This window comes from Dryobates pubescens, chromosome 13 (assembly GCF_014839835.1).
Source record: "Dryobates pubescens isolate bDryPub1 chromosome 13, bDryPub1.pri, whole genome shotgun sequence".
NCBI classification, from domain to species: Eukaryota; Metazoa; Chordata; class Aves; order Piciformes; family Picidae; genus Dryobates; species Dryobates pubescens.
Window position 1 is genome coordinate 11,011,113 of NC_071624.1, and position 522,828 is coordinate 11,533,940.

The 522,828-nt window shown below is 48.2% G+C and overlaps 17 protein-coding genes across 29 annotated transcripts; 8 read left to right on the forward strand and 9 right to left on the reverse strand.

The window, feature by feature from the left end:
* Nucleotides 1-42,058: 42,058 nt before the first annotated feature.
* Nucleotides 42,059-50,476, forward strand: PTMA (prothymosin alpha). Of its 4 annotated transcripts, none has more exons than XM_054166739.1 (5): nucleotides 42,059-42,204; nucleotides 46,474-46,545; nucleotides 47,231-47,327; nucleotides 49,879-49,952; nucleotides 50,398-50,476. In XM_054166739.1, the coding sequence occupies exons 1-5, from the start codon at nucleotides 42,160-42,162 to the stop codon at nucleotides 50,443-50,445; spliced, it is 336 nt and encodes a 111-aa protein (XP_054022714.1). In that variant the 5' UTR covers nucleotides 42,059-42,159; the 3' UTR covers nucleotides 50,446-50,476. The 4 variants fall into 4 exon arrangements, with proteins under 4 accessions (XP_054022714.1, XP_054022716.1, XP_054022715.1 ...); XM_054166741.1 differs by having other exon boundaries at nucleotides 42,060-42,204; nucleotides 47,231-47,321; XM_054166740.1 differs by having other exon boundaries at nucleotides 42,060-42,204; nucleotides 47,234-47,327.
* Nucleotides 50,477-63,214: 12,738 nt separating this feature from the next.
* On the reverse strand, nucleotides 63,215-108,136 carry PDE6D (phosphodiesterase 6D). The gene is made up of 5 exons (XM_054166611.1): nucleotides 107,954-108,136; nucleotides 71,244-71,332; nucleotides 67,126-67,251; nucleotides 66,177-66,282; nucleotides 63,215-63,844 (listed from the first exon to the last, which is right to left on the reverse strand). Exons 1-5 carry the CDS (start codon nucleotides 108,001-108,003, stop codon nucleotides 63,763-63,765), a joined length of 453 nt encoding a protein of 150 aa, XP_054022586.1. The 5' UTR covers nucleotides 108,004-108,136; the 3' UTR covers nucleotides 63,215-63,762.
* Nucleotides 108,137-112,997: 4,861 nt separating this feature from the next.
* On the forward strand, nucleotides 112,998-123,196 carry COPS7B (COP9 signalosome subunit 7B). Of its 2 annotated transcripts, XM_054166814.1 has the most exons (7): nucleotides 112,998-113,131; nucleotides 115,213-115,388; nucleotides 116,595-116,670; nucleotides 118,191-118,279; nucleotides 118,845-119,047; nucleotides 120,255-120,360; nucleotides 121,807-123,196. In XM_054166814.1, exons 2-7 carry the CDS (start codon nucleotides 115,227-115,229, stop codon nucleotides 121,963-121,965), a joined length of 795 nt encoding a protein of 264 aa, XP_054022789.1. In that variant the 5' UTR covers nucleotides 112,998-113,131; nucleotides 115,213-115,226; the 3' UTR covers nucleotides 121,966-123,196. The 2 variants fall into 2 exon arrangements, with proteins under 2 accessions (XP_054022789.1, XP_009901812.2); XM_009903510.2 differs by lacking the exon at nucleotides 112,998-113,131 and having other exon boundaries at nucleotides 114,869-115,388.
* An 8,706-nt stretch (nucleotides 123,197-131,902) lies between these two features.
* NPPC (natriuretic peptide C) lies at nucleotides 131,903-135,579 on the reverse strand. Its single transcript, XM_054166790.1, has 3 exons — nucleotides 135,375-135,579; nucleotides 133,637-133,946; nucleotides 131,903-132,288 (listed from the first exon to the last, which is right to left on the reverse strand). Exons 1-2 carry the CDS (start codon nucleotides 135,465-135,467, stop codon nucleotides 133,650-133,652), a joined length of 390 nt encoding a protein of 129 aa, XP_054022765.1. The 5' UTR covers nucleotides 135,468-135,579; the 3' UTR covers nucleotides 131,903-132,288; nucleotides 133,637-133,649.
* A 13,618-nt stretch (nucleotides 135,580-149,197) lies between these two features.
* Nucleotides 149,198-347,483, forward strand: DIS3L2 (DIS3 like 3'-5' exoribonuclease 2). Its single transcript, XM_054166737.1, has 21 exons — nucleotides 149,198-149,912; nucleotides 166,901-167,059; nucleotides 167,350-167,492; nucleotides 173,432-173,485; nucleotides 177,493-177,594; nucleotides 209,911-210,145; nucleotides 224,975-225,081; nucleotides 226,744-226,991; nucleotides 233,493-233,666; nucleotides 250,734-250,813; nucleotides 268,440-268,552; nucleotides 275,808-275,915; nucleotides 280,421-280,654; nucleotides 308,721-308,800; nucleotides 336,694-336,877; nucleotides 338,051-338,137; nucleotides 342,562-342,709; nucleotides 342,968-343,098; nucleotides 343,329-343,433; nucleotides 344,146-344,247; nucleotides 346,936-347,483. The coding sequence occupies exons 1-21, from the start codon at nucleotides 149,213-149,215 to the stop codon at nucleotides 347,032-347,034; spliced, it is 3,393 nt and encodes a 1,130-aa protein (XP_054022712.1). The 5' UTR covers nucleotides 149,198-149,212; the 3' UTR covers nucleotides 347,035-347,483.
* Nucleotides 347,484-349,486: 2,003 nt separating this feature from the next.
* LOC104303012 (intestinal-type alkaline phosphatase) lies at nucleotides 349,487-352,146 on the forward strand (the record flags this gene model as incomplete). Its single annotated transcript, XM_054166575.1, is given in 10 exon segments — nucleotides 349,487-349,637; nucleotides 349,828-349,966; nucleotides 349,968-350,191; nucleotides 350,297-350,469; nucleotides 350,543-350,677; nucleotides 350,756-350,822; nucleotides 350,942-351,080; nucleotides 351,169-351,377; nucleotides 351,520-351,636; nucleotides 351,860-352,146. Coding segments are annotated over 10 exon segments (1,641 nt in total), but the record flags the coding sequence as incomplete, so codon positions are not given.
* Nucleotides 352,147-352,678: 532 nt separating this feature from the next.
* On the forward strand, nucleotides 352,679-356,261 carry LOC104302954 (intestinal-type alkaline phosphatase). Its single transcript, XM_009903512.2, has 11 exons — nucleotides 352,679-352,956; nucleotides 353,512-353,628; nucleotides 353,743-353,858; nucleotides 354,106-354,280; nucleotides 354,425-354,597; nucleotides 354,684-354,818; nucleotides 354,909-354,981; nucleotides 355,067-355,199; nucleotides 355,303-355,496; nucleotides 355,626-355,736; nucleotides 355,822-356,261. The coding sequence occupies exons 1-11, from the start codon at nucleotides 352,695-352,697 to the stop codon at nucleotides 356,082-356,084; spliced, it is 1,752 nt and encodes a 583-aa protein (XP_009901814.2). The 5' UTR covers nucleotides 352,679-352,694; the 3' UTR covers nucleotides 356,085-356,261.
* Nucleotides 356,262-356,666: 405 nt separating this feature from the next.
* On the reverse strand, nucleotides 356,667-366,729 carry ECEL1 (endothelin converting enzyme like 1). 4 transcript variants are annotated; one of them, XM_054166922.1, is made up of 18 exons: nucleotides 366,660-366,729; nucleotides 364,210-365,099; nucleotides 362,294-362,362; nucleotides 362,022-362,132; nucleotides 361,424-361,516; nucleotides 361,083-361,207; nucleotides 360,541-360,763; nucleotides 360,310-360,408; nucleotides 360,138-360,212; nucleotides 359,545-359,648; nucleotides 359,271-359,329; nucleotides 359,071-359,122; nucleotides 358,765-358,832; nucleotides 358,553-358,677; nucleotides 358,196-358,261; nucleotides 357,881-357,976; nucleotides 357,313-357,389; nucleotides 356,667-357,077 (listed from the first exon to the last, which is right to left on the reverse strand). In XM_054166922.1, exons 2-18 carry the CDS (start codon nucleotides 364,951-364,953, stop codon nucleotides 356,978-356,980), a joined length of 2,286 nt encoding a protein of 761 aa, XP_054022897.1. In that variant the 5' UTR covers nucleotides 364,954-365,099; nucleotides 366,660-366,729; the 3' UTR covers nucleotides 356,667-356,977. The 4 variants fall into 4 exon arrangements, with proteins under 4 accessions (XP_054022897.1, XP_054022895.1, XP_054022898.1 ...); XM_054166920.1 differs by having other exon boundaries at nucleotides 366,571-366,729; XM_054166923.1 differs by lacking the exon at nucleotides 366,660-366,729 and adding an exon at nucleotides 366,504-366,530.
* A 4,140-nt stretch (nucleotides 366,730-370,869) lies between these two features.
* SLC12A9 (solute carrier family 12 member 9) lies at nucleotides 370,870-381,359 on the reverse strand. Its single transcript, XM_054166512.1, has 13 exons — nucleotides 381,144-381,359; nucleotides 378,856-378,990; nucleotides 378,547-378,684; nucleotides 378,020-378,319; nucleotides 377,687-377,794; nucleotides 377,463-377,574; nucleotides 377,216-377,373; nucleotides 376,872-376,954; nucleotides 376,442-376,566; nucleotides 374,930-375,122; nucleotides 374,585-374,759; nucleotides 373,650-373,796; nucleotides 370,870-373,241 (listed from the first exon to the last, which is right to left on the reverse strand). The coding sequence occupies exons 1-13, from the start codon at nucleotides 381,316-381,318 to the stop codon at nucleotides 372,406-372,408; spliced, it is 2,685 nt and encodes an 894-aa protein (XP_054022487.1). The 5' UTR covers nucleotides 381,319-381,359; the 3' UTR covers nucleotides 370,870-372,405.
* Nucleotides 381,360-383,673: 2,314 nt separating this feature from the next.
* PRSS56 (serine protease 56) lies at nucleotides 383,674-390,525 on the forward strand. 3 transcript variants are annotated; one of them, XM_054166795.1, is made up of 17 exons: nucleotides 383,674-383,848; nucleotides 384,632-384,793; nucleotides 385,395-385,592; nucleotides 386,092-386,145; nucleotides 386,471-386,660; nucleotides 386,764-386,872; nucleotides 386,943-387,102; nucleotides 387,259-387,401; nucleotides 387,526-387,685; nucleotides 387,796-387,984; nucleotides 388,093-388,254; nucleotides 388,403-388,466; nucleotides 388,742-388,904; nucleotides 389,283-389,427; nucleotides 389,545-389,631; nucleotides 389,901-390,007; nucleotides 390,139-390,374. In XM_054166795.1, exons 1-17 carry the CDS (start codon nucleotides 383,698-383,700, stop codon nucleotides 390,310-390,312), a joined length of 2,418 nt encoding a protein of 805 aa, XP_054022770.1. In that variant the 5' UTR covers nucleotides 383,674-383,697; the 3' UTR covers nucleotides 390,313-390,374. The 3 variants fall into 3 exon arrangements, with proteins under 3 accessions (XP_054022770.1, XP_054022768.1, XP_054022769.1); XM_054166793.1 differs by having other exon boundaries at nucleotides 389,901-390,525; XM_054166794.1 differs by lacking the exon at nucleotides 386,471-386,660 and having other exon boundaries at nucleotides 386,764-387,102; nucleotides 389,901-390,525.
* Nucleotides 390,526-391,317: 792 nt separating this feature from the next.
* Nucleotides 391,318-395,292, forward strand: CHRND (cholinergic receptor nicotinic delta subunit). The gene is made up of 12 exons (XM_054166797.1): nucleotides 391,318-391,406; nucleotides 392,046-392,191; nucleotides 392,342-392,386; nucleotides 392,479-392,588; nucleotides 392,699-392,854; nucleotides 393,090-393,205; nucleotides 393,447-393,647; nucleotides 393,968-394,079; nucleotides 394,202-394,316; nucleotides 394,546-394,785; nucleotides 394,869-394,952; nucleotides 395,036-395,292. The coding sequence occupies exons 1-12, from the start codon at nucleotides 391,355-391,357 to the stop codon at nucleotides 395,216-395,218; spliced, it is 1,560 nt and encodes a 519-aa protein (XP_054022772.1). The 5' UTR covers nucleotides 391,318-391,354; the 3' UTR covers nucleotides 395,219-395,292.
* A 1,017-nt stretch (nucleotides 395,293-396,309) lies between these two features.
* On the forward strand, nucleotides 396,310-400,949 carry CHRNG (cholinergic receptor nicotinic gamma subunit). Its single transcript, XM_054166528.1, has 12 exons — nucleotides 396,310-396,389; nucleotides 396,784-396,923; nucleotides 397,032-397,076; nucleotides 397,264-397,373; nucleotides 397,471-397,626; nucleotides 397,894-397,991; nucleotides 398,800-399,003; nucleotides 399,288-399,402; nucleotides 399,639-399,753; nucleotides 400,086-400,290; nucleotides 400,393-400,526; nucleotides 400,607-400,949. The coding sequence occupies exons 1-12, from the start codon at nucleotides 396,347-396,349 to the stop codon at nucleotides 400,772-400,774; spliced, it is 1,533 nt and encodes a 510-aa protein (XP_054022503.1). The 5' UTR covers nucleotides 396,310-396,346; the 3' UTR covers nucleotides 400,775-400,949.
* A 3,628-nt stretch (nucleotides 400,950-404,577) lies between these two features.
* On the reverse strand, nucleotides 404,578-424,839 carry EIF4E2 (eukaryotic translation initiation factor 4E family member 2). Of its 4 annotated transcripts, none has more exons than XM_054166444.1 (8): nucleotides 424,763-424,829; nucleotides 423,885-423,999; nucleotides 421,805-421,939; nucleotides 419,256-419,360; nucleotides 416,244-416,396; nucleotides 416,019-416,155; nucleotides 407,613-407,691; nucleotides 404,578-405,056 (listed from the first exon to the last, which is right to left on the reverse strand). In XM_054166444.1, the coding sequence occupies exons 1-7, from the start codon at nucleotides 424,780-424,782 to the stop codon at nucleotides 407,646-407,648; spliced, it is 711 nt and encodes a 236-aa protein (XP_054022419.1). In that variant the 5' UTR covers nucleotides 424,783-424,829; the 3' UTR covers nucleotides 404,578-405,056; nucleotides 407,613-407,645. The 4 variants fall into 4 exon arrangements, with proteins under 4 accessions (XP_054022419.1, XP_054022421.1, XP_054022420.1 ...); XM_054166443.1 differs by lacking the exon at nucleotides 407,613-407,691 and adding an exon at nucleotides 409,894-409,986 and having other exon boundaries at nucleotides 404,986-405,056; nucleotides 424,763-424,839; XM_054166446.1 differs by lacking the exon at nucleotides 416,019-416,155.
* Nucleotides 424,840-442,945: 18,106 nt separating this feature from the next.
* LOC104302958 (cytochrome P450 2J6) lies at nucleotides 442,946-456,862 on the reverse strand. The gene is made up of 9 exons (XM_009903518.2): nucleotides 456,689-456,862; nucleotides 454,727-454,889; nucleotides 453,346-453,495; nucleotides 451,580-451,740; nucleotides 449,218-449,394; nucleotides 447,616-447,757; nucleotides 445,535-445,722; nucleotides 444,217-444,358; nucleotides 442,946-443,124 (listed from the first exon to the last, which is right to left on the reverse strand). Exons 1-9 carry the CDS (start codon nucleotides 456,857-456,859, stop codon nucleotides 442,946-442,948), a joined length of 1,473 nt encoding a protein of 490 aa, XP_009901820.2. The 5' UTR covers nucleotides 456,860-456,862.
* Nucleotides 456,863-472,943: 16,081 nt separating this feature from the next.
* Nucleotides 472,944-484,845, reverse strand: LOC104302959 (cytochrome P450 2J4). The gene is made up of 9 exons (XM_009903519.2): nucleotides 484,675-484,845; nucleotides 483,260-483,422; nucleotides 482,061-482,210; nucleotides 479,880-480,040; nucleotides 479,200-479,376; nucleotides 477,490-477,631; nucleotides 475,048-475,235; nucleotides 474,212-474,353; nucleotides 472,944-473,122 (listed from the first exon to the last, which is right to left on the reverse strand). Exons 1-9 carry the CDS (start codon nucleotides 484,843-484,845, stop codon nucleotides 472,944-472,946), a joined length of 1,473 nt encoding a protein of 490 aa, XP_009901821.2.
* A 6,961-nt stretch (nucleotides 484,846-491,806) lies between these two features.
* Nucleotides 491,807-504,076, reverse strand: LOC104302960 (cytochrome P450 2J6). Its single transcript, XM_009903520.2, has 9 exons — nucleotides 503,906-504,076; nucleotides 501,872-502,034; nucleotides 501,381-501,530; nucleotides 499,556-499,716; nucleotides 497,212-497,388; nucleotides 496,522-496,663; nucleotides 494,296-494,483; nucleotides 492,824-492,965; nucleotides 491,807-492,026 (listed from the first exon to the last, which is right to left on the reverse strand). Exons 1-9 carry the CDS (start codon nucleotides 504,074-504,076, stop codon nucleotides 491,848-491,850), a joined length of 1,473 nt encoding a protein of 490 aa, XP_009901822.1. The 3' UTR covers nucleotides 491,807-491,847.
* Nucleotides 504,077-507,108: 3,032 nt separating this feature from the next.
* On the reverse strand, nucleotides 507,109-516,997 carry LOC104302962 (cytochrome P450 2J6-like). The gene is made up of 9 exons (XM_054166519.1): nucleotides 516,824-516,997; nucleotides 515,779-515,941; nucleotides 513,705-513,854; nucleotides 512,931-513,091; nucleotides 511,735-511,911; nucleotides 510,825-510,966; nucleotides 509,217-509,404; nucleotides 508,482-508,623; nucleotides 507,109-507,311 (listed from the first exon to the last, which is right to left on the reverse strand). Exons 1-9 carry the CDS (start codon nucleotides 516,989-516,991, stop codon nucleotides 507,133-507,135), a joined length of 1,470 nt encoding a protein of 489 aa, XP_054022494.1. The 5' UTR covers nucleotides 516,992-516,997; the 3' UTR covers nucleotides 507,109-507,132.
* Nucleotides 516,998-522,828: the final 5,831 nt, after the last annotated feature.

Here is a 522,828-nt window from a genome sequence, read left to right on the forward strand (position 1 = left end):
TCGCCCGCTGTGTCTCCACATCATGGAGGACCGGTAGCGGGAAGAACAAAGAGCCGGCAACCCTCGACGTGCCCCGCGACCCGGCAACGCGTGTCCCGCTGCCACGCCACGGCCACCCCCGCACCCCCTCCCACCCCCACCCCCCCCATACCCCGGGCTGTGTTCGAAGGGGTGCATTATTTCAGGGCTAGCTCATGCACACGTGTGATGAGTTTGTTCCGGCCTCAGCTCGTTGGGAGCAGCACTGGGCCTGTGCTGCCGGCCCTCCTCACCCCAGCCCTCCCATACTCGCGGGTCACATCCTGCCCAGGCACAGGGTGAAACCCTATGGTCACAGTGGTCCTCGAGGGACAGAGACGTACAGCATGTGCACCGGAGGGGTGCACAGGTGATATGCGCATGCATGACTCTATGCATGACTTGGGTACTCACGTGGCAGTTTGTGCACATGTGAATGGGTACCCGGGAGAGTGCGCACCCCTGAGTTGGGTGTGCAAGTGCATGACACGGAAGAGCACACAGTCATGTGCTCATGTGTGGCAGGACACGTGTGTTCACGCATGGCAGTCTGCAAGCATATGGGTGTGCACGTGTGCACATGAACAGTGCACATGGGAGTATATGGCAGTCTCTGGGGGTGTGCATGGTGGGGGGGGCACCCACGTTTGGCACCCAGCTGTGTGTCCAGGCTGTGCAGCTCCATTTCTTCCCCAGTGTGCGAGGGCTCAGTCTGCAGGCGCAGAGCTGAATGTGTGTGTGTGTGTGTGTGTGTGTGTGTGTGTGTGTGTGTGTGTGTGTGTGTGTGTGTACACCCCCAAGGGGAGGTGGCTGCTGGAAGGCCACCCCAGGCACATTTGAGGGGGGCTGCACAGGCTGCTCCCTGCACGCCCTCCTCCCCGCCGCCCTGAGGCAGCAGTCCTGAGCCTCCAGTACCGCCCCGCGGTGCTGTGCCAGGGCCACTGCGCTTGGAGAACCATCAGTGAGCTGGCGCTGGTTTAAGCGGACAACTAGATAGGGAGTGCCGTCCTGAGAGAGGGGTGCACGGCCGGGGAGCAGACTGGTATCGTATTCCCGTGGGTACAGGCAGCAGGGTCCTCGGGCAGAGCGGGGTGCCAAGGGCAACAGCCTGATTCCAGCCGTGCACCCTCGCTGATGGTCCCACAGAAGCCTGCATCAGGAACGGGGGCAAGGGGCCTGAGGTCTTCGCTGCGCCATGCCGCACCCCGGTGCCCGCGGGGCTGGGCTAGAGGCGCCTCCCAGCCGCTGCCGGGAAGAGGCTGGAGCGGGCGGCGCTGGAGGGCGTGCGAGGCCGGGGAATGAGGGGAGGCGGCTGGCCCGAGACCCGCCTGCAAGGGCCTCATCCAGACCTCCAAAAGCCTGCTGCAGGCGCCGTGCCTGGCTGCTTCTCTCGTCTTCCACCCGGTTTTGATTCCATACCCCTGTCCAGTTTTGTCTTGTCCCGGCAAGGACACCCCCATCACTTCTGCCTCCTACTGCACACAAGGCTTTCCCAGCTCTCTCTGGATTTCAACACCACCCAACCTTCAAGCTGGATGTGACCAAAACATCTTCCTGTACAAAGGGTTTGTACTGTCCCCCTACATACGTCCTGTAGCCTTCCAAGGAGAAATCGCACAAAGCAGTGGTGCAGGTCATAGCTCACTGGCAAATAGGCTGGGGCCAGAGCCCAGTGTCATCCTCTGACCAACAGCACCTGCTTTTGTGTGCACAAAGCCCTCAGCCCTTGTTGTGTCGGCCCTCCTCTGCCCCACAATAGTCTTGCTGGGTGCTAAACAGGGCCATCAACCCATGCCTTCATCAGCAGAGGGGGCAAAAAGCCAGAGTACAGCACTCAAAGAGTCAGTGCCACCCTGCCCTGTGCAAGCTACCTGCAGTGAACAGTACTCTGGTCACGGCTCACATCCATTTCCCAGTGCCTTTCAGCCACCAGTGTCAAGGCACTTTGCCAGCATTAAACATTCAGTTCCCCTCTCCATCCCCTCCCTGCAAAGGGTTCAGCATTGCAGTGAACTCTCTGTCCTGCCCATGCCCTGCACTGTAAGGATGCTGCATGCCAACCTCATGCAGAAGCAACTGGGAGCAGAGGAGAGAACTACACCCCCCAGCACAGGGCCAAGCAATGGCCCTGGGGACCAGGGTCACCTTCCCCCCCCCCGCCCAGCTGCCCTCTGCTGCAACACAGGGCTCAGCTCTCCCAGCATCTTGTCTCCCAGGTTTGGATCTGTCCAGGAGTTGCTCCCTCTTCCCTATCCTCATTTCTCTCCACCTCTAAAGTACTAGCTGGCCTGTTCACCAAGAGGAGTTGCTTGTTGATCTCACGTTAATAACCATAGGGCCCCAAACAAGGTCACATGGGGAGGAGGGGCTCCCTACATGCAGCAGCAGGAATTGATTGCATGGTGGGTGGCTGTGCCCCAGCTGAGATCCTGCAGGATGGCTGGCAGGCACATGGAGCAGAGCTAATGGGGCTCTGTAAGGAGAGAAATATTATTTAGGTGGCCAGCCCTGAGTGCTAGACAAGCGCTGAGGCCTTAGGTCCCTTCTGTGGGGCAGAGCAGCAGCAAACCCTGATGCAGAGGCAAGTCTGTAGAGAGAAACAGGGGGAGGGGTCCCGTGGGTGTAGGGATATGGAGTATGAGTGTCCCCAGCCTTGGGAGTCCGAGCTAGCACCTTGGGCTGCAGGGGATGGAAGCTGGCCAAGACCCACAGTCCCAGTATCCACCAGTGCAACTAGGTGTCCAGGGCATTGCTGCTGGCAGGTAGAGAGGGAGAGTAGTGAGAAGTGGAGAGGCAGAGCTCACATCCTGCTGCCTGGGTGCACGGCAGAGCCAAGGGTGACAATAGCAGCAGCAGGGGTGTTTTCCAGTGAGAGAAAGGTGGTGTAGCTGGGGAAAGAGAAGTGAATTCATGTTGAAGCAAGGCTGGAAAGTGCTACACCAGGTTCCACCACCACAGCTGTCTTCAAACATCTGGGAGAAAGCACCAGCCCAACTTGCTTATTTTATTTCAGTCTACAGGATGATTTTCAAGCTTTCCTCTGAGATCACAAAGACCAGGAATGCCCCACATGTGGTCAGAATGAGAGCCCAAATCTTGCTGAGGGCTCAAAGCATGCCAGGACACCAGGTTACGTGAATGCTGCATGGTGCTCCCCACATCCCACTTACTGCAAGGCAGAAGTTCCTCATTTGCAGCCCTGAGGGAAAACATCTAAGGCAGCATTAGGCTGGGGAGTCACAGTCAGGAAGATTTGAGACCCCCCACAAAGACTGGGAGGACTCAATATGTGGCACAGATGGATGAGCCCCATCGCAGCCTGGTAGCTGCCCAGAGCTCTGAGAGCAAAGGCAAACCACCCCTGCCATTCCTGCAGCGTGGCATCATCGCTGCGCATGATGCCGACGGAGTGATTGCCGCTGGGCTGGGTGCCAGAGCAGTGCATGCCTTCAACCCCCTCTGCAGAGGAGGCAACTCCCTCTGCCCCCTCCAGCCTCCATGCAACAGGGAGGCCCCTGAGCAGGCTGGGCTGAGTGGGGAGGAGGGCAATGGGGGGCACTGGGGCAGCCTCCTGGTGCAAAACAGCCACTTCCTTGCATCCTCCTACCCTCATTTCAGGCTGCTGCTTGGCAAAGCCTGAGCGCTTCCTTCTGCTAAGGCCATCAGAGCATTTTAAGAGCATGCTCTAGCCTGGCTTCCTTCCTGGGAATAAACCACGTCCTGGAGATACCGAGTGTGAAAAAAAAAGCAGTGTTAACGGTCAGCAGCCAAAGCTGGGAGCTGACAGAGCTGCAGCCTCCCCCCTCAGCCCAGCTTATTGGTCTGCCAGGGCTGGGGGGACATGATCTGCCAGAGCCCTGCCATGGGCCCATCCCTGCTGTCGTTGCAAAACCGGATGCAATAAAACCCCATGTGGATGGCGGGGCAGGGCGGAGGGACAGCTGGCTCGTGCCGGGTGGCTGCTGCAGGGCAGCGGGCGCCTGGTGCCGAGCTGCGGGCAGCACACGTGGCAGCCAGGCCGCAGGGCAAGCGTGGGGCAACCAGGCAGCAGCCTGCAGGATGGAGTGGTGGGTTTGGTGGGGCTGGGACTTGGCATATAGCTGCTCTGTTTCCCTGTGCCAGGCAGCCTTTGATCACCCAGGAGTGGTGGGCACACAGCCCACATCCAAGAGGAGCTTGACCTGTAATGTGGTGCCTGCAAGCACTGGCTGCAGCCTGGGGACAGAAAAGGACACTTGCCCCAAGCCATGCCCAGGAGTTGCTGAGCACTGAGGGTGCTTTGATTCTCCAGGCTCACCATTGCTGTGCAGCCTGGGGGCACTTCGTCCTTATTTGCTCAATCTAAACGTCTTCCCAAATTTTAATAATTAAATTGTTTTTATAAGACTTGAATGGGGTGAAGGAAGCACAGCCCATGGGACATCACAAGCTACCCAACAGATCTCCCAAGCCTGCAGGCAGCCCCAGCACTGCCCCAGGCTCTGCTGAGTGCAGTGCAGGCTGCAGCCACTGCTCCTGTGGGCACCCCACTGCTGAGACAGCACGGAAACACTGCAGGAATGCCAAGTCCAGAGGGGAAGTTTCTGGAAAAGTACAGCAGCTAACTCACTGTAACCCCTGTGCTCTCAACCTGAACACCAATGGGTGGATTTTGCAGTGGGTTTGGGGCAGTTTGGGCTTTTTCAGAAGGAAGATGGAATAAGGAACCGTGAGGTGAGCACATTCAGTGCTAGACTGCTGACTCTGGGTCGGCGGAGCTCAGCTTCCCCCCAGCAGCATCTCTGGGGCTTGTGGGGTGCAAGCAGGGGGTTCAGGAGCCAGGCTGCAGCACTGGCGCCAGGCCTGGAGCTGGAGCCCTGTTCCCAGAATTCAGTAGGGGGATTTTCTCTATCAGGATGGGCAGGGGAACAGCCCCTGGCACTCCTGCCCTGACAGCACTTAAAACACATCCACGGCGACATGGGGGAGGCTCCTGGTGCAGGCAGGGAGTGCACAGACGGTTGCCAGGGAGCAAGGAGGGATACATTGCTATTTTGCATGAAAGAAAAGCAGCATTTTTAATGCCCCTCAGAGGGCGGGGGGGGGGGGGGGGGGGGGAACACACACAAAAAACCCCCAACAAAACCAACCGCCTTTTTTATACCTATATCCAGCATTTCAGTTCCTCCACATCTATGGAATGAGCCTGTTGGGGTTCAACTCAGACGAGCAGGCTGGCAGTCATGCCATCAGTTCCCGAGGAGCTCCTGCAGCAGCATGGCTTAGGTGTGAATCCCGATCAAAGCCTTTCCTGCAGGTAATGTGTCCTGGGTGCCACGTGTGGCTTCTCTACTGTCTAATAAGGGATTGAGCTGCAGAGCAGCCTACCTCTGTGCTAAAGGAAAGGAAAGCCTTCCTCTTTCTCTCCCTCCCACAGTTTCTCATTTTTGTCAGCCTTGTTGACCTAAGCATGTTTGCAGATTGCCACCCCCCTGTCAGCTGCGATGGAAATGTGGTCAAAGTTTATGAGAAAGGCTCCAGCCTCATGTACACGTGTGTGTGTTTGTGTGTATACAGAGGCAAAGCATCACAGCATGACCTTTGTTTTCTTAGGAAGCTATGCTGAAAAGCAAGGCCAGGAGTGGAGGAAGTGAACAGGCAGGAAGCTAGGGGGACACCCAGTGGGTGTATTTTCAGCTGAGTTCTGCTTCTCTGCAGCACTGGAAGGTGGCTGGGAAGGAGAGCACAGGGATAACGGCTGCAGCAAGGGTCAGAACCCAGAGAGCAGTGTGGGGCTCATCCTGTGCACCCTGCCTCAGGGCAGTAAAACCAGTAATCACCATGTCCCACTGCAGCAAAGATGCCAGTCTGCAGGCAGTGTCACGGGGCTATGCAGTGCCTGGCCTCTGGCACCTGAAGGTGCTTTACAGATGGTTATGAGGCATTTCTCCTGCAGGGAACAGCCATAGGGCTGTGAACACCCCATCCTGCTGGGATGTCCATCTCCCCTGGCACAAGCCCATTTACCCACTAGTGTTCTGCTTGTGCCAGAGGGAATCTGATTGCCAGGGTGCTTTCAGCAGGCTCTGGGGCAGCCTGTGTGGCAATGGGGGCTGCTGCCAAGAACTAATTTTCTTCCAAAGGCTCCTGGCAAGCTCATCCCCTTCCAATGTACCAGGTCTGGGCTCTGCTCCTCTGCATTAGGCAGTGACATTCCACATGTTCATCTGTGGCTTGGTCTGCAGGGAGGAGGGATGCTGCTGAGCTGGCCACACTGGGATGGTGAGCTTGATGGTGGTCATCACTCAGAGCTGGGTCATGGTGTCCATCTTGTGGGTCTGGGAAGTGACAGAAGCCTGGGCGTGCTCTGCCGCAGGTGCTGGCCACTTGTTCACACGCACAAACATACACAAACACTCTTCCTCCTTTGTGGCCAGTCGCTGCCTCGTATCACTCCCAGCCCCTTCCCAAAACAGCTGCAGGGTCTGGCTGTGGTGACAGCAGCCACAGACTCAGTGTGGAAACCACAGGGCTGTGCTGTACATGGAGGCTGAGCCTGGGAGCAGGGGGAACGTCAGTGTCTAGGACAGGTACAAGGACCAGCCAGTGCTCAGGTGCAATAAGAAGCTGGAAGAAGGTCAGCCAAGGCTCTCAGCAGAAACCACCACCACAGAAACTCAAGAGCCATGGAAGTCAGCTCTGGTGACTCAAGAGGCAAGAAATAAAATTCAGACTCGCTTCCCTGCCCTCTGCAGCTCTTGGGTTTCCTGCCTCCTCTCGACTGGTGTAACAGCCCCTGAGCTGTTACCGCCACATCAGGCTCCTGCGGTCAGCCCCAGTGCTAGCTCTTGCTCATGCAAACAGCTGCCTGCACATGGGGGCTTAGGAATGCCTGCCCTTGATCCCCAGCCAGGACTTGTTCCCATCCCAAATGCCATGGGGGAAATCGAAAGCTCTGCCGAAGTGCGCTGCACTGTGTGGGTGTTCACCCACACTCCAGTCAACAATCAGGGTGACTGCAACCCTGTAACAAGGGTTTGGAGAGGTGGCTCCGTGGGGTGTCTGTGATTGACGTCTCCTCCACGCTCCACTCAGACAGGGCTGGTGGCTTTGGCACAGAAGCAGTGCTCTGGCGTCCAAGTTCACCAGTGGTTCAGTGGGTGACCTCCCACAGTGCAAAGGTTGAGGCTGCTCATGCTTTCCAGCTGAGCCTGAACGCTTGCCCACCACTCCTGGGGCCCCACTAGGAGCAAAGTGCAAACCTAGGTGGGATGGCTAACTGCCACATACCTGACCCCTCTCCTGTCTCCTAGCTCTTGTATGGGCCATTAACATGTCCCCTCCCACCACAGCAAGAGGGTCAGGGTCATGGAATGACACCCCAGATCCAGTGCCTGCAGTACTGCTGGCCAGTGCCTACCGTCACCACTCAGCTCAGGAGGGGACTTTTCTGCTTCCAAGGACATGGCACAGCTCTGGGACTGCATCAGCGCTTTGGCCAAAATGCAGAAGGTGGCCAGGGGGTAATGAAAGCAGGTTCCACTGCAGGAGGGCTGGCTGGGATTGCAGCTGCTCCCCAGAGCCACCACTATCTGGTGACAAGGCAGCTGCTGGGATGTCCCAGGCCAGGTTACAGCCCCACCCAAAGCTAGTACATGGGAAGAGCTAAGCTCGGCAGCAGGTCTGTCCAAAGCCAAATTCCAAAGGGTTTGGGGTGCGTTTGCCCATGGGCACTGGGAGAGAGCCTTGAGGTGCCCATACAGCAGCTGGCCTGGGGCAGCAGCGACAAGCAGTGCTGATCCCACCCCCTTGCGCAACGCTACAATAGACAAGCTTCTGGGAGTAGGTCTGCGTTCACCCCCTCTCCCCAAGCAGGCCACCTCCACCAGCGGGCAGCACCCCCAGCAGCCCGCCATCACCTCAGCCTGCTCTCCCCTACACACCACCAGCACAACGCACCCAGCCCCAGCCGGCAGATCCTACCATAACAAACCAGCAGGTGCAAAGGAACCCAGCCGGTTAAAAAACCACAAACCCAACCAACCAACAAACAACAACAAAAAAGAACCCAAAACAACCACCCTGGACCCGGCAAAAAGGCAAGCCGGGTTGCCACACGTTTATTTGGGTGCTGAGGAAGAAAGCAATACCTGCCGAGGGGGGATGCTGGGGTCCTGAGCCGCCGGTGCAGCGTGGTCCAGGGCTTCTCCCGGCGCCTCCTGCGGGCGGCCCCGCATCCCGGCCCCACCGCCTGCCGATGCGGGGGCCCCGCCGGGCTCCGTCGCACAAAGGGCTCCGCTTTTAAAGCCCACAGCCCGATTCCCCCAACCCCACAGGGCCCTGATTGGCCGGGCCGGGGCAGCGCTGCCGGCGGGGCCCCCCCACGCCGCGGGGAGGAAGAAGAATTAAAAAAAAAAAAAAAAGGAAAAAAAGGGAAAAAAAACCCAAACCGAAAGGCACACACCGGAGAGGAAAGTGCAAACCAACCACCAGCACTGCCGAAAACAACTCCGGGGGATGCCGCCGGCAGCGCATCGCCGCCTCCCCCCCGGCCCCCGCCTGCGGGGCTGGAGGGTGCTCGCAGAAGCTCCCAGCTGAGCGGAGGGACCGAGCCGGGGAAGCTGGCAATGGCAAAACCTGCTGTGGAAACAAACTCGCTGATGCCAGGCCTGGCGACACGGGGATGGGCGGCTGTTCGTGCCCGGCTCCCGCCCCGCTCCAGACGCTGGCCTTCGCCCGAGGGCCGTCCCGCAACCCCCGCGCAGTTTTATCCCCTGCTTGTAGGATGGGTTTGTTCCTTTAGTTTGTTGTTTGTTTTTATTTTTAGGGGGGGGTTGGGGGTGGGTTGTCCGGGGAGCTGTGCTTTTCCAGCTCGTCGGCAGGGGGTATGCTTGTACCGAATAATCCATCCCTTTTGGCCAGGATACTGGCCCCCATCCCGGTTCCCCACCTCCTATCCTGGGGGCTGCGGGCAGGCAGGTGTCCGGCGAGCTGCCAGACCCCGGGACCGGTGGAAAACTGCCCCTGGTGACACCGGCAGCGGCACGGCAGAGCAGAGCTGCTGCTGGATGCAACCCACAAGGCGCAAGGCAATCCTCTTCACCCCGCCCCATGCGTGGGAAGTGGCCTCCCACCCCGCCAGAGCCTCTATGAAGGGTCCTGAACAGGAGGGGAATGTTTTGGGGCTCGATGGAGCACATTTAGTGTTTAGCGTGGCAGGACAGCCTTGCCTGCTGCAGAAAGGCTGCAGCAGGTATAGTCAGGGGTACTCATACAGGTGTCTTCAGTATCCAATTGGTTAGCCAAAGGTTATTTTGGCTCTGCAGGCTCCATGCACATGTGTGTGTGTGTGTGCACAGCAGAACAGTACCCAGGCATTGCTGGGGCAGGATGAATGCTCTGAGAATGGCTATAGGGAGGAGAGGGTTCACTGAGGAAGTGAAGGGTCCTGGTCCAGGCAGGAGAGTGGGTGCCACCAGAAATGCCCATCCCAAGCCCCTCTTTTGCTTTGAATTTCTGCACTTGCATCAGGCAAACAAGTTCATGGGCAGGAGGCAAATGCCTCACCACGGCCCCCAACCCATCCAAGCTCTGCTCACCTCCCGGAGTACTGGGCAGAAATGCACCAAGACAAGAGCCATGAGCTGTTCAGTAACAGCTCCCCTTCTTGTTAACTGCACAGCCAAATTAACTGAGTGACTCCTCTCTCCATGCTGTGCTGTTGTGGCTGTCGTCTCACGTCCTTGTGAAGATTCCCTCTGGCAATGCCAGTGGAGATGGAGTCCAATGCTGCGGCCTCTTGCCCTCTCTGTGCATCTTCTGTTGGGCTCATAGGCAGCTCTGCCTCAGCAGCTGGTATTCTCTGGGGGCAAAACTGAGGCACAGAAGCCAGACTGGCACCATCCAACCTGTGTCAAGCCTGTTCATCTACCAACAAAAGGCAAATTTTAATTGAAAGTAGCAATCCAGGCGCCCCCTGTACTGCTCTTCCCCTCCAGGGAAGCAGGGCTTGTCCCCACAATGTGAGTGACACACATTAAGGGCAGAATGGCTTTTGCAGCTACTGGCAATGGGGCAGACCTATCCACAGTGATCAGCAGGTATACAGAAGAATAAATAAGGCCACATCACACACAGGCTGAATTCAGGCTCTGTTTCTTTGATTTATCTTTGTTTTCCTGACTCAGCTCTGGATTTCTGCTGCTGCTTTGCAGGTAGGTAAAACCATAGATGGATTTTGATCAAGCTGGCTTCTTGGGGACAGGAATTAATCCCAGAGCTGGGCTGTCTGGGTTAGCAGTGCTCGGGGCTCCCCAACAGACAGCACTAATGATGACACAGCATCTCCCTCAAGACTCTCCACACTTTAACAAGATCACTGTGTACATGAAACCACACAGCCCTTCACAGAGCGTGTGTGTGAAACCAGACCTGCTCAGAAGTGTATCTGAAAACCTCCTTGGTGGCTACAGCAGGTCTCCAGGCTGCCAGCACCAGCATGAGTGGGACAAGGCAAGGCAAGTACCAGGGGTTTGAAGGGTTCTGGACTCTGTTTGGTAGGGATGCAGGCAGGGAAGGTCAGTATGGTGCTTTGGGATACCTTGTCTATCCCTGGGACTCACCTCACTGCTTAAAAAACTTCCTGAGACTGACAGACGTCACTTCCCGGCCCAGGCTATGCACAGAAAGTCCACCCTCAGCCATGCATAAGCCCCAAAGGGGCTGAAGCCTGAAGGAGAGAGATACTACCAAATCCAGGTGTCTTTTTTTCCTCCTGCAGATAAATCTCTCACAACAGCCCAGACAACAGTGAGAAAACAAATACAGCACAGGGGAGGTTTGGATGGAGCTGACTAGACCATCCTGGCAAATCAAACGCTCCTGCTAGTGTCTGTTCCAGCTTTCATGTGAAGCTTCCTTTTTCACTAAATGGGGTCCTGGCAAGTTTGCTTCATTGCCCATCGGAGCGTCTCTCTGGGGCCAGGCTGGCTGTGGGAGGGAGATGTGGAGCCAGAAAGGCCGGACTCCACCCACGACCTCGGTGCTTCTTCCAGCAAGGAGTGTAAGAGGATCACGACACTTGGTGCCATTGAGGGACTATTTGTCATCAGGCAAAATGCATGTGATGTCACTGGCAGGAGGCAAGAGGAGAGCCAAGGGCTGCAGAAAAGCCCGAGATGGCCAGCCCCACACTCAGCAGTGAGCAGGCGGGCGTGAGTGTGGGCAGCACTCCAACATCTGAGCACTGCATGTTGCCTGTGCTCAGGCTCCTTCCTTTGCTGCTCTCATGTGGCTTGGGCATGCATAGGGTGAGGCTGTGCCTGCATACAGCCACACACTTGCATGTGCACCACCTCCATCGGGACACTGTGGCTGGATGGGGCAGTCGGGCTGCTTGTCCAGCCAAAAATGGAATCTAAACCAGAGATGGTTTGGCCATAGGAAAGTGGTGAGCCACTGAGAAGCTGGGGGCTGGCATCGTGTTTGGAACAGACTCCTCTGTAACAGCAGCTTGGTTGTTTGTCTTTCTGCAATAAGGTCTCCCCAAGGGCCACAGCTTTGCAATTATTCTACTGATGGAGAGGGATCCCTCCCTTTCAGTGCACTGCAGCCAGGTGACTGGGCTGGGCAGCCCTGGCTCCCAGCAAATTTAAGTCAAGTGTTCAAAGCTGAAATGGGTCTTTTGAAATCTTCTCAAAGCAATGGGGAAAAGAGTCAGGTCTGTTCGGGGCTTTTCAGATGGCCCCTGAACTCTGCCCATGATTTCGCAGGATTATAAGGCTGAAGCAGCCAGGAAATCAGTTGAAAGTCTTTCATGTCTCATGCACTCCTGCAACTGGGATCAAGCCAGCCATGATGAAAATTTAATAGAAAAGGGTTGACTTGAAGTTCAGGGTGGGAGACAAGCAAGGTGATGCTCCAGCTGGGAGCTGGGAACCCAAGAAGAAGCCTGACCACCAGTTCCTGGGCATGCTCATCCCTACTACATCGCTTCCAGGATGAGCTCTCTTCTTTACTCCTGTTAATCTGACAGCTGTCTTGCAGATCACTTAGGAGCAAGTGTGTCTGAAGCACACATCATGTCATGTGTGCAGCCAGGTCTGGACACTAGGTCTGCTCTCTGCTCCAGCTTCTTCCCTGGCATTGCTCTCCTTCCATTGCTTTTGAAGCAGCTCATCAGGATGAAACCCCTCACCAACCTCTCTGCAACATGCAGATGTGTTCCTGAGCCTTCAGCAACTTCTCCTGGGCCTTCCTCTTGCTCTATTTAATTAGGCTCTGAGGGAGAGGGACAGTAACCAACAATTAGGTGAGCTGGAGAAGTGCCCTGGTTTTCTGGGCTTGATGTTGTGAGCACCTTGGGAATCTCTTTCTCCTGAGGCAGGAGGAAGAAAAGGAGAGAGCCAAAGCTTTTGGAAGATGGAGTGAAGCAGCATCAGCTGGGAAAAGCAGGCAGTAGGTTAAATTGTGCAGGCACAGTGGGATGAAGCAGGTGAAGTCCCTGGGAAGGGGTGTGCCCTTGGGGTTTGTTCCTGGCTCTGAATCACTTGGCTATGGAATTGTCATCAGACAGCATCATCTGGATGGAGGAACATTGTCATGCAACATCAACACTCTGAAAAGCACTCAGAAGCAACAGATCAGTGTGGCTGCCTGAGGTTGGCTTTGCAGTCCCTGCCCTCCAGCATGGCCAGTTTATGTGAGTGTGATGCCTCAAGATCACTGGGCTCTTGTCCTTGGAGGTCATGAGGCTTGTCCATTCGTAACTGGTTTGTGATCATCAGCGATCACCTTCCTTGTGGCCACAAGGTCAGCGACATCCTTGGGGAGTGATTACCTCCATCACTGACTGCATGCCTGGCCCAGTTGGAAACAGCTCCAAGCAGCCTTTGCCTCTCTTTCTGCTGCCAGCTCAAGGCCTTGGAGCTAATCTCCAGTGCTGCCAAGAGATCAGGTCTTGGCTCTATTAGTAATAGTGTGATGCTAAAATATTTTGGGAACAGAGAACTTGAAATGCTGAGCTGCTGGAGAAGACAGTAGAGGATATGGGTCTGACTGCATTCAGGGGAAGCTGTAGGCTAGATGTCCCTGCCCATGGCAGGGGTGTTGGAACTAGATGATCCTTGAGGTGCCTTCCAACCCTCACAATTCTATGATTCCACAATTCAGCCAGTGAAAGCGGTGACTGGGTGGGTGATAGACAGGGGTGACCCTGACCCAGAATGATGTGGAAATACATTGGGAAGCAGCTGAATCACAGCAGTCCCAGCCTTGGAAGCACCCCTGTGCCTTCCTTGCTGGCTGGGAGCTACCCAGGAGGTGATGTGCAAGCCCCACAAACAAGCTGCTACAGAGGATGAGGATGTTTGGGCACAGCCCAGTTAGTGTAGATGACTGGAGCCCTGGTACCTGCATCCCACTGTAAATCTAAAGCAGTTGGAGATTTTCTTGGTCCTGGCCTCTCTGAAAGGTGCCAAGGCCAGAACTGATTCTGTCTGGCCAAGAAATTCCTGCCAAGATGTTATTTGGCCAAAGTCCGGGAGGCAGGATAAATCAGTCTGAGTTTGCAAGCCCCAGGCGAGTGGCTGTGCATGTGCTCAGACACACACCCCAAGGAGAGGCCTTTCCATATCCACATCCATCTCTGTTGATCCTGCTTTGCTCACGGTTGTCTTTCAGCCTGTGCTCCTGCTGCTCGTTCCGCTCCCTTAGCTTCAAACCCCATTAGGCTTCAGTGGTGCCCTCTCAGGGCTTTTCAGAAGGGTTGGGCCCTGTTCCCCTCATTGGGGGAGCTCTGCTTGGTGCCAATAGCACCCTAAAGCAGTGTATGATAAATATCACCCATTTGTCTCCACAGCAAATGGCCTGGTGGTGGCAAGGGGCTGCCCTCCTATCCACAAAGTACATACAGCTCCTTGGGCTGATCCTGCCTTCTGTGTCTCCTGATGGAGCTGGTCTTGCATTCCCAGGTCCATTTTCTTCTCCAGCTGAGGCCACTAGATATGAACATCCCCCCATCCATCCTTGCTGCTGTGGAAAGGAGAGTTACCTACTGCTGCTGCTGATCTCTGGCAGGAAACCCCCCAGCAGGGTGGAAGATCCTGGATCTGCCAAATTTCCCACTGAAAAGAGGGTATGAAGTGATCCATGGAGCTGGTCCACTGCTTGGCCATGGCTGCTGGTGCCTCTAATGCCACTCTTCTAACTAGGTGTGAGTTCCAACCATCCTTGCACAAGGCCACTGGCAAACAAGTGACAAGTGTTGGCAGGTCCAGTTGTGCAGAATGAGAAAGGCACTGGAGGAAGGCTAGTGGAGAGGAGGTGAGTCTGGGTGAGGCACATCGATCAGAGGCATCTGATACATTATTCATGACCATCCCAGGCTGCAGCTCAAGAGAGTGGTGAGCATACACTACTCCTTGGGATATATGCCTGCAAGAGCTGCAAGAGCTCCCATCTGAGGCTGGTGGTGTTTTGAGGGAGAAGCCAAAACACTGAGTGTTTCACTCTTCTGCAACATATCCTCAGGTCAGCTGCCTGTGGCAAGCTAGGGATGGAGTGTGGTGGCCAGGTCTGTCCACAGCAAGTAAGGAAAGACAGCCTCACTGCTGGAAAGCATTGCAGTCACATGGGCTCCAGTTCATCAAACACCCTCACAGGCAGTCATGATCTACCAACTTCCTTTTCATGCTCAAATCCACTGATGTTCTTAGCACCTAAGACTGGTCAGTGAGTTCCAGCACTCAAGAGTGTGATGCAGTAGGGACTGTTTCTATCCAGCGTTGCACTTTAAGCGCAGTGCAGCTTCTCCTTGCTAGGACAGCCTGGAACCTTGCCACAAGCACAGGTAGCTCATTTGAAAGAGATACTCCACCCTGATGAGCATGTTAAGGGTGCTCTTCTTCCTAGCCTGGATATGAACACAATGCTCAGCAGCAAGGGATGTGTGCCATATCAGGCCTTCCTGAGAGAAGAGAAGGTTGATGAAGAGGAAGGCAAGGGCACAGGATGAAGACATTTGCATGGCCTCACATCAGGTGTGATTCACCATAGGAGTCACAATCTGAGAGAGATCCAATCCCCAGGACTGACCACTTATGGAAGACATTGGGGAGGATATTAAGAAAGGGACCTTCCTCCCAAAATGTTGAAGCAGCTGTAGTGCCAGAGAGCTCCTACCTGAGCAGCCAGGGTTTCTCCAAGAGCCAGGTCCTCTCCCAGTGGGGTATGACATTTATACTGACTTCAGCCCAGCTGTCCAGGGTAGCCATGATCAGAGAAGCAAGGGGCAGTATTGTGATAGCAACATCACAAGTGGGAGCTGCTCCAAATGTCTTCCCTTGGGATAGGAGGCAGCTGGGTGACCCACAGGACATCTGTGGCACTTGGCATGATGCCACCACATTGTGGAGTGACCAGGGCTGGGAGAAGACACTGGGCTGGGGTGTTTTAGGCTGGAAATGCTCTGGCATTTGGGCTGATTAGGGTCCTAACTGGAGAGACACTGGGCTGAGAGAGGTATTGAGGACAGCCATGCTCTGCATATTGAGGGGAGGTCTTGGCTCTGGGTTTTATACCCCTCTGCCCATAGCAACAGCCCCACAGGGATGGAGGAGATTCACAGGCACCCCTCTGACCCTGCAAACACCCACAGGGCTGCTGCTTCTCTTCATGAACCCATTTCCTCCCCTTCCCCACAACCAGGGATGCACTGCTCCTCTGGAGGCTGCAAATAAACCCACCAGGCCTGGGACATTGGCTTGCTCCCTGGCAACATCACTGCTGTAATTCCCAGTAGAGTTGAGGTCAGTTCCACGTGGCCGCAGGTTGCTGTCTGCCCTGCTTGCAGCCTGCCCAGGCTGCCTGCCTTGCAGCTCCTCCCTGGTGCAATATGGCACCTCGCTGCCCAGCACCAGCACCGGGCATCAGCTCTTCTTGCTGTGATGGTTGTTGTTGCTTTATTAGCTTCACCTAACGAGGCAGCCTTTGTGCTGGCCCTGGCAGGCAGGTGGCTGGGATTTATGACTGCAGTGCTGCCAGGTGACCTGGAGCAGAGACAGGCATTTAGTGAAGGAGAAAAGAGACCAGCACCTACATCCCTGGGGACGCTGGGAAGAGCGGGCAGCTGCGATGCCCAGCGACCTTTGGCGATGCTGTGTTTGCAGCCTGCGAGGCCACGCTCCTGCGGTCCTGGGGTACTCACTGGCATCGCTCATGCCGAAGCTGGCAAGGACGCTGTGCCATGCTGAGAGAGCACCCGCATTGCGAGAGTCACAGCTGGCACAGGCACGGCACTGCTCTGAAGGGGCATTTCACTGCTCAGACGGCCGCTGCACATGAAAAGGGCATTGTAAGGGAGCATGTGTGGCTGGGGAGCAGCTGGCGTTGGCAAAGCATCGCAGAGTCTTAAAGGCACACAAAGATCATCGCCTCCATGGCAGTTTTGGAGTTGGAGTTGTTGGGGTGAAGAGGGCAAGACGTTACTAGGGGCGGCAGCAGACATGGCTCTGAGGATAGGAGCATAAAGAGTCTGGCTTTGATCTGGGGCCAGTCGTTGGGTCCCTGACCCACACACCCAGTGAATGGCATGAACAGGGTAGGCACTGCCCAGTGCTCAGCACCACTTCCCATCAGGTGCTACAGGTGGCTGCACCCCCAGGGTGGTGACACTCAGATCTACCTAGATGGAGGGGACTTGGGTAAAAGCCCCTTTGTTCCATTTCTTCTAAGCCAGCTGTGGGGAGCCCCTTGCTGTGGTCTCTTGCAGAAGCAGGGCATCAGCCCACATAGCTGCCTGCATCCCTGCTGTTAACAACCCTCCCGTGCCCAGCCCGAGGGTGCAGCATGCCTCCCTACCTGTCTGCATAAGCCTGGTTCACACCACGGGATCACAGAACTTTCCTCCTAAAACTGGTTTCTGAACAGGCTTGACTCACCCAGCGTGAAGAGCAGGACGGGCAACGCTGTGTTTCAGGCGGCAGCATAAATCAGCCCGCGGTTGGTGTCGGGCTCTGCCAGACGTCCCCCTGGGGAAGCGGAGGCATCCGCAGGGGATGTTTCTCCGAGCCCGAGTTTGCGGCTCGGGGCCTGAGTACAAATCCACAGGCTTGTTCAGGTTCATAAAAGGGGATGGAGATACGCAAGGGACACAGAGCCCTCCAGCAGCAGAAGAAAGGAGCCAGCTGGCCACTGTGAAGCCTCAGCTCACGGCTGCCAGCTTTGCTGGAATTGCTTTGTCAAACCATAAAGCGGCATGGGGATGCTCAGACGATGCACAGCTCCCTCTGAGGAGAGACCTGAGAGATGAGATGCGTGGGGAGGGTCGGGGGATGGCGGGGCCCGAGGGAAGGAGCCCCACGGGACAAAACGCGCTCGGAAAAGTCCTTGGCAGCCAAACTCACCATCCCAGGCCCGCCGCAGAGACCTCGCACTGGGAACCGTGATTTGAAAGAGCCTCGGAGGTAAAGCCGGGGAGCACGAACATGCTTCTCCTTCTGCCCCTGGGGAGAAAAGCTCCCGACCCGCGGCTGGGTCCTGCACCTCGCGTGGACGAGGACACTCGTGAGGGGTTTGTCACAGCATCCGTGGGAATGGGGGACCGGGAGGGATCATGAGGAGGGGGCGAACGAGGATCTAGTGGAGGGAAGGGGAGGGGAACGCTGCCTCCTCGCCCTCTCTGGGGGTAGCGGGGCTGCCGGGAGCGGGCCGACCGCAGAGCCGCTGTCGCACGGCAGAGGGCGCCCTGCTCCACCTTGTGAGTTGCGACGGGGCGGGGGGGCCGGGGCGGGCTGAGCCCCGAGCGAACCCCACTGCTCCCCGAAACGGGCATCCCGGCCGGGCCTCAGCCGCTGCCTCACGCAGAGGCTTTCAACCTGCATCCCTGCATGCCCGCATCCCTGCATCCTGGCATCTTTTCTCTGTGGAGGGCAGAGCAGCCTGCATCTTTATGTCCTCTCATCCCTGCGTCTCTGCCCCATGGAAGGCAAAGCTATGTGTAGACTTTGTCCCTGCCTCACGGAGGGTGAGACTCTTTGCAGGTCCTGCCCCTGCAGCTCTGGTCCTCCCATTTCCTAAGGATCCCCTGGAGCTGGGTAAGGGTGGCACTTAAGGAAGTTCTGTGCAGTGAACAGCTGTGACACCCACATGGATGAAGTGACACCAAGGGGAGATGACAGAAGGTTGAAATATCCCAAGTGGCAAAGAAAAGGTAAGGAGGGGTAACTGTTCTTGCTACCTCCAACGGAAGAGCAGCAAATGCAGACTTAAGGTGGAGATGTGAAATGGGTGGCACAGGTGATACAAGGCTTCCCCACAGGTCTCCCTGCTGCAGGAGGCCCTGGATGCTCAGAGGTTTGCACCTGGCCAGTAAAGAAGTGTACAAAGTCATGGGAGAAAAATCGATGGAAGTCTGTCAGATACAATCTATGGAAGTCTGTGAAATGCAAAAACTTGGATGTCCCTGTGCTGCTGGTGGCCACAGGTTAGAGGACCCATTTGGTCACCCCCACCCTGTGGCTCCTGATCCCACACTTCTGTGCATCTGGGAGACACCCAGGCTGGCTACCATGGGACAGTGGTGGAGACGCCTGTCTCTACCTCTTTTCCCTTCTTATGCAGTCTGTATTTCATATGTATGTCCTACCAAGCCTTCCTCTGCATTAAATGCTATTTGATTTCCTGGGTTGTTTGTTTTTGTTTTGGTTTGGTTTAGTTTGTTTTGGTTTGTTCCCCTTCCCCCCCTCCCCCTCTCCGCCCCGCTAAAACAGGTCAGTTGCTCCTACACAGGAATACCTGTCCCATCTGGCTTCTGAGCTGCTCATTTCCATTGCATGAGCAAAGGACCAAGAAATAGACCATAAAAATAACTGCCTGCAGCTGAACCTCTCTGGGAAACCAGGATACACAAAGGAGGTGGCTTTAGGGGAAGCCGGTGTCATAGGATCTAGGCTATAAACCACCTCCTTCTGCTGCAGGTTCAGAGGCCTGTGTTCATGCAGAGGGAGGATCAGTGCTGTAATTCAGAGGCTCTTGCAATTTCAGAGTGTGTCAGCGCTGGGAAATCCCCAAAGCTCATCGCCAGATTAAGAATTAGCTCCAGATTGTAGCGAGATGGATCGGCGTCCTGGCATGGCACCCTCCTGCAGCCTGTCCTAGCTGCTGCTGCTGCTACATGATGTGGTTGGTTCTTGCTGCCTAAGACAAGGGAAAGTTGGGGAACAAGTGGCCAAAGAACTGGCACTGTGCTCTTGGAGTCTGGTCTGCCTGCATGGATGCAGTTGCTGCCAGCTTGGCTTTGCTGGTGTGCATTGTGCTTCTCACCTTTCCTGGCAATGATGAGCACAGGGCAGGGAGAGGGAAAGCTTCATGCTAAGCCAACCTCTCTTGCTAGCCCATCCTGCCCAGACACCCCAGCAAGCCTTTGGCCAGGAGTTACCAGCATCACTCAGGAGTGAGAAAGGTCCCCTGGGGACAGGACTGGGGTGAGAGAGGACAGTACAGGAAAAGCTACCTTGCAGAAGGCAGCAGTTGGAAGGACAGTGGCAAGGGAGCAGGCAGGCTTGAGCATGGGCTGTGTGTCTGCTCCAATCCCCTTCATCCTGCTGTCACCCTCCTGGGGCTGGGACACAGAGATGACTTGTAGCAGGTTTATTTTGCAGGACTGATGGCAGAAAAAATTACTGGGCAGGAAACTTCACAAAAGCCCTTGGGGACGCACTGGAGGAGGCAGGGAGGTATAAGGGACATCCCTCCTGGGGGCTGTTTGGCCTCTACGAGGAAGGAGCCCACATAAGGCAAAGTAAACTGCCCAGAGTGTGGGCTCCGGTGCCCCAGACTGCTGTCTCCATTTGCAGAAGACAACTTGAAGCCTCAGTGCTGCCAGCCCCTCCCAGCAAGCCAAGGCACACTTGAACCTGGTCAGACTGTGATCTGAATCACAACAGCCTCCGAGCTGCCACCATGCAAAGGGAGAGTGAAGGACATTGCTCTGCTTTCCTTTGCACTCCTCCGGCCTCCCAAAGATCCCAGGAGAGGCTGCAGGCTTTTCCACTCCCTTGTGAGAGCCCATCACCTTGTCCTCTTGGCTGCAGGGGTGGGAGGTTCCCATACCCCTTTTGCCAGCCTGGGGCTCAGTGATTTGTTCTGGAAATTACCTCCTGCCCTTTTTCCTTCCCCTCAGTCCATCCAGGTGGCTACCAAATACTACACACACACTGTGCTTACTCTTCCACAATATACCTATGGTGTCTGGTCCAGTGCTGAGACACCTTAGGAAGTTCATCAGTCCACCAAACAGCCCAGAGAAAGGGGTAGAAGCTCCAGACCAGGAGGTTCTTGTGCCCCAGCACTGCTCCAGAGACCAGCAGATACATCTTCAGAGAGAGGCTGCAGCCACCCTGGAGATTCTCTAGGCACCCAGACAAGTGGTGACACAGGCATTTGGAGGAGAAGGATTACACACTGGAGAAGGAGAATTAAAGTCTGGGGCTGAGAGATGAAAAATAAATGGAGATATTTTTAAAGTTCAGGAGCTATAAGATATGCTGTGCTTTTCCCTGGAAGAAAGGATGGGGGATGTAGTGGAGAGGCCAGGCAGGATTTTGAGGTCAGCCAAGATGCCTTTGTTGCTGCTAACGCACACCAGTACAGTGAACATCCTGTGGAATAACATCCCATGGCAATCTGCAAAGACTCTTCCAGCCCCAAAAGAAAGTGAAGAAGGTGTCAGACATGACTGGCTGCGTTGGTTTTATCAGATGAAGCCCTAGGTCATGGAGGAGGCAGAGCTACATGTAGGCTGGGGCTCTGCTGGTGACTGCCGTGGCTTTGAGACGAGCTGGTGACAGTCTGGGGAAGGATTGGGCTGACAGTGCAAGGCAAAGACGCTGAGGAGATAAAAGCACTTGAAACATGATGTGTTGTCAACAGCATGAGCCCATGTGGCACAGGACACGTCTGGGAGAGATCTCGGTTGCACATACACCGGGGTTAGATGTGTGCTCACCAAGGCAAAGGAAAGGGAAGCCCTCCTTGAGGAGGGAAAACTTGATGCCATTGGTAGGAATAAAAGCCACTGAAATGGTTCATGTGAGGGGAACTGCATAAGGACAATCTGTGTGAGAGCTGTGTGGGAGGGAGTGCTTTATGAATGGGCTGTTTCCCTGGTTTAGAATTATTGATAAATGCCAAACACAAGATCTGGGCTGCACATGGAACGACATGCTAAGGCCAGCACTCAAGAGCAGTCCTGCCTGCTGGGCTCTGCCTGCCTGCCAGGCAGCCAAACCAGAGAGCAGAAGCACTTCACTATTCCTTGACCTGCCCTCAGGGGAACTGGGATAAAACACTGTGTTGTTTGGAGAAATTACTCCTGAACGAAGACCATCCTGAAGGTCTTACAGGTCAGCTAGTCAAAAACAAAGGAGGAAGGTTGATGAAACCGTAGGCCATGAAAGGAACCATGAAGAACATACAATAACATGACTTGGACCTTGTTATGACAGATACAGATTAATTAATTGCTGGGCTGGAAGGCTAGAAGGTTGCCTGGGGAGTAATCAGCATGACCTGATTCTACTTATTCTGGGCAAAAAGGGCAGTTCTGGCTCATTTACATGTGATGCTCTGTAGAGTTAATTTTTCCAGAGCTGAAAGAAAGTAAGAGCGAAACTGATTGGGAGGAATAATTTAGAGGGGGGGAAAAGTGGAAAAAAAAATACTGTGAACTCTTCAGAAAAAGTTTTTGATAGCTAGCAGGTCACAGAGCAAACAGAGAGGATACAGGTTTGTCTACAAGCCCCTTCTGATTCACAGGATCACAGGATGTCAGGGGTTGGGAGGGATCCAAAGAGATCATCAAGTCCAACTCCCCTGCCAGAACAGCACCATACAATCTAGCTCAGGTCACATAGGAACACATCCAGATAGGCCTTGAAAGTCTCCAGAGGAGACTACAACCTCTCTGGGGAGCCTGTTCCAGTGGTCTGTGACCCTTACAGTAAAGAATTTCCCCCTTGTGTTGAGGTGAAACCTCCTATGCTGCAGCTTACATCCATTGCTTCTTGTCCTATCACAGGGAGCAAGTGAGAAGAGCCTGTCCCCTCCCTCCTGACACCCAGCCCTCAGGTATTTATAAACATTTATTAAATTCCCCTAAGTCTTCTCCTCTCCAGACTAAATAGCCCCAGGTCCCTCAGTCTCTCCTCATAAGGCAGTACTCCAGACCCCTAATCATCCTCGTTGCCCTCCTCTGGACCCTCTCCAGCGGATCCCTGTCCCTCTTTAACTGGGGAGCTCAAAACTGAACACAGTACTCAAGATGAGGTCTCACCAGGGCAGAGTAGAGGGGGAGGAGAACCTCTCTCCATCTGCTGGACATGCTCTTCTTAGTACACCCCAGGATCCCATTGGCCTTCTTGACCACCAGGGCACATTGCTGTTCCATGGATAGCTTGTTATCCACCAGGACTCCCAGGTCCCTCTCCACTGGGCTACTCTCCAGCAGATCACCTCCCAACCTGTACTGGTGCAGTTTATTATTCCTCTCCAGTGATTCAGTGCTGAATAGGAAACCAAAGAGCTACACATCATAACCAGAAGGGAGGACACTGAAAATCAGTCAATAAGATGGAAACTTGAGATATTGATTAGGAAAGCTAAAAAAGAACAAGGAAAATATCCATGCTAGGCAGGGTTGAGGATGACAAGAGAGAGTTGCAGGTAGATGGAGAACAAAAGAAGCATTGATACAGTCTCCACCTAAACCCCTGGAGATGATAAAACCAACTGTGTTATGTAAAAGTTATTGTGCTCAGTAAGTAATTCCATTTGGGGAGCAGGAGGGGGATCTACTTCTATCATACAAGATATGATACAGACCACTGGAATCTTGGAAAGATATTAGAGCACATACATGAGTAAACTCACAAGCCCAGAAGAGTCCTTAGAGAGCTGGCAGGGGTGTCCTGCCTTACCAATCTTTATTTGCAAGAAGATCAGAGAAATGCTAATGTTTTGCCAGGATTTCTAAAGAAGGCAAATGAGATCACTAGATAAATCAGACCTGTTAACCTGGCAGCATGCAAAAGAGCAGAGAACCTGAGCTTTAACCAACACAGAGCTAACAGGCGGGAAGGTAAACAATAAGTTGCTCTGGTTTTGTGGCATCAAGGTCTGCCACACACACACACAAAAGACCCTGGGTTTGATAGGTGGAGGTCACTGCATGACCACAACACTGCTCTTATGAATGTTTTGACTGAGAACTCCGTGATACAACATGATAAAGTATTTCCTACAGCAGCCAGCTGCCGATTGGCCTCACAAATTGTTATGTCTGTTGATACACAGGAGTCTTCCCCTGGAAGTTGGTAAGACTGGCACAAGGCAGCAGAAGGGGTGATAAGAGCATCACAGACCTACTCAGTGTTGTCCTCCCTTGGTGAACTCAGCCTGTTCCAACCAAACATCTTAGCAACTTCACAGAATCACAGAATCACCAAGGTTGGAGGAGACCTCAAAGATCATCAAGTCCAACCTGTTACCACAGACCTCAAGACTACACCATGGTACCAAGTGCCACATCAAATCCCCTCTTGAACACCTCCAGGGATGGTGACTCCACCACTTCCCTGGGCAGCCCATTCCAATGGCTAACAACTCTCTCAGTGAAGAACTTTCTCCTCACCTTGAGCCTAAACTTCCCCTGGCACAGCTTGAGACTGTGTCCTCTTGTTCTGCTGCTGGTTGCTTGAGAGAAGAGACCAACCCCCTCCTGGCTTCAACCACCCTTCAGGTAGTTGTAGACAGCAATAAGGTCTCCCCTGAACCTTCTCTTTTCCAGGCTGAACAATCCCAGCTCCCTCAGCTTCTCCTCGTAGAGCTTAAAAGGAAGGAGCAAGGATCATGCTGTGGTTTTCATGTGCAGAGTGGGAAGACTGAAAGGTTCAGAGTATGTGACCCCACTCAACTAGAACTTCTACTGTGATATGGGACTAAAAGGAGTAGCACAATTTTTGGATGCTTAAACAGCTGAAGTACAAGCCCTACCTGTGCTTTTCAGTTTTGTTTTATTTCATCTTGTTTTGTTTTTAATGGTGATAAAACATGGGAGAAGCTGTGGAAGAGAATCACTACAAGGAAGCTTGAGCATGGGAGAAAACAAGAGCACACAAGTCTAGTCTGGTTATCTAAATGAAACAGAGATTAAGAAGTGTATGAGTGTTTTCCTAAGGCCACAGGAAAGCTAATTTCAGTTGTTGTAGGTAACACTGAACATTTAGAGAGGAGAAACCAACAAGACAAACTCTACAGCCTGCTGCCGACGTGAAGGACGCGTTCGAACAAAGTTAAACCTCCAGCCATTTCTTATTGGGTTCCCAATACCTCTGGCTTGGCAGAAGGAAGATGCACCACAGGTGTCGAGACCTCACCCTGGGAAACAAAACCCTCAGACACGCCCTTTGATCCCCTACAGCAATCCAAACATGCATATTCATCTCAACATACCCCAAGAAGGTATCCCACAGCACATACCTGGGATACCTGCCTCTGCTGACTAGCACCACATCCATATCAGTTCCGCATTAGTAGAAGCATTAGGGCCACTTAATGTATCACTACTGGTGCTTGATCTCACAAGTGTCTTAAAGAAGGTGGTGTTCATACAGCCTGACTGTGTTAATGTCTCAGGAGGACAACTGATGCTGAAATAATGTCCTTGTTGCTCCATCCACACACGTTTTAATGTAGCACCTTTACACACTGAGACATTGTTTTGTTGCCTTTGTTTCTGCCTCAGTCTTCATCCAAGGTCCTATGATTCTTTTCTGTAGACTAACTGACAAAACACTGAACTAGGAGTTAAAGGTTTTAGAGTCATAGAGTGGCTTGAGTTGGAAGTGACTTTAAAGATCACCTAGTTCCAATCACCCTGCCATGGGCAGGGACACCTTCCACTCTGTCAGGTTGCTCGAAGCCTCATCCAGCCTGGTCTTAAACACTTCTAGGGATGAGGCATGAACAAGTTCTCTGAGCAATCCGTTCCAGTGTTTCACCACCCTCATAGTAAAGAACTTCCTAATGTCTAATCTAAATCTACCCTGCTCTAGTTCAAGAATCATTGACCCTAGTTTGAAAATCATTGCCCCTAAAGTTAACATGCTCTCAGGAGCCTAATTGCCTCCATTTCAATGCTAAATGCTTTAATATAGGCAACAAACCAGTGGGTAAATTCCAAAGCCAGGGTAAACCCACATTAGAAATTATCTAGCCTCCTCAACAAAAAGCATGACTAATCATCAGAACTAACCAGCTACTGAGAGATTGAGACTCTACAAGTTTATCTCCAGATCAAGATTGGGTTCTCTTCTGGAAGAGGTGTTTGATTTCACATCCATTGTAGGAGTAAGTGGGCAAAATACAATGGCTTGTGGTGTAAAAGAAGCCACATGGGAGGGGTGGCCATTCTTTCTGGTCTGTTCCTCCCAAATGTACTGCACCTCCACCTGCTTCACCAAATCCCAGAGGTGAGCAAATGGGCTCCCTAGGTTGGGGAAGCAGCTCATCCAGCTTGTCCTCCTCTCTACTTTCAAGGGATCCCTTAATATGTAGTGTGAAACACTCATGGCTGAAGAGCCAAAGTGTGGCTAATCCAGGACCAGATTCAGCAAAGACCTGGGAGCCTCTCTGATGTGTAAGTGTTTGGCATGTGTGTGGAACTGACACCAGCTTCAAAGACCAAACACAGCTTTCCTTGGAGGTCTCAACCTAGTCTCAACTTCTCAAAATTCTAGCCCCTGCTCTGATGCAGAGTCCTGTTGGATCAGAGCTACTCATGTGTCTTATGGCAGCTGAGCCAGATTTGCCCTCTTACAAGTGACACAACCTATTGTCTTGTGATGGTTCATTAACTGAGAGGTACCTCTGGACATAGAGCACCTCCTTTTCCTTGCTACTTGGTGGAAGATCACTAACATAATAAGATTGGTGAAAAGCGGGAGGATGAATTATGCCCTGAAGGTGGTTCTTCATCCTGCTTGATGATAATCACAGAATTGTCAGGGTTGGAAGGGACCTCAAGGATCATCTGGTTCCAACCATGGGCAGGGACACCTCACACTCGATCAGGTTGCCCAGAGCCACATCCAGCCTGGCCTTAAAAACTTTCAGGGATGGAGCTTCCACCACCTCTTTGGGCAACCTGTTCCAGAGTCTCAACACCCTTATGGTGAACAACTTCTTCCTGATGTCTAATCCTAATCTCCCCTCCTCTAGCTTGGATCCATTTACTCTAGTCCTATCACTATCTGACACCCTAAAAAGTCCCTCCCCAGATTTCTTGTAGGACCCCTTCAGATGCTGGAAGGCCACAATAAGGTCTCCTCAGAGCCTTCTCTTCTCCAAACTGAACAACCTCAATTTTCTCAGCCTGTCCTCACAGGAGAGGTGCATCCTGGTATTAGGTGGTTATAATAGGGGTGGTAAAATCTCACCTTCAGTTATCACCTTGAAACATCTCCCAGTAAAACTTTGCTCCAGCTGGCAGACTTCATCTTGTCCCTCTGGATGTGGCTACATCTCTGACATCTCCCTTTCTCACTGTTGATTCTGGCTGTCTCACAGCAGCACAGCACCCTGGACATGAGGACTTCAGCCCTGAGGAGGCAGCAGTGAGCACAGTTATGTCCAGTGACTCGCACAGTGTGTGTCAAACCTGTCCTGTGCTTTCCACACCGGCATCTCAGGGTTGGAGGCCACAGGGGCTAAGGATGAACACTTTGCCCTTGAGGCTGTCACAGAAATGGTCATTGCATCTTTGAAATGGAAGCAAGCCCTTGGTTTCCAAAAGGAGAAACTTTTGACATTTGACTGAGGCAAACTCAAACTCTCCTTCTCTTTAGATGCTCAGTGGTGTGGAGCTGTGGTAGAGCCTGAAAGCCAAGGACAGAGCCATAATTTATGCCTTTGACATACAACATTTGAGGGCAACTGTAATGCTCCTAGGACCTCCTCAGGAGACAGCCTAAAACAGTGGAACCCACATCTCCAAGAAGGACAGGCTGCTCCCAATCTCTCTGCAAGCCCCTCTGTTTCCTGGGCCATTTGTTTCCCTCTGCAGGAGCAGAGAGGAAGGAGCATCGCTGTGAAACACATGCAGGCCTGGACTATCAAAACACAGCTCTCTTCCAGGGGCTTGCCACTCTTACGGAGCATGTGGGAGAGCAACCAAAAGCATGGCACTTTGGGGAGGGTCTCCCAGACCCCACTTGGCTTCTGGGAAGGGGAACCTGGAAACGAGTGGGTGTGCAGAGTAGGGGTGGGTGCATCTGCGGGTGCTCGAGAGCTGAGCTGCCCCACGCGCTCAGAGCTGCAGTCCCACACACTTAATCAGCACCAAATGTGCACATGCATAAAGTGAGCAGAGGGAAAGCCTTTGTCAGGCAGCGGCTTCCCCTTGAAGTAGGCTTCCCCTTGAAGTTTACTGCTTTTACTACAAGGCTGGCCTGGAAGCCTTTATTGCTCCCAACAAAGCTGGGGGTTTGCTCTAAAGCCAACCAAGGGGAGGCATCAGGAAACCTGCGCCTCTCTAGCTCAACGTGCATGCCCCTTTGTGTCCGCATTCCTGCCTGCGTGGGTGCCCCTGTGTGTGTGTGAGCATGCCGAGGGCTGTGAGCCTAAGGTTGGGTGTAGCAGGAGCACACCTCGCCCTCCCTGGCTGCTGGAGTGGGGAGCCAGGCAGGGGGCTGCTGGTGGTGGCTGCAGGCTCCCTCCCACATCTGCGAGGCTCAACGGGGGGAAGCTTGGCACTTCTGCAAACAGAGACCTCTCTCAGAAGCGCCAGCAGCCACTTCAGGGGCAGGTTTGCAAGGAGCTCAGTGTCTCTGTTGAAGAGCTGGAAGGAAGCAGGCAGCTTCTGCAAAGAGTCTATTACCTTCAGCCCCCTGCAAAGCTCTTTGGAGGGTCTGTTCCCCCACTGTGTCACACATCCACACAACTCAGAAACACAGATAGGAGCTCTTTGGAAAGCCCAGGTGAAGCTCTTTGGCACTGACAGACAGATGTGGATGTGGAGTGGCTCAGTGGAGCAGGGTTGGTCCTTGAGCTGCCCCTGGAAAATTTCTGGCAGAAACCCTGTTCTTGGTCTCCAGTGAGCCCCAGACAGGATCAGTGTCCCAACAACAGGGAGGTGTGAAAGGCTGTTGAGAAAGGGCATTATCTTTGCTGATGAAGGTGACAAAGTTCCCCCAGATCCAGAATAGCCACCACCATACTGTGGAAGGCAGAGCATCGTGACTGTCCTCTTCCCTGCTCCAACTACCAGACCTCCACTGGCAGCAGGGCAGGTGCACAGTAGATGTTGGACAAAGGGTCACACCCGCAGCTCAAGATCTCAGCCTGACATGCATTCCATGTGCTTGGTGGGAGACCCAGAGCTGGAGCATCCTGTGGGGCTGCACCGCTTGATGGGCACTTAGGTACTGTCTTCCTCCTGTTCTCAGGGTGTGCTTCCTGGGACTGACACCAACCCACTTGTGCCCATGGCAGGCAGGCACAGTTGTCTGCCTGCATTTCATCTGCTGGAATGAGAAGGCTGGCATGAGAAGGCTAAAAGCTGGCCTTCTCTGCTGCTTGCAGCCCTCCCAAGGCCCGCAGCGTCTAGGAGCCATGGCAGGCATGCCTGCCGCACCACGTGGCATTTCTGCAGGCAAGGAGGCCTTTGAGAGGCCAGGATAATGGCTAATAGTGCTGTTTTCCTCTGCTCTGCTTTCCTTCAACTGAATTACCAGGGTCTTGCTGGGAATTATCCTGCCATTACCCAGCGCTCTGGGGAGCTGCCAGTGATTTACTTAACAGCAAACAACACAAAGAGCCGGACACGGCGGGAGCTACGCAACCAAACAAGCAGGGGAACATGCAAGTGGAAGAAAAATGCTGTAACAGCAACTGAGGTGCAGGGATCTGTCCAGGGCTGCCAGCCAGAGATGGGCACGAGGATGTCCCCAGGAGCTGCCCTCCATTTACACATGGATAGTGGAGCTGTTATCCCCCTGGGGTTGATTTGGTCTATGGTGTAGCTGAGTGCAATGGAAACGTCAAAGGGTGGTAGCCCCACGGTGATGCACCCAGATGGCCGGGGGGAGCCTGGGGCTTCACCATGGGACAAAAGTCCAGTCCTCCCTGATCCTGGAGAACTGTGAGACCTGGGGACAGTTGGGAGGCTGTGAGGGTGTCAGCAGCAGAGCTGGGGTTGAGCCCCTGTTCCCACACTGAGACCCGCCCATTGCCTCTTTGCACCTTCCAGAATTTGTCCTTGTCATCTTTAATTGTCCCATGGATGATCACAGTCCTTTGATACCTGTGGCCTGTATTGCCCCAACCACACTTCAGCCTCCACTCTGGGAGACCAACACAGTGCTAGTCTGCCCAGGGCTGCTCCCTCCTCCATCTGGGAGCTGGTCTCTGCACGCAAAAGGGTGAAGACACCCCAGCAGACACGTGCCACCCATGTGTGTCCCCACCATCTGCGCTGCACCCTCCTTATGGGCTCTGTTGCTCACCACATCCCCTCTCTCATTGCACAGACTGTCCTATACAACCCCTCCCTGGCACTGTGCACCACTAAACCCCCCTGCCCCTGCCTGCTGCTGCACAGCTCTGCACACACACACTCTCCTCTTGACACTTTACAGGCGCCGGGCGAAGGAGGGGCTCAGTCGAGTGCTAGAAAGTTGTTCCTACTCTGCGCTGGGAGCAACCACATTACTCACGAGTCCCTTTTTAGTGCAAGTATGTGTTTCCCCCCTTCCATCTCCAGTCCATTAGCTACTATGGAAACAACATGTCATTGCCTGGAGGTGGAGTTCAGCCACAGCCAAAACAGTCGCGGATAAATTCCAGCACCCAAATTCACATCCCGGGGCAAAGCCCGCGTGGCTCAGGCAGCGACTGGGAGCGGAGTCTCAGCCACGCTAAGGGAGCGGATCTCAGTCCGGGCTTGACGGCTGTGGGATGTGTGGGGTGTGGGAAGCGCTGGCGGGGACCCCCATTGTCCCAGGCGGGGTGGAAGAGGCATGGCTGGGGAAGGCCGGGGGTGATTTACTCTTCCGGAGCCCGACCGAGGGCGTGCGAGTGGTGTGGAGATAAACAGCAGATCCGCAGGGCCTCAGCTGCCTCATTTCCGCTCCGTCCTGCGGCGCCCACTGCCCAGCCCAGGCTGCTCTGCTGGGGCGGCTGCGCATGGGAGGAGGCAGCTCACTGGAGGGGCCACAGGGATCCCACTACCCCCAGCACAGGCAGAGCCTGTTCAACCCAGGGGCAGCTGGCAGTGGAAGGGCTTAGCATCCCCTGAAGTCATCTGTCTGTACAGGCTGACCTCCAAGTGCTCAGTGCCATCCTGCTCCCCTGCTGTCCCCTATGCCCTCCTCTGGATGGGTTTTCAGAGCATCATGTGTGCCAAAGCATCCCCATCTTGTGGGGGGGTGGTGCTGAGTCCCTGCTGCTGTGGCCTTAGGAAGGTTTGACTCTGGGGTGAATGCCACACATCAGAGGTGAAAGGTAGCAGAACAAGGGCTGTGCTGACCTCAGCATATGCCCAGCAGTCTCAGCCCCCAGCGGCACCATTTGGTGCTGCTTGGTCCTGGCTCCCACCATGTTCTCTCGAAGCAGACACCCATCATAGCTCTCAGCTGTGGAATTTGGCTGTCTCAAGACATCTAGCCGGAGCAGTTCATGTATCTCACCCAGGGCCCCATTGCAGGGGGACACAAAGGGGCAGCCAAGGTGCCTTCTTGAGTTAAGCTGCTGGATCCCAACACAGATAAATAATGGAGAGGGGGGCACTGAGGGGTGCCCTCCTCAAACCATGCCTCCATATCCAGAGTCACTCAGATCTGGGAGGAACGGTCACTGTTCAAACACTTGCCTGGCTCCCTGTGTAGGAAAACATCCCCATAGCGGGGCAGGAGCTGTAGGGACCCAAGGGAATCACAGTTTCAGCATGGTGGCTCCTTGCCACATCTCTTAAGGACCCTGGGGAGAAGGAAGGCAAAGAGAGATGGCAGCACATCCTGCCTAGAGGCTTTCCTAGCAAGGGTGAGTCCTGGCCCTGGTGTCCCTGGCAGATGGAAAATGCTGGAGATAGGAAACAAAGCCCTTGGAAGAAGGAACTTTCCTTGGCGGCAGCCAGCAGTCCATGACTGGGCTGTCCCACCTAGCACCAGGACTGTCCAGCTGCCTGCCACTGCCTGTGGGCAGATTTCCAGCTTGGACTGGCCAGGAGATATTGTCCCTCCCTGATAGCTTTGCCACCAACCCTGCAGTGCCAACACCTGGGGACAACAAGTGTCCCATAGAGAGTAGGGAAGAACTACCCTAGTGCTTCTAATAGCTCATCCAGAGATGGGTGCTGGAGCCAGCTCTGGCCCTAGCTTGGACGCCCTCCTCCCTTCTCCAGCTTCTCTAGGAGATGGGGCAGGAAAACCTGTTAGTCCCCAGGGCAGCCTGGGAAGGATCCACTGGCTTCCGAGTTGGAGCAGTGATCTGAGTAAGTGCCTGACTGGATCAGGGCCAGTGGGAGCAAACTCTGGCCATGAGGCTTCCTTGGAGGAGGGAGAGGGAGACTAGAGGCCTTTCCAAAGCAGTCAGAGAATTTGCCCATCAGCAAGGCTTCTTTGCAAAGAGGTGAGCATTGTCTCTGAAAAACAAACCAACCAAAAAACCCACCCCAAAACCAACAAAACAACCCGAACAATCAAACAAAACCCCACACAAAACAAATCGTAGTACCATAGTAGTATCATAGTATCAGTCAGGGTTGGAAGGGACCACAAGGATCATCTAGTTCCAATCCCCCTGCCATGGGCAGGGACACCCCACACTACATCAGGCTGGCCAGAGCCTCATCCAGCCTGGTCTTAAACACCTCCAGGGATGGGGCCTCAACCACCAAATGTTGGGAGGAGGAAAAAAAATAATGCAGGTTTCTAGAGCAGGGAGTTTTAACCTCTGCTGCTTTGCTGATCTCCAGAAATAATTCCACCAGTGATGAGAGCTCCTTCGTATCAAACCCGTACCACCTGGCAAGACACTTGCTGGCCTCAGTTACCGTTTCTTAAAGGCAGTTCATAGAGCCAAGGGGATCCCCCAGCCATGAAAGCTGCATCTCTTGAGAGCACCGGAAACATGCTGTAAATCAGGCTGGTTTACCCATGCTGGAGCTCTGGGAGCAAATTGCAGCCCTAAAAACCCAGACTGGCCAGGACATGAACTTTGCAAGAGTGATGTTTGCCCCATGCCCATTAAGGAAAGGGCAGGATGATGCCCACTGAAGCTGGGAGAAGCTGAGGTGCATCCCCAGGGATGAGCAGCATTGGGAAAATTTCAGCTTCAAAAACCATGCTTCAGCTGTGGTTCTTGGAGTGGATTTCCTGGTGACTAATAAAAGGCCTGGCTCTACAATGGGCTCTCTCTTGCTGGGGTGCCAGTGAGCAACCCTCTTATGCTTAGGCACTTGCTTCCAGGGCACTTGCAAGAAGGTCTAGCATCGCTCCTTCCTCTCCCCATCAGATTTGTTTAAACTTTGACCCATGAGTTTGCAATGATGGGAAGGGAATGGGCAGCAGAAATGGAAGGAAGGCTCTCTTGCTTTGGAAACCAATGTGGAAAGTTGCTAGGAAAAATGCTGCAGAAATGTGGGAGGATGGAAAGGAGAGAAGAAACAGGAGGAGAGCAGTCTTGCCCCCAAAATAAGATGTTGAAATACTCCTCCTCTCCAAAACCTGCATATCAGAGGTGTCTCCACTGAAGCAGGATGTCTGAGCAGCACTCTCTAGCAGGGGCTAGGCCAGTCCTGAGATACAGATTGGTCTCAGTGTCCCCTATCACATCCTTACCATGAATCTGAGAAATGGCACCCAAGAAAAATCACATTTACATAGGAAACTTCCCTGTGTCCCCATCCTGGGGTTAGAGGCCCACAGCATCTCTGCAGCTGTGCTGTGTAACACAGGGGACACATATCCATCACTCCATGGGCAGGGCACGTCCCCCTCTTTGCCTCTGCTTTTAGTCGCTCTGATCTAAGGAGCATCCTTGTAACACACCTTGCAGATCAGACAAGCCTCCTCTCAAGTCTGCAGAGCCATGAGACAAGCTGGCCAAATGATTTGGTTGGTAATCAGCCCCTCTCTAAAAAAAACAAAAACAAACAAGCAGGATTTGTTTTCAGTGCAAGCCCTTCCTTAATCTAACTCTTCCTGCACAAGGAGGGAGCAAGGCCATTCACTGAGCAGGGCTGGATGGCTCCGTTTTGGCAGCCACACAGATTTCGATCGGCTTGAAGCAATCATGAAACTGCAGCCTGAACTTCCAGTGACTCATTCAGAGAGGGGGAAACTTCCTGGCTTGTGTGTTTGAGCATTTCTGGAAAAACTGCTATATTTGGCGTGGAAAATAGGAAGGATTCCTCCGGCCGCTTGAAAGGGGAGCAGCAGAAATGAGTCAATGGGCAGTTTAAGAGAGGCGAACAAGGATGCTCTCTGAGTAATTCATTGCAGTTCTCCACGTTGTGTGTTTTGCCTACAACAGGCTCAACAGTGCCTTGCACACAGGATGGTCCAGGCTGTGCCAAGAAGATGCACAATCCATTGCTCCGACAGAAACCCCCACCCCATGCACACTGGCTGTACATTACTGACTACGGACACTGTAGGCTGCTTCCCATCTGTTTACCAACAAATACTGCTCCTAAAGGTATGGCATTGTGCTTATCACTACACGTTGACCCAGCGTGAAAAATCTGCCAATTTCTGTTTTCATGACATCAGTAGCTAGAAATGCTTTTCTTGCCAGCTTCAAACACTTTAAACTGTTTCATGTAGTATACTGAGGGATGGGGGGGGGGTGGGGAAAGACGAAACAGCTCTTCTGCAAATTACTGATGCTGGTGGAAAGGGGGTGGGGGGCGCTATTTCTGAGGATTTGAAATGGATTTTTCCTCTCTCTCTCTCTCTCTCTCTCTCTCTCTCTCTTTTTTAATACTTGTCCAAATGGTTATTTAAGTAGCTTGTTCATTACACTCCTGAGCTGGTAAATGAAAAATCGTAATTTTCAGATCATAACAACACCTAAAAGACAAAGAAAAAAGAAAATAAAAAAGGTTAAAAAATGGAAAAAAAAAAGGGGGGGGGGAGGGAAAGAAGGAAAAAAAAAGGGGGAAAATGGAAAAAAGGAAAAAAAATTTTAAAAAAGAAAAAAGGGGGAAAAATGAAAAAAGAGGGAAAAGAAAAAAAGAAAAAAGGGGGAAAGGGGAAAAGGAAAAAAAAAAGAAAAAAAAAGAAAAAAGGGAAAAAGGAAAAAAGGGGGAAAAAAGGAAAAAAAGGGAAAAAAGGGGGAAAAGGAAAAAGAAAAAAAGGAAAAAAGGGAAAAAAAGGAAAAAAGGAAAAAAAAGAAAAAAGGGGGGGGGAAAGAAAGAAAAAAAGGAAAAAAAGGGGGGAAAAAAGAAAGAAAAAAGGAAAAAAAGGGGGGGAAAAGAGATGTGAATAAATCCCAAGGGAAAAAAAATTAAAAATCAAAACCTTTTCATTTAAAAAAAAAAAATCAGTTCAAAAGAGAGAGAAGGCTGCAAATATTTTCCATTGGGTGAAATGCCAACTGGCTCCTGGTTAGTGTATATTAAATGAAATATTCAGTTTGGTCATGCACTGCTTTTATTGGTGGGTTAAATATCGACAAATACGTCTAGCGCAGGCTGATGCTTCGCGCTGCAGCCTGACAGATCCTGTGGCAGTTCCGCATCGTTGCTTTGGGTGAGAAAGCCTCTTCCCTCCCACCACAGAGACCCTGGGAGGCAGATGTCCGGGATCCACATGGCTGCGGCCATAGCACCTGGGCTGCCTCTCTTGCCTTCCGACCCCCTGGTGCCTGGTTGCGGCTGTGCCAGCAGCAAACGGCAAATCCCTCTGGCCTGATGCTCAGGGCAGGGGCCAGGAACTGGGTTGCAGGGCAGTGATCCTCTCCCAGTTGCCAAGGTTTTGGAGCTAAGTGGCCTCTAGAGCAGGGAACAGGACCGCTGTGTTTAATTTCTTCCTATTCCTATGATGAATTTATCCAGTTGCTTTTCTCCTGTAAATTTTATAGCTGTTCTCCACGCTCCTTGGCTTGGCTGTGGCAGAAGAGCTGTCCCCTTTGCCAGTGTGGATCTTACTGCTTTCTGGTGGCCCCATGCTCTTGTATGGGGAAGAGGTGGGCACTTGCCTTGATTTTATAAGTTTGTTTCCTCCCCCCTGCTCAGCCTGATGTTTCTGAGGGTGCTGCTCAGTGGGAGCCATCCCATGCAGGAGGGTTTCAGCCTGGAAGCGGTGGCCTCCTTCTCTGCAGCTCAGCCCCGCCTGGCTGGAAGGGGGCCAGGCCTTCCAGCTGTCCAGCAGCACAGCGGGGTGAGCTGGGAGGCAAAGCAAACGGAGGAACGCTCCCATCACAGCTCTTCAGCCCACCAGAAGGCCAAGAAAGGAGTGAGACATGTTGGCATCGTATCAGAGAAAAGGGGCTTGTCCAGGGTTCTGTCTTGCCTCTCAAATGATGTCCCTGGAGATTTGGTAGCTGTTCGAGACTTCTGGTCCATCAATTATTTAATTCCCTCCAGCCATGTGGTCTCCAGCCCCTGGTGCTCGTCTCCTTCAAACACACAAGCCTGCACAATGGAGGAGCAGGGCTGGCCAGCTGGATGTGGAGCCAGGGTCGGGCACAGGATCTCCACAGGGAAGCAAAGCAGAGGCAGAAGGGATGGGTCCCACCAGCCAGAGTGTTGAGTTGAGCACTTTGCCTGGCATGTTCTTGCCCAGCCTAACTGCACATTGGCCAGAGGTCTGGGTTCTTTCAATCTCCTGGGATGAGCCCAGGCAAATTACCTCCCCGCGCCATGCCTCACTTTTCCCACCTGTAAAATGGAGCCAAAGATTTCACAACCAGCATGAGCTTAGGTGGCATCCACCACCCGCTGCAGCGCCACACAAACGTGTGCACAAGGTGGTGTTTTGCAAGAAGCCCGGAGTGTGGCCACACCGCTATGGAGTGTCTTCAGTGGATCCCTGGTGGTCCCTGTTTGCTGCTGCTGCTGCCTGTGCTGTCTCGAGCTAAAGCAGCACGTCGTGACGCAGCACGGCACAGCATGGCACAGCACGGCACAGCATGGCATGGCAGGCACTGCTGGGTAGTCAGGACAAGCTGTGACACGCGGGCAGGCAGGCAGGCAGGCGGCTGGAGCCAGGTAGGTGTGTCGCTGTTACCCAATAAATAACTCAAGCCCTAAAGCAGCCCATTGTAATTACAGGGGCCCCGCGCAGATTGAAAACGAAGAAGGAGGAGGAAAAAAGGGAAATCAAGGTTCAGACTTCCCCAGGAGGTAGCGCTCCACGGGGGAAGCAATAGAGGGGAGCGGTGATTTATATCTCTCCAGAGGAATTCTCCTTTCCAGGGCCGCCCCAGGCGCCGAACTGCCGCCAGGTTCAGTTGAGTTTCTCATCTGAATATGCATGAGCCAGTAATTAATTCTCTCTGATACTGATCCAGATTTGGGGTTGGTTTTGTGAGTGTGTGTGTATGTGTGTGTCTGTCTTCTCCCAGGTGTGCCGACACGGCAAGGAGGGATGAGATGAAGGACTGTTGGTTCTCCATGCATTGTCCCTGCAGGATGACGCCCATCAGTGCCCAATGTCCCTCTGGGGGTAAGAGGGTGGCCCCAGTCAGGTGGGGGCTCCAATGGGATGGCACTGAGGGGTGTCCTGCTGAGGACAGATGGAGGAAGAGGGTTTTGTGCCCAGGGCTGGCCACATCATGCATCAATCCCTGCCCCAACACACATCCAGCTTTGGGCATGTGCAGGGGGTGTTTTCTGTCCTCCTGAGGACATTGCAGAGATGCCATGCTTGCAAAGTGCTGGGAGAGGCAGGGAGCAAAGAGAATCTGGCCTCGCCTCTTCCCTCCCACCTTCCTCTCTCTCTCCATTTAAACCTCTTCCGCACATCACTTTTAGCAGTGGGACGGGAGCCCTGAGGAGCGAAACCACATCTCTGGCCCAAGGCCCAGGCCTGGGGCAGGGTGTGGGTGTGTAATCTCTGTGTGATAGGCCCTTGCCCGTGAGTCTGATCCACAGTGCTGTTCGTTCAGGCTCCTAGTCACAACCAGCCTTCAAACTAGGGGAAAAATAGAGAAAACTTTTTAAAAGAGAGAAGCAACTGTTTTCCAGCTTCACCAAGCCCACACCCTGGGGCACAGGTCTCTTCCTCCTGCCTCTGGGGCAGGCTGCCCTGATGCCCACCTCACCCTTCCCTTGAAAAAGGCAATAATCAGCTATGGGGCCCTGGCAGCTTGCCAGGTTCAAGCTGGGGTCATACTGGCACACAGGCAGGCAAGGGCAAGGATTTGAATATTGTCTCTTGGGTTATGGTATCACTGGCACTGGCCCTTAACAGACAGGGGGCTGATGCTGAGTCCTCTCCTCCTGTTGTGGGCTCCCTGGAAATGCCAGCATTCCAGACTGGATGGTCCCCTTGACCTCTCATTGTGTCCCCACGCTTCCCATAGGCAAGAGCAGAATCAGCAGCAGTGCCAGGCTGTATGGCTGCCCTCAACCTGGCCTTGGCTCCTGGCAGCACCCAGACAAGAAAGGCAGAAAAGGGTGATCCCTTGCCACCACCTCTTAGCTGGATGGGGTGGCAGCTTCCCAGAGCTACGGAGAAGCCAGTGAGCTTCTTGGCCATCAAGGGACCACAGTGTCATTGCCAGGTGGGGTCATGGGAATTGGAAACATCACACTCACTTTAAGATATCCTGCAGTCACAGGGAATAACCCCCTTAGAAAGTTGTCCTCACTGTGGTGTTCAATGCAGAGACCCAACAGGGATGCTGGCAGGACAGTGCCGTGTCCTGCCTACCATGTCCTGCCCTGGGTGCCAGCAGTGAGGTGCAGAGCAGATGCCCTACCTCCCTCTGAGGCATCCTTGCAAGTGTCTCCAGGCCCCGTGAGCAGCAGGCTGGGAAAGGGCAGTGAGTCAGAGCCCTGTTTTGTAACGCAGGGGGCAGAGCGCGTGTCAGAGCAGGGACGGCCATGAGCTGAAGTGTGGGGCCTGGCTGGGCCTTTTGCAATCCTCTGGGGAAAGGCAAGGTCGGTGTCTCCAACCCTTAATTAAAGTGCACCACAGGGACCTGCTCCCTCCTGTTTACATGGTTCACAAGGATGGATGGAGGAGCAGCAGCATGGGGTGTGGGGAGAAGGGTGACCTCTTCAGCCCTTCTCTGGGTTGGGGCAGATGGTGCTCTCCAAGAGCAATCTCTGCCTCCCGTGGCAAGGTCTCAGCCTTGGCCCAATAGTCTCATGAAAACGCTTTTTCGACCCATGAGCCAGCCCCAGCATTCTACACACCTTCATTCCCTCCTATGAGTGCACAGGAATCGCCTTCCCACCTCCTCATCACCCTCCAGCCCCTCCCCAGTAGTGCTCCTCCAGGCCCCGCAGAGCAAAAGTCCAAGAAGCCACGGCCCCCGCGTGGGCCATCGAGGAACAGAAGGTGACACAGTCAGGATGTCATCTCTGCCGGCTGCAGATCCCGCATCACCAGCCTGACCTAGAAACACTACCACATCTCATGTGCCAGAGCCCGGGGATGCTGCAGGCTCATCCCTCTGTTTTTTCCAGAGCAGCTGAGTGACAGTCGCCCCTCCCCTGCCTCTCCGAAGAGGGTAATGAGAATTTCCTCCGAGGAGCAGCTTGCCGCGATGAAATAATCGCCCGAGCAGCAGGATCTTCGCTGGGGATTAGAGAGGCTGCTACTTGCTGAGCTAGGGAAACGGCTGACGAGGAGGGAGAACTCCTACCGCCTTCCTCCAGCACCTCAACTCATTCGCCAAAGAGATTGCCTTCCTCAGACCGAGTGAGGACCCGGGCAGATCTCAGCCCTGGAAACTTCTGTCCCTGGTGCCTGTGCACTTTTGCAAAGTCCCCTTCCACCCTCCTACTCCTCCTCTTGCTGCTCCCTGTGGAGCCGCTCCCAAGCTCTGGCCGGCGGGACGGGTGGAGAAGAGGTAAAGCAGAAGCTGCCTTTTACAGGCAACAGTTTTTTGTTGTTGTTTCTTTTCAGACTGCTGAAGCATAAAACGCTGAGCTGAGCCTGTTTCTTCTCTGTTTTGTGCAGAAGGGCACTCACCAGCTGGGCTGTCCTGCTGCACGGAGAGATGGCAGCAAGGGGCTATATGTGGATTCCTGACACAGAATGGTTTAAGGCGGTTTTGCTTCCACTGCAGGCTTCGTTGGTTTTTTTTTGTTTTCTTTTTTCCCTTCTCTCTCTTTCTGTCTTCTGTGGGATCCTAGTGTGATCATCCCTTGGGGATTCCTGCTTTTCTTGCCCAGATATCCCACATGTCCATGTTCATGTCCACATGTACATGAAACGTGGGAACCCCAAGCCCGAAGGAACATACATGATTGGAGGAGAAGGCACACGTTAAAGCCAAGTTATAGCAGAAGTGTTTTATTTTAGGGCTGCGATAGGGTGTTTTTTTTCTTCTTTTCTTTCGTCTTCTGGATGCATTTAGCCTCATCGTCTGCCAGCCCCTTGCTTGACTGTGGCAGAGGGCGCTCCAGCCTCCAGCCCTATTAGTGACCTGCCTCAAACCCACAGTCGCTGTTGAGTGCCTCCTCCAGTAGACAGGAGCTGCCCTTGTCTTGAACACACCGAGCATGAGGCGTTAGCCAGCAGCAACCTGAAATCCCAGTTTCCACAGCCCTCTCCTTACGCCAAGCATGTGGAGAGGCTTTTGCTCAGCTCCCACCTGGCTCCACCGCCAGGTCAGAGTGGGATAACCAATGTGAGAAATTAATTGTCCCCAAAAGGCCTCTCCTGACTAAACACTGGCTTGCTGGTGGTGCCCAAAAGCTGTGACTGGGGCACCGTTGTGCTGAGACCAGATGTGATGCAAAGTGAGAGTTTCACCCCAGCAGCACTTGGCTCAGGTCACAGCTGGTGAGGCAGCCCCAGGTGCTGGGGGATGCCCAGACCTATTGCAAGGTCAGTTGGAGTGTCAGTGGCTGACATGAGGTCTCAGCTGCCAAGGTCTTTCCCACTCCTGTTTCAGCCCTATAACCCCACCCCCCTCTTCCATCATCATCACTTCAGGGTTGCTCCCATGAGAGACAAGATGCTGAAGCAAAATGCTCAATGGTACAACCAGACACCAGCAAGCCTGTTTGTGGTGTTATTATGCTTTGGGGGTGGTGTATTTGGTCCTGGAAAAGGTACCCTGTGGCCTTAGCGTCCAGCTACCAAACGCAGGTAGGGTGCGGGAAGCTGGCGCCATGACACCTTGTGTTGTGATGCCTGGTGCCAGGTGGTGCAGGGGCTGCCATGGCTTCTCCGCAGCTCTCCTGAACCTGGGAACGGAGAGTGAACTCACAGACAGGCTAGCTCCTAGAAGCCGGGAGAAGCTGACCCTCCACCCGCGGCAGCCTTCCGGGGGGGTCACGCACCTGCAGAGTGCTCTGTAGCCCCTGCCAGGTGGTCCCAGCTCCGGTCCAGCACTCCGCCCGCTCCCGCTCCGGGTTTTCAAAACTACTCCGCTTTGGACAGACAGGCGAATCAGTCAATAAGAAGCCGCAAAGCGTCAGCACAGCGTTCGCTCCTCACTGGGGACCAATCAACATCCTTCGATCCCTATATCCCGCCCTCCGAGGACAGGCTCGGCCAGCTACTGCCTCGGCCCGGCGGCCATGTTGAGTGTGGCAGAGGTGCTGCTCCGTCTGGGGGTACATTTCCTCATCCCCCTCGCCTTTTCCTTCGTGCCTTTCCCACCAGAATGCGATTACGCTTGGAGCTGGCTCGCCCGTAGGGCATTTACAGGGCGCGGAGCGGCTCCGTGGGGGTCGCAAACCCGTGTGGTTGCCCCGCGAAGGGCTCTCGGCGCCATCTTGAGTGTGGCAGGTGCCCCTCAGTCGCTGCGCCCGTGCCCCATTACCTGGCAGCAGGACCGCGCGGGGGGGGGTTGGCAGGCAGAGGTGCCCCGATGCCCGCGGGCGGGGGTTGTCTGCGTAACGGCAGGGTGCGAAGGGGGGGTGTGCGGGGAAGCCCTCGGTGCGTGCCAAGCCTTGAGCTCGCGAAAGGTAGTTGGGGGGGGGGGGGGGGGAGAGAGACAGTGAGGCAGCCCCGGTATGGCTTTTAAAATTCAACAATAACCAAATAGGCGGGAATCCCGCATTTCTGTACGGCGGCGGAGACCGCGACCGGCACCCCTGGCGGGCTCGGGCGGCCGCCCTATCCCCGCTCCCCACCGGGGGCGGTGGTTGTTGTTGTAGCAGAAGTTTCCCCGGCGCTCAAAACATAGCGCAGGTTACGCGGGGGAGGAAGGGAGAGAGGGCGGGTTACCCCGGCGGCGACCCGAGGGGACGGGGCTCCCCTCTACCACCCGCCTGCATCCCCTCGGTCACCGCCGGGGTAACGCCAACGGCCACCCCCGGGCGGGCATCGTTCCCCGAGCGCAAGGAGGGAGCCGGGTAGGGGGTGGGGAAGCGCCGGTTCTCCCGCATTACTATTATTATTATTTTTAACTCTTATTATTTTTCCTCCACTCCGCGGGCGGGCGCGCACGCCTCCCGCCCCTCCGCAGGCATGCGGGCTAGCTGCGGCGGGGAACAGAGCGGGGAGGGGGTGGGGAGGGAACAACGAGGGGGGGGAGCCCCCTTTCCCTCCCGCGGCCGCCTCACACGGCGGGGCGGGGCGGAGGCGGCGGGGGCGGAGACAGCGCGACGGGGAGGGGAAAGAAAGTGGGCGGGGCTCTGCCACCCACTGCCCCTCTGCCCCCCCCACCCCCCCAGCACCTCGCCCACGCTGAGACCGGACCCGAACTCATCGCCGCAGTGTCGGCGGCGCCCCGGCTCCTGCCGCTTTAAGCGGCCGTGCCCATTGTTTGCACCGCGGCCAATGATAACGGGAGACTGCGGCGCGCACGGCCAATGAGCGCGGCGCGGGGCAGCGCGCGCGCCGCCCCCGGGTCTATAAGAGGCGCGGTGGCGCCGCGTGAGTCCCCACTGGCTCGCGCAAAGCCATCTTGGCATTGTTCTGCCCGCGCCGCCGCCCGCCCTGCCACAGCCCCGCCACAGCCCCGCACGCCCCCGCCATGTCCGACACGGCCGTGGACACCAGCGCCGAAATCTCCGCCAAGGTGAGACGCCGCCCAGCGCATCGCGCACCGCTCACCGCCTTTTGCCACCTGCGATTTTTTTTTTCTCCAAGCGATTTTCTGGAATTTTTTGATTTTTTTTCCTTTTGATTTATTTTTTTGTTTTATTAACTCTTTCCCGCCTTCCCACCCGCCTCCGTTCTCCCGTGGAAGTTGGCGGTGAGGCTCGGTATGGGGCCGCCGCCACCGCGCTCGCCGTGCGGAGCTGTTTGCGCCGTTTCTTTGTCTACAGCGTGCGGGAAACGTGCTCGCCGGTGCGGCGAGTCCTCCGTGGTGCGCCGGGCTCCACGGCCCGCTCCCGCCCGCCTTCCCCGGGACGTCAGCTACGGCTGCGGCGCCGTCCCGCCGCGGAGGGGCTCGGAGAGCGTGGCGAGAAGCCGGGGGGGGAAGAAGCACGGTTGCGGCTCGGCACCCGTCTGCGGCTGGGGGATGGCGGCGGCGGGCAGCGCTCGCCCCATTCAATCTGCCGTGGGAGCTTGACAGCCCCGTCAAACTTGGGTGCTGCTCGGCCCCGTCTCTGACGGCGGGGGGATGCGGGGGGAGTACTCCGGAAAATAAACCGGTGGGGTTTAGGGGGGGGGGCGGGGAGCAGTGACTGTTCAGGAGTTTCTGTCGAAAAAGGGGGGATTGCGGTTGCTATTTCGGAGTGGCACCGCGTTAATGGCGGGGGGAGAGTTTCTGAGCCGATGTTGCCCCCGGAGGAAGGGGGAGCTGTTGCTATCTTAGAGTTGCGCCCCTCGGAAGTGGGAGGGTGGCAGTTGCTGTGTCGGTGCTGCCCCAGTTGGTGGGGTCTGCTATTTTGGAGTCGCCCCTCGGAGGCGGCGGGGGGAAACTGGGCACGGTTGCTATTTTCAGCGTTGCCCCGGTGGGGGCAGTCCCCACGGTAGAGCTGCCCCGTGTGCTTTGGTGCAGCGGGGTTGGCGGGGCTCCCGCCCGGACTCCTCGTAGCAGGATAACTTGTCGAGTGGGTACCGAGGGTGATGGGGGAGCGCTGGTACCGGCCGAGAAGCTCAGCCGGGAGTCTCAGCTACGAGTCCCGGCGCACGCCTTTGTTAGCCGCGGCGGAACGTCCCCCGGGGGCTCCGGGCACCCGGCCGGGCTCCGCTGCCCGCCGGGCCGTGGGCGCCATGAGCTCCATCGAGCCCAGGGCCGTGCTCGGAAAAGTTATGGGGGAGCCCGACCCGGGAGGGTGCGTGGGAAAGCAGCGGGAAATGGGACGGCTGTGCCCGGGGGCCTCCGCACCGAGCGTCCCGGCCGGCATCGGGTCGTGCCGCTACCCAGGGAAGCGGCGCTGGAGGAGGAAAAAAAAAACCACACCAAAAACAACCGACGGGGAGGAGGGCTTATGAAAAACAACCAACAAAAAAGGCGCTCCTGGCAGATTTCGATTTCACTTCTGTTTCCCGCTCCCGCAGCCGTACCCCCCGACACACACCTTTCCCCGCTCCCCTCGCCTGCCCTGCCTCCGCTCCGGGGCCGCGTCTTGGTCCACGCTGCCTCCGTTTCTCCCGGAGCCGGGAAACGGCGAGGCGGGTCGATCCCCATCCCTCTCCGGGGGAACGGGGCCAAGTTCGTCGTTAACCTTCCCCTGCCCTTTACAGCGTGGGGGAAGGGGGCCTCGTAACTGACTCTCCCTCATGGGGCCGGGGCTCCGTGCTGCGGTGCGGGCGGAGGCGCTCACGGCGGCAAGGTGACCCTCTCACACCCACCCAGTGGCCGGGAAAAAGCGCGGAGCCATCGAGGCCGTTCGCCCTCGTCCCGCCTCGCCGTCCGGAGCGTTCCCGGGAGGCGGGGAGGAGTAGGACTGTCCCGCCCTGCCCGGGCGGTGGCTCCGCGCCGAGCACCGCCCCCGCCCGCCGTCGCTGTGCCGCGGGGCGCCCACCACGTGCGGCCCTGCCCGCGCCGCCCATTGGGAGCCGGAACCCGCCGCGCAGCCCCCACCGGGACTACATTTCCCGGCATCCCGCGGGGCGCCGGGCCGGCGCGCTGGCGCGCGTCCAATGAGAGGGGCGCGCGGAGTGGCGCGCGGTTTAAACGGCGGGAAGGCGCGTGGCGGCGCTGGGTTGCCCCCTACCGGCGGGAGGTGGCGGCAGCACCTTCACCATTCCGGGCGGGCTGTGGACTCTGGACTTCATCCGGCCGCGACCCCGCCCTCTGGCGGGAGCCCTCACCACCGCGGCAACATGGGCAGTTGCTGGCCCTCACTGCCTGGGATCAGGGTGGGAGTGCAAGCAGAAGCTTCTTGGGCGGTTGGCATGTGTGTCGAACCATCATGGCTGTTCTGTGGACAACCAGTCCTGCTACACCAATCATTGGAGGCTCTATCAGGGTGCTGGAGCTGGAACAGCTAGTCCTGCCACTGGGTTTCCTGGTGTGGAGGCTGCTGTGCACATCTGTTTGTGTTGGACTGAGTTGGGGAAAGGGAGAAGCTGTGGTCCTCTCTGCAACCCTGTTGCTAGCACAGACTTCATGACCTGGCATCCTGATGGTGGTTAAACTGAGAGCAGCTGCAGTGGTGTGGGAAAGGTCATGGCTGGAGATCTGTCCGGCTAAAATCCCCAAGAATGAGTTGTTCCTTTACTGGGAAAACTGTTTAGCTTTTGTGAACGACTCTTTGGAAAGAGCCATTGGGCATAGTGAGGCGTGGAAACTGTGACCGCTTGGTTTGTTTAACCTGGGAAATGCTTTGTCGACATCATGCCCACGTGCCTGATGCGATGGCCACGGAACACAGCAGCACAACGGTGCGCAAGAGGTTCAGTGGTTGTGATTGGCCTTTGGGGAGCCTCTGACAGGGTAAAATTGCTGTGGAATTGGGCAGTGGGGAGGAGTTGGCCTGGGATTTATATGTGAACAGTGAAAGGGGGAGGGAGTTTGTGTGTTTGCTTTGCCCCTGACTCCTGGGAGGCTGGTTTGATTAGGTGAGGTTCCATCAACAGGTCCCAAAGCTTGCTTCCAAAGGAAATCTTTTCTCAGTGCGCTGGCAGCGTGGGTACCTCTGCTAACAGCACCTGTGCTGGGTGCGAGTGGAGTAAATAACCTGGTGGTCTGAAACTTCTGCACTGTCTTGTCAAGGCAGCGTGCAGGGTAGTAAAAACTCTCTCAAACCAGCAACCGTCACGGTAGTGGGGCCAAGGCTATACTTTTACCTGTTGGCATTCCCACGGGGGAGTGACAGTGGCTCAGTGGGAGCGAAGGTGCCTCCTTGCTGCGAGGTGGGCGGAGGGGCAGAGTTGTCCGCTGTTGCTGCAGCGCAGGAGGGACCTGCCAGCAACTTCTAAACACCTCGTGGTCACTGCAGAAGCAGGCTGTGTGTCTGTGTTCCTGGCTGCAGGGAAGGGCCTCTTTGCTTTCCTTGGCTGGGGTATTGCTGCTTGTGTTGAAGGCTCTTGCTCCAGCTGATGGAGGAACAGAAGGGGAGGAGGATGCAAGCAGAAACGCCAGTGTTAAATCCAAGTGTTCTTTATACAGGAACATAAAGTTGGATTCTCTCAGCCTGTTTGCCGAGTGACTTGGCATGACATTTTGACAGTGATCAATAGCAAAAACACACAAGCCTTTTGCTCTCCTCTCACTCTGCTCATGGTGTAGATTCGAACCAAACTAGCCGAGCACGGCACTTGGAGCAGTGTAAAAATAGACTCTTCCTCCACCCCATCCTGTTACACTTAAAGCTGTGAGCTGGATACTGGAGTCTCCTCGGCTGCTGCAAGAAGGACCAGGCCTTTAATGTTTGCCGTATGATTGCCCTCAGGCAGAGCAGAGACCTCAGTCTCTGCTAATGAGTCCCTGGGATTTGTTCCTGCTGCAAGGGTACCGAGCAGCTGTGGATGTCCTCAGCCCTGGGGCAGCAGAGTCCGTAGGTTGGACGGGGCTGCCGGCTCTGTGTGGCATTGCAGGAGCTTGCGTGGACTGTGCTAAGATGGGCAATCAGCCAGCTCTGCTGCTGCTGAGCATATGCAGGCGGCCAGCTCTGTGCGTTTGGGAACTCGGAGGTGAAACAGAGCAGCCTCTTCTCTAGATAGCTGTTCTCTGACGAGGCCAGCTTGGGTTGAGATTCACCCCCACGTTCTCCTGTTGCCCAAGGAGGAACCGGAATGTGGCGACCAAATCGCAGAGCAAGTTGATGTGAAGAGAAGCCAGCTCTCCCTTGTTCTCGGGCTGTGTTTTTGACATCTGGTCTGCAGCTTCTCTGATGCCCCCCCAGCACCTGGAATCAGGCTGACTTCTCTGCTTTTCTGCTCTTTCTAGGATCTAAAAGAGAAGAAGGAAGTTGTTGAAGAGACAGAAAATGGTAGAGATGCGCCGGCCAATGGCAACGCTGTGAGTATGGCTACAATCTGTAGGGAAAGAGACAGCTCTTACATCAACACTTGATTTTTTTCTCTCCCTTCTTGCTTTTGCTGCAACCTTGTGCCTCACCCTTGCTGGGAGAAGACCCCTCCAAATGGCAGCACTGTGCTGTGCAGAGCCCTCAAGCCTGCTGGGGCTTCAGGTTTAATAGACTCTTCTGAGCCTGTGGGCAGTTCGTGTGTGTGCTGAAAAGAAGGGCTGGGCTTTGATCCACTACCCGAAACCTCTGAGGTTGTGTCCAGTGCCAGCATCTCTCTGGGCACTAGAAAGAGGGTAAAAAACCTGAACTTAAATCCTAGATTTACACTATTATTACCATTGAGGGAGGAATTGTGTTCTATACAAATAAACCAGTTGGTTTCCTATTCTTAACATGCTGGGGGGAGTTCAATCTGCAGCACTTCAGCGTGCCACAGAGAGCCTTAGCAGTTTTTGCCCTGGCCTTAAAGGTGCAGCCTGAGGTTACTCTAGACTTGAACCTTCGTGCCTGTGTCGTGTGGAGGCAGGCAGGAAGCAGGACATGCACCTGGGGCTCTGGTGGGCTGGTGCTTTGCTTTAGACAGGAAAGGTGGGGACGCGGACTTGAGCTGAACATTTCTTCCCCCTTCTCCCTTCCCCAGTGCACTTTTTTTAAGTGATGTTTTGTCTTGCCAAGGAGAACGAGGAAAATGGAGAGCAGGAGGCGGACAACGAAGTAGACGAAGAAGAGGAGGAAGGTGGTGAGGAAGAAGACGAAGAGGAAGAGGGTGATGGTAACTTTCTTTGTTCCCCCCACCCCTGTTCCGTAGCTGCATCCTGCCCTGGACAGCGGCAGGACAGCAGATTCCCAAGAAGCAAAGGAGAGCCAAGAGCATCTCCTCCCTCTTTAGGCTGTGGCCAGGTGGCTCTCACCAGCCAGGCTCAGCCTTTCCTTGCATGCCTGGGCCACCAGTGCTGGGAATGAAGTCAGCCTTGAATCCCTTCCAGCAGGTAGAGGGCAGATTCCTTCCTTCCTTGGGCCAGACGACCATGGGCCATGCTGTGCTGCTGAATAAGCACGTTAGGCCCCTCTTGTGCAAGTAGTGAAACTGCCCTTGACTCTTGTGGTGGCAGTGGCTGCTTGCAGATGGGAGTGCTGGCCAGGGCAAGAGGGACAGCCCTGGATGGCTGTGTCTTGGCCTAGGCACAGAGGATAGGTCACTACCAGTTTTTCATGGAGCAGTGTGTGGAAAGGATGATGTGGTTCCCTCTCCCAGCCTGTTCTTGGACTGGTTGTAGTGTGGAAGTGGGCAGAGAAACCTGAGGCTCTTCTTGGCTCCTCCAATGGGAGGGGACAGCCTTGCTTTGAACCTTGTGTCTGCAGTGTCCTGCATCTCCCTGCCCTCCCCTGCTTCCGGGCCTGAGCCAGCCTGGAAGTGGGTTTTGGCAGCAGCAGCCAGAAATCCAGCAGTGACTTGCTGCCGAATCACTTCTCGCCCTCCCTGCTATTATTTTTGCTCCCGAGATCTGCTTGGATGAATAACATTGTTTATTTTTGTCGCTTGTTAAGGCTGGGAGAAAACCATTTTTGTTATGCTGAAATGAGCCTGGGCCCACGATTAGCTGTTACTAGGTTAATCCCCTGTGAATTTTCAGTTTGTGTGCTGACCTACTAACCTGCTGGTTAGTTTTGGGAGACTAGGACAGGGCTGGAAATTCAATGACGATTAGGTCAGTACCTGCCGTGCCCTTTGGCAGGAGCTGGTTCACCAAGAACAACTGGGAATCGTGGTCTTCTTCATACTTGGGATTTTAACCCTTGGGGACAGAGCATGGTGCTGCCATGTGCTGTCCTGCGCCCATCTCCCACCCTGAAGTAGGGCCGGAGGTAGAACGGGGAGTACTTGCCTCTCCCTGCTCCCCTCTGGCAGAATGGGGCTGTGTATGCCGCATATGCGTGTGTGGGGTGGAAGTGTTGCTTGGATACTGCTGTGACAAGCCCAGGGAGCTCTGGTCCTGCGGTGCCAGCCACACTCTTCCCAGCTCACTAGGCGCTGGCACGGTTCGGAGCGCAGTGCTTGGAGTCGTGAATGCTTCACTGGGATCCTGCACAGGCTTGGTCGCTCCAGGCCTGCTGCCCTCAAGTGATCCCTGCCTGGGAGCTGTACCTGAGCAGCTCAGTGCTGCAGGAGAGAGATTCAAAAGCATCAAGTGCAGCTTGCATCAGCTTTTCCTGACTCTTGTGGCCACACTCCATCCCAGAGCTTGACCGCAGAGGGGCAGCTTGAGGGTGTATTTTTCTTTCCTGTCTGCCCATCCCATCTCATTATTTGCTTTGTCTTAAAGCAGCTCAAAGAACTAAAAATGCTCCCAATCAGCTTGGCACTGTCACCTGACCCACCGGCCGGCCCAGTGCATGTGATGGCTGCCGGTGTTGATCCATTGCTGGGAGCTAATCTTGGCCCTTCCCACCACATGGACCAGGCTGCTGCTGGGCACGCGCCAGGGAGAGGAGAGGGGAAGGGAGGATGGGCTGACCTTAATCCCCCTGGCTGTCTCTGTGTGGCTCGTGGCGGGGGTTTAAAGCCAGCTTACTGGCCTTAACAGTCTAAGTTCTAGTAGGGTCTCCTGTTACACAAGAGACTCGTCTCGGCAGCTGGGAGGTTTCTCCTCTGGGGCCTCCAGCCTTGCCCCTGACAACTACCTCACTACCTCCTCCTGTTCCAAGCTGGTTGAAGGCAATGGACTCAGTCGTTCTGATCCACTGGCCTAGTTGAGCTCAAAGTGGGTCAAAGCCCAAAGCTCTCTGCTCATCCTTCTCCCTGGCTGTAAGATAAGTTGGTAGCATTTGTTTGCTGTTCTGATAATTAGAAAGTGTTCTGACTCAGAACTAATGCGTTCTGGCTCTCTTAACTCATTAAAGATGGACTAATAGCTGCGAAGGGAAGCAGAAATAATCTGGAGTGGTTAGGCGGAGCAGCCACTAGAAAGAGTTTTTTTGCCCTCCCCCTCCTTCCCCCCTCTTTTTTTTTTTTTCCCCTTCCCCCCCACTTCTGCTGTGATTTTTGGTACTTGTGGTAGGTGCTGGTTTTGTGTTGTTTGTGGTACAAACACAGCAGGAGCCAGGCTTAGCACCACTGATCCTTGTTTCCCCTGTGGGTCAAGCCAGTTGGGGGATGCTCCAAAAAAAGCCCCAGTGTCCTGGGGCATCTGCTGTCCTGAGCAGGGGCACTTAACATCCCAGTGTGGGACTGAGACAGAATTAAGCCTAGAGGGAGAGGTGCATAGTGCTGTAACCCTCCAAGAGTGTTTCATGTTCTTTGTTCTCCCTGCTCCTTCATGCAGGTGAGGAAGAAGACGGTGATGAAGACGATGAAGCTGAGGGAGCCACAGGCAAACGGGCAGCTGAGGATGACGAGGTAGGAAGAACAAGGAGCCACTTGCGGCTTCCCGTGTCCCCAGAGGGCTCAGGGGGAGCATTAGCAGAGGTGGAGAGGCCATGCTGGACTCTGGGGCTACAACACCCTCCCTGTGCCTCTCCAGGGATGTGGCCCAGTTGAGTCTATTTGCTGGCCTTGTTAGCAGGGTGTCTGCCCTGGCTCTGTGGAGCCACTAGCCCTGGGTCGGGGAGCCCCTGGATGCTCCTGGTGGGCTAGGATGGGGGTTGCTTGGGGCTTCTTGAGCTGACTGTGAGAAAGGACTTTGCGTAAGAGGGAAATGCTTGTTTTGCTCTGCCCTTGTCCCTCAGGTGGTAGAGGGGCCCAAAACCACCTTCTGCCTCACTTCCCAGCTCGGTGTGGCTGTTGCCAGCCAGCCCCCTCGGTAGCCCTGTGGCCTGTTCTGATGGCTTTGCTTTCCCCCCAGGACGACGACGTCGATCCCAAGAAGCAGAAAACCGATGAAGATGACTAGGCAGCAAAGTTGTTTTGTTTTGGGTTTTTTTGTGTTTTTTTTTTCCTTTTTTTTTCCTTTTTTTTTTTCTTTTTTTTTTTTCTTTTTTTTAAAATAAGGAGGAAAACAAACCAACAAAAAAAGGCCAGCGCATCCTCTTCACCCTTGGGACCCCCCCCTTGCCCCCTCCCGTTGCAGCCCCCCCTCCGCACACACAAACACACCCACACACACACACAGCCCCCCTTCTTCTTTCCCCCAGTGGTCATCCTCACCAAGTAGAGTGAAGCCCATTCCCAGTGTCCCCCCACTACCCTGCCACCCCCAGCACGGCGCTGCCGCTCAACAACCATACGAAACGATTGGCCCGTTAGCGGGGAGACAAAGCACCCCTCCCCCCCCCCCCCCCCTTCCCGCCCCACAGACCCCCTTCCCCCCAAGCACCAAGACTTCGAGGCCCCCTGCTTTTCTTTCTTAAAAAGTACTTTAAAGGAGAATTTGTTTGTATTTTTTATTTACATTTTATATTTTTGTACATATTGTTAGGAGGTCCACCGTTTTTAAGTGATCTCGGATCGACCAAAAGCCTGAGGGGGGGGTGGGAGGGGTGGGTGGGGATGGAGGGGGCGGGGGGGGAGGGGCTTTGAAGTGTATATCTCTTTAAATCTTGTTAAAACCCTATCTCTTTTGACTTTTACCTTGTGGTGTGATCAGGCCCCGCCCCCCCTCCCTTCCTCCCCTCCCCCCCCCCCCCCCCCCCCAAAAAAAAGAGGAGAAAAAAAAAAGAGAAAAACAAAAAAAAGGCAAAAAAAAAAAAAAAGAATAAAAAATAACCCCACCCACCACCCCACCCCCCCAAATAGCTCAAAAGGAGAAAGAATAAAACAAGGTTAAAAGGAGAGAAAAAAAAAAAAAAAAGGAGAAAAAAAAAAAACTTGTAAAAAAAAAAAGTTTACAAAAAAAAAAAGGACAAAAATGCAAAAAAAAAAAAAAACAAACAAAAAAAAATAAGAAAAAAAAAAAAATTTACAATCTTATTCTGAGCATTCCAGTAACTTTTTTTTTTGTGTATGTACTTTTAGCTGTACCATAGGTCGTGGTTTGTATGAGGTGGCAAGGCCAAAGATAAAAAAAAAAAAGGTTTTCTTTTATTTCTTTTTTTTTCTTTTCTTTTTTTTTTTCCTTTTTTTTTTTTTTTGTCTATGAAGTTGCTGTTTGGTTTTTTTTTCTTTTCTTTTTTTAATTCATCCCCCTTCCCCCACTCTCCCCCCCCCCCCCCCCCCCCCCCTTATCTTTTGGGTTTGTTGGGTTTTTTTTTTGGCCTGTTTGATGTATGTGTGAACCAATGTTGTCCAACAATAAACCGGAATTTTATTTTGCTGAGTTGTCCTAACAAGGCTGCCTCCCAGCTGCTGCTTTTTGCTTGGTTTTGTGGTTGGTTGTTTTTCCCCCCACCTTCCCCCTCCCCCCCCCCCCCCCCCTTTTCATTTGGTTTTGAGTTTTGGTTTTCTTTTTGACTTTTCTTTCTTGCTTTGCTTTGGATTTGGACTGGGAAGAGAGCTGGAGAGGGTCGGGAGGGGGTGTGGATGGGGAGGGCTCTAGGGGGGGAGGTGGTTCCAGCTGGTGCGTGCAGCATGGGGCTGTGCTGTCGGGCTGCTCTCCGGGCAGGTGAGGCAATGTGTTCTCATGGCTGTCACTCCATGCAGAGCTGCAGCTGTGCCCCCCGCCTAGCGTGGCCTCAGCGTGATCCAGCTGTGGGCTGTGTGCTCTTGGGGAGTGGTAGGCACACGTTAGACTGGGAAACCATCAGGCACACAGGCTAAATGGAAGTGAGGTGGGTGTGGGGTGTGCAGCAATCCCTGGTGTCCCTCTGTGGTCAGATGGTGTGTGCCTGCCGCAGTGGGGTGAGAAATTCACCCCCAAGCCCCTTCTGTGTAACACCTGCTGTGGGTGGGTGACCCTCTCTGGTTGTGGGACAGTAGGTGCTGAGACCAGGCAAACAACCTCCCTTCCTCTGGGCATGAGGCAGCACAGGGCTTGTTTACAGCATTGCTGGCAACGGCTAGGACTGCTGGAGGAGCCAGCACTTGACAGGGAGTGAGTTAAGCCAGAACTGGTCCCAGAGGGATGCTCCAGCAGTTCCTGAGGTGCTGAGCTAGCAGGGATTTGTCTACTTTAACCAAATCAAAAATGCTGTAATATAGCCTAGACCTCTGCTGCTTTGCTCCTAACCTTCCTCCACCTCATTTTTCCTCCCCCCTCTAGGGCATTGGAGCTCAGAATAGCTCAGCCTGCTCTGCCAGGTGTGTGGAGACCTGTTTGCAGGAACCAAACCATCACTCCAGCAAGTCCCCTTTCCCCCACTCGAAGCCCTGCCAGATGGCCTCGTTTCTTCCTCCTGCCCTGTGATCCCTGCAGTCGGCATCAGGATCCTGGGGGCAGATTTTTTCTTGAACAGAGGAGGAACTGATGTGCATTCCATGTGCTGCCTGTGAGGGTCACAGCTCCTAACTCCCTGGAGCAGTCTGGTCACTTACACTATTTACACCAGTGGCAAATAAGCCCAAAACCTGCCTCCTTGTCCTTAATTACCCAACTAATCATGGTGCTATCTGATAGCTTATCAGATCTACTGCCTCAATTCACAGGCTATGCAGGCCTGCCTCTTGCCTCCCTGGCTGCTGGGGTGCTCGTGGCAAGGCTAGAGGGCCAGTGCTAGGTTTGATCAGCAGGTGCTGTGATGTCCTTGATGGGATGTGGCAACAGGGGAGTAGTGAACAGCAGTGCCAGTTGCCACTGTGTGGTTGGATGGTGCTTGTGCAGTGCTGGGAGCTGTGTCTGTCCACACCATGGGTGCACCATGATGGGCTCCAACAAGCTGAAGCATGATACCTGCCTTGCAGATTTGCAAGGCAAATTATTCAGATGCGTTTCTCCAGCAGAAGAACCAGTGAGAACAGGCTCTGTGTGTCACTGAAACATGGGGACCCTGCACACAGCTGGTACAAGGACCACAGAGGGGATATTCTGGGGAAGCAGTATCTTTACTGGCTGCACATTGCAGAACAGGACTTGCCCTACAAACTGCAGCTTGCCAGATCCTGGGGGTCTTGGGTAGTTGAGTCCCCTTTGATCTGGGGTGTTTGGCAAAACTGGAGGCTGCACCTGGCCTCCCAGCCATTGATAGGGTATGGAGCAGCTGGGGACAGGGAGAGGGCAGGCCTGGGGAAGCCTCCAGCCCCCTAGTTCCTGGTCTTTACCTGGCTGACTTGAGCCCTGTGGTTGGTGATGGAGAGGGCATGTCTGGCCAGCCAGGCAGAGGAGGCCTGGGGTCTGCACTCTCTACCCGCTCATGTTCAGGGCTAGGGCATCTGGCAGCCCCCCGCTCCTCACCTCGTGGTCCCTGGATGTGCTCCTGTGTCCTCAGAGCAGGTGCTGCCCCAGGAGCAGAGAGGGGACAGGCTGGTCCCAGCACCCAGGGCTGAGACAGCACAGCTCAGTGCAGAGGCCACCACAATCATCTTCTGCCCAGCCACCCAGCTCCAGCCAATCCCCAGGCACTGGCACAGCCTGTCAGCCAATCCTACACTGCCACCTGTCTTTCCTTCACCCCCACATCTCTCTCCCTCGCTTGTACTGCCTCCACCAACCACACTCAAGCAACTCCCAGCGTGACCAATCCCAATCCACTACCTGGCACTTCCCCCCAGCCAACCACGTGCTGCCACCTGTCCCTGCTGCTGTCTCACCCTTCACAGCAGCGGCTCGCCAATCACAAGAGTGATGGAGACTGCCCTGAGCCAATCCAGAGCTGCCACCTGTCAGCCATCTCAGCCAATCAGGGGCAGCCACACCCCACCGAGGGGTATAAAGGCTCCTCAGTGCTGCTGCTCTTCCTATGTTTGAAGCTGTCATAGGGTAAAGGAGGGATGCGTCCTTGGAAGAGCCTCCTGCCTGTAAGGTCCCAGAGGGGATGCAAGGTAGAAGGTGGCTCTTCATCTGGTGCCTGATACCATAACAGGGCATTCTGGGTGAATCCAAAATGCTACCAGGATTGCTTACCTGGATGATGTCTTGGGACAGGGACCTGGAGCAGGAGGTCCTCCTCAGCAGGAGAGGGCTTGCAGGAGTCATGGTAGCTGAAGGCAGCTCTGAAGATCTTAGAAATGGTCTCCCTTGTGAGCTAGCCTTGTGCCAGGGGCTGCCTGCTGGGACCTGGGGAGTCCTACCTGCCTCTGGTGCACAGAAGATGATTTCTACTGCTGCCTGTTGATGGGAGCCAGGCTTCATGGTGGGCTGATGTCATAGGACTGGAGGTGAAGAGTGCGCAGCCATTGTGTGCCATCAGACACAGTGTCGTGATACTGGGTCCCTTACCTAGAGCTTCACAGGTCACATGTTCAACTGGAATCTGCAGAGCAGAAGCACTGCTTGTGCTGCCTCTTGCCTGCAGATGTGACCCATGTGTCATGGGTGATCTGAATCCTGTTGGACTGCTGATCACACTTGCCTTGGAGACCATGGAGGCAAATGGCTGAAGCTGTTCTAGAGTGCGCTAGCTGGCTGCTGACCACTGAATGTAGCCCAGGTAGCTCCCAAATGTAGATGTCAGGAGAGCTGCAGAGTGTCTCATACAGGCCTAGAAGGACCTAGGCTGTGCTGAAGTGTACACGTGGCCCCTTCAACCAAGAGCAGCCCTTCCTGAGGACTCTGCTGTGACTGGATCTTGGCTGGAGCAGCGGTGCCCTGCGTGTGGCTGGAAAACGACCTGAACTGAGAGTAACTTCCGTGTGGTTGGCCTGAAATGCAACACAGCAGTAAAGCCATGCTACTAGAGGTCACAGCCAGTGTAAGCAGTGGCACTGAGCCCACGCCCTGCAGGCAACTGGACTGGGTGAAGACTAGCAGACCTACCTCCAGTCCTGACCTGCCTGTAGTGGGTTGGAACTTGTTTCGTTAGCTAAAGCTTGTCCCTCACCAGCTGTAGCTTTCAGTTAGCCTCATCCAAAGCTCTTGTTGAGTCTTGACAACCTTCATGAAATTTGGAGCACCTTGAGGGCTCAGTGGAGAACCTGCCTGTGAGGAACGCAGGACTTGGATTCCGAACTAGACACTGGTGCACTCTGCGTCTGGGCAAATAATTGGCATCTACTTAAGAGTCTGAGTGAAACTGCCTTCCAGGCATAACTCCTCAAGATCACAAGAGCAGAAGAACTTTTGAGGCATTGCTGTTGAAAATAGACATGAAGAGCTGTTCCTCTGGCAGTCCAATAGCTACCTGGCTCGGGGTGTGAGGTGTCCCAGGGGAGCAGACCCCTCAGGGGCAGGCTTGGGAAACTGCAGGCCCTTGGCCAGCCTTGATTCATTCCACACAGCAAAGATCTACCTTCTAAGTGGCACAGAGATGTTTGTATGCTTGCACCAAGGGCTGTCTGGTGTGGCAGGAAAGCCCAGCCCATGCTGAAGAGCAGATATGGGACATCTAGTTCCTGTCTTATTCTTGTCCCTGTCCACAGCCCATCCTCCTCGGTAACCTGGGGCAGCCCTGGGCCTGGACTCTGATGTGCCAGTTGGAGGAACCTGGCAGTCCCCAGCCCAGTGTGGGTCCTCAAGACCTGAAACCCAGATGCTGTGGGCACCTCTCTGCCCCACACTCCTTTGCTGCAGGCAGAGCAGGCTCCTGGGCCTGATCTTTCAGGGAGCTGGAAACCAGCACCCCTCTTCCATGACTCAGGACAGGAGGTGTGAGGCATGACGCAGCTTGTACCCAGTCAGACACATGGATGCTCAGCTGGTGCGTGACCCATGGGCAACACTGAAGAGGACAATCCATAGCAAGTATGAGCCACCCACTCATTCCCTGACTAGCAGTCTGGGCACTGTCAGCCCCAGGATCCGCAGGCAGAGAAGGAATGTGACTCCAAATTGCCTGTCTGGAGTGGCAGGGAGTGTGGTCCTGTGTGGGGCTGGGTAACCTGCTGAGCCTGCCTAGGGTTGTTTCCACTGCGAAGCAATGCCCCAGAAGCACCATGAGGGCTCAGAGCAGGTCCCTGGCAGGGCTGGGTACAGAGCAGCCCAGACCCCTGGTGAGACAAATCTGACCCATTGCAGGGGCTGACTCCTTGTCCTGGGGCAAATCCCTCTTTGCCTTGCTCACTGCCCCGTGGCAAGGATGCGCTGCTTCCCTGGGCAGAGGCCTGTCCCTGGGACAGACTGTAAGAACCAAATGTCTCAGTGGGGTGAGCAGTGGGGCTGTGGGAAAGGTCAAATGTGGGGCACCTGCCCCTGAGTAGGCACTGGATCTGCAGTTGCCTGCCCCCCTGCACCACAGGGTGACTGTGTGGTATCTCACACACCAGGCTGGTGTCCATCCAAGGCTGGGGGGCTGTGTTTGATCATGGGGAGCCCCACCATGCTGTTAGATGTGGCACTGGGCTCTCGGGGCTTCTCTTGCATACCCCGGCTTGGGAGGGGGGGTGCTGAAAGAGGGAAGAAGGCTGGCGTGAGATAGAGGTGTCAGTGACTGGGGGAGATGGTGGGACACCTCACCCCATGGCAGGAGCAGTGCCAGTCTGTACCGTGCGCCCCTTGTATCCCTGGCGACTCTGGGCTGGCTCATCCAGCCCAGTGCAAAGGCTGCTTTTCTCTTGGGGCACGTCCCATCCCAGGTTGCCCATCAGTCTAGCTGGCATGAGGCTGACCAGCCCGTGGTGGTCTTCGGTAGCTGTCCCAGGGTCTCTGGCTGACGCGGGGACGCCAAGCCAAGGTCCCTCCCGCTGGCTCTGCCGGCGCTGTGCAGGCGCGGTGCGGGCGGCATCGCTGTGCTGCAGCACCATCTAGTGCTGTGGGATGGGCAAGCCCGGCACCCCCGAGAGCTGTGGCAACTCCGTGGGCACGGGCCGTGGCTGTCCAATGTCCGTGGGTCATACTGCCAAGGTCATCCTGCTAGGATACCCAGGCCAGCTGTTGGTGCTGGGGATGAACAGGCGACCACTGCGTGTTCATGGGCCTGGGGCAGCCACAAATGTCCCTGCTCTGTGCCCTGCTCAGTGCCAGAGGCTTTCCTGCAAGGATCCCTGGAAACATCAAGAGGTGCAGCTGTTCCCAGTTCCTGAGCCACCTGGCTCAGGATATATTTCTATTTGGCCTCTGCTGCTAGTTTACCACCTCCTTCCACAGAAATCAAGCTACTGCCTTCTCTCCCACCACTTCTGCATCTCTGTCAGCCAAGTGCCCCCAGCTCTGTAAGTTCCTCTGTCAGGGTCTTCACATCATTCTTGTGGCTTTCTCCTGCATCCCTGGCAGTTTCTTTGTTCCCATTCTTCCATAGCTGGTGTGAGTTTAATCCCAAAACTTGTCGCTGTTCCACTTTTGCCAGTCCTTTCCAGACTGACTTTTGAGACACCAGGAGAGCTTTCTGCAGCACCATCCCACTGTTCCTTTCTCCCTTGCTCTGCATCCACAGCTCTTCACCCCTCCCCAGTGCCCTGCCTGACCCTGGGGTGCTGGGAGAGCAGGCAGGATTTTGGCTCAGGGAGGGTGATGCAGGAAGGATTTTGGCACAGAGCTGGGTGCCATAAGAAAGAGATGCTCTGCAAGAGGGACCGTGGCCATGTGGTCCCACTCCCCTCCTGCAGCAGCAAGGTACAAGCAGGACCTGCTGCCGTGGACGTGGATGTCAGATGCACAGTTGGATGAGGTGGGTGCTGAGCCCCTGTTGGGGCCTGCATCCAGATCCCATGGCACTGAGGGGCTGGGAACTGGCGGCTCTCTAGAGCAGGCGGAGTTTGGAACCTCGGGCTGAAAAGGGACCTTTTGGCCCTACTTGTGTCCCAGCTGTCCTCCTCTCTTTGGAGACAGGCCCAAGTCACCTGCCAGACCCCAAGTTCCTCTGTCCAAGCGGTTCAGTGCCAGGCTGGGGCTCTGCCTGCATTGTCCTGGTAACCTAGGAGTGAGATCTGTGCCCCTCAAAAAGAGATAGAGGGACTTGAACCTTCCCAGCCCTCCTGTCCCCGCTCGCAGTGCTGCTGGAGGAGGATGGAACCTGGGGAGGTGGATGAGACACTGCCGACCCCACAGGCTGCCCACCGCTGCCGTGTGCGCCTGCTGCCACGCGCTGCCAGCTGCCATGCGCTGCCTGCACCCCCGGGAAGGTAAGAGTAGCAAAGCAGGCACCGAACATAACGTGGCCCTGGGCTGTTTGTGCACCTTTTGTTCCCCAGTAACCTTCGTGAATCAGCTAATTAACCGCATTAGGAAGGCTCTGCTTCCCCGCCTGAGCGTTATTGGGCAGGGCAGATCTGGGGCAGCACGCCAGCGGGAGCCCCAGTCAGCTGCGCCGGGTGGGCAGGCAGCCGAGAGCCCCACGGTGGCCAGGGAAGGTGCCCGAGTGGCAGCCGGGGTAGGTGCTGCCTCCCTGTTGGGGGCCGGTGATGGGCAGCGAGGGTGTGATAGCCTGGTGCTTGCTGTGTGGTGGGGAGGAGGAGCTGACCCTGTTCCCCCATCGCCCTGATCGCAGCCTGCAGGCAAGAGCTCCACACGCCCAGGGACAAGGCCAGCCTGCATCCAGTCGCTGGGTGGTTTTCACCGCATAAGCCATGACCCTGCTTCGGGGAGCCTCTGTGGTGTAATGGACCCCAAAACCATTCAGAGAGCTCTGCTAAAACAAAAATGTGTTGTGCATCACCCTCCTTTGTGCTGCCTCGTTGCTTGTACCCAGTGGCTGTGCAGAACCCCAGCTCAGAGGGCTCTCAGGGGAAGATATGGTTGATGGGCAGCGAGGATGAAACTTGCTCTTTACAAGCTTCACCCCAAATCTCCCTCTGCCATGCTGCCCTTGCCTGCTTCCCCTTTGCTCCTTCCACTGCTTCCTGATGTACCTCTGTGGCCTCTGACAGCCTGTCCAGGCTCTGCAGAGCTGCCCTGCCCTCACCACCAGGCTCCTGCAGGCTGTTGGGGCAGCTCCCAGCCCCCCTGATGTAGGGGGCAAACCCCACGTGGTCTTCCTCCTTGGTGGTCTCCTTCCGTGGTCTCCTTTTGGAGACCGGAGTAACATTGGCTTTCTTGCAGTCTTCAGACGCCTCTCCTGTTCTCTGTGATTTATCCAAAATGATGGAGAGCTGCTCAGCAGCAACATCAGCAGCTCCCTCAGCAGCTCCCCCAGCACATGTGCATGCACCCATTGGGGCCCATAGATTTGTGTGGTTGCTTTGTCCAGGTGATCTCTGACCCAGTCTTCACTGACCAGTGGGATATCTTCCTCCCTCCAGTTTTGCTCTCTTATTCCCAGTGACTGAGATTCCTGTGTGCTGCTCTTAGGAGTGAAGACTGAAGCAAAGAAGGCATTCAGCAATTCTGCCATCTCTGTACCTTCTGGTACCATATCTCCTGCCTCATTTAGCAGTGGGCCCACTTTCCCCCTATTCCCCCTTTTCTCACTGATATACTTGAAGGACCTCTTCTTTTCTTTTACCTCCCTAGCCAGACTAAGTTCCAAGAGAGCCTTGGCCTTTCTTGTTGTGTCTCTAGATGCTCTGGCAACATTTCTATAATCCTCTCAATTGACCAGAACCTTTTCCCACATGTTGTAAATTTCCTTCTTCCATATGAGTGTTTTTAGGAGCTCCTCACTTACCCATGCAGGTCTCCTGCCTCCTTGGGTTTCTGGTTTGTTTTGGTTTGTTTCTTTCTTTGTTTTTAAAGGGAATACACCTGTCCTGAGCTTGGAGGATGTAGTGTTTGAATACTCACCAGTTCTCTTGGGGTCCCCTACCCTCTAGAGCCCTAGCCCATGGGATACTCCTAAGTAGGCCTTTGAAGAGGACAAGGTTAGCCCTCTTAGTCCATGGCAGAAACTTTACTTGTTGCCCTGCTTCTTTCCCTAACAGTACTAAATTCTAACATGTTGTCCAGATGGGTCTTGAAAATCTCCAGAGAAGGAAACTCCACAACCTCTCGCAGAATCAATAAGGTTGGAAAAGACCTCAGAGATCATCAAGTCCAACCTATCACCCAACACCTCATGACTAACTAAACCATGGCTTCAAGTACCCTGTCCAATCCCCTCTTGAACACCTTCAGGGATGCTGACTTCACCACCTCCCTGGGCAGCCCATTCCAGTGGCTAACAACTCTCTCAGTGAAGAACTTTCTCCTCACCTCCAGCCTAGACTTCCCCTGGCACAGCTTGAGACTGTGTCCCATTGTTCTGGTGCTGGTTGCTAGAGAAGAGACCAATCCCCACCTGGCTACAACCTCCCTTCAGGGAGCTGGAGAGAGCAATGAGGTCTCCCCTGAGCCTCCTCTTCTCCAGGTTAAACAACTCCAGCTTCCTCAGCCTTTCCTCATAGGGCTTGTGCTCGAGGCCTCTCCCCAGCCTCATTGCCCTTCTCTGGATATGTTCAAGAGTCTCAATGTCCTTCTTAAATTGAGTGGCCCAGAACTGGACACAGTACTCAAGGTGTGGCCTAAGCAGTGCTGAGTACAGGGGCACAATGACTTCCCTGCTCCTGCTGGCCACACTATTTCTGATGCAGGCCAGGATGCCATTGGCCTTCGTGGCCACCAGGGCAGCCTGTTCCAGTGCTCTGTCACTCTTACAGTAAAAAGTTTCTCCTCATGTTGAGGTGGAACTGACTGTGTTGCAGTGTGTACCTGTTGTATCTGTTTGCCTTCCTGCTATCACAGGACACTATTGGAAAGAGACCAGCACCACCTTCTTGACAGCTGCCTTCTGCTGGCTGGGACTTGCCTGTGGCAGCTGCTGAATCCATCTGGTTCCTTCCCCCAGGCACTGCTTGGCCAGTCAGGTGCCTGTGGCTCCAGATAAGCTGGGATTTTGTGGCTGGGCTGCATGACAGACTCTGTGGCAACAGTCTTCTTGCCTCACTCACCTAGGTCCTACCCTCCCAAAACTGCTCCTCTTGCCAACATGGAGCCTTCCCCTCATGCAGTGCCTGATGTGAGGACCAGGATGGGGGAAGTTTCCCAGCCTGCCATGGCTGCAGGTTTCCAGGTGAGAACTTTTTTGGTTATGTGAAAGGCAGAACACGTCTATTATTCCTCACTCCCACTGCTCCCCCTGCCCACCCATACATAGAAAGACTGCCAGAAGCACCCTAGAGAACGTGGACAAAGGTGGTGGTGATGACACACCCAGGACCTCCTGCCCCACGCTTGTCCTTTCCTGCCCTATGCTTGTCACTGCTGGTGCCTTTGCTGCCCCCGTGCCAGTGGTCCCATGCCAGGGAGCTCCGGGGACAAGCCATGCTCAGGGCAGGACATTGGGAGTCTCTCCTGTCCCTTCTCTCAAATCCCTGTCAGCCCCGTGGGGACCCACAGCTGTCTGAGCCAAGCACAAGCTCCTGCTCCCAGCACCCAAAGACCCTTCACCTGGGTTTTGGGTGGTGTCCTGTCAGACCACGCTGTCTCTCCCGCCCTGCTGTGGCTTTTCTGCCTTCTGGGTCTGGCCCCTGCCCTCTCCCAGCTCCGGCCTTTGCTCCATTGGTTCTTCAAGGGAGGCTGCACGCCGCACTGGGGGGTGCTGGGGGCTTACTGGGAGAGGTTGATCCAGGGACAGGGGAGGGTGAGATGCCAGCTATTTCCCACGGAGCCACTTGAGGGCGGCAATGACCTGCTGCAGAGCCGCCGCCGGGCCAGCCGGCTCCCACTGGGGGAACTGGGACAGCTCCGGCCAGGAGGCGGCGGGAGGCAAGGGCAGGGGATTCTGGAAGCAAGAGGAGACGCTTTCACCTTCCCTGTTACACACCTCCTGCGGGTCTAGCAGAGCACCTGTCCCAGAACATGCTCTAGTGCCTGCCCCCAAAACCCTCCACCTTTTATGCTTTTCCATTTTGGACATCTTTTGTCTCTCATCTGAGGGACGCTGCCATCACTGGCTGCCGGGCAGGCTGAGTGCAGAAGGCAGGTTTGGTTGATCTCATTGTCTTGTGGGACAGGTCACACTGCTGAGAAGGCTCTGCCCCTCGAGTCCAGCAGGCTGAAATCCATCAGCGAGGTCTCATCAGAAAGCTGCTACAATGGCTAATGCTCTTCTGGTGGGGATTAATGGTCCAGCTTCAGTGCACCTGAAAAAAAGCAGATGGCTGCATCCCTCCCACAGACAGCCGGTGGCTGCACTCAGGGTCTGGAACGGTGCACTGCAGTTCCCTGGGACTCTCTTGAGACCTCAAGCTCAACCACAGGACAAGCTGACCAAGGTGCTGAGTGATCATAAAGCTGTCTGTGATGTTTAAGAGGGGAAGCTGGAGATGTCCCTTCCCAGGATTTACAGGTGCCAAGCCTAATTACAAATGACAAGGGGAAATGGTAGCAGAGGGCAGGGCTGGAGGAGCCTGTCAGAGCAGCACTGCCCCTGTGTGTCATTAAAGCCACACATGCCTGGAGATTGCCAGTACCAGCAGCCACAGCTGCGCTTGGGGGAGCTCAGCCCAGCACAGGGCTGGCGGGCTTAGGGGAATGCAGGTTTTCCAGAGGGCTTTGGGCATCCCCAGGAAGCTAGAGAAGCAGAACCACCTGCAGTGCTGCTCAAGAAGCCTGGGCAAACAGGACCAACTGCTCCACAGGACTAACAGACTGTAAGGTGGCCAAGGAGAAACCTTGGTCAGGAAACCTCTCCTGCAGGGTCAGCTGGTGGAAGAGTTTTAAACTAGGCTCTGGGGACTGTGGAAGGAGCAGGGCTGTGAAGAGCTCTGCTCTGCTGCTGCCTGGAGCCACAGGAGGTCAGGCCCTCAGCGAGGCATTTTTATAACAGAAACCACACAACACTGACTTTGCTTCCCTTCTTTGGACAGTAGGAATGTTTTAATTGAGAAATCAGTTTAATTACATTAGGTGATCTCACAGTCTATTGTACAGAGTCAGGGAAAGAGGAAGTGTGAACCATTTACACAGAAATCCAATGAAAGGATAAAAACCTACCACATGGGAAAAAATGAAAAGGGTAACTTAATCCTCCCCCAAATGAAACTCAGTGAGAGTTTGGTGCCAGTGGAAATGGGAGATGAGAGCAGGATCCAGAGAAGTACAAAGGATGCAACTAACAATTTACAATATTGGTTCTGCATGACCATCGTTTGCCCATGCTCAGAGACAGCCTCTATTCTCCAGTGCCTCACCAAGCACGTGGTCCTGTCTCTGAGGGTTTGGTCTGGTCTTGTCAGAGGAGAAAGCAAAATAAGTGATGGGCAGAGGTCACAACCCACGTTGAGCTGGTCCCCAGGGTCACCGCCTACAGGAGTGTCTTCCACTGGATAGTCAGGGGGTTCTGCACCAAGAGCTGTATGGAGGAAAACTAAAAGAGCTCCCAAAAGCCCCATCTCAAACGTAGAAAAGTCTCACTCTGGAAGTGCTTACGAGAAGGTCGTCATCATAGAATTTAGTTTCTATAATAACATTACCACTGTGGAAGGGAAAGAGGAGAGAGAAGAGGGATTAGACGAGCGCCGGCGCAGCAGCAAACGATGGCTCCCAACGCTCTCACAAACCCCAGCTGACACCTCACTCCCTGCAACACACACTCTGGCTTGGAGCCACATGCAGCAAGCACCGAGTCCTGGTCCAGGGCCATCAGGGCTGAGGGATCTCCCCATAGCATTCCTGCATGGAGCAGTCCCCCCCCATCCCTCCCTTGCCCTTCCCCTTCTGGGCACAGCATCACACAGGCTGCAGGGACTGCTCACAAACTGCAAACTTCTGCTCACTTCTGTGGCTAAAAATAAACAAGCAGCCCCAGCACCTTCAGGCCCCTCTCTCCTGCAGTGAATTGTGAAAACCAATGGGAGTTCTTTTTCAATCCCCATCTCTGTCCCCTACTGCTGAGCAAGCTACTTCAGCCAACTGAAGATGTCATTTCCCCCTAGAAGTGCTTAAATGCAAAAGCACAAGCATGTTTCACACAGACTGCAATGGAAATGTAGACCTGGGTGTGACAAAAGCTCTGAAGATTTAACTTGCTGACCTGGGTAGACAAAATTAAGAACTTTGGGGCCATTACAGCACTGGGCAGTGTGGTCTAACCATGTCTAAAGAACCTGGCTCTTGAAAACCAAAGCAATTCCATCTCCATGGCAGCTCTTGGTATCTGTAACACTGGCAAAGCTGAATCTGGCAAGAGCATAAGGATTTTGCTCTGGTGTGAGCAGTGCTTGAACTCAAGTGCCTGGGAATGTTCTCACTCTGATATTCAGCCATCCCAGGAATCCTTCACACAGAGGGCCTTGGTGAGCACCAAAGATCACATCTCTGCTCTCCCCTGCTATGGAAGCACTGAGACAAACACAAAGCCTCAGAGAATATCAGAAAGTGAGGAGCTCTCCAAGCCTTGGTACCTGAAAAAAGCTGATTTCTTTAGGCTGGTGCTTCTGCTGAAAAGCTTCAAGAATGACTTTAGGACATCTCCATGAGAGATCTGGGCTGCCCCTGACAAGTGCACAGATTCCAGGGAAAGAATGAGACATGGGAAAATCCTCAAGGTCATTTGAGAACTCCCAGTCCTGAAAATATCTTGATTTCCTGAGATGGTCAAAACCAGCTTGTCAGTTGTCTGTTTCTTTACTCTGATTCCCAAATCTAGCTCCTCCTGTACTGTGTGAAAACCATCAGCTCTGAGAGCTGAGGATGCATGTAGCACCTACAAGGTTCTGAGCAGGCTGTGCCAGAGAGCACCACTGGAACCCTGATGTTCTCTTCTGAGTCCACTCTCTTTGAAACATGCTGTGCATAGACATCAGTGATGGTAGTTCCCATCCCTATGCAATTAGCTCTCCTCCAGACAGGGAATGAGAGGGGAAATGCTGGAGAGGGAGATCTTCCAGAGGACACAGTGACCTTGCAGTGAGACTGGCTGCTCCCTGTCTGCCTCTTGCTGGCAGCAAGACTTCCATCCCTCTCTGCCTCTGCTGGCAACATGCTCCTCATATGCTTGCCAGCACCCATCTAGCATTGCAGGGAAGGTGGCTTTTTGTCAGAGAGTACAACTTCCCAGGGCCCTTTTCCATCATCCACCACAGCTTGTGCCTTGCTGTCTACACTCAGAGCAACACTCAGCATGCAACATTCTGACACAAGTCCTAGGGATCGCTGGTCTACTCGGAAGACAATGTGCAAACAGCCGCCAGGACTCGATGTTTCCAAGGAAGATGTGTGAATCCCATTGCAGGCGACTGTAAAGTGACTGTTTCCTACCTGTTAAGAGTACTTTCTTTCCAGATAAAACTCCATGTGACTAAATGCATAGTCTATAACCCAGTGTCAGAGACACAAAGCTTGGCAAACTGGCGCAGGTGTGAAACAAACACTAGGGTAGCTCCAATGCATGATATACTGCATGAAAATCAACCGCCTTGGACAAGAGCCAGTGGTCAACAGCTGGATCTGAAAGTGGCCCAAACACCTCTTTTCCCCCCCTGCCTTGGATGTAAAGAGTATTCAGCTTCAAAGCATTAAAAAAAATAATCTTTTCACAGTTCACCTTTCAAAAAAAGGAAGCAACTAATAAAGGATCAGCTCCACTTCCTCCAAACTTCTAGTGTTAGATTAATGCAAATGGGACCTATGGGAAAGAAGGTAATGAGGTTGACTTCGCCCCTTTTATCTCTCAACAGCTAACAGCGGTGAAGTTGATTCAGTTGGTAGCAGCTCCCTCTCTTCCTTCCCACCGTGGCCCCCAAGGAAATGCCACACATGGCTGTTTCTCTGCTGGCTCCCAGATTCTGTAAGCCCAAGGCACTCACGTTAAAACGTTAGCTGGCATCATCTGTGATTCAGGTGCTGCCTCTATCAAGGACTGCCAAGTGTTTGTGGAGTTAGGAATCACAAAACCGAACTCAAAGAACCATTCTGCAAAGTAAAAAGAAGATCCAGAGGCATTTGAAAGAAGAAAAAAGCCACAAATGGTCCTTTTGTTTTTAACCTGACAGACTGGGGAACTCCCTAAACTGTCCCACTGTGCTGCCAACATTTTACATTTAAACTTCTTTGTACAGTTTAAACTGCACTGGACCCTGCCCTCCTCTCAAAGCAGAGCCTCCCTTTCTAAACAGCTGATAGCAATGATAAAGTCACACCACTTCCTCAGCATTCAGTGGAGATGTCATCACACCTAATTGGGAACAGGAAAACCACACTCCCCCTCTTGCAGACATTCCCCAGCTCCAGCTGAGACAAGGGTACAGCTGGTTGCCCAGAAGACAAGGAACTCAACTCCCCCTTCTTCACCTCAGATTAAGAGCAATATTGTAGTGAGGGAGATCAAATGTGCAGCTCTGGAGTCACACAGACAATGCTTGGTGGCACTGCTGTAAGCAAAGCAAACCAAAGGCTCCTTAAGTCCGGCCTGCAGCCTGGTGTTGGCCAGCACTAGATGCTTCTGAGGAAGATGCAGGAATGCCCATAATGGGCCACTCTAATGCAGCCTCTTTCCTTGCCTCAGGCAGCCCGCGGTGGATTTATGCCCTGAAGCACGATTACCCAGACTTTTTGCTTACATAACAAAGTGTTAATACACTTATGAAATGCTATCCCTAATACTGTGGCCCATTAGTCCTGACAAGATGAGTGCTTCGGCGGTACTCTGAGAAATTAAAATCACCACGTTCAACCCCGATGAGTCTCTCTAATCCCTGCCCTGCTGGGGTCACTCCCCGTGCTGCCGGCGGGCTGCACAGGGAGCAGTTGAGTTACCTTCTAGGCACTGCCCTTTGAAATAAACTTTCTGTTCCAGTCGGAATTTTTCCATTTGTTCTGCCGAGGAGAAGTTTAACTCCCGGGACACCGCTTTGCACTTCAGGATTTTTTTAGGAACTCGAGCTGTGAAACAGATAAAAGAAGCATTATTTGGACACAAGGAAACAGACCCAGCTGCTTCAGGTGCTACGGTAACACGCTTTGAAACAACGATTAGTGGTAGTACAGCAACCGCAGCAGGGGAAACGAAAACACAAAGGGCTTTGTTTTCGTTTTTGCGGGAGTGAAATACAAGATGCAAATAGGTTAAGCACCTTGCCCAGAGCCAGGAACAAAACTTGTGACAGAACCAGGGATGCAACGCTGATCTCTCAGACTCCTGGCTCTCAACAGTTTATTACCAAACCCCCACAATTCTTCAGGTAGAAATATGAGATGCAACTTAAATTTCTACTTTAGGAAGCGTGCTGAAGACCACAAGCAGCCAAGGGGCTGCTCGGTACACCGAGCCTGTCAGCCTCTCTCACTTCTCCTTCCCTTGCCCTTTCAGGATGCCCAGCCCCAGCAAACCACAAACGGCTGTTTCTCAGCCCAGCAGCACTCTTTCAGCCATCTCACACAGCTCTGAGGAGGTCCTATAAAAGTGCACAAAACATCTGTCCCGTAAACACTGAGGCAGTAGAACCAGTACCAAACTGGTGAGTTAAACAGAGAGAGTAATTGGGCAGCCCAGGGTTTCTGGGCCCTCGCAGTGAGAGAGACCAAGGGCAAGTGGCAAACTGTACCTGGGAGATATTTCATGCAGATTTTTTTAGAGGTGGAGGACTAAAAGAAAGGACAGTTTGTGAGCACTGATTCATATGCTGAAAGGTCTTCACTGGGAGAATACAGGGGGGAGACAATGTACTACAACTCTCCCAAGCCTGTCATCCTCCAGTGGTGTGACTGTACGTAGCCCTGCTTGAGTATCAGAATGTGTTCCACATACAGTTTTTAGAGGTAAAGAGGGGAGGGAATACAGCTGGCATGTGCTTTAAGAGTTCCTAAGTAGATAGGGCATCAAAACATCCATGAGTAGACAGCATGGCTCCTGTTTGATCAAATGAAGGGTCTACCAAACATCAGGCAAATCCATCTAATGTAAACCAACTGCAAGGAGCAGGACCTTGGTATGAAACCAAGCTAGAGAGCTGGAGGGCTCAGGAGTGTTAGCTGCTGTCCTGTCCAATGAAGAAGTACCAACCCCATGGTTTGCTTAAAATAGTAACAATGAGAAGGGGGAAAAAAAAAAAAGTTAAAAGTGTAAGGGAAGAGTTTTAAATGTAAAAGCTCTCAGATTTGTTTCAGCTTCTGTATTTCAGTTTCCTCTTTTGGCTAGAAATCTGCATGGCACCATCCTTCACTGGCCTCACAAGCACAGGCTGCAGCTTGGTGTCAGCAAACACCCCCCTGCAGTTAAGGGCAAAATGACTTTGTTACAACTACTCTGCAATTTAATCATTAAGTTTCTTTTACCCTCAAGACAGATTGCTCAGAATGCTTGCTTTAGTATTGTAAAACCACTAAATAAAAGGTTACTTTTAGTAAAAGTAGGACTGCACAGCCTTTACAGCTCTAAGAGATTATAATTGGTATTTATAACATTAGGCAGAAAACTTTAATTCAAGGTACTTTAAAGTCCTTTAACAACTTTTTTTTTCCTATTAAAAAGAAGAGCATGAAGCCTGATTCTCATCAGTTAGCCTCCCACATTTCTGCATTGTTTTAGAGTGGGTCTTTCTCCTGAGTTTACTACTGCTTCATGTTAATTTGAGGATACACTATGGATGCACATTTAAGCACTTGTATAGGTAACATATAATTATCAAATAATTAATTCTGATTAGACAGTGATGAGTGGCACATTGGGGTCCGGCTGCATTTAATTAGAAACCTGGAATTCAACTACAGCTTCTGGTTATGGTACAGGTTAGGAGGTGATCTGCTAGAGAGTAGCCCCATGGAGAAGGACCTGGGAGTCTGGTGGATAACAAGTTATTCATGGGCCAGCAATGTGCCATTGTGGCCAAGAGGGCCAATGGCATCCTGGGGTGCATTAAGAGGAGTGTGTCCAGCAGATCAAGGGAGGTTCTCCTCCCCCTCTACTCTGCCCTGGTGAGATCTCACCTGCCAAGTTTTGGGCTTCCCAGTTCAAGAGGGACAGGGATCTACTTGAGAGAACCCAGCAGAGGGTTATGATGATGATTAAGGGACTGGAGCACTGCCCTATGAGGAGAGGCTGAGGGACCTGAAGCTTTTCAGTCTGGAAAAGAGAAGTCTGAGAGGGGATTTAATAAATGTTCATAAATAGCTGAGGGCTGGGTGTCAAGAGGGAGAGGATGGGCTCTGCTCAGTTGCACCCCATGATAGGGCAAGGGGCAATGGTTATAAACTATAGCACAGGAGGTTCCACCTCAACATGAGGAGCAACTTCTTCACTGTGAGGGTCACAGAGCACTAGAACAGGCTCCCCAGAGGGATTGTGGAGTCTCCTTCTCTGAAGGCTTTCAAGACACATCTGGATGCATTCCTGTGCGACCTGTGCTAGATTCTGTGGCTCTGCTCTGGCAGGGGGGAGTTTGACCTAATCTCCAGAGATCCCTACCAACCCCTAACATCCTGTGATCTGTATCATGTTTTCACGCAGTTGAATCAAAAATTTTGGGGACATCTATCTTAGCCAAACTTACTGGGTACTTTAAACTATTATCCCTTCTTAGACAATGAAAGGATTGTTTGCATTTCCTGAATGAAAGCTGGCTGTGGTAACTGGGAACAACACTGGGATTCTCCCACTGCTATACCTCAGCAGCTCATTCCAGCATTTGCTCATATATGGGAAGAAACTAAACGTTACGGATTTGCATCTCTCAGCTTGCCTCCCAGTTTTGAATGCACTGTCACTGAGCTGAGCTGACTGGGCACCTGAAAGAGTCACTGCTGTCAAAATCCAGTTTAGAAGGTTCATTCCAGTTTCAGGTGCTCAGGCAGTGATTTTCACTCCTTTCAGCAGTCTAATGTTAAGACTTTGGCAGCAATTCAACACCACAGTTAGAGTCTTTTATTTGATCTAAGTGGTAAGTTCAGGCAGTAATACGGTATCATGACTTGAAACTTAGTTTATTTTTAAAGGAAACCTGTACTTAAATCAAATCAAAGTCCTGTTTAAAAAGCAAACAGAAGTCCTGATTAAAGGAAATATATTTTGTCCATTCTCCTATGTATCTGGATCCTTTGTTTTGCCATGTCTAGACTGTGATTTGCCCTGAAGGGTTACAGAACACACACACAGGTACTCTACAATGACTTTGAGACAAACATGGCCTTCGTTTTCAAACAATTATTCTGACCATTTGCCCTCACTGCTTCTGTTGCAGCCTTGTATTAGAACCATATTTCCACACACCTTCTTTTAATTCATAGTCAGATTATCCCCCTTTGTTGGGCACCTCTCCCCTTTCTTGGCCTATTTATTGAGAATAATCTATCCAGCTCAGCCTTCTTTTCTTTCAAAGCCATACAAAGAATGGCTTTTCTCTCTTCTCCTAAGAAAGTCTATCCTCCCATCCCTAATCCTTTCAGTGCCTTCTCCTAATAGCTCTTCTCTGCACCTGTTCCAGTTTGCAGTGATCCATCTTCTAGATGGATGACTGAAGTGCACAGCAGATAGGGTCTTAACAATTCCTTGTACAATGGGCATTAATCTCATGCCAGAGTATGTTTTAATTAATTCCCAAGTTCCTTTGATGGAGGTGAGGGCTCTCGTTTCGTACGTGAGGAAAATTGGAGGCACAGTGAGGTAACATGATTTGCCAAAGTGAGAAAGATGGCAGGAGGGAAATGGGGCAACACATCAGGCTCTCCTGAGACCCATCTGCAGCTGTGCCCTCTGCCCCAAAGCACACCCTGTTGTAGTTTGCTCTGAACCGTGGCAGTGCGGCAGGCGGGAAGCTTCCGAAGGTGTGAAGTCAGAGTCAGGACATCCGTCCTTCAGAGCAGGGGTTCGTTCACAACTCTGTTGACCTAGACATGCAGCACCACTCAGCCCCAAAACACACAGCAAGGCTACACAGTACCTTCATGCTCCACTCCAGGTACAGACAGATCTTCTGTTCCTTGCCAGAGGATTTTCCCTGTTTCTGCATCCCGCAGGTTCATCCAATTTCTGGTTGGGAAGCCATTAAGGAAGACAAGCACTTCGCGTCCCTAAACGTTGTGCCCAGGACTCTTCGCTAAGCCCTGAAGCAGCCTGCTCCAGCTGAGTTTCAGTTGTGTTCTCTGATTCTCTGGAGGCCAAGGAAAAGGGATGCTTTTCCCCAGAAAATAAACTAACAAGCCAGCCCCTGACCAGAATGAATGCAGCAAGAGTTGCACAGTCAGAGAGTTAGTTTTCACTTTGGTCTACAGCTTGTTAACCTCATTTATCATTTTCCATCGCTTTTAAAGGATAAAGGCAATGTCACTGCTGCAGAGAAGCAAGAGCACTGCTATCAACAACAGGTAATTCCATACACTCAATTTCTGTCCTCCAGCATTTAAGGAATGCTAGAAAAAGAAGTGTTTTCTATATAGCATCAGAAAGAGTAACACTGAATAGAGCTTGCTTTCCTAGTTTACAAAATATTGATATCAAAGGTTGTTCTATTGCTGTTGACCTGGTAACTGCCACTCCTGGGAATTCTGCAGCTGCTGAGTGCTAAGCAAAAAGAGGTCCTCTCTTCTCACTCTCAGTGAATGAGGCTGTGACAGCTTTCACAAAGCCCAGATCAGTCACTAAAGTTACAGGCAAGCATGTAATGCTCATATTTTCAAAGGGACAACTGATAACAAGCTGTAGAAAAGTGTCCTCCAAAACATAACAACTCAGACATGACAGATCAGAACAAGGAGCCTGCACACCTGCACGATGCCATTTGGCATAGGGACACAGTCATCAGTAAGCCCAATGCCCTGCAACAGCCTCCTGTTCCACAGCTCACAGCTGAGGGGTTGCCAGCAAAAATGCACACAGTTTGAGAGGTAAGTCCAGGCAAACCAATGCTGTTCCAGGCTTTCCCTTTTGCTGGCTTATGGCAGTGCACCCCTCAGCAATTCCTAAACAAGAGCCTGGAAACTATCTGCAAGTAGCAGAGAGACCAACTGCTCTGGGAACTGGGTGGGGAGGTAGAGAAACAGAGGAGGGACAATATGAACCTTGATGTAGGTATAAATAGGAGCTGTCAGAAATATGCATATTGAACTCATCTCCTAACATACACAGTTTCCAGGCAGACTCACACAAACTTGTCACATTGATCACATTTTTCCAGAGCTCCAGGGAAGAAACAGATGCTTTAGCAAATTTTGCATTACAGTGTAACATTTGTTTTAAAATTATGTGTGTGGAGGAGGGAAGGGAAGGGAAGATGGCAGCTTCAGCGCAGATGTGAGAAGCCTTTCCCTTCCTGAAGGCTAGCCAGACTTTCCCTGCTCCACTGAAAGGGTAACAGGGAGGAGAAAAGTGGGAATATGTGCACAGGGTCCATTTACATGGGGGTGGCTTTACAGATTCCAACACTTAGCAGCAGCTTGGAGCACGGCAAGAGGGAGCGCAGGGCTGCCTGCTCATGTCCCTCTAGTCTTGTTCTAAGCCACGTAATACCTGCCCCTTGTTCTGGGACTAAGGCAAGAGTGAAAGGGGGAGAACACAGAAGGCATCATCCTCGTATGCATCCCATATGCCACCTCCATATTTTGGCAGGTAGGTCCCCAGCTAGTAAACCAAGGGAGGTGGGCAAATCAGAGAGAGAAGAATGAGCAGCAGCATGGCAAGAAGAACCTGCAGCAAGGCTGGGCACTTCACTTGGTGAGAAAACTCGAAGCCTTCAGCCAGCAAAACCCACAGGATGGAACCACCCCAACTGCAATTTCAAATGTCCCCAAAAAGCCACCTTTTTTGGCACACCTTCCCACAGACAAACACACAAACTAGCCAGGGTGAAGCTATTTGCACAGAAAGCAAGTGTGCAATTTATCAAACACCATGAACAAGGGACAAACAACAAATGAGACAGCCTGAGCATCTCCCTGATAAATTCATTTATCTTCACAACAGCCTGCAATGCAAACACTCTCAACTATTAGCTGTACAGTAATTCAGTAAATTAGGCACTTGATAAACAAAACCCTGTATTTCCTTTAAAAAAATTTATCCTTTTCAGAAGTATTTAGGAACAGAATAGAATAAACCAGGTTGGAAGAGACCTTCAAGTTCATCGCATCCAACTCATCATCCAACACCACCTAATCAACTAAACCATGCAACCAAGCACCCTATCAAGTCTCCTCCTAGACACCTCCAATGATGGTGACTCCACCACCTCCCCAGGCAGCCCATTCCAATGGGTAATCACTTACTTGCTATTTGTTCACTACCACTAAGAGTTATGAGCTTGCAGGTCTGGCCACACGCTGGACAAGTTCCTCTGAACTGGAGGTGAAACACCAACCAGAACAGCAAACCCAGCACTACACAGGAACTGATCCAGCTCCCTAGTGCTGTAACAGTACTCTAACTAATGGACTATCTTCTTTTTCCCTTGCCATGCCCTGCCTTGCTTTATTTTCCTATCCCTTTACCCTCACAAATTTTTGGAGAGCTCTGGAGCTACACTTACCATTTTCAAAAGTATTACAGATGGAGTGCTCATATGTAACCTCACAGGTTAATTATTACCCTTACTTGAAATACATAGTTACAGAGTGATAGTGATCTACCACCTCTGTCACTTCTCCTTCCAAGGATTCCTCTTCCAATCCAGTCCAAGAAAGGTGACACAAGTTATGTTACCATGCTGAACAATGCTAGATACATTAATCTTTGAAGTACTAAGACTTTTTTAAAGTGCCATCAGACTTTAATTTGCCCAAGCATGGGGCTGGCTCTCCTGCCTGGTTTTTACTCTTACAGTGGAACATTAATACAAAATAGAGAATAAATTAAAAGCTCAAGACATCCCTGCTGATGAGAGGAAGCACATCAATAATGCATGTCAGTTCTTAGAAAAATCTCATGTATTTAAACAATCTGGACATTGCCAACCCATGTACATTCCATATCAACTGAAACAAAGGCTTAGTGTTAGTGTAGCCAAAGGCTTTCTGGCCTAGACAGGCATATGTGCAGGTTCAGGACATGCTTTTCCAACTTCTGCAAATAAAAAAAGGAATTGTATCAACTTGCTATTCAGGGGGTATACATGGAGTCAAAATATGTGGATCCAGACATATATTAAGTGATCAGAATGCTCCATCCAGGTCACAAGTGTTTCCCATTAATTATTCATTATTGTAAGGGGGAGACAAATCATCACATCTTACATGGGCACACACACACAATCCTCTTCTATTGGGGGGAAAAAAACACACCAACCAACCACATTCAAGAGATTAACGTTTAAAAAGAAACAGGGATCCGGGGGAAAAAAAAACCCAAATCCAAACTTCCTAAGGAGAAAAAAATGAGATAATTTAGAAAACTTAGCTGTAATGGAATTAAAAAAGGCCAAACCCATCACAAGTGATTTCATGGCAAGGGAATACCTGACAAAGCAGCAGCTGCACTGCTTACCTAGTTAGCAGCTTATCACACAATTTCTGTCATCTTGGATAGAAAGGCTGGTACTAGGACATACCCCAGAGTGAAGAAAATGGAGATCTTGAACCAAACCCACACACACTGTTATCTTCTAATGTGTTTAATTGGTTTAAGATTCTTCCATCCCAGCGTGAGAGATATTGTTACTAAAAATAAAGAGTGCTCCATCTTCTGAGCAGCAGTGGAGACCTGCAGGCAGGATGAAGAGGGCATTTTAAGTATTATTGAAAAGGAGAAAGTAAATTAATATAGGTTTAACACAATTACTCTTTCTGAAAAGGCTCATGTCAAGCCACCTGGCAGGGGTAGCTATGGAGAGCAAGTAGAGAGCCAGGCAGTGGCAGCGTTGTGAAATTCATATATATGGAAAGAGAGGAGGAACAATAATGGATTCCTAATTCAGCTTCTCATTCTAAAAATCACACACACACACTCTTACACCATTACAATTTCATTCTCATTGTTTCTGTAGGCAACATTGTCTGACTTAAGACTCAATAGATCAAATGCTCTTCAATCCCGAAGGCGAGGAAGGATTAGGCAGCAGGGCAGAAGGAAGGGTGTACTGTTGATCTATTTATATTCCACCACCTATTGGGTCAGCAAAGTCTTACATAAAAGCTTTGTAGTAGCTGGAACTTGACTTGCTTTATATACATGGCATGAATTAGCTTCCTCACAGACCTACTTTGCTTAGCCTGATGAAGGGAAACAGTTTGTGCCCTTCTAAATTGAAGTTTTGCTGTTCTGAATATATCTCATCTCAGAACAGAAATGCTTTCTTTTTTGCATCTGTCACACAGATCACCTTGTTTAAACAAATCACAGTACACACACTTATCTTCAAATGCTTTAGCATTGCAAAGGATTCTCATGTATTACTAAACTGGTAATTAAGAATAACCCTGAAGGAAGAGAATGAGTGGAAAGAAAATTAATCATTAAAGTAGTATGGAGTTAAAGAACTTCTGCCCCCCTCTCCCTAGTTATTATTTGTAAGTCATAACGTTTAGCACTTCTTGAGTATCTCCAAGTCTGCAGCAAACACTAGGTGTCATCTCTTCCATTAAAATGCTCCATTTTTCATTTTCCTTGCTGGCTACACCACTCAAAAACCTCAGGTACTGCTGCACTCTTATCTTTCCTAATAAAAGCAAGCCTAACGTTCAGAGCCACTCCCGGACGGGAAGGTCCTTCACCATATTAGCCAGCCTTTTTTCCCCTGTCATTCTTTTCTGCACATGAAATGGAGCATTGAGAACACTTCACTACATGCCAAGTGCAAACAGGACCTCAACAAATACATGTTAATAAGCATTGTTCTATGGGATAAATGAGAGGGACAGTTGAGACAGTAGAGCTGAGAGCCCTGAATGATTCAGACTTACACCTCTGCTGCAGACCCAGAAAAGCTTCTGATCTGGATTACCCAGCTTTCACTCCTGATTTGACATCCTCTGCTGTGAAAAGCAGACACAACCAGGCACTCATGACATGGATGAGCCTGTTACTTTAAAGAATGTTATCAGTAAATAAAGCTCAACCTTTGGGGATTATATTTTTATCAGATGTATTCTCCCAGAGGAGTATTTGCATCTCGGTTGTTTCAATTCAGTCTGAGCGAGGACCAATACACAAAATTAACTACCAAACTACAGGATTACCACACAGACCACCCAAACAGCCTTATGCTTCTACTCCACTCATGCTGTTTGACTTCTAATCTCTCCAATCTCTAATCTCACTTTTTATTACAAGTCCCAAATCCCTCTCCCACAGAACTCTTAATCATGTGCTTAAACTTAAGCATATGCACAGGCATTCTGCTGAATCAGGTCCTTAAGTTCACCCTGCCTGCACTCAAGAGAAATGGTGCTTTCTTTGGTGTTTAATAAACCACAAGTATACATGTTGGCAGTGTGGTAAGAGGAAAGGAGTCTTTCCTCCCAGCCTAAGGCTGAAATTCAGTACAAAATCTGAAACAAGTGAACAAAGGTGCTCAAGGAAACAATTCAGAGGGTTCCTTGGGAGAAAGCCCTTAAAAATAAAGGGGTCCAGGAGGGCTGGACCTGCTTCAAGAAAGAGCTGATGAAGGCTCAGGAGCAGGCTGTGCCAATGTGCCGGAAGAGGAGCCGCCGGGGCAGACGGCCAGCCTGGCTGTGTAATGAACTTTTAATTGAACTAAGGGAAAAAAAGAGGGTGTATCATCTTTGGAAGAAAGGTGAGGCAACCCATGGAATGTTCAAAGAGGTTGCTAGGGCATGTAGGAGGAAAATTAGGGAGGCAAAAGCATATTTGGAACTTAAACTGGCCTCTGATGTGAAGGACAACAAAAAGTCCTTCTATAAATATATTAATAGCAAGAGGAAGGGCAGGGACAACCTCCACTCCTTGGTTGACATAGAAGGAAATGTTGTAACACAGGATGAGGAAAAGGCAGAGGTACTTAACACCTTCTTTACCTCAGTTTTTACTACCTGGAAAGAACGTCTACCAGACAGCTGGCCTGCAGAACTGGCAGAGGGAGCCAGGGAGCTGCATGGTTTCCCTTTGTTCCATGAGCAAGTGATAGGAGCTCTCCTCAGCAGCTTGGACCCCCACAAGTCCATGGGACCAGATGGGATCCATCCTAGGGTGCTGAGAGAGCTGGCAGATGAGCTGGCCAAACCACTCTCCATTATTTTTCATCAGTCCTGGCTCACTGGAGAGATCCCAGCTGACTGGAAGCTGGCCAACGTGGTACCCATTCACAAGAAGGGCCGGTTGGATGAGCCAGGGAATTACAGGCCTGTCAGCCTGACCTCAGTACCAGGAAAGATTATGGAGCAGGTCATCCTGAGTGCAATCACACAACACTTAGAGGATGGCCAAGGGATCAGGCCTAGCCAGCATGGGTTTAGGAAGGGCAGGTCCTGCCTGACCAACCTGATCTCCTTCTATGATCAGGTGACCCGCCTGGTGGATGTGGGGAGGCCTGTGGATGTAGTCTACCTGGACCTCAGCAAGGCCTTTGACACCGTTCCCCATAGCAAGCTCCTGGCCAAGCTGTCAGCCCATGGCTTGGATGGGACCACACTGCGATGGGTTAGGAACTGGCTGGAGGGCCGAGCCCAGAGAGTGGTAGTGAATGGTGCCACATCCAGCTGGCAGCCAGTCACCAGTGGTGTGCCCCAGGGATCAGTGCTGGGCCCCTTGCTCTTTAACATCTTTATTGATGATCTGGACGAGGGCATCGAGTCCATCATCAGTAAATTTGCTGACGACACCAAGCTGGGCGCAGGAGTTGATCTGCTGGAGGGTAGAGAGGCTCTGCAGAGGGACCTCGACAGGCTGGGCAGTTGGGCAGAGTCCAACGGCATGAGATTTAACACATCCAAGTGCCGGGTTCTGCACATTGGCCACAGCAACCCCATGCAGAGCTACAGGCTGGGGTCAGAGTGGCTGGAGAGCAGTCAGGCTGAGAGGGACCTGGGGGTGCTGGTCGACGGTAGACTGAACATGAGCCTGCAGTGTGCCCAGGCAGCTAAGAGGGCCAATGGCATCCTGGCCTGCATCAGGAACAGTGTGGCCAGCAGGAGCAGGGAGGTCATTCTGCCCCTGTACACTGCACTGGTTAGGCCGCACCTCGAGTACTGTGTCCAGTTCTGGGCCCCTCAGTTTAGGAAGGATGTTGACTTGCTGGAACGAGTCCAGAGAAGAGCAACAAAGTTGGTGAGGGGTTTGGAACATAAGCCCTACGAGGAGAGGCTGAGGGAGCTGGGGTTGCTTAGCCTGGAGAAGAGGAGACTCAGGGGTGACCTTATTACTCTCTACAACTACCTGAAGGGAGGTTGTAGACAGACAGATGTTGGTCTCTTCTCCCAGGCAAGCAGTACCAGAACAAGAGGACACAGTCTCAGGCTGCGCCAGGGGAGGTTCAGGCTGGATGTTAGAAAAAAGTTCTATACAGAAAGAGTGATTGCACATTGGAATGGGCTGCCTGGGGAGGTGGTGGAGTCGCCATCACTGGAGGTTTTTAGGAGAAGACTTGACAGGGTGCTTGGTGCTGTGGGTTAGTTGCTTGGGCGGTGTTGGATTGGTGATGGGTTGGACGCGATGATCTTGAAGGTCTCTTCCAACCTGGTTTATTCTATGTATTCTATGTAACATCCATCCATTCTGACCAGTGACAGAAGTACCAAACCAAACACACAAACTAGAAGCTACTCTTCAAACGCTACTGGAGCCTTTGGGTGTAACACTGTCAACTTCTCCTCCTTTAAGGCTGCAGCACGCTCTCTTGGCTGCCAGATTAGTCAGAAAGTGTGCTGTGACAGCTCTTACAGGAGCAGGCATTTTTAAAACCTCCACTGTTATAAGCCAGCTTTCCTGGAGTGATGCACAAAATATGGGTTACTGTGCTCCTCCAAAAGACAGCAGGTGCTGGGAACTGGAAAGGTGCTCCATTAAATCCTCAAATGGAAGGAAGCCAATTATCCCTTCAAAGCACTCCTGATACTGCTGTACTCGCTGTAAAAGAGCCTGCTTTTAAAGCCTCCTGCACAGAACAAATTGCTGTGCAACAGAGGCCAGGGAGATCCACAGATTAACGTGAACCACATGACAAAATGCAGCAGAAGTCCTCCACAACCAACAAAGTCATTTCACAGCCAATTATGTAACCAGAGTGATATATTTAACAGCTGTGGCATCACAGAAAAAAAATGAATCAACAGGCTATCATATACACTTTGAGCTTCCCTTTCTACTTTCCCCCCTTACCTCTTTACTTGCAGGTGGCTGCCTATATGGATCTTATGTGACCACCTATTTTCATCCAACATCAGACAGACCTGGATGAAGCTGTTTGTGGCAAGATGGTAACACACATTATTGAAAGCCATGTCAACCCTGCCTTGATTGCACTAGAAAATTATGCTAATAGGGCAGAAGCTAATATTGCTGTATTAGATCAATTTAAAGTAGCCCTTAGATAATTTTTCCTATGGAGTAAGGTTGGTCCTGTTCTTAACCTACAGTTCTTATTGCTACATGTCATACTCTCCCTGCAGGAATTTAAGACTCTCTGCACCTTGGGTAACTGTTCTGAAGATGAGTGATGTTCTCATGATGAAAGGACTTCCTGCTTGAACCTCTGACTAGAGATTGTCTCAGCAGGGCTCACGTTGAGCCACCCTACAAAAGTCTACAAACATACATGCACCATAGGTCAATTAATAGTCAGAGCAGCTGCAAAGCACAAGCCCTATGAGGAGAGGCTGAGGGAGCTGGGATTGTTTAGCCTGGAGAAGAGGAGGCTCAGGGCAGACCTTATTGCTGTCTACAACTACATGAAAGGAGGTTGTAGCCAGGAAGGGGTTGGTCTCTTCTCCCAGGCAACCAGCACCAGAACAAGAGGACACAGTCTCAAGCTGCACCAGGGAAAGTTTAGGCTCGAGGTGAGGAGAAAGTTCTTCACTGAGAGAGTTGTTAGCCATTGGAATGTGCTGCCCAGGGAGGTGGTGGAGTCACCATCCCTGGAGGTGTTCAAGAGGGGACTGGACATGTCACTTGGAGCCATGGTTTAGTAGTCATGAGGTGTTGGGTGACAGGTTGGACTTGATGATCTTTGAGGTCTCTTCCAGCCTTGGTGATTCTGTGATCAAACACAAAAAGTACAGCAGCTGTTTTAACTTTGTATACCTTGGAAATGAAGTAAAACCACACCAGGATTTGCTAATAAAAATTTGGTGCAGACTATCCAGTTTAACATCTGCTTTCAAACAGTTTAGGTTGAACAATACAATCAATGTTCACTGTTCTCATCAAAATAGACAATTAACACTCATCTCTACTCCACAGCACCCTGGTGGCATCATGTAGAGCAAGGTAAAACACAGAGTTTGCTTTCAGATAGTTTGTGTTTAGCTTTCATTCCTGTCAATTTACAGGCTGAAAGTATTTCACTCTGAATCTTTCCACATATCCAGTATTTAAATCAGAATTGGTGACACCTGTCATAGGCTTAATAAAAGCAGGTACTTGTAATGAAAACAATGCAGATGGAGAGCTCCTAGACTCTGGGAAGAAAATTATCCAGCACAGGCAGGGTGGGAGAATGTGTTCTGCTTCCTCAGTAATACACAGGAGTACTGCAAACTAAGCTAAGGCTTCCATTTCACTGAATTCTCTTCATCAAACCAAAGGAGCAAGAAGTGAATGGATGTATGTTTGGAAGGAAAGTATTACAGACCTGGTGAGATGAAACTCAGGGTCATTAGCAGGGAAAAAGGTAAAGAATCCAGTACAGTAGTTTGCAAACAGCTGAACTAGGGACAGATGTAGGCACTATGGTTTCAAGATTTACCTCTCTGTGCCCACAAATCTAGTCTTGTAGAAGCTTAACTCTTACAAATTCCAGCAATTTTTTTGTCACTATTGAGCAACAGGAACAAATTTAGGCATTTGCAAGTAGCCTTTAACTTTTTCAGACAAAAGCAACAACATGATGTTGTCCAGCAGCTCCTGTCTCTAGCTGAGGAGGAAAAATGCCCAGTAAAGGCCACATTAGACAATGCTTTCAGAGCACACGCTAGGCACTTCTCTAAGAACCAAGCTCAAACTAAAAAGACTAAGCACTTCTAAACTCCAACAGAAAACCTAAGATTTGAGATCCCTGACAATGAAAGTTGAAGCAGCCCCCAAAATGGACTTGTGGCACATAGAACACATTGTTGTTTAAGTGGGAATCAACTCCAATTAAAGACTACATGTAGAAATCACCAGCTGTGGAGCTGGTTCCCCTGTCAGAGGGAGCCAGCTGCTTTGTGTACCAGATCTGTGTAAGTACTCTGTTTGCTGCTATTAGAAATGTGTTTTGTTTTCTCTAGAAACAGATGTTAAAATGGTTCCTAGAACCAGGTAACAGTGCCAAAATAAAAGCAGGCTGAAGCAATGTAGTGGTTTTGTGCTACCTTCTGCTGCCTCTGTTTTTCAGGCTTTTCTTTGGCTTTGAAGAGGCTTGACAGAATTCCTTTATACCAATGCCTCAGCAGGAGAAACATTGTGAAATTGCATCTGGAGATTGTTTTAGATCCTAGGTAGCAAAACAATCAATAACTCAGAAAAACTCATCATTGCTTGCAAGGCCATCTCAGAAGCATGAATTGCACAAAGAAAATTATTTCCTGTTTTCCAGTGTGGCAATACTCAGCTCCTCCCTATCTTCCCTGCATTTTAAATGGATTGCAAAAATTATCATGTTAGAAAAGCTTGAGCTCATGCTAAGAACCCTTTGAATATTAACATAATTAATGTCATCAGTAATACTCTGAGTTTGCAGAAACAGCAGGTGAATCAAGGGGAATGATGTATTCATCTGAGAAAAGAATGTGACCTTTAAAATCCAGAATGCAGTTTTAAAGTGGGTTGCCTGTAGCTCAGTGGAAAGAGCAAAACTGAATGTAACTAAGGAGAAAGCTAATACAGACACCACACACACAGGGGAAACCAAAAATACACTTGAACTATAAAATGCTGGGACCTCCTTGCAGAAGATGCCTCACCTGTATCAAAAAGTGAGACAGACCACAGGACAGCTTGAGTAGCTACTCCAAGAAACTCTATGATGAGGGAAAGGCAATTAAAAGAACATTCCTGCAATTCAAATCTGTCTGGAGAGAGACCTTTTTAATCCAGAATGCTTAAAATTAACTTCAATGCTTTAAACTCCCAAACAATTTGGAGTAAGTTTGCCCACTTTTAATCTTAGCACATCAAACAATTTTCATCTGTAAGGGAATGCTGAAAGTGAATCAGCAATTGAAACAACTTCATTTTGTCTTTGGAACATTCAATCATTTCAGCACAGCTGAACTATTATGGTAATATTTCAAGGTTCTCAGCAATAAGTGAACTAGAGGGAGTTTCATGGAAATAATCTATCAAGGGGTTCTGGAGAATAACTTCATTTTCATAGATGAGGTTGTAACCAGAAGCCCTCAGAGGAATTCATCTCCCTGTAAATTGTGATGGCTTATTGTTCTTTACTGAGTTGAAACACAGGATGTCATGACAGCCAGGCAACAAAATTAGCTTTAATGGAATGCTGCATTTTGAACCCTGACACGCCTCTTGATTTTATACCATTGTTCAATTGTTTTTAAATATGCATTACATTGGCTTGCTTATCAAAGAAAGCTTGGCTTGATTTCATTTTTGCCACACTCTAGGAGTGGATTTTTTTTTTTCTTTCACATGTCTAAAAGGATCTTCACACTTCCCCACACTGACAGGGCACAAACCTGAGCAGAGGAGCAAAGACTTCTTTGACCAATGTTTTTAATGGGATAAACATGGCTGCTTAGCTGGTGTTTTCAGAGTTTCACTTGAATGACCTGTAGCCTCGTGTGAAGAGTGGGGAAAAAAAAAAAACCCAAACCTAACAGGCTTTTAAAAGGCAGTTTTAGACAGCAGTGTTTGTGCCCAGTTGATGCCTTTGTTCCTTGAAGGCCACTGCCATAATTTCCCTATTGAGCAAGGTGATGTTTATTGAGGACGGCACAGCTGAGCATCAGCAGGTCCCCCTGCTGCTCCGTTTATCTATCCTCTGAACTCCAAGCAACATCTCGGTCTGAAACTGTCCCCCTGGTAAAATAAGCAACTGACAACACAAAAAGCCTAGATGACTTCCAACTGCCCCTGCTTAGGTTGTGACTACACACTCCCCCTCCCCATTAATGAATTTCTTTTTGTCCTTTTTTGCCTCCTGTCTCTTTTCACGGAGCTCTCTAACACTGAGGTCCAAAGTCTACTTCCAGTAATTCACAGATTTATCAGATTCATGTATTTCAGAAGAATATACAGTTGACTGGAGGTATTAATATACCACATCCTTCTAAGAGCAGATCTGCAGGTTGGAAATTGACAGGTGACAGGGCTTTGGCACGAATTCATTCACTGTGCTATCAGTTGGCACAGCTTCATACTGACATTATCATCTACCTTGGGCTACCCCAGTCAGGAGACAAATCTTAGAACTTAACTAGAAGGCAGGATGTCCCACTGAACAGACATTATAGTACAGATCAGTGCCTAATAACTTCATCCCTAGTACTACACTGTACTTCAAAAACTTCAAATATGTTCCCAAAGTAGCTTTTTAGTCACTGCTTATTGTAAAGTCTGGGAAATAAGCACAAAGACTTGCCCACAGCCACACTGCACCAGTAAGAGAAGAGGAAAGACATCTCTGGAAGTGTTTGGCTTCCAGTCTGGTGCTTCAAAAGACACTAGTATCATAGTATTAGTCAGGGTTGGAAGGGACCACAAGGATCATCTAGCTTCAACCCCCCTGCCATGGGTAGGGACACCCCACACTAGATCAGGCTGGCCAGAGCCTCGTCCAGCCTGGTCTTAAACACCTCCAGGGACAGCACCCCAACCACCTCCCTGGACAACCCATTCCAGGCTTCACCACTCTGCTGCTTCTCTCTTTCACCAGCCAGGAACCATGCTCTCCAGCTAATGGAAACTCTTACTCTAACTTGGAGTGACTGTGCAGGAGTACAGATTGCTGCAATCATGCTACAGAGCGGGTGCCAGTGGTTCCCTTTGCTCCATGTTTTCCTTGCTTCTGGTGGTTTCTCATTTACCCTGACAAGAACGCAGGGTGGTTCTGAATCACTGCCAAGCATTGCTAATGGAAGGGGGAGCAGGAAGGAAACAAAGATGACTGCTTGCAGAATTAATTTTTTTTTAGAAGTAATTTTTTTGTGTCTAAAATGGCATATTAAAGCAGGACACACACAAAAAATTTATTGGCTCTGACAACCTAAGCAAAATGCTTCTAGGTAGAAACAGAGTAAACGCTGAAACTTATCAGTAATATTCTTGTTCATTAAGGCAACTTAGAAACACCATAAATATAAAACAGGAGTCATGGGGGGGGGGAAATCCTGCATTTATTCCTTTCTTGGTTCATACTGATTCCATTAGAGTTCCTGTGAAAATATTTGCCTTTTTGTTTGTTTGTTAAATCTGGACACTCAACTATATTTTCAGCTCAAAATGTTTCAATGAAGTCCTCATATGGGTCATGCTTCCTATCTCAGGTTATTTCTTCAAGCAGTCAGCTGAGTTAAAGAATCTCTCCCCACCTTTAAAAGCGAGAGCTGCCCCTGATACACAGTTTCTGACGTCCTTTCATTTACAAGGTTTCCTTCCACAGGATTTCATTAGCTGCAAAAGGGAGCCCAATGAAGGAGTGGAAACACAGCACTTCCTCATGTATTCAAATTGTCCTCAAAATTGCCAGCTCTGGGAACTGCAGCAATAATTCTGCAAGCCGCAGTCAGCAGCTAATCGGAAAGGACAAAGTCTCAGGACGAATGCTGCGGCTGTGCGCTGCTGGCAGGGACAGGCAGGGCCCATTTTGCACAAAGTGCTCATCCATTTTGTACAGAATGACACCCAGAAATTACTGACCCAAGGACTCATAAGAGCTGAGCCAATAGAAACATATTTTGCTGAATTAAGTCCAAACAGCCCAATACCACCTTCAGTCTAGCACTCGCAGATTCAGACTCCTTCAACACGGGCAGCCAGCAGTCGAGCTGTTGGTCTAAGTTTCAGAGACAATGCCAAGTCTTGAAACACTTGGTTTGGTTAAAATCCTAAAAATAAGCTCTCTGTGCTGGGCAGAGCTGTGCTTCCAAAAGGAGTGCCACTCCACCAGCTCTGTTACAAGGATCCATAAATGGACCTGTAACATTGAGATATTCCCTCACACTGTATTATAATGGAACTGTATTTTGGGATTAGCTATTTCCATATCCACTGAAGCTTCCCAGAGTTGGGCTGCAAACAGGCAGCCACTACAGGGAAGCATCCACCCAGATGCATCATGCCTTGTTTTCTTTTTTTCATTGCATTCTTTCAGCATCTGTTGGGATCAGAGGAGAAAAAAAAAGTCTCAGTCCAGTCCTGGAATAAAACAAAACAAAAGCCCTTCTGTAAAAAACCAAAAAAGCAGTGAACTCCAGCAGCAGGCTTCTCCTAACTTCACTTGAAAAAGTTTCCAGTAGCTCCAGCCTCACCAGATCCAGCTGAGAACAGGCAAGGACTCATTTTTCACTCATTGTTTTGTTGATTTTATGCAGTCTATTAACATACAGAGTTTAGCAGGAAATATTTCAAATCTCAGATATCCATCTGTACTGAAATTGATGAAGTTTGAGCCTCTTGCACTTTGGAAGCCTTTGCCCACGTCTGCTCTCTCCACCAGAGGAAAAACTTGTGAAAAAAAAAATATTGGCTACTTAGTTTAGTTGCAGGAATAGATAAAAACCCCAAATGTTTTAGAACAGGATGCAAATGCACTTAGGAAAGCTTGAAATGAGCCAGCTAGGCACTCTCCAAGATGATAACTGAATCTTTAAGACTTAAAGTTAGAAGAGACAAACCTGTAGGGAAGGCAGTTTGTGTGGAGTGCATTTTAGTTCAACCAAGATGAGCTGCTTGGCTTCCTAACACTTGTTCTATTTATTCCTCTACTACAATCTTCTCAGTGTGACGTCTTTAACAAGGAGATCACAACATCCTCTGCACTGGCCAGGCAGATTAAGCAACACACACAAACACACTCTGAGAAAGCAAGAGTCTTTGAGATTTAACTCAAAATTTATGCTGGTGTGCCATAAAGATTTTACATTTAAGTGACTGGATAATGTTAATCTTCCACTAATATTAGAAGCAGGTATTATAGGATAAAACCAAGCCATTTCCTTTTGAAAATACATTTACCACTGTGCAAGAGATGTCTGCTGATTTTCCCTACTATTCTTTTGTTCTGAGGAGAATTTAATGGTGGACTTGCCCATGTCTGGCTGGCACTTAGACCACAAGCTAGGGAGCAAGGGGTTTGTATTTTTATTTTCATAAAGCTTGAGAAATTCACTTTTCCCTACTAGAACATCAACTGATACATGTTAGGAAGTCTTATGATGCTCTTGAGAAGTCACAGTTACTAACTGGGCTTAGCTGCAGAGACCTGCATCCTGGCCTGCATCAGGAATAGTGTGGCCAGCAGGAGCAGGGAAGTCATTGTGCCCCTGTATTCAGCACTGCTTAGGCCACACCTTGAGTACTGTGTCCGGTTCTGGGCCCCTCAATTTAAGGAGGACATCGAGACTCCTGAACGAGTCCAGAGAAGGGCAACGAGGCTGGGGAGAGGCTTTGAGTACAAGCCCTATGAGGAGAGGCTGAGGGAGCTGGGATTAGTTTAGCCTGGAGAAAGTGTGCCAGGGCAAGTTTAGGCTGGAGGTGAGGAGACAGTTCTTCACAGAGAGAGTTGTTAGCCTTTGCAATGTGCTGCCCAAGGAGGTGGTGGAGGCACCATCCCTGGAGGTGTTCAAGAGGGGATTGGACATGTCACTTGGTGCCATGGTTTAGTAGTCATGAGGTGTTGGGTGGCAGGTTGGACTTGATGATCTTTGAGGTCTTTTCCAACCTTATTGATTCTATATTCAGAGCAAACACCATCTTTTCCACATGACCACCACCAGATTTTTGTAGTAGTTCTTTACAAGATTCATTGGTATAACAAGGACCCCAAGAATATAATGGAAGCAATTAACCTCTCATTTCTGTGTTCACATTCATAAGAAATTGCTTTAGGGTGAGGAGTGGAAAGAGAGAAAAGATCACAGCTGAAACAAAGAGAGAAAATTAATCTCTTGTCAGTAGCCTGGCCACACTACACAGCAAGTACACACAGCAGCAGTTAGAGGGCGTTTAATTAAAAAAAACCCCAACAACACACTAAACAGCAATCTTAGCTAGAAGTGGGTATCTGAATGCTCAGATTCGTGGTATCTGAACAGCCTTTCATTTAAGTAAGTCTGCTTTAATTGCTTATTTTCTATCTTTTTCCATTAGGAGAAAACAAAGACACCATTGAAGATGCCTGGATAAGGCAATCCGAAAATGAGCCTGCAATTACAGGAATATTTTGCACAAAAGCTCCCCTATTAATCCAAAAGGCTTAAATCTCCACTTTTTTACTATGCTGTCATCCTCAACACTCCGAGAATTCTTCTGGACCCTTTGTGTCTGTACTCCAAGCAACTCAACTGTGCTTCCTCTCTTTAGATAGTGAAAGATGGCAGAAGCTCCCCTGACTGTGCTTTGTTGAGTGCACCCTGCTGCACCTGTCACAGGTAACAAAGGGCCAGGAGAAGGCAGAAGATAAATCCTGACAGAAGTAAGACAGAGGACAGCCACTAATCAAAACACTGTCCACTGCAGAAAAACATCTGCTTTGTTTGTGTCACCCAACACAGCTCATCTCAGCTGAAATTCAAATCTTCAAGACTGATCCTGACAACAGGTAAGGGAATACCCAGCATATTTACATTCATGCACCTGCCCTGCTATCAATAGGAGCAGCACCAAAAGCCCAATCTCCACCACCTGTACAGAGCTCCCATATGTGACACTTGGGAAACAGCAGCTGACAACCTGCACTAAGCACTGGTGCACCACTATCACTGAGGAGGATGGCAGCACGTTACTCTCAAGAGAAACTGAATGTCACTTCATACAATGCCATGGCTTTTGTCATCATCACACTTCAGACTTGTCTTGCTTTATAACTCATGTGGCAGTGTGTTGATTGCTATTATTCACCAGAGCTGGTGACTGACTTGTAAAGCAAAGGGAGAATTGGCCTTTGGATGGACAGATGGTGTTGAGAGCCAACCTCCTACACCAACTTTATGAGCCCTCACTCTTCCCCACTCCATGCAAAACATGACATCTCCTGCTCTGTCTCACTGCTCTCCTGGTCTGATTTTACTTCTTTACAAGATGTGCTTCTACCAGTGGCCCCTCTCTCTGTAAAAGACCAAGGAAGGTGGTGTTTGTGCAGAGTGTGGTGTGGAATAATGCCGTGCTTTCATCTCACAGTGACTCAATGCTGCTCTGTGTCAGGAAGAGTCAATTCCAACTGCCACCATTATACCCACCACAGGTCAACCCATCACTTTTTCTGGTGTCACCTTAGGAAAACCATGATTTAGAAAGGAAGAAGCCCTGACTGGCAGTGAGGAAAACTGTGAGAAAGAGTCCTGCAACAAATAGGGTCAGAGAAGGAAGGGGAGGAGGTGGTGCTGCAGATACCAGAGCAGAAATTCAGCTGCAGCCCATTGAGAACTGTGGTGGAGCAGGTACCCACCTGTAGACTCTGTGAAACATTGCATCAGAACAAGTAAACTAGACCTGAAGGACTGTATCCCATGCAGACCTCACACTGCATCAGGCTTACCATGAAGGACTGTCTCCCATCACAACAATACCATATTGGAGCAGGAGAAGTGCATATGGAGAAAGCAGTGGCATAGACAACATATCATGGACTGACTATGCCCTTAAAGATGCTGAATTGGTCTAGTGGAAGGCAGCTGGAACTAGATCATAGGGTCATAGAATCATAGAGTCACCAGAGTTGGAAGTGGCCTCTGAGGGTCATCTAGTTTAACCCCCCTGCCTCCTCCACCACTACCCTTGATCTTCCCAAAGCAGCTCCTGCTCCGTCTACACCATCCTCCACCCTACCTAAACAGCTCCTGCTCCACCACCACCATTATTGCACCCATCTCAGAACCGGGGACAAGACCCTCAACCAGCCATACCACACAGAGGAGCACAGCCCCAGTAAGAAGGTCCCAGCCAGCACCTGTGGATGATATTGGAGTGGCCATGAATCCTCTTCCTAACAACCGGGGGGCCACGAGGCCCCCCGGCCTTTGTTGTCACCACCACCATCACCCAGTGTGCACCATGGGGGCACTCACCAGTGATGAGAGGAGGATCCCTCAGCCCAGATGGGCTCAGCGTGGGGCTTCTGCCTTTCCTGAGGGGATTAAAAAGGGGAGTGGGTGGGGAGGGCAAAGTGGCCACACCTGGGGTGGGAGGAGACTCCAACAGAGGCCAGGTGCTCTGGGGTTTGAGGGGAAAAAGGGGCAGACTGTGAAACCAATGTTCCTGAGAAAGAATAGATATTAAATTAATATTCAAATATGAATTATTGACTTCTAGTGATTGCTAGATGCTTAATATAGCTAGTTTCAGGATGTTCCACTACTCTTGGGCACTGGATAATTTATTGACAAACCCAAATATGATTTTGATAGGCCAATATTAAGTTCAATAAACAAAAACCCCGCACAGCTGCTGCTAAGGTAACTGTATAGAGTTATCATCTCAGCAAACTCTTTATCTCCACCCAGAGGTGTTTTTTTGGAGTTGTTTTCCCACACATCTGTGTGTGAAAGAAGGGCAACAGCATCCAGGCCTGGATCAGCAAAAGTGTGACCAGCAGGAGTAGGGAAGTGATCATGCCCCTGTACTCAGCACTGGTGAGGCTGCACCTCAGTACTATGTTCAGTTTTGGGCCCCTCGCTACAAGAAGGCCATCGACTTGCTGGAGCATGTCCAGAGAAAGGCAGCAAAGCTGGTGAACAAGTCGTACAAGGAATGGCTGAGGAACTGGAATTGTCGGGTCTGGAGAAGAGGAGGCTGAGGGGAGACCTCACTGCTCTCTACAAGTACCTGAAAGGAGGTTGTAGTGAGGTAGCTGTTGGTCTCTTCTCTCTAGTATCAGGTGATAAGATGAGAGAAAATGGCCTTAAATTGTGCCAGATCAGATAACAGGAAAAAATTCTTTATTGAAAGAGTGGTTAGGCATTGGAACAGGATGCCCAGGGAGGCAGTGGGGTCAGCAACACTGGAAGTCTTCAAGAAACATGGGACATGGTTTCATGGCTGTGGTGGTGTAAGGCCAATGATTTGACTTGATGATCTTAGAGGTCTTCTCCAACCAAAACAACCCCATGATTCTATGAAAAGGATTCTTCTTCTTGGAGCTATAACTAAAACAATAAAACCACAACAAGAAGCAATGTTTCCACCTGTGAAGAACAATAACAGATTTCAAAAGCAATCTAGGAAGCATCCTGTAGAACTTCTTAGATTCCAGAGTTCCTGAAATTCAAATTCCAGAACATGACAGCTTCGATGCTAAGATTATTCTGTCACCTGGTTTAAGTAAAGCCTTCTTCAGTTATCCTCTCTGGACTAAAAGTAAAGCACTTCTTCAGATCTGCATACGCACATCTATATAGACCACTGGGGTACTTTTTCTTCAGCACTATGACCACAAACATTTGTGTAACCAAGAAAAACTAATATACACAAAATAAATAATATTAACTCACTGGCAAAGCAATCCTAATCAATGTTATTTATTTCTTCTTTCAGGAGCAAGCAGCATGAAGAAATCTGAAGCCAAGCCAGTGAATATAGAGGCTCAGAGATCAGCTGTATGGGATCAGGTCTGTTAAGGCCTTCCTAGGACTTACAAGAACATTTACTGTGACCAGTCAATTTTCATTATGGTTCAGACACTGATTACATCCCAACAGAAAGAGAAAAGAAAGTGATATCCACCTGCTTCCATGCAGTAATTCACTCAACATCTGTGATTTGGTTTGGATATAACAAGATCTGGTAACTCAATGGCTTATCTATAAAAAGTGCCACTGACAATGTTAGCTTGAGGAACTGTTTCTCCCTATCATAAGACCTCTGATAAGCAGGTTTGCCTTCACCTTCTGTTTCAGAGGGTACATACATGTGGGAAAAGTGCAGACTGTGGGTACTTCCTACATCAAACAAAAGGTCCACAATATTGCTCTGACTTCTGAGACTCACACTCCCTGGAACTGGATTTCTAAATATTCCAAATTACCCATCTTGGCAGGGAGAACCCCATGCCAAAATGATGCTGTCAGCAGACAGTAAGTTGTCAGAAGAAAAAAGTAGCGAATCAGAATTTGTGTATACAAGATGACAAGTCAACATGCAGGCCATATTAACAAGGACTGTGACACATGCCCCTGAACATCAAATCCAGCAGCTGGGAGGGACAGTCAGTTTTTAAAATGCTCTTCAGCAGAAAGCCTGGCCACAGCAGAGCCTAGGAGTACATCTGGAAGATTTCTTACTTCTGGTTCACTGCCCAAAGACTGGAAGAGGCTATGAGCATGCTGCATTGCTACTGGGAAGAGATCCTGTTCTCAGCTGGCCCTTAAAATACTCCTCCATGCACAGGAGGGCAGATATCATTAACTCTAGATAGAATAGAATAGAATAGAATAGAATAGAATAGAATAGAATAGAATAGAATAGAATAGAATAGAATAGAATAGAATAGAATAGAATAGAATAGAATAGAATAGAATAGAATAGAATAGAATAGAATAGAATAGGTTGGACGAGACCTTCGAGATCATTGTGTCCAACCTATCATCCATCACTATCTAATCAACTAAACCATGGCACCAAGCACCCCATGAAGTCTCCTAAACACCTCCAGTGATGGTGACTCCACCACCTCCCCGGGCAGCCCATTCCAATGGGCAATCACTCTCTCTCTGAAGAGTTTCTTCCTAACACCCAGCCTAAAATACCAAAGCAACAGCAGCTACGACACAAGTCTTCAAGAGCCATTAAAGAACTCTCAGGTGGTAGCTTGTTATTCCTCAGCAATTTTACATAACTGGTGAATGTTTGGTACACAAAAGCAAGCATCTTTTTTACCAAGAGCTGTTCACCCACCTCTTTGACGAGGGGCAGAGTTGTCCCTAGAGAGAAAGCCCTGTCCTCAACTTCTTGTATTTCTGACAGATTTGATGTTGATCTCTGGGGAATCAGGGATGAGCAGAAATATATAAACTGTCTTCAAGAGCATAGTTTAACATGTGCTGCTGAGACCAGAAACTAAGTCGGGGGCGAGTTCAGAGTTACTCTCAAGTGAGATATCCACCTACACAGAACAAAGCCAAAAAACACTACTGGAAAAAGACTGCTTGCAGAAAGTTTTAGTCTGCAGCTCAGTCTTCACAGAGACATGTCAGAGAAGTCTGTAAGAGAGGAAGAATTTATTTGTGCAAAGGACTTCAGGGACTCGGGGATTTTTATTTGGCTGTGGAAACTTTAGGCTGTCTGTTAGCACTCCAAATCCCCATCAGATCAATAAAGCCTGAAGTCATTACGTCTGAGAGCTCCTACCTTCCAGGAAATGAGCTTGTGAGTTTTATTCTAATTGTTAATAGGCAGGTGTTCACACCAGCAAAATCAACACTAGCAGGAGCACTTAGAGATTCTTGGCAGTCTCAGAGAAGGTATGAATAAAAGGTCAAGCACTGAATTTCTCTTGCATTTGCAGGCTGATTCTGTCTAACTACCAAAAGATAATTTGTTTCTCAACACTTTATCAGCACAGTGTTAATTTTTAAACGGTGCCTTTCACCAGCAATTGAATTAATTAGTTTGCCAATGCAGAGAAGCCAACTGAGATTTAAGGAAAGGAGTGAATTTAGGGTGCAGCTCACTATCTCTTATTTAACCTTTGTCTAGATGCTCTTATTCTGCATCATCAAGAGAGTCCAGTTCCAAAGCTTTCAAGTGACTTTTGTGATGTGGAACTGGACACACATCCTGGCATAAAGGTATGCACAGTGGGAAAATCAAGCAGAAACAGTTAAAACTGGGATAAATTTTAGGCATATAAATCCCATATGGTTTTATCTAGATTAGAGCTTCTTGCAACAGCATAGCCATCTCTTCTTTGACACCAGAGAAGAAAAGTACAGACACTGCTTTATCTCAGTGCAGTACATTTACAGAGTGTAGCTGCATCCGTTCAACAGCTCCTGGCACTGACAAGCTCCATATTGCCCAAGCCAGTTGGCATAAAGATGGTGTCTGTTCCCTCAGGGGAGGATTACAGCTCCGTGTGCTATTCAGCAATTTAGGCCAGACAATTGAACTTCCTTTTCCAGGTGTGCTCATGTGTCCTCTCTCACAAGTAATGCCAAACAACTACAAAATTGAATGAAATCCTGAAAAGAAACTCTTCACAAAGCAAATGCCAACTGCTGCCTTCAGGGAGAAGGTGAAACAAGTGCTGCCGCCACAACGGCTGCCACACAGCATATCCTTTCCTGTTTCCATCCAGTGTTGTCCCAAGCAGGGATACATCTAGAGACAACCACAGGTTCTCTGGGAAAGCAACTCAGTATCCTTCAAATGTAAACAGAGAATCACAAGGGGATTGAACTAACACTGGCACTAACACTCTCCACCTAATAAACAACATAGAAATTCAAATCAGCCATGGGAACAGCTATGCCAAGCACTTTCATGAGGTCCACAATGACAAATGCCAATCTCGCATTTGCTGACACAGCACAGCAGGGGAACAAGCCACCCTCTCCCTGGCATTAGCTTAAATGGTTCTTTGCATATGCATCAATCTGGACAATACTGGCTGGAATTACAGAATGGCTTAGGTTGGAAGGGACCTTAGAGATCATCTACTCCAACCTCCCCACCATGGCCAGGGACAGCTCACAATAGACTCAGCTGCTCAAGACCTCTTCCAACCTGGCCTTGAACACCTCCAGGAAGGAGGTATCCACAATCTCCCTGGGCAACCTATTCCAGGGTCTGACCACCTGTGTACTGAAGAATTTCTTCCTAAGATCCAGTCTAAACCTCCTCTCCTTCAGCCCCTTGTCCTATTGCTAGACACCCTTATGAAAAGCCCCTCCCCACTCTTCCTGTAGAATCCTTTCAGGTATTGGAAGGCAGCTATAAGGTCCTTCCAATCATAGAATCATTAAGGTTGGAAAAGACCTCTAAGATCAGCTTGAACCATCAACCCACCACCACCACACCCCCTAAACCATATCCCTAAGTACCACACCTGTATGTTTTTTGAGCAGAGATGATGACTCTACCACCTCCCTGGGCTGCCTTTTCCAATGCCGGATGGCTTTATCGGTACAGATATTTTTCCTGATATCTAATCTAAACCTCCCCTAATGCATCTTGAGGCCATTTCCTTTTGTCTTATCACTAGTTACCTGGGAGAAGAGACCAAATCTACCTCACTACAATCTTCTTTCAGGTTGTTGTAGAGGGTTATAAGGTCTCTCCTCACCCTCCTCTATCCAGACTAAATAACCCCAATTCCCTCAGCCACTCCTCTTGTTCTCTAGTCACTGGAGCTACAAATGGTTTGGGTTTGCTTTTTTTTTAGATTGGGCTCAGTTTGTGTGAGGAATGGGCATGCTTTAGCCTTGCAAACAGTACAAGCCCTACAGCCAGAGCCTCCATGACTAAACACAAAGATCATCTTCACTGCCAGCAACTCCATTTCTACAGATGAACTGGCAAAGAAGCAATTCTGAACACTCTCAACACCAAGCTGAGGAAGTAGGTAAGCATGATGCCAGTGACCCTCCAGACTCCCAGGACAAGACCACAGTGAGAAGCAGGTGCAGTTCTCAAGGGGACAAGATAAAAATAGGTCATGGATCTGAGATGCTAAAGCAGTTCTATGTCTGAAGCACTATGCAAGTCACTGAAAGAAGCCTTCTGTATCTTAAAAATCTGCCTTTCCTTTGCTGACATGGCACTGTTATTTGTCAGAGCCAGGAACAATTTCTGCTGATGTGACAGGAGGCTGCTAGACAAACAAGAAGTTGAGGACTCACTTTAGGACATGTGGTTTTTAAAAACATAGGATATAAAAATCAATAGCTGCTACATGGGACATGAGTAAGTTATTTGACAAAGTGAAAGCAGTACATTAGCTTAATGGCAGCACCACGGGCTGCAATACAGCTCAAACAGTGTTTTGGTTTCCACTTGAAACTGATAGGAGTAAGAGTATTCACAGAAAACAAGTTCATTATCTTGTCTCTTCTCAGGAAGGGAAGAAAACTCAGAACACATAGACCAAGTGAAGAATCAAAACAAAATTGAAAATACAGTCAGAAGTGAATGATTGGCAGGCACATGAGGAAACTAATCTTGTAAATGGACCAGAGGCTGCTGAAAAGCACAGGCAGGGAGGAGGAATAAAGGGGATTTATGCAGATTGAGGCAGAACTCTCACAAAACTAGGACTCCAGATCAGAATTACTGTGCTTTTTAGGAACCTTCTAGAATTTGAGAAGTGCTTAGATTTTGGAGTGCACCTTGGTGATCTGTCCATTTAGCCATCCCAGCACTTTACACAGTGCCAGACAACGTGGCATTCTAAAAAGTGAGGGAGTTGTCTGGAAAAGCATGACTGCGAAACGAGTCACAGATGCAGTTCCAAACTAGGTTAGAATAGGTAAAATACTAACATTTGGTTCTCAATGCTGTACTTCAATCAGCCTCCATGGATATACTAAGGTGAACACCACCAACATAAACCTCAGAGCATGTCACTAGGGTACCTCTGTGCCCAAACCAGCATTTCTGCTTCAGCACACACTGGAATTCAGCTGAAAAGCTGTGGGGATACACCAGCAGAATCTCCACCGAAATGACAAAAAAAGTAATGACCTCTATTGCTTCCAAGCAGCTCCTATAGATTTCCTTGTCAATAAAATCTCAAGTTATATTTATACTGGTTGTAATTTTGTTATTTTAACAAGCCTTGCAGCTGCATGTCAAATTTTAAGAGTATCTGAAATTTGATTCTTGTAATTTTAATCAAAACAGGTCACAGGTTGGACTCAATGATCTTTGAGGTCTCTTCCAACCTTAGTAATACTGTGAAAACCTATGAATATATTTTTCAGCTGAAGCAATGGAATGCCCTGTTTCTGCTGGGGGAAAGAACTGCGTGTATAAATACTACAATCAGCTGTGATTTACAAGTGAATTCTCTTAATTCAGTGATCAATAGTAACAGAGCAATTAAGAAAATAATTATTGAAAATCTAGACTTACAGATAGTACAAATGTTGTGTTTTCTAAATATTAGTTTGGTGCCTCAAAGGGTGAACTTCATCATCATGTTAAGATGAATGCTACTGTTGTGAAGTTAAACACACCAAAAAAATCAACAAAAGGCATAATTGGCACTGTCTGCACAAGCCCTATGAGGAGAGGCTGAGGGAGCTGGGGTTGTTTAGCCTGGAGAAGAGGAGGCTCAGGGGAGACCTTATTACTCTCTACAACTACCTGAAGGGTGGTTGTGGCCAGGAGGGGGTTGGTCTCTTCTCCCAGGCAACCAGCACCAGAACAAGAGGACACAGTCTCAAGCTGCACCAGGGGAAGTTTAGGCTCGAGGTGAGGAGAAAGTTCTTCAGTGAGTGGTGGAGTCACTGTCCCTGGTGTTCAAGAGGGGATTGGACGTGGCACTTGGTGCCATGGTTTAGTCATGAGGTCTGTGGTGACAGGTTGGACTTGATGATCTTTGAGGTCTCTTCCAACCTTGGTGATTCTGTGTGATTCCTTATTGGTGTGCCCACATTAAAATACAGTGATTTGAATTTACACCATTTCAAACATCCCTGTGCCCCACTCACTGCATTTACTGTTTCAGAAAAACTGGCAAAGCTGGGCCTTGTGTAAATAATGCTGTTAAGAAGGAAAACAAGGAATTTTATCAGTGACACAGGTACATCATCAACCATGAACCATTTTCACCTGGCCACTGGCAGGGTTGTTCTGAAATGAGAGAGGGCCTTAATGAAGGCAATGTGGCTGAAGGTCTTAGAGGAGCAGAGGCTTGTTCTGTGAATGTCTGAGTAGTACCTCACCTCATCTTTGCATAGCCAAGGAAAAGGAGGTCATGGTGGGACTTCCAATAGTGAAAAGGGAGCTCTCATCTCTGAGGAGCAGACCAGAGCCTTCAAGAGGTAAGCTTACAATTTTCCCTGAGGAATCTTTGTTTTCACTTTGCAGGCAGTAATTCAATGCAATTTACTTTAAAATACATATAGGTTTGTGGGGAACTTAATGTAATGGAAGATGGCTAGGAGAACTTTTTTTTTCCTTTCTATGCAGCTGAGTGTTTCCCTGCAGAAGCTGAGCTTATGGTCAGTGTTACACTAATATAATGCAGTTCCCTTTGAAAGAATCATGGGGGAAACACATTAAAAAAATTCCTTCCTGGAGCTCTTTAAATATTACACTTTTATGGCAACAGCATAACTGTAATGAGTCCTTGTGGATTAATGAGAGTGCCATAAATTAACAGCCTAAACTGGCTTGAGAAAACTTAATGGCTTCTCCTCCTCTTTCTGGAAAGAGTATTTAAAAACTAACACGTGTTTGTTCTCCAAGGCTGCATGGCACTTTCAGCCAGTGATTTCCTATGTCTGGCTGCAGGACAATAAAGTCTCTAATAACACTTGTTATGTGGTACCAGCCCCTGTCTGTGACTTTGCCAGCTGACAGGGCGGTAACTTGTCACACAGCACAGTAATCCTACACTTCTTGCACAGAACAAGGGGAAAGAAAAAATTACTTCCTTACCAAAGTGATCTCCAATTAACAGGAGTTATGTGATCACAGACTTAATATGAAACCAAAATGCTCACCTAGTAAAGCTCAGCTAAAATTGTAGAGTGGTTGCTGCAAGGGTAACTAAGGGTAGTAATGTGAGAAGCCTCTTCAGGTGAATTGGTGCTGGCTGTTGGAGAAGACAGCATGTGGCGGCACCACAAACAAGTTCATCTGATCCAAGACTGAGGCTGTAAGCATGACACCTGACGGCAGCAGTGCTTGGAGAGGACTGCTCTTTACAACTCTCCCCAGCTGCTTCTTGCTTTTTGCCTCAAACCTAACAGCTGAGCTGTCTGTAGAACTGCTAACCTGATCTACTTGACCAGCACAGGTCTCTGCTCCTTAACCTACTGCTTAAGCTGTTTAAGCTAGCGTGCCTCGGTCTGACTGAAACAGGAGGCTGCAGCGCTCATCTGAGCAGCTCAGCTAGTAAATCTGAAAATGAGGTAACAAGCAGCTGGGGATGGTAATCTGGGCTCTGCACAGCTGCTGTGATAGAAGCACACATCAAGAGGAGACTATAAGGGCAGATATCTTTTAGATGTCCTCTTTTCCTCAGAAGCAATGAAGCCATAGCACTTCCTGGATCAAGCTTTCTTTTACATGTCACTTAAAGGCTGGTAATGTTCAAGAGAAATAACTAACAGAAGGGTTTTTCTTCCTCTATTTCAGCTTTGGGAAAGAATGTTAACTGTGCCAGAGAAACAATGAAGTCTTAAGTTGGACTGCAACTGACAAGCAAGTATTCTAATGTGCTGAAGAGTCTACCCTAAGGACTTAAACTGGAAGTTAAATGACTAAAGTAACTCCAGAAGATCACTCTGTATTATAGGTCAGAAGGCATTTCTTGGTCTCCAGTGTTTCAAGATGTGTTGGTCTAGTCTACCACACGACAGTATGCTAATGAGGACAATGGGGTTTTATCTACCCTTCTCTGCAGACCTCTTACTTCAATAGGAGTTGGGAGTGCTGCAGAACTCTCCTTAAGCGCAGAGCTAGCAATAGTCCATGCCAACGCATGGACAGAAAACAGGTTCCTCCCTAGTGAAGATCTCTACAAGCATTTTCCCATGCACAGGAAGAATTATTTAAAGCAATGCAAATAGTCAGTTTTTCACTGTCTCCTAAAATAGAATTTCCTTTGACATTCCAAATCAAAGTGACTTGATGTTAACTCTCCTGCATGCCCAGCAGGATGCCCCTGATTAGGAATTTCTGATCCTCAATAAAACACTGGACGGTTTCTTGCTTCCAAGCAGGTTTAAAGCAAGTGAGGAGGAAAGATGCATGCAGGCCATCTGCTTAGTTGGGTATACACTCACTGGTAAGATCTCCTCTATTTCCTTGACACAATAAACAGAAAAGTTGCATAAAATCAACTGTCCCAAGGATCAAATGAGCTTCTGACTCACTGTGGTGTGGATGCAGCTTATGAACACAGCGTAAAATGCATTGAGACTGACCCACCTAAACACCCTTCTGAGGACTGAAAACACCTGCACTCTCATTCTCTAACAAAAGACAGCATTGTTCCTAGTTGAGCAAACTTTCAATATAGCAGTGGATAAATTTATTAAAATGATGTTTCTGTGCAGTTATCCCCAAGGCTGACTGAAAATAAAACATTGTTTTTCTTGCTCTTTTTACCTAAGCCTGCCATTCTTCAAGAAGAATGTTGCCTGATATTCTAGTCATGAACACAATCAACTCAATGGCTCACTCATGGCTGAGTTAATCTAATAGTTTCCCTTAAGTCTCCTCTATATCTAACAGCTCTGTCACAGTGAGAACTCTGTTCAGGAGAAATCTGACAAGGGAATCTCAAATTCATATTCACAACTGAAAATCCAGGCTGTCAGCTGGGATTGAACAACATGCAGCTGAGATGTGTTCATGAAAACTTCAGGTATTGCTGGATGTCTCTGGACAGAGCCTCACAACAGTCCTCCTGTCTCTACTTGGACATGGTATCAAAGGGCTTTGGAAACCTCCAAGCAATACCCAATGCATGTATGGGCATATTCCCTCAAAAAATGTCATCTGTTCTTTAGTAATGTGCTGGAAGTGATATTACACAGATGCCAAACCTTTGTTTCTGTGGATGCTCCTGACACAGTCTCAGGACAAAATGGCAGCCTCTGCAAATGTTTTTTAGCATTCAAACCTCACTGCTGTAGCTTCTTGCTCATTAAGTGTAAATATATGATCTGCTCCTTAAGATGCACGCAAGCCATCTCTCTTGCACTTGCAGAGCTAACTTTTGGTAAACTTTGCTATACCTAATATGCAAGACAAAATTCAATATTGCCAGGTGGAACTTAATAGATCATAAAACCATAGAATTGGTTTGGTTGGAAAAGACCTCTGAAATCATCACGTTCAACCATTGACCTAACACCACCACAGCCACTAAACCACATCTCAAAGTGCCACGTCTACACGGTTTTCAAACGCTTCCGGGAACACTCATTCCACCTCCTCCCTAGGCAGCCTCTTCCAATACCTGACCCCTGGTTCAGTAAAGCAATTTTTCATAACAGCAAATCTAAACCTCCCCTGGTGCAACCTGAGGCCATTTCCTTTTGTTCTGTTGTTGATACTAGGGAGAAGAGACCAACTCCCACCCCATGACACCTTCCTTTGAGGTAGTTGTAGAGAGCAATGAGGTCTCCCCTCAGCCTCCTCTCCTCCAGAGTAAACAATCCCAGTTCCCTCTGCTGCTGTTCTCTATACCCCTCACTGGCTTTGGTACCTCTCTCTGGACATGTTCCAGCAATTCAATGTCCTTCTTTTAATGAGGGGTCCAAAACTGAACACAGTACTCAGGGTGCAGCTTCATCAGCGCATTTCCTGCTTTTTATTTCTAACTGGGAACCTACCGTACCTCACCCAACCTTTGACTATCCAAGATGCAAACACAGAAGTGGTCTATCTGTAATGGAGGGTTTGACCTGAAATTCGGAGCTGCCTTCATTCACCATCTTTGAGAGAGGGAAAGAGAAGAAACTTGTACTGCATGAATTGTGGAAGGTCAAAGGCAGAAGTGCAGTGGCCTGCTTTCTTACAAACTGTAGGCAAGATTTTGACTCAACCTTCTTTCCAGATCAACTTCAATTCAGACATAAACACATGTAAGAGCCAGTTGATCTGGCCTCCATGCCAAACTGCTTTAGCTAACAGAAAACTAATATTTTTTTTCAGAGACACAGGAGATACATCAGATATTTTTATTAAAATAAATATATAAAATATCAACACCTACTTGAAATAGTCTCTGTTTAATCTGAGGATTTTTAGATGCCTTCCCTGCTTGCCTGCATCTGTGTAAGCTTGGCTTTTTTTTCCTTGCATGTTGGCTGTGAAGATGTATGAGAGAAGAAGCTCTATCAATTCTCACTTGATAGATTAAATTACCATCTTCTGCTGTGTGGCAACTCAAACACCCTAACAACAGCTAATGCATAAGGCACCAATGACTTCCAAGGATGCAAAGAGCAACTGATACTGCCTTAATATCATATAAAGCAAATAAGAGGAAATAACTTTGCTAATGACAACTGACTTATTTTAGGTACCTTATTAGGTCAGCACTAGAGCAAGCAATTAAATGCTGAAACCATCATCACAGTGAAATGCTGGATGGGTAGGCTTTGAAGAGATGAAAGGATAAATCATAGAAATACAATTCTAACCACAAGGTGCTGAAGCAATACTGCTGACTAAAAAGAAAAACACAAACTTCAATGTCAACTTACACTTTTAAATCAGTATTAAGTTAGATGTATTCGCTGTAACACCTGGCAACCCATTTGTTTCCTGTGATGCTGGAGCTCCTGATGTCCCTTCTACTGTCAAGGACACAAAGCACTACTTCCAGCACCACAAGGCAAATGTATTAAATCTGAAATGCAGAAAGCTGTCTGTAGCTCATTCAGATATCAAGTTAATGCAAATCAGTGTTTAAACCATAATTAAATATTTACACTTTTTTCAATGAAAATAAACAAGGAGAAGACATGAAGCTCTTGGTATTCACTGAACAGCCAGGCAGGTAAAACCAAACCTGGTAAAATTACTCCTGCTTTATTTGCAGTTGTGCCTCAAGGCTTAGGCATATGAGACATGATGAGCCTGTGGTTGGCATGCCAAAGCTGTAGATGGCCACACACTGTTGAATTTCTGTCAGTGCTGGAAACAACTCTAATATGGTAAAAGCATCTGGACTACAGTGACACTTTACCAAGTACAGTCTGGCTAAAGCTTCTGTCAGAAATGCTGGCCTCTGAAACAAATACCTCTTGACGCTGCCAGGGTGGGAACTTGCTCTGCAGTCAGACTAACTGGGATTGTGGGGAATTCTCTGTGAAGCACTACATAGACAAGAAAGTGGTAACTGGAGTTTATATGCATTAGATGGAACAACATTCCAGTTTCTAGAAGCCAGAAGCAAACTCTTATTTGGGCAGTCTGGTTACCTCTTTTAGCTGGCCAGTGTCTCCTCTTAACACATGAATTTGGTGATCCCTTACAAGATGTCTGATCAAACTGAAATCTGAGGAAGTGCACAGAGAAAAACTCAAAAGGGGATTTTAAAGACAGTTAAAGATGCCAGTTTTGTAAGCACTGCCACAGAAAAGCATTTTAAGTGAATAAGCAGCTAAAGATCCACTGGCCTAACGACTGGAAATTCAATTTGATGGAACTTCCATTTGGATTTCTCTCTTGAATGCTGCATCAAACCAGTTCAAAATTTCAGTGGCAATTCAAGGAATTGATAGACAAGGTTGTGACTGACTACAGTTTCTGTCTGTACAGCAGAAACCAGGAAAGTTGGAAGCAGAAGTTGGAAATAGTAGTCTGTCTGCAGAGTAGAACGAAGTTCTTAATGGGTTCCAGTATAACTCTGTTCTCCTGTGAAAATTATTTTCTATACAGAAAAACAATGCTAATAAGAGGACTGGAAGAAATTCTGGGAGCTAGGAAGATGTTACACAGGGGACTTTGAGGATTCCATAAAGCAGAACAGCCTTTGACATAAACTTTTGCCTAAAAAATGTCAGAGTGCCTGAGCTACAGGTGTGTGTTTATACTGACCACAAATACTGGTTTCACAACTCCATAATTATTCTGACCTACAGTTAATGTTGTCCCTTCATGCTTACATTCACCACATTTATTTATTTCAGAAATCTGAAGTACAGTAAGATACACTGCATAGCTTTAAATGGAAGTTCATGGAAAAAATTACCCTAAACTGATAAACATCTGTAGGGCAGCTAACACTGTGGAGAGCCAGTTCTAGTGAGACTTCTCTATACATAAGCAAATAACTAGGTGGTATCTTGTTTGACTTTTAAATAGGTAATGGATGTGCTTACTCATTTACTGAGAGGCTCAACTTAGCACCTTAGCTATGCTGTGAGACCCAACTGACTTCTTTGGTATTTTTTTTCCCTTGCTATTCTGGCTGAAACATTCTAGGAAGAAGTGCATAAAGAAGATGAATTATGATCCCTCAAGAGCTGGATGTAAACCTGTTGTTGCTAACCATGACTGGGTATTTCCAATCTACAGCATGGATGCTGTGTAAGAAAGCAAGGCATGTATGCTGTCCAAATGCTGGGAAACCAAATTAAACAGGATGTCTACAGTGTCCACATTCTAATGAGCACAGCCTAATAAAAACATTTTAAAATTGTGCTAGTTTGCACCAGAACAAAATAAACAAAGAGGAAGCCATCAAAAAAACACCCCAGAGTTATGACTGTTAGGGAAATACATTATCTTACTGTCTTATGAAAAAGAACACTAAATACATATATTTAGTAGTTCACACTAATTCTAAAGATTAAATGACAGAATGAAACCTGAAGAAATCTGTTGAAAGGATAAGTGAGGATCAAGTGAAAAGCCTGACAGAGTAACTGTCTCATCTTCTAGAAGAAAAAGGTATAATTGTATTTCATGTACCTGAGATTGTAGGACCAGCTGTGCATAAACACTTGTGGAAATATGACTTGGCTACTATTCCAGAAGACTATATCTTCAGTTACCAACTGATGTCACTTATAGTCAAACAACAAGTCTGCATTTTCATAGTAGGCCACCTGTAGATGCTATGCCTACCTGCAGACACAATAGGCTACCTGTTAATACCTGCTGCTCAGGCAAGTGCCTTCAAAACAAGGAGTTGATGAAAGTACTTACAAGCTCTGTAACAAATACTGCCTCTGTGTGACAAACTATAGAACAATTTTGCTGTCTGCCTTTAGTCTTGTACTGCACCACGCTTACTGGACTGCCAATGTTCAGTTTTTAACTGGTGTCATAAAAATGTTTAGGACAAGTGTAATGAAGTATAATGAATATGCTCATTTGCCTACAAGCATCAAATATTTCTCCTTTCAGGTTTAATCTTTCTAAAATCCATCAGAAGAGGGAGCAAATGTTTCTGGCTTGAATTTAAGGACACTAACCACAACATGTTTTTGCACTAGCGTCATAGAGGAAGGGAAGCCTGTCTCTGCATTTAAGTTAGAGGGTGGATTTGGGCTGTAATTTAACTTCCACAGCAGCATGTCTCAATCAGTTGGAAACCTTGTAATTAACATCTCTCAGGAACCACAAGTAAACAATTTGTTTGATTACTCAATGTGAACTGGATTTCCAGCTACAGTGCCTCCCCCTGTGTTACGGCAAGCAAGTATTTCAGAAGCCTGTTACCTCAAGGATGCTCTGCCCTATCAGTTGATCTTGCCACACAAGGAATCTAATACCTACAGACTGTGGATGTAATACTGCTCTAGTTTCTTGTGCTAAAAGCAAGTTCAGTTTGAAGTGCCAAGTCTGCTGGGTGTGTTTAAGCTGGCAGTTTTGAAGTCACTGGGAGCAGAGGAAAAAAAGTTTTCAACTACTCAAAGAATATACTGTACAGCTTTTCAGAACACATTTCTCTCTTCCTTTCTATTAAGTAAATTAAATTAGCACACACAACAGTAAAGTAGGTGGAAGATAAAGCATCTATAAAATATAATAGAATATACATTATATACATAATATAGTAGAATATACATTTGTTTTCAGAAAAGGAAGTTTGAGCTGATGGCTAGCATACAAAGACCATAGTCACATTTGAGCATGAGTTGTTTCCTGTGTGGATGGCACAGTGTCTCAAGGCTTCCTCTCATAAATGAGGAATGTCTGCTCAGCCCCTCTTCTGGTTTCCTTAAAGGCACACACAGATAGTTTTCAGGTATTTTAACTTGCTAAAAGTTCCAGCTACTAAGTGTTTCTCCAAACTTCCCTGTTTCTCAGACTTCATGCTACCTGGCTCCTATGGCAACTATCTTAGTACTCTAGAACATTTTTGGAGAAGCACAATGAAGGTTTTGCCTGAAGCTGTCCTGTCAGAAGTAAAATGGGTATCAGATTTTTGCAACAACAAGCAAATGAAGACTAAACTTGGGGTACTCCAACACTGAACTACAATTTCTGTTGAAGCTTCTTGTCTAGGCTATGGCTGTTTGAGATAACAGAAGTTTACCTCAGGTTTGTCTAACATCCTTCTTCTCAAAGGGCAAAACCCATTTTTTCCTCAAGCCAACAAACAACACAATGGGTTATTTCAACCAAAGTTGGACAAAGGCCTTCATGCAAATTTTAACATCCAGCAAAGACTACACAAACACATGCAAAAAGCACTCAAAAGTCTGTTCCCTATGCTTAACTTTCCAGGTACTCCTCACTTCTACCAACAGCTTAGCCTGGTCTTGTCAGAAGCTTATCCTTCTAATTGCCAGCACAAAATGTTTATAAATCATGCTTTGACATGCTAAAATACTACATGTACATAAATAAAAAGCACTGTCAATAATACTAGAACAGAAACAAAGGAACCAGATGCAGTGCTAACAGCTGGGGTAGAGGACAAAGGTTCAAAAGTTAAGAAAAGCATCTGTTTATAGTTCGATAGCAGCTATCTGTCTAAATCCAACCTAGAAAATCAGATCCTGCTACAGCTGGCATAGAGATTATGAACATTTCACTGGACAGAAAAAAACACATTTAGAAATACTAGTATGTCCTGGTTTGGGCTGGGATAGAGGTTATTTTTCTTTTCTTCTTAGTATCTGCTACTGTGCTACGTTTTGGATTCAGTATGAGAAGAATGCTGGTAACATACTGATGTTTTCAGTGGTTGCTAGGAAATCAAGGGCTTTTTAACTTCCAACGATTTTCTAGCATGCAAGATCACAAGAAGCTGGGAGGGAGTGTGGTCAGGAAAGCTAACCTGAGCTAGCAAAAGGGATGTTCCATACCATAGAATGTCATGCTCAGTATGTAAACTGGGGTGAGTTGGCTAGGGGAGAGGATTGCTGCTCAAGGAGTTACTGAGCATTGGTCAGAGGATAGTGAGCAACTACACTGTTCAACACTTAAGTCTTGGGGTTTATTTATCTTTTATTTATTCCTTTTCATTACTTTATTTTATTATTATTGTTGTATTTTATCATAGTTATCAAACCATTATCTCAACCCAAGTTTTACTTTTTTTCAGTTCTCCCTATCTTACTGGGGCAGGGGGGAGGAGTGAGCAAACATCTGTGTGGTGCTTAGCTGCTGGCTGAGGTTAAACTATGACATAATATTAGATCAAGGGAATATTCTGTTCACTTCTGTCCATTCATTGTAAAAAAAGGAAAAACAACCAACAACCAACACAAAAGAACTGTAGAGTCTACTCTTGTCTTCCAAGCATAGAAGAATCTACTATAGTAAAATATATTTTAGGTGTGGCATATTTCTTCCACCCTTAGATTGCACATGGGCCTTTAGGTCAGGCCTTTCTCTAGTCGACTGAAATCCTGAGTTGGAAAGGAGAACACAGAATCTCACTTCCCTTCAAAGCTCTGATCTATCTCATTTCATCAGCATTACTCATATTCAAGATAACCACAGACATAAAATGATTATGCTTTTTAAAAGCCACACCATGAAAAGTTGTAAAATGAACTGCACAGGAAGGCATTAACACCTACAGCATGTCAGCATTAGCAGTAAGTCATCGTATAACCAACCATGACCAACGCAACGTGTGCCAGCATCTCACGACACGGAAAGGAATGAGATATTTAGTTGATTCTGGACCTGAAGGACCAGGTATTCTCTTTCCAAGCTGAAATGCCTGAGCGCAGGCCGGAGGGGAAAGGATCAGATCCTCCTCAGACCGAGAGCACCGGGCGCCTAGATACTTCACCTGTCCTCGCCGCCGCGGCGGGGGCTGCCGCTGCCCCAGGGCCGCCCCTCAGCAGCTGCCGGCGGACAGCTCCAGAGCGGTGAGACGCTGAGGTGGGGGCCGCCACCCAGGTGGGGACTTTGGCCATCTGCTACCGCCCCGATAGGGACACCTCCCACACACAACAGCAGTCCCCTGCGGAGCAGTGACGGAGAAGCCAGGCCCCGGAGCCACGAGTGCTCCCTCTCAGCCCCGTTTCCCCCTCCCCTGCCACATCGGGGCCGGTGTCAGCCCCGCGGGAGTTCAGCCACGTCTGGGAGGAGAGACACCTCCCCGCGCCGCCACCGGAGGGGAGAACGCCACTGGGGACAGCCCAGGCGGGGAGGCGTTTCCATGACAACCCCCTTGCCGCCCTGGGGGCCTGCACGTGCCCTTGCCACCGTGGGGAGACGAACCCCAATACTCCCCCGCCCCTTCCCAGCTGGGTCCCGCCCGCCTTACGGCCCCCGTCGGGAGGATACAGCTTGAAGCCCCGGAGGATCTCCTTAGCCCGCTCGTCCGTGGCCGACATGGTCCTGCCGCGCCGCGGGCGGACGGGCCTGGGCCGGGCCGGGCTGGCTGCGCGGGCCTGGGCGGGAAGGCGGCGGTGACAGCGGCGCCTTAGGACCCCCACCCCTCCCCCCTCACTCCCTCGCACCCGCCACTGGCCGGCGCAACCAACCCGAGCGGCCTGCAGCCACCCCACCCCCTGGCCCGCTACGTTGGCCAATCATCCGCTGTCTAAGCCTTACAACTCCGCCCCCTAGCATATGAAGGACGGCGCAGCTGGCCAATCAGACTGCGGATCCGCGAGCCGGCCCTTCCTCCCTATTCAAGGGCGGCTGCGCAGCGGTCGTTAAGGCGTCCGCCTCGGCCGGGCCTGACGTCGCTAGAGGACGGGAGTCGTTGCAGGACAAACCTTTCCCGGACGCTCCGGGCTGAGCTATGGGTTGCGACAGGCGGAGGGAGCGGGCGCCCCTGCAGGCGGCGGCCTGGGTTAGGGGAGGCCTCAAGGGAGTGTTGTCGAAGGTGTGAGAAGCCGGCACAGGCCTGGTCAACGCCAGCCCTACCTGGTGAACACTGCCTAAGCTGTGTCCGAGCTGCTGCAACTCGGTTGGCGCATCTACTCGGGTGCTGGGCAGTGAATTCATCCTTAGGCTGCTTGATTTGAGTCCAAATGAGCTCTGGCCGTGAATTCGGGTGGTATGGGGGACTTGGGTTCTTGCTGTGTTCAGGTGCACAGCAACTGCTGCATACACTGGGGCTGGAGCTAGCAGGACCAGCATTATGGACAAAGTTTAAAATTAATAGGTTATTTTCCCTGGAATAAAAGCAGCATTTTTTGTACTGCAGAAATTTGGGCTTTGTGTTTGTGCAACAAGTTAGATTGTGGAGAAAAGTCTCTGGTTCGTTAGCACATCCCAGAAGCCAGGCTGCTCTTTTGTATGAGCACAACAAATTAACTCCTGTGCAGCTAATGGAAGGCAATAATATGCTGTGAGAAGAATAAAGGCATTGGTTGTAATACAGGCTCAGAAATAGACCAGTGAACAACCAGAGTGCCATCAATACATTCATGGTTTGACTTGCCTCCAGATCAGCCACTGTACAAATGAGAACACAAACATTAATAAAGGTCTTGTTTAATGCTTAAGGACAAGGCTACTGCCAGTATAATCAACATGGGATCTTAATAATAAAAATAAGTACCATTTATTTCCCTGATATATGTCACCCATGCTCAGTTCCACACCATCAGTTTCAAAATGTATGAAGGGTTCATTTTGAATCTGGGCAGCGTGCCAGGTACATGCTATGCTAATATATATGTTTTATTAAGAGTCCTTCCTGGGTTTTAGATAGGCTGTATAATTGCATGCTCTCTAGGGAAGAGGGATGGAAGACCACAGAGGAGAAAAGACTCATCAGGGGAAACGGTGAGCAAGAAGACCTGAAGAGCGCAGAAAGAAATGGTTGTGTGTGGGAGAAGAACCTGCAGGAGGAAGTACTGACATGCTGGTTTACACAAGACATGAGGAACTCAACTGTGCCTCTGTTCAGCCTCTTCAGAGATGAAAAAGTCAGAGTCCAAATGGAACCCTTGCAGCACTGAAGGACTTCTTCAACATACAGGTAAGAGGTGTTTCCAGAACTTGGAGTCAGAACCTTTGGTTTTTTGGCCACATTGCAGAGTTCCCCAATTCAGCTTGCTGTGTATGGAAGCATGGGTCTCTCATTTTTCAACATCTGAAAATGACAAAAGAGTCATGGCTGAAATGTGAATTTTTTGTGACTGCTCTGGGCAGAAACTGCAGCAGAAGATGGGATGCTATAACTCAAAATGTTGCAGAAACCCTGGGATCTCTCTTCTCTTAAAATGCTGTGGCTGTGTTAGCACAAACAACACCATTGAACACATTGTCTTTCTAATGTGCCTGCAAGAAAGTTGCTGCAGGTCTGTTTCTTGGTGCTGCTTTGTGCTGAAAACTTTTGCTTTCACATCTCTGGCAGGTGTGACAGTTCTGAGCTGCCATTGCAGGTGAGAAGACGCCTCCAGCTGTTCTCTCAAGGTGCAAATAAACAAGCTGGTGTTTCTGCAGATGAGAATAACTAGGAGATGGCTTCATAAGCTGGGGGTTCATCTCACCCCATGCTTGATGGAAGGGATTGTACAGCTGCATATCTGCAACCACCCAGATGCACATCACTCCTCACTTGCATAAGGTGTGAGATGAAAGTCTAGCAAGCAGCCTGGTCTTTGGATCCTGGAAAATGCAGGGAGCTTTACAGCTTCTTCATCAGAGCGTGGGAGCTCCCATCACCCTGTGCTCTGGAGATGTGTGCTGGCAGCTGTGGGAGTTGAAGCCTGGAAGGAGAGAGGTTAAATGGATGAAGCATGGTAAAAGCACACACAGATAAAGAACTAAACTGCACCCAGGACTGTATTAGCTACTACACAGCCCAGCTTACCCCTAGAGCTGCCAGCCATTCAGTCATATGCAGATGCACCTCCTCAAATGGCCATGGTGCCAAAGTTGACTTTATTTTGCTTTAAGTTGTCAGAAAGTAGTATTATTACAGACACTTTAGGAACCAGATCCTAATCCTGGTAGCTAAATCTAGCCTGGTGTGTGAATTCTGAATGTAATGTGTATTATATGGGTTATTGGTAAGGTCCTAAGTGTCCTAACATGCCTCTTTTCACAAGAGTTTTTGATTTAAAATACCTTCTTTATGAATGATAAGGAAAAATATAAGAAACACAAAAGTAGCTGCTTTCACTGCTGGTCCTCTCCTTGGTGAGGTCAGATGATAATGTTCTTGCCAAAAATATATCAGAATTGGAACTTCAGTAGAGGAAGAACCAGCTCCAGAGTCATGCCCTGGGGCACCAGGAGGTGCACACTTAGGAGTGAAGCTGGTGCCATTAGCCTGGCATGCAGGAGGCAGAGACAGGCAGGGTGTGCACAGCAGCAGGATGAGCAGCTAGAGGCCAAAAAGCCTGCAGAACCAGACATTGAACTTGGTGTGATGGAAACTGCAAGACCAAGGGGTGTCACTGTGCATTAATCACACCATTCCTTGCTTCTGTCCCTTACAGGTGACTTTACAGCCTTATGCCTTGGCTGCTGGCTCCACAACCCCACTGCTTGGGGAGATTACTCTGGATTTATGGTTTCCTTTCTCAGGCAATGCAGGGAAATAAGGTGAATTATCTGCTGCCTAAAAGGGACTTAGATTGCAGAATCACAAGGGGAAGAGACAGGGTAAGTCAAGAGATAATGCCAACATTAAAAGATAAAATGGATTAACATCTCCCTGCACACAGAAAGCTGCGTGGGTGGAGCAAGAGGTTGCAATAGCTGTTTAAAAGGGGATGAGCCAGCTGAGTATCCTTGTATTTTTCTCTTCAAAAAAAAAAAGAAATCCATCCCAAAAGCTGAGCTTAGCTGATGCTATCCTCCAAAGTCCATGTCAGCCTGCCAGGCTGCCTGTTGGCAGTCAGGCATGTCAGGACAGACAGACTAACAGACCCTCCTGGCTGACCTACACATGGCTATAATGCAGCTGAATTTCACCTGCAGAGTTCAGCAGGTAGTTGCAAAAATGTCCCATGAGAAATAGCTCACAATCATATATTTCCATTTCTATTTCAGCTTTTAACAACTCTTGAGACAAATGATGCCACGCTCTGCTTGCCAAAGCAACCATTCCAGGGTGTCTGCAGGGTGATACAAACTGTGGTGGCGGGCCTGTTTAGGATCTGATTAAAGAGGTAATTCTCCCTCCCCATGCAGATGAGATCTAAGTGTGGCTTAAGTAAATTACTGAATGGCTTGTTATAGCCCTGGCTGAGTTCCCTTGCTGTGAAGGGCCTGGGTTTTTATATCCAATTTGTTTTGAAGACCAGTGTCACAACAGCATCCTAACACCTGCATCTCTGCTTGTCTGACACTTCTTCTCTGGAAGATGGGGCCCTGGGGAACCACTGTGGATGGCTCTGAGGTGCAGGCTAAGCCCCATCAGTTTTCCTAATAGTTTTTGATGTTCATTTCCTGAAAGCTCCCCTCCCCTGACAGTGCTGGTCCATGGTTTGATCTTCAGGGACTAGCTGACTGAAAGCCAGAAGCACTTTACTCTCAGCTAAAGGATTTGTAAGAGAAACATGCTTTATTCACAGTGTGGTACAGATGAGTGTCCAGACCTTGGGGAGGGTAACAACTCCTCTTGTTTCCACTCATGCACTTCTACCCCCATGAGTGTTTTGGCTTCTGATCTATGTCCTGGAGAGGATCTCAACCCCAACAGCTACCTCCCTGCTCCCCCATATGACAGAATGAGCTCTGCCTTTCAGTTTGTCATGTGTATGGGACATTTTCCTATGGAGTTTAAAATCACTTCTAGCACTTGTGTGAGCTTTTGTCCCATCTCTTGGTATTTTTCCTTTCTCCCCGCAAGCAGGACTGGCCCGAGAGTCTTGATTAGTAGCCTCAGTCCTTCTGCCCTGCACAACCATTCAATCTACTAATGGCCCTGCTTCAGCTTCTTGGGCATTGCCCAGCTCTTGCCATAAACTCGAAGATTTACTCCTCTCTGAAGGCTGTGGGGTATGCGGGGGGAATGGGAACTGTTCGTGTGAGACACCCGCATTGCCTTGTTGTCAGAACAAAGGACACTCTGGAGTGTGGCCTTACAACGGTGGCCCTTCGCACAGGTCATTTTAGAGTGCAAAAACCCCGCGGTGCTGCAGAGCACCTCATGTGCCCCAAATTGACAGAAACTTCCCTCTCCTGTAACCAAGCGATGCTGGGGACGCGGTGGAGCCGGGCGGGCGGCGTTCGCAGTGCCACAGCTCCGCGGCGGCAGCCGCCAGCACAGCCGGCCGCCCGTCCCCGGCTCGGGGTCCCCGGCTAGCCTCCCCATCGCCGCCAGCGGGCGTGCCCCGGCCATAGCAGCGCGGCAGCGGAGGGATGGCGGGGCGCGGTGCCCGGGCTAGGCCGCCGCCCGGGGGCGGAACGCTCCGCACGCGGCCGCGCGTTCCGGGGGAAGGAGCCGCGCGCGGGACACCGGCGCCGCCATCATGGCGGCCTGAGGCGCGGCGGGCACGGTGCCGGGAGCCGCAGGGCGGGAGGCCGGGCAGAGAGGCCGTGAGCGGAAAGGTAACGCCGGGGCAGGGAGAGGCGTCCCGCCCGCCCCCCCCTCCGCGCACGGACCCTTTGCCCTCCCTGCTCCGCGGCTGCGTCCCGGCGCTACCAGGCATGCGGCTCCCCAGACCATGAGAGGCGAGCGGGGACCGGGGAGGTGGTGAGGGGCGACAGGGCCTCGCGGCGGGACCCAGAGTAAATCCCCACCTGCGGCAGAGCTCGGTCCGCCCAGTGGGGCATGGGCTGCCAGCCCGGCGGGCCCTAGGGTCCTGCCGGGGGTCTGTGGGGCGGGAGGGCCGAGGGGCCTGGCCGCCTCCGTGCTCTGCAGCCTGCCTCCCGCCTGTGGGGTCTGTGCGCCGCTCCCTGCCGTGAAACCCTTCCAGGCACCTTTGGAAGGCTGCAGCAAGGCATGGCGGGGGGAGAAGCCCTGTTTGTCCCCTTGCGGGCTTAGTAGAGCTTTTGGGTAAGCTCTTTTAAAGTGTTCTTTATTTGTGTTTCAGTCACTCCTCACCAGGGTGAGTCGGTTGTGGAAAGAACAGCGAAGTGGCCCTGGTGACACGGTTGTGCAGATGGGTTGCAATAGGAATTCAGTTGTCTGAACGCTAACTTGGAAAGAGGCAAAGACCTGGCGTTCCTTTCTTAGCAGGGCATGGATAATGCCAGCCTCATACACCAGAATATCTTTTGATTACCTGAGAGGGAGGGCAATAATTAAGAAACTCTGAAATCTGGTTCTCATTCCCAGCTAAGTTACTTCACGTGAAAATTGCCTGTCTTGTGTGTCTGCTTCTTATCTGTGACCATGGAAATTGGTACTGATGCTCAGGTGCATTAGTATGCCACACTGAGTGTTGCTGTATTTATTATTCAAACCCAAGGTGCTGTTCAGCCAGGCTGCATGCATGTCCCTGATGAAAAGAATCCCAAAGAGACTTTACACTAAGAACCAAGAAGTTTTTATGTGGAGAATGCAAAGGAATGACTGCTCAGGTTGGGACCATTTGTTGCCTGCAGGTGGAATGGAATGGAATAAAGTGTATTTTTAGAAGTTGACTAATAAAGGAAGCTGGCTGTGTTTCCTTCACAAGTATTAATTTGGTTAGGCCTGGTCAAATGGTGCAATAACCTGTGTGACTGTACCAATCCCACAAGGACAGATGTGGTCTCACAGAATGAGACAAGTTTTCTGGTGGCTGGTTTTCTTCACCAGTGTAAAGTTGCCTGCTAGGCTTGAGGATGAACCCATACAAACTTAACACAAAACCCCATTATCTGTTAAGTTTTCTTTGTTTGAATAATGTTTGGGAGTTTTTTCTTAGTTGCTTGTAAACAAACAACTTATTTTGTTGAACTTGTTAATAAACAGTGTTTTACATTTCAAAAGCAACATTTTGGTACTGGGAGACAATGTACACACCAGAAATGTCAGGCAACCACTGAAGACAAAGACCTCTCTTTACAAGGAATTAAATAGAGCCATTGTAGAGAGGGTATTTTTATCACATAAGCTTTCCAGTTAACCCAAAACTAACTCTACAATGTAGACTGGTAAGCTGCTTACAGGCCATAGTTTCTTTTGCCTTTTAGGCTCAGGAAGCAACAGTAATTATTTATGCATGCTTTATCTATAGCCAGTGTCAAAGGAAAAGGTACAATATACAGGCCTACAAGGTGGATCAATTCTTCACAGGTAATTAAGTTAGTTGTTACTTTAAAGCAGTGTAATGAGGAAGAAGGAGGTCTTAGCTGGCCTCTAATACACATAGTAGCAAATGTCTTTGCAGTTGGCATTGTTTGGCAGCATCAGTAGAGGCCTGCAACCAACTCCTTTCTTCTTAGCAGGAGCAGATCTTTTTAGGGAACTGCCTAAACAGTCTGCAGGAATTTTGCTGAGATACTGTGTAAATAATTTTTGTTCCCTAGATAAATCTGCATTCAAAGCTGCTGGGTTCCTGGCCTGCCCTCTGAAAACAGAAAAAAGCCCTCTCTCTGCTGACTGGAAATATTATTATGCTGGGCATACCTTCTGATCCACTGCCAGACAGAACCCAGCAGAGGAGAAAAGATGTATTAATATCATGTTCTTTTATTGACAGATTGAAAACCTAGAATGGCAGGAGAACAGAAACCGTCCTGCAATCTTTTAGAGCAGTTTATTTTACTAGCCAAAGGTACAAGTGGCTCTGCTCTGACTGCTCTTATAAATCAAGTGTTGGAGGCTCCTGGGGTTTATGTCTTTGGAGAGCTATTGGAGTTAACAAACGTGCAAGAGGTAAGAGATGAGTTTCTATCCTAATGCCCCTTCTGCACTCCCAGTGTAAAGGGTCCCCAGAAGTTTCCACAGCCAGCCTGTGCATTAAATTTCTGTGCCAGGAAGGGCCTGCTGCAATTTACCTTCTGAGATGTTTGTGTATGAGAGATTGAGGTTGCATTTGCTTGTATATATTAGATATTAAAAGGTACCTATATAAAACTTTGCTTCCCTAATGCAGTTGCTAGTACAGCAAAAACCTGGCAGCAGCAGTACAGTAACAATTTTAAGAAGGCACCTTCCCAGCCAAGAACAAAAAAAATCCCTTTCAACTCCTTCACTGTTCTGGAAAGCACAACTTCAACGCTCTCCAAAAGTGTTTGTGAACAGATGTCTAGTGTAGCAGGCCTGGGTGGCAACCAAATCCAAACCACTGCAAACCAGGGTGGAAAGTAAGTTCCAGAGCTTTTACTGAGTATGTGTCACCAGCAACGCGCTCTACTACAATGATGGAATCGAGGCTGGGTGTCTCTGCAGCTCTGGTAGTGTGGCATACAGCAAGTCTGGCTTTCCAGACAGCCTCTTAGATAAGCCAAAAAAATAAATCTCTGGTTATTCAGCATCAGCTTGCCAGTGTGTTTTTTTTTTTTTCCTGGGTCTGTGTGCAGCAAATGGTATCCAAAAACCGCACTTGATAAAAACCACTGCTTGATGCTGCAATTACCGTCATGAAATGTTTGCATGTGAGAAGGGTGCTGTTGCTTTCAAATGGATTCACAATCTTCTAGCTTGCTTTAGTTTGAAGTTCTTGTGGCTCTACAGATAAATTGTCTTAGGCTCCCAGTAAGAGCATGGATGCTTAACCAAGCACCATTGCCTGCTTGCTTGTTACATGGTGAGAGGAGCTGGCCCAGTAGGATGTCAGCTGAAATGGAGTCACTTTATTCTTTCACCTCCTAAGGTGTCACACAGAGCAGCTGACAGTCCAAAATGTGGCTAAGTTCTGGGGCATAGAAATGGCTGGATTACCTTGACTGAAGTGTCTGAAACTTGCTGCTGCTCCTGAGGCCCATGAAGGCCCATCAGCTCTTTAAAACTGGGACATAATTGCTTTTCTCGGTACTGTTTTGTGTACACTTAAAACATTCTCTGGAGAAGTTGCCTACCAGGGGACATGTTGGCTGTTACCATGTTACATGGGGCTTCTTTTGCTTTCTTTCCATTCAGCTTGCTGAAGGGTCTAATGCTGCTTATTTCCAGTTGCTGAACCTGTTTGCATACGGAACGTACCCAGACTACGTAGGTAAGAGAGTGCTGCCTGTTTGCAGAGTACAGTGGCTTGCCCTTTTGAATTGTCAGAGGCATCTCTTTGCTTTCTGTGGTTTCTGGTGTAGTGTGGCAGGGTCAAAGTGTCCAAAACCAGAACCTGTGTGGGAGGAGAATTGTTCACAGGTGATCACTGGGTCATATGTTCTTGGTTTTAATTACTGCAATGGGAAGGAAGGGCTGGAGGCTGTGGTTCCGACTGGACTGCAGCACTGGGTTGTATTGGTCTGTAGCAGTATTCATTGATATTTGCAGGCTGCTTACCTCTGCAGAGTGCAGTTTCAGACATCTGTTTGAAATTTAGATTGCATCAGCTATGGGAGCTGCAGAAAACTTAGGCAAAATTGTTCTGCATTATTTATTTAAAAAAAATTATAAGAGAATAACCTCTTATTCTGTGACGACACTGCTGAAAGAAAAGGAAGCATTCCTTAGCTAGAATCCAAATGGAAATGATTGCTTTTATACAGCTTCAGAAGGACTGTGTGTGAATCATTTTAGTATTTGTCGAGGTGTGCTTTTATCTCTGGTACTTATGCTTCCATTCTGCTACAATTTAATACTTCATTTGTGGGCGGCAATCTAATCTGGACCATTACAGAGTGTGACAAATAGTTCTGTCATAGTGCTGGCTATCACTGTGGTGGATGAGATGTCTAATTCCTGTAAGGAGAAGTTGCATCTGTAAGTGCAAGGGCTGGAAATTTCAGTGGTTGTGGAGTAACACAAGCCTCATGAATTCTGTGATGGGTTTGCTACACATGGGTCTTGTGTCCCAGCATGTGACAGCAGAGTCTGATCTTCCTTTTCTAGTGAAGAAAGAGGGAAAAGTAGTCCAAAGGTAGAGCATTGGGTGTGGTGGGATGGATAGGAGACCTCCAGTGGCCCTGAAACACTAATTTCCATTAAAGCAGGTATTCTAAAGAGTTTCTTTGCATTTGAAAGCTGCCTGTTTTCTTCCTATTTTTAAATATTCATGAGGCACATGAATACAATACAATCACAGTGAAGCCATCTAAGATTAATAATTTTCCCCCTCTTCCTCAGCCTGGTACTGTCAATTCTAAATTTACTTTACACTTTCAATTCTAAATTGTGCCGTTCTTCAGAGTTCTAAGACCAGCTGTCCTTACAGCCAGATTAGCAAAGGGAGAAGATTTTATTCTGTCAGCTCACTAATGAAATAAAAATGACTTGGGGGTAAAACAAAGCATTGACCAACTGTTTTGGCAGGACATCACTTGTGTAGATGTGAATTGTATTCTAATTCCAAACCCAGGATTACTAAGGAAGCAGAGGATAATGGAATGGCCAACTTGGTTTTTAACTTTTGCCCTCTCTCCCTGGGTGTGTGCTAATCTGTCAGCAGCAGCAGCAGCTCGCTCTACTCACCAGCACCCACTGTAGCTGGAGTTGTTCAGAATGTAGTGTTCTGCAGCCTGGATTGTATAATCCTTGAAGGAAAGTCCTGAATCTTGTCTTTTTTAACATGAACAGCAAACAAAGATAACCTGCCTGAATTAACGGTGACTCAGAAGAACAAGCTGAAACACTTGACGATTGTAAGCCTGGCTTCCAGAATGAAGGTAAGTGCACTGTGTGTGAGAGTAGTTGTCTTTTTGGTTTGGAAAATGGCATTAGTTCCATAGCACTGAAGTTGTATGACACTGCATGAGTGAGTACTCACAAAAAGCCCTGCAACTAGGCAGGTACCAGTAATGTACAGCCTTCTCTCGCGGTGCATTTGGGACGTTAACCTAGTGGACTTCCACGGATGAGATGTGAGGGTGTCTGAGCTGACATGAGAATGAGTCAGGAAGGGCTGGGAAACTCTGTATGGCTTCTTTCATTGCTGGAGCTGGAAAATGATTCTTAAAAACACTGACTTCTTGTTCGAGACGAAAATAGGCAACGTTCTTAATTTTGTATACGATCCCATTAACTTTTTTTCCCTCCAGAATATGCTGTGCCAAAGCTTCAGGAGCTACTGAAGCTGTGGCAGAGTGTTGGTTCTGCCACGACCAGTCACTGCTGTACTTGCAGGCTGAAAAGTGTAGGATACAATGAACTTTTGGGTCCTGACCTTCTGAGACTTAGCTGCTTATTTTGGCTCTAGGACTGTTAACTTATTCTTGGACTTACTGTTTTTAGTGCATTCCCTATTCTGTGTTGCTGAAGGACCTGGATATGAGGAATCTGAGAGAGCTGGAAGATCTGATTATTGAAGCAGTTTATACAGATATTATCCAGGGGAAGCTGGATCAGCGAAACCAGGTGCTGGAGGTGGATTTTTGTATCGGCAGAGACATTCAGAAGAAGGACATTAGTAACATTGTCAAAACACTCCAGGAATGGTGAGGCAGTCTCTCCACCTTCCTTGTTCCTTGTACATAGCTTGTTTTGATCCCCCTCTCCCCCCTTATTCTTTACCATTTCAGGTTCTGGCTCAATTTCACTATGTTCTTTTAGTCAGGAATTGCATACCGTAAGTAGGCACTTGGAGGAGGAGTCTATTGGGGAAGTTTCCAAAGATCCCATCTGAGATTCAATTTGTGTTACATATCAAGTCAAACTGTACTAGATCTCGAGATTCTGCCTTTTCTGTAGTTTTTACATGACAGAACCCTAGTGAGGAGTGAAGGCCTTTTCAAACTGATGTGCCAACCTGATCTTGTGGTGGGAGCTACTCCCCTTTCTGCTGTTGCACTTGATAATCAAAACAGAACTGTCCTTCGTGGGCAAAGTCTAGAGAGTCAGTTCTTTGGAAAGGATGTCTCTTCAGGTTTGAAGTTTTGGTTGCCTTTGTTTGCCTTCTTTTTGTGCCTGAAAATGCAGCCTGCAGTCAACCATATTGGGACTGTGGCACTATCTTTCTGTACCTTTGCCAGGAAGGTGGTTCTCATGTTTTCTGTAAGATTCTCCTAAAGAAATTTCCCTGTAGACTGTGGAGCCTGTGGCAGGTTACAAGCTGACTGGGAATTGCTTCCTAGTCACTGTGGTAATGAGTGTATGAAAAGTAATTAAACTGTTGGGCAAATACACTGTCCTGAGGTGGCTCCAGCTCCATCAATCCTGTCACAGCAGGAGGGCTCTGGCAGCTTCCAGAATCTTACAGCACTGTTTGGAAGGTAACAGTAAACCCTCTGCCAATTCCCTTTCTGTCTTCTCCAGTTAGGAGTTCTGTATTGGAGGAGTGCTCTTGTCTTCTGAACATTTAACATTCAAGGTGATTCTCTCAGTCTGACTTCTTGGTTTAATTTTAAAATCATACTTTTGAAAAACTCCCTGCAATTCAGATTGAAAAGGAGGTTGTAAGTACATTGAACCTGCACTTGCTTTCTGACAGTTAGAGTAGCATGGACTCCAAAGAATGCTGTGAAATATACAAGTAAGCTGCAAAGCTTTTTCTGGCCAGCTTTTTGGAACTCTTTATCTTTAAGCAGGAGGTATAAATTTAATAATCTCCTAAATGTTTAGGTGAGCATGACATTCCAGATTGCCTGATTGAGCTGCTCCAGCGAGGACTTGTAAACACTGCTTGACATGGTTTGTATCTTGCAGGTGTGACGGTTGTGAGTCAGTTCTTTTGGGAATTGAGCAGCAAGTACTTAGAGCCAACCAATACAAAGAGAACCATCACCGAACTCAACAGCAGGTAGAGATGGAGGTGGGTACAGAGTCACTTCAGGCTGCTCTATGCTCTTTGGTAAATGTTTGTTTGCTGAAGAAAATAATCCGGTAACACCTGGTTAATGGTCATGGCTTCTCTGAAGCAGGCTACCAATCATGCAAATCAGTTGTGGTGGTTTAGGGTAAGAAGAAAACACATCTGTTTTCACCTGCTAATAACACCACAAATACCAAATTTGCCCCCTCTGAGCAGGTTGGAACTTGTCTTTATACATTTTTATAGATTTAGGCTAGGTGGCTGCACCACCATTGGTTTCCTGAATTGATTTTTCAGGAGAAGTGTGCTTTTAACATGGAGCTTTGATGCAGTTCTGTTCCTTCTGTATGAGGCAGGCAGGAAGGAAAAACAGTTGTCTTTGTTTTTTAAACCTCAAAGTACCATTAACAAAACCGTCTCAGGTCTCATTGCTTCTGCAAAAAGTGCCCTCAGCAGCTTCCTTCGAGGGGTCAAGATAAGCCCCCAGACAGGGCTCCTGCAGGCTCTCTCCAGCAGCATGAGCTGGGAGTGCTGCTGCCGCTGTGCCATGTGCAGTAGATGGCAGCACGGGCACGCGATTTCAGCCCCTGCTGATGTGTATTTACTTGTGAGAACAAATCTTGGCTACTACAGCTGTAAAGGTGAAAATGGTCCTCCCGAGACACTTGCTTAGGGTTTATTTCTTGCAGAGTGCTGCATCCCTGCAGGTTTCCTTTTGCCTTCTGAAGCAGCATATACCCGGCAGCTTGATTGGCATCCGTAGTCCATTTGATTTGCCAGATGCCTTTGGCCTGGAGCTGGCACACTCAAAACTTGTTTTGCGCTGTGTTTGTTTTCCTTCTTTTTTCTAAGGTTTGTTCATTGTATTTCTGGTAAGCCCTGCAGGGTTCCAGGGAACAGAGTATGGTGCCTGGTGCTGTCTCTGCTTTTCAGCCAGAGCAGCAGAAGCGGTGCTGCTGCCTCCCACTAAACCAATTTCTGTCCCTGCTTCTAACATATAGCTGTGGCTCAGCCAGCAAGGCCAAAAGGCATTTTTCCCTTTTAAAATGCTGTCCCAAGTCCTGTTTCTTTCACTCTCCTTTGTCTTTCCTGCTTCTTGGCCAACAGAATGGTAGGATGGCTGCCTTCTGCACTAAGGCAGGAGCAAGTCCCTCTCTCCAGGCAGAAATGTGAGACAGTAGTGTGCCACTGTCTATTAGTAATAAAAAGAGTATTCTCTAGTTTTTCTGTGTTGGACCTAGAATGGAAATACTAACAATTCTGGCTGTAAGTGAGGGTGAAACATTACCTTTAATAAACTCGAGGGCAGAGCACATTTCTGGGGGGAGAGTTTATTTTATAATCTCCACTCTGTACTCCAGGGGCTTTTCAGTATGTCTATCACCAGGGCTTCTGCTGCAAGGGGAGGAAGAAGCAGGTGTTGATTCACTCTCTCTTCTTGGCCAGGTCACAAACATAAAGAAAACATTAAAAGCTACAGCCTCATCGTCGGCACAGGAGATGGAACAGCAGCTGGTAGAGCGAGAGTGCCCGCCGCACACAGAACAAAGGCAGCCCACAAAGAAGATGTCCAAAGTCAAAGGGCTGGTCTCCAGCCGTCACTAGAACATACCATCTAAATGTCATTCAGCTAGGAATGACAACAGGAGGAGCAAAAAAAGGGCCTGTGTCTCCTTTTTCAGTGGGTTCTGGGCCAGTCACTTCCAGGCTGGCAAATAAAAGCCCTATTTGAATACAGCTCCCAGTTAGCAGCACCTGGCTAAGTTACACTGTGCAGCCCCTATGAATTCCCAGGGTGTCCCTATTCTGGCCCTGTAAAGAGGGACTAACCAAAAGGGGCAGCAAAAACAAACAAACAAAAAACCAATAATCTGTGGACAGTTTTGCTCCCTCCCAGCCAGTCTCATTGCTGCTTAACCTTGAGGAAGCTGCTGTACTACATCGGATCTTGGCAGAACTTCTGTAGTAAGCGTCTGAATCCCAGGGTTGAAGTGTGGCTACCAAAGCCAGGCTGGGAGTGAGGAAGCCATCAACACAGATCTTTTCATTCCCAAAGGGAGCGCAGAAAGGTTTCTAGGCCAGGAACTGCTTTACATGGAAGTCTTCAGCCTTTCCACTGCCCCTGTCTATTTTAAACTGGGGTGAAATTCACACTACCTCGCTCTGTGAAGATGAGATTCAGTGCTGGGCTGTTTACTTAACTGTCTGTTTACTGCCCTTACTAAGCCCTTTAATCTCTCACAGATTTAAAGCACTGTTCTGCATCTCTGAGGCACCAATACAATAAGGAGGAAGCAGGCTGCTCTTTCAAGCCTTCCTTCTTGCAGGTGGCTAGTTAGGGGCATACTAGAAACTGTTCCTTTTGAATGTGAAGAGACCTCCCAGAGCTGCTTGTGAGTTGTTTCCCCCATTGATACCTTCAAAGGGCAAGGCATTCCCTCTTCCTCGGATGCTAAGGACAGTGGGCTGCGTGGGAGAAGAGCCCCTTTGGCACCATGGCAGGCTGGTGGCCCAGGACCCACTGGCAGGGGTCACAGCAGCATCCCCTAGCTGAAGCAATGGACTTGACTAGTCTTTCTGAATTTTGAACACTTTCAGGTTGTATTTTCCTCCTTCTTTTTGTTTTGTTGGGGTTTTTTTTGTACATTGTTGTGATTCTAAAGCATTTCAGGCTTTGTTTTGTGGGGTTGGTTTTTGTTTTGTTCTGTTTCTGGTTTTTTATTTGTTACAGACTAACTTCAGGTGATTTGCACCTAGTTTGGCAAGGTGTGGGGCTTTTTTGTTAAGGGGGAGGGTGGGGTTGGCATTGAAACCACAATTCCCAAAAAAAAGAAAAAAGCACATTTTAGAAAAAAAATTAAAAATGTTGATTTAATGTCAGAGTCTGGAGTCTTGGCTTTGAGGCTGCTTTAGGCTTGTGGCCCAACAGCACTTGTTCACTTGAGCGTTTCCTTGATTCCTGATCTTCCATCGCCAGGTCTGGCTAAACTCCCTGATGCATCCAGGAGGCAGGGAAGTGTCTTTCCCGTTCTGTCTGTGGTCTGTCCTTGTCCAGTTTGCTCAGAAGGATCTGTGGCAAAGCCACAGCTGAGCCAAATGCCCTGAGCCTAAACACCTTTGATGCCTGATTATGGAAGGTTTGCAGTTGTGCTCTGTCTTAGGCCAGTTGATTTCCTTCCTGCGAGTCCAGCAGAGCACTTCCTGCTGCGTGGTTTGGCCGCTGCATTTCACTCCGTGCTGTAAAGGGAAGGGCTCTCTGTGTGTGGGCAGGGGAGCTGTTTAAGCAGAGGACTGTGACAATGCTCCAGACCTGCAGCCAGCTGTCACCTGCACTTGCTTGTGCAATGCACGTGCCTTTCTCTTATTGCTACCAGAATTCTCTGCCATCTGCATGCTTCCAGTCTTCAGTCAGAAGACTGGTTGTACACTTGTGAAAGTAAATCCCTCTTCTTCTCCTGCGGTGCAGGCACACCAGCTATTAATCTTGAATGGTAGATCTAAATACCTCCCATCCAGTTGCCTCTGGATCACATCCCTTGATTTCCAATTCTTTGCCATCTCTCTCTCTCCCCCTAGAAATGCTAGGGGAAAAAAAATAATTCTAAGGAAGGATGTTAAGTGAATAAGCCCAGAGCTCAAAGCCTTCCCCTGTATCTCAAGGGAACTGTTTCCCAAGCAGTGACAGCATTGGTTTCTGTGCTAGCATCTCCCTGTGTTTAGCTGACAGCTTCTCAGGAGGTGTAGGTGGACTCTGTGTACCCAGGCCTAATAGATCTGTGTGGTGGAGATGGACCAAGTCTGTTCCTGGCCTGTGTGGGCAGCTGCGCTGTACTGGTCACCCAGTTCCTGACTTAGATTTGACTAGTGACAAGAGGGTGTGTGATCCTCACTGGCTGTTTCCTTTCCTTCCCATTTTCAATACCAGTCTTGCAAAGAGGCAAGATGAATACAAATGCCTTTGGAAATCATTTTAGCTCCTCAGCAAGCTACAATCTGCTGGGAAAATAGATGTGAATTTGGCGTCCTTGGTGTTTATTCCCTGCCAGTCACAGAAGTCACATCGGTTTGCTGAAGCTTCATTAGTGGAGTGGAAGTTCTTGAGCTGTTCTTACGTTTTTGCTGCTCTCAAAGCCTGGCTGGGGGTGAAGTTCTTGTTTATGCTTCAGTACACATTGCCTTTGATCAACAAAGAAACAAGGGAGGAAATAGCACTTTGAATAAAGAGCTGTCCCATGTCTGATGGTGGTAGAGGATGGAGAGGGAAATGGTATCGGAGGGAGCTGAGCTGTTCACATGTTTGGCTTTCCTGGTGTGCCAGCGAGGCGCTTGGTGCCGCAAGAGGAGGGGGGTGGCTTTGCAATGAGCCCAGCCTGAGATGAGTCATTAACAAATGACATGCACAGAGTACCTGGGGGAGGCAAACAGCTCTGCAGCAGCTGGTTAATGAATCTGGCTTGAAAGAAAGAGTTAGAAGCTATTCCAGGAATGAAGCAGAAGGCATAGTTGTTAACAGGGAAGGATGCAGGAGGTGCTGTGCTGTTTTGAGAAGGACGACATAAAGGCTGCATTGACTTTCTGTGACTGCAGGGAGGGCAGCAACTTGGAGCAGAGTTGTGTGAGTTAGGGGCTGGCAGGGGCTAAATTGCAGACAGTTTCAAGGGGAGAGTGCCTAGGGAGCCTAATTGAGCTATGGGGAGATCAAAGCAGAGGTGGATTTGATGCAAACTCCCATGTATTGCTTGTGCTTGCTGGAGGCATCTAACAGAGTGCTACTGGACACTGCTCCCTGATGTGGGGAGAGCATCCTGCCCTACTTTGGTTTATGGCAGCAGTGGGTCGCTCCAGCTGCAGCTCACTTCAACATTGCAGCAGGATGGAGTTTGAGCTATTGAACTTCTGTTTGCTGCCCTTACCCCGAGGGGAGACAAAGTAGATGGAGCTGCCTTCCCTCTGCTCTTCAGGGCTTTATTGCCTAGCTTCATGTTCTGCAGCTCCACTTGTACTAGTGCTTGTTTAATATGGAATTGAGCACTGAGCTGGAAAATGGAAGAGAGGATCTCAGCTGATTGCAGTGCTGGTAGACTGCCCTAGCCCTAAAGCTGTGCCTCCTGCTAACAAATGTCCCTGGCATTCCTGCTGTGACTCAGTTGATACCAGCTAACATCAGGCAATTCTGGAACATCATAAAGCAGTGCTGATGTCAATCTTTTTACAGAAAAAAAGTTTTTACTTGAAATCTATTGTTCTTCTGCTTCACACCTCCTTAGATAAGTTGAATGCTAGCTTAGTCTGTAGAGAGCAGGAGGGAAAATCAGTGATGCTGACAGGCCCTGCTGTGTTCAGATTTGAGACCCATCCTGTAATCAATCTTGTGCAGACCTCTGAAAGCCCATGGGTGCTTGCAGAGCTGCTTGCAGGTGTTTCTCTGTGGATTGGCTACAGCAGCAGGACCTGCAGAGCTGCTCCCCAGAGTGAAGCTGAGGAAAGTGAAGCTTTTGTTCCCATAGAAGAGAGCAGTAGTAAGAGATGGCCCTACCATCCCACCAGCCCTGCAAAGTGGAAGGCTTTGTTGTTAGCATTCTGCTTATCCTATGAGGGGGAAATGCATTGGTCCACATGTGCAAAAAGGAATTTGGGCTTAACTCTGTGCAGGGAAGGCAGAAGGGAGAGTCTCATTAGCTCTGATAACTGTATGAAAATGTTACAAATCACAGGTTAGCCAGACTCTTCCTAAGCTTTCATTTCTGCTTGGGTTCATACACATGTGTCTAAGCTGTTCAGAGAGGCCTCTGGTCCTGGAAACCACTTGAAGCCAACCTCCAGCTAGGGTAACAGAGTCAAAGCATTGCCCCTTGTGATTCTGAATAATGGGGAAATGGAGAAATTGAGGAGTCTGCCTCCCAAGTATATAGACCCAGCTACCCAGATATCTGGCCCTTACCCCATGCAAAGTTTTGTGTTGGTTCCTCTCCCCTCCCTTCCCCCCCACCCCAAAGTCCTTTATAGCATCTGGCCTAATGCAAGAGAACCAAAACCCGAACCCCTCTTACTTATTTTGATGTAACCTGAGAAAGAGTAACCATGGGGCATTAAGAAAGGTAAATTAAGTTTAGAGTGATCCCAGTTCCTATTTGTAACCTCAACCTTGTATTTTCCTTATGGAATGAAGGAACATTACCCTGACAGTCTGATTGGATTTCTCAGCAGAGTTTTTAGAAATGTCATTGTGTCACTCTGGTTGATGGTGAAGGTTGATGTCTCTCAGGGACTGATGACATTTTGCTGCTATTTCATCAGATTTGGCCCTACAGAGCTACCAGAGGTAAGTGATTGCAGCTTAAGAGGTACACTGTAAAGAGAGCATATTTACCCCTAGCTTAGGCTGCACCCTGCTTTCTTGGTGGCACCTCCATCTCCTGTAGTGAACCATGTGAAGGATTAGGCAGAGCAGCACTTTGCCCCCTGTCTCCAAATGCACAGGCACTCACACTTCTTTTTCCCTGGAGTGTACAGGCCTCACAGATGTATTATTTGCAGGCTGAAAACTGCACAAGTGATAACTGTGACCATGGCTTTTTGATGTCAAGATGACGACAAGATGTCCCTGCTCTAGCAAGCTGGGACTTCTAGGTAGTAATAGGATGTATAAGGTCATTTAACAGTCCTGAAATGTGTATTCCTCCACAGACTGCAAAAGCATTTGTGCCTGTGGTCCTTGCTTGGTGTCACTTCAGCAGAAGATAGGACACCTACAGCTCCAAGTCTGCTACAGGGGCTTGTGAATATCCATGTCATGGGGCCATTTTACAAATGCCTGTGCACACATGAGGCCTTTGTGTTTCCAGAAGAGCTGACTGTGGTGGGTAAGTGAAGCCTTGCTCCATCAGAGATCAGCATTTTCTGCAAGCTTTTTGAGCTTGTCTGACCATAGGGTATGAAGTTTGAAAGTAGTGCAGCCCAGCCCTCCAGACTCTTCCTAAAGATGCTGTTTATCTCACCAGCTCTGATGTCTCAGTCACTGTCTCATGATTAGCACAGTCCTAAGGCTGCTTTGTGCTGATGCAATAAGTAACATCTTGGTGTTTCATTGTCACCTTCACAGCTGTTAGAGAGCACCAGTTCCTCCAGGATCATCTGCCAGCTGTGATGCTATTCCTTTTACATCACGACTGTGAGGTGACACGTCTGCTTGCTGGCAGACAAGCCAGGTGGGTAGGCATTGCTCCTCAGAGCTGTGCTCTATCTAGGGAGGTGCAAGCTGTTGCTTGGTTTAGCATAATGGGCATCAAGGACAAGGACAGTGTTACGAATAAGGGGCAAAGCACAGAGCTGTGTCCTATTGCAGCTCTGCTGCAGCTACAGAAAGCAACCTTGGGCAAAGTGGCTCCTCTGCAGCTGTGTTGCCCAGGACAGCCTCTCTTGTGTGCCAACTCTATGACAGAGGTTTGTGAAGTGCTTTGGTCTCCTGGCTGGGCAGAGGTTTCACTGCCGATGGAATTGGAGATGTGTCTATGGGTGGGGGAGAATCTTCGAGCTTTTTAAGTTTTTCTAGAAGTCATCTGCCTCCTGGGTACCATACCCTTCTTTTCCCCTGATGCAAATAAGATGGTCCACTGTGGGAATATCATCCTGGAGTATTATGGGTAATGTACCAGGTTAATTATAGAGGGGGCAGGAAAAATAGCCTGTGCCGTTTTCAACAATATCAAAGGGATGCTACCTAATGATTTTCCTATTAGCTCTTTTCCCAGCCTGCCAGAGTCACTGCAGAAGTGTCATTTACAAAGGCAGTTTGCAACTCATTACCCTGGATTTTCACTGTAGTTCTGCTCCAGAGAGCGTGGGCTTTTGCTGTGTGCCCCAACCTAATGAATTGCCTGATTCGGTTAGCACTGCCATCCCTTCTGACAAGGTTAGTTGCTGACTGACAGAAAGGGGCCTGAATTCAATTCCCTTCTTGTTTTCGCCTTGCACTTGTGTCAAGCACAGGCTCCCTCTGGAAGCTGCCCTGTGATCCCTTCCCTTTGTTTTTCTGCATTCTGAGGGAAGCAGCCTATGCTTGGAGAAGTCCTAGAGCAAGTGCAGGGGCATGTGTGCTGCTGCCCCTAGCAGTCCCAGCTCAATGCCTCAAGCCCCTTTCCAGATGGAAAATTCCACTGCTCTCCTGCTCTGGGGCTCTGGGCTTATCTTTTTCTTCATTGGTTTGTGATTTGTTGTCACCTGAGCTGGGCTTTGTAACCCTTCAGTAATAAATACCTTGGAGTAGTTGCATTAATGGTACCAGAGAAAAACAAGCAGTGTGGGCTGGGGGAACAGAAGTGATTTCCCACTTGTTTGAGGGCAACTGTGACCCTGTTGTGGGAGCTCTAAGGTCTGCTCCAGCCTGTTTGGGCTTTGCAAGGCACTTGTACAACAGTGCTGGAGAAAGCTCTTGTCCTTTTTCATTGAAGAGTAGCATGCTTTTTAGGCTGGGGACCTACGGCTCTCTTGCTAGGAACAGCTCCTGGAGAGGGGAGATCAAGGCTGTTCTTGTCCAAGTGTTCCCACTTGTAATCTGAATGTGCCTACTACTAATCCAGCTGGCAGGGCAGGAAATATGTAGGTCCCATGCATGCTAGTTTGACCTGGGTGTGGACACAGGACCTTGGGACTGCTTCCACCCTCACTTCCAGGTGTGGGTACATCTCTGCTAAATGTACTTCCTTTGAGCCCCCTGTTGAGGTGTCAGATGCAACCCCCCTGAGACTGCAGCTCACCTCCAGGACAGCTCTTGCTGTTCACTCTTGCTGTCTGTGGGCTAGGATGTGGCAGGGGAGTTCTCCAGTGCTGGCCCTAGATCCTTTTACTGGATGTCCTGAGGATTTGACCTAGGTGTTCCATAAGAGAGGCAGAGGCATGAGATAAATTTGTTTCTGCTGCACTGATGCCTCCTCCCCTCTTAATTAGATTCTTGTGGCCCCTCTCTTTCCTGCTGGCCTCCTTTCCTACTGAGCCCATCAGGGACACCCAGTCGTGGCCTTTTCGGGTGCTTGCTGTGCTCTAATGAGCCATTTCTGTTTCCCGTTCTGGCCTCTTCACCCAACCAGGGAAGGTGCTTGTCAGCCTTGGAAAAGTCACCCCTGCTCCCAGTGCCAGCCACTGCCCATCAGGACTGTGCTGTGTGGGTGCTGAGGGTGAGAGGATCTGAAAGTTTTCCCAAGTGCTTTCACTCTCCGAGTGTTGCCTTCTCGTGCCCATCCGCTCACACCCCCACCATGTTCCTGTCCTGCAGGAGGGAAAGGGTGGCTGATGCCTGGTCAGAGCAGAGGCAGCAAAGCGAGCAGCCAAGCTGTTATCCCTTCCTTCTGCACAGGGAGCTCTCGCTCTGTTCTCTCTCCTTCTGCCAAACTGCTGTCCTTTTGCAGTGCAGCTTTGTCCTTTTCCTTGGGCTTTTCAAGGAAGCCCAGTGGATGGAAGGATCCTGTGCTGCCCTCAGACTACACTGCAGAGGAGAAATGGAAATTCAGGCCATATGTGAACCCAGGCTGTGACCCTTGGGATCTCCAACCTCAGCTCAGGTTGTATCCCTCATAGGTGGTCAAACTTTTTGGGGACTAAATTCCTGAGACCAAACTCCCTCTGCACTGTTGAGGAAAGGCTTTCTGTCATCAGGCAGATGGTTTCTTTCCAACTCTGGCTTTGCAGCAAAAAAGCTGGAACTGGAAGAGGAATTTGCCCCACCTTGGTCACAGCCTGGCACTGTTGTGGTCACTACTTCAGCTTGATGTTCAAGGACCAGAACCCCAAAGGGGACCAGCAGCACCATCTTACGTGGCTGTTTGGCCCTTGTGTGCAAGGTCTGCACAGTAACTGATTCCTTTACTGGATGACAGTGGACAGTCCCCCCTGATGGGCATCTCTGTAGGAGCTCTTTGTACAGCCCCTCCTTCCCTCCAAAAGTGTGCACAGCTGGTAGAGTGACTTTCACCAGTGTTGTATTCACCTCACACAGTCCTGACAGCAGGTCCTATAGACATTTCTGGAAGGCTTGAGCTACCAGCTGCCCTGCCTGCCTGCCTCCCTCCCAGCTCAGCCTCCTAGGGTCTTGATTTTGTTCCTCATAGGCAACATCTTGTATGGTCCATCAGCTGCTGCTTCCCATCCAGCTGGACTCTGGACATTGTGAGGTGGGCACTCATCTCTGGCAGAGGCTTTGCTCATACAAGTCTAGAAGCGTCACAGATGTGCTCCTAACCTGATTGAGCTGTCAAGTGTCTGGCCGAATCCTCTCGTTCCATAAACCTAATGTTCTCTAATAGTTGGGGAGAATCTGGCTGGAGGTTTCTATGGTTTCCTGATGGTTGCTAGGGAAAAGGATCTCTTTGCCTCTGGGTCTCGGTGACTTTCTTTTTGCCCTGTCCTAGGCACTGGAGCCCAGCAGAACATAATACTCGTTGTTTCCCAGCCCACTACAATGGCCAGGGCATAATTTGTGACTCCCGTCACGGCTGGGCTCGGCGCCTGCTGCTCTTTCTTTTCTAAGGCCTCTTTGAAGACTGAGACCAAAGAGCCTTCATGCAGGAGTTTGTGTGTTTGCTGCGCTCCCCGCTCCCTCGCTGCTTGTTTCCTTTAGAGCTCCGACTCATTTTGAGGATTTATTTTAATGCACTTTCCATAGCAAGAAGCTGTAGCAACAGCTGTGGCCAGGAATCCTTACCGGGCAGCCCTTGCTATGTTTTGGTCTGTGTATTGTCCCAGGCACTGTTAAACAAATCTCTGCTGGAGAAAGGGGCTCACAGCTTAGTGGTGAAAAGTTTGGCAAATGGGAATATCGATGGGACACTTAGGGAGCTGCTGGATCCTGGAGTAACAGTGCCTCTGGCACAGAGCTCTGTTCCCACTAATGCAGCCAGGGGCCAGATCCAGTGAGGTCTCTTTGTTGCTGTCAGCAGGGACTGCATCTCCGTAGGGCACCTGGTGACACAGCTGCAGTGCTGGAATGGGGTCTGGACCCAAACCTGCAGGCTGGAAGCAGTTAAGCCCCGTTCAGGCCAAATGCAGTTCTTGCCACTCCATTATCAATCCGTGTCTAGGCTGTTGAGCCGGATGGGCTTATTTCCACGGGCGTCACTTGGGCTGTGGGAGATAGGTGGACTGCCCCAGGCTATGCTCCCACAGGGAGCTCAGCTGGGTTCTGCAGAGGCCTGGGCAGGATTTGGTCCCTCAGAGCATCGCAGGATGGGGCATATGGGGTCAGCTGGCCTCTCTCTCTCTCTTGCTCCTGACTTGTGTGAGACATCGGCACGCTTCCTTCTGGGCCTCTTGTTAAAACCCACGGCTCTGACACTTCACTTGTGTGTGGATTTGAGAAATAAAGACAGGTTACAAAATGCCATGTGGAATGCTGATTTTTTTTTTTTTTTTTTTTGCAAGTTTTTCAACTACTTTAGGACAAAAAATGTTACAATGCTTGACTTTTGTTTTTTTTTTTTCCTTTTGTTTTTTCTTTCATTTAGTTACATAAATAATTATTATTTATTTTATTTTTTTTATAAATATCTCTTTATAAACAATATATAAATAGCTTTACAACATAAATACATTTAGGCATGACATGAATTTACAAACAGCAACAGTTATACAGCTGGCTTCCTCAGTCTGTTGGAAAAGGGCCGTCCCTTGCCTCGGTGAGTGTTTGTATATATAATATATATATAGAGAGAGAAGATAGAGAGCACTTTTTTTGTGTGTGTGTGTGTGTTTGTTTTTCCTTTTAAAAAAATAACAAAACCAAAACAGCTGGTGCCATCACTCCTCGTACCAAAAAGAAAAGCACAGCCACATCTTTTGTCCAGTCCAGAAGGGGGGTCTCTGCTCTTCTAGGCGTTGCCTGGGGGGGATGGCCCTGCCTGGCCACAGTAGGAAAAAGTGGACTACGGATTCAAAGCCCTGTGAGGAGCAAGAGCAAAGTGCCTGTTAGTACTTGCAGTGTAACACCTGTTTTACCCGTCCCAAGCTGAAGCCCCCTCTGAGGAAAATCCTTGTGTGGGATGCAGAAATCAATAGAAGCCCTCCCTGAGCTTTTTTGGCTCCTGCTAAAGCAAGGAAGAAGATCAGTCTCTGCTTTCTGGCTATTTGGTGGTTAGGGAAGAGCCAGAGGGAAGTGTACTGCTCCTCCTGGCCCTGGGACTAGGAGAAATATTTTTTGAAATGAGATTTTAACCGTAGGTTGGGTGCAAGCCAGCCATACAACTTGCTTGCCCTTCTTGGAGCTCTGAGCTGGGTGAGTCTTTGGGAATGATGAGGGGCCACTGCTCGAGGGAGTAGAGAAGCAGCACCCATCTCTCCAGGCAGAGCTCTGGACCAGTGCTGGTGTCTTAGCACCGCTGGGCCCTGCTCTTCCCATTGCTCTGCAGAGCAACAGGTTCCCTGGGTCCAGTCCCTTCCATGTTGGATTATGTTACTGTGGGGCTGAGGTGAATCCCTATGAGTGGGGCTGTGCTGTGGGAAGAAGAGCAAGCAGCCTGGGCTGTACTGGACAAGTGCTTCCCCTGGTGTGAGTTCACCTGCAGGCAGGGAACACGCCAAAGCAGAGACTTGCTCATGCTCAGCACCCTTAGGGAAAGCCATCACTGGAGGAGTCACTGTTTCTCTGGTCCTGTGGGGAAGTGAAGCTTCTCTTGCCCATTGGTCCCTAAGCACAGTGGCAAAGAACTTATCCCAGTTTCCCTTAACTTGCTCTGATAGAAAACCCAAGTGGGAAAGTGCTGCCCTTGACTGTTGGTCACCACAACCAGGAGACACCTGGGGAGCTTGTGTGTTGGTTTTCCGTAAAAGAAAAGAACTGGAGCATGGTTGAGACAGGTGCCTTGCTAATCCTCCCATGACAGGCAGGTAGGGAGTATCCTGCCCTCCTAACAACTGTCCTTGGGTCACCTGAGTCTGTCAAGCAGAGGAAGCAACTGTGAATGTTTGGCTGCACTGGAGCTCCTTCTGCACCCATCCCCACCCCGACCCTGTGGGTCTGGCTCATAGTAGGAGCAGTCCAGCCTGAGCTGCTGCAGAAGCAATGAAATGAAGGTCTGATCCTTCTGCAGAGGCAGGTGAGAAAGCCGGACAGTAGGAGGGTTGGAGCGTAATTAAGGTCAGCTTTGGAGTTCTCTTTACCCACCAGCACCGCGGGGGTCTGCAGGTGGCTCAGTGGGCTAACTACCTGCAGAGTCCTGCCCGCTGGCACCTCCCGCCCGGAGCGCGCGGCGTTCCCGGAGCCCCCCGTCCCGCCCAGCCGGGCACTCACCGCCAGGGGTCCCTCAGCATCCGAGGCCGCTCATGGAGCCGATGCGGTCCAGCTTGAGGCCGAAGCAGCCCTTCCCCATCCCCTTCTTGTGGAGGCCCTTGTGGCGGCGGCCCGGCGGGTCCTGCAGCAGCCGCGCCCAGCCCGGCCGCGATCTCGCCTCGACCCGCACTTCCCGAGCCTCCCGCGGGCCCGACCCGCCGCCGCCGCCGCTGCTGCTGCTGCTGCTGCTGCGCTCCTTGTCCCGCTCCTTGTCCCGCTGCGCTGCCGCCGCCTCGGGCGGACCCGCCGCCGCTGCCGAGCCGCGGGAAGCCTGTGGGGAGAGAGAGGGTCAGAGCGCTGCTGCCCCCCAGAGCCTCCCTGTCGTTCTCTTTCCCGCGTCAGGGCTGGGGAATCCCCCGGCAGGGACCTGCGGCGGGGTCCATGTATCCATCCCGCAATGCACACCCCTAGCAGTGCAGCCCAGCACTCCGCCACTATGCCCAAGGCATCCTCCCCCTCCCTAAATCCCTGTCCTGGGCTCAGAGCATCCCCCCCATCCCGCAAAATAGCGGTGCTTTCTACCCCTCCCCTCGGCACTTGCCCAGGTGTGCCATCCCCGGCCGTGCTGCCGTCATCGTGCACACCCACCACGCTCCCCAACACTCTGAAGGGCTCTGGCAGCGGACGCAGTGACCTGGGCAGGTAGGGCACTGACTCCTCTACCAGCTTTCAGGACTTATTTTGGTCACTGTATCCCCTGCCAGCTTAATTCCCTGACAGTTTTCAGGAAAGTGTTCCTGCTCCCCAGCCCAACTCCAAGGGGGTGACACTACTCTGAGAAGCCCTCCTTAGACCCCAACCTTACAGAGTGTCTCCAACAGTGGTGGGGCAATCAGGGTTTCCCTTTGCCACTGCACCCTCCTGTAGTTACTGCTCTGTGGGTTCTCCTACTCCAATTTTGACCCAAAATGATCGGGAGCACGCCTCCTTCCTTCCTGCCTGCCCATTTCCAAGGCCCTCCTTCTGTCTCCCTGCTCAGGGATGCTGCTCCCCAAGCCCCGGGGTTGCTCACCCCCATATATCTCCCTGACAGCCCACTCACCCTGTTTCATCCCTTTCTCTGCAGCCTGCACTACAGTTGCTTACAGGGACACCCCCAGTTCCATCCTACTTCCATCTCTGGGGCACCTCTCAGCCCCCTGTCCCTGTCTCTGTGCCCTCCAGGCAGTGCCACCCAGTGTTGGTGGCCTCTGGTGCATCCCTCCTCCTCAGCGTCGTGGGACACCCAGCTCCTCGGGACACTCCCATTTGGGGGTGCCACTTCCCCAGGGGACGCCCCGGCCTGTTTGGGCAGGGCTGCCTGCAGGGCTCTGGCCTCACGCCCTGCCCGTCCATGCACCTGCTGCTGCCCACCCCGCTCGGGGTCTGCTCCCCTTCCTCAGTGGCCCGCACAGAGAGGGTCCCGGGGTCACGCCGAGGAGCAGACTGCTGGCTCCGCTCCCGCAGGGTGCAGGGCACACGGCACACAGCGTCCGTTCCAGCCCCCGGGTTAGGGCTGACGTCCCCAGGACACACATGCTCGGGACAGGCTGGAGAAGCCGGGAGTCCTCTAGCGCTCAAAAAGCCCACGGAGAAGGAGAACTCCACTTTGTACTGCCTCTGCCGCCCCAAAGTCAGCCCGCGTCTCCCCCCTCCGTGCTATTAGGACCCCCAGCGAGACGGGGAGAGGAAAGAGAGGGGGAAACATCGTCAGCCGTACCTTCTGTGGGAGCTGAGACACCGGCTTCGCCTCCAGCCTGACAGAGAGCAGAGCGAGTAAAAGTCCACCAGCCAGCAAGGGTGAGATCCGCATCCTGCGGGACCGAGCGAGAGGGGGCCGGGAGGGCAGCGGGGAGCCAAGGGGAGCCCCGGGGAGAGGCCGGCACTGACGGGAGCCAAAGTTCAGAGCGGAGCCCCGAGGTCCTCTCCTGCCGCCTGCGAAGTGCCGAGCTAGTGAACTTGGGCTTTCTGCTTCATTCATTTTATAACCCAACCTGCTGTGATGTCATCTAAAACACCCAGGTCCAACCCGCTTCATTCTACAATAGCAGGAATTTAAAGGGGGTGGGGGGTGGGTAGGGGGTGTCCCCTCTCCCCTGGCAGGAACAAATGACACACTAGCCCGAGGCAACCGGCACGGGGAGTTGGAGAGCAGCAGAGTGCGCGGAGAATTTGGCTTCGCGCATCCCCCAACCACCCCCTGCCCCCCTGCAACCTGTCTGCCTTCCCTTGCCCGGCTACCCCACAGCACCTCCGTGCACCCCAATTTTCCCAGAAACCCCTGCAGAGGAACACGGGACAGCCTGCGGTGGCTGTCTCAGGCTAGGGTGCGTCCCGGTCTGGGACGGGAGTTGGGGGGAATTTAAACCCAAAAAGCAGCACAAAAAGCACTCCCCCCTGCCCCATCCAGGATTAAATCAGAACCCGTATTTATCCCCCGGCTTTTCTCCTAGGTCCCTGGCTGGCAGGAGGAGGACGCTGCCTTCACTAGCAGGGACGCTGGGGACAGAGGAGATGCAGGGGGCAGTGGTGCTGCCTGAGGACACCTAGATGTGTCCCTTGTCTTGGATCGGGGTAACCTGCTCCCTCTGCTCTCCTCGGGGGAGCTGGATGGTGTCCCTGGATTTAGAAACGGGACTTTTCACACACACTTGGTAAGTCCTTTGCAGGGCACAGTGTCACAGAGTCCCTGCTGGGGACAGGACCCTAGGGGTTGACTGTTTGCAGGGTTGTGCAGACTGGCCTTCTCTGACCTGCTCCTGGAGCTGCAGGGTGTGGGAAAAGCATGTGATCCCAGAGTTAACCCCAGAAGATGACAGAGCCTCTGGAGACAGAGTGGGAGACACCCACTACCCTCACCCTTCCTCTCCAGCAGCCAGGAGGGCAGGATTTGTACCACTGCTGTTGGTGTGTCTGGTACTGGGCAGCTCTGAGGTTCCAGTTACCTTTTGCCAGTGGAGCTCAGCACCATTCCTGGCATTTTGGCTGAGGGAGTTACTCTTACTGGGATCAGGCCAGAGGAAAGGCACCCCTCTTTGCAGAAGCATGCAGGGCTGAATTGCACCAGGCTGGATTTGCATCCCAAATCCCTTCCTGGGACCAGGGAAATGCTCTCTGCTCTTTCTCCTCTCTCTGGGATCAGATCCAACCTGGTCCCTTCCTCCTGCTTCTTTTCTTGTTCTTTCTGGGTTCTTCTGCCAGTGGGCTGTGGCTTTTTTGGGGTCTGTATTTCCCCTGCTGGGGAGCAGGGAGATGTTTCCTTCTCCATGGCCCAGGATACTGGGCACAGGACACTTCAAAGGAGATTGGCTTTGCAGCTCCACGTGAACGGGAGCTGGAAGGAGAAGGTCTCGGTGGTTTTTCCATTGTGCCTGCCAGGTGGAGACAACTTGGACTTTCTGGAGTGTAAATTTGTGCTTGGGCATTTGTCTGCATGCAGGCAGAGTGAAGTGATGGAGTTGGGATTAGAACTGACTCCGGGTGCCAGGGATCTGTGGGTGCAGGCGAGGAGCAGAGAGAGGCCCCTTCTCCTGGGGTTCAGCTCTCATCCCATCCAAAGTGTGGCTGAGAGGCGATATCCAGCCTCTCTGGGGTGCAAGGAGGGGGCTCTACAGCACTACCTCCTTCAGCAGGGCTTGTGCAGGGGAAAGAGGAGAAGCAGGCAGTTGAGTACTGGGTCTCTGCAACCTGGGGCTGTCGGGGTGCCCAAGGTCACCAGAAGCTTGGCAGCTGACACAGGGTCCTGCCATCAGCATCCTGGCTGTGCTGGTTCCTGCCCTGATGCTGCAGGCAGCCCTGCCCCACAGCTTCTCCCAGGGGGAACCATAGATAGGGACGGGACAGGAAATGTCACCGTGTGGGGAGGAAGGGCTGCCGTGCTTGCCACCAGCCCCCTGCACCCTGTAGGATGTGGGGCTGGGAGCTGTATCCCAGCTTCTCCACCAGCCCCTTTCCCCAAAGAGTTGCCATAAACACCACAAGGCAGCCAGGTCTCAGCCAGGTCCCAGCCAAAGGAAGCTCGTCCCGTGCCCTTGGCGTTCACCAGCGTGGTTTTCATTAGTGTGTTTTCTTTGTCACACTGTGCAGGGCCTCGGGTTTGGGGGAGGCTGTGCTTTATAAATCCAATTAATCTTGTTATCCAAATTATTCTGCCTTTTCTGCTGTAAGTCACTGGAGTCAGAGCCCGGTGCACATAAAGCCTCCCCTTTAACTCAAACCAGATCAGATCCACTGGGGGTGGCAAAAGCCCAGAGCAGGGAAAAGGTGTGGGCAAGAAGAGATTAAGGGTATTAAACCCTTTTGCTTCATGGGATGGGGGCCTGAAAGCGTTTAACTCTTACAAGGACGTGCCTTCATTAGCCAATCCCTGCAGGATGCTTGCCCAGGCTGAGAACTGGAAGGCTCAGGACATATGTGGCAGCTGAGAGCATGGGATGGTGAGGAATGTGCTGTCTGGGGGCTTCTCCTGGATGCTGGAGAGAAAAGGGGATCCTGCACAGTGGGACAAGGAGGGATGGTGACCCAGAGGATGGGCTGGAGGGTGTGACACCTCTCTCCATTGCACCCAGGCAACCAAAGAAAGCTGGGGGGCAGAAAGGGGAGCTACAGGGATGGTTTGCCCCTGAAGAACTGAACTGGTATTGAACCAGGGGTTATGGGGAGACAGGCTGTGGCGCATTTGGTGAGGGGGTGGTTCAGAAGGACCCGAGAAAGGCATGAAAATCCACATCTGACTGTTCTTCATGTCACATAATGTACCCAGCACCCTTTCTCTTGCTACAGCAGATTAAGGGCTGTTCAGAGGTGTCCATATGGTGGCAGTGGTGCTGGCTCCACCCAGCCTGGACTCAAGCTGCTTCACCCCTTTGGGTCCTGCTGGTCATCACCCAAAGACAGGACATATCCTGCCCTCCATGAAGTCCCACTCTCAGGGTGGGCTGGGAAGCTGCATGTGCTGGGAACTGCCCAAAAGCAGAGAACATTGCTGCTGTAGGGCTGAAAATACAGAGAGATTGCTGAGTCTTACCAAGGTGGGGATGACCCCCTGAGAGGGATACCTGGGGGGACTACCAGTGTGTGGGTATTGGTGAAGGGTGTGTGTGTGAGAGAGCACACGAGTCCCTGTGCCTGAGGATGGAGAGAGATTCATCAAAGTGTGACTGGTGCCAGCATGATTTGGAGGGTGGGAGGAGATGGGTCATGGGGGTATGTGTGACAGCAGCATGGGGTGTTTGGTCCCATCACAAGGAAGGGCTGAGTGATGCTGCGGGAGAGCCTCGATCCTACCACACAGTGCTGGGGCCCCAGCTCTCTCAGCTGGTCAGGAACCAGGTTCCAGGCACCTTCTACAGGATGACTCCAAGAAGGTTTACAGTACAGACACAAGCCTGAAGAAAGCAGTGTCACTGCAGCAGCTAAGAACCAGCTATCTATCCCCTTCTTCCTCCAGTTGGTCTCCATTAGGGAGCATTTCAATATGAATTTGGGGAAGTTGCTGCCCAGATTTATGGCTCTTCTGCTACCACGTGCCAGGGAGCATTTCTGGATGGATTGATGGGTAACTGTAGTGTGAGGATTTCCAGTTGATGCCATATGAAGGGTGATTGTCCCTTTGTAAAAGAGACATCAGAAGGCTCTGTGCCTGTGATGGAAATGCTGGAGCAGCCAAAGTTCTCCTGCAGCCAGCGGCCAACCCCATGGAGCTGTTGGTTAAGCACTGTCCCAAAGCCAATCAGTGGCTTTGGAACAAGCCTGGAAACACTGCTGCTTTTTGCTTGTCCTGCCTGCATTGCTCTGTGCCTGCTTAAGGCAGGGCCAGGGGAATGGAGCAGGTACAAGGATGAAGGATCTACTTCCTCTCCAGCAAAGCCACCACCTACCAGTCCCCAGGAAGATGTGTTTGCTGGTGTTTGCCAAGAGGACACCACTGATGGTTTCATGGGACACTCTAGGAGCTTTTTGCAGTTTATGGGGCCTTTTTAAAAAGATTTCAGAGTACCTCTGCAGGGGTCTGGTGACAGCAGGCTCAGCAAGAAGCAGGTTTCTGGCGGGGATTTCAGTCTTGGCTGCAGGGGCAAATAAGCCACCCCCAGTGCATATGGTGGCAGGGAACCATCTGGTCCTACCACTGTGGCAGGATGCAGCAGGTGATATGCTCCTGAGGATGCATGGAAGCAAGCTTTTCTGAGGAATAACCTGGTAGTGGCCAGGGCAGTAGCACCAGCTGGAGGCTCGGTTGTGGCCACTGACATCCCAGGGGCCCAGGCACATATCAGGCTGGTCATTGGAACAGGGTGGCTTTGCATGCCAGGGTGCAATGCTTCTGGGTGCTGTGGCCACATCAGTGCCTGCTTCATTTCCAGCTCTCTGAGTCTGAAATGTTGATGGAGGCTTCAGCCTGTTTGAACATCCCTGGTGTTTGTTTTGGATGTTGCTGCTGAATGAGGCATTACAGGAAACGCTACATGGTTTTACACTTTCCTCTGTCTCCTTTGGGTCTGGAGGAGGGCTCTGCCTCAGGACACACACACAGCCAATATTCCCTGTTCCTAAACCAGGACTACAATGGGAATTGATCCCACAGAGCTGCCTGGATGGGCTGGGAGCAGTGGGTTGCAGATACAGCAAGGGCACAGAGACCAATATGGCATGTCTGTCCCTTTCCAAACCAACCAGGGCGGTGAGAGCAAGGAGATAAGAGACAGCCCTGAGGGGAGAACTCCAGGTCCAAGCTGCCTCAGTGGGTCTGAGGGGAGCTGGAACACAGCGTCTCAGACTTCTGTGGAATATTGAGAAAATGAAGCAATTCTAATGCATGAGTTCAGGCTGTGCACTTCCCTCTGTATCAGTCCTCAGAGGAGAGAAACTGCTTTGCCTCCAACTTCTGGCAGCCTCAGCTCCGCAGTTAATGTAGGGGCAGGTTGTTGAGATTTTCCAAGATAAACACCACAGCTGTCTTTGTCCTCCCTTCCTCAGATGCCTTCTCCCTAGAAATGTGGGTCTGGCAGTGTTTAATTCGCAAACTGGAGGTCCCAACATCAACCCCAGCTTGTCGGTTTTGGCGCTGAGCATCCTTTTGGGAAGAGGTACTACCCAAAGAGGTGATGGCCTGGGAAGGCCAAAGGATGAGTTACAGTCACCACATTTGTTCCCACAGGGAGCCGAGCCTTGTGCAGATCCCAAGCAGAGAGAACTCCAGCAGGCTAGCAGGGACGGATGCCTGACCTGTGCCTAGGAGGGACCTCATCACAATGCTGGAGCCAGATGCCACTGCTGCATCACATCACCCCACTGCAGTCCCAGTGTGGGAGGGTGTCTGTGCCATAATGTGCTACGTGCACATCCGGGCCAGGGGAGCAGGTCCTCACTAGCCCTGCAGCTCCAGTGGCAGTGCATGCCCTGGCTTGGCAGGAGTCTCTTCCAGCTGGTTGGCTGGGCAAAATTCTATCATCCTGGAAGATGCTGTCAGTAGCTTGCTTGCAGGCCCCCCTGCCAACCCCAAATGCCCCCCAGCCCCTCTGAGCTGGCTTCCTGGGAAACCAGTGCCAAGAGATGGGAAGTCTATTTTGACATCTGTACTTTGAGACAAAACCTTCAGGATTCACAGGTCTTTCCCTGGAACATCTCAGATGTGGGAAACCTCATGGGAGCACAGGGATGCAAGGAGCCTAATTCATGCTAGTCTCAGAGGTGCCAACAGTTGAGCCCAGCCTTGTGCCAGGGCTGTAATCTCACTAAAGCCAAATTTGAGCTTTCTGCTCTTTTTTTGTTCTTTTTGGGAGGGAGTCTGGCTGCCTCCCACAAGAGACTTTGTGTTGGGGCCAGGATATGCAACACGGGATGACCCCAGCCAAGGCAAGGGACTTGTGAGGGAAGGGGCAGATGTCAGCACCACGGATGGTGAGGCAGTCTTGAGGAACAGATAATGGTCTAGCTGGACCTTGGCTGGGCCTGGGAACAGCTGGGGCTGCCACTCCTGTGACTGAGGAGCGGTGCTGGCTGTGGGGTGTCATGGTAGCCCTGCTGCTGCCTCATGGGCAGCCTGTGTGGACGTGCGGGGCTCCACAGCCCTAACCCTTTGCTACCAGACAGAATAACAATGCTGGCCTGCTGGGGGATAATGGCCGGTGTTTGCTTGAGATACAAAGGCACAGGGCTTTCACATGAGGTAATACTGATAAGTGAGGCTCTCACTCACTGCCCCGCCTGCCTGCCAACCAGCAGCAGGGCCAGCAGCAGCCCCCACTCGCCTTCACTGAGCTGCCAGGACATGCCCACTGTCCCCTCAGCCCTGTGGTCTCTACTGGAGCATCACTTCCTCCTTGCTCTTGGTGTGCCTGCAGTCTCAAAGTGGCTCCCGTGGGGGCTATTCCAATCCCATCTCACGTGTGTGAGGAGGGGGACTGGGTGGCAGCGATGGAGGACTGGGAGGTGCTGTATTCCCCTAACCCCCTTAGTCCCAGCCTGCCTTGAAGGTGCTTTTGCCATGTCCCTGACGGCTTCAGATGGGGCTTGAACTCATTGCACATTCCCTGTGCTGTGCATCCTGTCCTCTGACCCTCAGTCCTTCTGTCCACAAGCTTGGTAGATGCAGGGCAGCTGCCTGCCTGGGTCTCTTGATAGGACCTGTGGAGCTGTGTCCCATGAGGTGCCCCAGTACCCTGGGACCTCAGAACTTCATCATTCAAAACCACTTTGAGCACCTTGGGAGGCTCAGTCTTGCCACTGGCAGGGCAGGAGGCTGCAGGGAAACTAAAGGCTGGGTTTTAAAAGAGATTGGGTCATCTATAACTAGGGAGGAAGACACTTGGAGGTATTTGGGAGATAAGTCCATGAGACCACAGCTAAATCAAGAGCAAAGCACTAACCCTGCTGCTTCAATGTCCTACCCTGGCACCCCACCTTTTTTCTCCACTGTCTCCTTCATCTCTTTCTTGGTTGCCTGTCCCTCTTTGCTAAGGGATGGTTATCCCTTTTTCTGCTGGGTAAATACAACCAAAACAGACCTTCTCCCTTGCTGAGGTGAGCTGCAGGCATTCTTTCAGGCGCTGCTGTGTCTGAAGGAGATGGGAACCCATCAGTCCTGATCCTGGGTGGTGTGTTTCCCAACCAATGGTATGGAGGGCTCAGGAGAAGACTGGAGCTGAAGGATGGGTGGGGCAAGACCACATGTGTTGTGGCACAGTTACCAGATGGGTATCTACTGTTGAGAGAGATGTTTGTTCAGCTTATTTATAGTAATAAACCTGTCTCCTTCCCCTCTGTACCCACCAAGCATGGCTTGTATCCTCAAGTCAAGTGTCCTGACAGCTCCCAGTGCTCAAGCAATATCAAAGCCAGCAAGACTCTGGCCTAACTCTGGGTGCTGCTGCTGCAATCAAGAAATTTCCAAGGGTGCTCAGAGGCAAACCCAAGGCCTTGCTCTGCCTTTGAGCATATCCTCATGCCATGTGGGTCTATCCTCTGGCCAAAAGCGGGGAGGCAGAGGCACAGCACCCCACTGCCCTCCATCCCCCTGCCATGGCCTGCAGCCCGAAATATTCTGTACCACCAAGAGAAAGCATTCAGGCTGGCAGGGTGACATTTCCATGTGCAGTGTCAGTTCACACAGGGTGGGCTGCAGGAAGTGGATGGCAGCGTCAGAGGAACTGCTCTGCTCCCATCCAGGGTTCCCCTTGTTGAGTCACCTCGGGGCGGCTCCAGCCCTTTGGCCAGTCACTCACTGATTAACACTGATGTAAACGAGCAGCGGGCGGGCCCCTGCTCCTCACTGAAACCGCAAGCAGAGGAGCCAAAGCCTTCGTAAGCACGGCGCTCCTGGCCAAGGAGCCACGCGGTGATCTCGCCTCAGCTGAGGTGCCACAACACGTTCCAGCCTCCAACCTTGGGGAGCAGCTACCAGTTACTGCCTGGGGGAAGACAGAGAGATAATCCTTTGTGGGAAAGCAAGCTGGGACACTGGACTGGGCTTGCTGCTACAGGACCCCAGGAAACGAGAACACAGGGGAAAAATCTGCCCATGGACCCATTCCATCTCAGAAAGCCCATGAGTTGTCATAGAGGGTCGCGGAAGCAGCAGTGAGGCGACTGCTCCTGCCCGCTCAGCAGCCAGGAGGACAGTGCGGATGGAAGGTGGAGCCAAAGGTGAGAGTGAAGCACTCCAGCCCTTCCCTGAGAGGGATTATGTTTGGTGAGATCCTGTCTGAGGCACCAGCTTGTTGTCACGTTTGCACATAGCCTCTTTCACAGGGTGTGAAGGACGGGCGTGCAGCTGGTCCTGGCCACACAGGGACCTGCTGTGTGCCCACAGGGTGCTGGAAATGTGACATGTACTCGATAGACCTTGTTTGTCTGGGTCAGGGATGAGGCAGAGCAGAGGGGGCACAAACGAAGACTTTGCCCCACGGACCAGACCAGATTTCCTGATCCTTGGCAACTACCAGGAGAAGAGGTCTGAGAAACATTCTGCCAAGATGCTGATGCTCACAGCCTTTTGTGCAGCAGGGGCTCAGCTGGAGGCAGAAGGCAAGGTTGATGGAGGTATCCAGTTGTGGAGCTGTCTCTCTCTCACCATGCATGATACCACCATAAAACCACAGGCCCCAGTGCTGGCAGTGGTGCTACCAAACACAGAATCCTCCCCACTTTCTCTCCCCATCTATCATCTCCCGTGGAAAGAGCAGGGCATACTGAAGGTGTTGCAGCTGGTGGCACCACTTGGTGCAGAAGGGAGCCTGGCCATGTTCCCCCTGAGGCCAGCTGGAGGCTGGGAGGGACCAGCTGCTGTGCGATTGATGGCTCTGTTCAAACAGCACTTGGGGAGATGTCACTGTCGTTATGCAGGCAGGTCTGTCCTTGCTGCCCTTGGTCCCACAGCAAAAAAATGTTGCCTTCTCAGGGCAGCTCCTTGACCACACTGAAGGCCAAAGTTGGAGCAGTCTGGCAGAGGGCTTGCCACAGCTTCATGACTGCTCAGCAGTTCTGGCTAGGAGCATGGCCTCAGGGCTGGTTTGTGTCTAGGAGAGGCTGGCAGCCACAGGTAATGATACACACTGTGCAAACATGTCCTCGTGGTCTTTAGAGGTGATCAGTGCAAGGCACTGCGGACATTGACCTGCAGGATGAGGAACAAGCATCGTGGGGCAGGTGTCTTCCCTATCCTAAGTGAAAAGGCAGCACAGATGGCCTGCTCAGACCCATGTTCCTGCCAAAGTGAAGACTGAACAGAGCCTTTCCCCATCAGAGCCCCTCTTGGAAACACCAGTCCCTTTGGGCCCTTCCTCCACCCCCGAGGGGCTGCTTCAAGCAGATAGCTCAGACAAGGTTGACTGGGGGTACCATGAGGCCAGTTTATTGCTCTCCAGTTTTTCTTCTGGTTGAAGTTCTTTGGCAAACTCAGCCTGAGTTTGCAGGTAACATCAGGGCAACCACGCCACCTACTCCCAGTCAGCCAGACCCTGGATCTGGTTCTGCTATAAAGCCCCATGGGAGGTCTGCAGTCACAAAAAGAGCAAGGAGTAAAACACCCAGCTCCTAACTGTCTCATGCTTTAATGTCATCCTCTGATGTGAAGGCTCTGGTTTATCCTGGCAGAGATTAGGTCACCAAGGGTCAGCACTGTGAGTTGGTTACTACTTGGCTGCTGTGGCATGGGCAGGCTGGAGGATCAGCAGGTTGCCTCCTGCCCAACCTCCAGTGCTAGAGGAGTGTGAAGAGCTCAGAAAACAGGAGCCCAGAAATCTGCTCTCCTCTGCAATGAAGATGAGGCTGTGCAGGTCTTGGAGGAGCCTTCCTTGGCTAAACAATGCTATCTTCACCTCCCTGGCCAGAAACTTTAGCTGAAGCAGAAGTGCTGGCAGTGAACTGGACCAAACCATCAGAGAGACCTCAGCTGTCTGTGGCTGGAAAGGGGGCGTGTCTGCAAAACCCAGGGACCCAGGTGTCTGCAAACCTTGCAGGCTGAGGACAGCCTGTTTTGCTGTGGTGGCAACACCTCCTGCCTCCCACCTCCCTGCAGCACCTTGGCCTCATGAGGCCCCCACTAGAAGGCCCAGCCTGGCCAGCCTCCCTGCCTCACCTGCTGGGACTGAGCGAAACAGGGGCCCAGGACCAGCCTGAACGCTGTCGGGCGGCTTCCTTTCATATGGGGTCCCGCGGGACCTGCCAGCGGGGCACATTTTCTTCTGCATTAAGCGGGACTGGGGCAGCCTGCCTGTACCGAGCCACCCTGTTCCCTTCTGGGACACCCTGTATGCCCTCTGTCTGGGGTCTCCCTCACAGGACCCTTCCCCAGGTGCGGACTGTGTCCTGCGCTGTGCAAAGGAACCCACAGATGACGGCCCGCTGTGTGTCACTAAAGGCAGGCTGGCGGCGCCGGGAGAGTCACAGGCGGCGGCTGCGGCTTTACCAGCAAAGGGGTGTGGGTTGAGCGCTTCGCGTGAGGCCTTCTGGGTCCTACCGCGGCCCGTAGCAGCCTCTGACCCGGAAGTGGACGTTGGGGGCGCAGGGACTTTTAAACCGGCGCGGAGCAGCGCAGTGGGGGAGTGGTACGGCCGGTGAGTGGTGGGGTTGAGCTTGCGGTCCCCTTCGCGAGCCCAGTGCTGGGGTCCTGGGCTGGGGGTAGGGAGCGGCTCCCTGGCTGGTCCCAGCAGCACTCAGGCCCTGTCCGTGCTGCCGCCGTGACGGGGCGCTGAACCCGGTTGTTTACTGGTTCTCTTCGGTCGTTATTAGCTCCTGTTTGGGGCGCTGCAGGAGTGGGGGTGGTAGCCCAGGCTGAGAGGGTCGGGGGTGCTCCGAATGAGAGTGCTGGCGTTGGCTTCTGGCAGGGGAGGTAGCAGGCGAAAGGCTGCCTTTGGGTTGCCCTGGTCCCGAGGGTTGGGGGGGAGGTCCTCCAGCTCCGCTCCCGGTCTTGCTGCTGGCGCTGGAGCGGGTGCGTCCACCCTCACTACTGCCTGGGGGGGCTGGACTCCCCCAGAGCGCAGTGTCTACCGTGGTGCCAGGCTGAGAATGAAAGCCATTGCCTCTCCTCACGAACCGTCGAGTGCAAACAACAGGGACAGTTTTCATCCAGGATCTGGCTAAGCCATTATCAGCCCTTGGCGCTTTCTTTCTGGCGTTTCACTCACAAACATCGCTGTCCATCTGGGGTGGGGGGAGGCAGCGTCTGTGTACCTTGGTACTCTCCTCTGTCTTTCCTCTGCTCCCTGCCTATTAGGAAACTGTCGATTTCTGGTTGCCCACGGCAGAGTAATGAAATTGTGATGGGTGGGGGCTTGTAGGTGTCCTTGCTTCTTTCCTTCTTTTTTTCCTCTGTGCTCCAATTGCTGACTTGATTAAAGTTGCAGAAACTATCACGGAGGCGAGGTGTGAATGTTTATTCTTTACTTGTAAATAAAGGTGTCAAGCTCCTGTATCCTGGAAGCAGTGTTTGGAGAGTGGCCTTGCTGGCTCTTAGAAATGTTATCTACTTCTGTTGACTTGGCAATGGGAGAAGGTGACATTAAAAGAGCTTGCTGTAAATCTACCCGTATGAGGCTTTTGTAATAGCACTGTAGCAGGTCAGTCTGTTAGAAGAGTTGAGCTATTGGCCAATGCTAATGGAAAATCTTAGGAACAAGAATCACAAACCACACAAAGAATTTTCCCTATTTATTCAGGGATTTAGAATTTTTGCTTCGTATTGTGAAGCCTGCTCACATCAGTGCTCAGCTACTTAAGTAAATCCTACTGCAGCATGTGGTGTTGCTCTGAAATGGCCAGAGCAGCCACTCTGAAGAGCTGGCTCTGGAGTCCTTAGTCCCTGGATGATGCCCCATCCCCAGGCAGTGTGTGCACAGAGGAGACTGCCTAGGTGCATATCCTTTGTGCACCTGCAGCAGAAGGGAGAAGAGGGTAAGGTTGAAGAAAAACTCCAGCCATGGTGGGAATATTGAAGGGGATATAAGTTTCTCTTCTGCTGAGCTCTGTATTCTGCTCTGCCAACACCTCTGGTCTTAGAGACGTGAAGAGGGAGGTTTAACGGGCAGCATCCTTTATTTTAGCTTAAAGTTCAGTGACCCTCAGTTCTGGCATAAAAAAGATGACTGAACCCTGAAGTTCTGAATGTACCAGCTGAGATGAAATGAAGCTGTTTGGCTTCAGATATGTCTTGAAGGGGGTAAAAAAAGAGGCATTTATATGAAAAGCCACAGAAGACAGCACTTGTGCTGAGCTCCATTATTTGTGTGTGTGTGTGTATATTTATTCCTTTGTGATTGATACATACAGCAAAAATCATTGCTATGTCCTGTCTGTACTTCTAATTTACCTTAATGGTAGCTGAGAACAAGTTACTAGATAGTTTTGATCCAAAACCTCAAAGGCTACAGATGCTGGAAAAAAGGATGGAAAGCTGCTTGATCTACTTAAGTTCTGCACTCATGCAGTAAAGGTGGAGGCCTGACACCATCGACAGAAACTGGCACTGGAAGGAGTGGCAGCCAGTGTGTCTCAATCACTAAAAATTACGAGCTCTTGCAAGATACTTACTTGTGCTAGGGAGTAGGGCAACAAAGCTTGTGAGGGGTTTGGAGCACAAGCTCTTTGAGGAGGGGCTAAAGGAGCTGGGGTTGCTTAGCCTGGAGAAGAGGAGGCTCAGAGACCACCTTCTTGCTGTCTACAACTGCCTGAAGGGAGGTTGTAGCCAGGTGGGGGTTGGTCTCTTCTCCTGGGTGGCCAGCACCAGAACAAGAGGACACAGTCTGAAGCTGTGCCAGGGGAGGTTTAGGCTGGATGTTAGGAAGAAGTTCTTCACAGAAAGAGTGATTGGCCATTGGAATGGGCTGCCCAGGGAGGTGATGGAGTCACCATCACTTGGAGGTGTTTAGGAAGAGACTGGATGGGGGCTTGGTGCTATGGTTTAGTTGATTAGATAGTGTTGGATGATGGATTGGACTTGATGATCTCAAAGGTCTGGTCTGGTCTATTCTATTCTAATTCCCCATTGCACTGGGAGTGAGTTTATGACAAGAATGGCAAGCTGAATTGGTTATTCTTGCATTTTAAAGCAAATGCCCTATATAATCCATAAGTGGTAGTCATTGTGGGAGGGAAGTAACAGGCAGTGTATGCTTTTTGCTGCAGCATTGAGCCACTTACACTAAGGATGCAGCTGTTTCTGAAGACTAGGTTAGGCATTACATTTTACTTCTAACAGCTGCTGAGCTGAGGTGTCTCATGCAGTCTGTCAGTTACTGCTTTAATGGACCTGACTTTTTCAAAGGCAAGGAAGAGCAGATTGAAGAATTCCTTTGTATTTGTGGCACCAGCCTTGCAACAGTAATGCCACTTGCATGTGGGCCACGATCACTCTTAGGTCCCTGACAGGGGTTTGGTGCAGGGCAGCTGTTGAGTACATCACGAAACCCATTCCCCCAGTGGAGTGACTCAACCCAGCGGAGTACATTTTGGTGTCTTTTAGTGTAATCAATTATTTTGATGCTCTGTTTCAAGAAAATAACATTTTTCCTCCCCCCCCCTATGTCTATTTACAACCCTGAAGTTTGGCCCTTTTACTGCACCATGGATCAGCTGGGGCATACGAGAAACGCTGCTTCTGCCCAAGGTGCCAAAGAGGGAGCGAGCAAGGCTGTGGCTGCCCAGAAGAACGCTTACGCGAGGCTTGTGCAGAAGCACCACAGCGGCCGATTCCGGTCCTATTTGAATCACATTGCACAGAAGATGCAGCTGGAAGAGAGCAGCACCAGTGACCCCAGCTCAGATCTTGACCCACCTCTGAGGAGAGGCCTGGTGAAGGACAGTCCAGCCAGGAATGGGTTGAATATGCACAGCTACTCACCGGTCAGAACATCTCACCTGGAACAGCCCTTGCCCGGAGGATTCGAAAAGGAGAATTTCCAAACTGCTCTGAATAGATGTCCTCATAAAAAAAGAGGTGTCACTGGTCCAGGAGGGGACTTGGATGTGGAGGAAGACCATTCCATGCATTCACATGGAGCTGCATCTGATTCGTTAAATATGAGTGATGCCCTGGGTGGGAGAGTATCAAACAGCCTGAGACACCGTGCATCTCTGCAAAAGTCCTCTGGTTCTGATGAAAAGGAGGAGGAGGACATGTGGAAGAGGAAGCATAAGAAACGAGGCAGATGTCCTGCCAATACAGACACAGCAGCTGGACACTTGTTGACTGAGCAGTTTACTGAGGATGTGCTGGCTGTAAATGCCAGGAAAAACAGTCACTTGTTTCCTGGTCAAGTCCCAGGTGAGCTCACACTAATGACCTGTTTGGTCCATTTTCTCCAGTTACTGGGGAATTGAATGTGATGTTTTAGCCGTGAGTGAGTTAACATAACCCAGTTCTACTCTGTCCAAGTTTGTCAGCCCTTAGTTACCTGTGGGTGGCTTTGTCCTGATTTACAAGTAAGCCATCCAGCATGTTCAAATGGCTTCATGTGGAGCCAGCTTGGTGCTGGCAGGACCTAATCCCCTGGCCTGAGCTCTCTGAATGTGGCTGTATTGCTTCCAGGATCAGTTTAAGACTAGGAGAGCCTAATTTCTGTGGTGTAGAGTCCAAATTAATAAGACTGCTGGATCTGAGCTGGCTCAGGGTAGAGTCATGCTTTTGTCTGCATTGCCTCTTTGGATCTCTAGCGCTGGTTTGCCTTTGCGGAGCGTCCAAGTCCGCCTAACACTCAGGGACTGAGCTGCCTGTGTAATATCTAATTCCTGACACAGAGTGTTGGCTCCAGTAAATTTTGCTGTCAGTGACAAAGAGACCACATCTTGCAGTAGTAAAGTGAACGTGTCTCAAGACAAAAAGCCCGCTCACGGAGATAAATTAACACCCAGCCCTCACTCCCCACACACAGCATCAACAAGCAACAGAAGCCAGGCAGTTTAAATTTGGCCTCTCAGTATCATGGGTTAAAACTTCCTCTGAAGGTGATTTATGGTGAAATACTTGAACAGGCTGATCTTATGAGCTACTACTGGAGGAGCTCATAAATGTCACCGTATTAAATTCTCTGTAACAAGCAGAAAAGAGATCGATTTCGCAGCTGGGTAAGACGGGCCTGAGGCCTATCACAGCTCTTGAGTTGGAAATCAAGTAAATGTTTAACTAAATCAATCTTATAAAACTGTGCCCTATCACTTGAGTGGCAAGGAATGTGCTTGTTTCAGGATTTATGGTATTTTGGAGGCTGTGACAGTAGATCATGTGCTGAGGTTGGTACATTTTCCTCGGTTCCTGCATGGCAGATCAGGGTTAGAGATTTAGCGCCAGCAGATTTTGCTCGAAGTTGTGGATGGGCTTGATGTTTTGGGAGGGATTTTTTTGCATGCTTCTTTGTAATACTGTCTATTACGCTAGCCTGTTATGATGGACTTGGCTACTTTTTACCTTTCAGCTTTTAGAGAGTAGGGAAGAGCAGTTATGGAGAGTCTAGAAGGCTTACAGTTTGTAGCCATGAAGATTGCAGGAGCTACATGGATGTTAGTATACAATAGAAATACCCTGGCTGTCAAAAGTGAGCACTCACAGTTCCCTCCTGCTCTAATTGGGAGCAGAAAACTAGTTGCTTGTTTAGTGTAAAAACCATATTTGACCTCCCGGGTAGAAAACTCACACTGTGGGAAAGATGATTGGAAAATTAATTGCTTGTCAGTGACACCCTTTCTCTTCCTCTCTCTCTGTCTCTCCCGCCACCCTGCTGCGTGGCTGAAAGTGGTTACACTCCAGAGCACTTGCAAGGACATGAAAAGTTTCTTGGGGAGAAAGAAATGGGAAATAATATGTCATTTGATTCAGGGAAATGTGTTGTTCTCCTATTCAGTTTGAATACATTTTAGCACTCTTGTTTAAGTGAAATGAAGATTTTACAGTGTGCAAGCACTTAGTTATAAGTACTCATACATCACAGTACCACATTAATATTTTCTCACTCCAAAGCTTGTCTTTCTCTCTTGATGCTGATGTAAGTCATATTATTTTGCCTGGGCAGGTGTCTGGTTTCATCAGTTTAAATCAAGGCTTGTGAAAGTGATAGCAAGAATTGCTTCTGTCATAGCAGTGAGCATATCATCTTTTCACAGGTGACACTTCCTCACAAATTAACTCTGTTCAGGCAGTTGTAGGCTTTCCAAAAGGCTCTTTGAGCTAATCTTAAAGCCAGGCATCTCTCTTTTTTGTTACTTCTTTTCATTGTGCTCTTCTTAACAGCTCTTCAGCTCAGGCTTAGCCGGGGTCAGGTTTGCAGTGAGCCCAAGGCTGACAAAACTGAAACTGAAAGCGAATGTGGATGGTTGAGAAACCTTTTGAGTGCCCTGGGGCAGGCTGTGGGCATCAAGGAATAGGTCCTTGTTGATGTCTTTTCAGTGGTGCAGCAGTTTCTGTGACCCCGGGGGGAAGTAGTGTGGTTTGTGGAGCTCCTAGCACCTGTCCCTGAGGTCTGTGGTTCACCAGTGATTGTGTTGCTGTCCATGAGAAGCACCAAGTATTGCCTTTTTTGTTCTGTATGGTGAGGCCCCAAGACAAGGTTTGGGGGTTAGAAATAATTTCACAGCATTTGATTAGGAGTTTGGCCATGGAAGTATCCTCTGGTGTTCCACAAAGTAACTGCTTTTCTTAATTATTGGAAACTTTGCAGTTGAGAGAGCTGAATGTGAACAAACTCCATTGCCCTTGTCTGAAATGTTGACGTAGTTGTGGAAGTGAACTGCAGGTTGGATTCACTCTGTGGTACCACCAGTCTTGGATTTGGGAAGACAAAGGTGGTTGTAGGTGCATTCCACAGATTGTTGCTTCTTTCTTGGCAACTAAAACCTCTGCAGGGAGAATTGCCATGAAGTTTCCTGTTCTGAAGTTTCTTCTCGGACCCCAACGAGACAAAAAAAACCCCATCCTAAAAGGCCACCTTAAAATGTGATGCTTATAGGTTTTAATCTAATACAATTTTCCTGTTGTCATTTCCTCCTAAATCCCCATCCCCCTAGGTTCTTTGGGTGCTAAAATTTGGTTACACTTCCCCAGCAAAAGTCTTTCATAAAGTCCCCTGGGTTGTTTTTTGGGTTTGATCAAAGACTCTAAAGGTTTTCCCACTTCAATCCAGAGTTAGTCATCAAAATCTCTTTTCAGGCTGACTGATGTTTCTGTCATAAAAGGGGCTTAAAACCCCCTTTTCCTTGAGGACAGAAGTACTGCCTCTTTCTCTCTGTTACATGGTAGTAGTTGAGATTTGCATGGCTGCTAAGTGGAACTTATCTTAAATATCTGTGATAAAGCAGTGGCTTTGTCAGTAAGTGGTTTAGACCAGGCTGCATGGTTTATCTGGGACAGCTCGGTTTCAGCTGAGTTTTGAGTATGTGCATCTCTCAACCTGTTTTTGAGGGGATGTTGCTGTTTGATGGCACATTCCTGAGTCTGCTGGAAAGCCTAAAAAACAGATCTCTGCAGAAGGGAACTGTCCTCCAACTGTGGAGTGCAGCATGGTCTTTGGGACCACCATCTCCTGGCCATGCTTGATTTCAGAGGATCTTGGGAACTAGAGTACCTGTGAGTGAGTGGGCTTTATTGATGCTGAAAGCTTGGGTGAGGCAGGGTGCTTGCGAAGGCTGATTTGCTATGAAATAGGTGCAGATTTTGCAGGGCTGGAGATACCATCCCAGTCTGTATCAGCAGACATCCTCTTTGGGAAGAACATTGCTGTCAGCTTTGGAAGGGAGCCTCCTGAGGATCCTCTCACTGAAAGCTTCATGAGTTTATGATATGATGGAGGCATTTTGCCCCTCTGTCAGGGTCAGCATGCCCCCTGAGTAGAAACAGACAGTTTCTGGGTAACAGCAATCCTCATCTGAAATGGTGTAAAATTTCCATGGCCTTTTCTGATTTATTATCTGTCTGACACTTGGCATTGCTTTGCCCAGCCTGTGGTACTTAACCGACTTGGGCAGCTTCCATGGAGGAGTGTTGCTGGCAAGCAGGCTGGTGCTTAACATGGCAGCTTTAAAAACAATTGGTGTTGGATGGTTGTGTTGTGTTTGTGGCTGCAACCCTGACATTAAAAGGTTCAGGACAGGTGAAGGAAGTATCCTGGAATGGCTTTGCTGCATGTGTGAAGGGCACAGTTGCTCGAGAAATGGCAGCCTTAACAAAATGGTAAAATCTTAGGGGTCTTGTCTTTCTGTGGTACTGCAGTAAATGCCTTTGTTTCCTGGGGAGGTGTGGAACTTTAGGGGAAGAATCACAGCTTCTGCTTTTCTTTTTTGAAAGGATTTAAGATTATTCTGCTTTGTAGTGGCGTGCCTTCCAGTTCTTCTGTGGTGAAATCCAGTACTTAAGAATGCTGTTATCTCCTCATCTGGCACCAGTAAATATGAGCCAGCAATCTACCAAAGGCCACAGAATCAACCCAGTAAATGGAGAATGTTGGTTGCTGTAGAAATCTTTAAAAAGTAGCTAATCTTGCCAGGTCCAATGTAATGTTCCTTAGATGACGTTAATCATAGTAATAAGACACTGGAGAGGAGAGAAAACTGGATTTACTGTATGGCCCCATCAGAGAAACTCATGAAAAATAGGATGCTCCTTTTTCTAATGGTTTAGCAACATCACCACAAACATAAATTTCTCTCTTGCTTTTCACAGAAAAAAGTGTTGCATTCCTGAATCTTGTGCAACTAATGTTTTTGGCTAACATCAGCTATAGCATGTGAGTTAATATCTGATGTATCCTCTCTTGGGGAGATGAGGTCCTGCCTTGCAGGGACTGTGGGTTTTGTATGTGATCTAATAACTGTCCTCCATGCCCTTTGCCAGAGTTCTGAGCATGCTGTGCTGCAGCTGCATTGAGTTCTGCAGCAGGAGCCCTTGCATTTGGCAGCGAAGCTTTCATCTCCACGAAGGAGCTTCCTTCGCCTTCTACTGCTCATGTAGTAATGCTCATTAGTGGAAACACTTGTTCTTCACCTGCTGTCTTTTTTTCCCTCTCTTTAGCCCCCAGTCTGTAGCTCAGGTGCCTATGCCTGCCACTTTGGTCTTAGGAAAATAATAGGCTGGTACAAGAGCTGAATTGATTTTTAGTTTTAATGTGCCTTGCCATCAGTTTGGGCTACAAAGGTCTTGTCGAGCTCCCTTGTCGTCAGCTTCTTATGAGATCAGGAGTTTGAGTATGGGTGCTAGCACCTTGGCATAACAGTCACAGGACATGTTTGCTGGTTCAAAGCTGTTTAGCTGAACTAATTAAATGCAACAGTAAACTGAGCATTCTTACCAACAGGTGTGTCTGATTCCGGCAGTGTCATCCTCTGACCCTCTGCTGTTTAATACATCTGTCAGTCATCAGGAAGAAAACACACAAGTAGGATTGAAAGTTTTTTTGGATGACTTGGAGACCACAGGGAGTATTGAATAATGGGGGTGGTTACTGGCAGCTGTCTGGATCCACTTGGTGGACAAAACAAAGTCTATTTATTGGGCCAGTGTAGAACCATGCTAGCAGTGCGAGGAACCCAGTGTGGGAAGCAACAGCTTGGAATAAAGTTTTAAGCTTTTGATGGATTAATCAGCTGAACATCCCCCCTCCTGTGAAATGTGGCCAAAAGGGTAATGTATGAGCTTGGGAATTGGAAGATGGAGTATGGACTGCGTGTGTCTTTGGCACAGCAGCAGAAACCACTTCTGGAGCGTTGTATCCTGTGGTGATGCCCTCTGTTTGGGGCGGATGGTGATGGATTGAGGAATACTCAGAGGACGACCACAGGAAAGATTAAAATGCTGGGATCATGAGTGAATGATTTGAGGAACCCTGCTTTACTTATCAAGGAGATGCTTGGGGGAAAGGGAGCTTTCAGTAAATTGCCTACATGGAGAACAGATGTTCAGTAATAGGCTACTCAGCGGAGCAGATTATGATATAACACATTTGAGGCTAAACAAATCCAGGCCTGAAATGCAGCACGGTTTAGCAGTGAGCGTGAATGACCACTGGAACGGTTTTACCAGGGCTTGTGGTATGTGGGCTTTCCTGGGCACATTCGAAAGCCCTAAATAACAAATTCTACCCCTGAAATATTCTATAGTTCAAACAGGAATTAAGCTGAAAAAGCCTTCTGTTCTTTGCTATCCAAGAGACTCTGTTGTGCAGATAGTCTCTGAAGTGTCTTCTTCACCGTGAGTACCCAGGTAGGTAGGACAGATGCTTTGCCTCTAGTTTCGATGGCTAACTGCAGCTCCTTTCCAGGCTGTGGCTGCTGCCTTGCTCTCCAGCTTCTGCCTCTCCTGTCCTATGTGCTGGTGTTCATCTCTTGCCCTCCCGCCTCAAGCCCCCCCCTGCTAACTAGCTCCTTAAAATGCTGTGGGCTGCACATCCCTCACTCCCTCTTGTGGGGGAATTCAAGCTACAGAGAGTTGAAACTTGGATGGTGCAGGATGGAAAACAAAATGTTGGGATCTGTTGAATAAAATGATGTTTTCTGTGATAAACCCCAAAATTTTGAGGGTGCTGAAGGAAAACATTGACACTGGTAGCTGCAGCCCACACAGATGTATGGGGCAAGTCGTTCCTTGGAGAATACTTCAGGCTTTCTACAGATACAAACCTGCACCAACAGTGCATTTTTGTTCAGTTTCTGTGGTTTTAGGCATTTTTCCCCTCACAGTGCTCAGGATTGTGAATTGGGTACCTGTTCCACTGAATGAGCAGCATGGGGAACAATCCATCAGCAAATGATCTCATTTTGCAGCACGCTGGGTAACTTCAGGATATGTTTGAATCTAAAAGCAGTTTGTGAATTTCTTCAGCTGTTAATGTCTTCTAGCACATTAGCACCTCCCATCAGGCATTTTGTCTTTCAAAGCCTCTTGACTTCCCCTGATCTTTGAGCAACTTGCTCACTCCAAACTTCCACAATGCTATGTTTTGAAAGTGTGTTTTTTTCCTGAGTATCTCGAAGAAGCCTTTTTACAGTGTAGCTGCTGGATAAAAGAAAGAGCAAAAGGTTTTGTGGAAGTTTGTTTGGGAGGAGGGAAGGATGAAGGGGCAGCATGAGCAGCCCTGACCCATATCCTGAGGCAGGAATGGAAGCCTGGAGGAGTACAATCATCAGGCGGAGTAGGTAGTTAGGAGGTCACGAGCAGGGTGGAGCAGGTTCACAGAGAGTCCTGAAAACCAGAGGAGCTGTTTCCCCTCCCTGACAACGCCACTGTGCTGCTGCGCGCAGCTGGAGCACAGTAACTATTTTGATAAACTTTTAGTCTATTGCTACTAAATGGGTTTCGTCACCAGCCCTTAGTTCAGAGCCTGGAATGGTATCTTTGGCTCCTGCACTCCTGTAGTATTCATACAACACAAACCCTGCTGAGGAATTGAATAAAACTGCAATTACTGCCTGAGCTGCTGAAGTCAAAATCCTGCAAGCATCGGGATGCTTGGAGGTGTTTTGGAAGAGGAAGCGTGGTGTCGTGGGCACGTGATCTTGGCGGGCAGAAGCAGTTTCCACAGCAGAAAGAATTCATTGTGCTTTTTAAAAGTGTCAGTTGTTCAAAGCATAGGCACTTGCTGAAAGCCAAAGTCAGCAAGAATGTTTTCACTTTCCCCAGTGCCATGTTGAAATCTCTAGGAGCATGCAGCACAGGAGTTTTAAAGCAGAAGAGCAGTGGCAGCGTGCTTCCCATCAAGTAGGTGCTTCCAGCCTCATTTTCATGGGTCTGGAAATGAGTGTTTTGTCTCAGCTACTCATTCTCTGTGGACTTCACTTTTTTGTTACCTTCATTCCTACATAGGAATATTTCTTCCTCGGTAGCTCGTTGTAAGAATGCTGAATGTCTGAATTTTTTACAACCAGCTACAGTGGCAGGGTCACCTCTGAAAGCAGCTTATAGGCCTATGAACTCACTGACAAACCATGACAGCCTCTGTTTCCCCATCTGGCTCCCTTCCTGCAGCCAACTTGTCCCCAAGGTTTCCTTTTGTGTGATTTTGGTTTGTGTTTTTGGCTTTTTTTTCCTAGGGCATTCAACTCTTCTTTGCAGGTTTTGGCAGACTTTCTGCCAAAAACGTTTAAAGGATCGCCCTGCCAGAAATGTTGAAAGGATTGCCTTCTCCAAAGAGGCAGGGTGAGAGAGCTCTCCAGATTTGTTCACTGGTATGGGGGTGGCTCACAGCAGGACTGGTCTGTCCTGGTGCATGAACACAGTCACGCTGGTGGGCAAGGTACTGGGTGGCACAGGCGGAGCTGTGTTATGTTTTAGAGTAGCTGGTAACCAGCTGGGCTGTTGCTAGAGGGACTGGTTACTTTGAATCACTCCTGAAATCACATTTAAGAGCTGCGAGGGGGTGTCTTCACCTGTAAGCACTGTCTTTTCATTTCAATTTATCTTGATGGTGGAAAGTCACAGCCCAGACTTACGCTGTGGCTGGACACTGGTGGCCCATCGTAGTGGGTCAGTTAGTGGAGACTGGTGGATATGGGAGCTACTTCTGGAAGCTGGATGCTGGAAGCATCCTCTCAGTTTGGGATATTTGCATAGAATTCACATTTTGGCTGAGTCCTTGCATGTAAATGTAGGTCTGCATTGTTTCCCTTCTTTGAATGACTGTTTAATTAACTTTAAACTTAATTATGCAATCTGCCATCTGCCTAAATCCCTACAGTGCTGTCGTATTGCCACCCTTTTCCACTTCCAAGGTATTCCCTTCCCCAGAAGCTTCCTGTACATTCCAATAATTAAGATTATTTCAAATCATTCAAGCTCCTGGTTATTTATGAGGAGGACTCACAATGGTGTTGCAGGAACTCCCTTTAGCTCTGTGTTCAGGCTTGTACTGAGCACAGGAGTGTGCCTCAGAACCTCCAGCTGTGATTCTTTTGAGTTTGTTTCATCAGAGAAGAAGGATTTGTAAATTTGGGGCTTTTTTTACTTACCTATGTTAAGGAGAATGTGGTCTCAGACTTTCTCTTAGACCCCAGAGTGAGCATCTGAAGTACTGCTTACCAGAGTTTTATCTCCTGGAAGTCTCTTTGCTGCAATGAAATCTCACTGCACTGATAATGTATCTCAGAAGCCTTGCCTCCCCACTCCTACGTCTCTAATGAATTCTTTCCCATGACATCCTCATTTCTCTCTATTGCTTTGTCTTTAATCTCGATCCATCTACTTTATTTAACCTCTTTGCTTTGAGATACTGTAAAATGTATGGAGGTGGTTCTGTTCTAAGGCTATCTGAGAACTCTGAAGTCATTTAGTTCATGTTGAGAGCAGTGCTGAAACCCAGCTGTTCCTAGCACAGGCTGGAGCGGAGCTGAGCTCACGAGGAGTGTGGTGGATGAGTTTTGGTCCTGTCTGTGTTACTGGGGCTCTAGCCCAGAGCTTCACTTGAGATATCTCCCAAGGAGTGTCTTTTCCTGGTACAGAACTTTTTCCCTGAGCAGCCATACCGACAGCTGTCTTTGTTTTTTTTTTTCCTTTTAAAACAAAATTAGAACAAAAAAAAACCTCCTTGGCTGTTACCCTTCGTGGGACATTTAATCTCTTAAACCCACAAAATGTTTTGCAAAACATAAATAGCTGGTTACTCCTGGCCTGTCTGTGACCAATGCTTTTGTTGACATAACTCACATTTGAGATCACTTCAGTGGTGTTTGTTGGTTTTGCCTGTTGGTTTTGCCTGTGTGTGGTAATTTGATGCCGGATGTTGTAGTAGTCATTGAAGTGCTGGGAGTTTTTGAGTTAGTCACTTACATAACAATGGCCTGTGCTGGATGTCACTGGTGCATTAGAAATCCAAAACAATCTGACACTCTTCCCCCCCCCCCTTTTTTTTGGCTTTTACCATTTGAGAAGGAGTTATTTTAGAGGTTTCTTTGAGCAGCAGAAAATATCAAATAGCATTTCAGTTGCCTGTCTAAGCCTATGAAAGGGGAAGACATGGGGATCCTTGCAAAACCACCCTGATGTTAATGCAGTTTGCACTGGCAAAGCTTGCCTTTGCTAGTAGAGTTTATTTGACTTTGGAGAATGAAGCAAATAGTTGCCTGGTACAGCAGTGTCAACACTAGGTCTGTGCCTTTCCAGAGCTACTAGCCAGGAGCTATGGCCCCCAAGCTCATCAAAGCTGGCAGAGTTAGATTCACAAAAGTTCAGGGGCTAGGTAGGATTTGTTTTCTGGTTTTTTTTTGAGTCCCAGATGTCTTTCCTAAACAAGGCAGAGTTTCCATCAGCTGAACTCTTGTATTGAAGCTATTAACACACCCTGTTACACATCAGCATCCATAGTGGCTCATAAAGTTTCAGATAGGACTTCCTGGCAGGTTGTGGAGAGTATTTGCTAAAAGAACAAATTTGATGGTTTCTCAAGTTTGCTTTGCCAACTCTGCCAGGAGCCAAGAGCTAACTTGAACTTGTGGATCTGTGATGTGATGGCTTGGACTGCCACATAGTTGGACTAATTCATTAAGTCCTGAGTAAGGGTGAGCAGGAACATTCTTTATTTAGCTTTCTTACCATGCCTAACCTAGTCTGACTTGAATGGGAGTGTAGAACTAAGCAGAAGATGATTTCAGAGTAGTTCTCATTGCCTTCAGTAGGTTAATTCCTGCTTTTGGAGGTAGGGCAGTATTGCGTGACCCTTCATTTGGTAGCTGCCCTACTAAGTGCATACCTGGCTTGTCCTGAAGAGCTAAATGTCAGGGAACCTCTTGGAAGGTTTTGAAGGAAATTGGTTTAAGTCACTGAAGTGTGTCAGCAATGATGTGAAATACTGTAGAAATATGGACACGTAGAGCTATTTAGTGATGGTGTGCTGAGTGTCTTGTTATCTGATAGCAGATTGTTCTATTGCATGCTATCAGTTCTGGCCATATGCTTCTGTTTCTTCTCATGCTGACTGTAGAGTGAGGGCATTTGAAAGATACCTCTGCATATGTAGATGATGATCTAATGCTGGGAAGCAATGGAAAATCCTCTTGCCAATAGCAGGCTTAGTGGATGTGTTGATGCCCAGTCATGGGCTGATAAAGGTAAGCAGTAGATGGAAGTATTTCATGTTGGAAAAGGTTGGAACAATGTTGTTCCACCCAATGCTTTCAACATGATTCCTGTTTTTTTTTTCAAATGTAAAAGGAACCATTATGTGTTGAGGTAACTGTCAGTGAAGTGAGAGTCCTAAACCTGTAGAGATGTCACCAGCACAACTGTAAGGCTTTTGCAGTCCTGTCCAGCTCATGGAGCTGGGTTAAAGACATGTAATGTGGATGGTAACAAAGCTGGAAGTTCAGTTAGAGGTTAAAATGCCTAGGGACAAGGTAGATGCCCTGTGACTGGAAAGGAGAAAGCTATATCAAGATGGTGGAGTTGCCATCCCTGGAGGTGTTCAATAACTGTGTAGATGACCTTCAACAAGTCCAAGTGCTGGGTGCTGCACTTTGGCCACAACAATCCCATGCAGTGCTACAGGCTGGGGTCAGAGTGGCTGGAGAGCTGCCAAACAGAAAGGGACCTGGGGGTACTGATTACCAGCTGGCTGAACATGAGCCAGCAGTGTGCCCAGGTGGCCAAGAAGGCCAATGGCATCCTGGCCTGCATCAAGAATAGTGTGGCCAGCAGGAGCAGGGAAGTCATTGTGCCCCTGTATTCAGCACTGGTTAGGCCACACCTTGAGCACTGTGTCCAGTTCTGGGCTCTTCAGTTTAAGAAGGACATTGAGACACTTGAACGTGTCCAGAGAAGGGCAATGAGGCTGGGGAGAGGCCTTGAGCACAAGTCTTATGAGGAGAGGCTGAGGGAGCTGGGGTTGTTTAGCCTGGAGAGAGGAGGTTCGGGGGAGACCTTATTGCTGTCTACAACTACCTGAAGGGTGGTTGTAGCCAGGAGGGGCTTGGTCTCTTCTCCCAGGCAGCCAGCACCAGAACAAGAGGACACAGTCTCAAGCTGTGCCAGGGGAGGTTTAGGCTCGATGTGAGGAGAAAGTTCTTCACTGAGAGAGTTGTTAGCCATTGGAATGTGCTGCCCAGGGAGGTAGTGGAGTCGCCATCCCTGGAGGTATTCAAGAGGGGATTGGACGTGGCTCTTGGTGCCATGGTCTAGTAGTCATGAGGTCTGTGGTGACAGGTTGGACTTGATGATCTTTGAGGTCTTTTCCAACCTTGCTGATTCTATGATTCTATGTGGTGCTTCAGGATATAGTTTAGTGGTCATGGCAGTTGAGTTATGGTTGGACTCAATGATCATAAAGTTCTTTTCCAACCTTCATGATTCTATGTTTCTAAGATGTCCATATCTTGGATTCACTTAGATCACTCAAGTAAAACTACTTCTTGCTGGCTCCTGGATGGGAGATACCCAAGAAGTTATGGATGTGCTCATGAAAATTCAGTGAGGAGCACTCCTCTTCTGTGCTGGTAGTAATCAAATGGCTTGTCAGGTGTTAGAGGGCAGCTGGAAATGTTTTATTTGGGGGAAGTAAAATTGAGGATCTTTTCTTGTGTAAAGCAGTATGCAAATCTGAATATAAAATTAAAGGCATTCTGGCCTTCATGACTTTCTGGCCTTTCAAGACTTTGTGTTTAGCTGAACATTTGAGTTGATTTAGTTGACCATCTAGTTGATCAAGTGACTAATAGATGTAAATTTAATTAAATGCAGTACTTTTTAAAACCTAAACTGTAGAGCGATACTGTATAAATTATGTCAGAGTAAGCAGATTTAAAACATGCAGCCTCCTCTCTTACTGTAAGCCAGATCAATTTTTCTGGGAAGCTGCCTGCCTGCATTTTGTTTTTCTGAAAAACAAGGGAAGATTAATTGGTGCTTAAGCTTGAAGACCAAAACGTGCTGTTGTGCGACGTCGTCGTGGTCGTGACAGAGATGAAGCGCGATGCTTTGGGTTCTGAATGTAGCTCCAGTGCTGGTCTTCCATCAGGGCTCAACCAGCTGCTGCTGCCAGCACACCCAAACTGGCCTTCTGGGTTGGGGCCAGCATCCAGCTCCATGCTTTCTGCCCCGTTTCCTGGTGCCCATGTGGGGAATAACACTGAGTCGCTGCCTGAGGACCACGAATGCCGCTTACTTTTCCTGTCTCGCTAGCTGTGGAGGTGGGAGTCCTGTGTTCCTCTTTCCCACAGGTGCTTCCACACTGCCAGTTTGAATGGATTCCTTTCTCTGCTGGTCCAGTTTAGATGTCCTTCTGTCACCTTTGTATGAAGCCTCCTTGACTGATACAGGTCTTGGGGTTGTTTCAACCCAAGACTCCCTCCAGAGGACTTCAAGTATTGAACAACCATCAAGTAATGAACAAACAACCAAATTACTCCTGTGTTATTTCCCATGCAGAGCTACAGGCTGGGGTCAGAGTGGCTGGAGAGCAGCCAGGCAGAGAGGGACCTGGGGGTGCTGGTCAATGGTAGGCTGAACATGAGCCTGCAGTGTGCCCAGGCAGCCAAGAGGGCCAATGGCATCCTGGCCTGCATCAGGAACAGTGTGGAGGTTGACTTGCTGGAATGAGTCCAGAGAAGAGCAACAAAGTTGGTGAGGGGTTTGGAACACAAGCCCTATGAGGAGAGGCTGAGGGAGCTGGGGTTGCTTAGCCTGGAGAAGAGGAGACTCAGGGGTGACCTTATTGCTCTCTACAGCTACCTGAAGGGAGGTTGTAGACAGACGGATGATGGTCTCTTCTCCCAGGCAGCCAGCACCAGAACAAGAGGACACAGTCTCAAGCTGCACCAGGGGAGGTTTAGGCTGGATGTTAGGAAGAAGTTCTATACAGAGAGAGTGATTGCCCATTGGAATGGGCTGCCTGGGGAGGTGGTGGAGTCACCATCATTGGAGGTTTTCAGGAGAAGACTTGATGGGGTGCTTGGTGCCATGGGTTAGTTGATTAGGTGGTGTTGGATTGGTTAATGGGTTGGACGTGATGATCTTGAAGGTCTCTTCCAACCTGGTTTATTCTATGTATTCTATGTATTCCATTGGAAATGGCAGAACACTTGGACAACCCAGGCAAACAGTGGCTGCATCTGTGGAGGGCAGCTTTACACACTCTGTGTAGCCAGCTGAGCACCCCCACTCTTTGCATTTGCTGTGTCCACTGAACACTTTGGTCTTGCATTGGAGTTGCTCAGTGTCCAAGCTTGAGTGATTCTGCACATGCTAACCTAATTGGTGCATTCTGGCTGCTTCAAACTTCCTGTGAGGATACATAAACCAGCCTCACCTCTTAGGCACTTGAGTTTAGTGTCCTTTCTACTGAAGTTATTTTTTTGCTTGTTCACTTATTAATTTGTTTAGTTATGGATTATTTAATACCTAGAATATGTTACTACTTTGTGTGACATCTTACCCTACAAGATTTTGTTGTATTTTTACACCACCACTGAAAAATGAAAGACTTCTGACACACCTTGTGCTGGAATAGAGTTTAACAGAGTCTGTGATAGGAGTTATTTCAGATAGTCTCAATATATCCTGTGCTATCTGTAGAGTAGCCCAATGACAATTTACTTTGTGGAATGGTGTCTGTTATAGCAGGTAAGCCCATAGAGAGAAATATTTCTAGCTTCAAGTTGTAGGGGACAGATGCATTACAGAAACAAATACTGAACCTGGCTGAAACAGGTGGCAACCTGTAGCTACCTTACTTTCTGTTAAAAGACATACAAGAAATTAGTCACTGTAAGGTTTGATGTGTTCCAGTTAAGTGTGAATTGTGACAGTTGTCTGTGGCTTTATGGCAGGGGTGGTTTTATTTAGTCATAAATGTCACAGCCAAAAGGGTCAAATACTTATTAAAAGTGGCTATGTGGAAGCTGGCTTGCAGGACAGCTATATCAATACAGAGTGTGTTCATCTCAGTACATTTTTTTACTTTGAGTTTGAGTCTCAGGCTGAGCAGATGAAAACTCCCACTGGAGAGCAAGCCAAAGGCTTAAGTGTTGGAAATGTGCAAGTGCCTCTCTGCATGTCCTTCTAGCATCAGAAGGTGCTTCACCACCCTTTGCTGTTGCTGTGCATTATTTTTGGCAGTAGGAACCCCACGATTTCTGAACTGATGGCCATGGCAAGTGTTGGGGCAGCTCTTCTCTGCAGTGCTAATTCTGGCTCTCAACTCATTTCCAACTCACTGCACACTTTTTTCCCCCCCCTCTGCATTTTAGTTTTCTGCTTTCTTTTTTTTTTTCAGCTTCTTCTTAATTGAACATTAAGGTTTAGCCTTCTTTTTATCCCAAGTTCCTTGATTCACAGTAGTATTTTCTGTGACTTGCTGTCATAGAAATGGGGGCTTTAGAGGACCTTCTGAGCTTGTGTAATCCATTTCACTATCTCAAGGAAAAAGCTGCTCTTTATAGACCAACTCTGGCAGGCATCTGTCTCACCCATTTGTGAGAGCCTCCAACGAAGCAGACTGTGTCACCTCTCTGAGAGATCTGCCTAGTACCTTGCTTTTTAAATAGTGTTCCTAAGACCTTTGCCGTTGGACTGGGCTGCCCAGGGAGGTGGTGGAGTAATCATCCTTGGAGGTGTTCAAGAGGGGATTGGATGTGGCACTTGGTGCCATGGTTTAGTCACGAGATCTGTGGTGACAGGTTGGACTTGATGATCTTTGAGGTCTCTTCCAACCTTGGTGATTCTGTGATCTTGCCTGTTGCAGTGTAAGTCAGATTCCTTCTTCAAACTGTCTCTGAAAACCCTACCCAAAACAAACCACCTTGCCAATTCAGAAGCTGTTTTGCTCAGATCTCTCTAGTCCATGCTTTTATTTTTGGTGTCTTGTTTTTGAACTTCATTTCTTGACCCTTATGGCTTTTGCATCTCAGCTAGTTTTAGTTCCATCTCATCATGTGGTCCATACAGGTAGTATTGCCTCATTTGCACCAGTTGAAACCTCAAATTATGGCTGCACTCCTGCTGTATTAGAGCTGTAACCTGCTTTGGACAGCCTCCTCTCTGAAAGTGTGTGCAGAGTGTGAAAAGCTTGATTATGTAGAAAAAGGCCAAATGACGTTGCCCTTATCCTTATCACAACTGAACACAGAGGCCCCCTCTTCGTTTCAGAGTCCTGTCTGGAGACTCTGCTGTGGCATTTAGTCTCTTCCTGGATGGGCTGAGCTGACACCTTGAGTTGGCCCTTGACCTGTCTTAGTGTCTTTGCTCCTGGTTTAGGAAGATCCCTCTTTCCCTCCCTCCTTCCCTCCCTCCCTCCCTCCCTCTGCTGATTTGCCTGTTACTATATATGGAAGTAGCTTTTTTGTCTGTGTCTGGGCAAAGTAGCAGTTTTGTCTTATTGTACCATATTTTTAAAGTTCTCTGCTTAAGTACAGCTCTTTAAACAATTATTTCTTTCCTGCTACTTCAGTTTAATCCTATGAAGCAAACTGCAATTTTGTCTGTGAACGATACCATACATAAAAAATTTGCCTTGTAACTTGGATATAGCCCCATAGCAAGTAAGTTGGCATTGCACAGTTTTTCTGACTTGCAGGTACAAGCTTGTACCCAGGGAGCGTAGCCAGGAGGGGCTGGAAGGCAAAGCTGTGATGACATGTTCAGTCTCCAGGTGGAGGGCCAAGAGGGCAGCTGCGCGGCGCTGGGTTGCATTCCAATGTGCTGATCCGTGGAACAGCGTTGGCATACGCTTTGGAAGCTGCTGCTTACTCGCCTGGCTGTAGGGAAGGGGCTGAGGTGATGGCAGGGAAGGAAGGGGTGAGTCTTTGCAGAATATTTTCATATGATCATGGCCTATTCTGAGCAGGCTGGACATTTGGAGCCTTGGCATTCCTTTGTGGCAGAGTTGTGTACCGTACTCTGCCTCTGGTAGCTTGGAAGTTAATTGTTCCAGAGTGGGTTGTCAAGAACTCTTTTTTTTTTTTTCCCCCCTTCCTTGATTCCTGAACCACTTGATTAAGTTGTAGGGAAGTTCTATTTTCTCACTACTTGGGGGCTTAAGGGGGTGGAGGCTTTGGAAACAGTTTAACAACTTCACATTTTATATGCTCTAATGAATTTCCCAGGGTTTTGGAAGGGCTGGATCCAATTTTTAGTATCGTAATTTCCAGAGTTTTATTTGTGCTAAAATAAGTTAGTGGTGGATTAAGAGGCTCAAAGAGACAATAGATTACAAATGAGCTAATGAAGACATCTTTTCTTTTGGATAAAGAGCTTGACTCTCAGTTGTGACTTGTACTGAAGTACTGCAGACCATGATTTTCACCAGGACTTCCTCTTCCCTCCTGTTATTTCAAACCTGTGTTTGATTTCAGGTGCAGAAAAGAGAGGGTTTGCAAGGACCAGAAACAACTCTGAGTCTGCAAGAACTCCCCAGAACTTCGATAGGAAGAGGCAACTCTCTGAATCGCAGACAGAAACAATGAACGCTTCAGACAGCGGAGTAAATCCGAGACAACTGGGAACTCCCAGAGGTATTAAAGCAGAGTGCGTACAGGCTTCAAGAATAAGCTGCCTTGAAGCATGTGCTCAGCACTATTAAAAGATGGGCTGGGATGCATGCTCTTAACTCTAAAATGAGCTGTAAAAGACTGTTGATTCTTTGTAAAATGTGATTGTTCCAAGCTTTTTGGTGCTCCCAGGTCGGGTGCCAGTATTTCTAGGCAAACTGTTCTCTGAAGTTCAGCTGTGAAAACAAAGCTGCAGTTAAGATACATGGACAGGTTTGGTGGGAAGGATAACACTTGTGAATTTTTGCTTGCAGGAGGATCCTATGCTGCTGTCCCAACATCAGGTGATAGAAAGAATCTAAATAAACCAAATCGAGGGAGGAGGAAGAGTGTATTTGAAGCCTACATGTCAAAAGAAGATGTTTCAGCAGGACTGAAAAGGGGAGAGCTCATTCAGGTGCCTGGAATTGCGTCTGTACTCTGGTGATAAGTCTGTGGAAGTCACAGGCAGTTGTTGGAAATCAATGTCGGTTGGTTACATGGCAGGGATTTAATGTACCACTCGCAGAGGCTAGAGAAGATTTATTTCCTTTCTCAGAAGGTTCTGGAAGTGGAGTGAAGTCTTCTGTGTTCAGATTAAGTATAGTTTTTCTATTTGATTGCATGTTCTGTAGAATTCCTCATGGCACAGGCAGGATGATTTGCAGAGTTCTGGTTGGATGGTCTGCTAACCATGGCAGTCATTGTTGTGGAGGCACTTGCCTTTACAAATGATGCTCAAAAGCACAGCAGGTGCTGGCAACCTCTGTCTTTGTCAGTGTAAGTCAAAATGAACAAATGCCCTTAGCAAGATACTTCTGGCTGAAATTCCTCACAACCATGTTCATTAGTCTGCAGCAGTGAGGTGTAGACTCCTCTGCTTTCAGATCTACTCTTGTTGTTTTGCAATCTGAACTCTTCCCAGAAGTCTTCCTCCCACCAAAAAAAAAAGAAGAAAAGGGTGAGTGATGGTGCAGTTAATGCTGTGGTCCCTGGGACCTCATGGGGCTGTGCCTGCCAGGGTATTACAGTAACTTGTTATAAGCTATGATGCAGCTGATTCAGTTAGTATCAGATGGCCAGGCAGTGGTACTGAACCCTTGGTTTGCCTCCATAATTTTCTTTTGCACTACACAAAGGTCACAGGGCTGACCCAGCCACTGATGGCAGTGTATGGTGTACTGAAGTAAGGCACAGATAGTAAGTGGAGCTGAAGAGCCTACCAGGATACAGAAAATTGTTTGCATGTGTGTATGGTTATTTGCCTTGGAGAGTTGGCAATGACCATGTGCTCATTTTACAGAGGCTGAAGATCAGACTTTGTGTTTCTATTTGGAGCAGAAAATCTGCAGCCGTAGTGAGGCGGTAATTCTCTGAGTATCAATCAAAATGTGATGGTGGACCTGCCTTGTGTGTAGGTAGCTGGATCTCAGAAGGGGGTTTGCATGAAGGCAGGTGGAGCTGAGTTTCACTGGGGAGTAGAAGACGGGTAACATCCTGGAGCCACTCTTGCAGTACAGTCCTCAATATGGTGTAATGTTCTTCAGGCTATGCCTGGCATCCCGGTAAGACCAGACTGGCTGGGGAAAAAAAGGCAGGAAGAAGTCAGTGAGTGCATGATAGACACTCATGCTGAGGCATTGCTTACCCAACACATGTTGGTGCATTGTCATTTAATTAGTGTTGTAATGCTGGTGAGGTTGTGATACCTACTTTCATCAATACATTGCAGTTGCAAATGGCATCACTTCATTTTTGGTATGATTTCTTGTTATAATCCTATAGTAATTATTGTATAATAGTATAATGGCTTAATTTCTGGAGATATAAAACTGCCTGATTCCATCCTAAAGACCCATCATAGAATTGTACAATGTCTTGGTCTGAAAGGGACCTTACAGATCATTTAGTTCCAATCCCCTTGTCATGGACAGGGTCACCTTCTACTTGACCAGGTTGCTCTAAGCCCCATCCAGTGTGGCCTTGAACACTTCCAGGTACAGGGCATCCACAACCTCTCTGGGCAACCTATTTCAGTGCCTCACCACCCTCACAGTGAAGAAATCTGATGAGCTCTTAGCTTTCAGAAAAATGACTATGCAGCATACCCCTACTGATGATCAGAATGGTCTGCTGGGTTACCCACTGGCCCTTAGGCCAGTGTCTTTGTAAAGACTGTCATAGATGTCCACAGTGGAAAGCAAATGGTGAGGGAAGAAGTGGGAGCCTCAAACTGTAGCTTCCCCCCATGGCTGCTGTGACATATGGCAGCAACTAAAGTTTAACCACCTCACATTCAGGAGTGGTTTTGGCACCCAATTTTGACAACGCAGCCTGATAGCATCAAGTGCAGCATGCGTAGACTGCCTATGAAATCGAGTGCAGCTGCAGATGAGGCACATCAGGCTATGACTACTACCTGAGAATACTATTGAAATGCTTAGTCCCCAAGGACCTGTGATTGCATGCTTGCTGGCAAAAGAATCCTTAATTCTTGTAAGTGCATAGTGTCTGCTTCAGGTCATGTGCTGTGTAACTGGAAGAGTCCTATGTGCTCTCTCAGGCTGTGTCTGGGTGTTTTTCATCCAATTCTGTGTCCTGGGAAAGTGGTTGAGGCTGTAGAAGCTGTAATTAATCATTTAGGCCTGAGTGTCAGATCATGGGCATCCCAACTCAGTGTCACTCATCTTCAGCTTTCATCCTTATGGTCTAATCAAGAGCAGTTTCAACCAGGATTGGTGAGATTCTAGAAGTAACTTCAGTGAATGGACAAATATTTAATACTGTTTTGTACCATGGCAAGAGACACAGTGAACCTGTTGTGTTAGTCCCCCAAAGCAGGGCATTGATCTGGCATGGCAACCTGCAAAAATACTCTGCAGGAGCCTGTGGTAAAGAACAACCCTATTGCTGTGAGTCTGATGGCCCTGAGCAAACCTGAGCACTCAGGCAGAAGCATGATGCTCTGAGCAGGGCCTGTTCCCTGGAGCATCCTGGAAGCATGGAATCTGCATATTATTGTGTGAGAACTTGAGAGATCTGCTAGGGAAAAAAAGACTGTGCCATGAACTCTGAGGATGTGCCTGGACTCTGGCAGTGCAGCTACACAACTAAATGCTCCTGAAAGCCCAATTCATGGAAGCCACTGGCAGACCTGGAGATGGCTCAGATAAAAGATCAGTGCCATGAAGATGAGGCAGTCTAGACCAGGAAGCACAAAAGTGTTACCATTACAAGTGCTGATGTCTGTCAATAATACTAGTCCTAATGGCTTTTGTGGTGTATCTGATGCAACTCAGCTTTAGATAAGCAGCATGGAGAATTGTGCCCTGCGGGATTCCTGGCTTCATATAATCGTGTGATGTGCAGAAGTGTCCTTCTGCAGGAAAGGGCATCTGAGCTCAGGCACTTAAGAATGCATAGACTTCCCACTTGCCCTTTTGTAAAACTGCCTACAGTGAGCAAGCACCAAGCGTAGCAGGTTGGCTGGAATCACATTGGCTGGTCTGAAGGCAAACGAGTCACTTCTGCGCAGTTAGCAAGCGGCTGGTGTTGGCTGTACACAGCAGATGGTCAGGTTATGTGTTAAGGACTATTGACCCAAAGGACCGTAATCATCCTGTGAAGCCCCAGCCAGAAACTCATGTCTGCTCCACGCCTCCAGTGTCTCCCAGACCCTCCCTGCAGGGCTGCTGGGGTCAGGCGGAGCAAGAGCACGCAGAATGCAGAGATGCAGAGCCTGCTCTGCTGCTAAAAGGTTTTTTTTTTTCCCCTTGGAAAGCAGTTCTTGTGTGGGCATGAATGCTGGGGTTTCCCTTATTCTCATGGATTATTTCATCAAAGGTAGCCTTGGTGGCAAGCAGATTCCTGAACCCTGACCCTTTTTTGGTGTTTCATACCTACAAAAGAATCTAGATGTCTGTGTTATGATAGCTGTTATAAACTGCTAGATTTGAGATGCTGAGTACTGCCTGCCCTGGACCTGGCAGAGCAACTTGAGAAATCATGACCTCTCTGTGTCTCACTGGGGAGGCTCAACAAGGTTAGAAGCTTTTTTTTGGCAAGATTCAGTGAAGCTGACTTGAATCATCAGAAAGTGTTTTAGAAACCTTCCTGCAAACCTTTTTCTTCCCTTTCATAACAAAGGCCCTACTGCCATAAAAGCACTGGTAAATATAGCAGCTATTATTCACAAGCTATTGTAAAATAATACAACGTTGGTGTGACATCATGAGACTCTGCAGCCAGATCCTCACCCCCTAACACACATATGAGAACAGTTGTTCATTGCAGATGGGGAGAGTGAGTGGTTCCAGATATGATATCACAGCGTGAAATGTACAACGTTGTGAATAGGATTTTCATAGGCACAGATAATGGAGCCCATCTGCTTTCTAAGACACTTTTTGGGAGTTCCTTGCTTAAAGGAAAGCCCTGAAGTATTTTAATGCTATTTGATGTAAGAATTCTAACACTGACCATCATTAGGTAGTGTATCTAAAATGTGGAGAAACCTGCTGCGGGGTAAGCATGGTAACACTTTGCCCTCTGTGTTTGCTGGAGCTGGGCACCCGTGTGCAGTAGCCACTCTGACGCCTTGTGGGCCATGGACACAAACCCTGATTTTTCATGCGTGTATTGGGTGTTTGCACCTGGCTGATTGACAGCTGTCCCAAACTATTCAAAAAGATTCTGCAGAGGAACACAGGATATGCCCTCATCTGGTTTGTACTGGTGAGGAGAAGCTGGTATGGGCATTGTTTAACTGGTCAAGCAGAGCAACCATCCCTTTACTTTTTCCTTTCTGTCCCTGGCAGCTTCCTTTGTGAACAGCGTGTCGCTCTTGATGGCTTATTCTGGGAAATAAGGAGAGAAAAAAGACCACTGAAAGCTTTCCATCAGTGGGTGCCAGTGCTGGTAGAGGCTGATGACAGTGAGGTAGCTCTCAGATTGCCTAAGCATAAAGCATCCCCAGAGTTGCTCCCAGTGGGTCGTCTTTGGTTTTGCGCCTGCCGTGTGGCTAGTGTGCTCGTTAATACTGGTTACATAAGGCATGAAAAAAAAAGACATGGCAGCAAGGTATTCAAACAATGCCTAGTATAGAATATAAAATGTATGGCAGGAGTTATTTCCAAACTTAAGCAAATAAAAACAATGGAAAACCTTCATAAATCTGCAAGTTCTTCTTCAAGGCAGCAGAACTTTTCACATGCAATCAGCTTTATTTTCCTACCGTCTGAGTTTTTCCCAGAATACATAAAAAAATTATATGCTGCAGTAAATTTTTAAGGAAGCAATTCCTGTGAGACGTTCCTCTGATTGATTAATGCAGAAGTGCAAACAGATGGGATCTGTTCATGTAACAAATTGGCCAGTGTTACTTCAAATGCACAAGTGGAGAAAGTTTCAGAGATTCAGCCCAAAGCAGAGCCTGTCTGGAGGCAGATACCTGGTTGTGTTTCCATAGAATTCAAAAGCTGTCAGTTTTAACTGCAGCTGCCTGAATCACAATTCTCAGGACCCTCTTGGGATGGGAATGGCACTGTTGTGTAGCCTGTTAGTCCTTGGATGGCTCTCTCTTTCTCTTGGATGCACCTAAGCACAAACAGCAAAGCTGGTTGGTTTACTTTGGAGGAGCTATTTGGATTTGTGGCAGGTGACTTGAGCTTTGAGTTGGCAGATAGCACAGCAGAAACAGATAGACCATGGAGTTTCAAATGTAGTTAAGACAATTTGACTTTATATGTGTTTAAACAGAATTTAATCCTGTGGACTTTAGAGGTTTGTTTTTGGAAAACCCTTTTGATTCTTCTCTGGAAATGTTCTGTATCACTGAGTTGCTGCTACTGTCTATATGCAGGAACAGCCTAAGCAGCTCTAAGCTTCATACTTGCAGCCCTGTGAGCTCAGCCAGTCAACTGTTCCTCTTTCCTCCCATCCTCCAAAATAAACAAACCCAACATCTTACTTTTCAAAAACAGAGCAAAACAAATTGTCTCTATTGATGTTTTGTAAATGAAGTTGGTGGATGCTCAGCAGACAACGTGTGAAGGGAACAGGGGGGCTTGGATCTTCAGTTCACCCAGCAGCAGCAGCAGCTAATGATTCAACATCTCTTTGATGACAGACTGGAGTAGATCAGCATAAGCCTATCATGAAACTGCCTTTTGGCTTGAAATTGCTTGGATGCTAAGTTGTCAAGCCCTGAAATGTATAATGGAAATTTAGATGTATCTCTCATGTTTCACAGTAGATATATTACCCACAGCTCTCTAATTTAACTGATGTTATATAAAATTAATAAGATTCAGGCATAATCTTTCTCCTTCTCTCCCTCTGTCTCTCTTTTTTTTTAAGGGACCCTTGAGAATAAATCCTAAGAAGTACCACGAAGCCTTCATTCCATCTCCAGTAAGTGTAATTTTATAATGCCTTAAAGTTCATAAGTAAAAGTGCATTAAGGTAGGAGTTATGCTGTGCACAAAAGGTCGCTCAGAGGTGAATAAGTTGGAATAAATGAACATGATCTGAATTTTCTCTGAAGTCAAATACTCCCAAACAAACCTTTCTTTTTCATGCCTCAAAGAACTACTTATTTAGCTTGTGCTGAAGTTGGGGAGACTGCTGGGGTCCTGCTGAAGCCAGCTGAAGTCAGGTTTGAGGACCACCAGATAGCGTAATCAGAAACCCTTGGTTCATGGCTGCGGAGGTTTCATAGATTTTCCACCGATTTAAGTTAATCTTCCCTAAACAAATATGCTCTCCACTTTCAATCTGCTGCATGAGCTAATTCAAACAGTCATTCCAGAAATAATATGCGTGATTCCTTTTCATCTGCCCGCTTCTGCGAAAGCTGCATCTTGGTCGGCTTGGGATGGCGGTTGGTCACATGGAACTGGCTTGCACCCCCTTCTCACTTCTTTTTTCCCCTTAATTTGATAGAAAAGAAGGGGTCTCGCAATTTCAGGGACTTCCAGTAGAGAAAGTGACCTCACAGCACACATAGCCAAGGCTTTTTATCTGGAACTGACTTAGTCAAAATGTCACAGTGAGAGTGAGTTTCACGTTGAAATGTTTTGTTGGTGTGGGGGAGAGAAGGCAGAGAAACACTGTTGTTGTCCAGGCTGCTGACAGTGCTATTGTTTTGAGGCTTGGATTGAAGGCCTTGAAATTTGTTGTGTTGTCAGTTCATATTGATTTGGCAAGATGTTTTGGAGTCCACTTTGTTAGAAAAGTCTGGCATTGCAGGGGTGAAGGAGGATCAGGAGTGTACAAAATAGATTAAGTGGAGGAAGAAGTACAGGGCAGCTCTGTGATGCATCAGTAGAGCAGCAGTCTGTGTAAGTGAAAGGAACTGTGGTCCTTCCCTCACAGGTGTCCCTGTAGGTGTGGTAAGTGTAAGATGCTATTCTTTGACATTATGAAATGTAAAGTTAAGTGAGAAATGGAGCTACTCACATGAATTTAATTGAACGTGAAGCTTTACTGCTTTACCCCCACTGTCCAGCTGGTGCCTTGTGCAGTCAATGCTTGCTGTTCTGTGTGCAGTAGCACAAATATTAAGGAGGGTTAGCAGAGATTGTTACCTCAGCTATCTTTCTACTTTTCTGCTCTATCTGGAGTTGAATACCAGAATCAGCCTTGTCCCTGATGATAACAAGCTGAATCAACACTCACATGAAGGTGACTGGAGCTGCAGTGAGCACAGTTCTCACTGTAAGACAGATGCTTTAGAAAGCCTATGTTTTGTTTGCCATAATGGAAGGCTTGCAGCATTTATGTTCTGCAGGACTTCCCTTCATTGTGAGATGCTGCAAATGTTGCAGCTGGGAAAAATCACCCTTTCTCTCCTGCTGTTGGCTAGGGCACTGTATCCTTTTTTCTCCTTCAGCACTGACTTGGCTGTGGCTTCATGAAGTTCAAATGCAACAGCTGTACACCTTATAACATTAGAAATCCTAGGGTGTTTCTTGCTGCAAATGTGCTGTCTGCTTGTCTCATGGTTGGATGAAATGTTATGGGGAAGGCCTAGATTCCTTCTCTTTAAAGGTACTTGGAGAACAGACCTGAGCATTGAAATCTCTGCCTTGCATCTTATGTCCTTGCTGCACATGGTGTAGTTTGAAATGACAGCATTATCAGAGGGAAGAGTAATGCTGCTGAGCACGAGTGGTGGGTGACTGTGGCTCTGCTGTGCTGGAGATCTCTTGTCAGAGTGGGATAAAGAACACTGCTGGTGGCCATGGAGCAGTGAAAGCTCTGCTTTTCCTGGATGTGGTTGCTGAAGTCTTGAAGCCATTGAGGCCAATATGGGATATGCACTCCAGAGGCAGCTGAGATTTTGCAAGTGGTTGTCTTCTCTTGTCATCTGGTGCCATTTTAATTGCATTAGTAATCTAAAGTGCCAGCTGTTCAGAGTAGGACACGCTGAAGGAAAAAGTGGGATGCACAAGTGTTCTTGGAAGTGCATAAGTTCACCCAAAAATCATGAGCCTGGAGCTCAAGATACAGAAATGTTTCTTTTTGGAGGCAAAACCGAAACCGATGGCAATTTTCTAATTACAGCTTCATTGCAGGCATTGAGATTAACTGCCCTAAAATAGGTGCACATACACATACTGAAGTGTTCATGTGTATGCTGTTTGGGATGAGAGTGGCTGCAAATCAAGACAGGACTGTTGCAGAATATGGAGATGCAGCTTTAACTTGGTGGTGTGAGACATCAGGCACCTTTACTGGAGTGGAGAGGGTCTGCCTCATGTTTTCTTGGACACAGGAGAGAAGGGGAGAGGGAAAAAAAAGGTGTAGAGCAGACAATTTGTCATGAATGCCAGCCTGTGTCCTGCAGTGCAGAGCAGCTACAGGTACAGCCACAAAGAAAGCATTTTCCTTAGATGTGACTTTGAACTTTTCCATTTGTGTTTGTGGTGGATTTAAGTAAAGAGTTGGGGCAGAAGGGAGAGGGTAGGGAGGAATCGGGAATAAGCCCATGTGTAAAAAATCAGGCTTTTTGAAAAGAACAGTCTCTAATTTGAATTATGTTGGTCCAAGAGGCTTTGCAATTTTTCTGCATCTTGTCATGGGAGGCAGCTTTCACACAGCTGTTGAGCTGCTGCTGCTTTTCTTTCTAAGAGTAATTTGGTCTCTTGGAGGCCGGCCTTAGTTTCACACCATGGCAGGGTTCTGCCGTTTTATTGTTTCGGTATCTAAGCAGAGTAAGATATTTGTCTGCTATTAGGGCTTCATGTTTTCAGGTTATAAAAAGCTTTTCTTGGAGACTGAGCACACTGGTAGATCTGATTGGATTTATTCAAGCATATGAGACTCAGGAGCATGTATGTGAGAAGCAAATAAAATTGTAATGAAGATTTTAATTCTTGTGAGGCTTTTTTTTACTGAAAGACAATGAAGTACTAATCTAAACCAGCTCATCCTCTTTTGTGTCTCAAAACTATGCAAAGATAGCTCTCCCTAGGAAAAAATGTTTACTTCTGATGTCTATATTAAATGCTCACATTGTTTGATGTGTTCATGGCATTACAAACAGGCATGTGGAATTTTTCATGTACTGAATTTTGGGGAAACAGAAACGAAAGCAGCGAGAGCACTCTCAGTAGGTAGCCAGGAAAATGAGAAACCTTGGAGATCTTCAGGAAACTTATTTATTCAGCCCATAAAGAGAATCTTCTAAACTATATCTAGGTCTGGGGTGAATAATCATAATGTGTATTATTAGTAGAGGCTCTTGAGCAAGGATGTTAACCCAGTCTTTCGAGAGAAGGTGTCCCAACATGTCTGTTACAGTAAAAGGTTTTTTTTGGCTTGCATTTGGCATCAATAGTCATTGTTTTTCCCCAAATATCTTCTAACATTAGTTGGACCAAATGCAGAACATATGATGTTTATACACTTAAATAGAGACTGCTTCCCCATCCTCTCTCCAGGCCACCTTCACAAACTGACCTACTGCTCCCAGAGCTGCATGTCCCTCCTTTGCCATCTCAACAGGAAGAGCAGAAGGCAGCTGCCTGCGGGCAGACCCTGTCTTGTAAACATGCTCTAAACAATAGCTTTGAGTGCTTGAGTTGGGAACTTAATGTGTGAAGAGCTGTGACTGCAGAAAAGTCTACCCATTCCCAAGAGTAACTGAGCAGAGCTTGCAGACAATACATCTTGAGGGCTCGTCTCTGTCTTGAATAAATAGTGAAGCTACTGTGCGGGCACACACATACAAAGGAGCTTGTTTGCTGAAAGCTTTTGCATGTTGAAGGGCATATGGTGAATCCTTCTCATTACTGAGCACAGCTACAGGATGTTTGTCTCACCAGGGCATGTGTCGTTTTTGATGACAGTGTTTTAAACCTCGTAACAACTGTAATTTATTTCAATCTGGCATTTTTTTCCTCCCCTTTGACTAGGATGGGACTCGTGATATCTTTATTGATGGAGTGGTTGCTCGCAACAGAGCCCTGAATGGTGACATCGTGGTAGTGAGACTGCTTCCCAAGGAGCAATGGAAGGTCAGTTCACTATCTTTTTCTGTGATTTAACATAGAGTTATTTGGGGTTTTCTTCCCTAAAGTTAGACCCTGAGACAAAGAGTACAGAAATTGCTACAAATCTGATTACCTGAATTGACACGCTGCTGTGGATGAAAGCACTTTATCCATTACAATGTTTGGAGGAAACAGCACCTTAGCTGTTGAAACATCACTCTTTGCATGGAATGGCCTTCTTTGTCACTGCCTGGAGAAGTTTGACAGCAAGGCTGGTTCAGAGCAGGGTTGTCAGAGCTGTCTTCACGCTGCAGCTGTGGATAGTTCTGTGTAGGTGTTTGCAGTTGCTCAAGTATTTGACAAGTGCGGTTCAGAAAGCTTTAATAATGATTAACTCTCTCTAATTTGTGGGTCCTCAATCAATGAAAAGCTTATCTTGTCACAGCTCCAGATTTTGTGGTGATACCCTTCTTTCCATGAATGAAGAATCACACGTTGGGAGCAATACAAATGTGGCCCAATCTGAGTTTTGATATTCATGCCTGAGAATTACTTTCTCTTGGGGTTGGTTTTTCATGAGGTTTTTTTGTTTGGTTGTTTATGTTTTGTTTTTTTCATTGATCAAACTCAAGGTCTTTTCAAGCATCTGAATAATTGTATCTTGTTTGCAATTTTATCTCTTAGTGCTGCAGTGCAAGGGAAGTTCTTGCTCCTTTTCTCTGGTTGCTGGGAGATGTAAGCTAGAGTTAGGAATTTTAACTTTGATTTTCACATGTAACCATGCCAGAAAGGCCACAAATTGTTTTCCAAATGTGGTTTTTGAACTCTTTTGAGAACTGAATATCTATTCTGTATCTTTTTGAACAAAAGTAATAGTGAGGGTGATTCCAGCAGGGTTGGAACTAGTCTGAAATGCTTTGGTCTGGTGCTTTTTACTCATTCTAGCTATCTTCTCTGCCTGCCTTCAGACATCTGCTGAACCTTCTACCTTCTCTGTTATTATGTCATAGTAATGGAAACGATGGTTTGAAACATACTGGAGTGCATTTCTTTAAGTATGCATAAAATGAGTACATGACCTAAGTATTTATTGACACATGTAAATATGAAACTACCCTTATGCAAAAGACAATCATAAGAGGGTTCTAAGATATTACAGGTATATCCATATGCAAGTACAGGAAAGAAGACTGCTTTGAAAACAGATTTTGAAGGTCAATGCAAAATTTCTTCAATAACTATTCGAGAGTCCAAATTAGAGTTCACTGAAACTGATGAATGGGCTGCCCAGGGAGGTGGTGGAGTCACCATCCCTGGAGGTGTTCAAGAGGGGATTGGACGTGGCACTTGGTGCCATGGTTTAGTCATGAGGTCTGTGGACAGGTTGGACTTGATGATCTTTGAGGTCTCTTCCAACCTTGGTGATTCTGTGATGATTATTGTATGTTTGGATCACCAAATCCATATCTTTAAACTACCTTTTATATTAGACCATTTTATATAGTTGAAAAAGTGGAGTAGTTTGGGTACTTAGATCCCTTGCCAGGACCTGCCCAGCACAAGGCCTTCTTCGTAGGCTTGATAGAAGTTGCCTGAGCTGGAAGCTGTGTCTGCAGTTTTCCATTTCTGTCTGGATCTACACAAAGGTAACGCCTCTCTCCTCATACCTTCCTCTGTTCAATAGTAATGCTCTTTCATGAATACAAGAGGAAGTATTCTGGTTATTCTATCTGTCCTGGGAACGTGCTGGAATAAATAGAACTGGTGGAGAAGTGTCTGACCACAAGGAAGACAATTCAGAAGGCTGCAGTGTTTTGTAGTATGATTATGATTCTATAATTCTTCCGTGGTGAGTTGAAGCTTGCCAAATGAAGTAGCTGGAACACGCCAGTCATATTTTTGAGCCACACAGGTGCTGCCCTATGTAGTCTCATTTTTTGTTTCTTGCCATCAGCAACTTAATCAGTGATGACATCCCTTTTCCCCTGCTCCCTGAAGCTCTTGCTCTGGGCTCGTGTTTGTATTAGTTCTTTGGGAAAGCTGCCACTAAGTTGCACTGAATGATACTTCATCCTGCCAAGTAATTCCTACTGATTAATGATAAACTGTCGCAACCTATTTTAGGTTTTTCCATTTGTCTAGTCTCATGCTGCTGCAAAGCTGCCACATTAGGTGTCTTGAGGGTTTTCTCCTTCCCGTTGGGCCTCCGGAGCAAGCTGAACAGCTTCAATTATTTCCTTGAAAAATGTAATTCAGCTCTATGGTATAGCTGAGGCTCTCAGAGGAACCTCTGCAGGGTCTATACATACTGGTTTGTTAGGACTGAGATGCGCATGCTGATCATCTTTATGGTTCGCTGTTCCCAACCTGTAAGTCTGTAGATTTTTCACTTGTAAGCCTGTGTCTTGCACAAGGTATGGTTGCTGTTCCAGCAGCCTGGTATGTACCTTCTGAGTTTTCAGTCACCCTGGGTGGCCTCTGGCTGCTGTAGGGAAAGATCTTCCCATTGTTAATGCAGGCTACTCCTGCCCTGGACCTCTTTGTGCAGTGTAGTGCTGCATCCCACTAATGTCAGGACTTAGCTGAAACCTTGGTTCAATTTGTGTGTGTAAACGGGAGGAAGAGGGAAAGACCCATGGCAGGTAAAAGTGGATTTGGGGGAGGGAAATCTGTGTGCTTGCTTGAAGAGAAAGTTAAGCTGCCTTGTACCCAGGCTTTGTGGGTTAAGTGCCTGTGAGAGAAAAACACCACTGGAGAGCAGTTTCTCCCAGAAGACTTATTATGTAAGGGTGAGCCTGTAAGGTGAATACCTTACACACAGGTATAAACGCCACGGTGAAATGTAAGGGGATGGTGAAATACTCTAGATGCATCACAGAACTTTACGTAATACTTTCTGGAGAAGGACAGCAATATTTTCATTCTCCAGCCCTCCACTTCCTGGCTCAGTGGTGGGAAATTTATCAGGCTTGAATTTCTCAACATCATGTCCTTCCCAGCATGTGCATCAAATGCTTGGATGAGCTACCATGGTCCTCCCTGAGATTATTTTGTCTGGTCTTAAAGCTCTGTTTGTTCATACATCCTCTGGGAGAGCTGCTTGCTGTTCAGTGATGATCAGTTTGTTAGTTCATATTTCTGTGCTTACTATTAGTTCTGACCAGGAGCCAACAATTTTGGTGTGGCACCAGCGGCTGGAGGGAGAGACATTTTGTCCCCGAAATTTGTTATCTTGCGCTCCTGAAGAAGGTGGCCGTCAGCTGCCTGCCAGGGTTGAGCAGCGTGCATTGTGGTGACCACATTTGGAGGCTGTATTTCCCAAGTTCCTCTCCTGTCCTCTTGTGTTACATCTTGGGAATATTGAGGTGCTATGGTAACTTTCAAATATTTAGCTTTTGCAAAGTAAGGTATTTGACTTAGGCTGTTTTTCCAGGTACTTAACCTACTCTTAGCAAATGAAGTCAGAGCAATTGCACTTAGCTGGACCGTCCCCTTCTTATTTCAAGCTGTAGGGCTTCCCTGAATCTGTGCCTTTATCTTCTGTAAGAACATCATGATAAAAGATAGCCATTGACAGAGGATTTCTCTCAGTCCTTCTCAGTTCTTCTGATGAAGAAGAAAAGCGGTGCTGTATTTCTTGACTGATTTTCACTACTTTAACTTCCACCCATGGGTTCTTATTATATTTTATGGAGTTGTGCTTACATCAGTTTCAGGAGTTTCAATTACACGGTGGCATAATTAATGGAAGGCAAAGGAATGTTGATGTGATGATTACAGCAATATTTCTCAGGCTCATCAAGGAGGGAAGCAGAGTGCCAGTGTAAAAGATAAACCTAACCCATCTTTCCTCACAGCCTCTTTTTGCTCTTTTACCGTCTGCTTAATTGCCAGACAGAATTTGTTTAATTTCAGATATCTGTTTTGGTTTTTCTTGCAAGATGTAATTTCTTTGATGGAAGGAAATAGCATAATAAGTCATTTGATATCACTTGGGGCTTGGATTCCTGGCCCAATCTCTGGTGCTTTTAGAGCAGCAGTTTATAACATGGAATGTTTTTCATGACAACCGTCTCACGCATTGCATGCTATGGCTGAAATTGTAGAGTCCTGGTCCGAAAATAGTACCCAGACGAGGACTTTGTGCTGCTCAGAACTGCTGAAAGGATTATTGGGGTCCAACTCCTTATTGCATCCTACAGTATGCAGGAGGGATCTCCAGTTCTGCATCTGCTTGCAGCACTGGTGTGTTAAAAGAATAACAGTGTATACTGTAGGTGTACATGAAATAATGTACATGAAATGGTGCACATAAAATGACTGATTAACCTGCCAGGTTCTTGAAATCAATGCCTGTGAGTAGTATTTTTGTTGTTTCATGAATCATTTCCTCCTCAGCTTAAAATGCTCTTTTGCACTATTTTCAGTGCTTTTGATCTCGTCAGAAGGACTCCAAGGCTAGAGGTAGAACTGTTCCTTTGTGTATGGTGTGTACTGCTGGATAATAAGACAATGGGTCCAGCATTTTAGTCATGAAGTGTCTGAAAGAGATAGAAATAGTAGCTCATGAAGGCATGGTCTGCTCAACACTTTGGTGTCAGATACAATAGAATGCAGCAGGAGATCTTAGAACTGCCTCTTCTAGAGCCGTACGTCAGAGATAAATATTTAAACACTTTGAGTACAGAAGACATAAACTACAGTTCACTTTCCCCAGCTGTGACTGGTGTTGGCATAACTACGAGTAAAAGCAGAGAAGGAACAATTTTGATTCAAGCAGACATCCCAAATATCAGCATTTATAGTTTGCACAGAGCTACATATCCTGGCAAGTCACTGCTTCCAACTGTTGGTGAAAGTCTATGAACCACTAGTTGTCCAGAGGGGATGCTAGCTTTGGATTTGCCCTGGTGAATAATGATTTATTTCAACCACATTCTTCTGAGAGTTGGTTTCTCCTTAAAATCTCCCAGCTAATGTAAGGATAACAGTATCTCAGGAGGAGATGAGGTTCTTAGAGGGTTATCACAGCAATGCTGTTTGAGTCTAACGATCAAGAATGTTGTTTGGAAACATGACATTCACAATAATACTAATGAAAAAAAAAAAGGGTTCTGGAGAAGTCATTATTGAAATAGTAAAGTGTTCTGGCACGCTGAAAGCGTTCAAGTGTAATTCATGATATCCAGGAGTAAAGTGGGAAGCCGAAGAAGCCAGCCAGGAAGATGTCCAGAAAAGCAGAGCTCTAGCAACTCTGAATAGTTGATGGATGCTGTAGGAAGGAAGGTTTGTTTTCAAATTTGGTTTGCTGTAGAGTTTACAGCGAGGGCTGTAAGTTGGTGTTTGCATGCATGTGTGCGCACTCCCCACCTCATCTCGGAAGATGCCCAGACCACAAATTGGAGGAACGTGGAGAAACTTCACTACGTGCTTACTTTCTGATTGTGCCCTTCTTTAGATGGCCACATGTTGTTCCACACTGCTGGGCCTCTTGGACTTTCACTGTGAGCTGGCATGGCTCTTCCCAGGCCTTGCTTTGCTCCAAACTGGCTGGGTATGGAATAGCAATGCAGTAGATTGATAGTAAAAAAAAGCTGAGAAATGCTCACTGAAGCATTAAATTTGCTGCTCTTGCAGATGTTGCTTTCATATTTTGTTAATCAAGTAGCACTTGAAGTGAATCAACTAACATCTTAACACAGTGAGTTTTGATAGCAAGATCTGGCATGCTTTTTGTAGTATGTAATGATAAAATGGTTATAATGATCTGGGTCGTGTGAGATTGCTGTGACCCAGTGCTGTGTTCAGCCCTTGCCTCTCTGGGTTGTGTAAAGCAAGGAGGCAGAAATACCTGCTTTCTGCAACCTCACCTTCCTGAGAAGAACCTGTCCTGTCAATACCTGCCTCTGTCTCTCTGATCAGAAAGCCAAAACCAGGTTCCCAATAATAAACTCACAAGAAAGGTGCAGAATTTTTGAATAAGGTAATTTCCTTTTTCTTCCTCCTTCTGTGTTGGGCAAGAGTGATATTAGAAGGCAAATTGTTTAGTTATGTAAGAAGACAAGCTTCTTTTTATTGACTCTCTGCATCCTGTCCTACCAGCACAGAATTACATTGCAGATGTGGTTTGGCTGCACAGATGCAGAGTAAGATAAAATCATTACCCACAGGTGAACAGTCAGGCATTAAATAATCATTTGTCTCACACATGGTCTGTTGTTACATCCCCGATGGAATAATGGCACTTAGGCCCCTTGTGATGGGGTTGACTTCAGGCTGTGTGAGATACCACTAAATTTCAGTGCATGTTCCTGGAAAAGCTGTGTTTTGGATGGAAGGAAGTGCTCATGGGGGCATTTGATCTTACTTTAGAATAGCAGTCAAGCCCAGCCAACATTTAATACCTGATCTCTATTCCTGCTCTTTATTCTTTGTCACATGAATATAATCTAGTACAGCAAATTGTTTCCTTTAAGAACTAACTTTTCTTCAAGTGATTGTTTTAAACTCTATTCTTCCAAGTCTTCTGTAAATACTCACACATCACAGCAGATTATTCTTAATCCAATCTCTTATATAACCACTATCATTTTTGACTTTTCTTAGTCCTTGGTTCCTGTGGAATTAGCATTTCTTAGAACCGTTTGCTCTTTGCCAGGTTGGAGACTTATTTGATGATATTGCATGAGTATTTGGAGCCTGCACCTTCTAAGAGAGAGGCAGGATACCTGTTGTGATGGAGTTGGGTTTTGGAATGTCATGCACACAAAACTCACTTAACTTTTTTGTAAACTGCTCCCTTGAGAGACTGTCCAGATTTGCAATGGCCTGGGCTTGTTTCAGATCTACGTACTCAGGAATAAGCTTCAGTAATGTGTACTGATGATAAGGGTCTCATCTGGCCTAAAATTTGTGCAGTGACTCTTGCACCCTATTTTTTAATTATTTTTTTTTTTTTGGTTGGAGATTGTGCCCCTGGAGAGAGGAAGAGCAACTATGACACCAAAAAGCTGTTAATCTTTAAAGTCCCTAGGTGAGGTGGTTTTGGACCCTATCCTACGTTCTGAAGAAAAGGAAAAGTGCTCTGTGTCTGTTTGCATGTTTGTTCTTGCTATCGGTTGGCAGAGCAACAGCAATTGGCTGCAGGATTTACATGTGGTCAAAGCTACGAAGGCTGGCTCACTAACTCTTTTCCCTTATTTCCTTGTGTTTATTTTGCTTAGAGCTGTAAATCAGAAGGACAAGGAATCTAGAGTAGAGGTGATTTATGTAAATGAAGAGTTGCAGCAGCTGGAGGAGTGACAAGGATTGTTCTGCAACAGTTTCTTTGGGACAAGATGAGGGATCTCATTTATAACCGCATGACAGAGATAAGGAGGATGCTTGTCATCAGGGATGGGATGCCTTAAATTTGTTGTTGGCAAAAGTAATTTGTTACTATCTAAGATAAAGGTGTCGGAAGTCTAATAGTCAGGGTTTGAATCAGCATGCTGCTCGCTTCAAAGGGCTGGAATGGTCGTGCCTTCTCCCAAACACTGTTCCCATGTCTTTGTTCAAAGTGTATCCAGGCTGAGGAGATCTCCTGACCTCCCGTGCCCTCCTGTCCTAGCTTTGTGGCATTATTTGCTGTGAGCAGGTTTGCTTCTCCTCACATTTCTGAAGCTAATATCCTAACTGCTAAGCACGTCACAAGAACTGGGAATGAGGCTAATCTTGGTGCACTCCTGTGCAGCGTAAGGTGGCCAATGATTTGTATGCATCAACAGCAGTTTGCTTACAAGGGCTAACATAGGAAGTTTTATTTGCTTGCCTCTTGGTATTATCTTTCACCCACTTAACACACAAATCAATGCCTTCCAACCTGTAGCTGTGGCAGCATCTTTCTGCAACATCCTGAAGAACTGCAAGTGATGCTTTCAGCCAGTTTTCTTAAGAGGTGCCACTCAAAACACTGAAAGATAAATTACAATTCCTCCTGATTATCTCTTCCCACAAATTCCTCACTGCTTCAGTAGCTGTGTACTTGACATAATTTCTCAGCATGTGCTCACTGATAAGACAGCTGCTGAGGGTTTTGGAAGGTCCCAGATTCTGTCTGCACTTTCCAGTTTTTGTCTCAGCCTTAAATACCTGGAGGCTTTTTAAAAAGTGTTGATAATGACTCTTAAGAAGGTCCTGCTGGACAGAGTGCTGATCCACTAACTTGGCCAAAAAAGGCAGTCACACTTGTGTATTTCCTTGCTTTCTCGCTGTTGCTATTCATTTATTTTTCTTTCCTATGTTCTGTCATGTCGGGCAATAACTGTTTCATGACAGTAGGTCTGTCTGTGTTTCCAGTGTGCTAATGATTCATTCATCTTCAGCTGTATCACCTCCTGGGGTTGAAGCATTTCTTTGTTTTTAGCTTTGTCTAAATTATTTTAAAACAGAGAGCAGTGCCAAAGGACATACTTCTAATTGAGCAGCTTTGGAAGTGTGAAAATGAGGAATTTGGCATGATCTAATTAGCACTTGTGTATTTTGTTTGCAAAAAGTGACTGGTGAAGAATTCCCCAGACCTCGTTCTCTGTTCTGTCTGAAAAAAATAATAATCCCACATAAAGGTGCCTATCTTGCTTAGTTCTTGTTGGTGCTTGGAAGTCCTGACTGTAATGCATTTGCTAATTAGCTGGCTGCCAGGACATCCTTCTGTTCTTGTTCTCCTTGCTTTTTTGGCTTGTTTGTTGGAATGAGTGTTGGCTGCTTTCATCTGTTAAGCTCTAAAGGAATTGGCATCTATTTTCCTGTGGTCACTTTAAATCCCTACCTGGTGTCTTGTTTGCCAGGTTGGTGCTGTGTGGGGAGAGTCTGAAGGAGCTGTGTCAAGCAGCAGGAGGGTTTCAGCAGCTTTTCTTCTTGACTGTTCAGGGGGGTAAGGGGAGGCAGAAACTTCTAGTAAAAGCCTTAAGTACAGTGGTCAGGTAACCAACCTTTGGGCCCTACTTGATTCATTTTTTTTTCTAATGAAGTGAATTTCCTCCAGGAGTGTGTCACCCCTTTTGAGCTCACACTGCCTGATTGTTTTTATTTTTTATTTATTGTTTTGTGGATCAGGTCTGCAGCTGTGGCCCCTTGGGATACCTACAACTGCTGTGATGGTCTGGATTAGTTTTGGACGAGTAGCTTTTCTCCCTTAAGTACAAGGATAGGGCCTGTGCAGTGACGAGCATTGTCGCTAAAGGGTCCCATCCACAATAGATCTGGGCAGAGCCCAGCTATGGCTGATGCTGCTGCCGGACCCCTGCACAGCCCAACTGCCTTGAGAACAACTCTCTGCCTGTTTCAACAGTCTCTTTGTCACCAAGTGCTGTGCCCTGGCCTTTAGGCTCACTCTCTTGGCAAAGCAGCTCTGCAGCTGGGGAGCTTTGCGAATGCCTTTCCGTTCAGCCATTGTCTCACAGTTGTTCCTTGAATGTATAATTGGTTTGCTGGTGTTACAGAGGCAGTGTATGGCCTCCCTGCTAATTTATTTCAGTATCTCTATTACAGCAGTATCCAAAGGGAGCATCCCAGCCATCCTTTCTGGTGACTGCACCCGACTGTATCACCCATCTGGGAGCAGAGTTGCTGCCTCTTGTACCAAAGAGCTGCTGCCCCTGGGTGAGAATAAATGGTTCAGTTTCCTCTAGTTTATTTATCTAGTTAGGCAGGGGGTCTAATGCCATGGTGGGTGCTGTGTTGGCAAGGCATCTGGTGGTTGAGCTCACCTCTTTGGGTCTGTGTTGTACCATGTAGATATACCCAAGGTTAATGGATGGCCATTAGTTTAATTAGTTCAGTAGCTATGCTTCATGCATAGTCTAAGCAGTGTTTTGACAGCACAGCATTACTTTATCTACCCTTCCTGGGCTTTACCTCATATTCCTGAATCTTCCTCTAAAACTGTTTATTCTTTTTTCTTCTCTGCACAATTGTGGAACTGTGGATGTGATGTGTTTATCAGAAACTTAATTTACCTCTTTATGTAAGGCTTTATCACTGATGCATGGTGACGTTTCCTGGCAGGATGTGCATTGTTAAAACTCGTTTGGAGGGGAAAGAAAAAGCGCACAGAAGCGGATGACTCCCCTCTTGTAAGGTTCAAAAGTTTGTGAAGCAAAAAGAGGAAAATGTCCTTCATGGTACCTGACATCATTTTAGTCTCACTATCCTACTTTCCCATGAGGTGACTCCTATCAGTGGCAAAGATATAACGGAGCCCACAGACTAGGTGTGGTGGCAGCCGTCACTGTCAAGTAAAGGAAAGGCTGGGAGGGGAAGGCTGGCCTTGTCAGGGCAGTGTCTCCATCTATCCAGTAATTTCCTATGAGCTGACTGAGACCTCGGGCAGACCTTTTGCTAACTAAACCACTACCACATGTCAAAATTGATTTCCCACCCCCTCCTCCCCCCTTTTTTTTTTGGCTATTGTCTTTGTCACTGAAGTAGTCAGTGGTCACTTACTCAGCTGTCTGCCCTCCTGTGCCAGCAAAGTCACTCCAGCGAGTTAACAACGCTGAGGGCTTTTTTTTTTGGTGATGAGTGGCACATCACTGCAGCAGCCAAATTCAGTGACATGGGAATGGTCCTGGGGCCTGAGGCTTTTCTTTGAGCAATTAGTTGCTATGATTGTAAATAAACTGTTAGACTGTGCTTCAGAGTTCCAGTTCCCAAGAACTGATTTCTGTCAAGTGCTTTGTTGAAAGAAAGGCAAAAATAATGACAAAAAAAAAACCCCAAACCAAAACGAAAAACAAAACTGCAGTTAAGCTAATCTCTTCTAACAATGTGTAATGTGTTCTGAGGACTGGTGCTTGAGGGAAGGGTGTTGTACAAGATGACAGACAACAAAATATAAATAACTCTTTATGCAGGGCTTTTGTGGTATTAGGAAACAGAGCTCCCCACACTGGCATGTCACCCTGTCTGATTAAACGCTGTGGTTTTGCCAGCTAAGGATCGATTACTGGTAGAAAGTGCTAAGTATTTGCAAATACTCTTCCTTTGGATGTTTCACATCCGGATCCCTTTGTCTTTGTTGACTTGCCTCAACACCTCGGCTGCTTGGCACACTGGGTGTGCTCCCTTCCTCATGGCCCGAATGCCATGCCCTGCACTGTGCTACAGCCTTGAGTGAGGTGCTAGGCCAGGATGAGAGCAAACACTTGCCTGCAATGAGCAGCTCTGTGCCCTTGTGTCTGTTAAAGAAAATCTCTTCCCCTTTGCAGATGTGAGGAGGTGGATAGCATGGTTCGTGTGTCCTAGCTAGGAAGAAACCCAAGGAAATGCTCTTCATTTAAACTGTGTTGACCGTGTTTAGTGTCAAGTGTTTTTCTAGCTGAGTCCATGGCTGGATGTGCTACATGTCATAGGATTATGATATTAAAAAAGTGGTGGAAACCATCAGTGTTGAATTGTACATTTGCCACAGGGGCTGCTTCATTAGTTGCTGCACTTTTAAAAGCTTTTCAAGTCTCCTTATTTTCCAGGGCTAGTCGGATCAGCATTGAATAAATATCTTCCTGCCTGTGTGGCATCCCCTCAGCTCAGAAATGAAAAAAATGACATGGGCTTCCCACATCTTACCCAAGATGTACCAAAGGAAGCTTGCTTTATTTCTTTACGAGGTATGCATAAAGTTTTCTTCACAATAAAGTACTCCCCCTCCCAGCATTAATTACCTTCGATACATGGTTGTGAAAAAAATGCTACCCGAACCCCATCAGATTTCTCCAGCTCCATCTTCCTGATGCTCTCACTGTAGGGGAGTAAATGCAGAATAAATGAGTGAGTTGAGACTAGAGAATCCTGAGTTGAGACTAGAGAATCCCACTTGATGTGTCTTTGATAAATGAAAGTGAATACAGACTGACAGAGATGACTTTAAAACCCGAGGAAGTTTTTTTTTAACCTGAAGGTTTTAAATCTTTCCTTAGTACACTACAGGATATTTATGCTCATGTAAACACTATGCTGTTGCAAGCTTAGAGAATTGAGTGCAGGCCTACAGTAAAACTTGTTCTGGGCAGAAAACTGACTTCAGAGATTTGGTTTGAAGTCAATGTTTTATGGACAGAATTTGGTAAGTCTCTTCAGTGATTCTTCTCAAATTACAGTAAACTGCTGTGTGTTGCAATGATTTCATTTCAGGTTATTGTACCTGTGGAAGGACTTGTTGGAAGCATTTTCTCTTGGGTTGAGGCTTTGCAGCTGATGACTCCTCAATGAGAACTTGACACGAGTTTACACTTAGCTGTGAGGGAGAAGGAAAGGAAAGGACCAGAGTCTTTGGGATGATCTTAGCCATTTAGGGGTTGCTTTGGAAAAGCCTCGTGCTCCTTGAAGTGTATACCTTCAGATTCCCATAAATCAGGCAAGTGCACGTGACAGTTGTGGTATGAGAGGTGAGCTTGTTAGGCCAGCGATGAGGAGCAATTTACATTCCCAAGGGATGTATAGTTACATGAAGTGTACCTTGTAAGGTACACTGAGCTAAAATATGCTGAAGTGAATTCTAAAAGGTCTGTGTTTTATTGTAAAAAAACCCCAAACAACAAGAAAAGAGAGAGACACAGACTACTTTTTGTATGGGGGACCACAGCATGCTTGTTTCACTGTACATCTGTTGTAATATCCATATGTTTTATGTGGCTTGCTGTGGAATATTTATAGAGGTGAGAACAGTGTCTGTAGTGAGCCTGGTTTGTGTATTGATTTACCTGGACCCTTGATTTGAAAGCACCTTAACAAGTTTCTGGTTTTGGTAAGTTCTCAATGCTTTTAGAGCTTGCCGAATCTGACTCATTGTTCTGTATTGTTGGCAGTTTTGAAGCTATTAAATGTTGTAAGTTGCATCTTCCAGTTACATTCATGGTTTTCTTCCATGTCATTTGAAGTGCAATTTGGTGGGAGCAGCTCATAAAGTCATGATGAGAGGATAAACTAAGAGGCATACAATTCAATGATGTGATAAGTCAAACTGGTTTTCCTCCAGTTTTTGAAGTTGAGGTGTTTAGTTTCTTTCTTTCTTTTTTTTTTTTTTTTTTTTAAAGTAGCCTAAGAGTTTGATGAATTGGAGGTGCATGAACTGTGCTGGGCAAAGAATGCAATATGCTGTTAAGAAATTGTGGAAACCATTCAAATTGCAGAGCTTGGGTAAAACGTTTTAATTGTACTCACAGGACCGTACATAATGTAGTAAAATAACTTCTGGGAGGTTTTTAGCAGCTTTACAACGTGGTCAAATTAGAAAGAAAATTATTAGTTAAGAATTGAATAACTTGCTTAGTTTTATTATGGTGGAGTCCCATTAAGATTTTACAAGGAAGCAGGTTTGGTCATGTACTTGGTTTGAAGTCAAGTTTGCACTGCGGATAGACTTTGTTCTTCAGAAGCCTTTCTCACTGGGTTTGAATGTGCTTCCTAGAGGAAGGATGCTTTTGGTGGAGGTGACTGGCCGTGACTGCTCATGGCTGGCAGCACAGGTGTGTTGTTACGGAGTGGAACGGGTCCCGCCCTGAAGCTGGAAGACATGGTGTGAACTGGTAGGTTATCGATAACCTTTTGTGTGTTTAACAAGACAAATCCTTCCGCTTCATTGTTTCACTCTGGAAAAAATGCTTATCACCGGATACTTTGGGACTTGTATCCCTGTTAATTTGTTTTGGATCAGGGACTGTAAAAGCCATTTAATCATCTGCCTCAGACAGCAAAAACTTAACTTCAGAAAAGGACAGTGAAGGGGTGTTGGGTGTTCTGGGGATGCTGATGCTGCCGAGGAGCACGCGTGTGCAGGGTATAGACCTAATAATTTTAGTTACTCCCATGTCTAACAGGCAACCTCCTGGTGTTGTGTGACTTCTCCCAGTGCTGTTTAACTGGGGAGCTGGGGTTTATAAAGTACTTGATTCAGTAGTCTGTGGGTGAGAGCAGGTAGACTGAAGGGGGGAGTGTGTGTGTCCGTGCTGCCAACACTTCACATGGCCAATCTCTACCCTGATGTTACCTCCTTCAATAACTTTATCTCTGCACAGTCTCCATCCCCCAGTGCCAGGGCCCGGCGTAGCCAAGCTGTGAAGGTAGAAGTGGTGAATTTGGGTCCCAGATGAAGAAGTGGGGTTTGAATTTGGATCCCCAGCAGCTCAAAACCCAAACTGTTGTGTAGTGTTCTTTTCTCCGATGATGGTGTTATGGCATAGGCATAGCACGGTACATGGTAAACCAGCAAATTAGCCTGAGGCGTGAACAGACGTTTCAAAACAAGGGAGATAATTTAAGAAGGTATTAAGTAAAAAGGAAGTGAAGGACTTACTGTTGTACTTGAGAGAGCATTAACTTGCTTTTCACATATCCTCAGCCCTTGAGACAAGTAGATGCTTTTGGTATTAATAGTCTTTGATGTGGTAGCTGTCATCTACGGGTAGAATGGGAGCAGGGAAGTGGGAAGTTTGCCATGTGAAAGCCAACAAATACCTGGTTTTGCTGGTGGGAAATCAAATGGAAAGGGTTTCCTAAAGCTGTGGGCTGCCTGGGTAGTATCTGAAAACTTGCCTGTCTTCCTTTTCTGTTTTATCAGCTTCAAATGAATAGTGAGTCATTGTTAGCTGCATGGTGTGTTTCATTATTGGAGACCTGTCAGAAGAGTTGATTAATAATCCAGAGTATTTGGTTTCAGTGTGATAAAACTAATCATAACAAAGTACTTCAGTGCCTAACTTGAAGCTGTGAAGAAAATCCTGTTATCTTAAAAGTGTGTGTGTATATGAAAGGGCTAACATTTTCTTTTTTAAACAAGATAAACATAAACTTTTTTGTTGAGTTGCAGAGCAGCAGTGCTGTTTCCAGAGGCTGCTTTCCAAACTTCCCTGTGATGAAGTGGAGCTGACATGCAGTCCTGTCACTTGTCAAGTTTCAAGAATATACTCTCAAGGCTTTACTTCTCTTAAGTTACATGAGAGAAGTTGCTATGAAAACAGCTTATTTACATGATGCAGTTAAATTATTGTCATGAACACAAATTTACTTTCTTCTTTGTTTCCTGGGATAGCCTGCCTTTTTTGGGGGTGTAAATTTACCCTTTTTCTTTTGTCAGGTTGATTAAACAATTTATCACTGACACATTTACTGTATTACAGTAATATATATACAATATACACACATATACATGCAGTATATATAATATATATATAAATACATGCAGTATATATATATGTGTATATATATATATAAAAAAATATATACATGCACATACATACAGTATACTATATGTCTGTATCTATCTACAAAGTTTACCGTTGTAGATACTCTGCAAGTAACTTCTTCCAGGTAAGGAAAATTGTTACATGTTGTCCCATACTTTCTTACTTCCTTTTACCCAGAGGGAAAGGTTGAACAAGTTAAGATTGCTTTGAGTAGAGCAGATCTGCTTTGAAATTACTGGGTTTGTTTAATAAGCATATTGCAAGCTCAGTGTAGGTGCTTGTCTCAGAGTCTCAATAACCATGCATGATGTACTTCAAGGGAGAGACAGTCCCTTTCTGGTAAACAGGGACTAGCAATCTGTAATTGTTAGTGGTGAGTGTTTACAGGTAGCACAGTCCAGACTTAGCATTTCAGCTGGCAACTTTGTAAAGGTTTGATTTGATTTCCTTGTTCTCTAATTCCCAGTGCTGAAGTGAGAGTTCTTCTTGGATGACTAACACATTTCAACGCCGCTTAAGGCGCTTTTGGAGACCCAGTGTTCTTCATATATCAAATGTTTTATTAATGACATAAGCAGGTGTCAAGGCTAGTTCACAGTCACATGCTTTTGAGCCATGCTTCTGAATTTTGCCATTCTTGGATTCGTTTTGCAAGCGTGTTGAATGGGGTTAACACTTGGTGCCGTGATGCTTCCCCGTGTGGCCTGTTAGCACCTCAGCTTTGTACCTCTCTAACACAACTGAGCACATGATTTTTCTTGTATTTCTACTTTGCATTATGGCATTTACTACATGTCTATTAAGAAAATTGGAAGTGTGTTCAGAATATCAAGAGGAATTTATTGCTACAGCTGGACACTGATTCTTTCTGTTTGAGGTGTAGCTCTTCCAGGCAATGCCACAGGTTTTGCATTGCTGCTTTTGCGTAGCCTGCAAGGTTCAGTTTGTTACAGTGTGCAGCCATCCACTTCTTACTGGAACACAAGGCAGAGGGAAGAACTCATGGCAGGAGGGCAACAAAGGTGGTGTGAGGGGTTTGGAGCACAAGACCTATGAGGAGAGGCTGAGTGAGCTCGGGTTGCTTAGCCTGGAGAAGAGGAGGCTCAGGGGAGACCTTATTGCTGTCTACAACTACCTTAAGGGAGGTTGTAGCCAGGTGGGGGCTGGTCTCTTCTCCCAGGCAACCAGCACCAGAACAAGAGGACAGAGTCTCAAGCTGCACCTGAGGAGGTTTAGGCTGGATGTTAGGAAGAAGTTCTTCATAGAAAGAGTGATTGGCCATTGGAATGTGCTGCCCAGGGAGGTGGTGGAGTCACCATCAGTGGAGGTGTTTAGGAGAAGACTGGATGGGGTGCTTGGTGCCATGGTTTAGTTGATTAGATAGTGTTGGATGATAGGTTGGACCTGGTGATCTCGAAGGTCTCTTCCAACCTGGTTTCCTTTTTCCTTTTTCCTTTTTCCTTTTTCCTTTTTCCTTTTTCCTTTTTCCTTTTTCCTTTTTCCTTTTTCCTTTTTCCTTTTTCCTTTTTCCTTTTTCCTTTTTCCTTTTTCCTTTTTCCTTTTTCCTTTTTCCTTTTTCCTTTTTCCTTTTTCCTTTTTCCTTTTTCCTTTTCCTTATTCTATTCTACTCTACTCTATGGCAGAGCTTTAGCCTGTCAGCAGGGAATAGCTGGCTTACATGTGACTGAGTGGGCTATAGTGCTGGGCTTCATCACACTGGACCAGCAGGTAGAACTGACAAAACCTGAAGATAAATAAGTAGTTGAATAATTTCTGGCAATGGCCAAGCTATTAGGATTTGGAAGCACAATTCAAAGATGTGCCAAGTTAGCCTGTGATGACCACTACAAGAAGCTTGCCCAGGAGAAAGGAGTTCTTAAGTAATTCAAGACTTTCCAAAAAGTCTTGCACAATCAGAATGTAATGACCAAGGTGATGGCTTTTTGCTGCCATCATCAGTGTTTAAATCCCCAGTTTTGGGTTTTTTTTTGTTTGCACCTGTTTTTGCTGATCTCATAAATGGCCATTTTTACAGAACAAGCATGGAATTTGGTTGAGAGACCAACTTTTCCTTCAGGGTGGGATGTGAGCTGTACTTGTGATGATGGCCACTGTCACTATTTCCATTATAAATTTCTGGACTTTTTTGTTGTTGTTTGCTTTAAAGGAGCTTAAAACTCAGTTGTAAAAATTTGCTCCTGGCAGAAAACTTGTATACAAAATCTCAGCTTGAATAAGACTTCTTTTTTTAATGAATTTGAGAGAGGGAAGGAATACTTGGACTGCATTGTAAGCCGAGGTTACAAAGGAGAAGCGCTCACCGAAATCTCTTGTTAGTGGTACTCGGCTAGTAGAGAAGTAGTACAACAAAACCTCCCAACTGTTAGGCTCTTGCTGTACATTACATTTTAAACTGAGTTATAACAGTTGAGCTCAACTTTTGATTCATTCTGTGGAAAAGCCTTTTGATAGAACAGCATTGGTTGCCAGGCAGGAAAAACAGACCAGAGAGCACCTAGCATCAAGAAGCAGGGAACTCTGGTAGCCAGTCCTTCCCTACGCTCATTGCAGGGAGGCTTTGTACTTTGCTGATGGCAAAGGTGAGCTGCACCCTCTTTACGGTAATGATAAACCTTATTCTGAAGCAAAGAAGTGAAAATATACCATTCCTGTGTACTGCATTTTTCAGTGCTGCAGGAGATGCTTTGAGACCACGTTTAATCAATGTATGTTTTCAGTGGGTTAAATAAACCTGAATATTGACGTCATAAACATAAGCCGGGGAGCCTGGTGGAAGATGCTGATGTTTTTTACTCCTCCTATAAACACTACTGCAAAATTTAATGAAACAGACCATGTTGCTAAAGGTAAATGCAAGCAAACTGAGCTATAGACTTCTTGCTTGAGGTGCTGCTCTTTAATAGGACTCGTCACTGAGTAATGTGAGCAGTTCCAGATGACGCAAATGCCAGCAGTCGTTTCCCTGCCACCATTTCAAGAGGAAGCCTGGTGGTACTGATTGTTTTCACTAGAAGGAGAGAAAACACTGCAGCAGTAGAAGTCCTCAGCCAAATGCTGAGCATCACTCATCTGTCTCAAGAAGCATCTTGACTACACTTTGGGCCCCTAGTTTGCTTCCATTAAGACAGGCTGCTTTCAGGGACAATCTGTGCCTTGTTCTCATCTGTTCCCTCATGTTAATGCATTTTGTCTTTGATGTCCTAGAAGTTCTGCTGAGCATTAGCAACCTTGTGTATGTTTTGGTGCTGCCCTCAGCAAGTTGTGTTCCTAGTTCTGACTGGGGTGGCTGTGCACAACTAGAGAACTGCCCTGGAAAGGGTACATTTTGACAGAGATAGCAGTGTGCAGATCCTGTGTTTTCAACGGACATTTCCTTGCCTTCCAACAGGAAAGAACAGGAATACCAGTTCTGTGGAGACAGACCAGTTACCATGTTCTTGTGGCTTTCCTTCTAGTATGTCTTCTGTTGTGGATCACTTTTAGAAGGAGATTAGTTCCTCGGTACTGTTGCTGCTCTATTGATGAAGCTACAGAACAAGAAAAAGTCGCAGCAGAAAAGGTAGTTATGGAGAGCACCTTGGGGAGCTAGTTTTGCTGTTGGAGGTTAGTTCAGTGAGGAAGTTTTCATTAAAACTTTATGTTATTACAATAGACAATTGCCTAAACATTTCAAAATCAGGTAATTTGGTTCCAAACTAGTTGAAGTTTCATTTTTAAGTTATTGACCAATGTATGACCTAATTTTGGATAGGCATGGATAGCCAAATTGTAAAAGATTCTTATTGGTAAGTGTCTGAAACCTATGGAGAGGTAGCTGTTGTGTGCTTGTAACTGTGGAGGTCATTAATGATTTTGCTGTTCTAATGATATTCCCAGCTGTGATACAACTGGATGATGTCTCAGGTCATCTTTAAATAGGAATTCAGTAATTGTTCTGCTTAGTGATAGTGCTTTCTCTGTAGAAGTAAGAGCTGGCTTCCTCTCAAAGACAAAGAAAGAATCATAGAATACATCCAGTTGTAATATACCTCAAAGATCACCCAGTCCAACCCTTAGCCCAGCACTGAAGGGTCAGCACTAATCCATGTTTCTAAGCACCAGGTCCAGACATTGCTTAAACAGCTCCAGGGATGGTGACTCCACCACTGTTCTTGGTAGACCATTCCAATGTTTGAGAACCCTCTCAGTGAAGAAATATTTCCTAATATCCAGCCTAAACCTCTCCTGGCACAGCTTGAAACCATTTCCTCTAGTCCAGTTGCTTGACTCAAGGAGAGGAATCTGTCCCCTCCTTGCTCCAACCTCCCTTCAGGTAGCTGTAGCGTGTGATGAGGTCTCCTCTTAGCCAGACTGAACAACCCCAGCTCCCTCAATGCTCCTCATAGGTCATGTGTTCCATGCCCTTCATGAGCATCATTGCCTTTCTCTGGACGTGCTCCAGCACCTCAATGTCCTTCCTGTAGTGAGGGGCTCAGAACTGAACACAATACTTGAAGTGTGGCCTCACCAGTGCTTTGTTTTTGGAACTTTGGGACGTTTGTTTCTATCCTGTCCTGATTTCAACCAGCAGCTGTAAATAAACTAATGCTGCCCCTGGATTATGTGAAAGTCAGATTTACAGTTGTGAAACCCTGAGCGTGGTCTGTGTGGTTGAACCTTAGGCCCTGGGTGGGAAGAGCCATTCATGGAAGGCTAACTGATATGTTAGGGTTCCTGATAAGCCTCCATGAGTTAAGTAATGCTTTGAACCTAGGTGAAGTATTTGGAAACATTAATGTTCATGTCTGCATATGAACCAAATATCCCCATTTTCTGAGTGCAGATATACCCCCCTCACTTTCTCCTGGAGCACTGCCTGCCACAGCTGCCTTAATGTGTTCTTCTTTGAGGTGCTCTTGTTTTGATACCTGTAAAGCAGAGCAACCCAAGATTAATTTATGAACAATGTTCAGGTATTAATTTGTGGCTTTACCACATATCCATGTGGTTGCTTTGCTGCTTTCAGCCTTCTTTTTGCACTCTGACTTTGCTTTGCTAACTGTGTGAGAGTCAGCTGCAGCATCTCTAGGGTAGAATATGCAGATCTGCCTAGCCCAGGGTCCAAGCAGCTGAGATGGTTAGAATGACTTACTGAAAGTGATGGGTGACTAAGAGTGGGATTATTTTCTTTGAGTAGGATGACTTTCCTTATGCACTTAATAAGGAGCCTGCTGAGAGGCTAAGATAGACAGAGAAGTCTGAGATTTCTGGTTGCAATAGTGATTTAATATCAAGGCAGTCTCACCTGCACTTTCTAACTAGGCATTCAAGGACTTCTCTGTGCATTTGAGTGAAACTATCTGTAAGTCATGAAGCCTGAATAAATGGATTTGTAGCAGGCTTAGGTCACAAGTGAGGAACCTTCCCAGTGTGATAACCCAGTCAGTGTTTTTGCTGGAATCTTTGAGCAAAATATTCTGTTGTCATCTCCCTCTTCTCCTCCACAGACACTTGTTGCTCTATGCTGCAGTGAGATTCTGTCCAGTGTCAGAATTTGCTCATATCAAGTGTGAAGGAATAAGTTTGGCTCCCAGCTTGTCTTCTCTTCGGAAATTACTTCAAGGGATACAGAAATCTCTCAACAGTAGAGGAAGCTGTTACCATTTATCCTCAGCAAATCATCTGATTTTCTTTTCCCCCACTTACTGTGCTTGCAGGGATTATCTCCTCCAATTCCATTTCTCTGTGGGTTATCCTCTTCAGCCGTGCCTGCCCCTGTTCTGCCAGTGTCCCCTGAGCACAGAGCTTGTTCAGTGCCTGTCCAAGGGTGATGGGCAGGGTACTGAATTCACAGTGGTCTTGCTGTGCGTGACTGGAACTAGCAGCAGCACAGCATGCCAAAATAGTTAACCTGATGGTCAGTTGATGTCTCAACCCATTTCCTAAAGGATGGAGGTGCCCATAGTAAAAAAAAAAACATTCTGGCAGATGGTACCTTCTGGTTCCTGTATGGAAAATTTAGTGTTGAGAGGACTTGCAGTCTTCTGCTGCTAAAAGTGTCTGTGTTTCCTGGGAAGTGTCTCCAGCACCTGTTACAAAATCCCTTCACATTCACACGGAAACATAATTATCTGCAAAGCACTGGCTGGTTTTGTGCAGTTTAAAGGTATCATGCTGGCACTGAGGGGAGGCTGTTGTTCTTGGTTGGAGCCATGTTTTAACACAATTGGAATCTGATTTAGGAATTAATATAGGTGCCAGTTTCCCTGGTGTGACAGTGTATAGACCCTAAGAGTAAGATCTAACTTTGCCAAGCTCATTTGATGGGATTGAGGTCGGCATCACTGGATGCACTCTGCCCAGAGTGGTTGCATTTTGCCTTCTGTGTTCCTCAAAGGAGCAGATGACAGCAATATAAGTGCAAGAATGTTCTTGCAGAAAATAAAATTAAATAAAGATAGGGAAGTCCAGCTGCTGACTGAATGTAAGCATAGTGTGTCCTTGGAGATGTTCAAGAAACATGTGGACATGGCACTTTGGGCTGTGTTTTGATGGCTATGGAGGTGTTAGGCTGATGGTTAGACTCGGTGATCTGAGAAGTCTCTTCCAACCAAAAGATGGATGACTGGAAAGAGTAAGGAGCAAAGAACTATTTGAAGCACTTCTAGAGCAGGAGCCTCGTTGATGCTTTAGGTTTAGGTTCCTGATGCTTTTGTCTCACTGTGTAAATAAATAAGCAGACCTGGGCTGGTGGAACACACAGGTCAAAGGAAGTTCCCACTGGGGCATATATACTCTGAAAACTTCCATAAATTGTTCTGTAATATGACAGCTTCCAATTATGGGTTTTCATAGTAAGAGGCTTATTGGCAACCAGTAATGCAAGTTAACTGTGGAAATTTCTATTGCTTTTCTTGGCCTCCATGCACTTCCTGAGCAGTGTGTGCTTTGTCCCAGGTGTACCACTTTGGGCTTTGAAAGTGTGTCAAAACATGTGCAGGGCTGAGACCCCTGGGAGCTGGCACTTAGAGCCTGATCTAAAGGAACAAAAAAGGGAGTGTGAGGGGCTTAGAGTGTGAGCCCCAACATGTTGACTCTTGGTTCACTTGTTTGTTTCCTGCCTCAGTGAGTTGAAAGTGCTGATCACAGTGTTGTTTCTCAGACAGATGGGGGGATAATTTTTACCCAGTTCTGAATGAAGCTCCAAATAACCTTGGGAGGTGTAGGTATGCAAATATCTTGGATAGCCCTTCCAGTACACTTTGATTCGTTTGCATTGTCAGCCCACCTCTTATGGGCACGTGCGGGTGTGGGCTTGTTTGGTTCATGAAACGTTGAATAAGTCTTCAAAGAGTATCAGTGTTTCCAGGAAATATGTTTTTCATGCATGCTTGTATTGTTTCAACCAAAAAAACCCAAAAAACCAGAGGAGGCAGTAATGGGTAATGCTTTGGGTTTGTGTGAGCCAGTGGTGTGGATTTGCTTGGCGTCGCAGCTTTCAAACGATACGCACTCGGCACAGGCAGATTCTTTTCTGATTACATGCAAGCACTGTGTAACAACTGCATCTTTTAAAATACCTATTGATTCATGATAGTGTCTTGAAGTTGCAAATGATCCAAAAGCCTGTCAGCTTCTTTGCATCAGATACAAACTGGGTATCTTTCCGCAGTAGTTAGCTGAAAATGCAGTGATTTCAGAGGATCGTACCTTTGAAGATGTAACCTTACATTACTCTTCTCCTCTAATACGCTCCTCTTGAGTGATTTATTATAGTGACTGTGTATCATAGGTTTTGTCCTGGCACTCATTCTTGTAAGGTTGCAGTGCCTATCCACATTACCAGAAAAAAGATGGCTGGGAGACAGGTTTAAAAAACCCCTAAAACGTTAAACCAAAAAGCAAAGAACACACAGGCAAAGAAAAGCAAAGCAGTTCCAGTTAGGAGCGAGGGTTTTTCTGCCAGTGTGGATAGGGCATAATTTGATTTAAATGACTTTTGAAAAACAGTTCTCAAAATTGTTCCATGCATTTTCTTCCTGGCTACTGTTGAAAATATGGAGCTGAATATTTTCTGGGATGTTTCAAACCAATATGTTCTGGCAACCTCATAGCTGGGCCCTCTGCATTATACTCTCGTTTCCAGTTCGCTGTGGCCTGGAGTGCAACGCACAGCTCATGAGATGCACCAAGGTGGGAGGTCTTGTGAGGAGCAGGCAATACAAAGACCCAAGGTACAAGGAACATTTCATTGGGGTCCAGCAGGGAGGCTGCCAGCTTTAAGGGCCTCTTTTACAAAGAGAATTTTCTTGCAGGAGGTGGAGGAACTGCATGTGCCTCGTCGGCTTTTGTGTGTCTAGGAAAAAGTTGATTCCTGGGTGTTGTTAAGGGCTGGATGCTGACCTTTCCACCTTTACCGACTCAGCTTTTCTCACTAGAGAGATTTGCCTACAGATGATGGGCTGTGACTAAGTATTCAGCACTGCTTTTAAGTGTGACTACATATAACTGCATGGACAAATAGCATGCGGGTTGGGAAGCCGTGCTGGGTCACAAGGGGTTTGCTATATCGCTTCTGCTCCAGGGATTCCTGTATTTTGGGGAGTGTGCATGGGAAGGTCAGTGCATTAGCAGGAAGTATTCTGGAAACAGGCTGTTCTTCTAGCACCAAATCAAATCCTGGGGGTGGCAGCAGGAGCAGAAAGTGTTGAACAAATTTGTGCACCTGGCTATAACAACACTCCCAATGATGTTGGAAGTCCTTACCACATCGACTTGTCTACAAAGGAGATTGTACAGTGTTCTCTGCAAGCAGGCATGGAGACACTGTCCTTTCCCCATGTCTCCTTGATGCCATTAGGCTCAACATATCTAGATATCACAGAGGAATTCTAAAGTGTGAATCCCCTTGCCCAGAGAGGCAGAGATATTCCTCTCTCAGAGATATTCCCAAATAATCCTTGGGAAAAGTTGTACAGACCTAGCAGGGGCTTATTATAAGCCCCTGTATAGGTACCACCTTGTGGTAGGATGAGAGAGGGCCTAGCTCTCTCTCCTCCACAGAGTAAGAAACCACAGCTAACCCAGTGGGAGGAGCAAAGCTATATATTTGCAAGCATATATGGAAAGCAGGTTATATATAACACAATATATACAGGTATTTACAATATATACACAGAAGTATACAGCAGAGAGAAATAACACAACAAAAATCCCTCCCCAAGGAGGGATTCCCTCCCTGTAACCCCCTCTCTCCCCCCCTACCTCCTTTTTTCCCCAAAAAGGGGTTAGAGAGAAAGAAAGGCAAGTTATTAAGGATAAGAATCGTTATAAAGCTTTCAAAAAAGCCCATGCAGGATTAGTTTTTGCTTATCTCAAGGCCAACTCCGGGTAGCTCGCAGAGAAGCAGGCAGGGAGAAAAGGCTGAAACCCAAACTCCCCAACTCCCCAACCAAACTGAACTGAGGAAAAAAAAATTCCAACTGCTCTACAATTTAAAGTTGCATTTTATCCATCCACCAATGAAATTCGTTTAGAATATCAGAATGTTTTTGTTCTAGTACCGAAAACATTTAGCCAGTGTGTCCCAGCACTGCTTGTTCCTTAAAGGCGCAGCCTCAAACGGTCACACACCTGTGCTTTCGAAGCAGCTTGGGGCAAAGGATCCACTTTGAGCTCAGGTATTATTTTCTGCAGCCTGAAGAGTGGCTCCTTTTTTGGAATGTTGGAGTTTTGGATCCATACCACTGGTGCTATGGCATGTGGAGTACCTGCACTGAGCAGGGAACAGCTGCTTCTGACAACTTTGTCTTTTCTTGCTTCTCAGCAGTTTTTAGAGGGTACAAAAGACAGGAGCACACAGATGGAGCTGTTTAATTTATCCTATTAGGAGAACAAGATGGAATAAACCCAAGGGAACACAGTCCTTGTCTCAGGACTGTGTATCCTACAGGCACCAGTGCAAGACCCAGACATGGGAAAGATGGCTCTGAGGAGACCACAGAGACATGGCAGAAAGAGTGTGAAGGCTGGAGTTTACTTGAAGTGTGGCAGAGGCAACTGTCTCCTGCTTGGTGATAATGAAGTGTTGATCAGCATGTTTGGAAGCAGAGTATGGAAGTTGGGCCAAGGAACAGTGCAACGTGAGGTTGAGGCAAATGACAGGTTAGAGACCAGATAGGCAGTAGAGGTACATGCTGAGGAGACAGTTTGGGTTTTGGCTTTGGGACTCAGGTCAGTCTTGAGAATGTTCCATGTTGATGCTTTCCCATTTATTACTCTGGTTGGTTGTGCAAGGTTGTAGAAGAAGGACTTGAGCTGGACTTGGAGGGGACATGCTGTAACCTGTGATGTTTAGGTACAGCCTGAAGCACAGCAAGGTGTGGGAACAGTTCAGGAGTAAGGCATACTTCAGGAGGGAGTATTGAGAGAAGGTGGCTGTTTGGAAATATGGGTTTATTTTGCAGTGAATTCTGTTACTTGTCCAGCTGCATGACAAGCCTGTATGTAGAGCTCTCTGCTGTGTCTACTTGGACTAGACTACACCTGAATGCTCAGTTTGATTACTTGAATTAACTCTGCAGTAAAATCTCACTTTGCAGGGAATATATAGGGTGCTGGTGAGGGCAGGGGAGACGGCTTTGAGGATTCAGCAGGCTTGGTGGGCATACAGAAAACACATGCATTAGATTTCTTTGTTCCTCTGCCATCTCTCATCTGTTGCAGTGGGAGTGAGTGAGAGAAGAGCTCTGAAAAGTCACTGTTCCCAAGAAGCCTTTGTATACTCCTTAATCCCTTTGATTCAACAAGCAGGATGGCTTTGTCACAACTGCTGTGACAGACCTGCATGTGATATCTGGGAACAGCAGAGCCCTCTGGGGAGGAGCAAGTAGCTTTTTCCTAACCAAGTGGGAAAGCTTTTAGTTTGGATGTTTGTATAGTTATTGCATCAAATGTGATGCCTGGAATGTAGAGTGTAATGTGCTGTTTAGTATAAAACAGCTACCCTGTGGGCTGTTAGCTAGTGTTTCTAGTGATTTAGAATTAAAAGATGGCAAAAAAACCAAACAAACCCCAAAACCCCCCACCAAGCACTAAAAACCCCCAACCCCCATTCCAAATCTGCAACAGAAAAACTCAGCCTAACCTTATTGCTATTCTGAAAGTAATGTCATAGCTGCACTTACTGATGCTAGTCACCTTTACTGCATTGGCATCTTTGCTGGAGCCATTTGGTGTAGGTGGAATCATAAAGAGAAGAAAGGGTGACAGGGACAGGTGGTTTTTCTCTCACTGGAAGTGCCATCCTTTCTTTATCCAAGAAGGAGCTAGAGCGAGCCAGCCTTTGTTTGGTTGCTCCTTCCAGGAAAGCAAAGCTCTTCCTTGCAATATTTATGGTAGCTTGGCTCAAGTGTCTGTGTCTGAGCTGTGACAGCATCCTCATGTTAGCCAGGCTCCATTCCTACTCCCTCGTGAGGGAGCATTAGGGAACCAGCTTTTAAGTGAAGCCTGTTTAATATGGCAAAAGCTGGGAGGCTAATAGATGCAGGTGTTCACAGTGCTGGTATGAAATGTGGTGTTTGTGTTAGTGTTGTGGTAGCAACGCTCTGTGCAACGGCAAGATGGTAGTTTGGTCCAAAGGCCCCGTTTTCAGCTGTCTTCCTTTTGAAATCACCACTTTCAACCTGTTTCTGTTTCTCAGAGTTGTTGCTTCACTTAAGGCTTGACTGCAGAGAGGACAGATTCACAGCTTGCATTGGGTTAGAAGGGACTCTCAAAAGCCATCTCGTCCAACCTCCCCCTGCAGGCAGCAGGGACACCTCCAACTAGATCAGGCTGCCAGGGCCACATCAAGTCTGATCTTGAATGTCTTCAGGGATGGGGCCTCAACACATCCCTAGGCAATACTGTTCCAGTATTTTACTGCTCTCATTGTAAAGAACTTTGTTCTTACGTCCAACCTATACCTACCCTGCTCCAGTTTCAAACCATTGCCCCACATCCTATTGCTACAAGCCCTTCTAAACAGTCCTTCTCCAGCCTTCCTGTAGGTCCCCTTCAGATGTTGAAAAGTAGCTATAAGATCTCCCTGGAGCCTTCTCCAGGACCGATGACTCAGACCTAAGCTTTGTCGCCCTAACCAGCATTGACCATAGTAACTTGTCTATAGCTGAAGCAGAGCTTGTGCTTGACCAAATTATTTTTCAGAACAAAGGCATCTTATCTTGGTTTGCAAATCACAGAAGATGGACTTGGACTGAAGACTTTTTAATTCCTGATAGCTGTTCCTGTATTTTGTCCTCCCTGTTTAATGTGAACTCCCTGAAGCTGCTTTGAGCTTCTACTCGCTGGTGAATCTACTGCACCTTTTTGCAGCAGTGTGAGGAGTCTCATTGTGCATTGTCTGTCTACCTCATTGAAGAGAGTTACTGTTAATGGCTTAGTGGGGGAGGGGAAGCTGGGCCTTTCTTTTCAACCCACCACACAGAATCACAGCATGGTAGGGGTTCGATGGGACCTCTGGAGATCATCTAGTCTGACCCCCCCTGCTAAAGCAGGTTCACCTAGAGCAGGATGCACAGGAATTCATACATGCAGGTTTTGAAAGTCTCCAGAGGAGGAGAGTCCATAACCTCTCGTGGCAGCCTGTTCCAGTGCTCTGTCACTCTTGAATTGTAGAAGGTTTTCTCTATATTTAGGTGGAACTTCCTGTGTTCTAGCTTGTTCCTGTTAGCCCTTGTCCTATCAAAGGGCAACACTGAAGGCTCTGGCTCTATCCTGTTGACACCTGCCCTTTAGATATTGATAAACATCTATAAGATCCCCTCTCAGTCTTCTCTAGTCTAAACAGCCCCAGGTTTCTCACCCTATCCTTGTAAGAGAGATGTTCCAATCACTTAGTCATCTTTGTAGCCTGCTGTTGGACTCTATTCAGTAGTTCCCTGCCTCTCTTGAAGTGGGAAGTTCAGAACTGGGCACAGTTCTCCAGATGCTTGCTTGAGTAGAGTAGAGGGAGAGGAGAGCCTCCCTTGAGGCTTGTTTTATTGTATGTGTCCAGGTTGGACTTGATGATCTTTGAGGTCTTTTCCAACCTTACTGATTCTATGATTCTATGAAACAGCTGTGGTGAAGATGATCCTGCTTCCTTACCCTGCAAGGTGCTTTCAGTGAAGGAGATCTCTGCAAGCTTCTGTTGAAAACAGTGACCCTACGTGGAAAGATTCTAGCTGTGCAAAGTGCGTCCCTCCAGCTGTGTGTAGTCCAGCAGTGAGCCGTGTTTCGCTTTCCGATCTGTGAGGATTCATGGATTGCTTGTAAGGATCAGAGATTAATAAGGAAGAGAAGCAAAACTGTTAGAATTAGGCTTAAACACTTGGGGGACTCAGTGCATTTATTGGAAAAAGCCTGGAGGTTCTTAGCTCAAAGATGATTGAAAATCACCAGTCTGGCTCAGTGGTTTGAGATTATAGAGTAACGTGTGAGTTGACAGCTGTCGCCACACCTGAGCTGAGAGTAAATGAAAAGCTTGGAACTAAGAGGGTAGATGTAAGGTTGCTTCTGGCAGAGGAAGCACTTTCTCCTGCAGCTCAGGAGGTCACCTTTGTGCTTTCAGATGCACAGATCCTGGTTCAGTTTTCTGTTGGAACAATTTCCTCCCGAGTAAGGACAATTGTTCATTTGATGGCTGCTTCAAGGCCGGGCTGAGTGCGGAGGTAATCACTCTGCTCTCCAGATTGTACAGATTCATGCCAGGATGTTCTTGCCCACTAGCTGTTTTTTATTATATTTATGGTTGAAATGGGATTTTCATTCAGAGATCTTGTGTTTGGTCAGCTATGCCTTTACAAACCAGTCACTGTGGGGGCAGAAACTCAATGCTTGTTCGGTGATAGATGTTTGTTTGAAGTTGGGGGAAAAAACCCTTCCTTCAGCCACTGTCTTAAGGATCAGACATTTAAATAAGCTAATTGGCTTTCATCAACATGCTTATTCAAACTTAGAAAAATTATTGCTAAAGAGCATATGAATATTATAGAACCATAAAGTTGACATTTGACTTCCCAGATAGGGAAGTTGGGGTCCTTCAAGGGGCTTCAGCCATGCATCCTGGGACGTTTGCATGGTAGTAAGATCATATATTTCATGCATATGCAGCAAGGGGGAATCTCATCTTCCTGGCTCTGTGCATTTTCAAATGCACTGGGGGAGAATGATGCTCTGTACTCACTATATGATTGCATGGCAGACTTAGCCAATGGTGTATTTGATATATTCTGCATCTCTGTTAAGTGCTGATACATCCTAGCTGAATGCATTACGTCATGCACGAGCTTCACCAGCATGAGAATAGGAGAGTGCAATATCATCAGTTTCTGGTTTCAGAGATACTGCATGTAAGAAATGCTCATTCTGTCATGGTCAAACATGCTGCTGCTCATTCACAGAAGGATCCTGCCCTTTGGAATCTGTGTGATGAGCTCATGTTGGCCAGAAACTCTGATCATCTTAAATGGAGTAATTGTATCCGTTGAGCTCCTGATTTTGTAAAGTCTTATGCAGCTTTTCAGTCTTGTGATGTACAGCTTCCCAAAATTTTTGGTGTGATGCAAGAAATCTTGGGTGAAATTCTCTGCTCTGTTATACATGAGGTCAGCCTAAATGATCTGTCTTGGCCTTAAAAAGAAAACAAATCCTATTGCCCATGCCTGCCAGCATTTGGACATTCTGCTGCTCTAGGCTGTGTGGAGGTGATTTTGTGGACTCTGGAAAACTTTACTTAAAAATCCATTTGCAAATCCGTAAGGCAATGTGTGACTGAGGGCTTACTTAGGTAGTCACAGCTGGGGTATCATGCTAGCTAGCAACAGCAGAATGTATCCTCTAGCTTGGGGGAAGCACAATAATTTTAGCATATAGCATTTTAAAAGAAATCCTTATCTGCTGCCTTCTTTTAATGCAGCATAAACTCTTGAAGCATAAGCTTTTCAGTGCTGCATCTTTAGAGAAGCACTTCTATCATTCAGATACATTTGATGTTGTTCACTGCATTACATATAGAAAACTTGGTAATTTAGCACCCCAAACACATCTCTCTCTCTCTCTCTCTCTCCAAAGAACAACTTGGAGAGAGAGAGAAATTCAGGCAAAACCTGAAGAGGTTGAAGAAAATGAACTCCTGCTGCAGTGGCACACTTGCTCACATCTGGTGCAACTGAAATTTAAGAGCTGAATACATCCACATCTGACCATGGTAGGGTCCAAACATTACTGTTGACACTGGTTTTCTTTTTGGATAGGCACACTGGCAGAGTCAGAAGTGCGTGGAGCCTTGTCAGCTCACTAATCTAATAGACTGTTCTTGCCCAGACCATTGTGTGTCAGTATTTTATGTACCAAATGTAGCCAGGTTTAATAATGCACCATTTTCCCCTCTTCTGCCAAACTTTTTCCCTTTTTGTCACAATTTAGTGTTTGAGTCAAGATCTGCTATGGTAACAAATTATATACATATTAAAAATGAAAATAAAGATGGAAAGCAGAGTCACAAAAGGTAACAAGAGTTCAAAGTCATGTCATGTGAATTTTTTTCTTTTTAAAGGCTTGAATTCAACCCCATTTTAAAATTGATTTTGTTGCTGTTATGCATTGTGAAAAGACTGCAAAGAAATGGGTACTGCTTGAAAGCACAACTGCCTCTGTACATGTAAATAGTGAAAGTCTACTGAGTACAGGCCTTAATTTGACCTGTTTGCTTTTTAGTTACTAAATAATTCATGGAGCTTTTTTGGATTGTGCTTCTGTTACTTGGAATGGTTGCCTTCAGCTAGGACCTGTTGAACCTATTCATGCTTATTTCTACTGACTCTATTCCATATTTTTAAAACAAAGAAGTTTGGGGGTTTTTGCATTTTTAAAAGGGACCCTTCAGTTGCTTTGCTGGTGGCGTGGGTTGCTGCTTGTGATACTGAGGAGTTACCTGCCTGGGAAGCATCAGCACCAGCTGGAGAGGAGCTGAGTTGCAGGGAGGTACTGGAGTGAGATTGCCCTGTTTCTTTGTGACTTTCAATCTTGCATTGAAGTACCATGGCTTGACTGAAATTTAGATATGTTTGAAACTGTAACCTGGGTATAGGTTCCAGGGCTGGGCAGGTGCTTGCAACTTGCTGTTGATTGCAGGAAGGATGCTAGTAAATGCCTACATATCCAAGTGTCCACTGCTTTGATCATTGTGTCCTGAGATGGAGCAGTTTCTGCCTCTCACCTGGCCATCCAGGTCTGGTGTCCATTTTACTGGGACTTGGATTCTTCAAGATTTCTTTTTAATGTGATGACATGGTTTCTTCTCTTTCTGTGCCATTGCCATACTGAAGTGGGGACAAATCTGTAGCAATGCTCAGTTATTTATCTGAATTACCAGTTAGTTAATGGTTAAGGAACTTGAACTTTAACTGAGCTCATTCCTCTCGGTAATTTCATTAGGAGGTTTGTATAAGTAACAGCAATAACTGATTACCCTTCATGAAAAGACTGGAGTCTAAAATAAGTGTAAAGCTTGGTGCCTTACCAAGCTGCTACAGTCCAATTCTTGTGCAGGTTGCAGGGCACCACGTTCTCTAGTCTGTACTTTTTCAGTCTGTTCCTCATTGTGCATTGGAGAGCTTTCCCAGAGATGTGCTTTGACATGATTCTAGAATCCACTGGAACTGCTTGAATTTTGGGACTTCCCAGGATGATTAGTGTATCTTGGTGAACAATGGTCTAAGCAACTCATTAAATTGTGGTGTATCCTCCTCCCTCTCTGTGTTTACTCCCAGCTTCTGTAGAGGCGATTAGAGGCTTGGCAGGAACTCTATGGTTATGCTCCAGATACACTTTGGATACATTATTGTCACAGTTGAGGTATTGCAAAAGCCATGCCATTCCCATCTTTATCCTAGTGAGGTACCTTTTTCGATTGTGCATTGTCTGTGGCTAATTACGCAGCAATTGCAGTGTGCCACCAGCCACCCACAATTCATTGTCAGCTCCTTGGGGATGCAGATGAAAAAGGAAAGATAATGTTTTCTTTCTTCAGTCCAGTGATTTAGCTTGCCTTTTTCTTTTTAATCCCCTGGTCCTTCAGGTAATAAAGCCAGATGGTAGTGACAAAGAAACAGAAGCCACGCATGAATCAGATGTCCCCGAGGATATGTTAGGGCCTTGCGTTCCTCAAGAGACGGCGAAAGGCGACGCCAGAAGTCCGGATGTTGTTATAGAAGCTCAGTTTGATGATAATGATGCAGAGCATGGACAAGACCACTTGCAGGATGTCTTGACTGATGACATTAAGAAACTTTCCCTGGATGCTGGTGAAAAGGGTGAGTAGATGAGATTGCTGATTTAAACCTTTATTTGAGCAAACTGTTGAAGTATTACTTTGTTGCCTTGCTTTGCTGCAAGACATAAAATACAGGCATAAAAGCTTAATGCCTTATCGCTTCTATCCCGCTCTGCTAAACTGCCTTCATAGTTTTCAACGGATATTAAGGAGTGGGTTTTATGGAGTTTTGATTGACACAAAGTAAATCCAAGAAACAGAAGTCGCACCTTTAGATTTGCAATTCTCAGGGTTGTCTGGAGACTGCTGGTTGCTCTTTTGATTCAGGATGCTGCTGTAGCAGTTCCCTTCTTCGCAGCTTGGCTGGCCAATCTGTGTGTCTCAGTTTGGGGATAAGAATATATTTCCTTGGGGGCAGTTAGGTCTATTGCTGTTTTCAAACAGTTGAGTTATGAACAACTCGAAGATTTGGTCCATTTAAAGCAAAATGGCACTAAAACCTAAAGCAAATGATGCTATCTGTTTTGAAGGCAAACCTAGTTTATTCTGAATCTGAATTCCATCCAAACCATTAAGAGTCACTTAGGGCAAAAGGAATGAGGCTCCCCTGTCTCAAACGATGCTTATGCTGCTCTTTGCATGTCCTTTCTAGTACTAAATCCCTTCCTGAAGAGATGTGTTGAAAGAATTCTGACAATTGGCACATTTAACATGTGCCTTTGGCTGCGGGTGAAAAGTTTGCCAGGACAGATCTGCTGGTGCGTTCCTGACACGTGCCCCAGCTGTCCAGAAAAGATGGCAGCAACTTAGGACGTCAGTAGTTGTTGGTCTCTGACAAATCTTGGAGATGGTTGTACAGCTGTTCTGTTTAATGCCTTCTGTTTTCCCGAGGCATTGGTTTTGAAGATGCAGAGATCTCTGCCTATACCATTGGCAGACTTCGTTTTTCGCACCCATTTGTTCATGAAACTGGAAGTAACATTTGAGTGGAAGTGTTGTAGTTTTTGTGACAAAACACTGCTTTCTGTGCATCAGTGGAGCTGTCACCTCACCAGTTCATGATGCTATTTCCTTCTGGGTACCTCCACTCTCTTAGTTACTGCCAAGGTATGTAAACCAACTTCCATCTTGTCCCAAGCACAGGGCTTGAATTGGGAGTTACTCATCTTGTCTGCAGATGTTTTACACAGCTACTTATTACCCTTGACTCATTTGCAGTCTTAGATGCTGCGTTATATATATATATATAGATGCACAGTGTTGAGCTGCTACTTTGACTCAACAATTCTAAAACCCCTAAACTGCTCCTGAGTCACATGGCATGACTTTAGCATCTCTGTTGCTTCTGATAGCAATGCCAAATGAAAATTTGGAGAAGTACATTCTACTTTGACGCCAGGATCTGATGTAAACCCTCACCTGAGCCAATACTTTGTTACCTGTATGACTATGCTTTAGTCTAAAGGTGTGATAAAGAGTTACTTTTCTTGGTTCATTGATAAGGTGCTTGGTTGCATGGTTTAGTTGATTAGGTGGGTTGGATAACAGGTTGGATGTGATGATCTTGAAGGTCTCTTCCAACCTGGTCCATTCCATTCCATTCCATTCCATTCCATTCCATTCCATTCCATTCCATTCCATTCCATTCCATTCCATTCCATTCCATTCCATTCCATTCCTTGAGATGCCCTGGAGTGACTTATGTTGGAGGTTATCAAGTCATCTTCTAAAATCTGTGCCATCTCAGTGGTTTTTGCCATCTAAGTCTATCTTTGGAGAATATTTGTAGGGCAAATATTAGATCAGTTTATTGTCTTCACAGTTGAAATTCAACCTACTTTTCTATTGCAGTTGCCTGAGCCAACTGTTTTCTTTTGTTTTCTCAAAGCCTTTCTGTGTTCATCCTTAACAAGCCTTGTGGCTGGTGTGGATGTGCCAGTTAGATTTCTGCTTAGTTTGTATTTTGCTATCACCTCTTTCAAAAGTTGTTTCAGCTTCTTTGGCTGTCTAACTCATATGGATTTTTCTCTATTTTCTTCTTGCTCTGCATTTTAATGCCCTTTTTTTTTTTCTCCAATACATATACGGTTTACGATGCTGCTTTCTCTGAAGGTGTTTTTGAGCAGTTGATGATTGCTTTGGCTTGTTTCCTGTCTTTCATGCAATTTCTCATATCATCACTTACCCAGATTTTAAGACTTTCCTGGAAAACAGTTACAATTATTCTAGCATCAGTGATAACTGTCATGAAAAAGAAATGAATCTTGCCAAATTCAGCCTTCACAGGTGTGGCTTAAAATGCCTTGGTTTTAAAATAACCAAAGATGCACTTTTTCAAGGCAGAACTTAGCCTTAGAATGTATCATCTGCTGAACTTCTTAAGGCCATCTACTGGAATGCGGTGCCAGCTCTGGGGCACAGAGTGCTTGGCAGGGTTGGACTATGGTGAGTGGAAGTGCCCTCCCTGTGTAACATGGGCCTCCCCTGGGAAGGCTGCTTGGCTGATGCTGGCTGTTGAACATTCCTTTCAAACTGATTGCCAGTGAGACAGTTGGGGTTTTTTCTTACATCTCTTCTGCTGGATACAACTACTGCAGCAAAACACAGGGGTGGATGGCAGATGAGATGCCATGGGAGTGTTTCTTGCTGACCCACCAAAACCAGTGCTCTACTCCCTTTTGCTGAGAGCATTGCTTATGCACTGATGGGAGCAGGAGAAATATTCTGTGGCCAATGCATCTTAAATGAACACTTGCAGTAGGCTTTCTTATTTTTCCCCCTAATATAGGGAAGTCTGAAGGTTTCAAGCTGGTCAAGGATGCCATCAAAGGTATCACATTTAATAAGCTGAAATGAAGAAACAGTCCATCATGTTCCCATGCACTTTATGCATACATACAGATATGCAGAGTGGGTTGAGAGTAGCTCTGAAGAAAGAGACTTGAGTGTATTGATTGCTGAGAAGCTCACCATGAGCCAGCAGTGTGCTCACACAGGCCAGAAGGCAAATTGGGTCCTAGGCTGCATCAAGGGGAGTGTGGCCAGCAGGTCAAGAGAGGTGATTCTTCCCCTTTACTCTGCTCTTGTGAGACCCAGACCTGAAATACTGTGTCTGGTTGTGGTGTCCCCATCATAAGAAGGACATAGAGCTGTTGGAGTGAGTCCAGAGGAGAGCCACAAAGATGATCCAAGGGCTTGGAACACCTCTGTTATAAGGATAGGCTGAGGGACCTGGGGTTGTTCAGCCTAGAGAAGAGAGGTCTCTGGGGGGACCTTCCAATACCTGAGGAGATCCTACAGAAAGGCTGGAGAAGAACTTTTCATAAGGGTATATAGTGGTAGGACAAGAGGGAATGGTTTGAAGCTGGGGGAGACTAGGTTTAGACTGGAGCTTAGGAAGAAGTTCTTCAGTACAAGGGTAGTAGAACTCTGGAACAGGCTGCCTGGGGAGGTTGTGGATGCTTCCTTCCTGAGTGTGTTTAAGGTGGTTGGATGAGGCTTTGAACAGCTGAGTCTAGTTGAGAGGCATTCCTGCCCATGGAGGGGAGGTTGGAGTAGATGATCTCTTAAGATCCCTTTCAACCTAAGCTATTCTATGATTGTATGATATGTGTGGTGTGTGTGTGTATATATATAAATAAAGGTTCATATATGTATATGAGACCTGAACAAAAGCCAAACCAAACACAAAAATGATTGGATTTATGGGGATGAAAAATATCCATAGCTACTTTAATAGAATCAAAAGTGAATTTCACTCATTCTGGGGCAAAAACAAAACCAAAACAAAGCCACTTGGAGATGGTGCTCAAATCTTTGTGCATACACACAAAGCCCTCCAGATTGCTGCCTCTTAGTTGCAAGATGGCTTTTGTCCTTTCTGTTAGGGGAGTAGAATTAGGCAATAACTCTATTGCTGGCTCGTTTGTTCTACTGTGGATGGTCAGAATGAACCATGAAGAATGGAAGTAGACGTGTCATTCGAATAAGAGCGCTCTGGGTCACGCTGGGAGTGCAGGCTGTTCTGTTATCTTTTCTATCCTGGCCTGTGTCCCATCCCTCCTTGTGGTTCTGTTCCTCTTCAGAGCACAGTTACCCCCTCCATCTCTAGTTACAGACCAGGGCAAAGAATTTGGGGTTGGCTCTTGCTGTCAGAAGCTGTGAAGCATGAAACATTGTGTATGCTGATTAGGGCCCAGATTTGAGTGAATTTCCCTGAAGTTGTGCATTGGGCTGCTTCTGCTTCTCAGGGGCTTAAAGCAAACTGGTAGAAATTGCTATGCATGAGGCTGCAGGCTGAGACTCAGATGTTGGATCTGTCACTAAGTGCTGCAGTTACAAGAGCTGTGCTTCCTGTCCTTCTCTTCCTAGAGATGGGATAGGCAACAGGGAAGTCCAGAGACCTGAAGAGACCATGACATTCAGCCAGATTCTCAGCCTGTGTACTGTCAGGAAGTTCTTGTGCTCATAAAACTGCGTCAGCCTCTCTTTGCTCAAGGATATTTAAATAAAAGTTCATAACTGAAACCACTCTGCTAGAAGCTGTCCTGGTCAAACAAGTTTGCTCTGCTTTTCTGAACTCCCCTTGCAAAGAAGCTGGGTTAAAGATTATCTTTAGAACAATCTCTGATCTAGGAAGTGATAAGCCATTTTCCTTTCCAGCATGCTGCTCTACACAGAGCCAATTTGTTGTGTCCCTCCTAGATTGCCTTAAGTTTGCCCATTGGAGGTAGGTCTTTTTCAGCCAAGTTGGAAATCTTTCTCCTCTTGCATTCTCAGCTGTATTTCCATGGTGAATAAATGTCCCTTTTTCCTCCCCACTTCTTTACAAAGACAGTAGGAATGAGAACCTTGAAGAGAGTGTCTTAGCTGCCTTAACTATTGTCCATCAAACCCTCTCTGGGGTTTCTATGCCCTGTTGAAATGCAGGCAAAGAATGAGCTGAGCAATATTGCTCGCTGATCTGAGCAATATTGTGTATGCAGAAAAGATTTGTTCTCAATAGTGCTTGGTATTGACATGCAAGGTCTCTCTGTTTTACCCTGATGCCTCAACTTACTCAGTGTCACTGCTTTCCAGAGAAGTCATCCACCAGTTGACCTGACCTTTACAGGTCTGTAATTCTTTGCCTTAATTCTTGTTCACATCAACTAGTACAGCAGAGGTAATGTAATTTTTATCTTGTCCCTTAGCACTGAGCTAGAATACATGATTTGTGTGCCTTGTCACTGCAGTGGAAGGGTTTTGCTTATAATCCATTTCAATATGTAATAAAAATTAGAAACTTCTTTGTATCCTCCCAACCCAGGAAAAGTGCAAAATGTTCTGTACAGAATATTTTATGATGCTGTGTCCCTGCACAGCCTGGCATGCCATGTGAGATTTTATACAAGTGTGAACTGTCTCTTGTTAAATATTTTATACAAGTGTGAATTGTCTGTTCTTAAATACTGGAATCAGGTTACTCTGATAAAGGGATATCAGCAACTGAACAGTAGCAGCTCCTTGTACTCTTGAGAGTGGCAGCTGTCCTCATAAAAGTGGCTCAACCTTTCTTAGAGAAAGGGTGTTCAAGCAGAAGTTGGTAAAACTGTGTCACTATGCCAAAAGCCATCCTTGTCAAACTAGTTTTCAAAAGTTGCCTTTTTTCAGTTCTTCTCCTGGGAGATCTTTCTTTACCACATGCACAGAATATCTGGTTTCCCATGGGGTTGCTCACAGAAGTCATCAAGCTGCTGGACTGGCTGCCCTGGCAGCAGTCAGATAACTGTGTTTGCTCAGGATTTGCACTCCCACCTATGGTTTGGTGTTTGAATCAGTCGGAGGCTTGCTCATTGCCTTGACGTAATGAAGTTTGACTAGAAATAGTCTATTTCCAGGCAGAGCAAACTGACAGCCAGCTCAGCCAACTCTGTCATGGAAAGGTGAATCGAGTAGCTGATGGTTATTAGGTAGAGTCAACAAAATGCTGCTTAGACCTGCTGCTCTAGAGCTTGCTCCTGTCTCCCTGTCTGTTCAGCTTTGGCCAGGTGGATGCTGGTCAATCTTCATTTTTTCAGCTCAGATGTGACTGCCAGTCTCTAGTAGCCCTGGTAAGGTCAGAAAGTACAACCTAAAATTGCTTGGTGTCCACACTACTACTGGCTGGAGGACATTATGGAGTACTTTGAGATTGCTTGGCTCCACAGAAGTGGTGACATTTGGTAGTATTGGTTGACAATGCATGAAGCCATTCTCGAATTTTCAAGATGCTGCTCTAGAATCAATACTTAGAAAGGTTTTTGGATCCTTCCACCCAAGTTGTATTTGTAATCTAGAGTTTAATCTCTGTTTTGGATTTATACACCTTCTTGTGCACTTCCATGCCCCCTCTTCTTTTAGGCTTAAGGTGCCTACCTGCCTTTTGTGCTCTCCTCTGGCGCCTGGAGTCCTTCTGCAGTTAGCAGTGTCTTGTCTTGGCATAGAGTGTAGAGAGATCACTGTTCTTCTCCTTGGCCAAGGCTCATAGGGGAAGGTTGAAATGACAAGAATCTGGACAATGTGCTGTCCCTCTGCTCATGTTCCCCTTTCAGGTTAGCTGCCATGAAATCTCTGACAAATTTAGAGCCAGCCAACATCACTGGCTCCTGGAAGGAATAAATGTTCTTCCTCTTCTTCAGAGGCTCCTGTTCAGTCTGAGTGCTTTTAAGGAGTCTTCATGCTTCTTTCCTAGCCTGCAGCTTTCTGGGTATGGATCGTCTCCACTGCATAGCTCTTAACATTTCTAGGCCACAGCAGAGTGAAAGCTCACCAGGAAATCATCTCAGTTACATGGCTTTTAATAGAAATCCTTGAGGTGGAACTGTCAAAAATCAGATCAGTTTCACTCTGCTTGAAGCCTGGAAAACCAGCAGAGAAGCTGGAGCTGTTTCAGCTGCTCAAGGCAGCTCTGTATTAGTTTATCCTGAGTTCATGTTTGTGGGTCTCTGGATCTAGCTCTTTTGGTTGTTGCTACAACTTTTCTGAAGAGCATAGATTTCTGGAAGAATAAACAGTATAGCAGCTTCAGGATTCTGCTGGTATTGAAGAAATTGGGCTTAATGGTTGCATTGATTAAATGCTGCAGGCTGAATATGCTGAAGTTATTCTTTTGTTGGGCAGCTGAAGCCTGCAATGGAAGTTAATGATGGGAAAGCTTCTTATGTTGCTCTTCCCTAGTAAATTGTCTTGACCCTCAAATGACTTCTTAAGTAAGGGGAAAAAAAAAAAGGCAATTAGGTAACAGGAATTAGATTAAGTTCTTGCATATTACCATATGTTCCTGAGTTCACCTTTGTTCCTTTGAGCTAGAAGTTTAGGTCAAGTGAGTGAGAGGTCATGATAATGAGAATAAATGGTGGGTGTGAAGATAAACATACTGAAATATAGTAATTGTTAGAGCAAGGTTTCCAGGATGAATTAGATTAGGATTCATTCAGGTAACATATTTTCCATGCAATAGTAAAAGTGGACACACACTCTTTGGGAACAAATACACATGCAGGAAGGAAGATCATTATGTAGATAGGCAAAATACTCAATGGAAATGATTCGGTAATGTTTTAATTTTACTTGCTGTTAATATAATAAAACTTTATGTGAACTGCAACACTACCCCTGTGAATTTTTATTTATTTTTGAGGTGCAGTTCTCTTGCATAAAGTTTCCAACCCCTCTGTTGACTGGCAGATTCTCAAGGACATGAGAAGACCTGTGCTGTGGGTTGTAGTAGTGTTACGTGGCTACTGAGACAGCTATGGTTTGACGTGTTGGGCTTGACAGCAGCTTCCCAAAATGATCTCTGTTGTGGATTTGTCTTGGAAGATTCTGAGGAAAAGTGACATTTCCATCTCATCATTCTGCCATCTCCTCCATCCTTCCTCATGGAGGTGGCTAAATACAAGTGTGCTTGGCAAGTATGCAGGCTAAGTACAAGTATGCTTGGCAGCATTGTGTCTATAAGGAAGACAGCTCTAGACACCTCTTCATGATTCCTTTGCTCTGTAATTGCAGATGCTTGTCTCTGCTGTGGCATTTATTGTTATGCCTTTCCTCTCCCTCTCTGAGGGTCTCCTCCCTACTGTGCATCTGCAGAAATCATCTTGGTAATGATCTGAGTCTTCTGGTCCTTGTCTTCACTATGCCATTGGGCTTGCAGGTGTGTGAGTTTAGGTCTTTAGGCATGAGCAGCTGTGGCAGAGTGAGTCTGCTTAACTGAGAATTCAGAATAAACATATCTAAGGAAGTTAGTTCTGTTCATCAAACACCTAGCTTTGTGATGAAACAACCTGGGAATGCTGCATGCTTTGGAGCAGCTTTTCTTCTTCCTGGCAGAGCCCTGTTGCACTGCACGTAGGAGCTTTTAGGCTGATTTTTGGATGGGCTGCATGTGGTAAATTCCAAAGCTGTTGGCTTAACAGTCTCATCCCAGTGAACTACCTGTCTTCCCTCCATCACAGGTAGGAAGCTCTGTGTGTGTAGATACAAATAACCCAGTACTGTGTGGAGATATAAACATTGCATGTTGTTTTCCTAAGCAACCCTTCTTTATAGCCTGTTTAAAATAAATGTCAGTTTTGGATAGTACCAAGCAAAATGGCACTTCCTTTCCTCCCTGCCTTTTGGGTAGAGAGGAGAGGCTTTTCAGTCTGCTAGGTGAGACTTCAGAGAGCTCACTTGGACCTCTGGACTGTAGATTCCATGGGGAAAAAAGTCTGCCAAGTGCAGGAGAAGCTCAGAGCTCCTACCTCTTTAGGTACCAGAACAACTTGGTAGGATCTGAAATCCTCCAGTTAGGGAGAGGTTTTTCTAAGAAAACAGATCCCTTTGCTTTGATCCTCAGAAACATTACAGTTTGGTTTACTTGGTGAAGGGAGGGCCAAATCACTGGTTGTTACCATCAATTTTGTGTTCCGGAGGAAGAATCTCTTCTGTGCCTATAAACAGTGGTGACAGAATGTGAAGGGCCCTTACACTGTCTTCTGAACACCCACATGTTTCCTCCTTGCTGTCCCTAAAGGTGAAGATTGTAGCAGAAGAGAGTAACCCAGGGCACATCTGAGCCTGCATTTCAGTGTATTGCTTTTTGGTTGGAGGAAGTTTCTATTTCCATATGTCTCTTGTGTTGATAGAGACAGAACTTGCAAGAGTTTGAGTGTCAAACAATCCTTAAGATGCTTTGCTTTGTTTCACACTACTTTCCATACATATTCGGTACTAAAACATTCTGAAAACTGCTTATTGAAACAGCCATCAGAGAACTTAGAGGCATGAGATTTAACACATCCAAGTGCCGGGTTCTGCACACTGGCCACAGCAACCCCATGCAGTGCTACAGGCTGGGGTCAGAGTGGCTGGAGAGCAGCCAGGCAGAGAGGGACCCAGGGGCACTGGTCGATGGTAGGCTGAACATGAGCCTGCAGTGTGCCCAGGCAGCCAGGAGGGCCAATGGCATCCTGGCCTGCATCAGGAACAGTGTGGCCAGCAGGAGCAGGGAGGTCATTCTGCCCCTGTACACTGCACTGGTTAGGCCACAACTTGAGTACTGTGTCCAGTTCTGGGCCCCTCAGTTTAGGAAGGATGCTGACTTGCTGGAATGAGTCCAGAGAAGGGCAACGAAGTTGGTGAGGGGTTTGGAGCACAAGCCCTATGAGGAGAGACTGAGGGAGCTGGGGTTGCTTAGCCTGGAGAGGAGAAGACTTAGGGGTGACCTTATTGCTCTCTACAACTGCCTTAAGGGAGGTTGTAGACAGGCGGAGGTTGGTCTCTTCTCCCAGGCAACCAGTACCAGAACAAGAGGACACAATCTCAACCTGCACCAGGGGAGGTTTAGGCTGGAGGTTAGGAGGAAGTTCTATACAGAGAGAGTGATTGCCTATTGGAATGGGCTGCCCAGAGAGGTGGTGGAGTCACCATCATTGGGGGTGTTCAGGAGAAGACTTGATGGAGTGCTTGGTTTAGTTGATTAGGTGGTGTTGGATTAGTTGATAAGTTGGACGCGATGATCTTGAAGGTCTCTTCCAACCTGGTCTGGTCTATTCTATTCTAACTTAAGCATTGTTACCTCATTAGTAAGGAGCAGACCTTGCTATTGAGAGGTTTACAGCTGAGCTGGTGTCTGAGCACTAAGCTGGAGAGCAGTATTTTCTGTTTTAAAAGCTTTGTGTCAGTAATGCCTTCTGATGGGATTCTTAGATATGCCCATTTAGTGTAAGCCAACTAACTTCTCAAGTAGGTGTTGGTTGGTTTTTTTTCCTAGCTGAAGTAGCAAATGTTGAATTACTTTTTATTTTTTATTATTATTTTTTTTTCCTTAAACCAACTTCTTTCTTTCCATCCAGGGAGGGAGATTTATTTTATTTTATTTTATTTTCCAGTGAGTTGTTTTAGAGATCTGAAACTGATGTGTTTTCATTTGCAAGTGGATATTGCATCTTTGGTTGTATCCTTTTTGGGCAGAACTGCAAATTTCCATAGTGACCAATGCAAACTTAGTGAAAATAAATTTGGATCTGTCACAAGTAATTAGGATTCTAGTCTGATGACTTTTGGTGCACTTTGGCCACCTTCTAATGTCATGGTAGTTTAATTGTAAGAGGAAATTTGGGGGAAGGGACTTTAAAACAAGGATGTTTGACCTAGGAATTCCTGTCAGGCAGATCTAAGTGTGTATCGAAGCTGCCTAAGCTGATCACTTACAAAGGGAGGCAAATTCCAAGTGTCCTGGATCTACTTTGCTGGTAATAACATAACTAATTTGAGTTGCTCTTTGTATCTTAGTGCCTAATTTTTTTCTAAGTAAGACTATTACAGCTTTGGTTTGTCAGATAATCGCTGAAAGGAAAACACTGAGATTATAATGTAGTTTCACTGGATCCTAGCTGCTGAAGTGTGTTTTCACTGTAAGATAAGCTTATGAAGTATTGCCCAAGCTAACATAGTAAATCTTTCTCAGAAAACATGTCTTTGCTCAGGGTGGAAATATTGAATGCTCATTGGATAACCACTGCAGTAAAGGGGTCAGAATAATTAATTGTTAGTTTGGCATAATGCAAGGAGTTTCTTCCCACTACTCTTGCTCAAAATCCTGCTCCTCTCCCAAGTTAAGTCTCCTGTAGAGTAACTCCTGTGGCTCTGCCCTGTTGTGGGAGATGTTAGTATCTCCCAGCTCAGATCTTCTAGACCATCAGTCTCCAGTGGGGCCCTGATACCTCCCTTCTCTGCCCACCCACCTAGTTTCAGCTTCACTGGTGAGGAGAAGGATATGCAGTGAAGGAAAGGGACTGTCAGAAGTGTATTTAGGAGACCTAGGTATCAGACTCTTGTGGCAAGTTCTCTCTGTTGAGGCTGAGGTTTCTGTGCAGTAATTTGACAGCTTAGCCAGGTAGACACTGGATCTGGGCAGCTGTCCTTTCTGAGCAGGGGGATTTCTCACAGGGAGACCTCGGAGCATTAGATTTAGCCCTGGTATTGACAAAACTTTGACTTCAGAAGGAGCAGCTACATGCTGTAGAGAAGTCCACATTTCTTTGCTCCAGGAGTACAGAGTTTCTTCTATGGTGTCTTCCCTGACTCCTGTTTTAGGAGCATTTTCCATTAGTAAATATATGTGATGACCTTTTAGACAGTGAAGTTCCTTAAGAAAGATGGGTAAGAATAAGTAGATGGCTGGGATTTGCTTCCTTCTTTGATGATGATATAGTTGTAGATCCCAGGATCTGTCTACTGGAGCCTCTAATAATGCCAGGATATTTTGGGAGGGACACTGAAAATGGAGAGATTTCCCAAGAAGAAGAAGATAGTCCAGTCAGCCAAAGGCCCTGGTTGATGATGGCTGTGAGGAAAAAAGGCAAGTTCTACATGTGCCATTGTAGAGAATTTAGATGCTTTTGGGTGTCTGCACTGGGTTCACCCGGGGCTCAGGAGGATGGGGGACAATGTCCCAGGCCTGCATGGCTGGCAACCTCGGCAAAGAAAGCCCTGGTCACCCATTTACTGTGCCCCCCATGATAGGTCTCTCCTGGTACCTCTGTACTTTTGCATGCTGGTATGTGATACCTGCCAGGGGCATCACTGCTGGCTGCTTTTTTGACAGGGAAAGCTGCTTCAGTGGAAAAATGGAAGTGATTTTTTTTTGAGACATGGGAGTTGGAAGGACAAGTGGAAAGAAGGCAGCGGTAACAAGGGCTTGTTCCTTGCATGGCTCATGGTGCTTTTCTCATTCTTCCCTGCTGAATCTTGAGTTGCTGCTGCTCTTCTGCTATGCTGGGAAAGCAGCAAATCAGTCTCCTGTTTTCCCTCCAAACCTCCTTAGACCTGGTTTCTCTTCCAACCAGTATGTGCCATTCAGTGGGGGAGAGTTCAGCCCTGTAGCAGTTGTGCCTGAAGGCATGGCCTTTGGAAAGGTTACCAACCTCCCCTTGCCCTCTGCCTTTGCTGCTGTTTCTTTGTCCTGGGTCGTCCTGTTCTTTGTCCTAGCTGTCTTTATAGTTGGCACACCACAAACCAATGACTGATAACTGATGACTTGAAAACGTGTAAGTAAACAGAACAGCTCCTTGCCTTTATTCTTTATTAACTGATTGCCTGATATGATCTTTACCTGGCAAAGACTTAGAGGAGATAAGCAAATGAGGTGTATAACTTGGTTATCCCCAATTTTAAACTGTTCATAATTATTCAAGCCTTTTTTCCCCTTACTGGTTTGTTGCCATGAAACTCTGTGTGGTTTTATTCCTTAGTAACCCCAGTTGTCACAAATCTGAGTTCATTTCAGCAGAAGTAAAGGAGAAATGGGCTTGCTGCTGCTTTTTTAGGAAACAAAATTCTTACTTAGACCCCAAATATCTGTCCATCCTCCTCTCAGCCTTGCTAGCAAGTCAGGAAAGACAAAATACAATTCAAGTCACTTACATTCTTCTGAAAAAGATGCTCTCTGGGTAGGGCGTCTGGAGAGCTTTGTATCAGGAGGCAAAGCTGGGGATAATTAATGGCATATGAGAACCAGAGTTTGTCATTAGAGCGATAGTTGTCATTGTCAGAAGACTGCTGGGGTAACATTGCCTGAGGGCAGCCCAGAAAGTCCACGGCAGAGCGACCATCTGCGAGCGTGCCCTCATGATGGTGCTGCGCAGCCGCTGCCCTCGGGCAAGCTGCTGCTCCCTGCTGCCACCCTGGCTCCCCCGAGCCTGGGTCCCCAGCGCCCCAGCACTGCTTGCTGCTGCTGGCAGCTGCAGCCTCCCCTCCTACAGCCTGGCCCCTTTCATCCATCATGTCACCAGCAGCCTCCATTGAGGGTCCCTGTGGGACAGATGGGTGTCATCTGGGGGCCAGGGTCTGCGTGTTGATGCTCTTCTCCTTGAGACTTGCTGACGTGCGTGAGAGCTGTTGGCCTGCTGGAGCACAGTCTTCAGCAAAACACTGCTTTATCTCCTGGCTTCTAAGGGAAGCAGTGACAGCTTTGTCCCTTGGAAATTGCAGTTGGTGCCATGGTCTCTCCTTAAGAAATCAAAATTTCTTTTGAACCCTCTAGGCCTAATTTTAGCACACGTGCTTGAGATGGATGCAATTGCTGTACAAGGGGAATAAAGCAGCCATGTTCCACAAGCCTTCCAGACAACAGCACATGGATAGTTCCATCCAAAAAATGCCATCAGAGCATCGACCACAGGCTGAGCAGGGATGCAACACAAGAAGGGACTGATTACAGCCTTCTCCTTGTCACAGATCACATTCAATGTTTGTAAATACTAAATGCATTTGGTGTGCCAACCATCTATGAAGCGAGACTGAGATCCCTGGGGTTGTTTAGTCTTAAGAAGAGAGGACTGAGAGGGGATCTCATCAATGTGTATAAATATCTGAGGGGTGGGTGTCAAGTGGAGGGGGCGAAGCTCTTTTCAGTGATGTGCACTAATAAGACAAGGAACAACAGGTTCAAGCTTGAACATAAAAGATTTCACCTCAATATGGGGAGAAACTTCTTTACAGTGAGGGTGGCAGAGCACTGGAGCAGGCTGCCCAGGGAGGTTGTGAAGTCTCCTTCTCTGGAGACTTTCAAAACCCATCTGGATGCATTCCTGTACAGACCACTCTAAGTGATCCTGCTTTAGCAGGAGGGTGGGACTCGATGATCTCTTGAGGTCCCTTCCAACCTCTCATGTACTGTGATACTGTGATCTGTAGCAGATCCTTCCAAACTCACATACTTAAAGATTTAAAAATTTCAAACTAGAGATTAATTGACAGATGATTTAAATATTAGTGGTATCTGGATGAGAGATTTCTGGGGAGGAGGGAGCTGTTCATCATATATAGTGATTACTTTTCATAAGCCAGCCAAAGAGGGTCTGCTTAATAGATACAGTTTCAGTTTTAAAGACAAACCTGCATTTTATGTCCTTACACAATGTTTTTCAAGGAAATGAAATATGTGTACTTAAATATGTGAAATTAAATACATGTGCTTAAAGGGCTACTTATATAATGTTAAATGACTTCAACTAAAAAGCCTAGGAAATTCATTTAGTTCTTGATATTTAACAAACAGACTCTGTTTTCCACCATTCTGTTTGTTATGGCTGCTGTAGTTCTACTTGTAAGGTTAGGCTTTGGGTTGATTTTTGTTGGTTTTCAGCAGAGCTGCATCGTGAGTGGATGTATATCTGCTCTCTGTGGGGTAGTCTGGAGAAATAGTAATTGCTTCATGCTTGGCTGTTCTAAGACTGGAGAGGTCTTTTTCCTTTCAAATAAGTCTATTTCTTGCACCTTGTTATTGCAGTTTACAGGACAGGCCCAACACAAATTTGTCATGGCAATGTTCTGCATTAACTGTTGTGTTTGTTTGATGCAGCAAAGCCTGGTGGAATTGGTGGCATGCACAGAGCAAAGCAAGATGATGGACCCAAGGTGAATGATCCCAGGCTCCTCCCAGATAAATTCCTTCAGAGGACAGCCAAGGTAACTCCGTGGAGAGTGACAGGCAAGCACGTGTCTGCTCCCAAAGGCTGAAGGAGACCAGCCCTGACCTCCCTCTGGTCTCTGTCTGTTGATCTTTGAATCTCATTCCCCATTTCCAAGAGAGCAATTGTCCAATCTGATAAAAATCAAGTGTATTGTTGTTTTTACGAATTATACTGGTTTAAATTCCCTTTATTTGTTGCACAGAATTACTTAGCAAGATTCAGGAAACAGATTGGATACTAATATGAGAGTGAGGATGTCCAAAGTTGTCAGAATTAATTCTTACAGACTTCGGAAAGGCTGCTGGTGCTGTTGGATCAAGATTTGAGTCAATCTCTGAGTGTTAAGAGACCAGAAAAGGACTACTGGGTCAGGCTTAGTCAGGTCTCTTCCACTTCTTGTGCTTTCCCTTACAGCCTCTGATTCTGGTCCCTGTTGTGGGCTGGGCTGCCCTCTGGTCTTATCCAGCGTGGCAATTCCAGTGCTTGGCATTGCACAGAGATGCAGCTTCTGAAACCTTCTGGAAGGATTCTTCTGAATAAGCTTAGGAAATCAGCTATAATATTTCTGTTATCCATGATTTATTATGGTCTACAAAAATATAGCCTGGATGAACACCTCTCTGGAACAATTATTTAGTGATATTGTAATTTATTATTCTTTTCAAAGCCATCTTGTATAAAGGTAAAATAACCCCTAACTTCAGAAAGCACAGAGGGAAGGACTGCCAAATTCCCCACAGCACATCCTTTCCTGTGGTTAGCATTGGATCTGCCAGTGGCACCAGTTTTGGACTGGCCTGTTCTGTGCTGAGTGGTGAAATCACAGGCCGAGGATACAAGTTAAAGTTTTTTACAGTAGTTGCTTGTATGTTGTGGCTAATTCCCTGCATTTGGAAGCATCTGCTTCTTGTCTGGTTTTGTTCTGTAATCAAGAAAATTGCAGTAGGGAGCTAGCACTTGGAAGAAGCTTAGCACTTCTATAGCCATGAGCAAGATGGCAAGGAAAGTACTTTTTGAATAGTTACTCAGTTCAAAAGCACACACAGAGATACACACAGAGGGAAAACATCATCTAGGCCCCACGACTTTTTTTCAGATATTCTGCTGAGCCTCTGTGTATCTGTATTCTGTTAAAGAAACTAAATTTAAGAAGGACATTGAGACACTTGAACATGTCCAGAGAAGGGCAACAAGGCTGCGGAGAGGCCTCGAGCACAGCCCTGTGAGGAGAGGCTGAGGGAGCTGGGGTTGTTTAGCCTGGAGAAGAGGAGGCTCAGGGGAGACCTTATTGCTCTCTACAACTACCTGAAGGGAGGTCATAGCCAGGAGGGGGTTGGTCTCTTCTCCCAGGCAACCAGCACCAGAACAAGGGGACACAGTCTCAAGCTGTACCAGGGGAAGTTTAGGCTGGAGGTGAGGAGAAAGTTCTTCACTGTGAGAGTCGTTTGCCATTGGAATGGGCTGCCCAGCGAGGTGGTGGAGTCACCGTCCCGGGAGGTGTTCAAGAGGGGATTGGACGTGGCACTTGGTGCCATGGCTTAGTCATGAGGTCTGTGGTGACAGGTTGGACTTGATGATCTTTGAGGTCTCTTCCAACCTTGGTGATTCTGTGATTCTGTGTGAAGGTATTAACTGTGGAAACCTTTGCCTCTTCCAGGTGGTCTATATTTTGGAGAAGAAGCATTCCCGAGCAGCTAGTGGCTTCATCAAGCTTCTGGCAGACAAGAACAGTGAACTCTTCAAGAGGTGTGCCATGTTCTCACCTGTTGACCACAGAGTACCCAGGGTCTACGTATCCCTGGCTGATTGCCCTCCAGACTTTGTGACCAGGCCTGAGGACTATTCAAATACGCTCTTCATCTGTCGCATAGTGGACTGGAAAGAAGACAGCAACTTTGCAGCAGGGTATGTGGCAGCCATTGGAAGCAGAGATGACTGATGCTTCCCAGTTGGAGTTCTTCACTAGTTAATCTCATGGGTACACAATGATAATGACTTTTATTGCTTGCTTCAGTGTACTGGCACATCACAGCATTAATGAATTGTGGGCGTTGTGCAGAAGAACTTGCAGTGTAGAGGGAGCACACACAGGTATTTAGCCTTGACCAACATGAGCACTGGGGGGGGCTGGGCAGCCTTTCAAACTTTCCTCTCTTTGTGTAAGAGTAATACACAGTGTGTAGGCATTTCACTTATGCCAGTGGAAGAAGGTCAGTAGCTGTGAGGCTCACCTGTGGTTTTTTAGCTTTTACTGATAAGAAGTGGTAAGAAGTCACAGATTTTTGTGGTTTTAGGTTTGGATTGCATAAAGGGAGGATAGTAGAAATCATGAGAAGATTAATTCACTGCAGAAGCAGATGAGAAGGGTGTTGCACTCTGTGCATTTCAGGAGGCATTTGTCAAGCCATTGCTGCCTAGAGTTCAAATTGCAGGCACTACCATGAGGGGAGAGGTTTTAAGACAGGGCTACACAAATGATCTGTGCTGGACTGGATCCAGACTGCAAATTCATTTTACCTTTCTCAGCATCATTCCCACCTAGAGTGGCCACACTGTTTCCTGTTGAGTGGGTCTCAGTAAGAAATGGTGGACATTGATAAATCTATTCAGTTACCCTGGGAAAAACTGAGTAATCCTGGTTTAGTTGGTGATCCAGATTATGTACATCTAACCTATGGCAATGTAGTCAGGTTTTACAGGTGGAGGATCTGGATGTCATCTGGAGCATTCATGCTAGTGGGAACTGGGCATAAAGCCCAACTTTTCTCTTGTCTTTGGAGAGCTGTTCTGATGGGGCAGCATAGCTGATGTACAGTGTCAGCATCGTGGGGTTTCTTGGAGTCCTCAGCTCAAAGTCCTGGTAAAGCTTAAGACTTATATAAATCCTGGGTTTAATTTTTACTTTTCTCCTTTAAAGAGTAAGTATATTGGCACATCTATCAGCCCTAGAACTAAAAGGTAAACTCAATTGCAGTCCCTGTTTCCCTGATTTTAAGTTCATTATCAGTTGTGGCTGTTTTATGTGCCCAGTAGTAGCAAATTTCACGTGTGCTCTTTGAGAGCCACATAGCTGTTAAGTCACTCAGTATTTCCCAGTTAAACTGCAGTGCATGAACTGCAGTGGCCTCCCTTTGAGCCTCACTTAACTAGGGGCTGGCTGTGCTGCAAACTTCACTGTGACTAAGTTTCTTATTGGCAAGAGATTTTCTTTGTCTTCTTTGACTCCAACAGAGAAAAGACTGGAGGGTGATTGTACTGCTTGGCTTCTTGTCATGAACAACCCCCCTTTTCAGCAGAAACAAGGGAAATCAGGAGGGTGGGCTAGTATGTACAGCTTTAATTTGTGCTTCTGACAACATTGTATATTCTCATCTGGCTGTTTTGGTAGTTTCCAAGATGTAAAGGGTGTTGTCAGGAAAGAAAACGTTCACATTTGTCTTCATACATTGCCATTTCCTCTGGGATTTGATTGCACTTCAGTAAGTGCCTTATGGAGATGGGAGCATAAAACCTTGGTGACCCATTTTGTTTTTAACTATAATTATTACATGCTTGTTTAAACACTAAAAGACAAGGAAACAACCTCTTGAGGGTCCCAAAAGTTTCTGTTTGCTTTAGGGCTGGTTTATAAGTTTGGTTATAAGCCATGTTGCTAGGCATGACCCACTTGAAGGAGAGAAGAGCAAGTGAACTGCAGGTCCTTGCATGCTTAGTTTTTGAACTTAGTTCTGCCCACTGACTTCATGATACTCCTGTGGCATCACCACCATGGTTTTGAAGGTGTCTGGACTAGAGAACATAGAGGCCATCACTGTGCACAAAGTCTGCTGGAAGTATGACAAGGGAAATTCCCTCCATAGTTGGCATTTTCCATTGCTGCCTTGAGTGTTTCCAGGTACTCTCCATGCTGCAGCTGAACTCCTTCTGGCTGGTCATGCAGCTTCCTCAGCTTTCCTTTTCCCTTGGGAAGTTCAGTGCCAGGTTTCCAAGCAAAGTTAATGGCATAGTCTGGCTTATCACAGTGACCATGTGCAGCTGGAGCAGTGGGATGCCCTGGCCAAGAGTTTGGTGGTGACACTACCCACCTAGAGTAGTCACCTGCACAGGGGGAGCCTAATAGTCCCTGGAGGTCCCCTTGGGGAGGGGGGTGCGTTTCTGTGTCGTGATTGCCACCTGGTGGTCACCAGCGAGATGCTGTCCCCTCTTGAAGGCTACCCTGTCACCCCAGCAGGCAGGGCCTCAGGGCTTCGTGACCCTCTGGCAATGAGCTGAGCGTGTGCTGCTGTGCTCCCTTGCGCACGCGAGGTGATTTTAGTGTGGCAGTGAAATGCCATCCAACTGCACCTGCTTCAGGTAGCAGTTAGAGCAAAATAACTCCAAAATACTCTCCTTTCCTAAATAAGTGTTACAAGTTCTGTCACGTGCAGTTATTTTCCTGGTGACCTTTTTTCTGCGTTGGAGTGCAGGGCGGTTTGGAGTGTTAGTTCAGACCTCTCTGCACTTTTGGAGGTGGTGAAGGTGAAATATTTTTGCCCTCATGTATGATGATGGATGAGACTATAGAGAACACTGGTAGTAAAACATTGAATCATTGACTCCCTGTGTGTTGCAGAGGGCTTGTGGCTGTTCTAGCTCAGGGCCTTACATGTTGTTCTGTCAAGGTGACAAGATTTGTCACAGCATTTGCAATGAAATGAAACCTTGTAAGGTATTCTTTGACTTGATGCTCTTTCCAAAGCCACCCAGGTGGCTTGAATTCCTTTCATCTCTGGCTCAGCATAAGGCTTGAGGGAAAGTCCAATCCCTGAGCAGTGTAACTGTTGGAAAACACCTTCTTGCAGGTGGATCTGTCTCCCAGGAAAGCTGTGTTCCCTTGGCACAGCTACTCACTGTACTACTCTGAAGCATGGTGTGGTCCCCTCTGTATGGGGAGTACCATGCTGCTCTTGCATTCTGGTGATGAGTGGCCCAGAAACTAAAGTAAGGCAGATCTGTGGTGTGGAGTGGGGCTGGACTATACTCTTGGGTGCCGGGGTTTCCTGTGACACAGCTCTCTGTCTCTGTGATGCTCAGCCCTGCAACCATCTTGCCCTCTCCTCTGTGCCCTTTAGGCTTATCAAGCTTGCACAGTTCCAGGCCTTGGGTAGTGGGAGCAGCCATGTGACCTTCTTTGCTCTCCCTTCTTCTGCTCCTGTACAAGCTTCCTCTAGAAATGGTGGCTTATTGATGTGTTGGATGTTCTCTGGCTGCTGAAGGATACTGTCCATGGAGGATGACCATGGTCATGGGTGCTCCAAGAAAGATTGAGTAAGGTTGTTAAGTCCCCAACTTGACAACCTTAAGTTATTTGTTCTCACTTGGAAGCCTGTGGCTTTCCAAAGGAAACAAGCCTTCTGTAATTAGGCTTTGTCTTTTGGGAGAGTTCTTATCATGTAAACTTTGAACACATTGGACAGTTTTATCTGAGTCTGAGGAGTGGAAAGGGCTCAAATGGTTGTAGAAATGGGTGGCCAAACAGATGTGTTCAGTGTCACCACAAAAGGGAGGATGGCAGCACGAGTGTGGCTCTGCCCCAGCTGCACACACCTGGGAGGTCAAGCTCTGGTGAGATGGCAGCTTGGACCAGTTCAATGAGCTTCCAAACCAGCCATGGCTGGTTTGGAAGAATACCCTGACCTGCTTGCTGCCCGACGCCCTGACCACAGCACACTGCCACCGAGCCTGACGTCAGTCTGAGGGTATTCAAGGAATTCACAGTAATGCTCCCCCATCCACGTCACAGACTGGGAACGCTGACGTCTGTAGCCCTCACAACAGTTTTTACCTTTTAACATTTTACTTTATTTATTTCTGGTTTTTAACTGAAAGCCCTACGCACGCCTGGGGTGTCACAGACACCGAGACTGCCTGGGAGCGAGCGTCTGACTGCCGCTGGGCCCTGTGCCTCTTGTTGTTTATAAGCCTCTTGAACTATTCTTGCTGCCCTTGGTGGCCGTGGAGCCCCGTGAGTGATTTTACAGCCTGGCTCTTACTCCAGGGCCACCGGTGATCCTATATGGCTTACCTTTGATCACATGCTGTCCTGTCAGATTTCGCTCTGATGCAAGCCATTGCGTCTGCGTGACTGTAACATGGCCCCAATTAAAGCCAGTTGTACACTTTTTATTTCAAGGTACTTGGGAAATGTTCCCTGGAACACTGTAAATCAAATGTTAATTACTATTAAAAAAATATTAGCCCTATATCAAACCTCTGGGTAAACCCCTTATGGTTCTAATCTAATTTCAGTAAACGGATCAAGAGAACATGGGTTTCAAGACTGAGCTGGAAAGCACTCTGGCATTCAAAGGTGCTTTCTTTGACTTGTCATACAGATGTCCAGCTGCCCTCTTGGTGCACTTGGCAGCTCTACCCTTCCAAGTGAAGGGCACCTGAGCCTCAAGCCCATGCCATTTCATTTAGGTAGGGCAACATGTCCCCTCTTTTCCACTCTCTTCAGTCCATCTCTTTCTGTGCTGGGTGTGCCTGCGAGCCCGCCAGCTCTTCCTTGCTCAGCCCCCCAGCTCCCCACGAGGAGCTGGAAATGAGGGGCAGTGGTTTTTCTGGTTTATTGGTGCTGCTGAGAGAGCGAGGCAGATAAAACTGATGCCCTGTTTGCTTACATTAAAATAAGGATCAGACTGGGACCGAGCTGCGGGAGCAGAGAGCTCTGCCTCGACGCCAGTGGCGCACGTATTCCTGCCATAGAGTTCGTACATCAAATTGAAACAATGGAGGGAAATATCTTTTATCCTTGTTTTCATTTTGATTTTAAAGCGAGGCAACGTGAGCTCTGCAATTTAGCAGGCCACGAAGCGCGCTATCCTTTCCAGCATATTACCCAGTGTGACAGGTTTATTGCACAGCCCTTCCCGTGGTGAGGAGAGAGCGAGCCCTGCTCCCATAAAGAAGATGGGCTCTCTCGCGCCGCGCGGACGGGGTTTGTTCTGTGGCTTTATGGCACATTTGAAGCCCTGAGAGCGTCTGGCTCATCCAAATGACAAGTGCACTGCTTTGGCCCCAATTTTGGAACATAATTAGTGCCTGTTCTCACTCATTGGAATTAAAGCAGAAGGATCAATATAATGATTGTGTATTTTATGCGGTGGGGGAAAAAAAACACTTATTAGAGCGGCTGGTTCTGCGCTGTGTTATTACCCCTCTCTTCTGTGTCATATTTTGATAGATTTGCCTTAATTTCAGTTGTAATTTTCTTGGGTCAGGAGTGTTATCTCTGTGGCTGTAATGTGCCATTTGCCCTGATGGCAGTATATTAAAAGAAAAAAAACACAATAATTTGCCTCTGTATACTGCAGAGTGATCTGGGGTGAGAAAGGGGACATGAAGAGCCACCCTGGGGTGTAGGTTCTCATCATGTGGTATTTGTAACCAGCTGGGGAGGAAACAAATGTCCTGCTCCTCTGGAGACCTGGGTTGCACACTTTGTCCAGAGCTGAGTGCTTGTTTGACAGCAGAGCTCTTGGACAAATGAGTCCTGAGGTTTGCACTGTAGCAGATGGAAACTTTCTGTAAGCATAACAGAGCAGCAGCCTTATCCACACATGTGCAGAATACTTCATCAAAGACTATTAGCATGTGGGGGACAGTTTCCTCCATTTATGATTTGCTTCTAGATCATTGGCTTCTTTCCAGTCGGCTCCTGGTTTAGAGGCTTCTGCTTAGCTTTAAGAGGAGGAGCAAACTGAGAATGTTTAGGTCCTGGAAGAGCCTGGAAAATGGTTGGAAAGACAATCCATGGACATATCTGTGTGTGCAACACCTGTAAGGAAGGTAGTCAGAGTTCTTCACACCTCTGTCTTTACAAGGCATGTGTTTGCCCAGGCAGAGGTGTGTGTCCTCTTTGGTGGAGAGCAGCGTGCTGAGCTCCCAGGGAGCTGTCTTCTGTGGAACTGTCTGGGATCCTGTGGGGTTCTGTTTCCTATTTTGGGTGGTGAGGGGTTTCCTATTTTCAGTGGTGAGGAGAGGAAGAAGGGGCTCAAGGGAACCAGCCATGTGCAAAGGTAGAGCTGCCTGTGTGGAGAGCTGGGCTTTTCTTAGCCCTGTTAGATTATTTTCTCCTAAAATTTGACGTTTTCTTACCTCTGCAAAAACCTAGTAATATAAAATGTTTCCCTAAAACGAGATGCACAAAACATCCCAGGGTAGTGTCTGCATAGTGCTTTGTGTCTCCAGCAGACATAAGTCATGGTGTGGTCTGAGTTCCTGCTAAGTTCCCTGCCAAAACTGGTGGAGAAGTGACTATGTGGAGTACGTGTGGGGGCTCCACAGCCTCTCTGTGGGGACAGTCACAACATGACAGTGGGAATTATACACTTCACAAAAGCATCCTTTTCTTTCTTTCTGCAGGCACTTGGCCAAAAGTCTTGGACAGGCTGGAGAGATTGAGCCAGAAACAGAAGGGATCCTGACAGAGTATGGTGTGGATTTCTCAGACTTTCCTCCTGAAGCCCTGGAATGCCTTCCCCAGAGCCTGCCCTGGGTTATCTCACCAGGAGAGCTGGCCAAAAGAAGAGATTTAAGGTAATGACAAAAATTATGGTCTGACACTCCTCTGGGGTGGGAGCAGGGTTGTGCTAGTTTGTTTCACCTTCATCACGCTTTGAAAAGGCAGTGACTTTATTACATATACAGCATTACAAGATACCTGTGCTAGCATGCACAGAAACTGCTTTTAAAAGTGCATCCAAAGCCAGAAGATCAGTTATTTGAAGAAGTATTTCGTGAAGTGAAGAGACTTCTTCTCAAAAGAGCTATTGCAAACTGAAAATTGGATGTTTGGCACCTAATCTGAAAGCTTTATGTCTTTGTCTGGAATGTATTACGTATTTTAGTGGTAGTTTTATAGCCGAGATTTTCTGAATGCCTGGCAGATCAAATGCTCTTGGACATTGTTACTTTGAAACTTAAGCACAGGTAGAGACTGTCCTGCGTTTTCCTGTCTAGTCTCAACGTTTTTCTCTGTTTTGAAGAACTGATGTCATGTGGGCTTTATGACAGCTCTTGATCAGATTAGCGGCTGGCAAATGGAGTCCCTCCCTGCAGCCTGGCAACTCCGTGCTGTCCACCTACCTCGCATTAGCCATCCCTGTAACCTAGTGATGCTCCCATGAGTTTTAGGAGCTCTGCGATCTGTTGAGTGGTAGACACTCCAACATTGCTGGATTTGCTATGCCTCAAAGTGTCAGATCTCAGAGACATATTTACTGGAAAAGATTTAAAAGCAAAAGCAAAGAAATTTGTTTAGAACCTTGCTTCGGAATAAAGGAAGGTGCAAGAAAGCAAAGCAATAAAAGCATTATGAAGATGATATCACAGAATCACCGAGGTTGAAAGAGACCTCAAAGATCATCAAGTCCAACCTGTTAGCCAAGACCTCATGACCACTAAACCATGGCACCAAGTGCCACGTCCAATCCCCTTTTGAACACCTCCACCACCTCCCCACGCAGCCCATGATGTGTCCCACTCCCACACTTGCTTCTATGCTAGACCATCTTGTCTCTATCAGCAGATTCATTGCTTTCTTGCATGTTGCCAAGGTGAAACAGGCTGATTCAGGCTGATTCCTGAAGACATTGCTTTGGTACACACACCGATGATCTTGAAGGTCTCTTCCAACCTGGTTTATTCTATGTATTTTCTATGTACCTGCATATGTGCAGCAAACTCCCCTCCTTCGTAGTTGTCTGTGTTAATGGCATGGTCATCAGCAATTTGAGCAGATAAGCTGATAAATGGCAGCAATTTATGTCTGTAACCAAACTCCAGATGTTACATGGGACCTGTTCTTGTACTGTAGTCTGCAACCTCCTTGCTGCTTCAGCTTTACTGGATTTTCACTGCCATAAAATGGAATAATTCAGGGGAAAACCATGCTCCTGATTGACTCCTGAGTGGTAGCACTCAGGTACCAGATCCAGACCAGGCTTCAGGTTGCTTAAAAAAAATAAAAAGCTTATAAACCCCACTCCCAAACCCCCCTGAATGATGCAGTTCAGAAGTCACTGGAAAGTGCTTTTTTTTATATTCTTGACTATATTTTAGTAGCATTCTCTATTTCTTCTGACCAAGTGCTTTCAAGCAAATAAAGAGCTTGACTTGTCTCTAAGTCAGCCAATTGATTTTGGGAACAAATTCCAAGTGCATTTTTGACTTCTATTGCTGAACTATTAACACTGGGACTTATCAAGGTGATAACAGTTTTGCAGTTAAGTCATTTAAATCCCTCTCTGCCCCTTGCTGACCACAGTGCACACTACAAAGTAGATTTCCTTTTGATCCTCTCAAATATAAACATTCAACAGTCAAAAGTTTTTAAGACAATTATTTGAGCTTAATTTACTAATCCTTTTAATGTCAACTGCCACACAGCTAACTGGTCTGTGGTCCAAACACATATGGAGGTAGCATGAGGCTTCTAGTTGTGGAAAGTAAAATACAGATTAGTCTTCCCTTTTGCTTTGTCACAGTGAGAGGTTTGCCTGCCTAGAAAAGGATGAGTTTAATTAGTAAATGTATCATGAATCATAGCTGAGTGGAGTCTGACAGTGGAGTCTGGAGAGACTGCTCTTGACAGGTCCCAAGGTAGCTCAGCTTTAACTTGGTGTACATAGTAGCTTGTATATTGTCAGTAACAGTGTTGTAGAAGTAGCTGCCCAGGCTGGCATACAGAGGAAGACACCCAAATGTGTATCTGCTCTGAGTGCACATGGGAGTTGTTACTTTTTTTTTTAACTGGGGAGCTCACACTGTGCATCTTCCTCTGCATGTACTCATCTTTGCTGTACTTTGTGCACCTTGATCCATCAGGCTCCCCAGATTACTGTGCAGCACTCTCAGAGTGTAAGCAAAGATAAATTACAATGAAATAAAGATGTAGCTTTTCTCCCGAAGCAGGCATGTTAACACTTCTAGATACCACATCCTAATTCAGTTTGCACATTGCTCACCTTACTAAACACCTATTGGAGAGTGGCTTAAAATGCTTCCATCTCTAGTAAATCCTCCTCAGTTCTGTAGCAGTGCTGTAAATTTTCTCATGTCATGCATTAAGCTCTTGGGATTTGGAACTGAAGCCCAAGCAAAGTCTTGGGTTTTCAGGTATTTATTGAATCATTAAGGTTGGAAAAGACCTTTAAGAGCATTGAGTCCAACCATAGCCCAACTACCATGACCACTAATCTATACATCCACACGCTCCTTGAGCATTTCTAGGGATGATGACTACCACCTCCCTGGGCAGCCTGTTCTAATGCCTCACCATTCTCTCAGTAAAGAAGTTTTTTCCTCATGTCCAATCCAAGCCTCCCCTGGCACAACTTAAACCCATTTCCTCTCATCCTTCTTGGGAGAAGAGACCAATATCAGCCTCGATACAACCTCCCCCCAGGAAGCTGAAGAGAGCAGTAAGATCTCCCCTTAGCCTTCTTTTCTCCAGACTAAACAACCCCAGCTTGCTCAATCCTCCAAATCCCTCACCAGGCCTCTTCTCTGGACATGCTCCAGAACCTCAAAATCTTTCCTATACTGTGGTGTCCAGAATTATCTCTTCCTGAGATAACTCTTCCATGTTTCCTTCCATCATAGGGAATGAGTTACCTTTCCTTCTGAAAAGGTAAATTCTGTGTTCTGCTAACGAGTGTCCCCGGCGTGGTTGGATCTGTTTGTGCATCAGTATATAGAGCATGGAGGCAAAGGTTCTGCACCACAGGTATTTGTGAGTGTGGTTTTAGCTGAAAGTGAGACCATGTGTTTCACCAAGTTGCTGAGGCTGGGCAAGAGAAGGGAAGGATACTTTGTCTGTGCCATCTTGTAAATATGTTCCTTGATCTTCCTGCAAGTCTTCCAGTTTTACAGGAAGCCTGTTCTTGCCATGCATAGTCTGTTTGGATAGCAGCTGTGATCTCACCTACATGGCCTGTGCAGAATCGCTTCCAAGAGATCTTTTTTCTCCCTTCTCCAGTAATGGCTCACAAAGAGAGGCTTACGTAATCCTGTAATACTACTGAAGGCAGAAAAGATCCAAACCTTGTGGATGGCTTTGAAATCTTTTCACTAGTTTAGTTCTCTGCCACTAGTGCACAGTTTTGCCACGGACATCTGCTCTTTGCTTGCATGGATTTCTCTATCTGTAAAATTAGGCAAGCATTTCACAGGCACTCCCAGCTCACTTGTTTGCAGAGAGCACCAAAACCTTGTAAAGAAAAGCGCTGGGCAAGCCTTAGGTGTTGGCAATCGCTTGCTGCGGTTGGCTTTTATAGAGCATGGAGTTTCATAAAGTATCAGTGTAGTCTGGTCGAGGAAACTTCCCTTCCAGAGACTTCAAATGTGATAATACAGATAGGACCAGAGCTTTCATTTTATTATTCAGGTTGACTGGAGTTGTGGGGTTTAGTGGTTTGGTTTGGGGTTGTGTTTTTTGGTTTGGTGGTTTTTTTTTTGGTTGGTCTTTTTATTTATTTATTTGAAGTTGGAGGAGTGTTTGGTTTCTGCTTTCAGAGAAACGTTGGAGGATTAGTGTCAGAGAGACAAATTTTGATGGGTGCAAAGTTTCAGCCATTTTCCGGTCTTTTCCAGTGTTTCAACATGTAATTTTCATTTCCTTGTTTGCTTTGCTTTGCTTTGCTTTGCACCGAGTGTTTCAGTGGCGTGGAACAAAAGAGCAGCCCCTCAGCAGAAAAGAGGTCAGGGCAAAGGAGTAAATGCGAATTTCAGAGGTGGGTGCAAGAGACAGGGACTGGAGGAGGAGGCCCTTTGAAGAGGTGTAGCCAGGAATCTAAGAAACCCAAAAGCTATTTCTAAGGCTCATTCCAAATGTTTCTAATTTCATTCATATCTTTTTGTTTCCTTTACTGCTTAACTGGGACAAGAAACTGAAGCCAGGAAAGTCCAATCATAGTGGGAAACAAAAACTTAAATATTGGAGAGAGAAAAAAGGCTGTTCCTTGCAAAGCAGCCCTGCCTTTTGCTTGTCTCCCATTGTTGGTGTTACTGTGGAAAATGTCTAACATCACTCTTTTGGAAAGTGCTAGAGCCTGTTCAAGGGGAGATGGTTTATATAGTCTAACATGGACAAACTTGAGGATATCTATTTCTTTACCATTTGCCTAATAATGAGTGAGCCTGTTGACCTCCGCTGGACTATTACAAATGTGAAACTTGGCACTTAAAATTGCTTGCTCCAAATTTTCCAGTTGCTTTCTCTTTTTTCCATTTGATGTCATCCTGCCAACTAGTGATTTTATTATTATAAGCAGGACATTGTATTCGCTTTTAAGAAGAAATATGAAGCTGAAGGTAAAATTACAAACTGCAGTTTCTCAGCTGGCAAAATACAAAACAATGAGCTAAAAATACTGAGCAGAGAAAGGGTGCTGTGGCAAGAAACCCTGAAATATCTACAAGATGGATGTGGTCTGAGGAGCTGAAACTTGACTGACTTCAGCTGAGCAGCTCTGAACTCCTGAGAATCACCAAATGGTTGAGGTTGGAAGGCACCTCTGGAGATCATCTGCTCCAACCCCTTTGCTCTAAGCAGGGTCAGCTAAAGCAGGCTACTCAGGGCTGTGTCCACTTGGGCTTTGGATATCTCCAGAGATGCAGATTCCACAACTCCTCTGAGGAACATGTTCAATTGCTCCTACAGTAAAAAGTGGGTGTTTTTTACCTTTAAATGGAATCTCCTAAATTTTGTGCCTGTTGCCTCTTGTCCTGTTGGATGCCACTGGGAAGAAATTGGCTGTCTTCTTTGCTTCCTACTATCAGGTGAATTTTCATCTTGATAAGATCTCCCTTCCTGAGCCTTCTTGAAGCTGAACAGTGCCAGCTCTCAGCCTCTTCTTGTAGGTCAGACACTCCAATTTCTTTGTCATCATTGAAACCCTTCAGGAAACTTGCATTAGAATGTCGATGACTTCCTGATACTGGGGAGCCCAGAATTGAACATAGCACTCAAGCTGTGGTCTCACAAGTGCCAAGTAGAGGGGAAGGATTGAAGAACTGCATTTCTCTACCTGCTGGCAACACTTTCCCTAATGCAGCCCAGGAGGCTTTTGGCTGCCTTTGCTGCAGTGGCATGTCATTGGTTCATGTTCAACTTGTCCACCAGGACCCCAGGTCCTTTTTTGCCAAGCTGCTTTCCATCTGGTTGGTCCCCACTCTGTACTGGTGCATAAGATTATTCCTCCCCATGTACAGGACTTTGTTTTTTCCTTTGAGCTTCATGACATTCCCATCAGCCTGTTCCTCTGTTGAGGTCCCTCTGAATGGCAGCAAAGCTGTCGTTCCTCTCATGAGGCTGAAAGGCCTGGAGGGTGTCCAGGGTGACCAGGGGACAGCAGGGATCCACTGCACTGGCAGGAGGCAGTTAATGCTCACTTGATTCCCTTGCAGGACAGACTTAATGAACTTTGTTCTCTTGCAGGCAAAGAGCTCTAATGCAGCAAAGCTTTCTGTTAAAATTTGTATCATGGTATTTCAGCATGTGACCCCAAACTGACCTAAACCTATCCAAGTTATTGAAGGCTAAATTGGAGTTTTGGCTGCCCATTCAGAAATGCAGCACCCTTCCCTTTGTTGATAAGGGAAGCAGCTCTGCCCCTCTCTGCCCAGTGTGGAGGGAAGCTCTTTTTCACTGTTTGTATCTGGGAAGCACTGGCAGCAGGACAGTGCCTGCCCTGCAGTTCTGCCTGCTATTTCTTTCTTTCTTGAGGAGCCTCACAGCTGGTAACAGGGATTAACAGTGCTTATAGTAAAGGTTTGACAGCATGCTCTCTGCTGTAGATGCCTGAGGAGATTATTGGCAGTTAAAATTAGAGGTGATGGTAAAAATGGCAGCCTTGAGCTGTGCAAGGGGTGTTGGAGGAAAGCAGTCAGCCTCTGAAACAGATGTCTTTTCGAGGCAGGTGGATGACTTTAGTTAGAAATGAGTGCAAGTCAGATAAAGCATCATTAAACAACTTGTACCCTGGAGATTTTCCACTACAAAAAGCTAGTGTTAAGTAGAGCAAGACTTACTCAGCTATAATAGGATATGTAAAAAAAGCTCTGGTTTCTGATGGAAACTGAGCAATGACTTGTTTAGCAAATGTATAAGCAACATTGCTACAGATAAGTCATATCTTGGCATGGAGTGGAGACACAAACAGGGCTAGATTATCATCTCAGCCCTCTCACTGAGCTGTTCTGTGACTAATTTAATGTTCTCCATAGGAGGAGACAAGGCATACAAGGGATTGCTCAGTGGTCTCTAAGGATATCGCTTTTAGTGCCTCTCTAACAGGATTGATTCCAGAAGGTGTGGTGATAATGGCTTTACCTGCTCTAGATACTTCTGTTGTCCAGGCAGGATGGGAAATGGTAGCCTTCATGGATTAGGAAGGACATTGGCTCCATCTTCACCCATTAGCTGAGTAAGTAAAATTCTGAATAAATATGGTGCTGCTGTCATAGATCACTCTCCTTGCTTCTGGTTGGCTTCTTTGGGTCCTCTCTGTTTTCATAACATTTTCTATTACACTATAGCTACAGCAGTTGTGGTGACACAGTTTTGTACAGAATGATGCTTTGCTTTCAGATGCTGTTGCTACCAGTGGCTGGGATACACAGACACACTGCCAGCTTGATGGGTGTTTCTCCTTACAGGAAGGCACATGGGGTCATTGGAAGTGCAGTGTCATGCAGAACCAGTGGGGTGTAGTTGGACAGGATTTTTGAGTTCTGATCTTGTAGGCCATCAAAGCTAAGCTTGCTTAAGTTAAGAATCTGTTTATTTGTGGGAAGCAGTAATAACTTTTGCAACTAGATTGTTACACACGCAGTTTTGTCCCTGTCTGGCTGCTGATTTTATGGAGAGAATTGTAGAGAGCAACAGAGGGAGATGAAGATAAAATCTTAAATTGTTTTGAGAGCCTGTGTATTTCTTACTAGATTTCATTGGATCACAGGATGGGCTTTTGATGAGCAGGGTTAAGTGCCCTGTGCTCTCATGTTTGTGTGCTAAGAGGCCCAGTTAAAGTGTGCTGAATACTGCCTCTGTCCTTGATAGTACAATACTTTGCTGGTGGTCTTCTCTTGCCACAGGCCAGATATCACCAGTGTAGACAGGAGATGAAGGATCCAAGTCCTGCTGTCAATTCAGGTATCTGTCTCTGATGCTGTAGATGAAGAAACCCAGAACTTCTTCTGTAACTGAGGCAGTATATTCCCACTGTGGTATTTTGGGGCTGATCACTAGAACCAGCTGGTCATTAGAACGAACAACATCTCCCTCATGGCTCCGTTCTGATGGAGTGAGATCAAGCATACTTTGACCCATCTGTCTGCTCTGAAGTGTTGGGCTGATTGGATCATTGTTCCCAAGTTATTCTCAGATCCTCGCTCTGTAAAAATAACAAAAATAAGTTGGTGCCATGCATGCAGGTGTATGAGGCAAGGTAGTCCTGGAGGTGTCAGAGCATGGATTGGAAGTGGGGCAGTCTGGAAAAGACTGGGCAAAAAAATATTCTGGGAGATGAAAGATTGATTTGCAAGGAAGGATTAAGTGTTCAATATGTATTTGCCAACACTGAAAGCTCATGAAAGATATCGTGGTTGATAGTTGCTATATGGGGACCAAAGTGGAAAAAATGAGAATCATTTAAGGTGGTGGGAAGATAGAATGAGGTATTAGGGGGACAAGCAAGGTAAAACAAAGAGGGAACCTTTCCTGTCCAACCTGAAACAGGCTGTAGCTTAGACTGCTAAAGAAGGTATTGGAAACTCCATCTCTAAAGATGCTTAATATTTTACTGGAGAAAGTCCTTGGAAATGTATTGTCATGAGGAGTCCAGCTCTGACCTATGGGGGGAATGACCTAATGTCTCTTCCATTTCTAGCTCTGTGCATCTCTGATTAAAGCAGTTTATAATAATGCAAGTGCATTTGCAATTACACTCCACCTTCTTGCGTGGGATAGTGGTGGTGCAAAGACTTCATTATATTTGTGGCACAATTACAGTGTGACTTGTAGGAAATACTGCTGGTGCTTGGTCTCTCAGAGGCTCTGATCTCATGTGTATGTATTTTGGCTTTTCAAGCTGTTTAGGTATGTTAGAAGACTGCAGTGCTCTTTTTTCCTGTCTTCCTCCTTCCTTGGAGGACATAAATGTATGGAGGGAGTAATGGATTCTGGTGTGCCAATCCAATGAGCTGCCTTTGAAAATGTTAATGTTTATTGTTGCAGATGTGTAATGCATCAGGATTCAATGTCAGCTGCTCTCCTGGACCGGGGTCTGTTCTCCGAACCAAAACAGGACATTAGCTAAAATATAAACACAGAAAAATCAAGAAGAACAGTGCTGACTCCATGTAGAAAGTTGGGCTTTCAGTGCATTTTATTCTGTGATGGATTTTTATGGGGCTTCTAAAAATCAGTGTTTGGAAGGGAGAGGTTTTGCCTCCCGTTATTTTATCATTTGTTTCAAAATCAATGCGCTGTGCAAAAAAGGGGTTTGTGGTGTGTCAAGTATCTTTGTCAGTGTGTTACAGGGCACTCAGAGTGCCTTCAGAGATTTGTCAGGGTTGTTCTGTTGCATGCATGTGTTTGTTTTTTTCTTAAATGTATTCCTTTTAAGTATCTGTCTTGGAAGGAGCCACTCTGGGGCTTTAAGTAATATCTGCCAGCATCAAGTGTGACAAATGTGGTAGACACTACACGTAACAGATGTCTTTTAGGAGCTGGATGTTGAAGTCTCTGAAATGTTCAAGCACTGATTGTTCTCTGAAATCTCTCTTTCTGAGAGTACTTCATCCCTGTTTGAGTGATGAACATCAGTGGAATTGGTCCCATGCTTATTGGCACTTTATAACAAACCTGTGTCGACACCGTGGTTGAGCTGGGTGTACTTGTGACTGAGGGAGGAGATTGATTCTTGTTGTTGCCATAACAATCGGAGTGTTGTGTGAAAAAATGTTAGTAGCATTCTCTGGAGTGAGTTGACAGCTCTAGGATGCCTGTTTCCAAACTATAACAACTGTTTCCAGCTCTGAGAAATTATGTCTGTTTAACTTTGGCGAGATGAAGCTCAGCTGGATCTTCAAAAATGACCCCAAAAGGCTTAAAGATTCTCAAAGTGCCTGTGCTGGGCTTAATTTTAAAATGCCAACTTGGAGCTGGAGTTAATAAGGCTAAACTGGGAGGCTGAGCTTTCCCTCCCAGCAGGCTATTGTATCTACTCACACAGTGGAGAGAACAGGACAATCTTAAGGAGTCCCTAGAAGAATGTAAATGCATTGTGAGCGTCTAGACATGCAGTCACTTGTACTGTAAATGTCTTAGCACATACATAGTCAAGTTTAAAGAAGTTTTGCACTGCCTAAACTTCAATAAACAAAATGATGGTTGTTCCTGTCTCACCTCAAGCTGCAGCAGGCTGAGCTTTGCCTAAAACTTCGGCAAAAATGTTAGCATGGTGCTTTAGGAGGATGACTAGAGGGACTGTGGGCTGTGAGCACCGAGCATGGGGCAGGACAGGATGGTCAGCGTGGGGGCAGCCACTGAGCTGCTTGAATCTTCAGTTGTGTAGTGTTTGTGTGCTGGGATTTCACAGGCAGCAGGTTTTGGCCACATTTTCCAGACTAGTGAGTGCTGTGGCTGCTGGTGTGTTCTTTCTTCTCTTCTGTAGTTGTTCTGTATGTGTTGATTTTCATGAATGACCAGTAAACAGTGCCAGAGACTGCTTCAGTCTGAAAGTTGACCTGGAGAGAGTCAGGATGGGGAGGTAAATAAGTTAATTAAGTTCAGACACCTTAGTCTAATCAGAAGGATGTGGAGAGGGAAGTGCTGATCTCTTTTCCCTGTTATCCAGTGACAGGATGTGTGGAGATAGTTGCACCAGGGGATGTTTAGACCAGACGTTAAGAAGCATTTCTTTACTGTTGTGGTGGTCAGACAGTGGATTAAACTTCCTAGGGAGGTGGTTGATGCCCCAAGCTGGTCAGTGTTTGAGACATTTGGACAGTGCCCATAGTAACACGATGTAATTAGGTCAGCCCTGGACTGATCAGGCAATGGACCAGATGATTATTGATGGTCTTTTCCAACTGAAATAGGTCTATTCTACTCTAGTCTGGATTTCCTGTTGGGAGACCTTTGGTGGTTCCTGGCTCAGCCTCTATTTAAGTGCTCTGGTTTGCCTGCAGAGGCACCCAGCTCTCTCGTTGAGCTCTTGTGAGACTTGGCAGTGTAAAGTTTGCCTATGACCACAGCTCTGAGCAGTCCAAGATCAGGCAAATGGCAGAGCTGGGGTTTCAGTCTGCCTTCAGTTGGTGGTGGCTGTAACCAGGGTCAGGAGAGGTGATGGACCTATGGCATGCAGGAGTGTGGACAAAGTCAGGCTGCTCAGCTGAGTTGTGTTTGTGGTGCCTGGGATGTCCTTCCTCCATCCTCCAGTTTCCCTGCTTCTTTAGTGGTTGGTTCATACTTCTGCCTTAGAACTCTGCCTCCTGCAAATGGTGATTTCAGCTGGTGAGGACAACATCTTGCCTCAGCAAGGGTTTTCTGGTGCCCAGTGGGTACATGCAGTTCTCTGAACGGTTATTTCATGGTTGTTGGCATTTGTCAGAGTGGTGAAAATCGGGGCGCCGTGTCTCCGCTGCCGAGTTGACTCATCTGCGTGCTGCTGGCTGGCGAGGCTCTCCACTTGTGTTAGGAGGACCTATGTGGCCTCAGGGTTCCCTTTTGTGCCTTGAACTGCACCGAGCTCCTTTTACAGCAGATCACACTGGTAACACCCAAACTTTGCCCACCACCTGGCCATGCCAGAAGCCTTGCCTCTGATAAAGCCTGAGCTTTACAAATGCAATGCTTCATCTTCATCCAAGTAGCCTTCCACTTGTGTAAAGATGGAGCCCTGACCACTGGGGACCTGTAATTGACTTGTGTCATAGGTGTTTATCTTTTATGGCTAAACTAATAGGTTGAATTCTGAACAGTTTAACTGGCAAAAATGAATGCATGAAAGCCAACCTTGCAGCACCAGCTGTGCAGTGTTTTTTCTGCTGGTTCTTGCCAATACCTTTGTGTAGATGTATGTATTTGCACAAAGGGAAAACAAACTGCTGTTCCAGTCCTCTGATCTGTGAACATTTTAATTACCCCAATGGTAATTCCAGCTTGTCAACAGACTACTTGTCTTACCTCTACTGCTGCGCCAGCCATTTATTTTGGGGGCCTGTTAAAGGGAAAAAGATGAACTGCTCGGCCCATATACTTGTCCGCTTTAATTAGCCTTCCTTAAGCTGTGCACAGAGAAAGTGCACTTAATTAGCTTTCCTTAAATTAGGATTGATATGCCAGCCTGCATATGTTGATGCTGCCATTACTGTCCAATAAACTAAGTGCTCTTATTCTGCAATTTTTCCCCCCCCAGGTGGTTGATTACTAGATGGTGGACAGAGCCAGTGTGTGAGGTTTGGCTTTAGCAGTGCTCTTGTCACTGCCTTGGGGCTAGAGGTGGCTGGGTCAGTGCTCCAGGGTGCTGCCTGGCACTGGTAGGGTCTGGACAGTCTGTGTGGCATGTGCTTTCCTGACTTGTGCTTGTTCACCTGTAGCAGTGTGAGCTGCTTCACTGATCTTCCAAAACTCTTGCAGGTATTGCTGTGCTTTGCTGCACTAAACCCCTGTTCTTGAGGAGGGAGAAAAGACTTTATTCCTCCATTAACAGAAATTCCATGCCGAGCAAGTCCATCTCCGCAAGCCTGCATTAAACATATGTTTTGGACAAAGAGGCTCCTGTAAAAAGTGGAAGTTTCCACACTGAATTGTTTGTTTTCAGTCAGTGCTGTAGGTTTCTTAAAGGTATATGGTTATGTTTAGTCCTTTCCAGCATGAAGAGCAGAAAATCTCTTGACTCTGTGTGTATTTCTATCTCCTAAACTAGTCTCCTCTAACTAATTAGTGTGTGCGTTGGAATAAGCTGACTTGGAACGTCTCATTACTTTTACAAAGCATGTTTTGACAGTTTCAAATGAATAAGACAGGTTTTGTTAGGTGTAATGACAATGAGAGATGGCTCCTTTGGGGCTTTTAAAGAAGGGAGAAAAGGGCATCATCAAGCTCCTTAACCTACAGGGTCACCTTGGCAGTCCTTCAGAAGCTGGAGGCAGCTGCCAGTTTTATTTACTTGTGGTCAGTGCAAATGTGCATGCATGTAGCTGGGCTATCTGCTTGTGCTTGATCAACATCATTGTTAGCAGGTGCATAAAAAGTACTGTTGCCTTGAGGTTTAGTCATACAACCCGCTGCAGGTTGGTTTTGTTCATGGTTAGGGTCAGAAATGGGGGCTGATCTCTGTGAGGTGCCTTGTGCCACAGCCTTTGGGGTACTGTACAGCCAGACAGTGGCCAGAGAAGGAACTTGAGCAGCTTCTTCCTCCTCACAGGGTGGACTTGCCACATAGCTGGGAACAATGTTATTTCTTCACCCAGATGGTTTTTGTCAGCTGCCTCCAGGGTCCTCCCTGGTGTTTTGTTCAGGAGTGGCTGAAGTTAGGAGCCAAGGGAGGGGACAGCTGGCAGAGCAGCGGGCAGGCTGCGCTGCCCACACCCAACCTTTCCTCCCGTGGCTTTTCATTGCCTTGTGCCCATTCTCTCTGGATGAGAGGCAGCTCTCTGCAGCATACAGGAGATGGTGGTACTAGTAGGGCCAAAGGAAAAGCAGAAGGAGATAGCTGAGAACACGCCTTCCTTGGAAACCTTGCCCTGGAGGAGCACATGTGCAGGGTGCTGCCCTCAGGCTCAGCGGTGGTGCGGTGCTACCACTCAGCAGATTGTTTTCTTTCCCACACACCACCCCCAATTCCTATACCATCTGAAACTTCTCCAGTAATAAAAACTGAAAACCCCAAATAAAATTCATCACACTTCATAATGCAATTTCTGGTGAGCAGGATTCACTTGGAAAACATCAGTGAGGCATACTCCTGTGTGCCAGGATTATTCCAGTGCTATGAACATCAAGCTTTGCTTGCAGGTCAGCTTCTCTTGTCCCATTCACTACCTGGCCATTGGCTCTGCAGCACTTCTGCAGAGTCCTTATGCCAGGGAGTATCATTCTTTTGTGTTACTTGCTCAGTGACTTTCTTGCCTCACCTTGCAGTCTGTGCCCAGAATAAACTGCCTGTGACAAGCTACAAGCCCAAGTCCCTAGTAGTTTTAAAGGAGAAGTGGATCTGAGCCTGGTGGTAAAACAAATCCCAGCTGTGCTGCGTGTGGAAGTGCTGGTGAGAAATGCTAAATCAGTACTTGTCTGGACGCCTCTTCAGCTTTGCATCTGTGAGTTTAAGCATCTCAGACAGCGAGCTGTGTCTGTGCCTGCCGTTTGCATGCTAAGAGGCTGCTCGGAGCCTGGCCAGCGTGTCCCCAGGGGCAGCAGAGTCTGCATGAAGCACTGCCCTGGGAGGCTGGGGCTGCCCCACCAGCCTGCAGGTTTGGTCTCTCTGAACTGGGGCCATCACTGACCTCTGCAGTACATTTGCCTGGCCAAATGCGCCTCAGCAAAGCAGCCCATTAGTTACTGCCACTGTGTAAATGTGTTCAGACTTTGGCACCCACTTATTTATCCCTACTTCTTTCCAGGGCAGGCTGCAAATATGCACTCAGTTGAAACCTATCTGTTGATTTTTGAACTGCTTGGAGCTATAATTTGCAATGGGTGACAGGTTGCAAGTTGTGGTTGCAGGCCCCAACGTCTGGGATAAGAGGTCTATTCCCTTGACACAGGAATCACCCACATTCTCTTTGAAGAAGCTCTTAAACCATTTTCTTGCTCACTTGTCAACTAAAGCAAGACATTATTGTCCATTCAGTGCTGTTTTGAGTGGAGCAACTTAGAGGAAGCCTTACTAGATGTGTCTGCAGGGTGGAGAGTCACAGTGCCAGCATGCTGTTGCATTTATGCCCTGTGTGTTAGTGGGAAGGGGTGTAGCAGTACCTGCAGGTTGTCACATGTGCCTGCCCCCACACTAGGTGGCAGGGAAGTCATTGTGCCCCTGTACTCTGCACTGGTTAGGCTACACCTTGAGTACTGTGTCCAGTTCTGGGCCCCTCAGTTTAGGAAGGACATTGAGACACTTGAACGTGTCCAGAGAAGGGCAACAAGGCTGGGGAGAGGCCTTGAGCACAAGCCCTGTGAGGAGAGGCTGAGTGAGCTGGGATTGTTTAGCCTGGAGAAGAGAAGGCTCAGGGGTGACCTCATTGCTCTCTACAGCTACCTGAAAGGTGGTTGTAGCCAGGAAGGGGTTGGTTTCTTCTCCCAGGCAGCCAGCACCAGAACAAGAGGACACAGTCTCAAGCTGCGTTGGGGGAAGTTTAGGCTCGAGGTGAGGAGAAATTTCTTTACTGAGAGAGTCATTTGTCATTGGAATGGGCTGCCCAGGGAGGTGGTGGAGTCACCATCCCTGGAGGTGTTCATGAGGGGATTGGACGTGGTACTTGGTGCCATGGTCTAGTCATGAGGTCTGTGGTGACAGGTTGGACTCGATGATCTTTGAGGTCTCTTCCAACCTTTGTGATACTGTGATATAGGTGTCTGTGTGTCTGCCTGCATACAGCTCCCTAATGGAAGTTGCACAGCAAGTTCCATCCTTAGGTGGAATTGTAAGGAACATATGTTTATGGAAGTAGGGTGGTTTGCAGGCCTTTAAAAAAACCAGGTTGACTCCTGATGCTCGATAGCTAGGCAGCAACAGATCAAAGTCCTGGTGTATTTGAGAAGATTTTATATCTTTGAGTGTCACAGTCTCTAATTTGTTTAGATGCGTGCAAAGGATCAGAAACTTAACGTGCATCTGGGGATTAAGGCAGCTTTGCAATCCAATCTGAAAGCCAGCATATTCTCAAAGATTTTCAAAGTCTCAGAAGGTAGTGAAGTGCTTTACTAATTTTTATGTCTTTGAAAAATCTCTATTCAGCATGCCTGGTGGAATTATATAAATACATGCTGCCAGCTGTCTGACACCAACAGATACCTCCTGGAGCATTTAAGTACCGAAGTGGTAGGCCTGCAAAGATAGAGGCATTGCTCTCACTGTGTGAGCACCCGGGCAGAAAGACCAAGACTTGCTAATTCCATGTGACACAGGTGCCTTTAAAAGTTTGCTGTAATTTTTCCTCTCCCACCTCTCCTACCCTGGGAGTATACCAGAGGTTATGCTGTAAGAAAAATAATATGTGTTTTCATTATACATCTCTAGAAGGGAGTTGGCATCATGATAAGAGCTTTTCTGCAGTGAAGTGTCCGATCTCGTCCTTTGCAGATGGAGCCTCTATACCACTGTGCTCTCAACTAGGGAGGGACCAAGGTTGAGATAAAACAAAAGAAACCAGCAAACTCATCCATTTACTGTCTTCACTGCTCTTCAGCTCCAGTCCCACATTCCACACACTGCCTGAGTGAACTCTGCTGTAGTCCAGGGGCCCGGGCAAGAAGTTGCTGTAGGACAGTCTGGGATGAAGGGAGGCACTGAAGCAGGAGTTCAGGAAGTTTTATTTGTTGAGTGCTTTAGATTTTTGGGTCTCACTGGTGCCAGGCTCTGCTCTATTAAACATGATGATTCCTGAGTCAGATGCTCTATTTAATCTCATCTTTGTGGCATTAGACTATATCCATGGTCCATCTTGGTATGTTCCCAGTGTTCCTGCCACCCACTGCTACAGGATGTACGTATGCAGGGCTGCAAATTCCAGGTGCTGCCTAGTACAGCTTATGCAAAAGGCTATTCCTAAGTAACAAATTTATTTGCTAGACCTAATTATCTGATTTGGAGCTCTTTCTACAACTTTCAGAGCATTTCCTACTGAACCTGCTTTTCCCTTTGGTGCATTATATGCAATGGAGATAATAGAAACACAGAATGGTAGGATATGGAAGGTACTTCTGGAGATCACCTAGAACAGGTTGCACAGGATCACATCCAGTTGTATTTTTATTATCGCCAGAGAAGGAGACTGTTGTGTGTAGGTGTTATAAAGTAATGCACCTCTTGGGTTCTGAGACCAAAACATGGGTTACTGAGACCAAAACTCTCACTTAATTTTGTTACCATGTAGATTCGTTGGTGAGTGTTTTACTGCCTCTTCTCTGTGCTAGCTGTACTCATGGAGTTTCAGATGCTGTGCTGTTTACTCTTATGGAGGGGATAGAGGTTATTTGTGTTCACTTTAGCTGTGCAGTTAGGAGCAATCTATTTTTACTCTAGCTGCAAGGCATCAAGACTTTTTCCTGCTTGTTTCTTTGCGGTGAACTTGATGGGCTAAATTGTTTAGTTTTTGTGGAGGAAGATCAGCAGTGAGGTGAAGGCTATTAAGAGCAAGCAGTTAAATCAAAAATAAAACTGAAAGAAACCCCAAGGAGATTCATTTGTCTCAAACTCTTTGGGTTTTTTTGTTATTAGATTTAGACTTTCAGATTAGATGGGAAGAAGTTTCAACAGGCTGAGTCTTCTGCAAACATAGCTGTTGTCTGTATGTCTCTGATGGTCTGTTTTGATACCTTCTTCATGACTGGAAGATAAATTTGCCTTTTCTTCTTTTTTTTTTTCCCTTGGATAGGAAAGAATGCATTTTCACCATCGACCCATCAACTGCCAAAGATCTTGATGATGCTTTGTCCTGTAAACAACTCCCTGACGGTATGAGATATATTTCACTATTTCCTCAGCGTTTATATTCAGCTGTTGACACATTTGTATACATAATTTGTCAAGAAGTGTTCTTTCCCAAGTACAAGTAGAGTCATAAACCATTCCCCCCCCCCCACCTTGTTGTTTTAATTGCCTGTTTTCAGAGAGCTTAGAGCAGATACCTTCACACTGCGCTCTGAAGTAGTCTCGATGGTGGGAAATGCAGAGCCATAGTGCTTTGCATAATCGGAGCTGTAATTTGATTTGAGCAGATCTCAGCTGTCTCCCATCATTACAGGAGTTACAGCTGAATGGCTAATATGCCACTCCAGCAGACTGAAGGCTAGTGAAACTTTGACCTTGACTACGCAGTCCCTGGGTAGAGAAATCCAGTGTTTTGAAGGTCACTGGCTGAATTGCTTTTTGGTGTTTATGGGATGCTGGGAATTGTCAGATGAGCAGAGTGTGCCTTATAAGTTGTGTTATTCTTCTCCTTGCCTTCTAAGCTTTCTGTTCTACCTTATTTGTACTTTTACTATGCAATAGCCAACAGAACAAAAAGTAATGCTCCAGAAGCCAAATCTTAGGGACTTAGGGAACTTCCCTTTTGTAAAGCTTACTTTGCCTTCCAAGTTCTGCTCATTTAGTTTGATGAGATCCAGTAACAGGCTTGCTTAGAAATAGTGGATGATTTGATTAGCCCATCCAGCACTAATAAAGAAGATAAAGTGATTTTGGTGTCTGTGTTAGTTTTTCTTGCTCTTGTTAGTCATCACAGTATGATGATACAAAAGACATCATCCCTTTTTTTTGAGGGGTGTTGATTTCATTCTGTGCAATGTGGTCAATAAATTGTCATGTCATTTAGACTAAGAGAATAATATCACAGTGCTGTAAAACTGGTTAAAAGATCAGAGATTAAAGAAAATCTGAGGCTGATAAAATTAATTAGACTGTACAATAGCAATTTTGAGGCAAGATTAAGGAACAATTGCTGTTCTATTTCACAGAATTTTTTTTTCTTCTTGAGAGAGCCTATGCTGAACTCTACTCTCCCTCTTTCCTCTTTGTCATCTGAATTACTGTAGATTTATGACAGTTATGATCTCAAAACTCCTCAAATGTAAAGTGTTGAAACTCTGGATTCTGAGCCTTTACTGCTCACGTATGTGTGGGCTTTAGATGCTGCAGGAAACCACTCACTGAGCTGTTTTTTGGTGCATACATCTGCATAAAAATCTTATCCATAAGCCACTCAAGGGGAATAGCTAGTAGAACAAGAATTCTTCTTTACCAGAAAGTCTGCAAAGCCATTGCAGGGCTGTTGCTCTTACCTGGGGCTTGTTGGTTTAACTGCTGATCAGGGATGTGGCTGTACTTTGAAGTCTGCCTTGTCTCTCCAACCTCAACTACAGAAAATGCTGTACTGGAGCTCTTGCTCCAATCTATAAGGCAGGAGATGTACAGGTGCAGATGGGATCCTCTGCTTGTAAGGCCTGGCCAAGAGGGTTCTTGGGATGGTACTGGATTCTGGGAGGTCTGTAGCATGAGTGCTGAAAGTCCCTTTGTGACGCAGAGGTGAGTGACCACAGCCTCACACTTTGATAAAGTCTCTTTGGAACAAGTCCTTCTCATGCAACCCAACTGAGAAAAAAAATCCCCCCCCCCCCCCCGCCCCAAAACAGACTTTTTTTTTTTAAGTTGCCTTCTGCTTTGCCGGTCTTCCCTGTTTTGTTGCTTTTTGCTCTTCACTGTACAGGCATGAGCAGAGGGACTTGCCTGCATGGGGCTGGAAAGCAAACACCCTGGGAAATCCAGTGTGGATTTAGTGCTGCCAGAAGTTTCACTTGCTTCTGATCATTGTTTTGCACATTCCTTTTTCCTCAAGATGAACCTCAGAGGAGAAAGTTCAAGAGGCAGATGAGTCCAAGATGCACCTGCCGATGGCTGTCCTCACCCAAAGGCCTTTGTTCACCCCCATTTATAGTTTTCCATAAACCATTATGTGGGAGCCTGCTTGCAGCAGCCCTTTGTGTGCCAGGTCTCTGTCTTTTGGCTGGAGATGTGCATCCACCAACAGACTTCTTCCACCCAGGACTCCTCTCAGTGAGAAGATGTTCTGAGTTGGAGCCACCTTTAAGAGCAATCTTATGTGTGTCTGTCCTGCCGATCATGCACTCTGCCTCTGCTTTCAGCCTCTCATCTGTTGTGGCAGTGGTGCCCACACTCCATCACTGCACTGCTTCAGCTTGAGGCTAAGGAGAGTCAGCCCCTGGAAGAGCCAGTTTTGATGGTGGTGAATATTCCAGGGACCAGGTTTTTGAATCAGTGTGGAAAGAACCGCAGTGGAAATACCCTTTCTTTTGTTTTGAAGTCTGTGGTGTTTATTCTAAGAAGACCTCGTGGCTCAGAAAGAAGTACAGGCAGGAAACCTGGTCCTGATGGTCTTTGGGGCAGTTATGATCAGTTACAGGGAGGGAGCTGGAACTTAGTGGAAACTGGTGGCATAAAATGATTGCAGGAAACCCCTGTGCGTGGCAGCTGGCCAGCTAGCTCAGCATGGGTCCTGGAGCGGGCAGAGGAAGGAAATCTCTGTGTTGCATCTGCCTTGCAATGTCTGTTTAAAATATGAGATCTCTCTGAAGGAGTGATGTCCTGTCTGGTAGCTGGAATCATCTCCATTTTTAAGACTCTTGATGTCATGTAAAGAAATGTTGCAGGTTCATTTTAGTGAAGCTGAGTAATAAAAGTTACTAAGAACCATCGTGATGAACTCTTTTCCATTATCCTCCGAGCATGCTGCTACTTGAGACAAAACCTTGATCTAGCAGTTCTTGAACCTTATCCTCTGCCAGCTCTGGTTCAGTACTGAAATGCTAAATTCCAAAGGTTATTACATGTTTCAAATATTTTCTGACCTGAAGAACCCGATCAGAACATTATTTTGTGAGCTTCTTGTAAGGGATATCTGTTTCACGTGCAGCTGGCAATATATGCTATATCCTGTGCCCCTTTCAAAGGTGTCACCTCTGAGATACAGCTGCAGAGCTTGTTGCCCAAGAGACAATGTGCTCAACCAGGGTATGAGCATCACATAGTCTCTGCTCCTAGCAGGGAAAACTAATAGAAATCTATATTTATATTACCCAACAGATGTACTCTTCCTTGCAGTCCTTATTTTATGTCCTGATGGGGAATTAGCATTTAGAGATAGTTCCATGGAATTCGACTGTGTTTAGCTGGGGGAGACTCTTCAGCTTCCAGCACTGGGGGGCTTGAACCCTCAGATCTGTCCAACTTGCAGTTGGTGGGAGACATCCAGATTCATCTCATGTCACAAGTTCCTGGGACATATTCTTGTATGCAAACTGAATCTGTGTATTTCTTAATTTTTTGGCCCACTGTGAGCTGATTTTTCGGTCTGTGGTCACTGACTGCTAGAGCACTACACAGATTACTATTACAGGCCCATGAAATGTAGCTGCAAAAGCAGGGCTATAAAGCCATCAGCCTTTTTTAAAAGAGCTCTGTACTTTCACTTAAAATTTTTCAGGAATTTGCAAATGTAGAAAGGTCCAAAACCAGTGCTGGTTGTCCTTTGGGGTTCACTCCTTTGTGTTCACTTGCTTGCAGAATTACAGCTATTCCCAGATCCTTGCTGTTAAGGACAGCCCCTGTGGGAACCTCAATCTTGCACTTATTAGAGCCTCTTAATATATTTTGGAGGTACCCTGAGGATTTTTGGCTTTAAAGGTTGCTATGGTAGCTGCAATTATTATGACAAAGAGTTGGTTTAGAGTGTAAGAGCTTGTCCAGGGCTGGCAAGGCTGCATCTCTCATGAGGGCAAAGTTGTGTCAAGAGTTAACACAGCTTTTATTCCAAATGTAAATGTGGTTACAAAAAAAAATCAGGTTTTTCTTTCCATCTTTTTTGCCCATATGTAAAACACTTCTTTAAAGAGAAAACAACACCAAAAAAACCTCAACAGGAGCAAACCACATATCTGGCATCCTCGTGATGTCAGGAGATCTCCAAACATCAACAGAGAATGCAGAACCCAGTTCAGAAAATGTCTCTCTGTTGATGCAGAGCACCCATAAAAACTACCTGAAAAAAAGGAAACCACTTGTTGCCTGCACTGCTTCTATCAGACAGCTGAATCAGTGCATTTCAGAAGATTCTGAAGAATGGACTTGTCTTTGTCCTCAAGCATTCATTGCTAATTTATTCAAGACTGACAGTTTCTTTACCTTGAAGGATCTTAGGCAACTAGCAGAGAGGTAAGGGACTGGTTTTGCACCTTTGCTTAGTTTTAAAGCTTCTTAATGTAACCCTTTTCAGTTCCAGGGACTGGGTGGAGGACTCACCCATACTGTGCCCTCAGCAAGAGATGGAAAGGAGTATTTTGCAGCAGTAGTCCACAAATCTATCACAGACTCACAAAACATTAGAGGCTGGAATGGTCCTCCAGAGATCAAGTCCAACCCCCTTGCCAAAGCAGGATCACCTAGGGCAGGATCACCTAGGGCAGGCCACACAGGAATGCATCCAGGCAGGTTTTGAATGTCTCCAGAGAAGGAGACTCCACAGCCTCTCTGGGCAGCCTGTTCTAGTGCTCCATCACCCTCACTGTAAAAAAATTTCTCCTGATGTTGAGGTGAAACCTTCTACGTTCAAGTTTGTATCCATTGTTCAAGGGACTTATCACTGTGCACCACCAAAAAGAGATTGGCCCCATCCACTTGACAGCCACCCCTCAGCTATTTATACACATTGGTGAGATCCCCTCTGCCTTCTCAAGATGAAACAGCCCCAGGTTTCTCAATCACTCTTCATAGGGGAGATGCTCAAGTCCCCTAATCATCCTTATGGCTCTGTTGGATTCTCCCCAGCAGGCCCCTGTCTCTCTCTTGAACTGGGGAGCCCAAAATTGGACCCAGTGTTCCAGGTGTGGTCTCACTAGGGCAGAGTAGAGGGGGAGAAGAACCTCCCTAGACCTGCTGGGTACCCTTTTCTTGCTGCACCCCAGGATGATGAAGAATAGCAGGTAGCGGATTGACACTAGCAGAGGAAGCAGGGGCTGGTGGTGGGAGTAGCTGTGTTTTTAATGGAGCTCACAGTAGGATATTGCAGTAGCTGGAAACTTTTCGGGACTATATGTTGTTGTCTTAAGTGGGCCAGTCTGGTTTTGAGAGGATTTGGTATTGGAGTCTGCTTTTGATTAACAGTCGTGCTCCTTGTTATTGTTTAACGACAGCAGTGGGGAGGTGAGCTTGCTGCTCGCCTTTGTGAGTGTATATTTTGAAAGAGATCAGCTCCAATAAAGAAGGAAAATAGAGTTATTTATGTAACAGCTTCAGAAGTATGAACAAACTGTACTTCATTTAGATGACTCAGCATAATCTTGGAGGAAAAGATGGTTCTGGACTGCACAGCTCTGTAGAGGTGTTTCAGGGTAGCTTGAGGTTTTTAAGCAAGTTCATTTCAGTCGATGCTCTTCTGTGATCCTTTCTGCACGTCTGCTAGCAAACTGCCGCAGCCAGGAGCACACGGCAGAGCTGTTCTCAGTTTGGGCAGATGTTGCAGACTTTCACAGAAAACCACTGCACTGCCTTCCAGCCTGAATGTTTTCACCCAGGGTGCAGACATCGAAAGATTTGTTCTGATCTCATCACCTAAGTGCACAGCAGGTGACCTGTGTGTCCTAGTGGCACCCAATGAGTTTCCCACACCTGCCAAACATTTTGTGGGAATAATCTAGAAGTGGTTGGTTGTATTTCTGGTAATGTACACAACTGCTGCAGTTCTGGTTGCAGGCTGGTTATTGGTAGGGGCAGAAATGAAATGTGACAAATGTAAAGGCAGACTAATCCATCTAGTGAAATGTCAGGTCGTGATGGCAAAGGATGCAGCAGAATGGAGGGGGGTGTGTTTTTGAGGGGTTCTCTTGTCTATATGCAGTGCTTTTGATGCTGATTTCAAAGCAGTACTTTGTGCCATACTGACAGAGCTTCTGTGTGTCTTTTTGTGTGTATATTGATGACTAAAGTGGTTCTCACTGTTGTGCTTTCATCCCTGTATCCCTGCAATCTTTCACAAAGTAGTTCAAGTAGTTTAAATCTTACTCTAGGAGAAAGTGTACTGCAGAATAGAAATATATCCTACGGACTGCTTGCCGTGGGTTTTGTGTCCTTAGTGGCATTGCTTGTCTCCATTTGGAGTGAGATCTTACATAAACAGATTCATTGAATCTTCCTAGTGTTTACCTGATGACCTAAGCAAATGAAACTTCTGCAGTATGTTGCCCCCTGGTTTTAACCTTCCCTTTAAATCCTGTCAACCTATTGGTGAATTTACATCAGGTATACCTGTGGGAAAAGGGATAAAACCCTTAAACACATTGAGTTCCTATAAGGATCATGAAAATGAGGTATAAGCAGAAAAGAGCTTCTCTTAGTGTCCCACATCTGGGAAGAGTGCAGCATGACCTTTCTCCTTAGCAGACATCAGCCAGCTGGCTGTGGGCTGCAGCCTTCAGAAACAGGGAGTGAGAACTTGAACCTCTGTTCAAGAAGCCTATTTCATGCATTTTGGTAAAACCAATCAACACTTTGCCAAACATTGCTAAAATTCTCCCCTATGTGCTACAGGCCTATGGACACTGGGGCTGCTTTTCTTGGACCTTGTGAGCACCTTAGTAGACATCCCCCAGTATCTTGTATTTGAAAGACTCCTATAGAGCCCTGGCAGCCCCAAGATGTTTTCTTCTCCATCCGTCCTTGTTCTTTCCTGACACAGGTCACAGACATTTGGATTGTTCTGGTTTTTGCAAAGTTGTGTGCACTTTTATGCTGCTTTTTAAGCCATAAATGTTCCCTTTTCTATTCAGCTGTGTCTCTCTGGCCACTTAAGGACTGTAGGGGAAGTTTTCTTGAGTGACACTTGATACAGGATCTTTCAGCTAAGCTGTTTGGTCCCCACAGCACAGAGTATAGGAAGAGTTTGTAATTGGAATCATGCTGGGCTGGCTTGCTTAAGATAAACACTGTGTTGAATCAGAAGTTACATTATGAAATTGCTATGCTTCCTTCTTTGTAAGATGTTTAAGATGGAGAGAAAATGACAGAAAATCTGCGTTGATGTATGAGTCAACTGTAAAATGACCATAATCTTCAATGTACTTAAATTTATTGCAGTAGTCAAATATAGGGAAATAAAGAAGAGCTATAAGGAGTGAGATTGTGTGTAGCATTTGGTCAGTTTTACCTTGGTATCAGACATCATTAACTCAGCTCTCCTGCTACCTGCTGATTAGTCTGTTGTGTCACTAGGAAAGTGAAAAAGACATATTGCAGTGATTAAAACCAGGTCCCTATCCCTTCCTCCTATCGAGGGCTTGTGGCTGCAGATGATTTGAAATATGCAAAATGCACTCTGGTCTGTGCCAAATCAGCTGCCTGCTGTGTTCCACAGCGTGCTCCCCTGTAGCACTGGGGAACTGCAGCATGTGCTGCATCTTTTGCCTATTCTTTTAAAGCGACTTGGGGCTGTGTGTGGAAACACACATCCCTTCCAATTTCCATGTGCAGGCTTGAATGGAATCAGAGGGCTGGGCAGCATGACCTTTCCTCCACCAAACACCTCTCTTGGAATCAGTCAGACAACTGAAAAGCATAGGGCTCCTGTCAGCTTGAGTGGAAATAATGGTCAGCTTGCTCCAATCTAATGGTGATCGAAAGGAAAATAGACAAGTGCATTAAACTGAGTGATAAGGTCTTGGGGTGGAGATTAAGGAAGTCTGAATTTGGTTGGAATATTGATTGTTGGAATTTGTTAGAACATTTTTTACATACATTTGAGAGCTGCTTGGGAAAAGATTCATTAAAAGCTTGGCTAAGCAAAAAAATGGGCAGGATTTGTTATTAGTATTTAACATTTTAGTTCCCTGGATTTTTCTCTTAAGTATAGATATTTTATCTCCTAAGAGATTTCTTTTCTTGGCAGTACACAAAGAAAAAGGGGAGAAGGACAGAGGATTAGGACAAAATAAAAGGTAGATTGTCTGTGAAGGACTAATCTCATGAAGACCATGGCCATGGAACAGCCAAGCAGACATGCAAATATCAGTAGAGTTACTCATAAGAGTGAGTTTACTTTGCTGCAGGGAGGAGAGTTGCTCTGGGTGAAGTCACCTTCCAGATCATTTCAGTTCATAAATTCAGGACCTGGGACAATTCCCCAAAAATTTAGAGGTGCAGCATTTTGTGTCTTGGTAGATCTCACTAATATTTGTGGATGCATACTTCAAGACAATAGTGTGTGATTGTATATTGAAGGATAAAAAAATGTGAATGCCTTTAAGGAGCTGGGCAATGGGTAGAGGATCCAGAAATTCCCATGCAAACACATCTAAAAGCTGTTTGCCTAGGATTGCTGTTCATTGAAGAGGACCTCGAGGATGAGGAGAGTCTTTAGAGAGGAACCACAAATGGTAGGTGGTGTCCAAGAGAAAACAAGATTTTCCAGCACATTTAGCACAGAAGCAGCAGAAGATGTGTGAGGGTACATTCCCACATGGTTAACTTCAGTCATTATATTCTGTTGCATGCAGGAAGAAAAGAAGCTACTGCTGTATATATTCTGTATTATCAACTTCCTTAAATGGCAGGATCCCTCAGAAACACTGGGCTGTTGTTTTAACTTTATTGCAGTGCAGGGGCTTCAGAACCCAGCTGAACAGGAAACACATCTTACAGTTCAATTCACTACAGTATTTCTTGATTGTTGACTATTATGCTGTTTACATGGAGAGAGTAAAACCAGGTGCAGAGGGAAGTATTTTGGAAATCTCTCCAAAAATAAACAAAGAAATTGGATGGCTACAAGTGAAATCTCAGCAGCTGCATTCTGTTCCCAAAGAAGTTGAAATGTCAAGGCTGTTCAGTGGAAGTACCTCGCGTGTGTTTGGCCTAGCATTAAAGCCCAAGGTCCCCTGGAATGCCTGGGAGCGCTGGCTCAGCTAACAGGAGAGAGATACTGCAAAAGGGACTGAGGCTGGTCCCTCCTTACTCTAAACCTTCATTTCTGGAACAGGATGACATCCTACACCCAAAATGATTGTAACTCATCTTCAAAGCTGTTGGGTGCCACTTCCCATTGCCTTACATTCAAAGACTGCTGATTTCCTGATAGTTAGCCTCTCAAGTGGGTCGTGGAGTAGTGATAAAAATAATTAATGACATGAATGCCAGAAATTGTCCTTTTGCCTTCATCATGTTGGCTGGAAACCTCACTTTTAACAGACTGCTTGAGAGAGCTAAGCACAGTCTGCCTTGGTAACTTCTCTCTACCAGCAAAGGGTGCTTTCTGAGACAGGAACCCGAGTTCAAAGCGGTATAGTTATTGCCTTGGAGTCCTGCTTGATAATAATTGGTGAAGGGTTGGAGATCCATCTGTCCAGTGCTTGGGATTAATCTGAGTAGCAAAGACTTGTGTTGTGTCTGAGTCATAAGTCATCTGGAGGTTCTCTGAGAGATAGCCAAATAGCAAATACTGACATTCAGTGGATAAATCTGATTGTGGTTTGTAACTCCATTTTGCTCATCACCCTTGAATCTTGCAAAGACTTCAATATATTATATAATGCCTCTGAGTGGAACGTGCTGCTTTGGCACCTCACAAAGTCTGCTAGGCACTTGTACAGGTACAGAGGAAACCAACTTCCCCATGACCCTCTGCAGTCTAAGTAGTTTCCAGGATAGGAATGGGGAGAAAATGTGTGGGCAGGAGGTGGGACATAAGCACCTGACACCTCCGTGTGCCAATGCTGGACATGTTTGATATATCAAAGAAAGGGCATGTTTTTATTGTCCATCATTATACTGTCTGTCCCCAGCTGTCCTGTGCTCTGGCCTGCCATTTATTATTAAAATATTCCTGCTCTGCTTTCATCTGTATTTCCCTGCTTGTATCTTGCTCAGCAGTGCAAACAAATCTTTACACAGTGTACTTTTTCTGTTGTGTCTGTCCCTGTGTCCTTCAGTCTGCAATTAAAAGCATTATCTTGCCCATGCTGTGTAAGTTCTGTTCTGAGTATTTAGTGTTTTGTCCCTCAGGACAATTCCTTCCTTGTGTAAGTACCCACCTTAATGGTATGGTGGTGCCTCTTGCACAGAAGAGCTCTTTCATTCTCCTCTGGAGTTACTGCATGAGGTTCAAAAGTATTTTCCAGGAATGGTGTAGGTGGTAGGTGCATTCTGGATAGCAACATGTCACAAGGTGATGAAAAGCTGATTTGGATTTACTGGCAGCCCACGGGACAGAACATTCCTGTATTATGTTTCTCTGTCCTGGTAACATGATAGGATCTGCGAGGTCTGGAGACCTGGCTTCTGATTGATCACCGTCTTAGATATTCACAGCTCACAGGAGATGGAGCCTGGGAGAGCACCACCAGCACAAGGATCTGCTCTGTGTTTCTGTGGGAGTATTGATTCTCCTGCTCTTCTGAGAATCTGGGAACGCCCCATGATAATCAAGAGCATTTTCTGAGCACACTCTTCAGAGATGGGCAGTGGCGGGGAGCACCTTTCTTGCAGGAGCTTTAAATGCTAACCTTAGCCAAAGTGTTTGTGTATAAAACTCAGGGCTCTCTAATGCACCATGTGTGAAGTGCCACGCTCTGGAGATGTTTTGACTTTGGTTTAGAGTATGAGAAGTAGCTTTTAAATTCTGTTAAGTGGTGTTAGGACACTGCTGAATTTATTAGTTGCTGCAGACAAAATCTGTGTGCAATTGAAATGGAAGACCTGCTCTTAGCATTTAATTTAGCAATAAAGTCTCATAACTCTGAAACTATTTTGAATTGCTGATGGCTCATGGAATACTCTGGAAAATATTCTTCTTAGGAAGGATTCCCTTCCTGGTGTCTTTTTCTGCTTTCCATGCCTGCTTGTCCTTCACTGGACTTAATGAGTACAGGAGTTATGTTTTGTACTTCACCTGGAGATGGTCCTATTTCTTTAACATTAAACTGATGCCAGAGACAAAATGACCAAAGGTCATGGTAGTCAAGACCTGGCTAAAACAGTACTTTGAATGTCACTACAAAGTAGGTAGGAATTATCCTGGATTTTAGACTCATGGATGTCCCATGAGCTGGCCTTTTAACCTCAAGAATGAGAAAAGACCGTAAACCAAGCAGACAAAAAAAAAAAAAAAACCACAAGAAAAGCCCCACAAAACCCAAACAAAACAAACCCCAAAACACCACCAACCAAGCAACAACAACACCCAAAAAACTAAAAAATGTTGTTATGCTTTATTTTTGTGCAATTCTCTGAGTATTTCCTGGTTCTATCAGAACTGCTGAAAGCATCACTTTGCACCTCTATGCCTGTCAGTAGGTACTCACATACTTCTAGAAATCCAGTAAATGCTGAGACTTTCAGTATGGAAAGCCTTAGCATCTGAATATGTTGGGGTTTGGGTTTTGCCTTGTTTTCTTTTCTCCCTCTTCCCCCTCCCAGGATGATCTGCCTTTGGAGTAACTGGGGCCAGTCTTGGTTCTGTTAACATTGACAGTTGGTCCATCTTGCAGCTCCTGAGTTTGTGCCACTAAATGAGAAAGCTCACAGCCCAACTCCTACAGGAAAAGATGTAAATGTGGTCTGTAAAGGCTAAAGAGATACAAGGTTGAGGGAAAAAAAAGCAATGGGTTTACATTTAAATCAGGAAGCAAAGCAGAATCCCAGACCCACCCAGCCCTCTCCCTGTCTGCAATCCAATGCAGGCACTTGGAATAACCACAGTGATGTGCTGCATGTGCCAGCTCCTGCTTTCTACACCCTTGGCTGCCTCTCTAGGTGCTACAAACTCAGAAAAAAGAAAGTTATTAAGCATTATTCAATGAGTTCAAATGTCTTGAAGCCTTCATCAGGCTGTTCCTGATAGTCTCAAAGTCTCTCTGTGGCTGGAGCATGAAGGGAGCTGTTTCTGTGCTGCATTTTTCATGCAGAGGAGCTTGGATGGGGACATCTCCTAGATGCAACGCCTGGTAGTACATAATACTACTACACAGTATTTTGTGGATGGTTACCCTTTAGACATGCTTGCTGTTTGTTTGGGCAGGCAGTTTTTCCTCTTTTGAAGTTGTTGCAAAATTGACTAAAGTCATACTTATGCTCAGATGGAAAAGTTGCAGCTCTGCGCCCCAGGGACTTGTCCTGCTCTCTTGAGAGACAGGTTTCTGATTCCTTTTGCCAGAGTCTTTTCAGGAGGTTATGTCAAGGAAGAGACCTATAGAGAAAGAAAAAGCTATTACTTGCTTAAAAGAAGGTGTAATTAGTTGCCTTTCGGTTGGCTAGAGACCATCATGTGATAATTCAAAAAATTTGGTTTCCTGGTAAACAAGTTAATGGATTTATGCTCAGTTGCACTGCACTTTCAGAAAGCAAATGGCCCTAGGGCACACAAGTAAAATTTAAGCACTTTCCTTGTTATTTTAAAATAAGTAAAATAAAACACACTGCCTGTTTGTCTGAACAATAGCTTGGCTTCCTGTGGTGGAAAAGTAACAGCTGAGAATTAAAGCCACCCACCTTTTGTCTTCAGGCTCCAGAGCAGACAAATAACTCCCTCTTTCCATGGTTCTGCATTTACTTCTATATTGAACTCTTCTCCATCCTGTTCTTTCTTTGCTTTCCCATTTGCTCGTTCTCCTACTCAGTCATTGTCTTTTCTCCCTGTCCTAGGAGGGACACTTCTGTTTCACTTTTGATGTACTTAACACACACCAAAGAAAAAAAAGAATCTTTGGGCTTGGATCAAGTCCTTTGTTTAAAGGCATATCTGTGATGGCCTCTAGCTAGTTCCTACAGCTTCCCCAAGTCTCAGTGCCATTTTTGGCCTCAGTGCAATTATTTGGTTTGTGTCAACCCCTGTTACTGTCTGCAGCCCCTCTGCCTATCCCTTCTGTAACAGAGACACTCCACTGTAGGCGCTGTCCTCACCTGTTTGCCTGCAATCACTTGCGAGCTCCTCAGCCCTGATGAAGACCCATGCTCTACTGTAGCACTGCTAATAGCAGCAAAATATTTGTGTAGGTTAAAGGCCTCATTTATCTCTCTTCATGCAAGTTTTTCATACTTCTGCAAGGTGCTAAATATTACTTTGCAGATAAGAGCATCAGGATGGTACCCCCAGGGCAGGGGAATGGGAAAGAGCTGTAATTATTTGCCACAAGAGTTTGGTTTAGTAGGGGAACAGCCAACTACCTTGAACTGCTGACAGCAGTTGGTAGTTGGCTTTCTGGCTAGACCAAACACTTTGCAATCTGTTTTGAACTCTTCTGAAGGCTGAAGACTGTGTGAGAAATAGTGGTTAATATAAAAAACTTGGAAGTAGATTTTGAGTTGTCTCAATGCTCTTGCTAGTGTTTGTCTTCTCTCCTGAGAATGATGCTGCTTGAAGATGAGATGGAAATAAAGGGGAGAGTGTATGCATGCTAGAGAATTACCTTCTGCTGTTTTATCCTTAAAGAGCTGCATTTTTAGTTTGCACAGTCCTAAAACTCACATCTGTGAAGGTGTAAGCTGAACTTGCTCGATCTCTCTCTCCATATTGGTGCTGACTTGGGCTGCTGAAGAGAGGAGGGGTTTGCTTTCAGTGTGTTCCCTTCAATACTGTTCAGATGCATTCACATTTCTGGGGCAAATACTTGATAGGACTTGCTGGTTTGGCAGTTTTTGTGGAGCATTTACAGGCTGAAAGGGCTTTTCCCTTCTCTTCCAGCTCTTTCTTGCTAATCCTTTCTTGTTTATAATTTTCCTCAAGAAAGAAGAAAGTTCTTTGAACTGTTTTGTTGTAGAGAATGAGATCATCAGTGAAAAAATAATTAAAAAAGGAACAGCTTGTTCTTTGTTCTTCTGTGAGGTGCCACCATTCTCCTTTGATTTTTAGCATCATATCAGTGTTACTCACACAAAGTTTTGGAGCAGGCTCAAACAAACCAGATTCTCAGATCGAGGAGCCAAAACTTCTCCAAAACTGCTTTGTGCCTAGTGCAGCATTGTAGCTCCATCACTTGGTAAGCTTCAAGGGGGGATCCAGGCTTTTAGAAACCTGGAGAAATACAAGCCTGTCGCATTCTGCCATTCTGGCAGCCTACAGGATGGTAAACATAAGGGGGAATTGTCTTCTCTGTGCACAGTGCAGCAAGGGCATCAGAACTGTGTTGTTAACAGGAAGGTGGTAATGAATCCTATCCCTCTTGCACACAGCATTGGCCCAAGAGGAGCTTTGGTGGCTGCATAACCAGCCCTTTCCCTGTTTCTATTGCAGGCCTTAGGAGGAGAGCTCCTCTTTGCAAAGGGCCTCATTATCAGGCTTTGCAATGCCATGCTGTAATTTCAAGCCATACTCCTGTCTCCCATCCATCTCTGCTGCTGTGCCTCTGTTGGTGCAGAGAGGAGCTGATAGGGTACAGCCAGGTAATAAAAAGTGCATCGCTGGATTCTAAACCTCATTCCCTGTTGATAAACATCTCCCATGTAGCAGCCTTGTAGTGGTAGACTTCAAAAGGGATGACAGTTTGCACCCACTTTCAGGAGAAATGATTTTAAAAGGAAAAATCCCGGAGATCCTGGGAGAAAGAAGCCATCCAAGTGCCTTCAGCATTTTTCATTGTGATAGATGCGCCCTTCAGCTCTGGCTTTAGCCTCAGCATATGAGGTGTCTGGCTTAATCTCCTCTACATTCTTACATACATTTCTTTAAAAAAGAAAAAAAAAATCAAATCTTTACACTGGCAGTGTATATCTGGCTTTAGGGGTTGTTAGCTTCACTCTGGGAGGCTTTTAAATTTGGAGGGGAGCAAGTCCATGTTTTGTAAAGTACACGTTTCTGTAAGAAATTTAGAGCACCAAGTCCATCATGATGCAGAGCTACATGCCAAGATTTGAAGCCTTTATTTGCTGGGAAAATAGATTTATTCATCAAAAAGAAGGTGGAGTAGACCATGTGTAGCAGCCTATGGTGTGTGGTCCATGTGTGCCCACCCTTTCCCCTTTTCTCTGCTCTCTCTCTGTCGAGACTTTTTTTCATAAATGAGTTTAACTCTCTTTTCATTCAGGCCTCTTTTCCTTGGGAAGTAACAGAAGACTTACAACATGAAATGTTCCTTTTGTGACTTTGTCATAAAAATTAATGAGACTAGAAAAATGGTTTGTGGACCTGGAAGAGAATCCTAGTGAACAGTATTTCTCCATCCACAAAGGACTTTCATTTTAGCTAGCAAATAAACCAAGGAGAGAGCAGTAGGCAGGTGTTTCTGTACAGGCTTAGGCTGGTATTTTGTCTAACACATTCAAAAGCAGTGATTTCAGAGCAATCAGGTTGGTTGATTGCTGTGCTGTATCTTCAAGTTCTCATGATCTGAATTTTTTGGGGGTGAGGGAGGTAGGGTGATTCATACTGGGGCAAGGCAAACCAAAGAGCTGCCAGTTTGCATTATGTCAATGTATGTAAGAAAATATTTAGATAGAATTTCCATTAGGAGTTGAAAAGCAGGGGGCTCACGCTGACCCCAGCTCTTAGAAGCTCTGATGGGAAACCTGAATGAAATTTAACTCCACTCAATGTGTTTTCATTGGCTGACTCCATGTTTTATTATCTCATGCAATGAGATCTTTCTTGGTTTGTCGATTTTCTATCGGGGACAGGAAGTTCATGTATGTAAGGGTGCACATATTGAATTAAAGTACGATTAAAGGCATGATGTAATGACCCCCCTCTCCTTTTCCTTCAGTCAATATTTGCTTGCAGGGTCAATACATTATAATATTGACTTCAAAGTATTCAGTATTTTTTTACCTTCTGAGTATGTTGGCTTGGAGTGTGTGTAATATTAAACCTGTTGGTTGAACTCTAAGGTCTTAGACTTACTGTCTAAGTATTTTCAGGCTTGGATGCCTAATCCATGTCGAGCAGCTTTCAAGGCATGTGATAATATCACAACACAGCTGTAGGCAGCTTTCTGAGGTGAACCATTTAATCTGCAGCCTTTTCTCCCAGCTTCCTAACGACTGGTGGAATTTGTTCCTTGGTGTGAGATGGGATTACTGCCCTCTCCCTGTGCTGCCATCATATTTGCTTTCTGCAGGACCTTCCAATGCCTGTAGGTTATGTGGACAAATCTAAACCACAGCCCTCCCATCTTCCATATGTGCTTCTGCTGCTTTTACATCTGTGTTCTGTCAAGTGTACAAAAGGAGCTCAAAAAGCAAGTCGTTAAAAATTGTTGTGAATTCAGACAGTCTCAGGCTGAGCTGGTGCTCACTTACCTGAACTCAGAGGTGAGGGCATAATGGGCTGGGTGGTTCCATTCCCATTCTGCTGGAATCTAGCACCTGGGTACCCATCAGAAAGGCACATGGGCAGATGTACTGCATGATGAGTGCAGCTATGAACCATTTATCCTTCAAAACCCTGACATTCTAGAGAAGGGCTTTGATAATATCCTTTGCAAGGCGTATAAACAAACAGGATTGTGACCAGCATAATATCTTATTACATTGCCTTTATAAAGAAATTAGGAAAGAAAAAATATTTATGGATACCAAGAAGTTAGTGAATTCCTCTAAAGAGCCTAATGTTATAATTAGGAACTCGCTGCACTTAGAACTACTCTACAAATAAGCACCTCAAATCTAGCCTGGTCCTTCCAGAGAAAACAAAGGTCAATAGACTTCTTTGAGGATTAGCAAGCCAGAATTTCTTGGACTAAGGTACTAATTACTTCCAAAGCTGGGAATGATCCCTGCTTCTAAATCCAAATTATTGCCAAAACCTCATGATAAACTTCAGTAGTATTCCTCTCTAGCCTAACATTTGAATTAAAATACTTCTAGACTGGACTCTGATTAAAAGACAAAAAGCCTACTCTGAAGGGAAAGCAGGATAACAGTGGGAACATTCTGCTTGTGGAAGAGCTGCACTTCTACATAGCCTGATCCAAAGTCACTGAAGACTCCACAGCTCACCATCAGGAATTTAGGCTCAGCCGTGGTGAAGTGGAACGAAGTGCAGCTCTGAGAACCCAAAAGCATGTGTGACCAGCTGCTCCATACTTGGGTTACAGTGTCCTGCACTGCCTGTGTGCTGGGAAACTGGGGTTCCATAATTCTTGCTTACTGTTGTCTGACAGCAAAGGGATGAAGACTGGGCTCACTGTCACAAGCTCCTACTTGGAAAGACTTATTTGCTTGGGTGGTGTTGGATTGGTTGATGGGTTGGACGCGATGATCTTGAAGGTCTCTTCCAACCTGGTTTATTCTATGTATTCTATGTGATTTTTTAGAAAGGGTTTTCACATAATCAGTGCTGTGCTTGAGGATTCACTTGCATGTGGCTCCATTTGCACAGGGTAGCCACTGTGCCTGTGAATTTAGTAGTGTTCTGAGAGCCCACAGTTTTCATCTCAGATGGAAGAGATGGAAAGAAGTATAATTGTGTGAGATCTAGGCATATGGTGAAAAGGTTACAGTAGAACTGGGAGTGAGGGGAGAGGGGCCAGAGTGAAATGTATCAGCAGTTTGTTCCTACCTGCAGCCTACTGACCTCCTCCTGCAATTTCAGGGAACTTTGAAGTGGGTGTTCACATCGCAGATGTCAGCTACTTTGTACTGGAAGAAACAGCACTGGATAAGGTAGCAAGCGAAAGAGCAACCAGTGTCTATCTTGTGCAAAAGGTAAGGACAACTTTTCCTTTTTTCATCTTGACAGCTGGGCCTTCCCTTTACCATCAATTCAATTCAAAGGTTCATTCTCGGATGCCTGTGATCAAAGTCTGGCTGCTCTTGCTGCAAACCTACATAAAAGAGTAAGCTGATGCGAACACAAGAGCTGACATAGCTGCTGACTGCCTCAGAGGTTATGGAAGAAAGTATGACATGAGGCAGCAGTTTGACCCTGTGTCTGTGAGCAGAGACCCTGGTGTGCCAGGGCTGGTCAGCTCAGGAGCAGCTGTGTGTGAACAGGACTTTGCTGTTCAGGACCCAGAGCTGCATAGCTACCTTTGCACAGTGCTGACCTGAGATAAGCCTGACAGACTCAGGCTGGCTTGTCTGCTTTGCTCTTGTGAGCTTGAAATCTGCAGATGTGGTGGTGGAGGATTCTGCCTTCAGTGTGGTAGCAGCAGTTATCCCTCCCAGAGGTGGATGCATAGCAGGGTAGGGTATAAAACATACTGTGCAATCCTGAGGTACAAGAGTATTTCACAGGCTTGTCTTCTATCTGGTTATCCATATACTGGAGAAATTGTCCTTTTGTCATACAGTGAAAAGATGCTTGCAGCTTTTAGTGCAACAGAGTCAACTGTTAAAATAAAGTTTAAAGCTGCCTATACTTGAAAAAAAGAACAGATTCAAGTTCATCATGGGAAAGGAAACATTCAGGTTTTGTCTGTGGCTGTTTCATTTTCAACTGGATGTGCAGAAACGCTTTCTAACTCATCAGACACTGCTGGCACTGGCTGTGAGCCTCCTGTTTTGGCTTGAAGCATCAGATGCATGTAGAAGAGAGTTGGGGCAGTCTCATAAGAGCAGACTAATCTGCCTCTCCCCATGCTCCCATTCAGTCAGCCTGAAGGCCTGGTCTCCACAGCCATTTCTGGAATGATAGGGCATCTTTTATAGAGTAAATAAAGATATTCCTTACTGTGAGGGTGATGAGACACTAGAACAGGTTGCCCAGTGAAGTTGGAATTGTTCAAGCCAGGTTTGATAGGGCTTTGAGTAACCCAGTCTAGTGGAAGGTGTTCCTCTCTGTGGCAGGAGGGTTGGAACTAGCTGATCTTTAAGGTCCCTTCCAATCTGAACTATTCTATGAGTCTATGATATCCTACTTCTTACTTTGAGGATTAGGAATAATTCTTTTCCTCCCTCCCTGGATGTTCCTAGTGTTGCTGTCTGGGGAGGATCTTGTAGTGATGTTATTTCAAATAGCTTACTGTGCCCACTCCATGCTTTTCAGATGACAAAATGTTGTATTTTATGTTATTGAAATCAAATTAGTGGTTTGATATCAAGCTGCTAAGCTTTAGTAGCTGTTGCATAAGATTCCTGGGTAGAAACAGCAAGGTATAACTTCAGGGGGCTTCAGTGAATCCTGGTGGATTTTACATCTCTGTGAGTATGGGTTGTGTGGAATATCCCCAGTGTGGAAAAAGTGCCCCAGATGGCTTTGGGGGTAGTGAGACCAAGAGCACACAGGTGCTGCAGTGCAGCACCAAGGAGTGGCTGTGCTGGGAAATGCCACTTACCAGTGACTTGCTGTTCTCCAAGCGGGGGAAGCAATGCTTATCTCATGGACAGAGCAGTTCTGGCACCAGATTCTTGCCAGCCCTACACCCTCCAGTGATAAACCCTTGGCTTATGTGGTGCTCTGCTTTCTCAGTGGCTGTAGCTTGCTGTGGGAGATGTGGGCTGGCCCAGGGGGTGATGTCACTGCAGGGCAGCAAAGTTGTAGTCTGGGAAGATGTTGCGGCAGTATTTCCAAATCAGAATGTTGTGATTTGAAGATGTGAGTTGGTTTTGGGTTTTTTTCAAAGGGAAAAGGAAGATTTTTATATGGAAAGACATTTTTTCATGGAAATCTAGTTGAATTCAAAAGATAATTGAATTTTCTTTCAAAGCACTTTCTCCCCCACCCCCAGCACTACCAGTCAGTCACATGCAATACTGACCCAGGTTACCTGTTGTCTGCAGTCTTTAATTGCTCCTCATCTTCCTTGTCCCAGCAGTCAGGATTAGTGTTTTAGCCACACTTCTGCCCTGCAGGAAATATATTTTAAGAGTGCAAACTAGGTTAGATGATTCAATGGTCAATATTTTAATTGCAAGGGATGAAAAGGTGAGCGGGGATGGGTGAAGGAAAGTGGCCAGGCTGCCTGAAACAAGATGGTATCATGATTCTTGTAGAAAATATGCTTTCCTTTGATGGAACTGTTTCCTAAGACAGCTGTGATTCTGCTAGAGGTTAGCACCACACTAATCCTCCCAAAGAAGTTAAATAAAGTCACATATTTAGTTTTCCTGAACCGTGTATCCAGAAGGGGAGTTACTGTGTAATTGCTAGCAGTCTATTTAATAAAAGTCAGAAGTTTTTGACATAAGCCTGTATCAGGTTTTAAGAAGCAAGAAAACCTAAACAGTTTCCTCTTTTTTGGCACCTCTTGTAGTGTTATTTTAGGTGTGAAGCAGCTTGAGTGAGAGGTCAGCCATAAATCCCTATAATATTTTATTGGTCATATTTTATACTGGAGATCAAAGATGGGAACTGTAAGGCTATCTTCACGCTGAGTCCAAGGACTTTGAGGCATTCACTTTTGACACCAGCAGGTTGTCAGGGTGTTGATATTTTGATAATCTCAGGCTGAGTAACAAAGAGTTGATCAAAATGTGAATTCATGGAAGTGTTGATATAAGTCTTGAGCAGAAATCTTGGCTCATAAACAAATTGCCTATTTCCTTTGAATGTCTTTTAGTGTGTAAGAAAGAGGCTTACTGAGGCCACCCCATTGTTGGACCTCAGCATCCTCTTCCCATCTCTGGGGAGAGAGCAGTTGATGGAAACTTTCAGTTAATAGAATCCCTTCCCATCAGAATGGTGGTGGGAGAAGGGGTCACCCCTGGAGTCAGCAATGGTCATGTCCTACTGAACCAAGCCTGAGCAGTCAGCCAAAGCCAGGACATCAGCAGAACGAGGTTGTGAAAATAAGAGGTTGTCCTTAACCAGGTTTGCTCCATTTTTAACTTGATTGACTGATTTTACCCTTCTGTTCATTGAAAACCTGCTGCAGTGGTTCTGTTTATGAGAGCCTCACTGGCTAACTCGCTCTGAACCTGGCCAGTCGGTCCTGGCTGCAGCAGATGCTTTGGTTTTAAAGGAAACTGGGAGTTTTATCATCTCAGTGTGTGTGTGCTCCCTCCCACTGCCCAACTTCCTAGCAATGAGTTTGAGGCTGGAAACTCGCATTTGGTTTCTGGAAGCACTTTATTAGCCAAAGTGGCAAAACAAACCAAACCCAAGAGCTCTCACAAGCAGGAGGTTAGATCTTCCTGTTTCCAAATCGAATGCACCATGCAGAGGAGCCAGCTGCTAAACAGTGTCATCAGCCATGGTTGCAGGTTCACATGTTTTATAATGCTGGGATGACAATGTGTAGGGAAGCCCCCAGCTCAGGCACAGCCTTTTCTTACTTTGCTTTTCCCTTTCTGCCTACTGCTTTGGGGTGCTGGGGTGTGTGGCTGCTTGCAGGGAGAGCTGATAGCATGGAGCAGGGCTGTCAGGCAGTGCTGGAGCACTGCATCTCAACCTGCATGTAGTAGAGCTCGAGATACCACATGGAGGACTTGGAAATGGGGGGAGAGAAATCCTGTCTGTGCTTTGATTTGAAATGCAGGCCCGTGGCTGTGGGCATTGTGGATGTCAGCCTTTCTCTCAAAGAAGTGCCCTTTTCAGTATCTCCTGGGCCTTACTTGTCTTGTGGGAAGAGATGATGTCTTTTATTAGTCAGAGAGGGATGAAAACCAGACAAGCTCTTACCACTCGAGCCTTTCTTCAACTCCAGTTTCTGTGATACATTCATTAGAAAGGATTTCCTGGAGGCTGTAGGGCCTTTTTTTCCATTGTGAAAGCTTTTTATTCTAGCCCTGCTGGGTCTCTCCAACTGCATTTCTGGACTGAACTATGTTTATACACCCTGCTCTTCCAGCTTTATGATCCCTGTGTGAGCCCAGGTGACTTTATTTCCACCTGCAATAAAGTCATGCTGAATGATGTGATCCCCAACGTGGGCACATCCTTAGCAATTTGCTAAGGAAACCACTTCACACCAGAGGTGATATCCCTCGGCAGCATTGCAGCCAGCCGGATCTCTGCGTGCCCAGGCACTCCCCAGGGCAGCTGGCAGACGCCGCTGTCTCTTGGCAGACAGTCACGGGAAGGGCAAAGCACTTAGAAGATGCCAGGCAACCTCTGGATTATTTGAGGTGATGCTACACAACCCTGATATTTTGCAAGTCTGGGCATTAAAGACGTACTTAGGGAAATCTCTCATCCTGCGTCTCCTTCAGAAAAAGATGAAGCTAATCCTATTGTGAAAGCTCCTTCTGGGCAGCCCCTGTGAATGCTCCCGAAGCATCTTGCTCCCCAAGTGTGACACGGTTGTGACATCTTTCTGTGCTAAATGCTGGCCTTGCAACTGCTAAGAATCCTTTCAGCCTGTGACCGTATCGTGTTAAGGAAAAAGGAAATGTGTATTTATAGCTTAAACTTCTGTGCTTTGTGATATTTGGCTTATTCTCTGTGTAGAATGTGAGGAGGAACTGCGATGTTAAAGCAGAGGGAGGCAGCTAGCCAAGGCTGTCATGATGTTGAAAACAGGTTTCTTCTTTTAATTCAGTAAGGTAGATAAAAATTGAAATACCTTCAGTGCAAGGTCACATTCTCTTATGCATGTGTTTGATGAGCCCATGAAAAGGTTGATTGAAATCTTGCTCCTCCTTTGAGGCTTCCCTTCGTGGCTTGGGTTAAGTTGCTTTGCCTAGAGTTTCTCTCCTGTGAAACAGGGGTAACGCCGGCTTGATGCTTCCCTGTTTAACAGTGGGTTTGTTACAGCTAATTACTTGGTGAGTGTTTAGTGCTGTAATTATGATCTGAGTTAAAGCTTTGCTTGTGTTTCACATCATTTGAAAGCCCTTCCATAGAATTATAGCCTCTTGAATCAGGTATTAATCCTGCTAAGTACACTTAAAACAAGCATCCTGTTGTTCTTTGTGGATGGGCTTTCATGTTTCGTGTAGGCATTTTTCTAGCGGCCTGTTGTTGCTACAGGAGATGTGAAGGGAAAGAGGATGTGCTGAGGCACAGAAATACTCAATATGTGCAGACCATTATCTGATTATCAGTCACAGAGAAGGGGAGAGAGATAAAAGCTAATAACTGCAGCTTTTAATTTGGCTGGAAAAGGGCATGGGAACTTCTATTAAATTACTGGCACTTTGTTCTCCGTGACCTGAGCTGTGGGGTCTCATGGTGGCCGTGGGTGATCTTAGGCAGGCAGGGATTTCCGATAGTGTGTAAAACTATTTTCTCTCTTTTCTGCTATGGGCTGGCACCACTCAGGATAAATTTACAGCCTTGTGGTGTGGGTCCTTCCAGGCAGCATGGCAGAGCTCACGTACTGGACCTGTGAGTTATGAATGTAGCAGCATTGTTAAGGCGCTGCTCACGACTGGAATAACAGAGTTGAGGGCCTTTGTGTTGCGGGAAACAGCTTATCATAATCTGGGCCCTTGTGACCTTCCAGCTGAACCAGTGCTGCTGATTCATGGTGCAAGTGACTCCTGGACAGTCACAGACTGTACAGTTAGCCTTTTGGCATTAACATGCACTGCAATTAGAATGGATTTATAGCCATCATCTGGTGCCAAACCACAAATGTGATTAAATATTTTAAGAGCCTTTCCTTCAAAGCAAAAGGTAAATATGGACACCTAAGACTTTCTTTCTTACTGTTTTGAAGAACATTTGTTTCCCTGGTATCCTGATAGACAAGGTGATCTCTGAAATCACCCAGCTGGTGTCATGGAGTTTGGAAGAGATGGGGTTTGTATGCCAGTTGGCTTCCTGCTGACCCTATGTTTAGGGAGTGAGACACAGAGCAATCAAAATGGAAACTAAATTAAATGGCTAATTTAAATGGCTAAATTTTATGGCAACCTAGTAGAGCATTTCCTGTGTTTTTCTGGAATGCACCAGCCTGTGCTGCCACTTAAAATAAACAAGAGGAATAATGTGGTTCTTCTTTGAAGGCATCCTCACAAAGGTAAATAATGAGAAGGGAAATAAGAATGTGAGACTCTAATAATTAGGTTTGCTTCATTAAACAGCTGCTAAATATTATCTTTACAGCAGACTTCACCTGGGAAATAGCTCAGGGGTGGTAGAAACGCTTGGAGCTGTTCAGGTTGTTCTAGTGTGAATAGGCTCCAAAGCTTTTGCTTTGGTTCTGTAGTCAGGTGAGTAATTTGTGGTTTGGTAATCCAGAGTTCAGCAAGAGAAATATTGATTAGTTGCAAGAAATTAGGACAGAAGGGAAAGAAATCTCTGCCAGAAATCTGACATTTTATTCAGAGGTAAGTATAGTAAAATAATAATTGTTCTCCCTCTGGTTGCAAGCATCATGTTCAATATTCTTTAAAAGGGTACATTTGTTTATCTCACCATCATCTCCATGTCCTGGTCTGTGTTACAAAGCCTGGCTCAGTCTTTATCAGAGCCAAGCACTACTCCTGTGGTGCATGGAGGAAGTTTCATTTATGCTTTGCAGGGAGCAGATCCTGCATGACTTGCCTGGTTACACAGTATTCAGTGGCAAAGCAAGAAACACAGTTCCCAAATCCAAATTCTTCAGCTCCTGACTGCCAGGACCATGTTTCTTCATCAAGCTTCCTGATGTGCTAAAAGTGGCAGTGGGAAAGAAGTGGAACACAGAGCAAACTTTGTGACCTTAAAAGCTGCAGAGTGAAATATTTGCATAACCAAGGAGGCAGGATGCTCCAGGATGGTTGCTCCATTCCTCAGAGGGGAGCACTGGAATAATTCCCAGGCTGGAGACTGACAACTCCTTCTTGGTTTCATTGAGGGACTGGGCTGATGAGAGTGTTGCTGGCCTTAGCTGTGTCTTGAAGTCCTTGGTTTATTTACTCATTCCCCACTAGCATGCTCTTCACCATGTGATGTAGCTCTGGCATGGCTGATGCATCCCAGAGCTATGACATAGCCACTCCTGCCACAGAGAACAGGATCCTGAAGGATTAATGCATTTTCTCCTCCTGTGCATTGTTTAGCCTGTTTTCTACCATCTGGTCAGGGAAACTTGACCAGAGGCAGGTCATCCACTACAAGTCTCTATCTCACCAAGGCTTTCTTCTCTTCCAGGTGATCCCGATGCTTCCCAAACTGCTGTGTGAGGAGTTATGCAGTCTCAATCCCATGAAAGATAGACTGACATTCTCTGTGATGTGGAAGATGACTCCAGAAGGCAAGGTACTTCAAGTAGCAGTCAGTCCTTCAGTGGTCAGCCTCTACTCTTGCAAAGAGAATGGTAAAAATGCTGTCCTTTACCAATCAGGTGGACAACAAAGGACTTGTTGGTGAACAATACTGAAAGGTGTAGAACTGTGTCTGTATCTTGTCTTACTGATGAGATAGCATCCCAAATAGAATAATCTCAGTATTGTGGCAGGGCAAGGGATAGCTGGTTTTAAACTGAAAGAGGGTAGGGTTAAGCTAGAAATAAATAGTTTTGGGGTTTTTTTACAATAAGGGTGGTGAAACACTGGCACAGGTTACCCACAGAGGTGGTAGAAGCCCCATTCCGAGAAACAGTCAAGGGTTGGATGGGGCTCTGAGCAACCTGATCTAGCTAAAAATGTCTCTGCACACTGCAGGGTGGGTTTGGACTAGATGACCTTTAAAAGTCCTTTCCCACCCAAAACATTCTATGATTCTGTGGTGGAGAGAGGAGGAATATTTGTAGGAATCTCAGAAATGGAGGATTTCCCACTCCTTTCCAGGTGACCCATCCATTTAATGTCTTACCTCTGGCAGCAAATCAAAGCTAACACTTTGGGTGGGACAAGATGCTCCCTGCAACTCCAACCCTGCCTTGCGCTCATTGGCAGTTTGCAATGCAGTGGATGCAGGCAGTATCCCTCTGTGGCCTCTCTGGTAAACAGACTACTACATTCTTCTTCAGAGCTGCAAATTACATTGATCCAAATGAAGTGTGATAGCTCTTCAGCAAAGGCACAGCTCCGTTCTCTGTATGTGTTATTTCCAGGGAGCAGTTGTGGAGGCTGTCTATCAATGCAGTGAGCTGCCTTCCACTGCCTGCCAGATCTCCTCAGGTCTTCATTCCTCTCCTTCTTCCTCTCCTTGCACCTCTCCCACACTCTTTGTAACCCTAACAATGTCCTCTTTGGTGACCAGAGGGTCCTCTCACTAGTCGAGGAGGGCTAAAGATTGCCACTACCAGAGGACTCTCTGATCTATGTGAAGTGTACTTACAGAATACAGAATAAGGAATTAACCAGGTTGGAAAAGACCTTCGAGATCATCGAGTCCAACCTATTACCTAACACCACCTGACAACTAAACCATGGCACTAAGTGCCTCATCCAGTCTCTTTTTAAACACCTCCAGTGATGGTGACTCCACCACCTCCCTGGGCAGCACATTCCAATGACCAATCACTCTTTCTGTGAAGAATTTCTTCCTAACCTCCAGCCTAAACCTCCCCTGGTGCAGCTTGAGACTGTGTCCTCTTTACTGTCACCAGTTGCCTGGGAGAAAAGACCTACCCCCTCCTGTCTGCAACCTCCCTTCAGGTAGTTGTAGACAGCAATAAGGTCTCCCCTGAGCCTCCTCTTCTCCAGGCTAAGCAACCCCAGCTCCCTCAGCCTATCCTCAAAGGGCTGTGCTCCAAACCCCTCTTTGTTGCCTTTCTCTGGACACGTTCCAGCAACTCAACATCTTTCCTAAATTGAGTGGCCCAGAACTGGACACAGGACTCAAAGAAGCTCCAGGGTTTCCAAATATTTTTTGTACACAGAATGATTGCTTTTAACCAGGGCTGTGCTCTTGCACAGCTCTCTGTGGAGAGTATTTCTTGTGCCAGTTTGGCCATTTTTCACAAAGATTAACCTTAGTTCCTTATGATTGCCCATACTGCTCTTAAGGATGCTGAATCTTGTTTTGTGCTTTAGCAAACCATAGTCAGAGTCCTGCATCTGTGTTTCACCAGTGAGTCCCTGCTCTGTCACTGTGGTAGGTTGTATTTCTTCATTGTGAAAAGCATTCAATTTCCTATAGCAACTGCATGATTACTCATGAGGCCTTCTAATAGTAGCTGCTTGGTGGGCCTTTTATTGATTCTGAGTGGTCTTTGAACAGCTAATAGTCAAGTCTTAATTAAAATAAGCCTTTAATGAAATCTTGTCTCTTGTCCCCTGCTATACACACACTATTTGCTTTTGAAATAGTGTTCAGACCAACCCTGTCTGGCCAGTGAGAAAATGCAGAAGCTGCAGCATCTGCCTTACTTCTGCTTAGGGAGCTGATCTGTGGAAGAGCAGTGGTCTAGGTCATGACCATGCTGTCCCTTGGAAAGCAGACTGCCTAAGGCCATCTCAGCAAACTGGTTTCACCAAAGAGGCCTTTTGGGACTGCAGTCTGAATTGAGGTCACTTAATTTGAATATCAGGTGAAAGCTGGAGAAGGATTTACTCCTTCCAAGAGGAAAAGTGGCTGTGGGACTTTTGCCCTGCAGGGCATTTTTGTGAGTTGGGACAGAACGCGACTCCTGCATTTCTAGGTGTTACTATAGCCTAATCACAGTGTAAACAGGATCACATGCTCTCCCAGGCTCTGCTGGGTGAAAGGGGAGTGAGGCAAAGGCTCCAACATGGCCTTTGAACAACAGTTCAGGTGCCATGTATCCTCAGAGGTGGCTTTCAGCAGTAACCTGGGGACTGGGGAAGGCACTTCTTTACAGAATTATCCTTCTGATTTGTACCCAGTCCATGATGGAATTGACTCACCTAGTTTATAATGCAAAATGAGAGTGCTTTCCAAACACAAAATATTTAGTGTGGGATTATATAACAGTGAGGGCTAGAATTGATAGTGCTCTTTGATGCAGAAATTAATAGCTGGAGGTGGAGGAAACAGCAGGGAAATAAAAGTGGTGTCTGAAAGTGTCTGAACAGTGAGTTGAAAGAGCTGGGTATTACAACTGGAGGGTCTGTAGAAGTGCTCAAATGAAATGAGGGCTGCTTGCCGTGCTCCCAGATCATACCATAGAACCATGGAATGCGTTGGGTTTGATGGGATTCTCAAAGATCATCTCAACGAGGAAAACCATCTTACTGCTGCCCAAGTACCATCCATGTCTTACAGAAATCAGAAGCATCTCTATTGCCAACTGGCTAATAGCCTTCAGCTTGCTGGAAGTGGATCACTTAAAGAGCAGTGCAGCCCCTTCCACACCTGAAGTAGTGCTGGTTTAGTATTGGGAGCTTTTTGGGTCCACCAGATTTCACCCGATGTTGCTGACCTGCTGGATGTGGATCCCCCATCGCTATGAGAAGCTGAATCCTATTTAACAAGACAGCAGAGCGCAGAGCAGGTGCTGTCAGCTTTGTGACTTTTTCTTTCTTCTTGCATACAGAAAGGGTCTTGCACAGAATAACCATGAGCCGAGATCAGAGCATTTTACATTGCAATACATCACTTGCTGCATCTCTGCTATTAGGACACTTCTGAACTAGAAATGAGCTTAAATGCCCTGTGACATTTAGAGGTCTGAGCTGCTGAGTTACACTGCATGTATGTTCTACAGGCATAAGGGAGGGAGGCAGCAAAGACATCTTGGGGATCAGTCCTTTGCTGTTAAGGAAAGGATTTGCCTTTCTGAAGCAGTATCCTTGATGAGCCTGTCAGGGAGCTGTCTGTTCTCCCTGGACACCATCACTTGCAGAATTTACCTTTTCCTGGTGTGCTGATGAAGGGATAAGGTGGCACTTGTAGCTAAGGCAGAATTACTATTCTCCTTTCATTCTCTGAGTACTTGTGCTTTGAAAGGTTTATCACAGACTGCATCCATCTTCAGAGCTCTCATGCCAATGCTCTTGACTTTTCTGAAGAGCCTTCCATCCTTTGTCCCTCTGCACTTTCTCACTGACTTGATGAGCTTTTGGACTCTTACATATCTCAGCTGAAAACAGATTTTCTTTTCAATATTAAGAAATCATTCTGAATTGCTACCTTGACATTTGCATCCTGTTACAGGGTTTAAAGTGGAAGTTGCTCTGGTTTAAGGCAAAATAACTTTATAGATGATTTACAGATTACTTTCCTCTAGATTCCAAAATAGTTTGGAAGCTCAGAAAGGTTCCTGGCTTCAATTTGGACCTAGGACCACAGGCATGAGCAGAGAAACAAAGGGTCAGTGACTGGCTGTATCTCCTCCAGACCCACCTAAGTCCTACTCAGGCACTTTCACAAGTCCTAGTCAGACACTGGAGTGCCTGCAATACTGAAGACAGTATTTTAAAGTTGTGCCTGCTGGCCATGCTTAAATTGAAGATGTGGAATGCTGTCTGCTGTGGTTTAGATAGGAAATCCATCCTTGCATGTGTGTATCTGCCTGTTTCCACTCCTGCACCTAGAAACCTTTGAGTCAACTGACTGATTTCAACTCCTAGATGGACTGTAGTTCTTTGAGTATTATGGAAGAGGGAAGACAGATAGTGGAGGGAGATCCAAGCAGTTTCCAAGCACAATATATTGTGCATATAGGTGTTACTAGACGCTGGAGAACCTATATGGGCAAAAGGCTGGATGGCTTCAGTGTGAGAAGTTCTTCACTTGAAGATCACAGTCAGTGATGAGGTCTGGTGTCATTCCTTCCAACGTTTGTACAACCCCACAGGCTTTTGTGCACTGGAAGAAAATGTCCTCAGATCAGTTTGTGCTTTCCACTTTTGCAGATTCTCGAGGAATGGTTTGGGCGGACAGTCATCTGCTCCTGTGTGAAGCTAAGCTATGACCATGCACAGAGTATGATTGAAAACTCTGGGAAGGTGTTCTCAGCTGAAGAACTGCCCCCTGTCTCCCCTCAACACTCAGTAGCTGAGATCCAGCAAGCTGTGCTGAACCTGCATCGAATCGCTCAGCACCTCCGCAAGCAGCGCTTCATCGACGGTGCTCTGCGCTTGGACCAGGTGAGTCAGTCCAGCAGTCCAGCCCTGCTCTGCTGAACCAATTTCACTTTGTGCTCCTTAGAACTCTCTGATCGGTCGAAAACCTCAAAGGGAAAAGTCAGGGCTGGAATAGAATTCTCTGATCAGTCTAAAACCTCAAAGGGGAAAGCGGAGGCTGGAATAGAAAGGCAGGTTTGTGTGCCAGCATTGTCTTAGGGAGCATCATCAAGTTATGCACCAAAAGCACCAAGATAAAAAGAAAGAAGTTCCTGTATTTTAAGGAGTGGTCCATCTTTCAGCATTTTCCAAAATCCTAAACCCATGGCAGGCTGGGTAAGTAACTCATCCAGTGAAACAAATCATGACAAAGTCATTCATTATCAAGCAGCTCAGATATCCTTAGTGCATATTTCACTGTGAAAGGCTCATCCTCCAAATTTATTTCTGTGCTTGCAATACTCAGGTTTTCCACAGCTTTCATAGCAGTTCTCTGCACTGGGAAAATGACTAAATGTTATCTAAGCTAGTACTTACAAGTCTTGGGTGTGTTTCAGAGGATTAAATGCTGGTGAGGAGGCTTTCTGTCTGGGGTGATTTAAATAATCTTGTATCAGTTGTGGTGTGTGTTATTTCTATTTTACAAGGAGATACAGATATTTTAGGCTATCACAGCAAAAACACTTCTGCATTCGAAGTTCAGCTGCTCTGAGGTGGCTTCTGACAGGTTTTGTGGATAGGAGGTTCCACTAGTTTATAGAACCCAGTGACTTTCCTAAGGCAGGAGATAGAATAATCTCTTTCATATGAGGAAGCTCCACTGTCTCATTGTGCAAAGTGAGCATGAGTCAACACAAGGATGTTGCTGAGAGACTGTAGCCTACCGAGATATGTAAACAGAGCTATTGTATCTGAGGGGTATGTTGTAACCCTTCCATTTTATTCAGCATTGTAGCTTTGTCTTCAGTTGCAGGAAAGTAATTTTAGAGAAATCATTGCAGAGCAGCAGGAGCACAGGGTGTCTGTCATCTGTGAACTTCCCCACCAAAGCACGTGCTTTAGTCTGGCAAAGCTGCTGTGGAGAAGAGGCAATGTGCTTCCACCCGTGTCTCAGATGGACAGGATGACACATGTGTATCTTGAATTTCAGCAGAGGAGATTGGGGTCATACACCAGGATAAACTTTCTGGTGTAGGCATTGTAGTGTCTGATATACTGCCTACATCTCTTGTAGGAGGCCTTGGAGGCCTGGTTAGGCACATGTAAGTGAGACTGGAGCGAGGGCATTTGTTCAAGGTCCCTTCTGGCTCAAAGGAAGTAATTTTTTTAAAAAATAATTATATTAATATATTTTTTGGAAATCAAACTCTCACTTTGAAGTCATGCAGAGTTTTCTTAAACCTCTTTTGTATCAGAAGCTTTCCTCTAAGGTTTCTCATACAATGGGTAATAAGCTGTGCTTTTGTTCCCAAGCACACTCTGAATGCTACAGAAATGTAGAAAGATCCAGCCTTTGCTCTTGATGAGCTGGCTGGGAAGCCTTGGGGATGTCTGGGTTGGAACAATAGTCCATGGTGGCTGGGAGCTACGACCCAGAAAGGCCACCAGCTGCATTCCACAAGTGAGACTTAACAGTGTAGCACAGGGCAGTCACCCTATGTGCCCAAGTTGAGTATCTGTTATCAAACTAACCTCAGGGAAAATGTTTTAAACCAACTGTAGCATTTTCAGTAGGAGGATCTGGCCAGGGAAGCATCCTGTTCCAGCAATATTCCATCAAAGATTAGCAGTGTTTTGGTTTGCTCTGTGCTGTTCTAGAGGAGCCATTAAAGAGAAGATATTGGAGCATCATGTGCTAAGGGCACCAGAGAGGGCTGATTCCTGCTCAGCCTAGTTCCTAACCAAGGTGATAAACTCAGTTTTATCTCACAAGTGGCACTTTATGCGGAGCAGAATCTCTCTCTCCTGGCAAGAGTGTCAGAGTTCAAATGTAATGGTCTTGGAGAAGGAAGTGCACTTTAGTTTAAGGGACACTTTCACCATACTTCCTCTGTTCAAGTACTGCCTTGATAGTTGTATTTTGATAAACTGCACCCTCCCCAGCACATGGAGGAAGCAGCTACTGTAGTGCCTGAGTGCAAACAGTATGTGAGGGATGGGTGTGTGGACATGGCCAGTGGTGTATGGCTGGACAAAGCAATCTGTAGCTTTTAACAGAAGGAGAGGATGCCTTTGCACCCCTGAGTTCCCATGGATGCAGCTGTGGACTCAAGTGAGTGAACAAGGGTGGATCCAAATGGGAAACATACCTTTCTAATCACTGGACCTCTCACTGATTTCCTGTTGAGTAATGTAAATCCTGAACAATGGAACACAAACTGCAGCAGGAAACTAGGGGCAATGAATTATCAGATTCCAAATAAATACATGAGCAAAGGAAATGATCATCCCACAAGCCTTAAAGGAGGGGGTGGCTGGGCATGGATGACTCCTGTGGTGTTTTTTTCCAAGGGATGTGAGCCCTCTCCTATACATTGCATGATGTTTCAGAGCTCCTCCCTCAGGGTCACTCCTGATTTAACAGTTAGGAGTGGGTTTGTTGGGTTTTTTTGCTTACTTCCATCCACTCTGCCATCTTTCAGTGTGACATTCTCTTGTGTTTCCTGTTGGTATGAAGAACATTATGGGGGGGGGGGAAAAAAATTCACAACCTGCTTTGTCATTAACTGGGGTGGTCTCAGGCTGGTGGTCTCCCTGTCTGCATCTCTTTCCTCTTTGGAATTACATTGATCTTCTCCATAGTTTCTGTATAATTTAAGATTCCTTCCCAAAACTTGAGAACATCTCTCAGATTAAGCCATTCATGGGAATATCTTTGTAATAATGAAAATAACTGGTTGGCCAGGGAGCTCCTTGCACCTGACATAGGGTGGCTCCACTAAGATGCAGCAGTGTCAGACTGGCTGTGCCAGGGTGAGGGGAAGGTTTCCTGTTTGAGTATCACTGCTGAATTGTAGTGACCTAGTGTGAGAGCAGCATCTGCTTGCCCATGGCTTCATCTTTTAACAGTACTTTTAGACACAGGAATCTCTGTAACTCAACAGATGAAGAATGTTATTTATTTATTTAACTTGGGAGTTGCATATCTGGGTCACACAGAAGACCTTGAGGCAAATTGTGGTGGTAGCACATGGTCTTGAAAGCTTTGGATTTGTAGATTGAGTGTCATTACTTAGGTGTCTCTTTGAGGCTGTGTAATTTTGAAGTCTTGCCTCATGACAGCCAGCATACCTGCCACTCTCTTTCCTCCCAATTTCTTTCATGCTGCTGCAGAGGTCTGTAGGGGAATCCTGCTGCATTGGAACTTAGGTCTAAGGACTTTCTTTGCAACCAGAGCCAAACATTTGTCATTTTGTGGGATCTTGCTGTCCTCATGGGCCCCTTCTGGGGCTTTTTGCCCTAGAATATGGTTTCCTGTGCTGCTTGCCAGCTTACTAGCTCCAGAAGGCAGCCGAGCACTGAGCTTTAAAGTTTTAAAGTCTTTGCACCTTCAGTGGCTAAGGAGCTTATGAAACTTTGTCCACATAGAGATTAATGTGCTTCTTTTCCTTCTCATTTGGAGCTCAGCTTTTAAACATAAAGGCAAGAAGTACCTTGTACTGTGACTTTGAGGAAAAAGGTTCAGATATTTACAATATTGTCTTCTCCCACCCCTTCCTCCTTCCTGCCAGAACCATGAAATGCCAGCCCTGTGCTGCCCTCCCCTAGCTCACGGTGCACTCGCACTGTAAATTGGAGCAGGGATCTGACCTGGTTTAAAAACCAAAGTGAGCACAACCCACAACTTTCCCTTTTTTTTTTTCCCCCTTTTTTTTTCCTGGCCAGGTTACTTTGAGGCTGGATCACTTCCCCAAACCACAGCTTTTAGAAACACTAGCCAGAGAATCAGATAGAAACTTGCTTTCAACAAAAACTATCAAGTTTGCAGAAAAGCTTCTTAGCTCCAGCCTGCCTAGAGGAGACCTGCTGATAAATTATTCTCTTTTTGGCCTCAACAGTTTATAAATGAATTACGAGGACAGATTCCTACAAGAAGACAGGTTAAAAAGAATTTCTGTGCATATTTAAAATGAGAATACCCTGGGATGCTGATCTGTCTCTATGACAACTGTCTGTGAGCTGAGCAGTGCCTTTTGTTGTGTCTTTGCCAGCACACTTATACCTGGGCTGCTCGAAGCGTGGGCACTGACCAAAGCTCTTTGTTGAGAGCAACCCGAAGTGCGTTTGCCTTAGATCAGTTAATGGCATTGAATTGTTTGCTAGAATGGTTTCTCTCCCTTGTTTTCTGCACAGCACACATTCAGCTTTGCAGGTGTGTGCAAAAAAGGGAAGGGAAAAGAAAAAAAGGGACAAAAATGGCAAAGATGAGCATGTTATGCAAATTTTAAGGGCTGAATGGATAGTGAAATGGTCTCGCTTCTGCTTGCTCCCAGCCAGTGGGCTGTGCCACTTGTCTCCTCATCTGAGCAAGGGTTGCTCTCCCCTGTGGTTGTCCATCATTTTGAGTAACTTAGAGATAGTAAAAATTGTAGTGTTGTAGCTCTGTATCACATAGAATCGTTGAGTCATAGAATTGTTGTCAGTTGGAAAAGACCTCCAAGATCACCAAGTCCAACTGTTGATCCATCGTCTCCACACCCACCAAACCATGGCACAAAGCACCATGTCCACACATGTGGCACAAAGCACCATGTCCACACATGTTTGAACAGCTCCAGGGATGGTGACTCCATAGCCTCTCTGGGCAGCCTGTTCCAATGCCTGACTACTCTCAGTGAAGAATTTTTTCCTGTTGTGCAGCCCAAATCTTCCCTGACGCAACCCAAGGCCATTTCCCCTCATCCCACCACCTGTCCCCTGGGAGAAGAGACCAACCCCGACCTGACTTCAACCTTCTTTCAGGGAGCTGTAGAGAGCAACTGGAGGCTTTGTCTGTGGTCCTGTCCTGTGGCATCTGGGGATAAGGAAATAAGTGATCTTTGAGAACAGCCTGTTTTAGCTAAGGTTGGTAGGACTCCTGAAGTGTTACAGTATTTCTGCTGCAGGAAATGGCCAATCTCTAATAATAATAAGACAAGAAACAATGGGTTCAAGCTTGAACATAGAAGATTTTGCCTCAACATGAAGAGAAACTTCTTTACAGTGAGAGTGATGGAGCACTGGATCAGGCTGCCAGAGAGGTTGTGGAGTCTCCTTCTCTGGAGACTTTCCAAACCCACCTGTCCTGTGCAGACTACCCTAAGTGATCCTGCATTGGCAGGGAGCTTGGACTGGATAATCTGTTAAGGTCCCTTCCAACCTCTAGCATACTGTGATGCTGTGAAATGTAAGGAAACAAGCACAAAGGCCCCAGACACAAGAATGTGTGCAGAACAGCCACTCCAAACCACCCAGGTGTATGACTTACTGGCTATACTAACCAGCTCGGTGTAGTTTTTGAAGCTCTCAAAACTCACTCTGCCTACGTGGTGCAAACAGCTTTGAGATGTTGACTCAAGCCATTGACAAATGGAAAACAAAGAGGAAAAAGGACACTGTATGTGCAGGATGTGACACTGTATGTTGGGAAATTTCACATTTAGTTGTGGCTAATGGGCTAGGACAGAAGCACGTATTTTTAGACAGTTGCTCTTGCTAATGCTATTTAATTGGAAATCTCAAGAGCCACAGATTAATTACTGTCACCATTAAATTTTTCCAATATGAATGACTGCTGGAAATAATTATGGGAAATTGTTTTGTCACATTTCCTGCCTCTTATCTGTATAGCAAGTATTCAGCTCTTTTCTGTTTTGCTACATGGAAGTGATAAATGTTTCTATCCCCGGTTAAACAGTAATTGTGTGCAAAAGACAATAGATTAATATATGAATGGAAGGCACTTTGGGTTGGAGGAACCATTTAGATGGGACAGCAAAGGGCTATAGTATTGTGTAGACCTCAGTTAACTGGTTGTGCCTATGCTTTCCGTGATAGCATGACCTGAATTTGTCTTGAGGTGCTGTTGGCAGAAAGGCCATCCTGGCTTGAGTACTCCTTGGTGTGATGCTGGATTTCCTAGCTGCTGTATGGGCTACCCTGCACACTCTTAGTGTATACATCTTTCTGGGGAGGAGTGCATGGCTCTGCTCCAGTCCCTGGCACTTGGTGGCATCTCCCTGGGGAGCGCTGCTTTGGTTTTGTCTGCTCTCAATGAGACTCCTGGCGATCATCACCTGGGATGTGACATTGGTACCAAATTCCTCTCAGATTTGGTTCCTTCAGGCTAGGTTGAGGTTTGTACCTGCTTTGGCTCAAAAGAAAATCCAAAAGGCTCATTATAAAGTCCTCAAAACTGCCATGATAGCTCCCTAAAGAATCCTTTACAGCAGCAGTGCAGAAGCAGGGTGGGCTGTGCACATGCTGCTGTAAGATAAATGGGAGTGCAGACTGACAAGAAGCTTTCACTATTCACTTCCTATCACAATTCCACCATTGTCTGCTCCTTCTCTTTGATGTCTGGTTAAAGAGACATCACTGATACCCAGAATGGGGACAGCAGGTGCTATGCTATCATTATGGACAGTTGCTTATACTGTGTGATACATAAGGCAGCTGGGGGGATGTTGGATGTATTTGGAGATTAATTTCCTTTGGGGATTTTATGCCTTTGCATAGCCCCAGTTAATACAGCAAAATGAGCATCTACAGCCACAGCTTTCTGCTGGGGCATGCTGCTCTTCCCTGCAGAGGTAATCAAAAGGCACTTGCAAAGGTGCACTAGCAAAGTAGGAATAATTTTCAAATGTCTTTCCTACAGTAGCACGGGGGAACGTGCTACTTTGCAGGCAAATAGGAAATGTCAGCGTTGCCATCAGGAGCAGCCAATGGCTCAGGTCAGGCACTTTGTTCACATACAGAGGATGCACTCAGGAAGGAGATGTTGCAGGATACAGAAGGGATCTATTTGGCTGAGCGTCTTTCTGCTTGCTTGGAGATGTTTGCAATGCCAGTAGGTTCTAAAATATTTTGATTAAATTAGGATTTTGGGTGGAAAGCCCTCCAAATCCAATCTTTTGCCCTGGGATTTTAATGAAGCCCTCCCAGGGGTGTGAGTAGGATTGATGTTGTCGCACATGTCCTGCCGTTCCCCAGTTGTTCTTTTAGAGCTGAGCAGCTGTGTCCCAGCAGGAGCAGGTGGTGAAGTGGTCGAGCTGGCTCCGACAGGAGGGGAGAGTTGGACGCTGGAGCACACGACTCGGCTGTAGAGCATCATGCTGGGAGCCACCGCAGCCAGATGCTTGGGCAAACACAGCCGGGAAGGAGCTCCCCACACAGTGGTGCTCTGGCATTAATTTACCATCAGTAATGCAAGAATGGGTTATGACTTTATTCTTCCTGGAGTCAGTATTCCAGCCACCAACTCAGATATTCAAGTTCTCTAGTCATGTACAAGTGTTTTTCTTCTAAACAAACACAGCTGAACTCTTGAGTTTTATTAAATCTACCTTAGACCTGCAAGCTCAGAAGCTCCTCAAAGAAAAAGGTCTTGCTCTTTAGCTTTGAGGTGCTGTTTGACACAGCAGTGACTTGTCTCGTCTGCCATCCTGAGAGTGAGTATCAGAGCTCCATCCTTCCATGCAAAGGGAATGGTGTGAAGAGGTGAAACCTCTGTTTGAGCTCACAGAGTGAGTCAGTGGCAGAGCTTGCAGGACAGCCTTTTTCTGGTTCCCAGGCCAAATCCAGAGCCAGGCCAACACTGGCTGTTCTCTTCCTCTCACATTTATTACAGATAGCTATTGAATAAGAATTGGTGCTTTTTTGTTTCTGCAGTTTATTGCTGGCTCAGTTAAGGTCAAGTTTTCTTACCCCAGTTCCCCAGTAGGTACTTCTCACAATGCAAAGCAGAGAAACAAGCCACATCAGCATGGAGGGCTGAACTGAGGCCAGCATGTCTCTGCAATGCAGAAGCTATCAATGTGTTTCACAAATGGTCTCTCTCCCCAGTCTTTTCAGGTCTCAGGCTTTGCCTACTGTGCCAGGACCTAGCCAGTGTGCTGCTGTCCCGTGGAAATACCTCTTGCTTGCATGGGAAAGAGTTGCAAGAGACAGTGCTTCATCATACCTTCCAAATTGCTTGGCTGCTTTTATCAATTGAATCCAGTTTGTAATCAGCTGTTGCAGAAGCAGGATGAGCTGGAATTCTTCCTGTGCTGACCTGCAGATTGGGTTGAAGGTGTTTGCAGGTGCTCCAATTCACATGTGAATTCCACATCTCTTAGTTTTCTGGACTAGCTGGGCACAGGTGGATCTTGCCCATGCTTGTGTGATAGGCAGCCTGGGGTCACTTGAGACTTCAGACAGTGGCAGATAACATCTCTATGGGAAAGAGAGGGCATCTGTGGCAATTGCTGGCTTACTGTGATGGAAGGTGTCCCAAATGTGAAGTTGATAGCTAAGGTGAATGGAGAATTCAGTGCTTCATCCAGCTGAGCAAGTTCACTGCTATTTTTGAGGTTGGTAGGGAGAGTAGTGGCTTCTGCTGGTTATATTAAAAGAGGTACAGGTAAGAAAAAACGTTTCTCAGTGAAGCAGAAACAAACTGCTTCTTCAATTTCTCTGATAGCAAGACAGACAAAACCCAGGAAACCATGTGCTTGTACAGAGATGCATCTGGGGTGAGTGCTGGGAGGAAATTTTGATTTCTACATTTTCCACTGGGGAAATCTTTGCTGTGACTCTTGCCCTCCAGTCAGTGGTGAGTTTTTTTCCCCAGCGATGCACAGACATCATAAGAAAGTCTCCTGTTGTTTCAGATTCCGTTTATCACATATTTGAACAGAGACTTGACAAGGGTTTTTTTCAGGTTTTAATTATAGCTGACTGCATGGCCAATCAATCATTCTCTTCAGATGGAGTCACAGGGTGTTGAGTGATGTAACTTCAAATGTGATCAGTCTGCCATAGGTGAAGATGTAGCAGCTCCTTGTCAGAGCCAGTTCTGTTTCACCTAACAGTAAATGGAAGAAAGGGTAATTGTATAATGACAAAAGACAACATTTGGAAGGAGATGAAAGATTCAGACATTGCAGTTTTGTGATTTCTCATTTCAATTCAAAAGTGAGAGGGGGGAAAAAATCTTACTTCCCATGACCACAACTCATTTTATCAGATCTCTCTGGGTATGATCACTCCTTCTGAGTCCTGGGAAGTTTTGTGTTTTCTTATCCATAGTGTGTGGATAGTGAAGCACAAAGAAGGTCAGAAAGCACCTGCTAGCCAAGATCCCGGCAGCTGAGCTAAGGATGAAGCTGGTCTTGCCCCCTCTGAGTGCCTGCTGAAGTCCACTTCCGGGTTTTTCTTTAAACATTCCAAGTCCATGGCCACATCTCCTGAAATTACATGCCCTGCTAACATCTGCAGTGACTCATAGGGAGTACATTTTGTTGAGCAACCTCTTGGTTTTATTTCGAAAGTAAGTGACTTTTAATCTGTCTTTAGTAGTCTAGACTGTTTATCTTGCCCTCCTCTCCATGTTCATATGGTAATAAGGAAGTTGTTCAGGCATACAGGCATGATTCAGGATGTAGATTTCCCCTGAATGTCTAATTGCATAACATGGGAGCATGAAGCACAGCATCTCAGATAAGGTGGTTGGTCCACCTTGTACTTGTTTCTGAGGTTTTTCCATACTTGAGATTTGAGAAATACCTCCTCCCTGAGTGTCTTTTGTCTTTGTGCAGTGATGTATTCTTTTGTGGGAGACTCTGATTCCCTCTTGCTTCCTGCTTGCATCTTGAGGCACAAATAACCTCTCTCTCTCCAAAACCACCTTCACAGGGTGTTGCATTCTCAGCACCTTGAAGCCTGACAGGACTGTCCAGCTTTGCTCTCTGAAGGGAACACCTTCTCCACTTTGGATCTAGGCTGGAACCAGATACATTGAACTAGTGCTGATTAATTACCCAGCAAGGTGGTGACAGTCCATCGCCTGTCTGTGATGGTCACTTGAAAAGTAAGCAAGAGGCAGTGACAAAGCAGCCTCAAGAGTCTGCTGGACCATAGTGCTTTGAGACATCTGGAAGAGACCAGCCATGAGAAATCACTGTGAAGGGTTTTTGTAGCAATTCCTTTGACTGCACTTGAAAAACTTGTTACTGACACATAAATACAAACTAAGCCGGCAGTCATTTGGTTTTGTGTGTTGGGTTTGTTTGGTTTGTGTGGGGTGTTTTTTTAAGAACCAGTCTAGCTTGAAAGCAGCACAATTTAATTTGTGCCTTCCTTGACAATTGCAGTGAGCCGCTTGTGTCATCGGTTTGAACCCACTGATCCTGCTGACCTTGGGGGACTGCAGAGCTGTAGCTTATTGGGTGTCTCATGGCAATGCTGGGATCAGCCCTCCAACTGCGAAATTCTCAGTCCCATGAATCAACAGGAGGTTTTGTATTAGCTTTAAGGCTGCAGTTTCACCTCAATTTCAAGGTCTCTGTTTTAATCTCAAGACTCTCCTTGTTTCTCTGAGAAGAAATCACACTGATCCAGCGAGCACATTACTTCTGATTAGCATGTTAGAGTAGAAGCTGACCCACAATACTAGGAAATAAAATGCTTAAATAGCTAAAAGTTCATGAGATGATTTCTCTGTCAGTGATGAGTTTAATAGGTATAGAAGACAGAGTGAACAAAAACAGGCTTTGGCATTTGGAAAAGTGAGTCATTTTTTCTGTTGCATCATGTATAAACTTTTCCTTTCTCATGTATGTATGGTTGAAATTGCTTTGAGGTTTTGAATTTTCACTTCAGCTCTGTTTTTTATTATTTTCAAACATTACTGAAAGCAGGAGTTTGCAGTCTTCAATACAGTAGTTTGTAGTCTTCAATGCTGTGCTTGTATTGCCTTGCTCTTCACTTTTCTATCCTTTTAATAAGCCAGTGGACAACATATAGAGGTAGAGACAACATATAGAGGTAGAGACAACATATTCAGGTAGCGGTAGGACTAGGGGGAATGGAATGAACCTGGAGGTGTGGAGATTCAGGCTGGACATGAGGAGGAAGTTCTTCACCGTGAGAGTGGTGAAGCCCTGGAATGGGTTGTCCAGGGAGGTAGTTGAGGCCCCGTCCCTGGAGGTGTTTAAGACCAGGCTGGATGAGGCTCTGGCCAGCCTGATCTAGTGTGGGGTGTCCCTGCTTATGGCAGGGGGATTGGAACTAGATGATCCTTGTGGTCCCTTCCAACCCTGACTGATACTATGATATAGATAGTTAAATGAGCTGAGAAGCTTCTGGTTTCTCATGTTTAGGTAGGAATGTTGATGGATCCATAACATGGTGCCCAAGGGGTGCTTGTGTCAAACAGCTTTTTAAGAAGAGAAACATCCTTGAAACAGTGTGGTCTTCTCTTTACAAATCCTCGAGCATTTCTACAGGTGCCTTGAAATCAGTTCTCTTCTACAAGTAGCCTTTGCAATAATGGTATCATAGGTACCAAATACGATTCCAAGGAGGAAGACTTGCTGAAAAGAATTTAAACAGACAAGAAATTGGTCCCACCACAGGGAGTTCTCCCAACTCTTATTAATTTTCATTTTGAAGGAGTTGTGTTTGGGGAGGGTTGGGGTGGGGCTTTTGTCTAAAATAAAGAAATCTTACCCTCCTTCATGGAGCTTCTGCCCCAAATTATTTCAGAACCAACATGCAGCTGCCTGGTTCACCTTGTCACATTGGACACTGCCTTGATCTTCAGTCTTGACAGAGCCCATAAAAGTCTATGAGATCTGTTAAAAGGCTCTGAAGTGACACTTCAGTACAAGAGGGTGGTCATTTCACAGCTTGCCAAATGTCTGCTGTGGCAGTGCTGTGTCGGGGCGTGAGCTGGGAATGTAAAGTTGAGAAGGGCTTTAGGAGGTGATCCCTTCCTTTTCCTGGCAATAGCAGGAGCTCAGCTGGTAGCGGTCCCCTGCCATGTTTGTTATTGCTTTGTCACTGAGCCTTTGTACCTGCTGGGACCTGTGTGACCAGAGTTAGTTCCTCCTGGGGCTGTCTCCATGACTTTAATCCACCCAGCTGTGGATTAAAAAAAGTGTGTGGATGAAGTTTGCCGTTGGGCTTGTCCCTCACATGTCCATGATTAGTCATTGCCTGGAATCTGAAGTACTAAAGGCCTGCAGAATCGTTGCAAGTTGCTCAGCTGAGTGTGCCAAGGTCCTCTGGGGTAGAGTTCAGCAGTCTGAAGGGCTCACCTGATTACAGCAAAGAAGTCATGCAAGGTGGCTCACTGAAGATTATTTTAAATAGAGTGGTTTTTCCCATTACAGCTGATACAACAGCCTGCTGGCTGCTGTTTTAACAGGATTTTACTCAACGTGCCATAGTCTGTGTGCTGCAGAGAAATGCCACTGTAGAGCAGCAAGGGCAGCATAGCTCAGTGCTCCAGTGACCAGGGACATCACTGCCATGCCAGGGGCAGGTGGCATGACTGGGCAATAACCAGAGTGGGCGATACCTAGCAGGGACTTTTGCTCTTCAGCTTTGAGTGGGGATTTCAGCCTTAGGCTGGGTTTATGGAAAGCAGAGTGAGGTTTTGTTTGGGGAAGAAAAAAAAATATATAGTCCTTTCAGAAAGCAATTTGTTTCTGTTTTCTGTGAGCAAGGCTTCCAAAGGGACTTGGTCAGTTCTGCAGTACAATCAACTGGACTGGAAAAAAATACCAAGTGAAGTAACACAGTGGCTGTGGTAAACATGAACTGAGGCCTTGGAAGTAGCTAATGGCATACCACAAAAGAGTCTCCTTTCACCCACCACTGGCTGTGCCAGCAGCGAGCACTGCCAGTGCTGGCGTCTTGCAGAGGAAAGCATCATTTGGCTCCCTTTTGGATTTCATTACTCTTCCTGCACTCCCTCCTGCTCACAGCAAAAGCCTTTCCAGTTGTAAAGAAGTGAATTAACTCCCTTCATGTCAGTGATGGATGAGGCGCTTTCTCCCCCTTCAAAGGGGTGAGCCGTGCCGGTGAATGTGGGCCAGCAGAGTTGAAAAGTCCAAGCAGAGCAGGAGAGCCTGTGGGGCGACCCAGCTGTCAGGCAGGACACCCTGGGGATGGCTCCCGCCGGTGTCCCGCGAGCAGGGAACAAAAGCCACTCTCAGCCCTGAGGCTCACTTTTTGTGTGTCCTGCTTTCAATGGACTTGGGCACATCCCTTAACACACAGCCGCCATTTGTGCGGGGCTCGGGGAGCCTCAAAGGCTTTCAGAGGGTGCTTCTCCACCCTGCACAAAGGAGGGTTAGCACGCTGGTACTTGGGAGATCTCCTTTCAGGCGTCCATGGCTAATCATATTAAAGGTGACCTCGTGGGCAGTGCTTTCCATTGTTGCCATATGTTTTGTCCAGTGCTTGAGTGATGTTGCGTATTGGAATGTATTCATGCGTCACCTAATTTAATCACCAGGCTTAATCCCCTCTCCTGTTCTACACCCTCAGAATTTACTGGCTTCTTTCTATCCTCCTGTGCCTTGTCTGGGTCTCCTTCACAAGGTAATACTGGTGCCTGCAGATAGTTTTATTTGTTTATTTACTTTCAGAGTGTGTTTTAAAACCATCATCTTGACCATAAACCCTGCAACCCCTGCAAAGTACGAGCGAGCGCAGTGGATGTTCTAGAAGGCTAATCCTTTGTTCCTGTGATCTATTTTCTTCCAGCTTTTCCATAGAGAAATTAAGGATTAGGCTCATGGGTTTTAAAAACAAAACCAGCAAAATACTACGAATGGAAAAATGACTGAGAAAGCAGTGTGTCTCCTTTTAATATTGTTGGAATAAATAGCTAATGTTAAGAACTGGACTGTCTCTGTAAAATATAGCGTTGGTTTCTGCCTTTAAAACTTACAGCTTTGGTATGGACAACTCCAGTTCCAGGACTGAATGGACAAAATTAACCTAGCAAAAGCTCAAGTCCATCAAACTGGGAAACTGGAAAGTCTGATTTATGCAAACCTACCGCTAAAACTAGAGACCTCTATAAGAGCTGCCATGCTGTGCGGAAGGCAGGCATTTCCAGGGAGCTCTGCTTTTCAGACTGTCCTTTAAGGGTGGTTTCTACAGGTTTTTTCTGAGACTTCCCTGTGCCAGGTGACTCTGCCGTGTGGAGGGGTATGTTAAAAGCAGGAACTGGAGATTCAGTTGTGTTGTGACTTGCTTCTAGGAGTGGATAGGGTCAGGCCTGGCAAGGGAAGGCAGTGATGAGTTTTTTAGGATGATACATGGTTAGGTTACTAGTATGTGGAACTCCCAGGGGCAGGAAACCTTTTAATTTCCTTACACTTGCTGAGGCAGATTTTTAATTAAGTACCTCATGCTTTGGTTCAGCCCTTAGATTCTCCTTCTCCATATATGGCATGCTGGTACCCACAACTTTAAACACTGACCTACATCCCGGATGTCTTGGAAACCTTAATCATAGCTTGTACCAATTTAACTGAATTACAGCCTTGAGTTTCCCTCTGTGTGTGTGTGTGTACAGGTACACAGGAATTTCTCGCGGCTGAGTTCTCGCAGGTGAAGCTTGCTGCCGGTCTGTGACCGCGTGTTACGGTCTGGGCTTGATCGGAGGGAGGAGGAATGACGTAAAAGATTGCAGATTTGTGACTGGTTTTAAAAATAGTTCTAAAATGTTATGCATCTTCATCCTGAAGAAATGCAATACTGCTTGGAAACCACAACTACCGAACGTAAACCATGTCAAGCCCCTCACATATGTTAAATAACAGTGCGGAATAGAGGCTTATAAACAGCCTGCTGCGCAGTAATGCTGGAAAACGATCACTGGTCCTACCCCCTGGGGATCAACAGCAGTGTTATGGGCTCTGACATCAACTTGGCCTTACAAAAATACATTTTGCACCACACATTCTCAGTGTGAGCCTTGCCAGAGCCCTTTCTGAAGTGTCTACATGTAGAAATCACTTCCCCACTGAAGCACAGCCAGGTCAGAGCCAGAGGAAGATGGCTGGCCATGGGTTAGCTGGTGGGTAGGGTGCCCATCCTGCTGCCAGCTGACTCAGTTTGCTGGGACAAGTCACCTGGCACCCATCCACTCCTGCTTCCTTTTTTCCCTGTGACAGCAGACCTGTGAAGTCCCTAGGAAAGTGTGAGCAAGAGCAGGTCGCTGCCAGAGGAATTCAACTGAGCCACAGCCAGCCCCTTCCCGAGGGAGCCCGGTGGTTGTGCTAACAGCAGCAGCTCCTGGTTGTCCATGGGAACGGGCAGGGATGTTCTTGGAAAGCTTTGGATCTCCTACTTGTGCACTGAGCAACCATGCTTAGGTGCCATGAGATCAGTTAAGTAAGAGAGAGGAGGTCATGGCATATAGCCTGCTTCTGCCCAGAGAGGAGTGTGCTGGCACTGCTATGGGAGGATGCTGGGTGACATTTTATGGCAGGCAGTGTACAGAGAAGATGCTTTGTAGAAGGCAGTGGGATGAGTATGTGTGGCAGTATCCTGCACTGCTGAAAGTGTTGAAGGGAGAAGGTTTGGCCAAGGGCACAGCAGTGCTGTCTTGCAGTCCTGGCAGCTTGTAGCAAGCTGTGAGAGAGTCCACGTCGTCCCCAGAGAAGGAGCAAAGCTTGAGTCAGCAGTGCTAGAACTGGACTTCATCACTACTGGGTATTTCACAGCAGCACCCCAAAGGATAGGAGAGAATGGTGTGGCTGACAAACTGAGATCACTGGGGTGCATAGTCATCATCATAGTGTTCTGCATAGTCATCATCAGGGTGTTCTTCATAGTCCCAGCTCCAGTTTACTGACATGCAGATATAGCTGAACCTAGAAACACTGTTGTGATCTCTCTTGTTACCTGGCAGAGCTCTTACCATGTCGACACAGGGGCTGTTGATATTCTAATGGGCTTATCTCTAGTGTGGAGGGTATTACAAGCTTTCATCTGTCTTCCAGTGCAACTCCACGGAAATCCCTCCAGGCATGAGGCAGTACCTGGGCGGTGAATTAATCTGTGCTCCTGGGTTCTTACAGCTCCATTAGTGGCTTAGCAGGGGAAGCAGTTAGCATTAACAAACTTAAGAAAATAGGATTTGCTGTGTTTGATCTGCCCTCAGCTCCCTGTATCCTCCCAGCAGCAATGACAAAGACTGGGTGCATTACAGGAAGACACAAAATAATCATAGGGGAGACACAAAATAGCCTGATTTGTAAAATGTGTATCAGCATCCTCCTGGGCTCTTGAGGGTGGGGGGGGAAAGCTGTGCTATATCAGGTGTAATAAAAGACACCAAACCATTTTTCTTCCTGCCAGATGCACAGACACATCTGCATCTACAGCCCTTACCTTGCCTTTCCCTGTGACTTGAAGCATTTGAAGACAGGATGGTATCCCAGCCTTCTTCAGCTAACCACTGCCTTGTGCTCTTTCACAAGCTTGGAGTAGCTCTCAGAAATTATTGGTGCTTTGTAAAGGGCCCTTTCTTTTCATCACATGAAACACCATTACTGGTCTTGTTCTGTTTTCCATTAAAGAAATGGCCTGCAAGCCATGCAGTGTTTCCCTCATGGTGCTGGGTTCCTTAGCAGAGCTGGGCATCAGTCAGTGGCAGGATCAGGCCTCTCCTTGGGAGCTGCTGACTTCTGCAGTGCTGTTCTCTACTGACCATGGGCTCTTGCAAAATAGCAGTGCCAAGTGTGAAGCTAAATTTCAGGCTGCATAAACCTAGGGTCAGTAAGTTGACACCTGTCAGGTGTCTGAAATAAACAGCAGCAAGGAATAGTGAGCTGTTACCCCTAGTACCCTCTAATGATGTCATACCAGGCAGTGAGTGTAGAGAGTGTTTCCACTTGGTTGTGTCACTTTTCATCTGAAGCAAACATGGAACACACAAATGGTTTTTCTTAAGTCTTTCAGGCTCTCAGGTATTGTTCTGCAACAGAAATGCCTTGGGGATCCCTTTCTGATCAGGCTTTGCTTTTCTTCGTCAGATCATGGTAGTATATATATGGACTTCCATACTGCCCAACCCATAAAATAGCTGATGTTGGTCCTGCAGATTCCCTCCAGGTCCTGGGTGTGACCACCCAAGAGGCTGCAGGTGCTGTGACCGCACAGAAGCGCTGCTCTGTTTGACTGCTGACACTTGCCAGCTTAGAGGAAATTTCATGTCAGTTGTACACTTCAAGTTTCCCTCCTTGTTAATAGTGAGAAATAAAATACTGCCCTTTTTTTCCATACTTGCTTTAACTTGGTTGGTCTGTTTGCTCCAGGATTTTCAGAGCAATGGGCATATGTGCTGTTCTGCCAACCCCTGTTGGACAGAGAGCTTTCAGACGAGATGGAGATTATGAGACTCAGGGTCTGTGGCATTTCTAGATGTTAGTGGCAGATGCTGCTGATGTCGTGCTTCCCTTCTTCAGGCTCTTCACCAGCTGTTGGTGTCCATGGGCTTTGGCAGTGTAGTGTCAGTGGCTGTTTCTCCCCATCTCTCTGCTCATGCAGCAGACCCTTGTCTTGCCTCTTCCTGTTCACACCAATTACAGGTCCCTGTGCTGCTCCCTGTGCTTCTGGCTGTTGGCCTCTGGTGTCTCCTACGGAATTTTAACTCTCTGCTAAGGTCCATAATGTCTCAGTGCTGCCCTCCAGCCATCAATAACTTCTTAGACAGGGAAACTTCACCTGCTGGCAACCCTAGTTGCTTTGAGAAGGGTCAGTTCTGCTTCCCCAGGAGTCTTGGCGGTTGTTTCAAATTCCTAATTGCAGTCTAGACTCTTACTAGAATCTTGATCATCCTCTTCTCCCAAATGCTTGCTTTTCCAAGTGAATTTCCCTATCTGCCAGGTGAAGAACAGGCCATTGGGACTGGTCAGAAACTAACTGCTCCCTTGCATCCTGTAAAGCCTGTGGTCATCATCAATCTTCAAAACGCAAGAATTGTCTGTAGCCCAAGGCCTTTTGCCTCTCTTGAGGCTGATAAAGCCCAGCTCATGAAGGCTTGGTTATTCCACAGGATGGAACCAGTGGAATTGTCTTCTGTCAGAGCAGTGGCAGGGCTGGAAGAAGCACAAGAGCTGGGAGGGTTTAGAAGAGGGGCTGGGAGACAGGCTCCAAGTAACAGAACACGGCCAAGCAGTGAAATTTGGCACGTGCCTTGTTAGTGTCACAGCTTTACATGTGGCATTTCCTTGGGGTTGTTTTGCTTTTATTTTAAAATGGATAGTTGTCTTGAAAATAAAAACACTTTTCACTGGCAGTTCCCTAGTGGTCTTGAGCACGCAGAGTGATGTTGCAATTTGTTATCTTCTTGAAGAAGGTATTTTTAATCCACCGACACAAGCCCTTTGCCGTTGTGTCATCTGTATTTTAGTCCTGTGGTTTCCTAATCAGGCAGCTAAGAGAATGAGCTCATCCAGTTTGTAAAGTGAGCAGAAGTATTGAGCTCTTCTTTCTAAATGAATCTGGATCCCTTTCATTGTGGATTGCATTCGAAACCTCTGGTGCAGGCAAAGTGTGAAGGCTTAAAAATAAACCCATTTGCAGTTTGTGTTTTTGTGCCAAGTGGTGAAAGTTGTCTCCTTCCCCATCTTTCCGGAAAGGCTCTTGCAGCTGGGAAGTGAAAGCCAAGGGTATGATGCCAGCTTGCCATTTTGATGACAGCATCTGTGTGTCTGTGCAAAAGATCCAGCCACACTTCTGTCTGGTTTTGCTGCACTGCCTGACCACCAGGCAGAGGTTTTGAGAGCTGCTAGATGACAACAGAGCAGCCGTCATATGTACTAGGGAAAATGCATTGGTGACTTCACTTCCATGATGGGAAACCCCCAGGGTCCTCACTGTATCCCAGAGGAGATGTTTGGAGAGCAAGACCTGCTGCAGCCTGTGGGATAATTTAGTAATAGCTCATTATGGCTTTGAGTCCCAGGCTGGAAGCCTCTGGCCTTGGAGAATGGTTTATGGTGGGGGTGTGGGGGGAATTGTGCTGACTTTCCAGACCCTGTGTTTCAAAGTGACGTTGTCTTTCAGCCACATGTACAGATCTTGTAGTCTGTTAACAGAGGTAGTTTGCTGGGTAACATCTTGAGAGAGAAGAGACATTTGGGAGACACACAGAATGATAGCAGAATGAGTGATGGTTTGTACTGCAAGTAACAGAGAACCCTTCTGCACAGAAGATCTCAAAACTGCAAAGTAAAGCAGGAATGGAGAGGATGTCTTACCCCTAGAGAAAGAAATCACCCTTTGCTCTGGTGCTGGTTTACACTTGGCTGTTGTTCTGTGCTGTGAACGAGGCCAAGGCTGGCAGTGAGTTTGTGTCAAACACAACACTGTCATCTCACACCCAGGAACTCCAGGGTGTGTGAGCTGGCTGGCTGTGAAGCACCCTGGGTTTCCAGCGTGTTCCTTGCTGATTCCTTCCTGTGCCTGCCCTGTATTTCAGTTTGGGGGTCAAGGTGTTTCAGGAGTGGTGAGCGAGGCAGGAAGAGGGTAGAAAGAGGGTGGAAGAGCAGCTGCCAGTTGCATTCCTTTCCAAGCACCCTTTCCCTAAGGAGCAGGCTTAGGGAACAGCTCATTTCACCTTTCTGCTTTTGTTTGTCTCCTGAGGATTGGTCATGCTTGAGGACACAGGGCAACAGAGATGGCTTCAGGAGCCTCCTAGAGAATGTAAACCTTCACCTGGAAAGTATGCATGGGGGAGAAGGGGTCTCACTGAAAAGGCAGTGCGTGAGATGGAACTAGTTAAGCACTTCCAAACAGTAGAAGCAGCAATCACATAACCAGGTGCTGAGATTGGCCAAGCATTCACTGTCAAAAGGGAAGGACCACCCTAACCCAATGTGAGAGGTAATTAGTTGGGCTGGTAGCAAGTTTCCTTGTCTTTTCTCTTTGTCCACTGCAGGACTTTTGGTCTCACCCTATTTATTCTCATCCCATCCTTACTCCATGTTCTTCAGCTTCTACCCAGGGTCTTTCTCCAGTAATTTCAGACTGCAGCACAAATAGAAAAGCTTGTGGAAGGAGAAATGCTTGGGTCTCAAGAGCAGCTTCTTTAAGTGAAAACACAGCTGTGAGGTTTGCAGCCTGTGCTTCTGTAAGGGCTTGTCCAGCCGGCACAGCCAGCACCGCTGCCGTCCTTCCAGCGTGCAGGAGTTGGGAAATCCATTGTGAACGAGATTGAGTTTGATGGCCTGCGTGGAGGCAGAGGGATGTATTTTTAAGGGACAAGGTGCCAGAAAGCTCTGTGATTACGTTACTGGAGTATGGCTCCGTTTTTTTGTGGTTTTAGAAGTGAGTGTCAGGACTTCAGGGCTTTTTTTCTTTTTTGTCCTTTTTACTTTTTTCTCTTTTCGGGTGAAAACCAAAGTTTGGGCAGCGCATAAAAACCTGCTTCATGACTAAGTTTATTCTTAAAAAGCTTTCTAGAGCTTGCTGGAGGGGAGCCTTTATTCTGAGAGGGAGCTGATACCTGTCTTTCTGGGCTTCCACACAAATGGGGTTAAATTGAATGAGTGCCAAGGGTAGAAAACTCTCTCTGCCTTTCAGGAGATTGTTTTCAGTGTAATCTTTAGCTCCAGTTCCCTGGTTTTCTCTTGGAGGGTTGTATTCTGCTTCTCGTCTTTGCCCTGGGTGAACTCTTTCTGCTTGAATACCTTACTACATCAGTGGAATTACCTTGAACAGTTGTAGCCTAGGCTGGCCGAAGCATGGCCTTACGTTGCCCCAGAGCTGGGACGTCTGAAATCTGTGACCGGGTTACGCTGCTGAACCGATAATGCCTCTGTCATGCAGTGCATGCGTAGAGAAAACCTTTCATCTAATGATAGGGGTTTGCAGCTTGGAGCACAGGCTGGGGACAGGAGGAGCCAAGCCAAAACCATTTACTCAAGAGGGCATGAAGAATTTGCCCAGTCAAGTCAATATAGGTCCTGACAGCACTTCAGCAGCCAGAAGGCTGCTCCTCGTCCTTTCTCCTTGTTGGAGCTACCAGGCTTAATCGCGTGACTGGGCCCCTAATTGCTGCAGGTCTAAAACTTGCTCTGAAATGAGGATGACTGCTGGCTGCACTGAAGTCCTAGCAAGCCTCAAGATCCATGACAGCATTAAGCACTGCTCCCCTCCTCAGAAAAGCCTCTTTCTAGTCTTAGTGGAGAAAACCTCAAACATAGGCAGCTTTGCCAACACTTCGCACCATGGCCTGTCTACCTGAATGGCAGCTGCCCTGAGCCCATCTGCTGGTGTCCACCTATATACACTTCCTCTATACATTTGTTTGATGTCTGCTCACCACTGTTGGAGGGGCATATGGGAAGCATTGGATGCAGATGAAGTATGTTGTTGTCTGATGAATGGAAGAACAAGGAGGAGCAATGAGCATCCTACTGTCAGCCAGCTGCATCCTGTGCTGGATTTCAGGATTGAGGAGTAGAGAGTGGGAGGATATTATAACCCAGAGTGTGGAGCCACTGTACAAGTAAGTGTTCATGTGCACAGAGCCCTCAATGCCCAGTGACTGCTGTGGGCTGGAGATTACTTTCTTCAAGGAGGTGGCATTACGTGCATCTCCATCCTGCATTATGTGCCACCCAACATTACCAAGGATCAGCTATGTGCAGTGAATATATTCTCATGCTTTCTTGACCAGCCTCAGGATAGTGTGCTCACACCTCCTTGGTACCTTAGTTGCAACACTTCCCTCCATGAAGGCAACAGTGTCCTGCTTCAACCCCTTTGAATTTCAGTGTCCTGCTCCTCTTCTCTTTGGGTGTGTTGCAGTTGTGTCTGGTGGTGAGTGAGCCTATCCATCACTGTATCCACACACATCCCAATTACTCCTTTTGACAGCTCTTATTCACACACCTCCTTGTGCCTCTGACATCTCAATTATTGATGGGGCTCTCCTGGTAGGCAGCACTCTGTTCTCAGCATGGCTGGGTTCCAGCTCCCCTTCCCATTGAGTTCACACACACACAATGCCAAGCGTGTCTTTATGTGCAAAGCTGCCGAAGTGGAAAGGGATCTTTAATTAGCATGGGAGCTCCAGGGCTGTGCCACCAAAGGGAGCACTGCAAGCCAAATTGCACCTCAGTATGGCACTGGGAAATCTCCTCTCCCCGTCCTTGCCCAGCAAAACCCAGCAGTGTCCTGTAAAATTGAATGATCTCATATGTTTTATGTTGAAGATCTCTTGATCTGATGAGCCTTCCTTGTGATGGAGTCACCTTGTGCTTGCACTTCTGTAAGAAGCCTCAGTCCCCCATTGGCCCTGTAGGCGTGAAATCTGATATTTTGAAGAGCAGTGCCCTTTCCTTTGCTTTGGTATGTTTGTTTGTGGGCTTCATAGCCAGCCTTTACATTCTCACAGGGACCACTGATATGCAAAAAGAGGAGCTTCGAAGCAGCGCACAGTGTTGGAGCAATGTTGTCAGATTGGCTAAGAGTTAAAGCTGTGCCAGAGGGATGAGTGCAAAAACCTGCATGCTTTGCAGGGCTTCATAATTCTGGGAGGCTCTGGATGTCTCCTGACATTACTATAACAGAAGTCAGATAGGAGTAAGGACAAAGTGGTTGATCAGCTCCTGACATCTCTTGGGCTCCTAGCCTTTCCCTGCAACCTTCTTTATTTCAGAAGTAACTGGAGGCTTTGTGCTTTGTGAATGAAGGCCAAAGGAAGGGGCAGCTGCTGGGAAGGTGGGAGCAGGGAGATGCTGCAGTGCAGATTGCACAGAATACTAGGGAAGGACACTTGAGTGTCGTTCTTCAAGATCTGTGGCAGGAGGTGCCTCACAGATTAGCTTTAGCATGAGAAGAAAAGCCTGCAGAGCAGACATTCCGAAGCACCAAGGTGCTGGGGAGCTGAAGTACCTTTACAGATGAACACAACCATGCAGAAGTGAGCATGTGCTTGAGGGCTGCCAGTGGAGCGCTGCTGTGGCTGCAGCAGCATATAGGATCCAACTACCTGATGTTGACTGGCCGTGGACAACCTTTTCAAGCTTAGTAGGGAGCTTACAGTCTCTGCATCCCAGTGTGCTTCCTGAAAGTGCTCAGCTCATCTTCTACCTGCTTTCTTTCTGCCCTGCAATGAGTTTTGCTCTGGCCCTTCGTGCTCCCTACCAAATGCCACCAAACGTGTAGAGGCAGCTAGGGCTTCGCTGTTCATTTGAGGTCTGTAAGGATTCTCGGCCTGGAGCATGATCACAATTCCTCTCCTCCTTCCTGTCCATGACCATGCATCAGCAGATCAGATCTTCAGAAGAGCAGGGAGTTGTGCTTCAGCAAAAGCACAGCTTCAGGCCAGACCTTTAGTTACACATCTCTTCGTGTGACAGCCTGACCCTGATATTTCTCTGAGTGGAGTTCTCTTGTCACCGTGGGTGATAGCAATATCCTCTTGTCTGACAGTGTTGCCCCAGGTGGTCAAGCTGTGCATGGTATGGCCCTGCTATGCAGGCCCTGCTGGCACTGGTGGACAGCAGAGCCTGCTGAGCAGGGTGTGTTTGGTTTGTCTGGAATACTGTGAGCAGACAAAGGGTTAAAATAACAGAAAGTTGAAAACCTGTTATCTTTGGGAAGTGTGATCTTTCCTTTTTGGGTAGGCAGGTTCCATGGGACCCCCTTCCCCCAGATAATGAAAAGGTCACCTCCCATACCTTATTGCCCCACAGCTTCCCCTGGCAGCCTGTCCAAACAAGGCTGTTTTCCTTCTCAGCCCTTTTCCTTCCTTCCTTCCTTCCTTTCCTTCCCCATGACATGACTTGTTGCACAGAGCTGACTCCAGCCCTGGGTGGTGCTGGGGGCCCAGAGCCCAGGTGAGCTGTAGCCAGAGATGCTCAGTTACTGCAAGCTCAAAGCTTGCTTAGCTGAGAGCTGGAAACAAGAGCCTCAGGAACTCTTGTGTTTCTTCTGAGCAGAATTATTGTTGAAAGTGGCCAAAACCACATTTTTGCCCAATCTTGCGCTTTCTTTTGTGTGTCTTCTCTAGTAATTCTACAGTGTAATGTCTGTTCCTCCAAGCACAGGACTAGGTGGAGCTGTGCCTGAGATGACTGCTGTCCTTTTCACCTCAGAGCTGCTTCCTGATACTCTAGCAGGAAAACTTTGGAAAACCTAGCTCAGAAAAATGGCTTTGGGCACTTCCATGTTCCTCTTTTAACTGCCTAAACCAGGGCAGCTCGCTTGAGAGGACTCTCTTCATAGAATCATCGAATGCTTTGAGTTGGAAGGGGCCTTTAAAGGTCATTTAGTGCAACCCTTCTGCAGTGAGCAGGTGATGACCCTGCAGGTCATCTTCAATGACATCAGGGTGCTCAGAGCCTCATCCAGCCCGAGATTTGAATGTCTCCAGGGATGGAGCTTCTACCAGCTCTTTGGGCAACCTGTACCAATGTTTCACTGCCCCACTGTAAAAAAATTTCACAGAATCACCAAGGTTGGAAGAGAGCTCAAATATTCTTCCTTGTCTAGTCGAAATCTCCCTTCTTTCAGTTTAAAACCACCTCCCGCACCTGCCCACCCCCCTGCCTTGTCCTGTTACAGCAGACCTTGCTAAGAAGGCTATCCCACCTTTCTTATAGGACCCTTTTGAGTGTTGAATGGCCACAATAAGGTCTCCTCTGAGCCTTCTCTTCTCCAGGCTGAACAAGCCCAACTCTCTCAGCGTTTCTTCACAGCAGAGGTGTTCCAGCCCTCTGAACATTTTTGTGGCCCTTCTCTGGAGCCACTCCAAGAGGTTTCTGTCTTTCATGTGCTCAGATCATGTATGGTTATGGACCCCATATGGCCTGCAAGATGATTGCTTATGTCCCTTGGAAGGGTTGCTTGTTTCTTGCTGACCTCCTGCTCCCATTAGGTAGCTGCCATGCACCATCATAGCATCTGGAGAGGCTGGAGCCACAGCCTGTCTGCATGGATTCTGACCAGAAGTGTCCCTAGCCAGCCCTGCTAGAATCATAGAATAGTCTGGGCCAGAAGAGACCTCCAAAGCTCATCTAGTCCAACCTCTCCACAGTCAGCAGGGACATCCTCCACTAGATCAGGCTGCCCAGGGCCTCTTGGAGCTTCACCTTGAATATCTCCAGGGATGGGGCCTCAACCTCCTCCCTGGGCAACCTGTTGCAGTGTTCCACCTCCCTCATGGTAAAGAACTTGTTCCTAACATCCAATCTAAACCTGCTTTTCTCTAGTTTGAAGCCATTGCCCCTTGTCCTGTCACTGCAGGCCTTTGTAAACAGTACATAGAATACATAGAATAAACCAGGTTGGAAGAGACCTTCAAGATCATCGCGTCCAACCCATCAACCAATCCAACACCACCTAAACAACTAACCCACGGCACCAAGCACCCCATCAAGTCTCCTCCTGAACACCTCCAATGATGGCGACTCCACCACCTCCCCAGGCAGCCCATTCCAATGGGCAATCACTCTCTCTGTATAGAACTTCTTCCTAACATCCAGCCTAAACCTCCCCTGGTGCAGCTTGAGACTGTGTCCTCTTGTTCTGGTGCTGGCTGCCTGGGAGAAGAGACCATCATCTGTCTGTCTACAACCTCCCTTCAGGTAGTTGTAGACAGCAATAAGGTCACCCCTGAGTCTCCTCTTCTCCAGGCTAAGCAACCCCAGCTCCCTCAGCCTCTCCTCATAGGGCTTGTGTTCCAAACCCCTCACCAACTTTGTTGCTCTTCTCTGGACTCGTTCCAGCAAGTCAACATCCTTCCTAAACTGAGGGGCCCAGAACTGGACACAGTACTCAAGTTGTGGCCTAACCAGTGCAGTGTACAGGGGCAGAATGACCTCCCTGCTCCTGCTGGCCACACTGTTCCTGATGCAGGCCAGGATGCCATTGGCCCTCCTGGCTGCCTGGGCACACTGCAGGCTCATGTTCAGCCTACCATTGACCAGCACCCCCAGGTCCCTTTCCACCTGACTGCTCTCCAGCCACTCTGACCCCAGCCTGTAGCTCTGCATGGGGTTATTGTGGCCAATGTGCAGAACCCGGCACTTGGATGTGTTAAATCTCATGCCATTGGATTCTGCCCATCTGTCCAGCCTGTCGAGGTCCCTCTGCAGAGCCTCTCTACCCTCCAGCAGATCAACTCCTGAATCTGCTCTCCATCCTTCTTGTAGCCCCTTTCACATACTGGAAGGCTGCTATTAGGTCTTCCCAGAGGCTCCTCCTCTCCAGGCTGAACAATCCCAGTTCTTTCAGCCTGTCCTTGTAGCAGAGGTGCTCCAACCCCTGATCATTTTTGTGGCCCTCCTATGGACCTACTCCATCAGGTCTAGGTCCTTCCTATATTGAGGGCTCCAGACCTATACACAATACTCCAGGTGAGGTCTCACCAGTCCTACCTAAGACACCTGTCTCCAAGATGGATCTGAGTAATCTGCTAAGCTGTAGTAAGATCAGAAGTTTCTGGAAGGGAGGGTGGTGGAGAGCCTAAGAGGCTGCCATCTGAACAGCAGTATGGTGATAGGTGTGCCACAGACACATGCAGAGCATGGACATGTGTTACCTGCTGTTGCAAAGAGCATGGCTCAAAATAATTTACAGAGTCGGAGGCATAGCAGTCAAGGGAGATCAGCTGGATTTGGCCTCAGCCTGATACTCAGTGCTGAACTTGGTATCCAAGATGGTGAATTTTTAAATGATTTCATGCTGTGCAGTTTTATTTGGGTCAGTGAGAGCACAGTGTATGACTTTGCTACTCTTTAGGGAAGGGAAAAATGAGTGCACCATCTAATGATTCAGCACACAGGGTTTCTTAACAGCCTGCGGGAGAAGGATGTTTTAATTCTGTGTTCATTTCTGAATAAGCTGTTAATTTGAGTTAGCAATTTCCTTGCAGCCCAAAGGAGAGGAGTCTGATCAAATGGAGTGACTCAACATTGCTCTCTCCTCCTTCCCCTGTTTAAAAAGCGGCTGGGCTCATCAGAGGAACCTTCCTTTGACTTCCAGCCCTTGCGATGGCCTTCCCAGACTGTTTCAGGAGTCCTGCATGACCCAGCAATGGTAACAGCCCTGCAGCTGGTAATCTCTCTGACCACAAAAAGCCAAAGTGCTCAGTGCATAAAGACCACAGCTGCTTCCTCTGAAGGGTGCTTGCCCTTCTTACCCGGCCTGCTGGCACCTGCTCAGGGTCTGCAGCCTTTTTGCAGAGCTGTGTGGCTGCACCTCATGGCTGCAGGAGCTGGTGGGGCACTGGTCTGGGGGCCAGCAGCCTTCTCTTGGGGAAAGAGGAGCTGCTCAGATGTGCAAGGCTGTTGCAGGACTCAATCCCGTGCCGTTTTCTAGGCAGTTGAGCATATAAAACCACTGGAGATCTTTTCAGCAAAGAAATCTTCCTGCAGAACCGTTCTGTTGCTTGCTGAAAGAGGATTACTTTTTCCCCCTTAAATAAAAGGAGAGCTGTGTTTGAAGCCTGAAAGCCCTTGCCCGGTGCCTTCTTGGAGCTGCAAAGACAGCAGCTTCCAGGTCACATCATAGCCTCCTGCCGGACACGGATCCAAACTGCAAACCCTTCTAACAGCTCTTTAATAACTCTGCACAGAAGGAAAAATCTGTCACCTTTCCCTCTGTGGTTTCTCCTCTGTTCTACTGCACTGGAGAAACGAGATGGAGCCGGGAAAGTTTTCAGAGAAAGACTCGTGGGAACTCCAGCTGCCGACGGAGAGCAGCTCAGTTCTTTAGTGTCTGAGGGGAACCGCAAGCGCTTTGCTGAAAGGTGGTGTGCGTGGGTGGGTTTGGAGGGGTGAACCATCGCGACCCATGCATTTCAGAGGAACCACAAACACTTTAGAGTAACAAAGGGTGGAAAAAGCGAGAGCTTTCTGCAACGCATGTGACTTTTCCCTGAGGTTTGGAACCCCGCGGCTTGTTCCAGGCCACGGTGTTTGTGTGTCAGTCTTGGGGAGTTAAGCTTTCTCCCACAAGCCTCACTTGAAGTTGCTGTGATGACTGAGAGCCTAAAATGTTGCCTTTTTTTTTTCCCCCTTTTCTTTTTTTCCTCCTTCTCTCCCTTTTCATTCTCCCCCACACCCTCGCCTCTCTGCAGCTGAAGCTCTCGTTTACCTTGGACCAGGAGAGTGGGATGCCTCAAGGCTGTTATATTTATCAGTACCGGGACAGCAACAAGTAAGTCCTGTGGAAGATTACACGCAGCAGATAGAGGAAGGTGCATTGAAAGGGGACTGCCCTGCCTTCTGGCAGAGGGACCGCAACTGCTTGTGCCACTTAAATATAGATTAAAGCAAGCTTCAGGCTTGACCTGAAACCGGGAACAACTCCTGTAAAGACCAGATCCTTTCAAATGTACAAGGCCCTGCAGCCCCTTTTTATCTGCAGCCTTTAAAAGCTGCTTTCATTTGGCTAAAAGGCCAGTTCTGGGCCAAACTCACTCAGGCTTTGCCCAGGGGTGTTTGCAAGTCAAATGCTGCACTGTTCTGTGTTGGGGTGGCTTTGGGAATGTGGGCTGGGGTAAGCATCAAAAGGCTGTAGAGTGCTGAAGAAGTCAGAGCCCTCACCTCTGCTGAGCTAGAGACACACAACACCCAATTCTCTCTGCTAAAGCTCATGCATGGGTTCACTGAGAGACCTTTGATTTGTGGTGCTGTAGCCCCAGTGCAGCCACGTACTCTGTTTGTATAAGGTACCATATGATATTCAGGCTTTGGATGTATTTGGAGCACAGAGTCCTCAATTTCTAGGTATTCTGCCTATTTTTACTAGCTGCTGTAGTGAGCTGGCACCCAAGATGTTTTTATTTCAAATCACATCCTCATTATCAAATTGACAGCAGCAGCAGGGTTCAGATATTTCTGTATTCATGCTGGGTTACTTTGCCTGAATATCAGCATGTCATAAATCCATAGCCTGTTGCCTCCACCCATATATAGTTCTGCTTCTTGCCTGTTATTGAATGTTGACCTTAAAAAGGAGGGTATATGAAGTTGTCAGTGTATGGAACAGCCTGTAATTAGATCTGCACTGAAACACTGATGAGAATAGTCCTGAAGAGGAAAAGGGACATCCACAGACAGCACCTAGCCCTTTCTAAGCTGTTAAGTCCCAGCCTTTAAGCAAGAAGGGAGATCGTTTCTAGGAGAATCCTTTCCGCCAGTGGATGGGCAGTTAGCTCATGATACATGGTCCCATCTCAGCTGTCCTGGCCACAGAGGTGTGGATGAGCAGAGTTGCTACCTCCAGCACCACCAAACTAACAGGGAAGCCTGCAGTTCAGTGCCAAAGCATGAAATCAACAAGGGAAGAGCATTTGGTTTTGAGGTTTTTATAGGTGGGCAGCACACAATGGACAGCAAGGAAAAGAAACCCCCAGACCTGTTGGGGGCTGTTGAGGACATTTGTAGATCCACTGTTTGTGTGGTGTGCTTCTCAAAAATCAGCAGCCATGGTTTTTCCTGCCACAGACCCTTCTCTCCCCAGGCTCCAGTGGGTTTTGTGCCTTTCTTTGAGGAACTCCAGGGATGGGAGTGGAGATATTTTGCTTAAGCACTAAGGCTGACAACAGTTCCGCTTGGAAACCTTGCTTTTTGCTGTGAGTTGTCCAGCATGTGACAAAGTAGCTGTGGCATGTTGGCAGCTGTTGCTTTAGAGATGTATGGCTGTGACCTGCATTTCTGGCAAGCGTGGGAGCCGAGCCATCCTGAGCCATGCCAGCTGGGATCACAGGTTGGAAAAATACGGTGCGGGCAGAAAGAGTGGGATTGCGAGCAAACCCAGGCTGGGCAGGTCTGATGGATCCAATCTGCAGTTACACCTCCTTGCAGAGCCCTGTGCTTTGTATTTCATAGCTTGTTTGACCAGCTTGGGAAGAGTAGGATCCCGTTTCCCAGGGAGAGCCTGGCTGTTTGCACACACTCCTTCCCCCACTAAATCCTGTACATGCAGCTTAGTGCCTTTAATAGGCCTTGGCTGGTGAACTGAAGTGTGAAGGTCTTCTGTGCTACAGTTGATGTATCCTTGCAGGTAAAGTGCCCTTGAGCCAAACCTGCACTCGGTTCTGGTTGTTCCCTGGGTGATTTTGGAGGAGCTCGCATGTGCTGCAGCTTTACTGGCTTTGCATTTGAACAGAGTAGTGAAGCACCGGATGGATGGTCGTGGCTCCTGCTCAGCTCAGCAGAGATTGCACTTCTCAAGCACTGGGCCTTTCATAGGATTAAGTTGTTATCAATTCAGTAACAGAGCAGTTGTCATGATAATTTTCCCTTAGTAATTTCTCAGGGTAAATTGTAGGCTATGTGTTCTTCCAAGCCCAGTCAGGCTTTGGCAGTACTCAGTAGCACCCAAGGATACTCTTCTGCATCCTTTGAAAGATCTATCTAGAAGTTAAAGGCAGATGTAACACTTGGATCTGCACCATGTTTTGGAGCCGTTTAGCCCAGAGAAGAAATGTTGGCCACACACTGCAAGCTCATACATGGGAAAGATTGGAAATGTGCAAATCCCAGAGCCCAGCATCCTTGTCAGAGTGTCGGGGCTGGAACCCATGCTTGGGACAAACTTAGGGCAGGAGCACAGGTGTTTGATGCTCTCAGGGAGCAGCTTTAACAGCAGGAAGCTGAGATGATCCTGATCAATGGGAACCCAGGAACACGCCACAGAGATCTGTGTGAGTAGGGCTGTGTGTGGCAAAGCTGAGTGTCACGCTGGTGACTGAAGGAGTGTCCCTTCCCCTCCAAGTGGCAAATGCTGTTCCAAGCTGCAGCCAGACGGGGCCACCGGAGAACAGCGGATATTGGCCTCCCACTTGCAGAACAAAGGGCTGCAGGATTGCTGAAAGTGTAATTACCAGAGCGATTAATTTCTATTGCTTAGCTAGAAGTGCAAGTACCATACAGGCTCTTACAAGTGTAATCAATTGGAATTTGTTCCCTTTAAAATGATAAAACCCTGCCAAGGTATTTTTGCATGCTCCTGGTATTTCCCATTGCCTATCTGCACAGGTCCACAGACACAGACCTCACCAGGTGCCCAGTCCACTGTCACACCTTCGACTACTCAGCAGAACCTTGGGAGCCCTGTATTGAGAGCAGAAGAGGTGTTGAGCAGCCAGCTGCTTGCCCCTCCACCCCCTGCTATATTGTGTCCAATGGCACTTGTAACAGTGACGTTCAGCTGCTGTACTTGAAGCCATAGGGAGGAGAGAGGCTGTGACTGCCCCTTCGGTCACAGGTGTAAGCACAGAGGATGTCACTTCTCCCCTTTTTTTCCTGCTCAGACACAGATGCTTTTGCCCCCTTGACTGCCAGTCCTCCCCAGCCTTTCAGTCCTTCTGGCCCCAAAGGAAATTACCTCATCAGAAGCAAGCAGTTCACTTTCTCGTTTTTAAGCTATGTTACTTAAATTCTCCCTGATGGGGATCAGTCAGTACAACTGACAGAGCACTGGGCTGTTGTGGGACAGCTGTCCTGTGACTGGAGCACTGTGCTGTGACATGGGGAGAGCCAGTGACATGTGCTGGGTAGCACTTGGAACAGGAGCATATTGTCATCCTTTATGTGGTTGCAGAGCAGCTATACCCAGCAGAAGACAGCCCTGCCAGCTGTCCCATGGTGTGACTGCAGCATGAGTTGGGCATTGAGGGTGAGGTTGGCTTTCTGCCTCTGCACGGGATCCAACTGCAAAACCCAGCCAGGCTGTAAAAGGCCATCAAGGCCATTGACATCCAGCGTGGTTTGTGAATCCCACCTTACAATATGCACTCACTGGTCTCTGATCTAGGATGTGATGCCAGCTGTGCTAAGGAAGTGCTGGCTGCCCACTGAAGCCTGCCTGTCACAGCTGGTCCTCTTGTAGGCCACCAGGCAGTGGGAGAATGAGATCAGTAAAGGTTATAGCTGATCATGAAAGGCTTCTTCCAGCCTGTGTGCAGGAAGAGCCAAAGCCAACTTGAGATCTGCTTGGAAGAAATTAATTGTGAGAAGTTTCATTTCTTTTGTCTGTATTGAAGAAACAGAAGATTCAGTCTGTTGTTTGCATTTGCTGTCACTATCCAGTCACTTCTCTGGAGACCACCTAGGCTCTGCTCACATGCACACTGCAAGTCTGACCCTTCAAATGCCTTTGTCTTCCCTCCCAAGACTCTTTGATTGCTGTCACCTTTCTCGGATGATGCAGTGCTCGGGGTCCCTGCCATCCTAGACCCACTGAGGAGCTATCAATCCCTGTCAAGATTAATCCTGTTGTGTGGGCCATATTTGCATGGCACAGTGATGTTCCTTTGACCCCAGCTGGTTCTCTTCTAACATGGTGTTCCTGCTCCTTTAGCCTCCAGGTATTGGTCTCTTTTTGACATCCCTTCCTCACATCACAGACACTGCCTTTGCTGATAGACCAGCTTGCAGTTTGACAATGAATTTCATTTTAATTCCTTGCTGCAGCTGGGGTTTGTGTCAGGATTATGAATTTGCACTGGGGGCTTCATGTTCTCTTCAGAGTAATTTTTAAACCCAGAGGAGCAGCATCTCACATGGAAGCACTTAGAGACCTCTTAGAAAAGCAGCGTTGGAGTATTGATCATTTTTTTCTCTCCAGGGACCCAGAGCTCTACAGATTGAGCTGCTGTGCAGTGTAGCCACTTGCGGGCAGCACCACACAACTCTTCAGGATGAGAAGTGAAAAATAGCTCCAGTTGAAAGGAAAAGTGGTGCCCCCTTTTATATAGAGATCAATGATGCCTGGTACATTGGATTATCACTTAAAACACCAGGACTTCAAATGCCAGGGTGCATGCACTCCTAACGCTGACAGGCTCGTGATATATGATGCTGTTTGGGTTACCAAGTGAGCTTCTCTGTGCAATCTTTTCATAAGGTGAATGTAATATCTGCAGTGATGTAGCCAACCTTACATCAGGATAGCCAGCCTATAATTATGCTTGGATTGTCTGAAGGGGTTGTTTGTCACTAACACATTAGCTCACTCCATTTATTGCTACAGTTCAGGGCTGCAGCAGGGTGGGTGTAAACAGAGCTCTGGTGGGGGCTTGAGAGGTTATATTTTTTTCTGAACAGAGCAAAGCAGATTTGTTTGGAATTTATCCTTTCTTGCAAGGAGAGCTGTTGACTTGGGAGTTCGAAGAAGAAAATATGTAAAGAAGCTGACACAGCATAACTGGTTTGTTTTCAGATGTACTTCCCAGGTATACAGCTCAGCTGTTGGACTTTAGCATGGACCTAGTTCTTTTGCAATCAGCTGGAAGGTTTGCCGTAATATGTTTTGTTCCTTGTGGGAAATGGAGGCTTTGCAGAGTGGATTGTTTGTACAGGGAGCTCCTGCACAGCTCACAATGTTGCTGGGTGCCTGGCCTGGCAGTTTCATGATATGCATCCTAGTGAAGCAGGACTGCTTGTATTGGTGTAAGGGAAGTGTGTGTTTCTGGTTATTGATCAGCAAATACATGCTCTGCCCTATTCTGACCTGCATGGCCAGGGCAGTCTCTGAAGGTGGCCTCTTCTCTCATCTGTCTCATCTGGGAGCCTGGGATTTCAAGGGGAGAGCCGTATGCTTGTAATCCCTTGACACCACAGGCTTGAATGGATGCTGTCTTGCAGCAGTTACTCACCTAAAGCTTGTGGAGTGCCTTGTTTAGATTTTAGGTCAAAAGAAACTTAATTCAATTTCCAGAAATTAATCTGCCAGCCAACATCAAATTCTTTGGGGTGAGATTTTTCAGTTTAGGGTGCCCCATTGGACAAGGTGGCTTAGCTGGGAGGAGTTCTGTGAGTGGTTTTCTGCAAGTATTGCCCAGGTCCTGCTGGACTGCAGCTGAGCTGCCCTGCAACTATTTCCTGATGAACTGTAGGAAGCTTTAGCTGTCTTTGGAGGCTTCAGGAGTGCATCATAGCTGGTTGGTTGTAGGCAAGGCTGCATTTTCATTGCTGAGAAGGAATACCTTTACTTTAATTGTAGCCACCTTCTGGGTTTAAGAGTAAGCCAGCCTTCCCTGGGCTTAAAGCACTACTGAGTTCTGGTGGAAGTGGTGTCTGTGTGGATGAAAACAGGATTAGAAGCAAAACTGAAGCCAGGGCATGAGTTAGTAATGGCCAGAAGATATACTCCACAGAAGAGAAGTTGGAGCTTTTCTTTTGATACTGTGTCTTGGGTTTTGTTTGGCTTATTTGCACTAAACTTTGCTGAAGTCAACAGGTGATGTCCATGTTTCACCTGCAAAAGGGTAAGCATTGGAGCTGGCCAGGCAAGGCTGGTAAATTATTCTGTCACTGTACACAGAGGTTAAACCAGGCCTCCTGGTTTTGACATTGATTCAGTCTAGGGTAAATTGTCCAGGAGAATAAGTCTAGAGGTTGACCTTTAAAGTACAAAAAACAGGTAATCCTTCCTGCCTGAGGTATGAGCTCAGTTTTCTGTATGCCACAACCAAAGGCAGCTGGGACACAGGCTGCAAAATAACCTTTGTCACTGAGGCTTTGAGGAGTGTTCTTATCTCATAGAAGGGACACCATGGCCATTTCTAGATGAGGAAGTTCTTTGCAAAAGCCTCTGTCTAGGTGGTACTTAGCTGATTTTCTTGACACAGACCTGCCTTCTCCTGCCACCCTCCTGCTTAATAACAGGTTTCCAATCCATCAGTGTTATAGAAATAGTAACTGCCAGCTCCTTGCAGTGTCAGTGCAATGTGGGGGCTGCAAATGGAAAAGGTGATCAAGGAAATCTGCCTGTGCCCTGAGCAAGCAGATGGGATTTGAAAATAACCTGACCCCTTTCAAAGGAGCGTGTGAAGCTTGCTTTGGTGGCCTACACAAGATCCCCCATGCACCAATAGCTCTCTCTCCTCTTCAAGAGGGTACCAGAGAAGTCAGTTATGTGCACCCTCATGGGGGAGGAAGGACTGGGCTTTGAAGCCTGGGTGAGTTCAGGACCTCCCTGCTCTCCCTGAGTTGAATCTGCTGAGTGTGTTGTCTTGCTTATTTCGCAGCGTTCACTTGGAGAGGAGCTGTGAGACTTTGTGTCAGTGCTAGGTGCCTGGGTATTTGGTGGTAGTCAGGTAGGTGAGAAAGTCAGCTACAGTTGTAACCGAGTCAGAGCTGCTGTCTCTGTGTGTCATCCTTGGAGATCTGTTTATACATCCATTTGCTTAACTATATGTTTGAAAGCCCTCAGCAGCATTTCAGTGCCATTTCCCTGGCTTATATGTGTCTGACTAATGCCCAAGGCAGTGAGCTATATCTGGACTAGAATTGCTAACCTTATGGGTTTGGGTTTTTCTTAGTAGCCATGAATCATGAATCTCTGGTTAGCCCTTAGGTACATGGGAGAGAACAGATTTGACGCAGGAAAGAATGAATAATCATCCTCCCACAAGAAGCACCTCTCCATTTCATCTTGAAGCCAAGTTGCTGGATTGATTTTGTGTTGAGGAAAGCCCTTTCTTGAGCTGAGATGAAGCTAGAACATCACAAGACCTCCCAAGTCATCCCTCTCCCAACAGGATTTCTAGGCATACCATTTTGTAACAAACGTGGAAAAGGAATCCTTCTTCTGGCTTAGTTTCTGGGTCCTTGAGTGTACTCTAAGTCACAGTACAGTACAACTCTGCCAGGTGTAGGGTTTGCTGTCCATGCTGTGATGTTATGAGCAGGGAGAACTGGGACCAGTGAGCAAATGCAGATACAGCCTTCTTTTGCTTTCTCAGGATGTGCTTTAGGTACAAACTAATGGTGGGAGGTTGCACGAAATGGTAGGCAGTGAAGCAAAACCAAAGATGCTGAGCTCTCAGAACATGTGTTGTGCTGGTGGTAATAAAGGATGCTCTGCTTGAAGATAGACCTTCCAGTCCTGCCTGCCAGCCTGCTGTTTGATCTGTGCTTTCTGCCTGGAGAGAGCTAGGGCTTTCAGTTTGCACTGAAACTAAGCACTAAGTACCTTGGTTCCCCAGGGGATCGTCAGTGTAAGCTGGAGTAACCGGGTGGATTGTCAGCCAGCTGGGATTGCTCTCTTACAGAGCTACTGGCTGAAAGCTGAAGCATTCAGACTAGAAATAAAGCACACACTTGAAAGGCAAGAGAGATTAACCACTGGAAAAACATCCCAAGGGAAGACCAGGGAATTCTCCATCTCTCAAGGACAAATGTACTTCTGGAAGGTGTTTTACACCCTACAAGTCAGTGGATTTCACAGAGCAGTAGCTGCCTGAAGCCTTCCAGGCACAGGAGGTCAGCTGCTGGAATAATCTGGCACACTGCTCTGTGTTAATGTAAAGGATGGCTTTGTGCTGACACCACTCACTGCTTTGGGCTTTGCCAGCTGCTGGGCCTGGAAGAACAGGGTGTTTGCTTTGAATCCTGCCCTCTCTCCATGCTCTCTGCCCAGCTGGTACATTCAGTGTACCTCATTGGTTGAAATTTCATCCTCAAAAATCGGGAGGTGAGAGTGGAAGCATCATTCCTTACTCTCTCCCAAGCAGCAAGGGTGAACAGTTCTACTTTTCCAGCTACTGCCATGCTTTGCTCTGGCTCCTCCTGCTTTTCAGTGTTTTCCCCAAGTTCAGAGCAGCTAAATCAGTCTGGCAGTGGTCTCTATTCCCTCTTCACTTCCCTACTTCTTCTCCATGAAAAAAAGGCTTCAAATCACAAGCATGTTTTGTGTGCTCAGCTCCTTACCATGCCAAGGTCACCCTGAGTGGGGTTCCTGTTACAGCTTAGCACTTTCACCTCTTTCAATTTACCATGCATTAGTCAATCTGGAGCCTAATGGATTTGTAACCTGACTTTGCCTGCACCGTCTGAGGCATTCCCAGCAATGTAAGAGGATTTGGGCACAACTTCCTTTCAAGTTAATGGGAAGATCTTGCTTGGAAAGAACCTGCTTGAGGATCCAAGTGTACTTTGCATTAATGTTTCCATTAATTGTAATGGGAGATGGTTCTGACTTCCTCAGATCAGCTTCGAACATCTTAAATGTTGTGTCCTTCGCTCGTCTCATCTAAAATGGGGGCTGATGAGCAGAAGCACCCTTAAACAAGCAGCATCACTATTGGCCAAGATGTCCTGCAAGTTTTTCTGCTCCTGTTGATCTTGCTGGAAATGTCCTCATCTCTGGTGGCTCTACTGGATCCTTCGCCAGCTCTCCACAATCAGGGCAGAGTGTGTAGGGTCAGCTCCCAACTCAGAGGGTGTCCCTCACATGGTCTCTGACCAGTCACTTTTCCTGTCTCTGCTCCATCATTGTCTGTACATCAGAGAAGAACAAGAGTCCTCTGGGACTTTTTTATTAGCATTTACAAAAGCGCTTTGCAATCATCAGACAGAAGGTGGTAGAGGACAGTGAACTTTTATTGTTGACACACAAGTCTCAATTACTGCAAAGCTCTGCTGCCTTGGGCATGATCGCTTGCCCTACTTTGTTTGGTTGGTACAGGTGGTGCAGAGCCCAGCTTGAGTTTTAGCTGGAGTAAGGCTTTACTGTTTCTGTGGGGCCGTACTATTGGCACTGGCTTCGTGAGCTGAGCAACTCAGTATTCTCTGCTTTACCTCCCTCTCTCCTTGCTCTCTGCCCTCCTGGTCCTCTCTCAACTATGCTTGATCACAGCAGTGATTAACTGTTACTGAGCATCTCTCACTGATCTAGTCACTGCTTGCTCCTGCCTCCTTCAGCAGAGGACCTTCTGGGCTGCTGGTAGATGTTTGTTTCCATCTCCAACTGCACTGAGCAGAGGCTGACATCGTGACTGCTCGTTGCATTTCCCATCCTCCTGGGGAAAGGCAGTCCTGGCAGAACTCATGTACATGTTGCATCTCTGGCATAATCTCATTTTGCTCAGACAGTGCAGGTTAAACAGCCTGATGTAGTAAAAGAGTTGATGCAAACCCTGCTCATCTCAATATAATCAGCTTAGTGAGCAGCTACATGTGCGGTTGTCCTGCAGACAAGAAAGGCCACACTGGCTTGGCCCTGCTGGGAGTACCCCTGGGAAGGACTTTGTGCTCAAATAGGACCTAAAGAGGTGGGGAGACAGCTCTGTTGTGGTGTAACAGGGCACCTCTTGGAAAAGTAATCTCATCAATGAATTTTTCTTGCTTTGTTTAAACTCAGTGCTCATTTGCAGCCTTGCTGCCAAACAGGCACCGTATTGTGCAATGCCACATGGGGCTGGGCACAGGTGTCCACGTTACAGAGGAAGCAGGTCAAAGAGATACACCATACTCAAGGAGATCTGGTGTGGCTTTTTAGCAGCATGAAGCAGGAAAGGCTGGAAGCAGGCTGCCTGTGCTCACGCACTCACTCCCAACCGGGCCAGCCTAGGGTCAATTGCAGCCCCCAACGATTAGCGAGACAGATTGAGTCTAGATTGATCTGTCTACTTTCACAGAGCCCATTGCAGCAAGAAATTCTCCCTTCCCTCTATCACCATGCTAGAAGGAAGGAGACCTTGTCAAATTTCTGGATAAATGGGAAGTACAGGGCAAGGTAGAAATAAATGTTTTGCTAATGCGTAGGAAGAATCATTAAGACAGAAAGACATCAGAGATGTGGCTGGGCTGCAGCTGATCTGCATCACTGCTTTGAAGCTCTGCCTTGTGGTGCAGCTGCTGCAAAAGACAGAATTCAACAAGGGCTCTGCTATTTACTGCACATTTGCAGTGTGTTGCAGGGGAATGCAGAGAGCCAGAACCTGGTTCAGAGCAAGAGGTTCTGGCACTGGTAACAGCTTGCACCAGTGCAGTGATGTTTGCTACAGGGAATTCATTGCAATTGCCTCCATTTGACAGATGTGCTCAGGTCACTCACATCGTTGCAGTCCCTGCTCCCATCAAGAGGAAACTCAAATCATGGGAGAGTAGAAGAGAAAGGGATACGTTGCTTTAGTGAATGTACAGGGGCAGGAATATGGTAGTGAGCTAAGCTGGGGGTTATGGGTCTCTTTGGGGATGAGATTTTGGGAGGGAGAAGGGAACAGTGAGGAGCAGGTGATCAGTCCTGGCAGAAGCCAGTAGAGGAAAATCAAACATCTGCTTCATGCCATTCCCATACAATGGCACTAACAGAAACCCTCACTGAGTGCTGGCCTGCCCTCTCGCTGAGAGGCACCCTCCTGCTGTACCCCAGTCAACAAAGACAGCAAAGAAACCAGGTAATTGGGCAAAGTACTTTCGAGGAGGGTGGTTAATTCTGATGAGCGCAGTGCTCTGATTGACAGCACAGCTCCACAAACCGTGCTGCCCACACGGCCAAGGGGGAAACCTTTGCAAGGAAGGGATCTTTGTGTTGCACCTGGAGTACTCGTATTTTCAAGGCTACTCTAGAAAGCAGCCTGAGGAGTAAACCAGAGCACAACAGCCAAAAGAGGTGGGCTTTGCGCCGCTGCAGGGAGCAGCATGCAGACCTGGAGAAGGCAACCTGCAAACTGACTGGCTCCTCAGAGAGCAGAGACAAAGGGTGCTTGTCCTGAGATCCGCGGTGGGCACAGCCATCTTCAGGCTCCCCAAAGGGAAGGGATGCTCTCTTAGGTGGCAGAGTAGTGTGGGTTTGGGCATGTTTACTCAGGGCTTTTGCCTGCACAGTGCCAGCAGGAGAGCCACCGCTTGTAGTTGACAGCTCAGCTATTGTTGCAAAGTGTGATTTAATAGCAAGACTTGATTACAACATGCAAATGTAGCTGCTGGGGGACTATCTCAGAGGTTTGTGGAGATTAGCTGTTAAATTGGCCAGTGCAAAAACATTATTAAGCAGAGAACATAATTACTCATCTTGTGCTTCTGTAGAGTATAGAAGAGACAGATTTGTTTAAAAGCCAGCAAGTTCCATACAGAGAAGAGACTTGTGTAAATGCCACATCATGTCCTACTGTACGTTGCAGCATATTTTATTAGAGAAGCAATACTTAATAACAACATTTGGGAACTTGTGGAAGGAATCTGTTATATTATTCTGCATCATAAAAGCAAACCTAATGCTTAGTCTGTGTGAAGGCTGTGCAGATATTGAAACATCTTCTTTCGGTGGTGGTTGATTGCTTTTATGGAGATTGTATCGTATGGATATAAACAAATCCAGCTCTTGATAGGAACTCATAGGAGCAGGGGTTTAGGCTCAACACATCTATCTTCTATCTGTGCACGTTCCCTCTGAAATGCATCAAGGTTCCCATTAACACCTTAAACGTGGAAAGTAGGATTAAAGTGAGACTGTCAGCACATACAAAATGATCATCTGGGTGTGCACTTGCTGTTGTGTTTTTCCTTTTCAGTCCTAGGGTAGTCTGTGGTTCAAACAAAAAGCTTGTGTGTGTGAAGATGGAGATGTGGGGAGCTTGTCGGTGCTGCAGACCTGTGTTTTTGGAGCAGGCTGTGGCTCAGGAGTTTTCTTCTGCCCTGTGACTCTCAGTAAAACAGGCTGGGCTTGTAGGGAGTGGTGCAGTGGCGACTGGAGGACTGAAGTCTGATGTGAAAGTTCATTTGGTTAGTCAAAGCCCCAGACAATTTCTGGAAAATCTTCTTCAGCTGAAGAGTCAGCAGGGCTGAATTAGAGGAACAGCTTGTTTGTAACGGTGCATGGTTCCTGCAGTCACTAGTGCTGGCAGGGGGGCTGGTGATGCTGGCAGGGTAGACCTGCTGTGCCACGGTGGCTGCTGCTCAACCCTGATTCGTGTCACCGGAGCCTTTGCTTGTCTAAGCAGGAGGAAGTATCCTCCCAAACCTAAGTGGGAGAAATGAAGAGTTGAAGGGGTGGGGTGGGGGGTTGATGGGAAACTCTTTGACATCCTTTTGTTGCCGTTTAAGAGCATTTATACACCAGTAATTGCTCCTCAGGCTGGTTCCCTGTGACTCAGAGCTCAATGTGGAGCTGCTGATGGCTGCTGCTGTGTGAACCTCAGCATCCTGGCACATTATGTCCCCATCACTATATTTGAACTCACAGCCAGTCCTTCTTCCTTCTTTATGGCACATCTGTGCACATTCAAGCGCATCATCTCACTTCTTACCTGCTGTCAGTTTGCCATGGTTGGAGCCTTCAGCTGTTCCAGGCATTGAAAGTGGGCAAAGGACTCCCTTACTTGTGGCTGGGCTCATTTGTGGCTCAGAGCCACAAAGCACCTGAACCCCAAGGCAGCTGCTCACCAGCATCTCTTGGTGGAACTGCAGTTGGGCTGGGAAGAGCTCTGGCTGCATCTGGCAGCAGCATCTACCTCCTCTTAGTATTCAGTGACAAAGAGTAATCCTAAAAATACCTGTGAGCAGTTTGCAAGTCACAAGTATCAGAAGAGGCAGATCTGCAAAGGTCTTGTGTCACCAGAGAAGGGAGAATGACACATCTTGTCATCAGTGAGCATGAAGGGATGGTATCTGCAGCTGGGCACAGGGATGAGGTGGGAGCTGGGGCCAGGTCTCAGCAGGGGAGACCAGCTGAGGGTGGAAGGGACACAGGGCATGGGCTGAGCTGTGGAGCTAGGGTATGCTTAGTCCCTGCACAGGCACATCTCAGTTATAGCTGGGTTTTTGGTTTGTTTTGATCAGGATCTTTCATGGCTTGTAATTAAGCCAAGAAGTAGGAGAATCAGCATAGCAATCCTTTGTTATCATTTTGCTCTAATTGTATGAGGGCATTGAAGCTGTCCCTGTTTCCCTAAACACCACCTGCAAGCTGCATATCCCATGGTCAGTACTGATGAATGCAATAAACTTCACGTGGTGGTAGAGTTACAGCAGGAGGCTCTGATAGCCAGGCAGAAGCGGTGTATTCCTCTGTTCAGCTCCTGGTTTTATCCTATGTGTATGGCTTGGTTGCACAACAGATCTGTCTGTTGGTTGGTTGTTAACCTATTCTCAGAGGCTGGAGTGCAAGAAGTTGTTTGTATTGGTCTGTTCCCTTGCAGTAGTGGTGCTGCCTGTGTGGGATGCCCTCAGTGCAAACTGTGGGACAGCAGGAAGAGTCACAGTAGCTCTTGCTACCATGAATGACAAGAGATTTACTGCATTGAGCTAAACAGCATGATTTGAGGCAGGACCTGCTCCTATCTGGTCCTCGGAGTTTGCCCCTGCTCTGCTGCTCTGAAACCCTGGGCTGGAATAAGGCAGTGATAATTAATGGAGGTTAAAATGTTCTTTCTGCCTGTGAGCTGGTTGGAAGTGGAAGAGAAGAACCTGTCACAATTGTGACTGGCTTAAAACTGCTGTCAGACTCTCCTTCCCTTCCCCTGCCCCAAGTGGAAAATTGTATTGGAAAGCAGCAGTTAGAGCACTTAAATCTTTCCACAGTTCATTTCAAACTCCCTTTCTTCTTCCCAGCCATTCCCAGGCCAGTTCAGGGCGCGGATGGGAGACTGCGTCTCTGGCTGAAACTTGCAGGATGTTAAATAACAATAGGAGAGTGACTTTCAAGGAGGGCATACTGTGCCTGGATTGCACGTACCATAAGCTGTGTTTCCCATGCTTTGACATTCAGCCCATTCATGCATTGCTCCTGAACTGCCTTTCAGTGTGGGACCTGTCTTCATGTGTTCTGGAGCAAGCTCAGGTTGAAATGGGCTTAGGACCTCTCCTGCTGTGGAGGGGCACGCTCCCACAAGTGTTCACAGGTTACTGGTGTCAGTCTTGTCCAGACAGTGGTAAGTAAGCGTGTGAAATGTGGGTAAAACCAGAAGCTGTAGTATCCCCTGTGGTGGCTTACCATGTTCATGCAGTCCCTGCCCTTTCCTGGGTACTGGGACTGGCAGTTTGAGCAAGTGTCTGTGTCCCCTTTCTCCTAACCACCTCTTGGTACGGTTGTATTGCTGCTGCAAACAGTAGTGCTGAGTGGTTTTGTCCCCTGCTGAAACTGGCCATTGAAGGGCATCTGGTGGAGCTGCACTGTCCTTCTCTCTGGCTGTCTGGAGTTACAAGTTAATCAGTGGGAGGAAGCTCCCAAAGCTTTTATTCTGGTGTTATTGATAACTCTTGCAGAAAGCTGGTGTCATATTCCAGGAAAGTCATGGCACTGCATTTGCTTTCCCCACGCGACCTTGATGTGTTCCTACCTGTGTGACTGGAGCATCAGGAACCTACTAGGGGGCAATAATCATCATGGCTGCTTGCTCTTCTCCCATCTCACAGTAATTTTTGAGCTTGGGAAGGACAAGGGAGCTCTCTGCTCAGTCTGAGATTGAAGATTGCAGTGCATCCCAACGACACAGGCTGTCACTCTCAGATCTGTAAATGATTGGTCTAGCATGTAAATCTAGTTGCCAAACAGAGGTCCAAGACCCAAGGCATTCACATTTGACTGTTGAGTCTGAAGGCATGACAAACCAGGTTCCCATGTGAATATGGCTGGATGGGGTCCAGTCACCACAAGACATCCAACCTCTGAGGTCCTTCTGAACCAGGAGTGAAGCCACCATTGTGTTTCTAATAACAAGGTCCTTGCAGATTGTGACTTGCCCTGGTGATTCCCAATGTAGACTGACAAATTTGGGCACTGGGAAGGTGGCTGGGCATTGCCATCCAATCCAGGATGGTGATTTAGAAGCAAAAGACAAATTCAATAGTGTGATTCCTTCTTCTGAATGTACAGAGCTAACCTGTTCATTCAAGGGTTAAGCAGTCTGAGACATGCAGCACCAAGAGCCAGGTATCTGTCAGGCCTGGGACTGGAGGCTCACCAGAGCAGGAGGATATATGGGTCTATTTCTGTTTTGTCATTTGGAGATTACTACTCAATGTCTGTGGGACAAGAAAGCTCCAGGGCACCTTAGGATATGCCTCATGCTCCAAGAGAGGCTATTCTTTTGGCTTTGTAACACTTACATGCAAAGGCAAGAACAGATGCCTGAAATACCCCTTTTCCAAGGTTTAAAAGGCACTGCCAAGGCACTGCAAGGTGACAGTGCTGCAAATCTTACCATGATCCGGTGCTGAGATCGGTTGGTTTCAGCAGCGCAGATGTGCTGACAGATTTGTGTGTCTGCTTTTGGTGATGGTAGGTTTTTTCAGGGGGTTGGTCTGTGCTGCTGACCTCTGGTTGCAGCTCCCAGCTCAGAACCTGGAAGATAATATTGGAAGAGTTCTTCTTCATCACTCTTCTCATCACATCTTCATTTTAACCAAACTTACCTTGACCTAGTAAAACCCTGCCCCAAAGGAGCAGTTTCAGGGTGTCTTGGAGGATTTAGCTTTGGTTCCTCTGCTCTTAGAGGTGATTGAGGGACCTGTAAAAGTCAGTGAAGGAACTAGCAGGAGCAGCCAGGTTTACTCATTGATTGTAGAAGCCAGGGACTGAGACATTTGCTGTCTTCACCCAGCAGTGTGTGAGGTTTTACAGACCTCAGTGTGAACAGAGCTTGTTCTGTCTTTTATATGATCGCAGCAGAGGGGCTGTGATGTGAAACAATGTCCTGTTCTACTAATCCAGCTTTGCAGAGTTACTGGCTTTAAGGATATGATTCTTCCTTGCTTACAGCAATAGGTCCCATGCCACCCATCCTTGCCTGTTACAGTCTCACTGAAGCTACCTCATCTACTGTCTGGCTGTAAGCAGCTCCAGCTGCAGATGAGCAGCCCTCTGTCACCACAACCGTGTGCCCTTCTTTCTGGCAGCAAGCGTGTGCCATTTGACACCTGCTCCCGTGCTGCTGGACTTTCTCCATTGTGTGCCCAGCTCCAGTAGATGTTTGGCTGTTTCTCCTTGATCCCATTGCATAAATGAGGCTAATTTCAGCCTGCTGTGATCTGTGGGCTCACTGGAACGTGACTATAAATCCAGACCTGAACATTTTCTCCTAATGGACAGAGTGGTGAAATTGCATTGCTGCCTTTAACCTCAGCCTGTCCTTAGAACCAAGCTAGACTCTTCACAACCCTTAAGCCAGTAAATCAAATAGCTTTTGAATTGATGCACATAAAAGTCAAGAGAGGGAAGCTGCAGATGGAGAAGACCTATTGGACCTTGCATCTGTCCCACTGCAGAGGGGGTAAGGTGCTCTCAGGAGTTCACGGCATAGCTCCAAGCCTGCCTGCTGAGGCCAGGCAGGGTGAGGGTTGTGCCTGAGGGAGATGTGATGTGAGGGAGAGACTGCCTAAATTTCTTACAGCTTTTCCATCCTGCTCATCCCTGCATTTCATTCCCTTGGCTGTATTTTTTGGGAAAGAAAACTGTTGTTGGTTGTATATTCCACAAACCCGATATGTTCATTCTCCTGCTCGTTGTTTTTTAGGCCTGACTTTTCTTTAGAAGCATAGTTTTCTCACCTAATATTTAGTTTAAGATTGTAAGAGCTGGATATAAAACCTTCTGGGATGTTTTAATCTGCCAAGAGGCTTCTTGAAAACACAAGCTATCCAGAGTGTTTTGGTACTCCCTGTTTAGTGAACATCACCCCCAAATCTTGTGTTGCCCGTGTGCTTTTCATCTCCTTGCCAACTTGTATTGGTTGTTTTAATCCTGATCTGCTGTCAGTGTCCCCTGTACCTTGCTCCCTTCCCCCTAGGGTTTCCATGTCTTTGAAAGTCCTGGTAACCAGAAGGTTCGTGTGTTGTGCTTTGCAGTTGTTTCAGACCAAGAATAATACAGCTGGAGCCAGCTGGATCCCTCACTCCGTATTGATACAACTATTCCCCTTAACCTGCCCATACTCAGTGCTACAACTGCAGAGCTGAGGTTGAACCAGAGCAGTGATGGACACTGCTGTGAGCACACCACTCTGCCTGCAAAGCAGCACCCCCAGCAGATCATCCTGCAGCCAGGGGGCAGCTGTGTTTGGGTGTTGTCTGCTGGGGACCTAGCTACACTGAGTAAGTTTTCCTGACACAGATCTTATCAGAACCGGTGGTCACAGTGGTTGCTCTAATTCCCTTGCCCTACAGCCTGTTTCTCCTGAGCAGTCCTCCCCTGGCAAGGCTCTTGCTGAAGGCTGGCCAGTCCGGGTGATTGCTTCTCTTGGAGGTCTTTTCCTATGAGCCCAAGTAACACTGCTGAGCGTGGTTAAGAACTGGAACTGGGACTCACAGGGGCTATGAGATAGTTGACCTTGGAGATTGCTAGAGCTCAACTGGAAAAGGCCAACCTGATCCAACTTGGAAGTCATCCTGCATTGAGCAGGAGGTTAGACCAGAGATCTGGAGCAAAAGAGGGCATTACTTAGCAAGTCACTGGCTGACTTTCACTTCATGAACATCAGGGGGGTACATACTGAGTAGTTGTGCCACCATGGCCTTTGGGTGATAGATTATTTAGATTGCTTTTATGGTATTGATCTTTCAAACTTTTCTTGGCTAGCTTTTGTTGTTCATCTCCTTATGAGCTTCTGCAGGCCTGCTTATTTGTCCCTGGGTCACATTCTGTTGGGTAGATGGTGACTCCTCCCCAGTTGCTTGCTGTCAAAGGATATGTTTCTAATCTGGGAGGTTCATCCCTTCTTTTTTAATTCCCCTTTGTCCAAAGCAGTTTGTCTCCTGCTTTGGAAGTACTCAACTCTTCAATACCAGGTAAGCCAGGAAAAAGCAAAGGCAAAGGGAGAAACACACAGAGGGTGTGAACGTCTCCTCGGCTGGAACATCTGTGAGAGCATTAGATGGTGAGGAACATGGTACAGGAAGGCTGGCTCTAGCAGTCTGTCACTCCCTGCAGTACTATCAGTTCTCTGGGTGATTAACTGTTTGTTGATCCCTTACTGAAAACTTGTCTGAGATTAAACTATAATAGAAGGCTCAGGTTCTGGAGCCATCCCAAGAGTAGGATAATATTTACAGGCTATCACCTTCAACTTTTATCTCCATCCCTTGCTAGCACAGAGATAAAATCCTTTTAAAAATCCCTTTTGATCTTTCTGGTTCATGACATGGCTTTAGTAAGGCACTTCCCACATGAAACTGGCAAATGTCTTAATGGAAATGTAAGTTTTTCTCATCCTTGCAGGGACTAGTAACAGATGAGGAGCCTCCTACGTACAAGGGGCCATGGCTTTATAATGGAGCATAAGTGATGGACAGTGTCTCTGCAGGATACTCCTGCTAGGAAATGTCAGAATGTTATTTCTGCCTCAATGGCTTAATATCATCTGTTTACCTAATGGACTTACATTTGCATTTTGCAGGTGTTGTGTTAATATTAATGTGTTGTCTGAATTGTTAATATTCCTTCACTTCAGTGTTACATTAATGAAGGCTGCAGGGGATGGGGGGAAAAAAAAAGACCTGGCTAATTAATTAAATGGGCAAAAAGCATCTTTAACTTTCCATCGTGCTGCCCTTTGCTTCCACCTAATGGGTCTTGTCATTTCTGGTCAGCAGCCATGTAACACATGCTGCTGTATGGAGCACTCAGTAACAAACTTACTAATTTTTCTGACCCATAAATCACTTGTATAAACTTTTAAGGGCGAGGAAAAGTGCCTTTCATTCCTGCTTCCTCCTTTCAGTGGGAAATGCAGCCTGATAACAGGCAGTGCTGGCCCAGTGTGCAGGACTGGAGGCTTTCCCATCAGGAGAGGGACTGTCTGCATTTCTTCAGGAATTCTTTCCATTCCCTCTTAGCCAGGTTCTGGATGACATGGATATTCTGTGTCTTGTCGTAAGCTCTGCCTTCAGAGCCAGTAGCTCATCAGGCTGCGTAGCTCAGGAATGTGGGCTGCCAGTCTGGCTTTGGGTGCAGGTTGTGAGGTATTTCCCCTTTCTTCTGCACTGTCTCAGACCCACCTTGGCTCTGGGCTCTTTTACCCCACTGGGAATCCCTACAGGCTAGAGACAACTGTCTTGGATTCATGCTCTATGCCCAGAACCTGGAGAGCACCCCTGCTTGGGCGCATCCTAACACACTCCCAAAAGTAAGGCTTGCTAGCCCAGGCTGTGATTGCCCCTGTGAGCCCTGTTAGCTTTAGTGGTCACTGCTTACACCTCCCCTGTGCCTCTGTGGAGAGTAAGCAGGGCCCTGGCCATCATAGCTCTCTCTGAGACATGAGATCTCAGTGAGCCAGTGGCTCCCTGGAAGAAGAAACCAGGTCTGATATGGATCCATGGGAAGCTGACCTAGGACTCCCAGCCACATGGCTCCTGAAGCTGAACTCGGGGACTGCAAACCCCTTCCAGTGCTGTCCTTGACTTCCCCACAGAGAAGTGTTTAGGCAAGGTAAAGGGGTGGTGTTTTAAAAGAGGGGTTTTGAGCAGCACTGTCACTTTGATGTTGACATCTAGCATGAGCAGGGGGTCTGTACAGGCAGCCACCAGAGGCATTTCTAGGAGGGGATGTAAGCAGGGCTGTGTGTCTATGATGAGCAAGCGGCATTCTGTGGGTTTCTTGGAGCCCATGGGAAATAAAAGGTTTCTGGACCCAGGAGAGGGCCATTCTTGGAGGGAGACCTTCCTCTGCCTGTAATGCTGAGGTTGAAGTCCTCTGTCCTGGGCTCAGAAATGCAATAGTCCTGAGAAAACTTTAGAAAACACTGGAGCTGGGACCAAAGAAGCTGAAGGTGTGCATCTGTGTCCTGTGTGGCCCAGCACGTGGGTGCATGTCTAAGCTTTCAACCCTGGACCACAGTGGCTGAAGATGCTGTCTTGGCACAGAGGGGCACTTCAGCTTCATGCCAGGAGTCTGAAGGTTGTTGCCAATTTGCATGAAAAGGAGCAGACTGCAGTCATATTAACATTTAATGAAGAGATGCAGCCCGCAGGGACTACATCCTCTGCATCACTTGCTGTTCAGTGCGATGGCATTTCCATTGCCACTTGGATTAAGACAGGACAGAGGGTGGTGGGACCAATGGGCATTGACTTTATCCTTTCCATAGGAGCCACAGATGAGGCTGAGGAGCTCCAGGCCAGGGGGGAGTGTTTGCCATCCATGCACTTGAGCACCAAGAAGTGCCAAAGGCTCCACAGCTGCTTGTGCCATCTTCAGCACCCCAGCATCTCACCTGACATCATCTTGCCAGGATAAGTCAGCTCTTCAATGTAACAGGGCTGCAGGTTGTCATCAATAGTTTCAAAGGAACTTAGACAAATGGTTGAGGTTTTTCTAGCAGTCTAAATCCTCGTGTGCAAACCCAGTACATCAGGCTTTAAGCAATTAATTCCTAATCATGCCAAATGCCTTCGGTAGCCCAGCTTTAAATGGTTTTCCATCATACTGCAGTTAATTTGGATAAAGCAGAGAGAGTGGTCTCATGGTATTTCCAACCTCAAGGTGTGAGAGTGGCCAGTACATTTGTATTCAGAAAACCCTCCCATGCATTTGTGTTGGAGGCATCTATTAATGGAAAGGCACCATAGCTAATAAAAAGGGCATTCATTATACCCCAGAAAGGGAGTTCATTAGAGGGAAAAGGCATTCTAGCTTAGGAAGAAATGAATCTAAAACTGCCTCAGAGCTGCTATTCTCATCAAGTTTCAATGTTAACAGTTTTAACCAAGAGCTAATTGAGCAGTCTCAGAAAGTGGAGTAATTCCATTATTCAGCTATGCTTTGTTCGAGGCTACCACTAGCTGCGAAAGGAGCACAAATTACTCTCCCCCAGCCAGGAACCGCCAGCATTCTTGCCTTTTACTACTTTTTCTTTCAAAAAAAAAGTTAGGGCTTTTGGTCATTTGGCAACTGTGGTTGGCAGAGGCAGCTCCACACCAGCGCTGCACAGCTCGTGTGTAACGCTGCAGGCCAATTTTGGGGATAACAGGGGATTTGATTTTCAGAAGTCTTTCAGCGGCCGCAGTGCTGTTCCAGAGGGGATGGCTGAAGGTGCTCCTCGTTGTTGGCTGGGCAGGGTGTCACTGGGAAGACAGTGCACCGTTCTTGCAGGATTTAGCATGAAAAAGAGCCATCAGAAGCGCCGGTCCAGCCAAAAAGCATGATTCTGTCATTGGCTCTGCTCTCAGGGGACGCGGGATTAGCTAATGATGCTTTTAGAAGAGCTTTTATAGAAGCCTCTCGAGTTCCTCTGCTTCATGGAAGAGCTGTAATCAAAAATAAACCTACATGATTTAAAGAAAAGAAGAAAAAGTTGTGCCACATCCAGCAGTCTTTGGATTTAGTGCTCTGCAGAGAGCTTCTTGGTTGAACTCTGCTGCTGTTTCTCTACCGCTTCCCTTCAGCTGATGCCGCTGCTGCTGTCGGACGTGCACAGGGCTGTTTGCAGCCTTTTGTGGAAGGTGACTTTCTCTTGGTGAATACAGCAGGATTTAGAGTCCCATTCCCAGGAGGTGGCTGTAGATCTCTTGTTTGTTATGAAATGAACTGCAGCAATAATCCCCTTGAAGCCAGTGGAGAGCAAGGGCTCTCAGCAATGTACTGCCCCTAGCAAGGGGATGCCTATCCATCAGTGTTGTCTGAGCTCTCTAAAACACACACAAACTTTTCTCAGCACTGGACTCCTGTGGCACTGCTTGCTTCAAACACAAACAGAGTGTGATGGTGTTGAAGCTATGCTGTCCTAAACTTATTTGAATCCAGCATGGAGCTGAACACCTGAAGCAGACACACAGCTATGGGTTGAGAGACCTTGAATGATGATTGAAGCACATGCGGAAGCAGGATAGTAAACCCATCTGGAGATGGGAAGGAATTTGAGCAGCTAAAGCCTTGTTCCCTATGCAGGAGGAAGCACATGCTGTGAGGAGCAGATGAGATGGAGAGGAACAGATGAAATTTTGTAATGGGATAGCAGAAGAAAGTTTGGTAACCTTTGCAGAAATCATTTGGTCACATTTGGCTCAAGTCTGAGATCCTGGAAAGTTGTTGGGATTTATCTAGTAGCAGCTCCCCCAGCCAGAGAGACCACTGTTGGAAGGAGGCTCAGTGCCCAGCTTAGGACAGTTCAGCTCTGACTGGGAGCAGGTGAAAGAGGCACCAACTTCTCCAGGCTGGCATAAAAAGCAATCAAAGATTCATTTTGTTTGGAAAAGATCTTGAAGATTATTGAGTCCAGCCTTTATCTAACTACCAAGTCTGGTGCTAAACCATGTCCCTTAACACCACATCTCTGCATCTTTTAAACATCTAGAGGGATGGTGATTCGACTACCTCCCTAGGGAGCCTGTCCCAGTGTTTGATGACCCTTTCAGTGAAGAAGCTTCTCCTAATATTTCCCCTGCTGCAACTTGAAGCCATTTCCTCTCATCCTATCACTTGTTACAAATGCCTGCTGTGGGAGAGCTGGGCAGTGTTTTGGGTTTCTCTCTTGAACCACACCTCAGTAAAGAGAACACTTCCAATGCCTGGATACACCCAGTGGTTACATCTTGCAGGAGGGGATGGAGGTGAAGAAGAAAGCAAGGGGGAAGAGCCATGCTGTTCTTTTCAGCCCCATCTTGCTGCCATTTCATCTGAATGCTCCAGATCTGTTTCACTAGTGGAACAGCAGATGTTTTTTGTGTTGCTTTGCTTTAACCAAGCTGCCTGCCTTCTTCCTGCACTTACTGGATTGCAAACAAAGTGCTCCTTGTCTCTCCCTTGCAGCCAACCTTGCTTAGCTAATGTCATTTGTCAAGTTAATCAGGGAGAGTGGGTACTTCCACGGCTGCTATATAGCCTGGCCGCATTGCCATGGAGACAAGCAGCCAAACAGGCATTTCACTTGCCTTGCTTCACTCTGCAGAGGTTTGGCAGGAGAAACCAATATTTGATTTGCTGTCAAACAACCATCTTGTTGAGGATGTGAGTGGTTTTTCAAGGTTTGGGGAGGCTCTTGCTAACCTTTTACAGAGCAAATAGTAATGCTGCTACTAAAGCAGTTCCAGAGTCTGAATGTGCAGCTCCTCTTCCTGTGTCCCACGGATGTTTAGCTCTGGTAGGAGCTGTGAGAGAGGAGTTACAGCCCAGAAACTTGAGTTCAAGATGTCATGAGTCCTCTTCAACTGGATGCTTTCATGGATGCCTGTTGCCTACAGGAGCTGTGAAAAACATGGAAGATACTTTGAAAAGCACCAAGTCTGGTGTTTAAGAGCCTGAAATCTCCCCAGCAGGCAGTGTGCCTCGATTACATTTGAAACTCCTGAGACAAGTGCCTTTGCAAACCGTACACTCCAGCTGACCTCTTGCATAAGACAGGCTATAGAGTTTCACCCAGCCCATAACTCATAAGCAAAGTCTGGGGATTGAAAGAGCCAGCAGAAGGTACTTGTGCACATTACAGAGCTCACAAACCTTGCCACCCCTCCCTCTCCTCCCTCTTGCATGTGCACATCTTCTGTGGTGCCTCGAAGAAATGCTCCCTGCTGCAGCCAGGATCTGCAGGCACCTACAGCAGGGACAGCCACCTGCTAATCCTCAGCTCTCCCTGTGGGACAGAGGAGGAAACCTCGCACCAGTGCAGAGAGGGCAAAAGTTCAGATCAGATTGTTTATGGGATTTTATGGTGCTAGGAGCCAAGGATAGCTCAGCTAATCCAGAGGAAACTGTAGTGATGGCGTTAGAATGCCTTTCACATGGGCTGCGTTCAGCACGCTCACAGGGACCAGCCTTTCTGTCTCCATTTTTTTAGCCATGAAATATTTTTCTTTGCAGTCCTGTCTGCCAGCCACCCTGAGCCAAACTCCGAGCTAGGCTGTTTTAAGAAAAAAAGGAAAAACCCAAACCTCTTGTCATTTGACCTGCCAGCAAATTAGCAGGGCTGCAGCACAGCTCCCAGTAAGGCCAGTGCCAGGCACTGCTCTGGCCCCCAGCCTCTGCTCTCACCTGCCCCAGCATCCCTTGCTTTCCTCCGAGCTGCGGCTCAGCGCTCGCCGAGCCAAAGCCCTTCTGAGGACCCTAGCCAAAAGTGCCCCTAGAAGGCCACATAGGAAGGGCAGGAAGGCAGCAGCTTGGTTGTGCCATCCTTGCTGCCTGTTCCAGCCCTGGCTCATCCTCCTGAGCCTCCAGCATCCCATGCAGGCTCAGTGAGAGCCCCTCTTGGGAGTGCAGTTTTCTGTTTAGGTGCACTGAGGCCACCATGTTCAGCTGTTTGGTGCAGATTTTGACTCCCTCCTTGTGTCTTGAGACACAGACCCCATTGCTCTGCTGGAAGAGGTGACATGGCTTAACTCCAGTAACAGGTGCCAGCTCTTTCACTGCCCCTAGCCCATTCCCTCTGACCCTGGAAGGCTTTCCTGTGCTCTGGATTAGCCCAGTTGTGACTTGTCCCTTCTGGAAGCTGCTTTCTTCTCACTGGAAACTAAATCCTAGCATTTAAAACAAATCTGCCTAGGTGCTAACATGCAGCAACCCCACACTGTTTATCCCTTTCATGTTTGCAGGGCTGCTTGCTGCAGTGGGGTGCATGTGTGAAGCAGTTCTCTGACCCATAGGTGATCCAGGACCCTCAATCCCTGCAGGGTGTTTTGACATCAACCCACAGGGTCCTGCAGCCTTCTCAAGGGCACTGTGGTTTGTTGACCTGAGCTGTCACAAACTGACTCGTTAGGTCCTGGGGCTTCTCTTCCCCCGAGATACAGGGCAGTATCTGACCTTGTGTGTGGTATCTGCTCCATGGAAGGCCAAATTGCAGCCATGCCTCCCAGAGCTTGTCTCTGCCTGTGGGAGAGAGAGCAAAACAAGTAGCTTTTCAGTTATGAATATCTACAGTTGCATCCTTCCCACCTTGTCATGGGTGCAAGCTTCTGGGTGCTTCCTGATAAGATTTTCCTGCCCTTGCAGTGAATCCAACCATGTTCTGGGTACCTTGTCCTCATGTGGGCTGTCTTTGATGCTGTCTGGAAGCTGGTGCTCCACGTGTGATGTGTTGAAAGGAGAGAGGATGCAGAACAAAGCAGGAATGATGTGCTGTTAGTTTTCCTTTGGGTGTAAAAGCATTGCTGTCAGGAGGGTGCTTAGTTATTAGCTTAAATACTGTACTACCTAGAACATCAGAACAAGGATAGTTCCAGGAAAGTGGAAAAGCTCAAGTCCTCAAATGGTGAAAGAAAATGCAGAACTTAATAATCAGGTGGAAACTGCATCCAGCCCAAAGTGTCACTGGAAGTTAAGAGGCAAAGGCTTCACACTCTGGCATTTGACAGGATGTGAGTGGCAGGGGCTGCTTGAGCACTGACTCACTGTGTTCCTCTCTTTGGAACCTGAGATAAATGTGTTGTGCTAGTGCCCAAGAGGTGCTATTCACAGGTGCTTATTGCTTCATCTTTAAGAATGAGTTTGCATCTCAACCCATAGAGGCCACCCTTCAAGGGAGGCCCAAGGACTCCATGCCAACCTTGTCCCATGTGTCTGCCTGTGTAGCTGGGGCTAGCACTGGAAATACTGCCTCTTCTCTTTGCACCAAAGCCCACAGGAAGGTGAAGTTCTGCCTTCTGCAGCCCATGCTGTTTGCTGTGCCTTGCCATGGGCTACCTTGGGCAGAAAGGTCTTCCCAGGTATAGGAGCCCAGGCTGGTGCAACCTCACACGTGTCATCTGTAAGCATGGCAGCTGGCTGACAGTTGGTGGGTCCATCCACACCCTGGAGATGGGGATGGCAGTGCCATAGCCCACTGGGGCTACCTGCTGCTCTGCCTTCCCACCCCTTGGTGATGTGCAGCCAGAGTACCCAGCACCCTTGGCCCATGCTGTCCCACAGCCCCCCAGTGCCGGTGGCCATAGAGGGACCGATGTTGCCATCTGCTGGTTTAGCTGCACAGGAGCAAGAGCTTGGCTCAACCCTCTTGGAAGTCCCCCCTCACCAGCGTGTACTGACCTTGCTCCCACACCAGGCTGCGAGTATATTGCCCACCCTCTGAGCCAGCCTTTCACCTTCTGGAGGTGTTGGAAGGGACAGGATGGTTGGCCCACTCCCACCTCTTCTTCCTACACTGCCCCTGCACAAGAGTGTCCCTCCTGCTTTCCCCACAAACTCTCCCAGAGGGCATTGTCCTCGGGGAGAAGCCAGGAGGCTCTTCCCGTTAAAGGCTAACATTTCCGCTGCTGATTATCGTCGTCAGGTGCTTGTTCCTCCTCTGCACTTGTCTTTATTTCCTTTCCCTTTCAAGTTCTTGGCAAGTCCTCCTGGGCTGGGCAGGTATTGCTGCTGTAGCAAGTACTCTGGGAGCACAGCACCTTGTACATCTCACCTGGCCAGTCTCCCCAGTGACAGCTGGGGCTGGGAGCAGCAGGATCACCGGATCCAGACCTGCTTCCACAGCCAGCCCTGCAGATTGCTGCCTTGCCTGCAGGAGCTGTGGGGCTGAGCCGGCACAGTGACAGCTCGCTCGGGCATTGCGTGGAGCATGAGGTTACTGCTGTAAATCTATTATCTCTTCTGGCAGTTAGCACCAGTTAGGAGCCCTGGGAATACATGCAGCAAAGAGCAGGAAGCCCAGTTAAGCACATCTCTCTGCTTATCTAAGCCAAGTTAAATGTCTCCTGTGGCAAAGCCCTGCAGCTGGTAGCACAATCCATGAATGCTCCAGTGATGATCCCTAGTGCTGAGATTGCTTTTTGTTGCAGCATGTAGCCTGGAGATACCCATTTGATGTGTGTATGTCTACAGGTGGAGGGTGAGTGGCTGGCTTACCCCAGCCTGGGATATCCTGAGCAGTCTGTAGGTCACGTGGAGGAGCACCCAGAGTCCTTGCATCACCTGGATACTGAAGGCAGCCCTGCAGTGGGGTCCATGTGGCATCCTGCTCTGGGTGGAAGCCTGGCTGAGGTGGGGCTCAGTGGCTGGCCTCAGTGGCTGGGCTTGACCACACATGTCGAGCTCGGGATGGGGGAGCGAGCGAGACGCTGTTTTCTCTGGCCCAGGAAGACAGCAGTGTGTGTTTGTTTTCCATGCAATCTCTTGCACAGCGTTTGTTTTGCTTCTCAAGCATTTCAGAAGATAAAATGACCTAAAGGGAGATTATTTTGTCCTAATTTAGCTGTCAAAGTTATTACTGACTTCTGCCTGTCTGTGCCAGCAGTGCGGCTTGCTCTGAGTCCCCTAGGAAACCTCAACTAGAAAGTGAGAATCTGGGGGGGATTGGCTGTAGTCTCACATCTAATCTGTGTTTAGAACAGCAGCTACAAGTTGCTCCCCCCATCTTCCCATGTCATATTAGCTCCCATCACTATGGACTGGTTTGGCTTCCCAGGGGGCTCCCCTCTCTAACTGGGGCTGGGGTTGTTTTCCTCATGCTGCAGGCTGGTGGAAGAGTTCATGCTGCTCACGAACATGGCTGTGGCCCATCAGATCTACCGCACCTTCCCCGAGCAAGCCCTGCTTCGCCGCCACCCCCCACCCCAGACCAAGCTGCTGAAGGACCTCATGGAGTTTTGCAACCAAGTTGGGCTGGATATCGACTTCAGCAGTGCGGGGACCCTGCATGTGAGTGCACTGCCCTGGCAGGGAATGGGACCATGGGGTGAAGGGTGTGCAGCTACATAATGGCTTGGTTTCGGCAGTGTGTGGTTTATTCCCTGCCCCCCTCTGCCTAGGAAGAGTTTGCAACTATCCCATGCCAAAACAGAACACCTCCTTTCCTCGCTCTTGACTGTACCAGGGCTGGTCAAGTATGGCCTAGCCTGTCCCGTTCAGCCATGTTGTACACAGAGCTTAAAGCAGGGCAGAGGGGACCTTGCAAGTGACCCCGGCACAAGTGACCTTCTCTGCAATGAGAAGCACTTACTGGGACACCCAGATGTCCTTACTCGGCCTTCTCTTGGCAGGTCCTGGGCAGAGCATTTGCACATAGAAAAGTAGCTTTTCGATGAGGTGTTTCTGTATGGGCTGCTGAAGGTCTCAGGGAGGGCAGGGTGGGGAGCAGGGTGCCTGGGAAGGACTGGAGAGCAGTGCTGGGAAAGGTCAGACATAGCCAGCACAGGAGGTATCTGACCGATCCTCTGCTGAGCGTGTCCTGAGGCTGAACTCCAGCTGAACAGCAGAGCACAGGTTCCAGGGTTTTCTTTACTTGCAGCAACTGGACTGTGGCTAATCCTCTGTTAATCCCATCCCTGCTGGCCTCCTGCACACCCCTCTGTCAGCTGGGACTGCTCTCCCTGCTTGCTGGCTGCACTGAGGCTAAGTCAGCAGACACAGGGCTGCGCACTCAGCTCCTCTACTGCACTTTGAACCCTCCAGCCCTTCCTTGCTGCTAGCCCCAGGCAGTAATCTCCTGTATCAATGTCTCCCCAAAGTCCCATTAGTCCGTGCACCAAAGCTCTCAAAAGCTGGGTGGGAGTCAGGCACAGGTTAGGAGGGGTCTGTGAGCACTCTCACAGTCTGGGCATCGAGCTAGGGATCTTTGTGCCCTGAGTGCTCCCTGTCCTGACCCTGAGAGATAGGTCAGTGCTCAGAAGGACTCTGTGTGTAGTCCTGTTGGAGCTGCTGGGGCCATAGCAAAGCCCAGTTTCATGTGCACTTCTTGGTTTGTGAGAGGATTTGCAGGAAAAGGAGGAATATGGTTTGGATGAGCTGCTGTTTTCCCCAGGAGGGTCTGCCTGGGTCCCCCTACTGCTACAGTCTGCCAACACTGAATGCTGTCTCTCTTTTCTCCTCCAGAAAAGTTTAAATGAAACATTTGGTGCTGACAAATACTCAGAAGCCAGGAAAGAAGTGCTGACCAACATGTTCTCCAGACCCATGCAGGTGAGAACAGCACTGGGCTGTCAGACACATCTGGCTGTGTCTGTCTGCTGTGTCTCCATCTTCTGCCCTCGCTCCTTCTGGTTTTTACATATAGGAAGAGTGAATGGACCCAGAGCATGGTGCTGTGGGTCTGCCAGCAGCTACCCCCAGTGCCTCCAGCCCCATGCATCTGGCAGTGGGCATATCTTCTGGGCAACAGAGCTTCACTGGCTAGCAGGGGCAGGCTGAGTCTTTCCTTGCCCCTTGTAGCATTCCTGTTAATACTAATCAGGGTGTTCCACCCTTGAAGCTGCATGTGGGATGTTAGCAGACTCACAAGGACACAGCCTGTTCTGTGAAGAGCTGGTAGCGAGCTCCATGGTTCATGTGTGTGCCATTTCTTCACATCCTGGTATCCCACCTGGTCCAAAAAAAATGGAATCAAGACTGGAGATGATGCAGGGGTGTGGAACTGGCCATAAACATGATCTAGTACCTAGACACAAGCTCATAGAAGCAGGGAGGCTCTTAGAAACCCTTTGGTCTCCTTCCAGACCAAGAGATCTTCTGTGATGGTCTCTGCAATGTGCTGGTCACACTGACTGTCATGTTTGGAGATTCTGTAGCTCAGGACACTTATCCAGGTACTTAGCACCATCATTTTTTTTTGAAGCATCTGCCTTTCTGCTTTTGCAGCTGGGCACAGCACAGCCTCTTCTGAGGGAAGTCCCTACCCCACAGGGAGAGGGGGCACATTCCTGAACCGGCCTCTCTGCTGTGGCCTGCTTATCGCTGCAGGAATGAATCATCTTCCCAACATCACTCATTTGATTGTCATTCTTCTAATTAGCTTATTTGCTCCATTTACTCATTAGCAGTTGCCTGAAGTCCTGCTGTACTTCTGTGACTTAATGCTTGCTTGAAAGTAGGACTGGGGACTGAAGCCTTTTAGTAAATCACCTCCTCATCTGTGGCTCCAGCTCAGGAGAGCTGCTGTGTAACGTGCAGGGAGTGTCCCAGATCCCATGTTCTGCTTTTGCCTTGTCCTGGTCTCTTCTGACACATTTTCCTTTTCTGGTGGAAGATGCACTGGTGACATGAATTCCTTGGCATCCCTCCCTGGTCCTGCTGACTGTGGCACAAGCCTGGGCTTTGCCAGCAGCAGCATGTGGAGCAAGCCTGGCTGCTGGCCAGGAGGGATGTGCAAGGAGAAGGCAACTCAGTTTTGAAGTGGTACCAAGGAGATGGCTTTTGGGGACCTACTGACTTCTGAGATTTTCCTTCTGTGGTTTCATGAGGCTGATGTTGGGTGTGCTTTGAGATACCTCCCAGTGGCTTGTGTTAAGATTCAGCCCTGTGAACACAGAGTAGATCTGTATGTTAAAGAGGCATCAAGATTTGGGGGATGAAGTCTTTTGCTGAATAGACACCACACAGAGAACTTGGAGAAGAAGAAAGAGGAACTTTCAAAGAATATCCTTCCTGAAATGATTTTGGCAGGAACTAGGCTCATTTCATCATCAGAAGACCAAGGTGTGCTGTGCAATCCACTTGTGCCTGGCAGACCTACTGTCTGGCACTGTCCTATAATGGGCATAACTCAGCTTACAGCTGAGCCTGTGAGCCCTGCAGAGCAGCCTGTGTCTGGATGGTGAGCAGCATTCCCGTCTGCCAGCACTCCCCAGAAGGATGGTGCTGCTACCTGTGATGGGCAGCCTTCAGTATTGGAAGTGGTGCATGAGCCAGAAGCAGCAGCAGTCTGTCTCGATCCTGGGGTGAGCTTGTGCAGCTGGCCATTTGCTGAACTGTGGCTCAGTTTGTAAATGGAGTTTCAGATTTGCTGAGGTGAGCAGATGCTTCTGACCCATCTTTAGGGCTGCTTTCCAGTCTGACTCAGGATGTGCTTGCAGTGGTGGATCTGTATGACCTCCAGTCTGTAAGGGAGGACCACAGCACTGCAGGAGCCAGAGACATTGATGTTGTTCTCTGTGATCTCAGGTTCCTGACCTCACTCCCTGCATGGTGTACTCACAGCTCCCCAAAGCCCTACGTGCAGAGGATGGGTAGCTTAAAGCTGTGTCGGTGTCCCTTAGAAAGGGCAGGCAGCTATCAGGTGGAAGGAGCCTGCCCTGGCAGGAGGACTCTTCACTGTCTGCCACCACTGTTAGCATAAATGGAAGAATCAGCCCCATCCTGCTCATGTCCCTGGTTGTTGTGGTCCTTCATGGGGGAGGGCAGATCTGAGTCTTGACAGCTGTGGAGCACAGCCACACAGGGGCCCACGCTGGTGTCCAGGGCTGAGCTGCTGCTCTGACAGATGGCATGGTGAGACCGTCTGGTCAGGGTGCTGAGGAGTCACCTCAGCTCCCAGTGATAAAGCTGGTGCAAAGGGACAAGGCTGCAATTCAGTGAGCCAAAACAAGCTGCCTACTGGTTTAACCTATGGTCACACCAAGCCTGTGCCTTCCATCTTTGCTGCATGCTGGTGGTCAAGACATCAGCTGCTAGGAGCAGGAGGGAGGTAGGAAGCAACTGGTAATGTATGTGTCTGGGGGAGTGCCTGGATCACTGTGCCAGGAGCCTTGTAACAGCTGAAGGAGCAGTGATGTACCATTTTTCAGGGGCTCAGTCACTCGGGGATTCAATCTGTCCATGAGAGTAAAGCTGCCTCTGGTTGACTGGGGCTGATTTATTTCCAGGCTCCTTGCAGTTCTCTGGGGATTGTGGCAAACCCTGAGGATCTGAGACCACTTGCAAGTCAAAGCTGTTAATGAGAAAGCATCTGCTTTATACCAGGCTGATGTCCCTGGGTAGCACTCTCATGGTGCTGAGGAAGAGTATCAGATATGTGTTGGACTGGGCTCCATGCAGTGTGTAACCTTACCACAGCCCAGAGGAGTAGCTTTGCTATGCTGCCCAAGCTGCTGCCAACCTCAGTGAGGGTCAGAGGCTGCCAAAAGGTGTCAAAAATGGTGCTGGACCCAGCAGTGGCTGGGTTTGGCCAACACATCCATCAGGAAGAAGTGCCCCAGACAACAAGAAGCAGCATGCAACCTTCAGCATCTTCTCTAACTGGAAACAAGGCAGGGGTTGCCCTACACTGCTGGGCTTAGGGAATTGGAACAGGGAAGAAGGTCCCAGTGGCTTCCACGTAGATGGGATTTTGACCTGTGCTCTGCTCTCTACCTACCTGGCATTGCAAGGACCTTCCTCCCTTCTGCCCAGGAGCCTGGCATGAGTGCCCATAAACGCCCTGTGTAATCTCATGCTGTCTGTTTGCACAAGGGCACTTATCTCCCGCAGCAGCCTCCAGCACTCAGCGTGTCTCCCTGCCCGGCCACGCAGAGCCTCGTTCGGAGGGAGCTGAGCTAATTGAGTGGAGACTGTACTTCATGGAGTCCATCAGAAACAATTTAATGCTGGGTTGTGGAAATTGGCAGCTACCACAGCTCCTATCCCAGCTCTTGGGTCTCATAATAAGGCCAGGACTGATGCTGCTTTTTTTAACCTCCTGTATTTACTTGCCCGGATCAGTGTGTTGCTGCTCAGCAGGCGCTGGCTGTGCTGCTGTGCTGGAGAGCAGAGGATGCAGCTGCCCAAACCGTGGATCCCAGGCCGGCTCTGTAACCAGAGCTGGCTACTCCTGTTTTCTTTAAGTCACTTGCTCCTATTTTCAAACGGGTTCACTCCATCGCCACTGTGCCGTGACCCTGCCACAACCCCCCTGACCCGTGCAGCCTCCCCTCCCCATCCTGTTGTTTTCCAGTCCCCGAGGGCTGGTGTTTCACTGATGTGAAAAACGCTGCAGTGTGGATAACAGGGGCAGAAGTTCTGGCTGAAGAGGCTGCTGAGTGGGGTGGTGCCACTGCAGCCCCAGCGCTGGCTTGGGCAGCCCAGCCGCTCGGCTTCCCAGCTGTTGTCATGGGCTGGAGCAGCAGGGATCACTGTGGGGCTGTCTGCTCAGTGAATGGAGGAACCCCTAGTGCTCTTCATTTAAACATAATGGGTGTGCAGAACCTGCAGCCCAACTCAGAACCAAGGAGACTGGCATAGGAGCTGGTTTGCAAGACCCCTCGTTGAGAGAGCATCTGTGGAGGGGCATAGGACAGGCTGGACTCTTCCTTGGAAGATGAGAGGATAGTGAATGAGCCCCAGGGCCTGACCAGAAGACTCCTTAAACCCCTGTGGGATGTGGAAATTGATTCAATCTGTGGGGCCAGGCAGGGTCAGCTGGCAGTCAGCAGCTCTTTGCAGTGGCTTTGCCCTCTTTGCTCTGTGCTCAGTTCCTGCAGTGCCCACCTCACCCCTGCACAGCCTGAACTAGGCAGCAGGTGAAGGACCATCAGCTACTGGACTCTGTCTTGCAGACTCTGTGACCTTGCAGACATGCAGGGTCCTGCCACCATCGCTGCTCACACCCTTCCCTTGCTTCTCCCCGCTTCCAGATGGCTCTCTACTTCTGCACTGGTGTCCTGGAGGACGAGACTCTGTTCCGCCACTACGCCCTGAACGTGCCCTTCTACACGCACTTCACCTCGCCCATCCGCCGCTACGCCGACCTCGTCGTGCACCGGCTCCTCTCCGCCTCGCTCGGTGGGTGCTGCAGAGCAGCTCTGGGTGCTGCCAGGGTAGAGGGTGGCTGTGCCCAGCATAGACAGGGCTCCTGGGATCCGGCCCTGCCTGCCGCAAGTGCTGGGTGCTTGGAGTTGGTGTCCTACGGGGCAGCTCCCTGCTGTGTGGGTGCCCTCAAGTAACAGGGACACAGAGGTGAGCTGAGCGTGGGTGTGAGGTACCATGGCTGTGGAGCAGGTGGGAGCATGGGCATATCACTGTCACCTCTCCCCTTCCCAGGTGCTAGCTCCCCCATCAAGATGAAGAAAGAGGCCATCCAGAAACAGGCAGATCACTGCAACGACCGGAAGATGGCTTCCAAGAGAGTGCAGGAGCTCAGTGCTGACCTCTTCTTTGCCATCTTTGTCAGGGTAAGAGCCAAGGCATCCCCCAAGGCATCTCTGGATTTCTGCATGAACACTCAGCCTGGATGCCACTGGGCAGGGGGCTGTGTGGCTGCCCAGCTGGCCTTGGGGAAGGCAAACAGTGAGGGGATGCACTGAGCAACCACCAGAACTTCAGGACCTGGAGATAATGGCACTACCCTTGGGGGCAGCTGGATGGGGGATGCCAGTGTAGTGACAGCCTCGTCTCTTGGCAGGAGTGTGGTCCTCTGGAGTCAGAGGCCATGGTGATGGGTGTCCTGAATGAGGCCTTTGATGTCCTGGTGCTGAAGTTTGGAGTCCAGAAGCGCATCTACTGCAATGTAAGTATTTCACCAGCATAAGATAGTGCCAACACTGCCTCACCAAAGAGGACTGCAGCAGCCTGGCATCATTAGAGTCAGTGGCTGTCCTGGTGTCCTTCTATGCCAGCCCTGTAGCTGACAGCTGCACTTGAGCTGAGCTAGCTGGAGGAGAGGAAGCTTTCATGGAGTTTCCCCTCCATGCCCTGGCCCCAGGCAGGCCCAAGGGGCTGGGTGGGTCTAAAGGAGCCCAGTCTCTTGAGAACTGTATCTCCTTGTTGTGTGCTGGGGGTGATCTAATCTAGGTAAAAGGGAATGAAGACAGATTCAGCAGGACAAAGATCAGCACAGAGCTGAAGCAAGGAGGGGGAGCAAGGCTGGTTTTCATTTTGTTTAACCATACAGTATATCTGGGGCTGTGACAGCAGCACTGTGGGCCAGCACCTGTAGTTAGTGACAGCATCTTCTCTCAATAACCTGGTTATATGGCCAGCAATGGCACCTTTAAATAGGACACAGGGCGTGATAGATGGGCTGCTGGTGCACCGCAGCAGCCCCTGATTTACGTGCCAGGCGCAGGCTCGCAGGCTGCTGCGTCCCAGTTGTTAAAGACCTGCAGAGGCAGCATGCCAGGCAAAAGCAGCACCATCCACTGGCAGAGCAGAGGGGAAAGGCTTGAGATGGGAACATTGTCAGGGCTGGGGGCTGTTCCCACCACTCTCCCTCCCTGTAGGCACTGCCCTTGTTGGGCTTCCACTTCCGCAAGGTGGGGAGGAAGCCAGAGCTGACGCTCATGTGGGAGCCAGAGGAGCTGGAGCAGGAATCTGTGCCCCAGGTAAGACCCCCCAGCACAGGACAGGCTCACACACCACGGGGCTGGTGTGGAATCTGTGTGCAACATATGGATCCCACGATCTCTGCATGGGCGAGTCTGGGAAGCAGGACTGCTTTGCAGGCTGTCAAGCCCTGCTTTCCCTTTGCGTTCCCTCCCCAGAGAGCTTGAACTCAGCCATCCAGTCCTGCCCCATTCCATCACTGCCCCCACACCTGACCCCTCCATGGACTTCAGACTCTGCCCTGCCTGCTGTGTGCCTTGCCTCCCAATTCAGTTTCCTCTAGGAATTGAATTAGCAGGCTGTTTACTTCCTTCTTCCAGATCATTAATTAAGATGTTAAGAAAGATCAGGCCTAAGGCAGCAACTGTCTAGGCCCTCCCCTATCTTGGCGTCCCTTGCCCCCTCACTGACAAGGCCTTTTCTTAAGGTTGCCATCCCTGTGATAAGGTTGAGACCCAATTAGGAGGAGTTTTTAAAGTCAGACTTCCTGAGATGCAATGTCAAATGGTTTAACAGCTTCTGAAAATCTCTCTCTTGTGTCCCTGTCATCTATTAACTTGGTAACTCAATCAAAGGGAGCAATCACATTTGTCTGGCTTGATGAAGTGGTGCTTCTTTGCCAGCTTTTGTCTGGCATCACTATCAAGTCACAGCTGTGTTAACTGCACTGATCCCTGCCTGCTGCCCGGGTGGGGACAGGAGGCCTCAAACTCTCCCTGCACCAATCCAGGGACTCCTCTCTTGAACCCACTTCCAACAAGCCCAGCACAACCCTTCCTTGTCCATCTAGGGCTGGATGAAAAAGGCCCTCCCAGCTGCCGTGATGTATGTCCTGGGGAGTCCTTTCCTTCTCAGGGGAGGGGTGGTCAGAGCTAGCTGAACTTCCCAGATGCTGTAGGTGTTTCTGTAGGGCCTCCTCCCCTTTGGAGCTGAGCTTTCCTTTCTCATCTTGGCTTAGAGAAGTCCCCTGGAAGCAGCCCAAAGTGGCCTCAATTCCTTCCTTCCTACAGGAGCAGGTGTCACTTACACCCTAGCAGGGACCCGCTTGAAAAGTGATGCCCCAGCACGAGCAGGCCCCATTTTGGTTAAGCAAACACTTGGCAGTAGAGGAAATTCCTCCATGAACTTTCCACACCTCCTAAGAAAACATCAGAGCCCTCCCCTGAGAGCAGGCTCAGAGCTGTCCTCTGAACCAGCAGAACCAGCCCTGGGATGAGCCAGATCTCCAGGAGCAATGCTGAACCATGGGAGATGTCACCCAGACACTTGGTGGCACCCAGCACAACCAGCTCCTGGCCCCATCGCTTGGCCTCAGTTTGGCTCAGCTTGGCCAGACAAAGGGACTAGCTGTGTGTGTGAAGCTGTGCAGGAGTCTGGGCTGGCTGTTCCTGCCATGGAGGGGAAGTGTTGCCCCTGTCTCTCTCTGAGCAGCAGAAGATGGCCAAGCCCTCAGTGTGCAATACACAGGGGTTGAGTATCACAGTATCACCAAGGTTGGAAGAGATCTAAGACTTGGGGAATTTGATGTGAACTTGTGCTGTTCCCTGGGGGTTCAGCAAAGAGATGAGGCAGGATTGCAAGGGAGAGCTCCAGTAACCCCGGTCTGATTCCCTCAGATGTGAGGGGCTGCCCTATGGCCGCCCCTCCCGCCCCCCATGCTTGTGCCAGCTGGGGCAGGCATGGGGCTGGCGCAAGGTAGCCGGTGGCTATCTGGGCAGCAAAAGGATTTCCCTGTGGTTTGCTCCTTGCTGGGCACTTTGTGTTTAAATCTCGGTGAGATTTTACTGCTCTGAATGATGAATCTGGAGCGGCCTGCACTGGATGAGCTGGGAAGGGTTTGACAAGGTTATGCCAATGGCTCTGTGCCCACCTCTCCTGCAGGCCAGCCCGGAGCAGATGGCCTCATCCAGCCCTGACACAGCGCAGGATTTGGGGATGGGCTGCAGCAAACAAAGTCCCCAAATGCCTGGCCGTGGCCCCAGGGCAGCCTCTTTCCCAGTGTCCCAAGCAGCCCCCAGCCCATTAACTGTGCCTCATGGACAGACCTGATCAATGCTTTATGCCTCTAATCCACACAATTGCTTGAAGAGATGGAGTCAGAGGTGGCAACGGGCAGCAGCACGTTCCTGAACAGGACAGATTGATTTTCTGAGGTCTTTATTCCCTTGTGTCTCTCTCATCCATCATGCTCCCTTCCCAGGCCTCCTCTCACTGTGCAGGCACGGGGGAGTCTTTCCCTCCTTGCAGGATGCTGAGAAGATGCTCAGCATCATGTGGAAAACCCTTCTCACTGCTGCTCACTGCTGGCACTTGGCCAGGTTTTTTCATTAAGAGATGCTATGCATTCTCTGACTGGAGAAGGGAGACGTGGGCAGTCTTCAGGGGAGGTTGGGACCCAAAGCTGAGGGCACAGTCACCCATGTGTCTTCCCAGACCATGCTGAGAGCAAGACTGGAGCCTGATCAGGCTGGAATAAATGAGGTTGTTTTAGGAGGCTCCTTTTAGTCAGTTTGGGTTCCCAGGCTGGCTTCATGCTGCCCTTGAAGGTGCTGTATCCTGCCCCGTTCCCCAGCTCCTCATGGGTGCTGCAGTAGAGGCAGAAAAAGCCAGTGCAGCTCCAAGCAAATCCCAGTGTGATGCCACCTGAAAAACCTTCTCCTCTTTTGTCTTGCTCTCCCTTGCTGAAGGTGATCACCATTTTCACGCTGGTGGAGGTCGTGCTGACGTCGGATGGGGTCCCGCTCAAGTACAGTGCCCTGCTCAAGAGACCAAGCTCGGCCAAGTGAGCGCCCCGGGCTGTGTGTGCTCCCCACTGCCAACACTTGCTCACCTCCCAGGCCCCTCACCAGCACCTGCCAAGGACAAAAGACCCACAAGGAGTTCAGGGGTTTGAGTTTTAAAACCAATGCTGTTTTATTTCTCTTTTTGATTTTAACTCCACCTGGGAGTGGGGCTCCGGACTTGGGCCTGCCTCAGGCAGAGTATTTCTACTCTTGGATATTTTTAGCTTGATGCTTGCCTTTTTTTTCCCTTTCTTTTGTTTTTTTTTTCTCCCCTCTTAAGGCAGCAGTGCTGATCTCCAGCACTTGGGTGCCCATGGTGAGGGCCAAATGGGGACACATGTCCCCAGCAGTGGAGAGGGGCTGGCTCCACCACCCCAGGTGGGATGTGGGGGGGCCGTGGGGCCGTGCAGGAGGGTTTCTTACAGGGTTGTGTGTCATGTAATAAAAGCTGAGTCAGCAGCTGTGGAGGAGGCTCACAGAAGTTTTATTAGTTTTATTTTGTCTCTTCTATGTTGCCCTGGCTGGGAATCCCAGTAATAATTCATCTCCAGGCAGCCTCATGCCCTGCTCTGCTTCTCATTACCTGGATGTTGTGAAGCTGAAATGGCCTCAATGCCTCTCCCAGCCCCAGAACACGCTCGGCCCAAGGGTGTGGGGGATCTGACGAACTGGGTGGACTTGTGCTCCTGGCTCCTGCTCTGGCAGTTAATCCCTCAGTCTGAGCCTTCACCAGGAGTCACCAGGTGTCACTTCCAGCCCCTCACACCCTCCAGTCTAATCCCACTCAGAGATTCTGCAGCACCATGTCCTTGCTTCTCCCTGCCTCCCAAGAGAGCGTCCAGCCCCCCTGCAGTCTCCATGTGCTCCCCTTCTCCATGTGCCCCACCCACACTATGCAAGATATCTTCAGGGGCTTGGGCTGCTCCAGCAGTGGGGCCAGGCAGGCACAAGTGGTGGCTGATGGAGGGATGGACATCTGGTGAAAAGGAGTGGATCCATTGTGCCAAGGAATGAGAGGGCTCTGCTTCACTTTGCCTCATCAGTGGTGACATATAGTGCCCTGGTATGGACATGTCTGCCCTTTGCAGGAGCCAGGACCTGGGCAAACCCAGGCTACCCAGCTCAGGATGGGGGATTGGGACCTTTGCTGGGTCAGGGCCAGGGACGACACGTTCCTCAGGAGCTGGCAAGCTGTGAAAGCTGTCCAGGGTTACCTGCAGTCTCCAGGGGTTGTGCTGCTGGTAGTGTCCTTCCAGATGGCCTGGTGCAACTATGTGTGGACATCATCTGTGGACATGGGAGCAGCTGAGAGCAGGCTGGCCTGCAGCAGGTACCTCAGTATGCAGGTGTGCTAGCATGGGCACCAACTGAGGCACCCACGTGCTGACTGTGCCCCATGGCATAGGGGACCTGAGGACACTGACGCCAAGGGCACGATGTCCTCCCTCTGCCCCTCGGCCCTGTATCCCCCTCCTCAGGTTTGTCTCAGGGGAAACAAGGCCGATCCAGCCAGGCACAGCCCAGCTTGTCTGCAAGAACAGCACTTTGCCCTGGGCCGTCCCTGCTGCTCCCCAGTGTCCTGCAGACGGCCGTCCCCATCAGCTGGGGGCCACCAGGTGCCCTGGTCCACAGGGATGGGCTGGAGGTCATCCCTCACTGGTGGGGGAAGGGATGGCCCCAGGCGGGGCCGGGGGCGCTGGGCGGGCTCTGGGCAGGGCTGGGAGATAGTCGCTGAATGTTATCAGCCCATCCGCTCACCCGCGGCGGGGCTCAGCCCTCCAACCGGACAGGGAAGGGCCATAAAGAGCTCTCCCCCGCCCCGGGCAGAGGCGACATTCAAGCAGGAGTCAGGGTGGGCAGCATGGGGTGGCCGTTCTCCCCTGGAACCTGCCTTCTCTTCTGTGTCCTCACCCAGTTTGCTGCTGCAGCCTCAGGTGACAGGGGACATGTGGGACAGGGTGGGTAGAAGCCCTTGGTGGGGGGTGCTGGGACTGGTGCCACTTCTCTAGGGGTCTCTAGGAATCCTGCTACCTCCTCATGGGATATGAGCAACGGCAAACCCTCCCGGCCACTTCAGGGTGGTTTGAGACCCCAGCCTTTAAATGGGTTTGTCTTGTGTGTCGTCGTGTCCGTCCCCCACCCCCCCCCCCCCCAAAAAGCAGGTCCCGACCCCACCCCCCTCCGACCCACTTCCCCCTCATCCTCTGGGAGTGGCTTTTGGATCAGGCAGCACCCCAGGCACCTCATCCCCTCTGCCGGGAGGCACGGGGAGCTTCCTGCCAAACTGTGCCTCAGTTTCCCCCTCTGCAGATGGGATCTGGGCTGTGCTGGGGTTGTCAAAGACCAGGCTGACCTCCGTGGAGGAGGCTCAGAGCAGCTAAATTTGCCTTGAGTGGAGATGACCACGCTAGTCCCAGGGATAGTTGCCCCTTGGGATCCTCATGGTGCCCAGTGACGCTACACTCCCCCAGCCCTGCTTTCCCCTCCAGATGCTGAGAAGACCCCTGGCTACTGGAACAAGGGGGCCAGAAGGAGGCTAGAGCTGGCCCTGGCATTGCAGCCAGCAGCACGGAGGGCCAAAAACATCATCCTCTTCATGGGTGACGGTGAGTGTCTGGAGTCCCAGCCAGCCCCTGCAGCTCCGTGGCTCAGCTACAGCCAGGGCACGTGGCTGATGAGAAGACACAGATAGTGTAGGTCCTTCCCTTCCTGGCTGGCCCCTGGCAATGCCTGGGGAGGGCAGGACTGTCCCTGGCCCCAGCCCCTTGCCACTCCGTGGCTCTGCCATACCCACAGGAATGGGGCTGTCCACCATATCAGCAGCTCGGATCTACAAGGGGCAGCTGGCTGGAGGCTCCGGCGAGGAGAGTGTCTTGGCCATGGAGACCTTTCCCCACATGGCCCTGGCCAAGGTGAGTGGGGCAGAGGCAGGGGGTGGCCCTGCTGCCCCTGCCCAGAAACCCACTGGCCCCTGCTTGCTTCCAGACCTACACCATTGACCGGCAAGTACCTGACAGTGCTGGTACAGGCACAGCCTACCTGTGCGGGGTGAAGTCTAACGCCAAGACACTGGGGCTGAGTGGGGCAGCTGTCTATGGCAAATGCCACACCACGTTTGGCAACGAGGTGGACTCCATCCTGCACCGGGCCAGGCTGGCAGGTATGGGGCAGCAGGAATCTCTGTCAGAGAGCCTGGCATGGCACATCCATCCCATGCTACGTAGGGGCTGGACAGGCTGCCTGTAAACCCTTGCCTACACTGCAGGCAAGTCTGTGGGCATCGTGACAACCACACGGGTGCAGCACGCGTCCCCCGGGGCAGCCTATGCCCACTCGGCCAGCCGGACCTGGTACGCTGATGCCAACATGCCCAGGGAGGCGCTGCGGGATGGCTGCAAGGACATTGCCTACCAGCTGGTGCACAACACAGACATCAATGTGAGCTGGGGAGCAGGTGTGGGAAGGAGGGGACACTGGGAAGGTTGGGATGGTCTGCTGAGCTCCCCAGCAGGTGATCCTGGGCGGCGGGCGGATGTACATGACCCCCAAGTGGACCCCAGACCCCGAGTACCCGGAAGACTCCGCTCAGAACGGCACCAGGAAGGATGGTCTTGACTTGATTGCCAAATGGCTGAGTGGCAAGCAGGTACCACACCAGGCAAAAGGGATGTAACTGCGGGCATGTGGCACGTGCCTGTGGCACTGGCTCTGTTCTTGCTGGCAGGATGCCCGCTATGTCTGGGACAAGAAGGGCCTGGATGCTGTTGATGACTCTGTGAGCCACCTGATGGGTAAGAGCATCACTGCCTGCACCACCAGTAATGCTGCCTTCTCCTCCTCCCTGCTCTGGGGGTGCTGACAGGGGATTGAAGTAGTGCTGGCACAGACTTCCCATGCCCTGCTCCTCCAGGCCTCTTTGAGCCCAAGGACATGAAGTATGAGCTGAACCGCGACACCTCCACGGACCCCTCCATCGTGGAGATGACGGAAAAGGCCATCCGCATCCTGCGCAGGAACCCCAAAGGCTTCTTCCTCTTTGTGGAAGATGAGTAGCCCTAGGCAGGCAGCATGGCTTGGGCTGGGCTGCAGGTCCTGGAAGCAGGTGGGCATTGCAGAAGACCAGGGAGAAAGTGACAGCCACATTCCTTGTGCAGGTGGCAGGATCGACCATGGCCATCACAGCGGCCAGGCCAAGCAGGCGCTGATGGAGACTGTCATGCTGGACCGTGCGGTGGCACGGGCGGGCGAGCTCACCTCCCCCTCCGACACCTTGACTGTGGTCACAGCTGATCACTCCCACGTCTTCACCTTTGGGGGCAACACACTGCGTGGCACCTCCATCTTTGGTGGGTCTCAGGGAGGGGCAGTGTGCCTGCCTGTTCCCTCCTCCCCATTTTGCTCCCACCAAAGGCCAAGCTGGCCAGGGTGGGGAGCTGGGGAGGGGGAACTGGCCAGGATGAGGAGTGACAATGTCTTCCCCTGTGCCAGGGCTGGCCCCCAAGAAAGCTAAGGACAAGCGAGCCTACACCAGCATACTCTATGGCAATGGGCCTGGCTACAGCATCCGCAATGGGGGCCGCCCAGCCGCCAGCCTCCCTGCCGCGGGTAGGAATCTGCTGGGGATGAGGTGGGGCACAGGGTCCCTGGGGGCAGCACCCCAGGGGCACAGCCACTGGGGCTGTATGGGGGTCCCAGTGCTACCATGTGGCTCGGGAGTCTCTTGGGCAGAAATCCCCCTGACGCCAGGGTGATGATAGCTGCCCCCCATCTCTGAGATGAGTAGGGCAGCCCACTGGCCCCACACCCATTTCTCCTGCCCCTTCTGCAGAGGACAAGGACTACAGGCAGCAGGCAGCTGTGCCCCTGGAGACGGAGACCCACAGTGGAGAGGATGTGGTGGTGCTGGCCCAGGGGCCCATGGCTCACCTCTTCTACGGGGTGCAGGAGCAGCACTACATCGCCCATGCCATGGCCTATGCTGCCTGCATTGAGCCCTATGATGCTGAGCCTGGGTGTGGGGCAGCCCGCAGGGCCTCTCATGGCACCCAGTGCTCCTCACAGCCCCTTCTCGCCCTCCTGGTCCTCTGCATGGTTGCCCATATGGTAGGCAGCTGAGAGCATCTGGCCAAGCCTCACTTCAACCCAAGCTGCTTGGCCTACCCCAGTGAGGGGGCTCAGCAGCTGGATACACACTGTGGCCAGGACCAAGGGATGCAATAAAGCTCAGGTTATTCTTGTCCATGGTGACTTGGGTTTGCAGCAGTAGTCACCCTTTAAGGTGTCGTCTCATACCTCAGTTTTCCCAGATGGCAGTGCCTCCTAATTTCTCCTGTGACCAGCACTGGAAGCCATGGGGTGAAGGAAGTGATGAAAAGAGGGTGAGGGGAGGCCGTGCCCCATCCCCAGCTTTGACAGGCTGGGCCACAGTACACAAGGACTGGTACCTTCTCAGCAAGGGCTAAGCAAGGAGCAGAGCAGAGAGCAGGGCTGCTCAGTGCATGAGTGGCTCCTGTTGCCTCAGGTCCAATGCTCAGTGCTGTCTGTGGCACCCCAGGTCAGGGAGTGCCCCTGCCTGGCGCTGCAGCACTGTAGCTGGGGCAGGCAATGATGCCCATCCTCTGTTTGCACCCTAGCTCTGTCCATCCTCTAGCAGCAATAAGGTAATGTGCCAAGACTGTGCCAGCAACCCAGCCCCATGGCCTTTGTGCTGGCTTCCTAGGAGACCATCTCGGGCTATCAGAGGTGTGACAAACCCCTCCACACACCCTGCAAGGGCTGATCCCAGTCCAAAGGTTCTCCCCAGGTCTGCTAGAGTTGCAGACACTGCCAGTGACACCAGGCTACCGGATCTCACCATGCATCTCCTGGCACCTTTCACCCTCTGCCTGGTCCTCTGGGCAGAGCTCAGCACTGCTGTTATCCCAGGTGGGGGCAAGGATGGGGACGGGTGCTGGGCTGGCTGCAGTGGGTGCCTGGGGAAGTGGGTCACACAGCAGGGCACCAGCCTGGCTGGCCTCAGGGGAAGTTTAGGGAGAAGAGCCAGGGGCTGCCCAGCTCTGCAAGGGTTTCAGGGGGGTCACTCCTGCTTTTCTGGACTCCTTGAGCTAATTTCCCCTTCTGGGGTCAGGTTCCTGCTTGTTTCTGGGCTGGAAGGGTCTATGGGAATTGCCTGTAGCCTCTACCCCAACCATGGATTTGATTTCATCCCACCTGCCAGAAAACTCCCTATCGTGTCCATTTTTGCTGCCTCCCTCCTTCCCTGTCCCAGGACCCCTGTGCCATGCTGTGGGTGTAAGCCCACATTATCTCCCCCGACTCCAGACAGTACCCTGATCTGTTCAGGCCACGTTAGAGGCGACCCCGGTGTGAGAATGCCCAGGGAGCAAGTACCTGCCAAAGATGTGTGTGCCCCGGGGTGGGAAGTGCCTCAGGGATGCAGGTGCTGGTGAGCTGGAACTGATGGATACTGCCTTGTCCCAGTGGAAGAGGAGGATCCATCCTTCTGGAACAAGCAGGCAGCTGCAGCCATCGAGGCCTCCTTCAATATCCAGCCCAGGATAGGCCAAGCCAAAAACCTCATCCTCTTCCTTGGGGATGGTGAGTCCCACTGGCATCCCCAGTGGAGAGGCTGGCACAGCCAGTGCCCTATGGAGCAGGATGCAGGGGGAGCACCTGGTCCAGAGAGTTACCAAGACACTCTCTTCTTGCCAGGATTTGGCATACCCACCATCACGGCCACTCGCATCCTAAAGGGGCAGGAGCAGGGGAAGCTGGGCCCTGAGACTCCCCTTGCCCTGGATACCTTCCCCTACTTGGCTCTCTCCAAGGTAAATCTCTGCCACACTGGGCACAGGGCCAGGGTGATGCTGGGCATGGAGCCAGAGAGATGCCCACAGGGCTGCTGGCACAGAAGCACCACAGGGATGCATGTATGGGGTGCACAGGGTCCCTGCCCAGCCCTCGCTTGACCTCAGGTGAGCAATGAGCAAAGCAAGGGGCACTGGGTGGAGGGCATCTCGCTGTGTGCCTCTGCCAGCCGTGCCCTCCCCTGAGCCCAGTGCCCATCCTTGGCAGACATACAATGTAGACCGGCAGGTGCCTGACAGCGCGGGGACGGCCACAGCCTACCTCTGCGGGGTGAAGGGCAACTACCGCACGGCAGGAGTGAGCGCCGCTGCCCGCTACGAGCAGTGCAACACCACGGCGGGCAATGAGGTCACCTCGGTGCTGGAGCGAGCCCGCCAAGCTGGTAACCAGGGCCACGGGGCTGGGGGGACCCAGTGAGGACAAGGGGTGGCATGGCAGGGGCTGCCCCACCGTGAGCATCCCAGGGCTTGACGGTGGGGGACCCTGCATCAGCTGTCGTGGGGCCTGACGGGCAGGGGTGCGGCAGGGAAGGCAGTGGGCATTGTGACGACGACACGGGTGCAGCACGCCTCCCCCTCGGGGACCTATGCCCACGTGGTGAACCGCGAGTGGTACTCGGATGCCGACATGTCCAGGAGTGCCCGTGACGAGGGCTGCAAGGACATCGCCTGGCAGCTGGTCCACAACGTCGACATCAACGTGAGCACACATACACATGAGGCAGCGGCAGAGGGAGACCTGCTCCAGGTACCCCACTAATACTGCACCCATCCTGTCCCCTCTAGGTGATCCTGGGAGGTGGTCGAAAATATATGACCCCTAAGGGGACGCCAGACCCCGAGTATCCCAGCTACCCCTCCGAGAACGGGACACGCGAGGATGGCAACAACCTCATCAACAAGTGGCTGGAGGAACGGCCGGTGGGTGATGTGTCAGGGACAGGCCTCTGCCCACTGCCCCCGGCACAGGGCTGGGCACCTGCTGTAACTCCCTCTGGGGTTTGCCTGCAGCACGCTCGCTATGTCTGGAACAAGACAGAGATGCTGGCTGCTGCTGCGGACCCCGACGTGCAGTATTTGATGGGTAACAAATGTCCCATGGACTGGGACCTGACAGCCACTGGAATGCATGCAGGCACTGAGGCTGTCCCCAACACGTCCCCTTCCAGGTCTCTTTGAACCCGCGGACATGAAGTACAGCCTGGAGCGCAACACCACCCTGGACCCGTCACTCACTGAGATGATGGAGGCGGCCATCACCATCTTGAGCAGGAACCCCAACGGCTTCTATCTCTTTGTGGAAGATAAGTCGGGGCTGGTGCCGCCGGGGTGGGTGAGATGGGGGTGGGAGTAAGGGTTGGGAATGCTGCCATTGGTCCCCAGCCCACCATGGGTGCCCATCTGCAGGTGGTAGAATTGACCAAGGCCACCACAGTGGCGAAGCCCACAAGGCACTGACCGAGGCGATAGAGTTTGACCAGGCCATCGAGAGGGCAGGCACCCTGACAGACGAGGCAGAGACCCTCACCGTCATCACAGCCGACCACTCCCACGTCTTCTCCTTCGGTGGCTACACCCTGCGCGGTTCCTCTATCTTCGGTAGGGCTCTGCCTGGCTGCTGAGGGGCGGGCACAACCCTGTGCTGGGTGCTGCCAGCTCTGGCTGCAGCCAGAAGGATGATACAGAGGGTTCTTGGCTGACCGCTCCCCTTGGCTGCCTCCTCCCCAGGTCTGGCCCCCAGCAATGCCACTGACAAGAAGAGATACACATCCATCCTGTACGGGAACGGGCCGGGCTACCCAGGCGCTGACCGGCCCGACGTGGACGAGGAAACAGCCCGTGAGGACACAGAGACCATGACCAGGTGGTGGAACGGGGCTGGGGGCCGTGCCACTCCCCTCACTGCCTTCTCTTCCCTCTCCAGATGGGTACAGCTACAAGCAACATGCAGCTGTGCCACTCGCCTCTGAAACCCACGGTGGGGAGGACGTTGCCATCCTGGCCAAGGGCCCCATGGCCCATCTCTTCCACGGCGTTCAGGAGCAGACCTACATAGCACACGTCATGGCCTACGCCGCCTGCCTCGAGCCCTACACCGCCTGCCGCCAGCGTGACTCTGCCCCTGGCACTCGTGCGACCCCTCTAGCCCTGCTGCTGCCCACCCTCCTCCTGCCCCTCTTCCACTGACCCCATGGCTCAGGGTCATCCCACAGGCACTGCTGGACCCTCGCTGTCCTCCTCCCCACGGCTGTGGCACCCACAGGTGGATGGTGGCTTTTTGGAGCATCCTTGGGCTGGGGCACCAAATCCTGAGTATGAGTGGGCTCTGTGCCACCCACCTGGGATGCTCAAGGTTTAATAGACGTCGAGTGTGAGGGACAGGTGTGTAATCAGGGTGTGGGTGCCCATCCGGTGCAGGCAGGGCTGGGGGTGCTGCCCACTGCTGCCCATCCCATGGCCACTTGCACCTGCCTGGCATGTCCAGTGCTTTATTGACCAGAAACAGCAGTGAAAAATACAGCGAGTGTCTGTGTTCCCATGCTCCCAGGGCAGGCTGGCATTACCCATCCCCAAGCTCTGCCAGCTCTGCCCACCCACTGGCAGGGCTGATGTGGGCACAGGATGGGGCTGGCATAGGGGATGCTTGGGAGAGCACCAGGCAGCAGGAGACCTTTGGTGTGGGGCAGCCCTGGTTCACTATCCCTGCCTTGATCAGTACTGGGCTGGATGTGGTTGGGCTGGATGAAGGATTTGGGGTAGATGGAAGAGGGGGTATGTGAGTGCTTGGAGGGTGCCCTGAATTGCCTAGTTCCTCAATGGGGACTCGGGGCCCCTAGTTTTCAGGGCAGGGGGTAAGAAGGGGAAGGGCAGGAGCTCATGCCCACTCCAAATGTCTCCCTGCTGCCTCCACCCCTCCAGCAGATGCCTATCTTTGGCAGGAGTGACTCCCTGTGTCACCCAGGGGTGCTCCCTTTGCTTGGAGAGCGGGAGGGGAGATGGGTGGAGGTGGGGAGCAGGCACAGGGTGGCACTCAGGTGGGGATGGAGATGGGGGTGCCAGCCTGCTAGGGGGGATTGGTCTCACCACACCGAGCACTTGTGTACTGGGTTCATGGGTGAGTTCTTGGGGCAGTGGAAAACCCTTCCAAACTCCTCGAACTGTGAGACGCTGCCCAGGACCCTGCCAGGAGAGAGGGGCAGCTCAGAGTTGAGCACCTCCTGCCTTACCCCTGCCACTGCCATGCATCCCGCTCCAGGCACCCACTCACCCCAACACCCTATCCTCTGCCCCCAGGATGCCCATCCAGAGCCACCTTATGCTGTACTGGTGCCAATCCCACTGTGCATGGCACTGCCAGCCATGAGGAAAGCTGCACCCCCTGTGCTTCCCCCCCCATCCTGGGGCCAGCTGGTACCTGTAGTGCTCCGGGGCGTGCTTGTCCGTCAGCACCTGCAGGTAGATGGACTGCGACCGCCGCTTGATGCACCAGTTCTGCAGGGAAGAAAGGGTCCCATTGGGGAGCCAAATGGGGCACCCTGAGTGCCAGCACCCACTGGGGCCCATGGGTCCTGGCACCCACCAGGGCACAATGACTTTTCTGGCTGCTAGGGGGCTACATCAGCGATGCCCTGGTCGTGCTTGTTATTGTAGGGTCTCCTGGGAGCCTCTGTATGTGGTGCAGGTGGGCTGGGAGAGCATAGAGCTGTGTTTGTTATTGTAAGGTCTCCTGGGGTTGTGAGCTGCCTGGCTGCAGGTTCTCCTAGAAGTCTGAAGTCATGTACATTGTTATTGTGGGCACTCTGGAGGTGATGGAGGGGACACATTTGTTATTGTAGGGTCCAGAGGAGCATCAGGGTGGTGCAGGGTGCTCCTTGCAGGGCTAAGGGCTGAGGACCTGCTGATGCTGCCAAGCCTGTCTCCTGACCATGGGTACCAGGTTCCCCATGGCTCTCACCCCTCACTCTGGTGGGGCAGGGGCTCACCTGGGCAAAGGCAATGAAGAACAGCTGGTCATGTGTGTATTTCAGGTGGTGCAGGGGGTGCTCGGGGCCGTGCTCCCGCACCCACTTCTGGTAGGCCTGGAGAACAAGAGATGTCCTCAGCGTGGCCTGAGACCTCCTCCAAACTGGCCCCAACCCCCCAGCAAGCGGCAAGGAGGCTCATGCCCACTCCCTGCTGCAGTGAGCAATGAGGGCCTGGGAGATGGGGCATCTCCTGCCCACCCAGTGGGGATAGCACCAGAAAATGCCCCATGGCCCTGCCATGGCTATGACACCCCAGGACGGGTGAACACTTACATAGTAGGCAAGTTTGAGGCCTCCCATGTCAGCAATGTTCTCCCCCAGTGTGTGTTTGCCATTCACCTGCAAAGAGGAGAGATGGTGTGGTGATTAGAGGTGGTGTGGTGAGGAGAGGTGGTGCGGTGCACAGAGATGTCTGCCCACCAGCCAGGCATCCCCACCTTGGCACCTCAGTTGCCACCACCCAGTGCCCTAAGAAATTTCCCTGCTGAGATGCAAGGAGTTGTCAGGCCTCTGGGCTGGGCAGAGCAGAGCTCCTCTGCAGGCACCCAGCCCCTGCAGCGGAGCGCTGGGCACCCCTGCCCGGGGCAGCAGGTGCTGGGGCAATGCCCGGTGGGCAAGGGGGGGTCTCACCCGCTGGTTGTAGACGGTGAAGTTGTCGTAGAGGTTGACGATGCACTGCGCCTTCTTCAGGAACTTGCTGTACGACCTCTCCGTCCACCAGTGCACCAGGTTCCCGTGGCGGTCGTACTGTCCCCCTGCCAAGTGGCCACCACAACACTCAGGTGTCCTACCTGGCTGCCCCTACCCCCCCAGCTCCTGCCCTGGCACGAGGTGGGGCTCACCCCAGTCGTCGTAGCCATGCGTCAGCTCGTGCCCGATGATGGTGCCGATTCCACCGTAGTTCAGCGACCTGGTGGGTGGGGACCAGAGGGTGGAGGGCATGGTGCTGGCAGGGATGGCAGTGACCCCAGGACCTGGCACCTCCATACTCTGCCCTTGCACCCCCAACCCATGCTCCTGTCCTCATCCCTGCCCTAGCATCCACCAGCCCCTGCCCCTTCCTTTGCCCTGGCAGCCCATACTCATGCCCCTGTCCCAAGCCCTCCCCTGCTCTAGCACCCCCAGCTGTGCCCCATCCCCACACTCACTGTGGGAACTCAGGGTCGTAGAGGGTGGGCTGCAGGATGCCAGCAGGGAACACTAGGGACACAGGAGAACATTGCAGTTAGGGGGTTACCCTGCAGCATCACCTGGCACCAGGAACCCTGCATTGTTCCTCCCCACCCCAGGCCCTCCCCCCATGCCCTGTCCCGTGGGGCTGAGCTCTTGGGACTGGGCAATGCCTCACCCATCTGGTTCTTGTTGGGCAGATAGTAGGCATTTAGTGCCTGGGGAGGCAGCAGCCACCTGCAAAAAAATACAATGGTGCCAGGCTGAGGGGACACCTTGGGGGTTACAGAAATGCCACCCCCTTGCACATCTGAGGAGACAAGGGGCATTCCTGGCTTGACCATTGCCCTCCTGCCTACACCCTGTGGGCTCCAGCTGGGCATGTGGACAGAGGGCATTGGTGGGGTCATGCTGTGCCCGCTGTGCCAGCCCTAGGACAAGGGAATACCCACGCAGACTTGTCCACCTCCTGCCGTATCTTCTTCACTGAGAGCCTGATGCTGAAGGCGATGCTGTTGAGGATGTTCTTGAAGTAGGTCTTCTCATTCACATCGAACTGAGGGGACACAGCCATGTCAGGGGGAGTGCTAGCTCCAAATACCATCCCCAAGAGTGTCAGAAGCAAGGCCTTGGGGTCCTCTCACTCCCCAGGAGCCCTGGGGACAGAGAGTGTGGGGCTGCGGCCATGGGATGGGTGTGGCATGAGTCTGTCCTCATGCAGTATGCCCACACAGGCAGCTGCATCTCCAGCACCTTATTGGTGTCCCTAGGCCACGGTGACAGCCCTAGCCCTTGCTGAGGATGGAGCTGAGCTCTAGGGGGTACAACGTGGGGAAGGAGACATCATTCCAGACCCCAGAGACAATATGGTGCTGCCCATGTGGCTGTGGCCATGTGAGTGGTGGGAATAATAAGCTAATGGGGAGGTGGCTTGTTTTGCAGTGTATCTCCCCACCCTGGTCTCCACAGACCCTGAGGCAGATATGGGGACCATTTCCTCTCTCCACATGCCCATGCTCTCACATGGCCCTGGGCCACGCCTTGCCTCATACTCCTTGTCGATGGCCTCTGGCTTCAGCAGGAAATCAGGGTACCCGATCATCACCATCATGTACCGAAGCTGTGGGCACAGGGAATGGTGGAGTCAGACCCCCCATCCCACTTGCTAATGAGCTAAGACAGGGGCAAGGGCAAGGGTCCACACTGGAAGCCACTACCTTGGCCCTGGCTGCTCTCCGTGTCTCCTCATCCATCCAGTCCAGCTCATCCAGGCGCTGGTCCAAGATGTATTTGATGTCCTCCACCAGCTGCTGCACCTGCAGTGGATCACCGTGGGTGCTGACACGGCATTCGCCATGCCAGAAAGCCCTCAGTGGGGTACCAGGTAGCAGGGGGCATCTTGACAGCAGGAATGTGGTCACTTTGTGCCCACAGGCAGCATCACCTACCTTGGCTTTGCTGGCAGAGGAGAAGTGCTCTTCGACAAAGAGGGCACCCAGGGCCATGCCAAAGTGCTTGTTGGCCTGGCTCAAGCAGATCTTGCTCCGCTCCAGCTGCTTCTCGTTGCCCTCCATCTCCTTGGAGAGCTCATGAATGGCATCACGGAAGGGCGTGGAGAGATGCTCGCTCAGCACCACCACGATGCGCCACAGCATGTAGTTGTGAAGGATCCTGGCGGCAGGGGGCAAGGTCAGGACCCTCACCAGGTATGTCCCCAGGCACACAAGGAGAGTGGTGAGCATACACCGGGGGGGGATGCCTTTGCTTAGGGGCCAGGCAGGCCATGGGGGTGGCCACGGACTGTGGGCACACAGGGGCATACAGGGACATGCCAGCACTTTGTGCTGTGCCACGAGTCTGGTAACTTCCAGCGTGGAAAGGCCCTGAGGGTGGCTCACAACAGCGCCTGCTCCCACAACCACCCCCATTGCAAATCCCCTGCCAGGCTGGGGAAGGTGCCAGGGGCACATGGGCTGCCAGCCCCCCATACCTGCTAGGTGTCACACGGATGAGGTCAGACACCTTATGCATGTAGTCAGTGGCCAGCAGCACCACCTCCTCCTCCTCTGAGAAGTTGTCATGGAAGATGCGGTCCAGCAAGCGCTTCCATTTGAGCTGCCAGGGTGGGCACCATACCACCATGAAGGTAACCCCTTTAAGACTTTCCAGCCTCCCACCACCCCTTCCCAGCCGGGAAAGATCTGGGTGGATTCATCACCCTCAGGTGAACTTCTCTGGGGGAGTCAGCAAGGGCATGGAGCAGGGGCACAGGGACAGGCAGGGGGCAGATAGGGGAGGTGGGGTAGCAGGGTGGGCACTGGGGGTACTCACTGTAGGGGTGATGCGCTGCAGCTCACCCAGGGTCACTTTGTGGTACATGCTGCTGACGTCCCTCCGCATGTCATCGTACTCAGACACTGTGATCTGCATGGGGTGGGCAAGGCTGTCACCATCCTGCTACCCACTTCGGGTGTGGCACAGGGACGGGGCACAGGAGCTGACCCGCATCCCTGCCTCCTCCCTATCCTGGGACCCCTTTGCTCTCAGTGGGGCCCCAAGGGCTGGTCAGGGAATTCCCCAAGGAGTTGGGGTACCTGAGAGCTGGACACTGGGGTTCCCAAGACCTGGGCATAGAGTCTAGAAGGGCCTAGAATGGGTTCACAAGGACTGGACATGGAATTGATTTCCTGAGGGCTGGAACTGGGAGTTTTCAAGATGTTGGGGCTTAGGGTCCCTGAGGATCTATGATGGGATCCTCAGGGGGCTGGCATGCTCAAGGGTCAAGCATGAAGATCCTCAAGGTTTGGGAGTAGAGGTTTCCAAAGGGATTGGGATGGGGTCCCTAAGGACCAGGCATGGAGGTCCTCAAACACCTGTGCCCAGTGGCTGGGCAGGGCACCCCAAAGCCCAGGGTGGGTGCTCCCCTCACATTGGCAAGGTGCTGCTCCAGCTGTAGGATCTCCTGGGCCTTCTGCTCCACGTGCTCAGCCCCCAGGAGGGTGAGCAGCCTCTCCATGAACACCCGGTATGCAGCTAGGATCTGTGCCAAGGAAAGGGACACTGAGTAACACCCTGCACTGCCCTGCGGGAACCCCAGCCCCTGGCACTGCTGGCAGTGGGGTGGCCTCTATCTGCCACCCCACGCTGAGTGCTGGTCTTTCTCCTGGTGCTCCCATGGCATCAGTGTGGTGTCTTCTTTACCTTCTCACTCTCCTCATCCTGTCCCAGGTAAAGAGTCCGTTCGGGCAGAGTCAGCCCATCCTGGTCAATCTGCAGGGAGGGACGGGGACAGAAGGTGAGCAGAGAGTGGTGAGGGCACCCTTCACCTTCCCCATATTGCTGGTGTCCCTGGTGTCCCTGGACCTGTGGGGTGGCAGCGTGGTGGGTCAGCCTCGGGCACAGGCAGGTCTTGCACCTCAGTTTCCCTCCTGCTAGAGGGTGCTGGAGCTGCAGCAGGCAGTACACAATGGGTTGGGAGCACAGGGCAAAGGACAGGCCCCTGCTCCATGGCCTGACTTGTGCCTGGCATACAGACTGCACCATAGCCTGACCTATGCTGGCACCATGCTGCCACATCCCTGACTCATGCTGGCACCACAGCTGACCCCGCTCATGCTGCAGCCTGCACCAGGGGAAGCCACGGGGATGAGCCATGCTGCCTAGGCATTCCTGCCTTCACGCCCCCTACCCTACACCACTGCTGCTGTCCTATGCCACAGGCACAGCTGCTAGCAATACTGTCACACACCCACACCTGTAACCCCATACTTGTGACATCCCCACACATGCTCACCCCATACACCTCTATACACCTCTATGCACCCACCATCCAGTTTATCTCTCTCCATGCACACATCCTCACACCCTGTTCTCGCTGGCTCACCGCCCCCGTGTCTCTCCCCATCAACCCCCATCCGCACACCCCCACCCTAACCCTTTCCCCAGTCACATCCCTCCCCCTTGCTTGGGCTTCCTACAGAGGCACTGCCACACACAGCCCGCAGCCTCCCGGGCCTCCCCACCACCCCCCTCCCGTCACAATCATACCTGTAGCATCCTCCCCCAGTCACACTCTGACAGCCCCCCCGACCAAGCCCTGACACCCAGCCCTGTCACACCCAGCTCCCGCCGTCGCCCCCCGCCCCGCCCGCCGCCGCCCGCCGCCCTTCCCTGTGCCGCACGCTCCCTCTAGTGTACAGCGACGCGGCCCCGCAGCACCCACCTGCTCCTCCTGGACCCTCACCCGCAGACGCCCAGCCCCAGCCCCACCATCTCGCAGCGTACGGAGCAACTCATCCCTACCACTGCGTCCCCCTGCAGCGCTCCTGCCATCCCCAACACCTCGCCCCCCTACCATGCCATCACCATGCCCACTATATGCCTGCTATGCCCACCCTCATGTTCCCTTCGTGCCCACCACTGCATCCCCACTGTGCCATTGCTGTGTTATTCACCGTGGCCCCCATCCCATTACTCTGGCATCCCGCCATGGCATCCCACCATGCCATTGCTGTGCCCACACCATGCCCACACCATGCCCACCACCAGACTCCCACACCTACCAAGGTTGCTTGAGGTTTGGCCACTTAAATAAAACCCACCCATGCCCCAGTGGCATCACAGGGTGAAGAACACAGGCTGGCAAGGCTGAGGATGGCTGACAAAGCCATGGGCATCTGCCCTGGCACCCTGGCCTGGTGCTATGGGCATCCATCGCACTGTCACCTCCTAGGATTTGGTCTCTGTGTGCAGATGGCAGCCAGGATGCCAAGGTGAGAGACTTGGCCACTGGCACTCTGGAGACCTTGCTGTCTGGGCTGTCTCTGACACTCAGGTGGGTAGCACTGCCTCACTCTGTATGTCCCCCTGTCTGGGTCCCCCTCACCCAAATCCTCCCTCACCCTGGGGCAGCCTGGGAATCAGTGTCACAGGATGGGGAGATGGGAGGAGCCCAGAGGGTAGGATGGGCTGTGCCCAGCCTGGTTGCCTACTGCAGCCAGATTCATACACGGGGCAGGCATTCAGTGCCACCATGACAAGGAGGGTGTCACTGGAGGGATGTTACCAGCACAGGATGATGGCTGCAGGGGACAGCCGCAGGGGCAGGGTGCCCTCACCCGGATGACGTAGCGGGAGGTGTTCCTCTCATCCAGGCTGACGGTGAGGGAGAAGAGCACGGCAGCACTGTAGACCCCCTGCGTCTTGTAGAGCAGCTCATTGAGGTCCCCGCGGCCTGGGGTGGCGTCCCAGCCGCCACACTCCCCAATGACCTCCAGCATGGGCCGTGGGCCCAGCCGGTCGATCTCAGCCCGGTCCAGGCAGGAGCGGAAAAACTCCTTGACCTTCCTCTCGGCAGAGGAGGGGGCTCGGCGCCGCACGGGGCGGCTCAGCAGCGCCTGCAGCTTGGCCTCGTTCTGCTCGGCGATGGCCCCGATGGTGCCGTACACCAGCTTGTCCTCGGGAATGCCATGCCGCCGCAGCCAGCCACCGCAGGCGAAGGAGTAGAAGTCCTGGCAGGGGTCGATGGTGGCATCCATGTTGGCACTGAGGAAGCGGGATGCTCTCAGGAAGGCCTTCTTCTCCTGGCACCCTTCCAGGCAGTAGCTGTCCCCTTCTGCAGCCAGGTACTTGAGGACCAACATGCACGTCAAGATGACGCAGAGCCCCGCAGCGAACACCAGCCCCGAGAGCAGGCAGACCTCCCGGCGGCTCCAGCGTGGCAGTCCTCCGCGGCGTTTCTTGGTGCCGGCGCCCAGCTGGAGGGCGAAGCCGTTGGGCAGGGTGCCACTCTGGTACTTGCTCACGTACTTCACCTCCTGGAACTCATCGTAGTGGGCCGTCAATGAGTAGGTCTTCTCCATGGCCAGGGATGGGGCTCCCCACAGGAAGTGTGGATGCAGGGGGCTCAGGGCAGTCAGGAGGCACTCTTGGGCACCCCACAGTTCATGGTGGAGCCATGCCCGCTGAGGGGAGGTGGTGGAACATGCCCGGGTGAGTCAGGAAGCTCCTGGAAAAGGCAGAGGGGGTGGTTGAGGTGGAGTTTGGGAGGAGCAAGTTGGGGGGGGAAATGCTCCTTGCTGTCATCCTTGCCTACATCACTGTCCCTGCCTGTGTGCCCTGCTGATGGCACTGGGACTGGCTCTGGTGCTAGGAGCTGGGTGACAGCTCTACACCATGGCTACCCCCCTCTGCCAGCCCCTCAGAGTCCTGTCTGCCTGATCCTAGGCAGGTTTCAGCCCCCAGGAGCGCTCCATCCCACATGCCCACGCTCATCCCAATGCATCCACACTTGGTGGATGTCCAGGGTGATCCAGTGAGCCCAGCCTCACAACAGACTATGAGCATCCTTCCCAGCCTGGTCCCATCAAGGGCAGCCCGTCCCTCTGGCTGAGGTGTAGAGGGGAGGGAGCAGCTGGGAGAAGAGGGGTTTGGGGGCAATCTGCAGGGTAAGTTACTGGATTGGGGTGTCACAGGTTGGGCTGGGTGGTGCAGCCCTGCGTCAGGTTGCCTGGCGTCGCACCGTGGCTTTGTGTGGGGCTGGGTCCTGGTGCGCTGTGTTGCATTGCGTTGTGTCAGTCTGTGGTGCGGTGAGTGCTGTGTGTGCAAAGTTAATTCCAGTCCAGGGGGAGTCCTGGACCCCACAGACAGCTCACAGCATTTCCCCCACCATCATCACTGCCAGCTACCCAACCCCTTTGTGCTGGCTGGTGCCTGACAGGCAAGGGTGTCTGGCAGGGGTGCCATGCGGTGGAGGAGGGGTTCTGCCTGTGGGGAAATGAGGGTGGGGGCATAGATGGGTTCCAGAGGAGCTTCAAAAGGGGAACCCAAGCCTTACTCGGTGCAGAATGGCAGATGGATTTGCAGATGAAAGAGGACAGGCTGGGGACAAAGAGCTGCTCAGGAGGTGGCCAGCATCCCCATAATGAGGCTCCCCCAAGCCCCACAGCCCCCACTCCCTCTGTAACTTGGGCAAAGTTGTGCCCCAGCTCCACAGCCTGGCAGTGCCCGTGCCAGGGAGCTGCCACTGCTGAAAAGTTTGTGGGGCGGCAGTGGGCACGGTGGAGCGGGGGGCGGGGGGTCGGGGCAGCTGCCCGGGGTGCTCGGGGGATCCTACTTGGGATGCTGCCCGGGATGCTCGGGAGATGCTCCAGAGTGCCGGGAAGACGCGGCTCAGGATTCACGGGGGAAGCTGCCCGGGATGCGCGGAGGATGCTGCCCAGGATGCTCGCGAGGTGCTTTGCTGGGATGCTCGGGAGAGGCTCGGGAGGTGCCCGCCGGAATGATGCCTGAGGTACTCGGGAGATGCTCGAGGGCTGCTCGAGGGACGCTCGGGGAGCACTCCCCGGTATGATCCCCGGGTAATGGGAGGATACTCGTGGGGTGCTCGCCGTCAGGCTCAGGGGTTGCTCACCGGGCTGCTCGGGGATGCTCAGGGGATGCTGCCTGGGATATCCGCGGCTGCTCGGGGGGTCGCTCACCGCTTGCTCGCTGAGACACTTGGGGGACGCTGCTCGGGATGCTCGGGGACGCTGCCCGGAATGCTCGGGGGATGCTCGGAAGTGCTCACCGGCTTGCTCGGGGGATGTCAGCAGGCTTCCTGGGGCTGCTGTCGGGCAGGACCGCCGCTACCCGTCCGGCTGCGCGCCCCGCGCTCCGCTCCGCGCCCCGTGCCGCGGCTGGCGGAGCGGCGGGGCCGGAGGGAGGCAGCGGGGCGGGGAGGGGGTGGTGTCTCCAGCCCGGCTCTCCCGCAGGCCAGGATCCATTAACGAGATTATTATGCAAATGGAGCAGCCCAGTGCCACTCGCCAGCCTTACCTCATCCCAGCCGGCGAGGAGGCAGGGCAGGGGGGCTCCGCGGGCCCCCCACCCTGGGAGGCTGGCACAGGGCTGGCAGTGCCACCGCTGTCCGGCATCCCCCGACCGGGGATCCTGCTGCCAAACCCTGGCAGCCCAGCACCCAAGAGGGGCACGAGTGGGCATGGCCAGTGAGCTGTGCCAGGAGCATTCCGGCGGCTCGGCATCCCCTGACTTGCCCGGGCATCCTGGAGGGCCGGGCCAGTCCTGCCGGAGTGGGTGCAAGGGAAAAGATCTCTGGGTGGGTGGAGGATGGAGTCTGGGAGGCTCGGGGTGAGAGGATGGGGATGAGGACGGCAAAGGGTGGCAGGGGGTGGCATGGGGAGGGGGACATGCACTCACACTCACACACACACACGAAGGTCCGGGAATATTAAACTGCATTGCAGATAAATCCCCAACATAAATATCGTGAGCTGCTCTGCCACGGGGGGGCCCAGCAAGGAGATTTATAACCCAGCGATTCCCACTGCCCGCGGTGGCCCCCTGCACAGCCCCGCAGGCCTGCCGTGCTTGGGGTGTCCTGCCACACATGGGGTGCCCTTACCACATTGGCCCCCACTCCCATGTTTGAACAGCCCTGCGTGCTCAGAGGGGTCTCTTGGTCTTCCTGGGTGCTGGGGTGGGAGCCCCAGGCAGCACATAGTGGGTACTGTGCTACATACATCATGGAGACCCTGCTTGGCATGGGATGGGTTGATTGGCTGGTGAGGGACCCACTGTCTGGTCCTGTGGGCACCATGGCCTGGTCCCAGGCACAGCTCTTGCTGCCTTGGGCAGCTAAGACTGTGCCCTTCTGTGCTGGGGTGCTGTAGGGTGCCAAGGGTGCCTGCAGACAAAAGGTCTACTCCAGGATCAAGACACACAACATCACAAACACAGGTAGTGGCTCACATGTACAACTGTGCATGCTGACACACACCAGTACAGAGCACACTGCACACACACACTCACTCACTCACTCACTCATTCTTTCTCTCCCTGACACCCACTGCTGTCCAGCTTCCAAACCTTGGCACGCTCACACACTCTCTTGAGTGTTGCAGCAAAGCCTTCCTGGGGCATCTACCAGGTTGGAGGGGCTCCCATGAATTTCACTGGAGAGATGCCCTTGGCTTGGACACCCCAAGCCGTCAGGCATCGGGGGGGTGCAAAAGGGGGATACAATGTGGAGCCAGGCTGCTCCATGGATGGACCCCAACCCAGCTGTTCACTGGGTAGAGGGTGGGGGCATGGAGCTAGGTGCCATGCACTGGCCTTCCTATGCCTGCACTTATCCAGCCCTGAGACCTGCTTGGCACCTTGGTGAGGGTATGATGGATACATACAGGAGAGGGGGGCTGGCATTATTAACAGCCCTGGGTATTGCTCCAACAGGGCTGTAAAAATTAAAGGCGTGTGGATATAAAATAATGGATAAATCTGAGCCGGCCGCAGAGTGCTGCAGCGTCCCTCAGGAGCTGGCATCTCGGGAAGCTGGGGTACAGCAAGCACAGGGCAAGCCCCTGCATGTAGATACAGGGCATCAGGCAATGCCTGCACCCGTTTGCAGGATCTGACTCCCCCAAAAAATCTCCACCTAGTGCTTCAAGAGGATGTGCGGGCAGTGCCAACCTGCGGAGCAGGCACTAGAGGCAAGCAGCTGTTCCTGAAGCTGGGATAAAAGGAAAAGAGGTTGCGCCTCTGCAGACAAGGCTGGGGGGTGCAGGGCAATTGCCCCAGGATGCCCACAAGAGCTGCCCAGCCCACACCCCCCAAGCTGGCAGGATCCGTGTCATGGTGCCAGTGCACCCAGGTATCGCCAGGCTGGTGTGACCCCGGGGTCCAGCTCATCCTTCGTCTCATGGCTGCAGTCCCGAGCAGGGCTCAGGGCAGCACCAGACCCGCTCTGCCGTGCCCGTCCATCCCACGGGCCACCCCGCCGGCATCCTCATTTTCCCCAAGATTAGCTGCGGCGCGGGAGCCTCGGCGCACCGCCAGCAGGTGACAAATAAGATTTTTCCACTCTCCCGAGCACCCGGCATGGGTCTGTCATTGAAAATGCAAAGCAGTGTGGTGCCAACCTCCGCCACCCACCCGCCCCTTCACCAGCCCCTCAGAGCCAAGCACCCGGAGAGCTGACACCCTTCCCCCCCCAATCACTGCTGGACCCGCCCTGCACCCGTTGCTCCCTCTGGACAGATTCAGAGGGATGGGCACAGTGTCCCCATGCTGAGTGGTGCAGATTCCTAGGGAGCCTCTCAGAGGAGTGCTAGTTTGGGGGGTGTCATTCCAGGTGGACAGCATAGCCTCAGTGTCCTTGGGGTGCACCCACGTGCTTGGAACTGAAGGTAGGAGAATGGGGCAGGGGCTTGCATGGGGGCTCCCTGTCACATTGGTATGGGCACCCCACCAAAATCTGCCAACCTACCTGCCTGAGTGGGCACATGACAGGCTCACCCCCGTGGTAGCGGTTGAGAATTGGTCTCTCAGGAAATCCTTGGCCCAAGACGTGCCCACAAACCCCACCCAAGGGATGCCAGCCCCAGCACCCAAAGGGGGAAGAGAGGGAGCACTGCACCCCCCAGGCGAGTACATCCACCCAGCACCCACTGCCTTCACTCATGGAGCTAACCCTCCCAAACACCTCAGTCTCCCCAGGCCCCTCGGTGTCCCCTAACTCCAACCCTGGTATCCTGTTACCCACGGCGAGCCCAGGGCAGAGCCAGGCGGCTTACCCAGCAGTCCCCAGCCCCACTCCCCGCCACCGCCGCCACGTCTCCCCTCCACTATTGTCAGAAGGGTTGCCTCTGCCTCTGTCTGCGAAATTAATTCGGAGGTGGAGAGGGAGAATTATGTAAAGTGTGGTTATTCTGGAGCGGCGGGGGAAGCGCGGCTGATGGCAAAGTGCCTTTTTGTGTGTTTAATATGCATTTTTTTCCAGCGGTGCATTTTCAGGCGGGTAATTTGCTGTCTTTTCAGACCCCGATCAGTATCATTTCTCCGGCAATGACAGCTTTTATTTGCACTGAAATGAATGCTGCGAAATTTCCAAGAAATAGCCGAGGCCCCGCTGGCTGCCCACCCCCGCGGGGCCGGGACAGGGACACTCACTGACGCCTGCCCCCTGCGGGCCCTCGGCCAGCCGCTGCCCACGGCCCCGCTTAGCAGCAGTGCCCGGGGGTGCTGGGCACACGCGTGTGCCAGTTTGCACACCCAGTATTCACACACACCCCCCGTTCTGAGCCCTGTGTGCACTTCAGTGCACTGTGCATCGGGGTAGGCATATATAGACCCCAAGGTATGTGCACATGCAGGCACCCCTTGTGCACCCCGCACAGCAACACCCCCCCCCGTACACACACACACTCTCCTAAGCCATGCCTATTTCCCTTAACACATGTACACACACACACCTGTGCATACACTCCCCTCCTCAGGTTTTGGAAGGGTGTTCCCCCTCCCATTTTATCTCCCCCCCAGACCCCAACACAAGATGCAGGGCACGCAGGGCACGCAGCTACTCAAAGGTGTGCAAAGCCACCACTTCAGAGGTTTCCGCCCTCCCCTTCCCCCCCATGCACCCCTCTTCCCCCCAGCATTGCCCACCCTCGGGGAAACTGAGGCACAGAGGCAGGAGGTAGCTGGGTGCTCTCCCCACCGCCTGGAGAAGATGCAGGGCGTGTGTCTGTTTGTCTGTATGTTAAGAGGGAGAAAGAAATGCTGTTTGTGTAGGTGTGCACTGCGTGGGCGCTGTGCTGGAGCTGCTGCGCCAGAGCTGCCGTTGGCACCATGTGTGCCGCATGGGCACAGCTGGGTGTGCACATGTGTGCCCATGCCAGCCCCCTGCTTGCCACCGCAGCGCATGCGACAGTGGCTACAGGGGCGTCAGCATCACCTGCGCGACGCTGGGTGCAGCCTGCTGTCCTCCTGCCTGTCCAAGGGGTGATGAATGGTGTTGGGCTGTGCCCCTGTAGTGCTGTGCCCTGGGGAGGTCCCATAGAGCCCCAGCCATGGGTCCTCAGCTGCAGTGGAGCTGGTGCTTGGCATGGCCAAGGTTAACTCTGCTGGAGCCCGGCGGCACGATGCGGGGAAGCTTTAATTTAATGAAGTGTGAGGCTTTTTATGGGCTTTTAATTACGTGGTGATAATTAACATTATAGGCCGCTGGGTCCCGCTGGTGCCCGGCTGGCCTGTGCCAGCTCCTCTCTGTTTGTAAATAAATGCTGCGGGCCACACGGTGCCTACCCCGGGGCACCTACCTCCCACAGTGGGGAAGCAAAGCCAGCCCCAGCCCTCAGCACACATGCCAGGGTGAGGATTTGGCCAGAAATCTGGGCACAACACACTACAAAATGTGGGGAGCAAAGGGGTTCTCCCCCTTTCCCCTCTGCAAGTAACACCCAGCCACCCCCTAGCTGAGCAGAGCTGCCAGTTGGCAGTGCCAGACTTGGAGAGATCAGGTACAGGCAGCACTGCCACACTTGTGCCCCTCACTGGAGCAGCCCCTCCTCCTTGAGCCAGGGCTAATAAGAAGTGATCCATCAGGCAGCAGCCAGGCATCCTACCCCCCTGCCAGGCACCCGATGGATTTATCACCCAGCACCTATGCAATTTCCTGCCCTCTTCTAATCAATCAGGAGGAGACAGAGGGCAGTGCCAGCTCCCCTATGCAGGTCATGATGGCTGTAGGGAGATGGCAATGCCCCATGAGACAGGTCCCAGAGGAAGGTCAGCACCCCTCCCTGAATCATTTTCCCCCTCCCTATCCAAACCCAGGGCTCAGACCCCATAGAGGGGTGTGTGTGCACAGATTAAAGCATGTGGGTGCCCCCCCACCCTGTAGCACCTGGAGCACTAAGCAGGATGTGGGGTGCCATACTCCACAGCCACTAGGGCCAGCACCCAGCTCCTCACCCCCAGCCTCATATAAGGAACTCAGGCATCCAAGCTCCCCTCCCCCACCCCTTCCCATTTAATTTTTCCTAATGAAAGGCAGGGAAGATGGCGGGGAGCTGGGGCACCAAGGTCGAGGCTGCCTTTAATCAATCCCTGCTGCTGGCTGGGAGCCCAGAGGAGCTGGCGGAGGAGCAGCTGGGGGCAGCAGGAGGAGGAAAGCACAAGGAGGGTGGGTGCTGGGTGCAAATAAGGGGCTCCCAGCAGCCATCTGGGTCTCTCACTGCTTGACACACCCTGGGATCCCGCTATTCCCCACCACTACCACAAAGAAAAGGCACCATGAATGCAGTGTGCTGCCTGGCCAGTGCCAGGGCTGTGCCTGGATCCTGCCAGGACAGCTTTAATCCTCTGCAGGAGACACCCCTCAAAAACCAACCCACCCACCTCTCAGTGTGGGGCACCACCACCTCCCTGCCTGCTGAGGTGGGGGACACCGAGGCTGGGGACACCCCCAGGCTCAGGCTGCTGAAGGCACTGGGTGAAGGAGGGTGCAGGGAGCCAAGGGGAAACCGGGGGATGCCCTACAGCTGTGTGCTGGTGACAGCACTCACCCCGTGCACCAGCACAGTGGGGCCCAGCCCACGGGTGAGCAGCTCCAGCTGGTGCAGGTAGAGAGGATAGAGGCTGGTATCAGCTGGTGGCCGCGGCAGGTAGAGGAAGCGCACGGCCGGCGCGGGGCTCTGCTCCAGGACAAGTCTGTTAGCGGCACAGACGTACTCATCTGACACTTGGGTGGTGTTGGCGGGGAAGTTCACCGTCCCGTCCTCCTCCTCTCCCGCAGGCGCCGGCCCCCCCGGGGGGCCCCGGGGGGTTTGCCAGTGCAGACGAGTGACGGCGTCCCATGGCACCAACTGTATCTGGGCCTGAATGCGCAAGTCCTTGAGGAGCTGCCGGAGCTTCTCCTCCTGGGCGTGAGGCATGGCACCTGCCTCCACGCAGAGGAAGAGGCGCAGGCGGGCGCGGCGCCAGGCCCGCGCCATGTTCAGGACGCAGGCCGTCTGCAGCAGGAAGAGGCTGCAGGTGTCGGCGTAGCGGGCGCTGTCGGGCCGCAGCAGGTTGACAGGCCAGACGTGGATGGTGGGGGGGGGGCTGGCCGCCCGCCGCAGCTCCCAGGCCTTGTCCAGGCTCTCCAGCTGCCGGGCCAGCAAGACGTTGCGAAGCATCTTCAGAGCATCGGCCACGATGCCCACGTACTCCCGGGGCGACAGCAGTTTGGGGGCGGTGGGTGCCCGCACCGGGGGGAAGCTCAGGGGGACCTCCTCGCGGGCACTGGTGAAGGCAGGGTGCCGAGCTAGACCGTCCTGTGGTGCCTCATCGTCATAGAAGCCCAGCACCAAGGTGTTGGGACGCATCCCGCCTGCCAGAGAGACCATGGCAGCCCCCTGAGCAGAGCTGGAGGGCCCTACCAGTCCTCCTGGCACTGCAGGTGTCAACAAGCCCTACCTTGGCTTTACCATTGCTCACCCTGGTGATTCCAGACCCCTCAGATGCCCAAGAACAAACTTGGCTCTGGCATAGCCCATCCAACTCCTTTCCAAGCTCCAGCTTGGCGCTGGCACTGCTTCTATCAGGTGCTTCCAACCCTTTGGTGTTGCCCATCCAGGTTATCTTCAAGCCATACAATGCTGACACCACCGACACCACCAAGTTCCAGCTTGGCTTTGGCATCACCCATCTATCTGCATCTGAACCCCTTGGCACACTTCTCATCCTGCATGGTCAGGAGGGTGGACCCTCACCTGCACCCAGCCCAGGAGCCACTCACCAAGGCCAGAGGTGAAGAGGAGCTGTCGGACACCGTGCCGCACCGAGGGCGCAAGGGTGAGGCTGATGAAGGCCTTGACATTCAGTTTGTCCACCAAGCTCAGCCATGAGTCCTGCTGGGGCTGCAGTGGGTCCGAGGGCAGCATGTCTGGGGTGGGGAGTCAAAAGCAGCATCAGGGGGTCAGGTACCCCATGCCAGGGGCTCACCCTGGTGTCCCCACAGCACAGCACACCACCATCCTGCCCCCAAACCAGTGCCACCCCCTGTGCACACCCCAGCACCCATGAGATGGGGAAGGTGGAAGCAGGTGTTTCCAGCCAGAGATGTAAAATTACACATAAATATACAAAAAATATCCAGGCGGTCCCATCCCCCCTCCCCAGTTTCAGGCCATTAGTCACCACGGCAACGGCGGCGGGGGGGAAGGCGGGGAGCAGAGCCCATGCATCCGCCGCGGTGGGGACAGGGATGGCCACAAAGCAGGACAGGGAGCAGGCATCTGCACGCCACCACACATCGAAGGGCAACAGCCTGAAGCAGGTGGACACACAGGCATGAGGTGAGGATGGACACAGGCACACACATGCGCAAGGCTCTCTTGTGCCCACGCGTGTGCTGGGTGCGCACGGGCTCCGACCTGTGCCATGGGACAGTGCTGCACAGGGGGCCAGAAGAGCCTGGGTGGCATCGGCCAGCTGCACACACCAGCACCAACATGTGCAGGAGCCCCACGTGCATATGTAGGGACAAACACTCAAGCACACGCGTGTGCAAGCTTGAGGCACACATGTGCAGAGAAGGCACAAGACAGACACAAGCCACCTAAGTCCCACACAGCAAGTAAAGCCTAAGTGTGCCTCAAATGGTGACATTCCCTTGCTGTGCCCATACTGCCCAGTCAGGACCTGAAGTCCAGAAACAGTGCAGATCCTCACCCAAGTCCTGCAGCTCAACGTGGCCCAAGACATAGAGGCCACTCTTCTTGAGGTCATTGACAAAGTCAATGAGGCGGGCACTGCCCCGAGGGTTCTGCACCATCAGCAGCATCTGCGGGCGCCAGAACTTGACATGGTCCTTCCGTACATCCAGCATCAGCAGGTACTTCCGCACCTGGAGGGAGTGAGCGCAGCAGGTGAGGAATTTTTCTTCCTTCAACAAACCACCTATAGGGATGCCACTAAGAAGACACACTGCCTTGGGCAGAGCTGCCACAGGGACACCCCCCTGGGGATGCCAGCCCTCCACCCCACAAGGGGACAGCCACGGAGGACAGCACTCACCTGGTGGAAGATGAGGGCCTGGCTGATGTAGCCCCAAGTGCTGCTCGGTGAGAGGTAGTGGAGGGCAAGGAGGAGTATGAGGAGGAAGCCCAGGCTTGCTGAGGCTGACACAGGGCTGATGAGGAACATCATGACACAGCAGCCTGCGATGCCCAGCAGACATGTGTGCCAGGTGAAGTACCGGAAGGTGGGCCTGGAGAGAAAGGGATACCTGCTACCGCGTGGTTCCCACACCAGCTGCAGGACAGGCATGAAAAAGGACACCCGTGCCAAGATGTCACACCAGCAACGCCCCCCGAACCCCACTGTGCCAGTCAAGAGCATGTTGGGAACCCCAGATACCTGCAAGACAGGGAACAGAGGGAAGTTGGCACCTCCCTGGGCACTGGGCAGCCGCTTGCTGGCAGCCCCTGTCAAAGAGGGGCAACGATGTTTACAGGGCTGGCACTGCCCTGGCACACCCAGAGGGCCAGGCAGTGTTGGGCAGTGTGTGGCAGCGCTGGCAGCTGCAGTGCCCAATCAGCCTGGCACAGGGAGGCGGAGGCGGGTAGGCGGGAAGCTGTTATTTTCTCTAATTGTTGTTTTTGCTGAAAGGTAATTAAAATCCTTTTCCGCTGGGCTTGACAAAGACCTCGGTGTGAGAAGGGGATGGGCACCTCCAGATGTGGGGTGAGTGAGGGAATCGTGAGGAGCCTCCCCCCAGGCACTGATCCTGCCCCATCCATGCCCAGTCAAGGGAGCAGCAAGATGGGGGCAAAACCCAGACTGGCACAGGCATCAGCTTTCCCTTGGGAACAGGGCTGTTGCACAGCACCCTCGTGACACTACCATCCAGCCCTTGTCAGACATTGCCTTATGTCCCACTTTGGGGGACTCTCCCAGCTTTGGAGTCACAGCACCCTGCATTGAGGGCAGTGGGCATTGCCCAGGAAGGGGATCAGGCTCCCTGCAGCTGACCTGCCATCCCCCTTCCCCCTTAAATTTGGGCAGTCCTGCCAGACCAGTCCCATGACAGGGTAGCCCATGTCCCAGACTAGGGCTGCCTGCCACACACGTTCCTCATTCCTGGAAGATCTTTTCTGCTCCCCCCACCTAGGATCCCTCTCCCTCCCCTTTCTCCGTTAGTTTAATTAGCACTAATGGAAAGTGGGCTCCATCACTGCCTGGCAAGCTGCCCGGGGGATGCCGGGCGGGCGCAGGCTATGAATTACCTCTGTAAAGCTTAAGGGGAGGGGGTGGGTGGTACCCTGGGTTTATCTCTACCCGCTCAGCAAAGCGGTGCCATGACACAGGGACTGTGCCAAGTCAGTGCCACACTGGGACCTGTCCCCTTCTCCCTTCCCAGGGATGGAAGTGTATTTGCGCCCATTAATGCCCAGAAGGGTGCTCAGCATCTCTGCCCCACAAGGGGCAGTGGGTACACACGGGTGGCAGCAGAACTGCAGACAGATGGATAGACAAGGGTCTGCCCAGCACCTTGGAGCAGCCTCCCTCCACTATGCTCATTGGTACCTGAAGTTTGGGGCCGATGCCCACTCCAGTGCCAGGCAAGCCAGGTTGACAGTGGCATAAACAAGCAGGAAGAAGGTGGTCACAACCCCTGCGATGGTGTTGAGCTTCCCAGAGAAAAGCACTAGCTGCAGAGAGAAGAGGGGAGCACAGGGTAAATGCACCCCCCTGGGATGGCTCCCCCAGCACATGCCCAAGCCATCCCTGCCCAGCCTGGGGCACACCACAGGCAGGAATGCCTGCCCCTTGCTGAAATTTATCCTTCCTTCATGGGCTCAGGCAGGGAAGTACACAGTTGCAGGACATCTAGGCAGGAGGCCTGAGGGAGATACCCATGGGCAGGGGGACATGCCAAGTTCCATAACACCCAGCACAGGTGCCAACCCACTTTCACCCAGTGAGGCTAGGAAAGGAGCATGACCAGCAAACTCACCTGCACCACCAACCAGGAGAGGATCACTGCCATCACTGGATTCCCACTGGCAGATGTCTTCTTGGCCAGTGACAGTGCCCGGCCTGTGGGCAGAAAGGGGAGGTTGGCCTGGGACACTCCAGTGGACACCCACAAGCCTGGCCACCAGCCAGGAGTCCTGTCCCCACCTTGGGTGCTGGGGTGGAGGCAAACACCAGGGCACACAGGTGATCCAAATGGGCACACACCAAGGCACAAAGTATCACCCACACACAGAGGGGGTTCCTTGGTGCCAAGGCTGGTACTTGGTAAGGATAACCTGCCAAGTGGGCTCCAGTGGGTGCCAGTGCACTCTAGGCACTCACCAAACAGATCATCCCGGGCTAGGGCGTAGAGGATGCGAGATGCCCCAATGAGGTTGCTCATGGCCGCAGAGAGGGTGGCAGCATAGATGCCCACAGTGACCAGGGGTGGGAAGATACTGATGTCACGCAAGAAGCCGTAGTCTTTCTGCAGGAGGGTCCTGGAGCGGGATACACACACATTGGCACCTACCTTGGCTCAGGTCATCAAGCACACTGATGGCCCTGGCAATGGGATTGGGTGCCATACCTGTCACAGGTGGCACACATGAGGAAAGCCAACAGGTTGTAGACAAGGTAGGTGAAGAGTACAGCAGAGATGGTGCCCCGTGGGATGGAATAGCTTGGGTGCTTCAGGTCCCCTGTGAGCAGGAGCAGGCAGAATTAGGGCCCCCAGGCAAAGCACCACTCTGTTCTCCCACAGCCTCAGCTCCCACAACTTGTGCCACCTAGCCCAGCACCCCCTGTCCATACCTGACATGTTGGAGCCTGCCATGATGCCCGTGCAGCCATTGAACATCACTGCAAAAACAGAGCTGAAGCTCATCATCTGCCCGGTAGTGTAGTCCACATCGTACCCACCTGCAGCACACGCAGACACAGGCTGTGATGGGCTGCCTGGGGTGCCATATCCCCACCATATATCCTTTCCTCTATGTCCCCATACACAAACCACAGGACAAACTACCCCAAAGCACTTGCTTTGTGCCCACAAGCTCCCCTCACCCTCCAGTGAGCCCCTGCCAGGGTGGAGGCACCAGTGTCATGAGGGGTATGGCAGGCAGGGTGGGGAGAGCGTCTCCTCACCCCCCAGGTTGGCTCGCAGGGTGGCAAGGGAGAAGCCAGTGAAGCTGCCATTCCTTGTCTCAGAGCCATTGGAGTTGGGCAGGAAGATGGCCACCTCGATGGGCCGTGTCGCAAAGAAGCTGATGAGGATGGTGCCCAGAACGCCTGCGACGATGAGAAAGATGAGGAAGGTGGCCTTGGCGTAGATGGAGGCACCCACGAGGCATACAAGGAGGCAGAGGGCCAACAGGACAGTGCCGTAGAGCAGCTCATACCAGTAGCTCTGGGGCAGGACATGGACGCCTGTGCCTGCTTTTTGCCCTGGGCAGAGACAACACAGGATCAGTGGGGTTCAGAGTGGGCATCACCAGAAGCTGAGAGCCACTGGCATTGTGCCAGGCATGACAAGCATCAACTCACTAGGCAGAGGGTTGGGTAAGCTGTGCTGGCTGCATCAGCAATAGTGCTTGGCACACCTGGCAGGGTGCTAGGGCTGCTTGGGTAAGGGAGAACTGCTGTCCCCTGCCACAACACATGAGATCACTCACCAGGGGGGATCCCAAAGCTGTCCACTACTGCTTCCACCAGCCCCAGCACATAGAGGGCACTGCCACACACGTTGGCTAGAAAAAACATGATCCCAATGCTGCCCCCAAACTCCGGGCCCAGGGCACGGCTGATCATATCTTGCTTGAGTCAAGGAAAGATGTCAGCAGCCCAAACCACCATTGAGGGGCCCCACTCCTTCCTCCCAGGACAAGGTGGACCCAGCCCCTGTGTGGCACCCCAAGGTCACTGGGTGGTCACCCGATTTTCGCCCACTTGCCCTGCACCAGCAGCACCACAGCAAAGGATACAGTAGGCTCCTCCAGCATCTAGTGCTCCATTGGTGGCAATGGCACACACAGACAGCACTGTCATGCCGATGATGAAGTATGCCACCACAAACATGATCAGGGCTTGGTACAACCCGGCATGGCCCACCACAAACCCTGGCAAGGACAGGCAAAAGGTCAATATGCCCTTTAGCTGGGCATGGACCAGTCCCAGGAGAGGGTCCTTAGGCACAGCCATTGCCCAGAGTTCACCTCACTAAGTCACGTGGGCTGCTTCCATCCCCATGCCCACAGCTCCTCTCAGACATGCTGCCACCGTGTTCCCTGCCAGGGTGGGGATGTCCCCACCCTGGGGTGCTGCTCCCTCTCACCTGCAGCAGCACCCAGTACTCCTGTGACCCCTGCCTTAGGGCATCTCCATCCTCCTGCTATGCTCGCATCAGGCTTGGGCACACCCTGAGCACAGGCGGTTTAGAAGGCACACCCACAAAGCAATCAAACAGGGCAGGGGGCTCTGCTGCCTACCCGGCCACAGGGCACTGGGGAGGGGAGCACCAGGACTACCCTCAGCAGGCAGGGGATGCCTTGTAGCCCACCTTGGGCACCAGGAACCGAGGGGCTCACCACAGGGTTTTGCTGGCTGCAAAGCAGGAAGCAAAAGCAGGCCCAGGGCATCCCTGCCAGCTGGGCCACCACTCCCTGTTGTGTGTATGTCTTTGGGGATAGGGCACCCAGAGCTCCCCGCGAGGCCCTGCCGGCGGTATTGAGGCAAGCCCGGCGCTGTGGGCAGGACAGGGCTGCCCGCAGCCGCAAGGAGATACCCATGGCGACCGCAGGCCACAGCCGTGCCCGCTAGCAGCGCGGGGGGTGCTGGGGCACGGCCGGGGCAGTGGTCATCGTGAGGACAGGCTGGGTCCGGGGGCACCTCCGGCAATCCCTGGAAGGCGGGAGGGTGCCCAAATGCCAAAGTGGAGTGCGGGGGGTGGTGGTGGTGAGGGAAGTAAAGGGGTGCCCTGAAAGCAGTGTGGGGAGAAACAGGAGGGGCTGCTCGCCCTGGCGATCCAGCAGGGGTTGGAAGCGGACGAAAAGCAGAGGCTGCAGGGGGAGCCATGGCCCCCGCCACAGTGGGACGGTTCCTCTTCCTAGCAGCTCCCTCCCCCTCCGCCCCGCACTTCCCTTCCAGCTCGGCGGCCCCCCCGCCCTAACACAGCCCCGGTGGGTGGGGGCCGGTGCCCGCCGTGGGGTAGCGCTTAGGGGTCAGAGCCCGTGCGAGGAAGCCAAACAGGAGAGTGAGCAGAGGGTAAGCGAAGGGAAGAGCTGTGGGCATGCTCTTCTCCCCGGGTAGGGAAGGGGTTCATAGCCCACCACGGGCCCTCCGGGCACACAGCCAACTCCCGCCCTTGGCTTTTCGTGGGCGGAAAGTGAAAGAGGAAAAGCCTTCCCTGTTCCCGGACCCGTGCGGGTACTGCCTGCCCCGGGTCGGGCTGGGACATCTCTCACGCAGGGCCTCCCACAGGGCTGCTACTTCCCCCAATCCATGCCCAGCCTGCTCCCCTAATTCTCCCAGGTTGCCTAGTAGCAGGCTCATAACCCAAATTGCACAGGAAGGGGGGACAACAGGGTCCTGCCCTCAGGAAACCATGTAAGATCTGGGAGAGAACTGAGTTGCTGTACTGGGGTGTGGGAGTCTGGTACTGGGGGATGCCTGGGGAGCAGCTGGATCCTAGCACTGAGGACAGGAGGGGAAACAAGGGCAGTGGAATCCCATTTAGGGAAGGCAGCTGGGAAGGCACAGGGATCCTTGCCCCAGGGACACTAGGTCTTCAGACTAAGTTTATGTCCTTCGGGTACAGCAGGAGTTCTGGGGAGACTGGAAGGGTCAGGAGGGGACACACAGCGTAGGACCCCAGCCTGGGGGGAGACTGAGGAGACGCTGGGACTCCAGGATGAGGGTCTCAGGAGAGGCCAACGGTCCCCTGACTGGGGCACACTTCAGTGAAGCACCGGGGACTACAGAGAGGGAAGCTCAGGAGGGCACTGGGAGGACACTGGGGACCCAGACTGAGTGAGCTCGAGGGGAGCACTGGAATGTCAGACTGGGAGGCTGCGGGGAAGTACCGAGAGGGTAAAGGGAGGACACTGGGGTTCAAGACTGGAGGGCTCGGGCTGAGCACTGGTGCTCAGGGCGCAGGGGGGCCTCGGGAGGACAACGGGGCCCCGGGAGGACAAAAGGCCCAAACGGGGGCTACAAGGCAGAGCTGGTGAGCCTCAGGGGCCCGAGGCCGCGAGGAGAGATAGGCGGCACTCACCGAGGCGCAGGAAGAGGACGACACTGAACATGGAGAGCAGCGTGGGCACCACGACGCCCAGGAAGGTGGGCAGCTTTCGGGGGGTGGCTGCGGCGGCAGCTCGGCCCCGCTCCTCCTCGCCCGAGCCGCCGCACAAGCGATACGTGAGCAGCGCACTCCGCTCCGAGCTCGCCATGGCCCCGCACGGTCCCGGCTCCCGCCGGCCCCGATACCCACCCGGCCCCAGCCCCAGCCCCCGCCGCCCCACCCACCGACCCGGGCCCGACCCGCTGAGCCCCGCCCCCGGCCTGACCACACCCAGGCCTCGGGAGGTCCCGCCCCCGAGCCCGCCTGCTGTCCCGCCCTCGGCCCCGAATGTACCTCGGTAATGGTTGCTCCCCTCAGCCCCAGAAGATGTCCCACCCCAACACGCCCACAGCGACCCCCATCCCACGAATCCGCCTGGTCTCTCTGTGTTTCCCTACTTCTGTCACTGGGCACTGACTCCCCCATCCCATACCGAGACTCACGTCATTCGTTCCGGAGCCCCCAAAACAGCCCTCGTGCCCCTATCCCCAGCAGCCAGCGCCCCGATGCCGACCCTGGTACCTCCAAGCTTCCCGCGAACCCCCCCAGGGCTCCCTGTACTGTCCTCCCCGACCCCCTCTGGTGCCCACTCCCCCGCCGGTGCCGGCCGGGCTCTGCTGCCCGCGCCAATTACCGGACAATCGGTGCCCCTGGGGCTGCCTGCCCCGCCTCTCCTCGCCGCCGGGGCTGGGATCTGCCCGGGCCCCGGGGTCCCACTGCCGCGAGCGCCTCGCCAATTAGGTTAATGGGATTGGCACCGGCACCGGGGCCGGGACGTGGGGGACACGGGGGGGCCGGAGCCGAACCTCACACCGGCCTTGGGCACCCGCGGTCCATCGGACGGTTGACCTTCGGGCACGAGTAGGGACATCCATGTGGTCACACCGTGGCGGATAGTGCTGTGTTCGTGTGTCCCCCTCTAACCCCTCCGTCACCCGTGGGACGGGGGCGCAGCGTGCCCCCGCGGTGTCCCCACAGCCGAGGTGGGAGCCCGGCGGGGCCGGAGCTTTCATCTGCGGCGGGCCTGTCGCCGTGCCAGCCGCGGGCAGCGCCGAGCCTTTGATGTGCCACTGAAGCGGCATTGTCCGAGCCCCGCTGGCACCATCGGGGCCAGGGTGGGGGTGGAGAGCGACACGGCCGGGGCTGCGGGCCCTAATGGGGACAAGGATGGTGGCGCAGGCACCCTTCGGCCCCGGTGTGGGGATAGGAACATGGACACTTTAATGGGGACAGTGACCATATTGTGGATACCCACTAAGGAGGAAAAAGATAGGGATACGGGCATCCTCTGTCCCCCAGGGAATATGGGGACACAGGCACCCACCCTTGCTCCTTAACAGGGGCACCACTCGAATGGACACAAGGACTTGGGAACCACTCCACCCTCTAAGAGGGACAGAAATAGGGGCATGGGCACCCCTCGAATCGACATGGAGACTGTCACACCTGTCCCCTAACAGGGACAGAGATGGGGATATGGACACCCCTGTCCTCTAATTGAGACGATTCCTGAATAAACATGGGGACCCAGGCACCCCTGGCTCTAACAGGAACTCCCTGCTCTCCAAAGAGGTGATGGGAATATAGCTGTGCCCTGCCCTGCTGAAGGAGTGAAGGCTGGGCCCAAGTGCACAGGAGGATGGCAGTGGGAGCAGGAGGATGACATGGGCACCCCAAAGGTGTGGGACCAGCGACAATCTGAGCTGCAGGCATTGGAAGTACAGCTGGGCAGGTGAGAGTAGTTCCCCTCATACCTGAGGCCAAACTTGCCCCCTAGTCCCGGGCGTGCTGCTGCCTGCTAAGTGGCGCCACCTGCACCCCCCCGCCCCGGGTATCCTCGCGGAGCACGGCCCCTCCCCTGCAACCCAGTTCTCAGTGTGAACACGGGGTGCTGGGAGGGTCCCCGGACACGGGGTCCCCCGGGACAGCTGCCCGGGGCTACCCGTTCAGCCAGGGTTGTGCTGGCACGGAGAGGAGGGACCATGCATCCCGTGCTCCCCCCAACCTAACAACCCCCGCTTTCCCCGCCTCGGCCGCTCTCGGACCGCTGCCCGCCTTTGATGCCCCAGCGGGTCTCCCACGCCCGGCCCGGGCCCCCCGCGTCCCGCAGCCGCCGGTGCGTTCCCACGCGCCCGCTGTCACCCCCGCCCGGGGCCCGTGGGAGGGAGGGTGGCGAGGCCGGGGCTTGGCGTGAAAATGATCAAGGGCCGCGGGCAGCGCCGGAGCGCAGCGCCCGTCTGATGCTGCCCGCCCGGAGGCCCCGTCGAACAAAGGCGGCATTGAGGCCCCGGCTGGGCCCCCCCCGCGCCCCCCGCCCCGAGCTGGCATCTTGGCGCGACATTAATGAACTCGCCTGTTTGTGCTCCCAACCCCCCCCGGCCCCTCTCTCCTCCCACCTCCCGGGGGGCACCTTATATATCCATCCCTCTTTGCCCGCCTCGGGCATTTCGGGGGTTCCCCCCTGTTGCCCCCCTCTGCCCGCCCGGGGATGGAGCGAGGAGAGAAGAGGACGTGGGTGTCTCTCCTTGGCGTCTGCCTGGTCCCCCCTGTGCTGCTGCCGCTGCTGCCTTTGCTGCATCTGGTTGGGGGGGCCCCTCTGGGCCAGGGGCTGTATCCCATGCCGGCCAGCGTTCTGCAAGGTCAGTGGAGCACGGGGACGGGGGCGTCTTTGAGGGAGGGCTTGGCTGCGAACAGGGTGGCTGTAGGAGCCAGGACTCCAGGGTTTATGCTCAGGAAGTGCAAGCAGGATGCCCAGGTCCCTGGCAAAGGCCCTGTGTCCCTGATGCCTGCACTAGGTGGCAAATGGTGCATGTAGCACTCAGGACATTAGGGTTGCAGGGAATAGTGTGGTTCATGTCCCACAGCCACCAGCACTCCCTCCTGCCCTGGGTTCCTGTGTCAGTCCTGGGGGACCCTCTGCCAGGGCATGGCCAGCTACTGTGTGTGGGTACAGGTGAGCACAGATACAGGCACGCATGGGCATGCGCATACAGGGCACACCCAGGACTGAAGGCACATGGACACACAGACATGGATACATGGACATGCAGACTCTTGCACACAAACCCTGACACGCACAAGTAAGCAGCCAGGCCATGGGCACGGATGTGCACAGAGGTGCACACCCATGGGCATATCTGCCCAGGTTCACACCCTTCTCCATGCTCATGTTTGCATACGTGTGCTCACAGGATCTCCATGTGCAGTAGGCGCACACAGGCCCAGGCAAAGTCTCCTCATGCCATGTACCCACCAGGGAGTGACAGTTACACCTGTCACCCAAGGTAGTGCTAACAAGTGACAGGTAGTACCCAACCTGGCTCCCACCATGGAAATTTTGGGGTACTGAGTGGGCTGAGGGCAAAAGTGGGGGGCAGTGGCGGGGACACCAGGGGTCTGAGTGCCCTGTGTTTGCCTGGCAGCACTGTCGAGCCGGGGAACGCTGGTTCTGGAGGCAGCGCTGAGGAGTGCACTGCTGGCCCTGGAGCAAGCACTGGCAGAGCAGCAGCGGCAGCGAGGGGCCTGTGGGCTCTGTGCCCCCTGCCTCTTCCCCCCATGTGCCAACATCACCCACCACTGCCCACGTAAGTCATGGCCCCTCAGCCTCCACTGCCCCATCCCATTAAGACTCTACTCAAACAGAGCCCATGGTCCCTATTCAAATACCACCTCATGCCCAGGAGACCCTACACAAACATGCCCCTGTGTCTGGAGACTACCCAAGTACTGCTTTGGGTCTCTATCACAAAACCACCCCACCTCCAAGAGACCCTACCAAAATGACACCCCAAGACCCGACCCAACCCAAACAGTATCCCCAGCTTTACCCTGTAGGCCATAGTCTGGGCACAAAACAGTGCCCAGACTCCTCAAACATATCCTAACAGCTAAAGACCCCACCAAAACCCTACCCAGAGATTCTACCCAAGCAGTTCCCATCCTTCCTAGAACCTACCTAAACAACACCTGGAGCCCCATCCAAAACATTGTCCAGTCCCTTGTCTCCTTCCCAGAGATCTCCCCCAAAACATATTCCAAAACCCAGGAGACCCCACAAAAAACATTCCAACACCACAGCCTCATCATACCCCTTTCCCATATGTTCCAAAGTGGATCCTTAGGGTCACCTGAGTTGGGGTGGGCAGGGAGGGCAAAAAGATGCCCACAGTCTTGCTGTCCTTGCAGCACCACCTGTGCCACTCACTGTGCCCCCAAGCTGCCAGGACCTGCTGGAAGCCCAGGCACTGCCTGATCTGCTCCACCGCAACTGGGCACTGAGCCAAGCCTGTGCCCCCTACCAGCAACTATGTCCACCTGAGGTAGCCCAGCACGACTGCACCCCACTCAGTGCTCAGCTCTGCCACCACCGCCTTCAAGAGTGCCGTGAGTGGGCATCCACATCACCCCTGGCTCCTTCCAGAGAGGGGAGAACCCACAGCAACAAATGGGGCATTCCCCAAGAGATGCCTGAGATTGCCTGGAGGGCAGTTAGGACATTGGGGGTGACAGGAGGTGCTGGGTTGGGGTGAGGAGACCAGGGAGCTGTGAGAGGTATGGTAGGATTATGGGGAATTCTGATGGGATAGGGAGATAGAAGAGGATGGAAGAATCTGGGGTGAGATGTGGAGGTTTGGAAGATGGCAGCATTAGGACTGATGGAACAGATTGGGAGGGACAGAGTTTTGAGGGGTGATGGAGAATTTGGGGTGGAAAGGGGGCAGTGGGGAAATGAGGCAAGGGGTGGGAGAGGGGTGCTTGTTCAGGATTATGGGGATCTGGGGGGTGCTGAGTAGAACCAGGGAGAATTAGGGGTAGCAGGGACATGGCGATGACTATGGGGAGGGGGGATGTCCTCACATGTCGTGACAACATGTCCCCGCAGGGATGGGAGCTTCAACCCTGGACCCTGATGTGCCAGCAGAGGTGGTGATGCCAGGTGAGTTGGAGCAGCAGCATCACCCCTCCACCACTGTGGCGGGCAACCCTGGCCCCCCGGCTGCCTGCTGGGCCGGGGGGCAGAGGTTAGCGTCGGCAGCTGTCGGGCCGCAGGGTGCCCCCGGCCTGCCGCCCGCTCGCCTCCGTGAGCACAATGAGGCTTGACAGCGCACCCGGCACAGCCTGACCCCCCGGGGTCACCTGCCACCCCTCCACCCCCCTCCCTCCACCGTGGCCATCCCAGCACTGCTGTGCCCACCTGGAAGAGGGGGCGTCTCAGCAGTGAGGATGCAGGACTCCCCTCTCACCCCACCTTTATTCCCCAGGGAGCTGTGGGCACCGCGGGGTCCCCCAAGCCAACACCACAGCCCCCCAAGGACGGATCATGGGCGGCAGCGTGGCCCCTCGGGGAGCTTGGCCCTGGCTGGTGTCAGTGCGGCTCCATGGGGAGCTGATGTGCGGAGGGGTGCTGGTGGGGCAGTCCTGGGTCCTCACTGCAGCCCACTGCTTTGCTGGGTATGGTGGTGGATACAGTAACGCGGGGACGCTGTCCCTGCAGGAGTGGGGCAAGGGGTGGCACCATTGTTCCCTCTTAATCTGCTACCTCCCACTCCACCAGGAACCAGAATGAGCTGTCGTGGACAGTGGTGGTTGGAGATCACGAGCTCAACAAGCCAGGCCTGGGCAAGAGGGCAGTGCCTGTCCGACGCATCCTGCCTCACCCTAAGGTCAGTGGATGTGGGCACCCACCTGACCTCCCTGTGCAACATCTCTTCAACATCCTTCTGTCTCCTTCAGTTTAACCCCAAGACGTTTCATGGGGACCTGGCATTGCTGGAGCTGGCTCTGCCCCTGGCCTTGTCACCCACTGTCAGCCCGGTGTGCCTGCCCAATGGCCCTACGGAGCCTAGCCCTGGCACCACCTGCTACATTGCTGGCTGGGGGTCTCTCTATGAAGGTAGGTGCCACCACAACACTTACAAGATCTGTTAAGCATCCCCTTCAGTGACTCTGCAGTGCCCAGTGCAAATGCACCATGCCAGGGCAGAGGGATGTAAAACAGAAGGAGGTGCTCTGGTATGGAGGACCCCTTAATGGGTGCCTTGCTCAGCAGAGGGGCCAGCAGCCAACGTGGTGATGGAAGCACGGGTGCCACTGCTCAGCCAGGAGACATGCCGAGGTGCCCTGGGCAGAGACCTGCTCACCAGCACCATGTTCTGTGCTGGATACCTGTCCGGAGGCATCGACTCCTGCCAGGTAACGCTTGGGGCTGGGAGGCTGCCGCAGACAAAACATGGCATGTGGTGCTGGGCATACACCATAGCCTGGCAGCATGGTTGGGGTCCCATCTCCAACCAGTGTGTTGGCATCCCCCATTCAGGGTGACTCAGGGGGCCCACTAGCATGCCAGGACCCCTCCTCGCACCGCTTCGTTCTCTATGGCATCACCTCGTGGGGTGACGGCTGTGGTGAGCGGGGCAAACCCGGTGTCTACACCCGTGTGGCCGCCTTCGTGGACTGGCTCAGCTTCCAGATGGACCGTGAGTGCCACCACCTTTGCCAGTGGGGATGGAGATGCTGAAGGTGCTGTGGGGATACATTGCCCCAGCAGGTGGTTCAGCACCTCATGGCAGCCCTGGTGTTCTTGCAGCTGCTCCTGGCAGCCGGGAGCCGAGCTGCTTCGACCTGCTGGCTCTGGCCCAGCTGCCTGCTGAACAGCAGCCACTGGAGCGTGCTCGTCTCTGCTCCTTCTACAATGGGTCCTGCCGAACTCCCCCAGGTCGGGCCGCTTGTGCTCGCTTAGCTGAGGAGACCTGCCACGCCAGGACTAGACGATGTGGTGAGCCTTGGTGTCATTACGGGGCAAAGGCAGGGGTAGGCACCTCATTTCTGGTGGCATGGGTCCAAGCGCAGTGCCGGGACCGTGACCCTCCTGTTGCACTCACAGAGCTGCACTCCTACGCCCAGACCTTGGTGGATCTCCTGCAGCGGGCTGGGGACTTCATCCGAAATCAGTTCGACTTCTCCTTCCTCACCCGCACCCTGCCCCAGCTCCTGGGCAAGATCTATGGGCATCTCTTCCCCAGACGTGTTCGCAGGAATGCCCCAGGTACCCTCCTGGGCTGGGCCACCCTCTGCCTGCTTGGACTACCATCAGTTCCCCCTATGCCAGTGTCTGGGACACCAGCAGCCTGACCTGGCACTCCCATGGGGCTGCCCTACTGTATGTCCATCCTGTCCCCTTCTTGTGCCCACAGGCCTGGCTGTGGCAGGGAGCCAGCCCAGCCCTACAGCAGAGGCACCCTGGAGACTCCCTACCAAGTAAGGCATGAAGGGCCATGGCGGGGCCAAAGAGTTTGGAAATAAGACATCTGTGGGCACTGACCTGGCTTTTGGGGGGCAGCCTAAAGCATTAGGGTCCTGCTCTTCCTGCAACTAGGGTGCACTCAGAGGGAGATGGACGTGGCCCCTCAGGGTGTCCTGAGCACCCAGGTCCTGCTGGTGGGCACGTCCCCTGTGGTGGTGCGTGAGGTGGCATTGCCCAGAGGATGGGCGCCACCAGGTGCCTGCCTGAGCTTGCTGTGCTGTGCTTGCAGGTGGGGGGCTGGACAGCCACCCCCCTTTGCAGTGCTCTTCAAGGATGTGGGGCCCCAGCTGCAGGACTGGGTAGAAGCACTGAGGACAATGGTGGTGGGCAGCACCTCAGCACCCACTCTGGACAAGAGGCAGCTCTCCAGGGAGATGTGGCTCTTCCTGCAGGTATGTGAGGATGGAGGGGCTAGAGGGAGCCCCTACCCTGCCGGTGACAGTGCCACCAGAGGGGTACTGTCCCCTCCTGACATCTTTTGGGTCCACTGTCCCCTAGGTAGCTACGAAGGTAGCATCACCCCCTCTGTTGGAGGTGGCATCTCACTCACCCCTGCTGAAACCCAGTCCAAACAGGGCTGTGCCAGCTATGGATCTGATTCCACAGCTTAGGATCTGACCCAATACAGTCATAAAAATGTTGTATGTCCCCAGTGACTCACCTAGCACCAGCCCAGCTGTGCCCTGAGTTCTGCCACTGTGCACCTGGTCATGCCCACAAGTGCCAGTGGGTGTCCTACTGCCCACTCTGTCCCCTCTTCCCTTGAGCAGGGCGAGGAGGTGGTGGAGGAACTGGTGGGACAGGGACGAGCCTTCCTCACCCAGCTGCAGTTAGAGCTGGACCTTGGCACCCCTCTTGAAGCCACAGAGTCACGTCGGGCACCTGGAGAGCTGGCAGAGACCCTCAGGCAGAGCTGTGAGTCCAGGGGGGCTGGGGGTGATGGGACAGCAGGAAGTCCATTTGCTGGCTAGCTCTGTACCTGGGCAGTGCCCACCAGCCTCACCCTCACTATGGTTTTCACACTTCTCTCAGTGGCAGGGTCTGCACCAAGGGAGAAACGTGAGCTGGCACCCACAGAGCTGCCAGGTGTGGAAGAGGAGGAGGCAGACACAGGCAGAGGTAAGTGCCTTGCTGCTCCCAGCCTTTGCAGAATGCCACATGCCACCATGGGCACAGTGCCAAGCCTGACCCCGGTCCCCAGGCCTCCTTGTCCTGTGTCAGTGGGACAGCCCTTGGCCATATCCCCCTCCTCAGGAGCCCTCTGCCCCTGCTCCCCCAGCATCCCCTGAACACGGGTCCTCCTCCCTGGGGTGGATGAAACATGACACCCCCACGATTTGTCCCTGATGTCTGCCTCTGTCTGTCTCCTGCCTGTCCTCGGGTTGCAGCCTGCCCTGGCCTCAAGGAGTCGGCAGTGCGGGTGGGAGCGGTGAGGGAGTTGTACGCCTGGGTGCTGCGAGTGCCCGAGGCGGAGCTGGCCATGACCTTCCAGGAGGTGAGTGCTCCACCCGGCTGCCCTGAGCCCCCTACCCTGGCAGCCAGGTGGTGCCACCCCACAGCCCGTAGTCACTGTCCCGCCATGCTCCTGGCTCCCGTGAGACTCACAGCGCTGTCATCTCCCTGCAGATCCTGGTGGACCTGGGCTCCAAAAACGCCAAGGGGCTGTACCGGGCGCAGGTGCGCGCCACGGTGGGCGGCCGCCCCACAGCCTTCACCGGCCTGGTGGGGCTGGAGAGCGACTCCCTGGCCCGCAGCATGCCCGGCCTCGTCGCTCTGGCACTTGAGGCACTCAAAACATAATGGTACCCCTGCAGCACCATGCCAGCGCGGCGGTGGGGCGATGGGGCAGGGATTTCTCATGTCCTTCAAACACCGTTTCCTCCCTAGCTCGAGATCTTCCACCCTTTTGTCCCTCATCATGCCACAGTCTCTTTCTTCCCACCAGCGCTGCCCAGTGCCCCTGGAGCAATTGGTTGATGGCAGGCACCTGGACCTTCTCAGCTGAGGCTTATGACCCCTGGGACCCGACCTTGGCAGCATGGGCTGTTATTTATTTGTACAGAGAAAGGTTTATTTTTCAATAAAGAAGGGCTCTATTTTCCAGTAGCCAGCGAGTGTGACGTGAGTGCTGTGCCACACAGTGATGGTGAGATGGGTGCCAGTTGGAGGACTTCCCATAGAGGATGTAACATCCCACTGCATTCCCTTTCCTGACTTCCCTGTACCCCAAGCTGATGCCCCCAGCCTTGATTCCTGTCACTGGCATTGGCGCTGTGTTCAGCCTGTTACAGACTCCCCAGCTCCGTCCATGAGGGTCAGACACCCCTTCTACCCACTGCAGCACCCATAGAACAGCACCACTGCCCACCTCTGGTGCCACTCCATCAAGGACCCACATGAAACCACCTGCTGGTGAAGGGGCTGAGTATTCCCTGAGGTAGAGGTGAGCCCTGGGCTGGTGCCACCTCTGTTTTGAACACTGGTGGGTATCAACCTGTCCTGCTCAGGAGTCTGCTGCTCCTGAGTAGCATCAATGGGGCTGCTGAGCAGTGGGGAAGGGCCCCTTCTTCCCTGTGCAAAGCAATGCCTGTGCTGTGCTGGGGTGCCCAGAGACAGGGTTGCAGGCTGACACTCGTGGGGCTGGCAAAGCCACCTGTGCCTGCCCATCTCCTTCAGGCACGGGGGTGCTGGAAGGGAGGGGTGGCGACAACTATTTGGTGCTGGCACCCTTCCCCCCAGCACCTGGCACCATCCATCTTCTGCTCCAGCCGGCAGCCGGACATCCGCTCGGCCAGGCCAGGAGGGGAGGCGGCCAGGGCCTGGCAAAGTGAGAGGGCACCTCATGGGGGATCTGCTGGGGCGGCTGGCCCTGCTCGGGGCACTGCTGCTGTCGGGTGAGCGGGGTCCCTGGGGTCTTGGGCACGGGCTTGCCCTGTTGCTGGGGGTTCTGGGCCCCCTTGATGAGTTTGGGGAGGGTGATGGTGGCAGGGTTCAAGCTGGACACAAGTGTCCCCAGGGCTGCATTTTGGATATAGCCTGGCAAAGGCCCATCACTGGGCATCTACACATCTGTCCCGGCTGTGCTATCTGGAGCTGTGTCCCTGCTGCAGTCCTGTGTTTGTCTGTCTGTCTGTGCATGCAGTCCTTGTGTCTGTGTGTTCCTGTGTGCAGTGACACCATGTCTATAGCCATGTGTACCTGTACGTACTGGGTCTGCATCCATCTGTACCTCTGTCCTCCTGTGTGCTCAGTACCACTGTCTGTACCCAAGTGTCCCATGTACCTGTGTGTTCTGGGTCTGTACGTGTGTGTACCTTTGTGCTCGTGCCCACATCCTTGTCCCACATGTGCCCACATGCCCCTGCATGTCCATCATACCCATGTGTTTTGTGCCCATGCCCTTGTGCAGCACAAATCTGCAGTGTCCTGGTCTGCTCCCATCCTTACATTATCCTGCCAGTCATCCCTGAGGGGTGGCACTGGGCCCAGGAAACCCCAAGCCCCCTCCAGTTTGCCTGACCCCACACTCCCAGGTGGGGTCTGTGTGAACCAGGAGGAGCGGCTCATCCACTACCTCTTTGAGGAGAGAGGCTATGACAAGGAGGTGCGCCCTGTCGTCTCCACCGACGAGGTCGTGGATGTCTACTTGGCACTCACTCTCTCCAACCTCATCTCACTGGTGAGCCCCAGGGGACAGTGCCCACCCTGGGTGAAGGAACCCTGAGGCCACTGTCCCAAACCCTGGCTAGTGAAGGTTGGGGTTCCTGGGCTGGAAGGGCAGCTGCTGGGTATGGCCCAGGCATCTCACTGCCCCACACTGCCGTTGCAGAAAGAGGTGGATGAGACGCTCACAACCAACGTGTGGCTCGAGCATGTGAGTAAGGACAGCGTGCCAGTGTGTCTGAGGCGAGGGCAGCAGTGTGGCCCAGCATGGTGAGAGGGTGACCTAGGGGTCCTCGCCTCCAGGGCTGGACTGATTACCGCCTGCAGTGGAACAAGTCTGAGTTTGGGGACATCGAGGTGCTCCGCCTGCCCCCAGACATGATATGGCTGCCTGAGATAGTCCTGGAGAACAAGTGAGCCGTGCCTCAGTTTCCTCCCCCAGCCTCCCTGAGCTGTGCCCGGTGTGTGTGCAGGGTTTGCCCTGCCCCAGACACACCACAGCCTCAGCTCTCTCCCGGTGCAGCAACGATGGACTTTTTGAGATCGCCTACTACTGCAACGTCCTCATCTACAACACCGGCTCTGTCTACTGGCTGCCCCCTGCCATCTTCCGCAGCACCTGTCCCATCAACGTCGAATTCTTCCCCTTCGACTGGCAAAACTGCACCCTCAAATTCAGGTGCAGGGGGGCTGGCTGGCACAGGGCAGGGGCAGGCAGCAGGGTGGGTGACTTGGCCCCCTGTAGTGCCTGCTGCTGCCAGCATCTTCCCTCCCATTGGGGTACAGCAAGGTGGGAATTTTGCAGGTGACTTGGTGGCCCAAGTCCATCACACTGGAGGTTGGGGTGGGTGGGTGGTGGGAATCAAGAAGAAGGTCCAGCCTCTCACCACCTGTTCCCTCCTGCCATGGGTCAGCTCTCTGGCTTACAATGCTCTAGAGATCAACATGCACTTAAAGGAAGACAGTGACCCAGATACAGGCAGGAATTACCCAGTGGAGTGGATCATCATTGACCCTGAAGGCTTCACAGGTAATGCTTGTGCTCTCTGCCATGTTCTGTGACAGCGGGACACCCTGCATGGGGCTTGGAGCAGCCTGGCGTTGAGGTACCCTGCCATGGGCATACATGAGTACCTGGGGCTTTGGCACTCTGGCACCCATCCCATCAGGCTTCCCACACCCAAGATGAGCAGACTGGAGCTGGTGGGTCTGGTAAGGATGGGCATGGCAGGGGTCCCTCATGCCATGCTCTGTCCTATGTGCCCTGACAGAGAATGGGGAATGGGAAATCATCCACCGCCCAGCCCGCAAGAACATCCACCCTGACAACCCCCCCGAGGGCAGCGAGCACCAGGACATCACCTTCTACCTCATTATCAAGCGCAAGCCACTCTTCTATGTCATCAACATTGTCACACCCTGCATCCTCATCGCCTTCATGGTCATCCTCGTCTTCTACCTGCCCGCTGACAGTGAGTGAGCCCTGCAGCACCTGCATCTGGCATGAGGTTCACACCATGGGGCACTTCTGTGTCCCAGACCTGCGCCAGGCCCTGGGACAGCCCAATGCCCAGCGCAGGGACATACTGCTACTGGGACACCCCCATTGTCCCAGCCAGGCATTCTGGGCACAGGCACACTGGGGCACAGGATATCCTGTGTGGGACCCCGGGGTACACTCATAACAGAAAACCCCACATGGGACAGTGTCTGGTGAGACACTAGAAGGACAACCCCAGCACTGGGAAGGGAATCTGGAGCAGGGTTTGTCCTGAACTCACCTGCTCTCCAGGTGGTGAGAAGATGACCCTGGTGATCTCAGTGCTCCTGGCCCAGTCTGTCTTCCTCCTGCTCATCTCCCAGCGCCTGCCTGCCACCTCTCTTGCCGTTCCCCTCATTGGAAAGTGAGTCCTGGGCACCACTGGGTGCAGCGGGGACATTGAGGGGTCCCTGCAGTGCCAGGGGGCAGCTCTGTCTTTGCCCAGCCCCTGTGGCAACATCAGTCCCAGATCCATGCCCTCCACAGGTACCTGCTTTTCATCATGGTGCTGGTGACAGCTGTGGTGATAATCTGTGTCGTGGTCCTCAACTTCCATTTCCGCACCCCCAGCACCCATATAATGTCTGACTGGGTCAAAGAGGTGAGCGAGGTGCTGTGCTGGGGTGGGTGAGATGGTGGGAACAGGGATGGCACCATACCCCACAGAGGGCATGGAACAGTGGGACCGCATAGCCCTGGCATGCTGTTTGGGTATTCCATCTGTGCTACTCCAAGGAGCTGCACACCTAAGTTGGGGGCAGAAGGTAGGGACAAAGTGGTGGTGTACCAGGGAGGCGGCCGAAGGCCTGACACCTTCTCCCGTGCTCCAGGTCTTCCTGGAGAGCTTGCCTCGGCTGCTGCACATGTCACAACCGGCTGAGAGCCCATCGGGTGTCCCATGCATTCGGCGCTGCAGCTCGGCTGGCTACATCGCCAAGGCAGAGGAGTACTTCAGCGTCAAGTCCCGCAGCGAGCTGATGTTCGAGAAGCAGTCAGAGCGGCACGGGCTGGCCAGCCGAGTCACCCCTGCCCGTGAGCCGCAGCCCCTCGGCAGACACACGGCAAAGGGGGTCTGGGGACCGCAGCCCTTTGGAGCCTGTCTCACCCATCCCCCTTGCCCCCAGGTTTGACACCACTGGATGCGGGTGAGGAGCAGCTCTACGAGCACATAAAGCCAGTCGTTGATGGTGCCAATTTCATCATCAAGCACATGCGGGAGGAAAACAGCTACAACGAGGTGGGGGTCACAGGCAAGGAGGCACAAGGCTCTCCCTGTGCCCGCTGTGTTGCCCACTGTACAGCTTCTGGGTCCCTTCCCAGGAGAAGGACAACTGGAACCGTGTGGCCCGGACCCTGGACCGCCTCTGCTTCTTCTTTGTTACCCCCACGCTGGTGCTGGCAACCCTCTGGATCTTCCTGATGGGCATCTACAACCACCCGCCACCACTGCCCTTTGCAGGAGACCCCTACGACTACCAGGAGGAGAACAAGCGCTTTGTCTAGGGCGGTGGGGGGGGTCCCGTGTGCCACCCCCTGCTCACCTGCCTTGAATTGGGAAAATAAAGCTGGGTTTCTTGCTGGGGGTGCTGAGCTGGTGGCTGCTCTTGCTGTCTCTCCTGGGTACAAGGCCCACGCTGAGTGCTGGGCACGTGCTGGGAGGATGATGACCTTCCAGGGAAGGAGTGCTGTTGGGTGTCCTGAGTACAGTGGTCCTTGGTTGTGGTTGGAACCGGTGTTTCCCAGAGGGGAGGTGGTGCTACCAGCCCTGCTACCCCTGTTGGGCTGGGCACCTGGGACAGGGTGAACTGGGGAAAGGGATGGAACTCCTCCAGCACGGCACCATCCCCTGTGGACCCACTGCAGTGGGAGGAGACCCCATCAGTGCCCACATCATCCCTCATCTCCCTAACTCCCCAACCAGACCCACGAGTGCCCCTCCCCAGCACACCCCATCCCACAGCACCTGAGGGCTGACAGTGGTTTCTCCTTCCTGGCTCAGCAGTGGGATGCCAGGGCTCCAGTTTCAGGGGCCACAGCTGACATCCCTTGACCGGTAGTGGCTCAGGACGGCTGTCACATCCTCTCTGCTGAGACAGGAATCTCATACCCAACCCCCACTCCCCCAGCACAGGGCCTGGCAGGATGTGGACACATAAGGCAAGCATTACTTCCCAGGCTGATGTGGTGGCACTTACCTGACTCTTCCCCACCTACACCCTAGGGGCAGGCACTACCATGGTGGGGGACAGGGCACTGTTAGGGGTGCTTGCAGGGGGCACCCCACTTTTCCATAAGTAAAGGATGCCTGGGTTTCTGCTACAGTGGGAGGCACTCCTCTGTGGGGGACATGGGGAAACTGAGGCACAGAGCTCATTTTGCCCCCAGACTCAATTCCAAGCCCCCTGGCACAAAACGTCAGAGGACCTTCCCAGCAAACTGGCATCACCCTGCTGGGGAGGGGGGGGGGGGGGGGAGAGGGGTGATCACTTATCCCTTCCCAGCCCCCATGGTTGCTGGGAACAGCTGACAGTGGCAGGGGACAGCTGTCCCGTCCCACCAGGCGCCAGGCCCAGAAGATCGTCGTGCGGGCGGCTGAGAGGAGTCCCAGCCCCTGTGCCCCACAGCACTGCCATGCGCTGCATCGGCCTCCTCCTTGCCCTCTGTACCCTGGCAGGTAAGGGGGCCCCACCCCGGGGGAAGGTCTGGGAGGGCACCTGATCCTTCCCTGCCTTTGTCCTTGGGGAATTGTCACCCACAGGTGTCCAGTGCTGTGCACTGTCCCTCCAGGGTGTCCCCATGCTGGCAGCCTGCTATCCCCATGTCCTGCCCCGGAAAGCGGGGGTGAGCGGGGTGGGGGGTGTGGGGGGGACGTACCCCCTCCCACTCGCATGCTGGAGCATTGGCACACACAGCTACGTGCACACCCACAGTAATACACTCATGGGCACCCCCGCACCGTGCACACCCTGTGCCACTCGCTCCAGGGGTCCTAGCCAGCAAGTCCCAGGGGCATTGGTGGCCCCACTGTTCCCACCTGGGGGCATCATCATGGCATGTGCCCTCCTCAGGTGTGGGCTGCAGGAACCAGGAGGAGAAGCTGCTTCAGGACCTCATGACCAACTACAACCGGAACCTGCGCCCAGCTCCAGATGGGGACCAGATCATCGACGTCACCCTCAAGCTCACCCTCACGAATCTCATCTCCCTGGTGAGAGAACCTCCTCCCCACAGCAAGATGGGATTTGGCCCCTCACATGAGACAGTATGCAGTGCCAGGCAGGGAGCTAAAATTGTCTCCCTCTTTTTTACCTGACAGAACGAGCGGGAGGAGACCCTCACCACCAATGTCTGGATCGAGATGGTGAGAAACCTTCAGGCAGAACCCTCTCCTGGGCCACATTTACTTCTCAGAGTGGCAACCTGTGAAGGGCTGGCACTGTAACCAGAATCCCCTTTTGTTGGTGCCCCCAGCATGGGACAGGCAGGTCACAAGATCTCCTGCCTCAGGGAGCACCATGACCCCTCCCCCTTTGCTCCCCTTCCCCCAGCAATGGTCTGATTACCGCCTGCGGTGGGACCCTGAGCAATACGACAACATCCAGGCCCTGCGGGTGCCCTCCACCATGGTCTGGCTGCCTGATATAGTCTTGGAGAACAAGTAGGTGATGAGGCAATGAGAACACATCCCCCCACAGGGGGTGGCAGCTGCTCCCCAGGCATGGTTTGGAGCTAAGCACACTCTTTCCCTCCTCCAGCATTGATGGGACATTCGAAATCACCCTCTATGCCAATGTGCTGGTGTACCCCGATGGCAGCATCTACTGGCTGCCCCCTGCCATCTACCGCAGCGTCTGCGTCATCCATGTCACCTATTTCCCCTTCGACTGGCAGAACTGCACCATGGTCTTCCAGTGAGCACCAGCTGGGCACACATGGGCACCATGGCAGGTCCTCCTGGGACACAAGGGATTGGCATGGCATGCCCACCTTTGCCCTGGAGCAATGAGTCCCTAGGCAGAGACCCTGCCCCCTGACACCCCACTGGCAGTGGGAGGCATCTTGGCCACGACAAGCACCCCAAAGCAGAGCTGGAGGGCATGACCTGGTGCCACACTGGCACCCTTTGCCTATCCAATCCACTGCATGCCAGCCTGTGCCACTACCGTGTCTATCTTCAGGTCCCAGACTTACAGCGCCAATGAAATCAACCTGCTGCTGACGGTGGAGGAGGGCCAGACCATTGAGTGGATCTCCATCGACCCCGAGGCTTTCACAGGTAACGCCGCAGCCGCATCCATGGCACAAGAACATCCCATCATGGGGGGCACCCAACAGGGCTGGTGCTGCGCTGGTGGCTGCCAAAAGCAGAACTGTGGGGGCTGTTAGCAGCTCCTGCCATTACATGGGCACTTAAGTTATTGGAAACAGGAGCGTGGGAGAGATTTGTTTTCCTAACCCCCCCGGCTCGGGGCTCTCAGCGCCTGGCAGCCGCTCTCGGAGAGCACCGCTCCCGGGAGCTTGATTGATGCTGGGAACGTAGCTGTCACGGCCAAACGATGACGTTTTCCATCACATTTTAATTGCATATTGAAGGAACAAAATGCTTTTCAGGCAGTGAGATTTATTTTTTCATTACGGGCCTGAGCTGCTGCGATCTTAACTGGGGGAAAAAAGGGAAAAAAAATCCATCGCCTGGGCAGGCAGCAGGGAAAGCAGCAGGCTGCCACCCAGCCTCCCGCTCGGCTCTACCCCTTTGGCCCTTGCTGGAGGCACATAGGGGACCCCAGCCCCATATGTAATGTTCTGGGAGCCCCCAACAGGCTTGAAGTGTGCCATGTGTGCCCGGTTGACCCCTCCGATAGCCTTTTGTGGCATTTTGCCCAGGCATCCTGGCATGCTCTGTGGTGCTCACCTCCCTCTCCAGAAGCTCCAGTACCTTATCTTACACTGTTCAGACAGGTTGCCCCGTGCAGCCCACGCCAATCCCCAGCACTCTTCTTTCCCTCCCCCACTGGGCTGGGGTGTTGGTAGCCCTAGTGCCCCAGGCAGGGTGGTGGGACTCACATGGCACTGCTGTGCAACAGAGAATGGTGAGTGGGCCATCAAGCACCGCCCGGCTCGGAAGATCATCAACTCGGAGCAATTCACCCCAGACGACATCCAGTACCAGCAGGTCGTCTTCTACCTCATCATCCAGCGCAAGCCGCTCTTCTACATCATCAACATCATCGTGCCCTGTGTCCTCATCTCTGCCATGGGCGTGCTGGTCTACTTTCTGCCGGCCAAAGGTATGCATAGGTGCCATGCCCACAGAGGGGCACGGGGATGTGCAAAGAGGGCATTGAAAAGTGAGGAAGAGCTCATTGATCCCTCTCTGCTTGGGAACCATCAGTGCCACTTTTCAGCCACTCCTGTGGTATTTGGTGGGGGTGAGTTTCCAAGTACTCCGTGATTAAAGCCTCATGGCAGGATTTGGCCAGTTCTGCTGTGGAGTGGGGGCTTTTTGCCAAAGGAAGGCAATGCCCTCTCCACTGCCCTGTGCCAACCTGTGCCTTCCCCCCCTCCCTGGCAGCGGGAGGGCAGAAATGCACGGTCTCCATCAACGTCCTCCTGGCCCAGACCGTCTTCCTCTTCCTCATTGCCCAGAAGGTGCCCGAGACCTCCCAGGCTGTGCCTCTCATTGGGAAGTAAGTGATACATGGGGACAGGGGCGCCAGTGGGGTCTCTGGGTGCTGTCTCAGGGAGACAGGATGCTGGCACAGAAATAACCCCCAGTCCAGGTAGAGCTGGCACAGGGCTACCATGTGTCTGTGTCCCACTGACAGTCCCCAGTTTCCATCCCAGGAAGACACAGAGAAAGACCTTACACGCCCAGAGCTTGTGACCCAGCAGCCTCACACGAGACCCCCTGCTCCCTCCCCAGGTACCTGACCTTCCTTATGGTTGTGACGGTGGTGATTGTGGTGAACGCTGTGATCGTCCTCAACATCTCCCTGAGAACACCCAACACTCACTCCATGCCCCCTATAGTGCGCCAGGTAAGCTGCCACTGTTCTCCTACCCCTTCATACATGGGGAATGGGGTGGGTATTTGGGGTATGAAGCCATGTCCCTGGCAGAGTGAGGTGGTGGGCATGCCTTCATCTGAGTGTTGAGTTCTGGCACAAAAGAAAGACCCTTCAGATGCCCCCAAGGGACCACACCCAGCAAACCCCTCCCAGCCACTCCAAACACTGGGGAGCAGCAGGTGCCAACACGCCCAGCATCCCAGAGGCACAAGAGGCACAGGGATGCTTCAGGTGATGCACCCATTGGGTGACCTGGGCAGCATTGAGGGGACACAGGTCCCCACAAGTGATGCTGTGCCCAGGTGTGCCTGCACCTCCTGCCCCGCTACCTGGGCATGAATGTGCCTGAGGAGACGGCAGGGCCTCCGCAAGCTGCCCGTAGACGCAGCTCCCTGGGGCTCATGGTGAAGGCTGATGAGTACATGCTGTGGAAAGCCCGGACTGAGCTGCTCTTCGAGAAGCAGAAGCAGAGGGATGGGCTGATGAAAACCGTGCTGGAGAAGATTGGTGCGTGCTCCTGGGGGCTTGGCACCTCCCTGTGAGGATGGGCAATGTGCCAGGTGGTCAGGTGCTCACTAGCATCTCCTGTGCCTGCTTGACTGCCCATAGGACATGGCCTGGAAAGTGGCAGTGCCCAGGACTTCTGCCAGAGCCTGCAGGAGGCAGGCCCCGAGATCCGTGCCTGCGTGGATGCCTGCAACTACATCGCCAACGCCATGCGGGAGCAGAACGATTTCAGCAGTGTGAGTCAGGGCCGAAGCAGGAGGGACACACATGGGGACAGTAGGGGCAGCCCTCACCCTTCTCCTTATGTCACTGGCAGGAGAGTGAAGAGTGGATGATGGTGGGACAGGTGATCGACCGTGTCTGTTTCTTCATCATGGCTCCCCTCTTCGTGTGCGGCACCATCGGCATCTTCCTCATGGCTCACTTCAACCAGGCACCTGCTCTGCCCTTCCCTGGAGACCCCAAGCAGTACCTACCACAGTGATACCCACCAGCCCTCTTGCTGCTGGAACCAGGGGCTGGGCACACCCAAACCCACCTGCCTGGCTGAGATCCCTGTGGGCACAGCAGCTCCTGCTGCCAAGCACAGCTCTGGAGGAGGACTAGGGGTGGTGATGGAGAAGTGGGTAACGTGGTGGCCATGCTGTACTGAACACAGAAGTAAATCCTGTGACAGTCTTGCAAGCCTCTGTGGCATCACTGCTGCGTGCCTACTGATGGGGTCACCCCTCTGGGGCAGGCTGAATATTCCACCCATGCAGGCTGGCCACAGCCCTCTAAGCCATGCAGTTTTGTCTCAGCAGCCCTCAAAGGTGCTGAGAGGCAAGTGGGAACCAGAGCAGAGTCAGGCATCCAACGTGCTGTGAACCAGTGCTGGCAACAAGAGCCACATTCTCTCTCTGCAAATTCCCAGGTTCCAGCCCAGGGCAAGAGGGACCCTGGCATCCCTTGCCATAGCAATGCTGGCAACACAGCAGGAATCACGGATACAGCTCCCCCACCCTGAGCAGCAATGGAGGTAGGGATGGGATGCCTCATCTCCATCTAATCCCTCTCTCCATTTATGCCCCAGCCATGGCTCTTAGGGGCAGTGGAATTGCTGTCCTGCTCCCTAGCAAGCAGCTTGGGGTGGGAAGCCTGTGGGCCACAAGGCACCCAAACACCCTCAGGCATGGATGTCCCCAGCATTACTACATGACTCCTCCCTTGCTAGCCCTCCTTGCTCCACAGAATCATCTCTGTCAAGCATGGCCCCTTCCCCCATTCCAGCGATGCTGCATTCCCCCTGTGCCCCTCACTGACCTCTGGGGCCCCCATGGCTTTGTCCCTGCTGGTGGGGGAGATGAGGGAGGTCAGCCTGGGAATGGGAGTGGGCAGCATCTGCTCCTCTGCGGTCTAGCTCACACCACCTGCGCCTGGCTTCAGGATGTGCTGTGTCTCCACCAACCTCACTGCCCCAGCACCAGCTGCCTCTACTGCTGCTGTGAGAAAAACAGCTGGTTACTGCCCACAAGGGGCTCCTGGCACTGCCAGCCAAAGGTGAGGGCAGTGTAGGAATGGATGGAGGCAAACATACAGCAGCTGAGACTACACCTCTTGGACACCTGCAGCCTGATCATGGCCTAGAGCCACCTTCTGGCTGTGCCAGCCTAGCAATGCTCTCTGCAAGGTGGCTTTTCCTGCCCCGCCTCTGGGTGCTGTGTGATGCCCACAACACTGAGACCAGGCGGATCTTGCACTACCAGCTGGCACCTCGAAGCAGGCAGGGATGTCTAGATGAGCTCACCAAGAACCCAAGTGCCTTGCCTGAGTCCTGCCTCCTGTCCCCCTGTCTAGTTTGCCTCCTAAGGGAGCAGCTCTCTAGCCACAACCCAGGTGAGGTGATCAGGTCCTGGGGCACCCTAATCTCTGAGTCCCCTGGCCAAGCACAGTACAGCCATTAGCCCCCACTTGATCAGGGACACACAGAGACCTTAAGCCCACCACAGCCCAGCATTCCTCTAGGAAAGAAGAGCCCCAGTGATGGATGCCAGGGCTCAAAGCTTTGCTGGTTTCCCCAAGGGCCACTGTGCAGGGATCTGAGGAAGCTCAAGACTAGACAGAACATTCAGGAAGAGGAGGGGCAGGGGGAAGGTCATGACTTACCACTGATGTGGGGTTCCCATGGCTTCAGGTTTGCTTCCTGAATGAAGAGGATCTGAAACTGGTTTTTTTTAGAGCATGACAGAGGCTCCTTCCCCTCCCAAAGAAACCCAAGGCTGTCTTTTTGCCACTGTTATTAGCTGGACAATGCAAAAACCCTGTTCAATAGTCTGGCTCCATCCCACACCAAGCCATAGGAAGCACCAAACCTTGTGCTTGCACCAATCAAGCACTGTTGTTCTGACCTCAGGAGATGTAACCTTAGAGGACAAACCATGCCTTAGCCAGCTTGTTCCCTTCAAGGCTGACAAAGAGGAACCAGCATCGAGTTCTTCCAAATCTCACAACCACAATGGCAGTGGGAGGAGAACAGCCTCCCAGGGAAGGGCTCTTCCACAGCTCACTTGCAAAGCATATTTAAGGGAGAACACAGCAGGACTGCAGCATTTCCAGATCTAATAGCAAGCCTGCACTCACTGGCACCAGCTTAGACATGGGGCATCAGAGGCAAGAAGTGGGCGAGTACATGAAATAGCAGAGGTGGACGTGACACGCAGCTGGGCACAACAACAGGACTAAAGCCTTAAGTGAAGTCATCTGCAAGAAGCTAAATGCACTGTGAATAAAAGGAGCCTGCAGCTAGTATTTCAGCCTTGCCTTGCAAGGCTATTTTTGCTTAGATTGCCAAAATGTAATTACAACTAAATCCCCCCTAACAAACACTGGAGAGCAGCAGGGGAGAGTTGTATTTAAAAAGAATTTTAAGCAGCAGCCGTAATAGTACCTGATTGCAGAGAGGAAAACAAACAGTGCCCAGGAAAGAGCATTTGGCTGAGAGCTGGGGACAAACCAGTGGCAAGAGCAGGATTAGGACCGTGGGGGTCTTGAGAAACACAGCGATGCCATCACAGCCCAGGGAACTGCCCTGTTCCCTGCCCAGAAAGGTGCCAGCAGACACAAACTGCCTGACCACAGGGAGCAATTAGTTATCACTGTCAGCACACTGTTTGTAGAGGCAGCCCAGGACTGACAACCTCACTGCAGAAAACAACTCTCCAGAAGACTGAATATTTTGACCTGTTTTCTCTGCCAGTCCTGGCTGCTTTCAGTCTAGACTTCAATAATAACACAAGGAATTTGCAGTTGGAGTCATGAGGCTGAAGGTCTCCTGGTCCCAAAGGCTGGTAATTGTCCCAGACACGGGCCACTAGTTCTGCAGTCACAGCCAGATTGGCCCAAGCAACCTCTTCTCCTGGGGGACTGTGCAGAGCACGTAGGGGAGGAGATGCGTCCCACGCTTGGCCGCAGCCTCCCCTCCTGGGCCCAAGGCAAAGGCTCTATTAGAATCAAAAGGCAACTGTGCAATTCCCCAAGGAAAGGGGGAAAAGGCTGAAGCTGTTAATGAGTACAATTAGAGCTGTAGTAAAGCAGAATCAGAGGAGATAATTAGCTCCTATTATTTTCTGTGGCATCTGAATTGTAGCCACGATGCTTTTCCAGGCAACATCCCATCAGTCTGGCCTCACCCTGGGGTACAGGAGACAGGCTCACCTGTAGCCTCTCTTCTGCTCATAGCTTCCTTGCAGGTGTGAGTGACAGTATGGGCCTCCATTCTCTTCTGCTGGAGCTCCAGTTTTCCAGCTGGCCAGACTTACAAACTCCAGCAAAGCCCAGAAGCAGGCAAGGCCATGCATTCAGCCCTTCCTTGGATGCAATACAGTGCAGCACTGCTGGCTCTCCAACAAGGCATAGTCAAGGCAACTAAATGACACCAAACAGCTCTTAATCCTAGTGTAAGGGAAGCTTGCACCCGTCTCCCCAGCAAATGGGGCTGGGTAGAATGTACTGCTACCCAGGGAGTATGGAGAAAGGGCAAAGACTAAGCAAGCACCTCATTTTTTAAGCAAGATGTTACATCTCAACTCCTCTGTCCATATAACTCCACAAATACAGCAACGTTTGGCCACCACGGGCAGCTGAGGGGCTTTGCTGCTACATGCAGATGAGCAGTTTGGGGGAAGATACTTTATGGAGCTGAGAGAAGCAGGCCTGGGGCCTTATCACCGCCTAGAGAAATGGCATCCCACCAATTTTTGAGACAGAGCCAAAAAAAAACCCCAAAAGAGAAAAGAAAGAGACCGAAAGAAACAAAGAGACCCAATAATTTATTGGCAGAGCTGAAAGGGGGCATTTGTAAACCACAGGGCCAACTCTCCGCTGGGAAGCTCCTCCCAGCTGCAGAGAGATTTGTAATACTGGTATCCCTCAGCAAAAGGCTCTGACACTGAGGCAGAATCCCAGAGATCCTGCATGCCATAGAGAAAGAGAGGAAAGTGCTGCAAGACGCGGCCCCAGGGGCACGCTGCCGCCTGCAAGGTTGGCCTCCCACCCCCTGCTAAAAACGGTCGTGTGTGACAAAATCAGCCGCTATGGACGCCGCTGCTGGAGGGCTTCAGATGGATCCTTCCTCCAAGGAGGAGTGCGAGAGAGTGGCCTGTGAGTCCCTTCAGAGGTCAGAGGGCACTGGTGGAGACCTCTCAGTGCTTTCAACACGGGGAGAGGAGCTTAGTGCCAGCTCTTGTTCTCACAATGTGATTTTTGTGTTTCGAAAGCTTGAATTATCCCTGGAAAACAGAGGGGAGAAAGAGGTTAAAGGTGTGCATTCCTTCAGATCACAGCACTCCCCCCACTCCACCCACCATGGCTACCATCTCAGTATGCCACTCAAATCAATGCTCATTATAACAACATCCTAAGCAGATCTACTTTCTAACTGTAGACTTTTCACGCAAGTCAACCTGCTGCTCCAGAGCACTTGGAACATGGGGAGATTCTGGTGCACCCCCATTCTTCAGGAAAATGTTATCTCCTGTGAGCAAAGCACATGATAAGATTTTGGAAACCTCCCTGATAGATTCTGGAGTTTAAATAACTTGCATGATCCCTTTTCCCATCCCCTCCCCCCCCCCCCCCCCCCCCCAAACACTTGCCTTCAGGGATTCTGCATGGAGCACAAATACACTGTCAGTCCAACCTTCTCCTGCCTGTCCCTCTACTGTCATGCTGCCAACAAGTTTAGCTCTCTGGTCTCTCCCACCTTAGGATTCTAGCTGATCTGAAGAGGTGGTTTCCCTCAAGTTCAACTCAAGGAGTTTCTTCACCAGCTTTTACTCACATGAGTACAGTCAAGTGAGTTGCAGAGGCTACTGACAAAGAAAGGACTACTGCTGGTCCACCACCTTCATTTGCAGAGTCTTGCAGCACACGATGGCAGCTGAAGATGGGGCTGGTTACAGAAGCCTGTGTTGATGCTTACTGCCAGCCTGTGAGCAGCAGCAAAGGCAAGGCCTGTTTATACATTAACAGAAAGGTGGTCTGTCTTTCTAAGCTCCAATGGAAATTAATGAGAATACAATTACTTTGAGAGGATAGGTTTGGCAGCTCTTCCCATAACAGGGACAGGGAAGTAAGCTGTCCAAACCAAACACCTAGGGCTGCACCAGCACGTGCAACACCAAATTGGCAGAGCTGTCCTGAAGAGCAAAGGCAGCAGCTTCCGAAGCAAGGTGCTGCACAACTGTAAAATCCTGCTTCAACTCCTGAGCTAACGTTGTGTGCTGCTAAGGGCTGCACAGTAGCTGTAACATCACAGCACAGGGCATGCTGAAATACCTCCAGGAGGAGGGCTGGAGGAGCAGAAGGAAGTAAACAACACTCTTTAGGGAGTTAAGCAAGTTATTCTGCTATGGCATGACAGCAAAAACCATGCTAGAGGCCATCTGCAGAAGACTGGGGTTCACCTTTGTGCTTGCCAGCAAAGCAGGCTGTGCTGCCACTTAGGAACATGATTCAGGATTCATTAACTGAATTCTGGCTAATTTGCAACAATGGTTTGGTTGTCTATCCCACACTGTATTTTCACCCATGGCATCTACCTCGGGAAGACAGCACACTTTGGTTGGCTCTTTCTCAGACAGGTTTCTACACTTCCTCTTCTGGTTCTGCTGGGGTGCCCCAGGCCCTCTGCTCAGCACAGGCAGCCCAATACAGTTGAGAGCTAAAAATCAACTCTGTCACTGTTTTCCTGTACACTTGGCACACTGATTGCCTTTTGAAACTGGTATTTCATGAAGCAAACTGGTTTCCCCTCCTGGTAGGTCACTTGAATGTCATCTAACCACAACACAGGTGCATTACAACAGGTGCCTGTGTAATGTTTTGTAAACCCTGATCCTCACAAAAGCAAAAGCTGTGAGGAAAGATGGATATTATTTTCATAACAAGCTCTGAGAATGCTGCTTGCCCAAAGCTGTGGAGGGAGGTTTTGGTATCCCTAGTGGCCCCTCAGAACTCGGCTGTGCTGGAGAAGCTACATACCACACAGAGCGGGCACCAGGCACTGTAACACTTCCTCCCAGCAGGTTCTTCTGCTTTGGCATGGGGCAGTGCAGCAATCCTGCTCGGCTACAACCAAACACAACTCACACTGCCAGCCCTCCTGCTAGCCCTTTGTAAGGATGCACTGGGAAAGTGGGCACTGGAGGGGAAAACCAATGGCCCTGAGCTCACCTTGAATATTTTGTCTGCACATGGCGGGGTTGCCACTACCAGAAGCAGCAGGTGGTTTCATCTCATTAGCCACAGCACTACTATTTCGAAAGACAGTAGCTACTGTGTGTCCTTCCTGAACAAGTTTTTATTGACAGACTCATTTATTCTGCTCCAGCCCACTGTCAAGAGCAAAGGCATATATGCCAAGCTCCAGGAGCCTCTCTCAGTGTCCATCACATGGATGTGCTTAGCATTCATTTACCACTCCATATCTGCTTACAGTCAATCCTAGGCAACAGACCCAAGCTGAAGACATACCTCTCAGCCTCCTGGGATCAGGTCTGGAATAAAAGTGCCTTGTGCCAAGGAAAGACACATTAGCCAAACAGCACACAGCATCACGACAGAAAACGCTGCGTGAGTGGAGGCCACAGCACCTGTGGCAGCCTTCGGTCAAAAAGGAAGAAGACAGAAAAAGTTCATTTTGACCTTAGGGAGAGATCCAATAGCAGAATGGGCTCACCACCAGGCCCACCAGGCACGAGAACAAACATGTCAGCCCGTGGGAAGAGGGTTGGAAGCTGAGAGGTATGCCGTGAAGTCACATAGGAAGAAAGATGAGGCCCTACCCTGTGTGTGACAGAGGGAGGGGGAGCGTTCGATCAGCGGCCACTGCTGTTCACCAGGCCATGAAACTCCTCCCAGGCCCTGGCAAGCCAGAGGGAAGAAAAAAAAAAAAAAAGGGAAAAAAAAATAAAAATGAAACAAGCCCCCAAAAGCACCAGCACTTCAGATCAAAGGCTTCTTAACTTTTCACAAGAGCAGAAACATTCAATGGCGTTTGAAAGGCACTCGTCTTCAGAGAGCAAGGCAATATTCTCTGATAGCCCTAGTGGATAGCAGCATCCTTAAAACCCAGCCAAACATCTGACAGCGCGAGGCAGCTCCAACCTTCTGCACAGACAGGAAGCGTTCCCCACCGGCTGCTGGTGACACAGCCACACGAATACCCTTCCAGAGGCAGGTACGACCTTCCTACGTCCCCAGATGGAACATCCGTTTCCTACCGCTGATAAACCGCCCTTGGTTCCGTCTCTCTGGAGGATTAGCGTGTTCCTTGGCTGCTTCAACTCGGCCCCTCGCCGGCCCCGTGCCGCAACACGTGCCTGCCCGTGTGGTAATCCCCCCAAAAGGGGCTGCTCCTAATGCCACACGGCTTAGCTGTCGCAAAACTCTTCGATCAGGCGGCAGAATCCAATTGTTATTAGAAAGCCTCATTTCCTATTGCGAACCTGCCTTGCTAATGACAACCCAGTAAAAAACATCGCAGCTATTTGAAATGAAAATGGTTTCAGAGAAGTTAAGAGGGCCAGGCCTAATGCTGCATTCCCTGGTGGAGAATGCTGCTGACGGACGAAGCTAGCAGACTGAAAAATTGCTGTCTGATTTACGAAGGCAGAATACTGAAAGCCCTCTCAGGGAATAGATGCCAAGGTTAGTGTTAGCATGACTACTATCTGCTGGGATCAGAGACATCAAAGAACCTCACGGTCCCCCATGCCCAGCAAAACAGCACTGGTGCCTACAGCACATGCCTAAGCCATTTACTAAACCCAAAGAGTCCCATGGAGCTGGAGGGACCTTACAGGGAACCCAGGTCAGTCATAAACCCAGACTACGCTGCAGATTTTGTCGCTGGTACTTAGTAGCTACCTCACATCTCATTTTCTGCATTGCCTCATCAGGCCACTGCAAGAGAATAGGGGAATCCAGAGAAAGGAGTCTTGTATTAGTCAGTATCTGTGCCAAAAAAAGACCACCAGCTTAGCTCTTACCTCATCCTCACAGAGTCAAAATCACAACCAGCACTGCAAAAGCAGCTCACGAGTCATAAGCGCTTGACCCAGCAAAGTCATAGCCCAAATAAACACAGGGTATCCTAGGAGAGTGCCTGTCACGTGCCCTCTGCAAGACTGCACACCACATTCATTGGGACCCTAGCAAAGGGGGCAGAAGCTAGCTGCTTTTCACTGTGATGTGTAGTTTGGAATTTATGACACTGCCTTGTCAGACAAAAGTACAGAAAATCCCTCTTTTGAAAGTGCTGAAGGTGAAATCCCAAAGATCACCGGCTTTGGCACCACCAGTACAAACCTGTTGAGGGGCAAAACATTCCAGTTCTTCCCAGTTCAAAAGTGTTTTGACAAAACTTCCAAGAAGAAACCAAATCTCCACAGTTCCCCACAGCACAGGCTCCTGTGAACTACCAAGGTGATCAGCTGGTCCGAGAGAGCCCTGTCTACATCTGGCTAAGTTTTCTCCTTAGTCACCCTCCACCCCCTGTAGGTCAAAATCCTCCTGCTACCGACTAGGATGGACAAATGAGTAGCAGTTATCCATGGGAGTCACAAAGCTACATGGTATTCTATAGCTGATCCTCAGACATGAGCCCTTGGAGCCAAAGGAAATGTGAGGGAGAAAGACAGCAAAGGGTGCCACAGATGCAATAGTACAGCACGCAGGGCACAGCTGTGGTGCACTAGTACATAAGGTCAGATCTGCAAATCAGCTTGACCTACAGCACCATGCTGCTCAGGGGAGAGAAACCTGCAAGTGGCTCATTGTAAGCAAAGAGGAAGCACAGAAGTCCCTCAATGGGAACTTTCCTCCCAATCTCCCCAGATACAGCACCCTTCAGGGCCACAAGGCCAGGAAATTTTTCAGAAAGGAAACTGCCCATGTCACCCAGTCAGCACATGGCACCAGACAGTGTGGGGTCCAGAAGGAAGTTAGATGGAAGAGAAACTCTGGATACAAAGCCCTCTTAGCTGCTGAATACAAGTTGGAAAGCTATGCACATCTCCAACCTTGTCAAAAAGTCTCCATATTCATGTCTTCCCTCCAGCTTACCATGTCTTGTATTTCTACCACATTTCCATCACCCATAATCACATCTTCTCTCTCCTCTCCCACAGCTCTCCCCAAACTCGTAACTTCTTTTCTCTGCAGAAGGATCACAAGGACAGATTATTTGTCAACAAAATCGATAATTTATTACCCCTTTCAAACCAAGGAGTTCCCTGTTCCAACATTCCAATACCATCATGCACATAGTCCTTCAGCTGCCAAGTCCTTCTCACAGAGAAAAAGCTCTTCCAGCCAAGAATTTTTAAGCCAAGACCCTCGTACATATTATAGTACTAATTACTCCAACTATCTGCTGACTTGACTGAAAAAAATTCACCAAGCTGTGTCTGTCCTAATGTACCTAAGCTGTGCTAGAAGAGCAAACTGCTCCACATTTGGTACCAAATACAGCTGCCAGTTAATTTTGTCTGGCAGAATCTTTATGACCTGTGACGCGCCAAAGGCACGGTGCCAGAGTCTAAGAGGTTATTTTTATGTATAGACATTTTTAGTACCTTATTGCTATACTGTCTGTGCAGTGATCAGACACTCAGTGAATTGATGCCCAGCACTGAGGTTATTCCCATCAAACAGATGGGAAATGGAAACATTAGCAGGCTAAATAAAGTCAGCCAGACCCAAACCGTTCCATGGTTCCATGATTCTATGATTTCTGACCCTTAACTGTTGTAACTTCCAACCTTCTCCCCTACTGCCCAAGCAGGGCTTCCCTTATCCTTACCAAGTAAGTTGGGGGGAGGGAAGGGAAAAAGGAGCCACTATTGGAGACTCCAGCAAAAAGAGGAAGAGCAGCCACAGCCACTTCAAGGGACTTTCCAAATCACTACCACGCAAGCAGCTCTGTTTTCTCCAACCACCCTCAATCTTTTAAGTCCCAGCAGTTCCTCTTCAGCATTTCCCTGAGCAGTTCTGCCTCCTTATCAGCTCCTTCCCCAGCTGAAAGAGGGGATGGGAAGCTCATGGTGCATGCTGTTCCCACAACGGTCACCAAGGGCTGTCCCTTCTACCGGCCTGCCTGCAACCTCCCAGCACAGTGACCACCCACCACACTGCAGGTACAGTGTCCAGAGCAGCACAGCCTCTTCTTGGGGGCTCCCCATGTTCTATCAGCGTTGAGATTTGTTCAAAGCAAGTCAAGGACTTTGTGACAGACCTGAAAATTAATAGCTTAAAAAAACCCCAAACATCTAGCCTGAAACAATTCCAGCATATATCTGAAAGTATCTGTAGCAAAGACAAACAGGGACACCATCATGACCTTGAAATGAACACATCTGAACTGACCTCCTTGACAAGAAACATGACATAAGTAGGTTATAGTCACTTTTTTAGTAAGAGACAGGCCAATAAGGTAAGGAAGCCTTTTACAAAGTCATGGACATTTCTGAGTAAGGTATACTGCAGTGATGGAGAACGAACCAATGAATCCATCATTTCAAAGCCCAAGTCTAGGGAAGGGCTCTTACACTTGCAGCACCTAGAAATCACAGAATCATAGAATTGTTAGGGTTGGAAGAGACCTCAAAGGATCATCTAGTCCCAACCCCCCTGATATTACTGGAACTGGGGAAAGGAGTGACAAATTAAAGCCAGCATTGCAGAGGCTTTGGAGAAGAGGACAAGCTTTTGGATCCAGAACCTCACCATCTTCCTCTAGCTTTTATTCCTGCTCTCAGACTTTAAAGAATGAGGGTGAAATAACATAGCTCTCTAGAGCTGGTTAGACCCGAGGCAACCTGCACTCCGCTGACAGTGTAAGTCCATTTGCAAACCATCTGACTTCAGACAAGGTTAACCCTGTCCACACCAATTAAATTACAGTGAAGGACAATGCAACTAAGCAGCACTGAGGAGTTGTCCCATGGTCTAGGAAATTAGCAAGCAAACAGAAACTGTAATGAGTTACAGAATTAGCTGAACTCTGATGTAACCATGAGGGAGGCCTCACAAGGGCTCCAACACCAGCTTACTGCCTCAGACACTGATCTTGCCCAACATCCACCACTTACACAGAGATTTCTGTTCTTCATTCTTCACTTTTTTTGTCCCTGTGGTCTTCTTATAGTGCATACCCTCACTCCCTCCATGAGGTATCTGTTCCTTTCCCAGCTACAACATAGTCTGAGGTCATTTCCTCCAACTGCCTGCAGTGAAATGAACCCAGTGCCAGCCCTACTAAGATCAACTATTCCTCTCATTTACTCGAGCCATCCCATTAGTTATCAGTGGTGACTTTGAAAGGAAAGGATAGTTTTGTAACCCTGCTCAGCTCTCACTGCAGCAGGCACTTAAAAATAACTGAAGCTTTGTTTTCAAAAAGAGCAACCTTGCTTTAGAGCTGACAGGACAATTCATAAAGTCACCAAAATATTTCCAGGCCAGCCCGCTCAGCAGCAGCCTGCTGTACGGCCACAGCTCTGGACTTCCCCAGCAAAATAAGCCATGTTAATTTAGCTGGGATTGTTGGGTGGTGCTGCAGGTAAGAGCTCCCAGGACAGGAGACAGTCACTGACCACACAGTTATCAGCATGGAAAAGAAAGGCTGATGACCCCAGGCAGGGCAAATGTTTATGCAAGACAGCCAAATGCTTCACACACTGCAATGCTCAAAACCCAAACTTTACACCCATCACTCCACCCCTCTCTCAAATGCAGTTTACTCCCTACAGACACCTGAATATATTTGCTGGCCTCACTGAGGCATGAGCAGGCTGTGACTGGCAACACTTAGCTTTCAAAAAAAAAAATCCAGTGCACCTCCTAAGGCAACAAAACTAAGAGGTTGGTTGTCTCAGTTCCAAACCACAGGGAGTGGCACTGTTCACAACCCACTGGTCACCACTGGGCCATGCCACCTCCAAGAGTAACAGCACCGATGAACAGAACCTATTAAGTGGTTCACTACATCTGAGTGCACCTCTTTCAGTCCACCTCTCAGGGGACAAAGAGAAGCTATTTCTCTCCAGCTACTGAAACGAGGTAGCCCACACAATGTCACACACCTTCTTTTCAGGTGCTCAGCACTGTAGCATCTAAGATACTATAAATCCCCTGGAATTAAGCAAAGTCCCAGAGACTGTTCTAGCTCTTCTAGCAAGATTGGAAATTAATACAGACTAGGCTGACCCTTCCACTCCCTGGGATTTAGGCAGCTTGTCAATATCACAAGCAAGAGAAAGGACAAACACAGGAAAATTGCAATGAGAGATCTGCTTATCTAGCTAAATGCGCAAGCCCCGCCACCGAGAGCAGGAAGGACAGAATGCAGAATAGCTCCCTGGAAGAGCTGTGAAGCAACAGATACTTTTCAAATGCAGCTTGGCAGCACTACCACTTTCTGAAACAAAAGGGGGCTGCAGCCTCACTGACAACTCATGAAAAATGGTATCTAAAATTGAGTTAATATGAAATGCATCATCACAAAAGGAATATATAAAACCTGAAACACAGGGCTCAGGTTCCAGAGTGAGGGCCGTGCTAGCAATTTCTACAGAAGCATTCATTTACAGTGTGTCAAAAGCTAATCCAGGTCAATTCACTACCTAAAAGTCAAGGTTTTGAGAAACGCCTGTTCTTTTCTTGCTAGGCATGCTCCCTTCCCTGAAGCACAATCAATGCCAATCAAACACTGCACATGAGCAGAGCTCTAGTGGAGAGATGCAGCCCATACAAATGAAAAATGCTGCAAGCCCCCCTAGAAAGGCAGCCCTGACAAAGCCTACAGCATGGCTCTTCCATTAGAGCCTTTCATAAAACACAGCCAGAGCGCGGGTGCAGAGTGCTGCTGGAAAGCCCTCCCCGGCCATCAATCACATGGTGCACGCGCAGCGTAAGTGGAGTTTATTCATGACGGACACTATTTCAACAGGGCTTGATAGATGGCTGAGGAAAAGGAGCCAGGCTTTATGGAGGGGAGAACTGGCTACACAAGAGATTCTTCATTAGTGAGAGAACCTTAATGATATGAAGCATAGCCAAGAAGAGTCAGGCTGAAAGCTGGGGCTGTCCTGCCCTTCTCTGTCAAGGAAACGGGCACTGTCGCCTCCCTGCAGCTGCTGTCCCTTGCTGCCTGCTGGTACCAGGCAAAGAAGGCACACAAGTCACCACATCGCCACACAGAAACTCCACTGACAAGCAGCTCTGCTCTGAATTTACACCAGCTCCAACAGAAGACTGCAAACAGACTGCTGGAGCTCAAGAGAGGCGATGGAAAAAACCAGCTCTCATGGTCCTCTGTATGGTGGAAGATTAATTGCTTAGGTCTACCTCACTAGGACACCAACCCAACTCCTGACTATCCCTCTTCTCCTGCTCACAGAAGAGTAAGTGGGAGACAAGCCAGAGGGCCCCTGTTTAAGAATGACTCCCGGCTGTAATCTGAACTACTACATTTGATTCCACACACACCTGTTACTCTTGGACAAGCTTATTTCGTACCACGCGTCAGCAGCACAAATGAAACTTTGATACTATGGGCAGCACGTATGGCACATTACACTCTGCAAGGAAATGAGACCACAATCAGTCCTGTCAGACCTGTCAGAGCAAAGACAGTTGCAAACGCTGCTATAGCAGCATTCTCTGTGCTAGGAAGTGCTGGTGGTGATAGCTTATAAGGAAAAGGTCACATCATTTCCACTCTAACCTTGCTATACGAACCACCACTGCTCAGGATAGGTGGCTCAGTAAACAGCTTTCCTTGGCAGAGAGTGAGAGAAGTCAACCACCACCCTGCTCCCATCATGAAGCCGTATCACCACAGCCTGATACTGCTGAACAGGAGCAGAATACCCTGTTGTGTTCACTGGAGCACTTTGCTATCTGCTAATGTGGACAGAGTCGATAGTGCCCTCTCCCGGCAAAAAAGGCACGAGAAATGTTACTGGCAGAACCATGAATACCAGGTTTCAGCAACAGAAGTGGCAACTTGCAGAAACCAAAGCTGCCTGGAAAAGATTCAGCTTAATAAAAGTAATAATTTCTCCTTCCCTTCTCTTTCCCAGGCACACAGAAGGGAAAGCCACATGGAACACTAGATGCCTACAGGCAGTTTAAATAAGACTTTTGTATTACTGCTAGTGACCCACACTTAAAATTTGCCACAACTGGAAGCTAGCTGGATCCTACCAAACTGTTTGACAGCACACTGCTGACAGGGTGATTATGTGGAAAGAACAAGCCAGCATAATGAAAGGAAGTCATGAAAGGTACTTGCACCCTGATTATGGGCTAGATTAGAAAGCTCACTGCTCCATCAATGCTATATTAATTTGTTTCACTTCTTTTTCCAGGGACACCTTTTCAAGTGTTAATTTAACCAATATGATCTAATCAGCATATTGGGTTAGAACATGCTTAAGAAGAAAAGAAAAGAAAAAAATTTACATTATTAACCTCTAACTAATACCTGCATAGGCAGTTTTTTGTCACTTTGTGGGAAACAAAAACCACCATGAGTGGCCTGGCATGGTAAGCTGTAATAGGTTTATTTAAAAATACAAGCTGTCCTCTCTGTGTACCGTGATCTTCCAGTCTTGTTAAAGAGCCCCTGTCACCAGGGCCTGGAAGACTTAATATACGACGTTTATTATGATTAGAAATCATTTGTACAGCACTGTAAATTCACACAGCACTTTCCCAAGACCATCCATAAGTCTAATGGCACCATAAATCCCTGTTAGCTTCCGCACTTTATTCCCTAGAATCTCTGTTTATTCAAATGATCTTGTCCTGCCTCCACTGCAATCTCGTCTTTGAACAGATCAAGCCAGAGTCCCACATCGGGCTGCCCATCTCCCAAGCAACAAGCTGGATGCATCACTACAAAAAAAACACCACCACCACCAAACAACCCTGGACCATAAGACTGAAAAGGAAAAAATCCAAAAGGTGTAGCTATTAGAACCAAAAGTCCCTAACAGCAGCACAAAAGCAACGCAGGTATTTGGCTTTCCAAGCGCGCCGGCAGCGAGCGCTGCTGTTTGTGTGAGGGTTTGCAGCGAAGCCCTAACGCACGTGAGCATTTCGTCCAGCTCCTGTGGTCTGCATTAAACTGCTCAAGCACGCATGCAACCAGCAGCAGGCCCTCCCCCTGCCACCACACGTACTTGATGCTATCAGTGTGTGTTTTATATTCCATGATGGTGTTGGGAGGTAGGTTGAGCACTCTTCGTAAGGTATCGCGTATCCGGGCTGTTGTGGCCTGGTCGCTGGCTGTCTTGTTCCATATGGAGATAATATCCTCCTACAGAACAGCACGTGAGGGGTAAGCAGATGGCACTTTTTGTAGCCCTGCCAGAGGGAAGTACAAGCCAGCTCTCAGAAGCACTTACCTGGAACCGGACAGAGACGACTGCCCCACAGATTTCTTCCCCCACCATGAACTGTTCTCCCAGCATTGCCAGAATGAGGTTCTCCCAGCAGCGCGACGCTAAGCCCTTTCGCAGGCGGATAATCCATTTACCACCATTTTTGTTGGCATCATCCTAGCAAGAGGGGCGAGAAATTGATTTGTTTTCTTCTGGCTGGTTTTCTGCTTTCCCCAAGACAGCAGAGCCACAGACAGGAGCAGATATCGATCGGGTGGGGCAAGGGACAGAGAGGAGGTATTTTCGAGCAAAAGCATTTCACTTCTCCCCCACACAAGCAGAGCCAGAGGTACAGCACTTACTTTGAATACAAAGTACTTGAAACAGTGACTCTCAGCGTTCCAGATGAAGCTCTATGCACTGAAGACTCAAGCTCTAATGTTTTGATCCCACTAGCACAGACTACCAGCAGCCTACCAATCTGCACACAGAACCAGAGGCAAGGACCCTAGAACTGTTCCTAAACCTGAGCCCGATTCCCCCTTTGTCTAATCATCTGTAGGTCTGCTTGGAAAACAGGAAAAATCCCTCATCATAGAACATGAAAGGCAGGGAAAGAGTTGGCAAAGTGGTATTTAAAAGCAAGTGAAAAGCTGATAAATGCTTCCACATTTCCAAGGTCACAAGTTGTGTTAACTCAGAAAGAACCGGTCCGTTCTGAGAATCACTGACATTATCACATGTCATACAGCAGTGTTTGATCCAGGCTGCTGTGACCCAGGGAAATAACCAACGAGGGGAGAGAGTAAGGGAAAAAAAATTTATGCCAAGCACCCAGTCTGTCACCTCAACATTGTGATTCCATATGTTGCACCTGAAAAGGAGCTGAAAACTTCTACAGACTCCCCTGCTTCACAGAACGCACACCTATGTCAAATTGCAGCTCCTCCTCTGTGCAGAAGGCTGTGGCTTTCTCTTGTACAACACTGTAGCTGGGAAATCTTACAAGGTGAGAAGGGAACAAATTCCATCCAAAGCTGAAGAGAGAGGTAGGAACAAGCCAAAGACGTGGCAGTTAGGAAGGGAAAGGGAAGACAGGTCTAGGACAGAAACAGAGAAGAACAAAGAGTAACTCAGAGGGGACTGCAAAATAAAGGGCATCCCTGGCCAAATCCCCTCTGCCAAGCTGGGACACACCTTAAAGATGCTAGGAAAGGCAGCCCAACCCTTAATGAAACAAAGTTGACTTTAGCCTTAAAGCTTCTCTAGAGCTCAGATAAAACTAACATTTGTGTGCTCTCAGAGACAGCAAGTGCTAATGAAGGAATCCTGAGCAAACATGGAAGTGCCAGTGGAACAGCAGCATTCAGATTCCTGAATGGTGTCAGCTCTGGACAAACCTCAAAGCATGACAGCAGCCACATGCATGGTGAAGAATCCAAATCAACATGAGTTCCAGGAATAAGATGCAATCCTGTAAGATGCAACCTACTTGCTGACTAAATGTCCTTGTTTTCCAAGTTGTGAACATCTCATTTTAAGAATTATGCTGTCAAGGGTTCGGCCTTTAAGCAGGGAGCTGAGTTTAACTCCTCTAACTTTCCACAATGACTAATGGGAGTCAAAAGAGAAAATGATATTGCTCAAAGTATTTCAAAGGTGGTTTAAGCAGGTTCAAGGCTAAAAAGAGAACAGTGATTGGGAGGCAGATGCTGTATTGTATGCTTTATGGTTATTGTTAGTTTTCTTTTAGGTTAAACAAGCTTCGGTTCAGTCAAGCATTTGATTTCCCTTTACCAGAACAATAATGATCTGCAGCCCAGTAAATCACCAGGGAACATTATGCTTAGTGCTTCTGACTTTACCCAGAAAAGGCACAGATGGATCCAGAAAAAGATACAATGTAAATACACACACGTGCCTACAAGAACAGCAAGTAAGGATTAGTTTGGATGAGAAAAGGAGCACAAAGCCCTGCAAAGCAAGCAGAAAGGGGAAGGCCAACAGTAAGATCTCAGGTCCTCTTCTATAAATACAAGAAGGGAATGGGGCCAGAAGTAAAGAAACAAAAGGATTTCTCCACCTCCATCTTAGAATGGCTACAGGGAAATGATTTAAAGGAATTCTGCTATGATTAACTTGTGGTCTCTCTGGCTGACACGTAATCAGAGCAACTCAGCTCACCAGGAGTCCAAAGAGGGTTAAACGCTTTATATAAATTCTATCTGCAGTAACTGGCTGTAAAACACCTTGCTTCAAATAATTGCCAGCTAGGGTCACATATAAATTTCTCAGGACCAAGCAGCCTAATTAGATACTTCAGCACAACACATAAAATCCTCATATTGAGAATGGTCTTGGTCATTGTTGGAAGCGGGCCAGGAACTGCAAGAATGATTTGCTAGGCAAAGAGTATTTTTTTCTTCTTCTTCTTTTTAAACATATTTGGATAGGAATGAACAGAAGCAAACTAAGTGCCTTGGAACAAAGAAAAGCAACTGAAGGGCTAAACTAACTTTCTATCTCCAGCCCTACATACAGCCGTAAGCTTTTATCTGATGCGTCTTCTCTTCCCTCCTTGTCTGAAAAAGGCAGGTTGGCTCCTTAAAAGATTTGCTGAGTTCCACTTACAGAAGTCCAGCCCTCCTAGAGGAAAGCCCCACACTGCTGTCACTAGACAAAGCTATAATAAATGGCACATGTCTGTATCAGGAGGCACAGAGCTTAGCTGGGGTCCCTCTCTCATTGGGCTGTAGGCGACATTGCCCAGAGATCCTCTGGACCCAGATGCAAAGGTAATTCCACAACCTTTGGGAAGTGCAGCTGACTACTCCCTGCATCTTCCCTCTCCTCTGCCAGCAAGTCACAGGACTGCCAGGTTACATAGGACAAAGTTCTGAGGACAAGTTTACAGGAAACACAGAAGAAAGGACTGCAACCTGAAGTGCCATTTAATAACAAGAGTCCCTCTGCTGTAGGAGGTTCCCTCCAGAATACTCTGCAAACATCAAGGCAGAAATGAGAGCTCCAACTCACCTCCCACATGGGTTTGATTCCCTCTTTGAAAAGATGGAAGTCACTATGGCCTGTCAGGTCCCCAGGACGTACCATGTGACTGTAAAACCGCCAGAACTGCTCCACCTGCAATGACACAAACCACACAACAAGGCTGCTCAAACTGCTCACAGCCGAGATGCCTACAGAGACAGGCTGCCCCTTCTACACAGGCTGGCCAGACCCCCTTCTTCTGTTCTACTTTCTTGTCATAAGGGCATCAACTAATATATCCAGAAAGCAATGGTAAGATCAGAGCTTGGGTGTCTATTTCTGACTGGCTCCATTATCAGAAGACTTGAAATAATCATCAGGTGCCTCCAAAGGCAGTTGGTGTTTGTCTAAAGAGACCTGTGCTAACTGCTGCTCTGGAAAACGCTTCCAAGCAAATCTTGTAAATCCTATTGCCTCAGTGTTCAGTCAGTGGATGTCTCAAGGGCATCAGCTATAGCCAAGGCTCTCCACACTACACAGATCGGCCCTGCATTTATCACTGCTTCCTGTGATCATGGAGACTGCAGGAGCCTCCAAATGAAACTTTGGTTTTGTTAATTTAATTTTACTCTATCCAGGTTTAAGATCCTCAGACACCACTCAGAGCTTTTATTTAAATACCTCTTACTTCCTTTTCCAATCTGCATTGGTCCATTTGGTCCACCCACTTCACTTTGACCAGTTTCCATTCTGGCACCCCTGAATCTACTTCAGACAGTCTGGCCAGAAGGCAAGGGAATTCTCTTTTCTAATTCTTAAAAATAACGTGTTTATCCTTTGAGATGTCTGGATATGACAGGACTTGAGGGAGGCTGCACCTCTAAAACAAAACAAGGCACCAAAAGACATTATGCTAATTTACATATTGAAGGAGGACTCTGTTCAGTAAGGCAATAGCTATTAAGCAGGTCAGCAGTGAAGCTGCAGGGGTCAGACACTATCCCAAGAACTTCCTCAATGACCTTAATGCCTTGATCAGCACTTGGAATTCTGCTCCAATCTCTGACCTCTGCTATCAAAGCAGGAATTTGCTTTTATAGCCAATACAATTATGAACCAAGACTGAGGTGGGGGTCAGAAGCAATCTATTTTTGTCGAAGACATCTAAATGCAGCCTGGAAATTACCTCCTGGCACCGCGTGAATATGCCCTCTAGTGGTCAGCGCTCAGAAGCTTTTAGAGCCTGCTACTGAAAAGCAAAGAGTTAATCTGAACCCAGACTTAGGCTCAGACAATTCTTTTCTGCAACCTTGTTCTTCCTCATCCTCAAACAGAATTTGGACCCAAACACATTATCAGATCTGCTGGACAGTCTCTCGCCATCTTAACCAAACTCTAGCACCTATTCTTTGCAGCAAACAGACATTAGGATGTGTGGAGTTTTTCCCCTAAGGGGCAAGAAATCAACATGAAGGCTACACTGATTTAGCAGACTGAAAAGTTATTGCCAGATCAAACAGCAGCCACATTTCTCATTCACTGAACTAGAAGCACTCACTGAGACAGTGGAATAGGACCAGTAACTACCCATGATGATAGGCTTAGAGCTGCTTCTCCCACTCTCATCCTGTGTTGATGCAGTAACACAACCCAGCTGCTTGGCCAGGCATATTTTTCACAGCCTCCAGAAGGGATTAAGGGACATTTTAATAAATTCTTACATGGCAGAAGACAGAGATTTACTGGTGGGCAAAATTCACATTTGCAAGGTACCCCAGAAAATCTGCACAAGCACTTGCTGGCCTTGAGAATGGTCTTGTACGTGTTGCCTCTGCAACAGAGACATGTTCTGCTTTTGCATCTTGGGATTTTAATGATGTATTTACACTGCTGGTACATTTTACTACAGGAATAAACAACCACAAATGGTGGAAAGGGAAAGAGAGAGTAATTTCCCTCTAAAGGGAGCTGGGGGTACTGGTTGATAGTAGGCTGAACATGAGACAGCAGTGTGCCCAGGTGGCCAAGGTGCCCAGAATTGGACAAAATACTTAAGATGTGGCCTAACCAGTGCTAAGTACAGGGGCACAATGACTTCCCTGCTCCTGCTGGCTACACTATTCCAGAATGCCATTGTCCACCTTGGCACACTGCTGTGGTAGAAACAGGAGCAGAGAAGGAGCAGGGGAAACATGGGTAGGAGAGAAGTGGGGAGACACGCAACTGTATGGTCTTTGCTTCACATCTATGTTGCATCCAGATAAGCTGTTCCTTTCTTCTCTTGCTTACCTCTCAAGCTCTGCTCCAGCTGACAGACCTAAGCTGTGGAAGTTCTTTTAATTTCCTATTATTATTCCAGCTACCATCATTACTGAAGGCACAGATGTCAGGCACAGGGCAGAGGAGAACCACTTAAGACATGTCACCTGCTGTAGGTAACTCAAGAACTCAGATATAAGTTATGGCAAATCATTCCCTCTCCTCTGTTCCTGGCTACAAGAGCACAGCCTGCATGTGCATACATCCAGCAGACGGGGAGCAAGCCAGCCACAATGATGGTGCCATGCCCAAGTGACACCAGAGCAGGATATACTCACGGAGGCAAAGGTGCCGATCTGTTTGATGTTCTGTTCGTAACTCTGCGAGCTGGTTGGCCTCCCGGGTGTCCGTCTGGAGTACCAGAAGGTGTAATTGTACTGCAAGGGGTGCTCTGCCGGCCCTGGGACAACAGCCTGCAGAACAGAAACACCTGCTTACCCCTTGCACACTCCTCCAAACAGGGAATAGGAAAAAATTACATCTACACCAGCAGAGGTCCACGCTCTCCTGCCTTCATGGACTGTAAACCAAACAGCTCATCCTCGTTTTCAACAGACAAATACTATCTCTGCTCAGTGTCTGAAATGGGGTGCATTAAGAGGAGTGTGTCCAGCAGATCAAGTGAGGTTCTCCTCCCACTCTGCTCTGCCCTTGTGAGACCTCACCTGGATTATTGTGTCCAGTATCAGGCTCCACAGTTCAAGAGGGACAGGATCTACTTGAGAGAGTCCAGCAGAGGGCTGCGAGGATGATTAAGGGACTGAAGCACTGCCCTAAGAGGAGGGGCTGAGAGCCCTGGGGCTTTTTAGTCTAGAGAAGACTTGAGAGGGGATTTAATAAATGTTTATACATATCTGAGGGCTGGGTGTCAAGAGGGAGGGACAGGCTCTTCTCAGTTACACCCTGTGATAGGACAAGGTGTAACAGATATAAACTACAGCACAGGAGGTTCCACCTCAGCTTGAGGAGCAACTTCTTCACTGTGAGGGTCACAGAGCACTACAACAGGCTCCCCAGAGGGATTGTGGAGTCTCCTTCTCTGAAGATTTTCAAGACACATCTGGATGCATTCCTGGGTGACCTACGCTAGATTATATGGTCCTGCTCTGGCAGCAGGGTTGGACTCGATGATCTCCAGAGGTCCCTTTCAACCCCTAACACCCTGTGATCAGGCTCACAACAGCTGACTGCTTCAAAGAATCAAGGTACTGGCAGAGCAGGGATGACTAAGGAAAAAGAAGTAACTTAAGCTCAGGAGAGCATCACCAAAAAAGCAACCCTCCTAACTATTACAGGCTGTATTACTAAATTTTCCTTTAGCATTTGTGCCTGTCTTAAAGGCAAAAAAGACAAACTGAGAAAGGGCAATGTGAGAGCTGTAACTTTTTCCATTTAAGTTGAAAGAAAAAAAAAAAAGAGGCACTCCTTCTCTGGGAAGAAAACCCATCCCTATTAAACCATGATTCAAAAGCAATTATAACTCTTTGGTGGCACCAACTCTCTTAAGCAACCAACACCCCAGCACTCTGAGAACATTAGTCTTGGAACCTGTTATGTCACCTTTGGCAGAACCCATGGCTAGCAGTGACCAGCCATCACTTTTCAATTTCCCAAGCACCCACTTCTGATTCAAAAGACTTCTACTGAGCATAAAAGAGGCTAATGAGAACTCATTAGAAGCTAACAAGAGTTAAAACTGACAGAAAACAACAAACAAAGCAAAAAGCTCTTATCTGGTGTCATGTGATATTGCCACAGGAGTGAGCTCCATCCCTACTCTTCTGCCTGTGATATTTCTACAAGGGTTGCATTACTTTAGACAGAACAGCTTCCCTAAGCACAAGATTGATAAAAACAACCAACAATGGGCAACAAAGAGGGTTGGATTCGATGATTACCAGAGGTCACTTCCAACCCCTAACATCCTGTGATCAAGGATAGATAGAGGTCTTCTCAAGCAGGCCATGCTATACATACTTACGAGTTATTTCAAGAGTAGCACAAACATAGCCTGGTAAGCCAACTGCAAGCCACTGCTCCCCTGTCAATCAGTCCTTCCTCCACATCCTCTCCCAAGAAAATGTTTTTTTGGGGGAAAACAAAGCTTTATTTCTAATTTCTGTTCCAAAGCCTGGCAGAGTGTAAACTGCATTTATGAAGAAAGCATTCACCCCTCAGATGACACACCTCCAAGAGCCACATCAGATTATCCCAATGCTAATGTAGCACCTATATCTTCATTACAACACTAACAGCACATTAAGCACCCACAGCTCACCAAGACTTACTTCCCTCCTGCTTTAACTGAGCACTCTCCCACCACACCTCAGCAATGGAACGCAGATGCCAGCACCATACCTTCCTCTTGGTAGTGGTCTGTGGTTTCTCTCGATCGTTTTTTTCCTTCTCACCATCTTTCTGTGTGTTATTTTCCTCATTCTGGTCATGGTCTCCACTATCATCATCTTTCAATCTGATAAAGAGTGAAAACAGCGAGTCTTACATTGCACAACTCAGAAGCTTCATAGCAAGCTCAAATAGTCTCTGCTTCTCAGCTCAACCCATACAGTAAAAACTAGCACTACTTTGCATGCCCAGAGGCCATCACAGGCATTTTAGGCACACACTTTTAAGCAGAAGTGAGCGATTAAATGCCTCGTTAAAACAAACTCAAGCAGCTCTGCTCTGTCACAGAAAACCCCAACTACTCGGCAGGGTCCCTAACTGCTCAGGCAGCAGCCATTAAGACCTGTCACTGTAACTTTGCTGACTTCGCTGCTCTTCGGCTCTCCACGCCATAAGCCCTAAGTAGAAGCAGCCCCTCTGACGAGCAGACATCACGACAGCACCCCACACGTCTCTCCGCCTGCCCCATTCCCTGTGAAGGGTCGGAAAAGATGAGTGAAAAGCGTGGCCAAAAGGTGGCCCGCACCCCACAGCCGGCCCGCCCCACGGCGCTGCACGGCAAGGGACGCCCCGCCACGAACTTGTGCTGCGGGCGCCTTGACCCCACCCCGCGGGGCCGAATGCCCTGAGGGCCAGGCTGCAGCACCCGAGCGGGGCCGGGCCGGACTCTGGGGGGAAGGCACGGGGCTATGCATGGCCCCGTGACTCATCGCGTCGCGTCTGCCCAGCGCTGAGGCGGCGGTGGGAAAGCCGCCGGCAGGAAGCGGGGCGGCGCAGCCCCCCCGCAGCGCTGGTGAGAGGAACCGAGGAGAACCGCGCCGCCGACTCACGCGTCGAATTTGTTGTTCATCGTCGCTGCCCGCCGCCACCTCCGTCCACCTCAGCGACTTCCGCTCCGCCGAGTCCGCTCTCCAAAGCCTTCCGCCGCTTCCTCACTTCCCCCCGACGCCATGAGTACGGTGGAAGGAACGGAGAAAATGGGACAAAGAACGCTCCCGGTTGCCATTTGGGGTGGGACTCGTGAGAGACGCTGCCTGCGCGACAGCTGCCATCTTGAGTGTGGCGAGCGGGCAGAACCGCCATGTTGAGCGTGGTGCGAGCGGGGGCCGCCGCCGGGGGCGAGAAAGCGCCAGGAGGGGAGGGCTGGCGTCGCGCTGTCACTTCGCGCGGCGTGGGCGCGGTGCGGGCGGGCGTCGCTGGCGGCTTCGAGAAAGAACCCCGCCGTTTTATTTGCAAGTGATCATTTATGTCTGCTAGATACGGTTTTAGGAGTCAAGCAGTCACTCTTCAAGGGGTCTGCCCAACTCACGTTTTGTAGTTAACGGGAGCCCCAGCCCGGCCGCCAGCCCCACGCCTCCTTTCTCCGTTCAATGTATAGTGAAGGATGGCGTAGGTCTTGTGCAGGTGGGGCTGGGGGGTGTCGTCCTCACACAGGCCAGTCGTCTGCGTCCTTCACTATATCCTGTGAATGATCTGTCGAGATCTAGAGTTCATTACTGGGGCTGCTGCCAACCTACCCGAGACGTAGATAAGGTCCGGGCAAGGGATGAGGAGAGGTAAAAACACTGTACCAGTGAAAAGCCTGCAATGTCTGGAGTGTTAGTAGATGACAATGGACTGTTTGTAGAGGGCAGGAGAGAGAATGCCTCTTCTAGCGCCTCCTCACACTTCATGAATACGTTGCCAGGTTATTCCTTGAGCAGAGAATCTTGGAAGTATTTTGCAAACCTCTGGCCAAGAATTTCTGCTTTCTGTCAGAATTAGTAAATGGATTTCTGACTGCTGTAGTCTCTGATTCTCCACCAGTCCGTGATGTGGGGAGAGTCAGAAAAGTCTGCAGCCTGTAGGTTAGGAATATTTTCATATTGGTGTTCAGTGTACATAAGGTCCTACGTGTCCTCTATAGGGAGGACACCATAGTGCGTCTGAGGGTGTTTATCCTTTCAAAGCACGGTAGTGTGATGCTGGTGTTCCTCCTACTATTTGGAAGCACAGCTGTGGGTGTCTCAGCAAGCTCCCTGAAGTCACAGAAGTGTGGCAGAACAGGTAAAAGAGGTCTCCCAAGTCCTATGCTAAATGTCCTTACCACTAGAACTGCCATCCTGTTGTTTCATGGGCTCAAACCTGTGCTTGTAATCTTAGAAGACATGGAGGATTACTTACAAATTAGAAGTAGCAGCAATAGCTTTAAAAGTCTTAAAGCATGCCCTAGTTTGTTGCAGTTACACATAAAGAAGATCTTTGTGCTCTGACACCAGCAAGTTAGGAAAAATACTTCAGAAAGAATGCCTTATAAAAACTGCTGTGGAGACCTGTTTGTAGATGAACCTAATGTGCTGTTTCCTTTGCTGGCCTCTTAGTTTCCCTTAGCCTGTCAATATTAGTATAAGAGTTCTAATAACTTACAGGAGCCAGTTCTTGATCAGCAAACAGATTTGCATCCCCTGCCTTCTGAAGGAGCTTTAATCAGCCCTTGTATTCCCACAGGACATTCTACCTTGCTGCCATTCCATTTGATTGAGAATTCTCAAGCACCAACTAGTCTTAGCTTCTTTCCCTCAAGGAAGTAAAGTTGCAGCAGGTCTCCAAAATCAATACCTCCATTTTATTTGATACATAGACTTTTTTATGGGAATGAATTAAAGAGACCTTATTATGGGAATGAATTAAAGATACTTGTGGCAGGAGATCAGAGGTTAAGAAAGTCTTGGCCTGTGAAACAGTCACTGTAGGACTGTACGCAATACGGAGTATTGCTTTTGCCTGCAGAAAACAGCATAAAGGCTTCTCTGTTCACAAAGTTTCCATCCTTCTCCAGGAAATGACCAGGGTTAAACTGTCACAGACTCTCCCACTGCACTTGATCATACAGGACAGAAAATGTGCTGGAGAAAGTTAAGGTGTCCAACTGAAAGACAAAATGAATGCACAAAGATCTTTTTCACAGAGTTGAAAACTAATGACTTGCATTGCCAAGATATCAATTGCTCTCTTGAAATTGCCCAATGCAAGTGCCAACTAATTATTACAGGGTCAGAAACAGGGTCACACTGTGCTATCTCCTACAGAACAGCCTATTTAGCAATTATGAGGCAGTCTTAAAGATTGATTTTAGAGCAGCAGAGGATGCAGTAATTACAGCAATCAGAAACTTTGGAAAGAAACCCCACCGAAATGAAGGCTTCACAGTGATCAAGCCCCCTGACTTCGATCTTGATTTACTCAAAGGCATCTTCCCCCAAAGCCACATAAGTCTTACTCACTGGGAAAGCCATATGCATGAGGTTGGGCATGATTTAAAGTGTTCTGCTGATTAAATGTGTTGTGTACGTGGACACTGTTCCTGCAGAGTTTCTGTGAGATTTCTGTTTATCTTGTGCCCCTTTAGAAGAAGCCTAGGGTCATTACAATCCTGATCTAACTCTTGAAATCCTGTATAGGATAAAGGTTAAACTAACATTTGTGCAAAACCAGAAGGAAAATGAGTGCAAGATTATTCATATTCTAGAATGTTCAGCTTCCTGTTTACAGTGAAGAGCTCCTCACAAGTTGTTCAAATTCACCTTTCAGCCTGAGGCAAAATGAAAGTGCAGTATGTGTTGTTTAAATGGTTGAGAGGGGTCTGTTGCCTGACTCTGTTTTGTCTAAAGATTGTCTCCAAAGCTTAGTGGCTTTAACATACCTTAGCAATATGGAAGGCTTGTGGTGTGGTGTCCTGGCTGCACTTGCATATAAATGGTACTGCACTTATGCTGCTTTGATGCATAAGATCTCATGTAGAACTGCATGTGCCCATGGCAGGATCATTTGGTCAGTTTTGCAGGATGGATCAATAACAGCATCCAACTCTTCTTGAACTTGTTCTGCAGAATAAAAGGACTAATAATGAGGATTCATGAAGGCAGTTGATGTGTTGACTCTATGCAGAAACTCAACATCCCAAAGACACCTTACCCTGCAGGATTAGGGCAGCTGAGTCAACTGCATTTTGCCTATTGGCCTGCCACAAGCAAGTGCAAGTGCAGGTACATGCATTTCTCAACTTGTGCATCAAGATATATCATCATGGAGAGCTGTGGTGGTGTCTGAGCCTGCTGTGAAGAGACCTGTGATCTCTTGCAGCATGTTGGTCTCCCTGAATGTAGAAACTGGGTCATCCTTTGCCTGCAGATATGAGACAGACAATAGAATTTAAGACTGTTTTAATAGCATGTTTCCACCTTTTTGTCATCACAGAGTCCATACTGAACTGATGAAGCTGATAAGACAGCAGCCATATAGCTCTGTTAAAAAAAAATAATCTTACTGATTGAGGAAAACATTGTACCATAAGCCCTCTTTCAGTCTAGGGTGGAATATTCCTCTCTCTGTGGTAACTGCTAAGGAACATCCTCAGGACCTTCTCCAAGTACTTTGCTTTTGAGATTGATGTCAAAGAAGTAGCTCAACATGAGCTCCTCTCATGAGGTAAAAGGAGGAGAAGGAAGTAGGAGCACAGCTGGAAACATCTTAATTACAGGCATTTTAAATATGTTGCATCTGCACAAGAGACAATTACTTGTTACCTTTAACATCTGAGCCAGCTATGCATCAATGGAATTCTGTGGCTCCTGCCAGCACCCAGCTTTTCTGGTGGTTCCTGATCGCCTCCTTAATAAGCATTCATAGATCCTGCAAGTGTGTTAGTGCCACCAGCTGCCCTCATTAACACAGTGCTTAAGTGCCTAAACAGTGATGGGAAAGTGTGGTAGAGCTGCCCCTGGAAAGACAGGCACAAGGACCACCATGGTATCTTAGCTTTGTAGTGCATGTAAAGCCTGAATGTTCATAGCTGAACTGTGCCTAACCATTGCTGTAATCCAGGTGTATGACTTCTCTGACCCTAGGAAATGGATGAGCACTTTAAATGGTGAGAAGTGTGTGAAGGATGACATTAGCATGCAGTTAACTTTCCAGGTTGTCTGCTCTCCACTAGTAATTTCACACATGCAGGATTTAAATGCCCCTGAATACAATCTTTCTTGTTTTCTAAGTGAAGTCTTTCCCAAATGCCCTGCTCACTTCTAAGTCTTAAGTCAACAATTAGCTCTAGTTTTCAAAGCCACAACCATGTTAGCTTGTCCTTTTTTCTCTGGAGGAAATCAGGGCTATTACAAAACCCTTTGAGACACAAGCTAAGAGGAAAAAACCTGATTGTAGCCTCAGGGTGAACTTGATACTGAACATTATCAAAGTAAAGTCAGATCCGTCTCTCTTCAGAGAGCTATGATAGGAGATTCAGGGGGTGTGTAGATGAAGCAAGCCAGGAATGGTTGCAGAAGGATCATTACTCAAAAAGAAGGGGATAGAATCAGAGAATCATAGCATGGCTTAGGTTGGAAGGGACCTTAGTGATCATCTACTCCAACCTCCCTGCCATGGACAGGGGCACTTCTCAGCTAGACTCGGCTGCTCAAGGCCTCATCCAGCTTGGCCTCGAACACCCCCAAGGAGGAGGCATCCACAGCCTCCCTGGGCAGCCTATACCAGAGTCTCACCACCTTCCTACTGAAGAAATTCATGAAGTGAGTGTTGCCTTTATCAGAGTTCAGTGTTTATTTAAAAGCTCTTCTCTTCTTTGGCAAAGGATGACCATTTCATGCCATGGCTCACTGAGGAGTGCTGTCAGGCTTTGATACAGTTAGAGGGAGCAGGTCAGTGCTTGCTCACCTGGAGGTGCCATGGCATTCTACCCATGTCCTGGGAATCTCTGAACCACCTCTGCCACATGGCAGCCTCTCTAGAGAAGCAATGTCCAAAAAGCACATCAGCAATCATGTTGTTGATGGAAGAAGGGAGTGGGACAGAGAGATCTGTGCCTACAAACAGAGAAGGTTGAGTCATTAACTTCTGCTGTAGGCTGTGATCCTTTGTTACACTGAGCTCCCATCCAGTCTGCTCTTGGTTTGCATGGGATTACACAAATAGCTGAGCCTGCAGGAAGCAAGATGCAGGAGTCTAACTGGGAGATCATTCTTCAGGCACCTTTATAATGAGTGAGGGAAAGATTCCATCCTATAGAAAAGTGCATAATCAGCACAATTTAGGAGTCTCTCATCTGTTGCTTTCTCCCATAAAAGGATTAGCATGAAAGCAATGAGTCAGGCATGATGTTCCAGCCCAATGCAAAATGAATTGTGAAGGCATCAGCTCTGTAAACCTCCCATTGAACCTACTGCAGAAATTACAACTTCCAGTGGAAAAAGCAGGCCTGGAAATAAAGAGAATGAGTCCATGTTGTGACCACATGCAGGTCAATGTTTCACCTCTTTCTCTGGCAAAGACCTCAAGCAGGCAGCAAGCTTCTGGATACAGACTTCCAGGCTTTTCTTTCCTAGTCCAAGGTTCCTCAGAGTCATCAGGCTGAACTGTCTCTGCTCCTTCCATGCATGCCCATTGACAAAGCTGATGCCTGCAACAAAATGGAGTAGGACTGGTGAAATTGTAGTGGTTTGATTCACTGTATGAGTTTGGAAGGATCCCTGGCAGTATTTACATGGGAAATCAGAGGGATTTATGCTGCTTTTTCACATCTGCTTGATAGTTTTAGTGGAAAATAAGTTCTATACCTGTCTTTCTCACCTCTTTTAGCTAGAACCATGCATTCAACCCATGCTGGGTCCTGCTGGCTGATGTTTTTGCACCTTTCACTCCAAACACTTCCTGAGACGGCTTGGTAACATTCTCAGCAACTAGGGATTGCCCAGGCTGTGCCAGTATATACATGGGAAACACATTAATTTTGTGGGCTGAATGTATATTTGGGGCCCAGCATTTGAGAAGGACATGCAACAGTGATTCTGCAGCATTCCTCTTGCTGCCAAGAGCAGCTCATCTTAAAAGAAGCATTAAGAGCAGCTGCATTCTCTCAGCAGCTTGTTCTGCTGAAAATATTTCAGCGCACACAACAAAAGGAAGTGGCATGGGGGCCACAGGTTTCTCACAAAATTACTCTACATGCACAGTCAAGGCATCCTTCACTGCTTGAAATCCATTGAGCTGAGCCACTGGTGTTCTTCCCATCCAGAGTGTGTACATATTTCCATGCATCCTGGCCACCAGAGAGGCAGTAAGACAGAGGATGACATAAAGATATGAGACATTTAAAGAGAGGCCCTTCCACATTTTTGTGGTATTCTTAGATGTCAAGGATTAGACTTGGCCGTCCACTCAGCAGGTGGATGCTCTTTATGTGGAAGAGAAAGGGAGTAAGAGGGAGAGACTTACAGCCTGGAAAGCTAAAAGTAATGAAAATAATAACAAGAAAATGAGATATTTTCAAATATGTACAAAATCAATATTGAACCCACCCCCCCTGATGGCAATTACATCACTGTCACTGTTGATGCTGTGGCAGAAGTCCCAGGCTGGACTCAGCAGCAGATGGGAACTGGAATCAGGAGCTGGATTAAAAAACTGGATTTAGGATCACATGGCTTAGGATCAGAGAGCAGACAGAGCAGCATGGAGAGAGTCCTCCTCAAATGCCAGCCACTGAAGGAGAGAGCTTGACCTGTGATCCCTCAGCTTTATGCTGAATATTAAATGTACAGAATGGAATAACTTGTTGGTCAGTTGAGGGTCACCTGCCCTGTCCACTCTTCCCTGCAGGTGTGGCCTTTTACTTTCTGCACTCCCGAGGTGGCATACAAGAGTTAGCAGTGACCTTGGTCTGCACTCCAATCCTTGGTACTGAGTGTAAACGTTCAGCATTATCACTCCTAGAAGCAGAGACTGTCTGAGAAAATATTCCATCAGCTGCAGGAAGTGCAGCTGGGTGGAAGAGACTGAGCTGAAAAGTAAAATCACTGAACAGAATTAGAACACAGGCTGTTAGGACAGAAACCAAGACCATTTCTACAAAGCAAGGACTGGTTTGCAGCCCTTGGCATTGCCCAAGACAGGGGTTGGAGATTTTTATCCTGCTGTCAGGAAATAAGAGAGGCTGGAACCATGTTTCACCATTAACCTCTCAAAAGGCTTTCACTGTTATTAATGCATTGCCTTGTAATTTGTGGCTGTTACTATTCATGTGCCTGCAGCATATGCAGCCAGCAGTGCAGCAACCATGCCAAGTAACCCAGAAATACTCCAGCAGGATTTCTTCTGCTCACATTAGCCTGCCAGAGGTGGCTGATGGAGACTGCAAAATCATAAAGGTTGCTTTTATCATCTTGCCCTGCTTACTTGTTTTCCAAGCACACAGCTTCTTCAGCGTCTCGGCGCTGACAGAGGGAAGCTCGTTAAAGCAGGAATTACGGCTGCAATTAGCACGTGCAGCCATTAGATGGTAATGTTTGTTCACCGATGCGCTGGGCATCCTGCTTGGGAGCTCCGACAGAGCCGAGCAGTTAAGATAAGCTTTTCAGAGTGTCTCACTGGAGATGTGCTGACTATCATGAGCTGCCTGGAGAGTACTTAGCTCCTACAGATCCTGCTGACTGCTGCCAGAGTTCAGGTTCTCAGTCATTCTGCACATCGTGTCGCTGTCACCTGTGGGTTAGAGACAAGTTTTAAACTCCTCATGTAGTTGAGAGAGACCTGGTTACACAGAAGGAGGGAAAGCAAGATCATGTTACCTTGCTTGGAAAGCAGCTCTGCAGAGAAGGACCTGGCAGTGCTGTTGGACAAGTTCACCACTAGCCAGCAATATGCCCTCATGGCCAAAAAGGCCAAAGGTATTCTGGGATGCATTAAGAAGAGTGTGGCCAGCAGGTTGAGGGAGGTTCTCCTCCCATTCTACACTGCTGCACCTGGAGTATTGTGTGTAGTTCTGGGCTCCTCAGCAAAAGAGGGAACTGCCAGAGAGAATCCAATGGAGGGCCACAAAGATGATTAGGGGAATGGAGTATTTCTCTTGTGAGGAGAAGCTGAGACCTGGGGCTCGTTAGCATGGAAAAGAGAAGAGTGAGAGGGGATCTTACCAATGCATACAAATTTCTAAAGGGTGGAGGAATTGAAGATGGGGCTGGGCTCTTTTCAGTGGCTCTCAATGTTAGGACAAGGGGCAGGGGGTACAAAGTAGAACACAGGGGGTTTCACTTGAATATAAGGAAAAACTACTTTCCTTTGAGGGTGACAGAGCACTGGAGCAGGCTGCCCAGAGAGGCTGTAGAGTCTTTTTCTCTGGAGACTTTCAAAACCCACTTGAACATTTTTCTGTGCAACCTGATCTAGGCATACCTGTGTTATGGACTAGGTGACCTCCAGAGGTCCTTTCAAACCCCTACAGCTCTATGATTCTGTGCTCAAAGATTTAGGATTTTGGAGAGGAGAAATATCAGCTAGCCTGTAGCTGTATGGGATAGGAGGTAAAGGTTTCTGAACATCTGTGTGAATGAAGACTCTGCCTGCAGGGAGTTTTGTGTGTTACACAAATATTTGTATCTGTAACACCGAGCCATGTGTAACTACAGACATATATCTATGTAACTATTTATATAATGTGTGACCATTTCCTGAGCAGCTCAGCACTTCAGGAGAGGTGTCAGTCCTGGAGGCAGCCCTCTGGGTGTTCAAGAGCATCAGAGAAATCCAGACACAGAGAAGTACAAGAACACTTACCAAAAGTTGACGTTCAGAAAACATTATTGACCTCATGTCCTTCCTCACTCAGCTGTCATCTGCTAGTCCTAGAGCCACCAGCCCTCAGATCCAGACTCCCACAGGCATCAGCCTTATTGCAGCTCCCGGACAGCACAGGCAGATGAACCATGCCTAGTCCCAAGCAGATGTAGCTAGGCCTCAGTGGAGTGTGTCCCTTGAACTGTGCACAGAGCAAGCAGCAAGAGTAGATCAGGTCCAATCTCCTCTTGAAGACCTCGAGGGATGGTGACTCCACCACCTCCCCGGGCAGCACATTCCAATGACGAACGACTTTCTCGGTGAAGAGCTTTCTCCTCACCTCGAGCCTAAACTTCCCCTGGCACAGCTTGAGACTGTGTCCCCTTGTTCTGGTGCTGGTTGCCTGGGAGAAGAGACCAACCCCTTCCTGGTTACAACCACCTTTCAGGTAGTTGTAGAGGGCAATGAGGTCTCCCCTGAGCCTCCTCTTCTCCAGGCTAAAAGCAGGATGGCTTCACAACAAATAGAATCATAGAATTGTTTCTGTTGAAAAAGACCTTTAAGATCATCGATCCAACCACTATCTAACTTTGCCAAGTCTGGTGCCAAAGTGGGCCCCTCAGCACCACTCAGACTCTGTGTCTTTTAAACACACCCAGAGATGGTGATTCAGCTGCCTCCCTGGGAAGCCTATTCCAGTGTGTGATAACCCTTCCAGTGAACAAGTTTCTTCCCATCCCTTCATCTTCCCTTTCACCTAAGCTGGTTCTAGCAACCACAGAGCTATGAAGTGACTGGATTCATTTGACTGGTCTGGGGGAAAGCTTTTCATTTTCAGTTGCAGTAACAGCTTTCTGCTGGCTCAGCAGTCTGCACACACTCACATGCTGGCTGCTGTCTCACTGAATAAAGTGAGAACAAAGCCAAGGACAAAAGAGACAGGACCATCCCTTTTGGCAGATTCACTGATCATTTTAGCTGCAGTGCAAACCTTTATCTGTATCCTCTCTGGTTCAGAGTCCTTCCTACTTGATCTCCTGGGGCTGTTGCTGTCACAAATACATCCCCAGTTAACCAATTCTGTGACAGTAAACAGAGAACCACCATGTACAGAAATTGTATTACATTCTCTGGTGATTGTTTCCTTATAATGCACTAAAACATTCTCTGCTAATGGCCTAATAAGATTTTATAGTAAGTGGAGCTGGATGGCTCGGGGATGGAGAGAGAGAATAATGGGAGAACTTTATGGAAGACTGAAAATAAATCTAATAAATTTGATATTCTTCAGAAATATTGTGAAAGACAACAAAGCATCACAAAACACTTCAAGAAAGCACCCAAAAGAGTCCAGAAATTGCCAGCAGTGTTTTCTCCCCCAAATGAAACCTTTCTCCGAGAGATTTGTTTGGTTTTGTTCATCCTCAGCATCAGGAATTTGAAGAACTTTCAGGGTGTCTACCTCTGCTTGGAAGAGGCTGTATTGAGGGAAGGCAGTGGTGGCCTGTATAGGAAAGAATACTGTGGTCCTGTGCTGCAGCAGGATGTTAAAGATTGGAGCTTCCCCTGTCTCACTGAATGTGCAACTGACAGCACCGCTGTCTCACCAGGACCACCCCAGGAGAGGTCTGGGCAACTGGTTGTGCTCAGCAGCACAGTTGCAGGAATACTTTGCTGTGTTGTCACCTCTAGGCTTGTTACATGCTCAGCTCCCTCTGCTTTCATTCTGACTCTCATGAAAGGAAGAGTTAGTACTTCTTGCCAAGGTGCAAGGTAGCAAGGTGAAGCTAATAGGCCTGGGTGAGTCAGTGATTCTCAGTAAATCAGGGATGTGTTTGTCAGCTCACATAGAGTGTGGATTTCCAGCTGGATGCAGCTTTACAGGTTTTTGTCTTTACACTTTGTGCCAAGTTCTCTGGGAAGGCAGTCCAAGTGGTTTTGCCTGTGATCTCATTAGTCTCCCCTCTTCTCTGGGATGAGTCAAAATATGGAGCAGTGCCCAGTGCAAAGTGGTCACTGCAGTTTCTCTTCCTGACAAAACTAGGTTGAGGGGAACCCAGACCAGATTGTCTTCACAAAATTGCAGAGTTGGGGTTGCCTTTAATCTTCAGGAGAGCGAGGGGTGAGTTTCAAGTGCAGCAGACATTACAACATGTGCAGTCATTAACTCCAGATTGTTTCAGCAAACAATGGTTTGCAGAATCTGGTTCTCCAAAGCAAATAAATGTGAAGAGCAATAGGAAATGGCAATATCTCTTAAGTCTCTGTTCCTGTCTGAACAAAGTATTCTGTCTTGTAGGCAGCAAGAACATTTGCATTAGGGAAAATGTGATTAATGTGACACTTCTGATGAATTCTCACTCAGAATGCTGGATTCTGTCCTCAAAGGCAAAGCTCATACCTTGGGGAACACCAGATGCCAGTCACTTTCCCCTCCTCAAGCGATCTGAGGATCCAGGTTTTTCTATGACACCATGAAGTCATCTCTCTCCTTTTGCCTCATTCTGGAGGGAATTTCTCATTGAGAAATGAGGTCACTTGAAGGCTAATGGGCTAGGGAAGAGTAAGTCCTTCACTGAAAAGTCCCAGTGACTGTATTGCTTACCACCACATATACCAAAAGAAAGGGGGGGATGCCAGTGTAGTTCAGGATGGTATTTTGTAAGGAGAGAGGCTTAAATAGATCCAACTACAACTGGGTAGGTTTAGACTAGACATTAGGAAATTTTTTTTCACAGAAAGAGTGGTCAGGCATTGGAATGGGCTGCCCAAGGAGGTGGTTGAGTCACCAGCCCTGGATGTGTTTAGAAGTCATTTGGCTGTAGTGCTTGGGGGATATGGTTTAGGGGTTAACCTTGGAGAGTAGGGTTCTTGGTTGGACTTGGTGGTCCTGAGGGTCTTTTACAACCTGAATGTTTCTGTGACTCTGTGTTTATTGTGTGGAGCACTGTGGATTTCTCTGGAAGTTCAGTACAGCTATATACCATAGCACTTTACCTTTACAACCATTTGAAATTGGAAGTGTCTCTGTCAGGCTGCCTCTGCTTGCAATGATAAACTAAAAGTTTTCAAATTGACTTAATTGTTCCGTGAGGGTGACCATCCTGCTTTCCTAACTGGCTCTTGGCTGAGTCACAAACACTCCATTTTCATTCCCTCTCAGGTTCAAAAGGCTCCCCTAAATCCACTCTTTTAATGCATGGAGTCTGGCAATGAGGTATGTCTTCAGAAGCGTGAGCTGCAGATACAGCATTTCTGCACGCGTAAGACATTGTAGTTGCGTAGATGCACAGGATCAAAGAATGGGTTGGGTTGGAAGGGACCTCCAAAGGTCATCTAGTCCAACCTCCCCTGCATGACATCTTTTGACAATTTTATCATTTATCTGCTAGTTACTTTAAACACATAAGTTGTGTAACTTCCTCCAGGTGCTGTGTTTGCACGCTCAGACCTTAGGGAAGGCCAGAAATTGGTCTTCTGTGAGCAGTGGACTGGCAGACTGGAGAGAAGTTGGACAGCAGATCTGCCAAGGCTGCTGAAAAAATAACGTCACTGCAACCAGTGACAGTGGGCCAGAGGCTACAGGCCTGACTCTGAAGAGAGCTGAGCTGTTGCAGTGGAGACTGGGAATTGTCATTGCCTCAGATGGCCAAAGAGAGAAAAGCAAAGGGTGTTTTCACCATGTCCTGGTTTAAGGTAGAACAGAACTATTTCTGAACAGAACTATTTTACCTCTCAGCCAAGACTCTTCTAAGTACCTGTCTCTTTTATCCACTGCTCACTTTCAAAATGATCAGTGCTATGTAACACAAAGTCACGCTCGCATTGGGGTAAAACATCGCTTTGAGAACCGGCTACCCACATCACCCTTTCTGACCAAACATAGCACCACTAACAATTAACCAATATTGGCCATTTAAACTTTAACTCTGTGGTACCCCTTCTGGGTGGTGGAAGTGGATTAATAGATGAGATCAGAAAGCTAAGACTCCCTGAATGGAAGGACAAACAATGACTAAAAATTAGCAGTTTTTAATTACTGAGCTACACTAACCTTACCTCTTAAAAGGTTCACTCATCTGCCTGCACTGGTGGAGCAACTGGATCCTACATGCTGTCTTGTAATTAGTCTACAATCACTCAGGACTTTGTATACCATGCAGTCTAGAATGTGGGTAATGCCTTTGGGTACTGGCACTCCTAAATAAAGCAGGGCTCCAGATCCTAACTCAGAGTTTGTTGCCCTGAGCAAGCTTCCAGTTACCAATGCTTTGGCTCTGCACTATACCCTCCAAACTCTACAAAATCATAAACTCACCCCTTACTGTTCCTTTATAAATCGTGACTGTGACATGTTTTGAACTCATCTGAGCAAGAAAAAGGAAAGAAAAAGAAAAAGAGAAAGAAAAAGAAATAAAGAAAAAGAAATTAAAAAAAAAAAGGAAATAAAAGGAGAAAGACAAAGAGAAAAAGGGGAAAAAAAAGAAATAGAAAAAGAAAAGGGAAAATATTAAAAAAAATAAAAGGAGAAAGACAAAGAGGAAAAAAAAAAGAAAGATCAAAAAAGAGAGGAAAAAAGAAAAAAGAAAAGGAAAAAGAAAAAAAAAGAAAAAAGGGAAAAGGAGAAAGAAAAAGAAAGAGAGAAAAAGGAAAAAGATAAAAGAAAAAAAGGAGAAAGAAAAAGAAAGAAAAAGAGAAAGAAGAAAAAGGGAAAAGGAGAGGGAAAGGGGAAGGGGAAGGGGAAGGGGAAGGGGAAGGGGAAGGGGAAGGGAAAGGGAAAGGGAAAGGGAAAGGGAAAGGGAAAGGGAAAGGGAAAGGGAAAGGGAAAGGGAAAGGGAAAGGGAAAGGGAAAGGGAAAGGGAAAGGGAAAGGGAAAGGGAAAGGGAGGAAGAGAAAGAGAGAAAAAGAATCAAACAGATGAGAAAAAAACCAAACCACAAACAAAGCTGTTAGCTTTGTAAGATCTGGTCTAAGGGAAGACAGCTTCTTAGCACAGCTGATTAGACCAGACCTTTGGTTCTGAAATACTGTTAAAAGTCAAACAGGCATCCTTGTGAAAGTCACCCTAACAATTTCTAACAGTGGGACTTTAATCTGGAGAGACATCTCAAAGGGCTAGAGGAGAAGGATGAAATGAAACTTACCTATGCATCACGAATAAAGGTTAAAGAGCTGACATTTCTTTTCTTAGGTACAATTTTTACCTACACATCTAATCCAAGGAAATGACTGATTCAAATCATAGTACTCACATCTCCCACCATTTGGTTTACACACAAAGCTGCCTGAGCTGGAACATTTTGAGTGAAATGACAAAACTGTTCTTCAGACCTTGTTTGCCACTTCTTGTCCTCCAGTCACTGTGGCATGGCTTAGCTGATCCTGTGTGATTAACTGTAACAAACACTCAGAAGCAAAGCAAATATTCCTTGCACAGTCCTGCTCTCAAGTGGATGCCCTTGCTTTACCCTGTGTGTGCAGCCCTAGACCTTTTTTTCACACTTCCACTGAATATTTGAGTTCAGAGTGATTATTTTCATGTAGGTTTCACACATTGAATAAACACCTGCAACCTGGTTTCAAATCCTTCCAAACCATATTGTTAAGGATGACAGTTCGACCACAACTCAGAGACCTGAGGCTGTGGTTGATGTTGGTCATGGAAAGAAAGAAGGAAAGAAGGAAAGAAGGAAAGAAGGAAAGAAGGAAAGAAGGAAAGAAGGAAAGAAGGAAAGAAGGAAAGAAGGAAAGAAGGAAAGAAGGAAAGAAGGAAAGAAGGAAAGAAGGAAAGCCTTCCTAGATTCCTTAATCTAGGAAAGAAAGAAAGAAAGAAAGAAAGAAAGAAAGAAAGAAAGAAAGAAAGAAAGAAAGAAAGAAAGAAAGAAAGAAAGAAAGAAAGAAAGAAAGAAAGAAAGAAAGAAAGAAAGAAAGAAAGAAAGAAAGAAAGAAAAGAGAAAGAAAGAAAGAAAGAAAGAAAGAAAGAAAGAAAGAAAGAAAGAAAGAAAAGAAAGAAAGAAAGAAAGAAAGAAAGAAAGAAAGAAAGAGAAAGAAAGAAAGGGAGAAAGGAAGGAAGAAAGGAAGAGAGAAAGGAAAGAAGGAAGGAAGGAAGGGAAAGAGAAAGAAAGAAAGAGAAAGAAAGAAAGGGAGAAAGGAAGGAAGAAAGGAAGAGAGAAAGGAAAGAAGGAAGGAAGGAAGGAAGAAAGAAAGAGAAAGAAAGAAAGGGAGAAAGGAAGGAAGAAAGGAAGAGAGAAAGGAAAGAAGGAAGGAAGGAAGGGAGGAAGGGAGGAAGGGAGGAAGGGAGGAAGGAATAAAAAAGAAAGAAAAAGAAAAAAGGAAAAAAAGAAAAGGTTTAGTCACTCCACTTAAATGTTGCATAACTCAAGTCAGCAGCACCAGGCTGTACACCTTTTAATCTGGCAGATTTTGGATGGTGCAATGCAGGCACATGCCTGGGAGGGTCTAACCAGTGGTCAGCTAAGGGGTGACAAGATGGTGGTCAGGAGGTCAGCACTTGGCAGGGAACAGAAAGGACTGTGGGCAGGGGACTAGGGAAGTCAACACGTGGCCTGAGATAATTTCAGCTCTTTCCCTGTAACATAGGTCAGTCACTGACATAGGTCAACCAGTTCAGGAGCTGGAGGTGTGTAACCCTAGACAAGTACTGGGAGAATGGTCTCCGGGAGGGGAAACAGAGTTGTTCTCCATCCCAGAAATAGTGTGGTGAGACACTGGAACAGGTTGCCCAGGGAGGTGGTAGAAGCCCCATCCCTGGAGGTTTTTAAAGCCAGGCTTGGTGTGGCTCTGAGCAACCTGATCTAGTGTGAGGGGTCCCTGCCTATGGCAGGGGGGTTGGAACTAGGTGATCCTTGAAGTGCCTTCCAACCCTAACAATTCTATGATTCCCAAGGGAGTGGAGTTTGTTTCTCTTCCACCATCAGCTATCTTCAAATCTTTATGTGAACACAAGGGTGTAAATTGGTGCCATAGGTCTGGAAATTTACAGACAGGTTCTGGCTCCATGACCCATGTGGACTGATCCTTACGGGAGGTTACACCCCCCACATTGGCTCCACTGCTCAGGCATAGCAAACTGTTGTGCAAGACTGTCTGGAAACTCAGTCCCCCAAAGGGAGAGCTGAAGGCTCCTGCCCTTCAGCTATGATTTTAGTAGAGTGTCTTCAAAGTCATACATGCTTCTTTGTACTGCCTGGTAGGGGTCTGGTGAGACAGAGTCCTGGAGTGGCTGAAATGGGCAGTAATTACCAGTTCTTTCCACTTGTGCCACTCCTCAGTCCTGCCTAGTCACGCGGAAGCTGTTTATCAGCAGTACTGAGAACAGCTGCAGTCTCAATGGACATAATGCTCACCACCAGCTTTACACACATCTTATTATTAAGCTTCTTTAGTAAGTGGCAGGATGACAAGAGGAGTGGGCAGAGGTAGTGAGAGACACCATCTCTAGCAGGGTGAGTGGAAAGGAGGAGGTGTGGGAAGGTAGGGTGGAGGACAAGTGCAAATAAAGCTGGAGAGAAGGCTGAGCAGAAGTGTGTGGGCCCTGGAATGGTTTTGCATGGTGTAACAGCCTGGATTATTTATGACAGCTATTGCTTTTATCAACCCCACTGCTCTCCTGATTTCCCTTCCAGCCCAGCAAGCTCGTAGGCACTGGATTATGCTAGAGCAGACCACTGCCAGAGCTACAAGGTATGCCAGGATCTGGTTCAGCTCTGCCTGATTTCCAGTAGTTCTCACTTCTTTTTAGTAACATTCTCCTCCATTTTAAGTTCAGGAAGTTCAGTTATACCACAATGGTTTAATTACAAATAGTTTATATTCTAACATGAAAGCACTTTTGGCCCTCATACAAATTCAATCAAGTTTACAGCAGTGTTTACAGACAGCTCTACTCAACTCCAACATTTGGATCCTTTCCAGAAGTGATTTGTATTCAAGACTACTACAGCACTTTGCTTTAACAAATCTACAGCTGAGCTTGGCTGTCACCTCCAGCTGTATGCTTGACTGTCCGGATCTTGAGTTGAATCAGTGCCAGTGAGCAGTTACATTAATAATAGCTGTTTCAGAATCCCTGCATCACATTTATGTCTTTCCTTACACTAAGTTACCTGCAGTGCAACCTTCATAGTTACTCTTCTCTTCTTTTCATGGTCTGGAGCCTCAAAGAACAAACAAATCAGATCTTCTAAGCTCTCCCCTGAAAACTCACTGGTCATTGTTTTCAGCTCAGCACTGATTCCTCTACTAAGACTTGTGCAGAAAAGAGTAGAAGGAGACAGAAGCTTGGTATGATGGAAAGATGTAAGTGGTAGGAAACCAAAAGTGAAGGTGAATCCTGAAACAAAATTTCTATGAAAAAGAGTTGTGAGTAGGGAATGGAAATTAGGGGCAGAGTGGAAAGAGATTGAATGGAAAGAGCAAATACGGTATGTGTTCTGATGAAAAAAGAACAGGGCCCAGAGAAAATGGGGAATGCCTGAGTGTTCAGCTGGCCTTAGACACTGTCTTCTAAAGCCTCTACACACCTCTGATGCAAAGTTAGCAGTGAAACCCACTGGCAAAGTGAATATCTCATCCCACATTTATGCCTCACCCAAGCAGGACTGATAATGGGTGTGATTCTATGTCATAGAAACTTCATGTTAAAAACCTCACAAAACTCAATGGGCAAACCAACCACTCAACAATACCTTATCACAACAATCAGGCTGCCAAGACACACTTTCACATTGCTACCAAACACCCAATTTCAGTTTCTCTCTTCAACTTCAGATTGATTCTATCTTCCACATCAAATTCAGACATTAACGCATTCACGTTCTGATGTGTTTCCTGGGTTTCTGGTCTTGGAATGTTTTGTTTGTTTGTTTGTTTGTTTGCTTTGGTTGATTTTTAATTTGCAACCTATCAACAAATTAAAGTCTGTAAGTTGAGGACAGTAAAACCAAAATAGAACTTTAAAAGTGTGTTTTCCCGAGCCAGATTACTTGAGGTCATCAAACCACTCACAGAAATTACAACTACTCAGCTCTTGCTGAGATCCTCTGTTGAATTTTACTGGGGTTTACTCAAGAGTGAGCACCATGACGATTCTCCTTGCCTAGGACAAGGAGATGCAGCATGTTGGCTTGAGCTGGGAGCTGTAGCATCTTGCTTCAGGTGCTCTCCGAGAGGAGAAAATAGCTAAGATCCTTGTAAGAATATCTGAGACCTTCACAAGGACCAGACCAAAAGTACTGGTAGTCTGGATCTTGACTTTCATCTGCTTTCTGAATGTCCCTGGGATAGACTAATATCAATATCCTGGCTAGCAGAAGAAGGTTTGTCCACTTGAGAGGAAATTCACAGACATAAATGTAGCTGTCTCATGCCACTCTGTGAGGTGCTGCAGCCTAGCGTGGAATGGCACAAATCCTGTAGGGATGGGGCCGCAGTGTACCCCCAAAAATGGGCTCTGTGTTGATCTTTGTCACCCCCTCAGGAAGCTGGAAGGTGAAAGCCCGCAGCAGGTTGGCAAAGAAAATAAAGAGCTCGGTCCTTGCTAGATGTTCCCCCAAACACACACGGTGCCCTGCAGGAGGAAGATTGGGGAAGGACAGTGAGTACCAGGAATTTGTCAGTTTCATAACAACTTTGTTCATTCTTGTTATAAGCAGAGGGTTTGTGGGTTCGTTGGTTTTGATTGGGTTGTTTTGTGTTGTGGGTTTTTTGTTTGTGGGTTTTGTTTTTGTTCAAGGCCTGGATCTTGAAAGTCACAGAAGAAAAACTCTGTGAATTCTTTCTCAGAATGATCCCTCCATTCTCCTTAGTGAAAATTCCTGAGGTACCACCAGCATTCCTCTCCTGACCTGGTGGAAAATTATTTTCCTTTTAGAAGAGATGTTGAGCTTCAGGGTCACACACAAAGAATCTGCCCACTGTTTACACATTCCTTCTTAGCGGGTCCAAGTCAGTGGATAAAAATTACTTAGCAATGACATTTGCAATTGAACAAAGGCTTGGTCCCTTTAGAGGCAAAGCAGGAAGCCTCCTGTTAATTTCCAAGGGTTCTACACTGGAACCAATGGCATCAGCAAAAGAGGTGAATAATGCAGTCACATTTCTGGATTAGCAGACAAATAGAAAAGAAAAAGGCATTTACACTAAGAAACCACTCTTGGATGGACATCCAAGTGACTAGTCTGCTACAACAACAGAGAAACTGAACCAAAACCAACAGAGTAGGAGCTTTACTGCAAAGTGTGATCTTAATGCAGTGTTGTATTATATTCTTCTTTTGCAGCTGGATTTTCAGTTCTATAAGCAAGAACTTAATCCTTTGTATACCAGGATGCATTCTGCTTTTCTGTCAGTTTGTTCCTTTCAAAGGGCTTGCATGTAACTCCACTACACTCTAGGCACATTTCTTCCCAGGACAGATAAAGTACAGATACAGAATACTACAGACACTACCTGCGACTACCTGCAGCATGCAACAAGCTTAGGAGTTTGAGTAGGATTCCCACCAGAGTGTCCTAAGAACAGTTGGGGATCTGACAGCACAGAAGCAGAAAGAGAAACAAGCTAGTACTATTCTTTAAAAGCAGCAAAGAGAGATGTTATCTGTACAAACACCATAGTCTCACACTTCTGCTGGGTTGGTTCAAAGCATCAGTACATTTACCTGCCGAGAATGGTAAGAAGGCCTCACGAGGCATAAAGTTTCCTTCTTTATCCAGGAAATGGGCAGGGTTGAAGTGCCGAGGTGTTTCCCATTGCTCAGGGTCATACAGAACAGATGCTATATTGGGCATAACGACGGTGCCCTGCAAGGGAAGAGCTTGATTCAGTTGCAGGTACTAGCCTGTCACCCATCAGTGTCTGCCTAGGGGATAAAACTTGCTGCTTGTTGCAGTTTCTTTGTGGTGAGTAGATAGGATGTGGCTAGAGGACCATTTGCCTAGAAAACTGGAGTAGGTGATCGGTTTCTGTGTTGGAAATTATCTGTTCTCAGCCCCACAGCTATGTCAGTAGCTGTTAACAGCATTAGTGATGTTAGAACAACTGCACTGTGATCACTTTTACTACTAATCTTAATAACACCTCTAGTAGGATTCTTTTGTTGGTATTCAGGTACCAGCTTTGGAAAATTCCTTTCGGGCTTAGGAGAGAGAAATGAAGTCAGAAATAACTGCAATACTTCACTGACAATCTCTGAGCCCTTTTAGCAGTAGTACTTCAGCCTTTTTTCTTTACTGGCTGGCCCTAGCAGACCAGTTCACATGCCCTAGCTACCTGGCTGTCAGAAGCAGACAAAACAGAGTGAAACCTTCACCACAAAATGAGTTAGGTGGGGCCAGTCCCAGATGCCAGTAATAGTACTGGCCTCTCCCATCTCTCTTGCAATGAAAACAACTAATTCCTGTTTCTTGCTAGTATTTTGCAGTGAGAACTGGCACCCAGCACAGCTTATGTCACTCCAAAAAAGGCCTTACTGGCTGTGAACATGTGTCTTTGGCAGTTATTTGGGAGCAACAGCCTTTCAGGTGTTACAGACTGAGGCAGGTCCTTGGGCTCATGCAATCAGTTGGAGCTAGCTATGAGCCATCCTCTCATCAGTCTTCCTCCATCCCAAGAGTGCTGGCAGTGCCAAATTGGGCAAGAATAGACAATCCTGCTTTGGCAAACTGGTTTCTCATCTCAGTCCATCTGCAGCCAAACCGGGCTGGTCTCTGCAGTTGTGCTGTGGATGAGCAAGACAGGAGCTGAATATTTCTGTGGCAGAAGCAGGGGTCACATCAGCTGCAGCTGATGGAGCATCAACACGCTGAGTGAGAGAATTAGGTCATTCCTGGAACCACAAGTGGTAACCCTTCCCCAGGCACCATGTTCCTGGGTTATATGGAGAACATTTGATAGATGGAAAACAAGTAACCAAACTGGAATAAAAGCTAAATGTCTCTCAGCTGAAGACAGAACAGAGGCTGGAAATACGTCTGTACCTTTTTGAGAGGGAATCCTAGCAACGTTGTGTCCCTGACACACACTCTGGGCACGCCAACAAAGACAATGTTGCTGAAGCGTTGGATCTCATGAACCACAGCGGTTGTGTAGGGCAGTTTTCTCCGATCCTCGTAGCAAATTAACTGGGAAGGACCCAAAACAGCATCCAGCTCCTTCTGCACTTTCTCTGTGGAGAAGTAGTCACCATTTCAGATGGGAAAAATGCATAAAATATTGCAGCAGGTCCCTTTTCTTAGAGAAGAGGAAAAGTTATTATTCCACCATAGTACATTGTCTATAACCTGTGATTTCCTATGACAAAATGCCTGAGTTTAGTAAATGGAAGATAACAGGAGAATAACCTAAGAGTGCAGTCCAGAATCATAAACAAGGACTTTAATGTACTTAACTGCAGCTCTGACAATCATCTTACAGAATCTACACCCATTTTAGTGGGTGTAGGGTGGGTCACTCAGCTCCAGCTTTTGAAGGTATTTAGGGATTGCTTACTTTACCTTATCTCAAAATCTAAATCTCCTGTACAAAATTGACATAAATGCCTCAAGTATTAACTCCCAGTACAAGGGATGAGTTGAACAGAGTGGGTCCAAGTATGGCAACACACTGTATGAACAAACATCTGAATCAGCCTAAAACCCTGGATGCAGTTAGGTACTCAATGACAAAGCCTTTGCAGCCTCCTACTGAGGCCGAGGGAAGAAAAGAGCCTCCCTTGTTTTCAGTGCTCAAGCACAGCAGATGGAAAAGCCACCAGCCCCAGGACCCTTAAACCCTGGCCGTAGCCTTTCTTCTCCTGACATAGATGTGGGTGAATAAACTCAGCCCGGATCTACAGACACATACATGGAATTGGTGTTAATAAGATAAGCAACCACGTTTACAATATTAACTTAGACAGGGACAGCCTCTCTGTGTTGCCAGCAGTTCTTGCCTGAAAACATCATGTCTACATATCAGGCAGACAGAATCCTCCCCTTAAAATGCTTTTTTTCCTATTTCTACATTTTCCCATTCCTTGCAGATCTTTATCATAGAATCATAGTACCAGTCAGGGTTGGAAGGGACCACAAGGATCATCTAGTTCCAACCCCCCTGCCATGGGCAGGGACACCTCACACTAGATCAAGCTGGCCAGAGCCTCATCCAGCCTGGTCTTAAACACCTCCAGGGACGGGGCCTCAGCCACCTCCCTAGACAACCCATTCCAGGGCTTCACCACTCTCATGGTGAAGAACTTCCTCCTCATGTCCAGTCTTCACATTCATGTTTTGGTTGGCTGGTTGGTTTGTTTGTTTTCTCCTAAGGTTTGTGTGCTGCTTTGTGAACAAACTACAAGAAGTATTAGTGGCTATAGTTAAAGACTAGAGACTAATACCATCAGCTGTTTACACACAGAATATGGTCTGCTGAAACCCTGAGGTCACCTCTGAACCCTCTTCCATGGATGCCCACTGCCTAGCCTGGTGAATGAAGCACTCAGCAAAGAGAGAAAGGAGTTAATGCTTTATTTCAGGGAACTATATGGCTTTTCAAATTGTCTTGCATCTCTATTTCATGAAAAGAAATATGGAGGAAGAGACAGCTCTCTCCACCAGGACCATGGGCCTTCCTTAGGACAACCTGCCAAGTGTGAAGGTGGTTTGTCCAGTAAGGGATCCAGCGGGTTGTTAGGGGTATTAGTGTACTAAGCAAAGCATGTTGTGCCAGGAGGGGAAGTGAGAGTGGGATGACTGTGTCTCATACCTGAATGATGTCTGGTGCAGACAGGACTCGTATTCAAGCCCTGATTCTGGCTGCCATCAGCCTGAAAACTCTTCACATATAGTGCCTCACTGACTTGACACTGCAAAGAGCTAACTTCTGTCTCACTACAAATGCCTTCAGCCACCTTGTTTGGTCAGGTCAAAGGATGAGCCTTTGATTTTTCCCTCTGCTGCCTCCGTTTTCAGAGAGTGAGAGACAGCTTCAATGAGTGGTTTCCATGCCTGCAACTCATTATACTCAGCCACCATTAACATTTGTAGAACCCACAGCATTTCACAAGAAGAATCCCTCTCACCTTGGACATCCGGATTCACGACCATATAGAGCAGTCCCCAGTACAATGTTGTGCTTGATGTCTCTGATCCACCAAGGAAAAGATCATTTATAACATGTACCAAGTTGTCTTCATCATACTTGGGCTTGGCCCCATCTTTGGACTGCAGATGATGAATTTAAAAAAAAGAAAAAAAAAAAGATGAAGTTAAAGCATAAAAGTTAGGTCATCCTGTGTGCCTCCTGTGTGAGAATCCTTACTGCCACAGCTGGCATGTGCACAAAGAATATTCACAATTACAGTTTTTGGTAAGTACTAAGAGATTCATATTTTCCCAAACAGACATGATAAATCTGCATTGCTCTTTTTCATGAAGTAGAACATTGCTTTGTTAAAAACCAGGCAATTTTGTGCCTGTTGACTCAGTCATGATAACTTTAAAGCACACTCCCAGTTGTGCAGTTAGCCTGGGAGTGTACTTATAAACAAGTGCCCCACAGTGTGGCCTTACTCTCTCCAGTATGCTACCAAACACCAAAGTAAAACCTATCTAAAAGCATCTCAACAGAACACCTTGAGAGGAATTTCTTCTCTCAGTTCAGCATAGCTGTGAACTGGTGGGAGAGACATACCTGCCCAAATATATTCTTCTTATAATTAGGGAGTAATAATCATAAAAAGTCAGAGAAAATCCATTAGGGAAAAATGTTTTAAAATAAACAAATTGCAATAACTTGCACCCCTGCACATCTTTGCCTCTAAAATGCTTATTTTATTAATCTTGTCACATTCATTCAGACATAACGTACAAGAGAACATATCAGCTCCTTCCAGAGCCTGTGAGCCAGCACTGACAGAACACAGCAGCCTGACTAGCTGAAAGCTTATGGCCAGAGGGAGAGTCTACACAAGCTTCATCTATCCTAGGAAAAAGATGTTTCTTTTAGCTTTAGGAAGCTGGGACTGATGAGGTGCAACTGCTGAAAGGGACTGTGCTAGAGGTGGAAGGACTACCCTCCTTTTGATGCTGCAGCAATTATACCAAATAATTTTGGGATAGCCTGGGAATTCTTTGAAGAGCAGAGAATCTCCTCAGATCAGGAGCTAAGAGACTTTCCAATAAACAGAAGATCCTCCATGAAGTTCCCTCCTAGAGGAGGAACAACGCAACTGTGTGGCACGAGCCAGTGTCAGCACACACAATGAAACCCAAAGCAGCACGTCAGCTACTTCAGGCTGTCTATGTGTGAGTGCTTAATCCCAAACACGAGGTACCCTACTGTAGAAGATGAGGTGGTCTACCAAAATTATGTGACCTACAGGCATAAACTGTCTCATGATTACTACAAGGCTGAAGTATACTCATGGATACCTGTGGAGAGCAGATGGTGGCTCCCGAGTTCACACCCAAACATACTTTGTGGTACTTTGTTCATGTAACCAAACCATAAATCTGGGTGCCTTTCTGACACACACGAGTTAGTATGTCCCAAGCTACTGTGTTCACATTAAGGAACCTATGAAATGTATGAAACTATGATAGAAGGGGGCAGAATGGATGATGTAATGGTCTGTTTAGCCTTGTACTCCATGAATGTGTGATCAGGCAGAATGAACACTTACTTTCTCCATCTCAGCCAGGTAGAAATCAATGAAATCCTGTGGTTCATCTGACATCCCTCTCTCCACGTGTCTTCTGATCTCCTTCCTTGCAAAGTTGCTCAGGACATTGTAGGAAGACAGCGCTTTCTTATGAGGACCAGGGAGACAGCGCATCAGCCAGGGCAAGAGATCATACAGCTGTGGGAGTGACACATGAGGCAGTGTGAAATACCCACCAGTAACAAGGCTGCTTTTAGAAGTACCAAAGGCTGAATTGTCCTGTCTGGGAATGCTGATGGTGGAATAAACAGATTAGCACTGCTTTGAGTAGATTTTTGCCATCAAGTGAGAAAGCTTTCCTAGTAATTTGGACACACTTCTGGGGGTCAAGGCAGTACTGACAACACTGCTCATACCAGTAAGCCCACTTGGCTACTTCTATTACTAGAAGACTTTACTCCTGCACAGTTGAGACCCTAGCTTTCACATACTCAAAATGTGAGGACAAACTTTCCAGATATTGAGTGGCTACTAAGATTAACAAGCCTGAAGCCTCAGGTAATTGGTCAAATTTGTGGAGGTCACAGAAGCAAAGTGTAAACCAGGTACCATTCTAAGAGCTAATTCAAATTTCCCCATCAGAATTTTCCCTTGTGACTTCTATAGGACAAATAATTGTTTTGATGGTTAGGAATATTACACCTTCAGTCTTGATGAGTGTATTTATTCACATGTTTGTAGGCTCAAAGTATTGTCCTCTAGCTTGGATAGTTCTCTTTGCAGCATCTGCCATCCCACTTTGCCAAGCAATCCCCTCACTTTGTTCTTTCAGATCTAACAAGTGAAGTCTCTCTAAATTCAAGCAATAGTTCACAGGTCATCCCCTTAACACTTCTCTGCATTTGTTTCACTTCATACTCACACCATAAGGTGTCCAAGCCTTTAGCAAAGTCTGACAGATTGCCACAAAGTTCTCCCCCGCCCAGAAACTACTTTAACACTTCTTCAGATCTAAAGGGAAAATAATGCTGGAAACTATTTTATTTGCCTTTTTCTTCCTGTTATCTGCTAGCTTAAACCAGTCCCTTTCCTCTGAACTGAAATGTTCCAAGCTCATAACAGAGATCAACCTGATTAATTCCTAAGAGGGTTCATAATTTAATTTTGTACTATTATAATTTATTTCATTCTTATAACTCCAAGTCCACAGTGCTTGTGAGCTCTTGAAGCAGTATATTCTGAACCTCTTCCGTACTGTGAAAGTGTTCTGGCTTTGATAAGCCACAATCTTCCTCTATTTTTCTCTTTTTCACTGTTGGAAAGTTGCACAGTGCTACCCTCAGGTGATAGATTAGTAAGGTTTACTACCACATCAGCATTTTAGTTTGTCTTTTCCAATTAAACTAAATGTCAGTGGAATTTGCTGTGATACCCACAGTCCCCATCATACTGCTTGTCCCTCTTTAAGGGTCTAAATAACAAAATATCATTTACAGGGAAAACTTGAAGTGTGCTTCAAGACACCTAGAGTGCAAAGTTGCCCTTTGTGGTAGGTTGTGGGAAGTAGCTGCCAAAAAATCTCTGACAGAACTTGAATTGCAAGACTGCCAGAGAATCATAGTATCAGTCAGGATTGGAAGGGACCACAAGGATCACCTAGTTCCAATCCCCCTGCCATGGGCAGGGACACCTCACACTAGATCAAGCTGGCCAGAGCCTCATCCAGCCTGGTCTTAAACACCTCCAGGGATGGGGCCTTAACCACCTCCCTGGACAACCCATTCCAGGGCTTCACCACTCTCATGGTGAAGAACTTCTTCTGAATCTCCCCTACCTCCAGCTTCATTCCATTCCTCCTAGTCCTATCACTACCTGGTATCCTAATGTCTGTCTTGGTTTTGTAACATGTGAATTGCAAGCTAGCATGAACTAATGGAAAGGTTCCTAAAGAATATTTTATTTGTGAGGGAGGAAAAAGGCCGAAAATTTTAGCATACCGTTTGCAGAGCAGTGAAAAGCAGAAGAAATAAATTCAATTGTACCTATTTTAGGAGAAGTAAATAAAGGTGGGAGAAGCAGCACTTGAAGAGTTGAAATTTATTACAAACTTCAGTCTCAAGTTTTAAAGTTCCTGTTAAGAGTCTCAGAAATGCTAAAAGTCTTAAAGTCAGGAGTCAGAGAGATGTCTCCTAAACTTGCCAAGAAACAGATTCCTTTAAAAGGGCCTCAGAACCGGGTAGTCAGTAACAAGGTCCCCAAGGATATTGCTTAGCTCCCAGTTTGCATTTGCCAATTGCTCTGTAATTAGTCCAGCCCCATTTTTGCATCCATAGTTCCATTTTCTACCTATTTCAGAATACAAACCAGCACATCATTTACTCACCTGATGAACAAAGCTGCCTGCAAACCTGAATAAATTCTCCGTGGCGCTGATCAGTTCGTGGAAGGTTTTGTCCCCATCAGAGAAATGATATCCAAAAACCAGAGCACAAATTACATTTGAAATGGAATGGAAAAGAGGGAAAGAAGGATCCACAGGTCTTCCTGCAAACACAATAACTGGTGTTCACTCTCAATGGTTTTTTTTTCAGGTATCCCTTATACAGATAGGGTAAGATATTGTTAGAGACTACATCAAATGTCCTCTTTATCCAGACAGAGCATGAATGAGCACAGAGATGTGGCATTAGCTAATGAGAATAAGCATAGCCTTAAAGCAGAGGATGCTGTTAAACTGTTTCCTCATAGTTCTAAAGCAATGGCCTAGCCCTTCCTGTGAAATAACATACAGCTATGATCCATTAGATATCCAATCTGCTGTCCTCAGCTGTGTGGAAGAAGAAAAGTCAGAATGTGAGAGAGAAGAAATGTCACTGGAGAAGACAGTGGCACATGTTCAAAAATGTATAAAAAATACTGAAGAGGAAAGGCTGAAGGACTGTGGGAATATTCAAGAAGCAGAATAGATGTATAGGAACTGCAAAGTATAGAGGATAAAACTGTTACAGTCTCAGCTAGCCATTATATCTGTGTCTGATGATTTTTTAAAGTTATGAGATGTCCATTAAAAAAACCAAAAAATTGTTTGGATAGAAACCCATCAAAAATTGTTGGGATAGAAATGGTCCTGGCTTGGACTCTAGGATGGACTTGGTAATCCACTGAAGTTCCCTCCCTAATCTGACTTTCTTGATTCTCTTGCCATTGGTTACTTAGCCAGACAGACACTAAAATATCCAGCTTACCTCATGGCACCCAATGCTGTTGAAATGTAGAGAAATGACTCAGCTTCACAGTACTCTCTAGTCACCTGTTGTAGGCAGTCTGAGAATGGCCTGGCTGTGCAGTCCAGTGACATCATATCATATCATGTCATATTATACCATATCATATCAGGCTCTGACCAGCCTAATCTAGTGTGGGTTGTCCCTGCCCTTGGCAGGGGGGTTGGAACTAGATGATCCTTGTGATCCCTTCCAACCCTCACTGATACTATGAACTGAAAAACTCTGTTCTAACAATGAGGCTATGCCAGCTAGCACTGCAGCTGTGTTTGGGTTTACTTGGAGGTCTGAAACAGAATTTAGAAGTGCAAGAAAACATCTTTTCTCCTACCCAACACCCACATTACTATCAGGCAGTGATTCAGGTGGTCTTCAGAGTTCCAGAAGAAAATCAGCCCATTAGTACTAGATGAACAGGACCTAGACTCCCTCTCCTCTCTTAGCCATTGATAACTATTATTGCTATGATTGTTTTCATTAATATTTAGTATGTAACACTAAGGGTTGAAACAAAGAATAACAGAAGAGCCAGTCACTTCATCCAAAAATACTTAATCTTTTTTACATTACAGTTGATGGTTCCATTAAAGAAATCACTCTGCAGCTACTGATCCATCTCATATCACAATCGTATCATAGAGAAGTGCTAAGCACATGGAGGTAGACTATCAGAGGTTCCCAACTCCATTATCTTTATGAACAGCTTCCCACTTAGGATACTACACTCTTTATGCTCTTTGGGCTTTGGTAAGTTCAGATACACCAGTCTAGACCTACCCTGGTGCCAGAAAAGGGTAGGTAGGTTTTGATACTGAATCTAAGGATCCAGGACTGAAAGGTGTGTGATTTTTTAGCAGATAGATACCTTTTAGGCTCATAAAGAACTCCACCAGGTGAGAGGCCTCCTCTTGCACTCGAAGCTCCAGGCATTTTTTCCCCATTCCCATTCTGCGTAGAGTCATTATACCAAAGCGTCTCTGCTGCTTCCAGGAGTGACCACTTGCCAGTATAATACCTGAGGCATTCCCTGGCATATTAATATTTGCCATAGACATGTATGGTTCATTTACAAATGTATTATAAACTACACGGAGTAAAAGAGAGAATACACTGTGATACAAATGTCTGGAGTTCTGGAGCCCCTATTACAAGAAAGAGCTGGATGTGCTGGAACATGTACAAAGAAAGGCCACAAGGATGATCAGAAGGCTGGAGCACATCTCCTACAAGCACAGGCTGAGAGAGCTGGGGCTGTTCTGTCAGGAGAGGAAATGGCTCCGAAGAGACCTTATTGGGGCTTTCCAGTATCTGAAGGGGGCCTACAAGAAAGCTGGGGAGGGACTTTTTAGGGTGTCAGGTAATGATAGGACTAGGGGGAATGAAGCAAAATGAGAAGTGGGTAGATTCAGATTGGATGTTAGGAAGAGGTTCTTCACCAGAAGGGTGGAGACACACTGGAACACGTTGCCCAGGGAGGTGGTGGAAGCCCCATCCCTGGAGGTTTTTAAGGCCAGACTGGATGTGGCTCTGAGCAACCTAAACTAGTGTGAGGTGTTGCTGCCCATGGCAGGGGGTTGGAACTAGCCAATCTTTGAGGTCCCGTCCAACCCTGACAATTCTATGATTCTATCTTTAGGTGAAATTATCAGTAATCAGAAGTCACAGCCAAACATACCAAACTCTAACTAGACCACAAATTCTTAATACTGGTCATAGTTAATCTTTGAAAAGAGCAATCTAAGGATTTGCTGACTGCCCTGTTCCTGTGTCAGAGGCACTTGTACAAGGGGTACGCACCAAGTATTTAAGAGTGGCTGCAAATACAGCAATGAGACTTCTGAAGGATGGTGTTGTAGGTCTCTTGCTTGTGATGGAAGGTGTTTGGCAGCCATAACATATACAGTTACCAAACATATAAACAATCTTTGCCTTCACGTAACACACAGCAAAATCATGTGCAGCAAATTGGATTATCCTGTCAAGAGGGCAAGACTGCTGAGTTCTGAGCTGGGACCACATACATCTTGAACACAGCAGAAAGGTCACCTAGAAACAATCTGATCTTGGGAAAGCTCAGTACAGAAGGCATGATGGCAAATGGTAAGTTATTCTCAAGAGCTAATGGTGAACTTGGCAAATAGCTGACGGAAGAACATTCAGAGTGGGAGAGTAGAGAGTCTAACAAGGTAGAGCAGTTGGCAAAGTTAACATTGCTGTGCACTATTTATCACAGGAAAAAATCTCACCTTTTCCTTTGGCCAGTGCTCTGAAGAAAGGAGCCAACATCCGCCCAGAAACATCTTCAGGGTGTGTAGTCATGCCATCCTTAACTGCCTGATAGCCATTCAGGATGATCACCGGTGTCCACCCAAACCACAGAGTATACATGTTGCCGTGAGTTTTTGCCAGCTGTAGGTGTGCAAGGTGCCAGAAAATAATGAAATTACTAAACTCCTCAAACGTCTCAAACAGACATTGCACCTGCTTGTCACCAGCCCAGTCACCAGTTTGTGCTGAAACCATCATCCCCATGAACATACATAGCATATATATATGTATAGCATACATTCCATGTTATGAATATGTGGTGTATATATATATTATGACTTTATAGTAGCATATAGTCTAGCTATGTTACGAATATACATGTGTTATGAATATATATAGTGTGTGTATATACATAATGAATTTATACACTATATATAGTCTATATTCTAGCTGTTATATGTTATGAATATATATAGCGTGTGTATATATATAATGAATTTATATAGCATATATCTGTAGCATATATTCTAGCTGTTATGAATATATATACTCTGTATATATATGTACATATAATTCATATATAGTGTGTGTATATATATGTAGCATATATTCTAGCTATGTTATAGCTAGAAGCAGAAATACTGTTTTTCTGAGAACAAGGCTTTCAGCAGCCAATTTTATTTACCAGAGGGAAGTGATTTCCCCCCACCCCCCACACCCCCCGCAAGAACAAGCTGCAGTGACACTGCAGCCAAAGAAAGGAAACTTTGTGTTTTACACTGCATCACATCCAACCTCAACATTTGTACCTCATTAACTGAACAGCCACAATCTGCACCGCTCTGGGGCTCTATGCCTCCAGATAGCCCTTCCTTTGCTAGAGGAAACCACAGATTAATCCTGCTCCATCTGTGTGCTACAGGAGAGGAAGGGGAGCCAGAAACTAGTCAAGAGCTGTGAGGTGTTAGAGGGATGCAGCTGAATCCACAATACTGAGGAGAGCACTGATCGCTGGAGACAGCAGAGGTGTCCATGCAGAGACAGGTGTATGACAGATGAAATTTAATCATTTCTGCTAAAGGCTTTGTCCAAGAACAGGACTCTGCTCCAATACACCCATGATGAGACAAAGGAGGTCCTAGGCAGTGTCTAATGTGCCACCAGAATTACATCCAACTGCTCACATCAGTCACTCACTTCTCCTTATAATTCTTTCAGTGCTGGCTTTCCAGTCCCTCTTACAGCATCACTGCCTGTCTGGTTACAGGATCATAGGATGTTAGGGGTTGGAAGAGACCTCCGGAGATCATTGAGTCCAACCCCAATGATCTGTGTGTCCTGTGCATACTGCCTCAGGCATAGATCTGAATTAGAAGTTATCTGGAAAAATGACTGCCAGAGTACAAAGGGAGGAGCAGCTTCTCTAAAAACAAGTGGCAAGCATGTTGTTTCAAGGAGGTGCTGGAAGCTGGGGAATGTATGCCCTTTCTGTATGAACCTCCATACATGTGGTTTAATGGCCATGATGGTGTTAGCTTGGTTTGACTCGATGGTCTTAGAGGTCTTTTCCAACCAAACCAAGCCTATGATTCAATATGTATATACCACATGGTCATGATCAAATGAGACAATACCAGCATTTTAGAAAGTAACTAGCAATGGAGAAACATCTTTTCAATTATTGCTATTCTCTGACTTCAATAACAAGTCAGAAACCCTCCCCCCCAAGTTTATTTGATTCTTTAAGGGCATGAAATTCCTTGTAAAGATGACATACTTGCATCAGAAGGTGACTTGGATTTAGACAGTGGGCTGCTCTTTTTATCTCCATACCTTGCCTGTAACTTTCTAAGATCTAAACACTTCACTTTGCTATTAACATAAGCATTTTGTTTAAGCTGACTGAAGTTAACCAGCTAAGAGCATCTTAAAAGAAATACCTCCATCAGAAGATCCCGGTGAAACTGGAATTTCAGATGCACCAAGTTGCCAAGCAATGGGAGAGGAGCTGGTCCAGGAGGGAACTGCTTGCATGCCTTTTGCAGTTTGAAAAAGCTAACAATTAGCAGAAAAATGATCAAGACTACAAAAGCTTGACTTATTGTCAGCATGTCAGAGCTGGTTTGTCCGCTTGTCTCTATCAAAAAGAGGGTTCTGGAGCTTGGAAAAGGTGCTCTTCCTTCTTGTTCCACCAGTTCTCTCTGCAGATTGAGTTCTGTAAAGTCTTGGTTCCTTTCCCTCCCTCTGTCCCTCCCTCTTTATCACTGCCTGCCCTTTGCCTGCACCACATACATCTACAGACATATAGAGAGACAGATCTCTGCCTCGGGACCTTTAAAATCATAACAGCTGTCCATCTCAGAATCCCTGAATTCAGGTGGTGAGTGTTACATGCCTGTTGCATTAGGTTAGGTGTTCCAGGTGCTTTGCTCACTAACATTGTTTAATTTATCTTTAGATGTGATTGTAAATTCCGATTTGCCTGTCAGTACACACAGTTCACACAGGCAACCCCAACAGCAGTGGCAGACCAGGGGTGCAATTAGAAAATGAAACTACGACATGGCATTTCTGAATGTTCAGCCCACTTGAGTGTTCAGCCCACTTCTTTCCCCCAGCAAATGGGGATAAAAAATAAAATAGAGCTTCATCAGGTGAGGATTAATTATCTGGAGGTAATGCACAAAACCTGACATTATATTTGAATAGCAAAAATAACTGTAATATTAAATTTGGGGTTTTTAAAATGAAATAAACAGAAGAACCACAGTTAGAAAGTTCTCCCTTTTTTGGTGTGTAACCTAGTTGAAGCCTTCATTTGCCTTGGTTTATTTTCTGCATTTTAAAATCAGTTTCAGAATCCTGGCTGTTAGCAGTTATCAGTAGGTTATCACATTGAAAAATCTCTCCTTTGGCAATGAAGGGCTTCACACCTAGTTTGAAACACAGTCTGCCCAGAGGATCCTATCTTGCACTGCAAGGAGAAAGTGTCTTCACTAGAAATGAAGTCCAAGTCTGAACAAGAAATCACCCTGCCCTCCAACATGTAGGTAAAGGCATTATTTTGCAAATCTGGCAACATTAAGAAGGTGACTCAGTGACATTAATCCACCTCCTTCATTTGACCAGCCTTTGCAGCTGTTGTAGGTACCTATGTGCCTGCATCATGCAGTGAAGGCAGCACAGAAAAGCTGGGGGTTTATGACCTTATCTGCACAAAACTAACAAGGGATTAATGGGCAGCTTGTGTGGGAAGTGGGCTGAGGCCAGCTCCATGGCTTTGCTAAAACCAGGGTAAGTCAGGTTCAGCTGCACACTATGAGGCTAAAATCAGCCAAATATAAAAGCAGAAAAAAAATTGTTTCTTCAAAGCAAAGTATCAAGCTTAAAATTTAAAAACAAACACCCCACCCAAACAAACCATCAAAAACCCCAAACCAAACAAATCCACACGAAGACCAGAAGAAGGTTAGTTTTGTGCAGACAGCTGAAGTCAGAAGAAATCCTGAATTGCATACATTTCATGAACAGACCAAATACAATTGTATTAATCTCTTGTTTGTTCAATATGCCATTGCTCAGGTTTAGACATCTCATTCCTAGTGTAGTGATCTGACTTCAGTGAATGAATTCACCTCTTTCAGAATGTGGGTGAGATTTAACTGGAATCAAATCACCAGGGGCAGAAGCAGGAGGAAGCCACGTAAGCCAGCCAGCAGTTTATCCTCTCAGATGTTACCACTATCATTCCCTTTTTTCATGTTTTCAGAACTTTCCAGCTGTCTGAAACCCAGATGCATGAACAATTACTTATGCTGGCGCCAGATGGCACTGGATAAGCTGTGCTGGAAACAAAACCAGGCTGAGGGGTCTTATGTTGGCATGGATCTGTTCCTGTTTGATGCCTTCTCTTCTGGACACACTGCCAGCAATATTTGCTGGGTTTATACTTTCGGCAGGAAACTCATCCTTCCTTAAAGGTAGTAACCCAAATAAAGAGCAGTCCAAAGAAGTGGAATCAGAAGGCAAGAAGAGCACATTTTCACAAAAGCTATTGGGAAGTAAAAGCTTCTATAAGATTTTTTAGGGGACATAAAAGCACGCTGTGAAGTAAGTGATGGAAAGAGTAGTACAACACTTGCAAAAGTAAAGCTGTGCAGGTAATGTGATAATCAAACCAGCATGGTCCTGATACCCTTGAGCAAGTAAATGTTTACTTGCAGCTCTGAGACACTGATACTTTGATACTAAGAATAAACCCTAATACTTCTGTTAAGAGAGAATGTCTGGAATTAGGAGCTGTTTATAGATTGGGAACAAAGTGGCAACCAATTACTCCTAATGAATCTTCAAACATAGAATATTTAGAGGTGGAAACTGCACAATACATTGCTATGCTTTTTAACCCTTCACTCACAATGACCTTCAGAAACTTGCAAAATTCACACACAGGAATGTCCCTAGTAACTGGGAGCATCAAGGCTGAACTTGAGGTGGCACAAAGAGTGAGGAGAAAACAATCATAGAATCACAGAATGATCAGGGTTGGAAGGGACCTCAAGGATCATCTAGTTCCACCCCCCCTGCCATGGGCAGGAACGTCTCACATTAGATCAGGTTGCTCAATGCCACATCCAGCCTGGCCTTAAAAACTTCCAGGGTTGGGGCTTCTACCACACAACCTTAATATCCAAAGAAAAAAAGAGGAAAGCCAACAGAAATGTAAAATGCAGTGCTGATGTTATCAGCTGGAGCTGTTTATGATTTCAGCCTCTGCCAGTGGTTTCTTCACAGCGCTCTTAGTGATGCCAAGCACCATGCCAAGCATGATGAAAAGTACCGTGACAAGACACTGATGGCAGAGCACTTTTAAGTTGAGGTGAACAAATGAGCTCCACAAGAGACTCCCACAGCCTGACAAGCACTCAGAAGTGTGTCACAATAGCTTGTCACAAAAAAACACCCCAAAGGTAAAAGGAGAGTTATGATTAAAGAATTAGCAGCTGGGAAAACATTGAAAGCTTGTACAGACCATAAGTAAAAATAACTTTTATTGTTATAGCAGTAGGAAAAGCCAACATGACAGATAAGAAGTCATATTTACATACCAAGATAAAGATACTTAGGAGTTCACAACAATTAGCAAAATTCATGAGTTAAATACCTCTAGGGACTGGATGAGGCAAAAGTTAAAGCAAGAATGGTAGCTGACTGCCCCTGTTTGTCAACCTGGGGAGCTCTGCACTGAGAAGTAAAGAAATCCTGGCACCAGACCTGCCCCATCCACATACAGGCCAGGGACTATGGAGGCTCCTAGCCAGTCTCACTGAGTGAAGGAGCAAAAGAGATGTTGGAAGACACATACTTTGGCATGCCTGAGCAAGGGTCATAAGCATGTCCAGACACACCAGGGCAGACAAACTCTGGAGCAGAACAATGGGCACCCTACAGGACAGAGGGATTTACCTCAAAATAACCCCAAAATGAGAAGATGGCTCTGAAGAGCCTCTCCCACTCAGGTCCCAACAGTCTGAAGTGACCTGATCAGTCTGTCTTCATGTTTAGAACAGACATATGATAGAGTCATTCCAATCTGAAAGCAGCAGCTCCAAGGACTGGCTTGATACAGCTACATCTTTTCAGCACAAAAAAAAATTGACAGCACTACATGAGATAGATCTTGCCTCACATAGGATGGCTAGTTCCAACTTACCCAGCAGGGTACACTGCAGATGAGCATGTCAGTCTGGACATGTTCTTCACCAAGTTGATTTACAGGTAGTAAGTTTGGCAGATAACATGCCCAGAACAACACAGGCAGGAATGTGGCTCTCTGATCCAGACAAGCAAGCAACTCAAAACCTACAACTTCAAGAAGAGAAAACTCAAAGGGTATAAGCACATGGAGAAGAAACACCATTTGAAAGAGATGCAGGTGTGTGTACCAGTGATTGCAAATAAGGAGGAGATTTTAAAAGGGGAGACTTGCAGAAAAGAAAAGCTGAGAACAATGATGTACAGCAGTTGAGCAAACAAGATAATGAATAAAGATTGCAAGACTAAAAGATTGCAAGATAAATATGACCTTCACCCTTTCTTTGTATTTAGAAGATGCACACATTCTAAACTAGGACATCTGGGAGCTGACAATGTGTGCTCTTCTAAAGTAGCATACTAAAAACAACCCAACAACAAAACAAAACCCTCAAGATATAAGCACTGACCTATAACTCCTATGTACTTTATACAACACTACAAATAAGCCATGATTTCCCTTTAGTTCACATTCCACCCAGTATCTCTGGGTACTTCCCTGTTATTAACTACCTTTTAGCTCTGTCAAGGCAAAGTTATCCATTCCTGCAAATGAAGGCAAGAGATTGCACAGCACTACAGGACTGTTTATATTTAAAATGTGTAACGGAGCAGACTTGCTAATCAGGCAATGATTAACATTCCTAAATTTACATGGTAGGCATTTGAATGCAAAATGTGAAAGGCAGAGCCAGCAGAACTCAATAATGTGCTACAATTGCTACACTCAACTTGTAGCAATACATTAGCCCAGATTAGGGCAAATGGAGCTGTACCAACCCCATTACCTCCCTCCACCTCACACTTCCTGTCGTAAATCCTTTGCAGTCAGGTATTTACAAATGCCCAAAGTCTTTAATTAGGGTGTGGCAAATGCAAGTCAAGCAGCAGGAGGCAGAAACCAAGGGAATACTGAGACAGAAGCAGACATACAGGCTTTACAGAAGATCAGGATGGCTCACAGCCTCAAGAAGACAACACATCACCTCAGCAAACCTGAAATTGTGACTGGCAGTTCAGTCTTGAAATACACCACTGTTCCTCACAGGCTTTTTCTCAAGCAGGGCTATTTTCTGTAACATTTCAGGTTTGAGAAGTTGACTTAGCAACCTAAATAAGCCTCCAAAAAATGCTTTGAAGAAAGATTTATGTGACATTTCTTCATTTGATTTTATATATCTTAAGGGGGGAAAAAAAGCAAGGAGTAGCACAGAAGCTTAATAATGCTCCATCACACACACACACTCTCTCCTAAATCTCCAGCATGGTGGCAGGGACAGCAACCTTTTGAAGTATGGCACTCATTGCATTAAGCTGCTAACAGAGGACATCTGTTTTGCTAAAGTAGCAATGTGACAATTAGCCATGGATGAAGAGCAGCAGCCAGATATCTGACTCGTGCCTTTCTCTCCTGTTCAGGGAAGCTTTCTCTTTATGCTCCCAAGGAGAGTTCCGTGATAAGGACTTGCACTGCGAGGTGCTAACGTGAAGAGAACAGGGAGATTGAGGATTACACACTATGTGTGGCAAGAAATTCCCTTCACAATTGATTTTACAGCTGGGACTGTGCCCCAACAAGCCCTGTTAATCTACCTCTGTGCTGGTTCTTTGTTATTTTTCTGCCAGTTATCCCAGGGAGGGAGGGACACATCTAATCAATGCCCTTCCACATCCATCCAAGTCTCCTATGGAAGAAAGCCCTCAGACAATGCTGCTTATGGCTTTGCCATTCAGTGCCTGCCTTCAGGAAATAACTTCCAGCACCTATACTAACTCTGCTGGTGTGACTTTCAAGGAAGGTGGCAAACACACTCAGCAGCTTTCAGCATTTGACAGTTACCTATGGATGAAAGGATAAGTTGGGTGGCAGGCATTGATGCTATGCAACAAATTAATATGCAAGAGATTAGCAGCTGATATTGGCAAAGAAAACAGAGTCCTTTAGACACTAGTTTCTCAATCAATTACACATGAAGTAACTTCAGTACATGGACTCATCCCTAAACTTAAGCAAGAAAAAAAAAAATAGATGAAAAAAAAAAATAAATATTGGCCCAATTTTTAGAGTAACAAAGTCCAGGAAGGTTGGGGTTTTTTTTCCATGAATAATCTTCCATGGGTATTGAGTCAAAAGGCAGAAACACTACTGGAGGTTAAAACTGTTGCATCTCCTATAGACATCACACTGCAGGAAGTTTTATTGTTCACACTTAATACTGATGAGAGAGGCCTCAGAGTTTCTCATATAAAGACATCTTCCACCACAGGAAATAGTATGTATCATCATCATCATCCCCCTTGTCAGCTCTTCTACAGCCTCCACTTGTGTGCAACAGCTGGAGTGAGGATTCAGGGCAGAGGGTGGGGATGACAAGCATGCATGCGACAGCACAAGGTTGCAGTTCTGGACCTGGGGGGCAAAGGAGCCCTCAGAGGCTGAAGAACTATTGTACCATTAGAGAAAAGTAGGGAGTGGGAACAGCAACTTCTTCCAGGCTTATTTGCTTCAGGAAAGAGTTTTCTTTGGAACATCCTATGAACTATTTTACCAACTGGAAAATCCATTCAGCTTGCAGAGACTCTCAGGATATGCACTTGAAAGATCAGCTCCTTTAAACCTCTGTGAGGCCTTCAAACACATTTCTCAGATCTTGTCCTCTTGCCCTCACTTTCATTTTTCTTGCTCTTTACAATGCTCCCTCCTCTCAGAACAGCCACATGCACAAAGTACCTCTGGTACTCTAAGAGGCTGTCAACGTTTACACAGCAGTTCTGGGAACAACAGGGACAAGAACCTAAGAGGACAGTTGAGTATTTCCAGGCAGGTTCTACCTCAAAGTGATCTCACCATTTCCTTTTATTGTGACTTTCTAGAAAGAGGCAGAGCTCACAATGCAGTTTGGGATGGGTAACCAGGTGTCTCCCCTCCACTCAAACCTCAGTCACTGAAACCTCTCCAGGGTGAAGATATCCTGCAGATTTACAACCAGTTTGAGCTGGATCAGCTCTCAGAAAATGCAAGTTAGAAAAAAAATCTGTGAATAAATAGGAAGAACATGAACTCTCCACTGACCTATGAGCCTCACAGGCTTTGTTGTGAAGGAATATGTCCTTCTTTCTCCTATTAAATATTTATGAAAAGAGGAGGATGATTCCTTTTACTATTGCACTTGGTATTTCCTGTCTGCCTTCATAAGGAGATCGCAATGACTGCTTTGCTCTTTCAGCAGCCAGCAGACACAACAGCGTAAGAGTTTGTATTTGCACATTGTAACTCCAGAAACTGTACAACGAGCAGACACAAAGCAAAGCCAGAGGATGTTGTTTGTCCATAGTTCATTTCTGGTTTTCGCCAGTTGTCTGTATATAAACAAAAATAATGCCTGCAGCAGTGTGGAGGCCAAACTTCTTTTTCTGCTAGTCCTTCCTACTGAGATTTAACCCTGTTCAACATGTGCATCACTCATACCTTTCTTTAACCACGCAGCTTTTCCTCACCCATTTTAATAACATGTTCCAGACTGAAGAGAATGTCATTAATTCTGTCACAAGGAAATTATTCCAGCACAGCAGGCATTACTCCTCAAATGTGCCTTGTCTGATCTGTTTTAAGGCAAAATCTTCTAAGCCATGTGGTCACAATTGCATGACACATTTGCGACTGCTGTTAATGAATTCGTGCTTTACTTCCACAGATCCTTGTGGTGTTCAGTTTATGGATGCAAGAGAAAGAGCTGCATGACCAAACAAGAACTGGGATCACAGATGGATAGTGCAAGCACTGGATTTTGCAAGAATTGCTTTGTATTCAGGAAAATACCATCTACAATTGGACTCCATAATGAAACTGCTTTTATAACCAGCATGAACTTCTAACTGTTCAAAACAATGGTCTCAACACTTTTAAATGACCTGAAAAGCTTTTAGTTCTGTTTTCAAAACCAGGTTTTTTGGGGGGGTTGGTTTTAACTTCAGCTTTCAAAAAGTCTGGCAGTTGAACAAGGGCACAGAAATGGTAGATCACAAAGCCAACATAGCAAGCTGAGCACTGTAACAAAGTCTTACAGCCCCCTTACCGTAGGTCCCAGTGTAGCTGCCATAAAGCAAGCAGTACCAGTTGCACATGTAGGCATGTAACATCTCAACTTGTTTTAATTTCAAGCTAACTGAATGATTCCACATCAGTTGGGGTTTCTTTCTCAAGTTCAGAGAAAGGTGGACAACACTATCCAGGAACAAAGATTTGTCTTCCCATGGTAAAGCTCCCTTCAGTGTGCTTAAAATGTGACATGTGACATACAGCACTGTGCCTGGCAGTCCCTGGTCTGTGAACAAACTCTCAGACAAAACTTTGTCTGTTGTCTCAGGCTTCATCTTCTGATGCTGAATCCTGATGATGGCATTAATATACAGAGAAGAGCAAAAAAGTCTTCAAGGCAACAGAAACACACTTTTGAGATCTTACTTCTCACCCTGAACTCCTTCATACTGCTGGGCAGTCCCTACACCTCAGATGTGCTGATTGCCAATTATCCATTCCCTTCATTGATGTCTGCCTTCAGACTTCAAAGCTCAGGTCTGGAGAAGCATATTGGACTCCCAACTTGCAGCTACTGCAGTTGTGCTTTGAATAGAAATGTTTAATTTTGTCTTATTTTAATTTTTCTTATAATAGATAGTGTTGCACTACATATGTATTATTTAGATGTCATATTTTTTAACAATATACATTTATTTTAATGTTGTATATTTTGTTAGAGATTAATTTTAATATTTTGTACTAAAGCTGCTGAAAGACTCAGGCTCTAAGCTTATCTGATGTAGTACACAAGGCTATTTGACAGTGTTGTCATTGGGGCTACAAAGAATGTTTCCCCAGTAGCAAAGTCAGAGTGATGGTACCTGGAGATGTGAAGACTCAGTTGTTCTCTCTATGCAGTGTTCAGACAATATGGCACAGAAGCCACAGGAAATGCTGTGGATGCACTAGTCATGCAGGATAACATTTATCATTAGCAATGGCCATCCTGCCCATGGGGATCCTGTGAATAATGCAGTGTGTGACCAAACAGCAATGAAATTTTACCATGCTTCATAACACAAGTCTGTGAAGAGACCAGCTAAAGACCATGAATGGTCTTAAACAGAAAATTTCCCAAAGCCTGGAAACGCCACCACACACACACAAAGCAGGCGTTCATAGCACAACCTCCAACCAAACAGGTGTCAGTGGGGAGTGGCTCAGGTTGGTACAGACAGACAAGAGAAAATTTTGAACAATAACAGCAGGTTGTACTCCTTGTGACCTGTCCTCAACATGGAAATCATCTTTCCAACATCTGCACTCAGTGTAACCCACTAAAGAAGTCAACGCTCAACACACCTTTCAGAAAGGGAAGGATGGAAAGATAGATCTTCTGTCTTTGTTCATTAAGCACTTTGGGTTGATCTGCTGAGACACTTTCTATTCTTCATGCTCTTGGAGTATAGGATTTTCTCTGATCAAGTGGCAGCATTGCTCAAGGAGAATCATTTTGGTCAGCTCTGTGTTAACCATCCTGTCAAACACATGATAAAGATGAAAGGCAGGTCATTTTCAGTCCTGACTGATTTCTGTCCTGCAGAAGCTAAACTGCAAAGCTGGATTAAAAAAAAAACAGCAATGAGCTAAAACTGATGGACAAAAGCCAGAATTATTCTCTGCAACATTTTCTGGTTTAATTTCTCGTGGAAGGGGGTGGATGTTTGATGGTGGTTAGCTTTTGGGGGGTTTTAATTGTAACAATATTTTCTTTTTTCTCTTGGCATTACTTAACAGCAAAGAAAGGAGAAAGGGTAAATGGAACTAACATTCTGCTCTAAGCCTCATGGATGCAATTCTCACATTTCAAATGGTATAATTAATTTGTTTTTCCAACATCTTGGCCTGATCTAATGCCACTATCTCACCTAAAGAAAATGAGGGTTAATGCAAGACACGCAGTAATTTATCTGGGAGCTTCTCCCGTGCACTGCATTCCCTTATGTTAGAGAGACTGTAAGTACAGAGAAAATGATGGATCTCTTATCTTGATCAGAGAGCAGAAGAGCATAGTGGTGGTGAATAATATCCATGTACTTAGTAATCAAGAAAGTGCACAGATAGTGTATTTTACAAAAGTGTCCAAGAACTCTATTAAGAGCATTGTATTGTAGTGTTTGAATCTCATCTTCAACCAGCCCTGTAATGATGGCAAATGAGCATACACTGAACTCCAGTGTACACTGGTGAAACTGGTTCATTTAAAGGCAGACCTTGCTGAGATAGTGACAGCCGTGCAAGCGCAGGTCTTTCAAAGAGACCTTTGCTGCCCTCTGCCTGGCTCCTCGAAGGGTGCACTGATGAAATAATAAACCTGGGTAATGTGGAGCTGCAGAACTGTAACTCGATCTGTGCTGAATAATCAGCACTCTCTCTAGCAGCTGTTGATCTTCTTGAGCAGGCTGAAGGCTGCACAGAGACAGCTTCCTTTAACTACGGTGTCAGACTGGGTATATGCATTAGGACTGGGCAGCTAAACAGGCAACCCCCACAAAGACATGTCCTTTTGTGGCATGACTCAGGCCAATGCCACAACCATGTCAGAGGGCATCAGTCCTGAAATCCTCTACACATCTGCCTGCAGGTCCCATAATTCAACAGCAGAGTTAAAACTTGTAACCTCATTTAAAAGTGCCACAATGGTCTGCACCTCTGTGTGAGGTTGGTTACTGCCATGAGCACATTCAGTGGATAAGGATGGCTGTGATATTTGTCTTTGCTTAAAACTAGTCAGAAGTAGACTAAGGGCAGCTGCCTGCCTTATATGACGAACCAGAGTCATCTATGCCTTACAGCTGTCCATCTGAGGTGAACTTACAAGGCAGAGCCTATGCATCACTGGAACTAATATTTTTGTAGCAGTCAAAAAAGTTATTTCAGAAAGAATATCATACAAAATAGCTCCAAATGTTTAACTTTCTCTGTAATGCTCCTTAAAACATATTCCTTGTAGAATGTCATCATATCACCAGCTGACCCCAGAATATTGCTTCTATTATTAGTTTGTTCCCTGCTTCATCTGCTGTATCTCATGAGCTATTCAGGGGAAAAGCTGCAATTTTATTATTGTTATTCCTTTAACATTACAGTCTCACACTGCAGGAGAGCAAATAAATAGTTCCTGGAGCATTGGCTAAAAACACCATAGGCTGATATTTCTTCACAGATATCAAGACAGGATCATAAGCTTGTCACAAAGAAGAAAAGATATGCAAAAGTCAGCTGAAATATTATTTCAAAACAATCCAGTTCACTGGGACTTTTTTAGACCAATGATTTCAATGGACAAATACAGTCTCCAGGAACCCCCTCTCAGAAATCTCTTAATGGAAACTTTCTATTCTTCCCACTAAATCTCTTAGTCCAAAAAATCTAAAGAGAATGTTTTAGCTCAAGTCATCAAACTTGAGTCTGAATACTGTGGCTTTTAAAGTCATTTTCAGTCACTGCAAAATTAAAATATATTCTTCTGCTCTGTGGGAACCATAATGATAAAGGGGGGGGAAGGGAATAAATCCCAGAGGAACTCTCCAGACAAAACTGTCACTCCACAAAGAAAGGAAGAAGGGAAGAACAAGAGATGTTGTAACAGGATCATCCTCACCTCCCCAGCTATCTGACATTAAAAGTGATAAGGAGAGGTATGCATGTTATGACAGCCCTCATGCTTTCACAAAGGTAATAAATCCTATTAAAATGGCCCTGCCTTTATGTTTCTGTCAGCTGTGACAAGTTTGGGAATACCTGTTTCTCACCTTGCTGCAAGGATCAGTTTGGGATCTGATTTCATCAAAGAACCAGACATTCCCCAGGCTTGGTGTTTGTCAAGATGATCAGGGTCCTTGATTAAACTTTGCACAGTACTAGATGCAGGACAGAATCCCATCTTTCCAGTCTGATATGGTACCATTCCTTTGTTTTTTCCTGAGTTTTCTATGAAGTTTTGCAAATCTTCACAGAGCCTACATCTCCCTAGAGCTTCTGAGGCTGTGTCCAAGCCACATTAAAAAGCAGTAAATTACATTAGTGGCTTTTCTGCTGCAAAGAGACCTCTAGCGATGTCATCAAACAAAACTAAGTAACTTTGACATCATTTGGTGAGCACTGACTTTCTGTTTTCTTCCCAGTGCTTACAATTTGATTATTTTTCCAGGATATTCTGAGCACTGCAATCAGGCTGACTGATTTATACCACTGCATCTTCTCTTACCTTCTGAAGACAAGGAAATACTTGACTTTTTCCTATCCTTCACAGGTTCTCACAGATAATTGCTAATAGCTCTGAAGCTGATACTGATTCCTCAGTGCCCTGGGATGAATCAGCCCAGGCAATTTGAAAACATCACATTCATCTGGTTATTTTCTAACCTCCTCTTTCTAATCTAGACCAAAATCTTTCATGAACATCAGTGGTGTTAAAAATACTAGACTCTGGATCACCATTGCCATTTTCATTGACAACCAGTGCCAAAAGAGGCATTAAACTGTCCATCCCCTGGAGAGCCTTCCTCAGGTACTGCAGTTTTAAGAAACCAGCCCTTTCTTTGTTCCTTGTTATGCTACTGAAATACTGGTTTGGTTTTTTTTTTAATTCTTTATTACTTATATTTGCTCTGTGTATAAACTGTAAGCATATGTGGAGCAAATCTACAAGTTCTAGATCTTGAAATTTTCACCTCACCTCAATAGTCACTGGCAGACTCTTCAAGAAGCGAGAGAGTGCAGAAGCATTCATTTTAGGTTGCACTTCTGACACTGTCCAGACCCTGGAATGTGTTTACTGGAGCAAAAACTTTGTCCTTACTAATGGGGGAGCTTCTATTTGAATAGCTCCATCTTATGCTATTTCTTACCCTTCTTTTACTCTTTTATAGGACCACATTTCTCCGTGTTAAAGAAGAATACTTCTCACAGGTGGGAAAGGTCTGCTTTTTTCCTGCAGATGCAGCTCAGTACAGAGAAGAAACATCTGCATTGGCTTTGCAAAAATTAACTTCAATGGCAGGAAGGAGTTCACTGAAGAAAGGCAAAATCCTGCCTGGGCTAATTGCTCCACTGAAAACCAGGGCAAGCTCCCTTCACCTCAGGACTGACCTTCTTTTGGTCCTTGAGCAAGACCGTTTACAACCAGAGCAAAAGTCTTGGTGCTGAATGTACCTCCTTACATCCAAATACAGCTCTGCAACCACTCTGCCTGATGTTAGTGCTTGATTCTTTAGTAATTTTTTTCCCCACTGTGCTCTCTCCTCCCACTGAAGTGGTACATTTTATATCTTTCTCCTGTTCCACTGCAGTCACACCTTCCCACACTCCAAATCCTGACATTTATGATCACATTTTGCAGCTGATACTGAAGGAAGCTGACACTGGTCCATTGCAAGTTCAGAAAGCAAACAGCTGTAAGAGAAGTAATTTGACCTACTACAGATTTGCTCAGTCTTCACATCTTCTTGCTGTGTTATCTGTCTTCTGGCTGATACTGGAAAAATGTAAAGCCTCACTAACTCAGGGCTCTCTGCCTTTCTTCTTTTTTATTATCACTTGGTGAAAAAAGGACTGCTAGGCCAAGGTATATTTTAAAAGATGTCTGCACTAAGCAATGGTCTGCTTTTCTTAACCTCTCACCTCTGAGACAATGTTTTCTTCTCTGTTGAGTGATGATCTGTGAACATGAAAACATTTTACATGTTAATTTCAGGAAAATCATGTTTTAACAAAGTTAAAACTCTCACAGAAAACATTTTATGTCCATATGAATTTGGAAAACAACCCCAAACAATCAAACAACAAATGTGGTTTGTTTGGTGGACTTGGATTCTAGAACAGAAATGCAGAGGCTCTGAAAAGCATACCTCTCCCATCTCCCTGCTGTGAGCCTCTCATTGATGTCCTGCTGCCACACCTTGTGTGCTGGGCTCTCCTCTCCTGGACATCTGTGCACAATGGACTGAAAATCACCAGCGAGCAGCTCCTGTCACAGACAGACACTAGCATGACACACAAATAATGCACCCATGTGCAATGTGTAGTTGCTGTGAGGTGCCCTGCATGCCTCCTCTCAAGCATCAAGACAAGTGGTATTTGCACCTATTGATTTGGGTTGTGTCATGCCCATTGGTTCAGTCAACTCATCCTGCTCCAGCTGTGTATGTGCCTTCCTGGGCAAGCTTTCCCTCAGGCCTGTTTATGAGCTCCTCTTTTCACAGAATCACAGAACATTAGGGGCTGGAAGAGACCTTGAAAAATCATCCAGTCCAACCCCCCCTGCCAGAGCAGGATCACCGAGAGCAGGTCACACAGGAACGCATCCAGACAGGTTTTGAATATCTGCAGAGAGGGAGACTCCACAACCCCCTCAGCAGCCTGTTCCATCCTCCTCACAGTGAGAAAATGTTTCCTCCTGTTTCCATGGAACTTCCTGTGCCTCAGCTTCCACCCATTTTCCCTTGTCCTGTCACTGGGCATCACTGAGCAGAGCCTGACTCCATCCTCTTGGCATTCACCCTTTACATATCTATAAACATGTATGAGGTCACCCCTCAGTCTCCTCTTCTTCAAGCAAAAGAGCCCCACCTCCCTCCATCCCTCCTCATAAGGAAGATGTTCCACTCCCTTCATCATTGTTGTGGGTAGGGTATCTGGGGAAACATGTGGCTGTGAGGAGTGACAGCATCACATAGCAATGATACTAACTCTTGTGATGCTACTGATGCTTCCAGCTTAATGTTTAAGAAGCAGTGGCAGGTCCAATGTCCCCACATCACAGCATTTTTCTGCTCTGCCTTATCTACCTGTCCATACATACAAATCCAAAGAGACTTTGACATCAGTTTCTATTAGGGCACACCATTTTCTGTCAAATAAAATGTCAAGATGTGATCTTCCATTTTTCACTAGTGCTATCCTGCCACTGTCTAGACCCTATTTTTCCCAAAAGAGGTTGGACCAGATGATCCCTGAGGTCCCTTCCAACCTGGTGGTCTGTGATTCCATGATCAAATTTAATAACAGCTAAATATCAAGTGCTTACTATTTTGATGCTGTGTTCCATCAGCTATTGGATTAGAAATAATGAGACAGGTCTAAATTTGTGACTCATGGTAAACTGCCTCAACTAATCTCAGTCACACAGTGCCCAGCATGCAGTGACAATTGATTTAACAGGTGATCATCGTTTTAGCTGCCCTATTCTCCCTCAAAAAAATAGGAATGCTAATGAAGGACAAATACAGTTACACTTTGCAGGTGTTTTCCAGACAACATAAATAAATTTGTATTTGCCTCAGGAATCTTTTGGTTTGGTTTGGTTTGTTTTTCTACTGTTACAGATTCTTGCCTTGAACTTGACCAGCAGTTTGTGTCTCTGAAAAGCCTCTGTATCTTCAGGTATTCTGCTGAAATTCTGAGGTGATTAAAAATTCTCTCTGGTGTTTTCCATGTGTATTTTTCAGTCTACCATCAGCTCCAATTCCCGCAGACTCCTCACCTGAACTACCCCTTGGAGGAGCTCCCTGCACATGTTGTAGCAGCCACCCAGTGCTGATCTTGACAGGAGTTAAGCCACAGGGGTAAACAGTTGCTCTGTTAAAAAGGGCTTTCCAAAAATTAACTTGGCATAATTTTAAGATATTAAAAGTATCTGTCCTAAAAGAAATCTTCTCTCTGTGTCTTAGGCTCCTCACTGAGTTTCAGCCTGCACCTTTTCTCTGCTGGACTCTAACCCATTATCCTCCTCCAGAAATTCTCAGTGAGTTGTAAATCATCCATGAATGAAACCAGGTGCTAGTTTTTCCTTCATATATTTTATTAGTGACCCTCAACAAAAAGTTGACTGAAATGTCATGAATTACGACAGTAATATGAGGGGGTAGACTTTTCCAGGGGTGCTCTTCCAAACTCTATTGCTTTGGGGGTGGGGGGAGGAAGGCAAAAAGAAGAAAGAAAAAAAAGGATAACTCAGATAATGAATTAATTTTTGAAGTCTGCCAGTCAGTTTTGTCATTTGCTCACCAATGTCCTGGACTTAAATCCAGGCCTTCAGGATGCCTTTATGGCTGAGAACGATGGAGTGTTGCAGATCAAAAGAACTTCTACCAAAATAAAGGTTCATGTTCAAGAGCAGGTAGCGGAGTCTGAACAAAATTACCTGCTGTAGACAAAAGGTGGCTTTTGGAGAAGAAATTTATATTCAAGACAAACAAAACCCCCAACCAACACATTACACGGTCTTAATACGCACATTCACAAAAGTAAGTAAGATTGCTTAACAGACAGGCTGTGACGTGCTGCAGATGCCCTCCCTAGCGTGGAATAGCACAAATCCTGTAGGGATGGGGCTGCAGCGTGCCCCCCTGCATGGGCTCTGTGTTGATCTTTGTCGCCCCCTCGGGGAGCTGGAAGGTGAAAGCCCGCAGCAGGTTGGCAAAGAAAATAAAAAGCTCGGTCCTCGCTAGATGTTCCCCCAAACACACACGGTGCCCTGCAGGAGGAAGAGTGGGGAAGGACAGTGAGTAAACGACCCCGGCCTTAAAAGCAAAGATATTCATCCTCACGCAGTGCAAAAGTAGTTTTGCTGAGTCCGGAATTTCTTTAGGGCTTAATGCAATCAATGACATAAAACTTAATGTAATTCTTCCTTTAAAGAATCCTGGCTGCAGCTATAGATAAATGTGTAGCCCTTCTGCCCTTAGTTTCACTTCAATTACCTCAAAAGCCTCATCTTCATTTGACTGACAACTTTAAAGGAATTCTTTCAATCATGTAAATGATGAATAATTTGTTCCTCCCAGGAGATGCTGTGCTCCAGTTTTCTAAGCATAGAGTATCAGCACAGCTCCTTGCAAGTGCTTTCCAAATGTATGCCTGGTGCTGAAATGTATGCCCAAATCAATAGCTATGATGATTAGCAGAGGATTTCCTTCCCTAAATAAATAAATAAATCAAGGTAGATGCATACATCTGTCAGGACATCTCTGATTTTCCATGTTATTATTTGTTCAGTAGCAAAGATGTTTATGGTTGTATTGGGAAACGTTACTGAAGATAAGAATCATGTTGGTTTTATTCCTGTTTTCCACAAAGAGGTTTAAAAGAAACAACCAATAGGTTTTTAATAGACATCTTAATTCTGCATCTCCAAACCAAAAGATTAATAGAATAGAATAAACCAGGATGGAAGAGACCTTCAAGATCATCGCGTCCAACCCATCAACCAATCCAACACCACCCAAACAACTAACCCATGGCACCAAGCACCCCATCAAGTCTCTTCCTGAACACCTCCAATGACGGCGACTCTACCACCTCCCCAGGCAGCCCATTCCAATGGGCAATCACTCTCTCTGTATAGAACTTCTTCCTAACATCCAATCTAAACCTCCCCTGGTGCAGCCTGAGACTGTGTCCTCTTGTTCTGGTACTGGCTGCCTGGGAGAGGAGACCATCATCTGTCTGTCTACAACCTCCCTTCAGGTAGTTGTAGAGAGCAATAAGGTCACCCCTGAGTCTCCTTTTCTCCAGGCTAAGCAATCCCAGCTTGTGCTAATGCTTGTGCTGTCAGTCCAATTACCTATTGAGAATGGTAAAAAGGCTTGTTGGCTCACAAAATTCCCATCCTTATCCAAGAAGTGGCCGGGGTTGAACTGTCGAGGTGCTTCCCACTGCTCTGGGTCATACAAAGATGAAGCAATGTTTGGAAAAACTATGGTGCCCTGAAAGGAGAAAAACTTTCACTCAGTCCTGGCTGGCTGTTGTCCCCCAGACAGCCAGAGCCAGCTAGGTGAGACCAGTGTTAAGTTTACTTTGAGAGTTTAATGCTGTGTGCTTGCAGGTTCATTTCCCCTGCACGAACTGTGAGGACCATGAAGTCTTTTTGTTTCAGAATGTGTCCAAGCCTGACAGTGAAAGTGGCAGTGTCAATAGAAACTGACAGCTTTATTTGTTCTAAACAATTTTCTCTTCCCACATTAGAAGGTTCTGTGACTTGGTCTCTTTGACAAAAGCTAGTTGCAAGCCTCCATGCTTTTCCCTGGAGTTTTTGCAGGCTTTCCATAGGCGAAACCTCAGTCGGAAATCTTTCTAGTGCCTTATGAGCACAAATCAGCCACAGTATCCTTCAGAATCAGTCTCTAAGGTTTTGCTTTCATTTGTTTGTACAAACACTTCTGAAAATCCCCTCTTCCATCCAGGGTCATCTTTTATTTCTGGTAACCCTCTCCCAAAAGCCATATCACTCAATTTGGCCTGGCAGGTGGTTTCTTGCCCTTATTCTCTTCCAGCTGTGACCCAGAGGGATCCAACCCCGCTGCTGTTGGGAAGGAGACCCTGACACAAATGGATGTTAATCCACACCTTGCTCTACTGAATGCAGGAAAGCAATTGTAGCAATTAAGAAAGTGTCTGTACCTTTTTGAGAGGAAAGCCAAGCAATATCGTGTTCCTCACACACACTCTGGGCATGCCAACCGAGATAATGTTGCTGAAGCGTTGGATCTCATGAACCACAGCATTCGTGTAGGGCAGTTCTCTCCGATCCTCATAGCAAATCAACTGGGAACGACCCAAAACTGCATCCAGCTCCTTCTGCACTTTCTCTGTGGAGAAGCATTTACCATTGCAGGTGGAAAACTACACCAAGTGTTTTCGCTTATTCCATTTTCAAAGCCATTTCTTATGCACAACTACAAGGACAGCAACAAAAGTAATGTAAAAATGTAACTAACTTTTGTAAAGGAAACAGCAGTGTTGCAACATATTAAATACATAGGAGCTTTACTTCTGGGGCTGAAGTTAGTTGATTGCAGATGAAGAAAAGGCCTTTGTTGCTCAAAGCTTTAAAACCCTCAAAGAGTTGTTTTGCCAACAGTTAAATTCAAGTGATGATTTATGTTTCCTTCTGGCTAGCTGCTTCAGGCACCTACAGCTAGTCAAAACCACTAAACTCGTGGTTCTCTACAGTTTAAGACAGGTGAATCTTGACCTTAAAAGCCTAATTCCTATTGGAAGGGAATGGTTCTTACATAGGATGTCTGTTAAGTGAAGCAATGCCAAATAGAACAATGTGTAGATGCCTTTAAAAAGCAAACAAAATCTGCTTCTTGATGCCTGCCCTTAGACCAAGAATAACATGACTGAAATTACTGCACAGGAGTGTTGGGAGCATTAGCAAAAGTATAAAATTTGGTTTGTAATCTTCAAGAGTGGCAGCACACACATAGTGCAAGTGCCTTGGGTTTTGAACAAATGATCCTGGCCTTTTCCAGAGACCCTTTTGAACAACACTAAGATGCAGGGAAGCCCATTATGCATTGATCAGTTTGTGCTCATTCACATCAACTAGCAGTCCTTCACAAACTGTGCTGGGTAGACCCTACCAACAGAGATTAAAGCACCTTACAGAATTTAAAATGTATATTCAGAAACATTTTAGTAAGGTACATCTGTTTCAATGAGGACCTAGCCTGCAAAATCAAGCTCAAGTGTAATCTGAAGTGATCAGTCACTGCATGAGTATAAACATACATCTCTGTTCCAGTAGTTCAGGGAACAAGGAGAGCCTGATTCAGTGATGAGGAAAAAGGCCAAACCTTTCTGTATGGAACATTCACTGGCAAAAGCAGTAACAGGTTGAAAAAGAAGCCACCAAGTGAATGAGGACAGATACAGTGATATCAGTTCTATTATGAGAGTTTGTATGACTCAAGAAGCCCAGGAAGGATCATTCTGCACACCCCCTGCTTTCCCAAGTATGTGCAAGGTGTTACATTTATGCAAAATAAAATTATCTAGAGCCATCAGCACTTTCATAACCTCAATTACATTCTGTGATAATAAACATGCAATTACATGGGATTAAATAGATCTGCTTGTCTGATAGCCACAAGTTGAGCAATTTTTTCTTATCTTCATCTGCTCCCTCCATTTCAAATCCTGTTCTTCTGTGGTCACTTGCATATATGCTGCTATCTAACAATGAGATTTCTGTTATCCACCATAAGAGATTGTGCTGTCTTTGGTTTTCATTCAGTGGTCTATGAAAGTGTTTGACAGGTATTCAAAGTTAGACTTAAAAATAAACTTCTTAAATACATGTGGATATAGCTGTTGAGCCATCAAATTCCACTGCCAAGTGGAATAATTTCTGTTGTAAGAAACTGAAATACATCACAGAGTTAATTTATTCACCCTGATACCTTGGGATCATAAATGGACTGATGGACAGAAATAATGTCAAAGCTGCCAACTGACCTTCAGGTGATTATCTTTACTACCTCTCTGACCTACAGAGCACAAAGAAGGGTAGGTGTCCCTGTAACCCCATCACTGAAACTCAGCTAGCACAAAGCAGAATCAAAGTAACTTTCTAGAATGACATCCCTACCATCACACATCAGTTTCTGCTCAGTTATTCTCAGCCACCAGTCATGTTTATGACTAAGACAGAATCTTGGAGTACTATCAGCACCTCACCAATTGCTGACCCCTGTTCCTTCAAGGATTATGCAAGCAAACCCTCTGGCTTCCCAAACAGCCACTCCAGTCCTCTTACCCTATTGACCACCCTACCATAATCTTAATTTTCTCAAAGACCTCAACCCCTCCATTTCAACCATCCACAACCTCCTCTACATGGGCATACTTCCCAGACTGTTAATTCCTTCTGGGAACTGCCCTATGCTTGTGAGTGTTGTAAGAGTCTGTATGCAACACTCTGGATCTACCAATGTTGCCCAGCACAGGTCTACCAGCCATATATCAGTGTTTAGGAATAGTCTCTGATCTATGGAAACATTATGTCTTGGATCATCTGTTGTATTAGAGATATTTGTGGCATGCTTAATCACTCACCTTGGATGTCTGGGTTTGCCACCATGTAGAGCAGGCCCCAGTTCAAAGTAGTGCTTGTTGTCTCTGATCCACCCAAGAAAAGGTCATTTATAGAATAAACCATATTGTCTTCATTGTATGTAGACCTGGGTTCATCTTTGGACTGTAAATGATAAGATAAAGTAGAGGCTTATAGATGAAAATTGGAAAAACCAGAATACCTTTAAATGTGGTTTTATCACTGTTCCAAACTGTAGTGTAGGTAGACCACCTACAGAGAGTGAAAAAGAGTATCAGACACCAAAGATGACACAAAAAGCTAATGTTTCACAAATGGACAAGGCATGTCAACTCCATTCTTAATCATGAAGATAAACCACATAATCTCCACAGAAAATCATTGCTGGCTTACTTGTGCAAATAGTGGGACACTTAGAATGTTTCCTAAGTAAATGTTGCTGAAACAGTTTCTGGTCCACCGATGTCCAAGTCTCATAGAACTTGGAACAGCAGTGAAAAGCTTCAGAGGCAGTTAAACACTTTGGAAGGCCAGGCATGTTAGTGTTGTGCTAGTATAAAAGGTTCGAAACAAGCAGATCCAAGGAACTAGAAGTTTGTTAGGATGACATACACCCTGGACACAAAAATACAGCAGCTGATATGGGAATCAGCTGAAAAAGACTTACCAGCTAGAAATACAAATTAATGCTGTTTATTACAATACAGAAAAATTGCATTGGCAAGGAGATCTGAGTAGACTCTCTGGTAAAATTGCCAGCTTGGACAACAATGACAGTTACATAGTTACAATATACTTGGAGTTCCACAAGAGGGTTTATTTTGGTCCCCACAGTAATAGAAAAGTCAAGCACTATCAAGTATTCATCAGACACATGCTGAAAGACTCGAGAGCTGGCTGACAGAAATAGCTAACAGACACTCTTCCCTGGGTGTAGATCTCTTCAGTGTGGCTGAGCACAGCAGTTGAGCCAATACAATAGAATATAATAGAATTAACCAGGTTGGAAGAGACCTCTGAGATCATCAAGTCCAACCTATCACCCAACACTATCTAAGTGACTAAACCATGACACCAAGCACCCCATCCAGTCTCTTCCTAAACACCTCCAGTGATGGTGACTCCACCACCTCCCTGGGCAGCCCATTCCAATGGCCAATCACTCTTTCTATGAAGAACTTCTTCCTAACATCCAGCCTAAGCCTTCCCTGGCACATCTTGAGACTGTGTCCTCTTGTTCCGGTGCTGGCCACCTGGGAGAAGAGACCAACCCCCACCTGGCTGCAACCTCCCTTCAGGTAGTTGTAGAGAACAAATCAATGCAAGGGAGGCCAGGCAGGCAGTGATCCATGACAGTAGACCCATTTTGACTGTGCCAGGAGGTGCAGGATGGGTGCCTGAAGCTTAGCAATGTTGCAGTGCAACCATCACATACCACAGGAGCAGGGCCACCAGCTGTCCCAGCAGGGAAGTGCTGCCACCTGGGAGCAGCACCACTGCCCACTTCTCCAGGGGCTGTAAAAGTGGACTACCACCCTCCCTCTCCACCTAGATATCTCATTTCAAGTGCCTCGGAGGAAGGTTTTGGATGTCTCCAGAGAAGGTGACACCACAGTTTCTCTGGGCAGCCTGTTGCAGTGTTAAGAGACCAGTTAATGGTCTCTTTCACCTTATTTCCCACCAATGTGTAATGAGGCAGAACAAATACTTACTTTTTCTATGTGGTCCAAGTAAAAGTCAATGAAATCCTGAGGTTCATCTGGTGTCCCACGCTCTGTGTGCATGCTGATCTCCCTCCTTGTAAAAGAGCTCAGGACATCATAGCAAGACAATACCTTCTTATGAGGACCAGGGAGACGGCACATAAGCCAGGGGAAGATTTCATACAGCTGCAGAAGTGACACACAAGGGGTATCACAACTCTCTACCACTAGAAAATGCACTTTAGGCCTACTAAAAAGAGAAGGTAAACCTCATGTGAGCGTGTGGGTTTGGCATCATTAGTAAAATATTCTGACAAAGACTATGGTTATGGTTTCAAGTTGTTAAAGAGTACGCTGTAATTTCTAGCCGTGCTGATGGTAAGATCCAGAGTTCCACAGGCTTTGGGCTCAACCACAACCCAAATTAGAATGATTATAGTTAGAATTAACTGGATTCTACCGTTCAATTAGTCACGTATTCGATTGCAAGGAACTGTGTTCAAACGTTTAAAAAGTGAAATCCTGCCCTCCAGTGGAGAGTACCAGGAAGGAAGAGGCAGCAAAGCCCTTGCAAACCGTCCTCACTAGGACGTGCAGTTGTTGCCACAGCCCGAAGCAAAGGCTGGCTATAGCCAGACTGCACTTTTCACGTTCTGCCTTATTCAGAAGACAACAGATCGTTTCCTTACGTGATGAAAAAAGCTGCCCCCAAACTTGAACAGGCGCTCCATGGCTCTAATCACTTCATGGAAGGTTTCGTCGTCTCTGGAGAAGCGATGTCCAAACACAACAGCACAGATTACATTTGAGACAGAATGAACCAGAGGGAAAGAAGGATCCAGGGGTTTGCCTGCAAACACAAGGGTGAATGTCACTGTTAATGTCTCCTCCCTGCTTTAGTGAAAGGAAATTAGAGGCTACCCAAAGAACTTTCAAGAGAGCATTGCATCTCAGAGATGCAGCAATCTTCTTACTAAATTCTAGTATCAAGCTGCACCATAGTTGTGAGGAATCAGTCTCACAATCCCTAAAGAAAAGCCAGATGTGTAAAATATTTGGCAAATTTACAGGTAAGAAGGACCCAAAAAAAATAAATATCTATGCACATTCACTGGCTGGAAACTTCGAAACATGTCTCAAGCATGGGAATGATTGAGAGCACTGCAGTCAAAGGGAATCTTGAGAGGAGAACAGTAAGGAAAGAGGCAGCCTAATTCAGCAAGGACATAAATACATGCAAGGCTAGTATATTTTCTCTGACTTCCCTAGAAGTGCAGAGCCTCAAGTAAGACAAAAGGGCATTTCAACCTCTTGTGTCAACAATACAGTCATTAATTTTACAGCAATTACGTGAAAACCTAACCCAAACAAAAATATTTTGTGACTCCAGAGTAAATGACTATAACAATGCAACTGCCCAACCCCCAGTGCACAATTTACTCTTCTCCACTTTTGTTTTTTTTTTACTTCACACATGGTCACAGCTCAGTGTCTCCTAATTCTTAATCCATGGGATTGGAGTAGATTTAATTACTTTCACCTGCTACAATGGCTAGCTGCAGCATGTCCTGATTTACTGTGCCTTTGCATAATGATCACTATTGAGAAATTCAACTCACATGCTTCTAAATGGGTTGATCAGGCTAAAGTGTTGCAACAAAGACAATATTCTAGTCACTACTTTAAAGAGTGTATGCAGATGGCTTTACAGGACTCTCCACCAGTGTGCACTTGCAGCCCAGAAAGCCAATCACATCCTGGGCTGCATCAAGAGAAGCATAGCCAGCATGCTGAGGGAAGTGATTTTCCCCCTCTACTCTGCTCTGGTGAGACCCCACCTGGAGTACTGGGAGGATCTGGACATGCTGGAGCGTGTCCAAAGAAGGGCCAGGAGGATGATTAGGGGGCTGGTGCACCTCTCCAGGGTGTCAGGTAATGATAGGACTAGGGGGAATGGAACAAAAATACAAATGGGTAGCTTCAGTTTGGATGTCTGGAAGAAGTTCTTCACCATAAGGGTGGTGACACTAGAAGAGGTTGCCCAGAGAGGTGGCAGAAACCTCATCCCTGGAGGGTTTTAAGGCCAGGCTGGATGTGGTTCTGAGCAACCTGATCTAGTGTGAGGTGCCCCTGCCATGGCAGGGGGATTGGAACTAGGTGATCCTTGAGGTCCCTTCCAAGCCTGGCAATTCTATGACTCTAGTGCATAAAGATATGGATGCTTTATCAATGCTGATGAATTGTCACAGTACCACAGTATCGCCAAGGTTGGAAGAGACCTCGAGGATCATCGAGTCCAACCTGTCTCCACAAACCCCGTGACTAGACCATGGCACCAAGCGCCACGTCCAATCCCCTCTTGAACACCTCGAGGGATGGTGACTCCACCACCTCCCTGGGCAGCGCATTCCAATGACTAATGACTCTCTCTGTGAAGAACTTTCTCCTCACCTCGAGCCTAAACTTCCCCTGGCACAGCCTGAGACTGTGTCCACTTGTTCTGGTGCTGGTTGCCTGGGAGAAGAGACCAACCCTCTCCTGGCTACAACCACCTTTCAGCTAGTTGTAGAGGGCCATGAGGTCACCCCTGAGCCTCCTCTTCTCCAGGCTAAACAACCCCAGCTCCCTCAGCCTCTCCTCATAGGGCTTGTGCTCAAGGCCTCTCCCCAGCCTTGTTGCCCTTCTCTGGACACGTTCAAGTGTCTTAATGTCCTTCTTAAACTGAGGCAACATGCCCTTGAGGCACAGAAGACCACCATCACCCTCTTGTGGAACAAAGCTGCCCTTGATTTCAGAGCAGGACCGAAAACTCATGTGCTAAAGACATCAGACTAATGAGAAAACTGAATCAGTACTTATTGCAGAGGTACCTTTCACACTTGCAAAGAAGTCTACCAGGTAGCAAGCCTCCTCCTGAACTCGGTGCTCTAGACCTCTTTTCCCCAGACCAAGGGTGCGTAGAGTCCTCAGTGCAAACCTTCTCTGCTGCTTCCAGGTGTGACCCGTGGCCAGCATAATCCCTGCATCCATTCAAGGAAGAGCTCTTTATCCTGCTAGTACTTATTACAGACAAAGACTATTACATTGCTTATGAACATAAAGACACAAAGGAACAGCTGTGGCCTGCAAGCATATAGGCAGGGCTAAAATGGACAAACTCAACTTGCTAATAAGATGACTTGCAGGATTAAGCTTGATCCAAGACAACCAGTTATTTCAGAAAGCTTGATAGCTGCTTCTCTAGGCACTTTCTGAAGTGCTTGTCTCCCACTCTCTTCTGTGCTTGGACCTCACCTGAGCAGGGTAATGATTCTCATGAAGGTAAAAGGGGAAAGATTTCTGACTGTCCACAGTCAGGAAGAAAAGTTCAAAACTTGGGCTTTGGGACAAATATCTTCAGGAGACATAAACATCATACACTAACAGGACCTTTAGTGTAGTATAAGAGTCACCAATGACTGAAACAAATTCAAATGAGAAAGGAATGAGCTTTTCTTAGAAAAAGCTGAGGCCCCAAATAAAATACAAGTTGTTTCATAGTGGGTGTGTTTGTGGAAATTAGGAGTTTGGGGATCTCCAATATGGTTGGGGACATACCAATATACAGCAAGGTTGAAACAGAACTGCACTGATCCTCTAGATGAAACTGTGTCACTAAGAAAACGTTCACAAAAAGAAGGGCATAGGAAGAAGATTCTCACCACCAAGCTCACTTTTCAACAGACAATGTAATGGTTGGAGACAGGAGGTCCAGCATAAGGAATGATGCCAGTTCCTGCCCTTGCTCTGCTTCTCTGTGTCACAACCTACTACTGCCTCATTTCATCATCTCTGAATCTGCTCCACTTAATATTTTACACAAGGCACTATGAATCACTTTTTGTTTTGCTGGGCTTTCCTCCTACTACTGTCCAAGGCTACTTCACCCATCTCTACTTTGCAGTTCACCTGACCATCATTTCTCATTGTCAAACCCTGCAAGGTACCCTGCAACGATTGCAAGGTACAAAAGAACTGCAGTTTGTCAAGATGATCATTTTGTGCAATGTTTGTGGCAAGAAATTCTCACCTTTTCCTTTGGCCATGGCTCTGAAGAAAGGAGACACTAACCTCCCAGAAACATCTTCAGGGTGCATAGTCATACCGTCCTTAACGGCTTGATATCCATTCAGTACGATCACTGGGGCCCATCCAAACCATAAGGTGAATATGTTGCCATGAATTTTTGCCAGCTGCAGATGGGAGAGAAGCCAAGAAAGCACAGATGACATCCCACATGTTGCAAACAAGGATGAACCTGCTTTCACACTGATTACAGGACCAGCCCTGGGGTGAAATGGTGTTCTCCATCTTTCTCACAAGACTGAAATTATCTGTAAGAAGCACAAATGTCTTTTCCAGCATTCACTGTTGGAAACAAGTGAATATTCCAGCTTTTCAGTGCCACATATCTAACCCAGGAAATATTAGGTGTCTTTTATAGTAAGTATATAAGCTAAGGCTCAGTTTGCAATGGCTCATGTGATAAAGGGTGTTTTCTGCACATGAATTTCTTTCAATAGGGTTTCTATCAATTGTACTGGTAAAGTATTGCAGAAGGAACACAGAAATGTCAGAGGGGTAAGCAACTTGTAGAGACTAGGCCAGTTATTTTCCTCCTTTCCCCTACCCATTTGGATAATTAGATACTAGAATCCAAGTAAGACCATTCTGTCTTGCAGTGTGCTTTGCTTCCTGCCTGAATATGCCTTTTGGTTGGAATAATTGGTGTGCCTTGTCCAAGCCATTGAGAGAAGCCACTGGGGCTGTCTACTAAGAATTCTGAAAGCACTGCAAGAACTAAAAGAATGAGAGAGAGGTAGCCTTGTGTGCAGATGTACTCCTCAAAAAACACTTAAGACAAGGTTCATGTAGTATTTTCTGATGCTGTCAATACAAATAAATGTATACACCCATAGGGCACCTTAAGCATCTGTTTACTGCTCAAGCTAGAGAGTGCCAGAGCTCAGAAAGCTAAAACTCTGTGCTGTGAAAGTGATTTATTTTTACACAGTAATTCTTTTCCCAAACTGCAAATCTTATCCATTACCCCTAATGACATTTAGTCCTAAATTATATCAAGTTTCACATGAATTTGTCATAGTTAACAGTAAGGGGCAATGGAAGGATATCAAGTTTCATGTTTGTCAAATTCACTGTTAAAAGGTGGGTAAGTTAAAGTTTCAGGATGATTTCTATGCATTCAGAACTTCCAGTACCAGGTTTATTAGCTTGGCAGCTATGCCGCAATAATTTTTCCTTCTTTTGCCAACCAAACCAGCAGTTCCCAACCAAACTTAGTGCAGCATCACAGCAGCTAGTTAACAAGCACAGTATGTTACCAATGTGGTTTGGGGAGAGGATGTTTTAAAATAGCAAAGAACATGAGGAATGGGAAAAATAAGAAAGATTTTTAAACAATTAGGAGTATCTGAAAATAAATACCTTCATGAGGAGATCACGATTAAACTGAAAGTTCAGCTGTATCAAGGTCCCAAATACTGGGAAAGGGATTGGTCCAGGAGGAAGCCGTCTCCGTAGTCGTTGCAACTTTAAAAACTGTGTAACAAAAAGAAACACAGCTAAGGCTATAAGCACTTCACCTATTGTCAACATTTTAATGTCTGCCTTTATTGAAAATAGGCTACTGAAGGTACCAAGGCTGGTTGCTCAGCCAGTTTTTTCATAAGTGTTTAAATTTCATATAATAACTCTTCCCCGCCCCTAACCCTCCCTCTTTATTATCAGCCACTCCTTTTGTTCCTGCTCATTACATTCATGCTCAAACACATTTAACAGATGCACGTCCCTCTCCTTCTTCTAATCCATATTATATTCATCAACTATGGACCAAAGGATTTACAGGGATGGTGTCTTAAAAGACTAGGGCAAACATTTTCTGCACAACGGAGACACATATATCTACATGTAAACTCTCCATCTAACCTGGGGGCGGGGGGTGGGAAATGTGGATGGTATGTGCTCCTACAAATGTTTCATGAATGCTTTTACAAAAGCAATAGCCATACATACAACTTAAGCACAGAAATGTAAGTGGGTATTAAATCCAGTATATCCACTAATGGCAAGGCTGATAAAAGCCCACATTTCTCTTAGGATGGATATACGAGTATTTAATGTTTAATACAAAGAGCAAAATCTCTTAGGCTTTCAAGTTCAATTGAAGATGTAACTGGTTTAATATAGAACTTGTTCTTTTCCTAACCTCTTTGCAATTGTTAACTTCTCTGAGGGTTTTGCCTACCTCTGAATTTCCCCTTTCAATCTTGACATACATGTGGATGCCCTAAAGGAAATTTTGAGTAGTCATCAGAAAACTTGCCAGATAAATAAAGCATATGCATACAGAAAGTACATCTTGTATGGAAACAGATTAAACATAACAAAACAAACACATGGGAAAAACCTATTGGGAATCTTGAGCTACAAGCAGAACTAAGGGCCCCAGCAAGAACTAGTCATGACATGCATGTGTCATACCTGAAGAATAAACGTAGATTATAGCCAAGGCTCTTCGCCAAGCCTCAGCACACATAGGAAGTATAAGCCTAACAGCAGGGGCATTTACAGTGTGGGGTGTCCCTGCCCATGGCAGGGGGGTTGAAACTAGATGATCCTTGTGGTCCCTTCCAACCCTGACTGATGATACTATGATACAGGTCTGCAATTAGACCGTGAAAACCATGTGCAAAGGATCCTGGGCACCACATAACTATATCAATTGTGGCTCTGTGTTACAGACCTAGATTGAAATGCTGCTCTGTGGAAAGCATCCATACTCTGAGAGTAGAATACTTGTAAAAGAAACATGTTTTCACTAATTTTCTCAAAACCTGCCAGGATGACTTGTGCAGCAGCATGCCTCTTTCAAGTGCCCTGCCTTTGGGACAGAAACCATTTCACAGGATTTGTGGTTCTGGATCACGAAACACCCTTATGAGCAGCCCAGAGTTTACCAGCCCACAGTTTCCAGACCTCCAAGTCAGTTAGCCTCCAAGCACTGAACTTCATTACCACTAAAGCATAACTTATTGATGTGTATTAACCACAACAGGCATGGTCCTGTGTTTCTACTAAAGCTTTCTTTGTTTACTACAAAAGGGTTATTTTTCAAGGCACTCAGTTTTAATTTAGCCTTCTCATTGAACTGGGGGGGGGGGGGGGGGGGGAATCCCTTTAGAAACAAATTCTGGTAAGTTTTTCCTGCTCTGTATCTAGTGTAATTTCACTAAAATCTATTTGCAATTCACCCTATGACCAGAATTTTTCATTTTGAATCAATGTAGTCATTCTCTGGCCTCTTAAATACACAAAGATTTTACAACTAAATTGCTTTCAACAGGAAAATGCTGGTTTTTTTTTTCTTTTTTTCCATTGAACTTTTTTTCCCATGGGGAAGTGAAGAGGTTAAGGCCTGGGTCTTTCACTGCTACAGCCTCACAACAGGAGCTCTTTTCTTCTTTCTTTAGCTTTGCAGACTTGAGTTTTCACATTGTCAGTAATTTCTCACAAACACAGCTATTCAGATACCCTTCAATGCCTTGTTGGACTCACTCACATCCTTCGGCATAGTCTTAACATCACCAGCCTGAAACACTGCCTTATTCCTTTGCTTTCATTTCTCCTGAGTTCTCCTAATATGGGATCTATGTCTCCTCTCTCATGCTCTGGCCATTTCAAGAGGCTTTACAATTTTTTCCTGGTGGTGTTTCCTTGAGGGAGAAGGAAGATTTCCTGTTTGGTTTTGGTTTTTTTCCCAGACTTTGGCTCTCTGTTTCCTCCACGATGCCAAGGCCTTACCCTGGCAGCAGTCATGTCCTCCTTCTGTCTCGAAGATGAGAGCACACCAAAGGGGCAGGTGCAGTCAGGAAGAAATAAAAAGGCAGGAAACAGAACCAAAGAAGGTTGACATCACCATGCCGGAGAAGGGAGGCATCCCCTGAGCCCAGCCAGGAGGCATCCCCCCAGCCCAGCCCAGCCCGCCTCCATCCCATGTGAGGTGGCCATTGTGGGTAGCTGCTGTGTAAGGGCAGGCATGATTCCCTCTGAATGGCTGGTGTGGCACAGCTGCAGAACCCATTCCACTGCAGCCTGCCTTCCCCTCAGGTTGTTTCCAGGCACTAGGTCAGCTGCTGTTTCCCAGGCCTTTCTGCAACATTTGCCCATGACAGCTTGGTTGCCTCCCTGCTGCCCACTCAATATGGCAGCCGCAGCCTTCTCTCCAGCCTGGCTGGCTCCTAAAATGGCTTCCCTAGCACAGTGTGAGCACCAGCACACTCCTCTGCCTTCCTCCTTCACACTGGTCAATGACACAATTTTTCTTTGGACTAGGATGGACTTTTTCTGTATCTCATGTTCACACAGCATTGCCTCCCTCTTCCTAAGGAACCACATTAAATTCCCACCCTTCTCTCCACCGAGTAACGATCTAGGACTTAAATAGATTATAGAAGTTTTAACATTGTATTTCTATGGCAGACAACAAAAATTCAACTTAAATTCCAATATCCATCTTAGATCTCCACTTTATCCAGGGCTAGCTTTGTTTCTGCCAGATTTTCAAGTGTGGAACTCTGAAACATTGGGGTACACTTAATTTTTCCCAGATACTTCTTTAAGATTACACAGTTCCTTGGACCATGTTCATTAAACGCAATAACTCACTCCCAGTGATGATTTTTTCAAGCAGTAAACGTCTTCAAGCCTTTTATCAGAATCCAGGCATTGCAGCATGCAACCAAACCACTCCCAATGCAACAGGTTTCCTAAATGATGAAGCAACAGCTGTGGGGACCAGGGATGTGGGAGATCCTGGGAGCATGGGTTGGGTTTCAGAAAGCCAGGAAACAAGGACTGAGTAATTTTTGGTTTGTGTTCAGAAATGGTGATACTGTGATGCAGAGTACGGTCTCCAGAGCTAACCACATTTTAACAATAAAGTGAATGCAGCTGACAAGGCTATTAGCAACCCAGCAGAGAGAGGAAGGGGAAAGCTGGCACTTACCCACTTGATTTATTATTTTTTTACAGTTTTCTGACAATTAGTCATTTTTCAAAATGGTATTTTCTTACTGCTGTTAGTGACAGTAAAGCCTCAGGCTGCTTTCTTCAACAATGAGATTATTCCTCTGTATGTTCAGCTTGTGGAGGTGAAGTGACTGCAATCCACGCTGTCATCATAAGCTTTTTATCTTAATGCATACAAAGCGGTGCTGTTAGGGAATGTAGCTATAGATATTCTGCATGACATTTAAGAAACTCTATAGAGGGAAAGAATCTGAAAATAAACTATATGCAGGGAAAGACAAACAACTGCACAGCATAGGAAAGGGAGTAAAATCAGGAAAAGAATAGAAAAGAGAATAAGAAAGAAGATGGAAGGTGCTAGAATGAGGAACCTGTGCCAAATATGTGTTACAAAAGATGGGAGTGAAACGAGAAGAATAGGTGAAGATGGATTTCAGTGAGGAAATCATAAGAAAGAACAGCAAACAGCACAGATGTAGAAGATATCCAAAGCAAAACTTACAGGAGATGGATGGCATTGTATGAGGAAGAAAATGAATGGTGGGGAGTTGGAGGCACTGCTGTGAAGAATAAAAGCACATTAAATAGAAAGGGACTAAACAAGCAAGCAGCTACATTAGGAGACGGAAGGAGTTAAAGACATGTTCTCCCCCTCATAAGATTCTTTTTATGCTTCATTTCAGAATGAAATGCTCTACCACGTTCAAAGAAATTGGCCAGAGCTCCCTCTGGAGGCAAATAGCGAAGAGACCGTAGATATATTTGAGCCATTTTGTGTATATATCAGCCAGTTTCATACATGTTTGGCAGTTACCACAGGTACTTCAGTCCTACCTGGATTCACTGCAGCATACACAAAGTGTGCTTGGTCCTCTGAAAGACAAATAGCAGCAGCTCCTGGAAGCAGAAAGACAAAGCCACCTTGGTTTTTGTAGTAAGTTCAGCTGGCTGCCCTCTCCTCAGCAGGCACCAGAAAACACAATGAGGGAAGTGGCACTGAAATCCACTTGTAGTGGTTTATTGTGGTTTAGATTACTTCTTTCCAAGGTTTTCCTCTTAGCCCTAGAAAAGGCACAAAGAGAGTTGAAATAGTGATATTTCACTTTCCTCCCTAAGACAGCACTTTGCACTTTCTAGAAGAGGATCAGAGCTTCCTGTGGAGCACATTTCAAAGCTGATGCTCTGAAGGGTTTGCATTTAATCTAGCACGTGTAGCTTCCCCTGGAGAGTATGAACAGACACTTACCACAGATTATTACAGTGTAAGAGTATGCAGGTATGTTTTCATCTCATGTTAGGTGACTGCAGGATTACATTCCAGTTTATCTAGGAATATTTTGTAATCTACTCAGATCCTTAAGGCTCAAATATCCAAGGCATATGAAAAAGAACCTGAAAATAAAATCTCATTAATTCACAAGTGACCCCTAATAACTCATCTACAGGCTGGGCTCAAAACTGTACTTTTATCCACTTGTAGCAGTCCTTCTAGAACAGTGCAGATGACCTTACTCTCTCTACTAACTTGTGAACTCGAATGAAACCTTCTGATGGATAAATAGTTCAGGGTCAGTCTCAGTTCAAGAACAGAAGTGAAGAGAAAGAAAAAATAATTAGGACAGATGCAAAAATTAGCTCAATTGAAAAGATGGTACAGGCTGTAAACATAATGGAACAGTTTGGAGAGGTGAGACAAACATGGGGAAGAAGAGAAGGCAAGAGGTTCTGGAAGGAACCAGTGTTGCTCAGGTGGGAAAAAAATGCATTTGTTGGCACTCAATAGTTTCAAACCTTACTTTTGTTTGAGCTCAATAGATAACTTAACCAGTGGTGCAGCCAGAACTAGCCTTGAGTATGGTTCTCTTATACTAGAAAAGGAAGATGACTGTGGGTTGTTTTAGATCTGAGACATAGGATTCATTTTACTTTTTTGATGGAAAACGTATTTATGAGGTTGATGAGGCTTTGTTTTCTTCATAAATCTAAATGCAGCCAACAGCAGCATTACTTCAGTGCTAGCTACCAGATATGCTTTAGGATAAGTGATTTTACACTTTGGTACTAGAGACAAGGAACTGCTGTGATCATTGCCTCTCCTCCTGCTGTCCAGGTGGAGGCATATGAAGCACCCCCTTACCATTGTGAAACTGCTGTCAGGGGTATACTTGCAGTTCCAACATGGAGGGGACTTGACACCAATCACTCACCTGTCTGAAGAGAATCACAGAATTTCTGGGGCTGGAATAGACCTCAATAAAACCTCTAAAATCATCAAGCCCAGCCAATGACACACTGCAGTCCAGCCCACAGCTGTGTAAAGGGTTGAACTACTCCATAACAATAATCCTGGAGGTGAAGAAACTAGCAATCAGTCCTGCATGCAGGATTCACACATCCCTGCCTCTTAGACTGGGGTGCTTTAAAACACAAGGTTGGCAAAGGCAGCTGGAAAAAAATACAGCTGATAGTGACCTCAGAGCCAGAGACAGCACTATCAGCTAATCAGTGCATAAAAACAATCCTTCCTGTACTGGCACACAGTATTCACTTTGTATGTCACACAGGAACAACATACTCCTAATGCTGTCAAAACAACAATATTCCCTTGTTAACTGTCAGTAACCAAACCAGCATAATGTTGAATATCCACTTTTGCCAAGTCCTTAAGCACCATGGTCATAAAAGGCTTCAGGAAGTCTTCAATGGGGTCAGATCTTCTGCTGGGTGTGATATGCTAATTTATGCTGACAGGTGAAGTCAGCTAACTGTGATAAAGAACCCTCTAAAGAACTGAAAGGATAAATGAAGCTGAATAAATTACTGGAGGATCTGGAGCAAGCAATACCAGAAGATTACCTGTCATGAAAAAGACATCTCATGTTGCTGTCAACCAGGGAGCTCATGAAAAAGAGCAATTTATCATCACTTTGTCTTCTCCCTGCTGTCATTTGTCTTCCAGTCCTTGCTCCTTGTCTGTATGAAAAACTGGCTAACAAAGCCACTCCTCTCTTTTCCTCTGAAGGGCTGTTTTAGTGGCTGGAACACTGAAATGTCCTGCCAGGTGTCAATGACAACTTGCACAACTTGGATAGTCTCAGATCATATTATCTGCCTCTCTAGAAAGCTTCCTCCAAGAGCTTCTTTTAACTCTTGCACTCAATTAATATCCTGGTACAGACTGAAAGGACTTTAAGTCTCTCTCTTCAAATGCAACTGTGCCTTATGAGAAAGAATGAACAGATCTTTAATCACAAGACTTTTGATTTATAGACATTGCTTCAAGATCTTTCTTCATAAATCTCCTTTCCAGCTAGCAATAAATAAGGCCCAATTGTAATTCTTGCCTCAATGTCTTTATTTGTCATGCATCAGGAGAAATTTACCAAGATTTTCCATACAGAAAACAAGAACAGAAGATTAACTCTTTGAAAGTACAATCCCGAACAGCATCCTTCAGGGTAGTGACTAACCAAATTAAGGGGAAAACAAAAACCTTAAGGCATGCAAGAAGACATTCACATACAGAAACAATCTTGCAGAGCCTTCCCTGAATCTATGGGGCACCATTTCCTACCGAGGAATGGCACAGAGCTGGTAGGGATGTGGTTTCATTGTGCTCCCAAAAACAAGCTTTGTATTGACTTCTTTCACTCCCTCTGGCAGGGTGAACCTGAATGCCTGTAACAGTGTAGAGAAGACAATAAAAAGCTCCATCCTTGCCAGCAGCTCCCCCATACATACACGGTGCCCTGTGAAAAGACAGAAAAGGCCATCAGACAAAGGATTTCTGCTCCTTTTCTGTAGACTTTGTCCTTTTTCCCTTAGCTAACTCTCATTTAATGATTCAGTATTACAGTATCACAGTATCACAGTATAACTCAGGTTGGAAGAGACCCCAAGGATCACCGAGTCCAACCTGTCTCCACCGACCTCATGACTAGACCATGGCACCAAGTGCCACGTCCGATCTCCTCTTGAACACCTCCAGGGACAGTGACTCCACCACCTCCCTGGGCAGCACATTCCAATGGCGAATGACTCTCTCAGTGAAGAACTTTCTTCTCACTTTGAGTCTAAACCTCCCCTGGCACAGCTTGAGACTGTGTCCCGTTCTTCTGGTGCTGGTTGCCTGGGAGAAGAGACCAACCCCTTCCTGGCTACAACCACCTTTCAGCTAGTTGTAGAGGGCAATGAGGTCACCCCTGAGCCTTCTCTTCTCCAGGCTAAACAATCCCAGCTCCCTCAGCCTCTCCTCATAGGGCTGTGCTCAAGGCCTCTCCCCAGCCTTGTTGCCCTTCTCTGGACACGTTCAAGTGTCTCGATGTCCTTCTTGTCTGTCTTCCAAGAGAAACTTCTTTCTGTGTCATTCCTTCTCTTTTTTATCTTTTCCACATACAATTGGATTTCTCTCTTCCTGGAAAACCTTAATACAGTGGAATGTGTTTAAATACCTATTTGTAGATGCCTTCCTAGTTATGCTGGGGAATGACTGGATCTTAAGATGTTACTACAAGGAGTAAATGAGTCCCAGTTTCAGTGCACATACCTACTGAAAATGGTAAGAACGCTTCTCTGTTTACAAAGTTTCCATCCTTATCCAGAAAGTGGCCTGGGTTGAACTGATCAGGTGTCTCCCATTTTGCAGGATCAGTCAGAACAGAGTCAATATTTGCTAAAATGATGGTGTTCTGAGAAAAAAAAAAGGGAGCAGTGGCTTCAGTTCTGTCTTATCATTCCTATTCATCACATAGGCAAATAATGGCAAAGGAGCGAAGAACTTAAATGTCTAATTCAAAGACACTGGTGTTTGGGGTGGGTTTGTTTGGTGTTTTTTGGTTTGTTTGGGTTTTTTTTCAAAAATGAGGTCAAACTTTAAAGCATTTCATAAGAAGTTGAAACTTTTAAGAATGCTGCAAATCCCTCTCCTTTGTTACTCGCTGCCAACAAGTTCAGTAAAAGAAATGGTTAGAATTTTATAGTGTTCATATTGTTAAAATGTGGTGCTTCCCCCCCCCTTGCCACTAAGTCTTTTTAGCACATATTCAGCTTTGGAATAACAGAATTTCAGGAGTATCAGTTTAATTTTTCTCTTTGCTGCTTGATGCTTTCTGCAACACTAGACCTGCTCTGAGCAGGTCCAATAAAAAACAAGGCATGGACCTCAAGCCACATGAAAAGCAGTAATGGGTGAGTATTTAAAAGCAAAGCCTAATGTCTTGTTCAGTTACAAAACTTGGAAATGCTCTAGTTCCACTACAACATTTGAAAGTTACTGCATTTTAAAGTTTGTGGCATGAAAATAATTTCAAAATGGCAAGGTTTTCAGGAAGACTTCTATTCCACTTTTGAATGGCCTCTGTCCACCAGCAGATGCACAGTTTTGGCATGGGACAGGCCTGAGATTGCTGGAAATTAATGTTTACTTCAGGTCACCACTCACAAGTTTTCTGTCAACAGAAATAATGATCTAAGAACCTGCTAATACTTAGGACAATGTGCAGGCTTTACTATGAGGGTGGTGGAACACTGGAACAGGTTGAGGCCCCATTTCTGGAGATACTCAACGCGAGTCTCAACAGGGCTCTGGGCAGCCTGATCTAGTTGAGGTCACCCCTGCTTACTGCAGAGGGGGTTTGGACTAGATGACCTTTGGAGGTCCCTTCCAACCCAGACCATCCTATGATTTCCTTGCAAAAGGAAAAGACTTAGAGACAATCACAGGTTAGCGGTGCTGCTAGAATCAATAACCAGCAAGGGTCCACGATCCCAGTGAGCAAAAACCTCCAAAGCCTTTCCAAATTAGTCCAGAGACCTACTGATATCAGCAGCTCTCAATCACAATTGCTCTTCAGATAAATGAGCAATTACATAAAAAGGACCTTTCAAAAAGTCTGTGTGTGTTTGGGGAATTGCTAGCTAAGGTGGCTTCAGTTGTCTAAAAAGTCACATTAGATCCATTTTAAAACCATTTACAAGCATCCCAGATGTCAGATATTCAAACAGGCAGCATATTTGTACCTTTGGAACAGGATACCCCAGCAGCTGTGTGTCCCTCACGCTCTGCCTGGGGAGTGCAATTAAGATGATGTTACCATACCGCTGGATCTCGTGAATCACAGCGTTTGTGTAGGGCAACTTCTTTCTGTCCTCATAGCACATCAAATGAGATCGACCCAGAACAGCATCCAGCTCCTGTTGGACTTTCTCTAAGGAGGAATATTCAATTTTAAATGCACATTAAACAATATATAAACTCTACACACATAATCATAGAATCATGGAATGGTCTGGGTTGGAAGGGACCTCCAAAGGTCATCTAGTCCATCACCCCCTGCAGTAAGCAGGGGCATCCTCAGCTAGATCAGGCTGCCCAGAGCCCTGCTGAGGCTCACCTTGAATATGTCCAGGGATGGGGCCACAACCACCTCCCTGGGCAACCTGTTCCAGTGTTCCACCACCCTCATGGTAAAGAACTTGCTCCTAACGTCCAATCTAAATCTGCTCTTCTCTAGTTTGATGCCATTGCCCCTTGTCCTATCACTGCAGGCCTTTGTAAACAGTGTCTCTCCAATCTTCTTGTAAGCCCCCTCAGGTACTGGAAGGCTGCTATTAGGTCTCCCTGGAGCCTCCTCTTCTCCAGAATGAACCACCCCAACTCCCTCAGCCTGTTGTTGTAGCAGAGGTGCTCCAACCCACTGATCCTTTTCATGGCCCTGCTCTGGACCCTCTCCATCAGGTCCATGTCCTTCCTATATTGAGGGCTCCAGACCTGGATGCAGTGCTCCAGGTGAAGCCACACCAAAGCAAAGCAGCAGAATCCCCTCTCTGGATCTGCTGGCAATGCATTTTTTGATGCAGCCCATTTACTTCCTCTTTCTTTTTGCAGTAATAATGGCATCAAACAAGAAGAAAAAGCTATTTTCTAAAATCACAATGCCTTCAAATTCCCATGTAGATGATCTGAAGAGAATTTGACACTGAAGGCTTTTTATAGGTTGCATACATATGTAATACCTGAAAACTAATGGTAGCAGACAAAGCCCTTCTGTAAGAACACTGAGGTTCCTGTTTTGTGTACTGTTCTGAGGTAATTTATAAAAATACTTTTGTTAATATTTCTTTTCAGAAGCAGGGAATCAACTGGAAATTTAAATATTGATTGCATATTAAGGCACCAGTTTAGCAATTGATCAAGGATTGTTCTTCACTCAGGACTACAGCTCCAGAATGGCCTGTTTGCCATTCCATGATTGCCTGCCTTGAGAAGCACTTACACAAATCCATTTTTCTGAAGGGCTATTTTTCACTGACAGTCTGAGCTGAAATGCTAATTTCTGATTAATTTCCGAGCCAAAATGGTCTAATTAATACTACAGCCTTTATCACTGCAGTTAGACTGACCCTGTCATCAGGAATATTAAGACTCTTTTTGTATATCCTGAGAGGGTGAACGTTGTGAAAATTCAGAATGTGCAATCCAGTCTAATATTTTAGGTCTCCTGAAGAGCTGTTGGGTAAGAACAATGGGAGAGAGCCTTTCTCCTTACCACTTCCACCATTTTCTTGCCAGCTTCCTGCTGTGCCTGGCAACCAGGCTGAAATACCAGGCCTTTGAAGGGGTTTGTGTACCTTTCCATCCTTTCCATCCTGCACACTCTGACTTTCCCTTTTCACTCTTTAACTCTGCCAGCCTGTATCTTTCTTCTGTGAATATCATCATTATTAAAAGCACCTGGTTTCAATCTACTCACCCCAATCTTTTTTCTTTTTCTTTTTCTTTTCTTTTCTTTTTTTTTTAATATTAATTTACAGGTAGATATCTATGTTTGAAGTTTTAAGCTTCATGGAATAGCCATGCATATTAGCAGCCTTCCAGTGTACTCTGCTGCAGAGAAGCCAAGAGCACATCAAAGGGCAGCAGTCACAGGTTGAAAAGGATGACTTGAAGACCCAACCTTGCCCTCAGTTGAAGTCTAATCATTATTGTGGTTGGAAGGGCAGTGGTGTAATTTATCTTATGTGAGATTAGAGTCATCCATCTGCTGAGACCCCACATTCTGTAGAGTTCTCTTAAAAATGGAAGTTATAATGGTTGGCCTGTATATTAGAAAGAATCCAGCAATAAACAGATAACCTGCAGTTCACCTGATTCACAACCTAGTAATTAGTTCCTCTACTACTCTTTGAAAAAGCTCCACTACTATTTGAACATGGATAATATCTAAAAAGGTTGGGTGTGCATACCTTGAATGTCAGGATAAACCACCATAAAGAGCAATGCCCAGCGTAAGGTGGTGGCTGTGGTTTCACTACCTGCCACAAAGAGGTCAAAAATAGTCTGGATCAAGTTTTCTTCATCATAAGTAGCATCTGCATCTCCTTTGGTCTGCAGAAAAGAATCAGAAAGATCAAGTCATGGTACACAACAAAAAAAGAAGCAAACCACTTTGCACCACAGGAGTATTTACTGATACCATCCCAAATGAAAAACAAAAACTGGAATGAAAAAGCCTAGAAAATAAAAGCTGCTGAATAATATGAAGACATTTTCTGATATCCTCCAGTACATTTATCCTTTTCACACACACACATATTTTGCTTCTTCAGCCATGACAAAGTCACTAACTGTAAGTGCTTTCTACTCCTGCTGCAAATCCCATCATAGCAGTCAGGTCTCGCTGTAGCTTAACAATATGAAGATCTGTTATTATTGTGGTTGTGGATAATCTACCTGTAAATCTGATTGTGTTATTACTTTATCCTCCTCCTGCCATCACTTGGTGTCAGCTTTATTTCTTTTTTTTTTTTAATTCATGAGCTATGAGCTTCTCTATGAAGGAAATGTATACTTCTGGACTAGTATTAGACATAATCAAAGGAACCCTTCAAGTCTCTTGTTGCAGTGGAGCGTAAGAAGTGTTCAGAAGTACTCACCTTATCTATCACATCCAAATAGTAGTCAATAAAATCTTGATTTTCATCTGACTTTCTTTTTCCTTTGTGGCTTTCCACTTCCTTTGCTAATAGAGCATTCACCAAATCTATACAGGATAGGACCCTTTTAACTGGTTCTAGGAAACGTCTCGAAAGCCAGGGAAACATTTCATGTATCTATAAAAGAGATATTTTACATATGTGGTTTTACTGACATTAGCAAAGCGACTGTGAACCCTGATACAGGCTTTTCACTAGTGGAAAAAGGCAAATGAAAAATTCTGATGACTGCACCTTCCCCATTACCTTGAAGAGATGGTGCCCATCCCATGATTCATTAAATCCTTTCTTAGTCCCATTTTTCCCTGGAGCAGAATTTCTCTTAGTTTGAAGTTATACATTTTCCATTCTGATGTACAAAGAATAAATGAAGTTCCCCTATAACCCAGCTCTTTGCAAGGCTGCACTTCAGGACCTCATAAAAAATTTGCCCTGTTCTCAGAGTATCCAACACATATATTGTTTCTACCTCCTCACTACAAAAACAGATCCAGGCTGACTTCCTTGACACATATGTTAACTGAAAACAGAAATATCCAACCCCAGGTTTATTTTCTTATTGAAGAATGAGTGGGGGTTTTACTCAGACACACCTTCTCATGGATAAGAAGTGAACAGATCACACCTGGGTGATATGCAAAACAGTTTGACAATGTAGAAATACCGAGCCATGTGGATTCCCTGCTGATTGCTGGTTGTTCTAAACCTGCTCACATTCTTGCATTTATAGCATTATAAAACCACACCTCAGCAGAAAAGAAACAGAATGCTTTTCACATCAATTCTATTCCTCTACTCCATTTCCCTGTCTTTTTCCCTCTTGTACAGATTTCACCATGTCCTTCCAGTTTACAGAAGTACTGCATCTCAAATTGTACACTAGGTTGTAACTCCTGGGCTCACCCTATTTAAATGGCAGCTCCATTACAAAGATTTCTCTTCCCACAAACCTCTTCTGATTCCTGGCTTGTATTTCTTCTTGCTCCTAATGCATAATTTTGCTTAAAACTAAGTGTCTGCTTCCCAGGGAAATAGATTAGTACAGATCATCATTAAAGGATTGTATGTTGCTTTGAAAGCACTGTGAAGAGCAGGACAGAACAAAATATTTGACCTGAATGTTTTTGTTATCTGTGGACACACTATTAAGAGTTTTAAAGAACAGCTTACACAAATCCCTACTGGGAACAGTTTGGAAATAGTTGATCCTGTGTTTACTCTGATTAGAAGATAGCTTAGCAATCATTCCACCTGCATTTTCTGGGAGAAAAACATCATAAGTAGTTCCATTTTCTCCAAAAGCATCAAATTAGTGCTCCAGCTCTCTAGGAGATGGAAACTGCAGTTTCCATTTAGTAAGAGATGGTGGAAAGTCATGCAAGACACAGAGCTGGGTGAGTTCCAGCAAGTTCTGCAGAAGCATGTTGCCCTGTTCATTGGTACATGGACTCTGTGCCTAGAGATAGTGTCATGGTTCCCACTCATAACTGGTTAATGATAAAACTGCCCTTGTTTGTGGCAATCCTTCCCACTGTTTTTGCAGCTGCAGTGACAGCTTCACACAGAAGCGAGATAGCAACTTGTTGTGTCCACTGGACTAGATGTGAAGTTAAGAGCTGCTGTCCTGAATGGAGACAAATATCCAGTAGCTAATGGAGAATGACTCCCAGCATATATTACTGAATTCTCATAAGGACATGCAGAGGTGGTACAGAGGTGCTGCTGCCAGAAGCTATAGGAAAAAGCTACCATTAAAAAATTTCATATGTTGCCTTTACACAAAACAGTTGCCCTACTGAAGTGTCTGTGGAGCTAGCAAACAGTAGTGAAGGAAGCAGTAAAGACCCTTATTACTCTTGATATAGAGTTTCATATAGTGAAGAAACCCACTTTGTCAGACAGAGTTTAAGGTAAGCCTATTTCAGAGCTTTTCTGCTGTTGTTACCTATGTTTTACTTTTGAGTTTCAGTTGTAGTTTCAAACACCGGAGCTGTACAGGTAGTGCTTCTCCCCCCCCAAAAAATAATCCTTTGTACATCTCCTAAACATGTAACAAGCCTCTGTGTTTCCACCCCTGTCCATCAGACACTGGACATTTCTGTGCTATGATGAAGCAAAAGAAATTAGAACAAGTTCTGAACTGGGCATCTGGAAGTACTATTCTGAAGCATGCACCAGCAGTTCCAGGTGTACTAATATTTTTGTTATAAAAAGGACCCAGCAAGTTGCCTTTTCCCTTGTCTATCTGTATAAAGCAAACAAACAAACAAACAGATTTCCTCACAAAAAACCAGATGCTGTTCCCAAAGGCTGTTATATAATCAACGGAGTCAATCAAGCAGTGAAAATTCTCATCTTCCTCCGAGAAGCGATGGCCAAAAATCACAGAAGCAATCACATTTGAGACAGTATAAAGAATAGGCATCTTGGGGTCCAGAGGTTTTCCTGTCAACACAGTGAACAGCACTCACCATTAGCACTTACTGCTCCTGCTTTTCGTAGAATCAGAGACCGCCTTAGGTTGGAAGGGACCTTAGATATCATGTACTCCAACCTCCCCACCATGGGCAGGGGTACCTCTCAGCTAGACTCAGCTGCTCAAGGCCTCATTCAGCCTGGCCTTGTATACACCCAGGCAGGAGGCATCCACAACCTCCCTGGGCAGCCTGGTCCCAAGTCCCACCAAACTCGTACTGAAGAACTTCCTGAGATCCAGTCTAAACCTACTCTCACTCAGCTTAAAACCATTCCCTCTTGTCCTGTCACTAGACAGCCTTATGAAAAGTCCCTCTCCAGCCTTTCTGTAGGATATCCTCAGGTATTGGAAGGCAGCTACAAAACCCCTCTGGAGTCTTCTCTTCTCCAGGCTGAACAACCCCAGCTCCCTCAGCCTATCCTCATAGCAGAGGTATTCGAGCCTTTGGATCATATTTGTGGCTCTCCTCTGGCCTCACTCCAACAGCTCTATGTCCTTCTTACGATGGGGACACCACAACCAGACACAGTATTGGAGGCGTGGGTCTCACAAGAGCAGAGTGAAGGGGAAGAATCACCTCTCTTGACCTGCTGGCTACACTCCTCTTGATGCAATTTGCCTTCTGGGCTGCGTGAGCACACTGCTGGCTCATGGTGAGCTTCTCATCAATCAGTACACCCAAGTCTCTTTCTTCAGAGCTACTCAACCTATTCAACACCCAGCCTGTATTTCTGCCTGGGACTGGCCCAACCCAGATACAGGACCTTGAGGAGACCTGACAGCATTTTATAAACACTTATGGCATTAGCTTGCCAGATGGCAAATTGCAATTTGTTGGTGAAAGGCATAAGTAAAAAGCCACTTCAAATGTCTAAAAATACAGTTGGTTAAAAACAGGCAAGCCTGCTGGTGGCAATGGAATGAGCAGCAGTAGTTATGAAATTAACCAGACTTCACTGAAGGTTGGCATCAGCAGATCTTGCACTTGGCAATAAGCAGAGTACTAAAAGTAAAAGTTCAGCTAGGACATTGTATGAATAAGCAGCTAAACTGAAGAGAACCTCCTTCTAGTCTTTGTTCATATAATTTACACCTGATAACTGAGTAGATGAGCATACCTAGAGATCCGCCCTGCTGCTCAGCAGTGCAATCTGAATAGACTTCCTTCCCACCTCACCACAAGCCATACAAGGTGAGCTTTTTCCACTGCATTTGCCAAAGCAGAGCTGTATCAGAGCAGAGCTGTGCAGCTGTGATCAAAGCTTTTAACATTTCATGCCCTGACTTCCTTTTCTGCAGAGGGGCATGGGGTGTTGTGACAACTTGTTATTGTTGGCTCTTACTCTGATTCTGTGACCACAAGTAATATAAAACTGACTGAGTAGTTAACAACACTAACAGACAGTCACCGTGAAGTCTGAGCTCCAAGTTCACACTGTGGGGTTTCACATGGAGCACTTCTGTGAGGAAATGATGACTCATGCAGATCGTATGACACAGAGCTACAGGACTCAGCTCTCTGTGCACACTTTGAATTCTTTTTTCTAGTCAAATAGTTTCAAAAGCTACAGGTGAACCATTGTTCAGCATAATCACCCACTGCAGAGGCTGACCTGCACTCTGAGTCACATACCATTTGTTTTGTGTAAGTATTCCACCAGGTGAGAGGCCTCCTCTTGGAGTCTGTACTCCTGGTCTTTCTTCCCTACTCCCATTTTCCTCATGGTTACAAGTCCAAAACGCCTCTGTTGCTTCCAGAGCCAGCCATTGGAGAACATAACACCTGGGATCATAAGGAACTAAGCTGTTAATGCTTTAAAAATTAATTTATACTGTTAATATGTCAAAGAAGCTTCTCATTTTTCACTTTTTCACATCTTTGCCAGCATTCCTCTTGCCTTATTCTAGTTCAGCTGCCTATCTCCTGTAGAGAAACTCTTACAATTGTGCCATTTGTGTTCTGATACAATAAATAAAGATTATTTTTTTAAAGAGATGTTTCAGGGAAAAAAATAATCATGAAAATATTAACCTTTTTTCCACTTCAAGTACTTTAAGGCTCTAAATCAGCTTCCTAAGCCAGGGTTAGGACCCATAAAAGGAATCTGTGATGATAATAATTACCATTTCCACGAGTCAAAACATAAAAGCCCTCGCTCGTTGGCCTTCCAGCAACGTCATCAGCATGGGCAGTCAGACCTTCCTTCACTGCTTGAAATCCTTGCAGGACAACTGCAGGAACACTTGAAAGCCAGAGGGTGAAGACATTACCATGAATTTTGGCCATCTGCAGAACAAAGCAGCATCAGATCCACACAGGTGAGAACCAGTATGTTTAAATCAAACAAGATGAATCAGCTCTTTTCCCTTGGGCAGATGCCCCAGGAGGGACTGACCTTGAGAAGAGAGCATCAAATCTATTCTTACATAGAATAGAATAGAATAGAATAGAATAGAATAGAATAGAATAGAATAGAATAGAATAGAATAGAATAGAATAGAATAGACCAGGTTGGAAGAGACCTTCAAGATCATCGTGTCCAACCCATCAACCAATCCAACACCACCTAAACAACTAAACCATGGCACCAAGCACCCCATCAAGTCTCCTCCTGAACACTTCCAATGATGGTGACTCCACCACCTCCCCAGGCAGCCCATTCCAATGGGCAATCACTCTCTCTGTATAGAACTTCTTCCTAACATCCAGCCTAAACCTCCCCTGGTGCAGCCTGAGACTGTGTCCTCTTGTTGTGGTGCTGGCTGCCTGAGAGAAGAGACCAACATCTGCCTGTCTACAACCTCCCTTCAGGTAGTTGTAGAGAGCAATAAGGTCACCCCTGAGTCTCCTCTTCTCCAGGCTAAGCAACCCCAGCTCCCTCAGCCTCTCCTCATAGGGCTTGTGTTCCAAACCCCTCCTCTCTAAAGCCTCATTTATGAAAGGTGAACATGTTTCTACAATGTCAGTCAGCCAATACTGGCAGTACCTGTGACACTGTCAATGGCTGTCCTACAATGCGAAGTCACTGCAGATAAATTCTTACATGTTCTTAAGAATAAAACATTTGTTCATGAGTTTTATGTGAACCATCTGCAGAGTCCCCTAAGTGTAGCAAAGCTTTGGTGCCTAGGAGCAAAGAAGAGGGAACAGATTGCACCCTCAGCAAAAATGTATACCCACATGCTCACACATTGGTGTTTAATTTCATTTTTGGAAGGACTAATTCATGGCTTTTGAAGTCTTGGGATGAGCAATGTTAGTCTCCAGGTTTGGGAGGTCAGAAATAGAAGAAAACACTACAGGCATGCTGGCTATATTTGCTGTCATGCAATCATGTTCCTTTGCCTTGAAATAAGCAACTCAGAAGAAACCAGGGAAAAGGGAGGTTGGAAACAGAGAGTGAAAAGGAAGTGCTGTTACTCATATATTTAAATGTTAAATAATTACTACATAAGTATGAGAAATGTAAAGCACTAAGATAAACGTTCTAGAAGAGCTGTGTATTACAACTGTATGCACACACTGCATTAATTCAGCTACTTAAAAGCTCAGTCAAACCCAGCAGACTGAAGGCTCAAGTCTGACCAAATTGTATGTCAGGAAACAAAAATATTGTAGGATCATTTGAGAATTCTGTTGAACAAGTATTAAAACAATTATCCTCTCTCCACTGGAAACACATATGCACCCAGAAGCTATTTCATGGGATGTTTAGGAACTATCAGTGCAACCACAGCCACAAAGATGCAAAAGACTGCATAGAGTTAAAGGCTCTGCTTTAGCGCAGATCTTTTTCCTACATGCAAGACAGGAATATTATCATCAGTACTGCATTATTTCATAGATTCATAGTCAGGGTTGGAAGGGACCACAAGGATCATCTAGTTCCAACCCCCCTGCCATGGGCAGGGACACCTCACACTAGATCAGGCTGGCCAGAGCCTCATCCAGCCTGGTCTTAAACAGCAAGATTTAATGACTTGTTTCATAATAAAATGGAAATGTTGCTATCAAGAAACAGCTACTTTAAAGATCCCCACCTGCTTTAACATTCATACAGTTTAGAATAAAACCCTCCCTAAGACTGTGTCAAACACTCACACTTACTTTGCAATGAGCTTACAAGTCCATTAATGAATTGCCTGAAAAATACCTACTTTTTTAAGGAGCTCATGATGAACACTGAAGTTCATCTGCAGCAGGTTTCCAAAGAAGGGGTATGGAGTTGGTCCAGGAGGATATTGTCTTCGTATCCACTGCCATTTCAGAAACTGTACAAACAGCAGAGACACCACAAAAGATAGCAGCATCACACTCACTGGTAACATTTCACTTCTAATTTACAAGGCTGTGTTGTCTCTGTATCCTCTAGACAGAAGATAGATCCACTTTATCTTGCTCTGCTTGTACCTCCCTGAAAAGAGAAAGAGATGTTGAAGCTTCTGCACCTCTCAGTCCTTCCCCTCTTTATCACTTTACTTTCCCGTCCCAGAGAGTGGAGCATTCTTATTCTTAAGCATGTCTGATATCATTCCTCCTATTGCAGCTACAAATGTGACAATCCTCAGCTCTTCAAGGGATAAAAACCCACAGGTTAATTATACGCCTCCTTGTGCCATGACAGTTGCTGTGACAAAAAAAAATCCCTGCCCACAGTACTGATTTCATAAGAAGCTTCTTGCAAGAACAGAGACATCTAAAAAAAAAATAATTCCTGAGAGGTGACTTACACACCCATCTTTTGGGGTTATTGAAAAGCTGTCACGTGCATCAGCCATATGCACCGGTCCTTGCCTCTCCTCACATTACACCATGACTCTGTTGTTTTCTGCTGGTCCTTCAATATTTTATTTTCCAGCATGTTTTCAATTGCAAAGCTTTTAGGAGATGTCTTGGACCTTTTAATTTTGTTTCTAGAGCACATAAAACAAAGAAGGAAAAAAAAAACAACAAACAACAAAAAAGGCTTTTATCTGTCATTGGGTAACAAGAGTTTGGTGGTTATAATGGCATGACACCCAAGTGTCCACATAGTCCCTATTCAGCTGCACAGACAAGTGGAGTTCCAAGGTCTTCAAGACCAAGCAGAGAACAAAATGCCTTCACCCTCCCAGCCACCTCAGCTAATTCCCACTGCATTGCTTGCAGGAGGAGTAAAGATAAGATAACATACAACTGTGTCTGGGAGCTTCTTTCACAAGCACACTCATGCAACTAAGCAACTCCATTTAGGAGCTGTGCATTGCTTTTCCTTGCTGGAGGTAGAGCCTATGCCCCTGCAGACGGGGCATTTCAGACAAATTAGGCTTTGGCATGTCTTCAGCCTTGCTCAGATTAGACTCAGCTCACCTGGCTTACACAGCAGCACGTGGCACTCCAGGAAATCAACTAGCTGGCTGAGCTGCTCACTGGCCAGAGCTGGGACAGCTAAACACAAAGGTTTGTGAAATGTTAAGCAGGTCAGATCACTGCAGAAGTGGGGCAGAGAGCTGACATTTACACAGCTCTCTCTGACTGTTCCACATGTTCTAGTGATTGCACCTCACAGCCTAGACACAAAGTGCTTTCATTTAGAAAAGCAGCTGCCAAACAGCTTTGTGGAGTCTTTGGGGAAAGATGTTAAAGGGGATACAGCTTGCTTTCCTCTTCATGTATGACAGTGTTGGAGGACAAGGAAGAGAAAAGCCACATAAGACCCAGGCATTAGCCACAGTGTACGTTGGTGAGAAGTGAATGCCTGGGGAGGTAGCAGAGGTGAGAGCTGGCTGACAGTTCAGCAGAGCAGAGTTTCCCTCTTGCCAGCAAATCCTCTTCTTTTCCCTCTCCACAGAACAGTTGCTGGTCCATTCTCTTCCCCCCTCTTCCTTTCAGCTCTCAGAGAAAAGGATCTGTTTGCCTCTACTTAGACTTTCGAAAAGAAAGATGCTGCAACCTGTGCCCTAACAGCCTGAGGGCAGCTTGTCTGCACCACATTATTTATGTCCTATGCCCCAAATTCAGTTTCAGGAATAATCTCTACCTTCCACCCCCAAAGCATACAGCTGCTAGTGTGTCTGCCAGGCAAGTGCTAGAGGCAGCTACTCAGAGAGGAAGCTCAACCTCACAGGCAAATAACAGGGTTTCAGGACATGCTCCCTAACTTACCTGTCCACCACTCTACCCTGAGGAGTGACTCTAGGATAGCACACCTTTTGAGACACCATCTGAGAGCCACATACATCAACAGCTAAAAGAGAAATAGGGCAGCTGAACAATGCAAACAAGACTTGACCCTTGAAGAGGGTCGGCACCTCCTGTAGCTTGGAGGGAGACAGTCACCAGTACCCTGGACTCACACAGTCCTTGGTGACAGCCAAGGGCACTCTCCAGGATCAGAGCAAACTTCTCCCACCTCCTCATCACACTTCTTGCATCAGCTCACTACTGACTGGGGGCACGGCAAAGAAGTGGCTCTAGAAGGAAAAATAAAACAAAACCCAAAACAAACACCAAACCAAACCACTCCTCTGTAGGAGCTGCCTTCTCTGCAAACCACCTGCCAAAGCTGAGGTCAGAAAGGGTCCTGCACCTGGCACCTGTCCTGTGAACCTGAAGTATCTATGTGGTGCCACACAGGGTCTCTGTGCCTGGCAGTAGGACATGCCCAGCCAGGGGAAATCACAGGAGCAGTATGTGCTCCTCTGCTACACCCCATTCTGAGCGAGGGCAGGTGTCTTGCCAGAGAGAGAAGAGAGGAAGAGCATCACATAACTGCCACTTAACTCAGACACTGAGCTTCAGGTTGTGCTTCTAACAAGAGAGAGCAGACACATTCACAGTCCCTCCACAAACCTGGGACCAATGTCTTCACCCAGTCAGGCCACTCTTGGGCCTTTCCCCAAAGTTAAGCCCAGAAGAGCAGCACATCTGCTCAGGCTGGGAGCATGCTCCCCAGCATACAGGGGATGCTGAGGCTGGCCATGGTGGGAAACAAGCCAAAAAGCTTTCACTGGACTAGGAGCAGAACTACTTTAATTTTCTACAACATTGATCACTCAGTGATCAGAGCATTTCTGTACCCCACTGGTGATTTAAGAATGTATGGGAGTGAGGAAAAGCCCCCCCACTGAACACCTGCCTTGAATGCTGTCCCCTCACCTCCAGTAAGATTCCTGATGAGTTTCTAGGAAAAGTAGACACTGTAAGAGTTTTCTATGTTTATTTAATTTGTAATACAGCAGGGAAACAATGTACAGGGATCTGTGCAGGCACAGGAACACCAGAATGTTAACACAAGGACAGATTCATGCTGAGTTGGAGCTAGAAATGAAATCCTGCACAAAAGCCCAGCAGCCTGGCACACCTGTGCTGGTTCCTCTTTCTCAGATCTGTAAGGCTCTGCAACCTAGCGAGGAACTGCACAGAGCTTGTATGGATGGGGTTTCATTGTGCCCCCAAAGATCGCCTCTGTGTTGACTTCCTTAACTCCTTCTGGTGGAGTGAACTTGAATGCCTTCAACAGGCTGCAGAAGATGATGAAAAGCTCCATCTTTGCCAGCACCTCTCCCAGACACACACGGTGGCCTGCAGAGGGAGAAGGGGAAGAGCAGTCAGTCCCCACAGAGGTTTGTAACCAGCACCTGCTTCCCAGCTTGTCAAGAGTGTAGTTCAGCCCCACCAAGGAACAAAAGGCTCTGCTGAATGTGACATTTTCCTCTCCAATCGAACTGATCAAACAGCTGAGATGTCTGCAACAGAAAAAGATACCAGAGATGCTTCTCAGAGTGTCATGCTTTACTTCTTAATTTATAGGACTCCACAGTTCTGTGACCTGAGTTTCGGTCTCTTGATTTCAGATGAGAATGAGAATGAGAAGGCATCTTTATAGGTTCCCTCACAGATTCCACTCAGTACAGGCAGATTTTCCTCAGTAATAGGAATGAAAAATCAGAATAGAGAGGATATTCTACATCTGACTAGACATTTTCCTACTCAATACTTTCAGGGAAAACAACATATTAAGAAAACAACTTTTCTCAATTTATCAATTAACTGTGTCCAGGATATAATTTCCAGTCAAAGACAACGACAGACCCTGAAATGTAGTGGTTGGGCCATTCAACTTGGATGTAAAAAAACAATGTTCAAATTCCTCTTCTACCCAGTTTAGGCCAGCAACCTGAGCCCGACTCTTCCAAATGTCAGCTGGAGGCTCTGACAACCAGGCTATTCCATCCTGGCATGATCTCCAAGAGCTTTTGTTTGTTTAACCTTCTGAATACCCACACAATGGGGGAAAGAGTGACTCTAGAAGCTCCCCAGGAAAGACACAGCCATCTGGGATGTATTTGATCCAGCTTCAAATTTCTTCAACGATAAGTATTAAATTATTTACACAAAATAAATCAGCTCCAGCAGAGCAGCCTGCCACAGAACAGCCACTGCAATAGCATTCATTCCATGGCATATGCAGAGGATGACAGAGGACAACAGCTTAAGGACTCAAATCTCCAAATTCTTGGCTGTTCTAGGGCCTTACTCCTTTTACCTTCTCTGCATTCTCACAAGAAGGTCTGCATGTATACAATTACCAGACAACTAATTTTGGTAATCAAATGTTTTCCTCAGCTGGGAAAACCACATGCTCCTATAGTCTGGGATTACCCTCCCTTTGGCCTCCTCTACAATGGAAATATGCAGCTTCATGCTCACAGTCTAACCCCTGCAAATGGGTTCAGCTATCAGTGCACCTACCTGCTGAGAAGGCTAAGAAGGCCTCTCGAGTCACAAAATTTCCATCCTTGTCCAAGAAATGACCAGGGTTGAACTGGTGAGGGGTCTCCCAGTATTCAGGGTCAAAAAGAGTTGAATCTATGTTTGCCATAATAAGAGTGCCCTGAAAGGAAGATGGGTTGGCTCAGTGCTGCCTCACACATCAAGAACAAAAGGACACAGATTCCAGCTATAATGCAGCAGCAGAAATGAAAGATTATTTTATTTGGAAAAGGAATTTTAATCATACTGTTCTGAGGGCTTTTTGTCTCAAAAAATAAATAACAATAAAGAAACATCAGTACTTCAAGCTCAGGAATTTCCCTGCTGTATTCCTTCATTCATCAGCACCTCATCCTACACCTAGCAAGATGATTTTCCCACTTCTGACAAGCTTTGACAGGTTTTGACATATGAAGAACAAAGCACTCTGGAAACAAAATAGTGTATTCCACACACTATCTTCCTCAAGGTGGAGGTGGGAAAGGTGTGTGTGACAACCACCAGGGAACGGGGCTGTGCAGGAAGATGCCTCCACGTGTACCTTTGAGGAGGTTTACAACAAGGTTAAGTCTGAAAAGGCTGAACAAGTTAAAGGTGCTGGCAGGAGCTTTTCATTTGAGATTAGGTGGCAGTTCAGAAGCTGTGGGAAAACATACTCACTGTATTTTCAATGGGATACCACATTGACCACAGCAGAATAGGAAGGATCTGTACCTTTGGAAGCCAGTACCCCAAGACAGTTGTATCCTTCACTGCTTGCCTAGGAATTGTGATTAAGACAATGCTGCCGAAGCGCAGGATCTCGTGAATCACAGCGTTGGTATAGGGCAGCCTCTTCCGGTCCTCGTAGCAGATGAGATGGGAGGGACTCAGAACAGCATCTAGTTCTTTCTGGACCTTTTCTACACAGATACAAAACCCCCCACTGTTTTCATGAAACAGGGCTTTCATTTCCTTTTCAGATTGTAAATGTCACAGGAAAGAATACAATGTGTAAATTTCTGCCCATGAAAATACATCTATACAGCTATCTAGTTACGTTTTTATCACACTCTGGTATGTCCTAGTTTATAGGTTCTGTGTTCAGTACATCTTTCCACAAGCCCAAGGCTGTTCCACAGGTTTATTGAGCTTATAATTAAAGGAAGGGCAGTAAACTGTAAACAAAGCAATACCTTCTTAAGAGATCAATTCAGTTACTCAAGCTATTGTTTTTACTGTAGCTAAAGACAGACTTGCAGCACACTAATGAGCATGATGCAAGGAAGCCATCATATCAAGCTGATACACTTATGTAATGCTGAGAGTTGGAACAGGATAATATTATCAAAGCTATCATCAACTGTTGATCTTTTTGGCATGGGTTTGGAACATGGGTTATACAGTCCCCAGGTTCAGGGTCAGATTTCATGCTTAAAAACCAGGCTAGTAACTTGAGAGGTTTTGTTTGCTTTGTATGCCACTAGAATGGGAAAGGTATCTGTGTGCATAGTGTGCTGTTCTTTCAGTATTCTAGCACCAAAAGCACAAAAAGGAGGATTTGTAGATCTAAACTCGAGAGCTGAGAGCAAGTACTTGGCTTAACCATACACAGACTCAAAGAAGCATTCAGGTTGGAAAAGACTCTCAGGATCACCAACCCTACTCTACAAAGTTCACCCCCTAAACCATCCCCCCTACAAGCCCTATATCAAATAATTCAAACATTCTGAAACCAGTGTACAACTAGGGCTTTGTCTAGAATTTTTCAGTCTTCTTTTTGCCTACCCAGTGTTGTCCTTGTCTCTGCTTAATATTCCCACTTGTTACAATAGATACACCACTTATACAGAAATCCAACTTGTGTCTGAGCCAATGAGTGCAAATAAAATATTCTTATTACATGTTCTGAAGACCAGAAAAGCATCACTGCTCCCTAATCCAAGCTCATATTGCACTCCTGAGTGTTTTCAACTGGACTTTCATTACATGCTTGCAGTACTGAAACAGCCTGACAAAAGAGACAACTACACAAAACACAGAAAGGGAAAGGGAAAGGGAAAGGGAAAGGGAAAGGGAAAGGGAAAGGGAAAGGGAAAGGGAAAGGGAAAGGGAAAGGGAAAGGGAAAGGGAAAGGGAAAGGGAAAGGGAAAGGGAAAGGGAAAGGGAAAGGGAAAGGGAAAGGGAAAGGGAAAGGGAAAGGGAAAGGGAAAGGGAAAGGGAAAGGGAAAGGGAAAGGGAAGCTTGGTCCTAAAAAAAAAAGTATCTTGATCTTAACCAAAAGAAAGCATAACAGACAACTGTTGTGGTTGAAACATTCCTGGGTCCAAGTTTACAGCTCACCTTGGACATCAGGATAAGCCATCATATAGAGCAGAGCCCAACGCAGAGTGGTGGCAGTGGTCTCTGAGCCACCCAGGAACAGGTCAAAAACAGACTGCACCATGTTGTCTTCATCATATGTAGAATTGGGGATATTTTTAGTCTGCATGAGTCAATGAGACAGGTAAAATGAGGCACATGAGGACTGAGACAGGGACCAACCACTACACCTACACAAACAGTATTTCTAGAGGATGGAGAAATCATAGTAAACCAAAGATCTATGCAAAGATACTCCCCTCCAACAAGTGTATTGATAGTGTTAAATTACAGGTGCTGTTGAAACTGCCAGGTCCTGTTATGCTGCCTTCTAAAATGATTTCTTGTCTTGCTGCAAACTTTCTCACCAGAAAAAAACAATTCAATTTAGTTTTATTCCACCCTTGACACTTTGTGCAGATTTCCTGATTTCAGCTATTGCTTAAATAATGTAACAACCTTTTAAACAATTTAGGCTTTCCTTCAGAGCAAAACCTGCCATCATTTTAAGCTTGTGATGATAATCATACAGTAATAAGCACACAAAATCTCAGTAACAAGCATGAAGATAATAAATGTAAATACTAATAAGACACAAAGAATCAGAATTAGCCATCCAAGCATCTGCACCTCACCAAACTCTTCCCTACCACCCACTCCCCAGTCTGCACTAGGGATTCCATAGCATAACAAAAGCCAGTGTAATTTATACTTCTAAACCAAGTTCTTAAAGTAACTATTGGAACTTCCTATTTGAAGTTGACAGCAGAGTGTTTAAACTTCCTGCAAAGCTCTGTCATTCACTTTCTCTGCGATGTACAGACAACAGTAGGAAAGGTGCAGGGAATCCTTTATGATAGGATCTGTGTCATAAACAGCATATATGACTCACTTTCTCTATCTGATCCAGGTAAAGGTCAATGAAATCTTCTGGTTCACCTATTTTGCCTCTTTCCCTGTGGGTTTTGATTTCCTGCCTTATGAAAGACCGAATAAATTCACAAGAATATGATGCTTTCAGCTGAGGTCCTGGGAGGAGCTCTGCAACCCATGGGAGGAGTTCACATACCTGTGGAGCAAGGAATCAGCACATGAATGCTACACATGTAAGTTAGATGACATGAACAAGGCTATTACAGAGATAGAGAGTGGGCAGAATAGAATAGAACAGAATAAACCAGGCCAGACCAGGTTGGAAGAGACCTTCAAGATCATCCTGTCCAACCTACCATCCAGCACCATCTAATCAACTAAACCATGCAACCAAGCACCCTATCAAGTCTCCTTCTAAACACCTCCAATGATGGTGACTCCACCACCTCCCCAGGCAGCCCATTCCAATGGGCAATCACTCTCTCTGTGTAGAATTTCTTCCTAACATCCAGTCTGATCCTTCCCTGGTGCAGCTTGAGACTGTGTCCTCTTGTTCTGGTGCTGGTTGCCTGGGAGAGGAGACCAGCCCCTGCCTGTCTACAACCTCCCTTCAGGTAGTTGTAGAGAGCAATAAGGTCACCCCTGAGCCTCCTCTTCTCCAGGCTGATCAACCCCAGCTCCCTCAGCCTCTCCTCACAGGGCTTGTGCTCCAAACCCCTCACCAACTTTGTTGCCCTTCTCTGGACTCGTTCCAGCAAGTCAACATCTTTCCTAAACAGAATCACATAATCACCACGGTTGGAAGAGACCTCAAAGATCATCTGAGGGGCCCAGAACATCTATTAAAATTAACAAATTTAATATCAATGAAGGTTTTTCTATATTACCTTAGCACATAGAAAAAATATCATTCTCTTTTATTATAATGCAAAGAATATCACCTCTTCACCTAAACAGGTGCTGGTGTTTCCATTACAGAAAACTTCAGCACCTCAAGCTGAGAAACTCTGATAAAGATTATTAACAGAATATTAATAGAACATTAATAGAACAGTCAAACCCAAAGCATTGCAGGCCCAATTCAGAATTTTTATCAGCATTCAATGCATACTGTAATAACAACAGATACAATTATATGATTTTATTGCATGACAGTGGACGAACACTATGCTCAAATAAAAATTAATTTGCATATTAAATAAGCCATTTCCTTACATAGTGAAAGTAGCTGTTTGCAAAAGCCACCATACAACTGAATGCTTCAATCAGCTGGCAGAAGGTTTCATCCTCTAAGGAGAACCGATGTCCAAACACCACAGCACAGATGACATTGGAGACAGCATGAACAATGGGGAAGGAAGGGTCAACAGCTCTGCCTACAGATAAAGAGAACCATTCAGCTCCAAAGCACTTTCATGACCTCCTTTGCTAGTTTGGAAGTAAGATCACAACATTTCCAAAGCACTTTCTTGACCTCCTTTGCTAGTTTGGAAGTAAGATCACAACATTTCCAAAGCACTTTCTTGACCTCCTTTGCTAGTTTGGAAGTAAGATCACATTTCCAAAGCACTTTCTTGACCTCCTTTGCTAGTTTGGAAGTAAGATCACCACAACGTTTTGTGATGGATGGCCTCTGCTATTTAGATTGAGACACAGAAACGTCCAAAATTCATTGGCAACCATAACAAAAGACAAACCCCATTCAAAAATGAGAAGAAGGAGGCCTCAAGTTTTAACTCCTAGTCTTGGGGTTTGTTTGCTTTAAAAATACAAGAAACAATTAAAAATCTTGATCTTGGTGTTGGTGTCACAATACACATTGCTGAAGTCTGACTATAGAGTTTTGATTGCACTCTAAATCTAAGCTGTGCTCCAAACTCTTTGTTTTCTGGAGCAAAAGTGGGTAGTGTTTTACCTTTAGAGTAATGCAGGCTATGCACTATGTCAAAAGCCCAGATGCAGTTCCCATGCCCCTCATCAGTGACATACCATCTTTGCTCCTGAAGAACTCAACCAGGTAACGGGCCTCGGTTTGTATCCCACGCTCCATTCCTTTATTCCCCATGCCCAGTTTTCGGAGAGCTCCAATTCCAAAATGTCTTTGATGTTTCCAGACGAGACCGTTTGAGACCAGGATACCTTCAGCCATCAGGAATCAATTTCAAGTCATGTTAATGTTCATACAACAGTAAACAGCACACACACTGAGTCACCTTCTCATCATGCTGCCCCTCGCGGAGAAGGCAGCCACATCAGAACAGCCTGCTTTGGTTAAAGACAGGGAAAACACCTCAGTGAATATATTCCCACCCCTGCATAAAGCAGACTGAAATCTCAGGACTGACACACATCTGCCTTCCAAATCTACTCCTGTTCTTTGTGAAGTATCCAAGAGCAGTGGTCAGTGCTCAAAGCTCTGTAGTTAATACAATTAATACTTACTTATAGGCTATGCTTGCCAACATACGCACATGGACATCGTGGTTTTGCAGATGTTGCCACGTGCCGGTTCTGCAGGAGTGGCAATGACAGCTTTCCTCAACAAACTGTAAATTCAGGTTTCTACCATCTGGAAACACAATGCTCTCTCTCACCAAGCTACTCACAGACAACAGAGATTTCTGGGGAGTTCACTGGGGAGGTCAGAGCATTACTTGTACTTGTGCTGCTTAGCTTTAAGCAGACTTTTTGGAGATCATTGCATCTCCCTGTTGGTAAAAAACAAAACAAGCAAACAAAAAACCCACAAAAAAACCCACCCAAACCCACAGAACAAAACCCCTTCAATGGCTAGAGCTGATCACTGGTTCTGACTACACAGTCTCTGGCTTTTAGGGGATTTTGCTTTTGCCAGGCTCTTTGCACCAGAGATCAAGCTCTTGTTCTAGTCCAGGTCCTCCCCAGAAAGACAACGAAGCCAGGGCAAGAAGCACTTAGCAAGAACCAGAGCAGGAAGATCAGGCTTTTAGCCTATCTACAAATAGGACCAGAGGTCTCATTGAGGGACAGAAAGGAGTCCCAGGCTCCTGTGCTATAAGTCTGTGTTCTAGCAGACAGCTAAGCATAAACCATTTGCTACACATCCCCCCACCAGTCTAGCCCAAACTTCCCCGGGGAAAGCCAACTTGGTCCCCATGACAGCTGCTTGATCACAGTCTGGAATAACTCTCCCCCTGTTCCTCCTGTTCTTCTGAGAGCCTGGGCTAGCAGAAAAGGAGCCAGCCCAACAGGGGGGTGTTTGTGTTGCAGAGTTGCCAGCTTACAGCTGTGCTGCATCTGCTTGTTAAAGTCATCCCTGCTACAAATTGCTAGTGGTAGGACAACTTGTCACAGCCCAGCTACCTAACTACACATCACCCAGATAAAAGATGGCAAGAGACCCTTCAAAATGGACTGAGATGGCCTCAGGCCTAATCATCTATATTCTTTAAAGATGCTTTTCTTTACTTACATTAGGTAGTATTATAAACTAAAGCTTTCCAGGTTGTAGTCCACATGCAGCAAAGACTCTGGGTAAGAGGTTGTGGAAACAACTTTCATCACTTCTTTATTCTCTATCCACCATAATTCAGCAGTGTCTAACATAAATGATGGTACAACAAGAAGCTCTAAACAAGGATGTGTTGCACCTACAGTGTGGCTAATACCTCTAAAGCTCCAGTGACCTGTCTGTGTCTTTGGAGTTCCCAAAAGGCTAGACACCTTGCTCAATAGCTCTGCTTTCCCCTACAGCAGCCTCTGCTATAAACAAACAACTAGGAGCATAAGGAAGAAGCAGAGGAGGCTGCAATCTCCAGATTATTCCAAATCAGGATACATACTTCAACAACATCACAAATGGACAAGTAAGACACAGGTACAAATATTGCCCTTCTGATGAGATTCTGAAACACATGTGACAGTGGCACTTTGGAGACAACTCACAGTAATGCTGTAGAAATGTATTATTCATCCTGAGCAGACAGAATGGGTGAATTGGGATCTAAGGGCTTGCCAGTAAGGAAAACATAAGACAAAACAAAAAGTCAAGGATGAAGTCCTTCCTAAGTTATGAACATCTTACCCTTTCCATTTGCCATTCTGTTGAAGACAAAGGTCTGTAGCCTCCCAGAAACATCTTCTGAATTGGTGGTGAGACCATTCTTCACAGCTTGGAATCCATACAGCACCACCATGGGTTGGTGACCCATCCACAGGGTGCAGATATTGCCGTAGATTTTTGCCAGCTGTAGGTAAGATCAATGACAAATAAACAAAGACATTGGAGATATATCAAAGAAAATCCACACATGATTAGATTCTCTCTTCCAGCATGACATTACCTGGGGGTTCAGGAAGTGAGAAGGGACCAGGTTTGTTTTACAGTGAGTTCATACCAGAGTAAGATTCTGGGTGCTCTCTGGGAACCCATTATTCCTAGCAATGAGAGTGCTAAAACAGTGGATGCTCTTCTCCTTCTTAAAACATGAAACTTCACCTGCCCATTCTTGATTACATTTTTCAAATCCATATTTCATTTCCTCAAGTCAAAAATCAGAACTTCTTGAGATTACATGTTCTGGGTGTGACTCTTCTTCCAGTAGTGCAGATTTCAAGTTTCAGTGGCAGGATCTCTTCCTCTCTTTTACAGAACTAACATCCACTGTGGCATCTGAGCATAGATCCCACCTCAGTTTGGATAGAGATAGGCATTGGTCTCAGGCAAACCTCTGGGTGTTCAGCAAGCACAAAATCTCTGACTCCAGACAAAGAAACAGCAAAGCCCTGGACTCTCAAAGTGATGAACATGTACCCACTCTAAAAGTTTAATATCCAAGTATTTTAAGTTTCCTTTTCTTGAAGCCAACATTCTCCAGCTGCAGCCAGGTACCCTTTGACATATAGGTTGTACTTAGCACACAAAGAAAGGTGGCAACTTGAAAAATACATCAACACATTTGGTTGTCACATTGTTCTGTGAGAAAAGCCCTCTGCAAATTTCACTTCCATGACTCATCTTCCCTCAGGATTAAGTTCTCCCTGCTACCACATTAGCCTACCAACAGCCATCACTAGTTCTTACAGTTTGTGCCTCAATAGCTCCTCAGTTGACACCTGCAAATGCATACCTTTTTCAGACTCCCATGATCAGCTCTAAAATTTATTCTCCACATGCTTCCAATGATGGGAAATGGAGTTGGTCCAGGAGGAAATCCACGACTTTTCCATTGCAAGTTCAGGAACTGTGCGCCCCAAAGAAACAAAACCAAGGAAATAAGAACTACACTTAGCATCATTTCACACCTCCAAAACTACTCTGAGAAAATGTCTATGAATCTGTCTGCTGAAGTGAACCTGTATTGTTCTTCTTAACTCTTCCCTAGCACATTTAAGCTTTCTGAATTCTGCTCCTGCCTTCTTTCCTACCACACTTCCTGATCCCAGAAAAGCAGCAATCCCATTCTTGAGCGTATTTAACACACCACTGTGCTGCAATATGCTAATTGCTATCACCATTTTAAGATCCACTAGAGACAGGCACCTCATTCAGAAATACCCCTTTGAGTAATGAGTTTGATGGATCATGTCCCTCAAAGCAGCACCAGACTGTCTCCTCCCACAAAGGACAGAAAGACAGGCAACACAGGCCAGTGCTCGTCAGGGATCACCATGCTCCTAGATGAAAGAGCTCCATTGCTTGTTTGGAAGCACAGACTGACAGCTCTGCTGGCTGCTGTAGAGCTGGAATCTCTTCTTCAGCAGCCAAGCATTTCCAACTCTGTTGGGACTGAGTTCTTGTCTACTATGAGGCTTTACACAGTAGACTTTCTGCCTTCTCTCAGCAGCAAGGCTCCTGCTCAGCCAGAATTAATGCCAGCGCCTGCAATTCTTTGCTTTAATTTTAATCCACGGCATTTGAACAAGCACATACAGAGACCTCTTCAACACAAGAAACTACAAACAGGAGTAGTTCTTAGAATATTTCTTGAGTGAAACTAGTGAAATAAGCTGGCCTTCCTCAGACACTGAAATGCTCCAAGTGCAAACTGCACACTCCGTACTGTGCCGCAGCTTCTTACCTCACCAGTTGTTTGTGTCAAGTTTTCTTCCACTCCCAGAGCGCTTTTCACTGTGTATCCTCTGCGTTTTTAGCATTCCCATGGTCTTTGTAGCAAAACCTAATTTCAATTGAGTATCTGCAGCGTCCTATACCTGCAGATATTCAATTAAAGCAGACAGTAATGCCCCTGTTAAAATAACAGGGTAGTCAAACATACGCAGAGCTGAGCTGCTCAGCTGTCTCCACAAGCACCAGATTTACATACGCAAAACAGTAACTGCCTCAACAGCCAAGTACAGAGTCTCCAGGTTTCAGTATTTTCTCATGCTCTCTATCTCACTGCAACTAAATTCTGCAGATAGTAATCTCTCTCCCCTGTGAAAGAAAGCAGCTGAATCTCTCCTTAATGGTCAAGAGAAACAAAGGTGCCTGCTTCGAAACACATACTTCAGCACATGTTGCTCATCCAGATAAATCCATAAAAATCACAAGATGTTCTGTGATCACTACTCTACAGTCTTGAGTCTCTTTAAGAGTGTTTTCTCCAAGTAGAACTTGGAAATCCTTCTGGTTTTTATAGCAGATAAATGTCCCTTTCTCCACTATACATTCAGAGAAACCAAAGGGAATGAAAACTCTGGATTTTTAAAGTTCTACAGCCTTTTCCAGCAGGGAATAAGCTAGTCACCAGATGAAAATATTACTGGTAGCAACTTGACTGGAGACTATGACAACACTTAATTCATTCAGGTACAACTGCTTCTGTATTTTGATGAGTCTGATGTATTGAATGTATTGACTCATGTCTAAGTCCTTTGTTTGCTATAAAACCTAGATCCTTATCTGCACAGCTTCAGCTTAGACTTTCTTTCTTCACCATATAATTAGAACTAAACCACAGTATACAATTACATTATCCCTGGCCTTACTGAACAGCAGATTAGTTTTTCAGGTCATTTTTCAGTTCATAGTCATGTCAGCTGTAAGTGTTTCAGCACACTTTTCCTTCTGTCAAACAAGTTCCTGATGAAAGTGTTCAACATTACATTACAGGATCCTCAACTGCAGAACTTCACTTGATATTCATCTTACCAGGCTTCAAATTTACAGGGAAAATTGGGGGTGGGGGGCGGGCAGGATTAATGAGAAAAAGAATTGACAAGAAAAAAGTAAAACCTAAAAAGGAGAGAACTGGAAGACACTAAGAAACTGAGAATCAGCTAGATTTGAGGCATGTCAGGGGCTGACATTCCCCCATTTGATGTCTGTCTGGTGGGCAGAAACTTGTAAAGTGTTTCTAAAGAAATGGTATTAGTGCTTAGCCCAGCAGCACGTTAACCACAGCTGGCTACTGTATTAGCCATCAAAGAATTCCTTTATAGTTTTAAGCTGTGTATATTCTGCTGACAGAGTCTCTGAGTATGACAAAAGATAACTGCACAGAGGTGATTCAGTGAGGATAGGCTGCAATGCAAGTGTTCCTAAAAAGAGGAAAGAAAGAAAAGTTTAAATCACCCAGACTTTGAGTTTGTTGCAATTTCATAAGTTTCATGAAAAAATATTTGCAAGATTGTTCTTTCCAGATTTCAAATATTCAATATTTAAATTTTTTTTCCATTTTCTTTTCACATAAGAGGGAGGAACAATATTCAAATATTTCACACTTTTGTCTAGGCTTTTTACTTACCAGGTTTCTGCTCTGCACCCTTTTCAGAATTTCTGCAGTTACTGCTTTTCCCACGTTCTGTCCTGTAACAGAACAATAGAAAAGTGGGAGAAAAATACCACGAATCACAGAATGGCTTATGTTGGAAGCAACTCAGAGAGATCATCTACTCCAGCCTCCCCACCATGGGCAGGGATGCCTCTCAACTAGACTCAGCTGCTCAAGGCCTCATCCAACCTGGCCTTGAACACCCCCAGGAAGGAGGCATCTACAATCTCCCTGGGCAGCCTATTAGAGAGTCCCACCACCCTTGTACTGAAGAACTTCTTCCTAGGAGTCAGCCTTAACCTGCTCTCCCTCAGCTTCAAACCATTCCCCTTTGTCCTCTTGCTAGACAACCTTGTGAAAAGTCCTTCTCCAGCTTTCCTGTAGGATCCCTTCAACTATATCCGGGCCTGCATTAGGAATAGTGTGGCCAGCAGGAGCAGGGAGGTCATTGTGCCCCTGTACTCTGAATTGGTTAGGCTGCACCTCGAGTACTGTGTCCAGTTCTGGGCCCCTCAGTTTAAGAAGGACATCGAGACACTTGAACATGTCCAGAGAAGGGCAACAAGGCTGGGGAGAGGCCTTGAGCACAAGTCCTATGAGGAGAGGCTGAGGGAGCTGGGATTGTTTAGCCTGGAGAAGAGAAGGCTCTACAACTCAGCCTCTACAACTACAACTGTGACCTCTACAACTACCTGAAAGGTGGTTGTAGCCAGGAAGGGGTTGGTCTCTTCTCCCAGGCAACCAGCACCGGAAGAACGGGACACAGTCTCAAGCTGTGCCAGGGGAGGTTTAGACTCGAAGTGAGGAGAAAGTTCGTCACTGAGCGAGTCGTTCGTCATTGGAATGGGCTGCCCAGGGAGGTGGTGGAGTCACCATCCCTGGAGGTGTTCAAGAGGAGATTGGACGTGGCACTTGGTGCCATGGTCTAGTCATGTGGTCTGTGGAGACAGGTTGGACTCGATGATCCTTGGGGTCTCTTCCAACCTCAGTTATACTGTGATACTGTGTGATACTGTGATAAGCTCCCCCTGGAGTCTTCTCTAGGCTGAGCAACTCCAGCTCCCTCAGCCTATCCTCATAGCAGAGGTATTCCAGCAAATTTTAATACAAACCCCCACACATCATACTGAGCTTTTTCTTTCAATTGCATTTAGATGAGCTCCTAATATCAGAGGGAACACACACTGTTACTGACTTCTCTGAATATCTTCTGACAATCATCATAGAATATTTTGGGGCCTTAAAGGTCATCTAGTTTCAACTTCCCTGCTGTCACCAGGGACACCTTCCACCAAACAGAGAGCTGTGCCAGCTGTGGGGCACTGCCACACTGCTAAAAATGGGTGTTATCTTTTCCAATTTTGAGCAATCAGAAGCTCTTCAATATTTCAGGCCTGGGTTTGCTTCCTGAATAAGAATGCCAGTGGGGTAAGCATTCTTACCTTCTTTCCAGTCCCAAAGGCACAACCAGCTGAACATTTCTCAGCTAGCTTTGTGGAACTCAGGGTTACTGTTTCAGGAAGAAATAGAACTCTTAACACCTATTTCAGCAAGTCTTCTCTCCAATTTTGTGCTTTGTCCATGACTTCTGACATTCCTAGTACAACATCTAGGCTACTAGATACAGCTCCATAAAACTGTCAAAAAGAGTGCTGAAGCTGCAAATACTCAGCCTTTATTAGCAAGTGCCAGACATAAGACTGTCTGCACATTACTTCTTCCTGACACCGTAGTGAGAAGAGTGTAACTGACCTGGCATATTATGGTTTACCCTATGAAATTCTTGTCTCCTATTCCTCTGCAGCTGACCATGGAGCACTGCCAAGACTACACAGCACTTCACAAAGCGGCAGCACTGGAAGGGCACAAGACTTTTGGAGCTCCTACACCATGAGGATACACAGCAGCACAACACCTGGGCAAGGTTTGCATTGCTTTCACTTAAGTAGCACTGCATTGCAGAAACAAAAACAAAAAATCCCACCCAACCAAATAAACAAAAACCCCACCCAAACAACCACAACAAAAATAACAACAATTCAAAAACTAGCAACAAAAAGCAATGTAAAAATAAAATGCAAGGAGCACTCTTCTCCCTAGTAGCCAGGGCTCTAGCTTTTACTTATCCTGCTCTCACTGCATGCCAGTGATGTACCTTGCCTCAGCCTGCCATACTGTCAGAAATATGCCTGAAAATGGATACATTAATTACAGTCCTGGGTTGAGAAAACTTTGGTAAATCCACAACTATATGTACCACCTGGTTTTGACTTGGGATGATGATGCACCTTATGACCAGAAGGAAGAGTAAAAGTGAGGGATATTACAAATTATTGCAATGCAGAAAGGACTGAATTTACCTGAACGTGACTTAACATGCACAAATTGTGAATTAAGCACCAAAATACAAATAAATTAATGGTAAGACCTAGCTGGTACAGGCAGGTGTTTACAGAGAAGCTTTTTGCAAGCAGGCTGTTTTGGGGAAAATCAGTTTTCTTTGCTGTAGTATCTTCGTTATATGCAGGCAGTACCTATCACGCAAGCCTTGAACATTCTTATCTGACAAATACTACTGCAAGAGTTCACTGATAGAGATAAAAGAGATGATCAGAGGGCTGGAGCTTCTCCCTTGTGGGAACAGGCTGCAAGAGTTGGGGCTGCTCAGCCTGGAGAAGATAAGGCTCTGGGGAGACCTTATAGTGGCCTTCCAGCACCTGAAGGGGCCTGCAAGAAAGCTGGGGGAAGACTTTGTACAACGGCTTGCAGTGACAGGACAAGGGGCAATGGCTTTAAGCTTGAGGAGGGTAAACACAGACTGGATATCAGGAAGAAATTCTTCACAGTGAGGGTGGTGAGACACTGGAACAAGTTGCCTTTGTCCTCCCTGGTGGTGTTCAAGGCCCGGTTGGATGAGCAGCCTAGTCTAGCAGAAGGTGCCCCTGCCCATGGTGGGGGTGTTGGAACTAGATGATCTTCAGGGTCCCTTCCAACCCAAACTATTCTATGAATCTTTGAATAGGTTGCCCAAGGAAGTAAAGGAGTCACTGTCCATGGAGGTGTTCAAGAAATGTGTGAACGTGGCACTTTGGAATATGGTTTAATCTCCATGGTGGTCCTAGGTTGAAGGTTGGACTGAATGATCTTGGAGGTCTTTTCCAACTGAAACAATTCTGTGATAATAGAGAGGTTCATTCATCTCAGAAAACCTTATTTTCTAATGAAGGATTCAGGCCATAGCATTGGGAAGAAAATGCAGAGGGTAGGGAAAGAACAGGACAGAAACAGCCATAGCCGTTTCTCAGCTCTCATTAGTCAGTCTTAAAGCTGCTTTGAAAAGTGAATGTCAGGGTTGATAA

Coding starts and splice junctions, on each gene's coding strand:
- ECEL1 (XM_054166922.1), bottom strand. CDS start 364,953: ATGGAGAAGACCTACTCATTGACGGCCCACTACGATGAGTTCCAGGAG. Junction 362,363..364,209: donor CCTCCCGCTACGTCATCCGG/GTGAGGGCACCC, acceptor CCCTCCCTGCAG/ATTGACCAGGATGGGCTGAC. Junction 357,977..358,195: donor GCCTCAAACTTGCCTACTAT/GTAAGTGTTCAC, acceptor CTTGTTCTCCAG/GCCTACCAGAAGTGGGTGCG.
- SLC12A9 (XM_054166512.1), bottom strand. CDS start 381,318: ATGGCGAGCTCGGAGCGGAGTGCGCTGCTCACGTATCGCTTGTGCGGC. Junction 377,795..378,019: donor CCTGCGAGCCAACCTGGGGG/GTGAGGAGACGC, acceptor CGTGTGCTGCAG/GTGGGTACGATGTGGACTAC. Junction 376,955..377,215: donor AGCCCGGGATGATCTGTTTG/GTGAGTGCCTAG, acceptor TTCTGCCCACAG/GCCGGGCACTGTCACTGGCC.
- COPS7B (XM_054166814.1), top strand. CDS start 115,227: ATGGCAGGAGAACAGAAACCGTCCTGCAATCTTTTAGAGCAGTTTATT. Junction 116,671..118,190: donor AACGTACCCAGACTACGTAG/GTAAGAGAGTGC, acceptor TAACATGAACAG/CAAACAAAGATAACCTGCCT. Junction 120,361..121,806: donor AACAGCAGGTAGAGATGGAG/GTGGGTACAGAG, acceptor CTTCTTGGCCAG/GTCACAAACATAAAGAAAAC.
- NPPC (XM_054166790.1), bottom strand. CDS start 135,467: ATGCGGATCTCACCCTTGCTGGCTGGTGGACTTTTACTCGCTCTGCTC. Junction 133,947..135,374: donor TGTCTCAGCTCCCACAGAAG/GTACGGCTGACG, acceptor CTCTCCCCACAG/GCTTCCCGCGGCTCGGCAGC.
- DIS3L2 (XM_054166737.1), top strand. CDS start 149,213: ATGGATCAGCTGGGGCATACGAGAAACGCTGCTTCTGCCCAAGGTGCC. Junction 225,082..226,743: donor TCCTTCAGAGGACAGCCAAG/GTAACTCCGTGG, acceptor TGCCTCTTCCAG/GTGGTCTATATTTTGGAGAA. Junction 344,248..346,935: donor AGCAGGAATCTGTGCCCCAG/GTAAGACCCCCC, acceptor CCCTTGCTGAAG/GTGATCACCATTTTCACGCT.
- PRSS56 (XM_054166793.1), top strand. CDS start 383,698: ATGGAGCGAGGAGAGAAGAGGACGTGGGTGTCTCTCCTTGGCGTCTGC. Junction 387,985..388,092: donor CGCCAGGACTAGACGATGTG/GTGAGCCTTGGT, acceptor TTGCACTCACAG/AGCTGCACTCCTACGCCCAG. Junction 388,905..389,282: donor AGATGTGGCTCTTCCTGCAG/GTATGTGAGGAT, acceptor TCCCTTGAGCAG/GGCGAGGAGGTGGTGGAGGA.
- LOC104302958 (XM_009903518.2), bottom strand. CDS start 456,859: ATGCTGACAATAAGTCAAGCTTTTGTAGTCTTGATCATTTTTCTGCTA. Junction 453,496..454,726: donor AGCACTGGCCAAAGGAAAAG/GTGAGATTTTTT, acceptor GGAATGCCTCAG/GTATTATACTGGCAAGTGGT. Junction 451,741..453,345: donor GTTCTTTATGAGCCTAAAAG/GTATCTATCTGC, acceptor TTGTGTTTGCAG/GAAGACCTGTGGATCCTTCT.
- CHRNG (XM_054166528.1), top strand. CDS start 396,347: ATGCGCTGCATCGGCCTCCTCCTTGCCCTCTGTACCCTGGCAG. Junction 399,754..400,085: donor TGCCCCCTATAGTGCGCCAG/GTAAGCTGCCAC, acceptor TGCTGTGCCCAG/GTGTGCCTGCACCTCCTGCC. Junction 400,527..400,606: donor AGCAGAACGATTTCAGCAGT/GTGAGTCAGGGC, acceptor TGTCACTGGCAG/GAGAGTGAAGAGTGGATGAT.
- LOC104302959 (XM_009903519.2), bottom strand. CDS start 484,845: ATGTTGACAATAGGTGAAGTGCTTATAGCCTTAGCTGTGTTTCTTTTT. Junction 479,377..479,879: donor GGGGCAGCTTTTTTCATCAC/GTAAGGAAACGA, acceptor TCACTTCTGCAG/CTGTATGAAATCTTCCCCTG. Junction 475,236..477,489: donor GGCAAACCCAGACATCCAAG/GTGAGTGATTAA, acceptor GCTTCTCCACAG/AGAAAGTGCAGAAGGAGCTG.
- LOC104302962 (XM_054166519.1), bottom strand. CDS start 516,991: ATGATGCTAAGTGTAGTTCTTATTTCCTTGGTTTTGTTTCTTTGGGGC. Junction 515,942..516,823: donor ATCATGGGAGTCTGAAAAAG/GTATGCATTTGC, acceptor TCTTACCTACAG/CTGGCAAAAATCTACGGCAA. Junction 508,624..509,216: donor TGGGGTACTGGCTTCCAAAG/GTACAGATCCTT, acceptor TCTTCCTTTCAG/GGCACTCTTATTATGGCAAA.
- PTMA (XM_054166739.1), top strand. CDS start 42,160: ATGTCCGACACGGCCGTGGACACCAGCGCCGAAATCTCCGCCAAG. Junction 42,205..46,473: donor GCGCCGAAATCTCCGCCAAG/GTGAGACGCCGC, acceptor TGCTCTTTCTAG/GATCTAAAAGAGAAGAAGGA. Junction 49,953..50,397: donor GGGCAGCTGAGGATGACGAG/GTAGGAAGAACA, acceptor CTTTCCCCCCAG/GACGACGACGTCGATCCCAA.
- EIF4E2 (XM_054166443.1), bottom strand. CDS start 424,782: ATGAACAACAAATTCGACGC. Junction 421,940..423,884: donor AGACCACTACCAAGAGGAAG/GTATGGTGCTGG, acceptor TCTGTTCTGCAG/GCTGTTGTCCCAGGGCCGGC. Junction 419,361..421,804: donor AGATCGGCACCTTTGCCTCC/GTGAGTATATCC, acceptor GTGTCATTGCAG/GTGGAGCAGTTCTGGCGGTT.
- CHRND (XM_054166797.1), top strand. CDS start 391,355: ATGGGGGATCTGCTGGGGCGGCTGGCCCTGCTCGGGGCACTGCTGCTG. Junction 394,786..394,868: donor GCAGACACACGGCAAAGGGG/GTCTGGGGACCG, acceptor GCGGGTGAGGAG/CAGCTCTACGAGCACATAAA. Junction 394,953..395,035: donor AGGAAAACAGCTACAACGAG/GTGGGGGTCACA, acceptor GTCCCTTCCCAG/GAGAAGGACAACTGGAACCG.
- LOC104302954 (XM_009903512.2), top strand. CDS start 352,695: ATGTGCCAAGACTGTGCCAGCAACCCAGCCCCATGGCCTTTGTGCTGG. Junction 352,957..353,511: donor CAGCACTGCTGTTATCCCAG/GTGGGGGCAAGG, acceptor GCCTTGTCCCAG/TGGAAGAGGAGGATCCATCC. Junction 355,497..355,625: donor GCGCGGTTCCTCTATCTTCG/GTAGGGCTCTGC, acceptor CCTCCTCCCCAG/GTCTGGCCCCCAGCAATGCC.
- PDE6D (XM_054166611.1), bottom strand. CDS start 108,003: ATGTCGGCCACGGACGAGCGGGCTAAGGAGATCCTCCGGGGCTTCAAG. Junction 66,283..67,125: donor CAAAGGGCAGTGCCTAGAAG/GTAACTCAACTG, acceptor TTTACTTTGCAG/AATGGTTCTTTGAGTTCGGT. Junction 63,845..66,176: donor ATGCCAGCTAACGTTTTAAC/GTGAGTGCCTTG, acceptor TCCCTTCCACAG/TGGTAATGTTATTATAGAAA.
- LOC104302960 (XM_009903520.2), bottom strand. CDS start 504,076: ATGTTACCAGTGAGTGTGATGCTGCTATCTTTTGTGGTGTCTCTGCTG. Junction 499,717..501,380: donor ATACTTACACAAAACAAATG/GTATGTGACTCA, acceptor CTGTGTTGACAG/GAAAACCTCTGGACCCCAAG. Junction 497,389..499,555: donor GGAACAGCATCTGGTTTTTT/GTGAGGAAATCT, acceptor TCTCTTTTATAG/ATACATGAAATGTTTCCCTG.